Raw genomic sequence first — 576,716 nt, 5'->3', positions numbered from 1 at the left:
CGGAGGTTATGGTAAAAAGAACAATCAAGCAATATATGCTGGATTGAGTCAGGGGTATTCGCTCCACAGGAGCAAAGTCTGTCGGCTAAAGGGACTCGCTGATATCTCCCTTGTAAAACTTTGGAGGGAAACGCGTTTAGTCTGGCCAACATAAATGCCCTGCGATGACTTGGAGTGGTTAGGTCTGATAGATAATTGGGCATTTTGCCACAAAAAGCATAAAGACCTAAGGAAGCTGGAGAGCAAGTATAAGGGAGAGTTGGCCGTAATTTCGTTTCCTCCAATTCCCACAGTCTCAGTTTAATACATCTGAAGATATATGACTCTTCAGAGGTAGAAAAATCATCTACCTCTAACCCCAATTGATTGAGTTTAGACAGAAGCACTGCTGTCCAGGACGAAATATATGGGTCTCTTTTCATACAATCAAGAAGGCTGTTGGGATCTGTTCTAAAATGAATTTTGAGCCAGAATTTAAACACTGCAATCCAGGCTTTTGTCTCCACCAAAGACTGACCCACTTCAGAGCAGAGAGCAAAGTAGGACACACATTTTGGCAAACCAAGAATTTGTCTAAAGAATGAGGCTTGAATGCCCTCCACTTTCCTGGTAAAAGCTGAGATCCATATAGGGATACCATAGAGGATTTGGGCAAGCGTTTTGGCTTTGAATACTTTAATAGCTGCTGGAACTAATTGGTTGCCCCTTAATTGAATTCTGCATAGCGCACAATGTTATAATATTTAATGGTCTCTCCAAATTTCCAGCTGCAAATGACTTTACTTTTTTTTCCACAAGGGGTTGCAGTGTGATAGATTTTTGTGTGGGCTCACCCAACCTTCTGTCATCTATCGATAACTTTTACATCGATCCGCGCACAGAAAGTGACCACCTGCCCCTAACTCTATCCCTACGATTGGATCTGGAGGTTAATATGGTATCACCTTCCCAATCCATGAAGGCCCCTGAGAATGTTCTAAAAAAAATCAAGTGGTCCCCGGCCCTAGAAAGGGAGTTTTCTTCCCTCTTTGGCTCTGAAGCGCTATGCAGATTAAGGGATTCAATCATAAATTCCAATTCAGATGATTCAATCCTTTCAGGATTTTCATTATTAATTGATTATTGTAGTGCCAAAGCTAAACCGGTGATCTTGTCTAGGTCTAGTTTCTCCAGCTGGTTCGATACAGATTGTTTAGCTTGGAAACAAGAACTGAGAGCTCATTTTAAAGAGGCTTGTCACTCCAAAGACCAATCAAAAATTAAGGCCTACATTGCTTACAAGACAGCCTACCTGGAGCTTACTACATCCAAAATGAAAGCTTTCTTTCAGAATAAATGGGACCAACTTTACCACTCGATAAAATCTAACGATAATAAGGCCTTCTGGAGAATCATTTCAGGTAATCTAAAAAACAATTCTGTTACTGACCCAAATATCTCTGAGCAAACATGGGTTGATTACTTCTCTAACATTTTTGCTGCCCCATGTGTATCCCCTCCTATCTTAGCAAACCCCTCAGTTACTGATATGCCGGTCTGGCCTCCAGTAACTCTAGAGGAAATCAGTGAGTTATTGAAGGATTTAAAAGCGGGTAAAGCACCTGGCCCTGATGGCCTTCCCGCTGAGGTATTCACAAAGTTTGCCGATTGGTGGCTCTTGCCCCTTGCAAAATTGTTCTCTTTTATCGATCTGCATGGCTCCATCCCTGACTCTTGGCTTGACTCTATAATTATCCCAATATACAAAAAGGGGGGGTTGGAGTTACCAGAAAACTTCCGCCCCATTAGTTTATTATCTATAGTGGGCAAATTGTATGCAAAACATTTAGAACTCCGATTAACTGACTGGATGCGCCTAGGCAACATCATAGGTCCTGAACAGATTGGCTTCTCCAAAGGCAAATCTGCTATGGATCACTGCTGCACTCTGGCCTTCCTTGCTGAAAAATATATGCATACCGGGTCAAAAAAATTATATGCTGCCTTCATCGATTTGAAGGGTGCTTTTGATTCAATAGATAGAGCCCAACTATGGATCAAGCTAGGTTACCTGGGAATGGACCCTCGTTTGCTGTTTCTCTTGAGGAAACTTCATTCTAATACCTTTTGCCAAGTGAAATTTTCTTCTAGCGGTGACTTGACTAGTAAAATCCCAGTGTTAAAGGGGGTAAAACAAGGTTGTGTGCTGGCCCCACATCTTTTTAATTTATTTTTAACTGACCTGGCACAATTTTTGACCCCTATCAATGGTCATCCGCCTAAACTTGCAGGCCGAGCGGTCCCCTTATTACTTTATGCCGATGACACTACCATCCTCTCTTGTACAAGAGTGGGCCTGCAAAGGTATTTGAACGCCTTTTATGACTACTGTAATTGTAATTCACTTACTATCAATTATACCAAATCTAAAGTAGTTGTCTTTTCAAATTGCTGGGGCCCACAGAGATGGTTTATTGGCAATTCAACAATCGAGCAAACAAAAAATTTTAAATACTTGGGGATCACTTTTAACCACAAGTTAAGCTGGGTTTCACATCGTAACAACACCATCAACTTGGCTAAGTGTTCAGCTGCTCAAATTAAACAGTTTTTCATTTTCTAGGTATGTCACTGTTTCTTTATTCTGTAGCAAATCTTCAGTCAATCTCCATCTTCTCACCTTCTTGGACAATTTTGTAATCCACATTATTGGGTTATGATCGGCACCAATTTTAGGTGAAATCTCTATTTTCCTTGTTATAAGACCTAAATCTTTAGTTCCCCACAACATGTCAATTCTAGAAAAAGTTTTGTGTCTTGTAAAAAAGAAAGTATAGTCCCGAACTTCAGGGTTAAATTTCCTCCATATATCTTCCAGGTTTTCTTAACCAGTTCAAAAAAGACTTTGGCAATTTTCCTTCTTTACTATTGTGGTTTTTTTCCTCCCGACGTGTCCAATGAGTTCTTAACTGTTCCATTAAAATCTCCCATTATCAAAACTTGGTCATAGGTCAATTCATCAAGCTGTATAATGTCTTTTAAAAAAACATCCTTTGCACCATTAGGCACATAGAGTCCCAATAACGTTTTTTCCCATCTAATATTGTCTCTACTGCTACAAATCTTCCATCTTTATCTTTAAATACTAATTTTGGCTCCAATTCTTGTTTAATATAAAAAACCACTCCCCTTTTCTTTTGTTCAGCCAATGAAAAAAATTCCACTCCCAATTGTTTGTTCCATAAAAATTTATAATCCCTTTGTTTGATATGCACTTCTTGCAAACAAATTATATTACAGTTTTGTTTCTTAATCCAATGAAATGTTGTCCTTTTTTTGTGGTGAATTTAGTCCATTTATATTCCCAGGCAATAATTTGTAATCCATCATGGTGCAAATTCTTTATTTTCTTCAAAAAATCTATGCATATCCTGTGCATTTGTAATTGTGATTCTTTTCCCCTGGAGTTCAAAGCTCAAGCCTTCAGGTATTATCCATTTAAACCTCATTCCATTGTCTCTCAATTTTTCTGTCAACTTTTTATATGTTCTTCTATCATTTATCACTTGCCTTGGCAGCTCCTTCATGATTCTCACTCTACTGCCTCCCACTATCAATGTCTTTTCAAAGTTTTTACTCATGATCCTTCCCACCATTTCCTTTGTCATATATCTTATGACAACATCTCTTAGTAAGTTATTTTTCTTGGCATAAAGTGAGTTCACTCTATACATATAGTCATACATGTTTTTAGACTCTTCAGGGTCTTCCTCTAAAAATTCTGCAATTCTTTTTATTATACATTCTTTTAAGTCACCATCCTCCTTCTCAGGCACTCCTCTCAGACGTATCTGAGACTCCATCAATTTGCAGTCATGGATTGTCACTTTTTCTTGCATTTTCAACAAGGTGGAATCATATACTTTCATTCTGCCTTCTACCTCCTGCACTTTCTTAGATGTTTCCTCAGTTTCCTTTCTGAGATCTTCCATATCTTTTTTAATCTCTGCAATAATTTTTTTCCTGATTCATTTATCATCTCTCTCACCCCTTTCATCATTCTGGCCTCCATTGCCTCCAATTGGTCCTGCATTTTTTCCAATGAAGTAGCCCTTGTATGGGGCTGCTTGTGTTCAGACATTTAAAAAACAGCAAAAATTTGGACCTCACCAATTTCCAATTCAACTATCAGATTCAAAAGAGTAGGCCTTGCCCTTTTTAACAAGCCCAATTTCGCCGTCCTTGGAGTTCCCAAAGTCAACATATTTATTTTTAAAGTTTTTAAGTCTTCCAAAATGGCGGTCGCAACTTTCTACTGCTCCTTACAATTTTTTTCCGCTTTTAAAAACATCCGAGGTCCACACAAATAATATGACCAATAGTATTTAACTTCTTATCCTCTTCTCAGTTAACTCCAATAATTTTTAATGTCCCAAATTCTTTAAAAACATTGTTTTTATTTCGACCTCCCAGCAATGGCCACCGATGTTTCTCAATGGTAGTAAATTCCTAGAGTAGGTTTTCCTTCTGCTACTTCCTGCTTTTGTTGCCACAAAGTCTCATTCACACTGGTAAGGAGATCTCACGATACTTGACGTACTTCCTGTCTTGCTTGAATGTGCTGCAGGTCTGTGACGATGGTGCTCTTTTTTCAAAACTGCAAGTAGACTAAACAATAAATTCCTTTCCACTTTTTAGCACTTTTTAACGCTGTCTTTTATATTTATAAAGTCCAAATTTCACCTCTTCCTCCCCTCTTCTTCCATACTTTCTAAATTTTCCTTTCCCACTTTTTAAATTTATTCCATTAAAATAATAGTTTCCATTAAAAAAATAGTTCCGGAATGAAAGATAGTAATTTGTACCTTCTCTTCCAATTATCCAAGTTCCCACTGGTCTTGCAAAGCTTTAGATGTTTAGCAATGTCCAAGAAGGTTAGGATCCTGTCGAGCTTATGTCAAATAAATGACTCTGAAAACTTCTGCAGATAATGAAAATGCAACTCTTCCCAGAGACCCCTCAAAGCCTTAAAGGAGCCCCACCCCACCCCCGGGACTCCCTTTTAGCCAAGGCAAATCTCCTCAAAGTTTCCTGTGCATATCTTGGACTAATCTCTGACTGAGAAAAGTAGGCAGTATGCATTAAATTGCCTTCCACTACCCCGAACAGAAGTTCCAGCCTGCTCTCGTTATGAGAAGCAGCTCAGCTCAACATTTTCCTCCCCCGGAAGTCCCAATAAAAATTTGAAACTGACAGGTCAATGTTGCAGAGAATACCCATAGCTGGAAAGAAAGATTGACCAGCACATCATACACAGAAATAGGATCTGATGAGTTTGGTGGTCCGATGCAAACAGACCCAACAGTGGCTTCTGGTCAGTAACTTTGGTGAAGTGATGGCCGTACACATAATCCTGGAATTTTTTAACTCCAGCCACAATAGCCAGTGACTCTTTATCGATCTGCATGTAATTACGTTCTGCCAAAGGTATGGTTTTGGAGTATGCGATGGGGGCCTCCCACCCATCTGGCAACTGGTGGCTGAGAATAGTGCTGATGCCACATGGCAACACATCACATGCAAGCACAAGTGGTTTCTGCTCGTCAAAGTGGATGAGCACATTGTTTGAGGATAGCAGTTCCTTGACGGCAGATAATGCCTTCTGTTCCTTTAGAACCCAAACCCATGGTCTCTTGGCCTCCAGGACTCTGTGTGGGGGTTTAGCCAGGGATGCCGTGTGTGGCAAAAACAAATGGTAGAAGATCAGGAGACCAAGGAAAGACTGGAGCTCCTTTCTTATGTCAAAGAAGGTATGCTTTGGATGGCCTTCACCTTGGCACTGGTTGAGTGAATGCCATCAGCATCAATCAGGAACCCAAGGAATTCAACCTGCAGCACCCCAAAATAGCATTTTTCCCACTGGACTTTCAGGCCAACCATTTGCAGTCTCCAAAGGACCTCTTGGTGGTGTTCGGTCAGTTCAGCTGTAGAGCCTCCCGAGATCAGGACATCATCAAAGTAAGGAATGACACCTGGAATTCCGTTTAATAGTCCTTCCATTAGTCCTTGAAAAATGCCCAGAGCCATGTTCACCCCGAACTGTAGATGGTTTACCTTGAAGATGCCACAATGGGTGACAATGGTGTGGGCCTCAGCAGTAGCTTCATCTACAGGCAGCTGTTGGTATGCTTGTGCCAGATCTATCTTGATGAAGAGTATGTGTGAGTAGATGGCTCACTATCGGAACAGGATAGGTGTGTTGTTGAAGCACCTTGTTGATGGTGCATTTATATGTGCAGATGTGGATGGCCTCATTCAGCTTGACTGGAGTGACAATCATGGTTTTCCACCAATTGTGGAACACCGGTTCCAAAACCCCTTGAGTAATTAGTCGATCGAGTTCAGCGTTAATCTTGGACTTCAGCGCAAATGATACCCAGCGAGCCTCGAGCTGCACTAGCGTCATTGTCAGGTCGAGGTCAAAAGATACTGGAGGCCCCATACAGTGTCTCAATAACCCATCAAAGACATCTGCAAATTCAGAACAGACGGAGTCAAAGGATGACTGGCTGATTTGTTGGAAACTCATGTCCTGAATGTCCGACGTCTTAAACCAGTAGAGTCCAAGCAGGCTAGTGTGGTGACACTCAGCAAAAAGGTTCAAAGAGCCACTAAAGTCTTTCTAGCAGACGTTGAAGGAACTGATGCCAGCTACAGGAACACGCCAACCATGTAAGTCTGTAAAGTGAACTCCTAATAGCTCTAGGCAGTGATCAGGTGGCTGCAAGCAGACACAGCGGTAAGTGTCCATGGAGATGATGGAGAGCATTGAGCCAGAGTACCTCCATCTCACAGGGCACACCCTCAATGTGAACTGTCACCTTGATTTTCTTTTATGGTTGCAGCTGGACCTTCTGGATGGTGGTGGCCCATGTACAGTCAGATGGGCAGGAGCACTACTAGATGGTGTGGCACTTCTGCAATTTGACGTGCCCCTTGCAGGCCGGCTGTAGGCAAAGGGAGGCCAGTTATGTGCAGTCTTGTGACTTTGTGCCTCAACAGGTACGTGTTATGTGCCCAGTTTTACTGCAGTCCCAACACTTGGCATCTTGGAAGTGGCAGGTCTTTCGGAGATGGGAGCCCCCACAGCTGGTACAGGGCATACCAGTGAACAGTGGTGAGTCTTTTCTCTTTGGCCGGACTGCCATTGTGCAATGGAGCTCGTTTTTCTCATCGGATTCTTTGCTCAGGCTTTCATGGTGGACAACCTCTGTTTTAGGAGCCAATGCCAGACCACACAACTGAGGATTTCAGCAGCAATGGCCTCTTCGTAGGCCATTTTGAAGTTTAAGTCCCTATTGGCAATGAAACACCACTGCAGCTTCTCATTGCAGAGGCCGAAACCAAACAATTGCGAAGGGCCTCCTCGAGGTTGAAGAACTCACACAGTCAGGCTGTTTTCCTCAGGGCAGCCACAAAATTGGCAATCATCTCTCCAGGAGCCTGGTCCCACTTGTAGAAGGTATGATAGCAGGCTTTTCTAGATGGCTTGCGTGTGTGAAAATATCAAGCAGCTGCTGTCATTGTATCAGAATATTATGCTACTTGCGGCCACATCCAAGCCCCAACAACTAGTGATATTGGAACAGGACCTCTCCCAGTCCTGGAGGGTTGCCTAATTTACCCTCAAACCAACACACAGAAAAGTAAATACAACAGGGTTGCACAGAATAAACTAAATAACTGGGTTCTTTTGTTTGGTGATGTATTTAATATCCGGTAGCTAAACTTTCTGCCAGTACTTAAGGACCAAGGAGAGATTCCAATTAAAATATAAAAACAATTTATTTACAGAATATAGTTTAGGGGTTAAAAGAACAGGAATAGGTGTACAAACAAAACACAGATAACACAAAAACAATAAACCTGTCTAGGCTAGCCTGGGCTACACTTAGCACAATACTTGCTTGCTCAAAGGCTGCTCCTGAGAGTATTCTTACAGCTGCACAGCTTTGTGGGAGTAAATGGAGAGTTCCAAGGCAATATTGCAGAACCTCAAATGAAGAAACTCGGCTGCTTGTCCTTGACATCAACTGGAACAAATTGCTTCTCTCCAACATCCCTCTGGAAATACATCAGCGGTCATCTCTTTCCTTAAGATTCTGATGTCTTCTTCTTCTTGAATTACTGTGCTAACTCCTTGCTTACTTGTTCTTGTGTGGCTACATCACGCAATTAGCCACTAGCCAACAGCAGTTGGCATGCAATTTAGTCCCCAGGATCTAGATCTTTCTGATCTAAGCTGTCACTCTGGCTGGGTAGATGGAGTACTGTTAATGAGGTTTTGACAGCGCCAGGACTGCTAAGACTTACATCTTGGTACCTCAATCAGACTGCTAAGACTTACATCTTGGTACCTCAATTTCTTGACAGGTTGCAAAGTGGTCACTCAGTTCTGTTTTGATGGAGTCAAAGGATGCTTGGTCAAGCTCTGTTGGAGCTATAAGAGCTCTTTCAATTTTGAAGGTCAAACACCCGCAGAGGAATGTTGCCTTGGTTCATGTGGCGTCAGTGATTTCATTTGCAGTGAGGTAGAACTGGAACCTGACAATGTAGGAGTCCCAGTCTTCACATGAACCATCGAATGGCTCAAAGTGGCCCTTGGTGGCCATGTTGACAACCACACTGGAGCAATCAGGTGACTGTATGCCAGTTGGCCAAGTTGATAATTCCTTGCCAGCAAGCAATTCAGCTGGTTCTTGGGACTGCATTCCCAAGCATATCCCATCCTCGTCACCAGTGAAAGTGAATTCAGCCAGCTCCAAGTCAACCAAGAAGAAACAGTCACGAACAACCCAGGCAACTCACTCAATATATACACTGTGGCTGAGTTAAACACATTCCCTTTAGTCAGCTGCAGTTACTCCTATTGGCTCATTCCAAAATCCTTCATTTGCATCTCTTTGTTAAAAGTTGTTACATGCCTAGCATCCTGATTGGCCAGTTTTTCCAGGCTTCAGGATCCTGGTTTGCAAGGAGTGCCTGTCTCAAGTTCAGGCAACAAGAACCCAGTGAGATGCAATACATAACTGGGAGTCTGGCTGGCTTTTCCTCCAATTTCAGGGGCACCAATCCACCATCAGCAAGCTGGCCGGTGGGGAAGCCCCACCCCCAAAGAGCCCCCTCCCGTGTCAATGTTGTCAGCACGATGATGTCACACAGAAGTAATATCATCACAGCAGGCATGTCACACAGTGACATTGGCCCACACTTCTCACTCGCAGAACACTCCCTACCACCCCATGCCAGTTGGGTAAGTAGACCTGGAAACTCTATCCAACCCACAGGTGACCAGAAGGGGCTGAAGCAATGGAAGCTAGGCTGCAGAGAAGAAGGAAGGGCTGCAACACCTGCAACCCAAAGGTTTGGAGGTCAGCAATCAAGCAAGATTTGCTAGCCATTTTAGCAGGCAGAGTCCAGACCAGACTGTAATAACCAGAGAAAAAATAGGAGCAATGTAATGACAAGATTTCAGGAAGTAGTATATAAATGTTTGAGAAGATCCTAAAAGATCCTAATAATGTTGTACTTAGCATTCATATACCATTGTTAAGCATTCAAAGCTTTTCACTTGTAATCTTGTAAAGAAGGTGAGCCTTATTATCACCATAAAGACGAAGCTGAGAGGATAGCTTTGTTCTAAGGCCATCTTGTAAGTTTATGTCAGAGGATTCATGCTGAAAGCTTCCCGATGAACAGCTCAGTCTGTAAGTGTATAAAATGTAAACAGAAATAAACCATGAAAACTATTATGAAAGCAGTACCTTAAAAACAAATTATAATACATTACAAACCATCACATATAATATGTACAATAAGATATAACCCTTGATTTCCAATGATCGAATAGTGCATTCAAGTGACAGTTTACATAGTGAACTTCAGAGTTGATCAGGGATATGGGTTTACCACTTACAAACCCAACTCTCTAGACATTACCTAATGCCATACCAGGTGTGATGCTATCTGAAGTGACAAGTTTACAGGATATAATACTCTTCATGATCCTGATAAGCATCACATGAAAATCTGTGAAGAAGTTAGCAACTCTTTAATGAGATACTGGAAAAGTCACTAATTACTACAGCTTTATTGTGAGGCCCAAAACACCACAGCCTCAACTCATTGTTATGAACACATTCAACTTGAAAGGAAAAAAAAACCACACAAAATCATGGGATCTTTCTTATAAAGTTTGTCATCATTTTTCTGCAAACATCTGCGCTGCTGGATAGCATCCCATAATCCTTAACTTCTGGAATCAAATTTATACAAAGTCTGTTTTATTTTATCTTCCTGGTGATGGGAGAAAGCTTGCAAATCTGACTCAACCGTGTTTCAAAATATTCCGATTCAGTGCGCTTCAGAACAAATCTTAGTATGATTTTAAAAACTAGCTCTGACAACAGTGCATGTGGTGTAGGGTTGCCAATCCCCAGGTGGGGGCAGGGGATCCCCCGGTTTGGAGGTCCTCCCCCTCCTTCAGGGTCGTCAGAAAGCAGGGGGAGGGGAGAGAAATGTCTGCTGGGAACTCTATTATTCCCTGTGGAGATTTATTCCCATAGAAAATAATGGAGAATTGATCCACGGCTATCTAGAGCTCTGGGGGGGGGGGGGGGGCTTTTTTAAAGGTAGAGACACCAAATTTTCAGCACAGCATCTAGTACCTCTCCCCAAAATATCCCCCACGTTTCAAAACGATTGGACCGGGGGTCCAATTCTATCAGCCCCAAAAGGTGCCCCTAACCTTCATTATTTCCTATGGAAGAAAGGCATTGAAAAGGTGTGCGGTCTCTTTAAATATGATGGGCAGAACTCCCTTTGGAGTTCAATTATGTTTGTCACAGCCTTGATCATGGCTGCACCCCTAATGTCTCCTGGCTCTACCCCCAAAGTCCCCAGATATTTCTTAAATTGGACTTGGCAGCCCTAATATAGTGGCTGCATTACGGCTATATAGACAAGTCCTTTTTTTACCACCACCACCCGGATAATATTACTGCAGTACGAGATGGTGCAAGAATTAAAGAAAATAAACCTGAAAGGAGCCAGCAATAGTCTCTTTTGAGGGACTCTGTTATAGAAGCGAAGAACGTCCTGCGCTGTCAGATCAGGTCACGTTCAGATGCAAGAAATGTACTTAGAATTAGAAACAACAACACAAGACTCCAGTGAGCTGGCAAAAGCCGCTTGTTTGGATTAGATCTAGACTGGACACACAGAGAAACAATACAGAAATAGCCTAAGCCACACCCTTTCCCTCATCCTAAAACATGAGTGTTTTACGTTTCTTCCTTTCAGCGGAACCCTTTCAACGACGGTTCGTATTTCCAGCCGGACACAAAATAAAGTAGCTCTTCCTGGCCGTTCATTTTATCGCTTCTTTGCTCTTTGGTGGAGGGCTTTTTACTTCCCAGAGTGCTTCGCGAGATTTCCTTCTCTTCCGGTTGTAGTCCGAGCGGCGGTGGAGGCGGAGGTGAGAGTTTCTCTCCGTAATCCAGCGCCATCCTTCTCGAGCGGGGCCCGGGTGCGGGAAGTGAAAACCGCTGAGGAGAGGCCGCATGCAGACCACATCGGGGATGGCAGAGAAATTAGCTTGGTGTCTCTGACAAGGGTGGGGGAAATCAGAGAACGAGACGGAATGATGGGTAGACGGATCTTGAAGATTTAGTGGCATCACTCTCCGCTCTTGGAATGGTCGGTTTGGGTGTTAAGAGCATTAACACAACCCGGAGGGATTAAACTAAAAGCTCTTCTAGCCCAGCATCGTACTTCCCGTCCCTGCAAACAGGGCACGCAGACCACAGATTTATCTTTTTGTCGCCCCTCTCCCCGGTAGCTGACTTTCAGGAAGTCAGCTAGACATGGAAGTTCTGTTGCTATTACCCATGGATTTGCCCGATCCACTTTAGCATCGTCAGCCTTGTATCTTGTGCCTATGAATTCTGCTCATGTATTTTTTGAGATTACGGTATATTTGGTTAATTTGAAATGTTAGATCAGCATGTGTGGAATTCATATTTATGTGACAATCACAACAATGAAATGTGGCGGCTACCATAAGCATAAATGATTTGCAGTGATAGGACTTTCATAAATCTGTTGATAGCTACTAGCCGTGATAGAAGCTCCATATGTTGCATGGTAAGAAGCTGTGCTAGGGGCAGACCATAAGATAAGACTGTTGCTTTCATGCCCTGCTTATAATTATAAGCCTTTCAGGGCATCTTGAACATCCACGGAATGGATACAAAATGCTGGTCTAGATGGATCTTTTGGCCTGATCCAGCAATACTTAACCATCTTAAAAGGGAGTTCGAGATGATTAAGCAGTTATTGTTTTTAAAAGCAGCCTGCATAACCTATTCTTTAAATTGGGGAAGGCGGTTTTACTTCTTCCATGCAGTTTTTCTGAAAAAAGCCTTATTCCTTTAGTTATTACTAGCCTCAATAGATAAAAAGTACTAGTACTGTTTGAGTGCCTGGCGTTAGTTGAGTTGATAAAAATGTTCCCTGCTACGCTATTACTATGAGGAAAGGGTGTGTTTGTGTTAAACATACTCCATCTCAGCTCTGATCCAACCCCATCTGCAACAGCTGCTTTTTCACAATAAAAATAAGTAAAGATCTGATCATGAATTCCCAATAGAATGTGCGGTTAAGCCTTAGAAGGACAAGAAAAGGGTTCTGTTTTCAGAACTCATAAGGGACAGCGATGATTGTTTTGTATGTATGATAGGAACACTTCTGATATTTACTTCTCTCAACAGGTTTAAGCAATGGCCAAGTCCAAGAACCACACCACTCACAACCAGTGTAAGTTTGCAAGCAATGAGAGGCATTATGGTCAATAATCCCTTTTTCCGTAGGGCTCATAATTAAATGTAATTACTGGCATCTCCAGTGTTAATATTAATTTGATTTAAATATGCAAAGATTTTTGAAAATTCAGTAATTGCAGTTGAATATAGATATAAACCAAAAGATGTGTAGAAAAACTGTAGTTAGTTGATTGTAAATGGGAGCATAAAATTCAAAGGAGTACTCACTAACAATTGCAAAACAATGGGCATCTGGCAGGGGAATCCTAAGCAAAGTAACACCCTTTTAAGTCCCATTAAAGCCATTGGTCTTAGAATGGTGTAACTCTGTTCAGGATTGCACTATATCTACTCTAAAATTAAGGTTTGAAAAATTCCACAAAACTATCAATATAATACATGTTTGGCCTGATTTTATCACCAAAGTTGAAGGGGATAGTGACATTTTCAGTGTTACTGTCATGATTAAAAACATAGCATGTTAACTGTTAAGCCTCTAGATAAGTCTTATTTAACAGCTGTCATTGATGTAATTTTTAGCAGTAGTTGGCAGACTATGTTGAGAAAATACTGTTGGTAATTAACTTGAAATATTTGCTAACTTTTTCTCACTGAGACTCAAAAGTAGATTGCACAGTACAAGTCAATACAGTCAGTGGAGATGGTACATCCAATAAGCAGTGTAACAGGATTAGGACTGCAGAAAGCTGAATTATATTAACATGATATGTTAAACATTGCAGAAAGTACAATGGATAATACATACAGCAACATAGTGTATACGATAGTATAGTCCACAGTCCCTTTCCCTTTATCAAAACATCTTTCTGAACCATTCCATTGTAATACATCCCAATTACCTGTGGTAAAATGCCCTCCTAAAGAAATCAGTTCTGCATAGTTTACTGAATGCTGGGTGTGTGGGAGCCTTCCTGACTTCATCAGGCAGGACATGGGGCCGTAGCAAAGAATGCATGTGTACAAGCAGTTGTTGATCTTGCACCTGCTTAGCAAACTTGGATTTTAAGGATGCAAAGCATACCCTATGACAGGCATAAATTCTATGTTGATCTCACCCAGAATGACAGATATCGCTTGATTGGAGAAAATAAACTGTGAGTTAGCTCTGGCTTACAAGCAATCAGCAGGCAGGCTCATTGTAATAATATTGTTCTCAATACAGTATTCAAAGTACAAACTAAAGAAGTTGTTAGGGTACGTCATAGCGGATAGTCCTAAGTAGATTTATAGCACAGTCCTTGTCATACTCCTTTGAGAGTGATGTACTTTCATTTAAATAGGATTTTAATACAAATACAGGCAGGTAGGTACCCCTGACTTTTGGGTCTGCTGTCTAGATGGTAGCAACCCTAATAGCTTGGCCTAGCCTGATCTCATTAGAGCTCGGAAGCTAAACAGGCTCAGCTGGTGTTAGTACTTAGATGGGAGACCGCCAAGGAATAGTTGGGTTGCTGTCCAAAGGAAGGCAATAGCAAACCACCTCTGCTTATCTCTTGCTTTGAAAACCTCATAAGGTGGGACTTCATGGGGTCGTCATGAACTCAACAGCATATTTAACTCATCTAGATCGTACAGGTGGGGTTGGCAATAGAAGCTGTCAATACGTTAGCAATCCTGTATGTAATTTCTAGTCTAATATTCAGAAAAGACGTGTTTCTTTCCATCAAGAACAGTACTAGAATTGCATTTAAAGGTTCACAATGGCTCACCTTGGGGTGGGGAACAGCGACTGAGAGAATGTGGCTTGCCTATGACCATCTAGTAAGATCATGACAGAAATGTCAGTTGAAACAGAAATGTGCTGCTTCTTTGGCCACTGTGCTACCTAGCTCAGTTTATGAATAGAAACCATGCAAATGTGATATGGTAACATGTTTCGCTTTTTGTTAATGGAGACTGATAAAGCTTATACAAGTATATAAACATACGTTATTAGCTTTCTGTATTCTAAGTGTGATTATTGTGTCATTTCAACAGCTCGCAAATGGCACAGAAATGGCATTAAGAAGCCCAGATCACATAGATACGAATCTCTAAAGGGGGTAAGTGCATTTCTGATGTGTTTCTTTGGAAATAAGTCCTGCTTGAGTCTGAAGAGATAAGGCAGGATATAGATATTTTAAGAATATAACTAAATGTATGTCTGCATAGACTGCCTTTTGGTGAGGCTGGTCTCTCAGCAAAGAGTGTAAAGAACACTGGGAGGAGTAAGTGTTAAATCTCCTCCGCATCATTTTTACCTTTATTGGAGGAGTGGATTACCTTCTGCTCATCTACAGTATTAGGAGACTTCATTCAGGCATCTCAATACTATCAAGATAAAAATTGGAGGATTTGCAGTTAATTATGCACCAGGCTACAAGTTTAATTTCTTTGCAAGTTGCCAAGCAAATATTTCTTTTTTTTTCTCTTCCTCTTAAGGTTGATCCCAAGTTCCTGAGGAACATGCGCTTTGCAAAGAAACATAACAAGAAAGGGCTGAAAAAAATGCGAGCAAACAATGCCAAGTAACTGGTCGCCTTTGGATGGGGAAAGGGATTGACTTGCTTGGAATCTGATCAGCAGTTTTTCCTCTTACTGTTTGTTTTTCACTCAAAGCATTTTGTATAAATAAAACTGAGTGTAATGTACAGGTGCAAATGTGCTCTCTGTTTTGATTTTATAGGCGACTGGACTTTATGAAAGGCAGTTTGTGTCAATTAGCTTTGATTTTTGGGGGGAAATGGGAGTGAATCTTGTCAATTCTGTTCCAGTATTCAGTGTCCTGTTCTCTTCCTGTGTTAAAAGCACCCCTGAATTTACATAGAGGAACTGATTCAGCTGCTGAATGCTGGATCAGGAGAGAAATGCATTGGGTGGAGACAGGAGATGTGGAAAGCAGGGGGATGTGGATAAGGCGGGCGCAGAACCTCAAGCAAGGCTGTACTCTTTCAGGAGATTGTGGACAGGAGATCAGGATTTTACACGTGTTTGAGGAACCATGTTAGTGGGAAACAGGTATGGAATATGGTGCTCAGTTTGAAACAATCATTCTACATTGATCGCGAAAAATGTTGGCTTTAGGTCTCTCACAGCCTCTAGCTATTACTATTACTGACTGAGGATGCTACATTCATCTCTGTTTTCATATTCCTTTGTTACCATATAACCTGCAAAAGTCTCAACAAAATTTTACAGGAACCATAGCTCCCTCTTTGTAAAATCTTCCAACAGCCATAATCAGTGCCCAGTGCTATAAAGCCACTTGTCCAATAGATGGTGCCAATCTTCAAAACACCCTCACTAATAAATTAAAAAATTGGAGCGGAGAACTTCTGGTTTTAAAGGTGGGAATTACGACTTTACAATGACTAGATGATTTGTTCATTGTACCTGAAAAAGTGCCATCAGCTGCTAAGGGCAATTAAGTAATCAATAGAAGTAATATATAAGAAGAAGATTGCAGGTTTATACTCCGCCCTTCTCTCTGAATCAGAGACTCAGAGCAGCTTACAATCTCCTATATCTTCTCCCCCCACAACAGACACCCTGTGAGGTGGGTGGGGTTGAGAGGGCTCTCACAGCAGCGTCCCTTTCAAGGACATATGAACATATGAAGCTGCCTTATACTGAATCAGACCTTTGGTCCATTAAAGTCAGTATTGTCTTCTCAGACTGGCCGCGGTTCTCCAGGGTCTCAAGCTGAGGTTTTTCACACCTATTTGCCTGGACCCTTTTTTGGAGATGTTAGGGATTGAACCTGGGACCTTTTGCTTCCCAAGAAGATGCACTACCACTGAGCCACCGTCCCTCCCCATAGGACAACTATGATAGCTATGGTTAATCCAAGGCCATTCCAGCAAGTGCAAGTGGAGGAGTGGGAAATCAAACCCAGTTCTCCTAGATAAGATTCCGCACACTTAACCATTACATCAAACTGGTTCTCTTAAGAAAAACTCTTAAATCAAACCAGCTGTCCATCTAGTTCAATATATACCTCTATAAAGATATTAAGCAGGGCATGACAGGCATCTGGAATCTGGAGGTATACGCTGAGGTTCTCTTTAATTGCTAACAATAGTTCTATCCTACATGACTGCCTAATTCACTTTTAAAACCTTTTAGCAATAATGACTTCTTAGGAAGCGTTTGTCTTACCTGAATTTGCCAGTTGAAGCCCCATATGCTGTAGCCTGTTATCACAGTAAAGGTGTTTTCACCCTTTGTTAATTTTAGTTACCCTTTTTCACCTTTTCTCACCTTTTGATGTAGAGCAATCGGAACTAGGTTCTAAATGTGACAAGTTACATGTTTAAATAAAGACACTACAATGATTACTATAAAGGGATTAAAATTATTTGAAGAGGGTATCTCCTGTGGATATGTGGGCATGTTGTTCAGTTGCACAGTGGAGTCCCAATTCTGCGACCCTATGGACAAAGTCACGCCAGGCCCTCCTGTCTTCCACCATCCTCCGAAGTCTGCTCAAATTTGTGTTTGTTACATCAGTAACACTGTCCAGCCATCTCTTCTTTTGCCTTCTGTCTTTCCTAGCATCAGGATCTTCTCCAGGGAGTGCTCCCTTCTCATTTGGTGGCCAAAGTATTTGAGCTTCAGCTTCAGCATCTGACCTTCCAGTGAACAGTCTGGGCTGATTTCCTTTAGGACTGACTGATTGGATCTTCTTGCAGTCCAAGGGACTCTCCAGAGTCTTCTCCAGCACTACATCTCAAAAGCATCTATTCTGTGCTCAGCCTTCCTTATGGTCCAGCTCTCACAGCCATACATGACTACTGGGAATACCATCACTTTGCCTATGCGGACTTTTGTTGGCAGGGTGATGTCTCTACTTTTTATTATACTGTCCAGTTTCACCATAGCTGTCCTCCCAAGGAGCAAACGTCTTTTAATTTCATGGCTACAGTCACCACCTGCAGTGATCTTGGATCCCCAAAATGTGAAGTCTGCCACTACTTCCATGTCTTCCCCTTCTATTAGCCAAGGTGTGATGGGGCCAGATGCCATTATCTTAGTTTTTTTGATGTTGAGTTTCAAGCCTACTTTTGTGCTCTCCTCTTTCACCCTCAACAAGAGATTCTTTAGGTTCTCCTAACTTTCTGCCATTAGAATAGTGTCATCTGCATATCTGAGGTTGTTGATGTTTCCCCCGACAATCTTAATTCCAGTTTGTGCTTCATCCAGGCCAGTATTCCGCATGATGTACTCTGCATATAAATTAAATAAGCAGGGTGACAATATTCATCCTTGTCGAATTCCTTTTCCTATTCTAAACCAATCAGTTGTTCCATATCCCATTCTGACCATTGCTTCTTGACCCTTATACAGGTTTCTCAGGAGACATGTTAGGTGGTCTGGTACTCCCATCTCTTTAAGGACTTGCCACAGTTTGTTGTGATCCACACAATCAAAGGCTTTAGCATAGTCAATGAAGCAGAAAAAAACGTTTTTCTGATACTCCTGTGCTTTCTCCATAATCCATCGAATGTTGGCAATTTAATCTCTAGTTCCTCTACCTCTCCGAAACCCAGCTTGAACTTCTGGTAGTTCCTGATCGACATACTGCTGAAGCCTAGCTTGTAGGATTTTTTTAAATTATAGACTCATTATAAATCATACCTATTCCAACATATGATTTCTCAGTGTACATGACCATGTATGAAGTACTTTGTGAAGAGTGCTGATTACATGTTACTGGCTATAAAGAAAACTGCTCTTGTATCACTTCTCATAGCTGCCACCAAGTTACATTTAATAAAAGCTCAACATGGCATTTTCAGAGTCTGAAAAGTGCATTACCATGTTGACACTTGGTCATTTAAAACACGCTTCACTGGACTAGGAGGGGTTCAGGAATGTGGCATGTTAAAGCACCCACAATTCTGAATAGCATCCTGTTTTGTAGCAATGTTGCTTGCAGACAACCCTGTGCACAGTGCATTGTGTAGAACATTTTGCCCCTGATAATTTGAGACGAGCAGGCAAATGCGTACTGAAAGAGGAAGCTCGCCTTAAAGAATGGTTTATTTTTGTTTAATAATAGATTCACCCACCCATTGTGCTTGAAGATCTTGGTAAGGGAAGAACAATGCCATCAGCTGCCTGTGCGGGAAAAAAAATTAATTGCCTTAAAATAGAGGAGCTGCCCATAAACTGGAAGGCAGGGTACTTTGGATGAGGAGTATAATCCCTATTTATGTTATCCACATTGGTTGGGAGAAAAAAAACCCCTACAGGTACAAATCAGGGCATATTTGATTTAAACAAAGTTGATTTAAATCACTAGTGAGTAAGACTCAATTTAAATCATGGTTTTCTACATAAAGGCTAATTTTTGCTGACCTTACTATTTTCTATCCAGATGAAGGTTTCATTTTAGTATAATAACTTCAGGTTGGTTTAGTTATATAGCTAATTATGAAATCTTGCAAGGTGAACTGTCTCCAGTTTAATAGATTAATCATATTTGGACAACTTTTCTGCTGTACTTTATTAGAAGGATAAAAATAATTAACCATTTACATTGTTTTATCTAACTAAAATAATAACATAATATAGCGTATGTATTCTTGTATTTGCTTGGACTTCTGTGAGGATATACTCATAAAGATCTCAAGATTTCTGGAGTATTCTGCTCAAAAAGGTTTACTGTCATTTGCACTGCTTGCCCCTCCCTCCTCATGCTTAGTTCTTAACATCTCCTTATCCAGACCTATTCCACCCAAACAATCTTATGTTCATTGAACTTCTTGAAACTTAGTACTTAAGAGATAAGGGGTTGCTTCTGTGTGCATAGATTTGCAGAGGACCAATAGGACTGAGGTTTCTTAACTCTTCATGTTTATTTTATAATATTTTTACTGTGTAGAAGACGTATCTGATCTCTGCAACACAGATTCAGTTTTGAGATCTGTAAAACCTAAGCATCTGTAATAATATCTTCCAGACAGAAAAACTACCTAAAATAATCTTACAGAAACCTGAAACAAATGACAGTGGAACTTTTTGAGCAGAATAATGGAATTCATTTACCAAAAAATTTAAACATTGCATTAATATGCAGCCACAAGCTTCATAAAAACTACTCCTTATTTCATGATAGATAACCTTTGGACTATCATCTTAAATAGAAAATTATATCGATTTTTCCTCAAAAAGCATTTTATTTTTAAAAATCTAATTTAAATTTTAAAAATCTGATTTTAATTTTTTTAAAAAAACATTCATTTTTATCCACCCTGGTACAAATGCTTCCCCCATTGAAACCAAGGGCAATAAGGAAAAAATGTAACAAAATTAATGGCTCTAAAAATTATCATAAAGAATCTGAATCAAGTCTTAGAAACAAAACAAATTCTTATGCATATCCCTTGTAAATGTTACAATAAAAATGAGAAAGGGGTTGAATGGAATCCTAGCATAGAATCCTGGGGTAACCTTGAGTTAGAAATGCACAAGAAGTTGATCCTTTTATCTCCTTTCAGCAACTTCTTTAAACTTTTCCTACAATACGGTTGTCAGTTAAATCAGAACAATCTTGTCATGATCTTACATATTCCTAAAAGTGATAACTAGTAAGAGAATTAGTTTTCAGTGTCAGGACCAAAAAGTGTTTGGTCCTTTTCCACTTGCCTTGGGAGCTTTTTGTCACCACTGACCTTCAATGCTGCCCTGCCACACCAGAGTTTCCCAAATATGGTCTCCTCTGCTTCCAGCCCAAAATAGCTGCATGTGACACAATGGAGCACAGAATAATGCACTCACAAAGCCAGACCTTCATTGTGTGCAGAAGCCTGGGAACCTTGGCAGTAGGAAGGTATCAGGTTTGTTTCCACCCACTTGCCATTTGGACTCTGCTGCCTCAAAGAATAGACTAGGCATGAGAGCAACATCCTAAAACGGAGGCAAAGGTGGTGTGCTTGTACTCTGGTGGATGGACTGTAGAGGCAACAAAAAGGTGATAGCTGTGCTACTTTTCATATGTGTAAATAAATCTATGTTTCTCTTCATCATTTCATTCTGTACTGGGCATCCAGCCGATGGTTTTGTTCAGCCAGTCATTCATCATACTCCTAGCTAAATGTGGAGTAATTAAGCACTTAATTGCAACCATTTCCTGTTCTTCACATGTATATCAGCCTTCCTTGTTCAGACATATATAAGCCACTGGACTGTGTATGATGCCTGTTTTGCCCACATATATGGAGGTGGTCTGGATGTGGGGATCCATGAGGCTTCTGCCTTCACTGCTTTGGTCAGAGCAAAGGCTGCATAAGGCATCCAGCTGAGAAGAATCACCATTATGATAGGAGAGTGAGATTATACCACTGGCCCTGCTTCCATTGTGCCTTCAACAAATTTCCTGAAGTGAGCTGTAAACACACATGGGTCTTGAACCTATGTTTATGTGTTTTACTTGTCATTTATTTGTTTTTAGAATATTAATATTTTTAAAAACTAATAATTATTATCATACTGCAGTATAGCCAGGAGATCCAAAGATTGTCTGACAGCCTGAAACTCTAGATCTTTTTATGGCAAGCTAGGTTTATTGTTTGGGCTATGAGAGCTGTGATTGACCCAAGGTCACTCAACTGGCTTCAAGCAGAAAAGCAGGGAATTGAAGCCTGTTCTTCAGATTAGAGTCCACCACTCTTAACCACTACAACAAATTGGCGATTTTTAAAAGCTGTTTTAATTATTTCACTTGTTTGTAGTCTTGGGAACTCTTTAAGTCAGATGGAAAAACGGCTTAGAAATGTTCTTATAAATAAAAGTGTTTGTCACCTGAAACTCAACCTGCTTAGTTGAATCGTTTTAGACTACCACTGTTGCCACCTATGAAGAAATGAGAGGCTGTAAAAGTATGCAAGGTACTATTTTCATGCTTCTTGGTTCTCCTAATTTCATCACTAAATTAGAACCCTAATTGAAAACCTGCTGAAGTCAGTGAGAAGCAGGCATGTTGATTTACCTATGTTTTTACTGTTATTTGATAGCAAACATGTTTGAGAAGCATGACAGAACAGCTGCTTTGTGTTCAGAAGATCCCAGGTTCAGTTCCCCAGCTGCTTCAATTAAAAAGATCTCAGACAGCAAGATATGGGAAAGTCCTGTGTTCAAGAAGATAATGGGGAGCTGCTTCCAGTCCTGGACAAGATAGACCTATAGAGGGATCCTAAACTAGGTTTGACCTGTTCATATCTGAAGCTGGGAAAGTGAGTGTGATTTAAAGAGCCAAACGAGCGTAGGGTGGTGATAAACCCATTTTCCCACCTTTGATTTTTCTACCAAGACACTTGTTCCTCCATATGACATAATTTCTTTTTTGATATTTGTATTTTCATCTGATATCTTAACAAATCTATACAAAATTTATAACAACTGTTATATCCAACAATCCAATAATTTCTAGTACTGGAGCCCTGCTGGGGGCAGAGGACTGCCAGGCCCCCCCCTGGCCACCAACAGAGGATGGGCGGGGTGGGGTAGAGTTGCCAGATCTAGGCTGGAAAATTCCTGGAGATATGGGGATGGAGCCTGGGAAGAACATAAACCTCAGTGGGGTACAATGCTATAGAGTCCACCCTCCAAAGGGTTCGTTTTCTTCAGGTGAACTGATCTCTGTAGTCTGGAGATGAGCTGTAATCCCAGGTGATCCTTAGGTTTCATCATCTGGCATCCCTGTCCTTGAGAGATGAGATCTCAAGGTAAGAGCAAAAGGTGGAAGGGGAGAGAATCAGTATCTCTTTGCTATTAATCCTTTTTTATCCTTTAAATTTAAACTAACCTTCCAGCCCCCACTTTCCATATAAATATGGCAGATAGGGGTTTGAAGACATGGGTCCAATGCTGCCATCACATGGTAGTTTAACCTTGATACCCAGGGTTCAGTTATTTTAGGACAATCCCATAATTTTCCAAGAAACAAATAAGGACAAATAACATAAAGAACTACACAGACTTATTTAGAAATACAGTATATTTTTTTCTGTATTTTGGAGAAATAAGTTAATTCTTTGGCTTGTTATGCACTGGTGTTTTCCCTCGCTTCCACCATACATTTCCATTGGGTTTTCATTGTTGTTCTGCATTCCCATCATTTTCACCCTGCATGTCCATAGGGGGTTTTTAGTTCTGCATTGTTTTTCCTCTCTTCAGCACTCAATTTGCTTTCCGTTCTCTGTTTGGCCATGTTTTCTGAGAGTGGTTTTGTAGTGGCTTTTACCATTACTTTGCTTCCAAGCCGAAGGGAATCCAAAAGCAGAATTGTTCCCTCGGATCCTCCCCACCCCCATCTTTTTCCAGCTACTCAGAGACCACTCCTCCACCCACACTGAGGTCCTTCCTCCCACTCCTTATTGGTCAGTTTTACTCTGGGCTTGGGTTTTTTTTTAAAGGAGATTCTTAAATCTGTATTTACTCCCAGGTCACCATTTTGGCAGAACATTAGTGGTTCTCCCTCTTCATCAGTATACAAGCTGCAATATTGCTTAACTTTTCCATTGTTTAAACTTGGGAGTGATTAACAAATGGGTTCAGCCTAGCAATATGAGTTTTGTGCTAAATGATGGGGAAAATATTAACAGGAGCTGTGTGAGGTTGAGTTCCTTGCTGGTATTGACTTGAAAGAGGGATTGGAGAGGAGGCAAATGGCAGCATGCCCAGTGCAAAAACCAAAGAATTTCAGTCCCTCTATGGGTCGCCCACACCTGAGAAGCCCAACGGTGGTGAACCAAAGGGGATGGGGGAGCAGGGAGGAAAAGAGAGAAGGGAAAGGCTGTGCCCTCCTTCTTCAGGCACACACTTGGTCAAGTCAGTGGCAGTTTCCCTGTGTCGGCTTCTCCGTCTCAGGTCACCTTGTCCTTCCCTTGCCTGCCTGCATGTCCACCACTCCAAGTAGGCCTTGCCCAGCTGCTCAGCTGCTATCCTCCCCCTTCCATAGATGTGCAAAAAAATTAAATTTCCGTACAGAATGCGCATAAAAGGGGATCATCAGCACAGAATGAAATTGACATGAGATGTATACAGAGCAATGGGAAGCCTAAAGCTTTGAAAACATTTCTCCCTTTCATGCTTTAGTTAAAAGGGCGCGGGGGGGCGGCATTTTGGCAATCTCTGGAAGCCTAACATTAACATGGCAGCTGAGCCACATGAACCTTCTGCAAAGTGCCAAACTTAAGAATTTTTTTGAATTGATCCATTTAAATAAATCAGATTTCTTGACAGACTGTTAGATAACACCAATATCTATGCCGTTTGCAGTTCAGATTTTTGATGTTCCAGTTCCAAATTAGTTTGTACATAAGGCTTCTTTATCTTGGAGTAATTCTCCCTGAACTGCGGTGTGGATGTGTTTAAGGCACTTCCTGTAAAAATGTACAGGATTATGTTGTTTGTGCCCTAAGTTTTCAGTTGTACTGAAACAGAAATCTAAGTTTTTAGGTCTCCAATTTAATATTTCAAGGTGTTTCTTGTATTCTAGTTAAGAGCAATTGGGATCAATCCTCAAGTGCTCTGACAGAGGCATGCACACCTCCTCCACCAGCCGCTCCTTCCCTTCCCTTCTCACCCATAGCAGGCAAAGTTCCACAGCCCAGGAGTTTGGGCTCCAGTTGCCAGCCTGCTGGGGAGCACTTCAGACACCTGTCTCCCTTTGCTCCCCAATAGCCTGCTCTTCTCCCCAGTACCAGCTGTCAGCCCTGTCCAGGCAGGCCAGTTCAGCCTCTTCTTTCTGCAGTTCCTCCTTCCTGACGACCACATCAGCAGCAGTCCACGCCCCTGATCAGGGATTCTGCAAAAGTAAAAGGAAGGAGGGGGGGAATCCAGCCCCCCACAAGTAAGGCTGGGAATCAAGGGGAGCTGAGACAGGGTTCTACATCTGCATGAACAAGAAAGGAAAGCTGATTGGGAAGAGCAATGGCAAGGCAAGGGCAAAGTGCAAAGTGTGGCGTTGCAGCCGATTTTGCACAGGCACATGCATGCACATGCACATACATGTACGTGTTGCCAGTGATCACAGCTTGCAATACAATGTGAATTCTGCAATGTATTCTGTACACCCAACACGTTCCCCCATGTTATGAGATCATGCAACTTTCCCCCATAACACAGCAGAGAATTGCCTAGTGCTCTGCAATATTGAAAACAGGGCTTCGCAGCTGCTTTGAAATTTCAGAAAAAGTCTGGCCAGTTTCAAAAGTGGATTTCCCCCACTTTTTTTGCCTGCCTTCTTTTCAGTTACCTTTCATTCAATGAACTAACACTAAAAGGCATGCACGAAACCTAAACCACTAGGATTTAAATGAAAGGTGCTTGCTGGATGCTACTTCACAGCTGCAACAGGACAATTAAATAAATTTTAAAAAGTGTTTGGATGCTGCCACCACTCTACCTCACAAGTGATGTTCCTGACTCAGATAAGAACTGCAGGTTTTGGTTGTAGCTGCAGAATAAATACACAGAATTACACTGGAGAAATAAGAATGGTGCATATGGCAGGTACACAAACCGGAAGTCAAGCTTAAAGGCTTCCCTGCTTAGATTCTCTGGAGTAACCTATCAGTGCATAACAGCCCCCGTCTTCTAAGGCAGTGGACTCCCTAAATAGTTTGCTCATCACTTGCCTTTTGTGGCAGTTTTAATCCCATGAACCTCCCTCACCTCTCCCAAATGCTTTGACTAAAAGCAGAACAGTGATCTGTGGATGTGAACAAGCCAAAGGGGTGGGACTCTGGGAGCAACAATAGATGAACAGAAGGATGTGACAGCTGCTGGACAGTGCCTGCCCCAAGGATTCCCAGCATTCCCTGAAATAATATGCCTATAAATAACTGCAAGTCATAATAGCATAGAGGACATACCTAGCTTGAATGTTTTAATTAAGGTCAGGCAGTTGTTTCTAGAGCCCAGCAAAGCATGTGCAGGCTCCAGAGCTGCATGGTCTCCCCGCTCCCCCATTTTCCCCTTCTTTCTTCAGTTAAACATCAGGTGAAAAGTGATGGTGTTTGCTTGGGTTGCTCAAGTTAGACATGATCCTAAATATGTTGCCTCTGATCAAGAGGACTTTTTGACAAGGAGGCTTCTTTTCCGTGTGATTCAAGGGATGCTTCAGCTCCCCACCCCCCACCCATTGCACATACTGAACACGAAGAGCGCTTGAAGGCAGAGGAGCTGCATGGACACATCATAGCTTCTGTGCCTGCAAGAAATCACTAGGTAGTTGCAATTGCTTTCCAAAAAAGCAGGGGAGGGGGGAATACCATTAAACCTCCTTAGATGGAATAGAATTTCAAATTCAAAAGATGTATTGCAAAATAGGACTGACTGAGTTCAATACAACATCTTTCAGTGTTTTAAAGTAGAGTTTTTCTTTATAATTAGTCTAACTCTAGGCTATGCCAAGATTTACTATTACAAGAAGAGCCTACACTCTATACCTCTGAGCAACCCTTCCACAGTGTGGCTTATATGACAGGTGGTACTGTGGACATACAACTTAAAGCAAGTCCACAGAAACAAGTCAACGCTTCCTTTATTGTGACTCCTAAAAAAAGTGTCTTTACTAACAATGAATTACTGCTTGAAATATCCATGATAATTTGTCCATATAAGCATGATCCCACAAACATTTGTGGCTGCTCATGTGCACAAGTACTGTGCGTGAATTAACCCTTAATGTTCTTTGCTTTAAATATATCTTTATCGAACTGAATGGAAATGTCAGCCAGGTAGCACCTTGGAGTCTAATTTAAATAGAGCATAAACTCCCATGAAATGTGTATGTATACACATATTATATATATATATATATGTATGTATGTATGTATACACATATTATGGCTTCAGTGTATCCCCCACATTTGAAATTAAAAGAGCAAAATGTAGGTTTTTTGAAAATGATAAACTCAGAATAACTCCTGATAAAGTAGTTGTGATAACTATTCTAGAATAGATGATGGAGGCTTGCCATTCTTTTTAAAAAAAATAAATTTTATTTACCAAATTGTTTAAAAAAAACATTTTACAGATAACAAGGATAGTGAAAAATCAACAAAAACAACACATATTTAAAACTTTAATGTAACCTATAAACACTATATTCACCGCTAAACTTATCCTTCTTACAGATCAGTTCCTTCCAAGCAAATGCATCTCATACAGTTATCTCAGGGAATTGGGAATTTACGTAATAAGACCTATTTCCATCTTTTCTCAATGTGAATATTCTAAACATTTAAAAATACAAAAAAATCTCTATAACTTTCATTTTCTGGCAGGATAACTCTTTCAGTCAGATAAGTGAGTATCAGGTACCATAAATCTAAGAATTTCTGATATTGATTACTTGTATAATCCCCTTCTTGCTTAGCTGTTATTTTATATATTATGAAATAATCCTACAATTTTTGATAACACAAGTCCCTATTTGGTAGATGTTCTGATGTCCAATGTGAGGCTAACACTAGTCGAGCAATGGCAATCAATAAAGAAATTATTTCTTTCTTATCCTTTGGGATCGCTACACCAGTTTGGTATAGTGGTTAAGTGTGTGGACTCTTATCTGGGAGAATCGGGTTTGATTCCCCATTCCTCCACGTGCACCTGCTGGAATGGCCTTGGGTTAGCCGTAGCTCTGGCAGAGGTTGTCCTTGAAAGCACAGCAGCTGTGAGAGCCCTCTCAGCCTCACCCACCTCACAGGGTGTCTGTTGTGGGGGAGGAAGATAAAGGAGATTGTGAGCCGTTCTGAGATTCGGAGTGGAGGGCGGGATATAAATCCAAAGTCTTCTTCTTCTTCATCATCATCTATAACATCTATTAAAATTACTTCAGGCTTCAATGGTACTTTCACTTGAGTAATCTTTTCAGTTTATTTTTATAGTCCAGTAGGCTTGGATCTTTGGACATGTCCACCAATTATGGAAAAATGTGGCTTTTAGACTACATTTCTTATGGCACCAGGGATTGTATAAGATACCTTTATGAAAGTATTTTGTAGGAGGTATATACCATTGTTAAGATTTTCACCATTTGATATCTAATATTGATTATCCTTGAAGATAATGAAGGGGATTTCCAAATTAACTTCCAATCATCAAGGGTTAAATTTAAATTGAGATCTATATTCCATTGTTCTTGGTAGTGTTCTAATTTTTTTGATTTCTTGGTTATTAACTTTTTATCTATGGCTGAAATCAGTCCTGTAAAGGTCTGGTTTTCCTCTATCTTTTTAAATCAATTTTTCAAAATCTGTAAGAGGTCGTTCTCCAATTTTTCTAAATTCAGGTGTTGCAGTTGGAGATAATTATACCACTGAATGTTGGTTCCTATATCTCGCTCTAATTTGGCTTTTTTCTTTGTTTTTATCCAAAAGATGGTTTAGAGCTCTTATTCCTGCAGCATTCCATGAACTAAAACCTTTAGAGCTTTGCCTGGCTCAAACCATTTCTGACTGGTGAATGAAGCAAGTATAGAAATTTTAGGACATACAGTATGTCACAGAAGTGAGTACACCCCCTCACATTTTGTAAATATTTAAGTATATCTTTTCATGTGACAACACTGAAGAAATGACTACAATGTAAAGTAGTGAGTCTTCAGCTTGTATAACAGTGTAAATGTGCTGTCCCCTCAAAATTACGCAACATACAGCCATTAATGTCTAAACTGCTGGCAACAAAAGTGCGTACACCCGTAAGTGATAATGTCCAAATGGGGCCCAAAGTGTCAATATTTTGTGTGGCCACCATTATTTTCCAGCACTGCCTTAACCCTCTTGGGCATAGAGTTCACCAGAGCTTCACAGGTTGCCACTGGAGTCCTCTTTCACTCCTCCATGATGACATCACGTAGCCGGTGGATGTTAGAGACCTTATGCACCTCCACTTTCCATTTCAGGATGCCCCACAGATGCTTAATAGGTTTTAGGTCTGGAGACAAGCTTGGCCAGTCCATCACCTTTACCCTCAGCTTCTTTAGCAAGGCAGTGATCATTTTGGAGGTGTGTTTGGGGTTGTTATCATGTTGGAATACTGCTTTGCAGCCCAGTCTCCGAAGGGAGGGGATCATGCTCTGCTTCAGTATGTCACAGTACATGTTGGCATTCATGGTTCCCTCAATGAACTGTAGCTCCCCAGTGCCAGCAGCACTCATTCAGCCCCAGACCATGACATTCCCACCACCATGCTTGACTGTAGGCAAGACACACTTGTCTTTGTACTCCTCACCTGGCTGCTGCCACACACTTTACACCATCTGAACCAAATAAGTTTATCTTGGTCTCATCAGACCACAGGACATGGTTCCAGAAATCCATGTCCTTAGTCTGCTTCTCTGCAGCAAACCATTTGCAGGCTTTCTTGTGCATCATCTTGAGAAGAGGCTTCCTTCTGGGACGATAGCCCTGCAGACCAATTTGATGCAGTGTGCGGCGTATGGTCTGAGCACTGACAGGCTGACCCCCCCACCCCTTCAACCTCTGTAGCAATGCTGGCAGCACTCATATGTATATTTCCCAAAGCCAACCTCTGGATAGGATGCTGAGCACAGGCACTCAACTTCTTTGTATTGGATAGAGCTCTGATTTTTCTGGGTTTACTATTAGACCTAATAGGTCAATAAACTTTTGTAATGTTTGTAATGCTTGATCCAGTGAAGTCTCCAAATTCATCAAATCTCCTGATCAGGGCATCCCCTACCCTGAGCACCTGTCGCTTGCCAGTGCTCCAAGAGGCAGTGAGGGGGGGGGATGTTTTAAAAACAGGAGTGTTGGGTGCACTCTTATGTCACTTCCAAGTTTTCTCTGAAAGTTATGTCATCATTCCTGTGCCAACACCTTCTACCATGTCCCCCTGTCCTCAACCTTTCTGCTGGGTCCCATGCTTTGGCCTGGCTACCCTGATATGTACTGAATGGCTTATGGGACACCTTTCTGGAGTGCTTGGTATAATGCCTGAAAGCAAGAACTTATGCAACCTAATATCTCATCTGGCAGTTTGTCCAGTCAACGTGCAAGCTCCCAACGTGCAAGCCAGTTTGGTGTAGTGGTTAAATGTGCTGACTCTTATCTGGGAGAACCGGGTTTGATTCCCCACTCCTCCACATGCTCCTGCTGGAATGGCCTTGGGTTAGCCATAGCTCTGGCAGAGGTTGTCCTTGAAAGGGCAGCAGCTGTGAGAGCCCTCTCAGCCCCACCCACCTCACAGGGTGTCTATTGTGGAGGGAGGAGATGTAGGAGATTGTAAGCCTCTCTGAGTCTCTGATTCAGAGAGAAGGGCGGGGTATAAATCTGCAATTCTTCTTCTTCTCATTCCTTCCCTTATTTTTTGCCTCCTCCTTGGGTTCCATGATTGTTTTTCTCAGCAATCATTTAACAGTATACAGCCATAAGAACTGGGAGAGATTGTGGAGGACATTGTTTCACCTCAATCTCTTTTACCACCAAAAGTCATAATAATAATAATAATAATAATAACTTTTAATTTCTATCCCGCCCTCCCCGCCAAAGCAGGCTCAGGGCGGCTTACAACATAAAATACATTATACATCAGATTACATAAATTGCAAATAAAATCCAAGTTAAGACAAATTACAAGTTAAAATTTACAAATTACAATGGTGCTAAAACATTCGATCTTCAATAATTCCATAAAATTCAGTAACCAAGAGCACTTTTTTAGAGGCATTTCCTAGTTTATCATTGGTTGAAGGCTAGTTTATAGAGGTGGGTCTTACAGGCCCCGCGGAACTGTTCCAAACTCCGCAGGGCCCGCACCTCTACCGGGAGTTGATTCCACAGCAGTGGAGCAGCAATAGAGAAGGCCCTATCTCGGGTGGCCTTCAATCTGGCCTCCCTTGGCCCAGGGACGGTCAGCTGGTTTTTTCCAGCCGACCGCAATGCTCTTTGGGGCTCATATGGGGAGAGACGGTCCTTCAGGTAGGCAGGTCCTCGGCCATATAGGGCTTTAAAGGTGATAACCAGCACCTTGTAACGAACTCGGTATCCCACTGGCAGCCAGTGCAGTTCGCGCAGCCCCGGCTGTATGTGCTCCCATCTTGGGAGTCCCAACAACAGCCTAGCCGCCGCGTTCTGCACCAGCTGCAGCCGCCGAGTTCGGCACAGGGGCAGCCCCATGTAGAGAGCGTTGCAGTAATCCAGTCTCGAGGTGACCGTAGCATGGATCACCGTTGCTAGGTCACGGCGCTCTAGGAAGGGGGCCAACTGCTTCGCCCGTCGGAGATGAAAGAACGCGGACTTGGCAGCGGCCGCTATCTGTGCCTCCATTGATAGTGAAGGCTCCAGAAGAACCCCCAAGCTCTTGACCCTATGTGCCGCTTTCAGCAGCACACCGTCAAAAATCGGCAAGGGGATTTCCCTTCCCAGGGCACCGCGACCCAAGCAAAGGACCTCTGTCTTCGTCCCAAAAGGACCTCTGTCTTCATCCCAAAAGAGCTTTACCCCAAGCACGGGTAGAAGCAATTTGGAGTGACAATTTTCACCAGGAAAACAGTATAAGGAGGCCTTCCATCCCCCCCCCCCTTTCATTCTTCCTCATCAATAGCATCACCTGACTCTGCATTCTAATAAACAAAAGGACATAATGAAAAATAATTAGAAAAATATGCACATTGTTCCTTTTTTTTATTTAAGCCCCCTGAGCTCACAGAGATCATGTAGTAAACCATGGCATAATTTAATTTTAGGAGCGTCTTTCCTTCTGAGAATTAATGTATTTTCATATATGGATTGTAAGGTGTTTCAAAGTGTTTTTTTAATTTTTTCATAGTTTTTGTTAAATATATTGAATCATGTTGTGGCTGTTTGCCTTGGAAAACTAAGCAACTGTGAATAGATTGAATTTGGGGCCAGATTGTGTTACTTGTAGATTTATATCTGTATGTGCAATTGGGGAGGGGGCGCATATGTAGATAGATGCATGCACAGACTACTTGACCATGCATTAGGGTTGCCAATCCCCAGGTGGGGGCAGGGGATCCCCCGGTTTGGAGGGCCTCCCCCCGCTTCAGGGTCGTCAGAAAGCGGCGGGAGGGGAGGGAAATGTCTGCTGGGAACTCTGTTATTCCCTATGGAGATTTATTCCCATAGAAAATCATGGAGAATTGATCTGCGGGTATCTGGGGCTCTGGGGGGGGGTTGTTTTTTGGGGTAGAGGCACCAAATTTTCAGTATAGCATCTATTGTTTCTCCCTAAAATACCCCCCAAGTTTCAAAAAGATTGGACCAGGGGGTCCAATTCTATGAGCCCCAAAAGAAGGTGCCCCTATACTTCATTATTTCCTATGGAAGGAAGGCATTGAAGAGGTGTCCCTTTAAATGTGATGGCCAGAACTCCCTTTGGAGTTCAATTATGCTTGTCACAGCCTTGATCTTGGCTCCACCCCCAAAGTCCCCAGATATTTCTTGAATTGGACTTGGCAACCCTACCATGCATGCTATGGTTTCCCATAGAATCCATGCAGCAGAATGTGAACTAATAATGTCCTATTGTTGCACAAGGACTATGATTGTCAATAAACCCCCATGTTTAGACTGGACTCTAATGGACTGTATATAGATTGGCATTTGTGCCATGCCAGTTATGGGCAGTTGGCTCTTATGGACTGTTGCCATGCTAAGCCAAGCCAGGTCCAGAGCACTCCTGCTTGGATTATTACACAGCTAGTAGCTCTTGTCCATCATGAAGACTCCAGATCATGCTTCACCTCCTTGGCTGCATAGTCAATGCAGACAAACAACTGCAATCCTAGCTTCCTGGAGACATGGACCACTGTAGACCAGAGGGAAGCCATCCTCCTAAAGATTTTAAAAGGACAACATATTTTTCTGCAAGCAGCCATGAAGATGCTGTGCCTGTACTACATACACATTCCAGAGTCTTGCATTTGGTTATGCAGATGCAATTGCCTTGCTGTTAACAGAAGAACTGATGCCACATCTGGCCAAAGACAAAAGACTCTTCCCGTCACCTGTTCAGGAAAATCATGTCTGTCAATAGATCATCCTTGGACCAATCTTTCGACATCAGTCAGATCCTGTCACTCATCTCCTCTCTTCCCAGTCCCTTTTTCCCCCCAATGTCTCCCCCCCCCCTTCCAGGTATCACAATAGCAGACATTAGATCCTGAATTGCCCAACATAGTTTTCTTTGTTTTAGCATATGATCTACTCAGAGAAACTATTATCACTCTCTGGGTGACTTTTGTCCAAACATCCTCAGAACCTTAGTCTGTCAGGAAGCCTCATCAAGCACTCCTGCCTCAGGTTATGAATTTGGCTATTTAAGGCATTCCTGGTCAGTCACTGCCATTCAGGTGTGACTCTTTCCAGACCCTTACCTTTGCTGGAAGATCTATCCCCATTCCTGGTCAGTTATTGCAGGTGATGCTGGTCATCTTATGCTACCCTCCCTCTCCTCCTTCTCCTCACTGCAGAACCCGTGTCTCTCCAGGATAGGCAAAGTATATCCCCTCAAGGATCCTGCTAATGCGAATGCCCCTACCTTTTCGTATTGCTTGTGTTGAATGTGTTTTTATCTTGTATGCTTGAAGTTTTTCCCCAATAAACATAATTTGCTTTAGTTTTAAAACTCTCTTTATTGACTAAAGGGTCTCCTGGGAAATACTGACTCTGGTAGACATAGGCTAATAATAATAATAATAATACATTTTATTTATATCCCGCCCTCCTCGCCGAGGCAGGCTCAGGGCGGCTAACAACATAGTCGATACAACAGATTATACAATGATTTAAACAGTAGCTAATAATTAATTAAAATTCTAAAAACAATAAAATTAACATCTTGGTGCTATTCCAGCAGACAACAGGAATCATTTAAGCAGTCTCTCAATTTTTTAGTCGGTGAAAGCTTCATCAAAGAGGATGGTCTTGCAGGCCCTGCGGAACCGGTCAAAGTCCCACAGGGCCCGCACTTCTTCCGGAAGCTGGTTCCATAGGTGTGGAGCTACGACGGAGAAAGCCCGGATACGGGTACTCTGCAGTTTTGCTTCCTTCGGCCCGGGAATAGTCAGCAGGTCCTTCCCTGCTGACCTCAGTGCTCTCTGGGGTTCATATGGGGAAAGACGGTCCCTCAGGTAAACAGGTCCTCAGCCATATAGGGCTTTAAAGGTGATAACCAGCACTTTGTAACGAATCCGGTATGTAACTGGTAGGCAGTGCAGTCCGTACAGCCCTGGCTGTATGTGCTCCCATTTTGGGAGCTCCAATAGCAGCCTAGCCGCCGTGTTCTGCACCAGCTGCAGCTTCCGGGTTCGGCACAGAGGCAGCCCCATGTAGAGGGCATTACAGTAATCCAGTCTCGAGGTGACCGTTGCATGAATCACTGTTGCTAGGTCCCGGCGCTCTAGGAAGGGGGCCAACTGCCTTGCCCATCTTAGATGAAAGAAGGCTGACTTAGCAGTGGCTGCTATCTGGGCCTCCATTGATAATGAAGGCTCCAGTAGGACTCCCAAGCTCCTGACCCGATGCGCTGCTTTCAGTGGCGCCCCGTCAAAAACCGGGAGAGGTATTTCCCTCCCTAGAGCGCCCCGGCCCACGCAAAGGACTTCTGTCTTCACTGGATTCAGCTTCAGCCCACTCAGCCTTAACCAGGTTGCCACGGCCTGCAGTGCCAGGTCCAAATTCCCCGGGACGCAGCCAGGCTGGCCATCCATTAACAGATAGCTACTGCTCCCGTGTTATTTTTGCCATCTTGCCCAAACTAAAATTCCCCAAATTTATTCAAAAAAGCAATTTGGCTAACACTTTCAGTAGGTAGTTGGAAGAAGGACAAGCACTCACCAAACTAAGTGACACAGAAGACCTGAAAGATACAGAACAGTTTCCTTTAGAAGGTATTTCCTTGCTTCTGTGGTAGGACAGAGTTCAGTGACAATGCTGAAGATGTCCATAACTGACAAGTTCACCACAGCACAATTTAGAAGAGCCCTGAGATATTTATTCCTGATTGTTAGTACAGTGGCGACACTGTTTAAAACAGAGACTTAGCAACACACTGAGAACCATTAGGACCCCAAGATCCAATTTCCATGTCCTTTTGCTGATCGTGTTCAAGCAGTTAATGGAATTACAAGTTGAATTGATCACTAGAGTTATTGATGTGGTGGAAGAAGACAGAGAATACTTCATAGTTTTATTTCATTTGTATGAGTTCTGAATGTAAGCCATAATTCTCGTGTTGCATCTCTTACAAATGACATCATTAGATACAATGGTACATTATCCCTTTCTTTTGCATCTCTGTTTTATGCCTTGAGGAGGGATGTGCAGTAAGTTTAAAAACCTGGGACCGAATTACAACAAAGACAGATTTGCTATTACTTTTTTATCAGATTCATCTTTGTACTTTACACTTTACTGGCAGTATAGCATGAATGTGAGTCTAATCTTTAATATTCGGGATCATTCATTCAAATTAATTCTCCAGAAGCCAGCAGGAGCAACAGACAGTATTTAGGGGGGGGGGGTTAAAAAAAAGAGAGAGAGAGATTTCTATGCTATCTCCACAGCCATCTGTTGAGGAAGCCCAAGGTGTAAACACAGTACAACAATAAATTCATTTTTTAAAAAGTATAAAAATGATCAATACAAAACTCAGCAACAAAATAAGCAAAAACCCTCTAGGAACATAAAAACAGTATAAACAACAATATTCATCAGCCTAAAATAATATTTATAAATAGTTTCAGACTAGATGCAGGGCATAAAAGCATTAATTAAAAAGAACCTTTCAGTTAAAAAGCCTGGTTAAAGAGAAATGTTTTGACCTGGTGCCTAAAAGACAGTAAAAAAGATGCCTGGTGTGCTTTGAGGAGGACGGCATTCCAAAGACAAGGACTGATCAATGAGAATGCCCTCACTCTGTCATCACATGCATTACCTCTGCAGGCAGGGATGTGGAGAGCAGGGCTTGGGAAGAGGATCTTAATGGGTGTACTGGAGAGTGGAGAGTGCAGTAGTGCAGTACTGGACATAGGGTTGCCAGCTTTCAGGTGGGGCCTGGAGATTTTTTACCATTGATCTCCAGCTGGAGAAAACAGCTGCTTTGAAGGGTGGACTCTATGACATTGTACCATGCTGAGGTCTCTCCCCTCCCCAAACCCTGCCCTCTCCCGGATCCAGCCCTAAAGTCTCCAGGTATTTTCCACCACATACCTGGCATCCCTAACTGGACAGTGCAGAAAGAGATGGCCAGTTTGCTCATTTTAAAATAAGAAACTTTTAAGTTGGTACACAATGTCATGGGTGGGGGTTTCTCCCAAATGCAATGTAAACTCCAACAGGATCTGAACTTCTTTTGATAACTGCGCATTGCAGCCACTAAGTAGGGATTCCTTGAGCCAAACAGCCATTCTAGTCTTTATTTTATTAGCATTTCAAAAAGAATTTATTTTTGTACACTTAGTATTTTTACATATCATATGAAAACAACTGGAGATGATGTACAAGAGAAAAGAGATGGCATACTCCACTGTTAAAGAATTGTTCAAACTTTAACTGTTGTGATATAGCATATTTTTCATTAGGACCAGTGTAAACCATTATTATCATTGAAACCAACAGCAATAAAAGGATTACAATAATCTGACTCAATAAATATCCCCAGGGTAATTTCTTTTTTTTTCCTTTTTCTTTTTTGAGGCACTTAAGGTGAAATGGCTCATGTTTTCAACAATATTCAGTCCACCAAGTTCGGTGCATGCCTTCATGAAATTAACAAGGGAAAGAAAATGGATGAAATGGTGCAAGACAAAACTGGAGGTGTTCAAAAGAGGAGGTCGTTCCCACCCTTGCTGGGGTTTACTCAACACCTTTCATGAACTCCAGGAACTCTGCCAAAGAAAGGAAATAAAAGGTATGAGAAAAATTGTACTGCATTTGGAGAGTCAGGATGATCTGGTGCTTTAATGTTTCTTTCATTTATTACCCCACCTGTACAGTTGCATCTAGGGATGCCAGCTTCCAGGTGGGACATAAAGATTCCCCAGAATTACAGTTCATCTCCAAACTAATGAGGTCAGTTCTCTCTTTTGGAGGGTAGACAATGTGCATTAACCCCACTGAGGATCCTATCTTCCCCAGGCTCCATCCCCAGATCTCCAGGAATTTCCAAGTCTGGATCTGGCAACCTAGCCCCATCTGGCGACCAAGCCTGGATCTGGCAACCCTACCTGAATCTTTGGGAGTTCCCATCACTGATATCCTCTCCTCCTACATCTTTTCTCTGTGTGCCGAGACCTGTGCTCATGCATGGGCTATAGCATATTTGTTGCTGTAGGTAGGTGGGCCTGAGAAAGAGCTCTAAGAGAACTGCTCTTGAGAGAACAGCTCTGAGAGAACTATGACTAAGCCAAGGTCATTCAGCAGGTGCATGTGGAAGAGTGAGGAATCAAACTCGGTTCTCCAGACTAGAGTCCACCATTCTTAACCACTACACCAGCAGGCTGTTATTCCATAGAGTCCAGCCTCCAAAGCAGACATTTTCTCCAGGGGAACTGATCTCCATAGTCTAGTCTGGAGATGACATGTGATAACAAGAGATCCCCAGTTGCCACCTGGAGGGTGGCAACCCCAGCCTGTGTCATGGACTTTATCTAAATAACAATACTTTCTCTAGGCCAAATTCACCCTGCTACCCTTTCTTTTATTTTGTTCTTCTTTCTGAAATCAGCAGCAGCAGCAGCTAATTCAGTTCAAGGAAAACTAAGCCATAGATTCACATGAACTATTGAGATCTAACAAATAACTTGGTGATGCAAAGCGGAAAGTGATTTATTTCAGTTCCTTGACTCCTGAGTGCCAATGCAAATTAAGACTTCCCTTTCATTTAACAGAAGGAAATACATTTGGTTATTTAAGTGTGGTTCTGGATTCTTAAATTCTAGGCAATTTGTATGTCCTGTTTCTTTTTACAAGATGAGAGCACTGCAGTTCTTGCTGTGATTCTTATGCAGAATAACACACAAAAAGGTACTCACCGTCATAATCAATCTTGCCATCATTATTTTTGTCTCCATCTTTCATCAGTTCTTCAATGTCATCTTCAGTGATGGTTTCTCCTGTAGCCTGCAACATGAGCTTTAGTTCATCCAGGTCTATGTATCCATCTGCATTTCTGTGAAATAATTCAAGTGATCAAAAGAGGAATTCATCTATCTGCAAATATTTATTCAGACTGGATCATTTTCACCAGAGGCAGCATTAAGTGTCTCATCAAACAGTACCTCCCAAATGCATGGCAAAAATAAATGAGGAGGCATCACTTGCCATTAATCTTTATATATCAAAGGAAATGATTGCGTGGGGTTTTGTTGGGCTTGCAATTTACAAAGGGAGAGCAAATGAGTTACAAATTAGTAGGATAAGCAAATACATATTTAAAAAGCTCAACTATATGATTAAAGAAACTGAATTTTTGTTCCTACTTAAAATAGGGAACTAATAGCAGCTGAAAGGCAATGATGGTAATGGCAGTCTTGTGAATGAAGACTCTAAGCTCCAGTGCTAATGGTAGCCATTTTGAGTGGTCCAATCTGCTCAGGAGCTTGTGAGCCTTCTTTCAAATTCTGATCTGATACCTACTATTTATAAACCTGAGGCTGTTGAACTTTGGAGGAGTGCTAAAAAATAGCAGCTAATGCCCAATTCAGTGGTTCCCTTCTCTTGTGTCACACTGAAATCTCTAGAATTCTCTGTGCTACCTCCATAAATACCATGTGTTCTCTCTGTATCTGTGCACAGTGTATAAGCACAGAATGACATTGTGGGAGGTTTCTCAACAGTCATAGAATCATGCAGTTGGAAGGGACCTCCAGGATCATCTAGTCCAACCCTCTGCACAACGCAGGAAACTCACAAATACCTCCCCCCCACACTAGGGTAACTAAGTCCTCTTCATCCTGGAGTGGGGAGTATTCATGCACATGCAAATCGCAAGCGCGATGCAATGACATCACCCGGCAGTGTGGTCATTGTGCTGGCGATGCTGCGCACAGCTGCTCTAGGCGTTTCCGGAAAAACGCTATGGTTTTCCCAGACACTCTAGCCATTTGTACCATAGAGTTTTCCCTCCCAAATAGCTAGCGTGTCTGGGAAAGCCATAGAATTTTCCCAGAAATGCCTAGAGCAACCATGCGCAGCATCCCCAGCCTGATGATGTTACTTCCAGGTGACATCATCACACTGGCGACATAGGGGGAGGTTTTCCCCGCTAGCCCAATGTGGACTGGCGGGGAAACCCCTGCCTGGACCAAGGGCTTGGCAGCCCTACCCCCCCACACACACACCAGTGACACCTGCCTAGAGTCATGGAACTCCTTCCCATTCATAGTTTTTGCCCAAACACCAGAGAGTTTCAGTCTCACCAGATGTTCAAGGTGTTGTTTGAACAAAATACATGCTAAATAGCAGTAGTCATCATCATTATTGTATTAGGCTTTATAATATTGGGACTCCTTGGGCAAGGTGAATCTGAAAGAATCACAAATGGAGTAAATTTGCAAAAAGGGCTCCCCCCCAAATTTCCACTGTCTGTTGCAGCCCCCAGTGCCTCTCAGCAACTACTGGAGGTCAGAGGATCCTTAGGAATGTTGTGGGGTGGAAGGGGAAGGCCTACAGCTAGAAGGGTGAATTCACACTGAGTGCGAATTCGCAATGGGGATTCGCACTGATTCAGTGCATAATATATTAAATAAAACTCACAATATAAAAAAATCCTAATATAAGTCTCACCTTGCCCAAGGAGTCCCAATATTATAAAGCCCCTGCCCCCACCTGAGTGCCTCCACATTAATAGTTGGTTTGTCTTTGTATAAGGAACAAACTCTTAAAGTGGTTTCCATCAAGCATTATTATTCCAGAGTTTATTTTCCACCAAACATTCATAGTCATGGCATAGGGTAACCAAGTCCCTCCTCCTGGTAACTAGCAGGGGATGGGGGGGACATACCAGGAGAAAGAGGAAGGCCCAGGCCATGTCACTGCTATTGCACAGGAAGTGAGGTCATCATGCTCAGAAATCACTGCAATTCTCTGGTATTTGGGCAAAAAAAATATGGTAGAAACAGCTTCTACCATACAGTTTTTGCCCAAATATCTGCATTGCCCAAATGTCAGAGGCATGACAATGTAATGTGCCCTGGGCCTTCTTCTTTCTCATGGTAAGTCCCCCGTACTGGCCAACTGATTGGCAGCAGGGGACCCCCAACTCCACAAGGAGACTATCAACGTTATCAGTGTACAATATGCAAGAAGTAGGGACTTGTGTATAAGGCCAAGACAGAGGTAGTACTATCTATCTTTGTCAGCATGCCAGCCATCTCTCACCTCTTTAATTCTCTCAGCTTCTTAGGGGGCCAAATACAAGATAGCTGTGCAGCTCTGCCTGTTTTTCTTGCGGTACCAGTGCCACCTTGCATACACTTTGTAATGTAGCCTGTCTTCCAGGCGTACTTACAGTGCCCAGCTCTAAGTTGGGGGTGGAACCTAGGAGGGTGGAGGAGGGCAGAGCCTCAGCAGAATATAACGCCAGTCTACCCCTCAAAGCAGCCATTTTCTCTAGGGGAACAGATCTCTATAGTCTGGAGATCAATTGTAAATAGGCTTCCCAACCCCCCCACTTTGGCGGGAGACTTCTGGGTTCGCAGCTTCATCCCCCGGTCTCCAGAAATCAGGAAGCGGGGGGGAGGTGGAGGGGGGGGGAGAACATACCTGTAGGGTTCATGTTGCTGAAGAGATCCTGAGCAGTTTGTAAATGTCTGCCCCTTTAAGGCTGGGCAGGAAGGAGGAAACAGGAAGGGCTTCGGAGAACGGCCCCTCCCTTTCTTTGCTTTGGTTTTCACAGCAGGCAGAGGGAAGAAGACCCAGTAAGTATTTGTGTGTGTGAGAGAGGGAGGGGGCAGGGAGGGGGGATTCCCTGGTATGGAGGCCCTCCCCCCCCTTTAGAAAGCGTGGGGGGGAGGGAAATGTCTACTAGGCACTCTATTATTCCCTAAGGAGAACAATTCCCATAGGGAATAATAGGGAATTGATCCGTGGGTATTGGGAGCTCTGGGGGGGGCTATTTTTTGAGGTTGAGGCACCAAATTTTTAGTATAGCATCTAGTGCCTCTCTCCAAAATACCCCCCAAGTTTCAAAACGATTGGACCAGAGGGTCCGATTCTATGAGCCCCAAAAGATGGTGCCCCTATCCTTAATTATTTCCTATGGAAGAAAGGCATTTAAAAAGATGAGCTGTCACTTTAAATGTGATGGCCAGAACTCCCTTGGAGTTCAATTATGCTTGTCACATCCTTGTTCCTGGCTCCACCCCCAATGTCTCCTGGCTCCACCCCCAAAGTCTCCTGGCTCCGCCCCCAAAGTCCCCAGATTTTTCTTTAATTGGACTTGGCAACCCTAATTGTAAAAGCAGACCTCCAGGCCCCACCTGGAGGTTGGCAATCTTAGACCAAGATCCTATCTGCGTGAAATTTGTTTTCAAGGACTAGAATGATTAAAGGGCTGGAGCACTTTCCCTATGAAGAAAGGTTGAAACGCTTGGGACTCTTTAGCTTGGAGAAACGTCGACTGTGGGGTGACATGATAGAGGTTTACAAGATAATGCATGGGTTGGAGAAAGTAGAGAAAGAAGTACTTTTCTCCCTTTCTCACAATACAAGAACTCGTGGGCATTCGATGAAATTGCTGAGCAGACAGGTTAAAACGGATAAAAGGAAGTACTTCTTCACCCAAAGGGTGATTAACATGTGGAATTCACTGCCACAGGAGGTGGTGGCGGCCACAAGTATAGCCACCTTCAAGAAGGGTTTAGATAAAAATATGGAGCACAGGTCCATCAGTGGCTATTAGCCACAGTGTATGTGTGTATATAAAATTTTTTGCCACTGTGTGACACAGAGTGTTGGACTTGATGGGCCGTTGGCCTGAAACATGGCTTCTCTTATGTTCTTATGACTCCTTGAGCAAGGTGAGTACAAAATCAAATTTTAAATACTCATGAGAAATATGTATTTCGTTATTATTCCTAGTTATCCATCTTATTCAGTGTCTCTGTTATATGTCATGGGTACTGGGGACCCTGCAGAAGAAGCTGAGCCTGCGGAAGAAACTGTGCCCCTGCCACCTGCACCAGTGCCCCTGCCTCCTGCTGGAGAAGATCCAAGCCCCCCTGCCTCGCTCTCTCGGGTGGCTCGTGTGCGTGACCGCCTTCGTCAGGACCTCAGGGATCGGAGGAGGGCGGCACGCTCACGAGCAAGACGCTCCCTGAGCCCTGAGTTTTGAAAGGATTCTGGCCCTTCTAGGAGTGAGGATGCTTGAGTCTCAGCAGGATCCTGGCTGCCTCTCTGAGCCAGCAATTAGCCCAAATGGGCAACAGACAGCAGAGGGCTATATAGCTGTGGGCTTTGGGAGGAGGCTTTGTGGAAGCAACTAGTCACTTACCTGACGTTCTAGCATCCACTTCAGCTTTTGACTTTGGCTTCTGGACCCCCTGACTTTGGCTTTGACTTCTGGACCCCCTGACTTTTGCTTCTGAACCTCTGACCTGTGATACCTGGACTGTGATTTGGTTTTGGCACCTTGGACCCTCTTTGCTCACCGGCTACAGACCTTGGACTGCTCCTGGACTTTGCCTGACCCGGCCCCAGCCCATGACATTATATCAGTATATGCAGTCACAGAGATATTAAAGTTACTTTTATCTAATATAGGAAAACTGTTTAATCTGTAGTGTGTTAGCAAGATTTTGCACTAGGCCTAGAGGTTTTAGATCCCTGAGGGTGGTTTAACATTTAGATTCAAACCACATCCCTTGTAACTTTGATCATGTTCTTCTATCCTGCCCGTTAGCTGTGCAAATCTTTTCTGAAGAATAGAATTGATTTCCCTAATCAGATTTCCTCATCAGTATGTATAATCTGCATATAGATTAATCCCATTTTTAGCTGAAATACTTCAAAAGAATGTTTATAGTTGGCTGCTTCCCCACATAGAAGTCTAGCATGACTTTAAATCTGAAGATTTGGTTCATGAAAAATAATAGGGTTTGCTACAAAGAAATGTGACCAGTTGTACTTAGCATGTTGACATGAACAGCTTCTTGTAGGATTTAGGGCCAAGTTGGGTTGCCAGGTCACTGTTGGAAAATACCTGGAGACTTAATGCCCTCCCCAGTAACTTCTGATGTCTGTGTTTGTTCAAGCATTGTGTCATGTTCTCAGGGTGCAGGCAGGCAGGAGTCCAAAGCCAGTCCAAGGTCAAAGTCCAGGAAGTCAAGCAGGAGCCAAGTCGCCAATGCAGTATCACAAACTGGAATCAGAAGTCAATGTCCAAAAGCCAAAAGGTCAGGGTGCCAAGGAAATCAAGCAGGTCAGAATCAGGAAACAGGAAGGAGCATGGATGCAAGCCAGAGAATAGACTTGTTGCTTCCACAAGGTTACCAGGTCCTGGGTGGGAGCTATATGAGAGTCTCAATCAGCCTGCTCCCTGGGTGGCAGTGACTCTGCTAGAACTCAGGACTGAGAGATCTGAAGCATCGGCGTGCCTCATGTCTTCGCTCTGAAAGTTCTTTCCGGAGCCTGCTTTGAACTCTTGAGATGGGAGGATGAGAGCTTGGAGGAGATTGATAGTCAGCAGCTGACACTGGTGCCTGGAGAGTGATTGATGGGCCAGCTGCTGTTTGTTCAGCTGAGGAACTGGCTGGCAACTCTTCCAGGTCTGTTAACCCTTCCAGCTCCTCCTCATCAGGGCTCATGACACATTGGGACCGGGGGTGAGGGGAAACCCTGCATTCACATGCTATTTAAAAGACAGGGAGCGACCTAGTGAAGGGGGGGGGATGTATAACTGAAAAAGCTGGAGAGGAAGAAAAGTTAGGGAGGGGAAAAGAAAGTTATTAGAAGGCTGGGGTCAGAGAGAGGGTAAGTGTAGGATTCTGAAGGTTGGTGGGGCCAAGCAAGAGAAAAGGAAGAAAACCAGCTGGGGTGATGGGACATTCCCTGAAAGTCCCTGTCAGTTTCCTTCTTGCACTGTAATATTATTAAATAGAAAAATTTATGCCAGCTCAATGTGATCTGTCCATGATGTAAACTTATAAAAGCACTTACTTATCAAACATTCTGAAGAGATCTGAAAGCTCCTCTTCTGATTTTCCTTTGCTGTCATCTTTCATACACCTGACCATCATAACTAAGAACTCATCAAAATCTACAGTGCCACTGCCTGTGAACAACACACGATTAAAAACAAAACAGAATAACCCATCTCTCCGCTTGAACAAATTTTACATAAATAGAAGCTTTAGATTTCAAACATGATGAAATAAGATCCAGTTAAAATATTATAAATATTGAGGTTAGCTTCTGCTTTAATTGACAATTGTCAGCACTTCTCAGATCTGACATTGGAAAACTTGTATGGAATGGGTTAAACAGTTCTTACCTAACTTTTTCATTCTTCATCTCCCCACCCCCTTGAATTCAAAGAACTCCAAATTAGTAAATTTGTCAAAGGTCACCCTCTTTTTCTTATTCTTCCTCCTCCCATCCCTCCATCAAAAACATTTCATTATATTTAAAGCAACATTCCTCAATGTTTAACCATCTACAACTGGAAGAAGATGCTCACCATCTTCATCCACTTCATCAATCATCTCCTGTAGCTCCTCAGGAGTCGGATTCTGCCCCAGCATTCTCATCACTTTTCCCAGCTCCTTTGTGCTGATGCACCCATCCTCTGCACCAAGGACAAAGATGTCAAAAGCAGCCTTGAATTCTGCAGAGAGAAATGAAATCAGTGCTTGTTATTGCATTGTTTTTAACAACAGAAAAGTTCACAGTCTTTTGCAGTCTTCCCAGCCAGGATGGTCAGTAGATGCCCAGTTTAACTTTCTCTTGGTTTCTCATTATACAAATACTTTATATATATCATATGTGTGTGTACATTAGAACTACAGTAGTGATTTTTCTGTGCTATTAAAACACATTTCAACTCTGCAAAGCCAGATCTCAGGAAGCAAATTCTCCTTTGTACAAACTGGTGTGCACACTGACATCCTTTGTAGGTACTATTAGGAATCCTGTAACAATAAAGATCCCAATCATTTGTACAAAGCCATTTGTATTTATGTAGCCATTTGTATCTATGCAGAGCTATAAACATGGGCATCAGAGGCATAGTTGGGCTCCCATCTGTGGGTCTGGAACTGGACACTCTTTGAACAACTGAACAATATTATACTTGTGCCTCTCAAGGAATAAATAAAAATCCCCATGCTGCATTCCTAGAAAAAGTCTAGGTGGGTATGACCAAAAGGGCCCAGCTCCAATGAGCCCAAGTTTTGGGCCTGAGTAGAATGCTAGCAGCTCCTTTACAGTTTTTCTGAGAACAATTTGAAACAACCTGACTTCTCCTGCTCAGCCCTGAAGGAAAATAAAATGTGTTCTCAGAGATATTGAATGGATCTGGAAGTGGGATCTGAATGGATCTGGAAGCCAGATCTAAATGGATCTGGAAGAGGTTCAGCTCTCTGCCTCCACTTCTGAATATGCCTATATGGAGAAAACATTGGTTGTTCAGGACATTAAAAACAATCAGCCCAAAAGAGGAAATACGAATACCAGATAATGCTGCCAAAAGATTACTGTATAAACACATCTCTCAACCAATGTTCCCTCTAAGCTGCAGAGTCTTGTGAGCAACAATTCTACTTTGGGAGCTACTGGCATGAAAGCTTTGAGCTACTGCATAAATTAGTGTGCTCTGGGGTCATCCTTCCTAAGTTAAGACAAAAATGTGTGAGCTGGGGGCTAAAAATCTGAGCTAGCTCATGCTAACTCAGCTTAGAAGGAACACTGCTCCCAACCACAACTCTGTAAGGCAGCAATTATTCTCTTTGGATTCTGGCTGATTTTCATTGGTAGTGACTCTCAAGACTTTCACTTCAATTATAGGCTAAGGATGGGCAACATTCACAGTAAGATTAAGTGGCATACACTCACCATTTTTTTGTTCTTCTGTCAGCTGTTCAACCTTTTCACATAAAAGCAAAAACAATTAGTAAGTAAAAAATGCAAAGTGGTTTAGCTAATATACAAGTTTCCTGCACAAAGAGCCTTCTGCCAATGCAAGGAGTCTTGTGTTCCACTGACAAATGGCTCTTTCCATTGGAGGAAGGCTCTGCCCTTAGTGAGATGCAATAATAAAACCCAACTAAAACAAAGTTTGACTCCATTGGCACCTTGAAGAGCAGCAAAATTTTATTCAAGGCATAAGCTTTCGTGTGCAAGCATACTTCAGATACATACAGAGCTTTTTTTTTTTTTTAGCAGGAATGCAGTTCTGGCTGGCTTGGCATTTGCTAACATGCAAATGAATTCCTGCTGGCCTTTTCCTACAAAAAAAGCCCCGGAAACATATCTTCAGATACATATCTGGACTCAAACTTTGTTCTGCTGCTTCAGATCAACACAGCTACCTACCTGAAAACCCAACTAGATTAGTGTAAATCCAACATACTGTATCTATGCTAATAGCTTGTTACTTTGGTCAAGTACAGTGCCATCCTAAACAAGGTTATCCCCTTCTAAATCCATTGATTTCAGTGGATTTAGAATACAATTCTGCTTAGGACGGCACTGCAGATCTCTGCAGACAGAACACACAGTGAGTTGCTGCTTCATTAAGAAATAAATTATTTCCACCTTCTGAATTCATTGGCTCCCAGTACTACATTTTAATAGGAGCCATAGTATCTTTGTTTATTGATGGGTGGTTTTTTTTACCTAGCATCTCATTTAGTGGTACTGAATAATTATTTAAACAATTGTTGAATTCAGTACTTGTTACTTTCTCAGTAGATTTTGTAATTTTGAACAAGATTGTGAAGTCTTCATATATCTTTGGATTACAGCTCATGATGTCATGGGTCAATTCACTCTTATGGGTACAGTAAAAAAAATTTTTTTTAAATGTAAAGAGTTTCCTGTGGAAGCATTAGGTCATTACCAACCCATGGTGTGACATCACATCATGACATTTTCTTGGCAGACTTTTTATTACGGGGTGGTTTGCCATTGCCTTCCCCAGTCATCTACACTTTATCCCCAGCAAGCTAGGTACTCATTTTACTGACCTCAGAAGGATGGAAGGCTGAGTCAACCTTGAGCCAGCTACCTTAACCCAGCTTCTGCTGGGATCGAACTCAGGTTGTGAGCAGTGCTTGGATTGCAGTACTGCAGCTTACCACTCTGCACCACAGGGCCTTACACAGAAAAACTACATGGTGTCAAATAATTTGTAAAACCATATTAACCAGCCAAAGAAAGCAATCTTGAGCAGAATCTTCCTCAGGTCTATTCTGTGACTCCTAAAATCAACGTGTCGATTCACCTACTGTTTTCCAGTTTTAGGACTGTTTTGCTCTATGCTTTTCTAAAAGCAAAAATTAAACTGAGTTACAGCTGAATTCAAAATGTCAGCAATAATATACAAGTTTATGAAAATATAAAACCACCTGCTTGTAAACTTTGCCTGGATTCCTGTTGTCATATGATTTACATTCTGTTCTAGTGTTTTTGAAAAATATTAGTGATTTTTTTTTAAAGTTTCCACTACTAGCAGAATTTCAGGTGCCTGAAGACCTCATCCAGAATGCGATCTTTTCACCTTCAGATATGCATGTAATAATCAAACATATATAGGATAGAGCTGATAGTTTTGTTTCTTAAATATATCCAAATATAATTTACTTTACTCTTGTTGAATATTCCTATTTGTCAACACCTATTGTCAAGTACTTAGAATTCTCATTGTGGCCTAATTCCCACACTCCTTCTCTTTAAGATGCACTTCTATGCAAAGATTCTCCTAGACCATCCAAGATTCAGTTTATGTGCTGACTTTCCCCTGTGCTGTCCTGAGTGCTCCTTGCTGCTTCTTAAGTTCTTACAACCATAGGTTCTCTAGCTGGGAAAGCACCATTGTACCCATCTGTATAACCCCTAGCAAAAGCTGATCAGAAATAACTAGAAACAGCATCAGCAGCATCAACAATTTCCTGTGTTTGTTCTGCATTTCAAAATACTTCCATCATCCTATTGTTCCTTATTCCTAATCAACAGTACCCATTTGCTCTCCTTGGGTTCTGAGTGCTTCTTCAGAATAAACTGATACTCTGCTCAAGTTTTGGTGAGAAACATTAAAATTAAACAATGAAGTTGATTATGAAGCCAGAACTGTTCCATAGAACCACTAATCCATAAACGTAATGCCTCTCTCCTACAATTCAGGGCTTTTTTTGAGCTGAAACGCACAGGAATGCAGTTCCAGCTGTCTTGGTGTCAGGGGGTGTGGCCTAATATGCAAATATGTCTCTGTTGGGTTTTTTCTACAAAAAAAGCCTTATGTGAAACAATGGTGAAGTTAAGGGGGTGTGGCCCAATATGCAAATAAGTTCCTGCTGGGCTTTTTCTACAAAAATAGCCCTGATGCCATTTAAAAGAGAACTGAAAAGCCACAGAGATGACAAGGACTATCTGTACTAGACAGTTATAGACAACAATAGTAGCAAGAATCCTGTGCAGAATTTCATAGTGAAATCTAAATCCCTTTATTTAAGCCTCTGTGATAGAAGTGGAGCAGCTGGGAGCTGCTTTTTCATTGTGATGGTAGAAGAAAAAATGAAGGGTAGCTGGAGACAGTACACAAATGCCTCTTGTCACTTTTATGCATCTCACATAGCTTGACTATTTTGGCATGCAGGCTATTTTTATGCCCTACTGAGAGAGGTGCTGCTGGTAAGAATACTAATTGTTCACAGAAGCTGATTGGCATGGGTATTTATCTATGGAACCTTTTATCTTGACACATGTCCCTGGCAGCGTTCTTTGTGCAGCTCTCTGGCGTCTGGAAACCATACCAAAATTAGCTCCGCATAAAAGAGATGTGTGTGGGCAAGGTGATAAACCCACCGGGTTCCTTTAGTCCACTTGAACAGCTGCATTTTAAAAGTATTGGATGTATTCATTCAGTAGTACAAAATTAAATTTGCCTGTCTCTTTGCAGTAAATTAGATCTTTAGTTCTTTCATCTCCAGCTAGACTTGCTGGTGACTATCTTGTTTTTGCAGAGTCATGAAAGCGCACAACTGCAAAGACTTGAGTTCAAATCTTAACTCAGCCATAAAGCTTACCAGAGGGCCATTAATGTCACATTGCTCAGCTTAATGTACTTTACAGGACAGTTGTGGGGATAAAAAAGCGACTCCTTTGAATTTCTTAGAGGAATAGCTATAAAATAATGCTATATAAAATACTATAAAATAAATATGTATAAATCACCTTAGGCTGCAGCAATCATATCTGCAATTTATGTTAGCACTTTCAGTTTTGCACACTTCCCTTACAACAGCCCCATAAGGTCAACCAGTATTGTTATCAGCTTTTGCAGATGGGTTTGTGTGTGAGACAGGGGGATGGAAAGCTTGGCCTAAAGTCACACCTAGTGCCTTGTTACAAGAGTGACGTTCAAACCAGAGGCACAGGCCATTCTCTTAGCATGGTGTTGCCAATCCCCAGATGGGCGCAGGGAATTCCCTGGTTTGAAGGCCCTACGCCCACTTCAGGGTATCAGAAAGCAAGGGGGTAGGGTTGCCAAGTCCAACCCCAGAAATATCTGGGGACTTTGGGGGTGGAGCCAGGAGACACTGGGGTGAAGCTAGGGGGGAGGAGGGGAAATGGTGCCGGGGAGCGTGGCGAGCCGCCCCGTCTCAGAGCGGGCGACGCCGCTGCCGCCTCCTCTCCGCTCGCCATGGCTGCTCCTCCAAGATGGGCTCAGCCTGAGCCCATCTCGGAGGAGCAGCCACGGCGAGCGGAGAAGAGGCGGCAGCAGCGCGGCGGCCTCGCCCGCTCCGCCTCTGGGGTGGAATCGGAGGGGTGGTGGAGGCGGGCCGGGGGCGTGGCGAGCTGCAAGTCCGGGTCCTAGAAAGGCCCAGATTCGCGGCTCGCCATGCTCCTGGTCTGCCTCGTCCTCCCCTGTGCTGCTGCCTCCTCTTGGCTGCTCCTCCGAGATGGGCTCAGCCTGGGCCCATCTCGGAGGAGCAGCTGCGGTGGGCGGGGAGGGGGCGGCAGCGGTGCGGTGGCATCACCCGCTCCGGGATGGGGCGGCTCGCCATGCTCCCCGGCGCCGTTTCCCCCCTCCCCCCGCTTTCGTTTTTGGGGGGAGCGGGGGAAGAGGGTGGAAATCCTGGGGTCCCCTGCCAGGGTGGGAGGGTTGGGAAGCCTACAAGGGGGGGGGATGTCTGCTGGGCACTCTATTTTACCCAGTAGGGGCTGATTCTCATAGGGTATAATGGAGAATTGGTCTGTGGGTATCTGGGGCTCTAGGGGGACTGTTTTTTGAGACAGAGGCACATAATTTTCAGCAGAATATCTGGTGCCTCTCAAAAGGACCCCTCAAGTTTCAAAAAGATTGGACCAAGGGGTCCAGTTCTTTGAGTCCCAAAAGAAGGTGCCCCTATCCATTATTTCCAAATGGAGGGAAAGCATTTAAAAGGCATGCGGCCCCTTTAAATGTGATTGCCAGAATTCCCTTCAGAGTTCAGCTGTGCATGTCACAACCTGGCTCCACCTCAGAGTCTCCTGACTCCACCCCCATAGTCCCTAGATGTTTCTTGAGTCAGACCTGGTAATCCTGTTTTAGTGGCTAAGCTATGCCATTTTCCATTTTGTCTCTCATTTTGTCTTACAGAAGCCCCAAAAGAACAAATGCAGGAATTTATACTTCTGAAGTCACCAAGGCCTAGACTCTAAGAAGGGAAACTGATCGAGAATTCACTGAGACCTTTCAGTCCCACCCACCCACGAAAGGAGATTCCCCTGTAATATCAGGACAGAAGCAATATGAGTTTGTTATAGCATAATAAAAGAGATTTGTGGCACTTCAAATAAATTATTGTATCATATTTAATTTTATTTAGATATTTATACTCTACATTTCTTCCCTATGGGGTTGCGTTATTCCCTTCTCCATTTAGCTTCACAGTCCTGTGAGGTAGATTAGGTTAAGAGATTAACCTAGATAGAGATTAAGCTAGGTAGATTAGGTTAACAGCTGGCCCAAAGTTACCAGAGTCCTTGTCTGGCCCTCTAACCACTATACCATCAGATGCTTGAAGAGTGTCCTTTGTTGGCAGATACATATGAACGGGGCATAGAACAAGAGAGATGATGGAAACAGTGGGATGAAGGGTAATTAATACAAAAACTACAGGGGTAATTAATACAAGAATCATTATTTCTATGCAAAATCAAACGTTCAGGTAACCATTCACAATGGCACTAGTAACAGTGACTTATCTTGTAACTATGGGAAGGAGAATTAAGATAGGAGAAATAAAAAGGTCTGGCTATACTAAAAACAATATAGAAATTATTTTAAGAATGTCAATAAAATTTCTGTCACTGGATTTATAATCCTATTCTCATTACTTGCATTCCTTGTAAGATTGTCCTGCATTCCAGTGGCCAGCTGGGTGGTTGCAGCCCTTTTACTCAGTATGTAATGCAAACCACGTATAACCAAATCCACCATATTCTCTTGGATATTCTGTTGGTTAAAAAAATACTTCCAGATTTTAGATAATAATGTGTCCACAACCTAAACACTTTATGGATTATTTACAACCAAGAGCAGCTGTTTAAACTTCCTTTTGGGAGCTTTTCAATCACAGGATGTATGCATCCCTTTTTCACCTGTCTTATTAGGGATTCATAATAAAATGGTTCATCACAAAAGTTCAGATAACCCAGTTAGTTTCCAGCACAGCAAGTTTCTTTCCTTTTATAATTAAAACTAGATTAATTATTATTGCAGTTCATTTATCAGGTTACTCCTCTTATTTATTTTGTGAGTTAAAATCAGATTTGGCCTAATTCCATTAGGAATGTGGTTCCTTCTCCTCCTCTTTAATATAATATTTTGGCTGTGATCACACATGCTAAATAATGCCATTTCAATTCATTTTCAATGCACTTTCCAACTGGATTTTACTGTGTGAGGTGGCAAAATCCAGTTGGAAAGTGCACTGAAAGTGGATTAAAACTGCATTATTTAGCATGTGTGATCACAGCCATTATTTTATTGTTCCTTTTCCAAAGTTGTAGTCAAAAGTAAAAACAGAGCCAGTACAGTTTTTTGGGGCACCCTCACTATTGAAAATTAGGAACAGGAAAAATATTTGGTGACTAATTCCAAATCAAATTCTTCACAATAAAATCATATCTCTTTGCACACATTTATCCAGCAAATCTACAAAATAAATATTCCTGTGTGTCCTATAGATTTTAAAAATGCAAACTAGATTCAAGATTAGTTTCAGTCATCTGAATACATGTACATCCTACAGTTACTCATATCACCCCATTAAACACAACAAAGCAGCTCAGACTCATAGGATCAAGCTACATATAAAAGCCTGGATTTTTACATGCAACACAACCAGGTAAGATTTTACCAAAGCTACCCAGCAGTGCATTTGTAGAAGAAATGACTTAGAAGATGAACGCAGAACTCCTTCATCAAATGAAAAGCTTATTTAGAAGGTCCCACATTATTAAAGACTGATAATAATGTTAACATCATTATCATTATTAGCATCAGAGAGAATACTAATATTTCTCATGACTTAAGACACAAAGGAAACTATTATAAGCAAGTCTACTCACTAAGCTCCATGTTGTTCAGTGGGACGTACTCCCAAGAAAGGATCTCTAAGCCTTAGTAATCACCCAGCCCTCTCCCACTCACAGGACTGTGTTCTAAGAAATCCAAACAATATATTCTCATCCACATTCAAAATTATATAAAGATACATGGAAATCTTACTTACTGCTGCCTTATAAATATCATCCATGCTTGGTTATTGGTCAGTAGCTGGGATGAGATGACAAGCTGTGCAGAGACAACCTTCAGTTCTCTGTCACTCTCTGTTCCTTGACACTTTGCTTATATAGTAGGCTCAGAATCTTAAACGTGTCAGTCATGGACTTCTCATCACTACACAGGCCAGCTTATATACACCCGGAAAAGGCTATGCTATCCTCTTTCAAGCAAGATTCTCCTCCCCGTCACAAGAGGAGGTATGCAAAGTTTGTTTCCACTGGCATTCCTAAAGCCTGATCGTGATTCCACTGATGCTTTGCTTTTTACTTCAATAGGCGCAGAACCGAAGTCAAATCTGATTCTTGCTACATTTATTTTTATTTCTGTGATCACATAGTGCCCACCAATACAAAATTTGGGATCTCACACTTCATACTCACTGGGGACTTCGGTCCTGCCAGTTTTTCATCTGTCCTAAAAGCTGGAGTTGATAACAGTAAGATTAGTGTGAGATAGATACTGTGCATGAAATTTTTTTTCCAAGTAAATTTTTCATATCACTTGTGTGAGTTGGCCGCCCTGAGCCTGCTTCGTCGGGGAGGGCGGGGTATAAATAAAAAATTTATTATTATTATTTATTCTTATTCATGCTAAATGTTCACAAAACGAGTTGGCCTGCCGGTCAACTCCCTAAAGTTCATAAAAGCACTAATCTCATAGTACAATACCCTTAACTATAACAATGCTTTCAGAAGCCTGATAAACACACATATTCCCTGAATTTCGAGATGCTTATTTTCAGGAAGAGTTCTGAACGCAAACATCTTTCCATGTAACCTTGTTTAAATATCTACCGTAATTCTCAACATGGTCAAATCTTTGGATATATAAATCCAGTGAGGGAAGCCATGAACAGACAAGACAAATCTTTCTACAAAGCTGAAAAATGTCCCACGTTTGCAAACAAAACAAAACAAAAAAACCCCACCTTGAAATCTAAAAAAAAAAAGAGGGGGAGAAAATTTTCCCCAAAATTATAGAAGCAGCCGCTGTAGCTTTATGAAATAAATATCCTACGTAGCAATTGATAGGCAGCCAGAACTCTACTGCCAGTCTTCAAGACTTGATATCTTTTAGTAAAAGACGGGGAGGATGCAAGGTCCTTTCCAGGGCCATTTTGACCTTTAACAGAGGACTCACTGGGGCCATGCCTAGCAGCAATCACCAGGCAACCTGCATGAGTCACTCGTCCTGCTGCCTGCTTCTATTCAACAGAATTCACCCAGTGAAAGTGGGTGCGATATAGTGGTTAGTTTCAGACAAGGATCTGGAAGACCCAGGTTTGTCACTGTCCTGGAAGCTCACTGGGTGACCTTGGATCAGTCACACACATTCACCCTAACCTACCTTATAAGGTCATTGTGAGGATGAAATGGAGGAGAGGAAAATGCTTTGGTTTTCCATTGTGGAGAAAGGCAAGGTATAAATGTAATAAATAAATAAATACAGCTGGCGATAAAAAGGTTTATTTATTTATTTATTTATTTATTTGAGATTTATATCCCGCCCTTCCCACAAATGGCTCAGGGCAGCTTCCAACAATTAATCAAACATAAAATTTGGTGGTTTGGTTGGTGGAAAGGAAGTAGGGAAAGGTGTTGCTAGAGGCAGGAAATAATGTGGGGGAAATGAGGTGCCCTCTGCATGTCCTCAGTTTCACCACTGCACCACTGGGCCTAGCCCAACGGCCAGCACTGTACAATTTAGCTAGATTTTTCTGAAGGGAGAGGCTGCCAGGGTGAGGGAGGAAAACAAGTTGAATACAGGAGGGGGGGTGCAAATAAGGGTAGGTTGACTGGTGGATAGAAAAAACAGTAAGCAGGAAGAGGAGCGAGCAGGTATAGACATATAGGCTTGCCAGTCCCCAGGTCACAGCAGGGGATCCCGATTTTGCAGGTTCCTCCCCACCGCCAGCCAGCTGGCCGGTGGGGGAAAGGCCCACCCCAGTAGCCACCATATGCCTTTAAACTTCAGCAAGCTTATAAGATGCTTGCAACTGTTTGTGTTTTGGAACATGTGTGTGCCTTTAAATCACAGCAGCAGGAAAGCAGGGGGCAGAGTGAGCAAGCAAGCAAGCAGAGCCACAAGCGTGTGAAGCTGTGAGAAAGGCAGAAAGCAGAGTCCCTCTTTGCATTCACTTCAGAAGTTGTTTCTATAGTAAAATGGATAGGAAAAAGCTGGCTAGAACCTGTGTTATATCTTGTTGCCTGAGCTTGAGACAGGCACTCCTTGCAAACCAGGATCCTGAAGCCTGGAAGAACTGTCCAAGCATAATGCTAGGCATGTAACAAAGGGATGCAAATGAAGGACTCTGGAGTGAGCCAACAGGAGTAACTGTTGCCTGCTGGGGGGCATGGTTAACCATGGCCAGAGGGTATATAATGAGCTACGTGCCTGTGCTGTTTGTGACGGTTTCTTCTTGCTTGTTCTTGGTTGATTCAGAACTGACTGAACTCACTTTATTTTAACCTGATTATCGCATAGAAGAAAACCCCACACACGCACTCCCCTAGGGCAAGGAGTGTCAAACTTATTTGTTCTGAGGACCAGATCTGACATAAATGACACCTTGTCAGGCCGGGCCATGGGTGTCATAGTGTAATGCCAAGGTAGCAGAGATATAAACTTTATAAAGGACACAGTCAAACACAATTAAAGATTTTAAAAAACTTAAATGAAACTTGCTTAAAACATTAGCACACAGTCTTAAAGGTGCTTTGTATCTCTCCTGTGTGATCCACGGAACTGGGCAAAGTTTTCCTTCTTTTTGGCTCAGTAGCTCTGCTGTGCGATTGAGAGAGCCTAGCAGAGTAAGCTACCCCTCCACCCTCCTCCCCAAGGGAGGAGCCTTAGCCAATGGAGAAAATAGAAGCTTTGTTCCTATGCAATTGAGCAAGCCTGGCAAGGCAAGCTGTGATGCAGATGGAATCGAGAGAGGGAAAAGGAAGCAGATGACAGCCAGTTGCTCAGAGGGGCTGATAGGACCCCTCCAGGGGCCTGATGTGGCCCCCAGGCTGCATGTTTGACACCCCTGCCCTAGGCTGTTCTCCTTTCCTGTTCCCATCTGAAGACGTCGGTTGAAATGCAGTAGATTGTTACATGCAGCAATTCCCATGAGTAAATTGCCAGTGAAATCGCAAAAGTGTGGGCTTGCAAACTTTATTTTGGCTGCTTTGTGAGTGTATGTGCATGTCCCTTAAAAAAAGCCATGCTTGGAAATGCTTCCAAAGCACAACAAGGGGACTTGTGGGGATATGACAAATTTCACTTTCATTTAGTGGAAGTGCAGCTGCCAAGGTAGGCAAAAAGAGAGAGAGAAGATGGGGAGATTAAGACTGTATTCAGAGGAATTAAATGCTGTATTTTTATTTATTTAGGGAATAGAAAAGTCTTTTCCACAACCAAAGTCTCCAGATATTTCCTGAGTTGGACTTGGCAACCCTAATGGGCAATTTCAGGCAACAGAAAAAGGAAAGTGGAGGAGAGCAAAATGAGCTGGCCCCCTCAAGTCCTTGTGGGCCATCAAGTCTGGATACGTGGATTAATAAATCCACAAATTATGGTCGTATAAAGGTGATGAATTTTTCTGGGGATTGTCCAAGTTTACAGAAAAATCTCAAATACAAAAAAGGGTAGTTTTAAAAAACAAATGAGGGAACAGTGCAGATTGTATAAATGAAAACAACTGCATAACACTTGGGTGCCATGGGGGGTGCATAAGAACTTTAGTAAGGATTACAAGGGCAACAGTGAATACAGCCATTGGTAGCAAATGAACTGTGCAGGAATGGAGAGCAGGTGGGTGGAGAAGCAGGATCTGCAGACTGGAGTGGGAGGAGAAAGGTGGATGACAGCAGAAGCCACTGCCAACCATAAAAGCCAGGAGGGCAACAAGTTGGACAATAGCAGTGCTGTTACATTGTCCTCCAAGCCATGATCGCTCAGCCCTGGCTCTGCCTGAGAGAGAAAGCAGACAAGTGGCAGGAGGAGACAAAGTAGTTAGGAGAGTTGATATTTGGAGGTGAAGCCATCTGCCTCCTGATGGTGTCTGGGAACAAAAAGTAGTGTGATGGATGTGAAGATGGCAGCTGGAGCTGTTGCTCTTAAGAGTCTCTAGACCCAAGCTGCAGGTCTGCACAAACCTGTTCTATTCCTTATCAAGAGGCTGGAATCAGTTCTTTGGGGAATCTGGAGGGATCTTCCTAAATTCTCATTATAACACATCGCCATTTGTTTATTGCCATTATGTCTCTATTATGGCCTTATGTCTCAATTACATATATTTGCATACAACTTCTAGTTAGCCCCTTCCTTACAATCAAAGTTGAAATCTTCGATCTATATTCAAGTTCAGATGTGCATGCAATTAGGACCAGGAACATGACTATTTCTATTTATCAGGCCACTGAGACATCTGATTCCCTCACAGCAGGTCTTCCTTAAAATTCTGGAGGGGCTTTATTTTTCTCATAACAGTGCGGGATCATGATTTATATGTGCATTTTAATTGTTTTCTGTAGTATAAATTTGTAATACACCTTGATTTTTTTAATTGAAAGGCTGCATATAAAAACATATGTAATACAGAAGCAAGTACTGGAGTGTTTTAAGATGGACCACCATGTTGGTCTGAAGCAGAACAAATTTTGAGCCCAGTAGCACCATTAAGACCAACAAAACTTTACTCAAGATTGAGCTTTCTCAGATACATAGAAATGGAAGCAACTGTTTCATATATATAGGCAGATGCCTTTACACAGGTGAACAGCAAATTAGCATTCAACATTGAAGATGTTTTGACATATGCAAAGGCTAAATGCCAAAAACTAGTATAGTTAGGCCACAATATGCTTAGATTTAATGGGGGGGGGCACCAGAGCAATAAATATGTCAAAGTAGGAGCCAAATTGTTAAGAGTAATTGAGACTCTGCTGTAATGTTCCATTCGTGGTTAGCCAACAGCATCCTTTCCTCCTTTGACGTGGGGTGCTGTGTTACATCAAAGAAACAAATTTCCATATTCATTGTATTAACTATTCCAATATACTATTCCAAAAAAAGAAATACACTAAAATAGAGAGGATATTTAGCCCTTCTTGATAAGAGTGCATGTTTTAAGTTACCAGTACTTCCTCTGGAAAAGTCCAAATAAGAGAATTTCCTGAGTCTTGGACACAAGAAAGATTTCTCATTTCATCCTCAATTACTATTGGTCTTTTTTACCCTCATCCTTTTTGCCTTTACTTCCTAGATTGTTTTTTGCAAACTGTGACTTATCCATTTTCTAGGAACCGCTGGTTCTTCTTGTGTGGCTGCAATGCTTTGGATTTTTAAAACTGCTACATTTTAGTGTAGCAGTAAAATTGCTACCACCACATGGCTGACCTGGTGGCACAGAATGTTCACAAGCCTATCAGATGCTCCAAGAACAAAGCTGTCAGAATCTTTGCAACAGATAATAGTGTTAGGTGGGCTATAGTTAAAACCTGACACAGGCCATAGAATACAGGTACATTGGAAACAACAGTGTACTGACGGAGTATTTTTTTAATCTCCCCAATTGCCCAAGGAACTCACAGTAATGTACATAAATCCTCCTTTCCCCATTGGATCCTTCCACTAATCCTGTGAGGTAGACTAGGTTGAGAGTAACTGGCCCAAGATAATTTAATCTAACAAAATTAATGGGGAAAGTAGAAAATAAATCAGATACAACTCAAGAAAGAAGTGAGGGAAGTTGGCTGTATCACATCCTAAAAAATCTGTAAAAGGAGACAACCCTCTACAATCAGGATTCATTCTAGGCAGGAGTGAGATAGGCAGGTAATCATTCTGAGGCCTAGACTTTTAAAAAAACAATGCATGTTTGACAGAAACCCCAGTGAACTTAGCAAGACTTACATTCAGGTAAGCATATTCTAAATAAATAAATATGACATACATAGAATTACCACTTTGGTCAAATTTAGGTTTGGCTGCCAACTGTGAGCAGCGTCTCCAAATGCTTCCAAAGAACATTGCTCTGAGTTTTGAAAGCTCTAGGCAAACATCATTAGAGATGCTAAAAAATATATCCTAAGTGAATTACTTCACACGCACAAGCTCTGTTGCAACAGCACACTTGGAAATTCCCAGCCACAGCGGCTGCTGGAGTAAGGACCTTGGGTGTTTCTTGGTATGCTGATTTCCTCAATATATTGAATGGGCTGGCTACAGTTGGGGCTTGCTCTTGTAATCCTGTCCTGCTGTCTAGATGGGCAGGTGGCATACACTTATAGGAAAGTACCCTCTTGCCTGACCAAGTAAATCAGCACTTCTGCCATACATGAGGTCAATCAAATAGCAATGGAGGGTTGGGAGTGGGAAGAGGAAAGAGACAAAGGTAGCATAGATCAAAGATTCACACCTGCATAAACTGCTAGTTCTAGCTGTAATCTATTTTCTTCACTGTCCTACGCCTGTGTCTCATCTGTAGTAACTGTCATATGAACCCAGTCAGCTGCCACTTCTAGCCAGCATCTACCTACAACCCATCCCACAGATATAAGCCTGTTTATGCTCTGCACAGCAATGAGGCAAGCCCAAAATAGACACACACACAAGCAACCTGGGAAGCCTGTATATTACAGAAAAAACCAAAACCAAGTAAAAGGACAGTCCCAAAGCACTACACTGGCCCTTTCCTCCCCGAACGTCTCTGCTTTCTGAAGGCTCCTTTTCCCTTTGGCGCCTGCTTCCTCAGCAGTCCAGGCTTGCCCTGCCTCCAGCGCCCCTGAGGCCTTGAGCCACACCGCTGCTTAGTGTGGTGCTGCCCTGGGCCTCGGGCTTGCTTCCGATTGGCATTCCGTGCTCTTCCATGCTGTCTTGCATTCTGCCGCTGCTCTCTGAGATCAGGCGAGTCTCTTGGCTGCCAGCCCTGCCCGGGCTGTGGAATCTTCTTGTGCTTCACCGTTGCACTTGTGCCTGTGGGGGCTCGGTTTGGATCATCTGCAGAGCGGGAGTATTTACATCTTTTCCGTGGATTGGTGGATTGGCCTAGGCCTTGTTTTCTCTTGGTGCTTTGTGGGAACAAATCTAGAGTGGGTTCAGCAAGGACAGCATCAGTAAGGAAGTGGCAAGGACAGGCACAGTTGCAACAACAGCAAGTTGGGATCCACAAGTGGGTTGCACCCCAACATCATCACTAGTGATTTTTTGAAGAGCAGTAGGAAGAAAGATGGGATCAGATGCAAATGGAGAATGGAGCTGCTGTCCCTTTCATTATTGTGCAAAAGAAGGAATTTTAGTAGAGGCAGGTTTTCAAATCACAGCATTACAAAGATAGAAAAAACCCTGCTCCTACTAACCTCTCTTCTATACAATTCTGAAGCCCTCCTAGATTTTCCTTTGCATCTAGATTTTCCTTTGCACATGCAGACATATATAACTATGAAAATTAAAAGTGTGTCCAGGGTTAGGGGTAAATGTGAGCACTAATGTTGAAGAGGTTGAAGGCTACTTCCAGGCAGCTAACACAAATTAAAAACTATACAAGGCAACTATGCTAAAACACTACAGACAAAAACTATCACAAGTGACTGACATCTTGTTTCTGCTTTATTCAGCTGTTTGTGAAGGCCAAGCTAGAACCAAAAGTTTTGGAAGGCTATACTAAGCACTCAACAAAAGCTGCAAGCAGAAAATCCCAAACAAATGACTGAGAAAATGAATGTACATGGATTTCACACCCCTTCTCTTCTGGATGCATCAAAACATTTATTTATTTATTTATTTATTGGGGGGGGGGGGGCCTCAGTTTTTTCCCAACTGAAGGTTCCATCCCCTCTCATCAAAAATAGCATTTGACACCAACCTTCATCAGGCTCTTCTCCCACTTCCTGACGATAATATTCTGTGTCATCATCTGATGGTTCATCCACATTCTGGTCCTCCTGCATCCCAGGATCCTCTGCATCACTGTCACCTCCCTCTGCTTGCTGCTTCTTTTTCTTTATCCCCTCCAGACTCTTCTTCCTACAGCCCCCAAGTCAGTAACACTATCAAACATACAGGCCAACCCCTCCCACACACCCAAAATGTGGGTCTTGGCTTTAAGCATGCTGGGACAAAAGCTGTGCCAACATCAAATCCCCCCTGCTCTCACCTGTGAGCTGCTCTCTGTTCCTGCTTACGTGCCACATCTGCCTCCTGCTTGTGGCGGCGCTCAGCCTTCAGCTGTAACTTCTCTTCTTTCCTCACTAGGGCCTCCTGGATCTCTTGCTCAGTCTTGTGAACTGTAGGTAGGAGTCAGCATTGATTGGAGCGGGTGTAAAGTCACACAAGGCAAGAAAGACACACAGTTTACCCCCTCAGTCTTGGCTGCCTGTCTGAACCAACAAAGAATACAGGTGGGCATAATCTGTTTTGCAGATTAAATCACCAGCCTCTGAAGGGTGGTTTTGATCCCAGTGGAAACAGTGAAAGACTGCCACAGAACCATTTGTCCCAGGCAAGAAGTGGAAACATTTTCACATTAGCAGTCACTTCCCTAAGAAACCCTCTTAAGAGAACTGAAATTCAGAAAGCAAAGACCTGGCAGGGATGAATGCTCCAACATTACAGGATGTATTTATACAAGGATTTCTTAGGATAACTCATTGATGCAATGCAAAAATGCCTGTGAGCTTCAAATCCCCCACCCAAACTGTCTCAATTCACTGGTTCTCAGTGCCACTTGGGAGAGCCACCATGAAAAGGCTGGTGCGACTGTATGTACCAGTGGCCTTCTCAAGCTTGGGATTCATCTTTACTTTTACAGCCTGTGAACTTGGGCCCACTATTAAAGTCTGCATCATGCCATAAGAAGAGCCATGCTGGATCAGACCAGAGGCCAGCCAAGTCCAGCATTTTGTTCATAGCAGCCAACCAGCTGCCTCTAAGAAGCCAGCAGGCAGGAAGACTGAAAAAGCATCATCCTGCGTGTGCTCCCCAGCAATGCGTATAAGGAGACATACTGCCTCTAGTACTGGGAGTAGACATCCATCATGACTAGTAGCCACTGAGCCCCATCATCCATGAATTTGTCCAGTTCCCTTTTAAAGCCTTCCAAATTGACAGCCATGTCCTCATCTGTGACAGCAAGTCTTTTCTCTCTCTTGTATTTCTCATCCTTTGGCTTCTCATCCTTTGGTATTACAGGAGAGAAAATGTCACCCATCCACTCTCTCCACACCATGCATAACTTTAAAAGACCACTATCAAATCTTCCCTTACCCACCTTTTCCTAGGCTAAACAGCCAACAAGCCCATAGAGCTACCAGCAACTCACAAGTGACCTAGAGGGATATGAGTTGTGTAAGCCTTGTTTACAAAGCCAATTAAGGCCTGGAGCACAAGAGACAAATCAAGTGCCCCTAGGCCATGGAGTGTTGGCTCTTTCCACTCTTTTTCAGCTCCCCGCTCTTGAAAACCTATGGAAAACTCTGAGACCCATTACCCTAGACCAGGGGTGGCCAATGATAGCTCTCCAGATTTTTTTTGCCTACAACTCCCATTAGCCCCAGCCAGCATGGCCAATGGCTGGGGCTGATGGGAGTTGTAGGCAAAAAAAATATCTGGAGAGCTACTGTTGACCACCCCTGCCCTAGACTGCTACAAATAGGCCCATAAAATGCATGGAAGCTCCTCCAAGACAGACCTGTGTTGTGCTTCCCCCACCTCTTCCTTCTGCTAAGAGAAATTAGATTCCTTTTTCCTTTAGGCTCCTTTCCCATTTGCCCAGCTCTAAGGGCTGGGCAGGCCTTTATGGTACTACTGTTCACAAAGCCAGGGCTCTACAAACAATCACTGTTTCCTCATCTTCTTGGTGAAAGGGATTTATGTGGAAGAAGGCCCAAGATACTCACTGAAGCTGTGATACAGCACGTTGCCCTGGCCTAAGCCTTCTTCCACCTTAATGAGTTGCAGCATCATACGAGGGCCAATCTGGATAGGGAGAAGACACAGAAACCAATTAGGGAACAGAAGTGCAGATACATCCCTCAGGCACAAAACAAAGTAACTTGCAGAAATCTGGGAAATCTTATGTCAATCTACTTCTAGAGAGATGGACCAGAATGTCCGAGGCGGCAGCAACAGCAGCAAGCTATCAGTTTTCCATCACATTTGCCAAGCCTTGCGCTGAACCCATTACACCCACCACCACCACCACCACCTCATCAGCAAGCACAGGGACCTGTGACTGACCTCAGTGAGGCGTACTGCACTCTGTTCAGATTTCATGTTCCCACGGCCTGCATAAGCCTGGGGCAGCTCTGTGATGTTGTGACTGCCATCCTGCTCAGCTTCGCTTTCAGAAAGGGCAATATCTCTATGTTGTGGGGAGGGAAACAAAATAAGAATGTAAAGAATGTTCTTTACTAAGAATGAGGTATTGTATATAACACAAAACAACAGACACAGGCCAGAGGAAAGGCAGAGGAATGGTACAGAAAGCAAGAATGGGGAGGGGGGAGGGAGGGGGAAGCAACAGCAGGAAGCAAAATAAGAGACATTTTGGGTCAAGAGAAGTTTCAGCAGAATAGAAAAAGGGAGTCGACATAAAGGACAGGAGTCACCGGCTAATGGAACAGGGCATGAAGCACATGTTGCAGCCTCCCCTTCCCCTCCTACTAGGAAGTCACTCCCCCCATAGCCCCACTGAAAATCAACCATCCTCACTCAAGTACTCAGGAGCAACCTGGCCTTAACCCAGAGCAAATCTCTTACTTGACCAACAGCTCACTGATGTCCTGAAGGCGGCTCATGTTGGGAAACTTTTCCTGCAGGAACTTCTTTAGCCCTTTGCTCATTCCTACAGGCACCACTTTCAAACTGCTGCAAAACACCAGAAGTGGGAAGGGTATCTGTGAGGATTCAGGAAGACAGGTATGCCAGTGCTGAGGGAAGAGGGAGGGAGCTCTGGACTAAACAGATGCTTTCCATGCCCAGGGTCCCAAATTCAACATCAGCCTCCAGGATCCCAGCTAACACAGCTGCTGGACTAGATGGACCAGTGGTCCAACTCAGCACATGGCAGCTTTATAGGAAAGCAGTCTTGAGCAAGATAAGATGACCATGAGGTGGAGGAGATGTTTTTATTTCCTTGATCCTATGTTAGCAGAAATGACTTTCATACTACAACTTGGCCTCCTGCTGATAGTGGGAATCATTCTAGGAATGTATGTGGCTCAACTGAAATGGGGTGTAACAGAAGAGCACCTTTGATTTTGGTTGCATCCAATTAAACACACCAAAGCCTGGCAATGTTATAACTGTCTGTAGACTCTGACAAGGACAAGTGTGATAAAGAGAAGCCGAGGGATGAACTTCTCAGTTTTCCAGAGAAATCCAAAAGCAAAAAACAGCACACAAAGTCTGGAGTCCATCAGACAGCACTGCCTTCTATTTTCAATCACATGGGTGCATCAGAGCTTATTTTACTTCAAAATAAAATCAAAGACATCAGCAGACTACATTGCCATCATTTGCACCCAGCTCATGACTAGGATGGGAATTTTCCTGTTCCTGTGCACACATACAGTCTTTTATATGCAGTAGTGCCAAGGCAGAGTAGTGGGCAGTGTCTGGAACCTGGGTTCACTACTCAGCCCCTAGGGTGACCAGAGTCTAAACTACCTCACAGATCTGTTGTGAGAATAAGTGGAATAATCTGCTCTAACCTGAAGATGGACTACTTTCCTCCAAACAAAGCAACATGGTGGGCATTTCTACAAGCATGAAAGTACACTTTAAAACCATGCATACCACAGGTATACTGCTGTACTGTATTGGTTAAATGACAGAGCAGAATTTGGGAGACCTTTGTTGAAATCTTCACTCAGTCTAGAAGCTGACTGAGTAAACCTAGACAAATAGTGTATGTGAGGATAAAATGGAGGAGGAAGTCAGCATATACAACACCTGAGCTGTCTTGAGTAAGGGTAAGATAAAAATGTGACAAGCAGGTGGTGTGTCAGCAATGAACTGCTGGTTCTTAAGTCAGTTTAGGCATCTTACAGAAGTGGCTTGACATGCTGGCTGATCCTCCTTTCTAGACACACACCTAGTTTTGACCTATCAGCAGAACTTAAAAAAAACTTACTAGTGACGGAATTCAAGAGTCTGGCTGTCTGGGTCATAGCTGATCAATACGCAGCGCTTGATGGCATTCAGGTTAACCTGGGGGACAAGCAATACGTAACATGAGAAACAAGACCTATAACAGGGAGAAGATCCTTCTCTTAACTAGCATTTTAGGTAGTCTGAGATGAGGTTTCCTCCTGCCTCTCCTGCTTAGACCAATAAAGAGCATAGAGCAATAAAGCAGAACAGGGAACACAGTAGGTTTGCTTTCAAAACAAATGTGGTGCCAGCAGCCAGACAAGATCTGAAAATCTCTTTCACACACACTCTTCTGGCTAGTTTTATATGTGATGGGCAAAGCTGCTCAGTCCAAGAGAAAATGGGATGCACTCCCAAATATGAGCATAGTGAAGAAACCAAAGTTTAAATCCCTGCTCAGATACATAGCTCTCCAAGTGAACTTGGGTCAGTGATTTATCTAGTTCTTGCTGAGAAAAGAATCTGCATCTTGACAGTATCATTTCAGGCTGCATTCTCCTTCTGACCAAAAGGATACCTTCTGTATAGAAAGCTAGCATCTTCAAGCCTAGTCTCCTCACCAGCACACAAGGCACAGCAGTCTGAACTTGTATGGCCCAGACCACAGGTTTACCATCTCAATAAGAACCCACCCACACCCTCTCAATGTCATATACTTCAATAGGTCTGCTTCAAAAACATGGGATAATCTTTGGTGGGATGCACCCATGGTAAATACACATTTTCTTGACACAACAAGGCACAGTTGGGGTGCATATGACACAGAATTCAAAGCCCAGATAAACCTGAGCAGCAGAACACAGCCAACAGCTTGGCTCTGCACAATCTCCAAGCTAGGACACACTCACCTTGTGGACATTGATGGAAGGGAACATGTTCTGGAACATGCTGGCCATGACCTTGATGTGCATGCCTTGGAGGCCAAAGTTGTTGAGTATCAAGAGTGGGTGGTGGGTGAACTGCTGCTCATGCATCCGATGCCGTTTCAGGGATGACACCACATCCTTGATGAGCGAATACTGAAGAGAGGAGCAGAGGGGTTACACAGCAGAGAAAAGGAGCTCTGCTGAGGGAGAAACACCACAGTCCTGTAAACCCTGAAATCCAGAAGTCTCTTTCCAGAAGGAACTCAGCCAGGGCTGTACAGAAGCCATTATTTTGAAGGAGCACAGGATATCACACTGGGCAGGGTTCAGCTTCCTGAAATGCTCAGTTTCCATATTTTAAAAAAGTACACATTTCTAGCCCTTAGGGCAGATGTGCTTGAAAATGGGGGAGGGGTGTCTGCTTAGAAGCCAGGCGAGTCACATGATTCCCACTGATCCCTGGAAACACCAGCATAATGTATGCTATATAAGAGAAATTGCACAGGGCTGGGCCAATTAGCATTTTGATAGACTCAATAATTCTGTTTTTCTTAGCAGACTTTCAGATTGTGTTAACAAAAATCTGTACTTTGATAAATTTATTATTATTTATTTATTTCATTAAGCTTATATCCCACCCTCTCCGCAAGAGGACTCAGGGCGGCTCACAACATTACATTACTACCATTAAAACCAATAAAACATATAAAACATAATTACATATTTAAATTATTTAAAACCATTTCATGGTGCTGTGTTAATACAGTACAATATAGGCGGTTCTGAAAATTCGGTGGTGACCACCAGTACTCTACTTGGTGCTCTATGTGATGTCCAGTGGCAGCTCTCTCTCAGTTAGATATCGAAGGCCTGTTGAAACAATTCGGTCTTACAGGACCTGCGGAACGTAGGTAGATCCCGTAGGGCCCTTACGGCCTCCGGGAGAGCATTCCAGAGTTCTGGTGCTGGAAAGCATACAAAGATCTAGGCTTCAGTTGCCTGCATAATGCACATGTGGGGGGAGCCACAAAAGTCATAGATATAGCCTCTAACATGGTTTTCAGAGAGAGCTCCAGACCTTTCTATCCTTCTCCACCAAGGACATCACCACCCCATGCTGGGTACCTGAGTAACTCTGAAGGTTAAGGATGGCCCACCAGGCAGACGGAAGAGTTTCTAAGAAAGAAAGAAAAACAGCAGTAGAAAACATGAAATCCAGGATAGCCACTGCCATACCTAGAGATGTGAAGGCCTGGAAAAAAACTGGAAAAATTCTGAAAAAAAAGCAGTTTTTTCCAGTTTTTTTCCGGAAGCCTTTTTTGGCTTTTTCCAAAAAAATTGGGAAAATTGAAAAAAAAAGAAAAAGAAAAGAAATTGATTATGGAACATTTTATTTTAACATGATGAATTTTTTTTTATTTTTATTTAATACTGTGGAAAGTAAATATGAATAATTGGTACTTCTGGATTTTTAAAAATTGTTTTGTGGAGGTTTTTTTGTCTGTTCCACATAAACTAGTAAACAGCTCAGGAGAGTGTTGCTCAAGTATTTAAGAAAAGGTAAATTCTGTTTGTAATAATTGTTTGGATACACTATATTTTTAATATGCCAGTTCTGATAATTTCATGCCATGTAAAACTGTCCGTAGTCATACTTTATGTTCCTAAAGTAACAGAATGACTTTCAATCTGGAAAAGAAAAAAAGTGGTAATGTAGCATTTTTTTCAATTTTCCCAAAAAATTCCATTTTTTTCTGAAAAAACAGGAAATTTTACATCTCTAGCCATACCATTCAACAGCTTGCAGCAGCCACTGTTACAGGTGACAGTTACATTAACTCCTATAGATGGGAAAAGATATCGAAGGGGTTTATTCTTACTTGACGTGGTTCTAGCCAACCACTCTACATTATGGGTTTTGGCAAGCAACCAAGAATACATCCTTTATAAAATCACTGTGTACTCTAATTTGGTATTTGCCTGTGCACAGGTTTGCTCCAGATGCATCAGTGCGTTTACTTTGAAGTGAGAATCACAGATTTTACTCAGCAAAATGCATTGTCATCATTTGCATCTGGTCAGCAAGGAATCCTCCTGGGCATGCAAAACCAATGAACACTAGGTACGAACAGAGCAAGGAGGGGGGCTGTAGCATTTGGAACTAGCACTAATCTAAGACAGCAGTTTTCAAACTTTGTACTTTGGGACACTGAGATTCCTTGGACATTAGGACTTCTTCAATTAGGCATTCAAAAGAAAGTTTGCCTGAAAATTAGCTTGTCCCCTTCTGGACACAGCCATCACCAAGTGTGGCAAATCAAAGTACCAGGTGTGTTCCAGGTGTAAAAATGAAGGCTACAAGGCTCAGTAAGCTTGGCCAGTGCTACGTATGAAATAACTGTATACTCTAAAACATGTATTAGAATCCCCTACAATGCAAAGGTAAGTAGGTAGTCTGAGGTTTTTATGACTCAAAGCAAAGATATTTTCAGTAGGCAAAATGATAGGGAAAGATCTATGGAGAAAGGAATAAAGCTGCATGGAGATCCAGAGACAAACTGAATAAAGAAGCAGGAACAATCCAAAAGTGTTTTAAATTCTAGACTTGCCACCCAATCCTGAGGCAGCTTGTTGCCTGAACTAAGCAATGCCTCACTTGTTACTTACAAGGTTGATCGTGGTTGGAGTTTTGGTGAACACCAAGAAGTGAGTGATGCCCAAGGGTCCAGCCACAGACACAAAATCTTTCAGAGTGTTTTTCTTTCGCACCTGAAAGAGACAGACCCATGCAAGGAGACTCTACAATCACAAAATCCTCAATGGTTATGAAACCACACAGAGTATTGTCCTGAACCATGGAACATTTCAGAGATGAATAATAGTTTTAAAATCTGAGTGCAGTACTTCTGAAATGTTCACAAAAATGCCCTATGTAGTTTAATCAGTCTGTTAAACACAGCCTCCATTTTGTTTCCCCTATCTGCCATTTCAACAAAAAACTGCACACCTGCTAACACATCTGTCTCTCACAAATAAAAATATTGTCAGTGCTAATACACTGCTTTTCTTTAAAGGCATACAAACTGGTTTATAGATAACATGATTCAAGTTGCATGAGCAGTGATTCGTATAATTAATTCAATGTTTGTTTTTTCCCAAGACTTTTTGCCCGAAAGCTTTGGACACTGATGAAGAAATTGGAACAGAGCTAAAAAAATTTGCCCATGGATGGTAGGGAGAGAAGGTTCGGGAAACACAACTGACTGCAATCACTTGGCTGTGGCCCTGAACAGAAATGACCCAAGTCCATTCTCTTCTCCCTATAGTTTCCATTTGACCATTAGGATCCCATTTAGTGACTGGGGTGGGGGGAAGGAAATAGAATAAATTCTTTATCTTCACAAACAACCATTAGACTGCATTACCTTCAGAACCAAGATTCAAATTCAGAAGCCCCAATTTCCCTCCTTCCATTCTATTGCACAAGATGATATTTTACCATCAGTAGGCTTGGTTTTCTTCTATACTTCCTTTATACTTTGTTTTAAAATTTTCCTAAATTAAAACCTAGTAGTCTCACATAACAAGAAGGCACATAACAATCCTATACTCCAACAAGAATTAACATTCCATACTCCTCCACAAAGTAGATTACCACTGTTATATCAATTAGCCTTCTTAACAATTTTTGGGTTATATTGGCTACTGCAGTAATCTATAAACAGTGGCCATCTTCTTCCAAATTTAACATTTGCATTCATTTGTTTCTTTCAAAGATTTTTATATGCGGTTAATTTATTCATGACCTTTGAAGTTCTATTTTTTCCTGCATAAATTTCAGGTAAATGATCTTGCATCCAAAGAGAAGCAATCAACGTTTCAGCTAAAGTCAACATATTAAGTATTTCTGCATCTCCCTCACAGATCCTGTCAAATATCCCACTAGAACCTAATGTGTCAACATCTTGTTTTTGCACATTCTTTTAATAATCTTGAACCACTGTTCACTGACATCATATGTGGAAGTATGTTCCTTGCCACAACACTAAGCACAGCCTTATTCTTAAACAATTTTTCCAATCTCCTCAGTGCATACTTTCTATAAAACACTACCTTGAGATTAGTGGCTGTGTACGGCTCCATCACACGTCGGACATCCATGATAAGCTGCTGCAGATTTTTGCCAGCATGACCGCGGTGAAAAACAAAGGAATGAGGTACAGAGCTATACTCCTCCTGAGACCGATGCTGGGCTGCTGCACGTTCTTTCTTCTGATTCTTAGTCTGCAGGGAAGCAGAGGGGAAAATGACATTAAGAATAGCATGGAGTGGTACTCCTGAAAAACCACTGTCCCATTTCACATTCTCCCCACCCCCCATACCCCTCTACCTAATAACCCTTTCTGAAGAGCCCCACCACCTGATATTTGGATTTAAGAGCACAAAGGGCAACTTTAGAAATGCATAATTCTGGATATCATCCCTTCAAGCAGTCACGCCACCTGAGAACCTTGATAATTTCAAAGCACCACGACACATCCATAACAGCACTGATATGATTGTCTGGCATCCTATTCAGAAGTAACTACTGAGATTTAAAAGATTTAAGCCTGTTTAAGAGAGCAAACTGAGTAAGGCAGATGTACCAGTGTGTGAAGAAGATTCTCTTGGCATTTTTTTTTCTGGAGGTGCAGTCGGTCAGGTCCAACTGACTACCACATTCAAGGGTAGAAGCCAGTCCTTTCGTAATAGAACTGGTTAACAATCTTGGATTTTTCTTCAAGTGGGGGAGAAGCAGCGCTTCTCCTGCAGCATCTAACTTGGCTTAGTTGCTTCAGCCATTTGAACTATTTGACTAAACTACTATTTAAATGAGATGAGAATCACTAATATGGGGGCAATGTGAATGATGTATATTAATTCATAAGGAAAATAAAGCAGCTAGTGTTTTAAAAAGGTTTGCATGTTAGACTAATATGGCCCAGGCTAGCCCAGTCTCATCAGATCTGAGAAGCTAAGTAGGGTCAACCCTGGTTTATACTTGGATGGGAAATCGCTAAGGAAGTCTGGGGTCATTAACACAGTCAATACCAAACCATCTCTAAATGCCTCTTGCCTTGAAAACCTTATAGGATCACCATCTGTGATTTGACAGTATTTTCCACCACCATCCATGACAAAACAAGCTCTACTCCATTGCATTTTGTCCTGGAATAACATCTTAATATTTATGACACAAGATTTGATTTTTTTTTCTGCCACAAATTCACACAGCAATTCCTTTAGAGTCTATACAATGTGCATTTTTAACTAAAATAAAAATCTTTATCAAAACTACATTCAACCAGAATGCCTTAATCTTTCCCCCACAATCATGCTGTCAGCATTTCAAAAGCCCTTCTACTCAAACCCATTGAATTCCAAACCTCATACTAAATCCATTATTAGGAAAAGCAGTGTCCTAGTACCGTACGAGACCAGTTTGTTGTTCAGTCGCACAGTCGAGTGACCCCATGAACAAAGTCACGCCAGGCCCTCCTGTCTCCCACCATCCTCCGAAGTTGCTATAATTCGTGTAGTTACATCAGTAACGCTGTTAGTTCTAATCCCCCTCAGTGAATCACCCTAGTTTGGCCGGCCCCCCAATCTCTCTCGCAGCCTACCCTACCACACCGCGCGGGGGGGGGGGGGGTGAGCAGAAAGGAAGAATTTGAAAAAAGGACGAGATAGAAATGCAATATTCTAGTCCCTTTTCCCTTGCCGCACAGTCCCCCCATCCGACCACCACTAGCTATTTTTTAAAATTTCAATTCATTCTAGGATCGTCATCCTAGGTTTCCACTCTTTCCTCACAAAATAAGCAAAAAAAACCCCTCACTTTGCTCAGTCGCCCCATTGTGCTCACACGTCCCTTCTGTTTCTCTTGCTGCGGCCATGCGACGTCCAGCGATCTTCGTTCACGTGCTCCTCTTTCAGTCTTCCGGTTCCCCCTCGCTCCCGCCCCAAATAGTTCCGACTTTGTGCTCCTTAATTAACCATCCGGCTGGCTCTTTTGTGGGAAACGGAGGGCGGTTTAAAAAACAAAACAAAAAAAAACCCCGGATTTCTCGACCCGCCCTCGATGTGACACGTAGCCTGGGTTGAGCAATTTCTTGAGATTTGGGGTGTGGAAGCTTGAGACTTGAGACTGAGAGGGTGGCTTTAAGTGAGAAGGGACATCACTGGGTAAAAAAAGCACAAAGTCATTTCCTCCAGGATAACTAATCTCTATAATCCGAAGATCAATTTTAATTCCGAGAGATCTCCAGGCGCTGCCTGGAGGATGGCAACCTTATTTAACAGGCAGAGAGGTTTTCATCTCTGCGCAGGAATGCTTCATAAGCCTTGCAGCTTTTAAAGGTACAAGGGCCTTTTTAAAAAGGCTGCAATCTTGATGTGAAAGGAGCAGTCTAGTAGTACTGTAATAGTAATAGTGGTGATAAATGATGATGTTAGGAGGGCAGCTTTATGTCGCAAGATACAACCACTGCCACCTGGTAGTTTGTTTACTTAGCATGTTTATGCCCCCTACTCATCAAGCTTAAGGTTCTCAAGGGTTGGTTCTGTCTCTGGCCAACCCACCTGAGAGATAGTTTGGGATGGCACAATGAGGGTATTGATGCTTGGCTGCCTCTTAGCCATCAAAAGCATGGGAGCTGACCAGCATCTCCTCCTAGGCCTGCATCATTGCCAGCCTGGCTCAAGCCAAGGCAAGATAATATCTGGCTTGGACCTGGTCAACAGAGGCTCACAAGGGATACCTTTTGCTTCTAGTAACAGTCTCTCCTTCAAGAAAGAAATGCATTGTCAATTAGTCTTGGTGATCCCACAGAACTGTTTGTGGGTGTCGGGAGAAACACACTAACAATAACATAACAATTACACAAAAGTGTAAGAAATATATGAATTATAAATAATATATGAGGTGTATGTATGAATTATAAATAATATATGAGGTGTATGTATGTGTACATTACTACTGCTGCAATAAACAGGAGGCTTCTTCACATGCTGTGAGTGAACCCTCAGTGTGTGCTCACTTTATGTAGGATGTTTGAAAATTCTAATCCACAAAGTTCCTCTTGGAATAAAACCAATTTATTTGGAGGGTAACAATCAGAGGCTGCAATCTAGATCTGCTTACCTCAGAGTAAGCCCTACTGAACTCAGTGAGATTTACTTCTGATTAGATCTGAGCATTGCATTATAATACTTTTGCAACTGCTAACTGCTTTGGGGGAGGAGAGGAATGGAATTGGTACCTGTGTATTTTTCCTCTGGATAGAGCTGCCTCATTATGAAATGATCCTTTGCTTGCCTCTCCAACCAGCCAGGAACCTGAGTGACAGGAACTACTACAGGTTGGAAGAGGATACATCCAGTCAATGGTGCCATTCCTAAAAAGCCAGGGCCCACCTGGAGGGGATGCAAGAGCCAATTCACATGTTACATTGTCCCTGAGTTGAGAGGGAAATCATAATTCAATTTTAGTTAAATATTTATATCCTACCTTTCCTCATGGCTCAAGGCAGCATATGAGTCACAATTTAAAATGACAAGTAAAATCAATAGACAAGACCCCCATAATAGCCATGTACATGTTTCTTTAGTTTCTTACAAGGGGGTATAAGTACATAATTTGTGTATGTCTTTTTCTCTGGAACTGAGTAAGGGGTGCAGTCCTAAGCATGGAAGTTAATGGTTTTGGAATGTTTTTATCTCTAATTAAGATTGTACAGTTAAGATAAAAGGATACCTCTTAAGAAACTTTATCAAGCATTCTGGGCAAAGGCAGCATTTATCTTACTCTGTCAATGTAAAACAGGGTGGAATGGGCATTGCAAATTATGTTTGCTTTTCCATTAAAAAAATCCATTTTATTTCCCATACGTTCCAATGAGATCCACTATTGCCTTCCTTAGTATGTTTTCTTTGTTCTGTCATTTTGGTCAACCCATTTTTAAAGTATTCTGTTTCTTCCTCTGACAGCCTAACTTTATTCTTTGACAAAAAGAAGACAAGCTAGCCAGGTTTTAGCTAGTTCTCAAATGCTGGTGCAGTGTCACTAGCCCAAAAAAGGAATTGGTGCAGCTGCTAGAGGAAGCACAATTATGTGTGCACAGTTGTTTCCCTAGAAACTAAAATGATTAAAGTGAGGCTATTGTGCTTTGGTCACATTATGAGAAGACTAGAGTCACTGGAAAATATAATGCTAGGAAAAATTGGAGGCAATAGGAAAAGAGGAAGACCTGACATGAGATGGATTGATTCAACCAAGGAAGCCATGGCACCAGATTTGCAAGACCTGATTAAAGGTGTTAGCAATTGGACATTTTGGAGAACATTAATTCATATGGTCATATCTTGGAAGTGATTTGATGATCCTTAAAACACACACACACAGAGCCCCGCTGCCTCCTATGCTCCCAACTAACGTCCTAGGCTCACAAACCTCTTGTCCCTGCTGCTATGTTCAGCTAGACCCATCAGGTGGTTACTGTCTTCTGGAGAGGTGCCCTGCCCTCTCATGAAGGAACTGCTACCTTTGGCTCAGTAGATGGAACCTCTGCTGCTACCTCTGCATCACACCACTGCAGAACTTACAAAACCATCAGTTGAAGTGAGAGGACTGGCAAGACAATAGGATGAGTGAAAGATTACAATGATTCACTGTCCCTCCATGACAGTGCCTATTTCATGGTGGCAAAATGGAGCACCCTGATTGGTTGAGACTGTACTGCATCAACCTTTGGCCCATCAAACTATCAATCAAGGTCTGTTGCATTCCATTGGCTGAGGGTGGGAGGAGGAAACAGCCACAGAAAGCCTTCCCCCAATTGACTGAGGGCTCCTGGGTCTTCCTGGTGAATGTGTAAAAGAAAGAGAAGTGAACAGAGCCCCTCTGTTTGTTTGGAGCCGCTCTGCTTTCAGTTTCCTATTAGTCTTAAAAAGTTAGTCTTAAGAAGTTAGTTGAAAGACAACAGATGGTTACATTCAGCAGTTCCAGTGAGTAAATTGCCCCAGTGAGACGACAAAAGTGTGTGCTTGCAAACTGTGTTTATTTGGCTGCTTTGCTAGAGCGTGTGTTCGTGTTCACTTTCATTTAGTGGAAGTGCAGTCAGCTGCTGGGGGACAAGGAAATGAAGACTGTATTCAGGGGGATGTATTTTTATTTGAGGGGGAATAGGAGTCTCCTGGCTCCACCCCCAAAGTCCCCAGGTATTTTCTGAGTTGGACCTGGTAATCATACAGCCAAGCTTGATTCTGTCAGTAAAAGGCTGGGGGAGGAGGCCCTTTCCAGGCCTATTTTGGCCTTTGAGGGAGAACTCATTAGGGTAAATCCTGACTAGTGCTGCCAGTTCCAGGTTGGTGTAAAATTCCTGGAGATTTTGTGGTGGAGTCTACAGAAGCCAAACTTTGGGGAGGGGAAAGGCCCCAGTTAAATATAATGTCATAGAGTCCACCCTCCAAAATAGTTATTTTCTCCAAGGCGAAAGAGATCTGTTGTCTGGAGTTCAGTGGTGATAGCAGGATATCTTCAGCCTCCTCCTGGAGGTTTCCTACTCTAGGCCTGGCAGCACCCTCTGGGTGACTTAATGCCACCTGACTGGCATGACTTAACTAGGCCTGACTGCTTGCTCCTATTAAGAAAATTTAAAAAAAAAACCCTAAACACCCACCACTGTGATATACTGGCTAACATTTAGTAAAACATTTTTTAAAGTCATATAAATCCTTTTAAGCACATTATAAAGTTAAACTTTACAAGATTGCCAAAAAAAGTCCATCCAATGAGCACCTGGATGTAGGCTCATTTCATCGAAGCCTTCCTCAGGAGTACTATTTTCTTCAAAATTATCAGTTTCTTATTACAATTAAGTGTTGATATTGGGAGCCAGTCAGAACTTAATATCTTCTCTAAACAGATGCAAAAGCCTTCTGAATTTGGCTGGCAAAATGCTCTCTGCAACCTGTTTATTTTCTTCAGAATTTCTCATCTTGGAATGAACCATGATGATTATAGCAAGATACAACACAAAGCTGGATAGAAGTGGATAATTTTTAAAGATATATTCTTGATTATTATCAAGAATCTACCTCTCAATCCTGCTTTAGTTTTATATTTTTAACTAGGAACAAGCCAGTCCTAAACCTCTTCCCTAACCAGATACAAAAGCTTTCTGAATTTTACTGGCAAAATGCTCTTTCCAAAAAACATGAAAACTATCTCTACTTAAAGAAAATTATTCTAGGTAACTCCATGCAGCTGTGTCTTAGATAGCTCTTTCTTAAAGGTATAAGTCACAGTAATATAGTAAAGATTCAATGATATATGGTGTTCCATTACATCCTCAAGTTTCTGGTATGATTTTCAAATCCTCAATAATAAGTTTCTGGTATGATTTTCAAGTGCTTTAAATACTTTTTAAATGTTTTAAATATTTCATTCATGTATCATTGAAGGGGATGGTGCTGCAGTTATTCAGTAAATGTAAGAATAGAACCAAGTTCATCTAAGCATTTAAGTGGAAGTTAAACAGCCAGTCCTGGAACATTTAGTCAGTCCTGGAACATCATCAGTCAGTCAGTCCTGGAACATTTAGAAAGGATGGCTATGATTACTAAGATTACTGTGATTACTGTTTGTTTCTCAAGAACAAGTCATGTCAGACTAACCTGATCTCTTTTTTTGAGAAAGTGACTACTTTGCTGGATCAGGGGAATGCTATAGACATCGTTTATCTTGATTTCAGTAAGGCTTTTGATAAGGTTCCACATACTATCCTTGATGACAAGTTGGTAAAATGTGGTTTGGATCTTGTTACCGTTAGATTAATCTGCAACTGGTTGACAGATCACACCCAAAGAGTGCTTTTGAATGGTTCCTCATCCTCTTAGAGAGGAGTGACAAGTGGAGTCCCTCAAGGATCTGTCCTGGGACCTATTTTGTTCAACATCTTTATAAATGATTTGGATGAAGGAATAGAGGGAATGCTTATTAAGTTTGCAGATGATACTAAATTGGGAGGGGTTGCAGCAGTAGAAGAAAGAAACAGGGTACAGGATGACCTTGACAGGCTGGAAACTGGGCTAAAGACAATAAAATGAATTTTAACAGGGATAAATGTAAAGTTCTGCATTTAGGTACAAAAAATCCAATGCATAGTTATCGGATGGGGGAAACTTGTCTTAGCAGTAGTATGTGTGAAAAGGATCTAGGGGTCTTAGTGGACTATACACTGAACATGAGTCAACAGCGTGATGTGATGGCTTAAAAGGTAAATACAATTTTGGGCTGTGTAAACAGAAATATCGTGTCCAGATCACATGATGTGATGGTATCGCTTTACTCTGTTCTGGTAAGACCTCACCTGGAGTATTGTGTTCAGTTTTGGGCACCACATTTTAAGTAGGATATAGACAAGCTGGAATGGGTCCAGAGGAGGGCGACGAAGATGGTGTGGGGTCTGGAGACCAAGTCCTATGAAGAAAGGCTGAAGGAGCTGGGCATGTTTAGCCTGAAGAGGAGATGGCTAAGAGGTGATATGATCACCATCTTCAAGTACTTGAAGGGCTGTCATATAGAGGAGGATGTGGAATTGTTTTCTGTGACCCCAGAAGGTAGGACCAGAACTAATGGTTTGAAATTAAAAGAGTTTCCGTCTCAATGTTAGGAAGAACTTCCTGACCTTTAGAGCAGTTCCTCAGTGGAACAGACTCCCTCGGGAGGTGGTGGTGGGCTCTCCTTCCTTGGAGGTTTTTAAACAAAGGCTAGATGGCCATCTGACAGCAATGAAGATCCTGTGAATTTAGGGGGAGGTATTTGTGAGTTTCCTGCATTGTGCAGGGAGTTGGACTAGATGACCCTGGAGGTCCCTTCCAACTCTATGATTCTATGAAGTATTACATATGGTTTCAGCCCACAATCACTTTGACAGCCACAGTGACGTGACAGTCAGCGTTTCAAGCAGGGTCTCCAGACCCATGTTCCTATTGTGGAAGCTGACTGGATGATTTCAGACCAGTCACAGGCTTTCAGCCTAATTTAGCTCACAGGGTTGCGTGGATCAAAAGAGAGAGAGGAGACAGAAGGGGGAGTAGAGAGATGGAAAGCTGAAATCAGAGTGGCAAATAAAGGTAGATTGATGGTTGGCTGAGGAGAGAGGGCTGCCAAGTCCAGGTTGGGAAATTCTTGGAGATTTGAGGGGCGAAGCCTGGAGAGGGTGGGGTTTGAGAAAGAGTGGGAACTCAGACAGGTACAATGCCATAGACTCCACCCCCAAACCAGTCAATTCTTCCTGGGGAACCATTGTTGCCAATCTCCAGGTGCGGCCTGGAGATCACTCAGAACTACAACTGCTCCCCAGATGGGCAGATATCAGTTCCCCTGGAGAAAATGGTACACTCTGAGTCATTATAACTTGCTGACCTCCCCTACGACAGCCAATGTGACGTGGCAGTTGGCACTTCGGAGAAGAGTCTGTCAGACCCAGCTTCTTGCTGTGGAAGCTGTCTGGGCGATTTTGGACCAGTCACAGACTTCCAGCCTAACCTGCCTCACAGGGTTGTTGCACAGACTGAAAGAGGGAAGAGGACAATTATGTAAATTTGCTTTGATCCCCAGTGCAGAGAAAGACTGCACTTTTCCTGGATAGAGGCTGCAGGGAGAAGGGAGGAGATGGAAAGCAATCTACCCCCATCTCTTTTGCCCCCATCCCTTCTTTGTCAAGATACCCCCCTTTTCTGATAACCTACTCAACATTTCTCTACTTTCTCCATTTTCCTTCCCAACAGCTGCCTTCTTGACATAACTTGCCTTCCTCCATCTTTCCCTTCCCCCCCAGCCCTCCTCCCCAAGGCCATGAAACTCACCCATAGCAGATTTCTAGCACCGGTTGTATTTCTCCCCACAATGGGCCTTATTACTAGTCTCAAATATTGCATCAGAATGATGATCCATCTTTAGTTAACATATCAGACATTGGAATAAAGAGACTGCAGTTAGAGATAGGCACTCTAGATAAAGACACTGGTTCTCTTCTGCTCTCCCCCTCCCCCCCCCTCCGCCCAGTGACTACAACAAAGCAAGAGTAAAGCAACACTTGCTTTTCTGCTGCAGATTGAGGCTGCAATCCTATCCACCCCATGTACTTTGGAGCAAATCACTGAACATGAGATGCTTCTGACAAAACACAAATAGGAATAGGCAGCAACTGGACTGCCATTCTAACACTTATTACAAATATTATATCCCAACAGCTATTCCTGATGCTGCGTTTTTAAAGTCTCAGATTATTACTACTACCGCCACCGCTCCTTAGGTGTATGTCACCTTTCCTCCAGTTCCATTACAACTGAATTTCGGTTTCTGAACATTTTCTTTTTTGAATATTTATATCCTGAATATGTCTGAATATTTATAGGTACGAAGGGAAATTAAGCTCTCTAAAGCTTATACCTCAAAACTCTTCTTGTTCTCTATGGTGCTACTGACCTCCAATCTAAGTTCTATAGGCACCGAGAATGCCCTGAGCTCGCGTTGTGAGGATTTTACTAACATGGCTGTAAACAACTTGTCCACTCAAAATGAAACCGTTGTGCTTTCTCACGAAACAAGCGGGCAGCTCCTTCCTGCATCTATTGCAGAGCAAAGATCACAGGACGCAGCAGGTAAAGTCCCTCGGCCCTCGCTTGGCCCACTCGCGATCTGACCTACCCCGCCCTCCAGTCTATTGACTCTCGGGGCTGACCAACAGCCAGACTTAAAACCGCGCTTTCCTCTGAGTGCAATCCTAAAAGAAGTTTCTTCAATCTAAACCAGTGGGTTTAGACTGGCTTAACTCCGTTTCGGATTGCACCGTCTTCCATACAAAACCCACCCTGCTCTCGCTCCTCCCCTCAGAAAGAACAAGCCCGCTCCGAACTGTAGCCCCGCCCCCTGGGTTTTAGCCCCTCCCCCTGGTGCGTGTCTCCTTGTCTTGTTTCCGAGGCCGCGAATAGAAGTTGTGGTTTGTTTAGGCCCTCCCCCCGCCCCACCGCCGGTGCTCTCCGGCAAGCTTACGGGAGGCTGACTGGGTGGGCTGGGGATCGGAAAGCAAACATGGCGGTCGTGATGGCGGCTGTTGCGCTAACAGCGGCCACTACTGAGGGAGGCGGCGCAGCAGCAGGAGCAACAGCCACCGCTGGAGCTGGCCTGAGGAGGAGCGCGTCCGAGTGAGCGGCGCGGCGCGCCCAGCCGCATCTTCTCTCCCGTAGCCCCAGCCTGTCCTGCAGTGGCCGAGATGGAGGCGGTGGGGGCCGGGGAGGAGGGCGAGGAGCCTCCCAAAGAGGTCCGGATTCTAGGTTCGGAGCTGGTGGAGAACTACACGGTGAGAGGATTGGCCTCAGGGGAGGGGCAGAGCCTTCCGCGTCCCGCGTAGGCTTTGGCATATTTTAGGCGTTGTTTTAACATTCCGGGATCAGGTAATGGTTTTAAGGGAGCGAGGTGGCCCCTGTCAGTAACCAAATCAGATTAGGCCGGCCAGGATCTTCCTAGCAAGGCTTTGACTTGCCGAGTTACGCGGAGCTTTTCCTCAGTACGTTCACGAGCAAATGCCAGTATCCTAAAGGGCGAAAATGAGGGATGTGGTCTAAACTCTCCTGTGACTTGGACATTTGGTAGCGCAAAAACTAGAAGTCTGTTGCTGCGCTGACTTAATTTTTATTGCGCCCTCTTGTTCCCTAATAAAGCGTTTCTTTCGTAAAACAGCCTTTTGGAATCAGACAGCAAATACAGATCATATCTGAAGTGTTTTGGTTTCTGCTTTGGGGTGTTTTGTGTGTGTGTGTGTGCGCGCGCGCGCGTTCGTAACCCGCAAACTGGCTCAAATTACAATATATATGACTTGCACATCTGTTGAAACCTCTCAAGTGCTTTGTGGTGTGGAGGAAAACAAGATTTGGGTTTGCTTAGCAAGGTTTGTAGCAGTACTTCTGTTGTTGCTGACTTACACTGTTTTATATGTAGGGCTATATATTCTGTTTAATGGAAACATAACAGAAGCAAACATAGCTCTTCCTATTATCTCCAGCAACTGTTACATAACTGAAAATGGTTGCACCAACTGCTGTCTTCTAATGAATGGTGAGGAATACCCATTTCTAATCCTGTTCCTACTTGGAATTTTTGCAGTATGAAATGACAAAAATTGACACTACATAATTTTAAAAGTATTACTTATTCAGTCCTAAAGGCTCTGCATACAAACAGATCTTACTGAACCACAGTGTTAATTCTTCAAATTATTTACATAATGCTCAGCCTTACCTTTAGATGGAATTCTTGGAGAGGTATGTGTCTATTGTGAGGATTTTGAAAAAATAATTTTTCCTGTTATCTGATCTAGGTACAATGTGGGGAGGGGATTCTCTAACTGGAGCAGATGTTGAAAGTTCTGAAGCCAGGTTCTGTGTTCATAGGACATAATGAAATTTACAAGGCGTGATCAAGATAGATTTGTGCACTCTTAAATCCCTAACAGTGCAATCCTGTGCAGCGTTACTCCAATCTAAACAGATTTAAATGGGTTTATATTGGATTAATTGCATGGGATTGCACTGTTAGCATTCAGTGAAATAGACAGATACTTAAGACCCCTCCCATTGAAATCAGTGGTGTCAAAAGTACTCCTTGGCTTGTTACCAGGGAGTTTATCCTGCACTTCCTACAATGAGCTCAGCATGGTGAACATATGATGCCCTTCCATTTCCATTCCTGCCAGGGAATTAAAATCACAGGGAAAGGCCCTCCTGACTGTCCCACTAATCAAAGAAGTTCATCTGGTGGGTGCACAAAGGCCTTTTTGGTAACAGCCCTACAATTATGAACAGCCTCCTAAGGGAGGTGTGACTGTCTCCCTCACTTTGGATCTTCAAGAGGTAGTTAAAGACATTTTATATAGGACTATATTTGAATAATTTTGTTTTTATTTATTGGCAGTCCTAATTGAGATTTTAAATTGTGCTCTTTTATGTATGTTTTTGATAGTTGTTATATTTACATTGTAAGCTGTCTTGAGTTCCACAAGGTAGAAAGGCAACTAATAAAATGTTTTAAATAAATTTCATCTTTAGGTAGCTTTGTGAAGTAGGTTGGGCTGACAGAAGTAATTGAGTGGAAGTGATCCAGTGAGCATATGACCAAATGGAGACTTGGTCTTCCTAGCCCTACCCTGACACCGTATGTATTGTCTGATGAAAGTGCCCCCATAAAGCCACTATAGCAGGCTCGTGTGAATAACAAAACCTCAGTTTTCAGTTAATAATAGAGTGTTGGCAATAGCATGTATGACATCCCAGTATTTATCTTGAAGATAAATAGTGATATATACAGTATAATGCCCCACATTTCTGCTAATCTGTATGCCTTCTGTTTCCTGAATTATGTCTCCGGTGCACATGGGAGAAATTCTTCCAGAAAACTGTAATGGAAGGAAAAATCATAGGCTCTAAAGAATCTTCAGTCTTTTATCTGGAAGGTCTCCCCCAGTGCCTTTTCCTAGGGAATATACAAAAGAATAGCAGCATTTAGGAAGAAGCACATTTTATTGTGTACAATTTTTTTATGCAGTCCCCCTCATTTTGGATGTAAGCTTGCCAGCCAGCCAACCAACCACCTTTGGAAAAGGGAACAAAGTCTACTACCCTTAACATGACAGGAAGATAAAGTTCGGCAACAAATATAGATACTATAGAGGTGAGGAATCGTTAGTGCAGCTAGGTCAAACAAGTGAGTGACAGTGCATCTCTCTCTTCAAATTTGTATTCAAGTAGGAATAGCTAAAACCTTACTTACGTTATGTAAAGATCCACCCACCTAATAGTGTATTATCTTAAAGTTAAACTTCTCTCATTTTTATGTTGCGGTAAACAGGAGCAGCTGTGGGAAACAAACATGAGGCACAATCCTGCCAAAATTAAGTGCTTTAAAGTCTCATTTACTTTTTTAGGAGAGGTACAAGGACATGTTTTTCTCTTCAAATTAGATTAACCGTAAATGCTAACTTTGGCTGGATTATGGCCATCACTAGATAGCATATGTGTATTTCTTTAAAAGTAGTTCCCATATATAACAATATGAAAATTGATTTTATAAGGTATACATTATACCTGAATATGCTACTTTTGTATCAGTTTGGATAATAACCATGTCCTTTATGTAGTTGCAGCTTCTCCTGTTAGGACCAGTCAGTAAAAGCAAAGTAGAGGAGAGATATGACTACATTGGGGATGACACTGCACATTCTTAGAAACATCAAAGTTGCAAAAGAGTTGAATAGTATAAACTGGTTTTAAAAATCCTATTTCTATGCATGTAAATATACATAAATTGTTACTGCAGTTGAAAAACTGCAATCCAGACTATGCATGGGAAAGAATGGAGTGCACAACCTGAGGATTCTTTGAAGTCTTTTCTGCAGCAGTCTTGGATGCCACTGTTCAGGTTGCAAAACAGCTTGCTGCTTTGACAGTTAGAGTTGCTGCCTGAAATCTTCAAAGAAATTTTCAGCTTGCAGCCAGTGTTCATAGCCAGGTTTTTAGTGTCACTTCATCTACACTGTTGCTTAGAAATAGGCAGAGAGAAGAATGGCTTTAGGGTAGAAATAAGCATGGACATATTGGCATCTAGAAATGAAATACATTCAATACAAACTGTGTAAGTTCTCCATATTTTAGCTGTGGAAGTTAAAAGTGACTTCTGTGAAATTTTAAAGTCATGTTCCACTGTGTTTAAAATACAGACTTAGAAGTATGAAGGTAACAAGTAATGTTCCTCATGAATGTGGATAAATTGCCAGTCATGATCAATAGATACTATTGAAGTCATATGAATATTTTTTCTGTAATACAGAATGACATCAGTAAGGAAATAAATGCAGTAATTTGTCTGATAAAATACATAGTTAAATATTTTCTGACTCAGCAATACTGCACTATAATGTTTGATGATGCCTCATTCTAGATACTTAAGAAGTGTTTTAATATAAATGTTATGGCAGTAATAAAAACTCTGTGTCAGTGTTTGGTGCTTTGGAATTAAATTGCATCCTACATGCATGATAGGTGCCTTCTGTATATCTTCTCTCTGGTTGAGCTCAGTGATGCTGGAGGCAGCAGCCACTATTTATCAAATGACACCTGAAACCCTGCAGTTTTGGACTTGCATTTCTCAAAAAGCAACCCTAACGTTTAAAAAAAAAATCCTGCTATCCTAGAACTGGAAAATATATTTTGATGATTGAGCTTCAAGTGCTTTCTTGTTGCGGGGGGCACCATACTGCCCACAGACATCCTGTTGGGGGCCCCTGATTTATAATATTTCTCTGCCACCGCCTGAGAGTCCTGCTTGAGGTAGTTTACAATTAAAATTGCCACAATACTAAGAACAAGCAATTGAACATAAACAGCTTTAAAAGTATCCATAAAACAGAAGCAGAACATTAAAATGCTGGTACGTTGACACTCCTAATTAAAAGTTTAGATAAAAAGATGTTTTTTGGCCTGGCATTTAAAAGAAAGTAAAATACGTACCAGATGAGCACCTAATTGTGAAGTGCAATAAATAAGAGTCGGCGGGGCTTTTTTTGAGCAGGAACACACAGGAACGCAGTTAGCTGGCTTGGTGTCAGAGGGTATTGCCTAATATGCAAATGAGTTCCTCCTGGGCTTTTTCTACAAAACAAAAAAACCCCTGAGTCTGTTGTAATGTTAGGAAACACTTAGGAAACCTAATGATCCATGCGACAGTCACCTCCAGACTAGACTACTGTAACTTGCTCTTTGCTGGCCTACCCTTGAGTCTGATCCGGAAGCTCCAGTGGGTCCAGAATGCAACAGCGCGAGTCCTGACAAGAAAACCACGGATGGCACATATTTTACCTGTGCTGCCCAGCTACACTGGTTGCCAATTGAGTACCGGGTTAGATTCAAGGTTTTAGTTATGACCTTTAAGGCCTTGAGTGGTCTGGGACCGATGTATCTATGGGGCCACCTCTTCCACTATGTCCCTGGAAGGGCATTGCTCTCTACTGGTTGAAATCTGCTGGTGATCCCTGGCCTGAAAGAGGTCCGGCTGTCCTCAGCAAGGGCCAGGGCTTTTTCAGACAGTTGCTGTGCTGGCACCTTTTCCTCTCTACCCCCCCTTAGGGGGATCCCCCCACCCCCTGATGTGATGTAATGGCTGAGAGCACTTTAAAGACACCATCAGGCTTTGTAATTTTTTAATGTAATTGATTTTATACATGTGTATTTTTTAACGTTGTACAGTGCCCTGAGCCCAGTGCTAGCCAGGATAGGGAGACTCATCAAATGTAATAAATAATAATAATGATGATGATAATACATCAATCTCCCATTCTGACGTTTGTTGCCTTTGCTGTTGTTTCTGTCTTGTCAGCACCTCCTTTCTTGCTGCTGATTTGCTCATTACACTTTCTTTAACCAGAAAGTGAAAGTGAAACTTTCCCAGCTTTGGAAAGTTCCTACTTGTTAGCATTCAGAGTTTACTTGAATTGAAGTTTGTATCTTGGTGTAATTTTTGGTGCAGTTGCAAAACAGATGTTGCAGTTAATGTTGAAAGAAGCTGATATTAAATCTTTTACTTCGACAAATATTTTTTGCAGTTGACACTTGCAGAGTGGAACATTTCATTAAGTCTTGCATTAATGCAACACGACCTGTTCATTTTTTTAACTTGTGGTTATATTTGAACAGTGGTCAGGGGAATTGACAAATGTTGGTCAGGAAAATGAAAAATAAAATTTTAGTGGCAACCCTGTAATGTGGTTGGAAAAAGGCTTGGATCAGTCAGATTTTCCAGTCTATCTTGCCCAATTATCCTTTATGCAATCTCCAACCCATACCGCTTTTGTCCATTATCATCAAATGATCCCCAACGTAGCCTTGTGGGAGTGTCAAAGATTATCTTTCCATTCTTTATCAGCAGAAAGCTGGTTGGATCCAGCCCAAGTTATTTTACCCTAGAGGGCTATGTGTTCAAGGTATTTCTGCAGTTTCCTCACTCCCAATCAATATTCCCTCTAAGCTGTGGAGTCTTGTGAGCAAAAAGTCTACTTCATGAGTTTCTGGCATTAAAGTTGTGAGCTACTGTGTAAATTAGCTTGCTCTGGGGCCATTTTTCCCAAGCTAAAATGAAAATGTGTGAGCCAGAGACTAAAAAACTGTGAACCAACTCACACTAACTCAGGTTAGTGGGTACATTGCTCCCAATCTATGCAAGGTACTACTATTGGATCCTGTGAAGCATTCAGATGCCCAATTTGTTGGTAATTTTTCAAGAGTTTAATTTCTTAGCTGAAGAGTTTAATTCCTAGCTGAAAGATTTCTTTCAGTATCTTTTTATGCTCAGTACTGTTAACTAGTATCGTTAAATCCCCTCTCAAATCCTGTGAAAACTGACTTTGACTGTACCATAAGTTTGGCATGGGATTTAAAGATACCGTAACTAGTATGTAAAGCTCTCATATGTCTTTCAACTCTAATTCCAGGCAAGATAGAAGAGGTTTTCACCTGCCAGTTTGAACCCAGCTGAAGTTTTATGGAAATGGGAGGGGAGGTGATTCTCACTGATTCTCCTTTCATGTTGTTCCTCTTGGTCCTCTCCTCACCGCAACCCAAAGTAGAATTTAATGATGGGTTTTAGGCTGCAGTGGGGGAAGAAAGCAAGGAGTTGTATTCCATGAGCAGAAATCACTGGTGAAGCAAAGCAAATAGATTAGAGTGTACTGCACTGAACATCAGATTCATTCCTTTTCTCTCTGACCAAGTTTAAGTTGGTATTTTTTTTAAAAAAAAAGAGGTGCCAGAACTTTCAAAAAGGAAGTGAAGGAGAAACACATGGTGCCCCTCATAAACTTTTAAATGTTTTTTTTGAGAAATTTGTATCCACAAGAGGTTCTAGAACTTCATTCCACCATGTTCCTCCAGGGAAAAAAGCCCTGCCAAACCTTCTATCAGCCTAGGTAGGAAAGAGGGCTCAAATGCAGTGCAGAAGATTATTTCCTACCAACCCCCACACTGAAAAGTTTGTGACATTGGTGCCACAAATTCTTGTTCTGTTACAAGTAAGCAGAGATTATTCATAATGCACATAAGTGTACTCATTACATAGCAAAGTATTGATTCTTTGTTTTAACTGATTTTCTTGTTTTTGCTAGGTTTTTTGTTTATATTTTTGAGGCAACAATTCTAAACATGTCTCTTCATAATTTATGGTCATTTTATTAATCAGGCCTGACTCTCAGAATATCACCCTTAGGATTGCATTCTTATAGAACTATCCTGAGCTTAGAATGGCATTGTAAAACTGTTAAGTAAATACACAAAGTCATAACTGCTTGTGTACTAGTTTACACTTTGGTATGTTAAAATGGGGTTGACTTTGAACTTCATACTGCGGTCTCTTCCATGGAAAGTTATGTGGAATCTCTGCTAACTTCAGCAAGGCTGTAGTTAGTTCATCAGCACATTATCCCAAAAGACAATAGTGGAATATTTGGAAACTGGCTGCTTTGGACATCTGATCTTGGTTACACTGCCTGTGTGAGCTGAAAAAGTGTATATCCTTTACGTGAGTTGTCACATACTAGTCTTGGTTTAACTTATTTATGAGTAAATAACATAATGCACATACTGGAGGGATCTTATGAATATGCATGCTTTAAATATTTTGGTTTTCTTTGACATTTAAAGAACTGTGTTTCATTTAGGTATACATCATTCAAGTGAATGTTGGGAGCCATCAGTGGATAGTTAAACATCGATACAGTGATTTCCATGATCTACATGAAAAGGTAACCATACCTAGCCAAGTACTTAGTCTTAAAGTGTTAACCATGGTCTACTCTAATGGCAAACAGTGTTTCAGTGAATGCCCTTCGGTGTCCCAGTGTGCTGGCAAGTTTCATATAACTGCATAATAAGGAATGTGAATCTATTAAGTAAGCAATATACTCTGTCATTTTTTATTATCTGCTTCATTTAAACCCCACCTTTCTCCCCAGTGGGAACTCAAAATAACTTATTTTGTTCCCTGCTGCATTTTATCCTCACAACAACTCTGTGAGTTGGTTAGACTGTGTGACTGGCCCAAGTTCACCCAGTGAACTGCCAGGGCAGAGTGGGGATTTAAACTTGGGTCTCCCAGACCCTAATCCAGCACTCTTGCCTCCATACTGCAGTGACTGACAACGCTTAACAACATGAAACACTTCGTATAGCCAGCACATATGGTCCTGTCTTAGAGTGACTGCTTTTAGTGGAGGAGAAATCTGTATTCTCTCAAGTGTTTTTTGTTTTATTTTTGGTAATATACTCCATAAAGGAAAGCTGGTCTGCTGATAAAATGCTAGTTAAATGATGTGTGTTGGGAGTAATTGCTTAGTGTAAGGGTTCCCAAGATTTTCAAGTTTTCAGTTTCCTTTGGAATTCTGACCCTGGGTGGTGGGTGCACTTACAAAATGGCTGCCATGGGAGATAGAACTAGCCACAAAGTGTTAGGAAGTGAGGTTATGTATAGCTTTTAATAATAACTCTTTAACATTTTAGGCAGAAGCTCTGTTTAACAGGATGCCTTTTAAAATGAATACACACTAATACAGTGGAGATCCTAGTGCCGTGGAGGCAGTTGTTACTGAAGCAATTTTTAAAAATCTGTACAGCCAATCAGAATTCTGAAGGCCAGTCAGAGGCCCTATGGGGCAAGAGCCCCACCCACTTTCTAAAAACATTTAGTGGATGCTGGGAAAGGTGTCAGTGGGCTTCATGGTGCCCTAGACACCACACTGGGCATACCTAGCCAAGTACTTAACCATATGTTCCAGGCTCACAGATGCAATAAAACTTCATTATCTGTAAGATCTAGAAGCTTCATCCAAAGTTACACTTACCAGATGCTGCATCACTAGCTTGTCAACTTAGGAAGTCAAAAAATTGTAGAACCTCAAAGTGAAAAAGATACATTATATGCAGGTTGCCTGTCGGATAATCAGTAGTTTTGGAAGATAAATGGTTACTATGGAAGATAAATGGTTAATGTTCAAAGCTTACCTTAAAACAAAATTAAAGAGGAGTTCAGCAGCACCATACAAAGACTAACAACATTTATTGCTGCTTAAAGATCCATAGGTTGTACTGATGGAAGAGACAGAAAGGATAATTTTAGCTCCTTCTCCATCCCCACTGCATCCTCCTGATGCACACAGCATTTATTCCATACATGTTCCTGAACTCCGGGAATAAACTTTTCCAGGGTCAAAAGTAGCTCCTGGCGGGAGGGGAAGGCAGGGAATATCAGTGAATCTTGTGCTGGATTCAACCCTATGTGTTTTTTTCCTTTCTGTAACCAATGTCTTTAGTTACAGCTAATGTTTTTTTTCTTTTTTGTGAAATTTGTATCCCATTTTTCCACATGGAAAAAGCCTAAGCTTGACACATGATTATAAAGAAGATGGGAAAATCACTCAAACAGGCTGGATTCCTTTCTACTCTGGTCAGGGTATATTGTACTAGGTATTCAGGGAACTGCCTGTGATTACTAAATTAATGAAATTGTGGGGCGAGGGGGTAGAAAGTTTAAGAACTTTTATTTACCTGTTGGTGGTAGAAATTAGAGATTCTTATGTCCTTGTTGGGGAAGGAGAAATAAGCTGAAGACCTTAGCTCCCTGTTAAGGTATAGTAATTTGGGATCTGGGCAAGCCCAGGAAATTCCACCTCTTCTAAATATAATTGAGGTGCTTGTGCAGTCCATGAACTGTACTATAAACAGCTACTGTTGAAAGCTAAAAGAGCATTTGCTCTGTTGTTATAAATGCATTTTCCATAATACTAAGACTGCACCTTCTAGCCAAAATAGTCAAAATAAAAGATTGTATTTCAATTTTATCCTGTTTCTTAATGTTTTAGTGTACATGTTTTAGCAATATGTTTCTCAAAATTCTGAATGAAACTAAAAAATTAAATATGGCTTTTTTTCCAGCTTGTTTCAGAGAAGAAGATAGATAAGAATCTACTGCCTCCCAAGAAGATTATTGGCAAAAATTCCAAAAGCTTGGTGGAAAAAAGACAGAAAGAATTAGAAGTCTATCTACAAACTCTCCTTCTCAAATTTCCCTTAGCTGCACCCAAAGTATTGTCACACTTCTTACTCTTCAATTTATATGTAAGTTGCATCCTACCAGGCTTTGACATAGTTTGCATGATTCAATCTAGTTAAGTTCTTATCTGACAAGTTGCATCTGGGCAACTGCAAATGGAAACCATGTTTCCCATATTGCCTTGTGAGCATGACCACATCAGGATAAAAGTGTCCCAAGGCCACTGCTTGTGTGTATGTGTGTGTATTCCAGTGCCTAGGTATCTGGCCTAGTGAGATAAAAGCAACCTTTGAAACATGGTAAACTGAACTATTCCCCCCTCCTCCAATTTTGGTCAGACCCAGTCTGTAGGTTTCCTGTTTTTTAGTTCTGTTCCTTTTACTTGTGGCTTCATTGTCTCTTATTCCATAGCAATACTTTTCAATAATATTTTAGGTTAGTCTATTTGGCATGCCAGTCCATTTTGCTAATCATACAGGACTGATAGATTCTCCACCCAAGCAGCTGTAATGAGGAATCAGCAGTACTGCTGAAGCTGGTGGTATGGAAAATTACTTCCTGGACGTTTACAGCCAGCAGCCTGGTTGGTGGCTAGTCCCTGAGGGGCTAGCTGCACTGCTAGGGTTCAGCTTAGTCCCAGTATATCTAGGCAAGCACAACACTTTCCTCCATCCTCCCTTTTGCTTGGTAGCAGAGCAACAGCTTCAGAGGTGTGGGTTGCTTTTTTTGGCACTTTGCCAGAAAGGCGTCTTAGATTCTTTAAATCATAATTGTATGTAATAAGTTACTATTGAATTCATGTTTAAGGTGTGGTGCTAAATCTTCTAGGTCATTGAAATGATTGTTATATTAACTACAGGCAGATGCTTAATCGCATATTTCACATATTTAAATTATGTGTTCTTTGCAGGAAGTTATTGGGATCACAGCTGCACTGGCTGAAGAACTCTTTCACAAAGGTATTTAAGGCTTCTAAATTTCATAGTTTTTGTAGCTATTTTTCACTAAGTCTATAATAATTTCGGAGATATTTTATTTATTTATTTCAATGTGTATTCCGTTCTCCCCACAAGCAGGCTCAGAATGGATCACAGAACAGATTTTAAAACACATTGAATACAAACATTAATGAGGTAATTAAAAACAGTTTGAAACAACATAATTTAAAACAGGTCACACAGTTTGTCAATGTGCAGAGTATCCAGGCTGGTGCCACTGAGTCTCTGAGGTAGAGGTGGTGAGCTTCAGCAGGAGAGGCCAGATTTTTATTGGATACCTGCCACCTCAGCCAAAGGTTTGGCAGAACAAGCCCTGTGGAATGGTTATAAGTCCTGCAGGGCCCGAATCTCAGATAGGGGCATGTTCCACCAGGCTGGGGTCAGGGCTAAGTGGATGTCCCTTGGGCCGGGGATAACCAGCAGATCTTCTTCAGCAGAACACAAGGCTCTCTGGGGCACATATGGGAAAAAGCAATCCCCCAGGTACCGGACCACCCAAAGCTTTAAAGGTCAATAGCAATACCTTGAAGTGGATCCAGCACTCAGTCGATAGCCGGTGCAATTGGCATAGCTCCTGCACATGTGATGCAGTCAGCAGGCATGCCACCACATTTTGCACTAGCTAGAGTTTTTGGATCAGTCACAAGGGCAAGCCCACATACAGTGAGTTGCAGTGATCGAGCCTGGAAGTGACCATTGCATGGGTCAATGTAGCCAAGCCCTGGGGGAAAGGTAGGGAGTCAGCTGCCTGATCTGCCAGAGATGATAAAAGGCAAAGCTAACAATAGTGGTGATCGGGGTCTGCATAGAAAGGCATCCAGGATCACCCCCAGGCTCCTCGCCTTCTATGAGGAAGTGATATGCTATCCAAGGTTCTGTGAGGAGGTGATGTTCCATTCAAGGGGCTAGCCTGATTCCTGACTCAACTCCCCCCACCCTTGGCTCAGATACAGGACCTCCATCTTCATTGGATTAAGTTTCAACCAGCTCTGCTGCAGCCAGGTGGCCATGGCCTCCCAATTCCCTGGTCAAATTCTCTGGGGCAGAGTCCGAGCAGCTATCCATCAACAGATGGAGCTGGTGTCATCCACATACTAGTGATAACCCAGCCCAAACCCCCAGACCAACTGGGCAAAGGGTTGCATGTAGGGTCATCTATGCAGCCCCCTGCACAATGCAGGAAATTCACACCTGTTCAGATAGTGCTGAACAATCAAGACTGACTTTTCCTTTGATGAATTGGAAGGTACTTATACTGCACCTGTATGTCACTTGTTCTTTATAAATGAAATTGGTGGGTAAAAGGGGGCTAGGTGCAAGTGTCTCTATTGTGAGATGGTGGAGCTCTTGCTAGAAGGGAGAGATGTAAAGACTCAGGTTCCATTTTAGGGAGATGCCTGTGAAGTCTGTGTCCAAAATCTCATCCTTTTCCCTTTTGACTTTGCTGTGGTTACACATGCATGATGGTTACTCATACACATCACTCTGGTATCAAACATACTAACAGAAATGTTCTAAGAGCCAGTATGATGTAGCAGTTAGAGGATCAGATGTCAACTAGGGAGAGTCAGGTTTAAATCCTCACTCTATTATGAAGCTGATGGGGTGATGTTAGAGCATTTATTCATCCTAACATACTTCACAGAACTGTGAGGACAAAATAGGGAAGGGGCACCTGTATTATGGAGTATTTAGTAATAAAAGAAAATATGGAGCTTATGGAGCATTTAGTAATAAAAGGCTGAGCCCCCATGGGGGAATGGGCAGAATAATAATAATAGAAAATACAGAGATACTGGTAAGAAAATCCCCAAAGTACTTTTGTTTTATAAACTGTTCTATCATATAATTTCTGTTTTTTGGATTCAGAAATCTATTAAAAGAAGGTCTTTAGGTTTCTGCCATGTCCATTACAGCAGTCCCTTGCAACACCTGGAAGAGTGGCTTCTAGTAGTGCAGAATCTGCATGGAAGAGCAGCAACATGAATTGGTGGGCTCATTGAGGAGGGGGAAGGGGCTGAAATTGTCTGTTCTGCCTCTTTTATTTGATGAACTGCCCTTGTGTGAGAGATACGATTTTTGCCTTCTCTTCACTGGAGCCCACCAAACCCCATGGCTGTTCTATGCAACTCTTACAACTTCAGTGATCATCTAAGGCAGGGGTGGCCAATGGTAGCTCTCCAGATGTTTTTTGCCTACAACTCCCATCAGCCCCAGCCATTGGCCATGCTGACTGGGGCTGATGGGAGTTGTAGTCAAAAAAACATCTGGAGAGCTACCATTGGCCACCCCTGATCTAAGGGACTGCTATGAGGAGGGGAACCAGTGAAAAACCATGTCCATCTGTGCCTTCTGCTGATGAGTTGCTGTATCCAAGCTCTGGTTTTTAATAATATTGGTGAATGCTTGACAAATCTGTACTTTGCTTTTCAGGGGAGCAGTTGCTTATGGCGGGAGAAGTCTTTACCATTAGACCTTTGCAGTTATATGCTGTTACTCAGCAGTTGCATAAGGGAAAACCTACGTGTGCAAATGGAGATGCCAAAACAGATTTAGGTCACATTCTGGATTTCACATGTAGACTCAAATATTTAAAGGTAAAATACTCTGTTTTGAGTATCTCATTTGCTCTTAGCACTACCCCATCAGAATAAGCTAACTCAACTCTTATTTTTAAAATGCTGTCTTAACATCTAATACTGAAAAAAAGTGTTAGACTATGACTATTTTTTCATGCTTTTTGTTCCCAGATTATATACAGTTTAGGGATATGCACCTGGGAAAAATTGTATATTTTAGATTTTGGAATGACCATATTTTTTTAGATATTCAGGGGTCCATTATTCCCTAGAAAGAATTTTCTGAGGGGCTGCAGTAGGTGTTTTTCAAACAAATACCAGAATTGTAAACCTAGTCCAGCCTGCTTAGTAAAGACCCCTCAAGTTTCAAGTGGATTTGATTAAGGAGTCCAGTTCAGTGGGCCCCTGAACAAAGTGTCTCTAGCTGTCCTATTTATCTTCTATGTGAAAGAAGTGCCATGCTTTCTCCAGAGCAAAGAAGTGAATAGCCAACCACACAAAAGGAAGCAGCCACTGGTCAAAAGCATCCCAATGCAAACAGAACCAACAAACCCAACAGAACCAAATTAAAACAGAGAATCCCAGCAGAACAGAGGCCAGTTTGGTATAGTGGTTAAGTGCACAGATTTTTATCTGGGAAAATCAGATTTGATTCCTCACTTCTTCACATGCAACTGCTGGAGTGACGTTGGGTCAGTAACTCTTTCAGAGCTGTTATCTCAACAGCAGTTTCTGTCAGCTCTCTCAGCTCCACCTACCTCACAGAGTGTGTGTTGTGGGGAGGGGAAGAAGATTGTAAGCTGCTTGAGACTCCAAGTGAAGAGCAGGGTATCAATCCAATCTTTTTCTTCTATATGGCAAGCCCAATAAAATCAATGTCAAACCAGAGAATCCAAGCAAAATCAATTTAACAAGCCAATTTTTTTAAAAAAAAGAAAGTCCTGGAAGCCTTAAAATGCTGGCCCCAAATATTTCTGAATATTCCTGGAATTTTGGGGGGACTCATTTACCAGTATTCCAGGAATCCCAAATACCATCCAGACATCTGAATATATCTGAAAAATATTAATAAGGTATATATTCAGGCCAGAAATATCCAAGTGAGCAACCCTAATACAGATGTTTCCTTTTTTGCCTGCTAACTGGACTGACAATGATATCCTTCTATTCTAATTTTTGTTTGTCTGGCAGTAGGGAAGAATATATACAAAAGCTTAATCTGAAACTTACGGCTATGATTCTGGATAAAATATGTACATTTAATTTCAGTATTGCAAGGAAACCCATATCCTTCAGTGAAGATAAGCATACATGTAAGAGCCAATTTATATTTTCCATTTGAGGTGCGTAGTATTTATAAGAGAAGATTTCTCATCATCACAGAGAAGTGGCTTGTATTTGAAATGGTACATTCTCTCTCTTAATAACAACTTTTATATATATGAAATGGCCTTTCTTAAGAATAACTGTCTGCTTTCCTTGTAAAGTAGATAGTGTCCAAATTTGATAAAAAGTAAAGAATTTAAGTCATTTCAACATCATATAGTACAACATGCAAGCACAAGGTGGCAGCCTTAGTTTAGATGTTCATTGCATCTTTAGAAATGTACTGAAGAATTCTCAGTAGATATAGTAGATTATACATTTACACTTGACAGAAAGGTGGCTGTAAATATTTGTGGGTCATAATTTCACAGACATTCAGTTGGTAAACATATGCATATTTCTGTGCATCTAATACCTTAATTTCTGTTGTTAGATAAATGGTGCAGGTGGATCTTTTGGAACCAGTAACATTCAGGAACATCTTCTGCCTTTTGACTTATCAATATTTAAATCTCTACATCAGATACAGGTATGGATGGATAATAGCTTGGTGTACTATACAGTTTTCTAGAAATTATTCAAATGCAGGCTCTCCAGATGTTGTTCTTTTTGATTACTATATGTTGTACTATTTTTGTCCATGTCATGTAAATATATAAAGCTGTCATCTACTGAATCAGGTCCACCTATGCCAGTATTGCCTGCTCTTACAGGTGACAACTCTCAAACGCTGAAGGCTAATTTAGATGTTACAAAGTCCTCATAGCTGTGTTGAGGACTTTTGATCAGATGTGTGCAGGGAACTTAATTCCCAGACATATGAACACTGAGTTCAAAATAGAACAGCTGCACACAGGGAAGAAAGGGCTTCATCTCCCCACATATCAACACACATAATTCTTCCAATTCTGTGCAAGTTGCTATTTGCCCTATTGGGGAAATTACATGTAGTCATTGATTTACGCAATTTTTACCAATAAACAAATGGTGGCTCCTTGGGACTGTTTTAGGTGTTGGAAAAATGGTTCAGGATGGGGACAGAAGGATTAAGCTCCTTTTCTCTGCATGTTGCACTCCCAGTCTGCATTGGGACTATGCACACCTGTGAATTTAGAGCCCAGTAGTGAAGTCCCCTCTTCCACTAAGCCACGTATGTTTGTGATTTTATTTGTTTCTCCTTCCTTCCCTAGCAATTACACATTGTTCAGGTGTCTTTTTTGTCTTTCATATGAACAAATGTTGGTGATTGTAATAAAGTCTGCTGCATGGTCATTTCGTTTCTCATATTTATGGAAAGTTGATTTTAGGCAGTATTGCTAAGATAGTTATTCCCTGCTCATGCAGCTGAGTCGTACCTGTCGCTGTCACATCATACTATATCAAAGAGAAGTTTTGCTTGTCAGTACTGCTGTTTTATTTTATTTTCATATTGTTTTTTAAAAACATAAACCAACAGATAAATCACTGTGGAGCAAAACTTGTTAAAGGGCTGACAACTTCAAGGCATACTTTAGCAACGTTGAGTGTTCAATTTTCGGCAACTTCAATGATGGTAAGACAGAAATTTTAACCAAATGCATTTTAACTATATGGGTTACACTCCAATGTAAGGAAGTGAGGGTTCAGGATCTTCCCCACTTCCCCCACCCACCATGGAATTTATTCCAGGGGTTGAGGGGCAAACGTAGATTAATAGCAATGTGGGTCAGGAAACTGCAATGGAGAGAGGAAGGGAATAAGAGAGCCCTTCTTGCCTCTTGGGTGAATGAAGCAATTTTGCATTGTTTCCACTGCAGGTGAATGACTCACATAGCTGTTAGTCCATGCACGTCCATTGACTGTAGGAACAAACTTTCCCAGGGTCAGAAAAGACTTTAAGTTGGGGGAGAACCGATTGTGCAGTCCTTATGTCTGTAGCTCATGGGTTCCAACCCATTATGTATTCTGTATGCAATTTTGCCCAAATAATTTGTGTGTGTGTAGGTATGTATGTAAAGCGGCTTCCTGAACTTCTTTTTAAAAGCTGTGGCCAGAATTCAAAAAGATACATAAGACCATGGAAGGAGCTTGTGTTGGTTCGGTGGAATTTTTCACTTTAAAAAATGTAAACAATGATACCTATCTTCTGCCTCTACAGTCCAATCAATTATTTTCAGAACCCATCAGTTTCAAAAACAGTTTGGTATGCAGGAGGGAGAGGTGACATGTCTATTAAACAATAGAAAACAAGTAAATGCATTAATAATTGAAATTAATCTTAAAAATCGAGATTATTTCGCATATTTTAATAACAGGAGTATAGTACTGAAGAGGAGTTGTTATTTTGTGCAACACCAGTATAGGAAACACTTCGTTGAGAAGATTGGGTCGCAGCCTATTACTTATCCTAATTTGATTATATGTAGTTTTTAACATTGTTTGGCCATCCATAAAAAATGATTGTGTCCTGTAAACATATTTTAGGGAGCTGGCATAGTGAGAGTTTCACAGCTCAGTTGTAAACACTTTTCTTCAAAAGTGCATCCTGCTGAACTCAATGAAATGTATTTCCAAGTTAGGGTTGCCAATCCCCAGGTGGGGGCAGGGGATTCCCCGGTTTGGAGGCCCTCCCCCTGCTTCAGGGTCGTCAGAAAGCGGGGGGAGGGGAGGGAAATGTCTGCTGGGAACTCTATTATTCCCTAGGTAGATTTATTCCCATAGAAAATAATGGAGAATTGATCGGTGTGTATCTGGGACTCTGGGGAGGGGGGCTGTTTTTTGAGGTAGAGGCACCAAATTTTCAGTACAGCATCTAGTGCCTCTTCCCAAAATATCCCCCAAGTTTCAAAACAATTGGACCAGGGGGTCGAATTCTGTGAGCCCCAAAAGAAGGTGCCCCTATCCATTATTTCCTGTGGAAGGAAGGCATTGAAAAGGTGTGCCGCCCCTTTAAATGTGATGGCCAGAACTCTCTTTGGAGTTCAATTATGCTTGTCACAGCCTTGATCTTGGCTCCATCCCTAATGTCTCCTGGCACCACCCCCAAAGTCTCCTGGCTCCCCCCCCAAAGTCCCCAGATATTTCTTAAATTGGACTTGGCAACCCTATTCCAAGTATGTCTATATAGGATCGCACCTTTAATCTCTGCTTGTAATAATTAGAAATTATTTCCTGATCTAAAACTTTTAAGTAGAAGGAAATAAACACAATTATGAAATACTGTTTGGAACAAAGTTCTGACATATTTCTCCTATGTGTGTCCTGAACAGGAGGTCCTAGTGCCTGAGGCCTATGAATTTGACCAGTGGGAACCAGAGGGTGCACCTTCAAGTTGTCCAGTGACAGCCATTATTCCAACATGGAAAACATTAACAACCTTAGATATGAGTCATAATAGCATATCTCAAATAGATGATTCTGTGGTAAGACTTCGTTTTAAATGTCTATTGGAGTAATAAAAGGGAAAGTATGAATGTCTCTTACAGACACTTTCACTACGAAGGGATTGAGGATTTTGAAAATATCGGCTTGTTTCAAGTAGCTTGTATGAAACCAGCCAAGGGCTTGGATTTTATTAATGGATTGTCCCTATGACAAACTGCTTTTGCAATTTCAGAAGACGTTTGCTGTTTGAGAAACCCAAATGTAAATCTTTTTATATGCGCAGTACCATTCACATGGTTATTTGTATTGAGGCCAGTGGGTGTAAAGACACTCATTTCTTTGTTCTAGAAACTAATGCCGAAGATAGAGTTCTTGGATTTGAGCCACAATGATGTACCACGAGTGGAGAACTTGCAGGTTGGTTTTATATTTAGGGTTTTTAAAAAAATGTTCTCCTTTTTATTTGAGAGTAATGCTACTTTTTTTGGGGGGGGGGGAATGGCATAATTGCAAAGATTACCAAAGCTGTAATAATAAAAGATTTATTACAGTGATGTTCATTTTATGTAATATATTATAGAATCTTTTCATTGGTTGCATTCTCTGTTTTTAATCCTTTCCCTGTGAGTTCATTTAAGACTGTTAGTCTTTATTTAAGACATGTAGACTTTGGGTTGGGTCCAAAGTACCAAGATCAAATGGAACCATTCTAGATCAGGGGACCTTTGGGAATTGATTTGGGGCATGATGAAGAGGGGAATTGATGAAAACCAGGGGTTTTTTTAAGCAGGAGCGCACAGGAACGCAGTTCTGGCTGGCTTGGTGTGAAACAATGATAATGTCAGGGGGCGTGGCCTAATATGTAAATGAGTTTCTGCTGGACTTTGTTACAAAAAAAGCCCTGGTGAAAACCATCCTCTGTGCTGGTGGAAATATTGCTGCGCTTGTAAAACAAGAGGCCTGATTCTAATATTTTATAATTTACTTCCCTTGCCAAGAGTTCACTGAGCAATATTGGCCTGTAAAGCTAAGCTGATATGCCTTTTCCATTTATATCCATGTAGCAAAAGAGGAAGATTAAATGTCTTATTTTTCTAAATGTTCTGCATATTACACAAAAGGATCTTGTCTCTCTTGCACCATGACTTTAATAGACAATACTTGAGACTAGCATTTTTAAATATACATTTAGTACAAATACAATTCAGTTGCTAAGCCTGTTCTGTCAGGAATGTTTAAACCCAGTTCTAAGATATCCTATGCCAGTAAGATAGTATTTGAATGTCTAGCATTTTGAGTTTTGTGGAAACAAAACTAAATAAAAGGAGTTTGTCTAGTTAACAGGAAATGGCTGGCAACACCAAAACGAAACATGTTTTCCTGACACAGAGATTAACATATGCATTGTAAAACAAAATCTTTAAAATTTGCATATCTAAGAGGGGAAGCCATATACCACAGTATATGTGGTAGCTTCCCAGCATTTTTATCTCCCCTTACTTGCTAGTGCCACTTAATACTATAGAAGATTAGTTAGCCATAAAGGGCTTGCATGGCTCAAGATTCTAATTTAGGCTTCAATGAATCACATAGTACTTGGTAACAGAAGGTGAGCCAATTGATAGGTTAGATTGTTAAAGGGACACAAGGCAAGTCTCTCTTCAGTAACCTTCCAGAATCACATTTGATACTTTTTATACTAGTGTTCAAGAGAATTAATGGTAGCAAGCATGACTTTACTAACCCTTGATGTGTTAGTAAGATAAGCAATATCAGTCCTATTTAATTAGTATGTAATCTGTTTTTCTATTCTTTTCTAGCATCTCTACAATCTCGTTCATCTGGATCTGTCATACAATAAACTTGTCATATTAGAAGGCATTCATACAAAACTCGGGAACATCAAAACTTTGAATTTAGCAGGGAATCTTCTAGAAAGGCTTTGTGGTCTTAACAAACTATACTCCTTAGTCAATCTGGATCTTAGCAACAACAAAATAGAACAGGTATTTTACTGTTGATGAGTAAAACTCCACTTTCAGACAATATATTTAGGCCAAGAATCTACAAATTTGCATTATTTTGTGATGCAAATTGTATAAAGTGGTTCTTGTTGATTCACAGAATCCTGGCTGTTTTAGCTGTTCTTTTTAAATGAGCAAAGTTCTAATCATTGTGGAGTGGCATAAAAATTCAAAGAAAGAAGCCAGTGGTCAGATGTTCTCCAAAGAGGGTTTAGTGCAACTTAACCCCATCTTTCCCTTCAACATCACTATTTTATCTAGCTGTTGACAGCAATCAATTTGTATCCAGCAGGGGTGAGGGATTAAATGCAACATAGAATAAGACATGGAAAATAAGCAAATTGCTAGTAAATTTGTTCTTGGCACAATATTTGGTTTATTTCCTCTAAAGTTAAATGTAAAACTCTACAACCATAATCTGTAGCCAGTCTCTATTGTGGAAATGAAGGTTTCAGGAAACTTTGCATGCACTCCAGTTTTCATTATGATCATTTTGGGGAGAGAGAGGACCTGGTTTCCCAATTGCAACAAGAAAGAGAGACTGTTCTAAAAAACCCTCTTATTTAACTTCAATTCCAAAATGTAAATCCATTAGAACCTATAACAATCTCCAGATCTCCTTCTTTTGTACCTGTGTGTTTAATTCAATATTATTCTTTCCATTAAATTGAATCATGATTCTTCTAAGTCTTTCAAGACAGAAAGACTTTCTTCAGTAGAGAAAGACTTGCTGGTGGAGAAAGCTTTCCTTTGATACAGAGCAGTGTTTCTTTGTTGAAGAAAGTCTTTATTTGAGGAAGTCTCGGTGGAAGGATCTGACTTAGAAGAGAGTCAAAAGATCTAGCCCATAGTTTGTGTATAATGTAGAAGGTACAATATATCTTAGTTTTTGGAGTGTTAATCACTTGCATAATTTTCAATAGTAATTTGAAAAGATGTCTGATATTTTAAGGTTTTGAATTTTGGTGTATACCTATATTTTTTAGATTGATGAAATAAGGAATCTAGGAGGCCTTCCATGCTTAGAAAAAGTGGTCTTATCCAACAATCCCCTGAGTATTATTCCAGATTACAGGACCAAAGTACTAGCTCAGTTTGGTGACAGAGCCTCAGAGGTAATTCTTTGTAGACATGTATTTAATGGTCTATCTGAATGTTTCACTTTCATATAATGTACAGAGTGAAAATGGTCAGCATTACTGAGTCAGCAATGCAGTAAGACTGTTTATAAAAGAGAAGGGCCATAGCCTGATTCCTTATTTTTTAATTAATTATAAGAAGTATTTATATCCTGCTTTTGACCAAATTGGAAAGTTTCTGACAGTTATTCAAGGCAATCAGAATTGTTACTATACAAAAAAATCCAGCAGTAAAATAACAAATAATTGACATCTCCAAATCAAGTGCATCTGTAAATGCCTTCCACTGATGTCTGAAGGAGTGCATTTCTGCTGAATGTGCTTGAATTCTAAGACTGGGGGCCCTTGCAGAGCAAGCCTGTTGGGCAGTTATCTACCTCACCTTGAGAGGTGGGATCTGGGACCTGGAGCAAGGCTTCAGCAGAAGATATGTAAACAGATAGGGATCCAAGCCATCTTTCATTTGGTCTGATATCAGACAGGCTTTTAGAGGCAAAGCCTGCCACTTGGAAACCAACTGGGGACTGGTGAAGATATTTGAGAACTAGTAAGATATGTCTGATGCTAGAGGTCTCATCCAGTAACCTAACTGCTGAATTTTGAACCAGCTATAGTTTCCAGTCACCTCACTTAGCTTAGTTAAAGACCATTAGCTTTGAAGTTACATTAGCTTTGTAGTTATTAGTACTATATGCGAGTCTTGCAGAAGATCCCAAGTTCAGTTCCTAGTATTTCCACTTAAAAGAGTTACATCAGTAGAACTAGGAAACATTAAACAAAGAGCTGCTGCCAATCAGAATTAACACAACTGACTATACACGCTAATGAACTGATTCTGTAACAGGCACCTTCACATATTCAAATATGTCAGGCACCTTTTAAAATAGTTCAGCACAAGATACATCAGTTTGAATTTGTTTCAGCCAGATAGTCCATTCAGACAAGACAATTCTTCTAGGAGTTAATATCCAGGAAGCTGAAAAGTTAGAAATATTCAGTTCACAGGAGCTGAATGGAAATAATAGAATATTAGATACTTAGGGCTTAATTTTTCAGAAAACACTGGATATTTGGCACAGGCAGCCCAATCCAGACATACGTGGTGGCTGGCCACTTGGGCGTGGGCGGATCTATGGCACTGCTCGTTGGCTTCCAAAGGGGTTTGGTGCACCGGAGCATGGCACACCCAGCCGCCGCCTACAGATGTGTAGAATACGCTGGAGCGTGGGCTCCCAGAGTGGCACGAAGGCAGGGACAGGAAAGGGCACTTCCACAGGGACACCAGGGATTGGCTGGTGGCGGCTGGGGAGCCGGCCCACGTGACACTCGGCGGCGGGGAGAGCACTCCCGGGCGATAGGCTGCCTGCATGCCCCACCACCCTCACGCACACACCCAGCCCCATGGTGTGGCTGTGTAATCCTTGGGGAAGCTTCCGGTCAGCACTTACCGCTAGCTCCATGAAACAGCCTACCCACCAAAGGGGCGAAGCCGAGCCCCTGTCAGTGTCCCTCCTGTGGGCTGCATGGCCGGATGGCGTTCCAGATGCCGCGAGGGCCCCCTGTCAGGACACAGTAGGCCACCTGCTGCTGGCACCCATGCACCGCACCGCACTTGCATTCATGCCCACCCGCAGAGAATCGGACACGAGGTGGTTCTGAAGTGGCCATGTGCAGGACTCACCTCCCCCACCCCCAGATCCCCATTGAATAAGGACTCAACGCAGTGTGCAGGGATAGGATTTATTAAAGCACATGGCTGCAGAGGGGCTGTCGCCCGGCCCCCTCACAGAAAGCCACCTCGAGCCACGGTGGGCAGCCCCCATCGGGTAGGTGCATCGTTCCCGACAGCGCCTGCATGCAGCATCTTCTTGCCTGCCTGTTGGATCAGGCCACTGACCCATCCAGTCCAACACTCTGTGTCACACAGTGGCCAAAAAATTGTGTATATATATATATACATACACACACACTGTGGCTAATAGCCACTGATGGACCTCTGCTCCATATTTTTATCTACCTCTTGAATCTGGCTTTGCTTGTAGCTGCTACCACCTCCTGTGGCAGTGAATTCCACATGTTAATCACCCTTTGGGTGAAGAAGTACCTCCTTTTATCCGTTCTAACCCAACTGCTCAGCAATTTCATCGAATGCCCACGAGTTCTTGTATTGTGAGAAAGGGAGAAAAGTACTTCTTTCTCTACCTTCTCCATCCCATGCATAATCTTGTAAACCTCTATCATGTCACCCCGCAGTCGACATTTCTCCAAGCTAAAGAGCCCCAAGAGTTTTAACCTTTCTTCATAGGGAAAGTGTTCCAAACCTTTAATCATTCTAGTTGCCCTTTTCTGCACTTTTTCCAATGCTATAATATCCTTTTTGAGGTGCGGTGACCAGAATTGCACACAGTATTCGAAATGAGACCGCGCCATCGATTTATACAGGGGCATTATGATACTGGCTGATTTGTTTTCAATTCCCTTCCTAATAATTCCCAGCATGGCGTGGCCTTTTTTATTGCAATCGCACACTGTCTTGACATTTTCAGTGAGTTATCTACCACGACCCCAAGATCTCTCTCTTGGTCAGTCTCTGCCAGTTCACAACCCATCAACTTGTATTTGTAGCTGGGATTCTTGGCCCCGATGTGCATTACTTTGCACTTGGCCACATTGAACCTCATCTGCCACGTTGACGCCCACTCACCCAGCCTCAACAGATCCCTTTGGAGTTCCTCACAATCCTCTCTGGTTCTCACCACCCTGAACAATTTAGTGTCATCTGCAAACTTGGCCACTTCACTGCTTACTCTGAACTCCAAATCATTTACGAACAAGTTAAAGATCATGGGACCCAGTACTGAACCCTGTGGCACTCCACTGCTTACCGTCCTCCACCACGAAGACTGCCCATTGATACTCTCTGCTTCCTATTAATTAGCCAGTTTTGATCCACAAGAGGACCTGTCCTTTAACTCCATGACTCTCGAGCTTACTAAGGAGCCTTTGATGAGAAACTTTATCAAAAGCTTTCTGGAAATCAAGGTAAACAATATCTGTCGGGTCTCCTTTGTCCACATGTTTGTTCACCCCCTTACAGAACCCATGCTGAGTCTTCCTCAATAACTCATGTTCATCAATGTGCCTACTCATTCTGTTCTTGATAATGGTTTCTACCAACTTTCCAGGTGTTGAAGTCAGACTGACTGGCCTGTAGTTTCCCGGATCTCCTCTGGAACTCTTTTTAAAGATGGGGGTGACATTTGCTACCTTCCAGTCCTCAGGAACGGAGGCAGTTTTCAATGAAAGATTGCATATTTTTGTCAGAAGATCCACAAGTTCAACTTTGAGTTCTTTCAGAACTCTTGGATGTATGACATCTGGACCTGGTGACTTATTAGTTTTTAATTCGTCTATCAGTTGTAGGACCTCCTCTCTTGTCACCTCAATCTGACTCAGGTCTTTCAACACCTCTTCCAAAAATAGTGGTTCTGGAGTGGGCAAACACTTGTCTTCCACAGTGAAGACGGAGACGAAAAATGCATTCAGCTTCTCAGCCATTTCCTTATCCTCCTTCAGTAATCCTTTGACCCCTTGGTCATCCAAGGGCCCCACTGCCTCCCTGGCTGGTTTCCTGCTTCTAATATAGTTGAAGAAATTTTTATTGTTGGCCTTTATGTTTTTTGCAATATGCTCCTTATAGTCCCTTTTTGCCTGCCTGATCACAGTCTTGCATTTGATTTGCCACATCCTGTGTTCCCTTTTATTAATCGCATTTGGACTAGTTTTCCACGACTTGGAAGGAGTTGTTCCGACGCTTCAGGGTGGACTGCTCTGTGTGGGGGACTTGGCTCACAGCAGACACTTGCTCCGCTGCCATACGCCAGAAACCCCGCTGACGGGAGCTCGCCCCACCGGCTCTTGTGGCAGCAAGCGCCACCGTGGTGCTCTCGGCCACCAAGCCAAAGAGGAGCGCCTTCTTTGCCTCAGTCCAGTTCGGTTGGCGGTGACTCTCGGTCAATGCCGATCTGTCTGCTGCCATTCCTCCCATGGGCAGTGGAATGCGGGGGCTGCTGACCACAGCTGGCTGATAGTGGTCACTCTCTCGCCACCCCACCCAGGTTTCCCACAGGACACCAGCAGGGCAATTGGCCTCGATGGCCCCAAGCCGCTGCTCGTGCAGGGCCCCTCACAGCTCCAGCAGTGTCTGAAAGCTGTTGTGGAGCACCTCGGGGCAGCAGCACAGCCACTGCAGCCTGCACCATAGTGCGCAAACCATGGGGGCCTGTGGCGGGTGGTGCCCCCTCATCCCACTGTCAGAGCCCCCCCAGTGCGGTCGTTGCACATCTTCCCCACTCTCTATGTGTGGGTTGCGCAATGGCGGTGGAGACGCCGTCGGGCATGCAGATACCAGGAGCGCCTGAGCACTTTGCGTCTCAAGGATGCCACCTGTCTGGACCGTGCCACCATCCAGGACCTTTGCGAGCAGCTCAGGGTGAGCCTCTGCAGCCAGGTGACCGGCCCCCACCCTATCCCCGTCCTGCAGCCGGTCCTCATCTCCTTGTGCTTCGTGGCAACCGGCTTCTTCAAGGGTGTGGTGGTCGAGGTCCTGGAGGTCTCTTAGCCGCTGCCTCCACTCCTTCCTAGACACCATGCTTCAGCGCTTCCAGCAGCATGTGCGGTTCCCAACAGGCGAGAAGGAGCTGCGGACTTCCACAGCTGGCTTCGTGGCGGTCAAGGGATTCCCCAATGTCGTGGGGGCTGTGGACTGCACGCATGTCATCCTGGTGGCCCCGCGGGAGGATCCCATGGTGTACCGGAACCACTTCTACAGCCTCAACGTGCAGGCATTCTGCGACCACCAGGGACTCTTCACAGATCTGGTGGCAAAGTTCCCAAGGAGTGTACACAATGCTCAGATCTTCACGTCCTTGGGCCTCAATCGCCTCCTGGCAGCCTGGCTGGATGGGCAGGAGTGGTTGCTAGGTAAGGCCACCAGGTGGCGGCGTGGGGCGCCCCTCCCATCCCTGTCCTCACCTTCCTATCCTCCACAGGTGACAGAGGGTACCCGTTGCTGCCCTGCCTGCTGACACCATACCAGGAGGACGCGCCCAAGGACCAGGCAGCATACAACCAGGTGCACAGGGCCACTCGCATGGTCATTGAGCGTTTCTCCGGGCAGCTGAATATGTGATTCCGCTGCCTGCACCACACAGGTGGCCGGCGCAGCATGCAGTCCCTGGCTGTGGCTAAGCTGGTCGTTGTGTGCATCATGCTACACAACATCGCCACCTGTCAATGCCTGCCGGCCCCTCAGGACCTTCCCCTCCCAGACCCCGGGTCACCGATGGGGGAGAATGAGGAGGCGGGGGCATGAGCCGCTGCCCAGCAAGACTTTGGGGGGCACTTGCATCAGGAGCATATGTGAGCTCACATATGGGCCAATTGGCGCGTGGGCAGGGCATCCAGGGACGAGAGCATGCCACTCACACACCTGGGGCCACCAGGGGGACACCGCATGCTCCCATGTATTCTGATGCCTCTTGGGCACTTCATGCTATTATTAAACCAGAATTGTCGGGACCACTCTCGGGATCCCTTCAAAAATTCATGCACTTGTTGGAAAAGGCATGGGGAAGACGACGAAATGGCAAGCAAAGCTGAAGTCCTGGGGGGAAGACACAAAAAAGAAAGACAAGGTAGAAAAACATAGGAAGGGGACTTGAGAACCCCTGTGCAATGCCTGGCATTCCTCAGCAGGGTTCCCGCATTCTGTGAGGTGTGAGTGGCCACAGACTCAACTCCCAACTAAAGCCGTCCCTTGGCAAACAGTGGCCAATGGGGACAATAGCCGCCACTCACACCTCCCCACGTGCTTCCTGGGCTGAGCAGGCGCACTTTCAAGTCCACAGGTTTATCTCCTTTGCATATCCAGATGCCCCCGCAGCAGCCCTCGCCACCCCCTGCTTGTGGCCCCTGTGTGACCCCATCGAGCCCGCTCCAAAAGGGGCCAGGAGGAGCTGATCATGCTGACACTCTCAGCCAGGACCAACCCCGCCCCCGGCATTTAGGAGCTGTAAGCTCAGAACACAGTGGAGGCGGCTTGGCTTAGCGAGCTACTCCCCTGCCTTGTTATTCTGGGCCTGTGGGTTCAAGGCCGCCCTGCGGCAGGACTGCTTACATGCCCAGCTTCCCTCTTTATTGAGCCTGCCATCCAGCCGCCATTATTTTTGGTCGGCCAAGTCAACTCCCTGGCCTGCCCCCCCTTTCCTGTGGGCACCCACCACGATCTCAGTCCCCCCATCATCTGCATCACTGACCCAGGCGGCGTGGACACATGGTGCAGTCCCAGACAAGTGTCTGCCTCGCCGCCTATCAGCCCCCGCCCTTCACCACTATCGCCCACTGCATCTCCCACACAATTGCACTTAGTGGGTGCCCTGAGAGTCCCCCCAGCCACTGAGCCATAGCCTTGGGATGGCCACGAGCAGAGTGTGCAGGCGATACAGGGGGCCGGGGCGAGGTGGGAAAAGTGAAAGACACAGAAGACAAGATGGGCGTGCTGGGCTAAGTTTATTGATCTGCAAGCAGGGAGAGCAAGCTTGCACGTGGAGGTTCCTGGCTCCCACAGTCCGAAATGCCGTTGCTGGAGGACACACAAACAGCTGCGGGACTGATGGGACTGGCCAGCTGTGCTCCGGCAGATGCAGAAACTGGAGTGCAGCGCACACACCTGAAAGACAGAGAGATGGGGGGAGCCTTGCCGGCTGCAGGCATAGGACTCCACACCTGGGCGAGCCTGTGGGGAGCAGGGCAAGTGTCCCGGCTGCCTCCAGTGAAGCCATCCCACACAATTCCAGCTGTCCTGCATAACGGGCCAACTGAATTGCATTTAAGCCCACAATCACGGCAGCCACAGTGAGGGCTGGCGTGAGCAGCAGGACCTGCCCTAGATGGCGAGTCACTGGCTGGGCTGTGGAAAGCCAGGACACGTGTCGCACCCCCTTCTCCCCGGTATGAGAATGCCCGAGACATGGGGGGGACTACAAGTGGGATGGACAGCCAGGGCACACCACCACATGCACATGCGCAGTGGCCGGCCCTCCGGCTGTAGCCGCAGCCATGCTGGACGGTCTTGGGGGCTGGGGGCCATGGGGACTCCTAGCCAGACTTACCTGTCCATACAGGGGGCTCTGGAAGCAAGACCTGTTAGGACTGGGAAATACAAGTGGTTAAACATGTAGCCCAAACTCAGCTCACTTCCCCCCAAGTCCAGCTGCTCTAACTTAACTAACATCCTTCTCTGTGCCGTTCCCTCCACCAAGTGCACCCCTCCTCGCACTAAGTCCGCATGGCATGGCCCTCCAGAGCAGAGTGCCATGCGCCCTGCCCTCCCTGGGAAGTTGTGCGTGGCAGGAGTCAAAACCTTTGTGTGGGGGGGCACTGATTGGGTGCGGGAGGGGAGCCGTGCCCAGCCCGGAGCAGGAGGGGATTGGTGGGGCAATAACACTGCTCCCAAACAGGTTTGTGCGCTGCTGCACTGGCACTGCCAGCGTGTGCTTTCTGCTTCCACTAGTGCCTATGGGGTACGCCAGCATTTTGCATGGCGCAAGTTTGCGCCTGGCGGGGGGGCCGTTCCCGCACCAAAAGCTCTCTGGGAGCCGACCAGCAGTAGCCACGACCCTCTTCCTACGCCGAAATGCCGCCCTGCACCTCTTCTGCGCCCCAAGTGCGACACGGCGGTGAGTGGCACATGCCCCATTTCCGCCGGCGCAGAGGAAGATCCGCCGGCATAGGTCTCCATACCGCCAACGTAGTGATAAGTCCGCTTCCACAGTGCTTTCAGCTCCCCCCCCTCTGGATTGTGCTGTAAATAATCTAACACCAGTGGTGTAAAATGCAGAGTCTGATTGAAAAAGTTGGGACTAGGCTCAATTTATCCTAGATAGGCTGGATAGCAGTCTTAAAAATTAATATATTGCCAGAAGTTTTGTTCCTTCTAATAGCTATTTCATTATTGTTCTCTAGTTATTTACTAGTTAAAACTCAGAATATGTTTGATTGGTTTCCTTGGGGATAGAATAAAACTATGATTAAAAGAGAGATAAAGCAAGCCTAAAATGGACTGGGAAGCAAAAAGGACCCTGTAAAGGGCCTTCCCTGCCCATAGCCCAACTCCCAGTGGAGGGAGGAAGGAGCAAAAGCCAGCTAATTTGCTGCTGCAGCTACAAAGGCCATCCTTACTTGGGGTCAGGGTGGCCCTGGTGTGTGCAGGCAGTTCTGCAGGCTGTCAGCCCATCAGGACTTTTCCAGTGACCTTAATGGCCAATCTGTCCTGTGCAAGCCCCAAGAAAAAGGTGTGCTCTTACACCACCGTATGTGGTGGTGGTGGAAAGTGCTGTCAAGTCACAGCTGACTGATTACAAGGCAAGGGTTTTCAAGACGAGATGTTCAGAGGTGGTTGCCATTGCCTGCCTCTGCATCATGACCTTGGTGTTCACTGGAGGTCTCCCATCCAAATGCTAGGCATGGCCAGCCCTGCTTAGCTTCCAAGATCTGAGGAGATCAGGCTAGTCTGGGCTATCTAGGTCAGGGTCCATCTTCTGTAGAAAAATATTATTGTTTTCAGTCTTATGAATATTTGGTATAGGGATAAACAGGATGAGAAGATCTGGAAAATAGAGCAAATGGGCTTTACAGTGCCTCTGATGACATGATAATGATCTAAAAAATAAACTCTTTAGAAGAAGAACAAAACCCAAATTGGATTAGAACTGCATTGATGACTACATGGAACAGATCTAAAAACCAGTTGGCACCCAGTTTTTCTCCCATTAATGCTACTTATTTTTATATAGCAATTTGAACATTCTAAGTTATCAGGAAAGTGGCATGTAGTCCAATGTTGATTCTTGTTTGCACAGATAGAAAAAAGATTGGGAAAAAGAACATGAATTCTGAGATTGGAAAGAGAGCATACTGAGAAATATGATAGTTTCAGCAGGATTACTATAGCAAAATTATCAACATAATAAAAGATAAGTCCAGTTAGTTAAGAATGTGTTGGTACGGTATGATTGTGGACAATATTGCAATATACAAACAATTGAAAGGAAGAAAACTATACAGTCAGGATTTGTGAAAAATTAGATGCCTCTTTTAAAGTGTTAGAAGACATTAAAATCAGAGGAAGATGTGAAGGCTGAGGTAGTCATATATCTAGATGTTATTTCTGTGTCTTACTCTTATCCAGAACTGTCTGTGGGTTATATATTCAGATTTAAGGATCTCTGATTAGAATTAATTAGTATTACATAGTTAAACGATTAAGTTTTTAGAATATGTTCTATGATTTTGCAGTAATACTGTAATATTTATTATATAATTATGTTTTTCTTTTTTCTCTTGTGATTCAAGTTTTGTAAGCATGCACAGTAATAAAATTGATGCATGATTTATTATTTGTTTCTGTACAAAGTACTTCTGAAGACTTCATTAATCTTTGTTTTAGCATTGTGTCACTTTACCTTCTGTACTGATTTTGGCTTGTTTATTTAGTTTTATTTATTTGAAATATTTTTGATCTGCACTCTGTTTAAAAACTCTAGGGCAGCTGGTAGTTGGTCAGTTTGTTCCTCAGAACCACATTATCTGATGAAGAACACATATGACCAATTTCTTGATGTCCTTTAGGTCTGTTTGGATAATACTATAACCACTGAAAAGGAACTTGACACTGTAGAAGTGTTGAAAGCAATCCAGAAAGCAAAAGATGTTAAGGACAGAATGAACAACTCTGATAAAAAGGTGAGAGCTCAGTGTTTGTTTGTTTTATTTAAAACATCCATATCCTGCTTTTCTCTTGATCAATAGTGTTTGTTTGTTTTATTTAAAACATCTATATCCTGCTTTTCTCTTGATCAAGAGTGTTCAAAGAGACTTACATAAATTAAAGAAAACCTGGTTAATAATTAAGAACCAATTCAGTGGGGTATTTTTAGTAGGGTATTTTAATTAATATACCCAGTGGATGTGGTCCATATGATAGTGATTTCTTTAAGAATGTTAACACTTTATTGCTATTCAATGAAAATCAGTGCACAGCTGGAGGAACATGAATTACGTTTAGCACATCATCAATATATCTAATTCACAATGTGGCTAAATCTATGGATACTTAAGTCTAGAAACTGGAACTAGGAACAGACAAGACACGTCTTCCCTCAAACGTGGGGGGAGGGGGCAGATTTGCAGAAAAATTTGAAATCTTGAACAAATACATTGGATGGTTAACATCTCCAACGTTAATAGAAACAGCGCCTTTACCTTTAAGAAACTTTAGTCTTCTGTGGCCACTGCTAGACAACCACAACATCATACCAGCTTTCAAGCCTTGATTTTTGTCAGTAAAGGGCGGTAGAAATGGGCAGGATTTTTTCCAGGGTTCTTTTGGCCTTTGAGGAAAGACTCCTTGCAGCTGCCATGGGTGATCTTAGACCACATTACTTTCTTAATGTACCCAGACCCAGCTCCATGATACTGTTCAACAGCAGCCACACTACAAAAGCTAGTGTGGTGCAATGGTTAGAGTTACAGACAAGGATATGAGAGACCCAGGATCAAATTTAACTCTGCCTTGGAAGTTCCTGAGTGACCTTGGGCCATCACTGTGTCTCAGCCTAATCTACCTCACAGGGTTGTTTTGAGGATAAAGTGGAGGAAAGGAACATGCTGTAAGCTGCTTTGCCATTGTGGAGAAGGCATAAATGAAGTAAATAATACCTACAGTTGAAGGCGAGGGACAGGTAAAAGGTGGATGAGTGGGAAAGAAAGTTGAGAAAGCAGGTACAGCAGGCCCATAGCTATGGGGAGGGGCTGTGGGGGCCCTGTCCTTGACTTCTGGTTGGGGTCTCCAACCAGCCTGGAGTCTGTGCCATGGCTTCCTCCGCCACAATTCAAATTGTGCCATGGAGCCTGGGGGAGTTGCTCCTACATCTTCTTCGTGGTCTCTGTGCTTCACACCCATGGGATAGAGCGCCTGCACCGATCCCTGAATCGGTATCTGAAAAGCCCGGGATTTTTCCACGCTCGGCGCCAATGGGCATGCGCAGGCATCCCAGTACGCATGCTCAGTGGTGCCAGCGTGGGGATCCCGCCAGTTCCTTTCTGACCGCTGCGCGGAGAGGTTTACCTTTCAGTCCCCGGTCGGTGAAATATCGGGTTTTTGCCTTTTCTCGTTGTATATAGCCCGTTTGTTGTTTTCTTTGAGTAGATAGTTAGATAGTTAGTTAGATAGTTAGTTAGTTTTTTTTAAAAAAAAGTTTGTGTGTGTTTGTTGGACAGCCGTTCGGGGTCTTTCCCCCCGTTTGTTTTCTTCCAAAAGTTTTTTTCCCCTCAGAGGACTCTGAGTGGGTTTTTTGGCGATTGGTGTCGATGGAAAGACGTTGGGGTTTTTTCAAACGCTGCGGCTCTTGTGGGAAGAAGATTGCCCCCCCAGATGGCCATTCCCTGTGTCTTCTCTGCTTGGATGAAGCGCACCGCGTGGAGTCCTGCCCACACTGTCTACGCTTCTCCAAGCAAACGTGGAAGAACCGGGCGGCACGGCTTTCGGCGGCTTTGACTGAGTCGGCACTTTGCCCTCAGAGATCGGCATCGGGCCCATCGGCATCGACCATGGCAGACACCCTGGCCCCGACGGTCACATCGGCCGATGTGACCCTGATCGTGACTGAAATGCCGATTGAGTGAGGCTCCTCCACGAAACGATCCCATGAGGGATCAGTGGACACGCCCTCCAAGAAGCGTCGGAATGACTCGGGGATCCGAGCATCCGCTTCGAAGAAGGCCAAGTCCAAGGAGAAGCAGAAGAGGCCCCGCACTCCATCGCCTTCTCATGATGCTTCGGCACCGATGACCTCTGCTCCGCCAAGGAAGATCCTGGCGTCCCCATGCCACAGCCCATCGGCATCGAGAGGCAGTACTCAACAGCCCCATCTCTCGTTGTCTGAGCAGGAGATCGACCTCACTCAGCGATCCTCGTCATCCCGGTCGCAGCGGGAGTGGTTCGATCCCGGAAGTGGAAGCTTCGGCACCGATGGACCCGTCTCCCCCAATGGAGCCCAGAGGCAGACGGGAGCTAGAGCCCTCCATGGCACCATGCCATTTCCCACCGCTACCATCGTGGGAGCAGCGTCAGTGGCCGCCCACCTACCTGTATCCCTACCCTCCTTACCAGTGGTATCCACCGAGGGAGTTTGCAGAGTGGGATCAACAGTCAGAGGCATCCTGCATGTCGAAGCTGTCGCACCATTCCCGAAGGCCATCGGTATCGATCCCTCCGGAGAGGCGCACCACCCCAGCGGCTGAGACTCGTCGGCGACCATCGACGTCGATCCGCTCACCGATTCGGGAATCGACGCTGGTCCTCTCTGAGCACTCCGTACACCGGGAGTCTTCTTCATCGGACTCAGAGAGCGGTACCGACGCCCAGGAAGGTGCTTTGGAGCCTTCGCCAGGTTCCCAGACGGCCGAAGATCTTCCTATTTCGCCATCGGAGGATCTGAAGTCCTATGGTGACCTGGTGAAGAGGATGGCAACCTCCCTCTCCCTGCCTGTGACGCAACCACAACCCGTCGTGGATGATAATGTCTTTGACATTATGCAAAGGGACACATCCACAGCAATCGCTTTGCTGGTCACCAAAGTGATTCTGCAGGCAGTGAAGGAGCCCTGGAAGAAACCATCTTCAACTCCAGTGTCATCCAGAAGGCTGGACAATATGTACTGGGTCCAGGAGACGAGGGCTGAGTTCCTTTTCACCCATCCGAAACCAAACTCAGTGGTCGTCTCTTCTTCCTCCAAGGCACGGAAGGTCCACTCATACCCACCAGACAAGGAGGGAAAAAAGCTAGACAACATAGGGAGAAAGGTTTATTCTGCAGGGGCCCTAGGAGTAAAGGTATCTAATTATGCGGCTTGCATGGCTAGATACCAGTACTCCGTATGGGAATAACTCACCCCTCTCCTTTCTTCCCTGAGCGAGGACAAAAAGGCTGCTGCCAGGAAGCTGCAGAAAGAAGGCTTTGCTGTGGCCAAACAGCAATTGGCTGCAGCAAAGCACATGGTGGACGTGTCGGCGAAGGCAATCGTGTCCGCTGTGTGCATTCGTTGGCACTCCTGGTTACGATCAACAGCCCTGTAGCAGGACACTAGGGTTTTTGTCGAGGACTTGCCCTTCAAAGGGGATGGCCTGTTTAGCACCACCACAGACAGTGCACTGCAGGAAATCGATAAGAGCCTCAAGACCTCCAGGAACCTGGGTGTGCAGGCCACCTCCAGGGCTCCTAAGGCGAAGCAGTGGCACAAACCGTGGGCCAAAAAGCCTTACCAAAAGTTTTCACCTGAATAGCAATGGCGACCTCGCTCCACCCAGCCTGACAGACCATCGTACTCAGGCAGCAACAGGAACCGCTATGGTTCTCAGGCCACTGGCAAGTCTAAGGGTGCCCGCCCTCAAAAGCAGGGCCTTTGACTTTCTTGTGGCACATGTCATCGCCCCCACTTCAGCATCTATCCGCCTCCGCCCTTCCCTACCTGCCTGGGAGTTGATCTCTACAGACAGGTGGGCTCTGTCCATCATAGAAGAGGGCTACAAAATAGAGTTTGTGCAGATTTCGAACCAATCCGTGGTGATTACCACTCCCCCTTCCCCACCTCTGCTGGCGGAGGTGAACAACCTCCTACAGAAACAAGCCATAGAGAGAGTTCCAGCGGAGGCCAGGACGGGAGGTTTTTACTCTCGGTATTTCCTTGTCCCCAAGAGGGACGGGGGCTTAAGACCAATTATGGATCTTCGGAATCTGAACAAATTCATTCTGTACCAGAAGTTCAGAATGGCCACACTGCAAACAATCCTGCCCCTCATCAACCAAGGGGACTGGATGGCGACCCTGGACCTCAAGGATGCCTACTTCCATGTCAGCATCCATCCAGCGTTCAGGCATTTCCTCAGGTTTGCAGTGGGTTCCCAGCACTTCCAGTTCAAAGCCCTTCTGTTCAGCCTGTCCACTGCACCTCGGGTGTTTACGAAGATGATAAGCGTTGTGGCTGCCCATCTCCGTCTCCAGGGAGTTGTTTTTCCATACATCGACGACTGGCTCCTTGTGGCGAAGTTGAGGGAAAGTTTATCAACGCACATTGCCATCACTCTACGTCTGCTCGACACCTTGGGGTTGCAGGTCAGTTTGGAGAAATCCCATCTTACTCCGTCAAGAACAGTGCAGTTCATAGGGGCTTTGCTGGATACGGACCAGCATCGTGCATACCTGCCTTCGCAGAGGGCAAAGGACATTGTCGGTCTGGTACAACTCCTTCAGAGGCGAAAGTGGGGCACAGCACAGCAGCTTCAGTGGATGCTGGGGCTGATGGCGGCGATAACAAGCGTGCTACTTTTCGCGAAACTTGAGAATGAGAGGCCTACAGTTGTGGTTTCTTCGCCAGTTTCGTCCACTAAGAGACTCACATCGAAAGAGGTTCACCATCCCATCAGGGACTCTTCAGACGCTACAGTGGTGGGAGTCAGAGAACAACATCTGCCAGGGAGCTCCCTTCCGTCTGCCAACTCCCACTGTGACTATCACCACAGATGCTTCCTTGTGGGGTTGGGGGGCCCACATGGAAGGCCTGTGTGGGGGGGGCCAGTGGCCGCCAAAACTGACTCAGTTCCACATAAACTACCTGGAACTACTGGCGGTTCACTTTGCCCTATGCTCTTTCCGTCCTCTAGTGGCGGGGAAGGCTGCTTACAGACAATACCACTGCCCTGTGCTACATCAACAGGCAGGGGGGGACAGTGTCTCGTCGGCTCTGCGCATTGGCGATGGATCTCTGGTTGGAGTGTCTCCAGTACGACATCTTTGTGAAGGCGACACATCTTCCCGGGGTCCTCAACATTCAAGCAGACTCCCTCAGCAGAGGTGGGGCTTCCCCACACGAGTGGGAACTGCAGTGGCGTTTTCTGAAGGCTGTATTCCAGCTTTGGGGGTACCCGCAGCTGGATGTCTTTGCCACGGCCGAGAACAAGAAATACCCCAGGTTCTGTTCCAGAGGGGGAGCGGATCCAGCATCTCTGGGAGATGGACTCCTGCTTCCTTGGGAGGGCCGGTTCCTCTACATGTTCCCGCCTCTGCCGTTGTTGACGAAGGTGGTCAACAAAATAGCAAGGGAAAGACCACGCTGCATCCTGGTGACTCACTGGTGGCCTCGCCAGAACTGGTTCTCGATCCTGCTCCAACTCTCGAGGGGGGTCTTCTACCAGTTCCCAGCAGAACCGGACCTTCTGTCGGCTCAGGGCGGGCATGTATTCCATCACAACGTGCCCCATCTGAAGCTGACAGTGTGGTTCATCGACCAGTAGGGTTCTCTGACAGGGTCCAGCAAGTTCTTATGAACAGCAGAAAACCATCCACCCGCGCTTCCTATGACAGGAAGTGGCGGAAATTTACTAAGTTTTTAGTTGACCCTTCAGTCTCACCTAGCAAGGTGGGATTGGCGAAAATTTTTGATTTTTTACTGTCACTAGTGGATGCGGGCCTGGTTTTCTCCTCCATTAAAGTTTATTTGGTGGCAATATCTGCCTTCCATGATCCATTGGAGGGGTACTCTGTTTTCGCACACCCTCAGTCCAAAAGATTTTTGAAGGGGTTGTTTAGGCTGCACCCACCGTCAAGATTGCCCCCTCAGTTGTGGGACTTGACTTTAGTGCTGGACAAACTAACTCGGCGCCCCTTTGAGCCGATGGCCACGTGCTCTTTGCAGCTCTTGTCATGGAAGACTGCATTTTTGGTTGCCATCACATCAGCACGTCGTGTTGGGGAGCTCACGGCGATGCGGTGTGATTATCCTTATCTTGTTTTTAGAGAGGCTGGGGTTTCCCTGGCTCTGGACATTAGTTTTCTTCCGAAGGTGGTCTCTTAGTTCCACCTCAATTTAGAAGTTTGGTTGCCCACTTTTTACCCTAGTCCTTCCTCAGACGAGGAGCGTAGGTTGCATGCTCTGGACGTTAAGCGTGCTTTACTGTTTTATTTGAAACGTTCAAAGGTTTTTCGTAAGGACAAGCAGCTTTTTGTTTTGTATGCTGCTCCCAAGATAGGTTCCAGGATTTCGTCTCAGAGGCTCTCAAAATGGCTCACTGAGATGATTAAACTTTGTTATTTGTTGGCAAAGAAACCGTTACCTGGACCTGTTCGTGGACACTCCACAAGAGCGATGGCCACGTCGGTGGCGTTCCTGAGAGGCGTGTCGCTTTCTGATGTCTGCAAGGCTGCCACCTGGTCTTCTCCGCATGCCTTCATGAAGCACTACGTGCTGGATGTGCATGCTCAGCAGAGGACTTGGTTGGGAACGGCGGTGTTGCAAGCTGTTTCTTCTGGTTGACCGTCTTCCCGCCTCCAGGTATGTCTTGCTTGCTAATCTCCCATGGGTGTGAAGCACAGAGACCACGAAGAAGATAGACAGGTTGCTTGCCTGTAACTGTGGATCTTCGAGTGGTCATCTGTGCATTCACACTACCCGCCCTCCTTCCCCACTGCTGACGGTCTCCCTCCGGTAGGGGCTTCCAGCGGTCAGGAAGGAACTGGCGGGATCCCCGCGCTGGCGCCGGTGAGCATGAGTACTGGGACGCCTGCGCATGCCCATTGGCGCCGAGCGCGGAAAAATCCCGGGCTTTTCAGATACCGATTCGGGGATCGGCGCAGGCGCTCTATCCCATAGGTGTGAGTGCACAGATGACCACTCGAAGATCCACAGTTACAGGCAAGCAACCTGTCTTTCCCCTCCTGTGTGACTTGAATAATGGGTAGAGAGGGCAGCTTGAGGCCTTCCTTCCTCACCTCCACTGCAAATCCCTTCACCAGCCTCTCTTGTGTCTTCCCTCTGTGTTCTCTCTTGTGTCTTCCCTCGCTGCCAGGGCCCTTCACCAGCCAGAGTGCCAAGAGCAGCACCAGTGAGCCATACCCAGAGACCAGCAAAGTTTACAGCATTTCCAAAGTTTGCAGCACTTCCAAAGCAGTGGGGAAGCAGCAGCGAGTGCCCCCCAGCTGCAGAGACTTCCTGCCCCTTCCCCTCCTGTTTCCCTCCAAGTCCTCTGGTCCTGCCAAGGCACAGCAGTTGTTGCAGCCAGCTCCATCACATGCAAATGCTGCAAAACCAGCAGCAGTCTCTGGGCTTTTTTCTTCACCAGGGCTCCAGCAGCCTTGGCTTGATACACCCCCCTCCCGTGCAGGCTCATTGCTCACAGTCTTTCACCTTCTCTCCCCCATCTCTCCAACACCCCCACCTCACTCTCTCTAGTGGGATCATCAGCTTGGGGAAGGGAATGAAAGCAGCTGTAAGTGCAAAGAATTTTCATTCCTCACCCAATGCAGACTCATCAGTCACAGACCGATTTCTCATTAGTGTTGCTCTGCCCCCAGGCTTCTGTTTCCCCCAGCACAAGTGATCGATTTCCCACCAGTTGGTCCATGGGGGCATTTTGAAGCAGGGCTTGCTCCAGTTCCCCGTGTGGTTTTGTAATGCTATCTTTTAAGGATTATGATGCTGTGCAGGGAATTGGAAGGAGCCCTGCATCAAAATGCACCCGTGGAGCAACTGGTGGGAAATAAATCGCTTGCCCTGGGGGAAAACAGAAGACTGGGGGTAGAGCAACGCTAGTGAGAAATCGGAGATGATATGGCAAGAGGGATACATGGGAAAGTGAGGTGCCACCCAGAAGTCTTGGCAACACACAGGTATCTTGGCAGCATGCAGCTGCACTCAGCCTATCAGTTGGCACAACTCAGCAGGGCCATAATTTCTTGACATAGAGGTTGCCATCAGGAAGGGAGAAGGGAAAAGCTGAGGACAGAGTTGCACATAAAGGTAGATTGACAGGTGGGTTGGGAAGGAGAGAAGGAAGCAGGAAAAAGGCAGAGGCTGTTGGGACTTTCAAGTAAGAAAATAAGATCACCCCTGTGCTGAAAGGGAATCATATCATGGGATCATATCACCTTTGTGGGGAAAGATCTGCACTGGTTACCCCTCTGTTTCCAGGCGCAATTCACAATTCTGGTTCTTAACTTTAAGACCCTAAAATTGTTTGGGGCCAGGATAGCAGAAGGATTGCTTCCTCCCCTACTATCCAACCCACCAGTTAAGATTTGCCACTCAAGTCCTGCTCTCTGTGCCCTCACCTTCAGACGTGAGGCAGGTAACAACTAGAGATGGCGCCTCACCTTTGGTGTGCTTTACTTCCTTGGGGGGGTCACTTGGTGCCTAGTTTACTTTCTTTTTGGCTTGATGCTTAAGCACATCTTTCCCTTCAGGCTTTTAATTAGGAGTTGTATCTCATGCTTTTTAATGGTCTGTTTCCATTTTATGGATTTTGTTTTACTGCTTAAGCCTAGTGCTTGGTGTTCTAGTTTAATATTGTGGTTTTTAATTGCAAGCAACCTTGAACAGGATCTGAAGAGGCAGCATAGAAATATTCTAAATAAAGAGGGAGAGGAATAGACAGAAATAGGAAATAGTGGGGGAAGTGAAAATAAGTTGTAATTCCTTACAGGTCCTTGTTTGTAACTTTTATTGAATGATGGGCACTAAACCTTCTAGTGTGAGAATGTTCAGAAACTATGTAAATTTCTTGGGGTGTGCACAAACTTACTTCATGTTCAACTATCCTACCAATGATAAATACTATTTTTTTTATTTAGAAGTTCCACAGTGTGGTTAGGGTCATTTGTATTTTATTGTAATAAAACCTACATGTTCTTCCAGTTACGTAAACTTGGTTTCTGCGGATGCTGTGTGTTGTTGTGCACTTTCTCCAGACAGATTGAACTTAGAAATGAATAAATCTTTGTGCATTGATTCACCCCTGGAAAATAATATTTTGGGTCCTTTTTGGAAATGTATCTGTATTCCAGTTATCTCAGTGTTATTTGTTACTGAAGTTCAGTTGTGTGCTGAAAAGATATTGTAGGTGATCTGCTTGTATTCATATTCTTTTGTGCACTTTCCTGCAGGTTTCTGACACTGTCTAGTTCTTTATTCCACAGTTTGTTCTGCAAGATATTTGATCTCAGTAATACTGAATTATCAACATTCTAGATAAAGATATGTTAAGAAGTCAAAGGCATTAGATAGTGTCAGAGACCTGACAGAAGAGTGCACTTTTTTTTTTGCTTGTTGTTGTTCTGGATAATGGCTGTTTATAACCTTTGTTCCTAGCCCTTCCTTTTTTGTTCTTTCTTAGATCACTGAGGATTCCAAGCTTTCTGCTGCCAGTTCAAAATCAAACTGTTCTTCTCTTACTGTACATTCTTCCTCTCCTTCTCTGCCTCATCCTGTCAGCTCCAGTCAAGGTAATCATGTATGTATCATGCTGCTGGGCTGGGCCTCCTGGTTCTGCCTTTCTAGGCTGCATTGATATACATGAATTTCTGTTCATAGAAAAGGGGGTTGGTGCCATCAGAGGAAACATTAAAGCAAATGATTAAATGTTCTCTGTATCACCCACAGCTCTTTGATAATATCTGTTCAGATATCTGATAATATGTGTACAAATAGTAAATGAAAGAGTTCACATGCTGTGATCAGTTCCACCTTTATAAACCACAAAACAAAAAACCCCCATCAAATTGCCTTAAACTACTGAGCCTGCCTATTGGTCTATTAAGGTCAGTATTGACTAGCCAGACTGACAGCAGCTCTCTAGGTCTCAGATAGAGGTCTCACACATCACCTGTTAACTGATCCTTTCAACAGAGCAAGCTAGGAATTGAACCTGAGACTTTCTGCATGCCAAGCAGATGCTCTACCACTGAACCATGGCACTTCCCCTGACAAAAGAATTGCCTTTGAGGCATCAGTAAAATGAGCATTGGTCTGTAGATTGCATCAGTTGTGGAAGAGGGTATTGGAAACAGATAAAAATAGTTCACATTAACATATTGAACTATTGAACTATTTTTCTTTGAATGTTGAAAAATTGTAGTAGAGGGACATTTCCAGAATATGTGCTCTTTATTTGGGAATGTACAAGATACAGCAGTTTACTCAGCTAAATCTCAACTATTTGAACAATATTTTGTCTTAGAAGGAAAACAAGGACTCGTGATAGTAAGTACATTACTGATTATTTGTGCAAGACTAATTTAGGATAAGAAGATAACTGATGGTGAAGTTGGTGCTTCTCACTATCAGTGTCTTCTGTCATCTACTAGTAAAAATGAATCCCCCCCCCCAAATTATCTGCTGTTGCTTTTTAAAGAGATTAGTTTTTCCAATTTTTTCCATAGCTTATCCAAAGATTATATTTATTTAATTCAATGGAAATTCATTAATTTTATTTATTATGATCCAAGATAAGCCAACACCAACAATAAAAGCATAAGCTAAACACAAATAAAGCAAATACAAACCATAAAAATTCTTAACTTTGCTGAACACTAATTTCATTGATGCAAAGTGGTTGATAAAAATCTGAAGCATCTGCTTTATCAACTGAGAAAGCACAAAATTTAGCCACCCTAAGAGTGGTTTCATTAAGGCAACTTCTAAGACGAATGGATATATAATACTTATCAGATCTGCCTGGAAACCTGGATAAATTAGGAGTAATGTACACAGAACAAATATCATTATAAAATGAAAAGGAAGTAATAAGTGTTCATCTGCTTCAGCTGTGTTCAGTTGGCAGAAGCACAAACAGTGGCAGTATGGGACACCTAAATACTTGCCTCATAGCAGAGCTGAGAGTAGAAAGCTGAAAAGAGGCCAAAGGAAATGCTCTGTAGTGCTTAGGAAGTTCTAAGGCATAGAGGTAATTTATTGCAATTTTGGCCATGATTCCCTACTGCCAGATAAGAGTTGACCCAGATTCTAAACTTGAAGGGCTATATCACAGGTTCTTTATTTGATTGTTTCCTTGCTGCCCACCCAAGATAGCCTGGAGCTGAAGGAGGAAGCCCATAAGACTGTAATTTCCTCTCAACTGCTTCTGCCCAGTCTGAATGAAAATTGTTTGGGGAAATTAAAGGAGTTAATCCAAGAGGGTTCAGGTTTAATTTAAACCCAAACCATAAGATTGCTAGGTCTGACTCAGGAAATAACTGGGGACTTTAGGGATGGAGCCAGGAGACCTTGGAGGTGGAGCCAGGAACAAGGTTGTGACAAGCATGACTGAACTCTGAAGGGCGTTCTGGCCATCCCATTTAAAGGGACTGTGTTCCTTCTAACTACCTTCCCTCCACTGAAGATAACGGAGGATGGGGACTCCTTTTTTTGGGACTCATAGAATTGGACCCCTTAGTCCAGTCTTTTTGAAAGTTGGGGTATTTTTTGAGGAGAAGCACCAGATGCTATGCTGAAAATTTGGTGCCTCTACCTCAAGACAACAACCCCCACAGAGCCCCAGATACCCTCGGGTCAATTCTCCATTATACCCTATGGAGACTGGGCTGCATAGCGTATAATGGAGTGCCCAACAGACATCCCCCCCACCACGCTTTCTGATAACCCTGAAGTGGGGGGAGGGCCTCCAAACTAGATGATCCCCTGCCCCCAACTGGGGTTTGGCAACTCTACAAATGCACACCACTTGCTACCTGTTGCACTCTTCTAATGACACCATCTTCAACTCTTTTCTGAGGTGGGCCTTAGAAACGCAGTGTCAGATACCAAATATAGTTCTGAGAAATGTAGTCTGAGGTGCTTCCAGGAAATGGAAGTCTTTATAGAGGCAGATCTGTGCACCATGTAGACCTTGAGGTATCACTTTGCCCTAAATGATTTTAATCACAGATGGCAGGGAGATGCAGGGCTTATCATGTAAGGTTGTAATCATATTACCAGATTATAGCTGATTGTGCAAATATGTATTTGGATAATAGGTAAGAGTGCTTTGTATGAACACTTGCATAGGGATTTTTTAATAAAGGGGCAGGGCCTTGTAAAAAGAACAAGTACAAATGAACATGAGAAAGTTGTAATTTTTAAATTATCAGAAGACATTTGATCATAAATCAGTAATTTTATATTCGTTTTGATTTTATAAAGCCTTGTTGCACTTGTACCTTTTTAGCGGTTTTCTAGAAATGTCAAAAAATTAGCATGCATTGTGGCATTCTATTTTCCAAGATATGACATTTTATTTTCCAAGCTGAAGGTGTTTTTAACAGCATCTGTTTCCATTCATTATTAGCTGTGTCACATGTCACTGGTAAAGTTGTTTTTTATGGGGAAAACCAGGTTTAAATGTTTTTACAGGAAATGGAAAAGTACAAATAATGCTTCAGCTTCCTCAGAACTTTTACCTTCTGCTGCTGCCAGAATTCAGTGGGTTGTTTCTCTTTTTCAGTTAAAGCTGTAATCAGAGGGTGATGTTGCAGTACACTTTTGAATGCTTTGAAATAATTAAATGTGACTTGGCGTGTGTTAGTATTCCCTATAGAAGAAGCCAGTCAGTCAGTCAAAAATTTATTGTGTATAGCCATTGGCCATTACGAAACAAAACAGAACCCGAACAACAAAGTTTCCAGTTAACATCTTAAAAGTTCCCCAGAAAGGCCAACCTCAAGAAGCTGTGAAGTATTTGCTGTGATGCATAGTACTTTTCTGCTGTGATCCTAATGTACCATTGAAATCCATTTGGCTGACTTCTGAGTATTAGGATTGAGCTGTTAATTGATTTTAGTCAGTGCTATTATCAAGGACTACCTCATGCAATCATACATTTACTTTAATTGTATAGTTTGGTAGCTAAAAATGGTTACATACTTGGTTTTTATTTGTGTTTCAGGGAGCCAGAATTTAGGGAGATTTCTTCTTTAGAGAATTTGAGAACCACTAACTAAAAAGGACATGCATTTTTAAAAATTAAGAGGCCAGTCCTACTGGTTCCTTATGTATATCATATGGCTCACTCCTGTATATGCAGCTTTCCCAATTGCAGGAGGGCTGCCTAGAAAGGAGAAAGTTGGTGGTAAGCAACTCTGCATCCAGTTTCATGCTCACCATAAATGGAGAGAGTGTGGCAAACTGTACCCTGATTTTGTTCTTGTTGTTGGCAGTATATGGAATACCACAGAATTCCTCAACTGGTTAAGAATACTGTCTGGAAAAAAATCATAATCTGAATCCAAATCCTGTATGCTGAAAAGCATAAAGATTTAAGTCACTGTGAAGAGCTTAAGAAACTCTCATTAGCCAGAAACATAAGAACTAAAGTCTGTGCATGTATGGATTTTATGTCAGATTTATCTATACTGAGTTACCGCAGAAATTTCACCCCTGATTTCACCTGACCTTTCCCCTCTTATGTTGAATAAAATATTTTGTTTTTGAATTTCAAAATGCCTCAAGTGCCATTTAAGTTGTTAAAGTGGGCTCCTGGTCCTCTCAGGTTGCTGGGCCCTTGTTTTCTCCCAAATATGCTAATATTTTATTTGCAGAGAACTTTAAAAATATGTCTTCTTGATCTACAATCTGAAGTGGCACACCCCATTCTCCCACCTCATGTGTAAACTAGGCATGAACTATCTCAAGCATAGGGTAAGACAAGGTATACATTTATACGCAAAATATTAATCTGATCATAGGATAATGTAGCTTTTTTGAAGTCAATTTTGCTTGATTTCACACTGTTACTGAAGAGCTCTGTTTTATCTGTTGTAGGAATAACTTGCAGAAAAACAGCCCTAGCCAGCAGTTTTTCATCAAGTAGTTTGACTCCTAAAAGCCATACAGTTACCCAAAGATGCTCTGAAACACCAGAAGTAGGAAGCAGAAGTCAGGTAATGGCATTTTTCTTCAACTGAATGCAGTTATTACCCTTTTTTTCTGTTGGAGTTTCTCTGAATTTATATAATTCATTTGTACTCTATAGTCCTAAATAGAGTTACATCTTCTAAACCCATTGATTGAAATGGACTCAGAAGGATATAATTTTGCCTGGTACTGCACTATAGGTTATGCTTGGCTTTGTGGTGCTTGTGGAGAATTCTGATGCCTGAAGAAAAAGACATTTAACATCTAAAGATCTACAGTATATCAGAACAGTATCTTCAGCGAGCTAAATTTTATTATGAAATCCTACATTAACATTGTTTTGTGATTAGTTTCATATGTACTTAATGTTGATCACAGTAATCCCATAGAAATTAAGATATCTCCTTTTCTAATATGGTGTAAGTATGATTGATTTTTGTTCTTTTGTCTGTTTTGTCTCAGGTACCTGCTGCAGAATCGGACATTTCTAAAGAAAATGAGAACGCCTATCACATGTGGTGAGAGAGGGGGGTTTCATTTTGATACCAATTTACTTATTGAACTATGACATGTATTTGTAATGGCTAGAGACTTTTTCTAAAAAAGAGGGAAAGCAAACAGTCAATGTTCCATAGTAATACCTGCATAAGTATATACCAGGGTGTGGTAGAATTGTTCCTTGAAAAAGAAGATAGAGAATGCAGAGACAGCTGGCATCAGTATATGCCAAGGTGGGGCAACTGCCAGGGCCCAGGAGTACTGGTGGGGTCTACAGCCACTGACCCTCAGCCACATAACGAAAGGCATGTTGTTGGTGCACAGTAGTGGCACTCCTGGTGGCAATCACAGAAGCACCCCTAGCGGCATATACTAGCTGTCAGAAAAAGGGCATGCAGGCTTGCAGATGGGAGAAGGATGCACAGGCAGGTGTGGGATATGTAGGTGTCAGTGTGGAAAGGAAGGTGTGAGGGGGCTCTGGTGGTGAGCAGCTGAGGTCCCACAGGCTTTTCCTACCCAGGATCCCACCTCCCCAAAACTAGGAACTGGCCCTGAGCAGAAATACAGGGGGGTGGTGATATGCTCTGCAAATGTGTCGAATATGTGAATCAGCTAAACTGTTTGTTTCTGTCACATTGGCCATCAACTTAGATATGTTGTGTGTTTGTAATATTAGATAAACAATGTGGCGCCAGTATGAGACTTTTAGAAATAGGGTGACTATTTTAAAATTGGACTAATGTGTTTTTTTTCCCTTTCTTTATTTCATTCTGTTTAAAGCTTGGATCAATCCAAGAAAGAACCTGATGCCTTGCCTGACCCTTTTAATACTGTTATCCTACCATTTACTTGTATGTCGTACACTGCCACAAATCAGGATTTTGTGCAACACCTCTCTGCCTTGATAGCAGAGGCTATGGAAAGTGCGGACCCTTTCATGGTGGAAGCTCAAAATACAGGGAGCCTTCTGAGTGATTCCAGAGTTACAGATTCTGAAGATGGCTACTTTGAAATGGGACTTCATGAAGGAGACAATGTATTAGAGTTCACTTCTTCAGATATCATTGCAACAGCTTCTGACAGCACAAAAACAGAGCAGGATCACATACTCAAAGTTCTCTGGAGTTTTTCTATTCAGGTTCATAAAGAAGTCAGGCAGTTTGCTTCCTGCTTGGTTTTGACCCATAGTGTGGTAGCTGTATTTGAGATTCCTCAAGACTCCAAAGGAAACTGCCAGCATATTTTTTCTGCCTTGAAACTAACACTGTGTTTTCCATATTCTGATCTTTCAGAATTTGGCTTTTTAATACCAGAAATATGTCTGATGCTGAAGTTAAACAATGAAACTTGCTTATTTATTGTTTCAGATTCTCAGAATCTGCAAGATTTCTATTCCTGGTTACATAGATGGTGTTCTCAGAGCTGCATGCTCACTTTAGCAAGTTCTGTACTGTACTGTGGCAAAGCAAGTTTGCAAGAATTTGTCTACCAGCTGATGGGATTTTACCACATTTCATCTGAAAACACAGAAATAAAAGGCTGTTTCCCTGTGTATCTTTTCTGTCATGATAAAGCCAGTGCTCAGAAAGCTGTGTGTCAGCTAGAAATAGCCAGTGGTGACAGAGCTTGTCCTAAATATGTTGGTGGTTCTGCACTTTATTCAGTGCTTCCTAAATCTGCTATAGAGAGCCACTGTATGTTCCATCCCTGTTGGATATTTCTAACACCCCAGCACCTGCATATAGTACAAGTTGACTTTAATGTATTGCCAGGGGAATACAGAGAGACTAAGAATGCACAGAGCATATTCAGTCTGAGCAGGATTCCACTGGCTTCTGTTCTTTTGCATCCTGCTAGTCAATCCATGCAGCAAGAAGGTTCATTTTCAGATGGACATGTGCTGGAATTACTAATTGGCTACGAATTCATCACAGCTGTATTTGTCCTACCTCATGAGAAATTCCATTTTCTAAGAGTCTATAGTCTTCTGAGGACACTTCTGCAAGACATCAAAACTATAATTATATTTAAAACTTCCAACAATGTAGAATCAGTAAGAAAATCTTTCTCTGACACCAAGAGGCTTGGCCAGACTGCAAGGTAATGACCACCATCTTAAAAGTGTGTGTTATAAACTGTGAAAGAGGATGTATACTTGAACGTGATGGTGAAAGCTTTACACAAGTAGTCTGTTTCATGTAAACTATCAGTGTGGCCACTTTGCTTGATGTGGCTTACAGCATGCTCTATGTTAGATCAATTTATAAGAGCATAATTTTTCATATGCACATAGTGCAGTATGCCCCAGTAACTTGTAAAGACTGAAAATGGGGCTTTTGAAATTTCTTTCTGTGTGAGGAAGTGTATTTGGCACACAAAAGCTCAAACTTTGAATAAAACTTTCTTGGTCTTAAAGGTGTCACTGGTCTCCAGCTTTGTTCTTTAGCATGCTATATGGTTAAAATTCTAACCAAAGGTTCTGGCAAGCAAAGTGAGATTCTGAGGAGAATCTGCATAATTCATATGGGGAAGGATGCATAGTTGGGCTCTGCTACAAAGGCTCAATGATACGTAAACATTAAATATTGTTTTTGTAGCATACATTTGGTTTCCATTCTGACAGATTTTTTTTAAAAAAATTCTTTTCCAGCTTTTCCAAGCCTCATTTGCCATTTTCATCTATCTATCCATCTGAATTTCTGATGCACAAAATTACTGAAGAAAACCAGATACCTGTGCACCTCCCAATCTCTTCATCTCTTCAGTATGTGGCTGGGCTAAAGGGGAAAGCCATTATGGAATTTTTCCACTGCAGCATTGCTGAGGTATTGTATATAAAGAAAAATCCCTGGTGGCAGAGATGCCAGAGGAGTAACCCTGTTAGTCTGTTGAACAAACCTCACCAAAACACCTGTGGCAACGTTTGTTGCATTAAGTCTGTGGGAGAGAGCTGATATTTGCAGATTTTGTTGACAGATTGTGTTTTTTTAGCGCTTTGAAATGAAATACAAACTAGGCAACAGCAAAAACATCATGGTTAGATATTATCACTTGTTTAATATTTACAAGTTGAACAAAGTTTGAGTCCAGTAGCACCTTCTAAGACCAACAAAGTTTTATTCTGGGTATAAGCTTTTGTGTGCATTCACACTTCTTTGTTCTGCACACATTTTGTTCTACCGCTGCAGACCAGCATGACTACCCACCAGAATCTATATTTACAAGTTGTATTTGGAAGGAACTTCACCCCATAATTGCTACCAGCAACTGATTAATCATTATATTAAGCATACTTAAGTCTGATCAGTTTATAGGAGCATCATAATTCATATGCACATCATGCAAAATGCCCTGGTTACTTGCAAAGACTTAAAATGGAGCTTTTGAAATGGTTAAAATTAGTATGAGGAAATTACCTTGTAGTCATCACCAATGCAATCCAAGCCACAAGCATAAAGAAGGCAGGTACTTGGCCTTGTTTCCTTAGACAAATTTTGAACAAATATGCACATGGGACTGTACTAGAACAATTGACTGATTGTATTGCCAATATTATAGGTGGAAAATGAAGAGCTGCAACATCTCATGTGGTCATCTGTTTTGCTTTACAAAGTTCCTGATGTGGAAGTCACAGCTTGTGTGCTACTCTCAACTAAAGCTATTTACTTTCTGTTGGATGATAATGTGATTCATTCCAGTGAGCATCATTTGGGTGAGAAAATTGGCCAATTCCTGATTTCTAACAGTGTTTATAAACAGGAATGATAAGGATGCTTGGGATTAGAATAGAGGAGATAACTTTCCCAGCTTTAAAATCTGCAGTTCCTTCTTGATTGTATGATAGAGTGGATCTGATGGTATATTTTGGCAGGAAGACTCATATTCAAGAGTTTGCATAAGTTCTGCAGAAGCACAAAAACGGTTTAGAAATAGTGCTGAGCGCAGGTGACGAGGAGAAAGGGGAGGAAGAGGTCCATTAGAGGCTGTAGGCCACAGTGTATTGTTGGAACTCTCTGTCTGGGGCAAGTGATGCTCTTTATTCTTGGTGCTTGGGAAGGGACAACAGTATAAGGACTTCTAGTGTCCTGGCCCTACTGATGGGCCTCCTGATGGCACCTTGTTTTTTGGCCACTGTGACACAGACTGTTGGCCTGATCCAACATGGCTTCTCTTATGTTCTTATGAAGGAATGGGCACTTATGCTTGTCAGAATTAAAAACTTGGGGAAGAACAGGGGTCCCAGATGTTTTCCTCACAATGCTAATGTGGTTGGGGGAAGTATTTGTAGGGGAGAAACAACATACAGGAGTGGGAGAGCCTCACTGGTTCTCCATTGTAGTCCTTCCAGTCACACATTTTTGCCTGTCAGGCTCCATGACTTAAAGGAAGTGGGGAGTAAGGATGGTTTCAAAAGGGGGCAAAGGAATGAATACTAAATTAATACATAGGAAAAGGACCTTTCTGTCCACTGATTCTCTCCCCCTCTCACTTGAATATTTATTTATGTTACTTCATATTCTGCCCTCCGCGCTAGTGGACTCAGGGCAGATTACATCACATAAAAAACTATAATGTGTTAAAACATATATAATAAGTTAAAACAGTTAAAATAAGAATTAAAAAAACAGACAGCCAACGGCTAGGAATACACTGAGTCAGAGACCGGAGCTGCTGGGTAACAAGAACTTCTGAAAAACTGGGCCAATCCAGAGAAGGCTGCAGCAGGGAGGCTAGGGCAGAAGCCAGACTGGAATGGGTCAAGGATGGATGTGTCATCCAGATAGGCCTGGAGCTGTTCAGCCACTGCCTTCTCAAATACCTTACCCAGAAATGAAATATTTGAGACTAGGCAGTAGTTGGATAGGACCATAGGATCCAATGTTGGTTTCTTCAAAAGGGATGAACCACTGCCTCCTTTGGCTCCACTGGGAAAGTCCCGAAAGGGAAGTTTGGTTATTTCACCCATGGGGACAGGATGCCATCACCGCAGAATATCTGACATGCATACACATGTGTGGTTTAAGAGTCAGATTACCAGCTACATCCATGATTGGATTTTTTTTAACCATTAAAAAGCAGCCATTGGATCATGGTGAGAGAAATGACTTTCCAAACTTAAGAGCTGTTATAAGCATTAATAAGAAAAAAGACAGATGCCATGGTGTACCAGTCTTTTTCTCTACTGAGGCTAATACCTGTTCTTGCGGGTAGAGGAACAATTTTTTTTCTTGGGAAGCAGCGCAGGGAGGGGTTAAATCTGTTTTATTTATTTCCTCATATTTATATCCCACCCTCCTCACAAAGGGGCAGTTAACAGGCCAAAATGGCATTTAAAACCACAAAGAGGTTGCAAAACATTAAAGCATTAAACATTAAAACGCAATGGTTCTATAAATCAAATACAACAGTAAGCTATGGAGAAGCAAGGCGACGTTCCTATAATTCTCTTCAGCATTAAGCAATATCAGTCACTGGTCCTCAGAGGGTGCAACTTTGATGATATAAGATGGCAGTCAGTTCCAGGTGGTTAAGCAGCCCTCTCCCATCTTAGTTGTTATATGCTAAACAAAATAATTCAGTTTTACAGGCCCTGCAGAACTAGGAAAGGTCCTGCAGGGCCCTGATATCCTTCAGGAGAGCATTGCATAGCACAGATGCTGCCACAGAAAAGGCCCTGGCCCTGGTGGAACTCAGCCTGGCCTCCTTTGGACCAGGGATAGACAGGAGGTTCTGAGCCCCTGAGCGCAGTACTCTCTGGGGAACGTGTGGAGAAAGGCAGTCCCGCAAGGTAGACAGGTCCCAGGCCATATAGGGCTTTAAAGGTTAACACCAGCACCTTGAAACATCCAGAATGCAACAGGAAGCCAGTGCAGTGCTTTCAGCACAGGTTGAATGTGATCCTGCATAGGAATCCCTATTGACAGTCTGGCTGCAGCATTCTGCACCAGCTGCAGCTTCCGGATCTGAGTCAAGGGCAACCCCGTGTAGAGGGCATTACAGTCTGATTCCATGGCTCTTATCCAAATCTCTTCTTTCTCAGCTGCTTTTAAAAGGATGTTAGAAAATCCACCCACATGGCTTGACCCTAAGCAAAATGGGAATATGCATTTTTCAAAGTAATTGTGTTCTTATAAGGGGCACTGTCACAACTTTCCTCTTAATGTTTATAATGCTGCCACTAGGAATTTAATTCCAAACACTTTATTTAATTTTTCCAACTGAATTGTGCCCAAGCTCTAATGCTTCTTTGTTGGATTATGTGGCCCTGAGGATGAGACTCATATTTTAAAATTATAGGGCTCCAGGTTAATAAAAACAAAATAAAACTTGTACAAAACTATTTGTACAAAATGTGTTGTTTTCAAGATGTTTATAGCTTAATTTTTCAGTAAATAAGAATTACATCTGAGGTGTCACTCTTTCAGTTCTCACTCTCAAATCCTCCTTTCTCTTTCTAACTCAACTTTTTGACAGCTTCAGTCTCTCACACTCCTATAATACTCTGACAATATTAGATTTTGGATCTCTATCTAGCCTCTAATATGTCCTCTAAAGTATTATACTTTTCTTCTCTAGCATCTTAATGCCTTTCACAGCACAAATATGGGATTCTGATTAGAAGACTGCTTCTAAGACTTTGTAGACTGCTGACTGACCACAACTGACGGTTAACTGCTGTCACTCTGCTGAGAGTTCACTGCTGACCCCTCTCTCTCTCTCTCTTTCTCTTTCTCTCTTCCCCCACACATACTCTTTAACTCTGCCCACACTCAGTCACCAACCAATGACCTCACTCATTCCCCTCTTTCTCTACTGCAACTTACAAACAATTAAAGGAACACACATATATAAATTCAAATTATTACTGGCACATTTCAAGTAAAGTTATGGAATGTAATAGTAATTCTCATTAATCCATAAAATATATGTTTACATATGTTTTCTGTTCAATAGATTTTTGGAACAAGGGTCCATTGGATCAAAAATTCAGCTCTTTCCATCTTTCATGTTGCTTAGTTATAAAACTGAACGATCTGCACTCTGTAAACATTGGACTTTTTGATCAGTATTTTCGACTTACTGGTATGTAAATATGTGTTATCCTTGGTTTTCCCTTCCCTTTGTTCTCTCTCCCATCAGAATTTAAGTTGCATGCTTCCTTCTGTTTTGAGTAAAATGTAAACTTTGTTGTCTATATTGATAGCTTTGTGTAAACAATAAATAATCCTTATGCTGCTGTCACAGTTAAGCCTCAGTACTGATAACTCTCCAGTCTATCATCATGAATAGCCACATTTTATGATTTATTGTTTTTTCTACACTTAGCTAAAAGGGTATTTGTTTCCAACATGTTTTGATGTTCTTGTGCTCTTACTGGAAGGCCTGTCATGATTTCTTTCAGTACATGTTGTGCATTGAGTTCCAGAGTGGAAAAGTATAAAACCAAAATAAAAGAACATTCTTTTTTTGTTAATTACAATTTCCCTCCTTCAGCTTTCTCCAGTTACAACATAATGTATGATGGAGGTCATGTAGCAGGAACTGCAAAGTCCATTAAGTCCAACTTCATGACTTGTTTTTAGAGTTGTTAGAGAGCCAAAGATTTTATACTGTTTGTCAGAACATTTTAAAGGGTATTTCTCTGACCTTTACTGCAGTAAGTAAATGAAAAGGTGAGGGGGAATACCTCGTGAACAAGGTTGAAGACAGCATAACAAATGCCTGGACACTTCCTTTGCAGTTACTAAAATTATATGATCAAAGGAGATGGAATTCTTGTCCTCTATCTCCAGAACATTGCTGTGTAGATATAGAAAGTATTACATATAAGCCTGAGCTTGATGTATTTTTAAAAGTGTCTAGCTTCATTATGCTAGGCAGTTGGAAACATTTTGTCTCCAGCAGTGTTGTGCAACACTCAATGGAGGTGGTTTAATAATATATTTAGGAGAACAAGCAAGAGAACTCCACTAATAAAAGACTCTGCTCCGTGGGTGATATGACACACAAAGAGACTGCCAATAGAAAAAAACCCACATGTGATAAGGACAGTGCAGATGATAGAAGCAAGTAACCAGTGTACCAGGAATTTCCAAGATAATAGTAGGAAATGGGTATTTCTTGAAAAATCACAATGAAGGTGTGATAGAAAATTTCAACTTTTTTGGCTCTGTCCCCTCTTTAGGACATTCAGCAGAACATATACTAACTTGCCTAACCAGAGACAGTTACAGTACTCATGCCTTTATCCAGCACCTTATGGCAGTGCTCTCATTACTTGCAAGGACACCATCTCCAGAGCCAGTGGACAAGGACTTCTACTCTGAATTTGGGAAAAAAATTACAGGTAAAAAGATTCCAAACATCATAATAGGAGCGACTGATATCCTTTACCATACCATTTAGGAGAATGTTCATATACACGTTATTTTAAGGTCTATCATAATCAGTGGGGGACATTTAGTGTATTCTCATACCTGGTACATCAGGAGTGCTCCTGTTCAGGGACTTGGGAGAGGTGAAAAAGAACAAGATTTATCTGCCATTTTTAATAGGAAGAAGTTCAGGGACTCTTCCAGATCTTATTCTGAGCAGCAGACTGAGAATCTACTTCGTATGTCACTGCCTTTACTAAGATTCAGCAAGCATTAGGGAGGTTTCCTTCTGCTTTTTTTTGCAGAAGCAAAAGAGACTCTCTTGACGGTATGGGTAGCTTGAGAGAAGCAAGAAGTTCTCAGGTTCATCTTTTACAATCTTCCCCAATCACATGATGTGAGAGGTTCCCTGTTCTTCTCATGGTATGGGATAAGTGCAGGGCACCCTGAATTCCTTCCCTCTATTACTGCATAGGTAGCCACTATATCCTGACATGGCCAGGTATTTCAAGTCAATTAGAAGCCCTTCCCTTTATTAGGATCATCTGGCATTTCATTGTTTCCCAAGGCTTTGTGTATGTGGCTTCACTTCTGATTTTCTTGAGAGTAACCATGTTCTACGTCTGCGGCTTGATGCTTCTAGGGGGTGTCTCTGCTTGACCTGAACAGCTTAGCTGTATAGGGCATTCCTGTTTTAGTGGTGGCATTCTGATGCTGGAGTAACTGTGGCAGTTACATCACTAGACTCCTGTTATAAAACGTTATTACCCAAAAATATAAAAATAGCCTAACCAGGTTTTATTTCAGCATAAGCTTTAGTGGAGTAGGGCTTACCTTTTCAAATGCAATATAGTATATCCTTAATTGGCAGACATTTATATAGGAAGTATGAAAAAATGGTGAACCGCAGGATAAAGTATGAAATGGAATTGTATAGATCAAGAAAGTACAGACCCCATTCACAAGAAGAGTAAAGGGCAATCTCTCTTGTTTTGCTAAGGCAATTGAATGGTTTTACTAAGAGAGCTGGCACCTATAACTAAGAAATCCCAAGGCCTTATTTAGCCTTCAGGGGAAATTATATCAAATCTTATGAAGTCTTTCTGGTGCAAATTACTATCATTCTGTTTATGTCTGTAGCAACAGATTAACACACTAGCGTTCTGGAATTTTAATATTTTTAATATGTCCTTGTTTTGATTTTCTAGATTTGCGTGTTGCTATTACATGATGTTTCAGAATCAAAATATGAACAACTTTTAAAAGTTCAGACTTCAATAAAGGAAAGGTATTCAGTTCTAGAATCAGGGCTTTTTTTGAGCAGGAACACAGTTCTGGCTGGCTTGGCATCAGGGGGTGTGGCCTAATATGCAAATGAGTTCCTGCTGGGCTTTTTCTTCAAAAAAAGAATAATGTTCACAAGAATTTATCTAGAATAATGTTCACAAGAATTTATCACCACACACGTTGCCAAGTATATTCCCTTTACCTTATGAAAAAGATTCTGCAATCAGCTGAAAATAATAATTGCTGGAGTCAATGAAGCAGAAATCAGGAGAAGTAAAGAGATGTTTTCATTGGATAATATTGTTTCCTTTCATGTGTTCACTTATTGGTTAAAAAACAAGCCTGCAGAAACTTTTGATGGACACTAATTGGTCTGGGTTTTTTTTCAGAAAATCAAGCCCATCTTTCAGAAAATCAAGCAGTTTCCAATATATCACTATTTATCATCATACTTAACATTTAGGTAGCATTTTCTGGTACTTTGAGTGCCTCTACAGGTCATGCAATGTACTGCCAGACCAGTAATCTCCCCAAATGGGGAAGGTGCTGAGGCTGGAAGAGATTAATTTGTAGAGGGCCTCTTAGTGAGTATGACAGATGTGAGACTTTCATGACTAATAAATGCAAAGTACAAGTCATCTGTAACTTTTGCTTGCAGGAAAAATGGAAAACTATGAGCTGATTCACTCCAGCAGAGTCAAGTTTATATATCCCAACGAAGAAGAAATTGGGGACCTTGCCTTTTTGGTAGCAGAGAAGATGAACAGTGTGGTTAGCTTCCAGTCTCTGAACATCCTCCTCTATGTGTTGGCATTTCAAGTGAATGCTGCAGAAGGACACGTTCAATCCAACAGCTCCCTACAACCTAAAACGCTAATCTTAACTAGTTCAGATTTGTTTCTCTTTGATGAGGATTACATTGGTTACCCACTACCTGAATTTGCCAAGGAACCACCAAAGAAAGATAAGTATCAGCTTGCAGATGGGAGAAGGATTCGTGATTTAGACAGAGTGCTCATGGGCTATCAGACATACCCTCAGGCTCTCACATTTGTTTTTGATGATGTTCAGAATCTAGATCTCATGCAGAACCTGACCCTTAATCACTTTGGCAATGTTGTCAGTTTTCCGAAAGGGCAGGCTACACAGGAGGTCAGCAGCAATCGAGAGATCCTGTGGTGTGTCTTTATCCCAAGTGCAGAAAGTCGTGAGAAACTAATCTCACTACTTGCTAGGCAGTGGGAGATCTTATGCGGCCGAGAGCTGCCTTTGGAGCTCACTGGGTAGTTTTGTTTAAAGTATTATTTTAAAATATATATTTTGGTTATTATTGCAGAGCTAAAGGATTGGTTAAAAGGTTATGAATTAAAGCACAGTATTGAAATAAGCAGGGATTGGTGTTCTCTTCACAGCAAAATAATGTGGCATTGAAGCTTGCCTGTGTATCACCATTATAGTTCCTTGTGCAGTGTAGAGTTTTTAACAGTATAGTATAATCTGCTAATGAGTTAAACTGGAATTTTTAAAACTATTTTTATGTAACTGTGTATATTCAGGATTCCTTATTAAGCATCCCAGGCAACTGTATGGAAAAAAAAGGAGTCAAAATAAAATTTCATTTAGGGCTGTTACGTTTCCGCTGTGTTTTTGTAATATATATATATATATATATTCAGTCTTGCTATTCTATACATAAAATGTGTAAATAATGGTAACAAAAGATGCTTGTGCTATGTCAAAGTGCAATGTTCTTTGTACAAGATGTATTTTATTGCCTATGCTGCTAACAATTATTTAATGAGCCTTCAGATAATTTGTACATTTGTCTTTTTATGATATGTCAAATTGAATTTTGTTTGTTATTCATGAGTGTGATGGCAAAATTTACCCTTTAATCAAATGCTGCTTTTGCATCTGACAAACACTTTTAACAGTTGGGAAAGTTACCAATTTCATTGTATCACCACAGACATGAAAACTAGACAGGATTGACAAGAGTGCCCTTGTTGCTGGCAAATAATGGTGCATTTGTATTTCAAAATACTGTTTCTGTTGCCATTTTTCTCAGTACAAATAAAGTGAAATTTGACACATTTGCTGTTCTCACTTTGGTTCTTTTTTAGATATGTTTTTACAGTGCTGTCATTTTCGGTGTAATTTGATCATATTGCAGGTCAGCAATATACATTTACCTTCCAAATTGATCATTGGCCCGTGAAGGGAAACCTCAAGGGAAAAATAAAGATGTGATATGAGTAAATACCATGAAGGGATCATTTTAGCACAAAAATATGTTCGAGAAAAAAGATCAAGCTAGATGACATATAGTCATACGGAAGCTTGTTTTAGATAAGTACACTCATAGAACAATGAGTTGCAGAGTGTTAAAATATTTTGTGCTTAGCCTTGAAATATAGCCTTATTTGGAATTCAAAGTAAGCTGCCTAGCAGCTTACATAAAAGGGCTTATTCCCATAGAGATATATGTTGCCCATCTAGTGTTCATACTAAGACATGGCTGTCATTTCAGATACTTGGACATGGACTGTTTGCTTTCTTTCAAAATCAAAAACTTTGGCTATCAGGATTTCTCTGGTGTCCACCTTTCTTTACTATTGCATGACAGAATACCAGGTATATCAAACACTATTGCTACCGGTGGGGGGATGTCTGGCCCAGGAATTGGGATTTTCCTGTTCAAATTCTAGGCTACTAATTTCAAAATGTAAGAATATTTGATATTGTGGAATCCCTTGTATATAAACCACAATTGCCATAAACATCTAGGTAAGGTTTGCAGGCCCTGTAACTACAATAAGGGGAGTATTTCATGGATGTGTGGAGTATGTTTGATAATTACTCTTTGATAATTAGCTGCCAATAAAGTTTGAGTCCAGTAGCACCTTTAAGACCAATGAAGTTTAATACATCTAGGTAAGGTTTGCAGGCCCTGTAACTACAATAAGGGGAGTATTTCATGGATGTGTGGAGTATGTTTGATAATTACTCTTTGATAATTAGCTGCCAATAAAGTTTGAGTCCAGTAGCACCTTTAAGACCAATGAAGTTTAATTCTGGATATAAGCTCCCTCTAAGATGTGGGGATTTGTGAGCAAAAATTCTACTTCGTGGGCTACGGGCATTAAAGTTGTCAGCTGCTGCATGAATTGGTTCACACTGGGGCTATTTTTTTTCAGCTAAAACAAAAATGTGTGAGCTGGAAGCTAAAAAACTGTGAGTTTACTCACACTAACTCAGCTTAGAGGGAACACTGTCGTGTGCAAGTGCATTTCTCCAGATACCCAGAATAAAAGCTTATACCCAGAATTAAACTTTGTGCCACTTAACTCCAACTTTTTTCTGTTGCTTCAGACCAGCATGGTTACCCACCTGAATCTAGCTACGATTCGTTTTCATTACTCCTGCTGATTTCCAGCTCCACGAATGGATTCACCTTCCTAAGATATGGCAGTGTTCCAAGGAACAGAGAGCTGGTTTAGATCCAGAGATGCCAACGTGAACAGTCGCTTTATTGTTATCACTGTGGAAGCTGTTTGTCTAACCATGTTAGAAAGCATTATCAAGGACAGAATGAGTAGGCACATTGATGAACATAAGTTATTGAGGAATACTCAGCATGGGTTCTGTAAGGGAAGATCTTGCCCACTAACCTGTTACAGTTCTTTGAGGGGGTGAAGAAACTTGTGGACAAAGGGGACCCAATAGATGTTGTTTACCTTGACTTCCAGAAAGCTTTTGATAAAGTTCCTCATCAAAGGCTATTTAGTAAGCTCGAGAGTCATGGAATAAAAGGACAGGTCCTCTTGTGGCTCACAAACTGGCTAATTAATAGGAAGCAGAGAGTGAGTATAAATCGGCAGTCTTCACAATGGAGGACAGTAAACAGTGGAGTGCCGCAGGGCTCAGTACTGGGTCCCATGCTCTTCAACGTGTTCGTTAATGATATGAAGTTGGGAGTAAGCAGTGAAGTGGCCAAGTTTGCAGATGACACTAAATTGTTCAGGGTGGTGAGAACCAGAGAGGATTCTGAGGAACTCCAAAGGGAGGCTGGGTGAATGGGCATCAACGTGGCAGATGAGGTTCAATGTGGCCAAGTGCAAAGTAATGCACATTGGGGCCAAAAATCCCAGCTACAAGTACAAGTTGATGGGTTGTGAACTGGCAGAGACTGACCAAGAGAGAGATCTTGGGGTCATGGTAGATAACTCACTGACAATGTCAAGACAGTGTGAGACTGCAATAAAAAAGGCCAACGCCATCCTGGGAATTATTAGGAAGGGAATTGAAAACAAATCAACCAGTATAATTCCCCTGTATAAATGGATGGTGCGGTCTCATTTGGAATACTGTGTACAATTCTAGTCACCGCACCTCAAAAAGGATATTATAGCATTGGAAAAAGTGCAGAAAAGGGCAACTAGAATGATTAAAGGTTTGGAACACTTTCCCTATGAAGAAAGGTTAAAACGCTTAGGGCTCTTTAGCTTGGAGAAACGTCGACTCCGGGGTGACATGATAGAGGTTTACAAGACTATGCATGGGATGGAGAAAGTAGAGAAGTACTTTTCTCCCTTTCTCACAATACAACAACTCATGGGCATTCAATGAAATTGCTGAGCAGTCAGGTTAAAACGGATAAAAGGAAGTACTTCTTCACCCAAAGGGTGATTAACATGTGGAATTCACTGCCACAGGAGGTGGTGGCGGCTACAAGCATAGCCAGCTTTAATAGGGGATTGGATAAAAATATGGAGCAGAGGTCCATCAGTGGCTATTAGCCATGGTGTGTGTGTACACACACACACATATTGGCCACTGTGTAACACAGAGTGTTGGACTGGATGGGCCATTGGCCTGATCCAACATGGCTTCTCTTACGTTCTTATGTTATTAATGTGTGTTGACCCTTTCCTAGTTTGCTGCCTGAGACAGTTGCATGCACATGTTCATATATATACATGCACATATTTACAACAGTTGCATGCACATATTTGCATGCCCATATTTACAACACCCAATTTTGCTTCAGAATACTTTGTTTTGCAGTAATGAAGTTGAGCTATAATTTGGTTAGCTCATCCTTCTTCATTATATCCTTTTTCATCCTCAACTTCAGTTAAGCAATCAGCCTATTGTGCACCAAATAGAAATGATTGCTCTTAAGATTTAAATTGAGGGTTTTTTCAATCTTTCTGAACTGATCTAAGGAATTTGTAGACTACAGAAAACCCACACAATGTAATGCATATTCTATGGTATACCAAAAGTCTTGGCAGTCTTTAATTTTTGTCAAGAATACATAAACACACGATCTCAATTGCAGGAAACAGTCTGATTCTAAATGAAGACTGTAAATGTTTCATAAAATAATGGTTTTGTTGTCCAGTACTTTCCCCAAGCATTTTCTGGAATTTTTTTGGGGGGGGAGGGGGGTTGGAGATGGTGGGAGAGAGCACCAAGAACTAAATAACTTAAATGTTCACAAATTGGGGTGGGGGGGGTAGTACCCACTACTGAGGAGGCATGCTGCATTTACAGCTGAACAATCCTTTTTGGTGGTAGAAGGATGATAACTGACAAGAAATACGAGGAACCATATGTACGGAAATGTAGCCTTGTAAATATTCTAAATAAACAAGGTTCAGGCTGTATGCAAATCTTCCATTTCTATTGCCACATCTCAAAAGGCATTTTGAAGACTTGGAAGAAATTCAGAAAAGAGCAATAAATTCAATCCATAGGGTGAAGCATTTGCCTTATGAGGCAAAGAATTTATGACTTTTTAAGCAAAAAAAAAAAAAAAAGACTGAGGGATGCCATGATAGAGATCTACAAAATCATGTATGCTATAAAGCAATGGTGGCCAAACTGTGGCTCGGGAGCCATATGTGGCTCTTTCACATGTACTGTGTGGCTCTCAAAGCCTCCACCACCTCATTGGCTGACTTGGAGAAGACATTTGTCCCTTTAAATCACTTCTCTGAGCCAAGCCAGCTAGCAGCTTGGTGGATGCATTTAAAGTTAAAGTCGCTTTCTTTCCACCCCTCCCTCCATGTCCTTGTCAGTAATGGAATCTATCTTAACACAGTTTGACAGCTCTGTTATGACAGCAGGTGATCTAGCTGGCATGCTAGGTCACAGTGACCTTATCTACAGGCCAGTTTGAGCCGGCTGAAGACAGGTGGAAAGGACCTGCTGAGTCAGCATGACTGTGGACTGCCAGGATTGGCTGACAGAACTATATATGGACTGTGCTTGCAATACACAGGTCTCTCTTCGAGAGTACACTTGCTGGCGGAGCACTTTGGTCCTGTGATTAATGTATTTGACTGCACTAGTGAGCACGAGTTGTATATATTGTAAATACACTATTTTAGCACTAGCTGCAGGTGTCTGGCTCACTTCTTTCCTGGGGCTCACCGTTGAGCACATCACACCGCTCTCTCTGCTAACACCCGCACCGACAGGGTTATGGGCCCAGGGTGGTCCCGCTGCGCGGAGGAGCACCGTGAGTGTTGAGCTGACCGAGAGTTGTGAAGGAGCCGGAGGCGAGGAATGCCGGTTGAAGGACAAAGAAGTACCAGCTATCTCATTCCGAGAGCCAGAGGGACGACGGCAGCCAGCTGTGTGGAGGAATCGGCATCATGGCTCAGCAGCAGTTTGCAGTGGCCGTCGAGAAGCTTAACTCAGCCAACTACGCGGTGTGGAGCCTGCGAATGGAACACTACCTTAAGCGTGAGGGGCAATGGCTGTTTGTAAGTAATCCCCCTGCCGTGTTATCTCCTGCCCAGCCTGTGCTGGCCGACAAGGCGCTGGCAAACATTGTGCTAGCAGTGGGAGATGACCAGTTGATATATGTGCGTGGGAAGGACACTGCCAAGGCTGCCTGGGACGCGCTCAGTGGGGTTTACGTTAGTACCATGGCAGGCTCCCTAATGGCCTTGACCAGGAAGATGTTCCGCACTTTAATGCCAGCTGGAGGGTGTGTAAGGCAGCACATCAAGAAGCTGACGGACTGCTTCGTTGAGCTTGAAGCCAGGGGCAAAACTGTAGCTCCTGATGACAGAGTGTATATTTTGCTGTCTTCGTTGCCGCCGGAGTTTACACCCCTAATTACATCCCTGGAGATGGTTGATGTGGCGACTCTGACTATGGAGTACGTGTGTGCCCACCTGCTTGATTTCCAAGAGAGGATTGCAGCTGTGAGCTACCCGGGAGTGTCGGCTGGAGAGCGTGTGGCTATCGGCTCGTCTGGGAAGGCGTCCAAGAGCGAGCCGGCTTGTGCTGCTGGCAGACAACCAAAGGCTGAAGTGGAGCCGACTGCACTGTCTGTGAGGCGTTGCTTTGGCTGTGGATCATCCTCGCAACTTTTGCGCGTCTGCCCAGAGAAAGGGAAGCGGCGTGGACGGAGGCAGCGAGGGCAGAGGACCACCAGCCGATGTGAGGAAGAAGCCCGGCTGGTCACTTCTGCAGGAGAGAGTACCGGGTCTGCCTGGATATTAGACTCTGGTGCAACGAGCCATCTCTGCTGCGACAAGGAGCTGCTGAGAGATGTTGACATTCCTGAGCTCAGTCATGTTAGATTAGCCGACGGTGCTACCGCGGCTGTTACATGTTCTGGCTGTGTAGAGTTTCCTGTTTTGGATTGCACATTGCAGCATGTTTTGTGTGTCCCCTCATTAAGGTCAAATTTGCTAAGGGTAAGCATGTTAATTGACGATGGCTATCAGGTAAAGTTTGAAAAAACCTGTTGTAAGATCTTAGGAGGGGGGGGAAGCTGCTTGCTACTGGGAAAAGAGATGGGAATGTGTATGTGGTTCAGAGTCATTGTGCCCAGGCTGCACAAGTGTCAAATGTGCCAGTGCACGACCAATGCATCCATCTGTTCCACAGGAGACTCGGGCACTGTGGGTTTAATGCATTGAAAAAGACCCTACAGTTGGTGCCAAGTCTGAAGGTAAAGCCCTGCAGGTGTTACTTAGACTGCCAGGTCTGCAAAAAGACTAAGAGCAGGGCTTGTGCAGTTGCTAAGCAGAGCAACAGAGAGAGTAAGCGTGCCTTAGAGCTCATCCATCTTGATGTAATTGGCCCATTGCCAAAGAGTCTGTCGGGGAGGCAGTATTGCCTAGTGGCTACCGACGACCATACCAGGTATTCCTGGGTGTTTGCCATGAAGCACAAATCCGAGGTATACAAGGTGTTTACCAAATGGGCTAAAGCGGTGGAAAGGGAGTTGGATACGCATATTAAATCTATTCAGTCCGACCGCGGTGGGGAATTTCTCTCTAATGAGTTTAAACGTTAGCTGGGGAACAAGGGCATTGCCCACAGATTAGCGAACCTGGCCACGCCCCAAGAAAATGGGATAGCAGAGCAGCACGGAGCTATACTGCAAACTTTAATGTATAGCATGTTGGAAGATGCAAAGTTGCCAATTTCTTATTGGGCCGAGGCCATGTATTCAGCAGTGTACTTGCACAATCGAATTTGGTGTAAAGCTGTGAAGGACTTGCCTTACAGAAGGCTATACAATAAGGTTCCAGACTTAAAGTTTTTAAGAGTCTTTGGGACGCAGGCTTGGGTGAATATTCCACTGAAAAATAGAAGGAAAGGAGGTGGCCGGGCAGTGAGTCTAACTTTTCTGGGCTACCAGCCAGAAACCAAGTTTTATCGCTTTTGCGATAAGAGGGCCAAGCTAACTTTCAGTAGATCCGCTGCCTTTAACGAGCACGCCAGGTGGCCTGATTTACATGCTACTGAAAGAGAACTTGTACTGCTGCCAAGTACTGATAACGGAGCTGGAGTCCTGCCAAGGGTAATTAAGCAGGAACAACAATCTCCCGGCCGAGAGCTGGCAAGCAGACAGGCAGAAGGAGGTGAGCCCAAAGTTGGCACAGAGCCTCAGATGCAAAGTCAGGAGGTGCAACCTCTGAGTCAGGAGGAGGAACCAGCCCAGGAGGTGGCACGCAGTGAGCTTGAAGAAGTCCAGCCCGGTGCGAGTGCAGGACCCCGGGTATCTGCTAGAGCCACAAAGGGTATCCCTCCTGCTAGGTACAAGGTGCCTTATGTAACACTGGTAGTTAAACCAGACCCACCAGGGTTCAAAGAAACGCTCAGGAAAAAGGCTGAGGCGTGGAAGGTCTGGGTGGCAGAGTGTGAGGCACGGAACAGGGAGGCTGAAGCCAAACGCCAGAGGGAACTGGCTGACCAGGATGATGATGAGTTCCTGGGTTGGAAACTGTAAACCTGTGAATATGATAAGTGTGTAATACTGCTGTCTAGGAAACAATGTGAAAGCATGTGAGTGTAACATGGCAAAACATTGTGTGTGATATACAGTCATCAAATGTGTATGTAAACTGTGTCCAATGTTGAAATTCACTGTGTTTAGGTTTACTGTGTATGATAGATTAGGAGGTGTGACAGTCATGGAATCTATCTTAACACAGTTTGACAGCTCTGTTATGACAGCAGGTGATCTAGCTGGCATGCTAGGTCACAGTGACCTTATCTACAGGCCGGTTTGAGCTGGCTGAAGACAGGTGGAAAGGACCTGCTGAGTCAGCATGACTGTGGACTGCCAGGATTGGCTGACAGAACTATAAATGGACTGTGCTTGCAATGCACAGGTCTCTCTTCGAGAGTACACTTGCTGGCGAAGCACTTTGGTCCTGTGTTTAATGTATTTGACTGCACTAGTGAGCACGAGTTGTATATATTGTAAATACACTATTTTAGCACTAGCTGCAGGAGTTTGGCTCACTTCTTTCCTGGGGCTCACCGATGAGCACATCACACCGCTCTCTCTGCTAACACCCGCACTGACAAACTCCTGGTGAGTTTTGCAGCTCCCAAACAAAATGAAACAATGAACCATGAACTGGTTTGGGCAACCGGATGAACCTCCGGTTCGATCATTACAAAACAATGACTTTATTTGGTGATGCTCCACAATTTCTTTTGGTGGTTTTGTAAATCCTGTAGCAGTTCATTTTAGAACTGTATATCCCATCTTTCAGGGATACTTTCAATGTAACTTACAAAGGACTAACAACAAGCACTAAATTATTGCAAGAATATGTATAACCTTGAGGACCCACCTAGACAAACCCAATGTTGTTGTTTTTTAAACGTCTATGATAACCAGACCTGATGGTGAGTATGGAAATAAAGCAGAGTGGATTGGAACCTGCCCAAGCACTTTGTTAAGGTGCCGACTAAATGCTAGTAATTGTCAGGCCTGCTGCAGTCTTTCTCTCCAAACAAACTCACCTGGGAAATTATAGATGTTTGTATGCAAATGCTAGAAGAGTTTGAAGTAAAATTGATGAATTGGAATGTTTAGTGTTGGGAGAAAACATAGACATTGTGGGAATTTCAGAAACTTGGTGGAATGAGGAGAATTAGTGGGACACGGTGATTCCTGGATATAAGCTATATCGGAAGGATAGGGAGAAAAGGGTTGGAGGTGGGGTGGCTCTGTATGTCAGAGAGGATATACGGTCCAGTAAGACTGAGATCAGAGAATTAGATTCACTTTTAGAAATGCTTTGGATTGAAATAGAGGGCCCAAAAGGAAATTTAACTATGGGAGTTTGTTATCGCCCACCAAATCAAAAGAGAGAGGACGATTATAATATGATGAAAGGCTTAAAGATAGCAGCTAAACGTAAAAACTGTGTCGTAATAGGTGATTTTAACTACCCGCAGATTGATTGGGTCAATATGTGTTCTGGTCGAGAGAAAGAGACTGAGTTTCTTGATGCTCTCAATGACTGTGCTATGGAGCAGATGGTCTCAGAACCTACCAGGGGTGGGGCGATCCTGGATTTGGTCCTAAGTAATGCCCAAGACTTGGTGAGAGATGTAAAAGTGATTGCGCCACTTGGGAGCAGTGACCATAATGTTATCGATTTCACCGTTTGTATAAATAGGGAGTTGTCCAAAAAGACCGCCACAACCACGTTTAACTTTAAAAGGGGTAAATACACTGAGATGAGGAGGCATGTGAGGAGGAAACTGAAAGGAAAGGTACATACGGTCAAAACCCTTGGGGAAGCTTGGATGCTATTTAAAACTATAATCCTAGAAGCGCAGATAAAATACATACCACAAGTTAGGAAAGGCACAAACAGGCATAAGAAAAGGCCTGCGTGGTTAACAAAGTAATGGAAGCTGTAAAAGGTAAGAAGGACTCCTTTAAGCGGTGGAAAACCAGTCCAAGTGAGATTAGTAAAAGGGAACACAGGCTGTGGCAAATCAAATGCAAGACTGTGATCAGGCAGGCAAAAAGGGACTATGAAGAGCATATTGCAAAAAACATAAAGACCAACAATAAAACGTTCTTCAAATATATTAGAAGTAGGAAACCAGCCAGGGAGGCAGTGGGGCCCTTGGATGACCATGGGGTAAAAGGATTACTGAAGGAGGATAGGGAAATGGCTGAGAAGCTAAATGAATTTTTTGCCTCCGTCTTCACTGTGGAAGATGAGAACTTTTTGCCCGCCCCAGAACCACTAATTTTGGAAGGGGTATTGAAAGACCTGAGTCAGATTGAGGTGACAAAAGAGGAGGTCCTACAACTGATAGACAAATTAAAAACTAATAAGTCACCGGGTCCGGATGGCATACATCCGAGAGTTCTGAAAGAACTCAAAGTTGAACTTGTGGATCTTCTAACAAAAATCTGTAATCTTTCATTGAAATCTGCCTCCGTTCCTGAGGACTGGAAGGTAGCAAATGTCACCCCCATCTTTAAAAAAGGTTCCAGAGGAGACCCGGGAAATTACAGGCCAGTCAGTCTGACTTCAATACTGGGAAAGTTGGTAGAAACCATTATCAAGGACAGAATGAGTAGGCACATTGATGAACACGGGTTATTGAGGAAGACTCAGCATGGGTTCTTAAAGGGAAGATCTTGCCTCACTAACCTGTTACATTTCTTTGAGGGGGTGAACAAACATGTGGACAAAGGAGACCCGATAGATGTTGTTTACCTTGACTTCCAGAAAGCTTTTGATAAAGTTCCTCATCAAAGGCTCCTTAGAAAGCTTGAGAGTCATGGAGTAAAAGGACAGGTCCTCTTGTGGATCAAAAACTGGCTGAGTAATAGGAAGCAGAGAGTGAGTATAAATGGCAGTCTTCGCAGTGGAGGACGGTAAGCAGTGGGGTGCCGCAGGGCTCGGTACTGGGTCCCATGCTCTTTAACTTGTTCATAAATGATTTAGAGTTGGGAGTGAGCAGTGAAGTGGCCAAGTTTGCGGATGACACTAAATTGTTCAGGGTGGTGAGAACCAGAGAGGATTGTGAGGAACTCCAAAGGGATCTGTTGAGGCTGGGTGAGTGGGTGTCAACGTGGCAGATGAGGTTCAATGTGGCCAAGTGCAAAGTAATGCACATTGGGGCCAAGAATCCCAGCTACAAATACAAGTTGATGGGGTGTGAACTGGCAGAGACTGACCAAGAGAGAGATCTTGGGGTCGTGGTAGATAACTCACTGAAAATGTCAAGACAGTGTGCGTTTGCAATAAAAAAAGGCCAACGCAATGCTGGGAATTATTAGGAAGGGAATTGAAAACAAATCAGCCAGTATCATAATGCCCCTGTATAAATCGATGGTGCGGTCTCATTTGGAGTACTGTGTGCAGTTCTGGTCGCCGCACCTCAAAAAGGATATTATAGCATTGGAGAAAGTCCAGAGAAGAGCAACTAGAATCATTAAAGGGCTGGAACACTTTCCCTATGAAGAAAGGTTGAAACGCTTGGGACTCTTTAGCTTGGAGAAATGTCGACTGCGGGGTGACATGATAGAGGTTTACAAGATAATGCATGGGATGGAGAAAGTAGAGAAAGAAGTACTTTTCTCCCTTTCTCACAATACAAGAACTCGTGGGCATTCGATGAAATTGCTGGGCAGACAGGTTAAAACGGATAAAAGGAAGTACTTCTTCACCCAAAGGGTGATTAACATGTGGAATTCACTGCCACAGGAGGTGGTGGTGGCCACAAGTATAGCCACCTTCAAGAAGGGTTTAGATAAAAATATGGAGCACAGGTCCATCAGTGGCTATTAGCCACAGTGTGTGTGTGTATATAAAATTTTTTGCCACTGTGTGACACAGAGTGTTGGACTTGATGGGCCGTTGGCCTGATCCAACATGGCTTCTCTTATGTTCTTATACTATGCTAGTTCCAATAACATTTCTGTTATGAGGGAATCAGTTATGTATTCAACCTTAAAGAATAACTTTAAAAAGGGAAAGAAAATCCCTGCAATTTCAAAAGTCATCTGCTGTGCAGCATGGAAGAGCAGCTGCTCAAGAAAAATGCTCTTAAATTCTGTTGGGGATGTGGAACTAGCTGTGTGAGTTCTTGGATCCTGGTCAATCAGTTTGTGATGTATTGGTGAAAGTAAATTATAGATGCAGGGCTTTTTTTTGAGCAGGAACACACAGGAATACAGTTCCAGCTGACTTGGTGTCGGGGTGTGGCCTAATATGCAAGTGAGTTCCTGCTGGGCTTTTTCTACAAAAAAAGCCCTGTATAGATGTGAATTGTATACAGACATCAACTTTCAAACTGTAAAAAGGCTTTTGGTGGGGAGGGAGGAGCTTTACTGGGTGGTGGTGTTTGGCAATAGAAATTTAACTACAAAGTCAGCCCAATGTTGCTGAACAGAACCAAAGGTATTAATCTAGCTGTATTAGCAAGACTTGGAAATGGTTCCAGGTATTGCTACATTAATATTTTATGAATATTATCTCATGCAAGTTAACTGCTAGATTCTGCGCACAATCAAAGTATGCAAGGCCCTTTTGAGCCTTGACTTAGACTTCATCACAAGATGTACTATATAGTTCTCGATTTTTAGATTCCAGGTTTAAATTTTAAATATGGTTATCTAATATGTTATTTTAGATATTTTATATTTTATTCTCTTTGTACTATGTAATTTTATATAGATTTTTGCTAAATTTTATATTTTTATTTTAACTGGAATTTAACGAATGCCTGATAATTTTTTTGTCAGTTGAATCTGGTCACTGACAACAATAAACTGGTTAAAATAATGCACTATCCATTTACTGGTGCCAACTTCATCAAATACTAGCACATTATCATTAGAAATAAAAAAAAAATTATCGCTCCATATTAATGATCTGCTAGGATCAATAACAAATCTTGTTCACACTATCAGTTTTATCTCACTATTACATACTGTTAGCTTATTTCATTCCACAGAAAGGAAAACAAAGGATTTCCTTCCATCTGTTTTGAACTGATAGATGTTAGAGGAAATCCGTAGACATTCCTGTTTTGAGTAAACTTTTCTTGCTCAGGGTTATCTTTTTACCGCTGTGCTCTTTTCTTTAAAAGATATTCTGTTGATTTGTTCTTAGGGGAAGAAATAATGCTGCTGTTGTGTACTTTGGAATGAGAGATTCACAGCATGCAAGTATTTTTTCCCTGTTTACTTTTAACTTCTGAGTTTTCTTGGATCTGATTTTTAGTAGGTGGAGTTATCTTACAGAAACGGCATCTTCCACATCCCCTGCTAAAGGCACGGCTCTTTTGAGTAAAGGAATGAAGATGAAACCTCCTGTCTTATTTTTTTTCTTCCTAGCAATATGCTTGATTCACACAGCCAAAGGACAGAATCGTCAGGTAAGTTTGCATTTCTTTGATTGTCTGAGTCTGCAGTCCTGGGTCCACTTGGGAGTAAACCTCATTGAGTTCACTGAAGAAGTTTAGTTCCTTCTATAAATGGCCCTACAGTCATCCCACATGTTAAACAGATATGTTTCAAATGATTATGTTGTAATTTTTTTATTCTGATGTTGAGGTCGTTCAAATCACTTCTTCAGCTGAGATTTTATAGTTAGACTGTACTTCCTCAGTATGTATTTGTGTGCATATATGTATGTACATATGTGCTCACTCGCACATGTGCAATGTTCAGTTATTAATCAGAACAAATATAATTTGCAGTTGTTTTGATTTTAAAAGTGTCTTGGCTTAATCTGGTGACCTGTTTCATTATAAAAACTTGCAAAAAATTAGACAGCCGGCACCATTTTAAATATTTCTTCTGACATTTTACCCATACACATACATCTGACCATTGGCAGAGTCAGGAAACTGGGATGGATGAACATCAGGTCAGATTCAGTGCTAGGAGTTGTATGTGTACATAGATCATGTGCTTGCATATACTTTTTAATGTATTTATTTAATTCATTTGTACCCCACCTTTCACCCCAGTGGGGACCCAAATAGGCTTACATCTTTCTCCTGTCCTCCATTTTATCCTCACAATAACCCTGTGAGGTAGGTTAGACTGAGAAAGTGTGACTGGCCCAAGGTCACCCAGTGAGCTTCCAAGGCACAAGTGGGGATTCAAATCCAGATCTCCCAGATAGTAGTCTGACACTCTTAACCACTACACTACACTATACTGAAGATTTGCCTGGAGTTCACACTTGAAAAAAAGTGGGATTTAAAATATAGCATTCAAAGTTGCCACCAGGACAGAAACCACTTCCTTTCTCTTCTTTTTTTGCCAAGCATATATAGTTCTATGCATGCTTGCATACCATATCTAAGAGTCATTGAGTAAAGATGAAGATGCACTTGCCTGCTATTTACGTCCATGTGCCAATATCAACAAAGGCCAGTGCATTATTAAAGACTTTCCCATTTTTTATCTGGAAGTTACTTCATCAGCTTCTGCATTTTGTTGCTCCTCCATCTTTTGGCAAGGATATTTATGGCTGTTTGCAGGGCTCATTTGCATATTAGGCCACACCCCCTGGTGGCCATTGTTTCACACGGGATTTTTTGAAGAAAACGCCCAACAGGAACTCATTTGCATATTAGGCCACACACCCTGATGCCCAGCCAGCCGGAACTGCATTCGTGTGCATTCCTGCTAAAAAAAAAGCCTTGGCTGTTTGCCTGCACAATTCCCCTTCTGCCTATCCCAATTTAAGTACCAAGGAACATTGTGTGTAATGATACACTGCCACGGCTACACTTGGGGGAACATGTGGTGTTGACAATGCATGGTTCAGATGTGACAGAATATATATAAGATTACACTAAATGACTGTGGATCGAAATGAATAGCCATGTTAGTCTTTCTTTAGCAGTAGAAAAGAGCAAGAGTCCAGTAGCACCTTAAAGACTAGCAAAATTTGTGGTGGGATATGAGCTTCGTGTGTTACTGTTCATTTCTTCAGTATCTGCAGGTAGATATATATGTACTTCAGTATCTGAAGACATGAGCAGGGACTCACAAAAGCTCATACCCTACTACAAATTTTGTTAGTCTTTAAGGTGCTACTGGATTTTTACTCTTGTCTACTAAATGATTGTGACATTTTATCATGCATTATGATCTGGAAGCTGTGCTGATCTTGAAGGCTGGAGAAGATAGCACAGTTGGCTATCTAAATAATGTATAATAAATGCAGAATGAATACAGATGCTAAGGCTAAGCTAGAGGCTCCTGCTAGACTACTTCATGTGCTACACTGTCTATGGTAAAGAGTGCTCAATGATTCATATGCCATATCTTGAAAAAATTCAGGGCAATTAAAGTATTTTGATGCTGCCTGTCATGGTTTGCTTCAGTTCCACTGGGGCAGATTCTTCAGATGATAGAGTCCTTCTCAGGCCGTGAGATCTCCAAAGCACAGGGCCCTCTGAGCACCTGCAGGTAGACCCTGTGATTTCGCCACAGCAACCAATTGTGGTCTCTGCCTCCAGTGAGCCAGCAGTCCAGGAGCCACCTGGAAAGGCCCATACCCCATTGGCACCTTTCAGTTACCTGGAGTTGCTGCAGGAGCCCTGTCTAGGTCTCACACCCCAGAACTTCAGGATATTAGATGAAGGAGGACCAGGGCAGAGACAGACCTGACAAAGGAACACACAATAAGCAGACTGGGGTCTACATCTCTTAGTTCTCTCCTAGGAAGGAGATGAGGTATACTAGCCCTAGACAGATGCTGGGACTTTTATCAGGTCATTAGAAAGAACAGAATCCCACCTTCTTATATAAGGCTTCAAAATCACAGAAGCAGCTCCCATAATGCTTGTTGTCATTGCCTTGGCTACTGACTGACTGAGACCTGCTTGCCTGACTCATACCTATTCTTGCCTGTCTTGTACCTGTCGTGCCTTGCATTCCTGCCTCGTTACCTGCTTGTGGAGCAGAGGAGGCCAGAATAACGAGACACTTGTCATGTTAATCAAAGGTCCACTGAAACATCTCCGTTTTACAAGCCCTGCAGAACTGAAGGAGATGCAAAGAGCTTATTTGCATATTAGGCCACACCCCCTGACATCACGATTGTTTGCAAAGGGTTTATGTAGAAAAAAACAAGAGGAATTCATTTGCATATTAGACCACACCCTCTGACACCAAGCCAGCAGGAACTGCGTTCCTGTGCATTCCTGCACAAAAAAAGCCCTGCATAATGCACCTTGTCCATCTAAATACACCCTCAGAGAATTCAGAGTAGAGTAGATGGGGAGGGTAGAGTAGATGGGGAGGGTTGTTCATAGGGCAGATTCACAATGATATTCAAATACAGTAAAACACGAGAACTGTTGTTGTTGAGAATTGTTGTGTTTTGTAGTGATTGATTATGAGGTAATATAGAAGCCCTGTGTGTGACAGTTGATCAATGACAGCTGTTTCAAATGGGCATATAATTGCTTCATGTTGTAGACATATGCAGTGATGAATGTTCCATAATAAAATGGGGCAGAACAACTTAGTAACAAATAAAATGTTCAATGACTGTGTTTTGTGTCTGCGTGTGAAGGTTTGTACTAGTGTCTTCACTGCTTATGTCTGGAAGCTCCAGGGACATATCAAACTGACACAAACTTTGGTTATGAATTTTTTTGATGGAGCAGGGTGAGATCAAAATTAATAAAATTATAAATGGAATTTTTCTCCTTTCAGAACACATTATGAATCATTTATGGAAAGATTTTTTTTCCTTCTCATAAAAATAGAACTCATGTTGGAAGAGAATGTCTTATCAAGTTGGTTTAGAAGAGATGGCAGTTGGTTTAGGAGGGATGTAAAATGGAAGTATTTCTTCATATGCCTGACCACTGCAAAATCCACAACAACAAAATGTGATGGTAGTTACAAGATTTTTAACAGATGGGTTTTAGAAAGATTGGGCAATTAATGAATATTTTATCTGCTAAATGAATTGATATATAATTTTTTGCCAATTAACTAGATAGATTGTGGGGGAGAGAGGGTTTTTTAAATTAATTGGCAAGGATAAAATTATTATTGGTAGGAATAAGTTTTAGTTATATCATAGGAAATATTAGCTGATAGAGTGCTAGGTTGAGTGAGTGAGTGAGTGGGAGGAACAGGATACGTTGATGTGCATACGGTTGGTGATCTGAGACTCTATGAAGACCATCAGCAAGAGATGTCTGGTCAGGGGATTCCAGTGCTCCTGGGGAGGGGAAAGTACAGAAGTGGGAGCAGGCAAAGTTGGAATGGAAGGAGACTGAGACACAGGGGGGCTCACTCCCCTTCCAGCCTGCGTCCCATCCCAAGAATAGCGGGTATGGGGGCCAAGTGGAAACACTCGCCTTTGTCCCTGGTATTGTGCAATGCCAGGTCCGTAAATAATAAAACCTCAGTCCTGCAGGATTTCTTAATCAGGCAGGACATGGACCTGGCTTGTGTGATGAAGACCTGGGTGTGGGACTGGGGGGACGGTTGCTCTCTCCCAAATAGCCCCACCTGGGTTCTCTTTTCTTACCCAGGCTCAGACTTGCGGGCGGGGGTGGTGGTGAGGGGTGGCCTTTTTCATATGGGAGGATTGCTCCTTCAGGGCACTTTCGTCACCAAAGATCATGGGCATAGAGTGTGCTGGCCTGATGTGGGATGTTGGGGAGAGTTTGGCAATCTGGCTGGTGTACTGTCCGCCTAATGAACCGCCACTGCCTTACCATCCCTGATGGATGCTGTAGCAGGCTGGGCATTGGAGCATCCTCGGCTTATAGTCCTGGATGACTTAAGTGTCCATGCCAAGGATGCGGCTTCCACTCGGGCGACGGACTTAATGTCTTCCATGGCAGCACTGGGACTCTCCCAATATATAACAATGCCCACGCATCAGGCCGGACATGTGTTGGACCTGATCTTTGTGGCGGGAGTCATAATGAATCAGATTTCTGCCAAGGCAGTGCCATGGTCTGACCACTATGCCCTGAGGGCCCGTGTGGATATTCCATCCCTACCCTGTTTAGGTGGTGAGCAAGTTTTTGCTCGCCCGCAAAGCCAGATGGACCCTTTGCAGCTTCAAATGGCTTTATGGGATCCCTGGCCCTCTGGTGCCTCGTTGGATGAGCTGGTGGAGAGCTGGAATAGCCAGCTCTCTACAGCCATCAATGAGATCGCTTCCCGATGTCCTCTTCATCCTCATTCACGATCCACTCCATGGTATACCCCGGAGCTGCAATCGATGAAACGGTGATTGAGACGACTAGAGAGACAATGGTGACGCACTTGTGACGAAGCTACGAGAACATCTTAAAGATCATTTATGCAGACCTATGAGATGGCAGTCTGGGCCACAAAGAAGACTTACTTTGTGTCCCAGATTGCGTCTGCGACCTTGCGCCCAGCACAATTGTTTAGTATAATTCGGTCATTAACAACTTTACCGCAAGGTAAACCAAACGTTAGAGAATTGGAAATCGGCTGTGAGGCTTTTGCGAGTTTTTTCACAGATAAGGTCTCGTCGCTCCGACGCGACCTTCCCACCATAATTGATACAGTGAAAGAACTTGGGGCACCGAGCACGTCTTCTGGTTCATTTCTAGATTCCTTCAATCCACTCAGCCTGGAGGAAGTTGACTGGATCCTTTTTGCTGTACGCCCTAAGACCTGTGGGTTGGACTCGTGCCCGTCCTGACTTATAAAAGCTAGCCAGGCATTGCTATGTGAGCCACTACAGGGTATTGTCAACAGATCCCTGGTAGAAGGGATCTTTCCCACACCTCTTAAAGAGGCTGTGGTCCATCCCATCTTGAAAAAACCATCTGCAGATCTGGCTGTATTGGCGAACTATCAGCTGGTATCAAGCCTTCCCTTTTTGGGTAAGGTTATAGAGTGGACAGTGGCAACTCAGCTACAGGGATTCCGGGATGACACTTCCGCACTGGATCCATTCCAGTCCGGCTTTCAAGCAGGTCATGGGACGGAGACAGTTCTGGTCGCCTTCATAGATGACCTCATGTGACATCTGGATCAGGGCGGCTCAGCGGTGCTGTTATTACTAGATCTGTCAGCCACATTTGATACAGTTGACCACCAGCTACTGACTAGCTGCCTTGCCGACGTGGGGATTCAAGGGTCTGCCTTACAGTGGTTGGCCTCCTTTCTCCAAGGTCGGGGACAAAGGGTGGTGATAGGGGAGGAATCATCCCAAAGACACCCACTTATATGCGGTGTGCCACAGGTTGAGGTTCTGTCCCCAATGTTATTTAACATCTATATGCGCCCCCTTGCCCAGATTGTCAGAAGGTATGGGCTGGGATGTCACCAATATGCAGACGACACCCAGCTCTATCTATTGATGGATGACCAGTTCGACTGTACCCCGGAAAATCTAGACCTGGCTCTTCTGAGCATCTTGGCTCAGACTGAGTCAGTTGAAGCTGAATCCGACTAAGATGGAGGTTCTCAATCTGAGCCAGGGTGGTCCAGGGGGGAGATCCCTCTGCTGGCTCTTGACAGTGTGCCACTAATACCGGCCACTAAGGTCAAGAGCTTAGGTGTGCTCCTGGAGCCCTCTCTTACAATGGAGGCCCAGGTAGCAGCCACTACTAGATCTGCCTTTTTTCATCTTCGGCGGGTGTGACAGTTGGCCCCTTTCCTGGAGCATGACGACTTAGCAATGGTGATCCATGCTATGGTCACCTCAAGAATACATGGGGCTCTCTACATGGGGCTACCCTTGATGCTGACTTGGAAACTACAGCTAGTGCAGAACACTGCACCACGGCTGTTAATGGGGCTCCCTCGATGGGAGCGCATTCAGCCAGTGCTGAAAGAGCTGCACTGGCTACCTATTGTGTTCCGAGTTTGTTTCAAGGTGTTGGTATTGGCCTTTAAAGCCCTTTATGGTCAGGGGCCTGTCTATCTGCGGGACCGCCTTTCTCCACATGTTCTCCAGAGAGCACTGCGTTTAGGGACAAAAAATCTACTGCCCATCCCTGGACCAAAGGAGGCTAGGTTGTGTTTGACATGGACTAGGGCCTTCTCAGTGGCAGCACCAGAACTGTGGAATGCTCTCCCGGAGGCCATAAGGGCCCTGCGGGATCTTTCTACTTTCCGCAGGGCCTGTAAGACCAAATTGTTCCAACAGGCCTTTGATATCTAGCAGGGAGAGAACTGCCACCCCACATCATTATAGAGTTACTATGTGATCACCATCAGAAAAGAAGAACTCGCTTATATTGCAGTGGTACAGCACCACGAAATGGTTTTAAATTGTAACTATGTTTTATTAGTCTTAACTTGTAAATACGAATGTTGTTAGCTGCCCTGAGTCCGCTTGCGGAGAGGGCGGGATAGAAATTTAAAGTAAATAAATAAATAAAATGAGGGTAGGTCTGTCTATGGTTGTTAGCGAGGGTTGCCATACCCCCAATCTGGGTTGAGTTTCCTCTGATTTCTGGGGCTCTGGCCCATTGCCAGTCAGCTGGCCAGAGGGGAAGCCCCACCCACAACAGCAAACACCAGCAGTCACCCCTCTCCTCTTATGAGATTTAAAGGACCCCCAGCTGATCGGTGGGAGCACGTGGCCTGCCAATCAGCTGGAGGGCCTTTTAAACCTTGCAGGAAGAGAGGGCAGGGGCAGCAGTTGGCTGCGCACCTGAACTCCAAATGGCAAATTGAAAAAAAAATTGAAAGGAGGGTTCCTTCTAAATGTTTTTTTGCAAGTGAAGGCTGCCAATGCCTGAATTTCAAGTGGAAAATTTGCTGCTTGAAGTTCAGGCATGTGTGGTGGCCAGCCCCACTCACAAAAAAGACCATTTAAAGGGAAGGTTTTTTGCAAATAGGCACCGCTGGTGCCTTCCAATGGGCTGTGTCCCAAACAAGGGGGGGGGTTGTAGAAAAAGCCCAGCAGAAACTTATTTGCATATTAGGCCACACCCCTGATGTCACCATTGTTTCACACGGGGGGGCTTGTAGAAAAAGCCCAGCAGAACATATTTGCATATTAGGCCACACCCCCTGACACCAAGCCAGCTGCAACTGCGATCCTGTGTGTTCCTGCTTAAAAAAAAAAGCCCTGGTCCCAAACATGATGATATATGTCTGAACACCAATCCCTGAGGGCAAACAGCAGGGGATAGTAATAAACTTTGTGCATTGTTAGTAACCTTGTAGAGCAGGGTTCCAGCTTTTCTAAGACTGTGGGACCTTTGGAATTCTGACAGTGTGGTAGGTGCAGTCAAAAATGGCTGCCCCAAAACAGCTGCTGCATAAGGAGGAGCCAGTCACAAAATGGCTGCTGAAGCTTACCTTCAGTCATACAGTGAAGATCCTTGTGCTGTAGTGGGCAGCTGCTGCCAAAGCAACATTTCAAAAGTCTACACAGCCAATCAAATCTTCAATCAAAAGTCTTTCTGGCCAAAAGCCCCACATGGCCCCACCCACTTGTTGGGCACCACATTGAGGAATCAATTCAATTTGCTTTATTACGGTCCATGACCAAATACACAGTACAATGCAGACCAACAACCCCCAGAAAAATTGTAAAAATCTAGAGGGACTTAAAAAGGTAAAACATGATATAAAAAATACAGATAAAAAATTAAAAGATTATACAGCTTCAGTAAAATATTAACTAAAATACACTGATTAACATTTGTTTCAGTTTCAATAGCATTTATGGTAGTATAAAGAGTACTCAGGGATTAAGGTAAAGTAAAATACAAGTTTGGGAATATTCAAAAATAATTAAAAAACAAACAGTTTCAAGACCCCTTTGTTACATAATCCTCACAAATTCTCCTAGCTGCTGCCAAGAATTTGGCACAATTAGATGTAAATTGGGGGTTAGAATCTGATAATAGCATATTTCTGATTTTAAAAGGCTTCTCACCTCCTTTATGACACTACCAACTCAAGAACAAGCCTGTATACTTAGTCCTATGGAGCTCTTGGTATCCACCCTGAAGGGCTTAAGACAGCCCTGGGCAGAAAATAAGAACCTAATGGACCCCCTCCCCCCGCCTCAGACAGTTCTCTAGTGCCAGCGCCATCAAGTAGCATTCCATTGGAACCAATTATAACAATTAAGAAAAGGGGCAATAATACCAATCTGATTATCCCTCCAGACAATCCAATTTTGTACACGATCTTAGATGAACCTACTGGTGTTGAAGGAATCACTGACCCTGTTTCCCCGGCAGAAGCTTCAAAAGTATGACGGCCAATCCAGCGTAAAACAGGGAAGCCAAACCATTTTAAAGTAATCTCCTGGAACATAGCTGGCTGGGTCCGCCCAAGAAGCCTAGATCACTCCCCACTTTTTAAGACATATGATATTTTACTTCTCCAAGAGACCTGGACAGCCGGGGAGCTTCTATTGGATGGCTACTATGGTTTCACATTGTGGAATCTGTTCTGAAGGCATTTGGTGGGCCACTGTTGGAAACAGAATGATGGAGTAAATTGAGCATAATTTTTACCTATAAAACATTTCTCGTGATGGAGATGTTTTTTAGCAGATGTAAACAGCACTAATCACTTGACTAGTTAAGAGGCTGATGGTACAATCCTGTGTAGAATTAATCCATTCTAAACTCACTGGATTAAAATTGGAGAACTTCCACTTGGGATTTGATTGCAAATCCCAGAGTGTTAAGAGAGCTTTGGCAAATTTTAAAAAAGAAGAAGAAAGGCAGCTTTAAGTGGGAGGAGTTTGGAGTAGGGGTGTGCAAAAAAAATAATTCTGAATTAATCAGATTCTGAAATATACGGGCCAAAATATTCGGAATACTGTATATTTCAGAATACTGGTACTCGGAATAGCCGTATATATAGGAGATATATGGCTATTTTCGAATATAAGGCCCCATGATACCCTATGGGCCATTGAAATCAATTGCAAAATAGGGTATATTAGAAGCTGCCTGGAGGGGAGGGGGTTTGAGGGAGAGCCCCCAAAACTGCAGGAAACCCTCAGGGGACTCTCCCCTACAAAACCCCCAAGTCCCAAAAAGATTGGGCCAGGGGGTCCCTGTCTTTGGGCTCCCCAAAAGACCCATTGCCACCAATGCTGGAGAAAGCCCAATTAGCCACTTCCTCCACTATAATTGCTGCGGGGAAAGTGACTCTGGCCAGAGAGGGGTTTGAGGGAGAGGCCCCAAAACTGCAGGCAGCTTCAGGGGACTCCCCCGCATGCAACCCCACTGGCCCAAAAAGACTGCACCCATCTGTGGGCACCCCAAAAGGAACACTGTTCCCAATGGTGAGAAAAAACCAATTACAGCCACTTCCCCCACTGTAATTATCGTGGGAAAGGTGGCTCTGGGGAGCAGGGGGGTTTGAGGAGAGCCCCCCAAACTGCTGTGCAGCTTCAGGGCACAAAACGCACAAGGCAAAAAAAAAAATGGACCAGGGGGTCCAATTCCTGGGGCACCCAAAGTCAAACCTAACTTCACACCAGAGAATCTCTATAGGACCCAAATGCACTACATCCATCTATCTACTCTATGAACCCTGCTGGCCTGGAACCAATCTAAACCTAGTTACCAACGTCACTGCGACACAAAACACAATCTGCTCAAGGTCTGCAGCAAACCCAGATGCCAGCTCTCCTGCCCTGTCCCAAACAACGCAGGGAGAGCTGGCCAAGCACAACAAGCATGCTGGTTCTGGGTCTCTCACCTAAATGCCAGCTTCCCTACCATAGAACACACAATCTACAGATGCCAGCTCTCCAGCCCTGCCCCAAACAACATGGGGAGAGCTGGCCAAACACAACAGCCCTGCAACTCTCAAACAAGAGAAGCAGTGGACCACACCTAGCTCCACATCATTCTGTATCTGACACAAAACAAGAAGCATTTAGACTTACCTTGGTTGGCTGGTTCAGGCTCTTTTGCGTTACCCAGGGTGCACCACGAGGAGGCGAGCCAGAGTTGCACCCCGAATGAGGAAGATCACTGGGATTTCCTTGCAAACTCAAAATCAGGTGTCCCCTATAACTAGAGAGAAGCTGTGGTTTACCCTATGGAAATCTAAGGATGCACCTGCTTTCAGTGGCTGAAAGCAAGATGCACTGCAACCCTAGTCTCTTTAAAAGGGAGCCTTATGTGGCCTAGTACTCATGCTGCCTTTTATGAGAAACCTAAAATCTTTTTAAATTGCCCCTATCTGGCCTTGTTGAATTTTGAAAGAAGATAAAGCCCTAAACTGGATTAATGTTTTTAAAATTTCAAAAAACACAATCCCTAAAAACACCCTTATTAGTGGGGCAGCCTATTTAGTGGCCCTAGCCAAACCGAAAGCACCCTCAGACTCCAAAAATAACTCTATAAAAACATGAAAGTGATCTACCCCACACAGCTTACACACCAACCCCCTCACACTAACCAGAGGTAATTTGAAAAAAACCAAAATATGATAGAAAAAAACTTAACTTTTACCCCCCCCCCCAAAAAAAAAAACAGAACCAGGAAAATGGACAACAGAACAGGATGCAAAACCAACAACAACAGATCCAAACAAATCACTGAGAAAAGGCCAAGAAACTCAACTGTTAAAAAGTGACCTTTTTAACAATAAAAGACCTCAGGTCAAATCAGTCAACAACACCCCCCCCACCACCAAAAAAAAAAAAACAGAACCAGGAAAAGGGACAACAGGGCAGGATGCAAAACCAACAGCAACAGATCCAAACAAATCAATGAGAAAAGGCCAAGAAACTCAACTGTTAAAAAAGTGACCTTTTTAACAATGAAAATTAGCCAAACAGCGCCCCCGTCAAGAACCAGAACCAGAAGAGAAAAGGAACAACAGCAGCACAACACAGCAGAAACAAATCAAACACAGAATCCTTTTTAAAAAGTGAAAAACTTGACTTTTAACAATACAGTAACTTTACCAACCCCTCCCCCCCCAAAAAACCTTCACCCTAACTCCAAGAAATCCAAGCCACCCAAATCAGGAAAAGTAAAAGGACACTGCACTTTTAAAAGTTCTCTCACTAAAGTAAGATATAGGCAAATTGGCAAAAAAAACCCACCCCCAGCAGAACCCCCTAACCCTAACCCCAAATAAGCTACCCAGTACCTACCCACCCAAATCTGGATAAGTAAAGGGACTCTGAGTCTTAAAAAGTTCTTTTACTTTTATCCTAACTAAAATAAAAACAAGAACCCCAAGACTGTCTTACCTTAGATGTCTCCTCTTATCCAGGCAGGTCAGGCAAGGCCGAGAGAGAGCAGCGGCAGCTGAGGCCAAGTGCAGCACAATCTTTCTCTTACACCAACACCAACACAGCAGCAATGGAAAGGAGTCCAGCCAGGCAGACTCCTTAAAAAGGTTCTCTGGCCCTACACAGAGCAGTTTCAAAAAATACCACTGCTCTGTGATTGGTCAGAGAACAGTGTTTACTTGGATACCCAAGTAAACAAAAGAACAACAATGTTGCTGATGGCTGGGGGATTAGCCCAACCATCAGCTACACAACAGCCCTGCAAAGCATGCATTTGCAGTGCATCTTACAAATGCATGCTTTGGATTGGCTGCTCCTCTCCCCCTCCCTCCCTGATCCCAGGGAGGCTATGGGAGAGGCAGGAAAAGGCTTCCAAAGGCGGGAAAAGAGTCAAGCAGCTCCCCTGAAGCTGCAGAAGCTCCTTTCCCGCCTTTTCTATGGACTTCTGTATACTTCCGAATATTGATTCAGAAGTATACGGGAAGCCATATATGGCTCCTATACTATGCCTTCCAATTGTATTCAGAAGAATACGGTGCTGTATACTTCTGAATCGGGGTATTCGGAGGTTTATTCAGTTCAGCCGAACTGAATGCACACCCCTAGTTTGGAGTGGAGAATTTTCCAAGACTTTCTGTGCTTAATGTTTTTGTAAAAGGGCAAGTCAAGATGTGTTTTGAATCCTGTTGGAGAATGCCAGTTAGATGTGATATGGATCAGAGACACAATGGACAGGGAAAGATTTAAACACCACTTCACTGCTTCTCATTTCCAAATCCCACCTCAAAGACACACACATGCTGCATTTAATTTTTAAAACATCCAGACTGTAATGCAGTTATCTGAGTAGTTGTGCCTGCAGTGAACTCTTAAAGATATCAAGATATGGTGATCATTGCTGGATTACATTGACAAATGAGCAATAGCCTCCTAGAGTGCAATAGCCTCCTAGAGGAAACAAAATGGTCCTGTGTGTTTCCGAAGGTGATATTTTCTGTACTTATATATGTGTATATGTATGAGTCCAGAAGAGAGTCTGTAGCTTGTGGATCAGATGCCTTAACATAGATGTAGAAAAAAGTAAGAGTCCAGTAGCATCTTAAAGACTAATAAAATTTATGGCAGGGTATGAGCTTTTGTGAGTCACTGCTCACTTCTTCAGATACTTCTTCAGTATCTGAAGAAGTGAGCAGTGACTCATGAAATCTCATACCCTGCCACACATTTTGTTAGTCTTTAAAAGTGCTACTAGACTATTTTCTACTGCTGCAGGCAGAGTAACATGGCTACTCATCTTAACATATATGGTTCCTCAGCGCAGATTTCATAAATCTAGTGTTTTACTTTTCCTTTGAATTGACATAGAAAAATTATGAGGGTCTCACAAGTAACTGCTAACTTTTTCCTTTTTAAGAAGAAATTGTGTCTTTAATAAATTTAACACATTATTTTCTTCCTACTTTCCAGTTAAAGTCTATGCAATGCAACAAGAAGCTGACCTTTACAAAGAGCACGCCTTGCACTTCCTGTGCTGTAGCTAACAGACTGCAGTGCCCAAGAGGGTGGATAAGAATAAGCTTTGGGGGTACAGAAAAAGGCTGCAGGTTCGATTTCCTTCTTTTCCTTTCAGGTCGAAGTGTGAATCATTACTTCCCACTCTCCTAAAGCTTTTGTGCTACCTTTGTAACAGCCAGTTGTCAAAATTTTATCCCAACATTATAGCGTGACCAAGAAAAAGAACTCATGGTGGGGCTACCCAGATAGAAATAGGCTTGCTTCTTAATGGATGGGCTCTCCAAGAGTAGAGAATAGATTCAGCTCCCTCTCTAGCAGTGTCCTAAGTTTTTCCCTTCACAGCTTCCCATGTAGCAGGACCAGCATTAAGGGACAGCTGAGTGAGGTACTGTCCAAGGTTTATGGCCTGGCAGAGGGTCCACTGTTGGTGTTGCCAATTTGCAGAGATGGGTCCTAGGAATCTCCTGAAATTGCAGCTGATCTCCCTCTAGAGAGCAGCTCCCCATGTGGAAAAGGTTGTTTATAACATCATATCCATGCCAATCTCTCAAACTCTGCCCTCCACAGGCACAACCCCCAGCTCTCCAGAAATTTCCTAAACCAGAATTGGCATCCTTACCCATTGCCAACTGAGATCTAAACCCATTTCTTCTTACTAGTAGAGGAAAATTGGCAAATAGTGAAAAGTCCTGATAGACTGATGGCTGGGGAGGGATTCTGAGCCCTCCTTGCTGAGGCCACTCTGGTCCCAACCCTCACCCTCATAGTTGCCACTGCAGCAAGTCATTGTTCCTCTCCCTGTGCAGATTGGGCAAGCAGCCATGGCAGTGAGAGAGCCACCAGCCCTTGCTCTGTGCAGGGCAAATGAGCAGCCACTGCAGCCAGAGAGTTGGCTGTCCAGGCAAACTGTTGCTGTGGCAAGCAATATGGCTGTGCTACTCTCAAGCCACCACTACATCAAGACAGCTGGCTTCCTGGGCTGCTCTAGCGAACAGTTGCTGCAGCAAATGGTGAACAGTTATGGTGGCAAATGAGCCTGCTGTTCAAGCCACCTGCAAGCATCCACCACGAGCCCACTTTTGCTCTTTTTCCCCATTGTTGAGGGGTAGGTCCCTTTCCAGGGCTGTTTTTGCCTCCCTGTCTACCCCTGCTCTTTAGGAATCGGAGATCGCCCTAGAGACCTCTGTGATATCATGGGGCCTCAGGGAGTATCTGTGATCTCATGATGGGTAAAGCACTTGCCTTTTAATCTTGCCAGTGCTGATCGGAGCATGGAGGAAAGTGAAAATGTCACACTCTGCTCCCTCCTCCCAGGAGACACCTTGTGTACAAGGTGGTGACAAACATAGCATCTTCCCTAGGGTCCTCCAAAACTGGAAGCCAGGCCTGCATATAAGTGGTTACCTTCGCAAGGAAGAGTAAACTGCTGAACTTGGGCACATTGTAGAGCAGTGGTGGCCAAACTGCAGCTCAGGAGCCACATGTAGCTCTTTCACCATATTGTATGGTTCTCGAAGCCTCAACTGCCCTGTTGGCAGTGCTGGGTTAAACCCTGGGGAGACCCCTAGGCAGTCAAAATCTTGAGGAGCTCCTCGCAAATTATCTCAGAGTCGGAGCACCTGCCCCACTGCCTGCAGCCCCTGCTGCAGGCACCTTCTCAAAAACCCCTTTGACAAAGCTGTGGGGGAAAGGCAGAGGGAGGCAAACTTGGAGACTACTCCAGCAGCCACCACACCAGGCAAGTCAGGCATAGAGTGGCTCAGTTGCTGGCTGCATGTGCAGGCTCAGAGAGCTGCAAGCAGGGGAAAAATCGGGATGGGGGGGGTGCCAGCTCTAAAGGTGTGTGGGGCCCATAGGCCAGTGCCTACTTGGCCTAATTGTTAATCCGGCCCTGCCTGCTGGCCAGCTTGGAAAACACATTTGTCTCTTTAAATTACTTCTCTCAAATGGAGAATGCATTTAAAGTTAAAGTTGCTTTTTCTCCACCTCTCCTTCCTTCCTTCCTTCCTTCCTTCCTTCCTTCCTTCCTTCCTTCCTTCCTTCCTTCCTTCCTTCCTTCCTTCCTTCCTTCCTTCCTTCCTTCCTTCCTTCCTTCCTCCCTCCCTTCCTCCCTCCCTCCCTCCCTCCCTCCCTCCCTCCCTCCCAGCTTTCAAACATCTGATGTTCATGTCTTGTGGCTCTCAAACATCTGACATTTATTCTATGTGGCTCTCACATTAAGCAAGTTTGGCCACCCCTGTTGTAGAGGAAAGGATAAAACTTGCCCTTTACCATAACATTGGGTGGCATGGTGCTAACTGACAGGGATTTGAGGCATATCTGTGCAGTGTGGTATGTTTCTATGTGCAGCATGCACTGAAATGCATTATACCTTCCCGGTTACCTTGCAGTATACAAGCATACCTCTGCCAGCAGCAGCCCCAGTAGACCTCTTCACACCCTCTCAGTAGCCATGTATTTTTCCTCTGTAGGTACAGGAGAGCACTTACAGGATTGACCTGTAGTCAATTTTCAGAGTTCAGATTTCCCCTGTTCAATGCTTTGCTTTCACCTTTTCAGTTTCAGGGCTGGTGCTCTTCTGGTTACTGCATTGATTCAAGAGCTTCATACATTCCCTGACAGCTATTGGCAGATATGTGAAGTGGAAACTTTATCATAGCTTCTTTTGGTACTTTGGTTATCTGTTTGGGTGCAGTACCTCTATATCTTAATGGATTCTTTATTGACCTTTTGTTACTGGAAATAGAATGAGGCATCAGATGGACCTGTTATGGTTCAGTGAAGGGTAATAGAAAGATCCATGGCATCTGCTTTTCTGTTGTGCAGTATGTATGTGAGCACAAAGTACTGTGCTGGTGGCCAAGATGTTTATTTTATCTATTTCCATCCCTCCCCCCACCCCAATCTTTCTCTTTCCCCCATGGGACCCAAGGCACACTTTAAAAAGCCGTTTCTTCTTGCAAAAATGCCATACAGTATTATCAAATGCAGTGGGTCTGGATGGTGTTTGGCAGCCTTATTCTTTGTCATCAAGTTTAGATTTGGGCAGACTAATTTTGATTGCTTTAACTTGATGCAAATCACCCATTGTATGAGAACAAGATGGAGAAGCTGTACATCTGCAACTCTACCTGATGGTGAGAATAACTTCTAGTTTAAATTTCAGCCTCCTGAGAGAATAACATTTTAAACAAGATATTGCTGCTCATGATCACTGGTCAGGAGTTTGTTTTTTAATATTTCAGTTATACAGTAAAGCTGGAAGAGAATACACTTTCACTATCAGGCTGCACTCACACTTGCAAAAAGGAAGTTGAAGAGAAACTCTGCTGCCCAGGATACTGGGGTTCTGAATGCTATGGTAAGGCTTTCTGTCCAGTGCATCAGATTCCAGCCAGTTAAGGGCTCTGAGGCATGAAACAGGAACCCTGTAGTGTGGGGATGGGATCTGGCAATGAGAGACTTGGGACTGTGCACCCAAACCTTGGCGTTCCCATCAGGCACACAAGGGAATAGGGATGTTCAACACTGGCCCTTACAACTGGCAGGCAGCATGAAGATTGTGGGTTGGCCCCATACAGTATGAGAAGCCTAGACTTTTGCCTTTGCCTACTCAATGAAGTACTGCCTACTGGACTTCAGACTCCATCTTCCCTTGCTTTGAGCTTCAGGTCCACTTTAGGTAGTCTGCTAATTGGTCATGTTCTATGTGGATTAACCAATAAATTGTCACTAGTCAAAGATCCATTTGACTTAGTGGCAATGGAAAGTGCCATAGCAAATATATTAATGGAAAGGAAACAACAGAAGAGGGCCAGTATTAATGTTATTCTAAAGACCCGTGGTTCGGCTCTCTATTTGACAGAATGTCCGAGTGGATCTGGAAAACCGTGCAATGGCCATGGGACCTGTTTGGATGGCATAACACAGAATGGAACGTGCATCTGTGAGGTCAGTTGGGGCACTTACAAGTACTAGTGGTGCTTGCATGTTTTCTTGTAAATATGGCTATAAGCATCGTCAGGAAAGTCTCTAAACTACAAATCCCTCGACACCATGGAAGCTCTAGATTTTTTCTTCACCAAAATTCTGAGTGAGTCAATTCGGACTTCCTTCTTGTTATTCAACCAAAGAAAATGTTGCCTTGAACTTAGAAGAAATGCCCATCTATACACTAAGGCCAGGTTTGTATGTGTAACAGAGGGGCAAGAATTTTGTGTGATAGAACAGGCTGCATTAATTCAGACTGTAGGTGTTTGGCCAGCTCTCATTTTTAAGGTATCTCCATGTAAAAATCTTCCTACAACTAAACAACAACTTGTCAGAAAGTGAGAGAAGTTCTAGCCTAGATTAGTTTGCCACTGTCTGGGAATTATGAATATGAGAAACATAACATAACATATGGTTACTTAGTAGTATAGTGGCTCTTTAGCAATAATTTCAATGGAACTTAGACGAAACAATTCATATGTACATTTATTAGGAGATATTTAAAACACAGATGGGAAGCTTGATTTAGAACGATTTAAATTAATCTTTTATAACTTTTATATCACTTTTTTCCTCTTCTTTAACCCCTTGTACTATTATCTCATATATATATATATATATATATATATATATATATATATGCGATAATAGTACAAAGGGTTAAAGAAGAGGAAAAAACGAATTATATAACACGTGTATCTCAAAGATAACTATACATTGTAGGGTATATCATACAAGAAGTTTTTTAAAAATTCTCCCCAACATCCCCTTCATTGCAATTTTGAAACATTTTCTATAAGATACAGTCGTACTTCCTTGATCTATTTTGCAACTTAATAATTAATTTCACCATTACTGCATATTCTGTATTGCATATTTTGTCATTTAATATAGCATGATTTAATAGAGATCACTTATGTATCATATAATAAAAGAACACTAAAATATTTTGTCCAGTTACTGGTACATTTGTATCCAAAACTTATTCTCAATCAGCTTAACATTGTGGTGCACATATATATACTACAACACATTCATATACAATTTTAAACTGTTTCTCATTCTAAATTTAAACCATTTCTCATTCTAAGTTTGTTTTCTACTTGAATAATATACATACCATCTCTCCTCAGATTTCAACATTCTCAGATACATTGTTAACTTTGCCATTACTGTATAAGCAAGTTTATTTTCCCATTCTTCTAAGCTTTTCTCTTTTCTCTTATTGATTTAAATAGCCTTGGTCTTCCGTGCCTAAAGTTATTGTCAGTTGCCTGTCATTGAAACAAGAGAAGCCTACTAACAATAGCACCAGATGAGCAAACCATATTTCTGTATGCCACAAGTAGGCACCACCAAAGTGGCTATGGACGGATAATTTTTAATGTTGTACAGTTAACCCAGGATGACTTTAAAGCATCATACTTACATGGCAATGCTGACTGTATTTTAAGACATATGGAAGTGACAATGTTAAAAACTGTCTATGTTGATTTATTTAGAACAACTATGGAGGCTATGCTTGCCAAGATTGCTGGGATGAAACTCGTTTTGGACCTGATTGCCAGTCTGGTAAACTGAAGATCTTTTTCAAGTGTACTGAGAAGTTCTCAACTGTAGAAGAATGAGGATATTAAAGTGGGCAGATATTGATGGCCATATCCTTTTCTAGGAGTATCTTTCCCATCTGGATGGGAGTAACAGTGTGTGTAGGGGGTGTGATATTGGATTCATGCCTTGCTCTGATGCTTCCTAGAGAAATCCGGTTGGCCATTGTAGGAAACAAGCTGCTGAACCTAATGAACTTTTAGTCTGATCCAGCAGGGCTGTTCTATTGTTCTTATGTTAATGAATGGGTGTGAAAAGTCTTTTTCCCATTGCTCCATGAATCTGTGGCTTGGGTTGCCTCATCATTTCCTTTGTGGAACATAAGTAAACTTTAAATTACTCTCATAAGTAGTTGTAGAATGAAAAGGCAATATGCAAATTTGGTGAAGTAAATAAATAAATTGCTTGCAATGTATGAAAATAAGCATTTAATATGCCATGTCTTTTGAGATTAACCTCTACTGACCTGAGCAGACCAGTTTTCTAGTTAGCTAAGGATCACCAGCTTTTCCATGTATTCTGAAATTTTTGAGTAATTTAAAAGGTTGCACAGAAGCAGATATTTTTAAATGTTGTATATTTGGATGTTGGCCTACATCACACTTTTCTGAACTGTGCACTTGTGTGGTTATTATGCATAGTTTTCTGTGACTTTTCCACAGTTTTCTGTGATTTGTCATTGCATTCTACCCTTAACATGGTTTAAAATAGTTATTTACATAATGTAATACATATATAATCTCAGAAATGGCCCTCAGGTATGTAGCAGGTATGTCTCACAGGATATTGTAAATAATCAACTTTTGGTTAATGAAAACATCATTTGCAGACCAATCATGGTGCTTTGCAAGTTGATCAAACAACAGGACTTTTCCTACCCATCCCTACTTATTTCACATTGGGAGTTTTCGCACAGAGCTTACCCCAGAGCGATGTCCCTCTTCACCGTGCAGTGTCTGCGCAGATTTCTCACCAACTGCTCCGCAGAACCAGGAAGAGCCGCAAAGTGCCGAGCCTTTTGCATCGCAAATGTAAACCGCTAAAAACCAGTTTACGTTAGTGACGCAAAAGCCGCAGCTCTTCGCGGCTCTGCGGAGCAGTTGGTGCGAAATCTGCGCAGACGCTGCGCAGTGAAGAGGGACGTCACTCCGGGGTAAGCTCTGTGCGAAAACGCCCATTGTTTTTATGGGGAAGCATATAAGTAAGTTCACAGTGACTCTGGTATATTGGGTCCTGGGGTACAATGGCTCCAGTTTTGCATGGTATGTATAATTTTTGTTTGCCTTATCTGATAGTATGTGAGTGTCAGCATGGAATCTGCAACCATGGGATCTCTGGTGATGGACGATGTACCTGCTATGGTGGATACACTGGCCCCAAATGTGATCAAGGTACATGCTTTTTGCATTTTCCTTCCCTTACAACTTCCCAAGATGTGTTGGCTTTCAGTTTATACATCTCAGAGATAGCTGCTATGTTTTATGCCGCTACTAGGGTTAGTGTCCCTGTTGAATACTTCTCTTGATGGAAATTAAGTATTTTGTTAAATGAAATGATGAGATAATAACTTGTTCTATAATGTTTCTTATAATCCTGGAAGGTTTTATGAGCAATAGTGGCTTCTGAAAGGCCACAACTCAACAGAGCAAGAATGCAGTTTCTTGGGAGTACAATGACTTGGTTTGCATCCCAGGTTGCCTGGAAATCATAGGCTGATGTTCCTGTTTTGCAGAAGCTGTTATAGAATGAGTGCCATACATAGCCTTGAAACATACCTATATTTCTATTCAGCAGTAAATGCTTGTGTGTATACTTAGTGAGTTTTAGTAATTTCTTGCTACTCTTTGCTTAGGAAGACTGTGAGAAAGAAATCAGCAGCAGCTGACCCTGTCTTAGCTTGGGTCTAATGCAGTCACTTTTTGAGTAATTTGTTCTTGGAGGTACCAAAATAGATAAATTATATCTCCTCATTTTTGGCCTGTGAAAGCTGGTACATAATTATAGTATTAACTTCTTCTTCTTCTTCTTTTGGTGTTAATGTCTGGAGGAAGATTTCCTGCTTACACACATTCCAGCCATTGGCCTGTCTCTTCCACCATTATTCAGAATGATTTCCTGTTTAAAAAACATTTTCATGCTGATTTTGCTAATGTTCTTCCAGTCACCATAGATAACACCACTAATTTCCTCCTTGAATTTCCTTTTGGAGGGTGAGGTAGTTATTTCTGACCTTGCAACACTCAGCATCCGCACAATCATAGGGTTTTCCTGAGTGAGACACAAATACGATAGAGATGTCTCAAAGCACCCACCCAGTTTTCACATTACATCAAACATATTGTATGTTCCTGTATATGTAAATATGTTTGTGTGCATATTTAGCATTTTTTATAAAAAAAAAATCCCAAGCCTGCAAGCAAAGAACTGCAAAGATATAATGAAGAACAAAAATAAAAAGGAATATACATTTAACAGGGGAACTCTGATCAGGACACATACCCCTAGTTAATCCTCTGGATGCTTATGAAGAGTGCAATTTTATGAGCATTTACCCGGAATTAAGTCCCCCTGATCTTATTGAACTTAATGTACAAACAAGACCTTTTTTTGTAGAAAACGCCCAGCAGGAATTCATATGCATATTAGGGTACACCCCCTCATGCCAAGCCAGCCGAAACTGCATTCCTGTGCATTCCTGTACAAAAAAGCCCTGTGCACAAATCACCATGCACAAAATAAGACTAGAAGTCATTTTTATTCTTGCTGGAAGTTCCATTTGCATTTATTATTATTTTTTTAAATCTGTTTTATAATTTCAGAACTTCCTCTCTGTGGAAGTGTAATCTGTGATGACAAATCCCATTGTGTGGTGGAGGGTGAGCAAGCAAGGTGTGAATGCTTACCAGGCTATCAGAAGATTGGGACAGAATGTCAAGGTGAGAGGAAACAGCATTTGTATAAAACTACCCGCACATTCACTTTTTGTAAGCCTTGCAAAAACTCTATAAGGAGGGCTTCTGAGAACCATTGTGGATTCATTGACAAAGATTTCCCCATTCCAACCCAAACATTGTATGAAAGCCAATCATGTGACTTATCTGAATCCAAGGGTCTCCAGGATGCCAAGTTCCCCCACACACACACACACACAATGCTGTGCCTGTGAGGGAGGTTTATAAAGTGGCTTCTCTAAGGTATGTGTGATCAAGTTGAGTCATGGGTGCCTGACTGGATTCTCAGTCACATGTTCTCATGGGGACTAACCTTTAAAAACCTCTCTGTAACTCCATGGAGCTCCAGATGTGGAAGGGGGAAGTAGAGTTTTCAGGATTCCCTCCTGCATAATTTTCATCAGTGGAAACAGCCATAAGGATATAGACAACATGGAGCCTGTGGAAGGGGCAAACAGGTCCCCTTGATGAAAACGATGGGGGAGTGAAGCCTGATACTTATTCCCATTTGCAGTGTTTGGAACTGCATACAGCAAATGTAAGGTTTTAAGGGTTAGTCCCCTCATGATTATATAACTGAAAGTCAGGTTAGGCACTTGTGATCCAACTCATGTCACATGCAATGTGTAATTTGGCTGTAAGACTACTTAGAACATGACAGCCATCTTCTACAGTTAGGCTTGCCAATCCCCAAGTCCCAGTTGGGGTTCTCCTGCTTTCCCAGGCTCTTTTCCACTCCCAGTCAGCTGGCCAGTGGGGGAAAGCCCCGCCCCCACAGCCACTATGTGCTTTTCCACCTCCAGAGACTTCAGACTCCACTTGGAAAGGCTTCCCCTTGGGATGGTGTGTCTATGTCTTTAAGGATGAATGGGGGTGGGGGGAGAATGGGGGCAGAACAACATGGCTGCTCCTAGTGGCTGTGAAAGCAGCCCAGACCCTCTGTTGGTTGCACAATCTTTTCAGAGGTCATTTGCATAGGAAAGGTGAACTTAAACTTTGGTTGCTCTGTGTTACTTTGAAGAAGCTGAAAGTTCAGCAGCTTGTGAGTAGAAATGCCAATCCCCCACTTCAGAGTTGTCAGAAACGGGGGGTGGGGGAGGAAAATGTCTGCTGGGCACGTCATTATTCCCTATGGAGATCGAGTCTCATAGGGTATAATGGAAAATTGATCTGGGGGTATCTGGGGCTCTGGAGGGACTGTTTTTAATGTAAAGGCACCAAATTTTCAGCATAGCATCTGATGACTCTCCTCAAATTGTGCTCCAAGTTTCAAAAAGATTTGACCCGGGGGTCCAATTCTATGAGCCCCGAAAGAAGATGCCCCTATCCTTCATTATTTCTAATGTAGGAAAGGCATTTAAAAGATGTGTGGTTCCTTTAAATGTCATGGCCAGAACTCCCTTTGGAGTTCAAATGTGCTTGTCACAACTTTGTTTATGGCTCCACTCCCAAAGTCTCCTGGCTCCACCCCCAAAGTCCCCAGATATTTCTTTAATTGGACTTGGCAACCCTATCCACAGTCCGTCCTAAGAACACTTTCCCAGGAGTAAGCCCCATTAAATAATCTTCAGTAGGACTCTAAAACCTGTTTGGGATTGTTCTCATCGTCTCTCTCTCTCTCTCTCTCTTTTTAAATACAATACAACTTTATTAAAAGAATCAACACCAAAATATACATATTCTCATAGTCTTTTAATTGCTTCACTGCACAAAGAGTATATATAAGCCACTGTTACTTTGTCTATTCACTGTATGTTATACAGGAATTTTTTTGGTAGAAAAAGCCCAGCAGGAACTTATTTGCATATTAGGCCACATCCCTGACACTAAACCAGTCGAAACTGCATTCCTGCTCAAAAAAAGCCCTGATATTATGGATGAGGGATAAAAGTAGGAGAGAGCCATTTGTCAATCAAAAGTACATTTCAGCCAATATAGGTTTTATATTATTGTTACTTATTCAAATATACTTTGTAACCCAAAAGGTTCTCAGAACAACTTATAAATAAAGAATAAAACCAGCATTAACAATTCCAGAGAATAAATTAATACTAAATAAATCCCATTATGTTGTACATAGACAGTAAATGATAATACAGGTCAATTAAGAACATAAAACTGCCTTGTCCTTTGAAGAACTGCTGAAATAAAAACTGCTTGTTTTTATATTTGCTTTCTGGAAAGCAATGATGAAATTTGTTAGTAAGTGAGAGTGCTATCACTGACAAAATTCCTGCACGTTGTCCTCCCCAATTCATTTTCAAGCAAAGAAGGGATTTGAGGCAAATTATTTTCAAATATGGGGAATGATAGGGAGCATTTTAGCAAGAGGCCATAGCTCAGTTGGTTGGCTTTGCATGCAGGTTCCAGGTCCAATTCCCAGCATCTCCAGCTAAAATGATCAACTAGATGATGTAAAAGACCTCTGCCTAAGACCCTGGACAGCTGCTGCCAGTCAGAAGACACAGAACTGATCTTGATAGACCAATGGTGTGACTCACTAGAAGGCAGCTTCGTGTGTTGTATAATTAGTCATAAGGGAAAAGGCTTTTCCCTATCTAACTAAGGAATTCAGGGCCTTAGAGGTCAAAATGAGCTGTTTGAATTGTGCTACAAAACAAATTGGAAGCCAGATCTTTCTATCTTGGGCGTTCACCAGGGCAATCAAAATCGATCATGATCCAAAAGTCTCTGGCATTGTGCTTTTATTATTAACACAGGAACTACAAAGCAGTAAACCATTTTGAACATAACATAAAAACAAACTATCCTGAGTTCCGTGATTTCCCACCACTATTGTCCCTATGTTGCAGCTGAGTACTAGAAACCGGCTTTGATGAGTCTCATGCACAGTGTTCCCTCTAAGATGAGTTAGTGTGAGCCAGTTCACAGTTTTTTAGCCTCCGGCTCATTTTTGTCTTAGCTCAGGAAGAATGGCCCCAGAGCAAATACATTTATGCAATAGTCAAATCGCTCGCTCACAACTCTAATGCCAGTAGTTCATGAAACAGAATTTTTGCTCACTAGACTCCACAGCTTAGAGGGAGCATTGCTAATGCACCATGGGGCCATGCTTGTTTGTTCTTTGATATAAATAGGCCCAGTGTATGAAGGCTTCAGTAAATCCCCTTTGTTAAGCAAATTGCCCTAAAAATAGGATTTGGGGGAATTTAGAGTGGAAGGCAATCTGCCTTTTAGCAAGATCAAAAACCTATGTATACAGAAGGTGTCTGCTTTGGAAGTTACCCAATAACGAGACAATATAATATAATATAAAAAGGTTTATTATGAAATAAAGACAAACATACAAGAATATAAAGTCACACAACGCACATACAGTCCTAATAAAAATAAGATAGAAATAGACAGGGGTAAACACAAGGATTAACAAATAGGGTAATAATTACCTATCGTAGTCTTCAAGGAAGGCTCCAATGGCAACGAAAAAGGAGATGGGGGGATGGACCCTCAACTGATCTGGTATCGGGGGCGTATCTAACAGTGGGGTATGTAGTACTGTCAGAAGCACACGTGTGGGGAGTTGGGTCAGAGGTTATAAGGACTACCTTGAGCCCTTAGGGGGTAGGAGATGCAAGGGTGGATGACAGGTGGTCAGCTGGTACATGACCTCAGAAAAAGGGAGGCTAAACTTGTGTGGTGGGCAGTGGCCAGTCTATTCGGGGCTTCTGATTGGATGCCCATATCTGGCCAATGGGCGGACCTGGCTCTGGTTACCTGATTGGGTTTCTAGGTAACAATGGGCAAAAGGGGGAGGCTCCAGGGTGAGGATATTGGGGTGGAAGTGATTAACACGCTATCCAAACTTATCTAAAGGTGACAATAGAGGGCCAAATTGTTACCTAAGGTGACACCCGATCTATACAAAGAACTCTGGCTCTAGGTGAAGATGTTCTTCCTCTTCTATACTGGCACCATCTTTTGTCTTTGGTTCTGTTGGACAAAAGCTTAGGCAGTCTGGCAGGATCCACGCTTAAGATCAGCTTGATTGCCTTATGCAAAAGTAGCAACTGTTGAGTACGTGAGCCTCTCGCTTTGCTGCCATGGAGTCTGGCACTGCAGGAAGATGGTTGCTGATGGTGTTAGCCTACCAACATGGCTTTCGCGACCGAGGCTGAAAGCCATTTGCCCGGACAGTTCCTGGCAGCACAACTTCTTCCACTGCAACGGCCGAGATGGTGCCTGCACGGAGCAGTTAGAAACCCATATGTACTTCTGGCTAGCACTCTTCCAGAGATATAGAGTACTGTTGTAATTTTGAGGCTGTTAGTACTCACATAAGTCTCTTATAAACTAGTAGATAAAACCCACGTTTCACAGCAGAAGTGTGTGAGTTGAATCTCCAAGCACCCTGGCAACCAAATAGGTGATTACGATGTCCATATATAACTGGAATTAGGGGTCTCTCACTCACACCTTTTAAAAAAAACATATGTGAGGACTAATGAGCAGGCCAAGGTCATGACTAATGAGCAGGCCAAGTGTATGCAAAAAAAAGCTAAGCTAAATCAGATGAAAGTCCACAAGATTTGGTCCCAATGACCAGAAATATTTTATTTGTCTATTCCACAAAGGGAATGCATTCACCATCAGAGGACTGAGAGAGTGAATTCAGGTAAAAGTGATGCTTTAATACTTGTAGTATAGAGGTCAAGAGCAAAAGTATTTTGTTAGGGCACCCAGTGTAATTAAGATATTTTGATGCTCCCCAGTGCAATCCAGTAAAGTATACAAACATAGAATGTTCTCAGATTGAGGATTTTGAAAATATCAGATGTAAACAATGTCAAGCACAGAAGTCTTATGAGGAATACTTGGAATGGTGCAAATGGTAAGAGCTAAACCAGTAACTGTAGTGCCAAGACTTGGCATTAGCTGATACTGGATTGGCTATTGGACCTTATAGCACTGTAATTGCTGTGGAACTTCCATTTAGTAACTAGCCTTGGATTCTGGCCATTAATATTCATCCAGATTTACTGCAATCAATTCTTCTTCTTCCATTGTTTGACCACATTCCTGCTGCAAAACTTTTCAGTTCTGGTGGGAAACTCCGCAGTTTTCTAATTTTACATTATTTCCAGCTCAAGATCCTTGCAGGTCCTCTCCATGCTCTTCATTTGCTGTTTGCAAGACTCTTGGGGCAACCAAGTACAAATGTACTTGCAAATATGGATACCAAGGAGATGGAAGGATATGTCAACCCATAAATCCCTGTGTCAATAATAATGGAGACTGCCCTGACAATACAACCTATTGTAAATTCTTAAGCCCTGGAAAGGTAAGTTGATGGACATCATATGTAGGTTGCGTTGTAATTCATGTTTTAAAGCTGACAATTCTGTTTTGCTGTACCATTAAAACGGACTAAGATACCTTGTAACTATTTTTCAGGTATTCCATAGTCTACAACTCTTATTTCTATGTATTCATTTAAATATTTAAATATTTTTAAAGTACCTGAAAGGGGCATTTCATAGAAAAATAAAGCTTCTGTTGCTAAAGTCTGAAAGTTGAAATGTTTATCAACAGAGAAACTAATTAACCACAATTACCTATTTGCATGTTTATAGCCCACTTTTCTCCCCAATGGAGACCTAAGGCAGTTGACAACATAATTCTCCCTCTCTCTATTTTATCCCAGCTAGAGAGGGAGGGTTGTTCTCTCTGAAAAGGCTGGGCTGGAGGAAGGCTGCAGTCATTAGAGTTTTCTCATCCAAAGAGTGATGAGTCAGTTGGAAATAGAGGAAGGGAATGTATAGTTAGTCACATAATGGCTTTTATTTTCATTGCACCACCTTTACTGTTTCCTTGTTCACTGTTGCACTAAATAATTAAAACCCACTTGTTTGTTCATGAGCACTTATAACAAAATTATTGTTGTTATACTGCCTGAGTCTGCACACCTCTTTGATCACAGATAAAAGCTGCTTGCTAAGAAGGAAGACGGGTTAGGTGGGTGCTTTGAGCCCTCCCAGATAGACCCTTACCACAGTGGTGGCACCCAGTAGAAGGCCCTCTTTAGTCCCCTGCTTGTGACACAGCACCAGGGTCTGGAGGGGAGGGTTCAGGATTCAAGTCCAAATCAGAAAGCAGAACGGCCAGTGCATGGAAGTAGGCCAAGTAGGCGGCTGTCTAGAGTACTGTATATGTGAACTGCATATGAATGAGAGATGCTGAGCCAAGTTAAATGCTCATTCAAAACTATCTGATGGACACAGTTTAGGTAACCTGTTTTTTCTTTTTTCAGTCAATGTGTATATGTAAACCAGGAATGACTGCTTTAAATGCTGCAATGGGCTGCACACCTACCAGTGAATGTCGGTCATATTACTGTGATAGGAATTCAAAGTGTGAAATAGGTCCTGATAATACTGTCAGGTAAGCTGTCGAGGCAACATGAATCAAATCTATTCTGTAGTGCAACTGGCTGTCAATAATACTGGTCTGGAACACAAAGCAAATTGGCCCTGAATTTGGAAAGTAGGGTTTTTCACCACTGCTACCTTCAGACCAAGAATATGTACCACAACTGTTCCAGTTTTTCTAGTATACTATGCATTGTCTTATCCTTTGAGGCATCTAGGGAGTGGCTCAGCCTCCTAAAAGCCTATGAGATAGGTTAGGCCAGGGCTTTATTTGTAGAAAAAGTCCAGCAGGAACTCATTTGCATATTAGGCAACACCCCTTGATGTCACTGTTGTTTCATGCAGGGCTTTTTGTAAAAAAGGCCAGCAGAAACTCATTTGCATTTTAGGCCATATGCCCTGACACCAAGCCAGCAGGAACTGCGTTCCTGTGCATTCCTGCTCAAAAAAAGCCCTGGCTTAGGCTGAAAGAAAGTGGCTTTCCCAAGGCCACTAAGTAATATTCATGGTAGGTACTAGAACCTGAGTTTCCTGTCTGTCTACCTATTTTACTGCACATCTGCAAAGTATGGTACTCGTAGGGTTTTAATAAACTGTATTGGAATGCCAAAAATTAGAGTGTTAACTTTTAATTACAAAACTAGTCATCTATCTAGAAAATCCACCTTTCCCATTGTGTGTTAATAATAACAGCATGTTTAAACCTAGGATTCGGAAACTCCAATAGTTGCCAGTTTGGCTCACATCTCATCTGCCAGTATTTCCCAAAAAAGGACACCTGCACAGATCAAGAAGATCTGAGATGAGATTCAATTTCTGATCTCCGCTGGGAAAATCTTTCTTTGTACCCAGCAAAATTTTCTAAAGGGTGGGAAATCATGATCACAGGTTTTTTCTGACCACCCGTCATGGAAACTGCCACCCAGGGTCAGTTCACCCACTAGGCAAACTAGGCAATTTCCTAGGGTGTTGGGAAGGGGGTTGCCAAATTGGGCTCCCCCCCACACGCAAGGCAATTGCCCATTTGTTTCTCCCCCCCCCCACTGCTGCTGCAACCACCACCCACCCCCTCCCTTCCCTTCCCCAGCACAGTGCCATGCCACACCATGCTCTGCCCCCCTCCTCCACCCACGCGATCAGAGGAGAAGCCTAGGATCGGCATAGGAGTAGTACATCAGCACCTAGTTTCTCGAGGCTAAACTTAGTTCTCAAGGCTAAATGCACTGTATCCAAGGGAACTAAAAGAACTTGCAGACATAATTTCTGATCCTCTGGCCATTATTTTTAAGAATTCTTGGAGAACTGGTGAGGTGCCAGAAGACTGGAGGCAGGCAAATGTCTGATCTTTAAGAAGAGAAAAGAGGAAAAGCTGGGTAATTACCAACCCATCAGCTTGGTATCTATAACTGGAAAGGTTTTAGACAAAATCATCAAACAGTCAGTCCTTGAACATTTAGAAAAGACAGCTGTGATTACTAAGAGCCAGCATCGATTTCTCTAGAACAAGTCATGTCAGACTAACCTTATCTTTTTTTGAAAAAGTGACTACCTTGCTGGATCAGGGGAATGCTGTAGACATAGTTTATCTTGATTTCAATAAGGCTTTTGATAAGTTTCCACATACTATTCTTGTTGACAAGTTAGTAAAATGTGACCTTGAGTCTATTACTGTTAGGTGGATCTTTAACTGGTTGACAGATCGCACCCAAAGAGTGCTTGTAAATGGTTCCTCATCCTCTTGGAAAAGAGTGACAAGTGGAGTGCCTCAAGGATTAGTCGTAGGACCTGTTTTGTTTCACATCTTTATAAATGATTTGGATGAAGGAATAGAGAGAATGCTTATTAAATTTGCAGATGATACTAAATTGGGAGGGGTAGCAAATACAGTCAAAGACAGAGTCAGGATACACGATGACCTTGACATGCTGGAAAAGTGGGCTAAAACAAGTAACATGAATTTTAATGGGAATAAATGTAAACTTCTGCATTTAGGTAGGAAAAAAAATCAAATGCTTAATTATAGGATGGGGGATACTTATCTTGGCAGTAGTATGTTCAAAAAGGATCTAGGGGTCTTAGTGGATCCTACACTGAACATGAGTCAACAATGTGATGCAGTAGCTAAAAAGGCAAATGCGATTTTGGGCTGTATCAACAGAAGTATAGTATCCAGATCAGTGAAATGATAGTATTGCTTTACTCTGCTCTGATTATACCTCACCTAGAGTACTGTGTTCAGTTTTGGGCACCACAATTTGAGAAAGATATAAACAAACTGGAACATGTCCAGAGGAAGGCAACAAAAATGGTGAGAAGTCGACCAAGTCCTACAGGGAAAGGCTGAAGGAGCTGGGAGACGGCTAAGAGGTGATATGATCACCATCTTCAAGTATTAGAAAGTCTGTCATATAGAGGATGGTGCAGAGTTGTTTTCTGTTGCCCCAGAGGTCAGACCAGAACCAATGGGTTACAATTAAATCAGAGTTTTCAGAAGAACTTCCTGACAATTAGAGTGGTTCCTCAGTGGAACGGACTTCCTTGGGAGGTGGTGGGCTGTCCTTCCTTGGAGGTTTCTAAACAGAGGATAGATGGCCATCTGACAGCAATGCTGATTCTGTGAATTAGACAGATCATGTGAAGGAAGGCAGGAAGGGTTGCATCAGTGCTTAGTTCTTGTGGTCCTTTTTGTATGCTCAGGGAAATGCTGTTCACTACTTTGGGGTTAGGCAGCAATATTTCTCCAGGGCAGTTTGACCAGGAATCCTGGAGATTTTTTGCCATCTTCTGGGCATGGAGCAGGTGTCACGGGGTGTCTGTGGCAAGAGATATTTGTGATTTTCTCACATTATATAAGGTAAGGGGTTGGACTAGATGACCCTGGAGTTCCCTTCCAACTCTATGTCCTATGATTCTATTGTGAGTGTCAGACGAGATTCACAGAGAAATTCTCAGTGTGCCCATTCAGTATCATCAGAACAAACAGAGAATACATCTAAAGCATGACTTTACACATATACAATATGAACAGTGTGTGTTATGTCAGTGGCCCTAGAAGTTCAATACAGAGAAAAGAAAAATGCATCACTTTCAGCCTCCTGGTAGAGCCACTTCCGAGCAATAGCAATCATTGACTACTTTAATGAAAATCAACTTAGCTGCAGAATCTATGTTGCTGAATCCAGACCTCAGATTCAGTGGGAGCTTATAGGAGCGCAGCTCCTGAACCTTTCTGAGAGTTCCTCCTCCTCCTTCTGAGAGTTCCACCTCCTCATACATTGAATAGTATTGCAGCTGCATAACAATCCCTGGATGAGCTCCACCACCTATTTTTCTACAAAACAACCCCTGGCTGAATCCCAGTATGATCCAGCCTAACCAACAGCTGCCCACACCCAAGCACTCTCTGTTGTGGCTTCCATCTGGTATAATGGCCTGTCTGATGAAATTAAGAAGGCTCCCATAATTTTATCATTCACAGAATATGTAAAATGGAATTGTTCATGAGAGGTTTTTTTTAATAAAGTGAATAAGGTGTAGTGATTTCTGTGAAATTTTAGACTATAAACAAAGCTAATAAATCAATAAATACTTTAAAATGTTAACATCCTGTGTATAGTTATGGGGGGCAGGCAGCAGCCCCCCCGCCCCCTAAGTGGCAGCTACTTCATATGGGAGGGCAACCTCAGAACTGTTTTTGGAAACCAACAGGAAAAGCGGGTCTTTCAAATATCTGCCGGTCACTCAGCTGGGCGCAGGGGAAATAGGGAGTAGGGTAGGGACTTACTGAGGCAGCTCACTCCTTCAAGTCTTAATCTGGGGTCCAGTTGGCTGGCAGAGGTTAGACTGTGATATAGGATTATCAACCCCCGGGGGTGCTAGAGATCTCTAGCTATTACAAGTGATCTGCAGACAATAGAAGTAAGTTTCCCTGGAGAAAATGGCTGCTCTAGAGGGTAGACTGTATGGCATTGTACTTTGCTGAGGTCCTCCACCAAGCCCCCCATCCTCAGGCTCCACCCACAAAATCTCCAGGTATTTCTTAACCCAGAGCTAGCAACCCTACCACTGGAGGAACCCCACCAGACAGCTGAGTGGCAGGGTGGGAATGGTGGAGGCAGTGAGGGGTGGCATCTTTCTTGGCCCATATGAGGCCAAGCCTGAGGGTAGGCCTCCTTGGTTGTGCCTGATGATAGGTGTTTGGAGACAGGTAGCCCATAGCTCTTTGTGGGAGGTCCTTCTTCTCCTTTGTGAGTGCAGTGGCCAGGGCAAAGCTTGTGGAGCCTGCATGGCTGCCTTCAAAAGTGAGGGAGCAGGCCTATGAGGACATACTGGACCTTCTCTATTGAGCTGTATAGAAAAAAGTCTAGGGAGAGAGAAAGAAGACTAGGGTGCTTGTCTAATCCTTCTTGCTTCTGAGGCTGGTGGAGCAAAGTGAACCATGATAGTAGAAGGAGTGTGGGTGGAGTTGACACCCATCCTTCCCACCCCTCCCACATATTTATAATATGCACTAAGAGGTATAAATCCATTTAACTCAGTTGTCTATTGTCCACCTTAAGCTGTATCCTGTGTATATTTGGCACTGCCAGAGATGAAACTTGCTATCAGATCTTTGTAACTTGATTGCTATCACAGTTGACAAGTTAAAACCAATAATTTTCAGAAATTTTCCTCTTTTCTCATTGTTCAGCTGTGTCTGCAAAGAAGGCGAGATTGGAGATGGCAGAAGGTGCTACAAAGCACTCATTCATGAGATTTCTGAGCTGAATATGCGAGGAGTAATGCTCGGCAGACTAAGTGCCGCCAAGTCAATGTTTGGTAACTCCTTATAGAATTTATTTGATTAAGTATCTGGAACAAAGAGTGGTATTGCCAGATTTATTCCAGGTTTACTTCACTAAATGTGTAATGTGAGTAATAAAAGGCATTAGAACTGTTGTGAGAATGATAGTCAGGAAGCTGGCAAATCTCTGTCAGAGTTGCCTGTGTGCAGTTCCTATGGCAGCTGTATGGACTAAATGTAATTGTCTATCCCCTTTCCCCTTGCTTGTCAGTTTGCTGCAAACATGTCTGCTTTTGGAAAGGGAAAAGACAGTGATTTTTTGTGTGTGTGATGGTACTTACCAGTACTGAGTATGGCACCTCTGTAGGGGTCTCTCAGAAGTCCCAATGAGCACCAGCCATTCACACTCAGCCAGAGAAAGAGAGAGTAGACACTAAGGGACAGGTTGGAGGGAATCTGCAGATGGGGGGTGGGGACTCGGGAGTAGGAGAAATTGGCACAACCTTGTATATGAGCACTGGCACTTTTTTAACAACAACAACAACAACAACAACAACACTGGAAAAAACTATTTAACCCTTTCTGGAGACATGGTCGATTGAATAAACTTTTTTTCCTTAAAAAAAGGCATTTTGTTTTGGCCCCAAGCAAGGTCTATCCATCTCCTATTTTGCCCACTTGGCTACCAGCTGTATCCAAGCCAAGAGGAGATGCTCATCACCTCCCATGCTGCTGATTGCTGGGAGTAAGCTGAGTCCCTGCAGTTCATCACTACCCTTTTCATTGTGCCACACCAAGCAGTGTCTTGGGTAGCTTGACTTGGAGAAACAGCCCTAAGAAAGTAATAAATCCATGAGCATCCCTAGGCAAATCGTAGGAGTATCTGGAGGTGAGGAATCACAAGCACCGTCCACATTCCCATCATCCATGCGTTCTGTTGAATCCTGGTCTGTATCAGGCTTTCAGACATACTGCTTTCCAAGCAGGAATGAGAACCCAGCTGTACACGTGTTGTGTAGGCTGTCATGCAGATACACCCAAACACAAGTCAGTGGAGAGCTGGGACAGCACATCTGAACATATGCCACTCCCACACACATTTATTGTGATACCTTCTGTACAGGACAATTATCTATGCTTTAAAATACCCTTTACTTGTCTTTTGACAGAGATAGGTTGTTCATTATTGCTGGGAAAATACGGACCTTTCACAGTCCTTGTGCCATCTTCTCTTCGTAGTAGATCTCAACACTTTGATGTAAGTGCCAATGCCTCTTTGTCCCTGCCTCTTTGCTGTCAAGTATGTCATGGTCCTGATCTTGACATTTGATTTGCATTTTGAAAGGAAAGGGGAGGCCACCAGTTATTGTTCCTCAGGAGCGCTACTATCTCTGGTCTCTTCATTGGTTCCCTATTGTGAAGGTTGTTATAAACAACTAGGAATAAGGCCCATTGTGGACATAAATACGACAGGTTCTAGAAAGAGACCCTGGGTGACCACCCCAGCCTTGGGCTCTCAGCATCAATTTGCTGTGACGGCATAGCATGATGACAACCACTCAAATGCTGAAATTTAGCATTGCTTTCATCTGCAGTGTGTGGCTGCAGCCCTTTCCTGTTGTATTTGGCAGCAGCATTTAGCATCAGAGTGTGCTTATGACGTGATCTTTTTTTTTTTTTTGGCCTGGCATGGTTTTATTATGGTATACCATAGAGTATGCACCTCAAGGTGGCTGCTTTCTGTAGGGGAACTGATCTGACTTCAGCTTTCCAACTCCTCCCCCCCTCCCTGCAGCCTCTACCTAGGAAAAGTACAGTATTTCTCCACAGTGGGGACCAAAACAACTTTCATCATTCTGCTCTCCCCCTTTTGATCTGCATAACAACCCTGTGAGGTAGGTTAGGCTGAAAGTCTGTGACTGGTCTGAAGTTACCAAGTCAGCTTTCACAGCAAGAACCTGGGTCTGGCAGACCCTGCTCTGAAGTGCTAATTGATATGCCACACTGGCTGTCATAGGGAGGCTGCTGCTGAACAGGAGCAAGCAGCCAGACTTAGTTAAGTCATGCCAGTTAGATAGTAGCAAATCACCCAGAGGATGCTGCCAGGCCTAGGGTAGCCAACCTCCAGGTGAAGACTGAAGACCTCCTAGGATCACAACTGAACACTAGACAACAGATCTCTTCCCCCTGGAGATTCTATGGCATTATATTCAGCTGAGGCGTCTCCCCTCCTCAAACCCTGCCCTCCTCAAAATCCACCACAAAATCTCCAGGAATTTCCCACCAACTCAGAGCGGGCAACCCTAGTCAGGACTGACAACAATGAGTTCTCCCTCAAAGGCTAAAATAGCCCTGCTCCCTCTGCCCTAGGGTTCCCATTCCCTCACTGGGGGGGGGGGGTTCCCTCTGATCTCAGGACCGCCAACCCACCACCATGGAACTGGATGGTGGGGGATCCCCACCCCTGAAGATTGCCAGCATGCTGCAATGTGCCTGGCACAATGATGTCACCTGGAAGTGACATTATCACACAGGGCAGATCCTGGGGGGATGCTCTAGCATTTGGAAAAAACGCTGTGATAACCATAGAGTTTTCCCCCAAGTGCTAGAGAATCCCCCCATGACATGCCTGGCATGATGATATCACTTCCAGGTGATGCCATCACTTTGCACAGGCTAGGAAGATTTTCCATTGGTAGCCAGGTAAGACCTGGCAACCCTACCCTGCCTTTTACTGACAGAACCAAGCTCGGAATACTATGGTTGTCTATCATGAGCCACTGAGGGAAAATGGAGGACCCAACGGGATGGGCAATAGAAAATGAATGCAGCTTCCTCAGTGGCCCAATCCTTGATGTGGCATATGATAATAAATATCTGCTTCACTTTAGCTAATAAGTGAAACCAGTCTATACAATCTTGTTTCACTGTCCTCCTTTGTCCAAGCTTTATCAGAATAAGCAATTCAGTTCTATACAAGAACCCTTACAGGTTATGATAGAATTGTAAGGTATCAAAGATTTCAGGTTTTCACGGCTGGTAACATCATTAGGGTTTGCAGAATCTTTCAGGCTCAAGTGCCGTGTTCTACTGGAGAAAGAAGGTCAGAGCGCCTGCTCCGGCTGCAACGCCACTGAGGATGTTCTCCGCAGCTGAGAACGAAACGTCTGGAAGAAAAACTTTCTCCGGTAGAACATGGCACTTGAGCCCGAAAGAGTCTACAAACCCTAAGAATTGTAAGGGTTCTTGTATAGAACTGAATTTCTTACTCTGATAAAGCTTGGACAAAGCAGGACACCAAAGCAAAATTGTATAGACCAGTTTTGCTTGTTAGCTGTTGCTGAAGCAAGTATTTATTATCATATACCAGCTGGATGATTTACACCTTGTAAATTACTAGAGGGCAACTGGAGTTTTCCCAATTGCATGAGAAGGGTGACTAGATTCACACAGGAAAAGACTTGTTGAATGTGCATGGATTTTCCAGTTTCCTCAGTGATGTGTATATCCGTTATGTGATAGGATTGGACTTTTGATGAATTTTGTTACATTTGGACAAGTTTCTTTACAATTACGTGTTTGAGACTAATTTTGCACTGAATCTATTGGCCACCCTACCCAGTGCTCAGTCAAAAAAAAGCCTTTGTCTGATGAAAGAGGCATCAAATGGAAACTTTTGATCCAATCTAATGCCTTGTTGATATGTTATCTAGTAGAATATACACTATTTGTATTTTGGAATTACACATGCTGTTATGAAAGATACTGTGAATACATATGAACCCTTCTGCTTTTTGGTGTTTAATCTGTCTCCACCAAGATTCCAGCTGCCCACAGTTTATGCAGAATGCACATAATTCTTGGACAGCATTTGCTAGAGGATATGATCAAAACAAAGGTCCTGTGGACATTATCCGGACATCAAGTGATCTTCAGCAATCAGGTAAAATAACATGATTTTTTAGATATTAGATTGAATTTCTGGCAATAGGCCTATAGGTTCATTTTTACACTGTTGTGAGTCTCTTGTTCTTTTGCCTTCTTGCCATTGTTCTAAAGTTCAGTATATTGTTTTCAGGACCATAACCATGAAATGTTCACTGTTTCCTTGAAGTGCAGCTTTATATTTGGTTCCACTTTCTTACTGTTTCTTGAGCATTCAGTCTGAAGTTTTTCACTGTTCCCTTTGCTTTTAGTTTATGTACAATATTACAGTATCTTGCAATACATATTAATAATAAACTTGTAATATTCCTGTGCAAATCACGCATTCCATCCTGTTGTTTTTCTGTCATTTTGCTGTCTTTCCCTACATTGATTTAGACAGAGCTATATGATAAAGTAGATTATATGAACTCATTACCTGTGTGAATGGACCTATCATAGATTTGATGCTATACACAGGCCATTTCCGAGTGAGTTCTTTGCCTTTGGGTCAGTGCTGTTGGGAAGCTAGGGTTTTTTTCCTTTGGCTTCCCCACAGCAATGTGGTACATTTCTGTACCTCTTGAGATTTCCCCAGTTTTTCTTTGAGTTTTGGGCAAAATTGCAGTAAAAGCCTCAATGGTTGCTGTATGTAAAAGTCATTTCCTTCCCCTGCCATGAGGGGATTTTTATTTTTTTTAAACGTGGTAAATGAGTACCAATATACTGATATAATGGCATACCGATACTTTGTCTGAATCCCAGCCTGCATTTTTAAAACAAGCATAAGTGTGAGCCCCTTCCATTACAGAGATATAAGGAGAAATGTATATCTCTGAAAATGGAAGAGGCTAAGAGACTTCCTTTTTAAAAAGTGAATGTTCAGGAGCAGGGCTTTTTATGCAGAAAAAGCCCAGCAAGAACTCATTTGCATATTAAGCCACACCCCCTGGCACCAAGCCAGCCAGAATTGCGTTCCTGCTCCAAAAAAGCCCTGTTCAGAAGCAAGAGACCTTGTTATGCATATTGGTATAACATTTGTCAGTATATAATTATCTTCAGTTGTTGATTTTTTAAAAATTGGGAAAGCTCTAGTGGTCCAGTCCAGGGGATGGAAGATGGCAGCTGCTGGGGGATTGGGTGGGGAAGCCTGTCATTTGGAAGCCCTGTTGCCACTGTGCTACACCAGCAGCCACACCAGCACCAGCAATTGGGACACTACAAAAGCCCATCCCTGTGTGAAGACTACAAGATATGTAGAAATTAGATTTAAGGAATCTGTTATTCTCTCAGGCAATTTCTTTAGCAGATTTTCCCCACATCCTTATATCCATGTATTGTACTATGAGTTCCCTTTGGCTCAGTCCCAAAATAGAAGTTTTTTTTTAAAGTCTAAATTATATATCTTTCTCAACAAACTTTAAAAAATAGCTGCTAACACCAATTGTTGAAACAGACAAAATATAAGATGTATGCTCAAATTCCTCCCCCCCAACACCTAGGTTCTTTGGGGCCTTTACTCTGCTATTAATCGTGTGCTCTGGGTCCATGCTGACATCACCATTTTTGATTAATAGTTAAAAACACTGAACATAAGTGATAGTTCCTTCATCATTTTGAAAATACCTCTGTTATTTTTCCTGTAAAATAAAACTTTCTCTTTTAAAGCCAACCTCACATCTCTATTATATGGATTAAAGAATATTTTGTTTATAGCAATTATGTAGAGGGCTTTTGGAGTTAGGTGCCAGCCTCCAGATAGAATTTGGGAATCTTCTGGAATTACAGCTCATCTCCAACTGCAGAGATCAGTTCCTCTGGAGAAAATGGATGCTTTGGAGGGTGGACTTTATGGCATTGTACCCTACTGAGGTTTCTGTCCTCCCCAAGCTCCACCTCCAAATCTCCAGGAGTTTCCCAACCTGGAGACGGCAACCACACCCTCCTTTCTCCTGCTGGCGGCCAGGGTGGATCTTGGCAACCCTTGTTTAGATTTAAATTGATTCTGCAGAGAATCCTGGAACCTGGAATACTGTGTGGGGTCCAGAGATTTATAATAGAATTCTTAGCATTTTAAAGTACAGTTGTGTATATGTGTATGGAATGGAACTAAAGAGTTAATAGTAAATGTGGGGTTTGGTTGTCATGAGTAGATTTCATACTACTTTTGTCCACTTTTATATTCTGTACCTCTTCCATATAACTTCACACAGTGCTTTTTTTCTGGAACAAGAGGTGCCGGAACTCTCAAGAGGAAATGAAGAAGAAACACATGGGTGCCCCTCATAAACTTTTAAATGTTTTTGTTGTTGTTGAGAATTTTGTTTCCACAAAGAGGTTCTAGAACTCCATTCTACCATGTTCCCTCAGAAAAAAAGCCCTGACTTCATGTAACTGGCTACAGGAACTCAGTGTTTCCTCTTGGAATTTCCTGGAATTGACCTTATACTCAGGACTTTGATATATATTGAATACTCTACAGCCAGACCACTCTGGAGCCAAGTATTGCATTTTTCAAGGAAATTTTTCCTTTTTGTTTGCAACCTTTTGACCTGCAAATGCCTACCCTTTCGCTTCCAGCTGTGCCTTAATTCCAGCTGCTCTTTTACTCAGTAACCAAGAGTTATTCAAGAACTGTGTGCATGTGTGTGTTTGCATGATTAGCTTTAAATCAATGATTTCTAACTATGCTCTATACATCACGATATAAAAAGGCTGGGCTGGGAAATATACATGACTTAGCTGCTTGTGGTGCTCACGCCTCATGCCTTCCTTTTCCCCACTCCCTTATTCTGGTTAGTGGGTAGTCTGCAGCAGATAAATAAATTATGAGTACAGTGGCACTTTAGAGACTGAGATTTATTCTAGCATAGGAATTTTGTGAGCCAAAGCTCACCTTTGCAGATGCATTTACATCCACTAGGCTGATGCATTTCTGTTAAAGGTTGCAAACAACTGAATGGTTGTTGTTGGAGAGAGTTGTTACAAAGACAGGTCGGTTTAAAATAAGACAGGGTGTGAATTCTGTTTAGGATTATGCACTGATAGTACTCTATGTGTCAAGAAAGAAGGACTGGTTTTCTTCCCAGCACATTTACATGCAGTAGCAAACATATTTGAAGCCCCATGTGGCCCAGTCTGAGGTGGGGATGCCAGCTTCCAGGTGGGACCTGGGGATCACCTGGAATTACAGCTCATCTCCAGACTACAGAGATCAGTTCCCCTGGAGAAAATGGACACTTTGGAGGGTGGACTCTATGGCATTGTACCCTACTGAGATCTCTGTCCTCCCCAAGCTCCACCTCCAAATATCCAGGAGTCTTCCAACCTGGACCTGGCAACCCTACCACCATTCCACCCCCTCCAGAGTCAGCTACCACAGCTTCTGTACAACATTATTTGTTTGCAAGAAGTACATATTAAACAATTGGATTACAAATTTTTATGGAATAAGCAATTAGGTTTGAAATTTTTTTCACTGGCCAAGGAGAAAAAAAGAGGCGTGTTTTTTTATGTGAAGCAGGACTTAGAACCAAAACTGATCCTTAAAGATGATGATGGTAGGTTTATTGCAGTGGGAGTGATGTTAAACTACAAAAGAACTTTGTTATTGGGATTGCATGCTCCTAATGGAGCTAAAGACTCTTTCTTTAAGGACATTACGCAACAACTTGACCAAGTGACATATGAGCAAATTATGATAATGGGAAACTTTAATGGAACGGTTAAGAATATTTTGGACAGATCTGGGGGGAAAAAATAAAGAAGGGAAATTGCCAAAATCTTTTTTTGAATTAGTCAAACAAGAAAATTGTGTGGATATTTGGAGAGAAATGAACCCTACAGTGAGAGACTATACATTCTTTCCAGCAAGACATAACTCTTTCTCAAGGACTGATATGTTATGGATTACAAAAAAATTGGGGTTGATAACAAAAAAAAAATAGAGATTCTTCCTAAAATAAGTGCAGATCACAACCCAATAATGTGGATTGCGAAGGATACTAAAAAGGCTTTGAGATGGCAGATAAATGAAGATTTACTGCAGAAAAAAGAGGTAGTAGAGGCTCTGGAGAAAGAGACCAAAGCTTTCTTCCAAGTAAATGAAAATAATGATGTCCAATACCAAATGGTGTGGGATGCATATAAAGCAGTAATGAGAGGCATTTTAATCACACTGAATAATAAGGACAAAAAAGCTAAAGAAAAACAAATGATGGATTTACAAAAAGAAATTGGAAAGAGAGAGAGGGAACTCACTCAAAAAAAGGCCAGGAAAAAAGAAAATCTCAAAGGAAATTACAATTCAACAAGAACAACTAAGACATTTACTAAATAAAGAAGTGGAATGGAATTTTAAAAGGCTTCAACAAAAATCTTTTGAGAGTGCTAACAAACCGGGAAAATACTTGGCCTGGCAAATGAAACGAAAAAGGGAAAATAAAACTATTAATAAAATAATTTTGGGAGGTAAAGAAATTGTGGATCAGGAAGGAATTAAGAGAGAATTTTATAAATATTATGCGAAATTGTTTAAAAGCCACATGGTGGACAAAGGAAAAATACAGACATTTTTACAGAAAATAAATGTAAAACCTTTAACAAAAAATATGAAGAAAATGTTAAATGACCGGACTGAAAAAGAAGAAATAGAGGCGGCAATTAATTCAATGAAATTGGGGAAATCTTCTGGTCCAGATGGATTTACAGCAAAGTATTATAAAGTTTTGAAGGAGACTCTACTTCCAAAGCTTCTGAAATTGATGAACATTATAAGAGTTGAGGGGAAGCTACCTAATACCTGGAAAGAAGCAGTAATCTCATTAACTCCAAAAGAAGACAGAGATGCCACAAATGTAAAAAATTATAGACCAATTTCATTACTTAATAATGATTATAAACTATATGCTAGTATACTAGCAGAACGCCCTAAGCAGCATTTGAATAACTTTATTAAAGAAGACCAAGCAGGGTTTCTTCCCAGAAGGCAGATTAGAGACAATATCAGAATGGTAGTTGATATAATTGAATACTATGATAAACATCCAGAAAAAGAAGTGGCTTTGTTCTTTGCAGATGCAGAGAAAGCTTTTCACAATGTACATTGGGAATTTATGTTTGCAGTAATGGAGAAATTGAGATTGGATGAAGACTTTGAGTGAATGGTAAAAGCGATATATACTGACCAACAAGCAAGACTTTGTATTAATGCAGATTTAACAGAGAAAATGGTAATTAGTAAAGGAACAAGACAAGGATGCCCTCTATCCCCATTGATATTTATAATGACTTTAGAGATATTGCTTATGCAAGTCCAAGAAGATAAGGAGATAGAGGGTCTGAAATTGAAAGGTTGTTCTTACAAATACAGAGCCTTTTCAGATGATGTTATGTTTATAAATGAAAACCCGACTCAAGTTACATCGTTGCTGCTTCAAAAAATTAAAGAATATGGTGAAATGGCAGGCTTTTATGTGAACAATAAAAAGTCAAAAATTCTGTGTAAAAATATGTCAAAGTGTAAACAGGCAGAATTACAAAATTTAACAAATTTTGAAGTGGTTTCTAGAGTAAAATATCTAGGAGTAGAAATCACAACAAAAAATATTGATTTATACAAGAATAACTATGAAAAGCTCTGGCGGAAAATCAATGGAGATTTATTAAAATGGAATAGGCTGAACCAGTCTATACTGGGTAGAATATCGGCAATTAAGATGAATGTATTACCAAGGATCATGTTCTTGTTCCAGACAATTCCAATAGTGAAAGAAGATAAGCAATTTAATAGACAGCAGAGGAAACTTTCAGAATTCATATGGACTGGCAAGAAACCAAGAATTAAAATGAAGAACTTGATGGATGCAAAAGAAAGGGAAGGTTTTCAAGTGCCGGATTTAAAATTATATCATGATGTAGTTTGTTTGGTGTGGGTAAAGGAATGGATAATGTTATTAAATAAAAAATTATTAACATTAGAAGGCCATGGAAATACTTTTGGTTGGCATGCATACTTATGCTATGGGAAAAGTAAGATGGATGGTTTTTTCTCACATCATTATATAAGAAGTAATTTGTTAAAGACATGGTTGAAATATAAGAAATATGATGAGAGGAAACCGCTTTGGATTGTGCCGACAGAAGTAATAAAGTTATATTCTGATATTGAGGAAGGAAAACGGATAACATACAAACAATTGCTAAAAATACAAGGCAGCAAGGTGGAATTAAAATCAGTGGAAGTATAATTGGTTTCAACTGCAACAAATTAAAAGTCTGCTTGTACAGGATATTAGGAATGAAGGAATAAGACAAGATCAAACTGAACTGGAAAGAATGCTGTTTGGTGATAATGAAAAAAATAATTTCAAAGGTATATAAATTATTATTGAAATGGTCTACAGAGGATGAAGTGATTAAATCTCAAATGATAAAGTGGGCAATTAACATAAATAAAGATATTCAGATGGAACAATGGGAATAGTTATGGAGGAACTCTATGAAAATATCGACATGTAACAATATTAAAGAAAACTGTTTTAAAATGTTATACAGATGGTATATGACTCCTAAGAAACTTTTGAAAATAAATAACCAGATGTCTCATCAATGCTGGAAATGTAAAAAGCATGAAGGGTCTTTCTATCACATGTGGTGGACTTGTGAAAAGGCTATACAATTTTGGCAAATGATTCAGCAAGAAATTTCAAAGATTTTGCGTTACAATATAACGAAAGCACCTGAAATCTTTTTGTTGGGATTACAAATGGAAAGTTTTCCGAAACAAGACAGAACATTGCTTTGGTACATGCTTTCGGCTGCACAGACATTATATGCGCAGTTGTGGAAGCAAAATAAATTACCAGAAAAATGGGGCTGGATTATAAAAGTTATGCATTGGAGCGAAATGGGCAAACTTACTAGAACTTTAAAAGAACTTGATATAGATAAGCATAACAGGGAATGGGAGAAATTTCAAAAGTATGTTGAAAAACAGTGGAAGGTGAAGGGACATTTGGTAATTTTTAATAATGGTTAACTTTTTTAGTGTAAAATGTCAACTACAGATAAAGTAAAATTGTGGAAATATACAGTGTTTTTTGCATATGGGGATTGGGATTAATAGATAATAATTAAGATAGATAACAACAAAAATTAAGTATAAATAATATAAGACTATTAATTAAGATAGAAAATAATAGTGATAAGTAATCCTGTTCTTATTTGTATTTTATTATATTATAGTTATAAGTTTTTAGAAGGTTCTTAATAGGTTATTATTACCTTTTATTCTTTTTGTATTTTAAGTTGAATGCACCGGGGAAGTCATAAAAAGGGGGGAGGGAGATGGGAAATGTGATGCAATATGTTTGATGTTTATTTTTGGAGGATCATTGATTAATGTTGCTGAATAATAAAAAATTGTTTTACAAAAAAAAAAAAGAGTAAAGCTGCACTTTGAGCAATGCATTTGAATCTGGAAATCTTTCCGTAAAAAGGACTTTAGTTTTTCTGCTTCTGCTTTGGTGAATGGCTGAATAAAGAACTCTGACCCAGAAGTGAAAGGTGTTACTCAAAAGATAAGCTGTGGACAAAGGGATAAAGGGACTGCCTCGGATACAATTCGGGTGTAGAAAGTAAAGGAACTTAAAAGTTTGGGGTTTTTTAATTTTTGGGAAGAAGGGCTTTGGCTCTTTCATTCCCCCCCCCCTTGTTTTCTCTTCCTTCTCTCTTCCTGCTGAATAAGCAAACATGTAACTAATATTAATGAACAGATGTTTAAAATTAAAAGATCAAGAGAAATCCTGAAGAAATGATATTAATGAGGTTTATTAGCATAACTTCCTAGATAGTAAATCTACTTACAGTTTGCATATTTAGGGAGACTGTTTCTAATGATGTGGGAAAAGCCAGACAGTATAAAGGCTGCAGAATTTGATAGTTTTGGTAATATGGCAGAGTTGCTATTAATATGTTAGCAGGAGAAATGGTTTAGATGGAGATAGATTGCTGCATTTGATGTATCTTATGTAATTTGCTGTGATCAAAGAAATAACTTTTCGTGTTCCTTTTAATCAGGATTTGGCTAAATTAATAAACTAATCTGTGCTTTTTATAGGTTTAAGTTAAATTAGGTAATTTGATATTGAGACAATCTTATAAGAAAAAATTTCCTTATGAATGGTTATATTTAATTCGTGTTTAAGAAAAATTGTTTGGTCTTATATTGCTTTACTAGTTTATTATAAGATTTTTTTTTCTTTTACACTAGTGAGAGAATAAAGGCTGTAATACTTAAGGAGATTTTTATACTTGTAGGTAGGAAGATTTGAGTAATATATTGGGAGATGGAATTATAACTGATATATTTTTACTGGCTGCTGTTGCTTCCCCCCCCCCCACTCTCTAAAGTCCCCTTTTCTTTCTTTTCCCTCCTTTTATGTATCATCTGCAATGCTTCTTTATTGTAGTTTAAATCAATAAAAGTTTTTAAAAACTGAAGTCTCTGTGCACTCCCATTCTGTTGTGGAGTGTATGGGACAGTCACTTTGTGTTCAATCCCTTCTGCTTTCAGAAACTTCTTAAACTTAGTATTGCAATATTCACCACCTCCATCTGTCAGCAAACTTTGAGGTGCACGTCCAAATCTGTTTTTAACCATGGCAACATATTCTTTAAATTTATCAAGAGTCTTATCCTTTGATCTGAGCATATAGACAGTGCTATACTTTGCTTCTGTGAAAACTGAGAAGAATTTATTTTTCCCAATCGAGGCTTTTATAGGCCCAACAACATCACTGAATATTGTTTCCAAAAACCTTTCATTATGCATACTGCTTTTTCCACTGAAGCAAGGTGCAGTTCCAATGAGACCAAGTGTTGCAATCTATCAGTTAAGTTGGGTTTCTAGCATACTAAAGCTTTCACTGTATAATAATGCTTTATTACATTCTTAGATTCCGAACAACCGCTACAGTTATTCTGATAGCCCAAGAGACCTGTATAACATCAAAGAGGCAAACTTGCCAGCTGCTAATGGCATTATACATATTGTCAGCTCTCTAAGGAAACCACCTTCACTGGAAAACCTTGGAAACCCTCAGGTATGTTGAGTGCACATTTGTCAGTCTGGTGTAATGGCTAGCAGCATGGACTGTAATATGGAGAAACGGGTTTGATTCCACACTCCTCCATATGAAGCCAGCTGGATGACCTTGGGATAGTCACAATTCTCTCAGAGCTCTCACAGCCCCACCTACCTCACAGGGTGCCTGTTGTGGGGAGAGGAAGGGAAGAAGATTTTAACCTAATCTAAGACTTTGAGTGAAAGGGGGTATAAATCTAATCTCTTCTTCTCTTCTTTTAGAAGAAGGAGGGCAGTATTTGATAGCAAATACTTTTAATTAAATATCTTTCAGCTCAGAGCCATATTCAGACTTTTGCCCCAGTATAGTTCCAGGGAAAGAAGACTCATCAGTGTTTTTCTTTTCCCTGTGGTGATCAGGTTGCTGCTGTGATTGTGTGTGAAATCACCCAGGCAGTGGCTATTCTAGATGGCAGAGGGAGTAACTCAAATGGGATAGCACTACATCTGGCAATCTCTTACCCTCCCCCTATGCAACCCTCCCCCTAGAGGCTCATAGAAACTGATTTTTCCACCATCTGGAAGTATATGTTCCATTGTTGATGTTTTTAGGGTTTTAATGCTGGCTTTAATTTAAATTCAGTATTGTATTTATTTTGTTGTAAGCTGCCCTGAGCCCTGCTTGCAGGGAAGGACGGTCAATAAGTCCAGTCTAACAAAATAAAAAACAAACAATTCATTTTCTCTCCAGTGATAACTGTGGTTTCACTTTAACGCCTGATACACACACACTGAAGCCTGCATGGAAGTGACCAAAGAGCTCTTCTGTTAGCAAGTTTTCTCCATTGAACCACAAGCAGTATCCAAATGCCTACAAATTTGAAAATAGGATTAAAGTTCTATACAATTAAAGTTCTATATGAACCTTAATGCTCATGGCATTTCTAGTAGCAAAATGTGCACATCTCATTTCCCATCATTTTCAGCAATAAACACTGTGAATGAAGAAGTATAGTTCTACTTTTTCAGACTCAGTCACATCCTCCTTCTGAATCTGCAGGCTTGGATAGGAGCATTTGGGGGAGTTTGTAGAGTCTCAGGCCATATTCTATAGAACATGGATATACAGTAGTTTCCCTAACACCATTTTTTCCCAAATGCTCCATATGGTTGCCAGTTTCCAAATAGGGCCTGAAATTCTTTCAGTATTATAACTCATCTCCAGACTATAGAGATCAGTTCTTTTTTAAATAAATGGCAGCTTGAAAGAGCAGACTCCTGACCCCACACTTCATCTTTCCAACCAATGCCCCCAAATCTCCAGAATTTCTCAAGCCAGAGCCGGCAGCTCTAGGAAGGTGAACGTATAGACAACCATATGTTATCTATATTCTTTTCCATGGGCAAAGATTAGCTTTGGGAACAATTTAAAACATTAGATTGGCTTGGTACAAAGATGAAGAGCCCCTTCTCTACCCCTGAGGCTCTGATTGAGTTTGCCTTCTGATCTACCCTTGCCCCCCAAAGCAGCAACCCTGATAATAGATTTCCCATGATATGTCTAGTCTAGTGGAGGTCCAAGGTCAAAACAGTACCATACACTTATCCTGTCATTAATGGAAGTGCGGGAAAGAAGACTGTCTATGTAGTAGAACAAAGTTTGAGTTCAATGGCACCTTTAAGACCAACAAAGTTTAAAGTCTGGGCATAAGCTATGTAGTAGATTTTATCCTATGATTCCTCAGAGCTGAGTATACAATTCTCCTTTCCCCATTTTATCCTCACAACCACCTTGGGAAATAGGTCAGATTGAGAGTATGTAAGTAGCTTGTGGTTAATAGTTCTGTAGAGATTTGGACCCAGTCTCCTAAATTCTATTCCAAATCTATTATGCCACACTGACTACCAGTCTGTTGTACATGCTCATTTACACACACACGAACACACATTTTAATGATATATTGTCTAGCGCTGAAATTGGATTCTACTTGCAGATTATCCATTCCTCATTCCATTTTCTCTTTTTGCAGAAAACAATTGGAGAAATCCTTGCTTCTTTGGAAATTGCCAGCCGATTTGAAACCATCTTAGAAGTAAGAATGTGTCCTCGCTAGGCTTGGTAGATAACTGTTGAGTTACTGTGGCATTCTACAAGGAACTTTGGTGGTGGTTGTTATATACTGCTTTTGTTTTTTATATACTACCCATTTAAAACAAATGAAGTTAGCAATTTTAAAAGGAGGCAAGAGAGTCAGTGGTGCAAATGAAGGATATTTTATAGCACAAGTAGAAATCCCCTACATGTTTTGCACAAAGCTTCCTCAGGGGAATCTGCTAGCCTTTCAGCAAGCATGCAAGATCAGTGGAGACCACAGGCAATGAGGCAAGCCTCATGCAGTTAATCATAAGAAAAGCCCTATTGGATCAGACCAGTGGTACATCTAGTCCAGCATTCTGTCTCACACAGCAGCCAACCAGTTCTTCTGAAGGTACAACAACAGTGCATAGAGGCTGAGACCTTCCCCTGGCATTATCTCCTGGCATTGGGATTCAGAGGTTTACTCTGAATGTGAAGACAGTAAACTCAGTAGAAAGACTTAATAAGTCTCCTGAAAGAGAGTTATAGAAAGTTTTCTGGAAACACTTTTAAGGCAATGGGATTCAGAGACCAAGAATCCTATCGAGTCTGCTCAGTGGGGTTTACTTCCAGGAAAGCATCCTTAGGATTGCACTGTCAATCATTTTTTCCTCACAGAGTGCATGCACTTTTGGAAGGTTTTTTTATTTTATTTTTTAAAAAAACTAAAATGACCTTTCAAAATGAATGTTTTTCCCATCACATTTTTTTTAGAATAAGGTAATATTTAAAGAAGATAATTTTTATGCAAAAAAGATAAGATTTTATTATAGAACCCTGTAGAGAGTGCTAGTCTTTAAAAGAGGCAGACATTGTGCTGCAAACTTTGAATTTTGAAAGCAAAACTTGAAAGTCACTGTTGGACTTTGTGGTTGAGAATGGCTACTTTAAAACCCTCTTTGCTGCCTTTAAAAACCAAAAGAATTTTTAAATGATTATTTATAAAATCTTATCCAAGGTAGTGGTGAAGCCATAATTCAACCCAGTAACTCTGGACAGACTGTATACTATATATATAGAAATATTGGGGGAAATGATCATAGTATCATAAATCCGTATCTCTAAGTACATCATTAATATTGTTTTAATGTTGAATTTCTGATGGAACCTGCCCAGAATCTGTTTTGCAAAAAGGGTGGGATATATAAATCCATTAAAATAAATAAAATAACATTCAAAATCTTTCATTTTGCTAACCCATCATGAATTTTAGACAAGAGCAATCTGTGCTTCATATTTACAGAACTGTGGTCTGCCTTCATTTCTGAATGATCCTGGTCCTTTCACTGTGTTTGTACCAAGTAATGAGGCAGTGGATAAATTAAGAGATGGAAGGTTAATTTATCTCTTCACTGAGGTGAGGCCATCTTCTTTACTAAGTATACTGAACAATGTTTTGTCATCAAAGAGATATTTGTTGCCATACTGCTTATCTTGTCCTGACAAGAGACAAGGAAATTCGTTGCTGGATTTGGCAGGCAACTCAATAGCTCCACTGCACTGGTAGATTGTTCTGTGTGTCATGGTTGCATGAATGCTGCAGGCACTCATATACCCTCTTTTATGAAGGAATGTTGTGATGTGTGAACTGGTCATTAGGTCAGAGATATATTGGCTAACTTCAGATATATCAACACACCATGATATGAGAACAAAGTCTGAACACTATGGTTTAGAGAAGTATTATTTGAAAAACTTCATTTTAATTTTGGGAGGGGGGTTAGGGCATGATTTTTGTCATGCTGAAATTTCTGGTGGTTGTTTTCATTTTTTGTGCTTATTTTAGGGCACAGTTTTCAGGTTCTGGAATTATGGTACTCAAAAATATACCTTTAAAACACTCCAAATTAAAACAATTTGGGGGGTGCATCCAGGCAGCAGAAGTGGGGAGAGAGGAAGCTGGCTCCAGCAAATAACTGTCTGCTTGAGGCAGCTAACCCTCACAGGAGTCCACCCACCATTTTCTGGCTGTTGGGGCAGGCTTTGCCACCTCCAGAGCCAGTGGCAAAGATTGTAAATAGAAGGAAGTCCTACAACATGGCCCCAAAACTGCTAGCAGGGAATATGGCACCCAGGTAAATATGGGGCTGGTTTGATGCTTCTGCTTCTTATTTCAGAGGGACATGGTGGGGGTAGGTGATGGCATTTGCAAGGCAGCCTCAGGACTTCCAACTAAGCTCTGCTATTTGTAATCATAGTCCATGATTTGTCATTATGTCTGGATCAGCCATAGAGAACCATACTGTGTAACCCTCTTCTTGTACCACAAGTGCCTTAGTGCTGTGTAGCACTTGGTTCCAAATATATGAGAGAGAGAGAGATTTTAGCTTATGTTGGTTGCACAAAAATGCTTGTAAGTATACAAAAAGGGTCTTGAAAGGTCAAGGGGTGACTCTTCTGTATCTAGTATATCTTCTTTACTTCTCTAGCCTGTCATTTTACTTTTCTTTTATCCTCCATGTTCTGTACCTTCCTTCTTTACCCTTTGTCACCCTGAATATTCTGACTTGCAAAAAAAAAAGCATGGTATGAAAAAAATTCCTGTTAGGAGCATTTGTTTGTTTGTTTCTTTTTTTAAAAAACTGCCTAATGTGCAAATGTTGGTTTCCTGATATGCAGAGCTTGAAAATGGTGAGGATTCAAAGTTGTCCTTGGCATATGTATTCAAACTAGTTCCCATTCTTTGGCATTTGACAAAGAAATTCTATTTCCAAATGCACAATTTAAAGAATAATTTGTATGCACAAACATTTGTGTTTTCACTCATAATCAGTACCCTTTATTGCAGTTTTGAAAAATGCCTGTAAAACTGCTGTTTCTTGCTTTAGGGAATAAACAAGCTTCAGGAACTTGTAAAATATCATATCTCCACAGCAGCAGCGGTAAGGCTTCTCTGTTTCCACTTTGTTTGTTTATTTAGATTTTTCAACTGTCCTCCACTAGCAAGCCAGGTTCTGAGCAGTGTACAACATAGGCAGAAAATATCACCTAAAAACAAATTAAAAGCTAGTGGCAAACAATTGTAGTGCAAGATGGTGCAAAAGCCAGTAGCACCACTATCTTATAGGAGGGGGGAGGGGTGGGGATGGAACCGTCATAATCCTCAACTGATTGCTTGATGGAACGTCTCTGCCTTGCAAGCTCTGTGGAACTGTAACAAGTCCTGCAGAGCACAGATGTTTTAAGGCAAAGTGTTCCACCAGATTGGAGCCAGGGCTCTGGTCGAGGACAGCAAGATGTCTCTTAGGCTGGGAACCATCAATTGATTTTATCTGCAGAGAGCAGCACTCTTCTGGGGGTGTACCAGGAGAGGCAGTCCCTATGGTACCTAGGTCCCTGACCGTTTAGGGCCTTAAAAGTTAGTACCAAGATCTTGAACATGACCCAGTACATGACCAGGTGGAGTTCATGGGGTTCATTTGGCCACATTTTAATTAATGACTGGAGGGTCAAATCACTTCCTTGATATTCTTTCAGTTCTTAGGCTTCCCATAGGGACCTAACACCCAAATATGACAACAGGGCAACAAAGAGCAATTTTCTAGTACTGATGATCTAATAGGCTATACCAATTCAGTTTGCGGATGATCTTCGGGTACTTATTCCTTTTCTTTCCTCCCACCCTGTGATAGAAAGATTTGCAACTGTTTCATTTCCAGTGGGTTTTCAATAGTCAGGGAGACTTGAACTAATTTTCAGATTTGGAGCGGTACAATGTTAAGCCTGATCAAAACCAGCAAGTCTGTTCAAAGGAATGAAGTGAATGTCAATATTGTTCCTGAACTGAAATGGAAAAGATTCTAGAAGTGTGAGGTGCAGATGGAAAACAATGTCCATGTGACCTGAAATATCCTCCCAACTTCTTGTTTCTATCTTGCTTTCACCCTGAGACACAGTTAATGATAGGAGCAGAACAGCTACCCCACTCCAGAAAACAAAATATTGTGGTGGCCTAAATGAAAATAGCCAATGATAAGAGAATGCTGGATCATGATTTGGGGTCCTGGTTATATAAATAAAATACACTTTATATTTTTCCAGGTGGCAGTGGAGATGCTAACAGTGATGCCACATATTATGACCATGGCAAATCAGATACTGACAGTCAATATCACTAAGGATGTAAGTGTCTGAACCTGGTCACCCAACCAATGGAGATAAACTATGGGAAATTTAGATTAATATTTGTGGTTCTGACTGAGCCCATGCTTGATTATCAAGACGTTTAAGCAGTTTTAAATATATTGGGCTATTGATCTTCAGTAATGAGAGGAAGTTTGAATGAGAGGATGTTGAAGAGGTAGCTAGATCTATGTGTGCGTGTATGTTTTTTTCATCATTTACTTCTGGTAGGAGTGAGCCAGATCCTGAACTAGTGTTTCTTTTACCACAGGGGAGAATTCTGTTGGGTGACTCTGGTGTTGCCTTGAACAAAATGAATATCTTAGCATCAAATGGTATCATTCATACTTTGGATGGCATCTTCATTCCTCCATCAATAATCCCCATTCTGCCTCACAGATGCAATGAACAGCAGTACAAAGTTGTAGCAGTAAGTCCAGTTTTCCCAGTCTTTCTCCATCTCCTGGCATCTTTTTCTCCTGTATTAAAATTTAGGGAAAACCTATGCTGACCCTGTCCTCACAATATGAACTCTGCTGGCTTTCACTCATCCCCTTGTGCTAGATGGTGGTTTGTTGCTGACCTGCATAATTCCAGCAAGCCTTTCTTCATGCAGCTTTCTTGGGAAATCAGCTGCTTTCCTCAGAAAAATGCAGTCCCTTGACCTGAAACTGGCAGTGCAATCCTATACAGACTTACTCCAGTCTAAGGCCATTGAAAACAGTGAGCTTAGATTGGAGTAACTTTGCCCAGGATGGCACTATAAATGTAAAATTTTTGGTTGTGTGTGCATGTGTATGTTCTTCCACATTACACTCATGACATCCATTATCTATATAGCAGTTCAATTTCTCAGAGGACATCAAGTTGCAGTTTTTATGTGAGTTGGCCCTTCTTGCTGACACAGTTCCTGTCAACTGAACTGATTATGTTTCATCACCTGGTTTGGAAACATCTGCTTCCTTTTGGACAAGCAGAAAGGGCTTCTAGGCACAGGATTTGCATGGTCACAGCCATAGTAATAACAGCTGAAAAAGCAGAAGTTTCAGTAGGGGCTTAAAAATGGCAACATCTTATTTATTTGAAAATGAATGCTGCTGGATGTGTTCTCTTTTGACATTGTTGTTGGTCTCTGCAGGGGAACAGACATTCAAAGGCATTTGTTGCTATTTATGGCATGAAACAGCACAGAGGGATTGTGAAGTCGCATGGGATGAATGCTTGATAGGGTCTGGGCTGCTTCCGCTCAGTGAGAACTCTTGAGAACATTCAGGAAGTACAACTTTCCCCCTAATTGTATTCCTGTGATGGAAGAAACATGGGGATCATGTCCCAGATTTTACAGCCCCGCCCCCACCATCTTGATTTGAAAATCCTTATTTTGATTTCACATCCCCTTTGTGTGATTTTCTGTTTCTTCATACCAAGTCTCCCCTCCCCTGGAAGTAATATATAATTTTTAGTTTGCTTTGTATTAAAGGCATAGAACCTTAAAGAGGGTTAAAGGAGACAAGCAAATCTGAAATCACCAGAAACAAGCATAATCAGACTATAAAAGTCTCCCAATAGTATCATGCAAAAATAAATGAAAAGGCATATTTGTACATCCTCGGAAAAACTGATCTAGTAGTTTGCCCATCTTCACTAAGTCCTTAAAAAGACCTTATATCTCTTATGGAATGTGATCAGCCTAATATTTGGAAGGAACAATGGCTTTATTATAAAAGCGATTATTTGTCTGGCTAAAAAAGATTTGATGGTGGAGTATTTTTAAATCATTCTCTTTATCGGGCTTTCTGCACCTTTTGTAAGGAGGAGTAGAGCCAGAGGTACTTGCTCCACTTATGCCTGGACTGCTCTCTTCACCAGCAGGAGGCAGCTCCTATGAGGCAGGTGCAACAGCAGTAGTCTAACACCCATCCCTTTGCTCAGCTGCCACAGTCAATCTGGTAGGTTTACCAAACTGGACCAAAAGTGGGCTGGTTGCATGATGTAGACTGGTAATGTTATGTGAGCCACTTATGAGATGCAGGCTCCAGGGGCATTTTAATTCCCAGTCTTCCCCTCTTGGTGGGCATTGGCATGGATAACCGTTTACATGTTCCTGTTTAGAGATGCCTGCTGTTATAACTGCAGGTAGCCACTTGGAGAAGCTTCTGCTATGCTGCTGTGTTTACCCTTCATGGTTGCAGATTGATGCGGCAACTTCTCCTTTCTAATCAGAGGTGACATAATGAAATAAATACACATGAAAAATGCCAGTTTGTCAATGCCATAGCTTGCCTCACAGAATATTTGACAATATTTGATTAATGTGCCAATCCTACATTCCTGAGTATGCTTGGGCAAAGGTCAAGCCCTCTTCATTGTCATATGTAGGGCAATGGTTCCCGACCTGTTTGGTAAGGTGACTCGCAAGTCCAAATTAACTTGGTATAATGACCCACTTTTTAAAAAAAAAGCACAGAGCATGTAAAAAGCTTTTGTCAGGACCCACAAATTGGGAAATGCTGACTGAGAGCATGGGGTCTGAATAAAACCAATTCTGAGACTCTGAGGACCAATGTAAAACTAACATTATAGAGCAGATATTTTCAATGACAAATGTAAGTGCATGGTTCCTAGCTGCTACTTGTCTGTTGCAAAGTAGCAGAGCTGCTGGAAGATTTATGGTGTGAAGTCACAATTTGGAGGGTGTTCTTCTACCCTGCTGGGATTGCATAAGCCTGTTTGCTGCACAAATGCTTAGTCTCCAAGCAGTCGCTAGTTCAAATTCATTTGTTATGAGGGACATAAATGTTGATGGGCTATGTGTGCCATAAAATATAATGCCAGGTACCAGAGATACAAACTTTATAAAGGACAGCTGCTGGTAAGCACCAAGTTGGTGTGTCCTCACTGCAAGGTCCCTTAGGCTGGGGGTGCAGAGGAAAACCCATATGGGCAGACTGGAGAGTCAGGGGTGTAACACTGGGCAGATGACCCCACACTGCTTTGAGAGGGGCAAACCCCTTCCCCAGCCTGCTTCTGCCACCAATGTTGTGAGTCCAGGCCCTAGGGTAACAATGCAAAGCAGCTGGGTGTTGCAAGCTCCCCCCCACCCCCTGGCCACCATGGAAAGGACTAAGAAGACCAGTTGAACTAACCCCCTTGCCTGCAGAAGCAGGAGGGGCAGTGACTCAGGTCCCAGCAGAGGATTATCTGTACCCCCTTACATGCAAGTGCTGATCCCCAGGGCCATTTGGAATAGCATCCCTGAAGCTGCAGGCTGAGCAGAAAGGTGTGTGATCTTGCCTTGGAACCCTGAGCCAGCATGAGTGGCTGCAGTGGCTCCCAACTTACCAGTGAGGCTGCCACTGAAGTGAAGGGGTTCTGCTTGTCTGCTGCAGATGATGTTGTTCCACTGTGCTGAAGCCATAATCAGAGTGGTGCCACCCACTCTCCCCCTCCAGCAGCCTCCGGTTCCTTCCCTTGCACCAGTTGCTTGTGAGCTGGGTAAGAGGCTCGGAAAGGCTGGTTCTAGCCCCCAGGACTTGTTCGACAACTTTGCACTAGTCTGTTAAGCAGGCCAAGTGTCACTGACTTATATCTGACTGCTTTTTGTTTATGGGCAATGGGTTAGACAGTGCACATAGTATCTCTACTTTAGCCAGCATACATAAAGCCAGGTATGAACTTGTGTGTGTTCCCCAATGCAGTCAATAAACAAAGGTTTACTAATCTTGGTTTTCATTATAGGGATCTTGTGTTGATTGTGATAACCTCAATAAAAGTGTTTGCCCACCACAAAGCACACCTTTAGTAAGTAATTCTTATTTTTGTTTGTGGTGATAGTGGTGATGCTAAGAGACGCTCGACATGGTTCAAGCTGCTTTGAAAATATTGGACATTTGCAGTGCAATCCTATGCATAGTCACTCCAAGCTTAGACTGGAGCAACTGCATGGAATTGCACTGCCTGTAACACACATCACTTGAGTTAGCAAAGAAAAGAGGAAGCAGAATGGACTAATACAGTGTTGTTCAATCCAGAAATTCAACTGCATATTCCTATTGCAAAAAGAAAAAAGAACTTGTGATCTAAGATTTCTACGGTAACTGGAATTCATTAATAGCAAGAAACCAGAAACTCACCAGAATCTGGAAGTTTGGATTCAGAAGGTTTCTATGCATTATAAACCTTGCTGCACATTTTTATTATTATTATTAGCCTTTGTGCTTTAAAAAGTAAGAATATAAAAACCAATAAAAACACACCTTGAAAAAGTACTCACCTACAAATTAGATGTTATTAAAAGCATGGGAAAGGATGCATTTCATCTTGTGCTTTAAAGATAAAACAAATCTAACCGGGGAGGAAATTCCATAACTGAGGCAGCTCCACAAGAAGGTTCTCTACCATCTGACCTTTGAGAAAGACCCCTGATACAGACCAGGGCCGGATCTAGGGGTGGGGGGAGGCAGAGGAGCATGCTTGCCCCGGGCGCTGATGGAGGGGGGGACCAAATTGGGTATGGAGTCCATTGTATTCTATGAGACCATAAGATAGAATGGCCCATAAGGGGGGGCACCATTTTTTAATTTTGCCCCCCTCAAAAAACATGTAGATCTGGTCCTGATGCAGACCTTAATTGTTCCATACCAGTGGGGTTTGAGAAGATCATGATGCCATATTGGCTTACAGGCAGTATCTGTGACTGTATGTCATGCTTACAGGTTCATCCTTCTAAAGATGTTGGATTCTGATAAGTTCAATAACTGAATCAGATCTCTGGTGCTCTGTTCATCTTTTTTTCTTTTTATAAGGAATGAGGAGCTTGTCAGGAAAATAATTATCTTAAGTTGTGTGTTCAGAAATGTTGGCAGAATATAAGATCTATATACATTTAAAGTGTGGCTGTTTAGTAGCACTAGTGTTGCCAGTCCCCCAGTGGATCTTGTGCCCCCAGCTCCTGCTTCCCACCACAGCTCAAAGCTTCTCCAGAAGTGATGTCAGTCCTCTCTAAAAATCACCAAAAACTCCAGTGATTCCTGAGGAGGCATGATGTCACTTCTGCCAACGTCCTCCCACCTGTCTCCCCCTAGTTCTCATGGTGGAAAGCATAAGTACTGTGTGATGTGCTGGCTACTTACCAAAGAAATTTGTTTGTGACACAGTTTCTATTCTTTCCCCCCATTGTTCTGCCTTATCATGAGGTGAGCTTGCAGACTATGCTGAAGAGCATGATCCATAATGGCTGTCAAAACAGGAAACTGTTATGTGTTTTTTGCTGAGAGGCATGCAGAGTAGCCTAGTTCACCTTGAATCCTCAGTGAACTTCCTCTAGCTTGCAAGTTTTTATAGAAATACACACAAAATACTCATAAGCCACTTTATTTCCAAAGGAACATGGAATCTTCCCAGGAGAATGTGTTTATATCCACGATGCTTTGGGCTTGAATGTTCTGAAGAAAGGTTGTAGCAGATACTGCAACCAAACTGTTGAGGTAATACAAACTACAGAATAGAGGCTCAAAAATATTTATTAGGGGATATAATTTTTGCATTACAAATATCTGTGAGACCCAACCCCAAACCCCTAACTCTTCTCCTGCTGCCCCCTTATGAACTATGCTCTCAGTTTAGCAGCTTAACAAGCCTCTCCCTAGTGAGTCTCTACTATGTTTGCATTAAATATGTACAATTTGTCATTATATTTTGTATTTATATTATATTAGGCCCAGCATCCCTGGGGCAAATTTCCACTTATCCATCTTCAAGCATATTGTCTATTGGAGATGAGGCTGTCATTTCCAGGGACCATTGTCAGTTTCCCTGAATCACCTGTCAGCTACCTTTGATGTGACTATAAATGGGCAACTGGTAAATTGGCCATAGATATACCAGTCCCCATGGCAAAAGTATCATGTAGCCTAACTCTGAGGAGAATCTTTTGCTCCTTTATTATATGTTGGTCATCTGGTTCTGATTTAGGGCAATGGTAAAATTTATAGAAATAAACCTGGATGTGAAATGCATTTCCATTAAGTTCAGATAATTCTTAATACTTATTGATAAAAGATGAACCTGTTTAAATGAAGGCAATAACTTTCACGGTTTGTCTGTTAAATCCCTATTGTGTTGCATAACACATAACTAAAATGTGAGGATGATTTGCTAACAAAAAGCATAGCAAAGAAAAAAGTTGGTCACAGCACAGCAAGGTCACTATTAAACTGCCAGAAAGCCTACTATGCATTTTGCCAACAATGCTGTAATTCCACAAGAGGCCACCAAAGAGTGCAACCGGTTGACCTGAGGGTGCATTTTTTGCTCATTGTTCTCCAGGGGTAAACTGCATTCCCTGGAGTGACACAAATGAACACAGGGACAAGTTTTTTTGGTCAAAAACTCTTTCTATCATGAAGAGAACATGCACACACATGTACATAGCATGTTTTCAAGAAAATGAAAACGCTAGGTAGGTAGGTAGGTAGGTAGGTAGGTAGATGGGTAGATAGGTGGGTGGGTGGGTGGGTGGGTGGGTGGATGGATGGATAGATAGATAGATAGATAGATAGATAGATAGATAGATAGATAGATAGATAGATAGATAGATAGATAGATAGATAGATAGATAGATAGATAGATAGATAGATAGATAGATAGATAGATAGATAGATTCCTTTTCATGATTGCTATTGCTTTTGGAAAAGAACTATAGGCATAAACATGGATCCAGCAAAACAGACTCATTCCTTGACATTAAAATTAATTAAGGGATTAAGAGATGGTGCCCATATGAAAAACACGTAATTTGTTTCCACGTAAGAGCTAATAATAGTTCCTCTGAGAAATATAATTAATGTCTTTGTAGATTCCTGGATGCTGCAAAGGATTCTTTGGTCCAGACTGTACTGCTTGTCCTGGTGGATTTATCAATCCGTGCTATGGAAAAGGGAATGTAAGTGGGAGGAAAAAGTTGGAATGACTTTTTAAAATAAAAAATTGCTTTTCTTTATTCAAGTAAAAGTTAAAAATACAATAATAAGAATTCTTATACAATAATATGACTTGTTTTACATATATGTAGTAAAAGAAAATTAGAAGTTAAAATATAAACAGATACCTGTACAACAGTATTATTTATGAATGTCAACTAAACTGAGACAGCAGAGAAATATATTACTATCAAGTGAATTTCTGGTGATTTAGTAATATTTACTTCAATTTAATTATACCTTTTAGCTATTTAACTAAAAATTCCTTTATGTTTATCACATCTGATAGCACAAATCTACCATGAAATAAAATAAAATAAAATAAAATAAAATAAAATAAATGACCTTAATAAGTATTGTTCATAACCAGTTCTGTAATTGGGGCCAGCTATCAGAATCGAAAACGACTGATGCTTGCAGCTTTACCTTTTATCAGGTATGGGAAGTCTTTCTGAAGGCATTATATTGAGTATTACTTTGACAGTGGAAACTTTACTAATTTATTAATTTCAAAGTGGCTTGTGCTTAAACCACATTGTGTTAACACAGCACCGCCACAAGAAAATGATGTTCACATATATTGTACTGAACGCAGCAAAGGCCAATGAAACACAAAAGTCATGCCTAGTTTTGAAATAAACACACAGCTTCATTATTTAGTCATGGTTAAACTTGAACATTTATATTTGCATCATGAATGTAGAAAAGAAAATATTGCATATCTCCAGAAGTACAGGAATTATATAACCATAGGAGCAGCTCTACTAGATCAGAGTATCCTGACTCTGAATAGCCTTTCCAACTTTTTGCATTCATTCTTGCTTGTGAGTTTCCCAGAGGTTGAATGCCATGACGAACAAAATGTTGAACTAGATGAGCCTTTGGTCTGATCCAGCGGGGTTCTTATAATTATCTTATTCACTTTATGATGCAGTGCAGTTGCACATTTGCCATGATTCATTTGTCCAGCATTCATTCATTTGTAGCTGAAGCACACTTCAGAGAACATATCCAAGGTGATAGGTCCAGGTGGGTTGCTGCGTTGGTGAAGCATCAGAACAAAGTTGGAGTGGCACCTTTAAGACCAACAAAGATACCTGAAGTGCACATGTGCATGAAAGCTTATACTTTGAATAAATCTTTGTTGGTCTTAAAGATGCCACTGGACTCAAACTTGGATATCCAGGGAGAAAATACTAGCTGGTCTACAGATGCAGCAGAATGAGATAGCTTAATGTTCTGTGCCATGTTGGCATGCAGGGTGGCAGGGTCCACATATTCATGTGCTGTGTGTCATCAAGTCACTTCTGACTTATGACAACCCTATGAATTAATGACCTCCAAAATGTCATATCATTAACAGCATTGCTTCAGTCTTGCAAACCAAAGGCTGCGGCTTCCTTTATTGAGTCAATCCATCTCGTGTTGGGTCTTCCTCTTTTTCTACTGTCTTCAGCTTTTTCTAGCCTTATTGTGTTTTCCACTCAGTCTTGTCTTCTCATGATGTGGCCAAAGTATGATAGCCTCACTTTGGTCTTTTTAGTTTTTATGAAGAATTCAGGTATCATTTTCTCTAGATTCTAGAACCCATTGATTTGTCTTTTGGGCAGTCCATGGTATTTGTAAAACTTTCCTCAAACACTACATATCACATTAATCAAGGTTTTTTTTAGTGTTTTGCATATAACAATACCTTTCAGGAAAAGATTCTAGCATATCCCACAACATGCCATGCTAGTTTTCCACCTGCAGAGATAAGTATTAAACATAAAGAATTTTGAAAAAAATTAATTCCTCAAACACCAAGGTGAGGTGGTGATGCAATCCATTCTACCACATTTCATTCTTCTGTATGTATAGACCAGGCAAAGGTCTAAAGAGACGGGAAAGGAATGGATGCACTGCTTTCTTAATATTTCCTAGTCGCAGGAATGGGACTTATATGTGTAGGAGCATGCTGACATTCCAAAAAACCCCCCCACATTTGTAGCAGAGCCAGCACATTCAGTTGATAGAGGTAATGTTAATTCCTGTTTAATACATGTTGGCTTATCTTTGGATATGTTGTCTGATGAGGGCTTCCGTGTTTTATGAATGTAGCAAAGTTCTCAATTGAGTTAGGTAGCTATACAAATCAACTTGCAGCAGAAAGAATAGTTGTATGGATCAAATTCTGTAAATTCCTTAGAGGCATCAAATATTTCCCCTAGCTTAATTTGACCTACATTGTACTTCTGTTAAAGCCTTTTCTTTTGGAAATCTGTTTCCCTTTTATTATGCTGGATTTTGTTTTCCTCTTCAGTGCACTGATGGGGTTCGAGGGAATGGCCGTTGCCGTTGCTTTGAGGGTTTCAAAGGAATTGCCTGCCACATCTGTTCAAGCCAATACAAGTATGGGGAGAATTGTGATAAAGGTCTGTGACTTGGAATGTGCAGGAAAGCAGCTTTAATGTGTGGTGAGAAACTGAAGGCGGGGTGAAGCAGGGAGGGCTCAACTTAGCTGCAGCCTGACTTTTGTGGTGCCAAGAAGAGGAGAGTCAGCTGGAGGCTGGGGGCAAGGCATAGAGTAAAGGGGAAATTGGGCCTTCCCCCTCCCCCAGGGACCAATCACAGAGTCCCAATGTGAGTGGGGGTGGGCTGTCACAGGGGGAAGGGGTTGGCCACTTACCTCCTGCCCCCATCCTTTGTCCAGCCATGGAGCGAATCTAGAATGAGGAAATTGAAGACGATTTCCAGGAAATGTTTCTTAAAAGTAACCATTAGGCTAATGTTAGGACAGATGTCTTTTTAAAAGAAAGTGAGAGCTTTCATATAAGGTTGCCAATTCCAGCTTTAGAGATTCCTGATGATTTGATGGCTGTGCCCAGAGAGGGCAGAGTTTGGGGAGGGGGAGCTCAAAGGGGATATGAAATCACATCCTATAATGGTGTATCTTGCAATGTTATATCCAATTAAAAGACAAGCTCCTTCAATTCCTCCCCTTCCTGACAGGTCACTTCCGATCAAAATTCAAATTTTAAAGTTAAATTACCTGCTTCATATAACTTCCACTGCCTTTCTCACCCACTTTACATCACTTGTAGACTTCTGTATACATACATGCATTTAGTATGTCCATGACAATCCTTTGATCCTAAATACTTGTGCTGGTATAACTGGCTGGTATTCTGTTGAGTTCCACTTAGCCTGAAAAACCTTAAAATCCTGTTTGGTTTGGTTCTTTGTTAAGTGTTATGTATGTGGACTCAAGGGAAGACTTTGGGTGTTCCTGCCTGGCTCATTGGAGCCATAGGACTGAGCTTGGGGACTTGGGAACAATGGGCTGCAGGATACAAATCTCTGAAGCCCTGGACCAGTCACAAGCCCCACTGGTTTGAATGACCCAATAATGTGCTTGCGCGGGAACCCAGGGATATATATAAGTTTGGCCCCATTGGTCTAGTTCTTAGTCTTGACCGGGCAGCCATATACCATGCTGTACTAAATAAAGAGCTTGTTATCACTTATCCTATGACTCATCAATGCTTAGAACCCACTATACAATATTAAGACAAAAAAATTCATTCTGAAGCAGGACTGGATCTACATGTTTTTTGAGGGGGAGCAAAATTAAAATACAACACCCTCTTTTGGGCAATTCTGTCTTATGGTCCCATAGGCCAGGGGTGGCCAATGATAGCTCTCCAAATATTTTTTGCTTACAACTCCCATCAGCCCCAGCCAGCATGGCCAATGGCTGCGGCTGATGGGAGTTGTAGGCAAAAACACATCTGGAGAGCTACCGTTGGTCACCCCTGCTATAGACTGCAATAGACTCCATGTCCAATTTGGCGCCCCCCCATCTGTTGGCGCCTGGGGCACCCCCATCCGTCGGCACCTCTCCCCCCCCCCCCGATCCAGCCCTGTTCTGAAGACCAATAGGAAAACACCAGCCAACAGCAGTCTCATCCCACTGGCTTCTGGCCTTTAATGTCTTTACAGGTGATCAATTAGTTTCTCCTAGTATCTATATGTCAAGAAATTTGGAAAACACAGCAGTGACCACAGGATTGGAAAAGATCAGTTCATATTCCAATTCCAAAGAAGGGTAATGCCAAGGAATGTTCAAACTATCGCACCATTGCACTCATTTCACATGCCAGCAAGGTCATCTTAAAGATCCTACAAGCTAGGCTTCAGCAGTATGTCGATCAGGAACTACCAGAAGTCCAAGCTGGGTTTTGGAGAGGTAGAGGGACTAGAGATCAAATTGCCAACATTCAATGGATTATGGAGAAAGCATGGGAGTATAAGAAAAACGTCTATTTCTGTTTCATTGACTATGCTAAAGCCTTTGATTGTGTGGATCACAACAAACTGTGGCAAGTCCTTAAAGAGATGGGAGTACCAGACCACCTCACATGTCTCCTGAGAAACCTGTATAAGGGTCAAGAAGCAACAGTCAGAATGGGATATGGAACAACTGAGTTCGACAAGGATGTATATTGTCACCCTGCTTATTTAATTGATATGCAGAGTACATCATGCGGAATGCTGGCCTGGATGAAACACAAGCCGGAATTAAGATTGCCGGTAAAAACATTAACAACCTCAGATATGAAGATGACACTACTCTAATGGCAGAAAGTGAGGAGGACCTAAAGAACCTTTTGTTGAGGGTGAAAGAGGAGAGCACAAAAGTAGGCTTGAAACTCAATGTCAAAAAAACTAAGATCATGGCAACTGGCCCCATCACACCTTGGCTAATAGAAGGGGAAGACATGGAAGTAGTGACAGACTTCACATTTCTGGAATCCAAGATCACTGCAAATGATGTCTGTAGCCATGAAATTAAAAGACTTTGCTCCTTGGGAAGACGGTTATGGCGAACCTGGGCAGTATAATAGAAAGCAGAGACATCACCCTGCCAACAAAAGCAATGGTATTCCCAGTAGTAATGTATGGCTGTGAGAGCTGGATCATAAGGAAGGCCAAGTGCAGAAGAATAGATGCTTTTGAGATGTGGTGCTGGAGAAGACTCTTGAGAGTCCCTTGGACTGCAAGAAGATCCAGTCAGTCAATCCTAAGGGAAATCGACCCAGACTGTTCCCTGGAAGGTCAGATGCTGAAACTAAAGCTCAAATACTTTGGCCACCAAATGAGAAGGGAGCACTCCCTGTAGAAGATCCTGGTGCTAGGAAAGACAGAAGGCAAAAGAAGGGGACGGCAAAAGATGAGATGGCTGGACAGTGTTACTGATGTAACAAACACGAATTTGAGCAGACGGGAGGATGGTGGAAGACAAGAGGGCCTGGTGTGACTTTGTCCATGTGGTTGCAAAGAGTCGAACTCAACTGCGACTGAACAACAACAACAGTATCTATGGTCTTTTTGTGGTCTGTTGTAGAAGAAGCAGAAGTCCTAGAAAATCCACCCTCTTTAGCAACATTTTAAAGCTGCTATTTCCTCCAGGGTAACTGATCTCTGTAATCTGGCAGTCATTTGTAATTCTAACAGAACTCCAAGCCCATTTTAAGGTTGGCAGCCTATTGAAATTGCAAAGGATAAAATATTCACCAGTACACCAATATTCTCCACTCTACTAAAATCTGATGTCTTCCACACTGCATTGCTTGTCTGTGTTTCCTTGTTCCAGTATGGTTCATTGGCAACAGGGGATCCACACAGTGAATTTAAGTGCTGCCACCATGTTTATTTGCAACTTTCTTTACACATAACATTGTGTGTGTGTGTATGTTGCAGTGATATAGTGGGATGCAAATTACACACTGCATTTTTTCCACAGGCATATGTGCTTTGTTATTGATTGGCTCCTTTGTTTCCCACCACTGAGAACTTTGTTTCTTTTGACTGGGCAGTAAACCAGCACCTTATTTTTCAATTTCAAGTCATGCCCTCAACAATGTTGTAGTTTAGCTTAGCAAAATCTGCAAAGATCATGGCTGATCTTTGTACTAGTACTCCACAATCACCATAAAGCTGCAGGGGAGCAGGTGGTAAATGGCAAGGTAGGTTTACTGAATGCAACACCCAGCTGGTCAATAATGTGTTGTTTGAACTCAGACTGTTGTGTGTGTGTGTGGGGGGGGTGTCCTTCTCTCTGTGTATCTTCCTCAGAGATGCCCCTTCAACAATAAACAATTGTGGTATATGGCAGTATGTCAATAAACATTTGTTTCCCCATTTTTTGACTTTTTGTGAGGGAAAGATCACAATCAATTCAACATTCAATCTATTAGGGAATTTATTTGTGTCTCTAGCCTGCGAGGGAACTGCTATTTACTCTGTTAGGAAATAAGGCTAGCCATTTTCCTGTTGGGGGTGGCAGATCTCCTGCTTCCAGCTTCTGTTACCTACTGGCAATCCAGCAGCTAGCAGGAGGAACTGCTGAATTAAAAATTCACAGATGGGTGACTACATTATACCACTTCTGGGGGAAATCTGGAAGGTACATCACACAGTTGTAATAATCATTGGAAACTCTACGCCAGTTCCTAGAGAGGTATGACATTATGTCTGGGTTTTCCCTTGATGTGGCATAACACCCTTGCTGGATGGTGTCCCTCTTGTCCCCCTCCCACCAGCATACTTTAGGGGGTATTATGTGTAGCCAAGTAAGTTACTTCAGTTTTCCACTAGAACAAATAGGAGCTACACAGGGACATTTCAGACTGTGAAAACAGTACATGGTGAGGAGAAGCCGAAATGATCAGCTTTGTTCCTAAGGGAAAATAAAAACAATGAGCCATCAGATTCTTTGTACTATTTTGCATGCCCACAAACTATATGTAGCACTGCTAACTGTACCCCATCTCATTGACAAAGTGTGTATGCGTACAAAAGCTTACATTCTCAATAAAACTTTGTTGGTCTTAAAGGTGCTACTGGACTCCAACTTTGTTCTAGCATGGTATAGTGATTGGACCAAGACTTGGGAAATGTGGATTCAGATCCCCACTCTGTCATGAAATTCACTGAGTGACTTTGAGCCCATCATTCTCTCACTCCCTAATCTACCTCACAGAATTTTTCTGAGGATAGTTTTTTTTTAATTTAATGTTTGCTATAGAAATATGGAAGTATGGCTATTGTTGTGATGGCTGAGCTAGAAGTTTCTTCTTAATCCATTTGATAGATTGTGGATGTTCCCATGGAATCTGTGATAACAGACCAGGAAGCGGGGGAGTGTGCCAGCCCGGGACATGCAAAGCTGGATACAGTGGGGAATTCTGTGACAGGAACTCTCACAACTGTGGGTCTGCTGGTGCCTCTCTAAGCTGTCATCAGAATGCTGTCTGCATCTTGAATGATACTGCAAGGTGGTTGTATCTGCATTGTTGTTGGTGTTTCTGTAGACTTTGTTAACATGGGAATTACAGCCCTAAGTCAATTTTTGAGTTGTGGGGGGTATACATACTTCCACCACTTGGAAACTGCATGCTGCATGTTCATTCATTCCTCTTCTCTTACTTAAAAGGAATACTTATGTTGTTGGGATAGGATTCCCAGGCAGTGGCTAGCAAATAGCGAGTGGGTTGTGGATGAGGATATGGGGAACATGTTGTTTACCGTAGAATTTCAATAGCATTTACCATAGTGTTTCCATAAAAATCCCTAGAGTTAATTATGGTAAAACCACAGAGTTTCTGGTGGTTTCTAGAGCTACCCTATGTCACTTCAGCTTTTTGACTAGAAGTGATATAATGATAGAGGTGATATAAGGAGGGGAGGGAGAGGAATGGCTGCCAGTGATGAAGCTTGGAGGTGGGGCTTCCTCCTTTGGAGCCCCCCAAAGTGGAGGAACCTCACCAGAACCTGGAGGCTGCCAACCCAGTTTGGAAAGTCCTGGAGATCTGGAGACAGAGTCTGGGTAGGACAGGGATCTCAGTGGGGGTACAGTGCCATACAGTCCACCCTCCAAAGCATCCATATTCTCCAGGGGATCCCCAAGTCCCACCTAAAGGCTGGCATCACCAAGTCCACTGTCCAAAGCTGCCACTTTATTCAGGGGAACTGATTTCAGTAGTGAGGAGATCAGTTGTAATTCCAGGAGAACCTGGAGGTTGGTAACCCAAGCTCTCAGTTTGTGAATTTAACTGTTATCTGTGCTTATCTCCAAGGTGCATCTGCCTTGATGGTTATGAAGGGGATGGGTTTTCCTGTAGTCCCATAGATGTCTGCACAAAACCTGAATGGGAAGGCTGTTCGGAAAATGTGGGTAAAAGACGCTTTGGCTACTGCCAGATTAATTTTTATTTATTTTTAATTTGCTGGAAAGGTTTCTGTTGTATTAAGCAACTGAGTTCAATTGAAGTTCCAAGCTAGGATTTTTTGTATATCTTAAACAGGTATAACAACCACTGTACTACTCAGTAAGACAAACCAGGCCCAGGCCCAATCTCCTCCCTTGTACTTCCTGTTTCCTGTCCAATCAGATATCCCTCTCCAATCACTTCTTCCAACTATGTTATTTATACCCATTACTGTATCTAAGAATGCCATAATTTCCTTCCCTTGTCCTGTTATTGTAATTCTTGCTTAATGCATTTCCCCCCCCATTTCTTACCAGGCCATATGTACCAGCACAGGTCCTGGCACAGCTACATGCCAGTGTAACAATGGGTGGACTGGAGATGGAAAGGCTTGCGTTGCCATAGACAACTGTGTAATGGAGAACAGAGGAGGCTGCCACACCTATGCTGACTGCCACTATATTGGGCCTGGACAGGTATAGCCAGGTTATCACTGGATATCTGTGACACTGAAGTATGAAAAGTGCAGATGTAGTCCAGGCTTATAGTAACCACATACAGCAAAAGATATGATTATTACTGTGATTAAAATCAGTCCATATCAATAGGGTTGCCAATCCCCAGGTGGGAGCAGGGGATCCCCTGGTTTGGAGACCCTCCTGCTGCTTCAGGGTCATCAGAAAGTGTGTTGGGGGGGAGAATGCCTGCTGGCACTCCATTATTCTCATAGGGTACAATGGGGAATTGATTCCCGGATATCCCGGATATCTGGGATATCTGTTTTAGATAGAGGCACCATACTTTCAGCAAAGCATCCAGTGCCTCTCCCCAAAATACCTTCCAAGTTTCAAAGGATTGGACCAGAGGGTCCAATTCTATGAGCCCCCAAAGAAGGTGCCCCTATCCTTCATTATTTCCAATGGAGGGAAGGCATTTAAAAGGTGTGCGGTCCCTTTAAATGTGATGGCCAGAACTCCCTTTATGCTTGTCACAACCTTGCTCCTGGCTCCACCCCCAAAGTCCCCAGATATTTCTTGAATTGGACTTGGCAACCCTACATATCAACAACTTAATCTGTCATCAGAATGCCATCTGCAGCTTGAATGATACTGCAAGGTAGCTGTTTCTGCATTGTTGGCATTTCTATGGGCATTGTTAATGTAGGAATTACAACCCTAACCCTATTTATTTCTGTAGAATAGAGTCTATTTCTTCAGATGCAATGAATGCATCCTGAGGTCCAGTTATTGCATCTGATGAAATAATACCTAGCTCATGAAAGCTTATGCTGGAATAAAATTTTGCTAGTCTTTCATAAAATGTGCATTAATTTGTATATTTCATAATATCTAATCATCTTAATAACTCCCCAAGACCTAAATGTTCTTTACAACCCCAGTGCCTATTTCTTTCAGGAAGTTCACGGTTTAAGAGCAAAGTTTTCTGGTAACAGTATGTTTCTGACTTTTAAGAAGTCATTGAAGATGTTAAAGGAAGTAAAAACTCCTATAAACATAGTGTGTGATGCTTTTGGAAACAATTTTTAATGTCCAGCAGTAACAATGATGCCTTCTGTTTCTACTTTCAGAGCAGCTGTGTGTGCAAGAGAGGTTATAACGGTGATGGTTTTAACTGCAATCATGTTGATCCTTGCTTGATGAACAATGGTGGCTGCCATGACTTTGTAAGAAAATTGAATTGTCTAAGAAATCCTGGCTGTAAAAACTAGTCTGCTGTGTCTGGAGACAGATACAGTTTTGTGCATAGCATATTTGACACCCAGAGCTGATAATTTTTTAACAACCCTCCTCTATACAACAAAATTATTTTCAGTAATAATCATTATATAAATGCACCGTAGAGACCAAAAAGAGTTATTTTGTGGGGAAAGGGGTGCTGGAACTCTCAAGAGGGAAATGAAGGTGAATCACATGGGTGACCCTCATTATTATTATTATTTTTTTGGTGAGAATTTTGTTTCCACAAAGAATTCTGGAACTCTGTTCCACCGTGTTCCCCAGAAAAAATGTCCTTCACTAACCCATTCACTATTGTCTTTCTTCAGTCATGCTGATCTTGTTATTGGACAGCATGTGATGTTATAGTCTCATCTGCAAAGGTGAGCGTTTGTATCTGCAGAAAGGCTACTAGGTTCTGGACCAATGTGTCTTTAACATTTTTAATTCTGGTGACATTGAATTAATCTGCTTTCAGTTCTCAATTGGCATGGTACTGGGCAAAGCCATAAAACTGTTTCAGGTATATCCTTTGTGCCTGAGAAGGTAGGTCACTGTTCTCTCAGTTGCCTTTTGGTATGCATAATGGATTGTGCTGCACATGTGAGGTCTGGTGAAGCAGATGCTCAGCGTAAGGTTTTTGGCTCATATACTTACAAAGCAAGATGGAGCCCTATGGCTTGTGCAGAGACAGAAACCCCTCCTCTTGCAGGCGATCCCTAACCAAGGAAATGGCTACTGAGCCCTTAAAGCCATAACCCTATTAGGCAATACTGAGCACTGCTGCTATGTCTGTTTAATTAGGCCATTATTGTCATAACTTTTTTTTAATCCAACAGGCTGTGTGTAAGTCCCTTGGAGCTGGGGAAGTTGCTTGCAGTTGCTCTGAAGGGTACATGGGAGATGGAGATATATGTTATGCAGATATTATGATGGTAAGAAGGCAAAAGTATAATTTTTCTTCTCTAAGGAATGATAATCCGAATTCACTCACAGCTAGCGATGGCAAGAGCTGAACTCTGAAGCATTCTGCTATGGTTAAATTATCTTGAAATACTGGGCATGTCCTAATGTAAATCCTTTTGAAAATATTTTGTTGTATTCGAATAAATTAGACAAAAGAACAACAATAGGCAAAAGAAAATTACCCAGCAATATTTTTTAAGGAGAAACTACAATTTTGCTAATAAATTCCTCTTCACTGACGGAATTCATTGCCACAAAATAGTGAGCATTAGCATAGATAGCTTTTATATTAGATAGATGAATGGTGCTAACTAAGTGTGTCAGTTGTTATTAGCCAATAAAAGTTAAATGGAAACTCAGTGTTCAGAAACAGTATTTCTCAAAATATCAAATTCTAAGCAGGAGAGAGGACTGTTGCCTTTATGCATTCTTGTAAACTTCCCAGAAGCTTTTGGTTGGCCATTTTGTAAAGCAGATGCTGGACTAGATAGCACCTCTGTCTTTGTGTTCCTAATAGGCAGCATTTGCTGGGTACTGTTTTAGACTGTTATGTAATCAAGATCTAGAAGCTCACTGTACTATTGTTCTTTACATACTTTTCCATAGCTGCTCTGCATGTTGTTTTTTTAAACAACTTTTCTTTTTTTAAAGGAGTTGGCACAAAACTACCACTTTTCTGCCTTCTTTGAGTGGATCAAGGTGAGACATTTGGGTTAAAGCAACTGTGCTTTGTTTTGTGGAAGGGGAAAAGCCCAAACAACTGGAATTTTTTATAAAAGAAAATGTTAAATACATAAAGAATTAATGTGCTTAAGAAAGGGAGAGGAGTGTGTTTTTGGCCAGAACTAATGACTGTGGATTCTAAACATTTTCATTATTTTAAAGGTGTAGCTCTCAGTATGACTTGACCTGGACAGCCCAGGCTAGCCTTATCTCATCAGATTTCAGAAGCTAAGCAGGGCCAACCTTGGTTAGGACTAGAACGGGAGACCACCAAGGAACTTTAGGGTCACTATGCAGAGGCAGGCAGTGCAAATAATCTCTGAACATCTCTTGCCTTGAAATCCTATAGGATTGCCATAAATCCACTGCAACTTGATGCCATGTTCCACCCCTGCAATCTCAGCGCAATCATCTGGATAAATATGAAAATGGTTTTAGATATTTTTTTTCCTGCTAGCAATCTTGTTAGGCAAATTGCCCTAAAAATAGGGTTCTGGGGAATTTAGTGTGGTAGGCAATCAGCCTTTTAGCGAGATCTTGCGAACCTATATATACAGAAGCCATCTGCTTTGGAAATCACCCAATAACGAGGAGATTTGGTCTAATAATCAAGGGGGTTTTATTATAAAATTCCAAACAAACATACAAGGGTATAAAATCATACAACGTACACACAGGCCTAAGAAAATAGGGTTGAAATAGACAGGGGTAAACACGAGGATATACAAACAGGGTATACTACCTGATTCAGGTGTCCGTACAACAAGAAAATATGTACGTGCACGGTGTAAGCCAAAATACCCTCAAAACAAGGTTGGGGAATTGTCAGGTGGGCACCTGGCTTAATAAGATCTTTTATCTGTGTATACAGGATTCCACGTCCAGAAATTAATGCTTAAATTTATCAAGGACACTAATTAAGTAAAACAATTAAAATTTATTCCAGAAAAATATAGAACTCACATACAAGGCAATGTGCTCATGAAACATACATACAGTCCTAAGAAAAATAGAGAGACAGAGACAACACATGAATAGACAAACAGGGTGATAATTACCAATCATAGTCTTCAAGGAAGGCTCCAATGGCGACAAAAGAGGACGGGGGAAATGGGACCCTCAACTGTGGCCAGAATCGGGGATGGATCTAGACAGTGGAACTGGGGTACTGCTAGATGCACACACGAGTGGAGCTGGGTCAGAGGTTAAATAGACTTCCTTGGACCCTCAGGGGATGGGAAGTACAGGGGTGGATGACAGGTGGTCAGCTGGTACATGACTTCAGAAAAGGGGAGGTTCTGCAGTGACCATAAGGGCTGGACTAGTGCAGTAGCCAATAGCCAGTTAATTGGCAACCCCTGATTGGACGCTCATAGCTAGCCAATGAATGGACTTGGCCTTAGTTACCTGATTGGCTGTCCAGGTAGCAGTGGGCCAAGGGGGAGGCTCCAGGATGACTGTTGGGGAAAAGAATGGGGGAAATTACTGGGTGGAGGTGTACTTAAGACTATTAAACTTATCTAAAAAGGTGACAATAGATGGCCAAATTGCTACCTAACGTAACATCCGGTTTACACAAAGGAACTTGGCTCGCTGAAGATGGTCTTCCTCTTCTTCAGTCTTCTCTTGGCACCTGTCTTTGTCTTGAGTTCCGTTAGACAAAGGCTTAGGTGGTCTGGCAGGATCCACACCTAAGATAAGCTTGATTGCCTTATGCAGAAGTTGAAGCAGCTGTTGGATACGCGAGTCTCTTGCTTTGCTGTAATGGAGTCAGGAAAACAAGATGGATTCTGGTGGTGTTAGCCTTTGGTTCATGGAAACAGGCTGGAAACTGTTTGCCTGTACAGTTCATGGGGGCGTGGTTTCTTCCATTGCAATGGCCAAGACTGGGCATGCAAGGAGCAGCTGGAAGCTCGTCTGTAGTTCTGGCTAACACCCATCCAGAGATGTAGAATGCTGCTGCAAAGCTGAGACTTATAGTATCCACATAAGCCTTAGAAACCGTGGGCATAGTCCACTTCTTAGAGCAGATGTGTGCGAGTCAAAACTCCAGGAACCCTGGCAACCATAATGGTGATCATGATGTCCATGTGTATGAAAAGTAGGGGGCTTTTTCTTACAATGGCCATGTGCCACCTCTGGTGCACCTTTCTTAGAGTAGGCAGGGAGGAACACTCTAGTTACATGTTGCTCAGGCAGAGAGAGAGCGAGCATGGCTTTCTCTCTGGTTATTTTTGGAAAGGAAAAGGTCCTCCCAAAAAGGGGCTGGCTTGTTGGTGGGCAGTATCTAGTCTGTTCTGGGTACCTGATTGGATGCCCACCTCCAACCAATGAGCAGATCTGACTCTGGTCACCTGAATGGATATCCAGGTAACAATGGGACCGGGGGAGGCTTCAAAGTGGCAGTTTGGGCAAGGCATGGGTGGAAGCATGGGGGGGAGGGGATTAAACAAGCTATCCAAATTTATCTAAAGGTGACAATAGAGGGCTAAATTGGTACCTAAGGGGACACCCGATCTATACAAAGAACTTCTGGCTCTGAGGGAGACTGGTCTTCCTCTTCTTGCTCTTCTGGCTAGAACAGTCCTTTGTCTGAAGTTCCATTTGACAAAGACTTGGGCGGTGTGGCAGGATCCACGCCTAAGCTAAGCTTGATTGCCTTATGTAGAAGTAACAGCTGTTGAGTATGTGAGCCTCTCACTTCTCTGTCATGGAGTCTGGCACTGCAGGAAGATGGTCGCTGATGATGTTAGCCTACCAACATGGCTTTCATGGTCAAGGCTGGAAACCGTTTGCCTGAACAGTTCCTGGCAACACGATTTCTTCCACTGCAACAGCCGAGATGGTGCACACACGGAGCGGCTGGAAACCCATCTGTACTTCTGGCTAGCACTCTTCCAGAGATATAGAGTGCTGTTGTAATGCTGAGGCTGTTAGTATTCACATAAGTCTCTTATAAAATGGTAGATAAAACCCACGTTTCACAGCAGATGTGTGTGAGTTGAATCTCCAGGCACCCTGGCAACCAAGCGGGTGATTACAATGTCCATATATAACTGAAATTAGGGGTCTCTTGCTCACCATCAGCAGAGTATGAGTGAGGGAATGAGTGGGACAACTTTATGAATGTGTTCTCCCTTGAATTATTGTGCTGCACTGTAGCTCTGTGTAGGTCCATAAAGGCTGCTTCCACATGTTTTTTTTTCCCCCTTGAGTGGAGTGCTCCCCATTGTTTGGAGCTTTTACTCAATGATGTGCTCACTTCTACTTTAAGAATATAAGAGAAGTCATGTTGGATCAGGTCAATGGCCCTTCCAATCCAACACTCTGTATCACACAGTGGCCCAAAAAAACAGGTGCCATCAGGAGGTCCATCAGTGGGGCCAGGGCACTAGAAGCCCTCCCACTGTGACCACCCCCCCCCCAGCACCAGGAATACAGAGCATCACTGCCCCAGACAGAGTTGCAACAATATGCTGTGGCTAATAGCCACTGAGGGACCTCTGCTCCATATGTTTATCCAACCCCCTCTTGAAGCTGTCTATGCTTGCAAACAACAACAACAAAAAACATTCAAAGGAGAAAATACAGCATGGCTGTGGGTGGACTCTCCATGAGGATGTTCAACAACAGGCAACTGAGAAGAGGATGGAGCTAAGTCCCATCTTTAAAAAGGGTAGAGCTAAGCTCCACATGCCCTGCCCAATTTAGCCCTTTAGTGCTTTTTTCTAATCCTAACTGAGGTGTGGTATACCTTAACTGCAGTTGTATCTGAAGAAGTGAGCAGTGACTCACGAAAGCTCATATCCTATCACAAATTTTGTTAGTCTTTAAAGTGCTACTGGACTTTCACTCTTTTCTACTGTGGCTCAAGGAGTTTCTGAGATGAAGGGGAAGAGCTGAAGAAGTGCTTCCTTTGGCATTAGAGACTGTTTGCCCAAGAGCATGGTAGGAAGGGAATTATTTCACTTAGCTTCTCCTCCTCAGCTACCTTAGTCACATTTTTTTTGCCCATGTGAATTTTGCAAATGCTGCTATGATTACATTTTCACAGTCATGGAAAAATGATAGTAAAAAGAATCATGGTGGTGGGCTTCAACATATACCAGTCTTTGCTGTAATGATTCATCTCCTCATAATTACGATTGTTATGTTAATTCCCCATCTTGTCATTTATAGTGCCAGATGTGACTAACATAATGCTTGTGTTACTTTGTACAACAGAAATCTCTCTTCAGCCTTCCAAAAGGAGGCAATGTGACTGTTCTGGTGCCAGTTAATACGGCCATTGAAAATCTAAATAAGACTGAGAAAGAGATATGGTTAAAGCCTGACGTGTTACCATTTGTAGTCAGGTATGGTGAGCTGTATCTGTTCCCTCTTATGTTACAATCTGTATTAACATTCTTTGTCAAACTGTTGGTCCATCTAACTCACTTTTCTTGCAGCAGCTTCTTAGACTTTCCGCACTTGCTAATGAAGGGCCAATATTGGGAGTTCCATGTACAGAGCTCTCAATTTTTTAAAAGCCTCTTTTCTCAGATTTTACAGCGTGTAGCTTGGTTTGGGACCATAATGAGAGGAGAGGAGAGGGGGCTTTTAAGCCTTCCCCAGCACCATTCTTTTCTAACCATAAAAGGCTTCAGAGGAGCCCTATTGGTCCTGTTGTGAAGACACACAGGTTCTTCCTGTCACATGTATTTTCATAATGGGGCAAAATTCAATTCCCCAGGGCCCCAAAATGTTGTGCTGCAGTTCTGATCTCTTTGCCTATAAAAATAATAAAAAACCTATTGTGAAAAAGTTTCTTCTGGCCATTAACTCTGTAGTCAACAATATTCTGAATTGTCTTTTGTCATCCACTAATAGGGCTCACTTCCTCCGAGGTTCTTTTATGACTGGGAAACTCCAGAAATATGTGGGTCAGGAACTACCTACCCTTAATCCAAGGGTCAGATGGAAGATAAACAATCACAATGGGGTAAGTGTTTTTAAAATCATAGCATTCTTGTATAGTACACCACTGCTAAATAACCTGTGGAGGGTTTTAAATAAAAGTTACACAAATAAATCTGTATAATCTGTAGGGAGGTGCACCATGGAAAAGAAAGATGGGGGTTTTTTGGATGTGGCTATCAGCAAGGTGATAAATATTGGTATTATTCCCCATTATTTGGATTTCATAAATTAGTTGGACCAATTCCCCACTAGCCTTACTCCACTCTTGCTCTCCTCTTCTCCGCGGGGCTTCGGTCAGATTTTGCACAAGCTGCCCCAAGGCTGCAACTCACTCCGCCTTTTTTGCGCAGCAAGCAAGATCTTTTAAAACCAGTTTCTGTTTGTCGCATGAAAGAGGTGAAACGAGTTGCAGCCCTGGGGCAGCTTGTATGAAATCCGATGGAAGCCCTGCAGAAGAGGAGAGTGAGAGTGGGGTAAGGCTAGTGGGGAATTGGTCTTGGTATTTGGATCCAGTTTTGTTTTGTTTTTTAAAGAGGGATTCTGATATTATTCAGCCCAGTTATTCCCTGTGGGAAATCTTTCCCAGGGTATGTGTGGAAGAGTTTTTTTTAAAAGCAAATGGCACCAAAATTGAGTGGAGCTGGTGGAACCTGTCCACTAAATAACCTCCAAGTTCAATAGGCCCTATTCTATGGGCCCCTGAACAAGCTTGTAGCCAGAAATTTTGGGATGGAGAGACAGGGGCCAAGGTGGCTGAGGCAGGGGAGCAGGGAACTTAACTAGATCACTAATTAGATCACAGCCGATCCCATGCTTTCTCCAGAGCAAACATGGCCAAGCCTCCGCCCCCCCCCCCCCGCCCTCTCATTGGCATTGTGAAGGACTGCTGCTGGGGTATGTGGATGCCTTTAAAGGTCTGCAGGGGGCAGCTGAAGGGAGGGCTGGCAGGGGTGGGGGGCAGGAGCCAACTACCACCAGTTCAATTTGCACGTGATTATCTCAGATGGTGTGGCCTAGTATGCTAATGAGTATGAGACCTAATATGCTAATATTAGGCGATGTGGTCTAATATGCCTGGACCTAGGCATTTGCCTAGGGTGGCAGGCTGGGGTGTGTGTGTATGCTGAATTAGGCTCTCCCCATGTGACTTCAAATAGAAAAACAATTATTTGCATTAATTTTGCTGGCCTAAATTGTTCTCCTCAGCAGAGCACTGTTTTTTTAAGTTGACTATTTTGTATGGCCCACGAATGATGTTATAAATATCCAAATGGCCCTTGGCAGAAAAAGGGTTCCCCACCCCTGCAGTAGACAGTTCCAAGTTCATTCATTTCTGTCATGTCTAGCTGGAATGAGGGTCTGTCTTTAAGTATTATACTTTAATGGTAGCCTAACAAAATTATGGTGTTTTAATCTGCTTGCTTTCTAGACTTTGGCCATTCAGAATGCAAGGGTTGTAACAGGTGACATCCCTGCTATTAACAGTACCATTTATGTTGTTGATCAGGTAAGTAAATAAAAGTATACTGGATTTATGCTTATTTCTTTTGATCCAATTTAAGTGATTTATAAAGTATAATGAGAGATACATCAGTCTGAAAGGTATCTAATACTGAACATGTCCAGAGATCTTTTGTTAAAGCAGATGCTACACTGCCATTAAAGCTCAATGAAAAGTTTGTTTCTTGGTTTCTAGTATTTCCTTAGAGATAGGCCCATATTAACTAAAACCATTTAGGGGGAAACAATTTCACCTATCAATTATCCTCTTCCAATTGCATTTATTTTTCTTTTCTCTGAGATCAGGTTTTGTTACCACCACTTGGCGATATTCCCCCACAGCATCCAGGTCTGGAGCAGCAACTTAACATGACACTCTCTTTCAGTAGGTTCAAAAAGCTGCTTGAGGTATGCACCCATCACTGATAGTATCTAATCATTTGTACTAGGAAACTATTTGCAGTGGTATTTATAGTCCAAGATCAATGCAATAAGAAGTTCTCTTTAAAGGGAAAATTGATTTTCCCTTTTTGTTGTGAAGTGCAAGACAGGAGAAAGAGAAAGTCTAGAAAAATTTCTTTACAACTTTGTAAATCAGCATTTCTGAAACCTGAACCTGTGAACCACATGCTTGGGTGGTGGGGAGATGGGTGTCTGTGAACGCTTTCCAGGGGTCAACAAGGCCATTGTAAGGACCAAGGGTGAACCTCCCTCATGTCCTCCATGATCATGCAAAAATGAAAGAGGGTAGGACCCCACCTCAAGGGATGCAGATGGGATCTACTTCCCCTGTTTTGGAGCTTGTTGGACCAACAACAACTGCAGATTTGTAGCTTCTAGATTATTTCAGAGCCATAACCAGTAAACATTCTGATTGACAGCTCAGGCCTAGAAAGTTTCCACGAGCAATTCTGAGCATTTTGCCAGGCCCCTTCCTGCCCCTGTTCATCCAGCCTCTGACTAGAAGTTATTAACCAATAAAAAACTTCTTGCTGTCTCCAGTGTGTTGTGCTTTCCAATCAAGGGGCCAGATGGATTAGAATTTGGGTGAAGGGTTTTTGAATTGGGGCGCAATAGAATCAGTTGCCCTCTGAAGTTTAACCATGTAGGCCATATACAGACAATACAAAAATCTGTCTGGTTTTTAATATAATAACTGATGTGATTCTCATTGTACTGTTTTGAGGACAGTAGAGGATGGAGGCCTCCACTGGGTATGTGCAGTTTGCCAGCTTCAAGAGGGGGTTAGATAAAAATATGGAGCAGAGGTCCATCAGTGGCTATTAGCCACAGTGTGTGTGTGTGTGTATATATATATATATATATATATTTGGCCGCTGTGTGACACAGAATGTTGGACTGGATGGGCCATTGGCCTGATCTAACATGGCTTCTCTTATGTTCTTATGCTGTGCACTTTGTAAGGGGGGATGTATGTATGGCAGGCGCACATAAAAGAGGGGATGGCATAGGGGAATGTAGAAGTTTTTAAAATCAAAATCAAATTGCTGATGTTCAAGAAATATTGCTCTAAACATTTCTGGATGGATGTTTCAGTCAGATTTTTTTTTTTAATTTCTTTAATGATTTTTCTGTTCCTCACTTTGGATTCTTTACTAAATATGTCTGGTTGCTAATTTTGTTCTTCTGAAACTTTCAGCAATATCAGTTGATTGAAGAAATTGAATCTTCTGAAAAATATACCATTTTTGTCCCAGGAAATAGTTCAGTTGAGAAATATTGCCAAGAATTTAATATAACACAATTGGTAAGTGCTCTCTCTCTCTCTCTCTCTCTCTCACACACACACACACACACACTCTCTGTTATATCTGGTGCATTTATTGCAGTTACCATGTTTGGTAAAATTAACCCCTCAATCTTTTTTTTTTAAGATTTCATATTTTTCCAGAAATGGGGCTATTCTGAGGTTCGTAGAAGGATCTGTTTTTTTCCAGTATGTGGTCCCAGTCTCTGGACTTTTCTGCAAATGGGACCATTTTAAGAATTAAATTATATTGATATCAAACAATAATTAATAAAAGTGTGCTTGTAAAATACCTGACTGAGCAATGCAAAGCAACTCTGAAGAGCCTAGAAGCACCTAGATGATAGTTAGAATGGATCTGTATAGGATGGGATTATTGCTTGGCGTATATTGCTTACATTTCCAGGTGCTGTCTCATTGATGCTGATTAAAAAAATTTAAATGACCAAGTTTTATATCTTGTGGGCCTCACTTTCTAGGATAAAGACACTGTGAAGTACCATGTCATAACTGGAGATAAACTTTTATCCAAGGATCTGAAAAATGGTGTTCACAAGAGCACAATGTTAGGACTCTCCTATTGGCTGATGTTTTACAGGAATGCCACACAGGTGGGACTGAGTAACAGATGCATCATATTTTGCTCATGAACAATCCAATGGACTGCCACATTTTTTTAAAAAAAAAAATAGCAATCTGGACAAGAGAATCTTAATGGAAAGGGGTCTGGTTTAGTAATAGAGGGCATGATTTGCACACAAAAGATTGCAAGTTTAATCTGTGCCATGCCCAAACAAAAGATTGTGGGGCTACCTACACAAAACACAGTCCTCACGTTGTTTCTTATTCTTGTATTTATGGGCCTGAATCAGACCAGGAACATAGTACACAGGAAGAGAGATGCTTGAAGTCTGAAATGGCCCCAGGGAGCTATTATTTTAAAATTAAATTGAAAATAGTGTTTCCCCAGGGCCATATCAGGTCAGGAAAATTTGGGGAGGAGACAAGCCCATTCCCAGTCCCAATGCAAACTGGCTACTGAGCACTTGAGAATTGAAATCCCAGTGAGAACCCCAATGCATATCTGATAGAACATCGTTTAGCCAGACCCATGCATGATGTAAGGATTGTGTAACTTGTAGTTAGGCCCTCAGATAGTAGGTGTTGGGAAAGACTTCAGTCTGCCTGGGGACACTGGAGAGCCACTGCTAGTCAGAATAGACAATACTGAACTAGATAGGCTAATGGTATGTAGGACATTTTCATATAGACATAGGGTTGCCCTCTGATAGGTTCCAGGAAGTTGTATGCATGCTTAATTGCCCTATAACAAGGAAGAACAATCTTCTAGAGCTGAGGTTTTGTAATCTTTGGAGGATAATATGAGAAATATCCCCCTTTCCTGTCCTGTCTATTGCCTGTAAGAAAGAACCACTCTAATTTCCTTCCTCAGCTTTCCCCATCTCTTTTTATTGCAGGCATTTGTCAACAAAATTCTCTTGGATGGTCAGCTTTTTGAAACAAGAAATGGAATGCTGATTGGGGTTTCTGAAGTTCTCCCAGTTCAGAAAAACCGCTGTACTACCAATACCACAACAGTACAAAAGGTAAAGCATTCGTGATCTGTCATCTTTGTGCTGCACACAATTGGTCTTTGCTATAAAGCTAATTGGGTCAGGTAAATATCATTTTGTACTCCTGAAGGTAATTGTTTGAGCCATTCATTGTCTGCTTCTATTGTCTGGCAGCATTCAAGACTAAATACACTTACACTTGCATTTATAGATATGATCCAGTGAGCTACTACAGACAGATACTATATTAATAGTTCGCTAATGAATGACATTTACGTTTACACATTCTCAATGTGCACAGTTTTCTTGAGGATTCACTGATGGTGGATTTGGGAGTCAAAAAGCTCTTTACTGATTCCTCTTACTGAATATGCCTTTGTCGAACCAGAAGACCATATCACTCCTTCCCAGTTTGTGCTGTCTGTGATATACTTTCATGTGCATGTCTTTATGTCAGCCCTCACAAACTGGTTTCTGTTTTCTCCCTCAAGGACTGTATGGGAGGGACCTCACCTAGTTTTAGTTCAGTATGTGTGGTTGTAGTTGCCAGTATGTGAGAGTGTCTTTCCTGTTGTAATAAAGAATTCTATTGTTGAAGCTGCCGGAATCTCCTGTGCACTGACTATATCTGGATAGGTAAGCTTACTCTTACACACCAGACTCCAGAGGATATTATACCCTCTACACTTCATATGGCTTGTTGATGCCTGGGGTCAGTGGAGGAGCTCTTGGTTTTGGAAGCAGATGATTGCAGAGTGAGGCATCAAGCAAAAGACCCAGTGGTATATCAAGGATCTTACCACATGCTGTAGTACTACTTTCTTCAGTTTTGAGTTACTATAATCCAGATAGCCTAAAGACCAGAGACAGTTTGATTTCTCAACATTACTTATTATCTGCAAATGCTTACCTTAGTTCACATCCTTTCTAGTCTAGGGATTTTTATGACAAGGGGGAAAATCCTGTAAATTGTATTTCAGGTGTTGGTATTTGACAATCTCATGATAACGTTCTACATGAAGTGTGTTTGGTAGATCTTGATGTTCTGCCACATGAACAAGCCTCTAAAGTACCTAAATCATTAAGACTTCTTAAAATTGATATTTATAATCTGTTGCACTGCCAAAATGCCTCGTGTTGGGTTAAATTTAATTATCTTGGTAATGTTCTCATGACCTTGTTGTCTTAATAAAACTTTGTATGTTGCTTAAAGACTATGCTGCAAAAGACTAAGGCTTCCTTCTTTCTGCATGCTTGCTTCTTATGATGAGTTGGTTGCATTGCTGAATACTGATATGTTTAACATGAAACATGCATTGATTTCTCTCTACTGTTTTTCTTCTACAGTCAAGATGTGCTAAATGTAATAAAAAATTCAAGTGCCCACCAGGATCAGTGCTTGCTGTAAGTCTTGGTTTGCTTAAAAAAACATTTCTTTCCACAAGATAGTGGCAACTGAAACAGGTTGCTTCATTTGTCCAATGTTTGCCAAACCTTGATTTAAAAAAGCAAAGTTTTTTGGACAACTATTAATTTGAATCACCACTTAATGATTAAGAAGGAAACACACTGGATTGCATCCAAAGTCCCTTCTGTAAAGTCTTCATCTTTAACTTTCTCATGTAGCAGCAGGGAATCTTTGGATAAGACCCTATATATATTTAACCCTATATTTAACAAATTTGTATATTCTTGGAATAGATAATTTTGCTTCTGATCTGAACAGGCAGAATTTTGTTTTGATCCACAGGAATCAGCACCAGAGAATCTCCCTCATTGTGAATATAAGTCTGGAAAGGATAGATTAGTTGGCTGTCATTTCACCTGCATTAAAGTTTCCTTAGTAAGTAAGACTTACTGTTTTGCTACATAAAATGTATTTCTCCTGTCTCAAGTTGTTTTTTATTTTTTATGCATTTTAAGCATCCCGCATTGCTCTTTGGTGCTGGAAGACAGTATATTTATGTAATAAAATAAATATATAAAGGTAAAGGTAGGCCCCTGTGCAAGCATGAGTTTTTTCCGACTCTGGGGTGATGTCGCATCACGATGTTTTCGCAGCAGACTTTTTATGGGGTGGTTTGCCATTGCCTTCCCCAGTCATCTACACTTTCCCCCCAGCAAACTGGGTACTCATTTTACTGACCTCGGAAGGATGGAATGCTGAGTCAACCTTGAGCTGGCTACCTATAGCAGCAGCATATAAAACCATTTTATTTCAGTCCTACTTGTACAAAAATACTGGTGTAACAGCCAGCTTCTGCCATGGAAGAGTGCCTCTCTAGTCAAGCTGCACAGAGCTGGAACCCACTTTCAAAATATGAATGGGGAATGGTGGGAGCTGAAAGTGGATTGGATGTGATCTGTACACTGCCAGTTGGGCGCTGGTGCTCAGTTTATACTGGATAAGGCATCATTCCTGCCACTAACTGCCAGGCTGTTTTGGTGTGTGTGTGTGGTGTTAATTTTCTTATGTGTTCAGAAAGTCTGCTAAAGGAAAGAAGCTCTGTAGCTCTGCATTGATCTTTACTGCTTTGAAGATGAAGATGTCTGTCTACCAGTGAAGGCTGTAGAGATAGCACATTTTCCAGCATTCAAAGAGCAGTGTTGCTGGATAAATATAATTTGTTCCACTGTCACATGGTAGCTGACTACTGAAGGCTGGAGTAGTATGTAGAATGAAGTTGCATGGTAGTTGTTGCTCCAATAGGCTAGTGACATCACAGGTGATAAGGAAGACACTCTCAGGGCTGCTGATGCACATAAATTTTACACATCAGTTTTACTCTAATTTGCTGTTCATTCCCAAAGGTCTCTGTCTGTTGTGAAGGTTACTATGGCCATATGTGTGAAATATGTCCAGGAAAACCCGACAATTGGTGTTCTGGAAATGGGATATGCCAAGATGGCATATCTGGCAGTGGAGAATGCCAATGCCATGAAGGTTTCTATGGTACAGCCTGTGAAACATGTCAACCAGGGAGATATGGAGAAAGCTGTAAATCAGGTGAGTAGTTTCTGATGTGTTAAACTTTTTTGATGCCTTGGGAGGAGGGGCTATTTATTTTAGAACATTCATAAGACCTATGGCTTTGGAGCATTCTTTGCTTCTAGCATCCAATATTGTTGGGCTGCTTTTATACAAAGTTTTCATTCTGCCTCAACTTCCAAACTAGATCACTTTTTTCTTTTGGAGCATCCTGCACCTTGCCAGAGACTGAGCACATTTCAGAGAGCTCTGGGATAGAGCAGAGAAGTTCTACAAGGGTGAGGTTTGTGGCTCAGCAGCTGGGGAAGTTGCTGAAAACTTCAGAGTGTGTGTGAAGGGCTGAAGGTGAAGGTGATTGTTTCTGATTGATTAGGAGTGGCTGTCTTATCCATCCTCTTTGCATTATTAAGCTGCGCCTTGCCAGAGGCACAAGCTAAAGGGCTCTTGGCCTGTGGCTCTTAGCCTGGGGGCTCTGTAGGGACCAGGAACCCAGATCCCTATTTTCCTTCTGTTCACAATAAGGTAAGTTGACGCTCCAGAAGGGGAGCCACATAAACAGGATTTAAAGGGGACTGTATATTTTTTTTAAAAAAGCTATAATAAAGATAGAATGCCAGCAGGGGGGTGGGGGCTTTCCAATGTTCTGCACTGAGTGTCGCATGTATGACTATCTGCCCACAGGACAGAAGTCTTGGGTGTGTTCTCGATGCAAGAAGCTCCTAGTTCTCAGGAAATGAGTTTGTACCCTTGAGGCTGAGGTGACTGACCTGGAGAAGCAGAGACAGTCAGTTAGGCACTTGGAGAAGACTCTCAGGGTTGTGTTAGATGAGCAGCCCTGTTGCTGCCAGGGAGCATAGGGTCGAGAGGGAACAGGGCACTGGGCTGAGGATAAGGGGATTGCGCCCTCAGAAGGGACCTCTTCTTCAGTTGGTGAGCGGGAATCCTTTCGCGCCAAGGAACCATCCCTGGGCGGGGGGGTGGGGGGTCTTGGTAGTTGGTTAATTGATCCTTAGGCAAGTAGACAGCTGGTTGGCAAAACCGCGTACTGACCATATGGTGACTTGCCTGCCTGGTGCGAAGGTAGCGGACATTACGCGTGTAGTAGATAGACTGATAGACAGTGCTGGGGAGGAGCCAGTGGTCATGGTGCATGTTGGCACCAACGATGTGGGGAAATGCAATTGTGAGGTCCTGGAGGAAAAATTTAGGCTGCTAGGTGGAAGAATTAAGGCCAGGACCTCCAAGGTAGCCTTCTCAGAAGTGCTACCTGTTCCACGTGCAGGGCTGGAGAGACAGGCACAAATTAGAAGTCTCAGGAAATTTAACTATGGGAGTTTGTTATCACCCACCAAATCAAAAGATAGAGGACGATTATAATATGATGGAAGGCTTAAAGATAGTGGCTAGATGTAAAAACTATGTCATCATAGGTGATTTTAACTACCCGCAGATTGATTGGGTCAATATGTGTTCTGGTCAAGAGAAAGAGATTGAGTTTCTAGATGCTCTCAATGACTGTGCTATGGAGCAGATGGTCTCAGAACCTACCAGGGGTGGGGCGATCCTGGATTTGGTCCTAAGTAATTCCCAAGACTTGGTGAGAGATGTAAAAGTGATGGCACTGCTTGGGAGCAGTGATCATAACATTATTGATTTAACCATTTGTATAAATAGAGAGTTGCCCCAAAAGACCAGCACAACCACGTTTAACTTTAAAAGGGGTAAATTCTCTGAGATGAGGAGGCATGTGAAGAGGAAACTGAAAGGAAAGGTAAATACAGTCAAAACCCTTGGGGAAGCTTGGAGGTTATTTAAAACTACAACCCTAGAAGCTCAGATAAAATATATACCAGAAGTTAGGAAAGGCACAAACAGGTATAAGAAAAGGCCTGCATGGTTAACAAAGTAATGGAAGCTGTAAAAGATAAGAAGGACTCCTTAAAGCGGTGGAAAGCTAGTCCAAGAGAGATTAATAAAAGGGAACACAGGATGTGGCAAATCAAATTCAAGACTGTGATCAGGCAGGCAAAAAGGGACTATGAGGAGCATATTGCAAAAAACATAAAGATCAACAATAAAAATGTCTTCAAATATATTAGAAGCAGGAAACCAGCCAGGGAGGCAGTGGGGCCCTTGGATGACCAAGGGGTCAAAGGATTACTGAAGGAGGATAGGAAAATGGCTGAGAAGCCGAATGCCCCTGTATAAATTGATGGTGCGGTCTCATTTGGAATACTGTGTGCAATTCTGGTCACCACACCTCAAAAAGGATATTATAGCATTGGAAAAAGTGCAGAAAAGGTCAACTAGAATGATTAAAGATTTGGAACACTTTCCCTATGAAGAAAGGTTAAAACGCTTAAGGCTCTTTAGCTTGGAGAAATGTCAACTGCGGTGTGACATGATAGAGGTTTACAAGATTATGCATGGGATGGAGAAGGTAGAGAAATAAGTACTTTTCTCCGTTTCTCACAATACAAGAACTCGTGGACATTCGATGAAATTGCTGAGCAGTCGGGTTAGAACGGATAAAAGGAGGTACTTCTTCACCCAAAGGGTGATTAACATGTGGAATCCACTGCCACAGGAGGTGGTGGTGGCTACAAGCATAGCCAGATTCAGGAGGGGGTTAGATAAAAATATGGAGCAGAGGTCCATCGGTGGCTATTAGCCACAGTGTGTGTGTGTGTGTGTATATATATATATATATAAAATTTTGGCCACTGTGTGACACAGAGTGTTGGACTGGATGGGCCATTGGCCTGATCCAACATGGCTTCTCTTACGTTCTTATGAGGACATCATGATATACCCTTCTTCAATACTCTCTTTACCAAACCTGCTTAATATCTAGCTTGAGACAAGCATTCAGACCGTGGGCCCTTTCTACACTTGTGAGCACTCAGTTCACCTGCTACAGAGCCTTATCACCTAAATTGATTCTGCTTTTAAAAAATTGCTTTGTACCTTTCCAAATGAAACAGTGTTATCTGCGGATTTTTACTTCTGTATTTGCATTTTTAACACGTTTCTGGGTTATATTTCTCTTTAAAAACTAGCATTATGTGGTTCTAGATGGTGGTGCCTCTACAATATTCTCCTTAAGCTCAATATGTCTAACAAAACTAACTTTGCCTTAGTTTAAAAGTGACAATTGTTTTCACTTATCGAAAACAGGGCCATGTTATGGCTGAACTGGGATCCCCATACAAATTAAAATTAGAAGTTAGATTGCCATGGAACACACACTGAGATGTAAATAAACACAACAATCTGACATTTAAATGCAAGCTATAGAGGTTTAGGGAGGAGTTTGGAAACCCAAAGAAAAAGTTCTACAATTAAGACTTAGATTTGGATCTGGAGAAAGCTCCAGGCCAAAACAAGTTTTGGGAACAGCGGGGCAACAGCAGGGTGAAAGTGGTGTCAGTACACATTTGCACAGAAGAAACCCCAAGGACAGAACTGAAGGTTAAACAATATGGAATGCAGAAGGTAGCTTTGGAATACTAATAAAGAGAGGATCAAATGGCTAGTATGGAAAGGGTCCATGTTAGCATGTCATATTGGAAGGAATTGTGGGCATATTTGTGCTCGGCAAATGTCCCTTCTGCATCTTCATCATTTCCCTTCAGTCAGGCCTTGGCAGGCCCCAGCATGCATCTTCTACTGTGATGCTGGGAGGATTTTTGAAGGCTCTTTTAAAAAATCAGCAAGTTCTACTGTGTTATAATGTTATAACAATCAATTGCTTATATATTTCATCTTTTAATAGAATCATTACAGTACCAAACTATGCATAAGGGAAAGAACAACAGAGAAAGGGATAGAAAATAGCCATATTGGCTCTGAAGACCATGCTTCTGACAGACAACATGAAGTTGCTGCTGAGTACATGTGGAAGGGTGTAAAAGTTGAAAAAAGGATGAAGGAAAGTGTGCAGAAAACTCCCAAGTATGGAAACTCTATTGCCACAGCAGATATTTATTCACAGTGGTGATGAAAGCAACTCAGAGAATCCTTACTGTGTAGAAGTGGACATTATTAGCAGTTATGCTAAAGGAAATACATGCCTTGTGATAAGTGTTGATGAGGTTGTGCAAAGTCAGATATGACTTAATGCTAGACTGGTGTCTATATTCCTTGACAGAGACATCATGTTTTCTCCACAGAGTGCAATTGCAAGAACGGTACATGCAATGAAGGGCTCTGGGGAGATGGAAGCTGTATATGTAATTCAGGTTGGAAGGGGATCAACTGTGACAAAAGTAAGTGAAGAAAATATATATATGTACAGTACTGAATGTCTGAAAAAGCTGATGCTCTTTGATGTGTGCCTGGCAATCACACAGCCCCTGCCCTGTTGCCAGGAGAGGCACAGGCTGCACACATGCAGGAGAAGCATTCAGATTGCTCCTGTGTATGTGGGTGGGTGCATCAAACACCCCAGCCATTCAGACAGCTGGGAAATGTGCCCTGCATGCGTTTTAGAGATGTAAAGATATTCCAGTCACAGCGTGTCCTAAAATGAGGTAAAGATCGGTGGGACTTGGGAGAAATGTGTGTGTGAGTGATTGCACACATTAAATCTAGAGGTGAGGTGTGGCTAGGTCAGGCCAAATCTCTTGTATGATCTCACCCTTGCTTTCTTCCTTCAGTCCTTGGTGGCACATCTAACACTGCCTCTCTGGCCATGCATTCCTCCTGAGGGCGCAAATATTTTAAAATGTTTAATTGCACACACACAGAGACATGCTGCCACTAGCCAAACCTTTAAAGCATTCCCTGCCAAGGAGAGTTTTCTCCAACCCAGATTAGTGAAAAACTCATTTTACTAGTTTAAGCACACGGGTTAAAAAAAAAATTAAAAGACGAAAACCTAAGCAATTGTGGAACAACAATGAAGGTGGGGGGGGGGGGAGAACCACTAACATTTTGCTACAAGATAGCTATAAGATGGCTACCCAAGAGTAAATACAGATTAAAGAATCTCATGTTTCAAAAACACACGCAGCAAGAAACTGACCAGTAAGGACTGGGAGGAATGTCCTCAATGTAGGTGGAGGAGGGGCGAGGAAAAACAAATCCAATTTGTATGCTTTTGAATTACTTTCAGCTTGGAAGCAAAGCAAGGGGAGAAATCACCATAAAGACACTCTCAAAAAACTCAGGTAAACAGCAAACTGAGTGCTGAAGGAAGGAAAACCAATGCAGAATTTTTTTTAAAAAGACATTCACAGTGAAAGCAATGGGAATGCAGAATTACAAAAAAACCCTGATAGACATGCATGGTGAAAGCAAGACAAAACACCAGGGCATAATAGGCTTTGTTCTTTGCTTTCTCAGCAGCGATGCTGTTGCTTCCAACATGCAGTCCCAAGATTTCATTATCACTGTCTGATGCAGTACATGTAAACATGTAAAAAGTCTTGCTGCCCACATAAATCTTGATCTCTGGGTTAAGGTCAGGTTTTCTATTTAAAAGCAAGAAATGAAAATGTGAAAACATTAACTTTGCCCTCCTGCTTTCTGGAGATTCACAGGCTGTGCATTAATGTGAAGATTCATATTCTACCAGCGTACCAATAGAAATGCTAATAAACCATTTACATTCTAATGTCATAATAATGTCAAGGTGTAAATAGGTTTTAAATGACATGAGACCAAATTGTGTTCTTTGATGAGAAAGTAATATTCTAACAAAATATTATCTTGCAGAAATTGACATCGATCTTTGCAATGGCACTTGTGATGTGAATGCTAAGTAAGTACAGTTCCAGAGCAAAGTATAAAATATACTCCTGACTATATCTCCATGGACCTGCATAATGAAGTGTTTGGGACATGGAGGCTTGACCTAGCAGCCTGAAAGCCTTAGCATCTGCATTTTTAATTGCTTCGTGTTTTAAAATCACCTTGCAGGTTAATAAGTGGATTTTACTCACTTCAGAAATAATCTGGGGCTGGAAGTCAACCTATCAGCACATGAAGAGATATGCAGGGGAAATTAGGCAGGAGTTGAGTCCAAAGTGGAATTGCATATCCAGACATCCAGAAACAGTTGAAACCAGGCATGGTTTAGTGCCAGATGTCACTGATTGGTTCTTTATACAGCCTGGCAGGTGAGGCCTGGAGATCTTCTAGAATTACAGTTGATCTCCAGACTACAGAGATCAGTTTCTGTGGGGAAAATGGATAGTGGACTGTAGGGCATTATGCCCTGCTGAGGCCCCTCCTGTCTCCAAACCTCACCCACTCCAGGTTCTAAACCTCACCCCCTAATCTCAAGGTATTTCCTGGTCCAGAGTTGGCATCCCTATAATACTCTTGAAGGCCAGACCTCATTCTGCCCATGGGCACAAGTAGTTCAGGAGATTAGGTGCTGTAGCTTGGCTTCCACAAGTCACCATGAGACATACACAGCTCATGGTATATTACAAAATAAATAGCATTCTGTGCCTTTTCACCATACATTTCCAAAAAGAGCGTTGCTAACATGTACTAAGGAGGAGAGATTTTGACTGCCTGCTAGTAATCACAACCAACCAATTCTTATGTTGATGTATCAGTAATAGACACTTGGAAGAGGCTTTCTTTTATGATGGGCTGGAGTTCCACTACTGCTTAGGAGAAAGGTGGGATGTACATGTTATAATAGTTTGGGAGAGCCAGTTTGGTACAGTGGTTAAGAGCAGTGGCCTCTAATCTGGAGAACCGGATTTGATTCCCCACTCCTCCACATGCAGCCCGCTGGGTGACCTTGGTCCAGTCACAGTTCTCTCTGAGCTATCTCAGCCCCCACCTACCTCACAGAGTGTCTGTTGTGGGGAGAGGAAATGAAGGAGATTATAAGATGCTCTGAGACTCCAAATGAAGTGTGGGGTATAAATCGAATCTCTTCTTAAATAAATGCCATGGTTTGAGACGTACAGACAATACTCCCCTGTGGGAGAGATGCTGATATTCCATTTAAAACATGTAAGTCCTGCCTTTCTCCTGAGATTCAAGGAGCCTCACACAGGCAACAAGTTGCAATAGCAATTTAAAACAATAACTTTGCAGAGTTATAGCAACATACATAGACAAAATGTAGCAAAGCATTCCCACTAATATTTTATCAACAGTGACTTCACCCTCTACAGAAAGCTTTTTGATATAGATGCTTTCTGAAAAACAGGGAGAAAAGGCACCCTCCTTGCCCATTCTAGCAAGCCATTTCAAAGTACTGGCAGTTGTCAAATGAACTCACCTGAAGCGGGGAGGGGTGTCACATTGCAAGGAAGAAGTTATTTGAAGAGTGGGGTTAACACCTGTGAATGGACCATGAACAATAAGCAGCAAAAGCAAATTACTTGTATTTCTCCCTGTTCCCCCGGCATTATGTAGAATCCAAAACCCTTCTTATCAAACTAACTGCACACACAGTCAGGTGAAGGAATGAGGGACAGGAGACCGGTCTGCTAAGCTAAGGTTGATGCACCTCAATTTGAAGATTAGCAGTGCTGGAGATTTTGTAATGCAGAATAACTACCCAGCTTTTGTTGCTTGAAACCTATTATTAGTCCTAAATACCAGACTACAATTATGCCTGTGCTTGGTCTCATACATGCCTTGTCAGTTCCTTCCTTGTCCATTTCAGCTGCATCAGTGGATCTACCATGTCACAGCCCTCTTGCGTTTGTTCTGCAGGATACACTGGGAATGGAAGCTATTGTACAGGTATTTTTTTTAATGAATGCATTATAAAATGAGAGCACAATATTTTTTATATCTCAAACACAATATTTTTTATTGATTTACCTCAGAAATGTCATCCCTGATTACACCTGACCTTTCCCCCCTTAAGTTGAATAAAATGTTTTGTTATTTTTAACTTTAAAAAGCCTTGAGTACTGTTTCAGTAATTTAAGCTAAAGGGGGATCCCTTCACAACCTTTCCCTCAGGTTTCTGGGTTGAGTCAGAAGCAAAATATCATACCGACAAAGAATAAGACAGCTAGAGTTCTTCAGTAAAGAAGAAAACAGCCCACTACAGCTGCTCAGTCAGAAAGGGATAGTCTTGCCTCTGAGGGAGGGAAGTGGGCTAGATCATCATAGGGTATTACACAGAATGTTCTTTTTTCTGTACCTTCAGAAACATGATGAGAGAGATGTTTTCAAAGACCCATTTGATATATGCTTAAAAAAACACTTTGCAACAATCATTCATTTATTACTGATATTCTCCAGGAAATGCATTTTTACATAGAAATCAAAATATTTCTGATAACATCCAGAGAGAAATTCATAAAGCACTTAAAAACTAAAAGAGACCAAAATAAACTCAGTGGAAAATTACTTTGCTGCTCCTCATCATCTTTCAGGCTTGGTTTGTTTCTGGCAGTGATTGTAATTATGCAAACAGCAGGTACTTCAAACCACTGGTGCTAAGCGTAGCAAATTATGATGCCAGCTTGATATACACCTCTTAAATAGCTCTAGTCACCAGCCTCTTCAGAATCCTCACTAATGATCTAAACAAAGTAGCTCTATTTTAATCAGGCATACTTATTTTTCTGGCAATAATGCGCAGCTAGTCATGAGCCAGGTATTTGAAAACAAGAAGAAGAAGTAATCTTTTTTTTAAGCATACATTAAATAGAGTTTAACATTTTAAATAGACAATGTTAAGAATGTAATGACAATCAGATGCATGACACCAGGGCCAAACTAAGCTGTGAAGCCTAAAATCGGCTTTCTATGATAATGCTCATTTCCTGATGGCTGAACCATAATTTTGCAAATATAAAAAACAAGGATTTAAGCATGGACAGATGATTGCACCCATTGACACATCAAGGATACAGATCATTTTCAATATTACAGTAACAGTAAAGAACATCATAGTACATCTAGTCTGTGCATACAGTATCTTGCCAGGTTTAAATGAACATGAATCTGACATAAAGGGGGAGGGGGGAAATTACGTTATAAAACATTTTAACCTCCATGATCATTCCATCAGAGACTTCAGAGGAACCATTCTCAAACAGCTGCATATCGGTTGATGTATGGAATGTGAGGTGGAAAAAATTAGCAGACCAAACTTGACAATAAATTTTCATTTTTTCACATTTTAACAAGAAAGACCAGCTTCTTCCAATACTGGGGTTACTGATCAGCCTTCTTTGAGTACTGATCTTGCAGTACTCATTGTTACCCAGATCTAATACATGCCTCCTTGCATACTCATACAGTATTCCATACTGTGTGAGTATGAGTATTCCATACATAAATGGAAATGTGAATTAAAAGAACTCCTATCTATATAAAGAGATAAGCTCAATGGCAATTAGACTAAAGAATAAGTTGCTGTATAAGCAAATGTCATCTTTGCCATGTGTTCAGTAGCGCATGAAACTTATGTGTCATATCTAAGTGCCATTACACTGGAACCTAATTTTCTTTTCTTCTGCAACACAGAAATCGATCTGTGTGCATCAGGTAACAGTGGCTGTTCTATATATGCCCACTGTACTAAAGTTGCAGCTGGTCAAAGGATCTGCACTTGTAAAGAAGGCTATGCTGGAGATGGGACCATATGCCGAGGTGAGCAGGTTACATGTGTAAATCCATTATCGTGGAAGCATTTAAATGAGAAGAGATGCTTGTGGCGTGATACTTGGAATCATCATCTTCTCCGGTGGTCTGGACAGTGGGTCGGTCCGACTACTGGGTATAGGCTCCTCCTCCTCGTCACAGGGTCGGGTGCTCCAATCGATCCAGAGGGAAAGTGGCCTATACCACCCAGGACGCGCCAGTTCTTCTCCCGGCCCTGCACAAGGCAGGACGGTTTTTCTCCAGGCACTTGCTGAGAAGCGCAGAAGATCCGGATTACTGAAACAAAACAGACCGGAAGCGTTGGGATCGGTCCCAACAACACCGGTGGCGGCAGTCTGCAGGGTCTACTCACGAGTAGACCTTGAGCGAACGGCAGACGCCCGCAGCGCTTCGTTCCCTTGCAGTCGCGATTGGAACCAAGCCGGAAGGAAAGAGAGGCGGCAAGCGCAGAGGCAGCGCGGTAAGCCGCCCTACAGCAACAGGGCTGCACGCGAGTCCACGGGGCTTCAGATGGGTCCCCAGGCTGCCCGCGTTGTCTCTCCTTCGGACTACCTAGTCGTATAGGCTTGGCAAAGGAGTGAGAGAGAGAGAGGCCTCTGAGGGGGTTTGTTCCTGACTGGAAGGCAAGATACCAAAAGGCCCAATAGAGGGCGCAACGGAGACATTCTGTCTTCCATTCTGAGCCTTTTCCCGCTTTTTTAGTTGCTTTTGCCTTTCCTTCCCTTATAGGGACGTGAGAAGCTACAAAATGGCGGCTAGCTCACACAGCAACTCCCACAGCGAATGTGATCTACCTCTTCTGTCTGGGGCTCTGACTCCTCAACAGGAGGCTCAGAATCTTGACCTCACAGGAGAGGATGCCAAGTCAAATTTAGTCCTTTGGCTTAAGAAAGAGCTGCTAAAAGAGTTGGGACAGGACCTTCGTCAGCAGCTGGACTCCCCTGCTTCCCTACAACCAAAAAAGAAGGATGGAGGGAAAAGGGGCAGAGATACTAGTCCCAGTGACACTATGGAAGGACGCTCTAAGATCAAGCCTCCTTTGGGTTTGGATTCCCCCCTCTTGAGCTCAGCTGAGGAATCAGAAAACTCTGAGCAGTCAGATAAGGAGGAGGGTGAACTGTCAGACAAGGAGGAGCAGACTGACACTGTTCAATCTAGGCTCTTTCCTTCTGAATACTATTCAAAATTGCTTCCCAAAGTACTGAGGACCCTCAACTTTGTACCCACTCCTAAAGAAAATGAGGAGTTGGATCCTGATCTCCCCACAGGTTCAGGGGAGATGATGCCAAAATTGAGCAGTGCTCAGACAGGGGTTCCTTTGCCTGCGGCCTTTTTTGCCTTAGTCAAAGCGGAATGGGAACGTCCGACTAAGCCTAAAGCAAACCAACAGGTTCTCTCCAAACTTTATTCGCTTATTCCACAGGCTACTAAGAGATTAAAGTTACCAACAGTGGATGACCCTGTAACTAGCCTGATTTCCAATTCGGTCCTTCCTATGGACGCAGATGGTTTACCCAGGGATCCATGCGATAGGAGGGTTGAGCAGGCCTTACGCAAAGAGTTTGAAGCGACATCTTGGGCCATCAAGGCAGCCACTACGTCTTCATTGTTTGCCAGAGCAATGTGCACGTGGTCTAATAACTTGGCAGCAGCAGACAGAGGAGCTCCTAAGGAGTTCAAGGACGAGTTTAAAAAAAAAAAAAAGATTGCTTTATCCGCTGCCTTCGTGGCAGATAGTTCATTAGACACCATGCAACTGGCGGCCAGGGCCATGGCATGTGGGGTAGCTGCCAGACGCAACATTTGGTTGCGTAATTGGGAGGTAGACACTGCAGCCCAAGCCAGGGTGGCAGCGGTGCCTTTTAAAGGAGCCTTGTTGTTCGGGGAGGGTCTAGATAGATACCTCCTTGAGAACAAGGATAAAAAGAAGGTTTTACCTTCCAAGAGTAAAGAGTCGAAACAGAGGAAGTCCTTTCCTTCCTTTTGAGATTCGAAGAAACCATCCAGACCAGGTTCCTTTTGTCCCTTCAGAGGCAAGTGGCAGCAGAAGGGGCGTGATCCCAAACCATATTACTCTGGGAAGGCAGATCAGGGTTCCAAAAATCCCTCCAAGAAAGGAGGATCCCAGTGACTATGCCTCTCACCAGCCGACAAACAAAATAGGGGGTCGTCCTTCCCTTTTCACAGACATTTGGAATCAGTCAATTCAGGACAAGTGGGTTCTAGAAGTAGTGGAACAAGGTTACGCCTTGGAATTCCACTCTCTTCCCCCCAACCATTTTTGAGGGGTTCCTCGGAAAAAAGATTTATCTGCTCACAGAGCAATGTTGTCGGCCATTCAGCACTTGGTGAATATAGGGGCAGTGGAGGCCGTCCCGGTACTTCAACAGGGTTTGGGGGTCTATTTGGTGATATTTTTAGTTCCCAAAAAGAACGGGGAGTTCAGAACCATTCTGGATCTGAAATGGCTCAACAAGTTCATCCTGACAAAACATTTCAAGATGGAGACACTACGGTCAGTATTGCTAGCCATTCAGCCTCAGGATTTTCTGGCTTCCTTGGATCTGTCAGAGGCCTACTTGCATGTTCCCATTCGGGAATTACACAGAAGTTTTCTAAGTTTCTCCTACGGGGGGAAGCATTTTCAATATCGAGCCCTGCCATTTGGTCTGCAGTCTGCGCCCCGGGTATTCACAAAAATTCTGGTGACCCTGGTGGCGGAGCTGAGATTGCGGGGTGTGGCCCTATTTCCTTCCCTGGACGACATTCTGGTGAAGGCAGGGTCCCACCAGCAATGCCTGGAGGGCATGCAGCAGACAGTGACCATGTTGCGCTCTCACGGCTTCGTGGTGAACCTAGAGAAGAGCAATCTGCTTCCCTCTCAGATACTAGTGCATCTGGGAGTGGAAATAAATACAAAGGTGGACAGAGTCTTCTTAACCCCAGAGAGACGGGAGAAGTTTTGCCTCCTTCTGCAAGGGGTGTTACAGCAACCGAAGGTGCCAGTCATGAAGTTAGCACAAGTCTTAGGGATGATGGTATCCTTTCAGGATCTACTGTCTTGGGCCAGATTCCACACTCATCCCCTACAATTTTTTCTGCGGCCTTTTCAGGAGATTATAAGGAACAAAATTCCCAAACTGGTGACACTACCGTTAGAGGTGACGTCCCAGTTACAGTGGTGGTTGAACCCGGGTCTTTTCAGTCCAGGTTACCCGCTTCGCGAACCTCAGAGGGTTTGCATGACTACAGATGCCAGTTTATGGGGTTGGGGGGCTCACTCACAGGATCAAATGATCCAGGGTCAGTAGGAGCCTCACGAGATGAAGCGCAGTATCAACTTCCTGGAACTCAGGGCGATCCGGTTAGGGTTGCAGGCAGTTCTGAGGGGTCACCATGTCCTGGTGAAAACGGACAACTCAACCGCCAAAGCATATGTAAATCGACAGGGAGGAACCAGGGTGAAATCACTTCATGCCGAGGCGAAGGTTCTCTTCGAGTGGGCCGAAGTCAATCTCCTGTCAATCAAAGCGGTGCATGTTCCAGGGAAGGACAATCTGCTAGCGGATTGGCTCAGCAGACGCTGGCTGGACCAAACAGAGTGGATGTTACACAGGGACACCTTCCGTCTAATAGTGGACAGGTACGGACCTGTGTCGGTGGACTTGTTTGCCACGGCAGAAAATTGCCAAGTGGACAGGTTCTTTGCAAAGGTCAGAGACACAAGGGCAGAAGGAACCGATGCCCTCAGCGCCGACGGGACTAGTGTAGGCCTTCCCGCCCCTTCCTCTATTACCCAGGGTGTTACAGAGGGTGGTGGAACTAAAGGCGGAGATGGTGTTGGTGGCTCCCTTCTGGCCGAGACGGTCATGGTTCCAGGAGCTCCTGAGGTTGTCTATTCAGCCTCCTTGGCGGCTGCCAGGGAGGGACGACCTTCTGACACAGGGCAGCATGTCTCATCCTCAACCAGACATGTTGCAATTGACAGTTTGGAAGTTGAGCGGTTACAGCTCAAGGAACTAGGTTGTAGCACCAGAGTGGTGGACACTATGTTAGCATCGCGTAAGTGTTCCACTAATAGGATATACAATACCACCTGGAAAGTTTTTGCTTCGTGGTCTACCTTACGGGGGTGGGATCCGATGAAGGTGAAGGTAAATGGTATTCTAGGTTTTCTTCAGGAAGGGGCAGACAAGGGGCTTTCTACCAGCACGCTACGGCGTCAGGTGGCGGCCATATCGTCTATTCAGGGGGTGCGGGGACGTAAGTCCTTGTCAGCGCATCCGCACATTAAACGGTTCCTGAAGGGTGTTGCTCTCCTTAAGTCCCCACAGGTACATAGATTCCCCTCGTGGAAGTTGAATATAGTACTAACTGCGTTGTGTGGGCGTCCCTTCGAACCTATGGCTTCCTGTGGACTGAAGGAACTGACTCTAAAAACAATTTTTCTAGTGGGTATCACTATAGCACGGAGAGTGTCTGAGTTAAGGGCCCTGTCGGTCGACTAGGAGCTTTGTGTTTTCCATAATGAAAGGGTGGTGCTGAGGCCAGACCCATCTTTCATTCCTAAAGTTAATTCTGTCTTTCATAGGTCCCAGGAGTTGGTTCTTCCAAATTTTTGTCCCAACCCCCAGTCTCCCAAGGAAAGGGAGCTGCACTGTTTAGACGTTAGGAGGGCACTTAGTTTTTACATTGATCGCACAAAAGACTGGAGGAAGTCTGATGCATTGTCTGTTTCATTTAGCAAGTAGTCGCAGGGACGACAGGTCTCCACTTCCTCCCTTAGCAGGTGGCTATGGGAGTGTATTGTTTTGGCTTACAAGGCCCAAGGTCAAACCCCTCCAGATGGGATCACGGCCCATTCTCTAAGGGGTGCTGCAACATCAGCTGTGTACCGGTCCTTTCCGTCCTTAGAAGCTGTGTGTAAGGCAGCGACTTGGAAATCGGTACATACCTTTACCAGGCACTATAAAGTGGATAAATGGGCTTCAGCGGAGGCGGCCTTTGGGAGGCGTGTGCTGCAGCATGCACTCTAAACAGGGAAGCCGGTCCCGCCCGGGGATGTTCAGCTTTATTACGTCCCAGTAGTCGGACCGACCCACTGTCCAGACCACCGGAGAACGGAAGATTGGTATCACTTACCGTGAAGCTTCCTTCTCGGTGGACTGGCAGTGGGTCGGTCCGGCCCGCCCGTTAAAGGTTGAGCGGCTTCCTGAGTTTTGGAGATGGATCCTGGAGCAATGGTGCTTTCCCTGTGGGGAGGATGTTACCTTTGCTTTGCTTAACAGTGACTTTCTTTCAATCTGCCATTTGTATGGTGTGTTGAACTGTAATAAACTAATCTTCACATTTATTCATCTCTGTACGTGAATGGGGAGGTGGTGAAAATTTTTATTATTAGGGGGATGCGGCTTGGATACAACTGGCGCGTCCTGGGTGGTATAGGCCACTCCCCCTCTGGATCGATTGGAGCACCCGACCCTGTGACGACGAGGAGGAGCCTATACCCAGTAGTCGGACCGACCCACTGCCAGTCCACCGAGAAGGAAGCTTCATGGTAAGTGATACCAATCTTCCGTCCTCTTACATTATCGCATGCATGCAACAGCTGCTGACTGTTCTGGACAAATGGCTACCTAATTCATGTCCTGATCAGAGAGACAATGAACAGCAATGTAGTTGCAATGTTTATGTGCTGGTAGGGCACTAATCAACCAGCTACTAGGACACCTTAGAGAACTGGTATTTTCATCAAATGCCTGGAGGAGTTTGCTCCATAGGTAGTTGGTTTAAATATTGTGCAGCAATTTTGTTTCAAAGAAAGCCTGATATGACACTAATCACAGAGGGCTCTTCTAGAAAAATTGAATACATGAAGCTGTCTTATGTTGAATTAAACCATTGATCCATCATAGTATTATCTAATCAGGCTGACAGCAGCTCTCAGGAAGAGGTCTTTTGCATCACCTGTTGCCTGGTCCTTTTAGCTGGAGATGCTGGGAATTGAACCTGGGACCTTCTGCATGCTAAGCAACTGCTCTGCCACTGAGCCACTGTCCCTCCCCTTGTGCTGTTTTGTCTTATTACTTCACTGGCCTGCACCAAGTTTTTGAGGATGAACATTTTTGGTTAAAAACTGAGTTGCAGCGGAGAAGAAAATGTTTTTCAACCTCCCCTCCCTTTATGGCGTCTGTTCATTGTGTCTCTTGGCAACTACATTGGTTTTTTAAGAACTGGGGGTGGAGATGGGGGTGATTCTTGCAGTATATATGATCCAGCATGATGGTATCACTGCACCATGCACCTAATCAGATTTGGCTACACTGTACAATGGTGTTGGAAAGCCATATAAAAACAATGCATCCTTCCTGCTCTCACACTGTGAATGAGTAATCATACTAAGGGTGTTGAACCTATGGCCCGCAGACCAGAATCAGGGCTTGAACTTGGCCTGTGTCTCTCTTCTCCCTCTGTCCCCTCCCCTGCCTGTCCTCACCCTTCTGAACTCAAGCTGGAGTTGGAGCTCCCACTGAGTTCAAAGAGCTCCAAACTTCCTAGCTCATTTTCACTGACTTCTTTTCAAGCCAGAAACTCCTCTGGGCTCCACTGAAATACATTGCAGTACAAAGGAAGTTGCAAAGAAAATGTGGAATGGATTTTCCATTCTGAGAGTAGTCTACATGGGCTCAGACACGTTAATGGAAAATTCATTCCACATTTACTTGGCAACTTTTTTTTTTGTGCTGCAAAGTATTTTAATGGAGCCCATGCAAGACAATTAGCATTCTTGGCTCTCAAGATCTCCAATGGGCCTTCAAGCCTCTCCCATCTCAAACCACCCTTTAAAAAAAAACTTGAGTCCTTGGAGTGTGGTATATTTGTTGTATATATTTCTATATGTAATGGAACAGTCTTCTCCTCCCTCCCTCCTCCCTCCCACTACACCAAACTGGAGAGCCAGTTTGGTGTAGTGGTTAAGTGTGCGGACTCTTATCTGGGAGAACCGGGTTTGATTCCCCACTCCTCCACTTGCACCTGCTAGAATGGCCTTGGGTCAGCCATAGCTCTGGCAGAGGTTGTCCTTGAAAGGGCAGCTGCTGTGAGAGCCCTCTCCAGCCCCACCCACCTCACAGGGTGTCTGTTGTGGGGGAGGAAGGTAAAGGAGATTGTGAGCTGCTCTGAGACTCTTCGGAGTGGAGGGCGGGATATAAATCCAATATCTTCTTCTTCTTCTTCTTCTTCTTCCCCACCACCACCATATCTGTGTGATTCAGTTTGATCCTTTTGGGTGGAGCTCTTGTTTCAGTTTTCAGTTTTGTATGTTATCTGTAGTTGTTAGATGTAGGAGTTGTCCCCTTGCAAATAAATGGTTGATGTTTTGAGCCAGTTTGTCTCTGCTGAACGGACCTGAGAACAGGTGCCTGTGTGAGTACTCTAATCTGGGAACACACAACCAAAGGGGGCATTACATGGAGAACAACTGCCACTGATTAGACCTGGGCGGGAGAGAAGCTTGCAGTGCTCAGCCATTTCATGATTTCCTAGGCTTAAAGAATCTTATATTTTTATGTTATATTTTCATTTACTACTGTAATCCTTGTGCCTTTTCTTGATGTTTTATTTTAAAAATTGCATTGTGAAATCCCACTGTTCCCCCACCTCTCCATTTTAGGTAGGCACTTAAGTGTGGGGAGGAAAGGTTTGGGACCAACCACAGTTAAAATATAGAGTTCTACAAACTCAAGGAACTCCAGTTTTACAAAAAAAAATTAGTTTTAACACACATACTCATATTGTGGGACTTCAAAGCAGAACAAGTACTGAAGAGGACAAGCAAAATTATTATCTCAAACCACCCTGTAAAAAAACCTGAGACCTTGGAGAGCCACTGCTACTCCGAGGAGACTGGAGAAGTTTGCAATGCTCAGCCATTTCATGTTTTCCTAGGCTCAGAGTATTGTATATGTTTAGCTCATATTTTTAGTTTTTGCTGTGATCCTTATGCTTTTTTGTTTTGTTTTTTAAAAAATTGCATTTCCAAATCTCACTATTCCCCCAACTTTCCATTTTAGGCAGGCATCTTTTAAGGGTGGGGGAGGGGAAGGTTTGAGGGGTGTCAGATAAAGACTGTTAAACAAAATATTGCAAGATTGTTACTGTTTTAAGCATAAGAAGAAGATATTGGATTTATATCCTGCCCTCCACTCCAAAGAGTCTCAGAGCGGCTCACAATCTCCTTTACCTTCGTCCGCCACAACAGACACCCTGTGAGGTTGGGTGGGGCTGGAGAGGGCTCTTGCAGCAGCTGCCCTTTCAAGGACAACCTCTGCCAGAGCTATGGCTGACCCAAGGCCATGCTAGCAGGTGCAAGTGGAGGAGTGGGGAATAATATATTTAAATATATAAAAGAAAAATAATATATTTAATTGTGTTTGTCCTTTATAAAGTTTATATCTCAACTACCTGGCATTACATTTTATGTCACACGTGGCCTGGCCTGAGGAAGTCCCATTTGTGTCAGATCTGGACCTCATAACAAATGAGTTTGACACCTTTGATCTATAATCTGCATGTTTCCTTCCTCAGTTAAATTATTTCCAAAACAAGGAGCATGTTTCACAGGTGATAACATTCTATGTGTAATGTCCCTAGTGTTTACTCATCACTAGTGATTCTCTGTTGCTGTTTAAAGTATTTTCAGTGCAATTTTATGCAGAGTTAGCCCAGTCTAACCTTATTGAAACCAATAAGTTTAGATAGGAATAACTGCAAAATGTTGCACTGCTATGAAAGGAATCTTATCAATAAGAGAAGCCAAATCTATGTGTTCCAGTAGTGGTCCTGATCAATTCACATGTACAGGCCATTTAATTATAACAAACTAAAGTCTTCTTGGATGCTGGGTGTCATGTGCTGGGGTGCCAGCAAGGGAGTAGTTCAAGTGTAGTCCGTGTCAGAGCCGGAGAAGCATTGCAGGAACCAAAAGCCAAGTTTAAATCACAGTTCGGGAGCAAGAAGTCAAGTAACCAGTTCAAGCCAGGAGTCAAGTAACCAGGGGAATCAGAGCAGGAACAGAATCAAGGAACAGGAGCTGGAGTGGTCGCAAAGCACCAAATGAACTCGTTGCTTCCACAGAGCATGTTGTCTGAAGCAGAAGCTTATACAGCCCACTGTTACAGTTTCCAATTAGCCAGCAGTGGGGGCCAGCCTGGCGTCTGCTAAAACTCAGGATTGATAGATCGTCTCGCCTTTAGTCTAGCCTCTTTCCGTCTTTTCGCTAAGTTGTGCCGAAGTCTTTCTCGGACCTGCACAAGATGAGGTGGTGAGCTGGGAGGTGTCTCTGCCTCATTGGCTGAAGAGCCAGCTGGCAGCAATTAATCAATTATGCAGCGAGAGGGCCCACTATCAGCTCTGCTGAGTCGGTTAACCCTGTCAGCTTTGCCTGGACTAGGCCCTCGGCAGAGCCCATAACACTGTTTTTTTTAAATTATGGTAATCATTGGAAATGCCCTGAAATAATTTCGGCACCTGTGTTGATAACATGAATCTCTTCTACCCACAGAAATTGACCTGTGCCTAGTAAACCAAGGAGGCTGCCATCGGTATGCAGAATGTATTAAAACAGGTCCTGGTCTGGTAAGTATTCTCTTTTTCTTGCAGTAATAATAATAATTTTTTTTCATTCGCTCAGTTTTAATATGGTCAACAACCAGCACAAATCAGTTCTTTTTTTACAAAAGCTAAAATACCTACAAAATATTCAAATATTGCATGATAACCATAGGAAATAGGATATATAAAATAGCAATTTAAAATAGCAATTAAAATAATATATCTTTGTGAACTTTAGATGCAATTGAAAAGACCCTTGCACAAGGGCCTGTAATCTGTGGGTTCACTCCCATTCACAACTTCCTAGTGACCTCAAAATTAGAAAGACTGGCATGGCCCTGAAATCTACCTATTAAGGGACTAATTAACCTTGCCCGTATATCCTGGTAAATTTTTTTTAAATTTTTTTTTACAAGTTTATTGGAAAAATGCAAAACCATACATAGTACAGTTTTTTGATCAGGTTACAGGAGTCAATGAGAATAATAACCAAAATTTTAACAGTCGCATGTAGGATTAATGGCAAATGTGATTTACAGGCAGAAACTAAAACAGTGCCTCAGTAGGTTGCAGATTGAGTTAATACCATCAGGAAGAGGTTGCAGTAAAATGAGGATTAAGCAGTTAAATAAGCATCAGAAAGATAATAATAATAATTCATAACAGCAGTAATAAGGAAGCAATAGCCACATTTATATTAATAATAATAATTGATATATGGCTTTGTGTCTGTAGTATAGTCTGGCAGCCTAAAGTTATAGTTCTTTTAGTATTATGCAGCACTAGGTGGCAATTTGTTTGGGCTGAGAGAGTTCTGAAAGAGCTGTGACTGACCCAAGGTCACCCAGGTGGCTTCATGTGGAGGAGTGTGGAATCAAACTTCGTTCCCCAGATTAAAGTCTTGCTCTTAACCATGCTGATTGCCCCCCCAGTTGGAATAATGAGGCAACAAAATATTTGGGGTAAAACAGGGCCACTTTATTAAACAATTTCAGAATGGCATGGAGACAAACTAGGCTGCGCAAGCATAAGGGTGGTAGGCACCCTACCTTGCCAGGCATAGAGTGAGCCGCCCTGCCACAGCTGCCAGCCATACAGGCCCTCCCCCACCTAGACATCACTTACCCAGAAGGAGCCTTTCTAGGGGAGAGTAGCCCTGTGGTGGGCACCTCCCAGCAGAGAACCATAAAGTCCAGCTGCCGGTTAAGCCGTGAAAGCAGGGCTGAACCCTGGGTGCTCACCGATATTAACAACATGCCCCGCTAACTCCTGCCACTGCCAGCACCAAGCCTTCGCTTAAGTGCTCACGCCCACCGGGCGGCCCAGAGCCGCCCGGAGCCCCTGCCATAGGTCTTCCAAAAGGGCCGTTTCCCTCCTCAGACAGGTGGACGCCATCAGCCCTATACAGCTCTGCATGCTCTACCCGTATACTGGGATGCGGTAGGTAGGTGCCTAGGCCGTTCGCCATAGCCTTTTGCAAGGTCTTGTTGGCCTTGCGTCTAGCCCTGTCAATTCCTGCCGGGTCCCAAGCCCCCTGCCAGACCTGGCGAGGCAAAATGGCCGACCAAATAATTTGCACCCCAGGCCACCTGTCACGGATAACCTGCAGGTCCACCACAGCCTGAAGTGAAAGGGCCTTCCCTTACATGAGGCTAGGTGGATAATGACCACATGAGGAGGAGGGCCATCCCTCCCCTGAAACAGGAGCAGCAGCAACCCGATCCAAAGCAGGCCATGGTGTCCCTGCCACTCCACCAGAGCCCACTTGCTGAGCCCAAGTTGTGACCCCATTGGCAACTGCTGGGCCTGGTGGGCTGCCCAGAGTACCATTCTGTGTCCGGTGATGAGAACTCTCCGTCTCTCTGGCCGAGACACAGCACCTGGAAGGAAACAACAGTTTGAACAGGAACCAAACAAGCCCAACGGGGCAACTAGTCAACATGGCAAAAAACTCACGGATCGCTCAATATGTGAACATATGAACAGTATGCCGCCGACCGCCACCACCCCACCCGCTGAATAGCGGGGCCCGTGTAGCCCATGGTGGCAGCAGTAGGCGCTGCCCCGATCCGAAATGAGTGTGTGCCGAATTTGACCCTCCCCCCCCCCCACAGCCCAGTTTCACAAGGGGCCTTGTTGTGATTGCCCAGAATTGGTATCTTGTCAATGGGGAACCGTCCCTATGACAGAATAACACACCCAGGGAGTCACCTCACGCTGCAATGTACTGCCTGAGGGCACGGACTGGGCAAAACTCTTTCTGGGCGCAAGGCCCCAATGTAACCACCGTGCCCTTCTGCTTCTGGTCCATATTTGATTGGCGAATCGTAAAGGATACCTGCTCTCCTACAAACTTAAAATCGCCAGATGACAGGGCTCTGCCTGAGTGATCATTGCAAGACTGAACGACCAGCTTGCTAACACTCAGGGCGCCAAGAAAGGGATGCAGCGTGAAATAACAAGGCCTCCAAACTTTCCGTACAGTCATCTGGCCACACCTGGTGTAAGCCATGAAGAACGGCAGAGGAGATAGGCTGCCTATTTTTTACTCTAGGGCCTTGCTCCCACGTCCACCCCACTAATATTTTCCTTATTCGGAAATCACCAGTGTTTTCTGCAAATCCTTGGGCCTTGCTGATAAAAGCCAAAGCTACAATCTGAGCCCTGATGGTCTTCACCTGTATGCCCAACTCTTTTAGGTGCATGCAAAAGTGCATCAATTGAAACACAGGAATGGGCCAAATTTCATGCAACCTGGCTTGAGCCAGAAAGCTCTTAAATTGCATGGCTGCCCAATGGTATGAACGCCTAGTACTAGGAGCAAGGGCTAACTGAATCGTCCTGTCCGCCTCGGCACGCCAAGCTGCCAAAGCTCTAGGGGCATACTCACTGGACTGCTGTCTGTTTCCGGGGCTGACTGACAGAAATGCTCCATCTGTCAACGAGATAGAGCATCCACCACCCCGTTATTCACTCCCGGGACGTGTTTAGCAAGAAACAATATGTTCAGTTTCAAGCAATGCAATATAAATGCCCTCACCAGATTCATCACCGGCTCAGATTTGGATGAAAGAGTGTTGACCATGTGCACCACGGCCATGTTATCGTACCAAAAATGTATGACATGACTGGCCAGCTCCAATCCCCACAGCCGTACAGCCACGACAATGGGAAAGAACTCTAAAAATTTCAAGTTACGACAAATGCTACTGACCAACCATTCCCAGGGCCAGTCCTCCGGGCACCAATGTCCACAGAAGTACACACCGAAGCCGATTGACCCGGTGGCCCAGATTGACCCAGAAACGATCTGGAGATTGGCCTCCTCATGTCCTCCCTCCAAAAAGAGATGCCATTGAACGATGTCAAAAACTGCTCCCAAACCTCCAGATCACTCCTCATGCCCCTGGTCAAATGGGTCTGATGATGGGGAAGCTTAAGCGTACCCATGGCATCATATAGGCGCTGCAAAAAGGCCCTACCTGGTGCCACCACCCTACAAGCAAAGTTAAGGTGGCCCATCAGTTGCTGCAACTCACGGAGGGACACCTTCTTCCTGCCCTTTAGCGTGACCAATAGTGACCTAAGGTCCAGCACCTTCTGCTCTGGCAGCTGTGAAGCCTGCTGAATGGTATCCAGCTCAATACCCAGGAAGGTAAGGACCAAAGAGGGGCCTTCGGTTTTTTCATGAGCCAAGGGGACACTCAGGTCACCTGCTAGCTCGATAAATGAACCCAATATACGGGCACACTGACCTGTTCCAGCAGGACCAGTGAACAAGAGGTCATCCAGGTAATGAACTGTGTTCGCTGACCCTGCCCTGGTCCAGAGAGCTCACTCTAAAAATGTACTGAAGCGCTCGAAGGCGGAACATGACACTGAGCAGCCCATCAGAAGTGCCCAGTTCATGTAAAACTTGCCCTCAAAGGCAAACCCCAGTAGCTCGAAATCGTTGGGATGTACTGGAAGAAGGCGAAAAGCAGACTTAATGTCTCATTTCGCCATCTCCACACCTATTCCACAGTGGTGCAGCACCTTGACCGCCTGGTCAAATGAAGTGTATCGTACTGAACAATAGTAATCAGGAATGGCATTATTCACTGATCCACCACGAGGGTATGAAAGGTAGTAAATCAGCCGAAATTCACCCACCGCCTTTTTGGGCACTACTCCCAGTGGGGAAACCCACAGGTTCGGTACTGGGCGGGAGGCGAAAGGGCCTAGGACCCGGCCCTCTGCACATTCCTTCACGATCATATCCCTCACTATATGTTCCATACCGGAGACTGAATGTAAGTTGGATGCCATAACAGGGCCTCTTGGGCCCTGATAAGGAATCCGAAATCCTAGCGTAAAACCCTCTAACAAATAAGCCCTATTGTCCTTCTTGGGGTATCCCCCGAGGAGTTCCTTAAGTACTCTCAGCCTGATGGGACTGGGCCAGAATTCTTTGTCATACTGCAGCCATGCAGCACCCGAAAAATCCATGTATGCCTTTTATATGATGTCACAATACTGGAATAGCGAAGCCGCCCATAAAGGCTGTGCTTGTGCTATCACCCCTGCATAAATAAGAAAACTTGGCAGCCAGTTGGCCCAGGTCCTATCAATCTTACTGCACTTCCATTTCTCTTTGTCCTTGTCATCTAGCTCCTCGTTGTCTTTTCTAATTCCTTATATAGAAGACTAAAGACATCGACATACTCTTCCCTCAGTATCTTTTCCCTGGTGTTCGCTGTAAGGTAATCACCCAGGGGCATAGCAATGTCCCCAATGGGGCAATGCTGGAAAGGAATGGCCCCATAAGAACCTGGGGGAAAGCCCCATGGCCCCCACTGGAGATAGGGCCAACCCTGAGACCATTGTATATGCGTATACTGCCCCCAAGGTAAGGCCCCCCCTGCCGGTGACTGCGATGATTATCCCTGAGCAGCCCCCTGCGTGCTGACTTGGAGTGGCAGCTGCGAAGGGCCCCAAGGGTAATAATGACCTGGCACCATTGAAGGCACCGCCCCTGACATACTAGGCTTAGCCAGCAGCGCCCCCATTCCACTATGCCCCGGAATCCCCATGTAAGACCCAGCCGCACCCGGAGTATACACTGACGAGGGTGTCCATGAACCCCAAGGCCAAGGATCCCCCTGTTGTGTCGAGTCAAACCTACCTTCCACTTCCACGGGTGTCACCGCCACCAGGGTAGACCCTCCAGCCTTCCTAGGCACTGGCTCCAGTTACCTCCCATACCCAGGTCTGTGTTGTCCTCTTCAATAGAGTCAGGAACTGCCTCATCTTCTTCCTCATCCCTGTCAGGCTGCCCCTGCAAAGCAGATAAACGGGCAAGTACCTCCTTCTCAAGCGCCCTGATGGACGTCCTCACTGCCTTGCGCCCTTTTGCTAAGGTGGAAGGGCCCGCCCCTAAGCCTCTATCCCGCTCCAGGGCTGCTAGCTGGTCAATAATGGCCTGCTTAGTTCAGACCTCCTCCTCTTTCCCCAGGGTGGGGCTGCCTGACCGCTGTTTGGGAGGCCTCCGCAATGGCTGCTTACCCTTAGATGGGCCTTGCCCTTTCCTCGGAGCCATAGCAACTCTTGAAGCCCCTTCCTCTCTCTCGCTCTTTTTTTGTTTTTGTTTGGAAGCTGCCCAGTTCCACCTATTTGCTCCCCAAACCAAAAACTCCCAAGGAGAAATGGAGGAGGGGGGGTGTTATTGTGTAATGCAGGGACTCGCCTGGTCACCCAGTTGTGTGTGAGAGTGGTGGGGGGAAGGAAAGGCAGAGAAGCGCCTCTGCCTGCCCGCTAAAACGGGCTAAAAAGGGGTACCTAGTGGTGTGGGGGGGGGGGTGAGGCAAAGAAGTGCCCATGCCCGGTCCGCTTAACAGCGGTTCGCTGCTCCCTAACTCGGCCTGTGCCAGCTGCCCCGCTCCCGCCTGGAATCATCCAGGGAAAAAAAAACCCTGCTGTCAAGCCTGCTGTTGGGGCTGCGCCAACCAAATCGCTTCCTGAGACCGTCCAAAGCTTTGCCGCTCCTGACGTGATACCACCGCTGCTCCCCAGGCCTTGCTAGGCTCACATGCCCAGACCCCACGCTGCCCTCGCCTGCAGGGAAGGATCGCTGTGAGCGTCCTCCCTGACCGAGAAACAGAGAGCAACTGCGTGCTCTCTGGACATGGCTGGGGCTCATAAAGCTTCAGCACCCCCCTCCCGTCAAAGCCCCAGATGGCTGGGAAGGCTGTATTGCCCTCCCTCCTTCTGGTGGGGCAAACCCGACCCCTAGCCTAAGCCATGGAAGTGGCTCGGCCGGGAGGGGGCCAAATTCTCACAATATCTGGGGTCCACCATTGCTATGGACTCAATTTCCCTCTCCTGGGAAGCTCATTCCCAATCTTGTGCTCAAAATTCAAAGATTGGAGCAGAGCAGGCATGCCTGTGTGTGGGGAAGGAAAAGCTGTGTTTGTATTGTAGGTGTGCAGGGCTTTTTTTCTGGGGGAACATGGAAGAGTGGAGTTCCAGAATCTCTTGGTGGAAACAAAAATCTCAAAAATTGTTTAAAAGTTCATAACCAAGTAACGTGTTAACCCCTTTATTTCTCTTTTGAGCGTTTCGGCACCTCTTTTTCCAGAAACAAAGCTCTGCATGTGTGGATCTAACAGGGAAATTAATACTGAGAAGGCAATTAACAAAGAAATGAATGAAATAGGAACTGATTAATTAAAGAAGAAAGAAATTAAAATAAAAAATTAAAGAAGAACTGATCTTGGCTGGAAATGGGGAAGGAGCTGTGTGGAGAAATTAATGTTAGAAGGAAGGAATCTGAGGGAGAAATTAATTTATCATCCAAAGTTCATTCATTGCATCTGAGCTAGTAGTCATCACTATGCTTGAGGACAGAGCACTGTGCATAGTGTGAAGTAGCATGTGCAGACTTGCTTTGCAAAGCTGCCTGAATTTGCTTTTTCCTTTTGTCTTTGATAACTTGGAAAGTCTTCAGGAGAAGGAAGCTTAGAGGAACTTTTTAATATATAGCCTACCAGACACTGCAGCAAAGGTTTAGTCAACAATGATAACGTTTGTGTAATGTACTGGGTTCGGAGACGTTCAACAGCAAACATTCTTTATTAGCTAGTACATCACAAAGACAACATGGCAGGTTCGGGTCCCCGATTATATACATTTCCCAGAACAATCCACTTCCCAGTCAGGTCCAATCCTGACCAGTTAAATTTCCTGCCACAGATCTTCATAAGCAGTTAGCATCTGTCCCTTACAGTCAGGACTTCCTGCGGCTCACCTCAGCGTGCACAGCCTCGCTGTGTTGTAATTTCAGGGACTGAAATGCACGACACAACAGTTTGTCAAAGGGAAATTTTTATCTGGAGCTTTGGCTTTTAGAACTCAGGCTCTGTGTGGGCCTTGTTCTTAGTTCATACTTATTAGGGTTGCCAGCTCTGGGTTGGGAAATACCTGGAGATTTGGGGGATGGAACCTGGGGAGGGCAGAGTTTGAGGAAGGGAGGGACCTCAACAGGGTATAGAGTCCACCCTCCAAAGCAGCCATTTTCTCCAGGGGAACTGATCTTGGTCATCTGGAGATCAACTATAATGGTGGGAGACCTCCAGGTTGGCAACCCTAACCATTGGTCATAACCAAGTAACTTAAACATTCCTCCATCTAGAGTAGGGTTGCTAGCTCTGGGGTTCAGAAATACCTAGAGATTTTGAGAGTAGAGACTGAGAAGGGTGGAGTTTGAGGAGGGGAGGAACTTCAACGGGTATAATGCCATAGTCCACTTTCCAAAACAGGTATTTTCTCCAGGTAAATTGATATCATTTGCCTAGAGATCAGTTGTAGTAGTGGGAGATCTTCAGTCATCACCTAGAGGTTGAGCAGCGGTTGAGCAGAGGTTGATTCTGTTCCCAACAGTTGTCAGCCAAATGCCTTTAAGAAACCTATAAACAGGACAGTGTTCCCCTCTGTTTGCCTTCATCATTTATCAGTCACAGGTGTACCGCCTCTGAAGATGGGCATTCTATTCAGTCACTAGGACTCACTTTGAGAGTTTGTAGAGACAGAACTGGAATAATGCAGGTAGCCACTGATAGCTTTTCCCTTCACCTTTTTGTCTAATCTCCATTTTAAAACTATATAAGCTATCAGCTAACACCACATCCCACAAGGAATGGATACTACATGAAAAGTAGAGAGACAGCTGCAAGCAAACAGAAGCTGCAAACCAACTTCGAGAGATAGGAACTTGGAGAGCAAGACTTTCTCCCTCATGCCATTTTTCCAACCTGAAATGGCCCAGATGGAAGTGCTGGTTTGCACCATTGCAGGGTACAAGTGCATTGATGAGCTCACCAATACGTTTCCCCAGCAGGGCAAATAGCACTTCCTCAGGATTTTTTGGGGTTAGGAAAAAGGTGCAGCGGAGAAGACTTCTTCCCTCATTCCCTGTGTTCTGCGTTCCTGATCCGAATTGAGCCCATTGTGAGAAAAATACCCCTAATTCCAGAACATTGTAGGCACCCGCTTGGTTGCCAGTGTGCCTAGAGACTCCTCACACACATCTGCCAGGGGAACGTGGGTTTTGTCTACCAGACTGGAAGGGACTTATGAATACTAACAGCCACAACGTTGCAGCAGCACTCCGTGTCTCTCGAGGAGTGCTAGCCAGGAGAACAGATGGTTTCCAGTCGCTCTGTGAGATCCCCATCTCGGCCATAGCAGCGGGAGAAGGTGCGCCACCAAGAACTGTCCAGGCAAGCAGTTTCCTGCCTTGACCATAGAATCCATCTTGGGAGGCTAACACCACCAGCAGCTATCTTCCTGCAGTGCCAGACTCCATCACAGCGAAGCGGGAGGCTCACGTACTCAACAGATGTCACCTATACATAAAGCCATCAAGCTTATCTTAGGTGGATCCTGTCAGACCGCCTAAGCCTTTGTCCAGTGGAACTCAAGACAAAGACTGGTGCCAATAGAAGATCGAAGAGGAGGAAGAACATCTTCACCCTGAGCCAAGTTTCTTTGTATAGACCGGGTGTTACCTAGGTAGCAATTTGGCCATCTATTGTCACCTTTTTAGATAAGTTTGATAGACTTAAGTACCCCCCACCTTAATAATATTTCCCATTCTTTCCCTTAATGGTTATCCTGGAGCCTCCTCCTTGGCCCATTGTTACCTGGAAGTCCAATCAGGTAACTAAGACCAAGTCTGCTCATTGGCTAGCTATGAGCATCCAATCAGGGATCGCCAATTAACTGGCTATTGGCTACTTTATTTATTTATTATTTATTACTTTAAATTTCTATCCCGCCCTCTCCGCAAGCAGACTTACTGCATAAGTCCAGCCCTTATGGTCATTGCAGAGCCTCCCCTTTTTCTGAGGTCATGTACCAGCTGACCACTGTCATCCGCCCCTGTACCTCCCATCCCCTAAGGGCTCAAGGTAGTCCTTATAACCTGTGACCCAGCTCCACACAAGTGTGCATCTAGCAGTACCCCAGTTCCACTGTCTAGCTACATCCCCGATTCCTGATCAGTTGAGGGTCCCCTCCCCCTAGTCCTCGTTCGTCGCCATTGGAGCCTTCCTTGAAGACTACAATCGGTAATTATCACCCTGTTTGTCCATCCTTGTGTTGTCTCTGCATCTCTCTCTATTTTTATTAGGACTGTATGTGTGTTGTATGTATTCATTGTTTTGTATGTGTGTTCTATATTTTTCTACAATAAATTTTTAATTGTTTTACTTAGTGTCCCTGGTGAATTTAAGCAATAATTTCTGGACGTGTATCCTGTATACATAGATTCAAGATCCTTTTTAAGCCAGGTGCCCACCTATCAATTCCCCAACCTCATTTTGAGGGCATTTTGGCTTACACCATGAGTACCTGGGGAATGAATTCCACTCATGGAAATCTCACAAATCACCAATTTTGAAAAGTGTGAATAGGCCTAAATTCAGTTACAGTTCTTTTGGAATAGTTATTTCCTTACCAGATAAACAAAGTAGCACCTTACAAGAGGGCTGTGCTCATTTGCACTCTGTCCCCCCATATATACCTAGTAGAAGGTAAAAGCTCACATAACATCAGTATTAGGCAGATCAAGAGGCACAGCTTTTATTTTCGAGAAGGACAATATGTTATTTCTCCTGTCTGTCCCTGTGTTTGCAGTTTTGAATGTGAATTGCTTCTGTTTTCTCTCTTCACCCAGGTTGCTTGTAACTGTCTTCCCAACCATAGTGGGGATGGTGTTAAAGAATGTGAATTAATTGATCCTTGCTATAAGGTTTGTTTGTACTAAGCTAGAATACTATACAAATTATTGTCAACATAATAATGAGTTGTCCCTAACATTTTAGAACTAGCATATTTATTTTCTTGGCAGTCCTGAAATGCTTTTTCTTTTTTTTTACTCAGAGTATATTTTATTTTTGTTTTTAAAAAATGGGAGAAAGGCTGAAGGAGATGGTAGACAACTGAAAGGTGATATGATTACCATCTTCAAGTACTTGAAGGGCTGTCATATAGAGGATGGTGCAGAGTTGTTTTCTGTTGCCTGAGAAGGTCGGACCAGAACCAACGTGTTAAAATTAAATCAAAAGCATTTTTGGAAGATCCTCCTGATAGTTAGAGCAGTTCCTCAATGGAACAGGCTTCCTCGGGATGTGGTGGGCTCTCCTTACTTGGAGGTTTTTAAGCAGAGGCTAGATGGCCATCTGACAGCAATGCTGATTCTGTGAATTAGGCAGATCATGAGAGGGAGGGGTGAAAAGGGTTGCATCAATGCTTAGTTTTTGTGACCCTTTCTTACGCACCCAGGTAAATGCTGTTTGACACTTTGTGGTCAGTCAGCAATTTTTCTCCAGGCCAGATTGGCAAGGGATCTTGGAGGCTTTTGCCATCTTCTGGGCATGGAGCAGGGACCATTGGGAATGTATGTATAGGGGGGAGGTATTTGTGAAGTTCCTGCATTGTGCAGGGGGTTGGACTAGATGACCCTGGACGTCCCTTCCAACTCTATGATTCTATGAATGCTGAAGTAACGAGACTTGGGAAAGCAGAATGTAACCTCTTCATATTGTATCATTTGTTGTTTGCTCATTATATAACTGCTTTCTCTGCCACAACCAGCATGCAAATAAAATACTGTACAATAGCAATAAACCAACCACTTCCTTGAAATGAAAAAAAAAATCATCAAAAACTAGAAATCAATGTATACTGAAATGACCATCATCACTTCAACAGTCAGGAGGGGGGGGGGCTTTTTTTTAAAGTAGCTTCCTTTGGGCCTTTGGTCAGGAAATAGCAAATTTCACATTTTTCAAACATTTTTTTTTAAATCTAGGCAGTCTACTCTACCAGCTAATCCATGTGTTCTTGATTTTTTTCCCTGCTAGAACAAAGAAGGCTGCAGTCCACAGGGCTTCTGTTATAAGAACAGTGTTGAGAATGAAATATGCATCTGTGTGCTGGGTATTGGAGGTGCATCTTCATGCACACGAACAGCATGGAAGGTAAAGGACATTGTACTGGGATTATCAGAACTTCTTTTAACCCAAACCATACCAATAGCCCAGTGTTGACAGCAGTTTAAAAGCTGATACTTATAAATTCTCCTTTTACATCAAACAAGGAAAAATAAGATTAGTAAAAAGAAAGTAAGAAATCTGAGGGGAAGAAATAACTAAATATAAAACATGTAAATATTAAGTAGATCAGAATAATGTGCTGAGAAGTACGTTTATAGTCCTGTCTCTGGATACATCAGTTATATGTTCATCTGAAGAAAAGTAAGGGAGATGTGCTATGGTTCCTGGGCCACTGGGAGTTCTGTGTTGAAATGCTGATAGCACCCAGAATACTTAGGATTGCTGGCCTCCTGGTGCAATCTAGAGATCTCCTGCTATTACAACAGATCTCTAGACAACAGAAATCAATTCCCCTGGAGAAAATGTTTAGTTTGAAGGGTGGATTCTATGGCATTGTACCGTGCTTGAAGTCCCTCTCCGCAGCCAACACTGCCCTTCTCAGGCTCTACTCCCAAAATCTCCAGATGTTTACCTAGGGTTAAATGAAAAGCCTAGAGTTTCACAGAAAGTGACTCAAACAGCAACAAAAAACTGTGGAAAAATACCTAGGGTTGCCAGGTCCAGCTCAGGAAATACTGGGAGACTTTGAGAGTGGAGCCAGGAGGCTTTCCTATTCCCTAAAAATACAGCAGTGCAGTTCTCTTTAATACAGTCTTCATTTCCTCCTCATTTCTGCCTTCAAAGCAGCTGCATGTACACTAAATGAAAGTGAACACACACACACAAACCAGCCAAAATGAACAGTTTGCAACCCCGTACCTTTGTGATCTCACTGGGACAATTTACTCACAGGAGTTGCTGGATGTTGCAGCCTTGACTTTTTACTGAGACACAGTAACTGTGAGGAAAAACCACAGCACTTTATTTTGGCTTCCTGGATATTTTTAGGCCAAGAATATATGGCTTACACTGTAGGACATCTAGTTTTTCACATTACAGTTTGATAACAGGAGTGTAAGCCACCCCTAGGGGTGGAATTGCAGTGTGGAAAATATTCATACACTTTGGGGGAAAACACTAAATAAGATTGATGATCAGCACAAATAGGAACAGAGAGCTATTAGGGTAGAGAGAATGAATTGCCAGATCTGGATTTTGGAGACCTGGCCTCAGGGCTTTTTTCTGAAAAAATTGGTGCTGGAACTCTCAAGGGGAAAATGTAGGAGAAACACATGGACAGTGTTCCTTCTAAGCTGAGTTAGTGTGAGCTAGCTCATAGTTTTTTAGCCTCCAGCTCGCACATTTTTGTCTTAGCTCAGGAAAAATGGCCCCAGAGCAAACTAATTTATGCCATAGCTCAAAACTTTAATGCCAGTAGCTCACGGAGTAGAATTTTTGCTCACAGGACTCCACAGCTTAGAGAGAGCATTGCACATGAGTGCCCCTCATGAACTTATAAATATTTTTTGAGAATTTCGTTTCCACAAAGAGGTTCCAGAACTTTGTTCCATCACGTTCCCCCAGAAAAAAAAATCCCTACCTGTTCGGCCACAACATTCTCTGGGTCACCTTGCGGCAGCCACTGTGTCTTTATTTAACAGCATGAGGATAAAATCGGGGGGAGAGGAGGAGGGGTAAATTATCACCATGATGAAACTCCTTGGAAAAAGGAGTAGATACAAATGTTTTAAAGAATTTCAGAATTATGGGGCGGGGGTGTGTGTATAACAATTGATAACATTAATAATACTTATTACTGCTATTCTGTCTGCATTATAGTATTATTACTATAACAATATACATAATGTTGTTATATTTTTGTAATATAACAATCTTTATATTAATCTTGATGGTCCTTAGCTTTACTGGAAATAGGATGGTTATTTTTGTAATAGGGAGAAGGGCTATTATAAAATGTTGTTGTTTCTTGATATTCATGAATGGAAACTTAAATTATTAGTAGAAGTAACAAAACTGTGTGCTATTTGCATTATTATTTCTATTAATCATAAATTATCTCTTCAATATAAATTATGCCCGTATTGTCATAACGCATAATAGATCAGTATTATCCTATACTGCACATAAGAGAGACAGGCTGAGAAAGCATGTGAGTTGATAGTCAAGTAAAGACTTGAACCAGAGGCTTCTAGGTTCAAAGCTGAGTTTCTTATTACAGAGTTCTAAGCACAGCCACTGGCACTGAACCAATGGGTGCAATAATTCTGCTTAGGATAAAATTGTTAGCCACTATCTTTAAGTGAGAATGACATTGTTGATACTAGAGCAACTGCTAGCAGGGGTCATTTCCTAGAAAAAGAGGTGCTGGAGCTCATTAGCATATGCCACACACCCCTGACATCACTGGAAGGTATACTAAATTATATCAGCTCAGCATCTACCTTCAAATGCTTCTTGAATTATAATTGTCATAATAAGACCTTACTCCCATCATACTTTTAAAATTACTTTCTCCTTTGTGTCCCATGGCACAGAGTGGTAAACTGCAGTACTGCAGTGCAAACTCTGCTCATGACTTGAGTTCAATCCCAACGGAAGCTGGGTTCAGGCAGCCAGCTCAAGGTTGACTCAGCCTTCCATCTTTCTGAGGTCAGTAAAATGAGTACCCAGCTTGCTGGGAGGAAAGTGTAGATGACTGAAGAAGGCAATGGCAAACCACCCCGTAAAAAATCTGCTGTGAAAAACATTGTGAAAGCAACATCACCCCAATCAGAAATGACTGGTTTTTGCACAGGGGAATACTTTTAGCTTTTATGTGGCCACAGCGGCATGATTATTTCTGTCTGTCTGCTTTATACGTTTTGGCTATTTTCCCAATTTTTTTGTGAGGAAAAAAATATTAGAAAGTTTGTCAAATCTTAGAAGTCCGCAAAATTCTCACAGGGGATTTGAACAATGGAGCCCGGAAGCAAGGGGGGTTTTTTTTGGGGGGGGGGAGGAGGTAAGAAAGAGCACAATAGAATTTAGAGGTTCCGGTAGGCTTCCCAACCCCACCGCCCTGCCGGGGGACCCCTGGATTAGCAGCCTAATCCCCTGCTAGCCAAAAATGTGGAAGTGGAAGGGTGGTGTGGGGGTGGGGAAACGGCGCGGTGTCTCTTTCCTTGCCTGCCTTCCTCCCTTCTCCCTTCCTCCAGGTCACAAAGACCTGCCCACCGCCGGCCTGGTATTCGCTCTAGTCTGGCCCTATCCTTCATTATTTCCTATAGAAGGAAGACATTTAAAAAGGTGTGTGGTCCCTTTAAATGTGATGGCCAGAACTCCCTTGGAGTTCAATTATGCTTGTCACACCCTTGTTCCTGGCTCCGCCCTGATGTCTCCTGACTCCACCCCCAAAGTCTCCTGGCTCCACCCCCAAAGTCCCCAGATATTTCTTGAATTGGACTTGGCAACCCTAGGTTCCAGAGCTCAGGTCCTGTGAGCTCCTGCCAAAAATGAGAGCTGATTGCTAGTACTCTTTTAAAGTGGATTCAGGGCTTTTTTTCCTGCGGGAATGCAGTGGAATGGAGTTCCAGAACTTCTTCGTGGAAACAAAATTCTCAAAAAAGTTTGAAAGTTCATGAGAGACACCCATAAATTTCTCCTACATTTCCCTCTTGAGAGTTCCAGCACCTCTTTTTCAGGAAAGAAAGCCCTGAGTAGATCAGAATAACATGCTGAGAAACATGTCTCGAAGTAGTAGAAATTTTAGATCAGATTGTTCGTGTCACTGCTCTGCAAGGTGCTTATGTGTAGCACAGGAGCAAATGTCATAAGTCAGATATACTCTTCACTCAGAAGAGCCTAGCTGGGGAGGCAGTCTAAAGTAGAGCTCCATCCTACTGGGCTGCCAGTTGCAGGATGGCTCAGATTAGGAATCCAGCTAGATAGATAGGCCTGAATGTTTTTTATTCACTGAGATCATGGTCCCAGGGAATTTTAATCAGAGACTCACCATTATTTTGTTTTGAGTTCTTATTTTAGGAGGAGTTTGTTGCAAGAGAAGCTGTATCCCAGTTCTTTCAGTATGCAAAGGTAGATATAAAAATTACCACTGTAAAAGGGACAGTATTTTATTTTAAAAGCATAAATCTTATTTTGGCATGTTTGTTTTAATCTCTGGGTGTGTCTCCCTCATTTAGAGAGCCAGTTTGGTGTAGTGGTTAAGTGTGTGGACTCTTATCTGGGAGAACCGGGTTTGATTCCCCACTCCTCCACTTGCACCTGCTGGAATGGCCTTGGGTCAGCCATAGCTCTGGCAGGAGTTGTCCTTGAAAGGGCAGCTGCTGTGAGAGCCCTCTCCAGCCCCACCCACCTCACAGGGTGTTTGTTGTGGGGGAGGAAGGTAAAGGAGATTGTGAGCCGCTCTGAGGCTCTTTGGAGTGGAGGGCGGGATATAAATCCAATATCTTCTTCTTCTTCTTCTTCTAGGTTTATAACATTATCAACCTATCAGAAGGTGGACCTTACACTTTTTTCGTGCCGCTTGTCAATTTCAATAATGCCACAGTAAGCGATACTTTTAGATTTCATTAATCAAAAACCTAAGTCTGCCAGTCATTCAGTACAATTCTGTTCTCTGAGTGGGGCTATTCTTTAATTCTGTGTAACAATTTTTAAAAAAAAACAACTGTGGAATGACTGAACAAGAACAAATCCTGTACATATGTGGGTAATTCTTCTTCTTCTTTAAACAATCAAACTTTATTAAAAGAATCAATACCAAAATATACATATCTTTCCTCATATACCAAACATTTAATTCTTGCTGGTATTCATCTGAGGGGTCTGAAGTTAAAGGTGGGTGAAATGAGGTTAAGTTTCAGTGGATGAAATTTCAGTTCATGCTCCTGACTTTTTATAAGAGCTTTGGAAGATACCAGACTACCCTCTGACTTGTGCAACCATCTTTTCTGTAGTTTTCAAAATGGAAAGAGGGTGGCATCAAAGATTTCCTTCTCTATCACACAATCATCTGCCAGCGCTTACTATCAAAGGATCTGGAATTGCTTGATTCCATCACAACTCTATCTGGACACAAAATACAAGTTTCCATGAAAGAGGTATGTGCCACTGTTGTTTCCACTTCCATGTTACTTAGTGCATGTTTTGCATAAGTGTCCCATTCTGCACCTTAATTGTTCCATTCACACACTAGATTTGCAAGTGATGACGAGACTCAAATTTCTATGGCAGCCTCTAGCTGAATAGATTAACATGATGGTAAACAACTAAAGAACAAACTGTAGAGGTGATTACATCTGAGGAACAAGGGGAACAGTGTTCGCTTTATGGGAGTAGCCCCTGTCCAGCTTCAGTATCTTGATAATTGTAGCAATGCAGTGAAGAAGAAAGAAGAAACTTTACCACAAGGAAAAAGAACACATGGCATAAAAACTAAAGTTTCTACCAACAGAGGATGGTGATTTTGCTCATTTCCTTATCCTGAAGACCCCAGATTTACCTCCTATGCTGCTCCTGAGGTTCCATCTACATGTTACAAAGTCCTCAAGTCTGCTGGGTAACAATTCAAGGACTGTATGTCACACATGAAATGGGAATTTTGTGCCTCCCAGATGCACACTGGGGCCGTTTTCGCACTAGCGTTTGCTCCGGCGTAGCGCCCCATTTACCTCCGGATCTTCTCTTGGATTTCGCACATGTTGCTCCGGCGCTGCGCTTTGCTCCGGCGCTTCAGGGATTTTACGCCGGAGTATGTTTTTCAGCAAGTTGCCGGAGTTTCCAAAAACCTCCGGATCCACTCCGGATCCACTCAGCGGACTTTCCTGTGCGAAATCCATCCACGCCGGATCGACTGCTTTGGGGGCGTCACCCTCTCCCTTTCCGTCCTCCCACCCCATCCACCCGCTTGGCCAATCATCAGCCTTTCGCAGCGCTTCCCCAAAGTGCCGGCACGGCCATTTTTTTTTTCAAACTTCACAGTTTTGCGTAATAGCGATATTTCGAAATTAACAAATAGAAAAAAAAAAACCCTCCTGGAATAGCCTCAATTGGCACTTCAATTGGTTTCGTTAGAATTTTTTTTTATTATTGACTTTAGTTGCGTTATTCCGCTGTTGCGTTATCTCGATAATGCGAAAACGACCATTGTTGGGGGGGGGGGGGAATGTAGTGCCAGTGCGGGCCAAAGCGTCCATGTGTGTGTGTTTTAAAAAGGGAATGCCTCCCTCAGCTGTGCCACCAGGATTTCTGGACCTGCACAAAATCGCCATGTATAAAATGGGAAGTTGGAGTCCTGCATTCTTCTCCCTGGCTACATTCCGCTCGGTTAGAAAGTAGACGCGAGCGAGCTCCTCACACGCGCCACAGAAGGGGAAGGAGAGAATGGAGCGGGGGGGGGGGAGCTCTGGCAGCAGGAATCAGTCAGGTCCCCGTTGCAAGCGCCAGCCGGGGAGGGGAAAGAGAGCGGAGGAAATTTGGGGGGGGGGGATCTAGTGCTTCAGAATTTGGGGGGGGGGAATCTAGTGCTAGGATTCTCCACTGTGAATGCTTCCGTTAATACATAAAGGGCTGTGGAGGATTCTACAGCTGCAGCCAATCCATAAGCAGCAGCAGCACACGTGATGCGGTTTGTCCAAGAAAAGAAGGGGAGGGAACAGCTCGATGTTACGTTAGTACGTTAGTACGTCATTACGCAACCAGACTTGCGCTTAAAAAAAAAATGATTGACAGGGCATCGGACTCAAGCCGATGCCAGTGGGAAAACGATTTGAGCCGGGGCTTCAGGGAAGGCGACTCCGCAAAGAGTCACTAGTGGGAAAACGAGAAAAATGATCCGGACATAATTGCGCCGCGGAAAAAGGGGAGCAAACGCTAAGTGCGAAAACGGCCTGGGTTTTTTCTTCTTGCAACCACAGCTCACAGGGAGAAGTGATTACATCCCCCCCCCCCAAAAAACTATTTCTTTATCCTCAAACCTCCACATGCAGCTGCTATGCAGCGCTTTAGTTTCACAATGGAGCAAATTCTGGGTTTGCAGATCTGAAAACAGTGCAGTGGGGAAAACTAAAGCCACTTCTCTCTGTGTTCTTTTGTTGCAAACTGAAAAGAGGTGATGTGCATCTCGGACGCACAAAATTCCCTTCACACTTGTGATACAAAGTCCTTGTGTTGTTCCCCAACCAACATGAGGATTTTGTAATGTGTAAATGTGCAAGTACCCAGTTGCAGGAACTGGAGTATGTGTGCAGTATGTTACCTATCAGCAATACGATTAGTGCTTGTGACAGCTATATGCATGCCCATTCCAACTATGCTAGCCACCCAGGAGATAGTTGTAACTTTTTCCAGCTGCTACTAAATGCACAAGAAACCCCTGTAAAACTTTGTTGCAGATGCCATGGTGGTCTTGGGGAAAAAATTGCAAGTTTTTAAAATATATATATATATACCATAGGCAGTGACAAATCTACAATATCATCTTCAAGTCTCTGAAAAGTTATTGTCTATACACAGATTTAAGTAGTGTAGAAGCAACAGCTGAGGTATAACCTGGAGGGAAGATGTTGCATGTCTGTGCTGTTGCAAGCAAAGAGGTCTAGGCAGTGCTTTGATTCTTCACAATAAGAATTGTCTGTACACAGTCAAAAATACCCACCTGGACAGATCTACAGCGCACTGTGTCACTCCTGTGATTTCTTTGGAGTCTTTTTTTAGCAGTGTTCACTCAAGACGTACTACTTTTAATCCAAAGGAGCCACAGAAGTATTTTGCACATATATATGCCCATAATAACATAACATTGTACTTTTTGGAAGATGTTTTTCATTGGGAATGTGCTTTATGTCCTTTCTTTCTCAGAATAGTGTATATTTAAACAAGGAGGTGAAAATAATTGACAGTGACTTTGTTGGACCAAATGCTAACATACATTTCATTGATAAGATTTTAATCCCAGATGATATGCAGAATCATGGCATTTCATCCAGTCTATCACAGGTATGTCTAAAGTAATGAATATTTTAAATGTTATTAATTTTTAAAAAATAAAACACAAAACTATTTCAGTACAAAACTACACAGATAATGACACTGGTAGTCCAGGCTAACCCAATCTTGTCAGATCTCGGAAGCTAAAGAAGATCAACCCTGACTAGTATTTGAATGAGAGACCTCCAAGGAAAACCAGAGTCGTGGCTCAGAGGCAGGCAGTGGCAAACTACCTCTGAACATCTCTTGCCTTGAAAACCCTGTGGGGTCATCATCATAAGTCAGGTGGGAGTTGATGGCACTTTCCACCACCATTGACACAATTGCAAATAAATCAATATCCAGAGCTGGACATGTTTTCTTAATGCTAACATAATGCCACCAACTTATTGAGAACATTTCTAAGTGTTTCTTCTCACTAATTTGTTGAACTTGCTCAGTAAGTTTAGCAACTTCAACTTTATTATTTTGACATGGAAGGTAAATAAAACTGACACCAAGACATGGTGGCTAAAATTCCGCCAGCTTTCTGCTAGTTGTAGACCAGTGTAAAATATTCAATACTGCTATTAATATTAATGCTTCTAAAGTACTTGATAGGCCCCCAAAATGTATAAGCTTCTGACCTAAGAAAATCTCAGGTATGATCCTCACAGTACAATTACTATTTTTTCCCCTAGAGGGGGTAATACCTGTACATTCTAGCGTCAAAACCCTGATTTTCCGGGGTTTTGGTACATAGTGGCTGCCAGAGGCGTCACTAGGGTGGGTTGCACCCTGGGGCCAAGTGTGCCCTGCTGGCTGCGCAAAAGCATGGGAAGGCAGGAAGCCCCTCTCCCTCCTCGCCCGTGTTTTGGAGGGAGCTGCGCCCTCTCCGCCTTGCGCAAGCGTCGACGGCCACCTCTAGTTGCTGCCCGCCCGGAGCCCGCGCCTGGGGCAGAGCGGGCGGATGTGCCCCGGTCGGTAGATGCCGCAAAGCCCCCTTCCCTTCACAGGCCCACCAGCACCCGGGAGGAACCGCCCACCAGCCAACCACCATGCGTCAGGCCTTGACTCAGCCGCTTCCCAGCGCCATCCCCCTCTCCTCCGACTCCATGGGTGACTCACTGCTCCAGGCGCGGGCTCCGGGCGGGCAGCAACTAGAGGCGGCCATCGACGCTTGCGCAAGGCGGAGAGGGGGGCCAATGAGAATGCTCTGGGGGAGGGCCGATGGCCCCCTTGGCCCCGCCCCAGAGACGCCGCTGGTGGCTGCGATCACACACACTAAATAATGCACTTTCAATCCACTTTAAATGCACTTTCCAACTGGATTTTGCCAGTTCACACAGTAAAATCCACTTGAAAAGTGCATTGAAAGTGGGTCGAAAGTGCATTATTTAGTGTATGTGATTGCAGGCTGGAAATCTGCAAGGTGCTCCTTTTGGACGAAATGTGCCAAGGTGATTTCATGTAGCATGCTCTCCCTGTATGTGCAGTCAAACCTTTGCCTGAAAAGAGATTGCAGATGTGACCAAACAAGTGAAGTGTCTTTGTGACAATTTATTGTTAGCAGGATATATTGTGTGCTAAAGCTGAGTAATCTCTGTTGTAATTGTAATGATTACTGTGAGTTTGTAATTGTAATGGATGTAGCCAAGACTTCTTGCATGGGGAAACTACACAATTGTGCACCATTTTTGACATCTGCTTAGGGAAAGAGAAATTTACTGTCTAATATCACTATTTTATGTTTTCCAGAAATCCATCACAGAAGTTGCAGGGGCTTATGGATACAAAATCTATAGCAAACTTTTAGTGGTAAGTTGACTGTTTTCTTGAGCTCCAATGCTTATAATGAAACTTCACTTCTTAGTTGCAGTTCAAAAGATGCCATTTCTTTCAGATGCAGTTCAGATTATTAAAGGTTTCAGAGCTGGGATTTGATAGGGACTGAGAATTCAGTTCTGAATTCTACAAATACAGATAAACCTATTCATGCTGGATGGAGTCCAAGGCATTTGTCTCTAGCAGAAAATGTTTTATATAAAACATTGTAGAAAACTGGGATATATTCAGTGACTTACTAGCTTTGTAGAGGCTTCATAGCTTCCCTTGCCCCTCCAGAAGTCTTTGCAAATTGTTAACTCATCCCATAGAGCAGAATACATTAAAATTGGTAGACAAGGTTGCCAGTTCTGGCTTAAGAAATTCATGGAGATTGGGGTGGGGGGGCTGAAAAGGGTAACATTTGGGTAGGGGAGGGAGTTCCACAGGGATGTGAAGCCCTAGCATCTACCCACTGAAGCTACAATTTCCTGAAGGAAGGCTGATCTCTGTAGTCAGTTATAATGCTGGAAGAAATCCAGGCTGGTAATCTTGGCTAATGATTAAGTTAGTGCCCCCTCCTCTCTGCTAACCCTTTCTTAAGTGAAGCAACTGGAGACATTAGCAATGTGGGGGTGGGGGAGCATTATGTGTCCTGTCGCTGTCCTGGTCAGCTGATGGAAGATGATGCTGTGCCTTCATCTGTGGTTCTTATTTTATGAGTGTCCTCAGCCAGCCATAGTGTCCTCAGCCAGCCCTGCACTCTGTGGCCCAGCAGGTGCCTTAGTTGCTATCATTGATCTGGATGGCCCAGGCTATCCCAGTCTCATCAGATCTCAAAAGTTAAGCAGGGTCAGTCCTAGTTAGCATTTGGATGGCAGAGAGGGTTGCTAACCTCCTGGTGGAAGCTGGAGATCTCCCACTATTACAATTAATCTCCAGATGACCAAGATCAATTCCTCTGGAGAAAATGGCTGTTTTGGAGGGTTGACTTTATGGCATTATAACCCCAGTGAGGTCCCTCTTCTCCCCAAGCTGCACCTCTCCCTGGCTTCACCCCTAAAATCTTAAGGAATTTCCAACCCACAGCTGGCAACCTTAATGGCAGATCACCAAGGAAGTCCAGGTTTGCTATGCAAAGGCGGACAATGGCAAACCACCTCTGAACATCTCTTGCCTTGACAACCCTGTGGGGTTGCCATAAGTTGACTGTGACTTGGCAGCACTTTCCACCACCAGAAGGTGCCAGGAAAAATAATACCTTTATACAAGGTGATAGACAAAGACACGTAGGATATCTGTCCTGAGTGAGTGCTGATTTGACTGAAGCCAAAATATTGATAGCCTGAAGTTAGTGGTACTTGTTTGCAAGTCTCCCTCCCCCCAACACAACAAACTCCTTGTCAACTCACCATATTTTCTAACTCAAATGCCCTACTCCTGTGGCACCCAACCCACTGGGCTCCCAATTTTGGAGCTCAGCAGCAGCAGTGGGGTCACATATACCTTCTTCCTGTGCTGCCTTTGCTTGTTCCAAGGCCGGATGCAAAGGTGCTCTGTTGCCTGGCTTGGAGCATGGTAGTGGTAGGAGTCTGTGTGGTGGGAAGGTCTCCTCCACCTGTGCTGCCTTATCTGTTTCCTGACAGCCTTAGCACAGTCTGGGGGGAGACAGTGCTGCACCCATTGCCATTTTGACACCCAGAGTGTCCACTTAGGCATTGAACTGACTCTGTACAAACTACATTTATGGACAATAGGACATCAAAAGAACACCATTGACAAATAGCTCTGATTTAGCCCATCAATATATTGCCATTAATATACAATATCAATATAACCAGGAGCTATCATGAATTACAGCAGACAATTTGCTAGGCACAGAGCTGATTATAACTGCTACTACACATTCCTATTGCATTACAATGCACTGGACAATGAACTTTTGTTTCTACCTCCAAACAGAATAACTTCATATAGGGCATTATAGGATGTTTGCAGTATCTATAGAATTTTCTTTGCTTGTCATCACACATGAGTATTTGAAGGATCACAGGTTTATTTATTATTTAGTTGTGGCTGAATTTCTACAGCCATTGTATACCGTACACAATAAAACAAAAATCTGTTTCCAATAAAATCATAGCAGCAATTGACACAACACATCTACGGCAGTAATACACAACAAAAAAGGCAGTTATAAAATTATCAATCAGAAATTCTTCCCTATCCCATCAAAAGCGCCTTTAAAAAGACCTGTGTGAAGTCTGATTTCTTGTACTTGGTTGCCTTTTTTCCCCTTTAGGACAGATTTGGGGGGACAGATAGTGTGTGCTAAATTCCTTGAAGGGCTTTTGTTGGTTTATTTGAGATGCTGCTTATAGCTGCTTATACACAGGTGATTTAATGGCACATGTACTATGATGGCATATTACATTCCCACTGTTCTGTGTCTCTTTGCAGGAAACAGGACTTCTTCCTTTAATTAATGAAACTATTCACCAGCCCTTCACCATGTTCTGGCCTACTGATGCGGCATTTAACTCTCTTCCTGAGGATGAACAGAAGTGGCTGTATCATAAAGAACATCAAAGCAAACTGGCTGCTTATCTCAAAGAACTCATGATCAGAAATTTGCGGGTAAACCAAGCAATGGAACAAAATATAAGCCTCCTTTCTAAAGTGCTCTTGCAGGGGTCCATCCAAGACAACACATGTCTCCCTATTGATTGATTTGCTTAATTTATATCCTGCCTTTCTGTCCCAATGAAGACCCAAAGCAGCTTCTAGTGATGAGGCTGTGCTTTGAGCTGGATGAGCATGGTGCTGTTGACACAAAATGTTCTTGCAAAAAACAAAAAAAATCTGCATCCCATATCTGGCTGCAAGCTGTATTTGATTGAACACAGCACTTAGACTGCCATCCTAAAAACACTTTCCTAAGAACACTGAATAAAATGGAACTTACTTCTGAGAGGTCTGCTTAGGATTATTCCCGCAAGCAGTTATGCTTTAGTTAGATAACTGGAGAAGGAAAATGTTAATCAATAGAGCAACATAATAAAGACAGTCTAGCTTCTCTGTTTTTTAAAGTCTTCAGCATACTGCTATATTTACAGAATCAGAAAGTGTTAAATATAATTTCTCTAACAATGAGGGGATAGCTTTTCCTTATTAAGTTAGAAATTGGTTTATACATCTGTATCTCAGAAAGGCATCTGTAATGAAGTGTGGATAACATGTGGTCTTAGATAATTAAACAAAACATCTCTCATGGGCTGATAGGCTTAAACTGATTCCAAACTACTTGGACAAAGAACTGTTAAGAGAGAAACTTGGCATGAGTTTGTTAACCATTTATTAACCAAAATGAGTTCATGGGAAAATAAGCTAAAGCAGCTTTCGGTTTTTTTCTCATGTAGGTCTGCCAAGCTACTGCTAGGGGCAGGATTTCCCCCACTTTGGGCCCCCCCAACCCATCGGCACAGAGCTGGTCAGTGGGGGGATTCCTGCCCCTAAAGAGCTCCATTGGCGCATGGCATGCTCCATGTGATGACATCACCCAGAAGTGACATCATCATGCCAGGCATGTCAATCTGGGGACACTAGCATTCAGTTAAAAACTCTATGGTACCACAGAGAATTTTACCTGAGTCTTAGAGTGTCCCCAGCATGATGACATCACTTCTGGGTGTCCCCTGCCAAGACCAAGGTAGGACTTGGCAACCATATTCTCATATGGTCTTTTCATAAAATGTGATAATTGTATAATTGTATATTCATAGTCTAAGTGCCACTTACTTTTGCATGTTTATAGATCTTCCCTTCCATTATGACACAGCCTGGATTTTTTTTAACAACTATGCATGGATCTACCATCTCATTTAGCTGCAGCAGAAAAAGTCCTGTGAGTATGAGCCTTTAAATTCCAAACTGATGTGCTTTACAAGGCTTTCTAAACAGGACACAAACAAAAGCCTATAAGATTATAGCCTGAAATCTCCTTTCCCTACCCCCACCCCTTTAAACTAGTTCTGGAGAAAATAAATACTTGCTCACCATTTTGCATCACTTTGGATGGCCTATACAACATATTACATTACTTTTATTTTTCCACTTTCCCTTGTACCAATATGGCTACCCAGAACCTCTTTAAACCAAATATGTGCAAAGCTGTTTAGTTATTGTCCTGTTTCAGCTAGGATTGCTAATAGATCTGGAGAAAAATTTCTTGTACCTGTAGTAGAGAGTGGAAATGAGAAGCTGAAGCATTTTGTTTAACAGAGGTAAATAACATCACTTGGTAAATAATATCCCATTAAACCCTTACTAAAGAGACAGGACAGGAAAACTGCATAACGCAACTTGTATTATGAATCCAAGTCTCTGTACCTATCCAGCATGTCTTGTTGTGATATTGTCCTCACCTTGGGAGAAGAGGACAATTTTCAGATATAGTCCTGAGGAAAACACATGAGAAACTTTAGAGTCTGTATGCAATGTAGTAAAAGAGGGAGATAGAAGAGAAGTTGTCCGAGGGACAAAATACATTATACATGTGAGGAGAGTCCAGACATAGTTGCCTGACCCAACTCATTGTCACACAAAGAATAAGTGTAATTCTCCTTGAAACTGTTGATGTCACTTGATGTTGATGGATTTCATGTCACATGTAGAATTGGTGTAAATCATCTAGAAAATGCTGTGTGGCTCCAAAAGTTGCAAGGAGGAGAGGAAGGGCTTCAGGCTTCCCTCCTATCTGTTTTTGACAGTGGAAATGGCATGGGAAAATATATTTTCCCCTTCCTTGGCCCCTTGTGACTGTTTCCTCTGATGAAAATGTTGGGTTTTGGCAGCTTCACTTCCTGAAGTCGTGAGATAATGAATTGTTTATGCAAGCTGATGTCCTAGATAGCTTAGGGTTATAGCCAATAAAATTCTCTCCACATATTTGCCACCAGAAGCTAGGTGTCAGTGTGCATATTAACTAGTATTGGAATGCTCTAATTGGGTAATCAATATATTGGGGGTGGGCTAGGGAGAAAACATTGGGTTACAACTTTATGACTCTTTGTTCTGAATTTCTAGCTTTTCCCACCAGTTGCTTTTAGACCTCAGAGAGTAAACATGTCGTTACAGAAGTTAGATAGGATGTTAATCCTTTCTTGTTTTGTAGAATTCCAAGTTACCCTTTCCTAACTAGATAATTAATGATTACTTTTAAACTAATGCATGTGTGCTGGCTGTTTATTTTTTTACCTTTTGCTTAACTCTGCTTAGTATCCCTAACAGAAAATGATGCAAGAAGGAATCTCCCCCACCACCTCAGCCTTTGGAGCCACACAACACTTTCTAGATGAGTTACACTGATTCTACATGTGACGTTAAGTTAGGCTGGGCCCCTGTGTCCCAACTCATGTCATATGTATTGTGTATTTTGGCCCTGCGAGTCTGGTTGGCTAGAGGAACTATGGTTAAGGAGGCTGAAAAATTGGTACCAGAGGGAATAATGAATGGTGACGATGTGAAGAAAGGAGAAGCCACTGATTTAAAATGAATACATCTCACTGGGCCAGACTAGATGTGACAGTGTGCTGCATACATCACCAACAATTAAAAGTCATTTAAAAATTCTATGAGACCCCCTAGCACTCCTCCCTCAGCTTTTCAAATGTTGAAGTAGCTGTAGAGTAGAGGGTCCCTCACAGCTGTTTCTGCAGTTGAAAAGAAAAACAAGAGTGCCACGCTAAAGGCTCAAAACAATAGCACTGTGCATGGTTCGGGCCCTTGTGGCATTTCAAAATGCCTTTAAAATGGTGGTGACCACAAGGGTGCTGTCACATCTAGTGTGGATTTCAGCCCAAAATGAAAGTGGTTTATAGAAAGCAATCAATTATTAAAAATCCAAGGCAGAGTTAAATCCGATATAATACAAGTCAGTACAGGTCATGAAACCCAGTATTGATGATACTGACATAACAGATTAATAAGATGCCTGCTGAGCAAGGAATGATTGGAAAGAGGACAGGAGAAAGAAGGGGAGGGGACTATGCACTGAATGTCAGGACAGGAAGAGCTGTGCACGAACTGTGGGGAAAGCTGTCGATGAATGAGATGGTGGGCCAGAGAACTGGAGGAAGTTGCTACTGGCTAGTTCTGGGATTTAGATTGTGATAGTTCTTCTGTGCGCAGGGATGGAGTGTTTTCATACTGCAGTTGTCTCTCATGTTTTCACACATGTTGGGCCATTTCTGATGATCACGCTATTGGTGGGATCAGTTCAGACTTCCCTTCATGAGTTCTCTCTGTTCTGGGTTGGAGTGTCCTGGGAATGAAGGCAGAGCAAGGCAACAGAGCTAGATCACAGTCAAGAGTCCAGTCCAGAGATCAAATACCAGTTTAGCTGCAGACAGAGTTCATGGGCTGTTCAGGAAAGCAGAGTCAGGGCAGTCTAAGGTTGTTGATCAGCAAGGTTCAGGCAGATCTGAAAAGCAGAGTCAAGGGTCAGTCCAAAGGTTGCAAGGCAGAGTCCAGAATCATAGTCACAGTTACAGGTTAGCTGCTGGCAACGAATCTTTAGGCTCCTGTATTTCTAATTCACTAACTTCAGCTGGTTCACAGTTGGCTGCACATGATTCCTTGACTCCTGAGGAGTCTTCAGCCATGCTGGCCCAATCAGACAACACACACACATGCTCACAAGGCAGAGCAAAGAGTAAGATGCCCCCAATGAAAATGACTGCTTGTTTCAGCACTGGACTGCAAACTTTTTTTTAAAAAAGCACTCAAACCCACCCACCCTTTCTGGGCAGGTTTTGGTGGGAGCATTTCAGTTTGAGGGGGAAAGTGTGGGAGAAACCAGTTTTATTAGGCATGGGGAAGAAATGGGGAAGAAATGAGACAGCCATGAGAAGTTTACAAAGGTGTCTGGACACACAGGGGCACCCTAGGGCATCTGGCACCCTAGGCGAGGCCCTGCCCTCCACCTCTGTAGGCAAAACCAGATGGCAGAGAGGGCATGTACGGCAGTGTGACAAGACTCTGAGCAGTGCAGAGAGGCCATGTGTTGCCCAGTCGCTATTGTTTCTACTTCCGGAAGTGGAAGCAGGGCGACAACAGCCAGGCAGCTCATGGCCTCCCTGTGCTGCTGCTCTGCCGTGCATACCCTCCCCACCCTCTGACTTTGCCCATGGGGAGTGGAAGGGTGCAGGTGGCGGGGTGGGGAGGGGTGGGTGCTGTGGAGGCTGCCAGGTGGCAACTGGGCAGCACGCTGCCTCTGCCTGGCTCTGAGAGGGCCTTTCCTCCTGAATGATATGTATCACCCAGGAGGTGGGGGGAGGACCCAATTTGGTGCCCTCACCCTGCATCCTAGGCAGCCACCTCGGTCTGCCTAGTCGACAGGCCACCTCTGTGGACACAATTTTTTTAAAACATGCTAACAAAAGGTAATGCAAATGGATCTTTAAGAAATGTGAAAGTTGCCTGTATCTGGGCAACTGTAAATGGATCTTTAGGAAATGTGAAAGGGACCCTATAAATTAGTGATTTCCAAACCATCACATTGCTTCCAACTTATGGGGACTCTTTGAATTAATGATCTATAATAAACAGCATTGCTCAGGTAAATTGAGGGCTGTGGCTTCCTTTTTTGAGTAAGTCCATCTCATGCTGGGTCTTCCTTTTTTTGTGCTACCTTCAACTTTTCCTAGCATTATGCACTTCTAGGGAGAATTCAGGCTTGATCGATCTAGAACCTACTTATTGGTCTTTTTGGTGGTCCATGGTATTTGTAAAACTCTTCTCCAAAAATACATTTCCAACAAATCACCTTTCTTCCTGTCAGTATTCTTTGTTGTTCAGCTTTCACATCCATCCATAGTAATGTGGAATACTGTGGTATGAAAAATCTTCATCCTGGTCACTATAGACACTTCCTTTCACTTAAGAATCTTTCTAGCTCCTTCCCAGTCTCAATCACCTTCTGTTTTCTTAGCTACAGTCTCCCTTTTGGTTAATGGTGGAGCCAAAGAATGAAAAATCTTAAATAGTTTCAATTTTTTAACCGGCGTCAACCTTAAAGTTGTGTAATTTCCCAGTAGTCATTACCTTTATCTTCTTGATGTTCAGCTATAATCCTGTTTTAACATTCATCAGTAGACATTTCAGGTTCATTATTTTCTGCAAGTAATGTGGTGTTATCTGAATATCTCAAATTGTTAATGTTCTTTCCACCAATTTTCACTCCACCTTCATCTAAATCTAATCCAGTTTTCCTTATAATATGTTCTGCATATAGATTGCTAATTGGAAAGGACCTTTGTTAATTGGAAACTTTTCTATTTCTCTGTATGTTATTCTAACAGTACCCTTTTGCCCAGAATGTAAATTGTGCATCAAAACAATCAAATGTTGTGGCACACCCATTTTTTAAAAAAAAAATCAACCATAGCTTTTTATGATTCACAGATACTTTGCTGTAATCTATGAAACACAAGCTGATTTTCTTTTGAAATTCTCATGCATGCTCCACTAACCAACATAAAATTGCAATTTGAGCTTTAGCAAGTCTTCTTTTTCTGAATCCAGTTTGAACATCTGGCATTTCTCATTGCATATATCACAACAGTCTTTGTTGTAAGATTTTGTGCATCTCTTTACTTGTGTTCTTCTGCATAAGGGTTTTTTTTTTGCTGATTGCTGCTTTTAATGACCTGGACAATAGGGGCTAAGAAGCAATAAGAGGCAGGGCTGAACTTCACATACTGATTTGAACACAGTCTTCTGCTATCTCTCTCCTTTATTGCCTTTCAGGGATACATTCAAGTAGAAAACACAAGGATTATACACAGCTATATGGAATTTAATGTGGGAATTGCTTATGGTATTGATCAGCTGTTGGAACCTCCAGACCGGGGATCTCGCTGTGATGAGTTTCATCCTGCTGTGCTTTCAGTGAGTTTCAAAACATACACACTTGTCAGTGTGAGCATCAGCCATTTAAAGGCTTCCTTCCAAAACCATAGTCTAGAAGAAGTGGGTCACATTTAAATGTAGAATGAAACTAACAAAGCCTAAATGAAGTTAAGGATGTCCCCTGAGAAACTAATAATTCTAGCAACAACAAGTTTGTACAGTAAAGCAGGCAGTTAATATTTTAAGAAACCAAATTGTAATGAAATAATTGCAGAGATGGAAAAGAATGCTTATTAAGTGCAAGTTAGTCACTATCATAAAATAGAAGTTCTTCTGATCATAAGGAGCTAGGTGAAGTAATTGGTGGAGAGCATAGGAAGAAATGCATCATATAGATTGCTATCTGTGTAGACCTGACAACCACCATCTCCAGTTCAGCACAGTGAAAAATTATTATGTTGTTGTTACATCTTGAACGTACTTGGTGCTTTTGGGGGTACAAAATGACAGGGCACAGCCGAGGTGCTTGTAATTTGCGTTTGAGTCCAAGGAAGGGCAAGAAGATGGTGATGGAGATAAATATACACACATATCAGTTACATGTACTTAGTTTAAGTAGGGGGACTAAGGGTTGTGTCAAAGGCTTCAAGTAAAAGGTGTCGTTATCACTATGAAATTCTATCTCTACATCCACACGTTTCAGGACAGAAATGCAGGCACAAGGCAGATATGGGTTTTCAAATCCATTGCTTTTCTTGTGTGAATGAAGAGGAAGAAAAAGAATTCGCTGCTGAGATTTGTGTATGTGGGGGAGGTACTTAACCTTTCCAGTGCCTGCTAATTCTGTCCTTCAAATATCCTTGCAAATCATTGTTGCCCATCTTTCTACAAAGCTCTGAAATTAGAAGCCCAGCTAGGCAGGTGGAAGGGTTGTGGGATAGATTAAACTTTGTGGCTGCCATGAAGAGTTTGAAGCAGATGTATGCTTGGAGTTGTGCACTTCCTACGCACAATTAGGCCAATTCAGATTTGGAACTGAGTGTACATAGAGCACAGGCCTCAGCCCTGCCCCACCCCAACGTTTTCCAGACAAGATAGTTGAAGAGAACCACTGTGTGCTCCATTGAGAAAGCAAGAAGGTTCAGTTCTGTTCCTTCAAAAGAAATACACTTATTGCCTGAAAAATTCTTCTCCCCCCCTTAAAAAAAGCCCTTTTTATTATAAAACTATTTAGGTTGCGGCAGATTTAATAGTATTTCTCTTGGTAAATTGTCTAATTCACTATAAATGGAGTTCTTCAATTGGGCTAGGAATTTCTTCTTTAATAATTAAAAAACTCCAGTATAGGAAACCAAATTGCAATGAAATTCGATGAAGATTGTTGTGACTTCGTATCTTACAAATTATATGCTTTTTGCTAATATATACATTTTCCATAATTTATGCCTGAGAAATCTTGATGAGCAGGGAATCATTGGGTCCTCGCTAGGGATGTGCAAGAAAAAAAAATCAGGTCTATTCTGATTCAAGTGTTTGGGATCTGAAAAATCAGTATTCCCAAATATCCCTGAATATCAGTATGGGTATTGCACTGGTATTTGGGTTAGTATTCAGGAAACCTTATTATATTTGGCTCCATTATACCCTACGGGGAGAGCTGTGGCACAACTCTGGAAGGGGAGGGAAGATGTTTAAACTATAAACCCTTCCCTTCTTTCTGGAATCATGCCATAGCTGTGGCATAACTCCAGGAAGGGAGTGAAGAGGGTTTAAAGTCTAAACCCTTTCCCTTCTTTCTGGAGTCACGCCACAACTGCGGCCCAACTCCAGCAGGGGATGGGTGTAAACTTTCTCCTGATTAATTGTTAATTACATCAGTTGTATATTTTTCTGACAAACTTTGTTCTTGTTCACTTTTTAAAAACAAATCATTTTGTGCTTCTTCTCAAACCAGTTTCTTAATTTCCTGTTGGAATCCCAGTGCACTGAGGTAGATTGAAATTGTGTGGTATTGGAGAAAAAAAAATCCTGTGGGGTGGTATCTAGCCCACTGGAAATCAATCACACTATCATTGCATTAAGTTTCCCAATGGAACAAGTACTGGTCCCCTAGGACTGTTTCAGGTTGGAAAATGGTGAGGAGAGACTGAAGTACATCATGATCCTGATCCACACCAGGCCCTCATATGGCTTGGAAACATAGACATCCCAGTGCACTTGTGCTCCAAAATTCTCATGGCAGCTCATAGGCTTTCTATTGTGTGAATTTTCTGGCTAGTGCAGGTGTTGCCTGCTTAAGTGATAAATGTCAGTTATATCCTGTGTGTGTTTTTCCTTCCCCATATCCTATCTCTAGATCGCTGAATGTGGCCCCTGTCATAATCAGCCTCCTTGTCCTTATGGATCAGTTGAACAAGTAAGTTTTACATGAAGGGTTCATATAAAAAATACTGAGCATGACTCATATGATATGTTCCTTCTTGGTGGAACCTTAACAAAATGTAACGATCTAATGAGCTGGTTGGCTTTTTCTGACCCATATTTCACATATACCAATTTACAAGCGAGTTTGAAGTAAAAAAAGTTTCAGAAGACAAGGTTAGAATAAACTCACTTTTCCCAGTTGTGCTGGCAGATTAAATTGCAGAAGTCATACTAAGACCTGTTTCTAGATGCCACTCTGATTTGTTAGCCGCCCTGTCTATTCGCAGAAAGGGTGGGATATAAGTATGATGTAATAAATAATTAATAATAATAAATAAGATGACAAGGCTGGTTTTGAGATTTTATGTCTTGTTTACACAAGTGATAACAGCATTGCCATCACAAACATAGGCCTAAAATCACTGACTGGGTGTAAAGCAGTTGGAAATAGGTAGGGAGGAAATTGTGGGTGGGGGAATTTGCTATCTGCTTTTTCTCATATATCCTGGTGTTGTTGTTCAGTGGAGGGCTCTCCTAAACTGTATTCTACAGAAGAAAAGGAGCTCTGCCATATGGAATAAATTTCAAATATAAAGTCAAAGTAGATGTTTTAAAACAACTTTTTTCCCCTGTACAGGGACCAAGCGTGAGTTGTTTGTATTTTGGAGATCTACTCTTAAGCAAACGAATCCCGTATGACATTGTTGAACAAAGGGCTTACTTATCACAATCACGCAGGGGAAACCGATTACATCTTTTTTCAAATATGAAGGGGTGCAAGAAAACATGTGTTTCCCCCAAGTGGACATCCAAGTGCTGTGAAAATCACTATGGAATAAATTGTCAGGGTAAGAGATCCCTACCAGAACAAAGTACTAGGTTTTGCTGTTATCAAAACAAGTTGTTTCCCCTTGGTCATAATGGCCATTTCAGCCAGTAAGAATGTCATAAGAGAAGGTGTTTGTGATAGGGTTGCCAGATCCCCCTGGCCACTTGCAGGAAATGGTGGGTAGAGTTGCCAGATCCATGTTGAGAAACTCCTGGAGATTTGGAGATAGACCCTGGGGAGGACAGGGACCTCAGTGGGGTACAGTGTCATAGAGTCTGGAGATTGTAATTCTGGAGAATCCCCAGGTCCCACCCACCTGGAGGCTAGTATCCCTAGTTTTCTTTTTATTTGAAACACGGTGACATGATGAACTCTTAGACTGGATTCAGACAGCCAAATTGAGCCAATTAGACTGGATTCAGACAGCCAATAGGCACTTCGCCCAGGTGGATTAAAAGGTCAAGGTCAGACAGGCATAGCTGCCGTCCACTCTGCTCTCACACTCATCCCATCCTTCGATGTCTCTGAGACAGATCAAATAGCTACCAGTTGGGAAGTGGTAGCAAAGTCTCCTGCTCCACTCCTCCCATGTTTCCTGGCATCTGGCCATGGGAGTGTGCAAGCAAGGAGGATTAGTGGTGTGAAATTACCAATATGCTCTAGGCGCTCACCGGTATCCTTTTTAAAAAAAAAAAATCACTGCCACAGAGTGCATGAGGCATGGCAATTAAAAATGTAAGGGAAAAAAAGAAACCCAAACTGCTCTAAGGGGATGGTGCACAACAACCATGTGAATTTGCCAAAGCACCCCCCTTGCGATATTAAGACACCTTGCACAGGATTGTGTGATCAGGATTTGTCTGCTCCATTTTGTGGTGGCACAATTTGAGATGCCTCCTGAGCACATGGAGCTGCCCTTCTGTACCTAGCCTTTGATTTCCCTATTATAAAAACAAGCCCTGTTATAACTGTAAGCAAGAGTAGGTTCAGGTCTCTGTTGCCTGTTTCTGTGATAATGCTAGCTATACTCTCAGTGCCCTTCTTTCATGAACTGACTTGGTTCTTGTGAAGAAACCCAATATAGGAATAAAAATGTCAAATCGCTACATGGATGAGCTCAGACTTTTGTCATTTGTGCCTTTTGTCTTGTATTAGGCAAGCCATCAGTTTAAACAAAATAGCAAATCCTTGGATAATTGGGCTTAAGATCTATGACCTTCCATAGCTGAAAATAGTGGGTTACTGCAAACACTGGTTTGGGTAATCTGTGTCTGATGAAGGGAGCTTTGACTTTCAAAAGCTTGTGCCCTGAAACTTTTGTTGGTTCCAAAGGTGCAATGGAACTCAAATTTAACTATTTAAATATTCTGCCACTCCCTGTAAAGTTTCTGAAACTGCTAGTTTGCTCCTCATCAGGGAAATCACCCAATGGAGTTCTATTGGATTGCACATTACGGGCATATAATTACTCAAATAACAATAAACAGAAAACTAACAAAGATTGTCTGTCATTTGTTAGGAAACCCAATATATGAAAATGTCTTTAGTGTTTAGCTGTGCTAATTGCACTACGTTCATCCATCTCTAAGTTAGTTTATTTATTAGTATATGCCTTACTCTGTTAAGATGTCCTAATAATTGCAGTACTCTGGTTAGCCCAGGCTTGTTTGGGAATGACTTATAATCAGCTAATGATTTCTAGTGGGTTTTTCCCTTGCCCTGTGATCCAGAGTCACACAGATAATGCAAAGAATAAAGCTTCTTTGGAAGGCATAATCTCCTTGTGAAGCATTTTTACTGTTCTTAAATTGTCAGCAACAAGGCTTCTGTTCAAGGGACACTGGGAAATAATTAAAGACTAGGAATAAGGCCCATTGTGGAGGAAAAAACAATGGGCTGCAGAAAGAGGCTGAGGGCAAGTTCCCCCTACACCTTTGCTGTCTTCCCATCCACAGACCCAAGTCAAGGCATCCATTCCCCCCTTTTGGTGTCTTCCCACTCCAACCCCCATCAAAATACCACCCATCTCCAACCACCTCTTTCACTTAACTACCCCTGCACCCTTAGCATGCCACTACCCCCACACATGTGACATTCACTCACTCGCACTCTTGCTGTCTTCCCCTCCCCAACACTTGTCATTCACTCATCCTCCACCCTTACTGTCTTCCCACCCACCTTGAAGTTGAAACAGATGCTGGATCCCTCTCCCCCCACATGTGTGTGCATGTATCCCGGTGTCTATGGTGGCTTAAAGCCCTGAAAGAGGCCCAGAATGGAGATAAGGAAGAATAATTATGGGGTGTGGGAGGCATGGCAACAGGTAAACATTCCTTTTATTTGCAGTGCATTTTTGCCACCTTTTCTTGTCATATTCAGCTTTGCGGTGTTAAACATCAGCATGAGCTTGTGGCGTGATCTGGGTTTTTTTGTGTGGCTTGGTTGTGTTAAGGTTTACCATAGAGCATGCACCTCAAGGCAGCAGTTTTCTGTAGAGGAACTGATCTAACTGAAGCTTTCCAGCTCCTCCCCTCTGCCTGCAGCTTCTACCTAGGAAAAGTACAGTCTTTTTCCGCAGTGTGGACAATGCAGAAGGGAAGTATCCTCAGCAGGGTATAATAACACAGAGTCCACCCTGCAAAGCAACCATTTTCTCCAGGGGAACTGATATCTGCCATCTGGAGAGCAATTGTAATTCTGCATGATCCCCAGCCCTCACCTGGAGATTGGCAACAGGAGGAAATGACTGATTGGGAGGGTGGCACTATGGCATTGTATCTGCTTAAGGCCCTAACCTTTCTCAAAGCCCACCCTCTCCAAGTTCCACCCCTCAAATCTCCAGGAATTTTCTAACCTGGAGTTGGCAACCCAGTTTGGTGTAGGAGAGCCAGTTTGGTGTAGTGGTTAAGTGTGCGGACTCTTATCTGGGAGAACCGGGTTTGATTCCCCACTCCTCCGCTTGCACCTGCTGGAATGGCCTTGGGTCAGCCATAGCTCTGGCAGATGTTGTCCTTGAAAGGGCAGCTGCTGTGAGAGCCCTCTCAGCCCCATCCACCTCACAGGGTGTCTGTTGTGGGGGAGGAAGGTAAAGGAGATTGTGAGCCGCTCTGAGACTCTTCGGAGTGGAGGGCGGGATATAAATCCAATATCATCTTCTTCTTCTTCTTCTTCTTCTTCTTCTTCTTCTTCTTCTTCTTCTTCTTCTTCTTCTTCTTCTCCCTCTCAGCCAACCAACCACTTACCTTGATCTGCCCCTCAGACTTCAGCTTTCCATCTCCTCCCCCCTCCCTGTAGGCTGTACCTAGGAAAAGGACAGTCTTCCACAGTTGGGGGAACCAAAGCATCATTCTCCTCTCCCTTTTTTGATTTGTAAAACAACCCCATGAGATAGATTAGGCTTAAAGTCTGTGACTGGTTCAAAATCACCCAGTCAGCTTCCACAGCAAGAACCTGGGTCTGGTAGACCCTTCTCTAAAGCACTAAATCCTATGCCACACTATCTGTCATAGGGGGAGCTGCTGCTGAACAACAGCAAGCAGCCAGGCATATGGTAGCCAACCTCCAGGTGGAGCCTGATGATCTCCTAGGATCACAACTGAACTCCAGACAATCCTGGGGTGAGGTTGTGGGGAGAAGCGAGAGAGGGAGTGACCAGAAAGAGACAGCGGCCATGGCCTCTGAGGAAACACTCCCTCTAGGGCCAGGCCTTACTGTCTAGGCGCATTATGGCAGCGGCAGCAGTTCCCTGGTATTTCAGCAGCCTTCAGAGGCTGCATGTGCTGGGAGGCCATCTGTGTGGACTGTTGATGGGGCAGCAGAAGTCTGTTGCCACTGCCGGCTGCAACACCTTTTGTGAGGCTGCAGTAGAGTGGCAGCCCTTTCTGAGGCCTGTTAACACAGAGAGAAGCATCGGAGATGTGTCTGTCTCTTCTTAGGTATGACTGTTTTGGCAGTTTGTTCAGTGTTCCCAGGCCTGCAGTAGGCAGGGGACAGGGGAGCCAGCCAATGGAAACCCAGAGGTGGTGACTGACACATGAAGGGTCAGTGGTTTGTAGTGTGCACCTCTAAGCAAATGAGAGTGCTCCATTTGATTACCACCATAGGAAAATTATTAGAATCACAGAATCATAGAGTTGGAAGGAACCTCCAGGGTCATCTAGTCCAACCCCCTGCACAATGCAGGAAGCTCATAAATACCTCCCCCTAAATTCACAGGATCTTCATTGCTGTCAGCCCCTGTTTAAAAAGCTCCAAGGAAGGAGAGCCCTTTATCTATGATAAAGCCCATTATCTATGATGCTTTAGTCTGTTGGGTAACACTCTGCACTTCTGTCTTTTCAGTGTGTCCTGGGGGGCTTGAGACTCCATGCAATAACCATGGTAGATGTGATGATGGATTTCATGGTTCAGGACAATGCAACTGCAGTGAGGCATTCACTGGTACAGCTTGTGAAGTGTGCATGCCAGGCCGATATGGACCAGACTGCAAAGGTATGGCCATGTTATCAACAATAGAAAAAAAGCCCCACTTTGATCTTTCTGCTTTGAACTGACCACCACAGTTTCACATTTAATTGCTGTTAATGGGACAGCTACATAAACAATCTTAGAATCATAGAGTTGGAAGGGACCTCCAGGGTCATCTAGTCCAACCTCCTGCACAATGCAGGAAACTCACAAATACCTCCCCCTAAATTCACAGGTTCTTCATTGCTATAGAATCATCTTATAGCTGCTTTATACATTTTTGTTCACAGATGTATGCAACCATAGGAAAAATGTATGAACATCCGTGTGCGTTAGCAAATTTGAAAATCACACGTGTAGATGTTTATTCTTGTACTTGGAACATTTGGGGAAGCTGTCACCTGGATGTGGCCTTCCAGTTTGGGTTTGGGGTTTTTTGGGGGGGGGGATCCTTATTTTCATTAAGTATCCTCACAATGTGATTTATAATATTTAAGGTAATAGACAAATAAGTATTTCAAGGTAAAAAGCAAGATACCTAATCTAAATCTCCTGACAGTACTGGTCTACATACAAGCTACACATCACCATTATGTGCCAAGCATTCTCAGTGGCAAACTGCCTTTTAGCCAGCCAGGGCTGATGATGTTCACTTTTTTGCCTTTGCAGAGTGTAATTGTACAGAGAATGGGATATGCAATGAAGGACTGCATGGAGATGGGTTCTGCTTTTGCACTTCAGGGTGGACAGGACAGTGCTGCGAAATCCCATTAGGTAAATTTGGTAAAACAGATTACTTGACTTCCAAAAGTACTATTCCTGGCATCATCTCAGTAAGCATCTCTGGGAAAGGATCCCAGAATCGTATCTCAAAGCTGGTTAGGAAAAGATCCCTGAAGAAAGGTCAGGATAAAAATATGGTAATTTTTTTTTTAAAAAATCACTTCAGTAGATGAGCCTGAGAGGCAAGTTACTAGCACCCAATTCTGTTCAGGAGGATGCATTGTTTTGAGCTTCATTATTAATTGCAATTCAGAAGTCTCTTTTTCTAGTGTCCCTTTGAAATTCCTTTGTAAGAAGAAGACAGCAGATTTATACCCCACCCTTCTCTTTGAATCAGAGACTCAGAGCAGTTTACAATCTCCTATATCTTCTCCCCCCACAACAGACACCCTGTGAGGTGGGTGGGGCTGAGAAGGCTCTCACAGCAGCTGCCCTTTCAAGGATGACTTCTGCGATAGCTATGGCTAACCAAGGTGTAACGTAGAGTGACGAGACGTTTTGAAGGCAGCATGCTTTATTAGCGAGTACATCACAAGAGAGGGAAATGCGGGCCAGGTCCCGATTATATACATACCCTGGAACAACCTTCAGGACTGAAATGCAAGACCCAACACTCCTCCCCCCTTAGTTCAAGACACAAAGTCTTTCAAGTAGGTTGGTGCCCTGCATTCCCTGGTCAACTTCCTCGGGGTTATTTGGAGAGTGGGAGCGGCCGCTGTGGCTGGCGGGGCTGTTGGTTCCTCATGGTGGGGTGACGCCGGAAGAGGGCTGTCCTCCGCTTGTTGCTGTTCTAGAACCTCCTCTCTGGGAGAGTCGCTCCCTCCGCTGTGGTGCTCTTCCACCCGCATAGTTGGTGCAGCCGGCATAGGCTGGGTAGCTTCCAGGGGTGTTGCTGTTAGTTCTCCCCTGATCGATGTCGGTCTTCCGGCAAGGTGCAGCGGCGCAGCTGGTCAATATGCCTCTTTAGGATCTGGCCCCCCTCCGACGAGACCTCGTAGGAGCGGGACCCAGTGGCCCGAAGCACCCGGGCGGCTACCCACTCCGGCCTGCTTGCAAAGTTCTTTGCGTATACTAGATCCCCTGGAAAGAATCACCCAGCAGCTTCCCTGGTTTCAGGGGAACTGTGGAGGTCTGTAGCCCGGTCAGGATGCAACCTGTCTAGCCTTGTGATCAACTTCCTCCCCATTAGCAACTCGGCAGGGCTTAACCCGGTGACGGGGTGATTCTGTTCCTAAATAGGAAGGCTGCCAGGCGGTGGTCCCAGTCTCCCTGTACAATGCGACCAAGGGCCTCTTTAGTGGTGTGCACCATGCGCTCTGCTTGGCTGTTGGTGGCTGGATGGAAATGGGCGGACCGAATGTGCTGGATGAGGTACCTATTCATAAACTCCTGGAATTCCCGGGAGGTGAAAGTGGTACCATTGTCCGTGACGAGGGTCTCGGGAATCCCATGAGTGCAAAAGACCCTTCGCAAGGCTCTGACCGCCATCGCAGTGGAGGTTGAAGCTACGGGAATCACCTCCAACCACTTGGTGTACGCGTCAACTAAAATAAAGAATATTTGGCCCTGGTATGGTCCTGCAAAGTCTAGGTGTAACCGGGACCACGGCCTCCTGTTGGACTCCCAGCGGTGGACAGGGGCACTGGGCGGATCAGGTCGGGACTCTTGGCAGGGTTGGCACCTTCTAACCCACCCTTCTATCTCCTCGTCCATCCCCAGCCACCATACATAGCTACGTGCCAAGGCCTTCATACGCACTATCCCTGGTGTGTTTCGTGTAAGGCTTCCAGCACTTGCTTCCGCAAAGGGGGGGAAACCACCACCCTGCTACCCCAGAGAATGCATCCCTTGTGTATGGACAGTTCATCTCTACATGATGCGAATGCCCTGAATTCTGCATCCAGTTTGCCCATGGGCCACCCCCTTCCCACCCAGTCTAAAACACGTGCGAGGATGCAGTCTCTACCCATGGACCTAGCTACCTCAGCGGCATGGAGGGGCCTCTCGGGTAGAGTCTCTAGAAGCATCACATGGTGGGCAGGGGCGGGATCCGGGTCCATAGAGGGCAGCGGCAGGCAGCTGAGGGCATCAGCGTGTCCCATAGCTTTGCCAGGGCGGTGGACCAGGGCATATGTGTACGAGTTGTGGAACTGGTTCCACCGCAGTACGCGCTGTGACAGAATTTGTGGTGTCTGGCGGTCCGGGGTGAGGAGGCCCAATACTGGCTTGAGGTCCGTAGCAATCGGGAAATGCCTACTGTATAGGTAGTCATTGAATTTATGATTACCAAGGCCTCCTTGTCTATCTGGGCATAGTTGCGCTCTGTGGGGGTGAGGGTCCTCGAATAATAGGCCACGGGAACCTCCCTCCCATACGGGGAAGCATCACAAGCCAGAATCACTGTAGGGATTCGTCAAAATGGTGGAGCACATCATTGGAAACAAGGAGGTCCTTGACTGCCTGAAAAGCGGCAGCCTGCTTCTTTTCCCAGACCCACGGGGCATGTTTATCAAGGAGCCTATGAAGGGGTTCTGCAATGGCCGCTTTGTGGGGCAAAAATGAATGATAAAAACTTAATAAGCCCAAGAAACTTTGTAACTTTGCCTTGCACGTGGGAGCCGGGGCGTGGACTATTGCCCTGGTCTTGTCGGCCGTCGGGTGGATTCCCGCGGTGTCTACAGCAAACCCCAAGAACTCTACCCTTGACACCCCGAGGGAACATTTCTCCCGCTTCACTTTAAGTCCCACCGTCTGGAAGCGGCGGAGTACCTCTAGCAGACGGCTGCTGAACTCCTCAGTGTCCGGGGCTGCGATCAAAACGTCATCAAAAAACAGTTGCACTGCGGGGATCCCTTTGAGAAGAGAGTCCGTTATGCTCTGAAAGATCCCCAGAGCCACACTAACCCCAAATTGCAACCACCGCACCCAAAAAGCTCCCCTGTGAGTCACAATGGTCTGAGCCTCTGCTGTCTCGGCGTCCACCGGGAGCTGTTGGTATGCCTGGGCCAGGTCCAGTTTCCCAAAAACCTTAGAGCCTGCTAGGGCTGCCAGTACATGGCTGACCACCGGAACGGGGTATGGATTGTCCTGGAGTGCTTTATTTATTGTGCTCTTATAGTCAGCGCATATGTGTACATCTCCATTCGGCTTCACTGGAGTGACTATGGGTGTTTCCCATGTGGCGTAGGATACCGGTTCTAGCACTCCCTGGGCCATGAGGCAGTCCAGCTCCGCTTCTATTTTTGGTTTAAGAGCGAACAGAACTCGCAGGGGCCTTCAGCCGTATCAGTCTCACATGGGGATCGAGGGGTAAGGTGATGGGAGGCGCCTTGTAGCACCCCAGGGACCCATCAAACACTTCCGGGAATTCCCGGCACACGTGCTCGAAAGTTTGTGTTCGCATCTGCTGCACCCCCACTATTTGAATGCCCAGCGGTCGAAACCAGGCCAGCCCCAGTAATGTGGTGAACTGGTGCTTGACCACGAGTATGTTCAGCGTGCCCTTAAAGTTCTTAAACTCTACCCTTACAGTGGCCCAACCCAAAATCTGCATGGGGTTTTTCTGGAAGTCCCGCAATATGAAATCAGCCGGTCACAGCCGGGGCCAGCCACAGGGGCAAAGTTTCCTTATAGACTCCTCTGAAATTATGGAGATGGAGGAGCCTGAGTCCAGCTCCATTAGGCATGAAGCGCCCTCGATTAGGACTGACACCCTGACCTTATCGGGGGTGGTGAGGGGCAAGTTAATTACCTGCAGGCTAGTCGATGCGGTCGAGTAGGCATTGGTCGAGTCGTGGTGGGTGCACTGGCATCTGCGGTTGGCCTTGGCCCGGCAAGCCCACGCTATGTGGCCCACTCTTCCACAGTTCCTGCAGTCCACGTTGCGATAGGGGCAGTCCTGTCGCTCGTGTGGATCTCCACAGCTAGCGCACTTGGTGTTGGCTGGTCTCTCTGTCGCTCATGGCCGAGTGGGCGCTCTCGGCTCCATTCCTGGTTGGCGATGGAGCTGGTGTGCTTCCTCCTCCTCTGGGTTGCCCGGCACCATCTCCTCTTGGTGGACGGCTTCAGCCCACGGGTTGTGGTAAGGTTTGGTTGCTCTCTCGAACGTGGTGGCTTCGTTGAAGGTGAGTTGGAGGGTGAGCTCCTCCTTTGCGAAGAGCTTTTGCTGCAGTCTTTCGTCTCGGAGGCCCCAGACGAATCGATCTCTCAGGGCTTCCTCCAGCTTGTCGAAGCTGCAGTTCCCCACAATTTGGCGGAGGGCAGCCAGGTAGACAACGGCCGTCTCTCCCACCCCTTGATCCCTCTTGTGGAAGAGAAATTGGCGGGCGATGATGGATGGCTGGGGCAAGAAATGCCCAGTCAGGAGTCTGACTACCTCTTTGTACGTTTTCTCCGTGATCTTCACGGGGGCCGAGAGACCCTTTGCGATCTGGAATGTGGCCTCCCCGCAGACACTCAGGAGCACGTCTGTCTTACAGCTGTCGTCTGTAATCATGTTTGCTCGTAGGTAGCAGTCGACCCACTCCGTGTAGGTCTCCCACCTATCGGGGTTGGCGGGGTAGAACTCAGCAAGGTGGCCCGTCATCCCACTCAGGTTAGCCTTGGCGGCAGCGGGCGCTTCAGTCTCCCTTGACTGCATGCCTTCCTCGTCTCCGGCCAGGTCAGCGAAGTCCCGCTTGGGGAGTTACCTGGCTAGGATCCCATCCTCGTCGCCAATGTAATGTACTGAGTGACGAGAAGTTTTGAAGGCAACATGCTTTATTAGTGAGTACATCACAAGAGAGAGAAACGCGGGTTGGGTCCTGATTATATGCATACCCCGGAACAACCCTCAGCCTGGCCAGGACCAATCCTGGCCAGTTAAACTTCTCGCCACAGATCTTGATTGGCGGAACGTATTTGCGAGCTTACGTCCAGGGACCAGTGGACTCTCACTGGTCACCTCTGTAGCATTCGCTGCGTTGTAACTTCAGGACTGAAATGCAAGACACAACACAAGGCCATTCCAGCAGCAGTAAGTGGAGGCGTGGTGAATCAAACCCGGTTCTCCCAGATAAGAGTCTGCACATTTAACCACTACACCAAACTGGCTCTCCACGCATGGGTGGCCCAACAAAGAGCAATACCAATCTTAGGTCAGCAACTGAATATTGTGGTTTCTAATGTCAGACTTATGTCCATTTTTCCTTTGCATCCTCCTGGACAGAACTGAGACCTAGGTTTCTTGTCTCACATTACCGGTGCTGCTATCTCCACACATGCAACTATTCACCTTTTCATTCACGTGCTATTGCCATTCGACCTCTGAAATCACCTTTATAAAGTCTATATCTCTGGGACCTCATGCTACATTTTATGGTACGCATGGGTAGCCCAACAAAGTGACATTAATGTCAGATCCAGCCCTCATAATAAATGAGTTTGGCACCCTTGAGTTAGAGGAAAGGCTGTCCTGTCATCTTTGTGGTGGTATTCATCTGTTTTGACATTTGAATTTTTTTGTTTTTTTAGATATTTTTGCAAAAAGAAAATGTGTGTAGTTTTTTAAATGAAGCTTTTTTCTTGACTAGAAAGGCATTTTCTTACCTTAGGACTTTGAAAACCAATTTTATTTGAAAAGCTATGTCTAGTAATAGATAACATAATTTCTGAAACTGAAAATGGAAGTGAATTTGCCTGATTTTTCTGATTTATTGTATGTCTAGCTGTGACGCCCAAGTGTTCCCCAGCCTGCCATCGTAATGCTGTATGTCGATTTAATAATATATGTGAATGCAACTTGCATTATGAAGGAGATGGGAGAATGTGCACAGGTATGACTGCAATGGGCTAAACCTAGTGTTCAGATCTGTGCCAAACTGTGAGGACTCTTGTTGTATTGGGGTGATTTTGAAAACCATTCACTATTAAGATGGTATCCCTAAGAAAAACAGTTCCCCCCCCCCTTCAAGTTGTAAGGCAATTTAGGACAACTTATTCTGTCATACTAGCATATATCATGGCTTTGGTTCAAACTAGATGTTATGTCTGGCATGTGTCAGTTCATCCAGATTCTGTTCTTTGCACAGACAATTGTGACAAAAGGGAACCAAAGTTCTCAAGTGCCCCAGAGCCTGGTTTGACTTGGGCCCAGGATGTCAGACATGCTGAAGATGGCCTACACATAGAGTATGCCGTCTTTCTTAATATATACATTTCAGTTTTATTGTGCAAGATTCAGTGAAACATATTATTACAAATGGAAACTGGGTTGTTGATCACAACTTCATTCTAAGGAATGATGGGAACTGTAGCTCTAAAGTCTACCACCCAAGTCAGATTAGGGGGGAGAATGGCCCTGGAAAATGGTCCCACCAAAGCTTGCCTTGGTTCTGTCCCTTGCTCACTTCAGGCCCATCCTGTCCCTCATCCTTAGACTTGCTAACTCCAGATTGGGAAATACCTGGAAATTTTGGTGGTGGAGCCTGAGGAGGGTGGTGTTCAAGGAGGGGAAGGACTTCAGTTGGGTATAATACCATAGAGTCCACCTTCAAAGTGGCCAGTTTCTCCAGGTGACCTGATATCTGTCACCTGGAGATCAGTTGTAATATAAATATCCAGCCACCACCTGGAGATTGAGAACCTGGATATAACTGTGCACAAGTGTAGTAATTAATATAATGTCTACTTTGAAATTATTATACCAAGGTATGCTTCTACTAATAAATTTATAATGTTCACTTACAATTATTATCGTATAGTGCCTAGAACAATATTACAAAAGTCTTAAACAATGAATTCCTATACAATGAGTAAGATAGTCATACAGAGTCCAAAGACATTCGGAATTGATTCCTCTTCATCAATGTTACGGTAAGGTGACAAAATATAACAATATTTTGTAATATTGTATTAATTTTTGTAGTATTGTTCTAGGCATTATATGATAATTGTAAGTGAACATTATAAATTTATTACCTTGGTGTAATAATTTCAAAGTGGACATATTAATTACTACAATTGTGCACGGTTATCTCCAGGTTCTCATCCTCGCCGTGTCACTTTCCCTTATTTGCCAAACCATCTGGAGATTGGCAACCCAACTCACCATTGTGAGGCCAGGCAGGCACAGATGTGCCTTGCTGTGGTGAGGTTAGGCTGGGAGGGCACATCCCACTCTGAGGTAAGTCCTTCTTACCTATGCCTTTGGCTTCCACCCACCCCTCTCTTTTGGCTGGGGTGACTCTGGTAGGGGGTGGCCCAACCTTAGCCCAACAGGCCACCAGGACTTGTCCTTCTGGCCTTAGTGGCCAATGCACCCCATTCACTACCACAGAATTACATGCAATCTCCCAGATATCTTTAGAACTATTAAATCCAAAATTAAATCAGTTACTTTATAGAAGATGTGGCCATAGAAACTCTTCCTGGCATAGAGTACTCCATAGAGAGCACTCCAAATTTACTTAAAAATTGTGTGATAAATGACTTCTGAAATGAGCACTGAAGTTAAATATAAGACTTCTGTGCCAAACTTCTCTCTGGTTTTTAAAATATGGGATCACAACTCTGGTAATGTTTACAGAGCTTTCTCTCTGGCGTGAGGGCTTTTTGACCCTCAGGTTCTGTTTTTTAGCAGTTCGTCTTCTGAAACTGAGTCTTAGCAATGTGACTATTTGTGATATACATGAGATTAAAAAAAAATGATTTAGGAGAACAGTAAAACCCCAGAGTTGAAATCAGAAGGACCTTAATATGTTCTGAGGCAGCCTAAGCAGTACTGAGTCCGCCTTGCTCCTCATGGATCAGGATCAAAATCAGAGAGGCTTTGCTGAGTTGTGTTTTCTGCTGCAGTGATTGACTATTGTGGCGATGATAATGGAGGCTGCAGCGATCATGCAAACTGCACGCAAGCTGGAACAGATGTCTCCTGTACCTGCTTACCAAATTATCAAGGTGATGGCTACTTCTGCAGCCCTATCGACCGGTGTGCAGATGGCAACAACGGGGACTGCAGTGAACATGCCACTTGCATCAGCACAGGCCCTGTAAGTAGAGCACTGCACCGGGGAAAAATCCCTTCTACACAGAGGGGCACCCACTGTGAGTGGCAACATAAGAAGTTTCTGTTTGGTGGCTTTTTGCAAGAATTCTTCACTGTGGTTTATTACCATGTAATAAATTTTCTTTCCTCCTTTGGCAGCACCTTGTGTGTCTGCAACTGCCTAGAGCAAGTAAATGTTCTTCCAGCTTAGTTATGACATAGGGTTATGACATAGGCCACTAGTGGGCAATCGGAGTAGTAGAGTTGTCAAGTCCAGGTTGGAAAACTCACAGAGATTTGGGGATGGAGCCTGGAGAGGACATGGACCTTAGTGGGGTACAATGCCATAGACTCCACACTCCAAACTATCCATTTTCTCCAGGGGAAATTGTAGTATGTAAGTCTGGAGTTGAGCTATAATTCCAGGGGATCCCCAGGCCCCACTTGGAGGCTGGCATCCCTAAGAAAAAGTGAACGTTCTCTTATTCTAAGCTTTGGTAAAGAAACTCAAGGGCATCTTAGACTGGGAGACAGAAACTGGAGCTTTTCCTGTGCAAAACAAGTTTGCAGAGGGAAAAGCAATATTTTGTTTGTTTGTTTCCGCCTTACTTGTGCTTCATACTGGAAGGAACTCCCCATGGCACCTCAGCAGCCAGGAGGGGCAGTGTCTGACTGAATCATTTCAGCCAACAACAGGTTTCCAGTTTAGAAAGGCTTCTGAAAAAGTAATGAATAGACCACCACAGTTTCCACAAAACACAGGCATCTGCAGTCTTTGTATAGTTTTATAATTTCTGTATTGTTATTTGGAAGTGCAGTCAAGTTTACAATCTAACTCGAGAATTAAACCCATGATGCCTTCTGCAGTTAAAAAAAAATTGCTCACATTGGGTGATATTTAATTATTTTCTTTCAGCTTGCAACCAGTGGTGGCTCTTCTTATTGTGTTGTTCTTTATACTATTTATTTATTTAATATATGTATAGTCTGTCTTTCTTGCTGAGGGTCAAGGCAGATGGCAACATTTTTGAAATAATCTTTTAAAAAATTGCCTTGCAGAATACTCGGCGGTGTGAGTGCAAAGTTGGTTACGTTGGAAATGGAGTGCAGTGCTTGGAGGAGGCTATCCCCCCCACAGACCGTTGCTTAGATGAGAATGGGCATTGCCACTTGGATGCAATCTGTACTGACCTGCATTTTCATGGTACAAGTTCCTGTTCTGTAACTTTTCTGAAAGATTTTGTTTTATAACAACCCCCTCTTCCCCATAATACTGGGCTGGGGAGGGGGGCTTGTTGCTCCTGGGTATTGAAATTCCATAAATTAAACTAGTATAATTAGAGATATTCCCTGCATGCAAATAAAAAAGTCTAGCCATCCAACTCCAGTCAGGATTCTCCTTACTTGTTGTACCAACATAACTTGATAGGCTTCCTTCCTGTAAGTTCCAAAATTTTCTGATTGCTTTGTTTATTGCTAATACTCACTTTCCCTAACCACTGTGATTTCAGCACATCTTTATCCATCACACCAGAGAGTGTTATGATTCCTGCCTCCTTGACTATATGCTTGTTGTTGTCCTCCCCTTCCATCTCCCTCCTTTTCCAGTACGATTCCCTGTCTTTGCTAGATCCATTAACATTATACATAATATTTAAAAGGTCTTGCAGTCAGAAGTTTTGCAGGTAAATTAAACACTTGAAAATGTGTGCTTGCTGAAATTGGATTTGGTGATGGCTGGAGACTGGACATGTTAAACAGCATGTCTACAAATCTGACTGAAATGACATTTAAACTATCACAACGTTGTATTATTGTTCTCCAGACAAAACAGTTGGTGTCTTCCACCTCCAGTCCCCCCATGGAAAGTACAACCTGATTTATGAAGAGGCTGAAGTCAGCTGTGCAGCTGAGGAAGCTACCTTGGCTACCCTTCAGCAGCTGTCTGCTGCACAGCAGGTAATGCTGCAGGCAGTGCCCTTGTCAGGATCTCAGGTTTATTTGGCCTTCTGGTGGGCCTGGACTGTTCAGTTGTTCTCCTTTCAAAATTCTGTGCCTCTTTGACCCTTTGCTGAGAAACACTGAGAGACTGTCTCTATTGGTCAGCCTTCATTTGCCTCAGGAGGACTTAAATGTTCAACTGGTTGATGCCATACCCCTTCACTGATCAGGTGCATCATTTGTTTCAAAAGGTGGCTGTACTGTGGGTGTTTTTATTTGTTTGTCTGAAAACATAATAACTCACAAAAATTGACAGGTAGTTTATTAGATGGTTTTTGTAAAAATAATAAAACTATAGTCATTAGAACAAATAACTAATCAGTAGTTACAGAACAGGCAGCAACATAGAAAGGGCAGCGAACACATAGTAAAACTAATCAACAGAGCAGAAAGAGGAAGGGGAACCCTACTCCGCCTAATTCCTGACATCAACCATGATCAACAAAAGTCAGATGAAAATAACATTGTTTTTGGCAGTAGTTGCCCCCTCACTGTTGTTTTTAGTCTCTCATGCTTCTTTTTTAAAATGTATTTTTAAAAATCACTCCTCGTTACCCCTGCACTTTGGCTTCCCCTATGTGTGTGACTGCCTTCTGCAGCAGCCATATTATAATTGGCTTGGCCTCCTGTGGCAGCCATGTTGTGGCTGCACCTCCCACCATATGTAAGAATTCCAAAGGTGCCCACAAATTCAAAAAGGTTGGGGACCCCCAAACTAGATAATCCTGAGTAGCTATGGGCAATGAGTTCCAGAATTATGGCACTACCATAGGAAAGATCTTGCTTCCAGATGGTTTTCAAAGGCAGCCTCACCTAGAGCACATTGCTATAGTTCTGTCAGGGTATGATAAAAGGATAAATGACTGTCTGTGGCCAACTCATGCTTATCATGGATACTGTAGTTCTCACATTAACTAAATGCACTACGTGCTGCCATAAAAAGTAGGTCCCTCCCTTGTAAACATAATTACTAGTAATCATGAAAGGAAACTGTAAAAAAGCAGATTTGCAATTTGGTGTTGCAAGGGAAGTGCGAACCCCTCCATACAGACTGACCCCTTAATCCCTAGTTGGTGATATTATTGGCCAGTTCCTCAGTTTTCTCTGCACTGAGTTTCAGTTTCCTGGCCCACATCCAGCCCATTGTCTCTTCCACACATAGGGATGCCAGCTTGTAGGTCTCCTGGAATTACAGCTCATCTCTAGACCACAGGGATCAGTTCCCCTTGAGAAAATGAATGGTTTGGAGAGTGGACTCTATGGCCTTGTACCCTGCAGAGGTTCCTGTCCTTCCCAGGCTCCATCCCCAAATCTCCAGGAATTTCCCAACATGGATCTGGCAACCCTGCTTTCCCATCCCCCACCAGTGGCAAGGGTGGACTTGGCAACCCTATCCACACACTGGATCAGTACACCCAACAACCGTGCCATATTTGGCTGAAAAAGATGTGTGGATCTGAGCGTTGTCAACATACTGAGGACATCACACTCCATATCTCCAAATGACCTCTCCTAGACACTGGAACTCTGCAGAATGCCATAGCCCATCTGCCCGGGATCCAAGGAGCTGTGTCCCAGTATCATTTTAGATACTGGTCAATAAGATTGAAAATATTGAAATGCAATGCCCTTGATTCCATCTTAGTCAGCTGGCTCAGAAGGATACCATGGTTAATGGTATTTGAAGTCTCTAAAAGATCTAAGGTTATCAATGGTCTTATTCCCCTTGCCTTTCTCCTGGTGACAAACATTAGTCAAGGTATTGTTCAGGACAAACACTGGACTGGAAGCTGGATTAGAGTGGGAAAGCCAGACTAAATTGGATGTTGATCTGTTCTTTCTGAGAGCCAGTGTTAAAGTATGGATGTGTTCACACTACATTAAATAATGCATTTTGCAACTGGATTTTTGCTGTTCTTACACAGTAAAATCCAGTTGCAAAACACATTATTTAGTGTAGTGTGTATGCACCCTGTGAACAAACCAGCATGTGAAAGCAATGGTGCAGTTTTAACCCTGTGAGATTCTGACTACACTATTTGGCTAATAAAGGTAGATGCCCTTCAGATGAAAACATGACCCCCTCCAGGCCAACCCAGATTCAGCCATTTGAGGGGCACTGTTGTTGTTGTTGTTCAGTTGCACAGTCGAGTACAACTTAGTACACCGCATATAAAGGCAAGGTGAAATGCAATGAGAGAACCTTGTTCGTGTTACTAAAATATCAGCAGCTAAGAGGACCCTGTCTGTCTTTCTTTCCTTTCTCAGATGGGTTTCCACCTGTGCATAGTGGGATGGTTATTTAATAGGACTGCAGGTTACCCAACAGTGTACCCAAGTGCAAAATGCGGCACTAATCATGTCGGGATTGTGAATTATGGATTTCGAAGTGACTTCAACGAGAAATGGGATGCTTACTGTTACAGAGCTAAAGGTGAGAGGGCCTTATAAGGCAATTCTGCCTGCTTTGCTGCCAGCTGATAATATTTATCTTTCACATTTTAATCACTCTTCTGCCCCTCCCCGCCCCGAAGATCAGGGTGGCAGATGTGACTTCACCATGCTGGGAATTATTAGGAAGGGAATTAAAAACAAATCAGCCAGTATCATAAGGTCCCTGTATAAATCAATGGTGCAGCCTCATTTGGAATACCGTGTACAATTCTGGTCACCGCACCTCAAAACAGATATTATAGCATTGGAAAAAGTCCAGAAAAGGGCAACTAGAATGATTAAAGGGTTGGAACACTTTCCCTAGAAAGAAAGGTTAAAACACTTGGGGCTCTTTAGCTTGGAGAAACGTCGACTGAGGGGTGACATGTTAGAGGTTTACAAGATTATGCATGGGATAGAGAAGGTAGAGAAAGAAGTTCTTTTCTTCCTTCCTCAAAATACAAGAACTCGTGGGCATTAATGAAATTGCTGAGCAGTTGGGTTAGAACTGATAAAAGGAACTATTTCTTCACCCAAAGGGTGATTAACACATGGAATTCACTGCCACAAGGAGTGATGGCGACTGCAAGCATAGACAGCTTCAAGAGGGGATTGGATAAACATATGGAACAGAGGTCCATCAGTGGCTATTAGCTACAGCTGATTGTTGGAACTCTCTGTCTGGGGTAGTGATGCTCTGTATTCTTGGTGTTTGGGGGGCACAGTGGGAGGGCTTCTAGTGTCCTGGCCCCACTGATGGGCCTCCTGATGGCATCTGGGTTTTTTTTGGCCATTGTGTGAAACAGGGTGTTGGACTCGATGGGCCATTGGCCTGATTCAACATGACTTCTCTTATGTTCTCCCATTTTACCTTTCCAACAACCCTGTGAGGTAGGTTATACTAAGAGAGAACTGGCTCAGTGACTTTCATAGATGAGCAGGAATTAATATGAAGTCTCATACCCTGACAGAGCTGAATCAGAGACAGCCAAAAGACCAGTGAGGTACAAAGTCAATATTTGCTCTCTCTTCCCTGAAATTCATTAGCCTCCCAAGTATGTAGAACCCCTTGGAATAGTGACATTTGCTTTACATAGAAATGTTGGCAATTCTCACTTTTGTTCCTCCTTTTCAGATGTACGGTGTGACTGCAGGGATGGGTATATTGGTGATGGCTATACCTGCATTGGAAATCTTCTGACAGTGCTGGAACAACATGCAAACTTTTCAGTCTACTATTTCGTAAGTGCTGGTAACACATTCCTGCTTCCATCAGCTGGTAAAATCAGGCAGGTTTGGCATGAAGTAGTCTTGCTATGTGCATTGCAGGGAATGCCAGGAGGGAGAAATGTTTTTCACAGCACAACCACTTAGATGGTTGATGCCATACAAAGCTGATAATGTCCTCCTTTCTGGCCAATATGCAGGAGGCATTAGAATTACTAAAATCTGTATCTATGCCTATTTTCCCTCACTAGATAGTTTTCAAAACTTTTTTTAAAAAATTCGAATGTATTAAGTAAATAAAAACACTGTTAAGTTTTTGGTACTTTTTCTGGGCTGATTGCATGTTTACAACCCATAATATCCCAGTAAACTTACTTTGAACCTATATGTAGCAACTACTTAGATATTTTCCATTGGATTTGATTTCAGTTAGACAAAGCTGCACCTTCAGGTTAACAGCCAGGTTCCTTTCTTTGTTTCAGATGTTACTGGATTATGCCAATACCACCCAAGAAGGACTGGAATTTCTGAATCTCCTTTCTGATGACACCACTTATAAAACCCTGTTTGTACCCCTTAACTCTGGCTTTAGCGATAACACAGTAAGAAATACATAATGAATATTGGTCTAAAGATGTTCTACAGTCCAAACTTAAATTAGTTTAATGTTTATTTCCTTTTCCTGGGAATCTGGGAATTCTGGTAGTGTATGGGATTAGGATCTGCAACAGAGAATTACCTCAGCACCTTCCCAAAATGTCAGAGTGATAGCTTTGGAAGAGAATAGCTTTGCAATTTATCATCAGAAGTATTCCTGGTTGACCTTTCAGTGATGAATCTGAAAATAGTGAGCTATTACAAAGATAAGAAAATTCTGCCCTAGCTTAATTTGGCATGGGCCTTTCTCTAGTAATGTTGGAGAATGCTCATCCCCTTCCTACTCAGGAGTTTGCTCTTAATTGCTGCCTCCCCATGCTCCCAAACTTGCCTTACTTCACAACTGTTGCAGCAGTTGCAATGGCGGCTGCTGTTCCAGCAGTTATGGCTGTTGCTGTAGAGACAGAGAGGTCTATAGGTCTCTTTCCTCCTTGAAATCTGGAATGAATATTGCTGTAACAGAAACCTAGGCACCCTGGGAAATATAATTTTCTTTGGATGACTGACATCAAATGGCCTTGGGAAACTACGGGTGATAACAGATGGGCATTTTAAGCCACCCCAGGGATGGGAGGCAGGTGGATCAAAAAAGCACGTTCACATGTGCCTGCCGTCCCCATCCCAACCACAGCCCACCCAGGGCTGGATCAAAGCTGCTTTCCAAGGTGGCTTCAAGGCACTTCCCTGGCCACCTGGAAGACCAGAAAGTGCCTGGGGAGCAATTGAGAGGTGCATGAGCACTCCGGAAACTCCTCCAGGGTGCATGCATCCCGTCCCTGTTTCGGGGGTGGACCATGTGCCATCTGGAGGCTTCTGGCCCGCTCTTTTTCCAGCTGGCTCTCTTTGGGGTGGCTTGATGCCACTCTGAGCTGGCCGTCTGTAATCACCCATTATGTTCCAGAATTCCTGTAATGTGGGACACTGCCATAGCACCAGTCCAAATGTGTGTATGTTGATGGGGAATCAGAAATCTGCATCCATGCCGCTGCCATTACAGCACAAATCACAGCAGAGAAGCAGGTGTGAGTTAGAGGTTCTTTCCCAGTCCAGGTTAAAAATCCAAGCTGGAAAACAACTCATGGAGCTAAAGTGCTCACCTTGTATTGAATCAGAGTATTATAAGATGCTAGCATTTGTATTCTGAACCCAAGAATTATGAATGTTGGTGATATCACCAGCACAAGGAAAACTTAGCCATGCAGAACTACTACTTGTGTTACCCATTCAATCAACAGGAAATACAACTAAAATACCAATGGGGCTATTGGTCTGATGAGCTATTGCTACTATAGAATATTTTGCAAACTGCAATTATTTGTAGTTCTTTGTCACTTAGCAACCACAAAACATTGACCTCCATAGAAACAATATTCTTTCCTAGCCTTGCAGTGGAGTTGCTGAACAGCAAAGACACTTGTCATACTTCTAGACAAACTTCATCTGAGCATAAGCCAATGGGCTCACCTTGTGGCAGGGTTTGTGGCCTTTATGCAGGCTTCCATTATGTGTTTTTGCTATATAAAATTTACCTCTTTGGTAACCAGTTAGCAAATTCACATTTACCTTCATTTAAATTAACTGACATGTATCATGAGGTGACCAGTTTTCGTGTAGGAAAGGTGACATCTTTGTTTTTTCAACCTTGCCTTCAGCGTAGTTGGCTACTACACAAACACTTCTGTGATTCCTGACAACTACAAATGAAATGTATTGGTTTTATGTTACCAGCCCAACCCCATGTCTGCTCAATTGACAGCCATTTGCTGTGTCCCAAATGAGCCTGTGTATGAAAGAAATCACTGTTGAACTAAAGGCAATATACTATTGGCTATGATTTTTCTCTCCTCTTTAGGAGTTCAACAATCAAACTGTCTATTTATCAGTAACCTAACTAAATGGAACAAACTTTTGTGTTTTTTTTAACCAGTCTTTAACACTGAATGACTTGAAGCTCCATGTATCAGTGAGTGATGAGCCTCTCCTTAGCTTCAATCTCACACCTGGTACAATTATAGCTTCCCAAGCAGGATACAGCCTTTCTATTGCAGACTCCATCAACAGCACCCACTTACTGGTACGTACCTGTAGATAACTGGGCAGGATTTCTCTTTACATACTGCATCGACCATATTAAAAAGTTTGATTAACTCTTGAAACAAAACACTGTTTTGATATCAAATTTGCCTCACAACTCTTAAGATCTCACAAGTAGATTTTAAATGAATGATTTATTAATATAGTTTTCTTCACTTTTATTATACCAGGGTTCTAAGGTGATTAATAACACAATGATTGTTGAATGGGATATTCTGGCTTCAAATGGAATAATTCATACTATTGAAACACCATTAATGGTACCGCTTCAGTATGGGCATGTTGTTCAGGTTGGTTGCTGGTTTATTTATGGTGGGTTCTGTGGTGGGTTTGCACCAGTGTGAAACCAAAATCTCATTGCTACAAATATGCAAAGGTCCTTACACCCCCGGCTTGCCAAGTAAATTAAAGGATTTCATTGTCAGATCTACTTTCTATTTCAGTTTTTACACTAACCAATGGTTTCTTGGAGGTTATATTTGAAATAACTATACTTATGTTATTTTCAGTAAACATTGGCTGGATCCATGATGTATGGCTTCTCTAGGGTACTTTCACTGGAAATGCAGAAGTATTTGCAGTGGCTACAGTGCTTCCACACAGAATTTCTCTGTGTACTTTACAGCTGTCATTTCCCCTAACACAGTATCAAAGGGCTTTTAAAAAGAGCAGTAATTTCTATAGTGAGAAGGGAAATGACAGCCACAAGGAACTGATAGCAGGAAAATTTTACTCATGTGAAAGGCACCTTTGAAATACAGCCTTCACATCCAGATGGCTTGAGGGAATATGCTTGGATTGGTTTCTTTCCTAAAAGATCAAGTGGAGCAGGTTTGACAAAAAGCATACTGCAGATGGGAAAAACTTAGAATCATAGAGTTGGAAGGGACCTCTAGGGTCATCTAGTCCAACCCCCTGCACAATGCAGGAAACTCAGAAACACCTCCCCCTAAATTCACAGGATCTTCATTGCTGTCAGATGGCCATCTAGCCTCTGTTTAAAAACCTCCAAGGAAGGAGAGCCCACCACCTCCCAAGAAAGCCTGTTCCACTGAGGAATCGCTCTAACGGTCAGGGAGTTCTTCCTAATGTTGAGCCGGAAACTCTTTTGATTTAATTTCAACCCATTGGTTCTGGTCCTACCTTCCAGGGCCACAGAAAACAATTCCACACCATCCTCTATATGACAGCCCTTCAGGTACTTGAAGATGGTGATTATATCACCTCTCAGCCGTGATTATATCACCTCTCAGCCGCCTCCTCTCCAGGCTAAACATCCCCAGCTCCTTCAACTGTTCCTCATAGGACTTGGTCTCCAGACCCCTCACCATCTTTGTCGCCCTCCTCTGGACCCGTTCCAGCTTGTCTATATCCTTCTTAAATTGTGGTGCCCAAAACTGAACACTATACTCCAGATGAGGTCTTATCAGAGCAGAGCAAAGCGATACCATCACTTCACATGATCTGGACACTATACTTCTGTTGATACAGCCCAAAATTGCATTTGCCTTTTTAGCCACCGCATCACACTGCTAACTCATGTTCAGCGTATGATCCACTAAAACTCCTAGATCCTTTTCGCACATACGACTGCTAAGACAAGTCTCCCCCATTCTATAACCATGCATTGGATTTTTCCTACCTAAATGCAGAACTTTACATTTAGTATCGTCTGCAAATTTAATAAGCATTCCCTCTATTCCTTCATCCAAATCATTGATAAAGATGTTGAACAAAACAGGTCCCAAGACAGATCCCTAAGGCATTCCACTTGTCACTCCTCTCCAAGAGGATGAGGAACAATTCACAAGCACTCTTTGGGTGCGATCTGTCAACCAGTTACAGATCCACCTAACGGTAACAGGATCCAAACCACATTTTACCAACTTGTCAACAAGGATAGTATGTGGAACCTTATCAAAAGCCTTACTGAAATCAAGATAAATGATGTCTACAGCATTCCCCCAATCCAGCAAGGTAGTCACTTTCTCAAAAAAAGAGATCAGGTTAGTCTGACATGACTTGTTCTTGAGAAAACCATGCCGACTCTTAGTAATCACATCCATTCTTTCTAAATGTTCCAGGACCGACTGTTTGATGATTTGTTCTAAAACTTTTCCAGGTATAGACGTCAAGCTGACGGGTTGGTAGTTACCCGGATCGCCTTTTTTCCCCTTCTTGAAGATGAGGACAACATTCGCCCACCTCCAATCTTCCAGCACCTTTCCTGTTCTCCAAGAATTCTCAAAAATAATAGCCAGAGGCTCAGAAATTACATCCACAAGCACTTTTAGAACCCTTGGATGCAATTTATCTGGCCCTGAGGACTTAGTTTCATTTAAAGAAACTAGGTGTTTATGTACTACCCCTACGCTGATCCTAGGTTGGAACTTCATACTCTCCTTATATGTTCTGTTTTTGCCATGTCGAACACTGTTCCCCTCAGAAGAGAAGACTGAGGAAAAGTATGTTGGAACTTCATACTCTCCTTATATGTTCTGTTTTTGCCATGTCGAACACCGTTCCCCTCAGAAGAGAAGACTGAGGAAAAGTAGGAATTGAGTAGTTCCGCCCTCTCTTCATTACCTGTTACAATTTCACTTTCTTGCCCTCGCAATGGGCCTTGCTCTTTTTCTTACTCTGAACATAAGAAAAGAACCCTTTTTTGTTGTTTTTGGCATCTTTGGCCAGCCTAAGCTCATACTGAGTTTTAGCTTTCCTAACTTTTTCTCTACAAGCACTGGTGATTTGTTTATATTCATCCTTGGTTATAAGGCCCTCCTTCCAATTCCTAAAGGAGTCTTTTTTATTTCTCAAGTCTTTAGAGAGCTGTTTATGGAGCCACTTCGGCTTCTTTAGGCTTTTTCCATTTTTTCTTCTCATGGGAATCATCTGTGATTGCGCTTTCAGTATTTCGCTTTTAAGAAACTCCCACCCCTCCTGAACCCCCTTCCTCCTAAGTATTTCTGACCATGAATTTTACCCAGCATAGTTCTAAGTTTATCAAAGTTTGCCTTTCTGAAGTCCAGCCTATAAGTCTGACTGTATAGCTTTTCCCTTCGACTGTAAATTCCAAAATCACATGGTCACTACTGCCCAGGGTGCCCACTATTTCCACTTCTTCAATCAATTCTTCCTTGTTGGTGAGAATCAAATCCAAGATAGCAGAGAACGATTATGTGGATGCTACACACACACACACACACAACCTCCAACAAAATTTTCCAGACCAGTTTGGAAGCAAAGGTACAGGGAAAAAGTTATGTGGAAGTGGCTATTGTCAGTCCAGTCCAGTCAACACAATGGCAGACAAAGCGAAAGCAAATAATCAGAGCTAATCATATAACAAATCTTTGATATTCTATTCCACTCCCAGCCAACATACTCTTTGTTCAGTAATGAATATTTAAGATGCAAGATTATCTTAATGGAACAACAGCAGAGACAGGAAAGGGAATACAAGGTGACTCAGTCTGCGTCAAGGACCATTGGTATTGACTATTGTTTTTATCTGTCTCTCTGAAAAGAGCTGTTTCTCACTTCTTGTTCTGACAGCTGTAGTAAAATTATAGAAAGCTGGCTAATGGTCAAACAACATTTTTTTTTATATCAGTTGCTGTATAAGGACACAGTACTTTGGCAAAATGGATCCTTAAAGAAAGGCAAATGGCAGGTTAAAATGTGCTGAATTTGCCCTGTTGTCTAACAATTTCAAGCATTAGCAAATTTGCCTTTTTCAGGTTTTGGGTGCTGTAAAAGCATCTGCTTCTGCTGTAACCCTCACGGTGAGCACTGTTATTGCTGTAGTGCTGCTATTTGTAGCCTTTGCTGGAGTATCCTACTACTACCTCAAAAGAAAAAATCAGGGATTCCAGTTTCGCTACCTGAAGGTATTTACATGATATGTTTTATAGGGAAGAACTGTACTCTTTTCATGTGCTTCTGACCTGCTTCTCTAATTACTGTTAGCCCCCTACAGACCTTTCCTTTGATCTTACTTCTGCCATTTCATGTAATCTTATTTCTGGTCACAAGAGATTGCTGGTATTCCTTTAGAACCCACAGCAGTTCATCTGTGATTACATTTAAGAGCAGGAATTTGTATTGCAGTCATGTTTGGCTGACACTAATGAGCTCAAAAACCCAGGAGAGTACATCCTGTGTGATTCTGATTATCGAGAATCTTGCATTTTCACTGCTGTGCTGTTGAGATCACTCAAGGAAAATGCTAATCAAGAGTAGGGAAGTGAATTTAGTCTTACAGTAGTGCTGAAGTCTGCTCAGCACTATTAGGAATATCTCAGCAATAGTAGGAATGGCCTTAGCAAGCCTTGGTTTCAACTTTCCATCTCTAACTGTGGGATTAACCCTGGCTTTGTTTATAGAATTGCTGTAATGGTTACTGAGATAATTTTCAGAAAACATTTTACATACTTTCCATTTATACAGCACCCTCTCCAAAGTATCAGTGTTGTCCATAGAACAGGTGCTGGCTCTACTAATTTCTAATCAATCAGTGCTGCTCTTTGAAAGGCAAAGAAATGCCTAAGCTATTTGTACTTTGCTTACAGGCTGAGTTGGAAGATGAAGAGCCTTTGCCCTGGGAGGAAAGGAGCGCAGCCCTGGTGTCCATCCCAAATCCAATCTATGGAGCAAATAATTCTCTCTATGATGAGCCATTTGAGGTAAGACATCCAGTCTTCAGCTATTATTGATTTACAAAGTTTTGTTGAGTCTCATTAACAGTTGGGAAGTCAGGGATTTTTCAGCTGCCAAAGGGGAAAGAAGATACTTCCAGAAAATGAATTTCTTCTTTGAACTCAATTACTTTTCAATCATGGGGTCTAGTATTGTGTTCAAGCCATCTAAAATGACAGTTAACACTTTATTTGCTTCATTTATATGCTGCCATTCTTCCTCATAGGGAGTCAAAGCAGCCTATCATTTTCTCCTTTCCATTTTATTCTCACAACAGCCCTGTGCATGTGTGTGACTGGCCCAAGGCCATCCAGCAAGCTTCCAAAATGGGAGCATGGGGATTTGAACCTAGGTCTCCCACATCCTAGTCCAGCGCTTTAACTACTGGACCACACTAGCTGAATTAATCTAACTGAAGCACAGATAAACTCATCTACAGTTACAACAAAGCAATTCAGTAACATAAAAATAACTTAAGGCAGGGGAGAGGGACGAAAACATCAGTAAGCTTTGAACACGTTACTAACAAAGAGCTAAAACTATTTAACTGAAAGCACCATACTTCCATTTAACTTTAATTATCTTCTGAAAGGATTATGGAAGACTGGAAATGGCAGGAAGTTCAATGGTCTTCTATCAAAGGGATAATTTAAACATCTCTGCAGGTTGGGGCCTCTCAAAAGGGCTGGTCTGAGCTGCCACTCCACATGGTGGGCATAGCCTTTAAAATGTTCTGCCTGCCATCCCATCTGCAAGGATACCAGCTGTGTAGACTTACACAGTTAATCCGTTCATAAACACTTAATACATGATGAGTACCATCTTACCTGGACTGCTGATAGGATGATAGAACTCAATGTCTGGTAACTGTCAGACTGGCCTAATGTGTGTTTGTATCTCGATTTCAGGGTTCTGTCAATGGAGAAGACTTTACAGATACGCATGGCATTTTTGCCAATTAGTAAACTTGCCTGTACTGCTGGAAGCAAGTGTTTCCCAGGATCTCTGCCATTCAGAAAGAACAGAGTGCAGTCTTGGTTATCATGGACTGCTGTGGTTTTTTTATGCATTCTGTGGGGGCAAACTGACAAGTGGTCTTTAGGTAAATTGTGAAAGCTCATCAACTTAGACATTCCTTTGTTCCGTTCCACTTTTTAAAGGCCTGGGATGTCACATGCATGGAGACCACCAATTTTCTCTTCTGAATGTAGCATCTTGCGCTGTGCCAAATGCTGCTTTGAAGGGTGTTCCAGATGTCTGGAATTGTTCAGGGGTGAACTGAGGAGTTGGGGGAAAGGGATCCTTGAGAAATCCTCATGTGTGCTCAGAATCGTTTATGGAAGTTTGTCCATAAAACAAACTTTAGTCATAAGAAATACCATAATGAATTAATGTTTTTGTTCAGGATACCATGGAGAACAAGCAGTGGGTCACTAAAAATCTTCTGAGCTGGACAGCATTATTCTTTTTTTCTAAAACGGCACTATTGGGACCTTCCTTGAAGATGTTCTTCTATGTTATGCAATTGGAAATAAATACTATCTGTAAACTGTAAATTGGATAATTGTTTACATATTGTGCACACGTTTATAACTGGTTGTTTTTATCAACCTAAGTTAAATTTCTGGTTATTTTGAACTAGAGGGTGAGTATGGCTAAGATCAGGTACCTATGCTAGATTCAAGATCACCGAGGATGTCTGCACAGAAAATCTCTTTTTGTTCTACCTTGCTGATTATGCATAGATTCTACCATCCCCCCCCTTTAAGGAAAGACTGATAATCTTGAACGTGAAAGAGAAAAGGATCATTCCATAAGGAGATACTTAATTACTACTTTTACAAAATAATAGCTTTTATACAACCTCAGTAGAAACAATATTCTGTTTCACTTTCAGTTATCTTTAGGTCAGATAACACAAACTCTGCACAATGTGATTAATGAACATTTCATGTTAGTCAAAGCTATGGAAAACAAGGAATGGCTGCAGAATTCAATCTTATATTTGTAAATTTTTACAACCATTCAAACGGTATCAATTTTATACACTTCCTCCATGTACTTTTACCACAACCATTGTAATAAATATAATTGAAGGAAGACGTAAAATTCTTTAACCAGAAACAATATGTAATTCCTAACAAAGGAGATGCAGTCCAACCACATGTCTGAGAATCTCATACTGAAGTGTCATCTAATCATTCACAATGGGAATGGTGATACTCCCCAATAAATTGAAGCTATGACAATGAGTACCCAGGAATATACTTGTTTCACATGGGTTTTCTTCGTGGTTGATCTAGCTTTCCAGAATGTCATTCCTTGTCATTACATTCTATTATGGAACTATTGTAAAATAAAATAATCACATCAATTACACCTTCATCAAAAGGGCTCCATAGTTATAAATCAATTGTTTACCCAATTTTCAAAAATAAATTTCTTAGTAGGCTAGCCAATTGTTCATTAGTCTTCAAAGTATACAAAAGCTTTTAAAGACTCAGCTTCATTGACACAAAGTTCTCTAATCGGAACCATCTCTTATCCACCTCATTAATGTGCCTTTGCAGCTGCATGTAATTACAATTTTCCTTAAAGGTACAAGATTTAATACACTCATTAATAGTTAATTTACTAATATTTACAGTAGACCATTTAAATAAGGCAAGACAAGTCCAGATTTTGGTTTAAGCTGTATGGGACTCATGTTCATAATTTATTTATCCATAAGGTTTCTTTTTGTAACAACACCTAATTGTTACAGCTGCCTTGAGCCCAATAGGGGAGGGCGGGATATAAATATAATAAAATAAATAAAACATAAATAAATAATGGACATCCACCTGATTATATGGGTGAAGGGTATATTTAAATATAAAAAAGAAATGTAATTCCTCACAGTGATGGTTCTTCTATATAAAATGAGAAACAAGTGTTGCTTCTACTACCCTGTTATGAATCCGAGAACTATGTTCCATGATTTGTGATTTCATAGCACTTATACTGCTGCCAATGCATAATAACACCACAAAGGTACAAATGCTAGGAAAAACACCAAAACCACCAATGCAAATTAATATACAAATAAACATGTTTACTAACAAATCCAAACTGTTACTTCATTCAGAAGAAGAAGATAATGATGATATTGGATTTATATCTCGCCCTCCACTACGAAGAGTCTCAGAGCGGCTCACAATCTCCTTTGCCTTCCTCCCCCACAACAGACATCCTGTGAGGTGAGTGGAGCTGGAGAGGGCTCTCACACAGCTGCCTTTTCAAGGACAACCTCTGCCAGAGCTATGGCTGACCCAAGGCCATGCTAGCAAGTGCAAGTGGAGGAGTGGGGAATCAAACCCGGTTCTCCCAGATAAGAGTCCACACACTTAACCACTACACCAAACTGTTTCTTGTATACAATAGTCAAGAAATATAGTGAGAAAACCATCCACAACACATGACACTACTACTGTCCTTATATAGCACAATGTCCAAATCAAATTGTAAACATCTCATTAAAGTCCAACGATAGGAGAACCAGTCCACTATCGTTTTGGATTAAACAATCCTTCTTCCTGGGACTGTCTTCTCTAATGATGAGTCTGGTAGTTAGGAAGTGCTATTAATCTATTGCTAAAATTCACTATGTATCACTTCTGGCTTTCTCTATTATTCATTTCCTTGCAAAAAGCTGCTGCCAATTTACCTTCATGTCAGCATTTGAAAGACAATCCCAGGAAGGAGGATTGTTTAATCCAAAATGATATTGGCCTGGTTCTCCCATCGTCGGACTTTAACAATTTTTATAATTTGATTTTTTACAATTTGATTTGGACATTGTGCCGTGGATGGTTTTCTCATAGTATTATTTCTTGACTATTGTATACTACTGAATGAAGTACACGTTTATTTGTATATTAATTTGCATTGGTGGTTTTCCTAGCAGTTGTACCTTCAAAGATTTCAGGTTTTCACGGCTGGTAACATCATTAGGGTTTGTAGAATCTTTCGGGATCAAGTGCCATGTTCTACTGGAGAAAGTTTTCCTTCCAGAAAGTTGTACCTTCGTGGTCCTGATAATTTGTGACATCAGTGTATAATAAACCACAAGGGCATATAATTGAATACACCACTTTTCTTGTGTTATAGTTAGTAAACTGTGCTAGCCTGATTGCATAATAAGCCTGAGAATAATAATATTCTTTAATCTTCATTATCAATGGACATATGGCACTGTCCACGCATTTATAATGTCTGTCTGTTTCCAATTTTTCTCTTGATTTCCATAAAATCTCACACCTCACAACACACCTTATATTTCTGGTCTTTCTAAAACCTATCAATGGCATATTATCACAGCTTGGAACATTGGAGACAATATGCCAACATTTAAATATAATCTGTTGGATAGAGTTTGACAAAGGACTATACCGAAAGCCACACGTAATGGAATTTTGAGAGTGCTGGAATTTATCTTCAAATAAAGTATTTCTATTTACTGATTGTGCTTGTTTTTTGGCATGCTGTACAAGTTGTAACTGATAGCTTCGTTCCAAAAACTGACTTTCCATAATTTTACAATTATTATCAGAATCCTTATCAGTGGGATTGTACTTTTATCTTAAAAATTGCCATAAGGCAAATTATGTGGATAAAAAGACCTAAAGTGAAGAAATGAGTTTTTATCAGTTGGCTTCATATAAGTTCTCACTGATAGTTCATTCCTACAGTTTTTATTAACTATTGCATCCAGAAAGGCTATTTCCTTTTTATCATGATGACGAGAACCTCATGGACTGGATTTACCCATGCAAAGAATTCCTCTAGCCTACAGCCATTTGAAAAGACCAAAAAAAGTCATCAATGAATCTTTTATAAAGCAATATACCCCTATAAAAAGAATTCCTCTCATTATGACAAATTATCTCATCTTCTAAAGTGGCCATAAACAAATTCACTACACCATAGTGACCTCCCTTACCTTGTTAAAAAAAACCCTAATTTTCAAATCTAAAAAAGTTATTTTCTAATGTTATATCCACCAATTCAATTAGGAAATACATAGAAGGATGCAATATGGATCTGAGATTTAGAATGGTCTGAATGACCATTCTAGCTTCCTCATGTGGAATGTTAGTGTATAAAGCTGAAACATCTATCGTGACCAATTCTGCATTCTCTGGCACACACATCTTTTCCACCTTTTGTGTAAAATCCTTTATGTCTAATATAGGAACCAATTTTACTAACATGTTTAAGGAGGGTATCAATGTACTGTGACAAGGGATCCAAAGCCGAGTTCGAACCAGAGACTACAAGTTGTCCCAGTTGTCCATCATTAGGAATTATATATTGTTTCTAGTTTAAAAATGTTACGTCTTCCTTCAATTGTATTTATTAGAATGGTTGTGGTAAAACTACATGGAGGAAGTATATAAAATTTGATGTTTGATTGGTTGTAAAAATTTACAAATATAAGATTGAATTTCTATAGTATATTATTTATGGAAGCTTTGTAGCACGGTGATTTTTTTCTTATTGCACTGAAAGATGGGCATGGTTGACTATACTAGTAGTAAATACTGCCATGCTACTATGTGCAGAAGCACCAGCTCAGGCAGGTGAGAAGGATTCACTGACTCTATGCCAGTCTTCCCCAATGCATGTAGTTCTGCACAGAGAGGCAGAGAATGGACAGTTTTATGTTAGTCTCTTTCTTGTTATGAGTAAAAGTGCTGGGAACTTTGTAGCAGATAGGTGAATACGCCATACTCAATGGTGCAACTGCCCACAAGCCAAGCCTTTGAACCTCCCTGCCTTTATCAGAGTCAACCTGAAGTAGCTGCTCAACTCCACAGCTCCAGTGGTCCAGCTCAAACCACACAGTTGAATGCTGTGGTGGGGAGGGGTGCCCTGGAGCTTACTTGATAACAACATCAAACGTGACTTGTATTTTCAAATGAACCCTTACAAAAATAACACATTACCTGATGCTCATTAGCTTCTGTGAAGTTACTTCCCACATTTTGCTGCAAGCAATGAAATGCAGAATGAGTAAAGGGATACATATGCATGTAGAAAAGGCTCCCCAATCTGGCAGAAATACATGCAGCCCTACTAGCGAGAAATCTCATTAGTTCAGTTTCTGTTTATTTATGAACAGAGACACCCATCTACCCAGACTGACATAGAAGGGCCAAGCAAGCCGAGAATAAGATCCATTTAGCAGATCTGTGTCCGTTGTCGTCATTTGCTCTTTATTGTTTCCTGTACCATGCTCAACTGCTTGTTCTGAATACATGTGAGCACAAGTCTTTTCAACAGAAGACAATTACGTTATCTATTTTAACAATTCAAATGCACTGTGTATCAGCAATAAGGCAAAAGTGATACAGGTTACTGAATAACATGTCAGGGCTCATGTCTTAACACTGGAGAGATTCCTACTAAAGGATGAATAAACATTCCAGTCTGACAATACTATCACCGATAATGTACTTCTAAACATAACACTTCTGTGCAGACAAGGTCAAACAGAGCTATGCAGCATATATAGGTGCTGAAAATAGCAGTCACCTGTACTTAAGATTGGAGCCCAAGATCTAGATTTGATCATCTTGGGCAAATTTCCTTGGTGCCGAAACTTTTATAGCAAAAAGAAAACCTTCCTCCAGTCTTTACTGGCTATCAGTAAATCATTTCTATAAGACATTTTTTCTACTCTCATTCAGTCCATCCCAGGTGTCTTCTTTAGGAAGTGCTGGGAGGCAAAGTGTAGCAATGGCCAGACAGTAAATGGGTAGCAATTTGTGGCAGAACAGTCAAAGCCCCTCATACACAGCATCTATTGCCACAATGCTTTTAATCTGGGATCCTGCCTTCCTTCACCGGATGTGTACCATCTCCTCTAAGAATGGCGTCTTCATGCAGCCAGTACAGAGCTGATCCATCCAGAGGGGGGCTTCATGCTGCAGAGGGGTTCGCCGAGGGTAAAAGGTGAAGTTCACATCATAGTTCAGCAGGCAGCTGATGGATGCCATGTAGATGTCAGAAAAACGAATCAGTCTCCGAGAGAAGTAGGTTGGGTTGTGAAAGGTTCGGAAAATGCTTCCAAACTGGGGGTTAAACAGGTTTTTTGAAAGTGCTCTGAAAAGAAAGTTTGATATTATCAGGGCATCACCACAATTTGGATTTTATCCATTAATAACTGCTATGCTATGTTTCCCCAGAAGGTGCCACTGTTGCCCTCTTTTGAACATGCTAGTCCTTCTTTCAGGTGTTGGAAACTTCTCTAGGAACAGGTGAAAAATGGCCAGCACTTTATTTATCATTCCTCAAAGGGGAAACCATCTGTGCCCCCCCCCCCCAATCAAACAAGACAACACAAATGCTATTAGGTTTAAAATTCAATATCAAAGGGGGTAGGAGGAATATTCTGCAACATTAAACCCTTTTGCTAGCTGCACACTGTTTCCATAGCTGTTGATATGACTGATGTTTAACAGTGACACCAATTTGATGTTGCCATTTATGGAATATGGTGAAACAGATTTTTTTTTAAGTGCATAAAGGTAAATTATAGCAAGAGTCACCTGATTTCCTGTCGTTCTTTCATCCACTCTAGAAGTACTTGCTTTGATTCAGCATCTTGATACATCTAAAATTTTGAAGAGATTTAATTCTGAACATGCTTGTTCCAAAGTTCAGTTGTCTATTACAGTAAATACTTGTCCTTAAGCAGAAGCAACAAGACAGCACAATACCTGTTCTGACACTGTTTTTAAAATGTTGCAGATGCCAAATTTAATACACAGTTGTGGGTGGATTCAGAGGTCTTACAATTATGAACCTGTTTTTTAGATTGTGTTTAATAAATTCAGACTACGAAGTTTTTAAAACCTGAACCATAAATTACTTAAGATATGTATTAGAAAGCAAACAAAGCTTTAATTGAAGGTAAAATTAAGGTGATAGTGAACACTATTCTTCACACTTCACTTTCCATAAATAACATCAGTGTAAGAGTAAAAGGCATGCTTCAACAGAATTCTCCAGTGGTAATCACAGCTGGAAAAGAGAGACTCTCCCCTGGCAGGAAAGTTCGTTTGGGATTTTTTTGCAACATTTGACAAATGTAGATATTGGATGGCCTTGCATGCCCCTCTTGCTGCCTTATAGAAGTGATAGGGAACACTCACTCTTTTTTCCTATACTGACTTACTGCCCCTTTGCTTGGGACTATGAGCTTTAGTCAGATATTGAGATGATGGCAGCAGAAATAAGGCAGCTGTCTTTAATCAGAATATGGCCCATAACCAGCAGCTGTCAACAATTGAACCAGAAGGTTCCTGACATTCCTTCCGACTATGATATCACTGCAACCAGGACATTTCTAAGAACTATGGAGGATCTAATCAATCACAGCAGACGATGCATGTGTTACTGTCACCAATCTCCTGATCTATTTTACCTGCATCCTTTCCAGAAGTCCTGTAAGTGCCTGTTGCCAAGTCAAAGAGTGCATGTATTGCTCTGTATTAATGATACGGATTTCTGTTTCCAGTTCTGGAACAATGGCTCCTGTCCTCCAGCCATGGAGCAGCATAAGATCCTAACACAAAAGAAGGCAGCAGAGTCATTTAACACTATAAGGCTCTACAATTCAGCCTTGCAAATAAGTTACTAACAGTGTTCTATTACTCCCACTTGCCCTTGCAATAGAGGCATTCTCATCCAGCAGCTGGGAATTGTGCAGGACCACTACTACCCCTCATTGGGAATAAAGAGAAGACACAGGCATTTTTACTGTGCCACACTTCAAAATGTACCACCAACCAGCCTCTGCCATTTCTTTTACCAGACCATAGTCTCATGGTGGAGGTATGAGCCTACCCTCCAAAGTCCAATGAACATCTACAGGGAGATGCAGGTGGTAGGTTTCCAAAGAGTGGTTTATCTCATTTTACAAGAAAAACAAAGTATGATTTGAGCAGGTTACATCTGTGTTCACAACTTATGTCCAGATGTGGCTACATAGAGAATGGGAGGGGGTGTGAATGACCAACAATGAGCTCACACAAAAGCATCTCTATCTGAATGAGACATCAGAGAGGATTGCTTTTCCACCTCCTGCCCACCTGTGTTTTTGTGACCCACCAGTGGCAAGTGGGCAGCTGATGTGAGGTTTTACCAGCAGTCTGGCATTGCAAGGGTATACTGATAACACTGAGGGTTTACTAGCCTGGATTTACATCAGGACAGGGTGAAAAGTGAACCAGCTACCCAATGGGATAGGATCACATTGAAGAAAGAATGAAAGCCACAAGACTAGATGCTTTCCACAAGCATATCATAGAGATTCATTGAAAAAAAGAAACTGAGATCTCCTTTGATTGTGGCAGGTGGCAAACAACACTGAGCAATAATCAGAAAACAGAAACAGAAATTTCCATGGGGGACTGCAATACTTACAGCAAGGTCACTGTACAAATGGTCACCAAAATAAAGGACCTTGGAACCACGCCAGCCTGTTAGCCGCAGAAAGTCAAACAGATTTCCCTGAAAAGTAGGATATATAAGAGTGTGAAAATAAACCAAATACCTCACTCCTTTCTACAAGAGGAAAAAAATCCCTTTGTATGGTTGTCTTCAAAAGGTCAAAAGAAATACTTTGATTTTTCTTTACAAAACAAAGCCAACAAAGGGAAATATTTGTTCAGAATAAGCAGCTTATTAAAAAGCTGTGGCTAGAGGCTTAGAATGTTCTCATGGGAACTCTGGTTTTCAAAGAGTCATTTTTTTTTCAAATTTGACAAACAATCACATCATTTATACAAATGCACATTTGACATTGCTTGGGAATATACACTACCAACCACTTCTGAGTTTATACACCAATTTATCCTGAAGTCTCATGGCAGGCAATATGCTTAACTCATCCATGTGCACTACAACCCAACAAGATATGCCACTGCTATTCTTATTTTACCTTGAGATAATGCAGCAAATGTACTGATTTACAGTACTGATGTACTGATTTAAGTTATGGCCAAGCTGCAATGCTGAAGCAGGTATTCTAGATTCCAGTATGTGTCCTCAGGCTTCTTAAAAGAGTATGAAAGATAACTTCAGCTATGAGTCTGGCTTGTGCATGGGAAGAGATTCTTGATAAGAATAAAACCCAAAATGCTGCAACAGAGGTTTTTTGTTGAGGTTCTCCTCCATTTCAGAGGTACAGCAAGGCCTGCTGCTTGAGTGAGAAGGCTTAGAAGCTTTTCTGCGCACAGTGAGTGTGCTATCAACAGTATTCAAAGCACTCAAGGGCATGGCATAACTTGTCTTGTAGTTTTGGAGTGCTTCTAAAAGAGAACTCTTTAGAAGAGCTTTCAGGTCCTTGAGGATGTCTTGAAAAACAGGGGAATCCTTTGGACTTTAACTGTTCTATTTTTTTTTAAATTAAGTCGTGTCAATTTTCCTGCTGCCTTGAATCCCAGTTATTTTGTACAAAGGGGGACATAAATCTTTTCAGTAAACACTTGAAGGAAAATAGAGGAAACATGCCAGTGTGAATTGAAATGTTTATTATTAAGGACTGTCATAAGCCTGCCAACAATGCAATGCTTATGTTAAAAAGGGACTATTCTCATTTGTTATTCTCCTCCAAAGAACTGGGAGCAACATAAATAGAGAGGTGCCATCCAGAATAATTATCCAATTGGGAATGTTCTGCATATGCAGCATGTGTATCAGATCATATGGTATGGTGAACCCCCAAAGCCTCTTACCTCCTTCCCAGCCTCATTCATGTAATATTCCATTACTAGCCCTGGAGGCATTCTATATAGAGATATAAAAGCCAAGTTGTACTGGTGACAACTCATTTGGCACCTTTGGCTGAGCTGTGCAAGGTAAGATGAGTGGGCCACTGGGGAAGCTGCCTTTGTGTCCTACTGGCCTGTCCCGCTGAGTCCTCCACTTTCCCTCAGTGGCAGTTGCTATGCAACCACAGTATTTCAAGCTTGGTTCTATCGTAAAAGCGGGGGGGGGAGGCCCTTTCTAGGCCTATTTGGGCCTTTGAGGGAGAATTCATTGGGGCCAGTCTGTTGCCAGCTCCAGGTTTGGAAATTCCTGGAGATTTTGTGGTGGAGTCTATGGAAGGCAGAGTTTGGGGCGGGGACAAGCCTCAGCTGAATATAATGCCACACAGTCCACCCTCCAGTTATTTTCTCCTGGGGGAGAGAGATCTGTTGTCTGGAGTTCAGTTGTGATACCAGAATATCTTCAGGCTCTACCTGGACGTTGGCTATATTAGGCCTGGCAGCACCCTTTGCGTGACTTGATGCCACCTGACTGGCATGACTTAACTAGGCCTGGCTGCTTGCTCCTATTCAGCAGCAGCCCCCCTATGACAGCCAGAGTGACGCAGCAGTTAACACTTCAGAGCAGGGTCTGCCAGACCCAGGTTCTTGCTGTGGAAACTGACTGGATGATTTTGGACCAGTCATAGACTTTAGGCCTAACCTACCTTACAGGATTGTTGTGCAGATCAAAAGGGGGAGAGGAAAATGACGTAAGCTGCTTTGGTCTTTACTGTGAAGAAAGACAGTACTCTTTATTTATTTATTTATTTACCTTAGATTTTTATCTTGCCCTCTCTGCAAGCAGACTCAGGGTGGCTAGGTAGAGGCTGCAGGGAGGGGGGAGGAGATGGAAAGCTCAAGTCAGAGGGGAGGATAAAGGTACATTGATGCTTGTTTGGGAAGGAGATAGGGTTGCCAACTCCAGGTTAGGAAATTCCTGGAGATTTGAGGGGTGGAGCCTGGAAAGGGTGGGGTATGAGGAAGGGTGGGATTTCAGACAGGTACAATGCCATAGACTCCACCCTCCAAAGCAGCCATTTCCTTCTGGGAAACTATTGTTGACAATCTCCAGATGAGGGCTGATCACTCAGAATTACAACTGCTCTCCAGATGGCAGAGATCACTTCCCTTGAAGAAAATGGTGGACTCTGTGTCATTATATCCTGCTGAGGTTGCTTCCCTCCTGCTTTGATCCATCCCACTGTGGAGAAAGACTGTACTTTTCCTAGGTAGAGGTTGCAAGGAGTGGAGGGAGATGGAAAGCTGAAGTCAGATCACTTCCCTTACAGAAAAGGGCCACCTTGAAGTGAATACTCTATGGTATACCATAACACAAGCACACACTGATACTAAAAGCTGCAAGGCCAAACATGACAGGAAAAGGCAGCAACAATGCATTCCAGATGAAAGGAATGCTGAGCTTCAGTGGCTGCATGATCATTGTCATGCTTTGATGCCACAAATGACACTAACTGCCCAAGGCTGGGACACGCCCAGAGCCTCTTTCTAGAGCCCATTGTATTTATTCTCACAATGGGGCTTACTTCTAGTTGACTCCTATTTTATTTGGATTACATTAAAATGACACCCAAAATTCAGCATCATACTCTGAGCTTACTACTCTTAGGGCTTCATTTCAACCAGGATCTATCTCAGAAGCTGTCTGGATTTCTACATAGCTCAACTGCAGAGTGCCAGAAATTAGGTAACATCACTACACTAAACATCTTTCCATGATCAGCCTCCTAGCCTTCCAAGAGTGTACCTTCTCTAGACCTTGCTGATCCCTGGCCTAAAAGACATGAAAAACGTATGTTATTGTACTTCAGAAACAAAGTTTTTAAAATCATTTTTAAAATAAGAGACAACTATGAATAGGATTTGGGAAGATTATTATCCACATCAGTAGAGACTAATTGTTATCTAGTAACCGTTATCTTTTAGCAGCAAATACAGTATCTGCACCACAGGATTTGAAAACTGGAAGCAATTTCATCTAATAAATGAAAAGAATGAAGATACAGAACAAGTGGAAAATAGCAGAAATTCCCCACACCCACAAAGTCACAACCAAATTTCATGCTTCTTCCTATCCTTCAAAACAACCTCAGAAAATCCAGGCTGCCTTAAATATTAAATCAGGATGAGTCACTACTAAATAGTTTTACCTGTTTGTAGATCTTCCCCTTTTCCAGTTTGCTTATCTTGTCCCAGTGAAGTGAACCTCTTTCATCCATTTTTCTGAAAGGTCTATAACAACAACAACAACAGTATTGCAGGCAGTGTCTGCACACAGTTGCCCAGTTAAATATCCATGAGTAAAACAAAGAAGGATGCCCAAAGGTACAGAAATGCAGTGCTCAGATTACAGGTGTATTCCTCCTCCTACTTGTGATGGGCTCTATAATGTAGTAGTAAAGGCTTAGGAGAGGGTCATGATTTGAAAAGGAATAATCTGTTATCCATCACTACCATCTGCTCTGTTCTATTTTGGGGAGCCCAGCGCTGGAGGTATTTTTCTTTCTAAACACCACATGTTACAAGCACAGTAGGGACAAACAGAAAAGTTTATTATTACAGGCTTTGTACAAAAAAGTGAGCTATTAGCTTATGGAGCCACTACAAAACAAAATTTAAAAAATGTACTTCACAAATAACTTGTGGGAAAAGTACACTCAGCAAATTATAGCCCCTCCTTCAATGATCCTTTAGATTTTTTAGAGGGACTAAAGCCATGTATTTCATACTAACACACAGCTACTGAAACAGAAATTTAGAAGAGTCACAGTGGAAACGTTTCATGCTTAAGAATGTGGATTGTTTGAGAGCTTGTTGATAAGAGCAGCAGGAAGAAAGAAATTGGCCAAACAATTTGTAGCAAGTTACATAACACCAAAGGAAAATATTTGCGCTCTGGATTACATTTCATTTCTTAGATGGCAAGGGCCCTAAGGTAATTGCCACTGCAGATCAAGTAAAAACAGGGCTGCCAGGACTGACATTTTAGGAACAACTGTACAAAGTGGGGGGAATAAGCATTTCTGCTGCCCTGGGACTTTTTTTATTTGGCATGCATTGCACAGAGCATCAGAGAAATTATTCTACACTCTGCTTAGAATTCATCTAATAGGTGTCCCACACCCTTGAAAAACAATTTCATGCTGATCAGGGCTACATTTTGATAAAGCACGTATCCCAGTTTCTTGATCCTAGACCTGTATACTTGTAAGTAAACTGAGTGATTTTAAATGGAGCTATAACATGAGTTTGCTTAGGAGTTATTACATATGTTGCTTATGAGCCATATTATGTATGGCTGCTGCCTTAAGAAACAGCAATGCCATGTTTAATTTTCCCCTTTAGCACTTTAGGGCAATTCATCAGAGTCATGAGACCTTGATGTCCTTTCTAACTTCTTGCACTCTTCTTCCAGGAGCCAATTATGTAACATGGATGAATGCAAAACTGTGTGGCTGTCATTTCTAGTATCAGCTGCTTATTTAAGGTAATGTGCAGATTTGGACTAAACAATGTAATATAGCAAAGAAACATACTTGCGTTTATCAGTGAAGAAACTGGGCTTATCTGCTTGCACTATGACCATATCAAAGAGGTCTCTCCAGTCCTTGCCAACCATGTACTTCATTCCCTTATCACTGTGGGCAAAATAGGAAAGTTATTTCAAGAAGTCTTCTCTTGATACTGCAGAGATTCTGAATGTCAAAACCTTTATGTGCGGGCATTTTGCACAACTTCCATCTTTTTTTTTTCCTTTTTGAACAGCACAGAGAAAGTAAAACCATGTTTTAAGGCTTGAAGTTATTCTATATCAGGCTCAGAGCAGACTCTTCCAAACCATTTGTCCTTCCTTTATTTTAAATTCTAGGCTTTGTAAAAAATAATTATATTAAACAAGAGAGGACCGGGAAGTGAATATGGCCCCATAACAATCCAGGCTGAATGCTCCCATAGAAATAATTCCAAAATGGCTTTTGCAACTATGGAAACATATCTTCAACAAGTAAGACTCTCTACTATAAAAACCCCAAACCAAAACTCCACAATTAAAAAAACTGCAAGAACTCTCACATTTATTTTCAGAAAAATTTGTATGCAAGTAACTAATACTCACACAAAACTGAAGGGACTGTTTGTGATAAGGAAAAGTTTTTTATTGTGGCTAACCAGGCGGTTTAGGACGGCATAGGTTTCATCTCCATGAAGAATATATTTTTCTGTAACAAAAAAAATGCAGACTGTAGAGCATACTGCAGACTAATACTAAGATGGGACAGGGCAATTACTAGGGTAAACTGTAGTTTGCCTATGCGAAACTGCCCATCTGTATTACATGCCATACCAGAATAAATTGCCATTCAATATGCAACATTAAAAGTTGTAATTTAACTGACCCATATCCTTTTCAATCCATTTGTACATCATTCCTTTCACATGAACATCTTTAATGGCATCCTAAAATGGGAAAGAAAAGTTGTACATACGTTTTAGATAATGCATTCATAGAGCATCCATGTACATGACAATTTACTAAGGAACCCCCTCACTGCAAATGCCTCTACCTTAGCAGCTAACAATTTTAATAACGGGGAAGGGCAATCCAAAGAAGCCAGGGTTAACAAAGGATAAATTAACTTAATGAACTGTCGTGGAAGGAGGAAAATAAATAGGAACACTTTCTTTATATCAACAAGCAAGAACTAAAAAGGCAGTTACAAAAACTGAATTCACTATTCCCTCTAGGTCAGGGGTATCAAATATGTGGCCTGAGGGCCAGATCAGGCCCCTGTAGGCTTCTATCAGGCTCAGGAGCAACTCATTGTCATCTGCTTCCTTCTCTTTCTCTTGCTCCCTTCTCCATCACAGCTTGCTTTGCTCAATCGCACAAGAACTACAGAGCAAAGCCTCTATTTTTTTCATTGGCTGACCAGCACATGAAGCAACTTGTATACAGCTTGCAATGCCTAGCCATTTCATGTTTTCCTCTGGGTCTTAGGCTCAAAGTATTGACCATGAGATTTCTGTAATGAATGCCAATAAATCAAAAGTAGGTTTGCAACTTACAGGCACACACTTAAACAACACCTGAACAGCCTACTCAAGACTGCTACACCACAGACGTTGTCTGCAGATTTTGATTGCAATAATTCAGAGCAAGAGGTGTCAGTTATCAAAACCTTAAATAAACAAAATATTTCACAAGTTCTAATCTTTTAAGCATGTTTTAAGTTTTTTAAAAAAATCTTTAGTTGTGTTTGCCTGTTTTCTTTATATAGTTTTTATCTCTGCTACCTGGCATTCCGTTTTATGAGACATATGGCCTGGCCCAACAAGATCTCTCATTTATGTCAGATCCAGCCCACACAGCAAATGAGATTGACACCCCTGCTCAAGATCATATTTGGGAATTTTGGGGCAAACAGAGAAAAAACAAATAACGAACTTTATTTTCAGATAGCTACTAAACACAGTGATGACACAAGGGAATTTTTAAATAAGTCTGGCACAGCCCATATGAAAATTAATTGTTTTGTAGTTTACTAGCATATTCTCAGGGTCCAGCTGCTGCAGCATAAGTTACCCCAGGCTTGCAGAGACATATACCAGAATCAATGTGAAAACCTGATATTTACACATCTGGAAGGTACAGATGCCAAGTGGTACCAAAAAATGGGGAGTTTTCAACTAAGCAGATGACAGTGAGTTGCTCAGTGATTTTTTTAAAAAAATATTACAGACACTCTCTCTGATAATGACAGATGTTACCCAAACTATAACAGTACTCCAAGGCAGAAGAGAAAGCATTTTATTTGGTAATTACATAGCTTTAGAGGAAGGGGATTAGATCGATAGGATTAGCAGTCCCCGAATAACTAAACACAATCTACTTTAACTATAGTCAGCTTTGAAAACCCAGGAAAGGAGTGTATGACATTTCAAGAAACATTATCTCAAGGCTAGAAGACTAACAAATAGGCTACAGTTTGTCCCCTGGCAGCAAACAGCTAATCAAAATGAGCCCAGGAAGTAGCTTGTTCACATGCTTCAAATCCCCAAAGATAAGTTTGACCTTTTGACAAGTACACAGCATATGCAATGTTCTCCTTCACATTAAAGGATTTTGCACAGTTTAAGAAACTCCATAGGATGGATCACTGAGAATACTGTAATTACCACCACCTGGTCACTGAAAAAACAGGGTTGCACTTACCTGTAACTATTGTTCATCAAGTGGGCTTCTGTGCAGGCATACATGGGGACTGCACAATCGCAGGCCAGCCATTAATAGCTAGCAAGCTTTATTAGAAGTTTTTAGAACCCAAGAGTGCTCCCTCCGTCTTCAGTGATGTCTTTTCTGCCCAAAGGGTCATGTGACAGGGGAGAAGCAAGCACTCTTCCCTCAGTTCTCCCTTTACCGCCATGAGCCAATTTCACTAGAACTTCACCCCTCTGCAGAGAAACGAGGGAGGGATGTGTGCCTGTACAGAAGATCACTCGATGAGCAATGGCTACGGGTAAATGCAACCCCATTATCACCTCAGTGACTTCTCTGCAGTTCCACATGGAGGAATAGCAAGTTTACTTACCAAGGAGGTGGGTGTGAGCTGACTTATCAGAAGAGTGGCTGTAAGACTGCCTTTCCCACAGCTGCCTCATTTTAGAAAGCCATATCCATGGAATAATGCCAGATAAATGTTGGATTCCAGAGGGAACACACAGAAAAAATGACCATGCCAAAGCAATAGGAACACATCCCAAAAAGATCGCAGTATAGCACTGATCTGGAGCAGAAAAGGCAGTGGATGTGAAGAGGTCTATGTCTGGGAATCCCCATTTCCCAAAGGTGGGGAGGAGGTAATGATTGACGACTGACCATTTCTGGTTTATGTCTAGATCTTTGCTTAATATGTCTGCTCAGGTGTTCTTCTGCCCTGCTATGAGTATAGCTGTAAGATATACTCTGCATTTTATTGGATATCATATTGTCTGTAGCCAGGAGGATCTGACATCCCTGTAGGAGCTCTGTAAAAGAAGTAAGAGGATGTCTAATGGCTCTGAGCCCTAACAAACTGATATGGAGTTTTGATTCAGTGGACCTCTAATCCTGAGCATGCCACAGTATGCCCCCCCCCCCAACATGTTAAGGAAGCATATGTGAAAACTTGTATGTCATGGGAATTCGTCCCTAGAGGGACCCCCTCTAAGCAGATGTGAAAAGCTGGGCCACCAGGTAAGGGTTTTAAGCATCACTCTAGGGGCACAGAGTCTTCTCCAGGGTGAGAGTGTCACTAGGTTGAACCTGCACACAGTTTTGAAGAGGCTTCATGTGGAGTCTAGCACAAGAAGTCATTGCCATGGTGGATGCCATGTAGCCTAGCATCCACCATGAATGCTCTTGGCCAACTGTAACCTGTTCGCCAAAATTTTCTTAACCAAGGCTATAATTGTATAAATCCCTGGTAATAGTAGGAATGCCTACCCCTTGACTGATTCAATTACAGCCCCAAATAAATCAGTTATATTCAACCAAACACCAAAAACTTTGGACAACCTGTCCAAAAACAATATGGCCCCTCCTTCTCAGGACATACCCAACCCCCTAGGCCAGTGGTGTAAAACATGCAGCCAATGGGTTGGATTTGGCCTACACAGAGCTTGAATCCAGCCCACAAGCAACTTCCTTCTCTTATTTCCATTTCTGCAGCTGCACTATAGCTTGCTTTCTCCCCAGCTCCCTCAGTGATTTTTTGCTTGTTGCCATTCCCCTCCCTCCCTCACATAGAGCTCCATGGCTGCTTCATGCAAGAGAGATATAAAGACAAGCCCCGCCCCCGTCGCATGCATGCACAGAGTTTCTGCTTCCTTCTCCAGGGTTGTTCCTCCTCTTTCAGGGAGGAAGGGAGGGGAAAGAGAGAGAGAAAGTTGGAGTCCCATGGGAGCTTTAAGACAAACAATGTTTTATTCCAGTTATAAGCTTTTGTGTGCAAGAACACTTCTTCTTTGGCGGGGAGGGAGGGTGGATTCATCTGACAAGCACATGTGCATTGAGGAAATCATTTTGGCTTATCCTGAAAAGTTTTTTTTAAAAAAAATTGGATTTCTCTGTTACTATCTGGATTTATTTTCTTTCAAAAAGACCTTGATTAGGAATTAGAACACTTGGACTGGTCTTTATAAGAACATAAGAGAAACCATGTTGGATCAGGTCAATGGCCCATCCAGTCCAACACTTTGTGTCACACAGCGGCACAAAAAACCCCAGGCACCATCAGGAGGTTCATCAGTGGGGCCAGGACACTAGAAGCCCTCCCAATGTGCTCCCCCAAGCACCAAGAATACAGAACATCACTATCCCAGACAGAGAGTTCCAACAATACCCTGTGGCTAATAGCCACTGATGGACCTCTGCTCCATATGTTTATCCAATGCCCTCTTGAAGCTGTCGATGCTTGCAACCACCATCACCTTCTGTGGCAGTGAATTCCATGTGTTAATTACCCTCTGGGTGAAGAAGTACTTCCTTTTATCAGTTCTAACCAGACTGGTCTGCAATTTCATTGAATGTCCACGAGTTCTTGTATTGTGAGAAAGGAAAAGAAAAGTACTTCTTTCTCTACCTGCTCTATCCCATGCATAATCTTGTAAACTTATATTTTGGAGAGTGGAGTGATGAAACTTTTGGGAGTGATGGTGTGGGACTGGAAAGTAGAATTAGAATATTAGAAAGCAAAACATGTCTGATCCTCTATATATTAATTCCCATTGCTTTCTCAGACTCAGGCTTTTAGCAGAGCTGAGATACAAGCTGAATGGAGCGGCATTTCTTTCTTATCTGGAGCTAGCCTTATGAATGAAATGCCCTCAATAAACCATGGCATTCTGTAAATTAGAAAAAGGAGCATTGGTCTAGAAAAGCCATTAGGTCATCTCCCTTGCTATAGCCTTGGTGAAAGACACATGCATTTACAGCCTCCTGTGCCTTGTAGCTTGTAGTGCTTTGTATCTTGTTGTGGTTTATTCATGGCAATGTTGTGATAACGTGCATCAAAAAGTCTGAGATGGAGGCCTAGGCCTGTTGGCTGATACACACCTCTCTATCTTTGGTTCCTCCTTGTTTATAGATGAAAAGCCATTTGTCTTCCTGATAACTGCAATGAAAGTGACCTGTTTGCCCCTAATCGCATAAACAATTGTCAATGTACATAAGCTGACCCCTTTCGGGGTCAGCCAATGGGTTTGTGCCAAGTAAAAGTGATGCCTCTTACCTATGTCCAATTAGAGGGTCTTTGAGTAACAAACTGTGCTTTTGTCATTTGGGGTATAATATCTTCTGCCCTTCCCGTTTGGGGCAGAGTGCAGCTTGGTTTTGAGGGTGCTTAAGTGCCTTGTTCCTCTCATGGATTGCTGCCTTGACATTGTGAGAGGGCTTGCGCCACCCAAGCAGGGTTACCCAAGATGGACCAGTCACAGCTGAGAACACAGACAAAATGTGATACACTGAAGAAGGAAATGGCAAACCACTCCAGTATCCTTGCCAAGAAAACTCCATGGACAGTAACAAAAGGCTAAAAGATATGGCACTGGAAGATGAGCCCCTCAGGTCAGAAGGTGTCCAATAATCTACTAGGGAAGAGTGGGGGGCAAGTCCAAGTAACCACAGGAAGAGTGAAGCGGCTGGACCAAAGCCGAAAGGACGCTCAGCTGTGGATGTGTCTGATGGTGAAAGGAAAGTCCAATGCTGCAAAGAACAATACTGCATTGGAACGTGGAATGTAAGATCTATGAATCAAGGTAAGCTGGATGTAGTCAAACGAGAGATGGCAAGACTGAACATCAACATCTTGGGAATCAGTGAACTAAAATGGATGGGAATGGGTGAATTTAACTCAGTGGATCACTACATCTATTATTTTGGGCAAGAGTCCGTAGAAGAAATGGTGTGGCCTTTATAGTTAACAAGAGAGAGAGGAAGGCAGTAATGGGATACAATCTCAAAAATGACAAAATGATCTCGGTCCGTATCCAAGGCAAACCATTCAATATCACAGTAATACAAGTCTATGCCCCAACCACTGATGCAAAAGAGGCTGAAGTGGACCAGTTCTGTGAAGATCTACAAAACCTTTTAGAATTAACACACACACAAAAAAATGTCCTCCTCATTATAGGGGACTGGAACGCCAAAGTAGGAAGTCAAAAGGTAATTGAAACAACTGACAAATTTGGCCTTGGAGAACAAAATGAAGCCAGGCAATGGCTAATAGAGTTTCGTCAAGAAAACAAACTGGTCATAGCAAACACCCTCTTCCAACAACCTAAAAGGCGACTCTACACATGGACATCACCTGATGGACAACACAGAAATCAGATTGATTATATACTCTGCAGTCAAAGATGGAGAAGCTCCTTACAGTCAGCAAAAGCAAGACCTGGAGCTGACTGTGGCTCAGATCATGAGCTACTAATTGCAAAATTCAGGCTTAAACTGAAGAAAACTGAGGAAGCCATTAGGCCATTCAGGCTTGACCTTGATCACATCCTTATGAATATACAGTGGAGGTGAAGAATAGGTTTAAGGAACTAGAGTTGATAGACAGAGTGCCTGAAGAACTATGGACAGAGGTTCGTGATATTCTACAGAAGGCAGCAATCAGCACCATCCCAAAGAAAAAGAAATGCAAGAAAGCAAAGTGGCTGTCTGATGAGGCTCTACAAATAGCTGAGGAAAGGAGGAAAGCGAAAGGCAAAGGTGAAAAAGAAAAATTCACCCAACAGAATGCAGATTTTCAGAGAACAGCAAGGAGAGATAAGGAAGCCTTCCTGAAGGAACAATGCAAAGCAATAGAGGAAAGTAACAGAATGGGAAGGACAAGAGATCTCTTCAAGAAAATTGGAGAAATCAAGGGAATGTTTCGTGAAAAGATGGTCATAATAAAGGACAAAAACGTAGGGATCTAACAGAAGCAGAAGAGATCAGGAAGAGGTGGCAAGAATACACAGAAGAATTATACAAGAAGGATCTCAATGTCCTTGACAGCCATGGCGGTGAAATTGCTGACCTCGAGCCAGACATTCTGGAGTGTGAAATCAAATGGGCATTAGAAAGCATTACTAACAACAAAGTGAGCGGAGATGATGGTATCCCAGTTGAGCTATTCAAAGTCCTAAAAGATGATGCTGTTAAAGTGATGCACACATTATGTCAACAAATTTGGAAAATGCAACAGTGGCCACAGGATTGGAAAAGGTCAGTTTATATTCCAATCCCAAAGAAGGGTAATGCTAAAGAATGTTCAAACTATCACACCATTGCACTCATTTCACATGCCAGCAAGCTAGGCTTCAGCAGTATATAGACTGAAAACTACCAGAAGTTCAAGCTGGGTTTCAGAGGGGTAGAGAAGTAGAGATCAAATTGCCAACATTCGATGGATTATGGAGAAAGCACGGGAGTATCAGAAAAACGGTCTATTTCTGTTTCATTGACTACACTAAAGCCTTTGATTGTGTGGATCACAACAAACTGTGGCAAATCCTTAAAGAGATGGGAGTACCAGACTACCTCACATGTCTCCTGAGAAACCTGTATAAGGGTCAAGAAGCAATGGTCAGAACGGGATATGGAACAATTGACTGGTTTAGAATAGGAAAAGGAATTCGACAAGGATGAATATTGTCACCCTGGTTATTTAATTTATATGCAGAGTATATCATACGGATTGCTGGCCTGGATGAAGCACAAGCCAGAATTAAGATTGTCGGGGGAAACATTAACAACCTCAGATATGCAGATGATACCACTCTAATGGCAGAAAGTGAGGAGGACCTAAAGAACCTCTTGCTGAGGGTGAAAGAGGAGAGCACAAAAGTAGGCTTGAAACTCAACATCAAAAAAACTAAGATCATGGCATCTGACCCCATCACACCTTGGTAAATAGAAGGGGAAGACATGGAAGTAGTGACAGACTTCACATTTCTGGGATCCAAGATCACTGCAGATGGTGACTATAGCCATGAAATTAAAAGACGTTTGCTCCTTGGGAGGACAGCTATGGCGAACCTGGGCAGTACAATAAAAAGGAGAGACATCACCTTGCCAACAAAAGTCTGTATAGTCAAAGCAATGGTATTCCCAGTAATAATGTATGGCTGTGAGAGCTGGACCATAAGGAAGACTGAACTCAGAAGAATAGATGCTTTTGAGATGTGGTACTGGAAAAGAATCTTGAGAGTCCCTTGGACTGCAAGATCAAATCAGTCAGTCCTAAGGGACATGAACCCTGACTGTTCCCTGGAAGGTCAGATGCTGAAGCTGAAGCTCAATAATGTGACCACCAAATGAGAAGGCAGCACTCACTGGAGAAGACCCTGATGCTGGGAAAGACAGAAGGCAAAAGAAGGGGATGGCAAAAGATGAGATGGCTGGACAGTGTTACTGGTGTAACAAACACAAATTTGAGCAGACTTCGGAGGATGATGGAAGACAGGAGGGCCTGGTGTGACTTTGTCCATGGGGTTGGCAAAGAGTTGGACTCAACTGTGCGACTGAACAACAACAACAAAGTGCCTTGTTCTGCAACTCTTGGTTTATTGCAATAAACACTTTGTTTTTCCTTCCTCACTTGGACTTCCCTCTGTATTCTTTATTGGACTGGACATGCAGACCACAGATTTGTGGAACAGTGGGGAAAATACCTCTGCTTATAGGGCCGAGGTGGAGCAAGCTGTTATTTTATTTTTGAGGATGCGATCTAAGATACCATCTATTTGGTCACTGAAGAGCTTATGACTGTCAAACAGAAGGTCTTCAGTCTTAGCCCTGGTGTCCTGGGGAGGGGACTGAGGATCTCAACCAGGAATGTCTTCTTAGGACTATGCTTGAAGCCATGGATCTGCTGTGGCAGACTGCCATGTGTCTGACTGCATCTAATTATTGTTTTCCCAGCTTTTACCCTTCTAATATCAACACCCTAGCCAGAGGTTTTTTCCTCATCCAGGATCAACTCAACAAACTGCGACATACGAGCCTATAAGAGCATTACGGTGGTGAAATTTGCCATCTGCAGACCCACTGCACCTGACGAGTAGACCTTTTGGCCAAGGTAGTCCAGCCTGCGACTCTCTTTATCCATGAGTGAGGAATGAGCACGCAATGTTCCCCTTGCTCGCAGGACTTCAGAGACCAGAGAACTGGTATGTGGATGTTGAAAGAGGTAAGAGCATCTTTCCTCTCTGACTTCATACAGTTTTTCTAGCTTTTCTGCAGTAGCCACAGTGGAAGCTGGTTTAAACTATGTACTCATTGCAAAGTTCTGCATGCCCTGCAGCATTGGTGGGCTGTACTGTGGGCTGTAAAGGACCCTCATTACGGGATTCAAGGATATTCTGAATTTAAAGCCTTCACTATATGAGCTGTTTGGTATAAAAATTTCAATCTTCTGAAAGAGGCAGAGCTGAAGGCTTGCCCACAATGTCATCTGATGAGGACACAGAGGTGCCTTCTAATTCTGATCCCTGGATGATGTCGTCTTCAGAATCAGAGAACTGAGAAGCTGTATCTATGGTAGACCTTTGCTTACTTACAGAGTGGTTCCTTCCATTTTCTTTAGGGTACTGATGTGGTAGTTGCTAAGGAAAACCTGGAAGTTGTTGAGGGTCCCATGATTCCTTCTGGGTAGGGAACATAATTGGAAAAGGGAGCCAGGGATTATTTTGTGGTGGTGCCTGGGCAGAAGTCCCTGGAGGTTGTTGTTACCTAAGTAAGAATTGGCTGTGCAGGTGGAATTTCGTAGATTTCTTCCTCAGATGATCTAGATGAATGACGTCTGTCCTGATGGCGATAAGAGTCCTTGAGTGTGCAGAAAGTTCGGTCAATCCGAATCAGTGTCAGTTGGCACTGAGGCAACATCAAGCTACGATTGATTGGCGTCAGTGGTTGGCTAACGGGGAGAAGCATGCATACAGTGTCAACTGGGTGAATCCTGTTGATTTCAAGGTGACGGTGAGGTTTGATGTTAAAGAGAGGGAGAATGTTGGCTTTGTGAGGGTGATTGGTGGTGAGGTGAGGGTGAGTGATGGGGCAAGGTGAGCTGGATGCATTTTGTCCTCTTTTTAGGCTTTTGTGATGGTGGCTCCAATGCTGACCAAGTCATGAATGTTTTTCTCGACCAGTCTGATATTGAGGGAGTTGGTACCAAGGCTACTGATGGGGTTCTCAGTCTTTTAATTGGTCTGTTTTTCTGTGATGGGTTCTGGGACACCCAAAGCTCTCTCCCACAGGGCTACTTTGAGCCTAGATGTTTTCCCTTTCTTGGATTTTGGTGTGAGGTGGTAGCAGGTTGGCCATGAGAAAGTATTGTTCCCTTTTCCCAAACATAAGAGGCAAGACTTGTGTTCATCATTTTTAGCCATTTTGGCTCAGCACTCCTTGCATTTTTTAAATCATACCATCCTGCCCCCTCCAGTGTCCTCACCAAATAAACATACCTCAGGTTGATCTCTTGTGAATGCAGCTCACTGAAGCTCATGCTCTGCTCACAGTGGTAAGAGAACTGAGGGAAGAGTGCTCACCCCCCTCCATTCCATAACCCTTTGGGTAGGAAAGGCTACACTGAACTTGGAGGGGAGGGGATCTAAAAACTTCTAATACAGCTTGTTAACTCGTCTCTGTGGCTGGCCTGCCATTACACAGTTTCCATATGGGATTGCACAGAAGCCATGAAGATGAGCATAAGGGATCAAACAGCAATGCTAAAATGAGACAAAGCTATGAAACTCATAGGTGAGACTCATTTTGGTTCTATGCAGGGTCTTCAAATTTGAAGAGTGCTTTCTAGTCATATAATGCACATGCTCTTAAGTATTAGATTACAACAGGCATTTTCATGTATGTGTAATGGATAGGAACATCCAACTATTTAAGCATCCCTAGGAATAGCTTCCCTACTTTGTTTTCTTAGCTGCCTTAAAGAGCAAAACATGCAAACTACAGGGATTCCTGACATTGTTAGAAGTAGGAATACACACAAGCCTTGCTTTCTCAGCCCCCAAATCACCAACCATTCTGCAGACTAGCAAAGGCATCCTGTATTCTGGTAAACAAAATGTATTATTTCAGTGGCCTTGGCATGAGATTCCTGAGTGACCTGTTTCATTATCTGAATTATACATTTTTGTTTTCCATATTGAGGCATATTATTGAGATGCCAAGGGTAAAGGTCTGTTCTTGGGAAATAAAAAGGTAAAGCCTTCAGAAATGATTAACAACTGGCAATAAAGTGTAGTGTTTATTTGAGAAGAAATAACACTTTGCAGCATATAATAAGCCCGTAATGTGTAGTGTATAAACTAGGGGTGGCCACATGTGGCTCTTTCACACACATTGTATGGCTCTCAAAGCCCCCACTGCCCCATCCTGGAGAAGGCATTTCTCTCTTTAAACCTTTTATCCAAGACGAACTAGTCAGCAGCTTTGAAAATGCTTTTAAAGTTGCTTTCTTTCCTCCTCTTCCTCCCTTCTACATCTATTTGCATGACTTGCCTTCCTTCTGGCTCTCAAACATCTGATGTTCATGTCTTGCGGCTCTCAAACATCTGACAAATGAAAACTGTCTTTATACTGTTATACTCACACTTATATCCTTGTAAAGATGAACTTGGTCATACTCAATATTATGAGCCATGAAATAATCAGTCACTGATGAAAGCAGAGTCATTTCAGGAAGAGAGAAGATGTCCATAAATTGTTTAATTGATGGACCCTGTTTGGAAGAAATAAATGTATTATTAAAGATTACAAAAAAAAAAAATCAGCAGCAGAATTTTGATAATAAATGATGGTTGGGAATGGCTATTGACATTAAGAATAATGCATGAAGTGAAATACTGGATCCAGTATTCCATGCTCCAGGGCAATACAATGTATCTTACCCAAAGGCAGTTTTATTCAGAACTTAAGCTTTTTGTGTGAAGTGTGCTTAGAGAGCACACGAAAGCTTACGTTCTGAATAAAACTAAGTTGGTCTTAAAGGTGCAACCTGACTCTTATTTTGTTCAAACACATATCTGTTTACTTGTAAATCCTAATGAGTCCTGTGCTGCTTATTCTCAACTAAGTGTACACAAATTGTAGCTTTGGTTATATAAGCAGAAAGTACTTTTAAAGACTTTGACACTGGGTTCCATTGCATGCTGGTTTGTGAAACTGTTCGTTTCTTCCAAATCCTTGGCACTGTGGAGTTGATTTGAAGAGGCTCTGCTGCAGGTTGTGTGCTGTTTCAGGTTTATTAGTATGTTGTTACAGTTGTTCCATTGTTATCTAATATTTATTATGAGGTGCTTTGGGGCTTAGATGGATCAAAATGCAAAATTAAAAACAGTTAAAAATTAAAAAAACCCCTTGAGATATCTGCAAGATGAAGATCAGTAAGGAAAATCTGTCTGATCATAATAAGCAATAATATTAGCCATCATTTTTATCAATGTGAAGCAAATGAAATCAATACTTATGAATAGGTCCAATAATTGTAATCAAATTATTAACTGATGTATCCCAATTTATTCCAGGCTTAAAATCATAACATAATATGGAAGTTAAAAGCAGTCCCAAAAACCACTTAGGAAAGCTAACAACTCCATGAGAGTATTAGGATTATGACTTTTCTCTGAACAGACAAACCAATAGATCAATATATAATCAACTGACCTTGATCTGTAGACTAAGGTCAGACACAAAGCAACCTGACAAAAGCCAGATGTTGCATACCCTTGATCAAGGAATGGTACATTCCTATCTGAGATTATTGTCCTCTTCAACTGAACACTTTGGGACAGACACACATGGTGTGGTAAGGGAGGAAGAAGTTACCTTCCTAGCTAGCCAGATCAGCTGCATCAACCTGGCGATCAATGGGGTGACGAGTATAATGCCATGTAGCCCACCTTCCAAAGCAGTCATTTTTCCCCATGAGAAAAGAAATCGACTGTTTTAAACAAACAAACAAACATTTGATGTAGTCTGGAGATCAGCTGTAATTCCAGGAGACCTCCAGCCCCCACCTGAAGTCTGTCAACCATATACAGATTGCAGCTAAGAAGCTGGAATTTAGTATCAGTGTAGCCCAGGACGCCCCCATTACTATGTAAAAGGAGCAAGCTTTTTGCCACTGAATTCTAGGAAGAGACTTAAAAATATTTTTCTTTTATATATTCTTTTATATTTCTCTTCTATATATTATATCTGTAATCCAAGGTACACTAGGAAAGCTTTAAAACATTGCATTTTTATGTCAGTTGAAAACTGAGACAGGAAGTTTACTTCATAAGAGAAAGCACCTTTCCAGCACAAAGCAAGTCAAGGCTCACAAAGGATGGATTTCTAGGAAACACTTGTTTCTTTAGACCTGGATTGGGGGAGGGGGGAGATGGACACTTCTCACTGCAGCAATGAACAGATGCTTACATTTTCTAGAATATGTGTATCTAAGACTTCATGGGTTAAAGTGCTGTTTACAAAAAAAGTTTCAAATTCAGATATGGCCACTATGCAAGTTTAGGGTCATAGATCAAGCAGCCACAAGCTCCAAGATAAAAGACAACAGTGAATGTTTGTTATTTTAATTAAAGGCCAAAGTAGACAAGACAATGTTCATTTTAAAGGGATTTAAAAATGCTGCAAGGGCCATATTTTGTATGGGCCCACAGCACAATGGGCTGAGGTGGATTTGTCTCCCCCATAACATTCCCAGGTCCAAAACTGGCTACATGCATGCACCCTGTGGCTGTTTTGGCACAGCCCATCATGTTGCTGGCTTGGTCAGGATTGGGTCCTTGCAGCAATTTTAAATCCCTTTAACAAGGTGGCAGTATTCACAGGTCTATGCCATGGGTGCCATCACATCTGGTTTGGCCCAAAGCTATTATGAATAAGGAGAACCTCACTAGTCTGACCTCATAGTTTTATTAGTTTTGTCTGACAGCATTTTAACCGGAAACCAATGAGATTGCCTTTCAGACTTGTGTTGTCCTGCATGCTTCTGTGAAAGAGACAGATGATGACTTTGGGACATGCTAGCTATGAGTAGAGAAACTTGCAGTCTTTCCAGTCCATATTTCTTTATTTAAAAAGTTTCTATGTCACCTTTCAAGATAACCTGCTTGCAGCAGTTTCTGATCAAACACAACATTAATGCTGTATCAGAACCAGCGTGGTATAGTGTTCATCTTGTTGATGGACTGTTACTTTGTCTTATCTATGGAGATAAGGCAGAACTGCACTGATGCATTTATTTTAGGGCATGGGAAAGTCTCCAGGTCCATCCCCAAAGCCTCCAGGTATTTCTTGTGTTTGGAACTGGTAACCTTACAAAGAAGATTCCTTCTGGGTTAACAGCCTGAGATCAAATTCAGAAGGTCTAACCCTAACCCCTGAAGTTTTAGCATCCTGTACACATGTTCTCTAGGAAAATATGCATATGTATGAGAAGAAGATGTGAAGAAGAAGAAGATATTGGATTTATATCCCGCCCTCCACTCCGAAGAGTCTCAGAGCAGCTCACAATCTCCTTTACCTTCCTCCCCCACAACAGACACCCTGTGAGGTGGGTGGGGCTGGAGAGGGCTCTCACAGCAGCTGTCCTTTCAAGGACGACCTCTGCCAGAGCTATGGCTGACCCAAGGCCATGCCAGCAGGTGCAAGTCGAGAAGTGGGGAATCAAACCCGGTTCTCCCAGATAAGAGTCTGCCCACTTAACCACTACACCAAACTGGCTCTCCAGAAGAAAGTTTTATCAGTCTCTCCCTGTTAAGGTGTTACACAAGAGCCATTCTATAAGGCATTTAAAAATACAGGAACTAGATGACTATTTGATATTATGTTTAATTATAACCATCTGATATTACACCTAAACAGAGTATCTAGTCTGTTTCATACACAAACACCCACAGCCATCTCTCCTGACAAGTGTTCACTACCATCTCCCTCTAGGTTCTGGGGAACTTCAGGGTTCCCTAAATGCACATCAGCATTCTTCAATGAAATTATCAGGAACAGCACCATGATACTGTGAAATGTGGTTTGCCTACCATCACAGTCTTCTCCAATCAGAGCGTAATGGCTATGTTCCAGGACAAACTGTTAATTCATACAGAATTACAGCAAGGCCCAGCCAGATCTGGCCCCAGGCATGAACTGAGTGGATACTGTAGAACACTCCTAAAATCCTCCACTTAGCTGATCTCCAGATTACATTAATTAAATTATAATATATCATAGGTATAACTTCTGTAGGGCAGTGATCCACCACAGAGGGAAAAGTGTGGAAAACAAAACAATGACAAGGGGAGCATCTTTATGACAGTGGAAGGGGGGAGGTTTTTTCTCTGGTTAGAATGTATAAAAACACTAAGATTAAAAAGGGCGATTCACCACACACAGTTCTGTTTCGTTTACAGTAATTAAAGTAACCTCTTTGCAGGCAGAGAATGTATTGGTTAGGTGTCATTAAGAATAAAGAGCAAAAATGTACACCATTTTAGCAAGGCATACACATAAAGAATTAAATAAAATCTCATGCGCTACAGTAACTAATATTTTCCACTGTTATGTTTCTTGGACAATATTCACAGTACCAGCATGGTGTGGGAGACATGGTGTTTTCTTTGGAGATGGCAGACTCCAGTTCATATTAGGCATGTCCCTGGGCAAATAGTTATCTTTAACTTTCCTATTTCACAGCACTATTATGAGAACAAATAAGTTCTCATACGGGAAAATCAGAGAGCTGTGCTGAGCAATGAAAATCCCCAGTGGACAAATGAAACTCTGATCTTTGGCTTTAATTTATGTAAAGCATTTTATGGCACCTCTCTGCTTATGGCAACTTAATGTCAAAGTGCAACCTCCCACAAATACAGGAGCGAAATATATAAAAACCCAAATGGAAAATCATCATTCAAATGCCTACAGAAATTTTACAAAGCATAATTCCCACTTCTGTGAGCATATCTAGTTTTTTTTAAATAATGCAATGTTTACAGTAAGCTGAATTATATACTTGATATGTTCCTTGCTTATACAGTATGATTATACAAAATTATATCTCTAGAAAACCTGATCTCATTGCATAGGAAAATATGGTTACCCCACAAACCTAGAGACAGAAAACAGTTATAGAAAGAACAACAATTCCACAGACCAATTTGAAGCAGGCAGACCCTATTTGGGTGGAAAGACAGCATAGAAATGCTATAAAATTATTAATTACATTTTTTCTCCCCTTTCTCTGAGGAGCTTGGAGCAATATACATTATCTACCTTTCCTCCATTTTATCATCACAACAACACTGTGAGGTAGTTCAGGTTTGAGAGAGAGTGAATGAACTAAAGTTAACCAGCAAGCTTCATGGCAGAGCCCAAGTTAAAACTGGGTCTTCCAAATCATTATCCAGAGGCAGGCAATGGCAAACCACCTCTGAATGTCTCTTGCCTTGAAAACCCTATGAGGTTGCAGTAAGTCAGCTGTGACTTGATGGCACTTTCCATCACCATGAAGCAGGCCATATTATGAACATGTGACATCAGGCTCTGTCCCCATACAACATTCTGAGCATTATAGTATTGGAGGTGTTGTCAAAGTTACAACAATGAACTGCTTAAAATGTTGCACATGGCCCACCAATACAGCCAAATTGGGTCAGAGCAGCTGAATGCCAATGAAGCAGGGCCTCAAGAGATGGGCACAAATCTTAGGCCAGCTGCCAAGAAGCACTGACACCAGACATTAACAAAACATGGAGACAGGTTTCAAATAACAAAACTTAGCGGCTTGAAGCAAATCATGTCTGTGCAACCCTACAGATTCTTATCTACAAAATGAGATGGTGATCTTCATCTTATCCATCTCAGCCCTAAGTGTTGCCAAATTCCCAGCATCTCAAACCCAAATTTTATGTGGGCAGGACTTAATGACACACTTTCATAATATGGCCTGCTTGGTGGTGGTGGTGGAAAGTGCCATCAAGTCACAGCTGACTAATGGCCACTTCATAGGCCATTTTCAAGGTAAGAGTCATTCAGAGGTAGTTTGCCATTGCCTGCCTCTGTGTCATAACCCCAGATGTCCTTGGTCGTCTCCCATCAGATACTAACCGGGACCAACCCTGCTTAGCCTGGGCTATCATGGTCAGGGTATGTCCTGCTTAGTTCCAATCAAAACTGATTCTTGCTCATATACCTGACGTGCTTCCCTGGTTTAAAGAGATATCCTGATGCATGCTCCCCATCCATTACAAGTTTAAATGATGCAGCAACTCCGGGCTGCCTACTCAAATGTTATCTTGTACAGCTATTGGATTGCTTTTCTTTGTGGTGCAATGTGTGAATGAACTACACCCATGTACTATTTGCCTTCTACAGTGTGCCCTTTTAGATCCTATATCAAATGGGAGTTCTAGATCAGTAAAGAAAACATAATGTCACTATATATCTTCCATCTTTATCTTTAAAAATCAATTTCGGGTCTAATTGCTTTCTAATATAAAAAATTACTCCTCTCTTCTTCTGTTCAGCCAATGTATAAAATTCTAGACCCAATTGCTTATTCCATAAAAATTTGTAATCCTTTTGTCTAATGTGCACTTCTTGTAAACAAACTATATTACAATTTTGTTTTTTTATCCAATGAAATGTTGCCCTTCTTTTTTTGGTGAGTTTGGTCCATTTACATTCCAAGATATCAATTTGCAATCTATCATGGTGCAAATTCTTTATTTTCTCCATAAAATTTACGCAATTCCTGTGTGTTTGTAATTGTTATCCTTTTCCCTTGAAATTCAAAACTCAAACCTTCAGGTATTATCCATCTGTATCTCATTCCATTGTCGTGTAATTTTTCTGTCAGTTTTTTATATGCATTCTTGTTGGTTAACACTTGTCTTGGCAACTCTTTCATAATTCTTATTCTACTACCTCCCACTATCAATGTCTTTTCAAAATTTTTGCTCATGATTTTTCCCACCATTTCTTTTGTCATAAATCTTATGACCACATCTCTTGGCAGATTATTCTTTTTTGCAGAGTGAATTCACTCTATACATATAATCATACATATTTCTATTCCCTTCAGGATCTTCCATCAAAAATTCTGCAATTATTTTTATTATGTATTCTTTCAAATCAGATTCTTCATCTTCTAGTACACCTCTCAGATGAATCTGTGTCTCCATCAACTTGCAGTCATGTATTATCACCTTTTCTTCTGGTTTCAACAAGGTGGAATCATGTGTTTTCACTCTCTCTTCCACCTCTTGTACTTTTTTTGTTATTACTACAGTCTCATTCCTGAGATTCTCTATTTCTTTTTTTTTGAGTCCTCAATATCCTTTCTTATTTTTTTTTTAGAGGCAGTTATCGTTTCTTTCACCCCCTTCATTATCCTGGCTTCCATTGCATCTAATTGGGCTTGCATTTTCTCCATTGAAGCAGACCTAGCACGAGTTAGCTTCGGGTCTGACATATAAAAAAAATTGAAAATTTTTATCTCACCAAATTAAATTTGGACCATCAGATTTAATAAATTTTCCCCAAAATCGTGACTTTTGCTTCACTTTGAAAAAATTTTCTTCTTTTCCCTTATCCAATTCAAATCTTCTTCACCACTGTCCAGTAGTCCTTATTTTAAAATTGCCAACTCAATTAACTCCTCCAATTTTTATTGTCCAAGTCACTTTAAAAACGTTGTTAAAATTTTGTCCTCCCAGCAATGGCCGCCGATGTTTCTCTCTGATATTATAATCCTAGAGTAGGCTGTTTACTTCTCTTACTTCCTTCTTTTTCCTCTGGTACTTCCTGCTTTTCCTGCCACCAAGTCTCGTTTCACTGGTAGAGAAATTTCACAATGTCTGACATACTTCCTGTGTTGACTGTGAGTGCTGCAGATCTATGACGATGGGGCTACTTCCTCAACCGCAAACAAACTAAACAATAAATTCCTTTCTCCTTTTAGCACTGTCCTTTAGATTTACAAAGTTCAAATTTAGCCCCTTTTCTTCTCCTCCTTTCAGGCTTCCATTATATCCAACTCCCACCTTTTAATTTTATTTTGTTTAGCTTTAGTTAGTCCCAGAGTGAAAAGATAGCAATCAATACCTTTTTTTTGTAGTTTATCCAAATCGACACCAGTCTTTTGTAGATTAGACGTTTAAAATTGTAAAAGAAGATTTGGATCCTGTCGAGCTTATGTCAAATAAATGACTCTGGAAACTTCTGCAGATGATAAATATGTAACTTCTCTCTGGAGATCCCTCAAAGCCTCAAAGGAGCCCCCTCCGGGACTCCCTTTCAGCCAAGGTAAGTCTCCTCAAAGTATCTGTGCATATCTTGGACAATTCTCTAGCTGAGAAAAGTAGGCAGTAGGCATTAATTTGCCTTTTACTACCCTGAACAGAAGTACCAGCCTGCCCCAGTTAAGGAAAGCAGCTCAGCTCGCCAATTTCCGATCCCAAAAGTCCTTTTCCAATCCCGGAAATTACATTGAATGTTAAAAAAACTTTATTGTTGGGACTTTATGCTCCAAATGGTGCAAAGGACATTTTTTTAAAAAATATTATGCAACATCTTGATGAAGTGACCTATGAGCAAATTTTATTGATGGGGGACTTTAATGGAACAATTCAGAATACAATAGATAGATCTGGGAAGAAAAAAATTGATAAAGAAGGAAAACTACCAAAGTCTTTTTTTGAGCTGGTTAAACAAGAGAATTTGGAAGATATATGGAGGAAGTTTAATCGTGAAGTATGGGACTATACCTTTTTTTCAGCCAGACATAATTCTTTTTCTAGAATTGAGATGTTGTGGGGTACCAAAGATTTGGGACTTATAACAAAAAAGATAAAGATTTTACCTAAAATAAGAGTTGACCATAACCCAATAATGTGGATTACAAAAATGTCTAAAAAGTTGAGAACATGGAGACTGAATGAAGATTTACTACAGAATAAAGAAATAGTGACATACTCAGAAAATGAAACTAAAACTTTCTTTCAAATGAATGATAAAGAGGATATAGAATTTCAGATGGTCTGGGATGCCTATAAAGCAGTAATGAGAGGAATATTGATTACCTTGAATAATAAAGATAAGAGAGCAAAAGAAAAACAGTTGTTGGACATTCAAAATGAAATAAAGAAAAAAAAGGGGAGTTGAGAAAAAGGCCAGGGAAAAAGAAAATTATAAGGGAAATTACAATATTACAAACGCAAATGAGACATTTATTAAATAAAGAATTGGAATGGAATTTGAAAAGACTGCAGCAGAAATCTTTTGAGGGAGCAAATAAACCTGGAAAATATTTGGCTTAGCAACTGAAGAAAAAGAGAGAAAATAAAATTATTTATAAAGTTGTGGTAGATGGAAGAGAGGTGGTTAGCCAAGAGGGAATAAAAAGAGAATTTTTAAAGTATTATGCCAAGTTGTTTAAAGGTGTTAAAATAAGGAAAGAAAAGATGGATGAGTATCTACAAAAGATAAAAATAGAACCCTTAACAGAAAACATGCGAAAAGTTTTGAATGATCCAATTAAAGCTTCAATTAATGCAATGAAAAATGGAAAGGCACCTGGGCCAGATGGATATACAGCAAAATATTTAAAACTTTTAAAGATGAATTAACACCGAAACTGCAGAAGTTGATGAACATAATAAGAGTAAAAGGGAAAATACCAAACACATGGAAGGAAGCTGTTATTTTGTTGATACCAAAGGAAGATAGAGATGTCACGAATGTAAAAAATTATAGGCCAATTTCGCTATTAAATAATGATTATAAAATATATACAAGAATCTTGGCAGAACGGCTTAAACAATATTTGATAAATTTTATAAAGGAAGATCAAGCGGGGTTTCTTCCCAAAAGGCAAATAAGAGACAATATCAGAACTGTTGTAAATATTGTAGAATATTATGAAAGACATCCAGAAAAGGAAGTAGCATTATTCTTTGTGGATGCAGAGAAAGCATTTGACAATTTAAATTGGGACTTTATGTTTGCAGTAATGGAGAAAATGGAGTTGGGAGAAAGCTTTATAAGAATGATAAAAGCAATATATACTGAACAACGTGCAAGGCTATGTATAAACGCAGACCTTACAGAAGATATGATAATTAGCAAGGGTACAATACAAGGTTGTCCGTTTTCCCCATTGTTGTTTATAATGACTCTTGAAATATTACTGATGCATATCCAAGAAGATAAAGAAATAGAAGGATTAAAAATAAAAAGATTTATTTACAAATATAGAGCATTTGCAGATGATATAATGTTTATAAATGAAAACCCCATGCAAGTCACACCTTTGTTGTTAGTCAAAATATAAGAATATGGGGAGTTGGCAGGACTTTGTATTAATAAAGAAAAATCAAAAATTTTATGTAAAAATATGCAAAGAAATAAGCAACAAGAATTACAGAGACTAACGGGTTGTGAAGTCACCTCCAAGATAAAATATTTGGGTGTGGAGATAACAATAAAGAATATTGATCTATTTAAAAATAATTATGAGAAGCTATGGCATAAAATGGATGAAGATATGTTAAAATGGAATAAACTTAATTTGTCATTCCTGGGTAGAATAGCTGCAATTAAAATGAATATTTAACCAAGAATAATAATATATTTGTTTCAAACTATTCCCATTGTGAAAGAAAGTAAACGATTTGATAAATGGCGAAGAAAAATTTCAGAATTTGGGTGGGCTGGGAAGAAACCAAGGATCAAAATGAAAATTTTGACAGATGCGAGAGAGAGAGGTGGATTTCAACTACCGAATTTAAAATTATACCACAAAGCAGTTTGTTTAGTGTGGATAAAAGAATGGATAACGCTGTTAAACAAAAAACTCTTAGTGCTGGAAGGTCACGGAAATAAATTTGGCTGGCACGCGTATTTGTATTATAGAAAAAAGAAGACGGATTTTTTTTCTCTCACCATTATATAAGAAATAATCTGCTAAATACATGGATGAAATACAAGAAATATGGGGATGAGAGAAAACTGTTATGGATAGTGCCAGCTGAAGTAATAAAAATAATGGCTGAGATAGGAGAAGAAAAGTGGTTGTCATATTATTAAAAATACAAAGTGGCAAAATAGAACTGAAAACTGCTGAAGAATTGAATAATAAATATGATTGGTTCCAAATGCAACAAATAAAGAGTCTGGTGGATAATGATATCAAAACTGAAGGAATAAGAAAAGAACAAACAGAAATGGAAAAAGTTCTGCTTGGAGATAACGAAAAATTAATTTCAAAAATATATAAACTACTGTTAAAATGGTCTACAGAAGATGAAGTAATGAAATCGCAAATGATTAAGTGGGCAATTAATGTAAATAAAGAAATACAGATGGATACATGGGAATATCTGTGGAAGAACTCTCTGAAACTCTCAACATGTCAGAGTATCAAAGAAAATTGTTTTAAGATGATGTACAGATGGTATATGACTCCTAAAAAGTTGGCAAAGATGGACAATAAGATGCCAGACAGATGTTGGAAATGTAAAAAACATGAATGTTCTTTCTACCATATGTGGTGGACTTGTGAAAGAGCGAAAAAGTATTGGCAGATGATTCAACAAGAGATTTCTAAGATCTTGGGATACGAATTTAGCAAAGTTGCAGAGACTTTTCTGTTGGAATTACAAATGGAAAAATTTCCAAAAGAAGACAGAATTTTAATCTGGTACTTGCTCTCAGCTGCTAGGACATTGTATGCGCAGTTGTGGAAGCAAGAAAAAATACCAGAGAAATGGGACTGGATTGTAAAAGTTATGACATGGAATGAAATGGACAAGTTAACAAGAACCTTAAGAGACTATGATTTAGAAGTATTTAAGATGGAGTGGAAAAAGTTCAGAAGATATGTAGAAAAAGAGTGGAAAATAAAAGGACATTGGACAATTTTTGATAATGATTAAGTACAAGAGGGAGGAGGATATTAATTTTGGTTCTTATTAATTAAGGGTACCTTTAATATTAATATTTTAAGTATAGAACACCAGCGGGGGTCAAGTAACGGGGGGAGGGGTGGGTAGAAAGTAATATATGGGATAGATTTTTTAAAAAGTAGTTATTAATGATGTAATTGACATTTATTACCATATGTTACTAATAAAATTGCTTGAAACCCAAAGAAAACATAATGTCACCACCTAAAGGGCTGTGGTCTATCATACTATGTATAGCTTGCTAAAAGTAGGACTGATGGGATGGGCATGCATTGAAAAAAGGTGGTTTGGTTTGTTTCAGGGCTAAGGGTGGCCCCCGAATTGAACCCTGAACCAAACCAAACCAGCCCCACCCAAACCAAACCAGTTTATTTCCCATTTCCCCCAGCTGCAGTGAGCCACAACCATAAAAAAGAGACAGAATTGTCCTGGAAAGGACTTCTCTTCCCCCTTTCACCTGGTTTGACTTGCCAGGCCAGAGAAAGCAGGCAGGGATCACACTGGAAAGGACTTCCCTTCCCCCTTTCTCCTGACCATGGCTCACCCTGGCCAGGAGAAAGTAGAAGAATCACCCTGAAAAGAACTTCCCTTCCCTGTTTCTCCTGGCTTGGCTTGCCGTGGCTGGGAGAAAAGGACATGGGATTGCCAGGAAAGAGGTTTCCCATCACCCTCTCTTCAGGCTGCGCAGCCAGGAGAAAGGGGGGTTGGATTGCCTGGGAAACTGCTTTACATCTCTCCCTGCCAGCTCAGGAGTCTTGGGCTCCCTCCTGCAATCCATTGGTTCATGTCCATCCCTAGTTCTAACCATGTAATTTTGTATCATTCAATATATCATGTTAACACTTTGCTTCAGTATTTTTTTAAAATTCTCCTTGGTTCTACAACCCAAATTCCATTTCATCATTCATCTGAATGTTCCCATGCAGTTGACTGTATTGACTCATTTTGTGTAGTCCATCTTGGATCCCAGTGAGAAAAGCAACTGATACATAATGTAACTAAATAAACTTGAGTAGGGTGAGATTGGAATACGGCCATTTTCACTTTTTGTGCTTCAGTATTATTCCATTAACCCCACACTTTCTATATGGGGAGACAATGACAGTCTAGGTTCAACAAGGTTATTACTTTCCCAGTCTGGTTTTACCCAGTCAAGCTGTTTGATGGGCAGTACATCTCCCATTCCTTAGGTTCCTCTAATCAGACCCTCCTTAGCATAAAGTGTAAAAACCGCTGCACTGAGAAATAGGGCCTTCACAGTAACAGTTCTGAGACAATAACTGTCTCAGTAAATTCATGATTGCTCCTTGCTTGCTTCAAGGAAGGGGTAAGATGCACCTTTTTCACTGCTCATAGGGGACAATGGGCTTTTGGATTTATTGTAGGATGCTGTATTTTATTTTATGTCTGTTGTTCCATTGATATTTTAAATTATTTTTAAATTATGTGATTACATTTTTCCCCAACACATATATTATCCAAAATATGGGAAGAATGGTAAACATTCGGAAGATGGTGGAAGACAGGAGGGCCTGGTGTGACTTTGTCCATGGGGTCGCAAAGAGTCGGACTAGATTGTGTGACTGAACAACAAAGTAAACATTTACTAATGTGATGTTCCATTTAATAGCTAACTAAGATGTTAGTTCCCAAAGACACCCAGTCAGACAATTAAAAGCTATTTTGCAGTTTTCCAGTCTCTCTTGCTCCTTGATATGCTCTTCATAAATTCTTGCAAAAGGATTTAAAAAAAAAAAAAACTGGCATGTGCTGCTATGCTACTCCCTCTCCCCAAGTTGCAAGAACCAACTGATACTGTCCCTTAATTCCCCTATAGATAAAATTTCTTGGATGGTAAAATGAATACATGCCTAATTTTAATAACTGGTTAATGTTGCCTGTACCTTGCCATAGAAATCACTCATTTGGTATAATGGGATGTGCTGAGTTCCTCCATACATCTCAGTAACCTCTTCATCCGGCACTGGTTTCAAACCCCTAAAAGCAAGTTACAAAAAGCATTTCAGTAAATGCCAATCTCAGATAAAAGCCAGAAGAAGGAAAGAGTGGAGAAGCAGCCTTAAATACAGCTGAAAAGGTAAGAAACTGACATTTGCATCAAGGTCATTTCTAATACAGTGTGATCTTTCATTTGAACCCTAAGCTGTTTTAAGAATGCAGAATTTAAAGAAAGCCAAGATTAAATTCTTTACAGGCCATTTCTAAACTGGCAGTCAGTTGTGTTAGCTTCACTGAGAACAATTCTGACTGGATATTCAGTAAAATGAAAAAAGTTATATAATGGTTGTGTTCTATTGTATCTTAGGATGGGTATGACTTTTATTGACTCCATCACTGTGCTCATAAAAGCTCAGAGTGCTCCCTGTTTATTTTTTTTGTGCTTCAGTATTACATTATTAGCTGAACTCCTGTTTTACTGTGATAATTCTCTAAGGAGTTTTTGGATTAAATAAAAAATAGTACAAGAGCTCCACATTGCTTACAAATTGTCCAATAAAAACGGATTATTTATTATCAAAACTGCCATTGACAAGTATGGGTCATTTAAAATGGGCAACTTCTAGGAGACAGAAAAATGGCACACTCCAAGTTTAATAATGGAAAAGGCTGTACAAAGCTCTGGAGTGCCTCCAAAAACAAGATTATAAACAAAAAAGGAAGATAAAACTTCCTTCAGTACAGCCAATGTTCTTTGCAATGCACCTTAACAAAGTACACAACTAGTGAAAGGACCAATGCCTAGTTCATGGTTTTTTAGCCTCCAGCTCACATATTTTTGTCTTAGCTCAGGAAAAAATGGCCCCAGAGCAAACTAATTTATGCAGTAGCTCACAAATTTAATGGCAGTAGCTCACACCTTTAATGCCGGTAGCTCACAAAGTAGAATTTTTGCCCACAAGATTCCACAGTTTAGAGGGAACACTGGATAGGACAGAAAGGTAGCTGGCACACGCAGCTAAATTAGGGTATTTGATCCAACAAAATGACAAGAGAGGGGAAGCTAAAGTGTGAATATCTGGGAAACAAGGATGTATTATCAGGTGTTATATCTCAATTAACAATTTTCTATTAGACAGCAGTTCAGGGACTGCATGGCCAGACCTACTTCATCTTCAAGTGCTACTGCACAGTCATCTGAAACTACAGGTTTACTATTTGAATACAGTAATTCATAATACCTGTAGTCTAACATCTATCTTATACAGTTCTTTACTTTGCAAGCTATGTGACAGAACTGCTACTGACTTCTATCAAGAGGTCATGATATTATATTCGAAGAATTTTTTTTCAAACAAATATTTTGAGTTGACTGCTATGGGTTTTATTCTCAGAATCCTTTCATGTGCCTTCAGCTATCAGTACGGCAGTCAGACACATCTATAAGAGCAAGATTCCAGTCTCCCTCTTTGCAGAGTTCCAATACCAATAATTAAGCTTACTGGAATGAATCTTCATAAAAAGCCCCTTCACGTCTAGTGAAAAACAATAATCCCTTTAATAATTCAAATAAGGGACAATATTAACAAGGCAGCTGACATCAATGAGTATTTCTAGTACAGTAAGACTGGAGCCTAATCACAGCATAATCCTAAACCAAGTTACACTTTTCTAAACCCACTAACTAATGGATTTAGAAGTGTGTAGCTGTGTTTAGGATTGCACTGTCATTTAGGTAAGTGATCATTTAGTACTGTCCACTAAAAGCAATTCACTCTAGTATTAGCCTTAAAATGGTGCACAAAAGCAACTATAGGTGCCTAGGCACATGTCAGTCAAGCAGCAAAAAATTCAGGAAGAGAAAACACATTTCTTTAAAATATTTTGAAGTCCCAAAAGACTCAAAGCAGTTTTAACAGAGACAAGAACTGATGAAATTCAAAAGGCAACTTATTAAGAATTGTAACTTTCAATAGGACCAAAAATAAAAGCCAGTTAACTACACTCCTTGTTTCTTAAACACTTTAGCCTTACTTTTCTTCCTAAACATGATAAAGTTTTCTATTTTTTTTTTTTAAAAAACCTCTAGAAAGCTGCAATATGGAAGCGCTGATAGTGGAAGTTAAAGATGAGTCCTTTACCAGAAAGGCTTAGACAAAGAGCTGCTTAAGGGACCTGGCGAGTTTCCAAGAATGCATCCCTCACCAAAACAGTGTAACATTACCAAGATCATTCAGCCAGGCCTGCATCAAACATGCTAGGTTAGCCTTATCTTCCCCCAGAAGATCACACAGTAAGGAGATCTTATTCCTTCCAGACCTGGTACCACAGAACATCAAGATCATACAGTGGGCATATCACTGAGACTTACTGCACGGCCCCCTCCCAAGATGGGATGACAGCCTGAACATGTCTCACTGCTAGTGTCTCAAAAGGTGCATTCTTCCTGCATCTCAACAGCAATGTCTCCCTCACACATCCACAGATTCCCCTTAATGAATGAACAGCTGCTGGGCTGATTAGGAGCCATTGCATTTCCAATCAGAAACTTGCCCCTTTTCTGCTACTGCTGTTCTTTTGCATCATGCTTTTAAATTATTTTATATCTACCTACCTACCTACCTATTCGTAGAGCTTTGGGGATATATACTGTTGTGGAGAGCAATGCAACTACTAAGTTTGCATATTGGGAGGAGTGCATATAGGGGTGACTGGAGTAAAAAAACTGGGTGCTGGGTGGAGCAGTAGCCTCGTCCTTTGTCTCTCCAAGGACTGGCGTGCTCAGGTTTCAGCTGAAGAAGTTTTTGTCTGGTGTGGGCCCTCCCTTTTTGGAAATCCCTTCTTCTGGAGGAGGTTAGCCCCAGACCACCTGCCTAAGAACTGGGGCTGGCTTCTTCTCTTGGATAGTGAGGAGGAAGGCCTTGAGGACTTTCCTTCCCACTGGAGGCCTGATTCTGAGGGACTGCAGCTGGACCAGCTTCATCAAGAAAGCAGTACTTCTGAAGACACTGACTACTGGATCTTTGTCTGGGAAGGGAAAGTAGTTTGGGGGTGGGCTTAAGGCAAGGTGTGTGAATGGAATGGGGCTTTAAGAAAGAAGGTCTTAAGCCTTGAACTCGTCCTTATCCCCAGCACCCGGGTTACATTTCTGTCTGAGATATAATTCATATTCTCACACATACACAAATGCTATTAACTCACTGATATGCTGTACCCAGCTGAACATAGTGGAAAGCATCAATCTTCATCAGAAGGCTCTGAAAGGTAAATAGGTTTTACACGTGAAAACATTCCTAGAGTTTTTCTGGGATTACAATTGATCTCCAGGAACATTTAATAGTTTTCCTGGAGAAAAATAGCTGCTATGAAGGGTGGCCTCTACAGCATTATAGCCCACTGCAATCTTTCTCCTCCTCAGATTCCAACCCAAAATCTTCGGGAATTTCCCAACTTGGAGCTGGCACCCCTATATACCATGTTTACTCATTTTAAAGAACCTAACATACAAAAATCCAAATGAAATCTCACATGTTATCTTTTAATGACACAGAGCAAGTCTACCATGAATTACAGCTGTTGGATGGGGCAGGATTGCTTCTAAATCCCCTGTAGCAGTGAAAACCAACACTCTGTCAATCCCAAACACACACACACCCTAGCAATACCTTTGCATCAGCAAGAAAATACTGCAGGCACAAGAAGAAGAAAAAATGGAAAGGAGTAAAAGTTAGTCAGGATGTAGTATAAATAAAGCCAGTCAACACTGGGAGTCAATGGGAATGAGCTAGATGACTGCTTCCTACATCTTCCCAACTCCAGTAATCAAGAACACAATTCCAATTTATTCAGGAGCCCATCTGTCACATAATAGGGCACCCCAGCCCTGGTGGAGAAGGGGTAGAACATGGGCACTGCCCTAAGCATGACAGCGGCACTGTAACTGGGTAGATGGAGGCACCCTTGAGGTCAGTGAGGGCTTGGCAGGAGGCACAGACAGGAGCAAGTACAACCAAGACCAGTTTCAAAGGGAAAAAAGATCTACTCAAAGACAAAGGTCTCACTGGGAGAAAAGACCTACAGTAGCAGGTACAGGGCTGCAGGAACAGAGCAGGTATAGGAGAAGGATAAACAAGCCCCAACTTAAAGAGGTAGTGAAACAGTACCTGGCTCGGACTTTCTAGGAATTGGGAAAGAGACCAGGCATCCCCTGGCACAGAATATATTGCACCCCCCTATTATGTCTTGCAGCTGACAGGCATAAGAGCCCTGCAGGAATAAAAAAAGGCTAGCTATTCCATTGTCCTGTAGTGCTACTGGAGCTGAGTTTGCAACTGAAGTGGTTCAGCAGAGTTATTTCTTTCTTTTTTTTTTAACTCCCCCATTTCAGGCTTTTCCTAGGGGGTACACTTTCTTCCAATAGCATAATATTGAACTACAGTAGGAGGGAAAAGGTTACGACTCTCACTCCATTGACATAAATTAAAAATGCAGCTTGAAAACAAGAAACACGGGGTGGGGGGGGTGGGGAATGCCATGAACACTATTAAATTACATTCCTTGTCTTAAGCCAAATAAATTTCCCATTTCTTTCACTGAAAGTCCCCATCCTTACTTACATTTATTCTTCCAAGAGCAGCCATAATGTATGGAAAATTATTAAATGACTGTATAAATATTTCAAGTGTACCTTATGCACATCATAATGCAGTCCTCTTATGGCAAATCCTGGAATGTATTCATATTTCCTAAGTTCTTCTGGGTACTGCAAAATATTCCACAAAAAGTTATTAGTGTAGTTCATCTTACGTGAACATATATGTGGAATACATACAGTTAATGACAGTGGTCTCTAATCTGGAGAACTGGGGTTGACTCCCCATTCCTTCTCCGTATGAAACCTGCTGGCTGACCTTGGGCCAGTCACAGTTCGCTCAGAACTCTCTCAGCCCCACCTACCTCACAGAGTGTCTGCTTTGGGGAGAAGAAGGAAATGTTATTGTAAGCTACTTTGAGCCTCCTTAAGGTAGAGAAAAACAGGCTATAAAAGCCTACTCTTTATATATTAATTTCTTCAAAGTCCAACAGGATTCTAGAAGACTAGCACAGACTACCAGAGAACAGAGTAATACTTGGAACATGCTCTGTAATTAAGCTCATCAAGTGATCTTGGGTTCCTTTTGGCCTAATCTATATTACATGGTGCTGCAAAGATAATGAACTAGGAAGTATGGGGGGGGGCATGTACACCACCATGAACTACTTCCAGGCTGGACTGAATAGAAGTGCAATAAATAAATGAATAATATCCCTGCAACCAATGCAGGAGTGTCAAACATCTGGCCCAGGGGCCGAATCAGGCCCCCAAAGGATCCCTATCAGGACCCCGAGCAACTGGCTGCCATCTGCTTCCTTCTCCCTCTCTTTTGCTTCCTCCTGTGTAACACCTTGCTTTGCAAGGCTTGCTCAATCACATAAGAGCTACAGAGCAAAACCACTATGCTCTAAGCCTGGGAAAACAATGAAATGGCATTGCAAGCTTCTCCCCCGCCCCTGGTCTACTCAGATTGGCAATGGCTCTCCAGTGTAATATCCCCCTTTGGCTGTGGGTTCCCAAGTCAGAGTATTCACTAGGCTCCAGTTCCAAAGTCCACTGACCACAGACAAGCTGGCTCGAAGCATCAACCCTTTATTTGCAAAGACACAACTCCAGGAAGCTTCAGCCAGGCTATACGAATGCTGAAATAACATAGATAAAGTTGCCAGGAAAATGTGGAATGGATTTTCCATTAAGGTTTCTGGGTCCTATCTATCTGGGCACAGAGACCTTAATGGAAAATGCACTCCACATTTTCTTTGCAGCTTTGTTTTCTGCTGCAGCCAAACAAGGCAGAAAGAGCAGGGAACTTTGGCAGCCTTGGAGCTTCAAAGGGTGAGGACAGGAGTGGGAAGGAGAGAAAAAAGCCTGGTGGGCCTGATTAAAGCCCTGGGTGGGCTGGTTCTGGCCCATAGGCTGGACGGGCATCTGGGGCGGAGGGTGTCAGAGCTTCCCTGAGCTCCTTGGAAGGATGACAGGATAAAAATTAACCATGTTCATTATCATCTGTTATATATGTACAGAAATCAACTGAGGTTCAAATACGCCTTACTATTTTGGAGTCTTTAGGATACAGTGCTCCTGACTTTTTAGTTGTACCTCTCCAGCAATAAGGGCCAGAGGTTGCATGTCTTAACATTGCATCAGAATGTCTCCAAATCAGAATGCTTATGTGTTTATATATTGTTCTCGATCAGAAAGCTAGCATGTAAACACTAATATTGGGGAAGGATTGCATACTCAAACTGGACTTCAGGTCCACACTAGAAATCACAATATAATGTGCTCCTTTCTTGTGGGATGTCCTATAATCTTCAAGCACATATGCAGAGGCACTTGCCTCAGGATCACCACCATGACGTGCTTTCCTGACCTGCTACAAGTTGAGTAGCACAGGGATAAAAACATTGTTTTAATTAGGAGAACAAAAACAGTGACATGAAGGCACATTACCTTATACTGTTCAATTAGGATGTCTCTGGCAGTGTTGAATATCATTGAATGTAACAGATTAGAATACTGTGCTAATGTGTAGTCATAATCAAAGCCATAGATCTCCACGTCTCCCAGGCTGATCTCATTATTTGCATAGATAGCTGCTGGATTAAGGAGACTGCAGACACCTGGTGGGAGAAGATCTGGAACAAGGAAACAACAATAAAAATGACATTTTGATCTGGTACCACATGGCATAGGGACACAGTTAATTTAAGAACACAGTGTTCACTTTCCAGTCTCAATTATAAGGGACAATAATTTCTACTCTGATAAAAAAACATGTTCTACCCTTAAGTTACGTTCATAGCCCTTTGTCAAAAATACTCCCCACGAATTCTTATTAATCTTTGCTCAGTATTTTTTCAACATATATACCAAATCATAATTTTTTGCAAAGCTGATTATGCCTGAATTTAGTTGGCAACCATTGGATGTTACAGTGCAGCTTAACCTGGCAAGTTAAGCCAGCCTTGTTTCAGAAAGCGGCATCTAGCAACCTTATGGTTTTCAATGCTGAGAGTAGATTTCGCTAAAGAAGACAAATTCCTATGCAGCATCATGCCTGAGAGCCATCAAACATCTGATGCTGATCAACAGGCAGTAGTTTTCCCATGACTCATAAGTAGAAATTAATGAATGCAGTAGCAGCATTGGGGGGGAAATCAGCCCTGGGAACTGCTAAGAAATCTCAGTGTTCTTCCATGTTGAATGACATAAATAAAGGGCACAACCCTGAGAAGGAAGCAACATATCTTACCCAGCACACCCAGCAACAATTTTAGATGAATGCAATGATGGAAAAATGTTATGTGAATCATGAATGGAAAGTAGTGGCTATAATCAAGGAGTCACCAGGCCAGAAATTACTTCCTCTATGTGGATGCATTCCCAAGATCACAGTGGTTTTCTACTGAGGGATTTCCAAACTTGACTGGAACGATCCTATTATAATTTAGTGGACATGCTTTTTGGTACAATCATATTAGTCTCAAGCAATTGAGGTCATTTATCAGATGATAGAGGTTAAGCATATCCTAACATGGTTAAAAATCAGTTTTGAAGGTAAGTAGTATGGTTCTGCTACTAGAAAACTGTTTGATGACTGAAATAAAATCTGTCATAACTGTGGAAATGTATTTTATTCCTTCTGCAGTTTCTTAATGCCTGTTGAATGGACATAGAGACTGTTGTAACAGACAGGCAACTGATGGATTAGGTTCAGAGGAACTGGTAGGTTATTTCTAAGCTGTTTTAGAAGTTTACTTTAATATATGGAAACAAGGAATACTTGCCTGCATCTGAAGTAAAGAGATCCCAAATTTACTTAACAGATTATTTGGGTCCTTTCAAAGTTTGCAAGTAAAAAATTAAGTGTTACCTGGAACTGCAACAACTATTTAAAAAACACACCTTCTTTAGAGCCTTTATTATTCTCTAAACACTTTAGCTATTCCATTCATGAAGATACATTTTGTATCCTTTTCTGTTCTGGATATCTCTCTTTTGGATGAACAAGAGATTGGGCTGAAGTGAGAAAGCAGGACTGTACAAGATACTGATCATCTTCAATTTCCCATGCAACTGGCAAGGTCATAGCCAGGCAAAGAAATACATTTTGCCAGATAATTAGCAACTGTTGAAAGCGCACATTAAAGCACTGTTTGATTCCAAAGGACAGAAAGAAGAATCACAGAGTTGGAAGGGGCCATACGGGCTATCCAGTCCAATCCCCTGTTGGATGAGGAAGTAAAATGTCATGAGAGCAAAAACAGATTCTGTAAAAAGACTGCAATTCATGGCACATAGAACATTCAGAACTCCACATTCTCCAAGTTCTCAAGCAGTTTTCAAGACAAAAACAAAACCCCACCACTTTGCTGACTAAGACTGCTTTTTCCAATCAAACAAATCCATAGAAAAATAGGGCAAACTTTTGTCAGAAGTTGCTACCACTGGAATCCAAGTGGAATCTACATCAGACAGCTAACAGCAAAAAAAAAAGTTAAATATTTACAAGTAGTTCCACAGGCAAGGGTAGGATATAAATAACAAGGCATAAAAACAAATTAAGGTCACAAGAGCCATAGAGAGTTTCACACTAAGATGGCCAACATGGATCAAGCCAGGCTTACAATAACTGCTAAAGCCCTAATGCATTTGCACTGAAATAAACCTAGCTGCTAATTATAATAGCCAGTGTAGTGTAGTGATAAAGTGCCAGACTAGCATCTGAAAGACCTGGTTCAGATCCCCACCATCAGGAACAAGTTCACGAAAGTTATAGCTTGAGATGGCACTGCTGTTTGTTTTGCTGGCATTATTATCCTTGCTCATTAATGATTCATTATTATAATGCATTTATACAATGTACTATGATTGTATACATGAATATTAACCCCATTGATTTCTTTATCTAATTAGTATTTTGTGGGCTGTGGGATGTTCCAGGCCTGCAGGTGGAAGAGGAGCACAATGCTAATCTAGTCTCCCTGGGTAACACTGATAGGAACCAACTGAAATGGGAAGAGTATGTAGAATGTGACCTTAACGGGAAGAAACACTGAGACATGGAAAAGGACTTTATATTAATTCAAAAGTCTTTTAGTGGGCACGGGAAAAGGAGAGCCATTATGTTGAAATCTATAAGTGTTAAGGATCTGCCAATTCACTTCATTCTGGCAAGACTTGGTCTTGCAATGTATGCCATTAATGTTTACATCGAGCCTCATCAGTTAAGCTTCTTTTGAACCAACCTAAGCAGCCTCATGATTGAACTTGGGCAAAACCTTACACCCGCTCTACCATGGAAGCATGCTGGATGACCTTGAGCTAGTCACATATCCTCAGTCTAACCTATATCACATGGTTGTTCTCAGAACTTCTTTTGTAGAAAATGCTTTAGCAGCTATTGTAAGCCTAGCTTGATCCATGTTGACCATTATTAGGCAACACCCCTGATGTCACCATTGTTTCACACAGGGCTTTTTTGGTATAAAAAGTCCAGCAGTAATTCATTTGCATATTAGGCCACACGCCCTGATGCCAAGTCATCTGAACTGCATTCCTGTGCACGCCTGCTCAAAAAAAAAAAAATCCTGATCATTGTGAGGATAAAACAGAGAGAGGGATAGAATGATTTTATAAGCCCTTTGAATTCCCACTGAAGGGGAAAGGGGGTTATAATTATCTATCTAAATAAACAAAATTTTAATAAATTTTGATAAGAAACAGAATACAGTGGTAATGTTTTAAAACTTTAGAACTGTGAAAAAGAACTTTAATTTCCCCAAGCATTACAGGCTGAGCTACACAAAAAGAGGGCTGAAAATAAAGCCATCTTGTTAAAAAAAAATTCAGTAGGGAAATTACATCTAGAGACCTCTATAAGCACATTATTAGAGTTGTTATTGCCGTATAATCATACAACAGAATGAGTTCCTCTATTTCTATTAGGGGTATGATCATGAAAGTATGGCAGACAACCAGTGCCAGTCTATGCAGACTTCCACCCTTCTACACCCATTGAAGTTATGAGGTAAAGAGCTTTCCTGTGGGTCACTGAGTTTGAACAGTTTCTCATTGAAATTAATGGGCTTAGAGAGGTGAGACACTTATTAATGGACTTAAAAGGTTGAGAGATTTATTAATCTGTAACGCATCTATTTTACGTACTGAATTTATTTCCATACTGCCAGCTCACTTAGAGACCCACTTTAAGCATCATACAGGAGAAGCAACAAGCTTCCCTGTGGGGCACTGTGCTTATCCAGTTTAACATTTAAACCTGGCTACTAGCTGCAGAAAAACCAACAACCTGGGATCACCTACAAGTGTCTTTTGCCCTGCCAGCATCTCATTAAATCAGCATAAGAAAACAGAGAGAAGGGAGGATTTTTTAAAATGAAGATATTTGAGGCGGATTTAAATGTGACGAATTCACCTGTGGACTCAGTGTCTCATTTAAACTGTGCTGCAGCCCCTGTAAAGTAGCTGCACATTCTTGAAAGCTTGAGCTAGCTTTGCACAACAGAATTATGCCTGGCTGCTTAAGAATAAAGGTCACACTGAGGCTTATTAGCTTTGAAGGGAAGTACAAGTTCTTTATTGGTGAAGAACTCTATATACTGGACAGGAAAGACTAGCAATCTATCAAAGCTAGGATGGAGAGAGATTGTAGGAACATGGCCTGTCCTCATAGCAGACATAAAGATGGAGAGAAAGAATGGACGAATTCAGAAGGAAGAACTTCTAAGACTTAGCATTCTGAGAACAGCAGCTGAGTAAACTGAAGGAAAGGTTTGGGAAGAGCCCTATCTAGCCTTGGTGCCCCCTCTGAAGTCCTGATGTCCATGTTAGCATTAAGCAACACTGCACAGTGCATTCCTTCTAAAAATTCTTTGTTAGCAAACTAGGTGAAATGTGGTATTTCCAGGAAGTTTTAAGCCTGGGGAGAGGGAGACTGGGGTTCCCCCAGGTTTTTCTAGGGAAAACAAATTTTGAAAAATTAATATATCCAGTCCTTACTTTCTTAGGAAACCTAAACTTATTTCGCTGCTCTAACATAAAATGTATAATAACTTACTTAGCATATAAAATGACTTATTTGTACAGAAAATAGTCTCATATAGTCATATCAGGCAGAACTACCAATCTGGATATCAAGTTAAAAACTGAAAACACTACACTGCTTATTAACATACATGATACTAATTACTGCCAAAAAAAAATCACTATGTAAGAAAACACAGCGTTAGGTGATTCCTCTGTATATAGTAGACATAAATTTAATTTCAACAATATATTGACACTTATGTTTACAGCAGAGGAGTCAAATGTGTGGCCTGCAGGCTTGATCTGGCCCCCAGGGGGCTCCTATCATGCCCCCCCCCCCCCAAGCTGTTGTCTGCTTCCTTCTTCTCCTCCTGGTTTCTTCAGTCACAATTTTTGTGTTTCTTTTTGCAATGCAGCCAAGCAGAGCAGCCTCCAGATCATTCCCTCTTCCCCCTCTTCAACCCAAGGAAGGAGAAGCCTCAGCCAAAGGAGGAGCTTGGCTCTATAGTTCTGCTGTGCGATCGACAGAGCCTGGCACAGCTAGAGCTCTCTCAATCAAAGCTCACACTGTGCCAGGCTCTCAACTGCACAATGGAACTACAGAGACAAGCTTCTCCATTGGCTAAGGCTCCTTCTCCTTTGGGGAAGAGGGATGGGGAAAAGAGGGAATGAGAGGGAGGCTACTTTGCTTGGCTGCATGACAGAGGAGAAACACAAAAAGCACCTCTAAAACTAGCACAGTTTTATTCAAGGTAAGAGCTTTTTGCCTTGCCACAGTTTGTGTGTGCCTGTTAAGCTCGCTTTGCACTGTATTAATGCCCTCCTGATCCAGTCTTTCTCAGTAGAAAAGCAATGTAGACTACTCAGATGCGGAATAACAGTGAGCCCTCAGTGAGGTGGATTAGGCTGAGAGTGTGTGTCCAACACATTTCCTTTGTAGATTGTGGATTCTGAACCTAGGTTTCCCAGACAGTAGGTTGATACTGACTACTGTACATGGCTGTTTCCCTATTCTTGCACTGCCTCGAAGGAATTGTGGTTATTTCTCTGGGAATACTATAGTTCTGTCGATAAACACATAGCCCTCAGTCTGTGTCATGGTGCCTTCACATGTTCTTGATCAACCACAAAGCAGCTTATCTACAAAAGCTCACAATGCCCAGCCATTTCATGTTTTCCCCTAGGTCCTAGGACACTGAGCATGAGATTTCTGTAATGAATGTCAATAAATCAAAAGTAGGTTTGCAATTTACAGATACACCCATGAACAGCATACTCAAGATTGCTACAGCACAGACATTGTCTTCAGATTTTGATGCAATAATTCAGAGCAAGAGGTGCAAGTTATCAGAGACTGTTAAACAAAATATTGCAAGCGTGCAAATGTTCTAAGCATAATTTATGTTAAGTAAAAAATATATATATTTAATTGCGTTTGTGCCATTTATAAAATTTATATCTCCGCTACCTTACATTTTACAACACACATGGCCCAGCCCAACAAGGTCTCATTCATGTCAAATCCGTCCCTCATAACAAATGACACCCCTGGTCTACAGTATACAGAGGAATTATCTAATGCTACAGATTTTCTTCCATATTTTTTCATTTTGACTAAAACTTTGCTGGAGAAGTATTTCACTAATTCCAAATGAAAAAATAATCAACGGGGGAAACGCAGTATTCCTCAGAATTTTTTAATTGGAAAAACTGAAATAAAACCCCAGGGTCAAAAATACTTGTCCCCCCACCCCAAATTTCTCTCTCTTTTTTCTTGGACCTTCACATCAGCTCCCAAACCATAGCTATGGATCTTTGGTGTGCAAATGAAGCATGTGTAGCTGATTTCTCCAGCACAGTTGAGATACTAAACTGTGCAAAGTCATATGCACCGCCCTCTCCATTTTAAACCTTAATGCAACACAACAAAACCAGAGAGTCCTGTGTAGTCTAAAGGGTGAAAATATATAGTTATATATAGTTCACAAATCTGCTCATTTTTAAGAAGACACAAAATTTAAAATCTATACCATCTCACTGTTTTTCCCCTTCAACCAATTATGCCGTTCTTCAATGATGTGCTGATTGCCACAGCCACGGAGGAGGAATTTGTATCCCGCCTCCAAGCAGTATTACAGCGGTTTGATGGGGCGGGGTTGAAGGTCAAGACAGAGAAATGTGAATTGGGAGTTACCAGCAATGACTTCCTGGGGTACAAGGTGAATGAGCAAGGGATTCACCCGGCAAGGGACAAAATCAGGGCAATTTGTGATGCACTCGCCCCAAGGAACGAGGCGGAATTACAATCATATTTCGGACTTCTACATTTCTACCACGCCTTCCTTCCCCACAAGGTGGTGGTAGCAGAACCTCTGCACCACCTACTGGACAAAAGGGCTCCGTTAGTTTGGGGTCGCCGCAGTAAAGGACATTTTGACTTCCAACAGCTTGCTGGCGCACTTTGACAAGCGGCTGCCAGTTGTCTTGGCTTGCGATGCGTCAACATTCGGGATGGGGGCAGTCTTAGCTCATGTGCTGCCGGACGGCCACAAGGTCCCAGTGGCATATCACTCCCAAACTTTGCAAAAGCCAGAGCGCAACTATGTGCAGATTGACAAGGAGCGTCTGGCTATAGTTGCAGGAGTAAAGAAATGTCATGACTATTTGTACGGCTGGCCCTTCACAATACACATGGGTTGCCAGACACCCTTGTCTCGGACAACGGGACAGCATTCACTTTGGTCGAGTTCCAAGACTTCTGTAGCCAGAATATAATAAAGCATATAAGGTCGGCCCCTTCCATCCCGCCACAAACAGCCAAGTGGAGTGGATGGTGCAAGCTACCAAAGAATCGCTCCACCACATCATCCAGGGCGACTGGGAAGCCTGCCTAGCCGAATGCCTGTTCGCCCAACACTACACCCCTAGTACGGTAACCGGCCGAAGCCCAGCAGAACTGCTCATGGGTAGGAGGCTTGACACATTACTAGACCGCATGCACCTGGACCAGGCCTCAAACCTACAGAAGGTACCGGAGATGGTCCTGGCACCCAGAGGGTTCGACACAGGGGACCTGGTGTTCGCTAAAAACTTTGGAGGGGGAGCAGCATGGATACCAGCCCGAGTCTCCAGGGTACTGGGGGCTGTAATGTATGAAGTCACCTCAAAAGAGGGATTCACAATGAGGCAACACATAAACCAGTTACGGCCCCGCGAGGCACCAGAGGGCAGGGCAGCAAGCCCCGATGCCTCAACGGCCGACAGTCCGGAGGCAGAAGAAGCGACTGCCCCGGTGGCCGCAGCTCAACAAACACCGCGCCTCAAGGGGAATCGGAACATCTGGCTGGAGCCTAGCATCAGGAAGACCCCCGAACCACTGGCCGAGGCTCCAATGCTACTGGGCCCCCACTGCACCCAAGGCCACAGCCTCCCTGCCTGCGGCCCCAGAATTCAGAAGGCCAACATGCAAGCGGCGCAAGTCAGCGTACCTACAGGACTACGTACAATAGGGCTTGCAAACTTAGGGGGAAGGGATGTTATGTATGTGCCTTAAAGTATGTATTTCCTGCTGGCTCATTGGAGCCAGGAAAGCAGAGCTTGGGGACTGTATAACAATGTGAAGTGGGATCCAAATACCTGCCACCCTACACCAATCACAGACCACTGCCTGTCTGAATGAACCAATGGCAAGCTAGCACGGGAGATTAGAGTTGTATATAGATTTGGCCCACAGGCCCTTAGTAAGTCTTTTGTGGAAGCAGCCATCACCATATGCTGCCCCTAATAAAGAGCTGTCCACACTATGATCTCTTCTCTGCAATGCTTTAAATCCACTATATAACAACAAGATATTTATTTATTCACATTTCTATCCCGCCCTTCCCGAAACGGGCTCAGGGCAGGTCACATCAGGAATAAAACAGTTACATAAGTTCTAAAAGAACTAACTAAAACAAAACAAAACAGATCAATTTGCTAATTAAAAAAATCAGATACACAACAGCCAGATGATTTAAGGCACTAAACTGCGTCCCATCAGATATCAAAAGCTGATCAAGATGGATAGCTGTATCAGTCTGTCTGTAGCGGTAGAAAAGAGCAAGAGTCCAGTAGCACCTTAAAGACTAACAAAATTCATGGCAGGGAATGAGCTTCAGCTATTTGAAGCAGTGACTCACAAAACCTCATACCTCATTTTGTTATTCTTTGAGGTGGTACTGGACTTTAATCAAAATTTGAGTTAGTTCAGGTTCACATCACTCTCCTCTTTATACAAGACAAGACTAGCTTGAAAACAACACGTCTGGAAAAAGGCTAAACGCTATAGGCTGAACTCATTCTGGCCACAGCAACAAGCAGCACATGAACCAACACGTTCAGTTAAAGGCAATCAGATGGGATTCTGGCCACAGGGCTCCCACGGGAACCTAGACCACAGCTGCTGCATGCGTCTTCCTAATGCTAGTTTGGCCGGCTGAAAAGCTTCCTGGGACTTGACCCTCCGCCCCGAAAATAATCGCACATCGCTTTCAAGAAGACCCGATTTTGTGGGGCCACGCTTTAATGGTACACTTTGCTGAAGTCACGTTCAGAATCTACTTCTAGCAAACAAACGAAAGAGACGGACAAGAACCAGAGTCCCGGCCAAAGGCAGCTCTCACCGTTAACCAGCCTTTTCATTTCGTGGTACCTAGCCCACAGGTAGGACTTGGTGTCGATCCCCTCGACCGGACTGGGCTGGCTGCCCAAGAGAGCAGTTGCCGTTTTGGCCGCGGCATGGCCGGGTCCCGCCGATTTCTTGGCTTTGCTGCTTACAGAAGGGGGCTGGGAGGAATACCCCGCAGACTGATGCTGGTGAGCCTTTTGCTGGCCGCAGCCGACGTGCCCGTTTCCCAGCTCCGCGGCGCCGCTGCCTCCACCACAAGGACTGGCTTTAGAACAGCCGCCACTGTGGCTGGAAGAAGCGGCCACCAGCTGCAGGCTGGCACCGCTGCCCTTCCAGAGGCTACTGCACGCAGCCTTCACCGCAACGGCAGCCATAGGCTCGCTGCGCAGACAACCCCTTTCCAGGAGGCTCACAAAACCATCGCCTCAGCGACCCACGGAGCTCCCGCAGCACCTCCCACTCTAAGCGGTGGCCGCTTAACACTGAACGACTGGATCCAGCTACCCTCCAACACAGCCAGCCAATGAAAAACCAGCCAAAATAACCAATCCCGAGACCGGGACCCTCATCTAGGAGTCTTGCGGGTCGACGTACTTTCGCGACTGAATCATGACGCCCTCTGGGGTTTGTAGTCATGTCGAGCGCTTTTTACCTATGATTTAGGTCTGATCATTCTGACTCAAAAACTACCACTCCCAAGTATCCTTTCGCTCGCCTGACTGGAGGGTATTTAAAATGTTTACCGTGGTGATTCTTGTCCATCAGTCCGTGCAGTTTTGCGCCTGGAGAGAAAAACTCGGTAATGAAGGGGAGAGGGCTGAAGCAAGTATGTAAGGAGAGCCGAGTCAGAACTTAAAATGCCTCTCCTTTCCATTATTTCATTAACAACCAAAGATGCCAATAATCAACGCGCTAAGCATATGTGCAAACTCAAACTGTTCTGTTTTAAATTAATAAATTTTTGAGAAGCGTGATAATGAATCTCATGGTCCCGCCAGTTCCTTAGCCTCGACCTGTACCGACACCATACTTTTTTCACAGAAAAAGGTCACTCATTATCACTCTGTAATAATGTATAATCATGTAGATAGATCCAAGCGGGTCTGAAGCAGTTGAACAAAGCAGGAGTCAAGTCGTACCTTTAAGACCAACCAATTTTTAATTAGAACACGAAAGCATACGTTTTAAATAAAAATTGGTTGGTCCTAAAGGTGAGACTTGACTCCTGCTTTGTTTAGTGTATAATCATGGTTTGATTTGCAACATAACTCTTTGATAATTAGACAACGGCTGTTGTCGTACAACACAACCACTCGCGCGCAGCTTTTAGCCTGCAATTTACACGAACTTACATTAGAAGACCCGTTAAGCATAGTGAGACTTATTTTGGGGTACAGAGGCATAGGATTGCACCGGTTTTTTAAAAGCCAGCGGTTTCACTGCAATGTACTAACAGCGAGCACCATGAAGCACCACCGCGCCAAAGATTTCTCCGCCCACCCCACAAGCTGCGCCCTATTTAGCACCAGCCTCGCCCCCTAACCGCCCAAGCCAATCAGTGCGTTTCTCTACAGCATTTGGTCACGTGGCCGCTGACTTGCCCCTCCTCCGGCGTCTCGCGTATCCTGTCCTTCCTCTGCGAGACTCCGCTTCCAAGGTGAGGAGCTGGCGGTCGCCCTGATAGTTGGGTTTCGAAGGGGGTGTCGTTATTTCCCTGAGTGGGAAAAAGTTGCTGGAAATAGTGCGTGGGAATAAGTGGGAAAAAACCTCGAGGGTGGCGCCTCAAAAATGCATTTAGAAGTGAAGGGCCTCAGTCACGGGTCTCGTACCACTCCACCATACAAGCTCGCTGGGTGATTTTCATTATACCTGTATACTCAGAAGCCTGCTTAGTCCTAAACAGAGTTATGCCCTGCTAAACCTGTCATAGTGGAAAAATCTATCTAATCCCCCTTTAAAGCTGTTTTTCCTGTGGCCATCACTACATCCTCTGGCAATGAATTCTACATTTCAGTCACTATGTAAAGCATTGTTTCCTTTTCTTTCTTCTGAACGTACTGCCCAGCGGCGTCATTGGATGCCCCCGAGTTCTAATATTTTGGGTGATGGAGAAAATTTTTTCTTTGTCAACTCTCTATCCCATGGATAATTTTTATAAATCTCTATCACAAGGGTGTCAAATCATGTGGCTTGGGGGTGGTGGTGGTGGTCTCCTATCAGGCCTCAAAACAACCGGCTGTTTCCTTCTCCCTCCTTGTTGCTTCCTTTTGCTTCACAGCTTGCTTTGCCAGGCTCTCTCAATCACATAGCAGAGCTACTGAGCCAAGCCTCTCTTTCTTCTATTGGCTGAGGCTCCTCCCTTGGGGAGGAATTGCTTGCTTTGCCAGGCGCTCTCAATTGCACAGCAGAGCTACTAAGGCAAGGCTTTCTTCTTTCTATTAGCTCAGCCTCCCCCCCCCCCACTTCCCCGGTCCCCTGGGAAAAGGAGAAAAACTTTGCCCAGTTCCCTGGATCACACAGGAGAGATAAAAAGGATTCCTTTAAGACCAAGGAATGCTAATGTTTTAAACATTTTATTTTAAGTTTTTTTTAAAAAAAATATTTGTGTTTGTCTGTGTCCTTTATAAAGTTTGTATCTCCTCTACCTGGCATTACATTTTATGACACACATGGCCAGGCCCAACAAGATCACATTTATGCCAGATCTATCCCCTGCTCTATCATGCCCCCCCTTCCCTTAGTCATCTCTTTTCTAAACTGAAAAGTCTCAGGCTCTTCAGCATATCCTTTTAGGGATGATATTCCAACGCCCTTAGCATCTGAATTGCTCTTCTCTATACTTTTTTCCAGCTCTACAATGTCCTTTTGGCGATACTGCAACTAAAACTGTACACAGTATTCCAAATGAGGCCGCACCATAGATCTATACAGGGTCATTACAATATTGCCATTTTATTCTCAGTCCCTTTCCTGATAAGACCTAGCATAGAGTTTGCCTTTTTTCACTGCTGCAGCACACTGGGTTGACTTTCATTGAGCTATCCACTATAACCCCAACAGCTTTTCCCTCTCAGTCTCAGCAAGTTCAGATCACATTAGCCTACACTTGAAGCTGGAATTTTTTGTCCCAGCACACATCACTTTACACTTACCAACATTGAACTTAATTTGCCACATTATTGCCCACTCACCCATGTAAAGAATAATGGTTCTCTACAAGTTTTGCTCAGTGTAAAAATCCTGGTTCAGGTTTATAGCTTACAACATCCTTTTCCAGAGAGATCATTAAAACAACAGAGCTGTGACCTTCAGGCTAAACTGCTTGTATCTGGCCAAGGAAGGTGTATGTTCCTTCTCTGGGTCTCTTAATCAGCAAATTCCAAACATCTGAGAGATGGTCTTGTACCTAAGAAACAGCTAATCTGCAGTACTGTTGTCATGTGTCTCAGCAACAAGAAGAGTTACATCCAGGGGTTGTTTTGTAGAAAAATAGGTGGTGGAGCTCATCCAGGGATTGTTACGCAGCTGCACATACTAGTCAATGGACAAGAAGGTGGAACTCTCATGAGGAGGTGGAACTCTCAGAAAGGTTCAGCAGCTGCGCTCCTGTGAGCTACCACTGAATCTGAGGCCTGGTTACATCACCTCTCAGATTGACTAATTCAGGTCCAAAGCCCATCAGAATAGCTATCCTTTTGTCTTGTACCAGCTTGGTGGCCATTAGGCAGAAAGTATGGCAGTGGTTGCCCAGCTCAGCCTTGCTTGAGATCCATCTTGAAGTGCTGTTCCTGTATGGGCTAAGGTCCTGACTTGTCTCCGAGAACCAGAGTTTTGATGCTAAACCTAGCAATCTTGTGGATTACACTGGTAACTATGCTGCATATGCTTAGATATGTAATTTTTATCCTTCACAGGCTTCTGTGGATTGTCTCCTGCAGCCTCAAAAACTAAATCCAGAAGACTTGGATCCAGCCACTTACTGGCAACATCTTAGTTTGGAAGCTCGGACTGCAAGCCAGCCTTGCAGGGCTGACTTTCTTGGTAATTCCGAGAGGCCCAGAATTTTCACTCTGGTGTTGTTGGGAAGTAGTAAAAAAAAAAAAAAGACTACTGGCTTTTAGGCTTGGAATGAGAATTAGTCTAGTATTTTGTAAATTTGTTTTGCTTTGCATACTTAAAAAAGGTCTTCTCATCCCAGGCTTGGGGTGAGAGGAAACCTCAACAAATCAGTTTGTGAAGGTCCTCTTTATAGTCAGTCTTGGTTTTCAGCATCCTGAATACTTTGGTGTCATCTGCAAATTTGGCCAATACACTACTCACTCCTAGCTCCAGATCATGAATAAATAGTATTGGCCCCAATACCGATCCTTGTGGGACTCTAGTGCTTACTTCCCTCCATTATTTCCTAATTATTCCTACTCTGTGTCTTTCAGGATTCCCCCCACAACCTTGCAGAGGTTCTTAAATCCCATGTAAAATGCTGGCTAAGCATAAAATAAGGAAGTTATTGCACATGGTGCCAGGAAAAAAGCGCTTTGGTGTGTATAGATTTCTTCCTTTTTTCTTTATCCTTGGAGGTGCTATGGAGTGGTTTATGATCAATGTCCGAATTGGAAAAGAGACATTTTGTAAGTATTATTATAAGATGAACTATCTAGCATCATTGTGATTGTTAAATGCTAGACTTGCTATCATTCCCAGTTTGTATTATTTGTTTGTTTTTAAAATAAGTTTACAAACAAGTTGAGAGGCTATGAGGAATCACTGGGGAGGGCAATCAGGGTATCCTCATGATTCCCACCTTCCCCTTCAGGATACCATAGGATGGATCTTGATCTGTTAGCCTCCCCCTCCCTCGCTGCTTTTGCACTCCATTCCATGCCTCCCAGAGGATAAGGAGTGTAATCTTTATCAGGCCATTTCTATCTTTTAACTTTACAAATAATTTGTAAGTATATGTGAATTGTTTGACATGGCAAAAACCACTGCCTTTTCTTTGGGCAAACCTGTTTTGCAGATATGCATGATATGACCGTCAATTTCATTATAGGGAATGATTGTATAAATAATCATACTAGAAGATTTTACTTGCCATTGTTTGCCATTACTTTCAGCTTTGACTAGAGCAGAGAAGTAGCTTTACGTAATGGGCAGTTATTTTAATCCTTTCAATATCATTAGTCTGCAGTCATTTAGTTAACAAACCACACCATTGATCAGAGTTTAAAAAGCTGGTACGGTAATATGCAGGTGTATGAGCTTCTGTGCAGCTACATGTCCACTGACCTTCCCCCTCAAGGTCAAGAGCGGGGTAGTTTCTGGCTGGGGTATCCACATCTGAGCTATAGATTTATGAGCATAAGTGAACTACCCCAGGTTTAAGATATTCTGAGATCTGTTCTTCAAAACCAAACCATCAAGTCCAGCCAGTAAAGAAACAAACTTTTCTTAACTGGCTTTCAGCAGCAAGGATGATTGCTGGAGCTCATTCCAGTGGTTCTCAGAACATATGAAACAAATCCAGACAGTTTTAAAAACTGTATTGAGCAACATGAGCTAGTGACAAATTAATCACAGTAGACAACCCTTTCTTTAGGAAAGTCCTCCTACCATTGATAGTCCCCCTGCCTCCTGAAGATAGCTGGTCTGCTTTTGTATTTATCTCCCCTTAAACTTTAATTACTTACTGGTGAGTCTAGAAAAAAAATACATGTGAGATGCTTTTAAAATCGAATACATTTGTCAGAAAAAAGGTATTTTAAAAATACATAAATGAAAAATCTACTGAATGTTCAATACAGGCAAAATACTTAGACTTTGTGCTGTACTGATAAGTTCTTTGAAAATTATTGTACACATGAAATACACATGTGTTTGTATTTGTAAAAAAAACTTTAATAAAATTTCAGATTTAAAAAAACTACTTTTCTACAAAACTTTTTTTTTTATTTTACAGATGATGTTTACCGTAGAAAGCAATCTGAAAGACAGCATGAAAGTTTGGAACAAAGATGATTTTTTGTTTCTGAGTAGCTCATGAATTATGAAACCTTTATTATACACCAGATGTTTACTGTTAAATTAAAATACTTGTTTAAGTTTTCAAATCAAACACTGTGATAGTAGCTGGTACCATGGGATGTGGTTTTCACACCCAGGCTGAAGGTACAATGCCAGCTGCTTCCATATCACATTCTGCATCAGTATCGAGAATAAGAGATTGGATTTATACCCCACCCTTCACTCGTAGTCTCAGAGCCATTTACAATCTCATTTCCCTTCCCCTCCCCACAACAGCCATCCTGTTAGATAGGTAGGACTGAGACAGCTCTGACAGAAACTCGTGACTGTCCCAGGGTCACACCAGCAGCTGCATTTGGAAGTGAAGAATTAAGCCTGGTTCTCCCAGATTAGAGTGTGCGCTCTTAACCACTATCTATGGCTGTGGTAATCCACAACCAGCAGCAACCAAAGCAATGCAGCTCTGCAAACAGATGATCTTGAATTTTTCCAGGAAGCAATATTGTGTTTTCTTAGATGTTGACCAGAGGAATGGGAGTCAGCTGGAGCTGCAGATTGACTTCACTGAACTCTTCCAATAGAGTAAGGGGAGCAGGGTCCCCATTAGTCTGTCCTAGGTTTCTTATCCTCTTCCCACAGAATAAGGGAAATCCTTGTTGAACTGACAAGTCTTGTCATGCCTCCCATTTAGTTGTCTCCTTCTTCCACCATTGTGGATGTAGAGAATGGATTTTCCTGGGCTATATATGGGTATCCAGAAACTGTGTAAGATGACTGATTATATTGCATTTTAGAAGTTGGGATTTATCCTGTTTGAGACTAAATTTAATCATTAATTTATATGCGTACCACTGCAAACTTGCTATATTGAATCTTTTTTCATTTAGGAATGATTTTGCCATGGCTTTATCTTCAGACAAAATATTGTATCTCAAGGGAGTGTTCAGCCTAATTACAAGACAGTAATATCAATGACTGATTTGTGGTGTCTATATCATAAATGGAAGTTCTCAAAATGTGGATCATGCTAAATGTCTATCTGTGGATCTCATTTCCACAAAAGAAATTAAAGATATCCAGCAGGACATCTCATATGAAAGTTTCAAGAACCATTACATTGTGAATTGTACTAACAGTTTTAGTTATCATTTTCTGCTGTCTCCTTAAGTCTAATCTTGATATAGGCCTATAGGTCAAGTGGAATTTAATTTAGTAGAAAGTGGCTATTCCATCGTACTGGAAAATACACTAGCACGTTCCTGTAGAGCAGAAACCACTGGTCTGAAGGACACAACTACCAGTGCCCAAAGACTGTTGAAGTTTCAAGGCCAATATGTACACTAAAGAAACAACAGTATTTCCTGCTGTGCAGATACAACAGAATGAAGTTAAACGGCAACTTTCCATTTAACAAGGCTATCAGCCCCACATCTTTTGTATAACTTTCTAATAAGACTTTAAGGCTATACAAATACTAACCCTAGCCCATTTCTAAAAAAGCTTTCCAGGTGGTTATAGAAACTGGTGGTATAATTCTCCAACCAGAGAGTACAGTTTTCAGTGCTGCTGTAAAAGAGCTCATTAAAACTTGGCAGCACAACTCAACAGCTTATCTACCCCATCTGACTTGAAGCAAGGCATTTACCTCCTTGCAGCCATTGATTATATTTTATTTATGAAGAAGCCACAGTAGCCCCATTGTTTGGGTCACTGGAATCATGGAAAACAGTTTGTCCCCCTTGAAGCATCGCAACCTGTGCATCTTCATCTACATCTTTTCTGTGATGATACATCAAGGTGATGCTTTTCATTTATGTTCTCAACAGTGCTATAGTCAGCAACATTTCGGAACATCTCAGTGCAACATGGAACAGCTCACATTTTCAGCTAGTTGGTACCTGCTATGCACAAGACTGTAACAGCGACAAAGTAAAATGTCAATGTTAGCATGCCTTTACCATATCTTCAGCATACTTGATCAGCTCTGTACTTCTGTCATTCAGATTAGCAAACTATTTCAGAGGCTGTGCTACAGTATTGGATTCCACAGCAGGGTAAGAGTGCTGTTGTTGTACCAGTTAATTCATTTCCATTTTCATATGTCTGACACATAAATTACACATCAACTGAATTCCCTTGCAGTACATTTAGTCTCAGCCTCCAGTTGCTATAAACAGTTGTACCTTTATATTTCTATAAGGAACAGGCACTGTATTAGTCTTTCAGATAGAAATTACTCATTTTAATTTGAAATCAGACCCACTGACACAGGTCATTCTCCTGAGAAGAAAACACTTCCAGGATCTAACACATAAGATAAAATATGAAAACTTGTTTTAAGCCTACCCAGACTCTCTGTGCCACCTGCATGATTAACAGGTCATGCATGGGCTGTGGGTCAGCTGTACAGTACATGCTTTGCATACAGACAATCCCAGGCTCAATCTTGGGTCTCTCGATTAAGAGATCTCAGATGGCAAATCTAGGGAAAGACAATCTGGAGAGCCATCTCCGAACAGAAAGCTGAGCTAGATGGATTTATGGTCTAATTCAGTATAAGAGTTTTTTACTTGGATATGCATCCACACATTACTAGTATTGTGCTATTGTTACACTGTAGCGGTCATTTGCAATTGGATTTTCCTGTATTGACAAAACATACAGCTGCATATGATAGCTACAGTGTAACAGCAGCAGAGTATCTAATTGTATATACAGCTCTAGGGCTCATTTAAAACCTGTGAATCACACACTGCATAAACTAGGAATTTAAGACAAATGTTTTCCTATACAAAACCATAATAATTTGAAAAACTGCCCATTTTAGGAACTTTATAAATGTAGAAAGGAGTCTTGACTGTGCCAGATCCTGTTGCTTCACAAGCAGAATCAAATGTACTGGGTCTATTTATAACAGAAGAATACAGTCTTCAGATAAGTTCAGAAGAGAAGTTTTGTTATATTTTTGGTCAAAAATTACATTTACAAAAGCTTAATCCACCCAGGCTGCAAACCAGTGTACAAATTTCCATCCATTTTGATCTAATATGAAATAATCCCTAGAGATCTATTACATTATCATATCTATGCTGCTTAGATCCAGTGGATTTGGGTGATAATTCATCAGCCAAGCAGTAAGCAAATTAGATACTGCCTTCACTCACAACAAAATTTGTTTCTTTTGGGGAATGGTGCCCAGTTCTGCTAACACCACATATCTTCCCTTTGCCTCAAATCTGGTCATCTAATACTATAACAAACAGCATACACAACCTTGTTACAGTGCTTTCTTTACAGGGCACACATGGAAAACTAAAATTGATATGACATCTCAATGGAACAATCAAACCTGGTTAATCCAAACTGCAAACTATTTTTATTTAAATCAAAAGCCTCAGAAAGACAAACTGATAATACATGCATATTGACTGGTTACCACTTTACTCAGTGGAGTATACAACCAGGAGTAAAAATGAGGCATGGATTAACCAGGTCCAAAAGCACATATGCTGAAAAGTTATAAACATCAATTTGAATTATTACATGAACAAGCTGCTCTTCAAGGAAAGAGCAGGGAATAAGAAGTAGGAGATGACCATTTCCAATTGGTTTAATGAAATATATATTTTCCACTAACGCAAGCCAACCACTTCCCATACTTTTATTTCCATAGTCAAAAGTCCTTTTAGTCTAATACAGTGCGTGGCAGTGGAAAACAACAAATGGGTTCAAATGGGCACAAATAAGACATAGTTTGTTTTCTTGGACAATTTATAATTGGAATAGAGTTCCATTAGCTGGTTGTGCAATACTGGATTGTAGCCACCAAATTTCAAACCCAATATGATAATGAAATGCTTCCAGTACAGACATAATTTTGGAATAAATTAAAATAATTAGGGCCAGCCCAATGGTCTAGGAGCAGTGCTCAGCACTGCCATAAAGAAAAGGCTAAGGCCTCATTTACAGTTCTAATTGTTTACTCCTGGTCCACTAGGAGTGGTAAAGCTGCCCTTTGCTTGAAAGCCTGGGAAAGACAACGCTGCAGATTTATTTTTCCAACACTGATCTTTCTGACCTATATAGCTTCCAAAAGGTGTCTTCCTGTTCTTAAAAGTAGTATTTTTTAAAAATAAATAAATAATAAATAAATAAATTTCAGGTTCTTTGGTGTAATTTTTGCAATGTTTAAAAATGATTGTATTAGTAAAGTTATGGTTCTAAGAACTAGAATGAACTAAAACAAGCTGTCTTTTTAATTTTGTTGTTGAAAACTGCAATGTCTGAGGTAATGTCAAATATACTGGCCACGATCCAGAGCAGCACCCAAGCACTAACTTAAGCATTTCCAAGCATGAACTGGTTTAATGCTGGAAGATAGCACAAAGCTAAGGAAGACCTCTGGGTGCTGCAAGGACCTTGGTATAGCAGCATTTCTGGGAGTCTATGATGTTCTAAAATATTGTTAAGGGGCCACAAACTAAGGATATGTGTACACAAATTATTCAGTTTTAGAATTTAAGGAAAATATTTCCTCTTATGCTAATTTGTATTTTACATTAGTACCTCATTTGAAGAACTGAATCTTCTGGGCTTGCATATTAAACAAGCTACTTGCTGTTATACATCATCATTTAGTACCATGGAAACAAACCCTAAACTGTCAATTAATTTTACATGTAATTTACATTTTCTAGGTTTGCATTAAAAATAGGTAAGGAAATATAACTTAATTATTAACTACACTAACAGTTGCTCCAATAAAGGTAATCTATCCTGGCAAACCATTCATTCTCTAAAACCAATAATGTAACAAATCTTTTATCAAATTACCTTGTAATCAAAATAAGGATCACACCACCACAATACTGCATGAATCTCATTATTCTAGGTTTATCATGGTTAGTAGAAATTTCTTTAAATCTGTGTCTTTTGTAAACTGAACTGACTGATGAGCCTTTCCAATATTTGTCACAACTTAAAGCTGTATTAACTATAAAAACGTAAAATACTATTTTTATAAACTGCCAGATACATCCTGAGCAGCTAAAGGCCATGAAACTAGGAAATCCCATTATGTACCTAGGTAAGAAGCCAGACAACTTGTACAGCTAACTTCCACACAGTGAGGTGGCATATGTTAACAAAGGCCTAACTGGCCTCACCCAGGACTTCAGACATGCCTATAAGTAGTCTCCAGATTGCAAACCAACATTAAAGGAAAGCAAATACTATAATACAAATGCCCTAAGACTGTGTTCCCAAGGAATTTACTTGGAAGTTTAATTAAAAACGTAAAACACTTGATTCTATATATATATATAGATATAGATATACAGAATCATTTATCTATAAACTTTATACTACGCTATCTTGTCATTATAAGCATTGCACTACAGTTGTAATTATGTATGTCAAAATTCTCAACAACTGGACAATGCTTTTTTGTCAGTGTAAATAACCTTTAGCACACAATACCAAATCATTAACAGAACAAATGTTTTCAAATGCAAGTGTACTTCCAAACATCTTGTTACTTACCTTTCAAATTTAAAGTTAAAATCTGTATTCAACTTGTAATATTGACTTAAAACTGTACAAAGAATGAAATGTCTGGTTCTGCTTCCGGCGATAGGAATGTCAAAAAAATCGTAAATACAGGAATTGCCAGATAAAACTTTGCACCTTTAAAAATCTAATTTTTAATATGTAAATGTTCTGTTATTGATTTGGAGATAAAAGGCATTATGTTTCCTATCAAAACCTGAACCATCTTAAAACAGCAAGAAACATCTGCAAGTTTCCTCTAATTCCCCCCCCCCGCCCCCCGGGAGTGCAGTGGTGATGAGTGGAGATCTCATACTAGAGAAGTGCAATAAATATATCCTTAGGCCAACATTTGCTAGCAGCGCATGCACGCTTTCTTACTTTTGTTGATGAGTCTACTCCCAATAGTTACAGTTCTGCAAATAACAAATGGAACTGCAAATACCAGTTGGAAGTTACTCTATCCAAAGTTATTGCTTTTCGGTCCTTTAATAAAAAGCTCTGAGACCCATAGAACAGCCACACAATTATGATTTAACACTTACCAAGTTGATTCCTATCACCACCTCAGCCCAACAGGTTTATTTAGAGCAAGTACTTTAGTCCATGTGATGTATCTGCCAGAAGTAACTACTACAGAAGCACATAGTCCTCATTCTGCTAAGATGTAAACCAGGAATGATTTCACATTTTTCTGACTGAAACTGTAAACACTCTTTTGTTGTTTTTAAAAAATTGATGGCATTAGAAATCTCAGAATAAAGAAAAGGATGAAACATTGTTTTGCATTTATAACCAAATATGAGATTATCTTCCAAGTCAAAGAACCATATGCACAAGTCTGTATATTTAAGAAAAGTCAACATAATATAACAAAAAGTGAAATATACTTATTAAAAGTGTCCTTATATAAAAAAAATCTTGCAATGTACAGTAAGATGCAATAAAAACGGTTTGCCCACCCCCACCAATAACTAAAACTGCTATTGTTCCACGAACTCTTTATATGTTGGTATCAAAAAGTTAAACATTTTCTATGTTGTATGCTTGACGGATATTAAGAGTATCTCTCAACATCAAGTCTCGAAGGCGCCACAGTGCATCTGCCATTGTCGTATGGGCCCCTTTGCTCTTCAACCAGTGCGTAGGAAGACGGCTCTCCTGTTCTTTTGAGAGGTGGACATCACGCCTTCGGGCTGAAATGGTGAAAGAACCTTCAGTTAAAAAGGGCATTAACTTTTTAATGCATGTTACTTAATTTATTTGATGCATTTCTATACCACCTTCATTCCATTCAAGGCAGTATACAAATCAAAGCCACTTATAAATATGTCTAAAATAAAAGTTTTACACTATGGTTATCAATCCATATCACTTAATTCATCATGTCCCAAGCCATCTCTGTCTATTTCTCATTCCAGTAATGCAAACAAATGTTTTTTAAACAATCAAATTGTCCCATCTCTACCAGGACAGGGGCCAACGCTTCCAAATATGACATTAAAATACCCTCATCGATCAAACCATAACTACACTTACCTGAAAGGGTCTGGTCCCACTTACTAATGCTATTTGAATCAGCACTTAGACCTTCAATGTATTTTAGATAAGCCTCAGAGTGAAGAAGCCGCTGTGTCTTTGGCGGAGGGGAAACAAACATAGGAGTTGTAGGCTGCTGAATAACCTGCTGAGTTGTGGGATTTTGACCAGGATAGGGTGGTGGTGCCTGTTGGCCTGGAGGGCCAAGGATACCCATCTAGAATAGTAAAAAATAATAAGCCAGAAGGTGTTTTAAAAGTTGTAACAAAACCTGTGAATCACAATGAATAAAAGTTGACAGAACATGCTCTGGTGAATATGCTCAGTTTTCAAAATATGTCTCATGGAGCAGGATGAACATCAGGACAAAGAATAACATCACAAGGATACAGAAGCTAGGTTCTTAAGGGAACAGTTGTTCCTGAGGACTGAGGAATCTTTAAAAGTGAAATGGGGTCTCTGCTTGCATGAACAGAAATTTCTTCCAGTCATACATAGATCCAACCTATAGTTATGTGATTTATGTACAGCAAAACCAGTTAATATATGTCATTAAAAAAAACCCAAACTGGTTCTTCATTCAAGATTCAGATCTTTACTGGGAAAGAAGTGAGTGTTGTTTCAGAGCCCTGGTCCTACCCAATCATGAAGAACTAACAGTACGGATGACTACTCGTCCTTTCAAAAACAAATCAAAACCTTGTAGCAATTCTACTTAACCCTTCTAACACCTTCTGTTTCCAGTGCACAGTTGAGAGTACAGTTATATTCTATAACTCCTACAACAGACATTGAAACCAGTCTTGAGGTTTTATGTGACTTCACTGTGTTTTTTAATGAAAAAGTTGGATTGCCTTGCATCCAGCAATGCATAAGTGGAAATATAAACAAATTTGGTGCAGTTCCTCTTCTGCAATAATCAGCACTTCCCTCCCTACCTTTGCCCAGAAATTGATTGTACACAGCATCTTGCATAAGAGGAAATGAATGTGGGGATACAATAAATTTAACTTAGCACAGGCCACTATCATGGTCCCCCCCCTCCTCTGCATTTTTGCTTGCAGAAATTCTGGACTGGATCTGATCTCTCATGTTTGAAAGATGGGATATGAATGGTTTAAATAAATATTAGACAAAATGTAATAAGGAAGAATTGTTGGCAAATTAAAAAGACGACACAGTTTCTATAATATAGGTGGACAGCTCCTTCAAAAGCAGAATATTAGTAGTATATATACTGGAATATTACTATTAGGATTTTCATGTGCATTTCTTACTTGCTGTCCAAATGGACTTCCTGGGGCTGGAGCTCCTACCATGGAAGAAACATTTTGGCCTATTACACCTGTATTTCAAAATGAAAACAAAATTAGAGCCTTATTTCAGATCAGCAACAAAAAGTTCTGCTTCTGATACATGTCTAATAAGCAACTGAAATATAACTGCAAACTGAAACTATTTTCTGTCAAAATGACACACAATTTCTTAAACAGTATTATTAAGGATGACAAAGATACTCCCTTGTTTGGTTCATCTGAGATTATTTCATCTAGCAATGACCCACATCTCAACAACAGGCTGTGGAAATATTCCACCCAACCTATTGCTGGGCAACAACAGATGAGTTTTCATTCTGCAACAGAGATGTGGCCTATGCAACTCTATGGAAATCACAGGTAGATGCACAGGTTGTGCATCAGTCATGTTTGGCTGTTCTTTCATTGTTACCACACTTCATTCAGCACTTGTGCAAGTGCCTTCCTGAGGATTCTAAGAATATTGTCTTAAAGCTTCCTTTTTAAGATTAAGTCCTCAATCAATTCTAACTAATAAAGAAGACATATGTGAGGACATAAATAATGAATCTCTTTAAACTGACCTAGTACAGGTACTTGAACAGCCATGAGCAATTTATGGCTATTCTAATTCAAGAGAACAGTATGCCATCAAAGAATGATGGATTAAAAAACTAGTTTCTCTTTGTAAATACTTTGTATCATAAATGTGTCTGTTGTTTAGAAGAAAAAATACAAGGAGATACCTGACAGACTATATTTTCCCTTAAAGATTACCATAGGTGCCATGTTTCACATTACCAGTGAAATTTTAGGGAAATAAAAGCAGGCAAATTATATTAGTTTTTCCCCACAGATTAACAACATATCCAATGAATGCAACAGGGAAGTGAAATAAAAATAAGCATTGGCAAAGAAAATCATGGCAGCAGCTGAGGCTTGCATAACAACTACTAGCTCACATTTCCTATCCAGGGTGACAAATCATGTTCACTATCACTTCCAAATATAATAATAATTTGCACAAATGCACACATATACAAATCCTATTGCAAAGTTACCAGAATAGGAAACTGAAAGAGCTGATTATCCATGTTTAATCTTGTACATTGTGATGGACTAAACATCTCTAAAAGAACCCTTGTTTCAAGTCTGGAAAATTACACCTTTAGATTGGAGAGCACACTGTCAAGCTATATTCCACCCATTCAAAGCACTATTCTCTTGACTGAAGCTTCAATTTAATTTGTTTTTAAAAAGTCTGGACTGATGCAATTTTCTTTTATGTATTTAATGGTAAAACTTTAAAATGAGCTACTATTAAAGCAGTTTGGAAATCAGGGTATGTACCTGAACTAGTGGTACATATAAAGTCAGAAATATACTGGTGGGGTGATTCACATCTGGCTCTGGGAAGAAACTGCTTTTAAATACACTCCAATTTAATGGATATCACAACTTTTAACAGATGTAGAAGGACTTGGGCCAGCAATATTTTATCTGTGGTAAAATCAAGCCCATGTGATAATGTAATAGATCTCTAGGGATTAAGAAAAAAGAAGCTTTCTTGTATTTCGCAGGTGAACTCCTTTGCTGTTGGATCAACTATGCATGTTGCTCTCTGCCAACAAGTAAAACATACCAGTTCATTCAGGAAACAGACTTTAGCTATATTAGCAACCTGCCACATGTGCTAATGCATACCTACAGTATACTGCAGAAGTTAAAGAAGGTAAAGGTACAAATGCACATACTGTAAACCCATCCCATAGTAATTGGTTAAACGATGAGAACAGAAAAGTGAGATAATGAGGGAAATGAGGTCATTCTTACCCTGAGGTGGGATGCCTGGCATGCCTGGTGGAAGTTGGTGGGGTGGAGGCACCCCAGGGTGAAGTGGCTGCATGCTGCCCATGCTAACAATGCCATCAACTGGGCCTTGTAAAGGTGGCAGCACTGGTGGATAGCCACCTATCATGCCTTGAAGGACACAACAAATTTCAAACATGCATCAATGACATGCAAAATGATCAAAAAATAATGACATGCACTACCCACACATAAGCATCTTCAGTATTGCTGTACAATATTACAAATTAGTGCCTTGCAAAATGAACAATGTTACAGAGCCTAATGCAGTATTAAAGGCACGTTAGTGTTAGGCCTAGTGACATATTCTTCATGGGGCATACAGAATATTTGGTAGCATTAAATGGTTATCACTGTGAGCAAATGCAATATGTTGTCAGTCACATGAACATATCTGCATATTCAGAGCTGTTGGTCAACACTGTGTACTAAACAAAAGAGGAAAGGACAATTCAAGTTTATGTAACTACTAAAATAAAAGGGAAATTAATATAACAGAACTGCACTGACTGATCTGTTTTTCCTCACATGTCACTCAACCTCATTACAGAAGAATAACAGGATGTTGTTGTTGTTTTTATTTAAAAATAGACCTTTCAAAACTCGTACATTGTAACATAGGAAAAAATATCATAGAAGTTGCCATCTTGGAATTGTTACCACAGAATCTTCTCATGGAGCTTTTAAAATTATTACCACAGGTCCTGGAATTTATTCTGTGGCCAACAAACAATACGAAAGAATAATGAGAAATATTTTATATATTACTACTAAGCTTCAGTATTTCACTCTGCCAAAACTCTGCTTTAAATGTATTTTAATTTTTATAGAACACGGACAAGCAGACTGTAGATTTGTTACACAATAATCACAGCTCTCACTTGTTAACCTGCATGACTAAACAATTGCCATGGATCACTGTAGGCAATTATTTCTATGAATTTACAACTATCTACTATGAATTTAGCTATCTACAAGAAAGGCAAGTGGCAGAACTATTTTTGCCTACTATTTTAAACAGGCCTAATTTCAGTTTGAGAGTCATTGGGTACATTCACACTACAGTAATTAATGTGTTTTACATCTGGATTTTTGCTATTCTTACACAGTAAAAATTGAGATGTAAAATGCATTAGTTAGTGTAGTGTGAATGCACCTATTAAAATAAAACTAGCTGAACACACAAGCTTGCTTTCTGCTTCAGCTGTCATAGCAATAAAACACAGCTATATGCTGCAACAACTACAAGTTTGATGGCTGCTGCCACCTTGGTACAGATGGCAGGGACCAGGACAAGGAGGGTCAGGTATCCCTCTACAGTGGTGATAACACTGCACTAGATAATGATAGCAAATTGGCATTCTAAGCAAGCTAAAAAAAGTACAACATGATTTCTGAAAAACTGAATATCCCTGAATATGTCCTTTGGAATTTTTTTTTAAACTGCAGTGAAAAACTGAACTAGACAGAACTCCTCACAAAGGAAGCTACTATAAAATGAAGCATTTCTTAGACTAATTTATTCTCAACAGACCGGACCCTGCCTAGCAAATCCTCAGAATCAATATGAATACTAACTAGATTGTTTAAAAACTCATGTGACTCTAAATAGTCTACTTAACTCCATGTTTCATAAATATCAGAAACTAACTGCTCATATTAAGTAATTAATATGAATTAATTTATTAGTTTATTTAAAATACTGATATATTTTATCAGAAATATCATATACTAAATATTCAAAACATAAACATCACAGTAATCCTTGCAGCAGCCCAGGAATGTACATTAGTCTTGTCATCCTCATATTGCAGAGGGGAAGAATAAGTTCCAACAAGTTTACAGCTGATGGGATAAGAACTACGGGACTTCACGGCTCACATGCTTAGCTAATTTTGCACTTCAATTCTCAATATTCAACTGACCAAATTTACTCATGACAACAAGTATTCAAGTGAAATTGTATGCATTAAATCAGTCAGCAAAATAAGTTTCCATCAAAAGACAAGCAACTTTTGTACTTGACTGCCTATTTTTACAGGTTTGTCTGCTGGGCACTAATAATTTGTATAAGCTGTTTAGTGATCCTTTTGCTTTTCCAGTTGCTTTTATTTGATTTTTTTAAAATGTAAGCCATTCTGCATGTAAGGAAGAACAGGATACAATTTTTTTTTCAAATGAGTAAATAAATGATTATGATTAGTTCTGTAAAATTCCATTGGTTACTGATTGTAGAATTAAAGATACAGCAAATAAATATTTAGATATTTCCAGACAGGAGAGTGTATTAGTTTGGGAGCCTTCTATACCATGCAATAATAACATGCCAGCTTAATGAAAAACCACTGAAAACTACTGAAATTATTTTGAAGGACAAGATCTGCCAATGCATTTTAGGAACTCTTTTCTGTTAATAAGTGTTCCCTAAACCAAAAATACAAGCATTTCATAAAAATTCCTAGGTTTTTTTAACCTGCATTTGGAAAAGCTTTCTTGTATAAATAACAGCATTAAAAATAAAGTCAGCAGAAAAATCAACAGTAAACATAAAAGTCAATTCACTCAAACACACTTCTTTTTTCATACTAGAAAAGAAGATACTCTTGGGGAAAAGAAGAGTTTCAGAGACAATGTTACTCTAGAATTTGGCTGAGAGAATGAAAAATTAGCACGAACTGTTGCTATGAATGTAGTTGAATAAAAATGAAATGTAATACAAGATTTCATTAAGATACTGACAAAAGAAATTAATGTAGACAAATATAAGAAACTTGATCCCATCCTGTGGCTCCATTTCACAAATATAGCTAGCCTTCCCCTAATGCAAAACATAACAGTCCCTTGCATCAAAGAAAGGTACCTTGTGCTAACTGGTTCTATTAAGCTTAAAGCAATCAAAATGTCATTGCAGAAGAAGGATCATAACCAATACATTATTGGATTGTAATAACATTAAACAAAATTAGCCAACTGTATTTCTCACAAAACACGTATTCAGATCTTAGCTAAACAAATTAAATTATTTGTAAATAGATTCAGCTAATACATTTACCTAGATTAAGCTAAGCCAACATGCACCAATAGTGGGAAAACATTGTTATTCTTGTTTCTACTATTTGCCCAACTACAGAGCTTGAGGACCCTGAAAATAAACAGCAGAATCCTGATAAATTTAAATGTGTATATTTCTGACTTAGTAAAATAACTATGTTTGTAAGTTTCTTTCTTTGAAGTGAAGAGTCCCATTTACAAAAAATGCTTTCACAGAGGTATCAACAGAAAAAAACTACAGTTAGTAGCTAAAGATTCAAATAATTGCTTCGTGTATGCCCAAAGACCTCAGAGGTACTTCCTTTTTTTCTCTGAGCAAGAGACCAAGACGGCACATTGCTTTCAAGACTTTGCAGCTTCAAAAACAGTTTACAATGTGGCACATTATGGGCTGGTATTAAAAAAATGAGCCCCAAAGCCTGGGGCAGCTGACCTATTTACAATTTTCCCTAGATCTTGTACAGTGCCTCTAAAATCGTTAATAAGATCAACAGATAAAAATTACTTCCTCTTGCTAGCTTTTGAAATTTACATTCAAAAAGTTACATTACATTCTTTTTTCAATTTTAATATGTTGCCCATACTACTAGTTGTTTTAGTTATGGAAGCTTGGGCTAATGTTGTTGTGCAACATATATAAAAAAGAAAATAATTGAGTCTTTCCACTGTGCTGACTCTGCTGTTTTCACAAGAAAACTCAGTTGTTTACAGATGTGAACATATTACAACTGCCTTATACCAAGTCAGACCATTTGGCCTATCAAGATGAACACCATCTACGCAGACTTGCAGTGACTCTCCAACGTCTCAGACTGAAGTCTTTCAAATTTCCTGCTACCGGATCCAGGGACTGAACTTGGGACTTTCAGCTTTGAACACAGATGCTCTAACAACAGCCCCTCCCCATATATGATATGATATGGTGCAAACCAGCAGCAGGCTTCTTGCTGCTTGCGAAAGAAGTTTCAGCTTGGTCAGACTAAGAATGCATGCTTATTATTAAGTGGTTATCTCTACAGGTGAGGGCAAAATCTGTGACCCAAATGTTTTGAGAATAAGTCCCCCCCCCACCTCCCAAAAAAAGTTTAAAAGACATATTAAACATCTTCAGTAAAGAGACCCAAGAATAATGTGCAGAATTATGATGAATTAAAAGTGAATGGAAGAAAAAATGGTCAGAGCTCCTGGTTTTGTTGTTTACCTGCAACAGGTGTCAACTGCGGATTGAGCATCCCCATTGGTGTTGGTGGTGGCACTACCCCCATAAGAGCCCCCACAGGAGTACCTGCCCGGGGGGAAGAATTCTGCTGCTGTTGCTGTGCTGCTCTCTCTCTCTCCTGCTGCTCAGCAACCTTAGCTGCCCGCTCTGCAAAAGTATTTTAGATTTTCAGTTCTGTTTTGGAACCCAGAATTTTTTTAAAAAATAATTTCTGCTCCTTGGAAAAAGGACTTGTCATACACTGGTCCTAGTTTCAGCTAATGTGAAAAAAACCTAAATCATTTTCATAACACAGTATGTAATTTTAATTTCATTTGTCTTCCAACCAAAAGATAATACAGAAAATTTATGACAAAGTTCCACGAAAGATTCAAATAAATATGGCATTTACAGTTTATTTATTCACATCAAAAACCTAAATGTCATCAAGTCACCAGTGTTAGCAACATGTCAGCACTAAGAAATGCATGCATGAGGACAACCTGGCACTTTGTTTACTAAATTTAAGGCAGAAAAGTAAGAAACTAAGGGTATATGAAACATCAGAGCTGCAATCACAGCCTAATTATTCCACATAGATCAATGTTCTTGTTCCAGAGTAAGCAGGCTGTAGAGTACAGCCCATGTCAGTTAGACTTGCTTGGATCTAAAACGTGCATCCATTTTGACCCTAGAAGGGCCCAAGATGAAAAGAGATTACTGCAACGGAATTCTAGCATTTGTCCACTCTAAAATTGTTGTCATAATTTGTAGAACTGTCAAAAGAAACAACAAACATGTAGAATCTTTGCAACTTTCTTCTTATGGAGCCATGTTCTTTAATTAATAGCAAAACTTGCAATTGAGTGGGATAATCTGCTTCCTATTCTTCATTGTCCATTAGCAGTTGTTACTCTTCTGTCACAAAAATAATATGCTAGCATTGTATTCCCCCTTCCCCTAATAAAAGTGCCTTTGTTGAAGGCTCCAGTTAGAACAATGCTGTAAAATAATACCTTCTTTCTTTCTCATTCTTTGCTATATAGCAAGAAAAGGCTGGGGGTTGGGAGCTGTTCTATCATTACCCCTCCCAGCTACTTAAATATTACGAATCTGACACATTCATAATTTTCAACATAATTAAGAAATATGTATAAACCCCTCAAATATGTATAAACCCCACCAATGTGTGTGGTTTTTTTTCTTTATTCATTCTGCTATTTAGTCATTATCAGGCTACCCCTTGCCCCTTTGGTTAATATACAAAGTCAAATTTTTCTGCACAGACAGCCCCCCAAGCAGGCAGAGAATTCTGTCTGTAGGTGGCCCATTTGTGCAGTCTTTCTTTATCTGCACAGAGGCTTGCCAATTTAAATAAAGCAACACATTCATCTGACAAATCAGCTGTTTGGTATCCTAAATACCACACACTAAATAATTACAAGGTTCAAAATGAACTTCCTCATATTACCATGAGAGTTAATATTTATACTACATTGTACAAGCTGACTGGATAGCCATTTTTATATAGGCAGTGTCTGTTCATGATTATTGTGATATTGCATACCGCTGAGAAAGGAAACCAAGTCTTATCCTACACTCCTGGGGCAAAAATCTCTGCACAAATATAGCATTGATTGTTTCTACTACTGAATGTTGGGTTGCAGTATTAAAAGATTAAAATTTTATTAGAAAGGGACAAGAATAGCTTGTTCCTTTAAAAGAGACTCAGGAATATTTTTTCAATGAGCCCTATTAGACAACTATTTTCTGAAACAGAAAGAAAAAAGTTTCAAATGTCTGCTATACATTACAACAAAACAAGAAAATACTGGTAGTCCTTTCCCTCATTTTTAACATATACTTTCAAGAATGGATGAGATAACTCATCTCCACTTGTATTTCAAGGGCTAGGATATTAAAAAAATACATAACTTTGTTCTTGTAAAAGACATAAACAATACATAGAGCAAATACTAATCTAGATTATGAACTGCATAAAGGGTTTAGTATACAATTTATCTCAGAAGTCCTTTAAAAAGAAATCAAGATACCAACAGCCTCCTCCAATACTATGAAAAAGGAGTAACAGCAACTACAGTTGCCAAGTCCCCAGCGTTCTGGAGCGGGAGACTTTGCACAACGCAATGATATCACCTGGAGTAATATCCATTGTACCATAGAGTTTCTCTCCCAAATGGCTACAGTGTCTGGGAAAACCAGAGTTTTCCCAGAAACACCTAGAGCAGCTGCATGCGCCATCGCCAGTGCGATGACGTCACTTGCCAGCAACGTAGGGGGAGCTTCCCCCCTGCCGGCCCAATGTGGGCCAGCAGGTTGGGAACCTCCCAGGCGGGGGAACCGCTGCCCAGACCGGGGGCTTGGCAGCCCTAACAGCAACTGAATCTTGATTGCTTATACTGTGGGGTTTTTTTTACAAAAGTGAACACTGTAGTCAAACAGCTCTTAATAATTCTCACTGAATAAAAGTTATTATATTAATATTGTATAACATTAATTCTGGGGAGTTGAATCAGGACTGAATCAAGCAAAATCAACAGTCAATATTTCAGTAGTGGGTTAGCAAATACAGCAGTTAGCAAATACAGGAGCTAAACATTGGAGTTTCACTGGCAAATGCAGAAAATTCAGTCCCAAATCCTTCAACTAGGGCTTGCAAATCTATGGGATACAGTGAAATGTGTTGCTATTTTGAACCTGAATGTCTGCATTAGACAGCTCTAGCCTATGCTCATTCAGTTTCAAAACAAAGAGATCTACATTGTTTTTGGATAAAGGGTGCTTCTTGCACCGTTACAGCATGTTCACACAGTAATGAGTGTTCAGTGGCTTAAAGCTCAAAACACGAAGGTTTGTTTTCATGGCTATCCGAATGTCACTTATGTATAAATTTCCCGTAGATTTTTATCTTTAGTTGAAATTTCTAGTAAAGGAAAAAAACTTTCATATGGGATAGCTTTTCTTTTGTCCATAAATCTGTTTATACAAAGCACAAGACAAAATGAACCATTTTTAAACCCTCTCCTTGAATAAGGTAAGGTAGTCCCCTGTGCAAGCACCAGTCATTTCTGATTCAAGGGTGACGTCGCATTACGACATTTTCACAGGAGACTTTTTACAGGGTGGTTTGCCATTGCCTTCCCCAGTCATCTACACTTTCCCCCCAGCAAGCTGGCTACTCATTTTACCGACCTCGGAAGGCTGGAAGGCTGAGTCAACCTAGAGTTGGCTACCTGAACCCAGCTTCTGCTGGGATCGAACTCAGGTCATGAACAGAGAGTTTGACTGCAGTACTGCAGTTTTACCACTCTGTGCTACGGGGCTCAGAGTGGTAAAGCTGCAGTACTGCAGTAGGAGCCCTCTGTTCACAACCTGAGTTTGATCCCAGAGGAAGCTGGTTCAGGTAGCCAGCTCCAGGCTGACTCAGCCTTCCATCCTTCCGAGGTTAGTAAAATGAGTACCCAGCTTGCTGAGGGAAAAGTGTAGATGACTGGGGAAGGCAATGGCAAACCACGGCATAAAAAGTCTGCCGTGAAAACGTGAAAGCAACGTCACCCCAGAGTCGGAAACGACTGGTGCTTGCACAGGGGACTACCTTTTTTCTCCTTCAATACCCTCATTTAAAAACAAGATGAAGCAGAAACTATTTTTGACAAAAAAATGGTTGAAAAAAACTCAGCATCAGAACAGAGACTGGAAAGATTTTTTGTTTTAAAAACAGGACTGAAGTAAAAATACTTAAGTAGCCATAATTACCAGGGCTAATACCAATACCACAGTGTATTTCCAAAGAAAAATGTAAAGTGCCAAGTTTTACACAGAATACAAATGTGCTCCAAAGGTAGGAATCTAAGGGAAGACCATTTTTTTGCTCTGAAATATGTTAAATATACATTGCATGAATCACCAGCATTATTATTTTTAAAAAGAAACTAAATGCAATTTTCCATTATTCTAATAATGAAAACATTAAACAAACAGCAAGTCCATGTTAAAATAAAATCTGATGATATGCAATTTTAGTCTGAATATTACATTTGCTATAAATGATCAATGACAACCTTCAAAACTTAATATTTGTTCTTACATCAACAATTCCCAGGCAATTTTATTTTCTAATGCTGAATAAAATATATTCTAGCATAAAGGTTTAAAACATTTCTTTAAACATATGCTCCCAAACAGCAGCAATAAATCTGAATAAGAATTTATGTATGCTCTGAAGATCACTTGCTAAAAACAAATCATGTTCTTATGTTGTTCAAACAACAGAATAGCAATTATGACATACAGAAATAAAAGCAGAGTAGTCTAGGTTGGTTAGAACAGCTTAAAGCGCGTTTCAAAAAAACAGTTATTAATAATAGCCTACAGCCATACCACCCTGAATACGCCCAATTTCATCTTATCTCAGAAGGTAAGCAGGATCAGGCCTAGTTAGTACTTGGGTGAGGAAAAACCACTGTCAATAATAAACAGCTTTGAAAGTCATCATACTAAAATCCAGGGCTTTTTTTGTAGCAGGAACTCCTTTGCATATTAGGCCACACACGCCTGATGTAGCCAATCCTCCTGGAGCTTATAGTAGGCCCTGTACTAAGAACCCTGTAAGCTCTTGGAGGATTGACTACATCAGGGGCATGTGGCCTAATATACAAAGGAGTTGCTGCTACAAAAAATTCCCTGCTAAAATCAATGTTCTTTTCCAAAATGTTCCTAAACCTCCTCAGAACAATTTAATTCTAGTTTACTTTCTCTACTCTACAAGTTCTAGAGGACTACACTCAAGTATCTGATATATTATTCATATCAAACCACTTTCCATCACTTCTGAACCCTTTCTCTTTACCTACTTCTCCAGTTTTCCTTATTCTTTTTAAACTTGCCCTTTTGACCTTCTCTTTTCCACTTATTTCTTCTAGATCACTGTTAACCTTTCAACATCAGCTGATTTGCTTCTTGCACTCCCCTCTCCTCCTTTCTTGGGCCCAAACTCTTCCTTCTTTTCCATCCTTTATTTCTGTCCTGCTCCTAGGGTTGCCAAGCCTAATTCAAGAAATATCTGGGGACTTTGGGGGTGCAGCCAGGAGACATTGGGGGTCAAGCCGGGAGCAAGGTTGTGACAGGCACAACTGAACTCCAAAGGGAGTTCTGGCCATCACATTTAAAGGGACCACACACCTTTTAAATACCTTCCCTCTATTAGAAAAAATGAAGGATAGAGGCACCTTATTTTGAGGCTCATAGAATTGGACCCCCTGGTCCAATCCTTTTGAAACTTGGAGGGTGTTTTGAGGAGAGGGACTGGATGCTATGCTGCAAATTTGGTGCCTTTAGCTTGAAAAACAGCCCCCCCACCCCGAGCCCCAGATAAATTCTCCATTATATCCTGTGGGAATCGTGAGTGTCCAGAAGACATTTTCCGCCTCCACTTTCTGATGACCCTGAAGTGGGGGGAGGGCCTCTAAACCGGGGGATCCCCTGCCCTGACTTGGGGATTGGCAACCCTACCTGTTCCACCCCTGTTGCCTTAGATTTGCTCAGAAATTCTCTGCCTGAGGTTTCACTTGTACCACAAATTCACTAAGTGAATTTCAATACAAATTCCTTAAGAGCAGCAGACATAATAAAATTGCCTTCTTTTAGTTTACATGCATTCAAAAGACACTGCATCTCTTCCACAAAAAGGGGACAGAAAGGCTTTTCAAAACTACTGTTTATAACTTACCTTCATATTCTGCTTTCTTAGATGCTTCTAAGTTTCGCCACTCTGTTCCAACAAGCCGACTGAGCTCTCCGAAAGAATAGTCCGGGTGCTGAGCTTTGATAACTGCTCTCATTTCACTACTAAATAGGATGTAACCACTCATGTTTATCTTTCTTTTGGATCCTTCCTTCTTTACACTACCCTTGGCAGACTTTGGAGTGGACTATATGAAAAAAAGAGTTAAGGTCAGGCCTCGGATTCAGTGGGAGCTCACAGAAGCGCAGCTCCCGAGCCTTTCTGAGAGTTCCATCTCCCCTTCCCACCTTGTCCATTGAATAGTAGGTACAGCTGCATAACAATCCCTGGATGAGCTCCACCACCTATTTTTCTATAAAACGACCCCTGGTTAAGGTTATAAACATGCTACAGAAACTTCTCAGGATACAGAGCTAATAAGCAATGACTAGAGAATACCTTCCCCAGTTTCTTACCTTTTCCTCTTTACAGATAAGAGTTTAAGCTGAAAAACACATGGGTCTTGGATGTTTGCAATGAAAAAATAATAAATCAGCAGGGATTTTTTAAAAAAACTTCTGCTTCCTAGTTGCCATGCACCTATGAATTTGACACTGGCCCCTAAGATTTATAAAAAAGCACTATATAGGGCTAGAATATGCCATATACTAAAAGTAGATACTTAGGAAGTAAAATCTACTTACTGAGAAAGGTGGAACATAAATGTTTTAAATAATTTTTTTCAAATGTATTTTAAATAAATTTTCAAATATTTTTCACCCCAATGCTAGATTATATTATTTTTGTTATGCCTACAAAGGTTTTCGGAATTGGATTATATTATTTCAAGCTAATGTTTAGGACTGTCTAGATATACCAAACAATCCAGTAAAACCACATATACAGCCAAGAACTTCCCCACATATATATCATGCAAGGAAAAAGAGTAAAAACAACATGGGCTGCAAAAAGGTTTTCTTTGTTGGTAATACTGCTTTGGTGATTACTATGTAAGCTCATGTTACACCTAAAAATGAACACATTTCAAATTTCGTGAACTTAGAGCTAACTTAGTCAGTTACATGAAATATAGCACTCCTTTCTGTCCATTAGGAGACATGTTCTTAGTTTAAAGATGAAAGATCTGAATTTGGAGGCACTTCCCACCTCCTATCCAAAGCCAGCTGTCATAGCTCCAGTGGTCTCAAAATGGGCCCTTAACTGTAGGCAGGTTTCCATTGTTCCCTCTTTGGCCCAGGAACAAGTGTTCTTTCCTCACATTCTTACTTTTCTTTTACAGCGTATGGTGCCCCTGAGGATGTCGCACCTTCCACCTGTGGTCAGCTTTCCTACCAGGTAAGTACTATAGTCTCTTGGTGGGCTCTTTCTAGGCCTAACCCCTCAGTTCTTCCTTTCACCACAGGGACCTTCACCCTTTCCAGCCTACCTCAGGCCTCCCAGAACTCTGAAGACTCAGCCTCCCCTCCCTCTGGCCTCTCCTGGGGCTGCCCTCCTGTTACCTTGAGCCTCCTGCAGTTATGGCTCATTACCAGTGTTCCCTCTAAGCTGAGTTAACATGAGCTAGCTCACAGATTTTTAGCCTCCAGTTCACACATTTTTGTCTTAGCTCAGGAAGGATGACCCCAGAGCACACTAATTTATGCGGAGTAGCTCACAACTTCAATGCCAGTAGCTCACAAAGTAGAATTTTTGCTCACAAGACTCTGCAGCTTGCAGGGAACATTGCTCATTCCTTGGCCTTTCTAGGCCTGACTATGTCATCCACCCTGGGTTCTCCAGGCCTGCAAGGTCCTCCACTGCTGTGCCTCTTTCCCCCTTTCCTGCTAGCCTGCCATCACCTTCTGAAGGCCCAAGAGGCCAGAACCAGCCACAATTTCCCATCAATGGTACCACATCACTTCTGGGCAGGCCATTAGGAATGCCCTGTCACCACTTGGGCCCCATAGGACTGCCCAGCTAGCTGAATAAGTCATTACAATTGTAGTTGTGACTAGTATGCTAAACATCTAGCAACTGGCTGATGCTAACACTTGTCACCTCAGGAGAAGTTGATCCTAGCTCACAAAAGCTTATGCCACAATAAATTTACAGTTCTGTAAGATCTTTTCTGATTTGGCACAGATGATACATATAAGTAATCCTCTGGAATTTATACAAACTATAGGTTAGGCCTAAAGTTACATCAATATAGTCAACAGCAGTGATTTTTATCTGTTTTCCTGAGCAGCTTCTTACACCCTCTCAGAGTAGGATGACAGCATGAGATCCTCCTGTGAGGGGGAAGTCTGGCACAACTGCCCGTTTACCTCCTGCAATGGGTCTACCACCATGCTAATAGAACTTATGTGCATAAAAAGGGGGCCACAGAAGTAGGGGCATTTGGTGTGCACAGAAATCTGCTGGAACAGGAGAAAGCCAATGAAAAAATAACTTATGTTACCTTGCTATGCCAACATAATTTTGGACCCAGCTCTATGTTGACCAAATAATCCTATTGCAGATCAAAGAACTCAGAGAAGAGTTTTAAAAATTTCAATCTAGAGAGTTTCTAAATGATACTACCTGAGGTGGTGTATATGGCATTATATCTAGTTCATTAGACAATGGAGTCTGAAGCTGAGGAATAGCTGGAGCTTCTGCAACTTCACCTTCCTCTTCCCCAATCTCTTCAATGTCCTCATCACCTCCTTCCAGTTCAGCAAATTTTGCTTCTAGCTGCTGAATCTTCTTTTCAAGGAGTGGAGATGGCTCCTTCTGAGGAACTATGGGCTTCCTGAAATAGAACGCTGCAGGAATAAAACTCCTCTCTGACAATCTATTCCTCCTAAATGCTATTTAATAATAAATAGTTATCTTAAGAAAGAGTGTGAACATATTAGAAATCAGCTGATTAAAAAAAGATTGCAAAGTATCGTGTTAACTCAAGTACCACAACACTGAGCTGAATTCTATCAGCTTTTGTTCTAGCACAAGCAGGAAGAAGGGCAATCTGGACTAATTCAGCCTCATCCCACATGGCTTCTTGTTGGAAGTCAAAAGGAACCCCTCCTCCCTCTTGCACCAGAAAAATGCTAGTAGGATCCAACCCATAACAAATATTTAGACGTCTCCTATACTGTAGTTACAGACCATTCAGAAGTAAATGGTTTTTTATCATAGTTCTGAACATGTGAAAATGGGGCTGCATCCTACCACTCTGACTAGTTAAATACAGAATCTTTCTCCAGTTCTTCTTCCAATAGAAGGCTTCATACTATGTGGGAAGGTTGATCTGTGCTTAGCTGGGAAGAGACTATGATCCAAACCATGGTCAAGAAATTCATTTAGCTCATGGCAGAACAGTTTTCAATAAAAAGCTTGCTATTCACGTTATTTCTTCCCTAAAACTGTAACAGGCATGCCTGTTTTTTCCAGGTACAGTAATTTTCACCTCAGTGGTTCTTTTCCTTTGTGAAACTCTTTGAATAGGAAACAGGTACAAAAACCTTTATTTCATGTTGAATTTAAAAATAATTGTCTAGAGATTTGTGATTTTGAATGTAAATAGCTACATTAATCTTGAAGAGCATCCACATAAAATGTTACAAAATGAGAGATCAAAGGAAAACATGTAAAGCATACTCTGATCATCTGAAACTTCTGACACATCCGGTAAAGGTCCTCTAGTAGCAGAATTGGGAAAACACCTCTGCACAATTCCTTGAAACACATTACCTTGAAAGCACTTATGTAGAAGGACTAATCTAAATCATTACATAGCCACTACTTATATCTAACCAATCATTATAGCAATTGTCCAAAAACCTATGCACAGAGCCACTGTGGTATAGTGGTTACTAGTCTTGATTTTGCCATGGAAGCTTGCAGTGTGACCAGTCATACACAGTCTACCTAGCCAATGAAGCAGAGGAGTACAATGCAAGCCACTTCAAGCCCCACTGGGAAGAAAGAGTATTAATGAAGTAAATAAATAAAACTGCTTCTTCTGTAAGGTCAGAATACTCTCTCTTTTAGCCTACAGGCCCTTTGTTTATTTATTTTATTAGATTTATATCCCGCCCTCCCTGCAGCGGGCTCCTTGGTCAAATGCATGTTTAAAATGGGAGCTCAACAGTTTACAAGATTTTCAGTTACTACTTGAAATTTTAAAGCATGTTATCAGATCAAACTAAAATCCTGTGATTGTTAAAAGTATTTTTCAAAGCTTGTTTTACCTGAAGTAGTAAATTTCATCGTCTACTACTTTTGCAGAAAGAGAAAATCTTTTCAGTCCCTTAAACTTCTTCATCTGTTTATCGCTTTCATTATAGCGGCTTTCACAGAGGAGAACATCATTTTCATTAATCTCAGTTGGCCTGCAGGACAGGAAGTCTTTGAAAGACAACACTGCACACTTTCCTACAAAGAGATTATAAAGACATAGCATGTCCCTCAGTAATAACTCTATCATAATGTTTTCCAAAAGGATTGCTGCATTTTCAGCCATCACAACCTTTAAAACTGACTTCCTGTATATACCCCCATCAAGACAAGCAACTTCAATCTAGTGCATGCATACAGCTAAGAACCACCACCTACGGGGGAAAAACATCCCCATGCACAGGCATCCCCATCAGATTCAATGGATAATGGAAAAGTGTCATGATGTAGATGCTCTTCTCACGAGTATTTCTGGCAGAAGTACTATTCCTGTGAAGCAGAGTCCCAGTGCACCTAGGCACACTCTAGGAAATCCTTTGATGGATGCTGAATAGTTCACCTTATAATTATTTTAGAAAACCATGATCTATCTGGTTTCTGTTTTATTGGTTTTTTTCCATTATCCTTGTTCTGTGCCTGTTTTAGCACACAGTGCCTTATAAATCACTGTGAGCATTGCTGAATGGAGAGAAAGGTGGGATATAAATTTTAATAAAGAAATTCTTCATTTGATGCATACAGGAATTCCACTGCTAGATCAGGATAATGATTTCTCTAAGACAAATACATGGTCCTTCTCTGCCTGTTATAATTTATTACATTTCAAATAAATGTACAAATTTGTTTAATATGGTTCAAACAATTAAAAGGCAAGTATCTTTATTCAAGATTCATTAAAATTTACCTTGCCTGACAGCAACAGCTATTAAGGCTGACCCAGCTTCAGAAATTATGTATCACAACAGTATTCAAGTTAATTTAAATGACAAAATTTACTACAAGATTAAAAAGTCTGGATGAAGAATCTACTGTACTCCCAAATACAATGCTTCTCTTTCCTACTAGCAGAATGAACCTACTACTTAAAAACATTTTCCCTGTTTTTAAAAAAAGATTGTAACAGATTAAACTTGCAGCAGACACTTCATTTTAACAACTACAAGCACAAGTTCAGACATCTCCTTCCCATAGCATAGCATAACAATTTAACAGACCAACTATTTTAACCATACAGTTTAAAGCACATATGTGAGCTAAAGTCTTCAGTTACCCAAAATGCAAGTCATTGGACAAGTCTCTTCCAGGTTACTCAAAAAAACTTCCTTCTTGTAAAACATTTTAGTTGGCTCATGCTCCGTTTCCTCTGGATGTATAAAGATGGGCCCAAAGAAATATGCAGCTCCATCTCTTACCCACATTTTTTCTATTCTGAAAAACACAGACAAATAATTCCTTTAAAGTATTGACAAGCTCTAATAGCAAATTTTAAGAGATGTTTAGTTCTACGGTAGTTATATCCATTTTTCCCCTTTCGTATATGTATCCTGAACCAGAGTTTAGTTATACAAAAGACATGCATACCTGCCAACTCTCGGTCGGACTAAGCCATGCGATTTTATAAACACACAATCCCCAACCTTCAGCCACATATCATTGTAACAAAGTTGTTCATAGTAGTGACAGCCAGGTTCTCCATTTGACATTTCTACTGGAACATCTTCCTTATCCTGTACAGAAATATAGATTTAAGAGCTAAGAGAAGCTATGCAACTAACAGAAAAAAAAAATGGTACTGGAGTGTACAAAACAGTCACATCCAAACACATGGAGAAATTCTGTGAGAGTTGGGAATGCCATTGTATTGGAATTCCACTGTACACACATCTTTCCCCATTTGTTTATTTTGAAAACTGATTTGCCAACCCTCAGCCATCCAACAACAACTTACAAAACATGGCAGCATTACAGATCAACAGCTATAAAAACTATAGATCGACAGCTATAAACCCCCCCAAAAATAGAACTTAGAAATCCATTACTCAAGGAGAAGAGAAAAGGAGAGGGAAGGGAAGGGAAAAACCCCACAATCATTCAAATGTCTGGGTAAATAAGAATGAATTAAGTGGGCACCTGAAACAGAAAAAGATCAGGAATCAGGCTAAGCAAAGGAAGGGCATTCCATAAATGAGGAGTCAGTACAGAAAATGTGCTTTGTCTGATAGCCGCTGGATGAGTGGGGAGAAGAAAACATAACAGCCATATTCCTTGGCACACAAAGAGTCTTTAACATGATTGAAAAACCTCAGAAATTCACATCTAAAATATAGCTCTCTCTTTCTTTTTCTTTTTGCAATAGAAAGCAGTTTCAACAGTTTTCTAAATCTAGGAAAAGGTTGTGAATCAGTGGTAAAGCATCAGCTTTGCATGTAGAAGGTCCCAAGTTCAATATTCAGTGGCTCCAGTTAAAAGGATCGGGTAGTAGCTGTTAATTAAATAACTCTACTTAAGACGCTGGAGAGCTGCTGCCAATAGACACCACTAACTTTGATATATTAACCTTCTGGCTGATAAGGCAGCTTTGTAGATAATCTGATTAACACTTCTTTAAAACTATGTATCTAATAATAAACACAATTTTACCTTTTGAAGGCTAAGGACATTGTCTCCCACTTTGTTTTCTTCTAATGTTTCAGTGTGTTTCTCGTCATCAACTTTGTCTGTATTAGCAAAGACTGATGCAACTCGAACCACAGGCAAGGGCACATCTCGTGGGACAAATCGTACAGAACTAATTGGCATAGTCCATAATTTAATTTTTTTAAAAGACTTTGTCTTTGCAGAGTAACGTGATTCACAAACATAAACATCCTCATCCCTAAAATTTTCTGGACACAGCTTAAAATACTCCTGTTGAATGGAAAGAAAGAATAATTTGGATGACAAATAATGGAACATTTGCTCATAAAACCAGCATTGGTTTTTTTTGCATTTGGGGAAAGAGTATCTAATCACAACTCCTCTAGTTACCTTCAGGATTTCATAACAGTTATTATATGAGGTCACAAAGTCCAGGTTCCAAAGGGCAGAAATAACAGGAGGCTTTTCAGCCCTCCCTCCACCCAGCAAACAATGAGGTCCAAGGCATGGAACTACTAATCTTAAAGGAAGCAGAAAAAGTATTGATAGCCACATTTAAAATATATGGCTAATGTGACCATTGCTGTTGTACTGCATCACTGCATAATTATGAGAGGAGTGTAAGAACAAATATAAAGAAAAAATATATAAACATTAACTCTACTACAATAAAAATTGGTAGTATATTTTTTTTTCACTCAGGCATACCTGGAAATGTACAATACATGCAATATTCAATTTAACAGTCCATATAGTTTCATCTTACCTTAACGAACATGACCACACATTTGCCTAGAATTTTATTCACAGGAATTTTATTGTAATAGTCACTCTTGAACACTTCCTTCTCCAAAAATTTTCGGGTAGCAAGATGGAATGTTTCATTTGGTCGGTAAAACCAGCAGCCATACAACCATTTTTCTCCTACAAATAAGAAAACCAATTACAACTAAATATAAAACTAATTTTAGGATCTTCCCATGTGGTAGATGAAGTTATATCGGGTGGTGCCCAAACGTTTGTACAGCAAGAAAGTGCATGTCAGAAGGAAAATATTTTTATAGCTGTATGCCTAAAAGGCCACAAACCACAAGAAAATGTAGCAGTTCAGAGAAAACAGGAAGACGGCCTTGCTGCATATGAAGGTGCTACTGAACTCAAATCTTGGTCTCTTACGGCAACTGTTTTTTGAGGACAGTATGGCTGTTTGAGCTCTGGAACGCATAGCCTCCAAAAGGAATGACATTCACGTTAATGTAAACAACAGACATTGACATGATGAAGCAGGTAAGACCTTACTGTGATGGAGTTGTGTGGGCTGGGCAACCAAACACAGTTGATATTTATGGTGTTTCAAGGAATAGATAAAAAATGCCAAAGAACTGCAAGGGCAATTGTAGTGTTGGAGTGAGGGGGGACAGCATTAACTCACACACAAAATACCATACAACAGAACTGCAACTCTGTGAAAGTACTATGAATAGTATTTAACAAACAGGAAACAACTTCATGTTCGCTGCTTTTGTCAGCCATAGACATATTAGAAATTCTACATACTTTTTGCATTATTATTCCTTAGAAAAATTCTTTGACTATATATTTCCATACATTCTTCTTGGTAGGCAATTTAGTCTCTTCTGCCAGAAGAAGCCCAATTGAATAATACCAGAAAAACATCAATCTATCAGGGAAACCTCGTGGTAGTATTTGTGTCATCACACAGAGCTCTCTATCATGCTATCAATGAAGGAGGAGGAGACTGGATTTATACCCTGCCCTTCTCCTTTCCCTTCCTCTCCCAACAACAGATACCCTGTGTGGTAGGTGGGGCTGAGAAAGCTCTCCAAAGACTGCTCTTGAGAGGAACAGCTCTGAGAGAGTTATGACAGACCCAAGGTCATACCAGCAAGTGCAGGTGGTGAAGTGGGGGATCAAACCCAGTTCTCCCAGAGTAGAGTCTGAGCACTTAACCACTACACCAAACTGGCTCTCACTGGGATCAGAGTGTAGGAAAGTCAGTCATAAAAGGTCAACTATTCAGCTGTTGGCTTGCACCCACACAAAAAAGAAGTCTTGGGTTTATGATTATTCCTCAACCCAACTACAGCTCCCACAGCACACCCCAAAGTCCCACAATCAGGAGCTGCTCTGCAGGGCAGAAGCTGCAGCAGGAAGAAAGCAACTGGGCTGCACTGCCCAAGCAGAACTCTGCCTGGCCTTCCTTGGATTTAATGCATTTGGGTACTTTCTTGAAACCAACCAAACAAAGAAGGTTTTGTAGAAATTCTTCTAATTCTTAAAGGGTGGATTAAGGTGGAGTCTTATGGAGTTTGTTTTCCTTACCAGCTGAATCTTCCCACAGTCGTTCAATACAGACTATATGAGGTTGCAAATTAGCTTCTGCAGGTTCAACATATACATAATCTCCAACATGATACATGCTGTTCTTAAAACTGCAATCTTGGCTGTATGTCCTGTGTAAACTAGACAGTCCTGATCCTCCAGAAGAATCTTCACTCTTTTCAGCTTCTTATCGCAACATAAAAAGAAACATTTGGAATGAACAAAAGTAAGTTTAAAGATCCAAAACTCCATACCTTGTTATAGTACACATTAAGGACTTTTCTCACAGAGAATAACAGAGTTTCCTCTTTCAACTTTCCTGGCACTAGTCATATGAAGAGATATCCCCCAACCCATGGTTTGTTGTACTAGGAAGTAGTTGGGCATAGCTTGTAGGAAGTTTGCAGTGAGTACTAAGATTGCTGAATGTCATCCCCCAAAGAAAAAGAAAAATCATGGTGAAAGCATTTTAAAATTGGTCATGTATTTAAATTGACACGGAGAAATGCAGAAAGAACAGTAAGATATGAACTTGCTATAAACACAGTTATCCACCAACATCAGTCAATTTGCTGTGGAGAAGAACTGCTGTTAACCAGTAACTTCGGTTAGTAGCTTTAGTTCTAGTAAAAAGCAATTCCTTCACATCTGAGCCACATGTAGGGGTAAGGTTATCTAAACAGTTCAGTGATGATTATTTGGTAAACCATGCCATCTGGAAAGGTTATTAAAGTGCTCTGCAAGTTTTGTTATACTGTATTATTTTGAGAATGATTATTAATCTATTTTTACTCTCATTTCAATAGCTATAGTCCAGTTACACCCCAAAATGCATGTGGGGAATTCTGTTTCAAAGCACTCTCATATCGCCATAAGCTAAAAGGTTACATATCAACAAAGCCTCACAGTCTCTTTGATATGTACATTTTCAGCATACTGGTTTACAGGGCTTTTTTTGAGCAGGAACACAGTTCCGGCTGCCTTGGTGCCAGAGGGTGTGGCCTAATATGCAAATGAGGTCTGCCGAGCTTTTTCTACAAAAAGCCCTTTGTGAAACAATGGTGATGTCAGGGGGTGTAGCCTAATATGCAAATGAGTTCCTGCTGGGCTTTTTCTACAAAGAAAGCCCTGCTGGTTGACTTCATATGGAGATATTCTTAAGTAAACACAATCCCTAACACGAATTCTGAATTCAGTGTACAAGATGTATATGGAACAGAGTAAATTTTGAACCTGCATGCCTTCCCCAACTGTGCCTAAAACCTTCAAAGGATAAAAAACACCAAACTGCTTAGTCAGGCACAGATGAAACTCCACAGCTAATCATTCCAGACTCCTAGAAACACCAATCTCTCCTCCAACTTCACTGGGAACTGAAGCCACATGGAGTCTGCTCCCATATATCTTTAATACCTCAATTACACTGTAGAAGTGAGGAGTGACTCATGAAAGCTCACACCCTGCCACAAATTTTGTTAGTCTTTAGGGTGCTACTGGACTCTTGCTCAATTCACACTGAAGATTATATAAGTGATTAATGAAGCCTTATGGCCCCACCACACATCTGAACCAGATTTTAGTCTTTCAGATTCAAGGTCAATATGTAAGACTCTAGATGTTAGCATGCATTTGCTGTCCATGAAAACTAATGCAGCAGTATTTCTCATCAGCACTTCAAAAACCTGCCAAACACTGACATTCCCAAAAATGACTGGCTTGCTAAATTAGTCTTGTCTTTAGCACAAGACTGTTATCTTATGCCCTTTATATCCCATTTTTGTATATATAATAATAATCATATGACAGTGTATATAGTATAGTCAGGAGAGTCTAAGATTGCCTGGCACCAGAAGGTTTTGTATATGTAATCATTCATATTTGGATCCGTTTGAGACAATCTGTTACAACAATAAAGAATACTTAGCTGGAGGACTAATAAAGACAATAAAGCATACATAGCTGGAGGACTTAATATTTGGATCAGTAATACAAAGAGGGTATCTGGACATATAAGGCACTCTAATAAAGAATGTAGGATGCCCTTTCGTGATTGATATGAATGCTGATTCCTTGGCTAATTGCTATCCTATATCCAACCATCACTTTTTTGGGAAAGATTAATGAATTATATTTTTCATCAGCAATGGTTGGATCCTACAGACTGTGAATGACTCCCTATGCCCACCCCAACCAAGCTGCTCCTGACAGAGGAGTCTTGGAAACAGAGCAAGATGCAGGAGAAATCAGGAGAAATTGCCCCTCCTCTTCTGCCAACTCTCACTCCTATCACAAAAGAAACTGTGTAAGAGGGGAGTGATTTCTACTGCTTCCTTCTCTGGTGGCATTCCACACTGCTGCCAAGGGACTCTTAACCTTCTGGAGATGCTGGGTGAAATGAGGTTACCGGGGAGAGAAATTTATTCTATAACTTCTTTCTATTCATGGTCTGTAGGAACAGGGCCAGTTAATTTCAAGAGTACAGCCCAGCTAATCTGAAAGAGGGATTTTAAGAGGTATTGTGCTATGTTATTGCTGCTCCTACACTTAAATTACTATTATTATTAAATTCTGACTTGCTGCCAGAGACTGTAAAGGCAAACAAGAGAGCAAAGATAGTATTTTAAACATGCTTCTCTATAACACAAATATACAAAACATTTAGTTACAGTGGTATCACAGAAAATGATCACCATCTCCTTAAGCAATAGTAGTAACACTAGACAAAGGTCAATGAATATTCTTGTTTTAAGTAAACATTCAGAAAATATATACCGATGCAAAATCATAGATCTTATAATCACCATGTTACCTCTCTTCTCCTCTTCTCTTTTGAGTTTGTCCTCCTCCATTTCCCTTGGAAGTTTTTCCTTCTTCTCTTTTTCTACATCATTATGAAGATGTTTGGTGGTGTAACTGAGGGCTGGTGATAAAAGAATCTCTCCATTCTTGCAGAGTTCATCACGGATTTTGATAAAGAATTGTTGAAGTTCTACTGCATCCTCATAAATCTCTGAATCAGTCCTTAAAGGAAAAGAACTCAGTGAAGAGACAAGCTAACAGCAGACTAAGCTTGAGTTTATCCACTTGCTCTGAAAATCTGAAACGTTAATTAACTAGTTTTATAATGAATTACTGCAACCAAAGGAGGGGTCAGGACTGACATTACTTACAGAGCAATCTAAAATAGAAGATGAACTCTCCTTTTTGGTCACAAGGTATTTTCCAAGTATCAACAGATATGCACACTCTAACCTTGACTCTTAACAACCCAATTCTATCTCTGTGCACGGAGTTCTCTATACCATTGCAAACACTTAATTGCTTGCACAGCAAGACTTAGGCTTGTTTCAGCACTTACTGGGCTGCCTTCATGGAGGAGTGGGTGAATCCCCTTTTCAATATGATCATATCACATATGACATGAGTATTCAATAAAGGTGACTAATTTGCACTTTCTTCTCTAGCTTTGTAGCTAGAGCGACAAGAACAAAGTCAGGCTGGTGTTTTCATGTCAAGTACTGAACAGCAACCAGCCAATAAGAGCAAAGACATGCCACATATAGATTTACTGGTACACGAGCAGTAGGGGGGAAAAAGAAGTATTCATCATATTAATTAAATATTTTTCTTCAGGAAACCTTGAACAATTAATTTTTTAGGCAGCAGCCTCTTGTAAGACATGAAGATGCTTTTCAATATTGTCCTCCAAACTAGCAAAGATGTGGAAAAAATCTGCTTTCCTCTGTGTCTGAACTTTATTGCAAGAAGACTTATAAAAGCTGTTACCTAATGTTCTTTTTCTAATAATGACAGCCAGAAAACAGTGCAATATTTTAATAGGGAAGTTTGCTTTTTGATATCCACAATTATGAGGAGAATGGCTGGGACCCCTGCTCCTGGTTATCTGAATAAATTACTAGAGGATGTTGGATCTAAAGTACTAAACTTAGAGAACTGATAGGTAAGAGGTCCAGACTTCAAGTGATTCCCAGGCTCAGATAGGGTCTGTGCTTCAACTCTGTCCTCCTTGGGGGAGGAAGACTATCAAGCCACTTCTCTGAATGTCCTCAATGCACCAGTAGGAGCTGCTAGAGATTGCTATGACTTCCAGGCATGGGGTCACAAACACATATACCGTTTTCGTACACAGCTAACTTCGCAGTCACAATCCTGTTCCCTCCGCAGCATCCAGTCGGATTTCCCACCATCTGCGCCGGAGTTACAGGAAGTGCCACAGCTTCTGTGTAGCACACGTAAACTGGGTTTTAGCGGTTTACATTTGCTATGCAAAAGCCGTGGCACTTCCTGTAACTCCAGCGCAGATGGTGCGAAATCAAACCGGATGCTGCGGAGGGAACAGGATTGTGACTGCGAGGTTAGCTGCGTGCGAAAACAGTAATATACTCACACAAAAAAATGCAATACCCCCCCCACACACTCTATACCCTCTGTCCTTCTCAACTGTGATTACTGAACCTGCCACTGGCTCTTAAAAGGAAGTCACTGATCCCGTTTTCACTGCCAAATGGAATTTTAATTTCATCAGTGTCATGTAAAAGCTGAAACCAGTCAGAAGGAAAGAGTTATTCCCCCTTCCCTCTTGTGCCACAGTCATGAATCTAACTAGGTGCTCCCTGTGGCTGCTATTTATCAATAAGGGAAGTGCTAAAGAGCCATTCACAGCTCTTCCAGATCTTGTTTAATTAAGCCCTAAAACCTACTACTCTTCATCAGGTTTCAGAATATGAAATATTCCTAATAATAACATTTCTGATGGTTTACAAAATAAATATATTTTAAGATCCAGAATTAAATACAGACACTGATTCCATGTAAGTGCTGTCTTTGGTACTTGTCATGGTAGGAGGAAAGCTACAGGTAAAAACTCAGAAAAGCAAAAATCTAATTTAATTAAAAAAAAATTAAAAAAGATTAAAGTTAGTATAGATTGAAGGCAACCAAATGAGGGCAGCCCAAATGAAGCTTTTCAGAAAATTCTTTTTAAAATGAAAGCTGGTGGCCCTGAAGTGATTGTTTTCAGTCCTAAATCACAGCATTACAGAGGAACATTAGTTTAGCTTTCGCAAAGCAAATGACAAAAGCAGAGGTTGATACAGGTAGGTTTTTACTTACCGGTTCATCCTCCTTGCTCGCTCCAGCACTTCAAACATCTGCTCTTGAAACAAGTCCAATCTCCTGTACCGGTTAGTTTCTACATTTTTTCGTATGATATCAAAAGTCAGGGGTGCTTTATTTGGAAAACTGGGATCAACAGCAGGAATTTCAGCTAAGGAGTCACTATAGCACCTGCCCTCATCATCTTGATGACTCATGACAGAGACAAAAAGATTATGTATAAGCTCCTGGATCAGCAGTGTTACATTGGGAACGTGAGAATCTTCATCACCTTCTATGTCTCTTCTGGTTTCAAGCAAAACTTTATGCAGTACCAGGGCATCTTTGTAAATCAAGGATTCAGGTTCATTGTAAGTGCAGGCATTATTGAACATCATTACAAAATCTTCTACCATGGCATCGATGTCCTGGTACTTGTTGGCCATCATGTGACTTCTGATCTTCTCCATATCAACGGGCTTTTTAATGGTCAGGTAATAGTCCGGAAGCTCTGACCGAGAGGGAAGTCGTAGAAAAATTGCACTGAGTCTTCTACCTCTCTTATCTGTGTAGTTCTTCACTGCTTCATACACCTCATTAAGTTTCTGTTGCATTGGAGTCATATATTTTGATTTTTTAGGGGATATACCAGTTTTTCTACCTAAATGGAGAAAAAAGTAATTAAGTCGGCCTTCTGCAAATTGTAAACTCATTGTGACTTTGCTCAGATACTAATTTGAGTACATAACGCAACATGATGTATGGTAAGGTCATTCATATCACAGCCTCTCATCATATTTGTATGTACTATCTCAGTGTCTTATATAACCCATTACCCAAGGAAATGGGACAAACTGACTGTAAAGGTCAACCACAACCTTTTAAAAAGAAAGATTCCACATATCAGAATCAAAACATATACTCCCTTAAAAAGTCATATGCACTGTGGGTTAACAAAGAGAATTATTCTTTTCACATCTGCAAGTTCTCTACTGAGCATACACACAGTACATTGCACAGTCCAGAGTAAAGAAGCCTCTGCATGTGCAGAGGACTGTAAGTGCTTCATGGCCAAGAACTATAATGAAGACAGCCTAAATATTAACAATCTTAAATTCTTTTACTATTACTGAGATGTGAAAAGGGATTTCATTTGGCTTAGAACTCTTGAACTGCATACCTTTTTCCATTTGGGGCTTCCCTTTTTATTGACTTGATTTCTATCTACCAAGAGAGGGGTTTTCCTTCCTGCTGCACCCCTCCTGCTCTGAAATGTTCCTCAGAACAGAGTAGGATGTGGTACAAGGGCTGAAGAAGACATCAGTGAAAGTGAAGGATTACCTCTGCTTGCACAACAGCACCTCTGGATGCAAGCCACTGTCATTAACAAAGTTTTGCTCAGCAATACACAGTGTCAAACACTTTCAGTTCTTTTCTCTCTGAAAATCTCCCCATTTAAGCCAAAAAGCTGTAAGCAAAACATTTGCAAAGAATAACTTGACTACCGAAACAATTCACATAAGGGTCTGTGGATGGCATTGTGCAGGCACAGCTTCCTAGACACAATCAATACATATGGATAATGCTAAGTTGTAAGTGCAACAATCCTGGATCTCTCCTTTGTTTACCTCCCACTGCCAGCAGTCATTTCCAATTGCGGAAAAGTTGATTCCCGGGTTACAGGGAGACACAGCTTTACTAAGAAAGAGGAAAAGTCACTCCCGTCTTGTTATAGCAGAGGTATCCTGATGGAATAAGCAGGAAAAAGCAATTTCCTCCCCATCCTGTTCTCAGCGAGGCCTGCCCCAATCTCTGGGGCTATTAGTCCATGTGTTTCCAGAACTCTGGTCATTAACTTTTCCACAGAAATAAGAACATAAGAACATAAGAGAAGCCATGTTGGATCAGGCCAACGGCCCATCAAGTCCAACACTCTGTGTCACACAGTGGCAAAAAATGTTATCACTGGTAAGGGAAGGAAACCAAGAGAAAGATCTCCATTGGTTCCTTCTGCAGACAAATGGCAAGATCCAACCCATACTAAGAGCCACTGCTCAGCTACTCTTTGGATCCATTACTAAACTGGTATTTCTACAACATTTTCTCCTTAAGTGCAAGAAACCTCTTGATCCTCAGCTACTATGTTCGAACCTGGAAACTGGGAAGGAGACAAGATAAGGCCATTAACTTGCAATAAAGTTGTAAAGAAGATTTTAAAAATGTATTTGACTTTCCCTCAAAATATTACAAAGTTTATGATTATTTTGATAAATGAATTTCAAGTGTGGCTGAAATGTTGCTAACTACTCAATAAGACTGCCATTTATTTACCATTTTATATTTCAAATCAGCATATATGAGGCGTGGAATGTCACAAGAGTTCCTTACTTAATTTCAGTTTGGGAGAAGCAACCTCTTCATCTTCAATTAGAGGTCCCAGCTCTTTTCTTTTTTCTTTAAGAATCTTCTCCAGGATATGAGCATCATTGTATACCTATTCATCAAAATGTTTAGAAAAATCCATTAGAATTTACTTTTATTTTAATGAAGTGTTAAGATCTCCCTTTGTAATCCTATTGGCTTGCTCTAGAGCAAAAAGCAAGTATGGACTTCCCTGTTTCTATTACAATGCTTAGGACTGTTTAGTTTAGAAAAAAAGCAGGTAAAGAGAGACAGAGGTCCATAAAATTATGCATGGTGTAGAGAGAGTGGACAGGGAGAAACTTTTCACCCTTTCCCATCATACTAAAACCCAGGGTCATCCAGTGAACCAGAAGGGTGGAAGCTTCAGAACAGACAAAATTCTTAATTCAGTGTACCAATTGTGGAACTTGCCGCTGCGGGATCTGGTGATGGCCACCATTAGTCATGATAGATATCTACTCCTTCCAGTACTAGAGGCAATATGCCTCTTTTATGTTCGCTGTTGGGATGCTGTTGCACTCATCCTGCTTGTGGGTAGCTGGTTGGCCACTGTGTGAATGAAATCCTGTACTTAATGGGCCTTTGATCTGATCAAACATGACACTTTTTTATGTTCTTATTAATGACTAAGGAACCTCTATACTTCCACAGCAGGGGTGAGGAAGAACAGACTACACCCTTGCACAACAATGGATTCTATGGGTACACTAGAGCTCTTGCATGAACCTCTGGATCTTTTCCATAACTGGCAGCCTACAGGCACCATTTGGCCCCCTAAATGGAAGACACCCCCCCCCCCCGCCTGTACTTCTTTGAAATGTCTTTAGGAGAAAGAGGAACATGGTCACCATATCTGGAAAGTGCTTTCAAATGACTGGGGGGAGCTGACAATTTTCACTCCTGCTACACTCCCTTATCCTGCAATGAATCCTGCTCCAAGGGGTTCTCCAACCCTGTGGAGAAACTTTTTAGGCATCACAAAGGGCTATACAGGAAAGATGGGAGAAGCAGAAAAGCCTTGTTGTGAACCCAGAATTCCATATTCCAAACCAAAATACATGATGAATCAGGCCAGTTTGTGATTCATCAAGCTGGGCTCCTGGACTCAACTGAGCTCTGAGAGTGAACCTACTTATGGGAGGGTGTGGGCTGAAAGTGGACTCCAAAGGCCTATAAATGCCTTCAGAGTTTGCTCTCAGGGCTCAGTTGGGCTGGCTTGAGCCAGTACAAGCTCACTCAGGTCAGGCTATGGGCTGATGATGGGCTCTGACATTTAAAATGCCTTTGGTGCTCACTTCCTGCCCACGAACTCACAAACTGGTTTGTGGAATGCACCAGTTTGTGGAACTTTGTGGTTTGGGGTTCTATTATTATCTTTATGCTCTATTATCATGCCCACCCCTAATCTAGAGATTTTATTCCTCATGTATTACCTGAATAGGTACAAATCACGGTTTGCTGACAATGCAGATTTCCCCACAAGAACTTGCATCAGGCTAAGAACCAATAATATACTAATTCAGGAATTCCAAAGTATTCTTCCCCACAGATAAAAAAACCCCTCTGCAAACTGTTAAGAATCCTAGGGGTTCATTACAGTGAATGCAAGGACAACTTCAGGAAATAACCATAGAGATTTAATACAAGGTAGTTAGCAGCTATTTCTGGCATGCTGAAATGTGATAACCTTCCTCTGAAGTGAGAGTAACAGTGTAGTACTGTCAGTTCTCACATAAAATGTTAATTTATTATGCCTTTGTTCTGCATTCTTACAACTGTTACCTGGTAAACTATCCATAAAACAGTCTTCAACCCATTATATAAGACAAAGCCTCTTTTTAAAAAAAATTGCAATTTGTATAGCTTGTAGTAAAATTAGCATTGTTCAGGACAATGCTTTAATAAAGGATGAGAGCTATAGTTTATGGTACTGTTTATTATATGCATTTCTGGTTTTACTGCATTGTTTTTAATGTCTCTCACTCAGTTTTTGCATTTATGTCACATTTTATACAATATACTGTATTGTAACTTTGTCATCCAATCTTATAACAATGTCTTATAGTGTTCCTACTGTACTGCTGAATTTTGTAACTGAGACAGACTATAAAAATAATACGCAATCAAATTCATCTAAAAGACTGTTTCATGGACCTGGGGTGCTCTTCTAATGTGCATGTACATAATGAAAATGTAAACATGTAGCATGTATACCAACTACCATAAAGGAATGACACAGGCTCTCTATATATGTGCTACAAAGCTCATTTAATAGTATGCCTAAGGAAAGCGTTAGTGATGGCTATAGAATTCTAGCTCAGCCTTTTCAGATGATTTACCTGTGAGCCTTCTTCATTATAATGCCTTGCATTCCGGAACATTAACTTCATATCTTCTATCATTCCCTCTTCCCCTGAGTATTTGTCACTGCGGATATTATGCTCTATTATCTTTAAATCCATTGGTTCCAAGATGATTTTGTAGTAATCTGGATAGTCTTTTTTGGAAGGTTTCACCATAAACAGTTCACACAGCCTTCGGCCAGTGCCTGGCTCTCGCGCCTCAAGAACAACATTGTATAAAATTTTCATGCGCTGTTTCTTTATGTTCTTTTTGCTGTTAGGATTTGAATGAAAAACAGTAGTTCAACAAGAATGTGTTCCTTTCCAGTAAATACGACTTATCATCCCTTCACTATTATACAAAGACAGATAAACTGGATGCTGCCATCATCATCCAGAACTGTACATATAAATGTAACAGTGATAAAAACCAAGCACGGAAGGTCAATATTTTATAAGAAGGCAGGGTTAGGACTATAAGTTTAAACACAGCCCAGTGATCCGAAAGAGCCCAGTGATCCGATAAGGTGACACCAAGCTGCAATTTCTGTAGTATTTTCTTCATTGATACTAAGCAAATATTATCTTGCCCCATAGTTATTGAGATACAATTAATATTTCTTTTGATGTTTATATGTTTGGTGGCTACGAACAGGAGGTACCACTGCGAAGATGTATGATGTAATGCTTTTAAAAGAATGCTTTTCAGATGGTTTTGATACTAATCTCCTAAATTTATAATGCCTAGTATGAAAACCAGATAGCTAATAACCTGGCCAGAGGAAAAGCGATGGTAGTAGAAGTAACAAGTAATGAAAAAAGCCTTTCCTACATTTTTCAGCAAAGGGTTCCTGACATTTAAAACTTTTTTCAAACAAGCAAGTGAAGAATTTCTCAACTCTGTTATTCTTTGAAAGGTACACCCTGCAGATCCATTTTTTTATTTACAGCCTCTATCGTACTGACAGGTGTGTTGACTCAAGAAGTCACATCCACTTGCTCTACAGACCCTTTCCCTTATTCACTGACATATAGGAAACGGCTATGTTTTCTTGTTGGATTCTTATTATTATTGTTTGAATCTTGGAAGCCAGAACAGGAATTGAGGGTTCTCTGGCATGTTTGAAATCTTTTCTATGAAGCATGGTTTAAATATTGCTTGTAATTTTGGGGAGGATGGGTTTTTAACGCTGTGGGTTTTATTTTTCAACTTTTCTTCTGACTGAAAGAGAAAAGCTGAAGAACGTACACTATTATATCCAAAATTCTGAAAACTAAACAGGTAAGCAGTTTTCACACTTTTGGATGTGTGGAGCCCACTTCAAAATTTATTGTTTTCAGGATTACTCATGAAGCAACTCCTTGCTACTTTCCCTTCCCAACCATAAACGTATTAAGTGTTAAGTGATGTAAAATTCCAGAATTTTGTATTTTATTTTCAGGGTTGAACTTTATTTATATGTAGCCTTGTTGAACAACAGGTAACATTTCTAGGCCTTTACACATTTCTGCCCAGGAGGATGCATTGAGTTTCTCTATCAGTTGCAATTCAACAGTCTCTCTAATCACCCTCTGAAATTCTACTGTAAAAGAACTGCTATTCTTAGGTCAGCAACTGAATGTCCTGGAAGGTTAAAATGTTCCCCACTGGTTTTTGAATGTTGTGGTTTCTTACAGCTGCAGAAAGAATACGAGACCAGCAGCACTTTGAAGACTAACAAAATTTGTGGCAGGGTATGAGCTTTCGTGACTGCTCACTTCTTCAGACTTATGTCCATTTATTCTTTGCATCCTCCTGGACCAAACTGAGACCAAGGTTTCCTGTCTTATTAACAGTGATGATATCTCCATGTCTACTACCCCTCAGATCTGTCCCCTGTAACAAACGAGTTTGACATGTCTGCCCTAGAGTAATAAATTCAAAGGTGTTTAAAAAAAACAAAACAAAAAACCCTGAACTGGTAAGTAATCATGTATAAATAAATCCATACATGGGAAAGCAGACAGTACCTTTAAAACTGAAAAAATAAAGGTATTGCCAGGTAAAACCTTGTTCAGTTCCGCAGGGCCTGTAAGACGACCCTCTTCCGGCTAGCTTACACCTAGCTAAGATGAAGAAGAAGATATTGGAGAGTCTCAGAGCGGCTCACAATCTCCTTTACCTTCCTCCCCCACAACAGTCACCCTGTGAGGTGGGTGGGGCTGGAGAGGGCTCTCACAGCAGCTGCCCTTTCAAGGACAACCTCTGCCAGAGCTATGGCTGACCCAAGGCCATTCCAGCAGGTGCAAGTGGAGGAGTAAGGAATCAAACCCGGTTCTCCCAGATAAGAGTCCGCACACTTAACCACTACACCAAACCGGCTCAATATAGCTTGCCAGACTTCTGTTTTATATATATATATATATATATATATATATATATAAAAACAGAAGTCTATATATATATTTGGATTGTTTATTAGTTTTTAAGGTTTTATCTGCTTTAAATGTTTAACTGTTTACATATTTAAATATTGTTCAATTTTTATGTTCGACTAGTTGTTGGAAGCCGCCTTGAGCCACTTGTGGGAAGGGCGGGATATAAATCCTAAATAAATAAAATAAATAAATAATATATCAAATTTTACAGTATGCAGACCAGAGAATGAATATTTTTTGCCTACATATAATGTTGGAAACACAGAGTTATGACTGGCTTAGAATAACTGAAAATTAAATGAAATGATTACTTATGTATTATTATTATTAGCAGCAACAAGACATGGCAGTATGCAAGTACATACCTTTTTCGTTTTGAACTTCCAGCATCAGATGTGGCAGAAGAGATCATACTGTCCCCATCCTCAATTTCATCTCTTCTAGCTAGCTCCTTCTTCTTTGCCTGAAAGAGCACAAATCCCTGGAGTCAGATTCATTTGGCTGAATGTCCACCGAATGCATGAATATTAAATAGCTGCACAGATCAATAGCAAGTTACAGTTTAAGTTACAGTTTAAAGATTTCAGTAACCCATGCACTAACCCTAACCCATGCAAAACAAAATTGTATTACGATACTAACCTGACATTTAAATCACGTCTCATCTATTTTACTTTGGATTAGCAAACAATCAAAACCTTACATATAAACCTGTATAAATCATTTTATTTGCTTCCAGTTACAGCTACCATGTTTAATTTCTACTTTATATGCACATCTCTAGGACTGGTGCACAATTTCCGTTCTTCAGTATCCAGTCAGGGAAACAGAATTAGTTTAGTATAATTCATCCCACATTTAGTTTATAAATCTGTATTCCCAAATTAGAGCTGTTGAAAGATCTCTCATACATAGGATAATGCTTTGAGTTAAAACACAGAAATGGCAATGTTTCATTTTCTGAGAAGCTTTAATTGTCACGAGAGAGTAGTATGCCAATGCAGATGTAAATGCACCAATACTAACTCCTCCAAAAAAAAAATGAGATGAGAAACGCAGCTAGAGTGAAACTTTACCTGCATAACCTGCTGCATTTTCAATACTCTTTTATAGATGGCTGAATTTGGAACATTGTAACGTTTGGCATTTTCAAACATCAAGTTGAGATCACATTCTAAATGGTCAAGTGTTTCATATTCATGGTTCTTTAGTTTTGTTCTGTAGAAGAGACAATCGGTTTTGTTTCAGTGCTAAAAAAAAATCGCTTTTTCTAAAACAGAATTTAGCTCTGAGTGAGGTCACTGAACCACCCATCCCTGTTCCCTTCACAGAACTGCTTCCCCTGACATCCTCCCAAGAGTAGAGCTTCAGCAGACAGAAAAGGAGGCTCAGAGTCTTGGCCAGTTGCAAGAGAGAAACAGCAGCTTCCCACAGTTTCCTTCTTAACTCTTCCCAGGTGCAAAAGACATCAGGAAACAGCAACACTGCTTCTACTGTAATTGTCACCATGCAGGAAATAAGCCTATTAGAAAAAGAAGCCGCTGCTGTCTATTATTCTACCAGCTTTCTGATGATTAAATGTTGTCTCAATATTTTACAAGCTGATGACAACAAAATGATGTGGTTAGGCTGTGAAGTTGCTTCCAAGAATGAATTAACTGTCTCACTTTATTTCACAGTATCACTGTGCTGGCATTTCAAGTAATGATTTCACATCATACATGGATTCTTTGCGCTTTTGTTTCCCATCAGGTTGCAGCCAACGTAAGGCTACCCCTATAGGGTTGTCAAGGCAAAAGACAAACAGAGGTGATTTGCCATTGCCTGCCTCTGTGTAACAACCCTGGCATTCCCTGGTGGTCTCCCATCCAAATATTAACCAGGGATGACCCTGCTTGGTTTCTGAGATTTGACAAGATTGGGCTAGCCTGAACTATTCAGGTCAGTCTTTAAAACCAAGAACCCAAAATCTTTTTCTAAAGCCACAAAGCTATAAAGAATAGTTGACTTATGGCTTAATATCCCCCCATGCACGCACACACACAAAGCCCAGTTCTTGCAGCCATTCAGGACTAGAGATGATCATATCGGTTTTACCTGATTTGCTGCAATGAAATAGGCATTTTGATTTGCTGATAATAATCTGGATATTTTTTCTTGGAGGGCAAGTGGAAAAAAGGTTCCGCTATGAGCTGACCCTGGTTGTTCCGGCAGCTTCTAACTGTGTCATAAAGTTGATAGAGAGGACTGGAAATATCCATAAAGGATGTAATGCTCTCAGCTTCAGATTCTCCTTCTTCATAACGAGCAGCAGCTAGAAGCAGTGAAACAATTATACAATATTAGAGTGATTTTCAGACTGAAACAGACAAAGTAATTATACTGCTTCCACACTAAAAATGATTTAACTACATTCTCTCAACTGACTGGTTTCATAGCTCTAAAATAGGCAGGACTCTTTCTAAGTGTTGCTAGTTGTCTTTTTATAAAGCAGCAAAAAGATTTTGTACTTGCATTAAACTAGAAGGCTCAGATACAATCTAGATGTCAAAGGGTCAACCCAGATGAGGTCAAGACATGCGGAATACACTTTAAATCTATTCACTGTGTGTAGCAAACTAGAAGCCACTATGTAAAAGCTTATAGAAGTTGACATCTTCCCCATTTTGACTGTATTGGCCCCAAGGTTCCTTGAAACTGAATACAAAACCAAGCCCACTTCAAAGTAAAACAGTTCTTGAGCTCCAACCCAAGAAGGTCAACATTAGTTTACACTACTTGTTTATCCTAGTACAAAGTTCTTGTAAAGTATATTAAACAGTGATTAAAAGGCACAGCAAAATTTCAATGAAGGCCTTGTTCAAATACTAAAAAACCTTCCATGCTGATTGTTCTAATCCCCTAGATGGGTTCAAATGCTGAAAAATTGGAATCATAGAGTACGGGTCTGCAAGCACATGTGCAGATAAAACAGCATGTCTCTCACCACATCCACAGGTGCTACTTCCTGGAGGATGATACAGGCAATGCAGCCACTGAGGCATTCGTGGGACAGATGATTTTGGGGATGATTTTTAAAGCATCTGAGACATGTGCCTTATCAATGTTGAGTCAGCTATACTGCTTGTCATCGTAATACAGATTGTTTTCTAAAGATGAAACTTGTCAGTTAATATTATGTCACAATGAAGATTGAAAAACTTCAGCAAATCCTGAATTGACCTTATCATAGGCCTTTTGAATGGCAGTTCCCTATATCACACACAGTCCTCAAAGGAAAGAATACTATCTATCTTTTAAAGAATGCAGGCAGGCCATCATAGCAATGGAGAGGGGCGCAGAAAACCTTATTTGACAAGAGATACTGTAAACTGGCGGAAGAGGTTGAGTTCTCCATGACTGCTCTTTGATAAAATCTGGTTACTTCTCCAAACAATGTAAGATTTTACTTTAGTAAACATCAAATTGCTCAACAAATAGACAAGCCAAAGAGGTGTATTGGTTAGAATGTCAGGACTAGGAAATGAGAAACCCAGGTTCAAATCCCCTCTCTTTCATGGATGCTTGATAGATGACCTTGAACAAATCACATACTCTCATAGGGTTGTTGTGAGCATAAAACAGAGGAGAGGACAACAATGTAAGCTGTTTTGGATCCACACTAGGAAGAAAAGTGGGGTATAAATGAAGTAAATAAAATTTCTTATTTATTTATTTTTTAAGTTGAAAATGTTCTAATATTTTTAAATCGTAGCCACACATCTGGAATCTAAAACAGAAGTGTGTTCAGAATTCCATAAGTCTGCTTTGCAGTTCTCACAATATTTTTGCAATTCCTACCAGCCAGAACAGCATCTTCATCACTTTCAGATCCATATTGCAGTGTCATAGTTATTGCTGATAAACGATCTCCTTGGACTGCTCTTTTGTTACTGTAAACGTTTAAAAAACAGCAGTTGAATGAAAAATCCTTTGTAGAAGAAAAAATAAACACACATTTAAAACATTAACTTGTTCAGAGTAAAATGGACAGACAATTTTGCATGTATATTCTCCCTTGTATTATTTGAGCCAATTATTAAACTTCTACTCTGCTTCTAGAAGCAGCTAATGTTTATGGTTATTTTCAGCTTTACTAGTAAAACTCTATGTACATGTAAAATGGTCTTGCTTTCAACTGATCAATTATTTTCCAGATGATATCTTAAAAGCATTTAAATATCTCACATCATACTAAAATCATTCAAAAAGTGGAAATATTCTTAAAAGCCCTGCTTGATATACACTGTTGATATTTTACAATGCTGCTGTCAATGTTACATGAAACTCCACGCACAAAAATCCAGTGTAGCTGTCTCATCTGAAAACTATATTCAGTAGCTTAAAGTAATTGACAAGGACTAATTAAGTATTTCCCACTCCGGCATTGTCATCACATGTGTTTGTAATCCTCAGATCTGCACAAGGGCAGAAAACTGGAACTCTGCAGGGATGGTGAAATCTTTCACTATTTTTTGTCATTTAGTTAAAGAAAACTTACTTGCTTAACTATATAAATTTTAACTGATAAGTACAGCCACATAATTGTGAACAATAAACAGTTATGAAGGAAAAGTCATGTACATGTCACTGTGGTCAGCATCTCAGAAGAGGCATTTCTTACTATGCATGAGAGAAGGCAACAGATGCTATTTGGAGTTTCAGAACTTATTGAAGAATAAAATATGTCGAATGATTAATCAGAAGAATATCTGATAATGTGCATGTTTTCTTTATAGTCCTATGATTGAAAGTCATGATGTCTTGCTGATAATATCTGAAGAAAGCTAAATAGTTGAATTCCTGATTTATGGAGGTGCATTTTAGTGACCTAAAAACTTCCCTTCCATCTAAACAACCACACTAGGTAGTATATATTATACTACTGTAATATTTCTAGCAAGTGAACAAGTTCATTCGTTTTATTTCTTAAAATGTACTTTTAAGCTGTTGCATATGCAAAGAAAGCAGATTTGGACACGAGGTAAAGAACAAGGGAAAATTACAAAAATGGATAGACAACTGAAGGACATTTAGAAATTATTAGGGCTCACCGGTAATATTTATTAGCAGAATTTCTCTCATCAACGACATTGCCTTTACCCTGTGAGGAAGGACCTGTCAGCTTGGAAGCAGCCAAATTTGCAGTCCTTAATGAAGCACAAACAAGCCATAGAAAGTAAGAACAAGAAATCCACCGGAGAACCAAAAAGATATAGTTTGTAAAATACTAAGTACAGAATAAGTTTCAGAAGGAAAATTAAAGATGCTCCATCACTGCACTTAAGAGAAAAGTGGCATAGTAAAATGTTACTAAATTTTATGTCGAGTTATTAATTTTAAGTATGGCAGATTCAATGTTCAGCGCTAAAAGATTATAGTATGTGTGGTCAGAGGTAAATTCAATTGTTTTCACACTTCCTCAATTTTGGTCTACCATACAAGCAGTTGAAAAAAAAACAGTTTTAAAACTGGAAAAATCCAAAGGCAATGTTTAATGAAATAAACCACTCTTAAGCTGTACTTGCATGTTTTGTCAGAAGCAAAATATGCAAGTAAAAGCAACACTGGGACCAGATAAGTAAATAGTAATTTGAGTAACACAGAAGTAACAAAGAAGAGTTGCTATTTCATCGTTTATAAACAGAAATGTTATTGAGGTAATTAATTAACAAAAGCTGTAACATTTTAAGTATTGCAATTTATTAAGTTAGTCAATATTAAGCAAATAAAACCTATGGAATTTACAGCAACTCCAGACTGTTGCCACATTTAATTATAACAAAACAACAATAGTAGGATATTAATCCAAATGGATACCTTAAAATCCATTCATTAGCAGAAACAATTTTTGACTCAATGAAACCTACTGGAAGGAGCCTAATAAAGTAACTTGTGAGGTTTAAAGGGCAAGAGTACAAATGATAGGAATTTCTCTAACAAAAATTAATTGTCAAGCATTTTGTACTATCAGTCCACTCTATGTTTTCTCAATGAAATAAGGAGACTTTCTCCTAAACAAGTGTTTGCTGGAATGCAGCCTTATTCTTTGAAAACATGATCACAACCTCTTCAATGTACCCACTGCCACATGTTATTTTTGTACTCACAGGTCCCATTATCCCCAGTACTGTCTTTCTGGTAGGTCAAAAGAGACCCATCTTCTCACTTTCACAAGTGGAAAAGCTGAAAAGATACAGCTCAAGATAATGCAGTATAGAATTTTGTGGTAGTGCTGATGAACCTTCTGATTACAACTAGCTGAACAGATTTCAAAGATGCAAATCAAGCTGAAAGGGCTAAGCTATTATGATCCTAAAGAGGGCAAGACCATGCATGAGGGCCTTTGGAAAGTAAAAGCTTTGAGGTCATAGGAAAAGAAGAAGTACAGATATGAGAAGAAAGCACTTCTGAATTTGGACAGGAGATGGGGCTGTGGGGGATTGGCAGGCAGGTCATGAGGAGACAGGCCAGTGGAGCATGACATACTTCTCTCATTCCTATTTCTCCCATGTCTGGGTCACATGAGAAGGTATGGCTGTGGCCCTTTCCCTCAGGCCTCCTGAACTGCTGCCAGAGTTCCCCAGCCACAGTGCTAGGACAGATCACAGTTATGTCTGGCTCTTCTTCCCCGGAGGCAACTGTGCCCTCCTTTTGGGCTGCCAACACCTGGGTATGGTCTCAGAAAGTGGAGAGGAGGGGGCCGACAGCACCTTGGGACTGGCCTGTCTCCTCATGACCTGCCTGCCAATCCCCCACAGCCCCATCTCCTGTCCAAATTCAGTGGTGAGGCTACCTGCTGCGGCCTACAATGACTCTGTGCCTCTAGCTGACAGAGTGAGTTAATTAGGTGGTCCACTGCTGCTGCCACCTCATGGCTGGCTCTTGACAGCTCTGCTGTTGCTGCTGGCCATAGGTAAGCTGGCAACATCTGTTTTAATGCCCGAGAAGCCATGATAAGTGGAGGGCCAGGGTCCTGCCCCTAGACATATAGGAGGGAGTAATGTGTAGTTGCACAGAACTGGATGAACATTAATTACAAATAAGCACAACCCTATTTTCACCATCATAGTCTCTGTGAAGTTTTGCAGGGGAGACTGGCAAGCTCACTTATCAAAAGTACAGCAGGTGTGAGCTCCAAGGTGAACAGCATATGCAGATCTTGCTAATTCGACTTAAGATATGTCTGTAATATTTAAGCATTGATACGATTTATTATTTCATAGATTGTTTCCTAGAGAAAAAATATCAGTAATTTTATCTACTTTTATCCTGCTTACAAGTACCTGGCTCGGAGACTTGATTTGGTCAATTCCGAATGCTCAATTTCTGCCTTTTTCATATTAAATATTTTTTTAATTGCATTTGCATCCTGTTAAAGAAAATAAAATATCCTGCATTGAAAATAAGCTAAACCAGTGAAGAATTATAGCAACAAGAGTTACATGGGTTACAGGCTCAACATCTGAAATTGGAGGAAAATGTTTTTGTACAATACTTTTTCCTCATCGTATCTACATACCAAAGCACTTGACTATTAAAATGGTGTTAAGTCTTCTAGCTGTTTCACCTCAGAAGGGTTTTTCCACTCATTAATGGAACTATGTACTATGTACACAATCAAACTAAAAATAGAGGCGATCAATACATCTTGCTGCAGAAGAATCTAAATATTTATTTATTTATTTTATCAAATTTATATCCCGCCCTCCCCTAATGGGCTCAGGGCAGCTAACAACAGTTAAAAGCCACATAGAATATTAAAAACAATATACAATGAAATCAATCCACACATTTTAACCATAAAATCCAAGATGCACGTCGATGTTTCTGAATATCTATATTTGTCCATTATATTTTATAATGCTGAGATTACCTCCTCTTGGAGATTTATACCATCTTTTCACTGATTTACACTGTTTCCACTTTTTCTAATTCATATAGTTCTTCAACAAGCAGGCATACTGATTAGTTGCTTTACCAAATTAAACTACAGTTGGCTGCTTCTAAATAGAGCCACACTATTCAGCATAATATTCAGCACAGTTCAGAAGTATTTTTCTCTACAGAATTTATGGGCTGGATCCTGTGATTTATCAACATGTGATGTTGATGGTCACAGATCTTTCCCACATTACCCTCCCCACCACAGCCATTTCTGACACCAGGGAAATTTAATTCCAGATCTGAGGAGCCTGTGTGGTCTAATAGCCACAGTGGAAAGGAGAAAAGGGACACAACTGCCCTTCCTTCTTCTTCTTCTAGCAGCACAGCTTGCACTTCCTCCACATGCCAGTCTGCTGACCTGAGTGGCTATTAAATCATGCAATCTTGGGAAGAAACGTTCCCGGGATCAGAAAAGACCGCGGGGGGGGGGGGGGGGGAGTACAGGCTGCAATAGATAGAAATGCAACACATAATAATGGTGACATCAGGTATTCCTGTCAGGCTTTATACACACACAACTTGCTTGATGACTAAGTGCCCAAACTTTTGAAAAACAAGGGATGGTTGTACAGAAAAGCATTGCTCCATGACACGACTAGTAAATGGCTGGCACAATCTAAATATCAATAGCATAGTAACTACTACATAAATGTCGTATCATATTTATTTGTTAAAAGTAATCGTGATGTCTAGTAGTTTCAGACCAGGGCATACCCTCACTTGATCCAGTAGGGCTCACCCTCCCAGGTTCTTCCTTGCCCACAGACACTGCTTCACCATACGAGTTTTTCCCCTTTGGCACAAATTCTCACCTCAGCTTCCCCTGAACCTGGTGGTCACTCTCTAACAGTCCACTTGAGAGCTGCTCCTCTCTCAGATTCCCCCATGTTATGGTTGAAAATGACCGTTCCAAGACTGCCTGGCAGAGGCTGCAGAATGCCCTCTACTTTGTCCATCTCTCAGGTTGCAGTTATTCTTGGCTACTCCTCAAACCCACCCCCCAAGTCCATAACCTGCTGGGCATCACTCTCTCCCTTGGCTGGCTCCTGGTCTTGTGCTGCATTCCCACAGCAAAGGTCCCAGCATACCTCCCTGGCAGTTCCTCCACAAGGCACCCGGTTGACTCTGTCAACTTCCACATCCAAACTTCTGGCAGCCTGGTGTCTTTCAGGAGTCCTGCTGCTGCCTCCACTGCTGATGCACACACAGCTGCTCCCACCACCCTTGAACTGCCGGTTGTCACTGTTGCTGCTGCCTCCAGGTCCTCCCTTGTTGTGCCTGCCATCTCCACCCTTTCACCTGAGCCTCCTCCAGCCCTTTCCTCTCTGGCATTTAAATCCTGCGCCTGACTGCTTGGGCTCCTCCCAGTCTGTAGTACAGAGACAAAAGAAACTAAACTTTGCATTACTAAACTCTAACATTAAAAAAGTTTTTAAACTAACCTTGAATACTTGAGACCCAGGCTCATTGTAGGTTTTGGCATTCTTAACTAAAAGATCTATGTCCTTGGCCATTGCATGAATGCTTTTATAATTTCCATTCTGTAATTAATATAAATAAAACAAAAGAACAAATGTACAGCTTGTTTTCCTAATATATAGGTGTTAAGAATTTATATGACAATTATAAAAACTAACTAACTTCTCTGAAGTTCTGTCAATTACTTTGCAGCCATCAATTAGGAGAAACTAATAATTTCTGTAATGTGAAAATTTTTGTAATGTGGATGAATTTAATGATGAATGTTAATATATAAACATTATTGTTGTTGTTAATTGGCACCATAAATTAAATGAGTTAGTGCAGAAAATTCTTATGCAACAACGAATTTTACTAAATGTTTGGCAAAAGGATTAGGGGAAAAATCACTAACAGTGTCCAAGTATTTTCTTTACAAGAACACCATAAATACTGATTTATGGTATTTGGCTTGGGTACTGAATCACAGTTTTGCTCATAGGTCCTCCCTTGTTGTGCCTGCCATCTCTACCCTTTCACCTGAGCCAGTTGTTCATCTACTTCCTTCTAGGAAAAAGACACAGGAGGTTTTTTGTTTCACTCCAAACAGTCATAGACCCACTACATGGGCTGTATATGTTGTCTGCAGTTTCTTTCCCACTGCCACATTCAGAACAGGGTACCTGTGAGTACTGCATTTTCAGTCAAAGCCAGTCAGAATTCAAAGATGATAAGATCTTGCAAGTTAATTCCAAATTAAATGTATATTAACTAAGAAGTTATAAGCTGAAAAGTTATTTCACAGAGTCTAATCTGTACATTCTGCTGCCACTTTCTGTTTTTAGCCCCCAGTTGCTGCTATTTCTCCTCCACAAAAGCACTGGTAGGACAGCAGTTTTCAGGAAAGTACCAGCAGGCAGAGATGTTTAATCCTTCCCTGGCTCAAATTTTCCCTACATAAACTACTTTTCTCATAGTCAGTGATCCAGATCTGCATACCTGTTGCAAATGTAGGCTGGGAAGAAACTGGTTGAAAAGGGGAAATTCCAAGGAGAACTGAGGATGGGGAGAGGGTAATGCATCTCCCTCTTCCCAAGTATAAGTACCCACTGACATACTGCTTCCTCCCAACACTACTTTGCAGAAGAGTACAGTGGCTGGGATTAAAGACATACGGTTATGATGGACCAAGCTCACATTAGCCTAATGAGAGGAATAATTCTCTCTTTTCCAGTGCTAACACATATATTTTACTGTATAAGAAGCAAAGATTTGTCTTTCCAATCATTTAGAATAAATGCTGATCTGGAGCTCCAGAAAGATGTATTTTAGTGAAATAAAGCAAATAATCTGTTTAAGGAGAGACTGAGGTAAAATGTAATTAAAATAACAGCTATACTTAGAAAAGAGTAAGAATCCAACAGCAACTTAAAGTAACAGAATTTGTATTAGGGTATGGGTTTTTGTGAGTCATTGCTCACTTCTTTAGCTATCTTACATTGTGTACTAATTCAAGAATATGGGCTTTTCCACAAGCTTGACTAACTCCTGATTTTCTTGGCACTAGCACTGGAATCAGCTAGGGCACAGTGCTTCCACACGTCTGACTCCTTCCCACATTTTCACTATTGTGAAGTCAGTTTATTTTCTTCCATATGTGCCTTCAATAATCAGGATTTTAAAGGGAGGGCACTGTCATCATTTGTGATATCACAACACTCCACTTCATTAAAAAAGGCACGAAAAATATTGATATATCGCTAGAGAATTATGATAATAATCTTAGCAGGTTCTCTGAATTTCCAGCTTTGATTTAAAAAAAATAAATCTCTATTCCCTTCCCTCATGGAGATATGCTTTTTTCTTTATATCTACATGACAGAAATGGCTAGAGGCTTACTTTTTAAAAAAATGAAAGCTGGAAATTCAAAGAACCTGCTAATTATAGAACCTGTCTATAATTACAATACTTCAGTGATATATTGATGTTTTAGTGCCATTTTTTTTAAAAAAAAGGAATCAATGGGGGGAGGGGGGAAGAAGAGGGAGTGGTTTGCCCACAACAGTTCAAATATCAAACAGTACCATATCGACACGGTGCTTTTAAATAAAAGGCTTGATGTTGCCTGATCTTAGGGCAGCTTTACTATTGCTGACGTCTGACACAGATACTACTTCTATATAGGAAAATTATACCTAAAGTTTCACATGCAAAAAGGACAAATTTATTTATAACCATCATATGGCTTTAAAATCCAATCAGTACATATTTAAACATTTCTACATCTCCTTTCTATACTGTGTTTAAAATGTTACCCATTACTTTACCTGTATTCTCTGGGCAATAGTCTTCAAATCTATGGGCTCCTTAATTATTGCATAATAGTCAGGATATTGCTGAAAAACAAAGTTTGTACATCCAAGTTATCCCAGCTGATGTATCCTATTGCCAGTTACAACGCAAGTCTATCCCAATAAAAAAAGCCATTGTCAAACACAGAGCAGGTATATGATCTTGCTGCTGTCGTTCAACTTTTGTTAACTTCAAAGGGAGTTCTATTCCAAATTGGTAGCTTAAGTTCAAAAATGGGCATCCTTACTCACCACTTTAGAGGGAAGCTTCTGAAAAAGCTCACTAATGAGGCGGCCTGATGGATTTGTGGCTACGACTACGGCCTCGAGAAGCTGTTCAAGAATCTCTTTTAAATACCCTGGAGAAGACTGGCACAACAAACATACGTGGAAACATTACAACTGCATTTTTATACCAGCTGGTAAAGATAGATTTTCCTCTTCTATGAATCAAGACAAAACAGCAATATAAACAGTAACATGCTCATTGCTGAGCAATCAGGACAAACAGCATTAACAACATAAACAAGTATTTATAAAAGAAAAATACTAACATTAACCCAGCATAGAATGCACTTTTTAAACATGTGCATATGCATAGAGAGTTTAGTCAATGATTTCATAATAGGCAAATGAAAATAATGTTCCCCATTAAAATGGCACTGAAATGGAAATGTTTATAGGTTTTTAACAGCGCTCACGCTTACTATTTCAGAAATTGTCCCTTGATTGTCATGGCCATCCTCCTCGTCATCCTCCTCCTCAGCATCTCCCTTTTGTACAAATTCATTTTTTGTGCGTATATATAAATCCCACAGCTTGCAGGCTGCCTTATATTCGGGAGAATCTGGCTGCGTGAAAAAAGCAACAGATCTCTGTTTGTTACTCAATTTTAACATCCAAGAATTCAAAATGAAAACTGATTGATGTATAACTTTCCCCAGAATTAAGCAGTTGCCAAAGTGCTGTACATACAAGTTTGCCTTAGACCAGTGACCTGACTCAGTATAACTAGATCAGTACTGTCTGCTCTGCTCAGCAACAATTCACCAGTCTCCCAGGCAGAAAGAAGTCTTTGCCAACACCTGCTACTTGAGATCCTCTTAACAGCAGATGCCAGGGACTGAAGTTAATACCACCCAAATGCACAGCTCAGTTTTACCACTGAGCCATGGCTCTTCCCCAAGTGACCGGGGGGGGGGGGGAGGGAGGGATTTACCTACAAATAATTGAGATATTATTCCACGAAAAAGGCAATGCATAAAAGTTACTTTTATGACTAAACTTAGGTCAGCAATAATCAAATCAATGAATGAACCCTCTCTTCTTGGCCCCCTTCTTGTACTAAAAAATTCAAGAACAATCCATTGATAGAATACGCAAATAATGACTTTTAAAAATTTGTCACCTTATAGTAGGATTTTGCATTATTAAATAGCAGCTGGAAGTCAGCAGTTAGCAGGTTCACATCATCATATTCTTCCATTTTTAGTTTTTGTTGGATCTTCATTAAATCAATAGGCTGAGAAACCACTTCATAGTAATCTGGCTGATTTCTAATATAACAACAAAGGTATTAAATACAATTATTTTAAGCAATGTATAGTATCCAACTGTATAGTATAAAATGTATAAACTGTATAAAATGTATAGTATCCAACATCAAGCAAGTGTAAAATTATACTATAAAATGTAAGTAACATTTTGCCATACTTTCATTATAACACTGCTATGTATTTGTGATTTTATATCAGCATAATCAGATTTTGGGATATAACCATAAGAACCTACTCTGTTCTTGAAGTTATATTATAAGAAAAGAGAAGTCTTTAATGTCTAATAATTTCATGAGGGAAGACTTTGAAATGTACAACACGAAGCATTGAAAGATAACACAAAGAATAAAATGTATATTCAATGAAATCATTTGACTGATAATTAAGAAGCATGGTAACTCTAGCACCATGTAGCAATGAATGAGATTTTTGTTTCAAAAACTACACAGTGTTCCCATAGTAGCTTACCATAGCTTTTAAAAAAACAGAATACACACTTACCTTCGTTTGGGGGCTCTAATGAAAAGCTCACACAGAAGCCTCCCTTGTTCATCTTTGTAATCTCTGATTGTATTGTATAATTCATGACACACAGCAATCTAAAGAACAGAACAAAATTTAAAGCCCAATATACCCACTGATAACCCAGGAAGTTATTATTGTAAACAATAAGCATTCGAAGCGTTCCAAATACATTCCTGGGATCATGAGATTAATCCAAGAAGAGTTACAATCCTAAAATTACAGATTGGGGTTGAGGATGAGGGACAATGGTTCAGATTAAGGCCACCGGCTGAACTTGGTTTATAGCCTATCCTCTTAAATATCTCAGCATACTAGCTTTTGGCAACAAAGTCTTGGAAACCAAAAGCAGGTAGACTTATACCACAACCATTTTCTCATGCAAAATTAACATTACCTACTTAAGAGTTTGGTTTCCACTGTTATTCGTGTAAAATACTAACAACAATTTAATCTAATGAGTTTTAGATACTGCTGGACATGTTAATTCTCAAATTTAATTATTCTAGTTTACATATAAACATAATTTCTTTGCTAAAGGAACACTTAACCAACAGAATATTTTATAATCTCTGCCTTGTTAGCAGCCTATCCTAACAGTTCAGAAAGACTTTTCATTTACTTTTCCTCAGCAAAATTGGAAACATAAGGCAGGTAAAATAAATGCAACTGTAGCAATTCCAACATGCATTAATATTTCCTGCTAGGACATGATATCATACCACCTTCATGTGAAAATCTTTTAGTCTCAAGAATTTTAGTATGTCCTTTGATACCCCTTTCTTCCTGTTACAAGCCAGTTAACGCAAATAGCTAGGACCTTACGCAAATGTATCTATTGCATTAACTACTTACTGGATCAACTGTTGGGAGGTTGGAAAGCCGTCTTCTCTTTCTACTTGGGCCTGGGGTATTTGTGGAGTGGTGACCATCATCAAAATCTCCTCCACTGACACTGCTGGAAGGAGAGGTAGCCCTTCGCCTCTTGGAACCCATGGAATCCAACTTCTTCTATAATAAAGAAAAGTGTTCTTACACTTGAGGTCATCAAAAATCATAAAGGATGTAATGAAAACTACAGTTCTTTTAGACCTTACATAGCTGGACTATGGCACTGCAGTGTTATAATAGCATGTGACTAAAATCTCCCCTATCATTCTGCATGTTTATCTGATTTTTAATGCCAACTTATCACATGTATAACAACAACAGTAACAAAAAGATGATGGTATGAGAATTGTGACCACAACAAAAGCAAGAGCTCATATCTTGTTGTGGTGCTCCTTTTTGTATAATAAATTCTAACATACATGCAACTAGTATAGTTCAGTAGCACCACAAGCAATGGTGAGAGAGGGAAAGGATGACATGTGTAACATCTGCTCTCAGTTCAAACAAGGTGTACAGTCCATTACAGTTTCTGCAGCGCTCTCAAACACCTGAGGCAACTGGTCCTAATGGCTCATGGGCAAAAGAAAGCTTCTTTCTTCTTGGTCAGCAACCCAGTCTCATTGTCATTAATTCAGACTGAACGGCAATCATTCAATTATAAAAATTTGGCAAACCTTTATAATCTCCAATATTCGTGGGAATGTTTCTAAACAACATCTACATAAGCTATCTACATGAGTTATTTATCAGCTACTTCTGTTCAACTCGTTTTTAAAGAGGATTATTTGTGGTAAATCTAATAGTCAAGGTAGTGTGCACAATTTATTTTATTCTCTGTACTTCAGTTTATCAAGTATTTGACAATCCACCTACTTTTGTAGGCAAGCAGTACTAAGGGTTTTCCAAAATATCTATATTGGAAAGATTTCCAAGAGTATGATCTGATTTAGAGTGTTGATTTTGACTTATACTTACTAAACAAATTTGAAATATACTCATATTCATTTTATGTCACAACAGCAACAACTACTTGAACTGAAATATTTGTTTGGGGGGAAATAATGCTTTAAATGTTATAGTCAAATAAATTCAAAACTTCATATGGAAATTATTTTTTGGGATAATGCTTTAAAAAAATTAATCACAATATAGCATGCACTTCCCTTGCATTGTTTAAGAAAAATACCAGACATTGGTCTAAACCACAGATGATCTAAACCACAGATGATCCTCCTTAAGGATGAATGATATGCCAAATATTATGTTAGTCCTATACATGTCCGGAATGTTTTGTTATTGGTTGTTATTTTTTTTTTTTGGAATTAATAAAAGAATTAAAAATTAAAAAAAAAAATACCAGACATTGAAAACTGACTATTCACTGATTTTGCCATATCCAAAGAACTGTGCACAATAAGCATGCCTATCTACTCATCTATAGCAAAATAATTTAATTATTGTCCATGAAAGTAATTATGGCACTTCATCAAATAAACTTCAAATAAAATTGGTGATTACACTATCTTTATCACTATGTGAGGAGACATATAAACAAGAATTTAAGCTTTGATTTGACCTTTACTGCCAATTATAATTTAATTTTATAGGGATTATTATATTATTTATTTATTTATTTATTCGAGATTTATATCCCGCCCTTCCCACGAATGGCTCAGGGCGGCTTCCAACAATTAATCAAACATAAAATTTAAACAATTTTAAGTATAAAAACAATTAAATATTTAAACAGTTAAAACCTTAAAAAACCAGTAACATTTCAATTTCCTATAGACAGATGGCTGGCCAGCTTCATCAAGTTGTCATCCTAGCTAGGTATAGGCTAGCCGGAAGAGGGTCGTCTTACAGGCCCTGCGGAACTGAGCCAAGTCCCGCAGGGCCCTCACCTCTTCCGGCAGCTGATTCCACCATACGGGGGCCATAACGGAGAAAGCCCTTTCTCTGGTGGCTTTCAAACGGGCTTCTTTTGGCCCGGGGATAGTGAGGAGATTTTGTGTTCCTGACCTCAGTGCTCTCTGGGGAACATATGGGGAGAGACAGTCCTTCAGGTAGGCAGGTCCCAGGCCATATAGGGCTTTAAAGGTAATAACCAGCACCTTGTACCGGACTCGGTATATCACTGGAAGCCAGTGCAGAGTCCGAAGACCCGGCCGAATGTGTCCCCATTTGTGGTCTGATCTCCCAAGGTATCAGTATACATGTATGCTCTCACACAATTCCTAGGGATAACTACCTGAAAAAAAGCATTAATTGCAACTCAGACAGACAAACTTGCCTAATATCATAGTGTCACTAATTACACAGTGCTGCTCTAAATTCATCTTAATGGTTCAACAACTAGGAACCTTAACGTAAGTTCAAAAATATTGTTTGGAAACCATCTGCTTCCTAATCTAATACTATGAGCAGAAGACTTAAGAAGTGCTTGAGATTTTGGTTACCACAGTTAGGAGAGCTGGATTATACATTGTATCAGTCAAATTGATGTTTCCACAGCCATTTTCCATCTCTTCAGTAATGCACACTAAATTGCACTGACCACACAATTTAGCACTGTCACCTTTTCGTGCCCCATAATGAAGGCTAATTATGTGGATTGAGGACGGAGAAATTTGTTACGTATTTATTAATTTAGTTTTGTTGCTACATGATAAGAACTCCTAGCAGGAGGGGAAAGAACAGGCTATGAAGGTGCAACTCTGGGTAATAATACCCCATTAACCTGTCTCTAAATTTATATCCCATACTAGATTCAAGGAAAGTAAACAGTACTGTAGCTTTTGAAATCAATGGAGCTTAAGTTAATTATAATGAACAGTAATGTGATTTGAACAGAACATAAGAATAATTCTCTCTTAGGGAATAATTCACTGTTCCCATATGGGAACATGCCATATGAAAGCACAGCAGATGGAAACTTCCAAAAGGCAGTTTAAAAACTGAAATGCTGCTTATCCACTGCAAACAACATATGAAAAAGCTCAATAAAAATTAACTTAGTATAAAAGATTTGTCTTAAGAGAAATTATACAAGGTAGAAAATTGTCTTTGAGACTGAAAGAACCACATCCAAAAATGCAAAACATTATTAGCTATTTAATGATGCTTCTGGTATCACTGGAGGATGCTGAGGCCATTATCCATACAAAACTAACTGGAGTTGTTCACCAAGCCTGAAGAACACAAAACATGGCAGACATTCAGTACAAGGACATACTAAATGAAATAATTTTGGTGTAATGTGAACTTAAACAACCATCTTTATCTCTGAAACATACACAGTGCCAATCTCATCCTCAATAAGCCTTAAAACCCAGGATCTGGAAAAATATTTCAATTTTTTACATCCAGCATCAAATTTTTAGATTCATCACTGACTCACCCTGTCTTAAATGACTGACCAAACATTCAGCGATGTCTTTCAAGTTCTATTCACTACATGGCAATTTAACTAGATTCCAGGGGGAAATGTTCAAATCACTGAATAGACTGCACATCCAAACCTTCAGTGTCATTTCAATTAACTTGTTCACATGGATGTTTTAAAATTTATCCTTAGTCTGACATAAGCTAGTTAGAAAGTCTGTATTTCATACTGAGAAGACAGGATTAACTTTGAAGTTAAGAGTGAAGCAGGTGAACAAAAATGATTTGTCATGTGAAAAAAGGCTGAAATGCATGGCAGAGAGAAACAAAACAGTACACACATTATCAGTAAATTACCCGATTTACCAGAGTACAACCAGCACCGCGAAAAGCCAATCTCCTCATAATGTCTGTTTAGGCAAGTAAAGAAACTGGGAAAAGGCAAATCCTTAATGCACCAATTCAGCAGTAGTATTAGTACAGCCAAAACTGAAAGAGAAGACAACAAATGAAAGGGGATGGGTGGGGAGGAGAACAGGATACAAACAGAAGATCAGGTAAATCAAGAATAATAGCTTTGGAAAGCCCTTACCATAAAACACAGGGAAAACAAGAACATGCATATTTAGGTTCAACATTTCAGATTCATAATAATTTGGGCATTGTTAAAATGCCAAAACAAAGAGTGCAGATCCTCCTCCTCCTAAAGTCAATGGAGCAGGACCACAGTCATAACAATCACATAAATTCTGATAACAAGCATAATACTATGGAATTCATTGTCTGATAGTACAAACACACAGAATAGCTCAAACAATTTTGTTACAGACCCTACTGATGGCTGTGTGAAGTATGCCAGTAAGAGTTCAGAGTTCTAAAGATTAGCAAAGTCTAGTAATTGTCCACATCATCAAGAAACAAACATTTATAGTTAGGGTTTGTAGAATCTTAAACATTTATAGTGTTTAAAATGGAAAATAAAAGGTAAATAATCATATCTGTTAAAAAGAAAACCATGTAAATTAACTAAACATACACATTTATGTGCTATATACTGTCAAGTCTCCTCCAACTTATGGTGACCCTCTGTATAAATGACCTCCAAAATGCCCTATCATTAACAGACTTGTTCAGCCTTGCAAACTGAAGGACATGGCTTCCTTTATCGAGTTAATACACCTCATTTGGGGTAATCTTCTTTTCCTATGACCTTCAACTTTTCCTAGCATTGTTATCTTGTCCAGTAAGTCTTGTCTTCTCACATAAATATACACCTACCACTAAGCAGACCTCGAGAGGAACACCATTTAATATGTTGACAGATCCAAGTGGGCAGCCATGTTGGTCTGAAGCAGTTGAACAAAGCAGGAGTCAATTTGCACCTGTAAGACTAACCAAGTTTTATTCAGAACGTAAGCTTTCGTGTGCTCTCTAAGCACACTTCATCAGACAAGGCGATCAGGTATTGTGAATAAAACTTGGTTGGTCTTAAAGGTGCACTTTACTCCTGCTTTGTTCAACCATTTAATATGAAATAAGGAGACACCAATTTGCTAACTACACCTCTACTTTTCTTCTATATCTGAGCCAGGAATGGCAATGGATTCCCACAACAACAAACTATTCTATGCTGCTGTAAATGGGATAAAGAAAAATACTTTGAAAGTGAATCCAAATGAACAAACCCAGAGCAGGTAATGGCTAAAGGGTTCACACAATCTGAGGATGGTGGATTTACTTGTCCTAAACTGAGCCCTATGCAGTCCCTTGGAGAGCTATATGCAGTATGAAGATGTTCCTGAATCTTACTCTTGAACTTATCAAAGGCAGCAGGATCTAGGAAAATATTTTAGCACCATTCCTGAATGAGACAACTATCATTTCCCTGTCAGCACCCATTCACACTAGTAAAGTTGACTGGATTGCTTTACACATGTGGCTTGTATTTAGAATACAGTGGCCTGTTTACCAACTAGAAGTGGCAGGAACAAAAATATCCTAGTCCCAGCTTCCAGGCTCAATTTAAGGTATTGGGCATTACCCCTGACATCACTAAACATTCTGAGCCCACTCAGCTCCTTCAGACCAAGCCCAGTTTTAAGCAACTATTTCCATGCAATAAGTGGCAGCTTTTGTCCCAATCTTTCTAGGATGTTGGCTGGCTGTGAAACTGATTTTATTTCAATAAAGTTACTGTTTTATTCCTTCAGGTTTTTAATATTTTTACTGTACATCCCTTTGGATACATTAATTAGTAAACCAACTAATGTATTTTTAGATAAATAAAACAGGAATGGACTTCTTGACATCATGGGAAAACTAGTAGTCAACGTTCATATAAACAGCAAAAGCTCACTCATTTATACATAGTCACCCTTGGTATAGTGGAGAATACATGAGAAGCTGTAACAGCCTCCCTCCTTGCAATGAAGCATAGTATCTGCACAGGTCTCAATAAATCAGTAGCTATTGATCATGTACATTTTCTATTAACTGAAAAATAACTATACTGGCACTCCTAGAAACAAAATGGCAACAAGATTTTAAATAAAGAAATTGCTCTTTAAACTTGGTTTTACAACAAACACTATTTTTAATCTCTGAAGGAATAACTTGTATCTCTGTCTTTATTAGGCATAATGGAGATAATTTCCTACTACAAAAAGCCGTTGATTAGTTAAACCATAAATTTGACAGTGGACTGTCACTTTTTATTTTTATTCAGCAACTATAATTTATATTATCATGAAGAAAGGTGATCAACAGTTCTACTACTGACAATTGATAGTTTCATAGGGACAAGATCTACCCCTTTCCAAAAAAGGGCAAGTTGAAAGCCCAGTTTTGTCAAAACATACCAATTTTGCAGTTTGTCTATATAAAAAATTTGAACGCTAGCACATGTCCAGAAATAAGATTAATTAAAAACAGTCCAAACATTAATAATGAATTTTCCCCATAAGAATCTGTTTTACAGATTTTCTACATTTTAATAAGAAATTGTGAAAATTAACACAAAAGACTTTATACCGCTACAAATGTATTTGTTAAAATGCCAGAAGCATTAAATCCTGCCTCATTTCATCTCGTTTGTCACTCTTTCAAAACACCCGGTATAACTCTCTCGGACAAGCACAGTCTTTCTGTCATTTTGGTTAGTAAAAAATTAAGATATGACCTAAAGGAAAATTGAAATGTCAGCGTAAATTATTACTAAAATTACTGAGTTAAGGAGTCTTTGTTTCTAAGCTTAACTCAAGAGAAGAAGGAAGAAGAAAAAAAACACTCATTGCTTCTGACAAGTGCAGTTGCCCCGTTCTGAACCACTGTGAAAAACATTCTACCACGAGGAAGTTTATGGTGCAGGCTGTTCAATGGTTTTGAAATGTTAGTTTTTCAAAACCACTTTTTAAAAGGGGGACAGAAAAGGCTGCACAACAATAAAGATGGGTAAGCCACAAGTGAGAAGAGGGGAGGGAGAAAAATCAACAGTACATAAAGAAATCTGAGGTTTGTAAAAGTATAACTTCAACGAGAAAGAGGGTTAGTGGGTCAGAAGCACTTCAGGGCATTGGACGACCAATCTTTTGGGTTAAGGGAAAAAGAGGCCGGTGAAGCAGGAGGACAGGGCAAGCTGCTTCCCCGGTAGGAATTAAGGCAAACAGTTCTGAGCTTTAGGGAAGGGACCCCCGCCCGTAGTTTCCGTGGCCACACAAAGGGAACCCGCCTCGGCCTCCTGCCTTCCCTTAAGCGCCGCTTCCCCCGCTCAGCCGAGCCAAGCCCGGCCCCTCACCTTACCCAGCCAGCCCCGCTGCTGCTGCTGATCCTCCGCCTCCTGCAGCCGCGGCCGCGCTCAGCCCCCGCCGCCGCCACCACTGCCCCCCGCGCTGTCGGCGTCGCCGCCACTGTTGCCGCTCACCTCGCCTGCTCACTAACAAGCAAGCCCGCCGCTGTCGCAAACGTGGCCCAGCCGCCAAGTGAGGCCGGGAGCGCGACAGCCCGGGCAAAAGGGAGGGGAGTGAGACGTGGGATGCTTTACGGCCGCGCCTCTGTTCGTGCCGAGGCTTCCTTTTTCCACGTGGAGAGTAAGAAGCTCCTGCGCGGGCGCCATGAAGCGACCGAGTAAGTAACATTTGCAGCCTTTAGACTGGGCACAGTAAGTGGCTTGGGGCGTTCCGCAGCCTCTTGGCTAGTCAGGTCCCCCTCCCCCCCCCAAAAAAAGGTGACTTGCGGGCCAGTTGATTCTCTGGAGGGGTGTGGGAATCCGAGTCGCCCGGTCTCCTCTTTGGAAGGGGGGGGGGGGTGCGGAAAGAAAGATTACTGTTTTTATGAGACGCGAAATGGAGAGGACCATTTAGGCCCTTAGAAGAAAGTATTTAATATTTCTTTATCTCACCGTTCTTCCAAGTAGCTCAGGGGGGCACGCGTTGTTTTTCGTTATATCATCAACCTTTTGAGTTAGGCGAGGCATAGGTGCCTGGCCTGCGGCTACCTAGCAAGCTTCAGGGCTGAGTGGAGATTTGAACCTGGCCCTCCCTAGTAACCACTGCTGTTCTGCTGCTGGGAGTACTGAGTTGTGCGATCTGATCTGCTTGTGGGCCAAGCACATGTTACCGCGTGTGTTCTGTTTAGAGCTTAGATTCTGCAGAATTCTTAAATAACAAAAAACCTTTTTCCCTGTTACCTTTAAGTGCACGGTTTTCTGTCTTCCAAGGTTATTTGTGTGTGTGTTTTCTGGCGTATTAGGCAGCCCTTTTCCTGTTGTCCCTTAACCTCTTACATCCTCTCCAGGCCTTTTCCCGTAATAGTCTCGCTCGTAAGTAACGTTTGAGGCCTCTTGCTCGAACTGTAACGCTTTGCTCGCTTGCGTTTAGTGCTAACAAGCACGAGGTGTTTAAGCTGACCGGTGATCACATTTTGGAATGCCCCCTTGTGTTTAGAAGCTCCCTGCAGATAACCAGCATTGTAAGAAAGAGGACTGAACCTTTTTGTTGTTGTTGTTTTTGAATTATTTCTATAGTGTTTTTAAAGCAGAGACTGAAGTGTGCGGTTTATTCTAACATTTTCGCATTGTGCCCCCTCATTCCTTATTATTTCTGTGAGTCCTTGTATAGAACAATGTTTCCCAACCTGTGGGGCCTTCTGACCCCAAAGTAGATTGTGAAGCCTGTGAAAGTGGATCCAAGGCGTTTGCATTTTTCAATTATTTGTGAATGTTTTTGTTTTCCAAGTAGGTTCCCATACCAAGTAAATTTGGGCTTTTGGGTCACCATACCAAAAAGGTAGAGAGCCTATAGGAAAACTTGGAAATTAAAACTCCTTAATGTAATAGGACTTGTTCTACTATTTAGAGCACAATAGCTAAATACTATTGAACGGTGTATGGAGTTAGTCTCATTTCTTGGAGCTGTGACAATTCTTATGCCTACTAGAGGACAATTTTATTTTTCTGTCTTAATATCTGGTAGAGTGAGCAGTCCACTAACTCCCCACTATTATTGGATGGATCTGAGGAGCAAAATGGTAGAGGGAGAAGTGTCCCTAGGCCAGGATTTAAGAATCTCAGGCAGTTATCAACCAATAATTTTTTTTGCTCTTGCTTCATTTGCACTTTTGTCTACTCTTACTTAGGAAGTAAAGCCCAGTGGATTCAGTGGGACACGCTTTTAAGTGAACATGGCTCCAATCCTAAACATATGTATGATATCTTATGTGCTTCTTTAGCCCCATACATATTCTCATGTGATCACTACTTTCTCTCCTTACCACTTTTTGTAGCAGCTTTATTATTTGAATTAACTATTTAGAAAAATCCTTGCAAACTACTGAAATGGGTTCTGCAACTAGGAGGAAGGACTGATATAATAGGTTCTGCTTCCCCTTCTGTTACCAAGCTATAGGAACCATAGCAGATTTTCCAGGGGCTACCTGGAAATAAGGGAGGGGATCTTTCTGCAGTGGTGTTGTAATATTTCATATTTAGTGAAGGATAGGTTGTGTCATTTAGTCTTCTTGATTGTGATTCTGTTGCAGTTTAAGCATTGTTGTTTCTATTCCAGAGTTGAAGAAAGCTAGTAAGCGCATGACCTGCCATAAACGCTATAAAATCCAGAAAAAGGTGAGTATCTTGTTTTGCAACTATGAAAAGAACTGGGTAGGACAAGGCTGTCAAACTCATTTGTAAGAAGGGCTGGATCTGACGTAAAGGGGCCAGGCCACACGTATTGTAAAATGTAATGCCAGGGAGTAGAGAGATAAACTGTATAAAGGATATAGAGAAATACAATCTATTCTTTCCTTAAAATACAAACATGCTTAAAACTGTTGCAATGTTTTGTTTAAAATAGAAAGGTGGGGGAATAGTGGGATTTGGCAATGCAATTTTAAAAATAGAAAATTAAAAAAAAGCACAAGGATCACAGCAGAAACTAAAAATATAAACCAAAAATAAAAAATGCTCTGGGCTTAGGAAAACTTGAAATGGCTGGGTATTGCAAGCTTCTCCCCCTGCCCCCAGGTCTCCTCCAATTGACAATGGCTCTTCAGTGTAATATCCCCCTTTGGCTGTGGGTTCCCAGGTTAGAGTACTCACTAGGCACCAGTTCATTCAGCAGAGGCATGCTGGATCAAAGCATCAACCCTTTATTTGCAAGGTCGCACAACTCCAGCAAGGAACAGCTTCTAACTGGCCATATAAACACTGAAAAGTGAAACTGAGTTCCACTCCATTAAAATACATTGCAGTATAGACAAAGCTGAAAGGAAAACATGGAATAGATTTTCCTTTAAGGCACAAAGACCTTTATTATTATTATTATTCCGCCCATTCCCCCATGGGGGCTCGTGGAAAGTTCATTAAGGCACAGAGACCTTAATGGAAAGTCCATTCTGCATTTTCGTTGAAGCTTTTGCAGCCCAGAATTGCTTCCTGCTTCAGCTTGCAAAGACAAGAAAGAAGGAGCTGGGAACTTCAGTCTTGGAGCTTCAAAATGTGAGGACAGGAGGGGAGAGTCAGGAGAAAAGAGCCTCATGGGCCTGATTGAAGCCCTAGGCAGGCTGGTTCTGGCCCACTGGCCAGACATTTGACATCCCTGGCTTAGGACCCTTGGAGGTGCCTGCATGCCGCCACCCCCAACCCGGTGTGTGTTTAGGACTGAAATGGAAAAAAATTGTTCAGCATTGCTGCTGTACCTGTTAGTTTCAGATGGAATTGATTTGAGAACTCAGTGCAGGAAGAAAGTGGTGGTTGTATTATCCTTCAACGCAATTAGGACAGAATTCTGCATGGGGATGTGGCTTAATTGCTGCCTCCTCTTTCAGTACCACCCCCATTTAAGGACATACATTAACGTCTTCATTTTTATTTTTGAACATAATTGATGAGATGGGAGTCTTAACAAGAGAGGTGGAAAGAAGGAGGTGGGAATCCAACAAGGGAGGTGGAAAGAAGGAATAAGGGAAGTGGATTTTATGGTGATTAGGGTTAAAATGGAAAAGGCAACTTGATGAAAGGAATTTTTTTTTTAAAGCTGGAATTGTGATAAACAAGGAATGGAGTTCTGGAGAGAGAAAAATGTGCTTAGAGAAAGGGGAAAAACATTTTAAAAGACATGGCTTCTTAGTGGCTAGAGATGTGAATCCTTTTTTCTTTCTGGTTTTAAATACTAAGTAAAGTCATTGGCATGTATCATGCCACTCTGCACAACAAAGTTTGATGCTTTCTGTTGGAGAAAGGGCCAATGTTCCCTCAAAGCTGCAGAGTCCTGTGAGCAAAAATTCTACTTTGTGAGTTACTGGCATTAAAGTTGTGAGCTACTGCATAAATTAGTGTGCTCTGGAATCATTTTCCTGAGCGAAGACAAAAATGTATGAGCTGGAGGCTAAAAATCTGTGAGCTAGCTCACGCTAACTCACCTTAGAAGGAACACTGCTCCTTACCCCAGAGGAATGTTTCAGACTCTGCTGTTTAGAGTGGTCTGATAAATGCTATAATTATTTGGTAATAAACTGATAAAGGTTTGGAGGGGAGGGTAGAAAGTAGAATGAAGTTGAGAAGGACCACAATTCCAAGAGCCTTTGGATTAGTGGCAACTTGAACTGAGCGTTCTAACTTGACAAGCTCAAAGAATTTGTCAAAGATGAGCGAGGCTTTCAGAACACCGATTGCATTTGTACCTAATTGTGTACTACAGCAGTGTTCTGTACCTGTTCCACTAGCAGCTAATGTCCCCATATATTTCAGCTCTGAAGGTCTTGTTTTCTTATATACATGTAATACAATGCTTTCTTATAAACAAGTAATAAAATGCAATGTACTGTGCTTTCTTGTATTAAAAAAATGCAATAAGACATTTTAGAACCTAAACACTGATAATACTGCAGTCTTTATGCAAGAAGAGCGCTTGATGAGAATCTGTGTAACAGCTTTTAAGATATTTGATAACAATGTACAACAATAATTTATTTACAGGTACGAGAGCACAATAGAAAACTCCGCAAGGAAGCAAAGAAACGTGGGCACAGAAAACCCAAGAAAGATATAGGAATTCCTAATGCAGCACCTTTTAAGGAGGACATTCTTCGGGAAGCTGAACAAAGGAAACAAAGGGTAAAGTAACTGATGTAATTGCCCATCATGATAGAATAGCTGGATGGATTGTTTGCTGTTAGAAGTCATGATAGTAGTTAAATCAGAAGTTATGGCAAACTTTAATTTCTTATAATTTTTAAATTAAGCAACCCAGTGATGTTTACAGTTAAGATTATAGTTCCAGTTCATTGTTCAGAAAATAAACCTGACTTAATTTGGACTTGACTTTGTGTCAGATTCTGTAACTGTATGAATGCAAATTTGTGTGAATAGGCTTGGATCCTATGACTCCCTTTCACTGAAATGGTTCCTAGTATCATAGAGTTGGAAGGGACCTCCATTGTCATCTAGTCAACCTACTACACAATGCAGGAAATTCACAAAAACGTCCCCCACACACACACTCAGTGACACCTGCTCCACACCCAGAAGATGGCAAACAAAAAAATCTTCCAGGATTCCTGGCCAAACTGACCTGGAGAAAATTGCTTCCAGATCCCAAATTGGCAATCAGCATTTCCCTGAGCATGTAAAAAAGGGCTATGAAAACTAAAGCACTGATGTAGCCTTTCCTGCCCTCCCTCTCGTGGTCTGCCTAAGTTCACAGAATCAGCATTGCTGTCAGAAGACTGAAAACCTCAAAAGTAGAGCAAACCACCTCCCAAGGAAGCCCAAAGAACCACTGTCAGAAAGTTCTTCCTAATGTTCAGCTGCGAATTCTTTTGGTTTAATTTCTAGTCTGACTTTGTGAGGCAACAGAAAACAATTCCACACCATCCTCTATAGGTCAGCCCTTCAAGTACTTGAAGATGGTGATTATATCATCTCTCATCATCTCCTCTCCAGGCTAAACATACCCAGCTTCTTAAATCTTTCATTGTAGGATTTGGTCTCCAGACCCTCACCATCTTCGTTGCCCTTCTCTGGACACGTTCCAGCTTGTCTGTATCCTTCTTAAATTGTGATGCCTAAAGCTGAACACAACACTCTAGGTGAGGTCTAACCAGCGCAGAGTAAAGTGATACTATCGCTTTGTGTGATACTTCTCTTGATGCAGCCCAAAATCACATTTGCCTTTTTAGCTACCGCTTCACACTAGTGGCTCATGTTCAGCATATGGTCCACTAAGACCCCTAGATCCTTTTCACGCAAACTACTGCCAAGACAAATTTCTTGGATCCTAGAATCATGCAGAACTTTATATTTATTCCTGTTAAAATTCCATTTTATTTGTTTTAGCCCAGTTTTCCAGACGGTACCTTTTCTGCAAAGAAATACTCTCTCTATTGGAGAATGGCTGTTGCTAATGTGGGAAGCATATTCTGATGGAGAAAAGTCTTTCTTTCTTGAATGAATAAATAAACCCTTTGTGTGGAGGAAGGGAGTCTTAGGATTCAGCCAGCATAGTGACAAAGAAAAGTAAGATGGAATTAAACATCCATTCAGATGGCCGCTTTGTACCAAGCTTTGTATTATGACATTTGTGCTAATGCTCATATTCTGTTGAGCTTTTCCCAGATTTTTCTTCATCATACTATTAAAACTGACAAGTACATATTGATAATGAAATTATGAATAATCATTTGTAAAATAGTTCCTTTGTGTATTAATTCCTAACATATGCTACCATTTCCCATCTCATACAACACATTGTGTTGGGCTAGGCCAGTGGTTCTGAATGAAGGCTGGGGTGGGGGTCTACAAAGCTTGGGAGAACATTCAGAACTTTGGGGGGCAAATGGGGGGGGCATTTGGAATTTTAGCTGTCCCCTTCTTCCCAGTGGCAGTGACTTCTGATAGCCAACAGAAGAGAGATAATAAAATCCCAGACCATAGATTTAACCTTCTAGGACCTTAAAAAGTTGCATGAATGGAACAGGTATAAAACTTAAAATGAAGAGTCAGCTGATAGCTATCAGGCACAAGGGTCTCATTGGCTGAGATCTGCCCGTTGTATATATGCATCAGAAATGTATAAATGTATAAAGTTGCTTTGTCATCACTGCTAGTTTTATGTCCTATTTTTTTTTTTAATCTGTGGCTTCCGGAGCATTTAACGATACTGATACGTACTTGATTGGGGGCAGTGGATCAAAGATTAGGAACCACTGGGTTAGTAGGCAGAGAGAGAGAGAGAGTAGATGACTCAGAGTTTACCAGAGAGATTTATGGCTTGAGTGGGGATTTCCAGGGTCTCCCCAATCCAAGTTGAATACAGTGATCTTTCTGAATAGAGGAGACCTTTCCTTGTTATCATTTTGTGTTTCTTGTGTGTATGTGAACAGCGTGAAGAACTGAGAAAACAACAAAAACTTGAACGACAAAAAGAACTGGAAAAGAAACGCAAACAAGAAGCTAATAAGGATGCCAGTAAAGAAGAACAATGTGAAAAGGTATATGTTCTTGGAAAAGCACTTTTAAGTTTAGCTTGAGAGGAATACACAAGGAAAACACACTGTTTGCTTGCAAAACCTATTGATTACCTTTGGGAAATGACATCTATAAACCACACGCCTGCCTGCCTTCCATGCTGGTTCAGCACCGGGCAGCCCAATCCTATCATACACAATGCCTGGCCATGCCGTAAGTCCGGTCCGCTCATCGAGTCCCTGAGGGGATTGGCACGCTCAGGCGGGGGGGGGGGGGGAGAGGCATAAGGCGGGCAGTTGCCATGGCAACCCCACTGGAGCGTTCGAGCATGGCAGACGCAGGAGGAGGGGAGGGCCAGCCCAGGCCCCCCGGATTGGCCAGGCACCCTGGCAGATGACAGTTGGGGGTGGGAAAAGGCAGCCCCAGAGAGGATGTTCGTTTTCCCCACTCTGCCAGAGACCTGAGCCAATCATGGCCAGATGGTCACCGTCAAGGGAGAGAAGTCCCACCAATGTGGCAAGGGAAAGGAGTGCCACTGGGCATGCACGCAAGAGAAACAGAAGCATGGTGTGCTGCTGTGGTGGGGGTGGGAAAGGAGAAGTGCGGAGCTGCAGGACTGGCCAGTCCCACGGCCCTGCCCACTGTCAGAGACTCATGCCAATGGCAAGCAGGTGAGAGAAGTCATGACCCTTCCCCCTTGCCATACACAGGCAGGGAAAACATAGGGCAGGAGTCTGCAATCAGGGAAACCAGGCAAAATGTGTGTCCAGGAAAGAGAAGACAGAGCTGCGGTATGTCCAAGTCCCACAGGGCAGCGCTGCCCAGCACGGACCCAGAGCCTTATTGCATCCCCCCCCTTGCAGGGAACCCTGCCCCCGTTGGCAGCAGGACACAGAGTGCAAGATGTCAACCAGGTACCCAGCGCATGCCCTCTCCCACACTCCCCTCTGTTCTGTGCAATGGGATGAGGGGGGGGGAAGAACCTTCAGGCTCCCCTATCCACTCTCTCACTATACTGGCTCATACTCGGCCCCTTCCCATGAAATGTGACGTTTCCTCGGGGAACCCAGTGACAGAGGGAACACTTCACACAGCACACTTGGGAGGGGGTGGGGCAGAGGGAATGTGCAGCAGACACCATGCACTCGAGACAAAGAGTGGCACATCTCAAGACTTTATTGGTCAGGGCCTGGGTGCAAGAGTTTCCTAGGAACACCTGGGACAGTCTTGCTGGGCGAGAGGGGCATGAGGCTTCACTCAGAGGAGGGTGGGAACAGCTGACAGAGAAGGGGGGGGAGGAAGCACCCCACACAGAAGCCTCTTGCATTCCCACCTGCAAAACAGATACAGAGATCAAGAGCACCCAAAGGGAGGTAGCTGCAGCATGCACATGTGTTGTGCTGAGGGAATCTCTTAAAGGGACAGTCCCTGACCCACCTCTCCACAGACATTGGAGCTGCCGGACCCCCCCCCCCCCCGCCAGGGGTGGGAATGAGGCAGAGAACAGACCGATGAGGAGGGCCTTCAGCAACATGCGGGGGCCGGGGCAAGCGTCCCTGCCTGTGCTTGCAGCGTGGGTCGAGTGCCGAAGACACTGTCACTGTGAACGAGGGGGGGAGAGGCGAGTTTGCAGCACACGCACTTACCCATCGGTGCGTAACCGGCTCTACACGCCAAGCTTTGGGCACCTGTTTGGGCTCGGAAATAAGAGGTTAGCCACAGAGGAGAGACCTCGTTCCCCTCCTCGCAAATCGCCCACCCTATACTGTCTAAACAAATTCCCTGTGCGGTGTCCATCACCAAAGTGCCCCCCCTTGCTCTAAGTCCATGGGGCAGAGAGCTCCCCGGCAGATCTCCGTGTTGGCCCTACCTAAAAGGTGTGTGCGGCAGGACTGGCAGCCTTTGTAGGAGAGGGGGGGCTCTGCTTGGGTGCTGGACTGGGGATTCGCCTCATCCTGAGCATGTGGGGATTGGTGTGCTGTTTAGTCAGCTCCCTGAGAGGTTCTGAGGCTGCGCTAGAAGCATCGGGAACCTTTGTTTTCGGGACACATGGGTGCCTATGGGATCTGCCACGATTTACCTTGCTGTAACTTTACGCCTCTCATGGGGCGTGTCTGGGCTGAGAGGTCTTAGGAAGCTGCCTAATGCTAGCCACACCCCTAGGCCTGGCTCTTGCTCACGGGCGTACCTTCCTGCACCCCAGTTGCGCTGCTGGCTAGGCGGGACAGCGCTCCGCCTGTGGTCTAGGACACACACTGTGGCGTGCGCAGACTGATGTAAGTCCCATCTGCAGCAGCGGGGAAGTGGTTAGAGTTACATACCTCCCATTCCTGCTGGTGAAGTGGTAAGTCTGCCTCCAAAGCACTTTCAGGCCCCCCCCTCCTAAGGATTGCTCTCTAAGTTTCCTAGCTAACCACTGTTTTCCCCATTGGTGGGGAGACTGGGCCTTATAGTGATCAGCTAGCAAGCCTTTCCATACCTTCCTGCTCTTTTTGTACCACATGATTTGATTAGATCAGCGTTGGGGAACGTCCATTTACAGCCCGCGAGATCATTTGGTCTGGCACCTTAGAGCCAGGAAATCCTGGCACCGGAGCAGTAGGCGGCAGAGTATGCCCCTTGTGCTGGGGGAGGGAACATCCGCCCATCTGCTGCACCATTCCGGGACCCCTCCTCAGCCCCAGTTTTTCATACATGACACACGGGGCTGCCTCCTCTTCCTCCTCAGGTAAGACCCACCTGGTGTCCACTTCCTGCTTGCCTGCCTACCTGTCACTGCTGCCGCCTCAGGGGCCCTTCCTCAGGAACAGGGGGGAGGGGGAAGACAATGAGGGGGATGCAAGAGATGGGGGAAAACGTGTCCTAATTTTCCTCCTCCATCCTAGATGAGAGGATGATTTTGCTCAGAGCCAGACTCTCTTCACGTCCCACCCCTACCCAGCTTGGCTGGACTTTGTCTCAGGTGGGACCCCAATTGTGTCCCCCCTCTTTTCTCCCCTGTTTAGCCTGCTCCACCCTCGTTCCCTCCCTGGCACCCGACCCCACCCTGGATGCTGCTGCTGCTCCTCAGCTGACTTGCCCACTTCCTTTTCCCCCTCTGCAGCGCAGTTGCCACCTCCCCCTCATTTTAGAGTTGGTCTAGCCTCGCCTTGTTTCAGCTCAGTTCAACCATCACCACCCGTTCTCCAAACTAAATTTTAAAAAAATCTTCCTTGGGTGCGACTTTGTGTACCTAGATGGAACCTGTCCTATGCCTTTCCTCCCCACTCCCCCCCTTGCACTTCAGGGCCGATTGGGAACATGAGGATGCCTGCTGGTGGAGCTTGCTGTCCGCTCACATGCAAGCACGGGCTCTTGTGTGGGTATCCTTATGGTTGGGGGGGATTATTAAACAAGGGGTAGCCCCGTTTGTGCATTGTGGTGAAAAGGTGGGGAGATACAGTCTATGTTTTGCATCATGCATATTTTATCATGCATCTGATGCATCCAAGCTCATGGGAAAGCTGATGCTGAGCAAAAAAACTTGTATCGTTGTTTCATATATCTGATGAATTTTCCCACCCCTGAATTAAAGAGATAAGAGGAGAGAGAATCGTGTTTTTTATTATGGGAGTGGGATTTTTAAAAAAATAAATAAAAAAAACTGGTTAAAAAATTAGGGAGTTTTGCTGTTAACTTTTAGAAATATTGGGGTTGATTCTTTTTTAAAAAAAAAATATTCAGGAATTTATTTTTCCTACACTTCACATTTAGCTTGTTTTTTTAGCTATCATGGTTTAGTAATCTTTTTGAAGGATGCAAAGCTAGTGGCTACACTTGGATCTTGTTCCTTCCAGCTGTCTTCGGTGCATTTTTATCTCATTCTTCCTCCAGTTGGCTTACTTAGATCGCAGTGTCTGGGCAACTTAATTCAACACGGTCTTTGTTTATGCCAAATAAAGTCCATTCTTCGGGGGAGTTGAGTGGGTGATGGAAAGACTTGGTTTTTAAGTTGATAATTTTGTATGACCGAATGATGTTATAAATATCCAAATGGTCCTTGGCAAAAAAAAAAGCTTCTCCACCCCTGGATTAGATAGTAGGTAGAGAAGTGAGAGTGAAACAGGCTTTTTTGTAGCAAGAACTCCTTTCCATATTAGGCCGCACACCCCTGATGTAGCCAGTCCTCCAAGAACTTACAGAACCTGCTGTAAGCTCCAGGAGGGATTGGCTACATCAGGGTGTGTGGCCTAATATGCAAAAGAGTTCCTGCTACAAAAAAAGCCTTGGAGTGAAGAAACTGCCTGTTGGTGTGATCCTACCATAGTGGTGCATTTGTACCAACATAAGTAGTCAGTAGGCTGGGTCCTAAGTTTCATTTGCCTGCACCAAGTGAATGGCTGATCCAGTTGGTTTGGGTACCTCCCAAAGCAGTTGGATTGGTCTTTCAGAAGTAAGCTTGAGTTAGAAATGCATATTTTGCTTTGATTAATATGTTGTGTTGGCAACCATTTAAAAGTAATTTATGTGCTGGTAAATGAGTTGCTTGCACAACCAGTACTTACTTTGACAGTGAAGTTGGCATATAGAGAATATTACTTTGGTCTGACATAAGACTCAGTTAAGAGCATAAGAACCCTGTTGGATCAGACCAGTGGTCCATCTAGTCCAGCATCCTGTGTAACACAGTGGCCAACCAGTTTCTCTGGACAGCTGACGACAAAGCAGAGGCCAAGGCCTTCCCCTGATGTTGCCTCCTGGCTCTGCGATTCAGAAGGCTTAGTGCCTCTGAATGTGGAGGTTCCCCCCAGTCATCATGGCTAGTATGAATTCCCTTTTAAAGCTGCTTATTCCTGTGGCCATCACTACATCCTCAGATTTCACATTTTAATCACTCTCTGAGTAAAGAAGTATTTGCTTTTGTTCATCCTGAACCTACTGCTCATCGATTTCATTGGATGCCCTCGAGTTCTAGTATTTTGAGAGTTGAACATGATGATTTCTTTGAATTACAGGTAGTACATGTTTAAATTTAAACCAGTGGTTCATGTTGAAAAATTTTTATATTTTTCATTTCAAATTTTAGTTATGTGTTTTGGTCTTGGGGGGCTCTACCAGATATAATGCAGGTGAAGCTAAAAAAAAATCAGTCTTTATCAATATTTATGTTACATGTGATATTAGAGTTGTAATTTCTCTATGTTCTTCTATATTCCCAAATATTTTACTGTAGGAATCAACCTCTAAACCCAAAGCAAACCCAAAACAGCAGATAAATAAAAATTCAAAGCAATTCTTCTGCAAGGAACTTAAAAAGGTAAAGTTTCTTCTGTTCTTGGCATTCTTGTTGAAAATGTTCCATTTATAGTGTAATCCTGATGTGCTATAGTTTTAAATTATAAATTAACCATGTGGGTGGAACTACATTTTAAAAGTAATAAAAATAATAATTGTCATTTCATTCCTATATAAAACTATTAGTTGTATTTTAGATGGATCCCCCATTGATCTCAGAAAAAATCAAAGTAGTTGCATGTGTTTATAAAACTACAAGCAGGAACCTCAAGGACTTGTGGGGGGCATCTAATTTCCCCACTATTTCCTTTTTCCTTTCCCTGAAAGCCCCCATAGCCTCTCCCCTTTCCCTGCTTCTTTCTCCTTCCCACCTAACAGCTAATCTACCTTTATCTGTCCCCCTCTGTCTTCAGCTCCCATCCCTAGGTCGTTATCGGGGGAAACTATGCCCAATTGTGTGATGCTGGCTGCTGGGCCAGGCCCAGTTGCATGTTGGAGAACCCTCAAGAACTTGGGGGGAGGACGCATCACTTTCTCCTGTATTCCTCTTCCCACATTTCCCTTTTCTCTCCATATCTTCTCTGCTTTTTCTGCCTCACTCTATGCTTTTGAAGTCATATACATGTTTAGTAGTAACTGTTCATCTAATATTGGTTAAAAAAGCACCATCTCTAGTACAGCTGAATCTAATACTGCTTTGAAAGGATCACTTAATTGTTTTCAGTATCATAAGACACAGTTCTTTGTTATAGTCATTTACATAAAACAAATGTCAACATTTTCAACATAAACTCTACTAAAATAGCAGAATGTTACCATGATCAACTGGCAGCACAAAAAGAAGAGCAGTATGGAACAGAGTAAATGAAAATCCATCCAGAGCTTCAATTAATAAAATGTGCAAAAAATCTCAGCACTGAATAAAAGAATTAAAAATGAAAACAAGTATCTCATTCACTTCTTTCAACCTGATCATATGTTGTAATAGCAAAGTCAGCCAAATCTGAGGATAATTTAAGTCTAGTGACTGAAGTGGTGAAGGGCAGGACAGATCTTCTTACAAACCTGAAAAATGCTCCAAGTTTGCAGAAAAATCAGATGTTTTTAAGAAACCCTAAATGATGATACAAGGAACACCTGTAGTTTTAAAAAACAGAAGACTTCAGTGGAATTTGTAAGGCAACCACAGCATTCTGGACTTCTGTCAGTAAAAGGCAAGGTGAGGAAGAAAGGCCCTCTCTAGGGCTGTTTTGGCCTTTGAGGGAGGACTCTGGGCCAGGTTTGGCAGCAACCACTGTGACTTTATATTACCCAAGTTAATGACCTCCGTAACCCTGACAGCTTGCTACTGTTTGAACAGAGCAATCCTAGTAAAGCCAGTGTGGTACAGCAGTTAGAGTTGCAGAGTAGGGTCTGGGAGATTTGGATTCAAAACACCAGTCTGCCATAGAAGCTAGGTGGTGTTGTGGAAGTTGCATACTTTCAGCCTAAGCTACCTCCTATGGTTGTGAAGATAAAAAGGAGAAGAGGAGAGTAATGTAAGCAGCTTTGGTCCCCACTGTGGAGTAATGTGAGGTATAAATGAAATAAGCAAAATATAACTGAAGATGGGAGGCAGATAAAAGATATGGCTGAGAATAGTGGTGCAGGCATATTGATTTAAGAGTCAGTCTTTTTCCTCTTTGAAAGTTTTAACTTTGAAGCTGAGAATATGCATCTTTACCTGGTTTCTCTTTAGGTGATTGAGGCTTCTGATGTGGTGTTGGAAGTTTTAGATGCAAGAGATCCACTAGGCTGTCGGTGCCCACAGGTGGAACAGTTTGTTGGTCAGTCAGATGGAGGCAAACCATTGCTGCTGGTTTTAAACAAAATTGGTACGTGAAATGTATTGGAGCATATCAGTTAACTCTGTTCATGGCCCAGTTAAGTGGATAAATAAATAAAATCGAACTGGATTAGTTTATACTGAAGCTCTAAAGCTTAACTGGGCAGTAGACCACTTTATTAATCAGATAAATGATTTTTCATTGGGATGTGAGCAGTGGGGAAGATATAAAAATGTACTGACAAATTTCTGAAGACTGTCAGATTGACTGAGCTTACTATTTTTGTGGGTGTAAGGTTGCCAAGTTTTTAGCCACTTTTTCCCTTTTAACATAGCTTGATGTGGAGACATTAGCAGATAACTGCTGCCTCCACGCTGAAAATCTTCACCTGTTGAATTCCAAATAGTGAGCTGCTTGTGAAGTCCTAGGGCCAAACTAAGCCGGGGTGGGGCGGGCAATTTATTGTAAGGGAGCTACCTTTTCCAGTATTTATCCTGTTCTTTGTGAATTTCAAAAAAGAGCAAAGTTAATTACCAAAAACTTGTGTCTGCTTTAAGATGTCCAGGTATGGACTTCAGGAGTCCACAAGGTCATGTGCTCCCTCTCTTCCCTTTCTACTTTGCTCATAGAGTACATACATCTTGGTTTGAAATATAGTTTGTTGTGATGTCTCTTTTGGATGAAATGGAAATCAGAGCCTGTTCATGTTTACAAATCAGAATTGCAGATCATACTTTAATTCTTGTTTGTAAGCAAGAAACAGGCTGCAAGTCATTAAAACCACCCTATTTGGACTTCCTGGCTTTCTTGTTCTTGTCACAAGCTGTAATTTGTTAATAATCATCTGAATATTGTGAAAGAAATCTCTTACCATTAGATTTATTTTTGAAGCCACTTTTTGTTAGAGTAAGAACAGCGCTATTTTTTTCAGATCTGATACCGAAGGAGAACTTAGAGAAATGGTTGCATTATTTAAATAAGGAAATTCCAACTGTTGCATTTAAATCTGCAATGCAGAAAAAAGACAGAACAGCGGTAAGAACAACCCACCCTCCCCTTCATACTGCTGAAAGAGATGGTGACTTTTTGAATGAACATTGTGAAAAGAAATAATTCTTGTTAAAAGGTGAAGAACATAATTTGCAAGCTTGTTTTCCCCATCTTATTTGCCTGCCGTAAAAAAACATTAAGTAAGGGAGTAGGACAGCTGGCCCAGAAACTAAAAGCTCGTTATCAGAAGGAAAAAAGAATATATAGAACCAGTTAAAACTTGTGATATCCAGAGAGATACACTCAGCTTGCTGCTGCCGCCACCATCTTTTCCTGTATTACACATTATAAGTACTGCATCATCCACCTTGTCCCTGTAAATTGAGGTGGGAAGCTAAGAGGGAAGTGATTAAATGATAGTGTTAACCAGGATGAAAGACATTCATGTTTAATTTTAATGCTTTATAGATAGCAAATTTTATGACTTACATGTATTTTGGATTGATTTTGTATCTTTTATATGCTTATGATTAATTGGTCTGTAAGCATCAATAAATGATGATGATGATTTCAAAGACACTACTCACCTTCAGTAAATAAACAAAATTGCTATTGAAAGCTTGGTCTTCCCTGTTGGGTTCTAAATTGGTTTGTCCAAGGATCCCAGGGCAAGTGTAAATAATGATGGAATAGGATCATTCTGCTGTCTTTTGTCTTTAAATAACCACAACTCAGCTCTGAAACCATCTTCTCCTACCACTTGTTTTGGAAGAATTGTAGTTGGTTTTTACCACCTACTTAGAAGACTGACGTTATGAGTGTTTGTTAATAGCATAGCTCAGCATGTCAGTGGAGTTCCCCCAATTATTCTCCCAAAACTAGGATAGTGCACTTTTATATGCCTTGGTGCTGATGTTTTATATCCTTTCTAATTTAAATTTTAAAATTTTAATGGGGATACAGAAAAAAGGGAAAGGAGGAAATACGTGTATTAAGTTTTGTTATGATTGCACAATATATGGGGAATTTTACAGATGCTAAGGATATTTCTTAACGTGTAAAACTGTATAGCAATTAGTTTGACAAATGCATGATGTGACACGCTATAGTTGCATATTAACATAAGAGTATTTCATAATTTTTATGAATGATATATATAGCATAATGTAACATGATTGTTTAAAGGTCCAGGATAACCACCTGTTAGCATTTCTATCTGTAATCTGCAATATTTTCATGTTTTCTAGTTTATTCTGCTGTATGATGTAATAAGTAACCTCATAAGAACCATTATAAAGTCTTCATGCTAAAATTTGTTGTAATAAATTAAATTGTAAATGAAGTGATTTTTTTTATATTAATTTAAATTTACACCAGGCAAAGAGGGTTACTAAAATTGATCTATCATTGGCCAGCCTGTGCTTCGGAGGTGACTGTCTGGTAAAACTTCTTCAGGAGCATAGTACGGTGAAAGAGAAAGTTGTACAAGTTGGTGTAGTAGGTAAGTACATTTTAACTCCTTCTTCAGTTTGTAGGAACTGTGATGCTTATTTAAGCATGTAGCATTCATGGTTTTAACTGCTCTGCAGCATTCAAAATCTTGCACTTTTTCCTCTGTTGTTGCTTTTACAGCAACCCAAAACCTGGCAATAGAGGCAGCAGTGTCTTGAGCAGTAATAGATATTTCCAGGTGGGCAGCCGTGTTGGTCTGAAGCAATAGAACAAAGCTGGAGTCCTGTAGCACCTTTAATCCAACAGTTTTGTTGAGAATGTAAGCTTTCGTGTGCTAAACGCACACTTCATCAGAAATAGTATCAGATGGCATTAGCGGTCCTACGTATATAGTGGGCAGTGAACTAGTATGCAAAATAGTGAAAATTGTTTTAGTGGACTAAAAGAATAGCAAGTTGGGGTCAGGCAGCTGTCAGCCTGGGTTGACTGGACAGAAAAAACAGCAACGGCAATAAATGTCAGAATTGGAGTGATATCCACATCACCAGGCCTCCTAAGTATGAAACGTAATAAACTAGAATCTGTTGTAATGTTCTGTTGGTCTCTTCTAAGGGTTAAAATAACATTTTTCTGTAGAACGAAGCTGGAGTCTACTCTGCTCTGTTAAAATGCTAATATAAAAATATATTGGAATACAGTAATTGACTGACCTTGGCCACAATTTTAAAAGTTCTTAGCATGCTCTTGGGTACCTAGGGGTTGGTTTGCTTTCCATCTGTATCTGATTGCTTATGTTGAGTTCAACTCAGCAAGCTATCTGATGCACAGGTGCAGCTTTTCAGTATTGACAAGGGACTGTTTTATTAATAGAAGGTTTGAATAGCTCCAGTGGCCAGTGAAACACCAGAGGTTTTGGATCCTAGATGCTAATTCCCCCTGATACAGCCCTTTGCATTCTTCAGTATCTTCTTCTCAGAGGCATACCTGACAAGGCACTTAAGGAGGATACTTTTTTTGGGGGGGCTTGCCTGTTCTGGAGTGAGAAATGATGACACACTCTATGTCTTACTGTTACAGTGGAGACTTCAGATCCAACTCTGATCTTGCTCTACAAGCAGCTTTAAAAAGGTTCTATATGAAAAATATTTCACTGACAACAAAATGCTGCTAAAAATCAGAAAAATGGCAATGCATCTCCAAAAATTTCCTTGCCTCTTTGGTGTTGAAAGGACATGGGGAAGAAGAGAAAATAGTGATATAGATTCAGTTTTACAAAGTGGAGGAAACTTGATGAACCTCCCTCCATCTCAAGGAATTTGAATAAAAATGGGACAGTGCTTGACTGCCTATAGCTCTCAGCTTCTATATGGGAGAAAGAATGAAAGTTTCCTTGCTTGCTTCTGCCACTTGTTTCAAAATGGTAGGAACAGTTATTTTCAATGTAGCTGCTGTCTTACAGCATTTTTTAAAAGACAAATTCCTTTCCTCCAAGGCATTCATAATTCATTAGAGAATAAATAGATTTAGGGTACAAAGAAAGGGATAAATGAGAGCCTGTGCAGTTAAGCACGCTTAGGCTGCATTAAAATTAGAAGTGATTCTGGGCTTAAAGCATGGATATGGTGATTGCTTAGAGTTTACCTGAAATATAAGCATTGCTACTTGGTATATCAAAAGGAGGAAACAGAGAAAAAAGATACCTGCCTCTGGAGGGAGAGCATGCCATTCACGTGGTAAAACTTGGCATTTTTTCATCCTTTGCAAAATATTCCCCTTTGTACTATTTTGTATTTGGTATGGCATATAAGGTGTACTTAATACATTTATAATGTGTGTGCTTATCTTCAGGTTTTCCCAATGTAGGGAAAAGCAGCATTGTCAATAGTCTGAAAGAGGCACGTGTCTGCAACGTGGGACCTATGAGAGGCCTTACGAAGTTAGTTTGTTTTTTGTGAAGCAGTTCATTTTGAGCTTGTCATCGATGATATTTCATGTGGTTCGGCTTTTATTTGCTCATTCTCTGCATCTGTGCACAGAAACTGTAACAGCTATTTTCTTCTTAGTTGCAGAAAATGGAGATGTGTTAGTGGTAACTGGAACAGATTCTATTAAATAAATGAATTTTTGACTAATATTTATTGACATAATGGAATATTTAGGCTGCATTTTTCTCCCTTTTGCATTGATAGTACAAGGTGTTGAATGTTATTTGTTAAAAAAATGCTGAGAGTTTTTCATTAAATTTATTTAAGGGAAGAATACTGCTAACCTGAACCAATTATTTTAACTTTATTGTTCTCTTATTGGATAAGAGCTTGGAGGGACTTGAACCAAGTGTGACTCAGTGACAAAGCAGAGAACAGACCTTGCATGTTTCAGGAGTGATCTCCACAAGTGGTCGTATATTCATAAAGTCCATGAAATATTGCCATTGGCTTTCCAGGGTGATTCATTTTGCTCAAATTTTAACATTTTGTTTCTTTATACTGTTTCTTTATCAGATGCTTCCTAATTTGTTTGAACCAATTTTTCTTGTGTATATTCTTTCAAAGGTGCATGCAGATTGTTAACATTGACAACCAAATCAGAATGTTAGATAGTCCTAGCATTATTGTGGCACCTTCCAACCCTCCTCATGCACTAGTACTGAGAAGCACAACAGATGTTGATTCTGCTAATTTATTTGATTCAGTAGATGCAATTTTGAAGCACTGCAGCAAACAGCAGGTAAAGCTACTGTGTAGTTCCTTAATCTTTTCTTAGCCTCTGATGTTTTAGAGCTTGCATATTATACTATGTTAATGAAAAAGGGGGTCCTTTTGCTTTCTGGCCAACATAGTCACTGTTGGAGAATTTGCCTTGCCCATTCCTTAGGTGGACTGGTGTGAATTAGCATATGGTCAGAAAAGTGTGATCCAGGTCTTTATGCTTCTTCTGCTCAGAGCTTATGTGTTTAACTGAATTGAGTTATATCTAACACCATGCTGGCAGTGTGGGAAATGAGGATATCTGTTGTGTCTTATTATGACAGTGAAGACATCAGATCCAACTCTGATCTTGCTATTGCCTGATGGTGCTTCCCAAGAAGGGCCAGCCCAGTTATGCTTTCTGCCATAGCAGAGTGTGGTATTGGCCCAGATATTTGGAACTGGAGCAAGAACCTGCTGCTCTTGCTGTGAACAGCCAGGTGACAAGGATTTGGGGGGAGGGGGAATCAAAAACATTAATGTAGCACTTCCCTGTTTGTGCACGTAATGCTGAGATTATGCAAGAATGATTTATTCAGCAGAAATTGAGAATGATACATTTGATTGGGTTTTCTTTTTATTTCAGATCATGATGTATTACAATATTCCGAATTATGGAAATCCTTTGGAGTTTTTAACACTACTTGCACAGAAGAGAGGAATGCTGAAAAAGAAAGGTGTTCCTAATGTAGAAGCTGCAGCTAAATTAGTGCTGTGTGACTGGACAGGGTAAATATTTATTAAGTTGTCTGGAAGAACTTGGGACCCACTGAGATCAACTCCTCTTGGTAGCCACTATATTAAAAAATGGTTGGCAAAGGACAAGTTATTAATTTTACATGTGGAATGAAACGCTGTGTGTCATTTGACATAGGAGGATTGTGTATGTTCTATGTCCTGTGCACTAAAGGATGATATTGCAGGGGCAGTTAGTATCTGAAACAGCAGTTGCTTTTGATAACAGTAGAAGGTGTGATATAGAGGCATTAGTAGTATATACACCCAATAGGTGTATTTTTGTCTCTTCCCCCCCCACATGTAGTTTATGAAGTCCAAAGACTGATAATGTGTGAACCATTGCTGTTTTGAGTGGGTGATGTTTCATACTTCTGTAAACAACATTTTTTCTCAGTGCCAAAATGAGTTATTACTCACAACCCCCTGCATTGTGGATCCCATCACCACACCTCTCCGCTGAAGCTTTAGCAGCAGTAAAACTAGCTTTTAATTTTGATGATCTGGAAGAAGATAACAAAACCACCTTGAAAGGTAAGGCTAAACAACCCTTACGTTTGGGGCATGCTTTTCAGAAAGGTCATGCCAAGTTATTTTTTAGACTATTGTTGGGACTGGGGCCCCACCTTCCCTGCTGCCTGAATTCATATTCTCTGGCTCCTGCTGGCCTCTGAGGTGAGGAGGCAGCGGTTTTTAGCGTAGACCTCCTTCTCTCCCCAGCCTTCTTCCTTGTAGTTCAGGAGCCAAGCCAAGTTATAACAGGCTTATTACCTCCCCATAAACAACATAAACCTTGCAGCTGCCAGTGACCCCCACTCAGGAGGTGGGACTTCCATGGTAGGGTTCGGTGTCCTCTTGTTTGAGTCCTGAGCCACCAGACCCCACCTCCTGTTACAACTGTTCCCTGTTTCCATAATTGTCACTACTGCCCTGCAAGAGTGGGAGTGGAGGAGTAGAGTGGAAGTGATAGGACCTCAGTGCCTCTGCCTGACCTTGGGTTACAACTCAGCTCTGACCAGACAAAGGAGCTATACCAGTAAATCCCTCCCCCTCCCCTTGGCCCCTGGGATAACCCAGGTTGTCAATAAACCTGTGGAGCGTCTGGCCTACCCTGCATCCCAGTAGGAGATCAGCAGCAGCTGCCTGTCTGGGATGCTAGGCTTGCTGCATCTTCCCCCCATTATGCTAGTTATTTTGCTAATATCTAGATGCAGATAAAGGCAGGTTTAATTCTCCACCACTGCCATGTTCTGTGAGGGAAAATAAACCAATTGCCATCTTGAATAGTGGCCCCGTGGCGCAGAGTGGTAAAGCAGCAGTACTGCAGTCCTAAGCTCTGCTCACAACCTGAGTTCGATCCCCGGTGGAAGCTGGGTTTTCAGGGAGCCGGCTCGAGGTTGACTCAGCTTTCCATCCTTTCAAGGTCGGTAAAATGAGAACCCAGCTTGCGGGGGCGGGGGAGTGTAAAAAAAAAAGACTGGGGAAGGCAATGGCAAACCACCCCGTAAAAAGTCTGCCGTGAAAACATTGTGAAAGCAACGTCACCCCAGAGTTGGAAATGACTGGTGCTTGCACAGGGGACCTTTCCTTTCCCATCTTGAATATGACTGAGATGAAGCAAAACTAAGCCTCACCCCCAAATACTGGGACTGGGTTTTCCCATTATCCAGAAATGGGGTAGGATTTCTTCTTTAGAAGGACCAGGCTGGATGGTTTTGCCAGTGTGCTAATATGGTGTCATGGTTAATCAGCATTTCTTCTACAGCTAGTAAACACCCAAATAAGGCAAGCAGCATTGCGTTTCAGTCTCCTGGCTTCACTGATGGTATTATAGAGGATACTGAACTGCCAGGGGAAGTAATGGAAAAAAAGAGCATAGAAATGAGTGAAGATGCTGAGGAATTATCTGAAGACAAGGAGGATGGAGTGGAAAGCGAAGAGGTAAAAGTGCAAGCTTTAAGAGACTTAGTTCTAACACTGTGCTCTTTAGTACACATACTGAGTTTTCCTAATGAAGAAGGAATGGCATTTTGGTCCTGGTTATATAGAAGCATTCATATTACAGTGATTGCACATTTCCTGTATGTACATGTATACATCTCTTTGCGCAAAAAAAAAAGCCAATATGCATTCACTTTGCATTTGAAATTAGGTTCTAGTACTTGGTTAAATAGGAGATTGTATCATGTTCTGCTAAAGTTCATTTACTCAGCATGGGAGGTTGTATCGTGTACTACTAAAGTTCAATTACTCAACATCTATATTTTTAAAAAATGAGGTGTATACTGTGCACAGATTGTACATGCATTCACTGTAATGTGAACAGGGCTAGAATGGGCAACTAAGTCAGTCTTCCAGCCTCAATTCCATCTGAAAGTGGGAAGTCATAGTAACTAACTGCAGGCTGTTGTTTGAAAGAATAATCCTAAATACCCTTGATGGTTTATCTTCCCAAAGCACCACTCAGTTGTATCCTTTTATCATTTTATTTCAGAAAAACAAAACACACTCTGAAGAGCTGGAAGCAAAGAATGCAAAATGGGGGAAGTTGCCTACAGGTGCATGTTAAATGGAGCTCTCAAAACTTATTTCCACATTGCTACTCAGAACAAACCATTGATTTCAGTCTCTCTCTCTTGTCTGCTGTAGGTAGACAGCTCCGCATAGAGGCTGGTGACCTCGATGATGCCTATGATTTCAATACAGATTACATATAAGAAGATCAAGGGGTTTTGAGCGCTCCAGTTTTCTGGTCAGCATTTAGGACTCTACAGGCATTTCGGTGGACTGTTTGTGGACTGGCAATGCCAATTCTGTGTGCATATTGTATAGAGCAGGGATTCCCAAACCCCAGGTCTAATCCCGGTCTGGGGCTTGTTTGCAACTGGGCCACCACTCCCTGCCCTCTAAAAACTCCCCCCCCCCCCCCCGCTGGCCTTGCCCTTGCAGCACGGCGATGAGCCGCTCAGTCACGCCCCCCTCCCCAGCATAACGGGGCTCGGCTGCCGCCACCACCTGTCCCCTCCCTTCCTTTCCCCAGCGCCGCTGGAAAAGCAGGCTGAAGGAGGAGTTTCGCCCCTCCCTCACTTCCTTCAGCATGATTCAAATCAGCCCGGTGCTGCCGAAGCTTCCCGAGCCTCCTCCCAGTGTCTCTTGGGGGGGGGGGGGCAGCAGCGGGGCTCTGTTCTGCAACGGTGGAGCCCTTTCAGAATGGGGCTGGGTGAGCTCAGCAGTTTTCCCGAAGAATCAGGTGATGGGGGAGGGGGGACAGTCGAGCAGCTCCCTTCCTGACATTGAAATTGACCTGGGGTGGGGGAGAGAGGAGGAGGGGGAAGCAAATGCCTAGTTTCCCCTCCTCCCTCCCTTCCCCATCCCAGGTCAATTTCAATGTCCGGAAGGGAGCTGGAAGGCAACCTTATTTGCTTTATTTTCCACCACCACCCCCCTCTTACTGTCAGGCAGTCTTTTCTTCTGGCTGTCTTTCTCTTTTTTCTCTTTCTTTTCTGGCTTTCTGTGTCATTCTTTCCAGACTCTTTTTCTTTCTTTCTTTCATTCTGGCTGTTTTTCTCTCTCTCTCTCTCCTGTCTTTTTCTCTCTCTCTCCCCCCCCCCTTCCTTCTTTCAGACTGTCTTTCTCTCTTTGTGTCATTCTTTCTCCCCCCCCTCTCTCTCTCCCTTCCTTCCTGTCATTTCATTTTTCCCAGGCTGAGAACATTCTATATTTTTAGTTTTCTGCTGTGGGATTCTTGTGCTTTTTCTTTGTTTTATTTTTAAAGTTGCATTGCAAAATCCCTCTATTCTCCTACCTTTCCTAAACAAAATATTACAAGAGTTTTAAGCATGTTTGTACATCACTTCCTGGCTCTGCCCCCAAATTTTAGTAGGCCACGAAGGAGAAGTGTAAAAATAACTGGGCCACGGGAGGGGAAAGTTTCGGAAACCCTGGTGTAGAGTATTGCATTATTATTTACAGAAGATTGCATCCATGTGTTTCTCATCAATCAGCATAAATTTGAAACTGATGATGCTTGATATGATTCCCTCCAGCAGTGAGGCATGTTGTACCATGATTCATTAACTCAGTCTCTGAAGAGAAAAGTTTGAAGCATACATGGTCAAAGAGATTCAGTTCTGAAATAGGTATATACTTATTCCAAGGGAGTAAACCTTGCACAAGCTAACAGGGAAATGTACAGGGAGGTCAGTGGACAAAATCGGTTGTAAGCTCATTAGGATGAAATAAAATTTTCAGCTTCTTCTATGGAAGATGTATGTTACTTTTTTGCAGCTGTGTTGAACTTATTTGTTGTGAAGGCTGGATCTGACACTTTATTGGGCAAGGCCATGTGTGCCATAAAATGTAACACAAAAAGTACCAGGGATACAGACTTTATAAAGGTGATTTCATATGGTAATAACAGGTGAATGACAATAGCAGGCTTGGTTGGATTAGGTGTTATATGCAGGGGGTAGTAGGTGTGGAGATACCAGCATTGGTAATGAGACAGGAAACCATCCAGGAGGATGCTAAGAATAAGTGGAGTGATTAATGAGCAATCTGACATTAGAAACCACAACATTCAGTTGCTGACCTAAAAGTAGCAGCGCTCTTACAAAAGAATATCAAAGGGAGATTAGAAAGAGAAACTGCTGAATTGCAATTGATAATAAAGGTCAAGACAATACTTCTTCCTGGACCAAATTGAGAGCTAGGCTTCCTGTCTTATTACCAATGCCTGCTGTTGTCATTTGACATCTGAAATCACTCCACTCTCCAAAATATATGGTTCCGTGGCATTTAAAATCTTCACAGGAGAGCATTTAAAAAATAACCTTAATGCTCATTCTCTGTGCAATAATTTTAGCTTTTTCCAACTCAAGGAACTATGTAAATTCAATTACACGAAGTGCAAAAAACAGTATTGTTTATTACATTTTCAGTCAGCATATTTAATAATAAACTAGTTAGCATACATTGTCATCAAGAAAACAAATGCATTGATGTGACATGAGTTAACTGATGTGCAAACGTGTTTAGTAAGGACAAATTACTATTCACAAAAAAAGATTCAAATTAAGAAATTCTTAGTAAATTTGAGCAGCTGCTTCCACAGTTTTAAAAATTATTCCTTTAGAATTGTTGGGGTAACCTTGCAAATCAATAAAATATTTTTTTATTAATCACAAGAGACCTAATTCTGATAAAAGTTTTCACCAGTTAAATGTGATTTAGAGATTTGAACTGATCATCCACCAGTAGAAGATGTTTAACTTAGATTCACAGGTTAAGTCAAAAGAAAGAGAGATAACAGATTTTCAGCATATTAGATTACCATGCAAGATATGTGGCCATTGTCCAGGAATTTATTTTGTCACATGCCTTTTAGCCTTGGACGGTTATTCAGGAGCAATCTATTAAGTTCCAAAATGCTTGTTCATGGAGGTACTATCTGCTCCACTAGAATGGCATTATTTACAGAAAGCCAGCTCCTCGAAGCATGCAATTTCAAGTATTTAAGAGTTTTTCCATTTAAATACAAAATGATGGATGTAGTATTGCTGATCTCAGTGGACTGGTAAATTTCCTGAGAATGCAAGTGTATCAGATCCATTTACTTTGTTTCATAGATATCAGTGTGCCTCCGGATCAGGTTGAATTTGTTGGTAGGGTCTGGAATGTACCATTTTTCCCAGACTTCCGCATAGGATGCTGTCCTTCCCCAGGGTTTGAAATGTCCATTCCAGTGGAGTAGTTTTGCAGCTTTCACAAACTGTGGCGAGTATCTTTTACCAGCACTAGAACCTTTGGATTAAATGACAGTGATCAGTGAACTTTTAAATGTCTACACATTCCAAAGACCAATACCAATGATAGTAAGAGTAGAAAGTAGTGGGGATTTTTAAAGTTATGGGTAAATCAGTATTTTTGACTTGCTGCCAAGTTGCACAGTTTGTCACTACAATTAATGCTTCCTCTCTTCAAAATAACTGGGTAGAAGAACAAGAGTTGGCTTTTATACCCCACTTTTCACTACCTAAAGGAGACTCAATCTCAGCATACAATTGCCTTCCCTTCCTCTCCCCACAGTCTCAGCATACAATTGCCTTCCCTTCCTCTCCCCACAACAGACACTCTGCGAGGGAGGTGGGGCTGAGACAGCTGTGACTGACTCAAGGTCACCCAGCTGGCTGCATGTTGGAGGAGTGGGGAATCAAATGTGGTTCTCCAGATTAGAGTCCACCAATCAACAACCAAACTGGCTCTCGGTGGAACGAACTGGCATGCAAACTCAAGCACTGTCTTGCTGAATCAGACTAAAAGCATTAAACTTCACGGAAGTTCATAAGGAGGTGTGATTTGTGCCTAGCATCTTCTTGTCCTGTATATACAATGACTTTGAATCAAGAAATAAGCCTAAATTCAGAACAATTTGTCAGAAAAAGTGAAAAGCTGCTTATGAGAGCTTCAGGATCTAGCTTCTTAAATGAAATATGTCTAGAAATAAGACCATGATTTGAATCCCATTGAAACAATCATTGCAAGTAGTCCTTGGATTAGAAACTCAATTGTACAATCCTGTTTTGTGTTAGATACAATCACACTAAAAACCTTTGATCTTTCCAAGTGGCTACATTAAATACCCTTTGATTTTTGTACAGAACACTGATTAGAAAGATCCAGATGGGCAGCCATGTTGGTCTGAAGCAGTAGAACAAAGCAGGAGTCAAGTTGCACCTTTAAGACCAACAAAATTTTATTCAGAATTTAAGCTTCTGTGTGCTCTAAGCACACTTCAATAAAACTTTGTTGGTCTTTAAGGTGATACTTGACTCCTGCTTTGTTCTACTGATTAGAAAGGGGAGGAATCAACATTTGGTCTTGCGATAGCTTTTATACAAATGGAACTATGTTAAATAAAACTTACAATCCAGCCCCATCATTTCACTGAAAGACCTTTGAAAAATGGGAGTAAAGAAGATGAAGTATAATCTCAGCCATTCCTGTGTCAAATGTCTTTCTCCTGTACTTACCCAGATGGCGTACATTCCACATGGGATCAAAGTTTGAATGCCTCTTGTAAAACACAATGAGCAGAGGGGGTGTGGTGATGCTGCCTGCAAGCGTCCTACTGTATATCTCCTCTCTAGGCAAAAGTAAAGAAAGTTAAGCTAGTTGAAGATGTTCAGAGAAGATGCTGAAGTTACTTCCTCAGTGACCCACTGGACACATTGAGAAGTAATATAATGGCTAAGAAACTGAGCTATGAACAAGTTTTGTCTTTAACACAAATTTCTATAGCTTCAGATAAACCATACTCATTCAGGCCTCTCCCCAAAACAGGAATAACAACAAAGCCTTGTTCTTACAAGTTTACAGAAGTAACAGCAAATGTGAGCCTTTAACAACACAAAAGTGTCAGTTACTTCCTACTCCAAAGGCTCAATATATAGGGACAGAACATAAAGCAGAAACGGGAGGACCACCTAGTAAGAGAAGCTAAAACAGTAATACAGCATTTATAAGTGAGCTACCCATGAGAATCGCATCTCTTCCCCCACAATGAGACAAGGCTCAAGATTGCCAGAGCAGCAGAAGAAATCCAGAATCAAATGTATATGAAGGTTAGATCCAAGTGAGGGAAGAAGGTCTAGGAGCCAAAGGAGGACAAGTTCTAGGAAATCAACCCACCACAAAGTTGGAGAAGGTAGCTTGGGTGCAAAGCGATGCTTATTTAGGAGAAACAGCTGTGTTTGGTCAGAAAATGGGGGACAGCAAGATACTTGGGGGTGACTGAGTCACTAGACTGAGGCAGCTCTGTTCCACTGGCTCCTACCCTCTCCACTCACAGTGGGTTTACATTGAGCAGGCAATATTCCTCTGTTTTGGAGCTGCAAAAGATACCTATCTATTTGGCCCAGTTTTCTAGGTCTTGTGATTTGCATGAGCCAGGTATAAGACAAAACAGGTGACCAAAGTGCTTCACATACAGTATCTTTCAATGATCCATTATTAAAAAGGTAAAGGTAGTCCCCTGTGCAAGCACCAGTCGTTTTGGACTCTGGGGTGATGTTGCTTTCACAACATTTTCACGGCAGACTTTTTTACGGGGTGGTTTGCTATTGCCTTCCCCAGTCATCTATACTTTTCCCCCAGCAAGCTGGGTACTCATTTTACCGATCACTGTTATATTGCAGCCGGGAAGCTAAGGCTAACAAAGTGGCTTGCCTAAAGCCACTTGGTGGATTCATGGCACATGTGAGATCTGAACCTTCCCCACTCATACGTAAGCCACTCAGCCACTCTGTTCTACTAGCCCTTTATGGCATTAGGAATAAGATATCAGAAGGTTCTAAGGTACAAGAGGGAGAAAGAGCCATTAAATCTTTTACAGTCAGAAATAGGATGCAAAAAATAGCTTAGAGACAATGTGATAGAAGAGCAGCAACGGAGGAAAGGCTGATTTTTAACAGTTATTTAAATCAAAGATGAGAGCAGTACTTTTGGATGCCTGTAATACAATTACCTCAACCCCCTTTTAACAAGATGTGAAATTGAAGTCTGGGGATACTCACACCACATTAAGTGCCATCCATTTCTCCAGTTGTTTAGTGACATTCTGTATCTTCCATTCAGTCAGATTAGCAATAAATACACCTGGATTGAAAGAGCATGTACTTGCTTTCATGGACAGCTTCCGAATGGCTTCTTTTTTATAATCAAGAAATCCAATGTAATTATACTGGAAATAAACAGAAATTGAATCTCAATTTCAGTTACTTACATGTGTCTTCTCACTGTAGACACCCAGAAGGTTTCATTGTCCAGTTTTTGTAATTAAAAAACATTCCATACTTCTAGGCCTAAAAAGGTAAAGGTAGTCCCCTGTGCGAGCACCAGTAGTTTCTGACTGGGGTGACATATCGCCTTTGCCTTCCCCAGTCATGTACACCGCCCCCCCCAGCAAGCTGAGTACTCATTTTACCAACCTCAGAAGGGTGGAAGGTCAATGAGCCAGCTACCTGAATCCAGCTTCCACCGGGATTGAACTCAGGTTATGAGCAGAGAGTTTGGACTGCAGTACTGCATCTTTACGATGCTGCACCACAGGGTCTTTTTTAACTTTTAACAATGCAATGGTCTGTGTTAAAAATTACTTTGCATATGTCTTCAATATACAAGGCAGTAAACTACATCTATAACCCTTTACCATTAACAACCCTGTTGATGTGGTGTATTAATGGTATTCCAGTTATGATGCTCGACATGCTGTAACCTTGGCATGCATTTTATATCCCAAGACAATTTACACTCCTGCTAGCTATGCACTGGGCCTTTAAAGTGTGCCAAAGGGCAGCTAAGACTCCAATCTCATCAGAATCTGAAAGAGATAGGTGCCTTCCTTCATTTAATGTTTTTTGAAAAACCAAGAAGTGCCCTGTAAAAGTACAAAATAACATACAACCACAAAAGTAGAGACAGCTTCTAAGATACCAGGCCTGAATCATTCACATTCTTTTGAAGGCATGCACACCTGGTTTCCTGCTCCACGAACTGCAACCTTGTTTGTGGTAGAGTCACAATCATCTGAGAATGCAGCTGCATGGCCAGGTTGCAGTTTAGTGTTATAAAGTTCAAGGATATCATCTGAAAAGAAAGCCAAGTAAGTTAAAAACAAATAGCAAAGGCAAACCAGGTTCTCCACATTTGCTAAAAATTAATTTAGCAAACATTTCTGGTAGAATGCTTTTCAATGCTCAGATGTTCAGTAGGAAGTTATTCCCATTCAAAGCAATGCTACTATATCAATACCCATCTTGGAATTTTATGGATTATAAACTGTTTGAAATTACTTTTATTGTATATCTATTTTTAATTTTTACGTTGTTTTAACTGTTGTTAGCTGCCTTGAGCCCGTTTGGGAAAGGCAGGATATAAATATGATAAATCAATGCTAAGTTAAAAACAGACCAGTATCAAAGTAGTTCCATGGAGAAAATATGTGGTTCTTAAACAAGATCTGCCCTTGGCACATGACAAAACAACTTTTCAAAGCAGTTCCAGACACAGCATGTGAGACAATAAAAACCTAGCTAGCACAAACAATAAATCTAAAGCAGCAATTTGTATCAATCAAATTTGCCACTGAGAATTTTGTCTAAAATGGGGTTGCATCCTTATATAAATGCTATACCAAAGATCAGTGAATGGCAGTACTTAATGGTTAGAATGTGAAACGGATCAGATTCAGATCACACAGCTGTGAAAGTTCATGCCTTGACCTCAAGCTCAGGGCTTTTCTTGAGCAGGAACGCAGTTCCGGCTGGCTTGGTGTCAGGGTGTGTGGTCTAATATGCAAATGAGTTCCTGCTGGGCTTTTGCTACAAGAAAAGCCCTGCTCAAGCCTTTTTTTCAGCTTAATGCACTTCACAGGGTTGTTGAGAAGATAAAATGGAGGAGGGGAGAACCAGTAGCTCCTTACAATAAAATTAGATATGGATAGATATGGGTATCCCGAGTACAGTCTTCCTAGTACAAACTTAGTTCATTTAAATTAGAAAATAATGCATTATTGTGTCTGTCAAATACATTCTAGCATGCTCTAAAGAAGCCTGAGTCTCTACCATCTTTGACAGTTGTGTGCACGACTTACAGTGTACACTTAAGGCTATTGCCAATATACATCATAATATGAAAACTGCATTCTATCCCATTCCTTTTTTAAAAAGCAGTTTTAATGTTTTGGAAGATCTTTCTTCAAACCTCTAAGATGGGTGTCGAACTTGTTATGAGGGCCGGATCTGACATAAATTAGACCTTATTGGGCCGGGCCATGTAGGTTGGGCCAGACCAAGTCAGGCCAGGCCAGGCGTGTATCTATTTAAGATTAGGTAGCAGAGATATAAACTTTATAAAGGACACAGACAAACACACATTTTTTAAAAAGCAAACAAACTTAAAACATGCTCAAAACATTAGCACATGTTGGTCTTAAATGTGCTTTCTTTGTACTTCCATGGGATCCAGGCAACTGGGCAAAGGAAGCTCTGGCTCTTTCATTCCTTCCCAGGGGACCAGGAGGGGGAGAAGCCTCAGCCAATAGAAGGAAGAGAGGCTTGACTCAGTAGCTTTGCTTTATGACTGAGAGAGCCTGGCAGAGCAAGCTCTGCTTCCTCCCCAAAAGAAGAGACTCAGCCAATAGAGAAAATAGAGGTTTTGCTCTGTAGCTCCTGTACAATGGAACAAGTCTTACAAAGCAAACATGCAGAAGGAAGCAAGATATAGGGAGAAGGAAGCAGATGACAACCAGCTCCTCGGGGCCTGATAGGAGCCCTCCAGGACCTGATTCAGCCCCTAGACTGCATGTTTAACACCCCTGCTCTAAGAAAACTTTTTTTAAAAACATGTTTCAAAACCTAAAAATCTTATGCTGCATCTTTTGCTCTATTTTATAAACTGGTGGTAGTTTTGCTGCAGTTATACATTATTCAGATGGTACAAATATCAGGATTAGTAAAGCACTGTAATAAGCACAGAAAACATATGCTTTGGGAGAGCAAACATTATTTTTAGACGAGATCCCCTGATAAAATTGTTTCAAGAAAGATAATTCCTTTTATCTAAATTACATGTAAGAAGAAAAGTTCTCATACCTTGCACAATCACATCATCATCCAAATAAATAGCCTTTTCTGCATTAGGGACCCAGTTAGGCAGGTAGAATCTTGCAAAGGTTAGCTAAAGGGAAACAACCAAAACAAAAGTAATGTTCATTTAGCAAGCATTTTTGCACTTTGCTTTCCAATGTTCAGAAGTTCACTAGGAAGTTATTCAGATCAGTGCTACTAAATGAAAAACAAGCTAACATTGAACTAGTTCCATAATTACAGCATGAGAATATGCTGTTTGCAGCAAAACAAAAACACCTAATTACTTAGCACTGTTTGGTGTGTCAAAAATTAGTTCCCTAATGTCTCCTAGTATCTACTGCCCATTACTAAGGTTAAATTGAAACTTAATTACTTCTGGAACTTCCTAATGTTCCTATCAGAGTTATCCCATATTTAAACAGATGAATCTGTTCATGAAGAGCTCTGATCATATTAGGAATTGTAGTTCAGATTTTTTCCCCCCATATATGTATTCACTCATGAATTACGAACAATCATCCAGCATGTTATATTTTCTGGTTTTTCAGACTAACATTACTGAATTAGTACTCACAGGCTTTACTGAATCTGGCATTTCTGAATCAGTCCTTACTTTCCCATCCAATAAATGGGGGTCAAAATCCAAAATTCGGTATTTCACATTTTTCAGACTTGTTTTACTAAGCCATGACCTGTATAAGGTAGAGAGCAATAAAATGTCACATGTAGTTTAAAATAACTAAGCCAGTTTATAGCATGAGTGCAAGTTGGATTCAAATTAAAAACCTGCCAATCACATTTTGTTCAGATTTTATTTCACAAATAATAGGAATGGGATCCATCATGGCTGAATTTGTTTAGAGTATGCTTATTAAAGACATGAGGCCAAAAGCTGGAGCTTGTATTTCCAAAAACAAAAGTAAAAGTAGTCCCCCTGTGCAAGCACCGGGTCATTATCGACCCGTGGGGTGATGTCACAACAATTACCAGTTAAATAAATCTTCAAATAGGTCATTTAACTATCAGAACTGTTAGTAGAGCAAAACACACCATTATTCATGCCTGGTTTTCAGCGAAGTTCTTTTAAGTTCTACATAAAACAAGCAAAGACTCGACAGAAGGATCTACCACGGGGAGGTTAACAAAATAAGTCTGTGGTTTTGAAGTAGCAGTCAGTTTCCATCTACATAGTAATATTTCATAAAATACTCCAAACATGTCTTGCCTTGAAAACTCTATGGGGTTATAAGTTGAAGGCAACTTAATGATACTTTCCACCATGACTATGTTTCTCAGCTATAAGCTTTACTACAAGAGAAGTGAAATAGCAATTAAATCTGAGATGTAAGAAAAGATTTGAGGTCTCATTTATTTTATTACATTTGTATCTCGCCATTTTTTCCAAACAGGGAAGGAACACATGAGAGGTTTTTGCATTTGAATTTTCGTAAGAGTTCTGTAGGATAAATTATGGCTAAAAGAGAGTAACTGACCATGGCCACCCAGTAAGCTTCCTAGCCCAACACAGACTTGAATCAAGGTCTCCACAATCCAACACTGGCACATTCTATGATTCCATAGGATGGAGACAAAAATTCTAGCAACAAACCTAATACAAATTACTAATGCTCATACATAAGGAATCCTTCACTTTCAGCACCTTAAAAAGCAAATTCTATAATATGTTGACAATGAGGAGTTGCTGCATAGTAATTCTCTTTTTAATAACTCTTTTATCATGTCTATTCATACCAAATGTTATAAATGGTCTTGGGAAGAAAGGATTCTCCCCCCCCCCGGGGGGGCTTTTGTTTGTGTAATATATACAGTTACTTTATACAGTTAGTTCTTGAGACTGCAGGATTAAGAGACAGAAGGAGGAACATATTTTCCTCAATTCAGTCAGGGTTTCCTAGAAAAAAAGGTGCCAGAACTCTTAAGAAGGAAATGAAGGATAAACACATGGGTGTCCCTCATGAACCTTTTTTGGAAATTTTATTTCCACAAAGAAGTTCCAGAACTCCATTCCGCTGCATTCCCCCAGAAAAAAGCCCTCCCTAAATTATACTCTACTGAACCTGGAAGTAGTCTTTACTTGCTTAAAGTAGCCAAGTTTAGCAACATTTTGTTAACACATTTTACCTCAAATGGTCCACTGTATCATTCAAAGTGACAATATGGAATGCCACATTGGACTTGGTGTTTTGGTGAATGCTGTTCATAGCTGCAATTACACCCCCAAGCCTGTCATCAGAAGCTGTAATGACCACAGGTATTTCTTTGTCATTTTGATCATCCATCAACCTTTGAAGAGCCTCAGGAATAAAATCTATTGGCTGAAGACCTAAAGGACTTGAATCTGCAGACCACAGAATGAAATATAACAGTTATACATAAGACATTCTCGTAAGATCCAGTCAATACCAAGTACTTTAAAGTCATGTTGATTTCAACAAGAAAGTTAAGCATACATTCAACTCTGCCATTTAAATCTGTAAGACTTCCAATTGTTTTATTTTGGCAGAAAGATGCCCTACCTAACATTTCACACAGTTTCTTAACGTCTCCTATTACTTCCCTTAAGATACAAGAGACCACAGATTTGAAAAATCAAGTATTTTCTCTTTTCTTAATGACAGTCTCTAATAAAATAGCCAGATTAGAGTTTCCCACTGACTAGATGGCCCTTAAGAACTATGGACTGATTAAAATCAAATTTAATGTAAAAAAAACCCCTACTTTAAATGCTATAACATTTCTGTGAAGCAGCTAAGGTCTAAATTCATGGCTCAACAAAGCCACAAAGCCACCTGCAAGAAGGACTGTTCCCTTGCCAGCAATGCCTGGTGCCATGCCATTTAACATGGGAAAAAGGAGAAAATAATTACCAGGACCCATTTAAATAAAATGTTTACAGGGATGACATGAACAAAACTAATGCATACAGACAAATGCAACTTCTTTATACTATGTCAGACCATCAGCCTGTCTAGCACAGTGGCCTCTGACAAAAGTGGCTCTCCAAGGTCTCATACAAAAGCACATCTTTCCCAACACCTGCTACCTGAGATTGCTTTAATTACAAGTGCTGAGGACTGAACCTTGGACCTTCTGCAGTAAAGCAGATATTCCACCACTTGAGCCAAATCCCTTCCTTTCAAGGGTACAGTCTTTATGCCTCCTCTGGCAGGAAGGCCTACCAGGCACATAAACCAGCAGCTACAGGGATAGAATTCAGATGGCCCACATTCTCTCACTGTACCCGTCAATCAAACAAAAAATATCTGAGTGAAACGTGTTTCACACTGGAGGGGAAATGCATCTGTTTATTTAAAAAATAGCTTTATATAATGGCACATCTTCTAACATCCTTTGTTTCTGAAATGTATACATAAAACAAAAGGCAACTATACCTGACAATTCCCTTTTCAATAGGTCACTGAGACCTAGTATATTGTGATGCAGCACTAACAGAAATATAACAACAGCAAGTACCAGGATGAAAATGTTTACTGAAATGGAAGAAAAAAGAAGTTAGAACAACAATAGTCAGGCAACTCTTGCATATTTTAACAAAACCTTTTTACTATATGATAAGGAAAAAATACCTTTTCTGAATGTCATTTCCTCCTTTTGTTCTGGATGAAAAGTATAGCTTTATAATAAATCTACAAAAAGGAAACAAAGTACCACTTTACCAGCATTCAAAAAGATATGTAAACCATTACTTAAGGTTCACATTCAAACATTAAAAAGTGTTCTCACGTGTCCTCAAACGAAGTTTTAAGTGAAGACAAAAACAACCATGTACACAATCATTTATGTATGTATTTATGAAGGTATTTATAACCCCCTGCAATATAATATACCATAACAGAAACACCAGACCTGCAGGTACAAATCCAACATTACAAGAGAAAGTATGACTATATCAATCTGTTTCTAAAGTGCAATATCAATAGGGAGAGATTATTAAAACAGACCGATAAATAGCCCAGGTTTACCAGACAGATCCACCTTTTAAAATATTTGCACTGCATTGCACACACAAACAAGGCAGTTTCTTCATTGCTTTCACTATATGCAGATATTAATGCTACACTTGACAATTTGCTACTTTGCATGTGAATTGAGCACCATCTGCATTTGAGTGACCTATATTTCCACCTAAACTAGTCTGCAAATAGGGTTGCCCAGTCCAATTAAAGAAAAATCTGGGGACTTTGGGGGCGGAGCCAGGAGACATTGGGGGTGGAGCCAGGAACAAGGATGTGACAAGCATAATTGAACTCCAAGGGAGTTCTGGCCATCACATTTAAAGGGACGGCATGCCTTTTTAAGTGCCTTTCTTCCATAGGAAATAATTAAGGATAGGGGCACCATCTTTTGGGGCTCATAGAATTGGACCCTCTGGTCCAATCATTTTGAAACTTGGGGGGTATTTTGGGGAGAGGCACTAGATGCTATACTAAAAATCTGGTGCCTCTACCTCAAAAAAAGAGCTCTCCCAGAGCCCCCAATACCCACGGATCAATTCCTTATTATTCCCTATGGGAATCGTTTTCCATAGGGAATAATAGAGTGCCTAGTAGACATTTCCCTCCCCCCCATGCTTTCTAAAGGGGGGGGGGAGGGCCTCCATACCAGGGAATCCCCCTTCCCTCTCTCACACACACAAATACTTACTTGGTCTTCTTCCAGCAGAACTTTGCTTACTGTGAAAACGAAAGCAAGGCTGCACAGGAAAAGAAAGGGAGGGGCCGTTCTCCATGGAAACTGTTATTGACCCTTTCCCATGAGGCCCTTCCTGTTTCCTGTGCAGCCTTAAAGGGGCACACATTTTAAAAACAGATCAGAAGCTCTACAACAACATGATGCATACAGGTACCGTATGTTCTCTCTCCCCCCCCGCCCCCCCTCCCGCTTCCAGATTTGTTTTGAGCGGGGGAGGAGGCTGCAAATTCGGGGGTCCCCCACCAGGGTGGGGGGGTTGGGAAGCCTATCTGCAAATAAGTCTTGATCATTCACATTTTAATATAGCCTCTCATGCTATCAGTTACTACCCAACCACCACACGACAAAGAGATTCATTTTTGCAACATGTAATTAAATACCTTGCAGTGCTTTGCAGTTTATGAATACTGTAAAACTGATTTCAGTTTTTGCATATTCAGGATCTACTTTGTAGCACAGGAACATTTGATTTTGTTTGAATTGCATGAGAACCTTTACTCCATGTATCCAAATTTCTGCCTAAATTTCTCATAGTTACAGCCAATGATGGCACAACACTATGTGCCAGAGAGGATGGAAGGAACCACCGTTGAATGCAATGTTTCCTCTAAGCTGCAGAGACTTGTGAACAAAAATTCTGCTTTGTGAGCTACTGGCATTAAAGTTGTGAGCTGCTGAATAAAAGTGTGCTCTGGGGTCATCCTTCTTGAGCTAAGACAGAAATGCGTGAGCTAGAGGCTAAAAATCTGTGAACTAGCTATGCTATCTCACCTTACAGGGAACACTGGTTGAATGGTATTTCATCATCTGATATAATCCTTCTGTGGGGATCGTTCTGACTTGAAAGGCATGACAGAAATCAAATAATAGATCAAAAGTATGTAAAATTATAATCTTTTAATGGGATTTTAATGGATTGCTGCCTTGATGTGGCGAGAGGGCTTGTGCGGTTCAGTGAGGCTGTGGGATATGCCATGCAGGGCCACCCAAGATGGACATGCCACAGCTGAGAACCCAGACAAAATGTGATACACTGGAGAAGGAAATGGCAAACCACTCCAGTATCCTTGCCACTCCAGTATCCTTGCCAAGAAAACTCCATGGACAGTAACAAAGGGCTAAAAGATATGGCGCTAGAAGATGAGCCCCTCAGGTCAGAAGGTGCCCAATATGCTACTGGGGAAGAGCGGAGGGCAAGTCCAAGTAACCACAGGAAGAGTGAAGCAGATGGGCCGAAGCCGAAAAGACGCTCAGCTGTGAATGTGTCTGATAGTGAAAGAACAGTCCAATGCTGCAAAGAACAATGCTGCATTCGAACATGGAATGTAAGGTCTATGAATCAAGGTAAGCTGGATGTAGTCAAACAAGAGATGGCAAGACTGAACATCGACATCTTGGGAATCAGCGAACTAAAACGGACAGGAATGGATGAATTTAACTCAGAGGATCACTACATCTATTATTGTGGGCAAGAGTCCCATAAAAGAAATGATGTGGCCTTTATCGTTAACAAGAGTGAGGAAGGCAGAAATGGGCTACAATCTCAAAAATGATAAAATGATCTCGGTCCGTATCCAAGGCAAACCATTCAATATCACAGTAATACAAGTCTAAGTTGGGGAACCACTGATGCAGAAGAGGCTGAAGTGGCCCAGTTCTATGAAGATCTACAACACTTTTTAGAATTAACACACACACAAAAAATGTCCTCCTCATCATAGGGGACTGGAATGCCAAAGTAGGAAGTCAAAAGGTAACTGGAACAACTGACAAATTTGGCCTCGAAGAACAAAATGAAGCCGGGTAAAGGCTAATAGAGTTTTGTCAAGAGAACAAACTGGTCATAGCGAACACCCTCTTCCAACAACCTAAAAGGTGACTCTACACATGGACATTACCTGATGGGCAACACAGAAATCAGATTGATTATATACTCTGCAGTCAAAGATGGAGAAGCTCCTTACAGTCAGCAAAAACAAGACCCCGAGCTAGGGTGGCCAGACCGTCCCGGGAGCCCGGGAATGTCCCGGTTCTGGCCCCCTATTCCCGCCTCCCGGGCTGGCTATACCGGGACCATTTAGAGGTCCCGGTTTAGCCAGCCCCGGAGGCGGTGGGCCGCGGGCGCCGGCGGGGAAGGCGGCGAGTGAGGGAGGGAGCATCCCTGCGCCTGCGCAGGGCCCCTGCGCACGCGCAGGGACGCTCCCTCCCTCACTCGCCGCCTTCCCCGCCCACGCGCGGGGCCGGCAGCGGTGGCGGAGGCCTCTCCGCGGCCTCCGCTGGTCGCTGGAAGCCCTCCAGAGTCTCTGGAGGGCCTCCAGGGACCAGCGGAGGCCGCGGAGAGGCCGCGGAGCAGCCGGCGCTGGTCCCGGAAGGCCTTCCAGAGCCTCTGGAAGGCCTTCCGGGACCACCGCCGACCAGCGAAGGCCTCTCCGCGGCCTCCGCTGGTCCCTGGAGGCCCTCCAGAGTCTCTGGAGGGCCTCCAGGGACCAGCGGAGGCCGCGGAGAGGCCGCGGAGCAGCCGGCGCTGGTCCCGGAAGGCCTTCCAGAGACTCTGGAAGGCCTTCCGGGACCACCGCCGACCAGCGAAGGCCTCTCTGCGGCCTCCGCTGGTCCCTGGAGGCCCTCCAGAGGTCCCTGGAGGCCCTCCAGAGACTCTGGAGGGCCTCCAGCGACCAGCGGAGGCCGCGGAGAGGCCGCGGAGCAGCCGGTGCTGGTCCCGGAAGGCCTTCCAGAGACTCTGGAGGGCCTTCCGGGACCAGCGCCGACCAGCGAAGGCCTCTCCGCGGCCTCCGCTGGTCGCTGGGGGCCTTCCAGAGTCTCTGGAGGGCCCCCAGCGACCAGCGGAGGCTGCGGAGAGGCTGCGGAGAGGCTGCGGAGCAGCCGGCGCTGGTCCCTGGAGGCCTCCAGAGGCCAGCGCCGGTAGCGGAGAGGCCCGGTGCTGGTCCCTGGGGGCCTCCAGAGGCCAGCGCCGGCAGCTCCCTCCCTTCCTCGCCGCCTTCCCCGCCTGCGCGCGGGGCCCGGCGGAGGCCAGGGAAGCATAGGAGAGGCCGCCGCCGCAGGACCCCTCAAAAGAACAGCAGTCTAGCTCGCTTCCCCCAAGCCCTGCCGCCATAAGCCTCAAGGGGGCTCATTTTGCGGCATCTCCCGGCGGGAGGGTGGCACCCGCACGGGACACATATCAAATGAAAGAGGGGGCGCAGGGCTATCAGAAACAGCCGGCGGAGGGAGTCGGGAGACCACCCCACTGGGGGATCCACACCCCGAAAGTGATGAAGGTGGCGCAGATAGAGCCAACAGAGCAAACAGGACAAAATAAATAGGCTGCATTATGCAGCACAGTTGAGAAAGTGCCTTATCCCATATACTGATGAAGTATATACAGGATTTCAGAACAAAATTGTTTCCGGCGGTGATATTTGGGGGATTTTTGGGGATGTCACAGGAAGTGCTGTGAAGTCACTTCCTGTTTCCGGCAGTGGCATTTGGGGGAAATGATGTCACAGGAAGTGATGTCACTTCCCATTTCCGGCAGGTGACGTGGGGGAAATGATGTCACAGGAAGTGATGTCACTTCCTGTTTCCTGTGGTGGCATGACGTCACCGGAAGTGACGTCACTTCCTGTTTCCGGCGACGCGCGCGCACTCCTACCTTCCCCCCCCCCAACGTGTCCCTGGCTGGCCTTCAGACATTATGGTCACCCTACCCCGAGCTGACTGTGGCTCAGATCATGAGCTACTCATTGCAAAATTCAGGCTTAAACTGAAGAAAACTGGGGAAGCCATTAGGCCATTCACGTTTGACCTTGATCACATCCCTTATGAATATACAGTGGAGGTGAAGAATAGGTTTAAGGAACTAGAGTTGATAGACAGAGTGCCTGAAGAACTATGGACGGAGGTTCTTGACATTGTACAGAAGGCAGCAATCAGCACCATCCCAAAGAAAAAGAAATGCAAGAAAGCAAAGTGGCTGTCTGATGAGGCTTTACAAATAGCTGAGGAAAGAAGGAAAGCGAAAGGCAAAGGTGAAATTGAAAAATTCACCCATCTGAATGCAGATTTTCAGAGAACAGCAAGGAGAGACAAGGAGGCCTTCCTGAAGGGACAATGCAAAGCAATAGAGGAAAATAATAGAATAGGAAGGACAAGAGATCTCTTCAAGAAAATTGGAGAAATCAAGGGAATGTTTCGTGCAAAAATGGCCATGATAAAGGACAAAAACGGTAGGGACCTAACAGAAGCAGAAGAGATCAGGAAGAGTTGGCAAGAATACACAGAAGAGTTATACAAAAAAAGATCTCAATGTCCTTAACAAAGAAGAAGAAGAAAGAAGAAGGAGAAGAAGAAGAAGGAGAAGAAGAAGGAGAAGAAGGAGAAGAAGAAGAAGAAGAAAAAATTGGATTTATATCCCGCCCTCCACTCCAAGAGTCTTAGAGCAGCTCACAATCTCCTTTACCTTCCTCCCCCACAACAGACACCCTGTGATGTGGGTGGGACTGAGAGGGCTCTCACAGCAGCTGCCCTTTCAAGGACAACCTCTGCCAGAGCTATGGCTGACCCAAGGCCATGCCAGCAGGTGCAAGTGGAGGAGTGGGGAATCAAACCCGGTTCTCCCAGATAAGAGTTTGCACACTTAACCACTATACCAAACTGACCATGAGCCAGACATCCTGGAGTGTGAAGTCAAATGGGCTTTAGAAAGCATTACTAACAACAAAGTGAGCAGAGATGACGGTAGCCCAGTTGAGCTATTCCAAGTCCTAAAAGATGATGCTGTTAAAGTGATGCACACATTATGTCAACAAGTTTGGAAAACACAATAGTGGCAATAGGATTGGAAAAGATCAGTTTATATTCCAATCCCAAAGAAGGCTAATGCCAAAGAATGTTCAAACTATCACACCATTGCACTCATTTCACATGCTGGCAAGGTCATGTTAAAGATCCTACAAGCTAGGCTTCAGCAGTATGTACATCGGGAACTACCAGAAGTTCAAGCTGGGTTTCGAAGAGGTGGAGGAACTAGAGATCAAATTGCCAACATTCGCTGGATTATGGAGAAAGCAAGGGAGTATCAGAAAAACGTCTATTTCTGTTTCATTGACTATGCTAAAGCCTTTGATTGTGTGGATCACAACAAACTGTGGCAAATCCTTAAAGAGATGGGAGTACCAGACCACCTTACATGTCTCCTGAGAAACCTGTATAAGGATCAAGAAGCAACAGTCAGAACGGGATATGGAACAACTGATTGGTTTAGAATAGGAAAAGGAGTTCAGCAAGGATGTATATTGTCATCCTTCTTATTTAATTTATATGCAGAGTACATCATGTGGAATGCTGGCCTGGATGAAGCAGAAACTGGAATTAAGATTGCCGGGAAAATCATCAACAACCTGAGATATGCAGATGATACAACTCTAATGGCAGAAAGTGAGGAGGACCTAAAGAACACAAAAATAGGCTTGAAACTCAACATCAAAAAAATTAAGATCATGGCATCTGGCCCCATCACACCTTGGCATATAGAAGGGGAAGACATGGAAGTAGTGACAGACTTCACATTTCTGGGATCCAAGATCACTGCAGATGGTGACTGTAGCCATGAAATTAAAAGACATTTGCTCCTTGGGAGGACAGCTATGGCGAACCTGGGCAGTACAATAAAAAGTAGAGACATCACCCTGCCAACAAAAGTCTGTAAGGTCAAAGCGATGGTATTCCCAGTAGTAATGTATGGCTGTGAGAGCTGGACCATAAGGAAGGCTGAGCACAGAAGAATAGATGCTTTTGAGATGTGGTGCTGGAGAAGAATCTTGAGAGTCCCTTGGACTGCAAAAAGATCAAATCAGTCAGACCTAAGGGAAATCAACCCAGACTGTTCCCTGGAAGGTCAGATGCTGAAGCTGAAGCTCAAATACTTTGGCCACCAAATGAGAAGGGAGCACTCCCTGTAGAAGATCCTGGTGCTAGGAAAGACAGAAGGCAAAAGAAGAAGGGGAGGGCAAAAGATGAGATGGCTGGACGGTGTTACTGATGTAACAAACACGAATATGAGCAGACTTCGGAGGATGGTGAAAGATAGGAGGGCCTGGCGTGACTTGGTCCATGGGGTCGCAAAGAGTCGGACTCGACTGTGCGACTGAACAACAAGTGGGATTTAAACACTGAAAGCCCATATCCTCCTAAAGAAAGTAACAGGACTTGTTCACTTACCAGACACAGTCTGGAAAAGGCTAGTCCGCTAAGTGGATCTGCTCCGTAATTTACAAAAAAGCAACAGAACAAGCAATATCAAACCACAGAGTATGAGAACGGGCACATCTTACGGGAAGATTCACGCACATGTAAGTATTTGTAGCAAGCAGGCGGGAGTAGCCGAGAAACTTCTTCTAGTCCTAGCAGCCCTGGTTGTTTGCCCAGAAAACAGAGATCCTTATATTCCTTCCCTTCACAGTCCAGCAGCCACGAAAGAAATGCCAACTCAACAACAGCAAGCTGTCAGAGGCTGGAATTTAACAGGGTGGCTAAACAGTGCCTGAGCAGAAAATAACTACAGACAGAAAATAAGCCTAACGCCACTGTAGAGCCTCAGCCACTTACAAACGCTAAGAGAAGGCGGACCATCTAAACATTGGGCAGGCACTGTATTAGGAACCTCCACGTTAGTAAGGACCTCTTCAGCCGGAGGGTCCTTGTCCCTTCTTGCGTGCCTGTTGCCATGGAGACGGAACACAACGTTCTGGAAACTTTAGATAAGCCTACGGATTTCTCGGGTAAACGTTACCGAGCGGGAAACAGCGGAATAAGCATGTGGAATAGCGCTAATCGACCTGAACAGAAGAAATAATTCGACCTTCCCGTGACGGAAGTCCACGAAAGATGAGGCGGGGCAAGAAAACGTCGATTCCGGCGAGCTTAATAGCGCCCGCCTTGCGATCCGCCACTAAAGCGCCCGAAGCTCTTGCTTCCCCAGTTGGCTCTTCTGCGGCAGACGCCAGTTCTCTGCGCGATTCTTTCCAGGCTGCGCAGGCCAAGAGCAAAGCGTCAAATCCAGCGAGTTCGGCAGCGGCCGCCTCGCAGACTCGATCCGCCCCTCAAGAGCCGGAAGTGCCTGCTGATCCTTCCTCAGGGGGCTTCTCGGCTGCAGGCGCCACTTCTCTGCGCGATCTCTTGCAGGTTGCGCGGCCCGAGAACAAAACGCCGAATCCGGCGAGCTCGGCAGCGCCCGCCACTCAAGAGCCCGAAGCGCCCGCTGATCCTTCCTCAGGCAGTTCTCTGCGCGATCCCTTACAGGCTGCGCAGCCCCCCTTGGTCAAGCTTCCCGGGCCTGGCTCAGACTCCGACTCAGCTTCCGCTTTGGGATCAGAGACCCACGAAACCCAAGAGTCGCCTCCCCCTCCTCCCCTCATCCAGGACAGCGTCGACAGCGGCCCGTGTGCTCGAGGCTTGGCTTTGCAGCCGGACAAAATGTTCAGCATATTCCGGTCCATCCCTACGCAGATGGTAAGGGAGACGAGGGGTGGATTAGGTGCCCCGGCGGCCAGGTGGAGGGCTTGCAAACCTCCCCTCCCCGGGGCCCCACAGCTCTTCTCCATTCACAGCCCCTTCTCTCCCCCCCCCCCCCCGAACTGCTTTGGCCGCAGGGCGATCGTGAAGCATACGTGTCCTTAAGCGGGCAGCTTGGTTTGTTCCTGTTCGGCCTTCCGTGATCAGCCTGGGAGGCGATTGCAGGACCGCCCTCCAAACGATTGCTTGAGAAATGTATGCCCCACTTTCAGAGCAGATGTTTCGAATCTCTAAAAGTGTATTTGCTCAGTCCCTTGGTTTTAAGTGGATTGAAGTATGGGGAGGATTGCAGCCTTTAGCTGAAATCGGTAGACGACGTATGGTTTCAGCCTATGTCTAGGTTACCATGCTTTGAAAACCAAAATTTTTTTTGCGACTACTGACCGCAAACAAGTGAGCACTATGACAGTTCTCATTTTTAAATACTCGTACAATTTAAGCTGTAGTAATTGCTGCTAACTAGGAATATTCTTAACCTTCCAAACTAAAAAGAGGACATCTCTGATGCTTTCACACAACACTAAATAATGCGTTTTACATCTGAATTTTTACTGTGTAAGAATAGCAAAAATCTGAATGTAAAAATTTACTGTAGTGTGAACGTGTCACTCGTAACCCAATCCCATGCTTATTTACTGAAAAGTTAGTTGGATTCAGGGAGGCTTTCATGTATGTATGCTTAAGCCAATTTAAATGGGTTAGGGGTTCTGGGTGTTTTGAGATAGCAAGCTTGTGATTGGTATTTTCTTACATTACTTCATCATGTAAGTGCTTCTTTTATAGAGAACAATAGATGTTATAAATGACATAACCTAAGCATGATAGCAGAATTTTGATAATTATGAATTGTTCCACGTTAGTGCAGTCATGTGAAGACAGCCATGTGGACAAATTGCTCACCATTATTATTTGACTTCTTCATTGCTAACACAGGACCATACTGGCTGTGGCATGCATACAGCACGATAAGACTGCCATGAAGAAACATTTCTTGGTGGTCAGCAAAAGACCACAGCCAGTATACAAAAGGGCTTTTTTGGGCAGGGGGGTTGGAACTCTGGAGAATGTAATGAGGTATTTCAAACTGGAAACAGGCAACTAAACAATTCTGTGATTCTTAAATCCACTGCTAACTAAAGCTGAGTCTGCTTTTGTCTGTACAGGATAGAACCATATAGTTGTGTGTTTCTTGCTAGGCAAAAGGGCTTGGCAGATTTATGGCCAGAAGGTTCCATATACAGGTTTGTATCTAAAGCTGATTGATCATAAATACCATGGAAGTCATGTAACCTTACTATATCCTCAGTTATGAAAAGACATAAGCTGTGAGTAGGTTCAAGCTGTAGGATCTAGGAGTCACCGTCATTCCCTGCCTCTCTTCTTTTATCCCTGCTTCCATTCTCATACTCTGCCTATCAAAATCTATAAGAAGCCATGAGACTTGGGAGAAAGAATCACGTCTTTCTTTTTCCACAGGACTACAAAGGCCAAAAATTAGCAGAACAGATTTTCCAAGGCATCATCCTTGTGTCTGCTGTAAGTATTTTTTTAAAAGACAAGAAAAATTGCGGTATATACATGTATATAGTTAAAAGAAGCATCCCACATATTGTCAGGCCAATTTAATCTTTGATTGAAAGTACAGAAGACTTAGATGTCAGTAGTAAACCTAAAAATATGTTTTGTATAATTTTATATTGTTTTCTGTTGATAGGTGATATTCCTGTAGCTCAATGGTTTTCATTTTGGTTTATTTTTATTATGGATTTCTAGCCAGCTGCCTCATTGATATTTTAGATTACAATATGCACTGAACTCTTAAGGATAAAGGTTCTAGTGTATAACTGCTGTTTTTTTCCAACACAAATATAGAAGTCAGTGACTATTTTGCTGCTCATTTTATACATTCAGTCATGTTGCTTTTTCCTTTGACTTATTTCAGTTGTTTTTTGTAGGTAATTGGTTTCATTTATGGATACATCACTGAACAATTTGGATGGACAGTTTACATAGTAATGGCTGGATTTGCTTTGTCTTGCCTGGTAAGAATGTGATCTTATTATAGCAGAGAAAATTATAAAATGCAGCTGAGTTACTAAAAGTCCAGAAAATGCTGTGGTAGGACACAACTGCAACATATATGTGCACCATGCAAGGTGAACATAAGATAATTATAGTCCAGGGATGGCCAGTCTTCCTTAACACAAGAGCCACATAAAAAAAATAATGTTTGAGAGCCGCGAGACATGCACGCCAGATGTTTGAGAGCAGGAAGGAAGGAAAATAGATTGGGGGAGGAAGAGGTGGAAAGAAAGCAACTTTTAAATTTGTTCTCCAAGCCAGCTGATGGGGCAGTGGGGGCTTTGAGAGCCACACAATATGAATGAAAGACACATACTGCTCCTAAGCCGCAGTTTGGCCATCCCTGATATAAGTCCATCCTAAAACTCTTTGAAGTGGCTTCCATTTCTAAACAACATGCTTTTCAGGACCACTTTGCAAACTAATTCTATACTGCTTCAACATATCACAGGGATCTTATATCAGTGACTGTATTTCTTGGCTATTTTGCATGTTATGCTGAGGCAAACACAAATTTGCCAATGAGCCTCTTCTCCTAGCTCACCTGGCTCCACAATCTACCTGCAAGAGGGTTTTGATCTACTTTTGAGTTGTGCCCTTAATTCTCACTTTGTCATATAGAACAGCCTTGTACAGCCTTGTTTTTAAGGCTTCCTATTTAACCTTTCCTATACTAACATCAATGTGCATCTTGGACTTTTAATGATTGTAAAATGTGTGGAAATTATTTTATTGCATATTCTGTTTAATATTTTTTGTTGTTTTAACTGTTGTTAGCCGCCCTGAGCCCGCCTGGGGAGGGTGGGATATAAATTTGATAAAAATAAAAAAAATAAACATTTCTGAAATTTAATCAAAAAGACAGTTTTCATAAAAACTGGACAACTGGGAACAGGTCTGCTCTGGATTTACTTTAAAATGTCTTCTACAGCTAACACTCCCTCCGTGGCCCATATACCGTCGCAATCCTCTGAAGTGGTTGCCTGTCCAGGAACCTGCAACAGATGATAAGAAGCCAGCAGACAGAAAAGTAAAAAGGCATTCTAAAAACTGAAACTATCCTGTATAATTGTTGGCCATTAAATTTGTTTTGAAGTTGATTACTTGCTTTGCACTCCTCTGTGATTTATTTAGGTATTTCAAATTAGGTTGTGCATACATGGTTTGAGAATGAAATTTAATCAACACTATGCTAAGTATGTGGAAAAGTAACAGTTGACTAGACCTCAGGCTCAGTCATTTTAGTTGTTTTAATGTGCCTTTACGACATCTGTTTTCACATGGGAAGCTGTCCCCATATAGAGATCTCTAAAATTATGTTAAATAACAGATTTGAAGTGTTTTATTTGCCTTTTTCATCCTGTCAAGATCTGGGAGCAGTTTTAGGCTTTCATTTACCTTGTAAGAATGAAATATAATCACATGTAGTAGTCCATACTTTTTTGGAGGTATTTCAAAAATCTGTTCCATATCATGAGTAACATTTGTTTTCTGCTTTACCTTGTCTTTCATGACTGAATCTGATTTTCTGCTTCTGTCCTTTTTGGTGAGAAGTTATTTCAGTAATGAAAGCTACTACACTTGAAGCTTTATTTATTCTTCACAGTCTTGATGAGTGGTAAAAAGCACTCTGTGTGATTGGCTTCATTCTGTTATTTTTGTTTTCCTGAGAGAAGGTATTTTGAAGGTTTTACTTTCAAAATTATTAAGGACAAACTAAAAAGATGAGAATTCTCTAACACATTTGAAGCATCTGGGAATAATAACTGCTACAAGATTAGTAGCATTTGATACATATATTGCTTTGGTCTGGGTCGCACCACATGTTCTTAAAGCATAACATTTTATTTAGCTGTAGCCAGCCTGATTTCCTGGAACAAATAAAAAAACAGCATATTGGCAGGAGTAGCCCCTGCTGTTATTCCTGCATGCTGTGTGCTGCTTTGCAACATGACTATTCAACAGCTAGTTATTTTTTAAGAATTATGAAGAGGCATAATTTTTCAAGGAAAATACTGGATGCTACTACTGCATCTGAAATTGTACTGAAATGCATGTTTTGTTTTATATATCTGTGAACTTTAAAAACGTATCTTGCATTTTTTTCCTTCAACCATCCAACACTTGTAATGAGGTCTAGATGTAAAAAAGAGAAGCTGAAGCTTAAATGTCTAGATTCTGTAAAAGTTTTGTTGTGCTTCATCCCTTTTAATGTAAACCATTATCCTTAGAATCTTCCTTCATTCCCACAGGATGACTTGTACTGTTGTTACAGCAAGGGTCTGTGGTTAGCATTGTGTGGCTCATGAAGAGCCCCACTCAGAATCACCATTAATCAAAAGAACCATGTTTACTTCCATGCCTGGTATGCCTACACTTCACGGAGGCTTACAGCTTATCCATTCTTCAGCTATTTCAAAGCGGGAGCCACCTGTAAATTACAAGCCCAGAGGCTCTGCCCACTTTCCCGAAACATGGTGTAGGGACCAGAAAGGTGAACAGTGCTCAAAATGCCCACAGATAGCTCCTGTGTCACTACCCTGCAGACTGGATCCAGTGGTTTTGTGTGATTTTCTGTGACTTCTGTAAACATTAATTAATAGAATGTAAATCAATTTCACAAGTTCTTCGTAACCTTCAGCTCATGGTAACCAAGTTTTTTAGCCAACACAAAACAAAAGTGTCCTTTATGCCATTTTCCTACCCCTAACACTCAGGGGACCCAAAGGAGTAGGAGACTGGTAGAAGGAGAGGAGATTGGTAGAAGACCCTTGGCAGTAAAAAATGTTTTAGTATAATTGAAGGAAAATATAGGTAATTCATTCCTTATCAACAAATGCAAGTTAGCTTTTTATAACAAAGACCAGAGAGAATGAAAAATATGAAATCGGACTTTATACCTAAAAAAAGAAATATCTGAAGGCTCAAGGATTTTTATTTACAAGGAGTTACTTTATTACTTTAAAAAAAACATTCATACAAGAGATAATGCAGTCCAAGGTAGGGAAGATGGTCCCACAGATTAGGTGATATAATTTACATTCTTTAAAACCAATTTATTTCAAATATCCAAATTTCTGACTGTAAAGACCCTGAATTGAAAGCAAATTTTCAGAAATCATTCCATTGGCTTTATACTACAATGATTTAGTCTTTGTGTTCTATAAAATTTAAAGACCTTGCATATTGCTACATCATCCTAGCTTGGTGAAATAAACTATAAAACCAGAGATGAAGTAGCAAACAATGTACATACATTACTGTTTTGTATTCTTTCCTGGTCTTTTTGGCTCAAAGAAATATTCTAATTCATGGTAACTGGGCATTAGAATTGTCAGGTATCGTGGGAAAAGACATCAATTACAGTTAATATACTTTTGATTGCACATAAAGTTTTGCAAATACAAATGTTTATGTGGTTGCTACAAAGAGTTTTAAAATGGTCAGCTATAAAAATTAGTTTTTCCCTACCTACAGATTGTTCATTTGTCATCTAGTACACAACAGAATAGGATTGAAATGCTGAATTATTTCTTACCCTTCCCTCGTTTTCCTTTACATGAAAGATGGAGTATTCTGGAGGCAGTCCTGTGCTCTGGTTACAATCCTGTACTCTTACATGGAAGTGCCATGTCTAGTGACAGAAAACTGAGCTTTTATGTGTGCCAAACATTTCTTGCACTAGGCTTTAAACATACTTGTTATTTATAATAAGCTAAATCAATCAGAACTTAGTTCTACAACTGATAAAGAGAATCAGACAGCTTATTTGATACAGAAAAATGAAAATCTGAACCTCAAAGAACTGCTGAATAAAGTTTTGTTGTCTCCTTCAAGCAGAGGTGGTAACTGGCAGTATCCGTCAGAGTTTTACATTGTCTTCTAAGAACTTTAAGTGACGAGCCTTCATGCTGTAAGAGGTGTACTTTTCTCCCATCAGCTCCCGCAAATGCAGCTGTTGAGAAATTGTTTTTAAAAATCAGCTACTTTTATTTCCAGACATGAATGATACTAGTGAAATATCTTGGATACACTTTAGAAGGATAAGGCATGCCTATTCTCACTGATTTCAAAGAACTTAGGCAGGCTTAGATATTGAATTCAGGTGGGTTCAGCAAGCCACAGTTAACTTAATGAAAAGTTGCATTAATTTAAAAGGGACAGTAGTCAGTGAATGCATGACACTGAAATCACTGGCAACAATCCAGCAGAGTTAACACATCCAGCATTTAAACACATTTATTTTGAGGGGCTTAAACATTTGTTGGACTGCAGCCAGTTCATCTGATTTGGAGCATGATTTGGAGTTCATGAAACCCAGTGCAGAATTAATCTATGCATCAATCCCTCATCCAATTCATCAATGCCACCACTTCCTCATTCAAGAAAGCTAGCTACACTAATGGGAGCAAGTTTATTTTCAGCTAACATCCTACTGATTTCAGTGGGGATTGCGTGCAACCACCAACTTTTTCTTAACTAGAGCAGCATGTTCAAAAAAATCCCTTGCCTGTATTAGTTTTCATAGTAAGTAAAAATATTTGGAAAATAGTAAAATTAATTTACATAACTAGCTGCTGTGAACGCTAACCAACCATGATACTACACATAAAGTTGCTTTTCTTTCTGATAAGTGTGGAAAAGAAGTGAAAGCTTTCAAGTTCAAGTCTGGCAACAACTCACCTCTCTCTTCTGTTCATCGTCCTCCTCCATAACATCATACACCTTTTCCAGAAGTTTCATTCCAAGTCCTTGCACTACGTCTGCCCTTAAGATTTCAACTAGTCTCCTAATCTTCCCAGGACCAGACAGAATATCTAAAAACAGTAAGCACAATCGGTGCTTTCAGCTATTTTGAGCTCTGGCAGATAAGCATAAGTTAAACTGTAATTGTGGCATGACAGTCTTCCTTTCTGATTCAGCTCTTTTCCAGTTCACATCACCAGCTGTCCCAGATTACCAATCACAGGTTTTGTCTATACTGGGTGGGAGGGCTGTTTTAGAGGGGCTGGATATACTTGTCCTAAATGGAGTGACATTGGCTTTTTTAGAGCAAGTTAACAGCTTGGAGGTTTGAAAAGCAGGTCATGGTGGTCAGGAATACCTTCTATCAGCTGCTGCATCTGATTTGCCAACTTATAACCTGGACTTAGCAGATCTAGCCACATCAATCCATGCTTCTGTAACCTCACCGCTGGATTACTGCCTCACACTCTGCATGAGGTTGCCCTCAAAGACAGCCTGGAAACCAACTGGTCCACAATGCAGCAGCCTAACTATTGTCCGGGGCTAGCCGCTAGGATCACATATTGCCCATTTTGAAACAGCTACATTGGCTGTCAGTCTGTTTCTGAGTAATTCAAGGTGCTGCTTGTGACTGTAAAGACCTTCATAGCCTGAGACCCACATATCTGAAGGACTGTCTCCTCCTGAATGTCCCTCTGCGCCAAATATGCTTGTCGGGCAAACATCTGTTGGCTATCCTACCACTCAGAGTGGCCTGTATGGTATTGGCCAAAGCCCGGGCCTTTTCCATCCTGGCTCTGTGGACTGAGCTCTCTGAAGAGGGAGGGGGGCTTCCTTGGAGGTCTTCAGGAGGTGCTCCAAGGCCTGCACATTTGCCAGAGATTTTAAGGGAGCTTGAATTGGCAGGCATCTTCTTTTTTGGAGGGGGAGAGAACGGGGGTTTGTTATTTCTGTTTTTCAAATGAAAGTATTTTTAACTATTGTAAGCCACCTTGAATCACAAGGAAAGGAAGGATTTAAATGTTTCAATCAACATAAATAACAGTCAGTTATCTTAATATAGCAGGCATAAGGCTGGGGGCTATTTTTAAAAATAGGGGAAATGAGTACTCCTGCGCTGTTGAGATGGAGCATAACTTCCTTTTTAAAAAACCAACACCATCATGAAAGTTTGTGCACTTGAGTGGTACAGCAGGACTGCTATTCTGAAGCTACTATTTTCCAGCATGTTACAAACCTGAAGAAACCTCCTGAAACTGGAATTCATCTGGTTCTTCTGATACTTTCCCATGTAAGATAAGGGTGTCTCTGTATTTTCTATTAAGCCTGAACTGTGATTCAGGAACTGGTACTGCAGATTGTTCACAATTTTCTTTATTGTCCATATTCAGTGTTCGGGTCATCAACTGTACCAAATCATTCATGTCATTTGTTTTTCTGCAAAAAATAAAAAAGCCTGCATAATTAAACCCTGTTAGTTCATGGTTTACAGAAGTGTAAATGAAACAGAATTGTTTACATTTTCATAAGCAGGGCTGTATGTTTCAAATGTGTCTAGGCACCTCTGGCATATGCAAAATATCGGGAAGGTAGAGGATGCGGTTTGACCAAAGCCCAGCAAAAATTGAGGAAGGGTGTGATACCATCAATTTTGCAGTGAAAAGAGTGGCTGCTTCCTGCAGCGGTGCCAGCTGTACACCCAGAGTACATTTGCTTAATCATTAAATAATAATTTAAAAAATCACTAAATAATAATAGAAATAGTTCCTGTTTTCTTCTGCAATCTATTTAAATTTTTAATACTGTATTACTATGGGATTCAGAGGTTTAGTGCCTCTGAATGTGGAGGTTCCCCTCAGCCACAATTGCTAGTGGTCACTGATAGACCTAGCCTCCATGAATCTATCTAATCCCCTTCTGAAGCTGTTTATTCACAACATCCTCTGGTAGCAAGTTCCATATTCTCTGTATAAAGAAGTATTTCCTCTCTGTATAAAGAAGAATTGCAGATTTATACCCCGCCCTTCTCCTGAATCAGAGACTCAGAACAGCTTACAATCTCCTATGTCTTCTCCCCCCACAACAGACACCCTGTGAGGTGGGTGGGGCTGAGAGGGCTCTTACAGCAGCTGCCCTTTCAAGGACAAGTCCTGCGATAGCTATGGCTAATCCAAGGCCATTCCAGCAGGTGCAAGTGGAGGAGTGGGGAATCAAACCCAGTTCTCCCAGATAAAAGTCCGCACACTTAACCACTACATCAAACTGGCTATTTCCTTTTGTCTGTCCTGAATCTACTGCTCATCAGTTTCACTGAATGCCCTCAAGTTCTTGTGTTTTGGGAGAGGGAGAGAAATTTCTTTGTCAACTCTCTCTACCCCATGTTTAATTTTATAAACCTCTTTCATGTCTCCTCTTAGTTGTCTCTTTTCTAAACTACGAAGTCCCAGATCCCTTTAGCCTATAATTGAAGCTGGGGTTTTTTTGTCCCATTGTGCAGCACTTTACACTTACCAACAATGAATTTCATTTGCAACATTGTCTCCCACTCACCCAGTTATTGACCGTTCATGAGCATAAAACAGTGAACCATTGCCTTAGAAGGGGATGTACAATAATTATCCAACAAAAGAGGTATACATGAAACTCCCAGAATATTCCCTGAAACTGGATTTTAGCATAGTATGAACTAGGGCATGTTGATACCACAGCCCAAATGTGAATGTGTTATTGCAGATGCACTAATATGCTGAATGACTATAGATAGAACAGAAATCACTCACCCTTCTTTGCAGTCTCCATCTGATTTTTCAGTGGAACTGGAGGAAGTGCTCAGCTCATCCTCACAAAAGCCACCACTTAAGCTCTTTTTCTGACAAAGAAAGAAATAACTGATTAACAAAAGATGAGCAGAGTAATACACAGGATACCATCCACTGAGATCATCTGCTGTAACTCTCCAAAATGAGCGTTCTTTTATTTCTCTACCATCTCATTTGTAAAAACAACTGACGAGAATGGAGCAGTTTCAGTTGCTAATCAGAAAATAATAACACAGAAAAGCTATACTGTTTGCAGAATTAAAGTATTTGAAATATGAAAGAGCAACATATTCAGAAATGCAGTAAAAGCAACAAGCACTGAAATATTTAGGAAGGCGACACATACGCACCAGACACAAGTACAATAAAAACTTAATGAAACTACATCATTATGATTGGATCCAAATGCATGTAGTCCTACAGTTAGCAGATAAACAATGTAAGCTTGACGTCACTGGGGTTTTTTTTAAGTTTAGGGGGGAAATTACATTTATGCTGCGATAGAATTTTTAATTATTTAATGCATTTTTGTGTTGCCTCTCTAGGCAATCTGCCTAAGATGACTTACAAAATAAAACAGTGTAACATGCAGAAGAGAGGAATAATACTAATACTCATGGCTGTGATGGAGGTGCACAGTTCAGTAGCAACTACCCCTCCCGCATTTGCTTGGTACCAAATTTGAGAATCCCAGAAACACTGGAATTTGTGTGCTGGATAAGCTAAACACCAGTGTACAGCCAACTCACTACTAGAGTTTAAATTGTTGATTTTTAAAATCCCCATCTTATTTTACTTATTAAGATTTCTCTCACTTTTTGTCCAATGCATTCTCAAAAAGAGGTACAGAAATAAAACATAAAAAATATCCTAACACAATGGTGGCCCACCTAAACCAACTAGTTGCAGTTTTTGGGTCATATTCAGAGATAACCCAAGTAAAGCAGTAGTCTAAACAGGAGGTGACCAGCAAGAGGACAATGATGCCTAGACCCCTCCTTTTATACTTTGGAACATCAAACATTTGAATTGCTTGCTTTCAGTTATTTCTAAGAACACATATTTTCTGCTTACCTTGCAAATGCTAGGCTCTGAAGAAGACTGAGGCATTTGAGTAACAATGTCTTCCTCTAGCGATTTCATTTCTGTTACTTCACCATGAGATGCTCGTCTTGCAGCAGGCCCTGAAAGGACAGATTGACAGCATTTGTTGATTTACCTTTATTCTGATAATGTGCACTAATTCTGAAAGCTAAATCAATATACTTGTAAAAGCCTGACAAAATACAAGCATGCCGGCACATCTGGAACCATTCGTGAAATTTTATCCAGGTATCATGTTGGTATCATTAAATACAGTCCAACCAGATGTAAATTTGGTCTCTGATTTCCATTCCAAATTTCCCTGAATTCCACCATGCAAAACACTTGGTATTAAAGCATAATTTCCTAACCAATACTGAACACTTGGAAAATTCTTAGCAGCTAGCTTCAGCTCCTACAATAATATGCTGCAAGTCAATTACAAGCAGCAGTTGTGTTTGAAGGCTAAGCATTTAGAAAATTGTGTGTCCACACTACCTCTGGAAACAATGCAGGATATTTTCTTTGGGGACAATTGGATAGCTCATTGGAAGTATGCATGTAGGGTTGTTAACAGGGCTTTTTTTGATAGAAAAAGCCCAGCAGAAACTCATTTGCATATTAGGTCACACCCCCTGACACCAAGCCAGCTGGAACTGCATTTCTGTGCGTTCCTACTTAAAAAAAAAAGCCCTTGTTAAGATTTTTTTTAAAAAAAGACAGAGGGAGATGACCATTACCTGAAGGAAGCATGTCTTCTTGAGACTGCTTTAGTCTCCTCCTCTCCCGTGCTGACAGGGGGCGATCCTTTAGAACAAGTAAAGGTAATATCAGTAACAAACAAAAACCTCTTTGGTCTGTCATATCTGATCAGGATGCACTCTTTTCACAGAAACACTGGCATGCATCCTATCACAGCAAAATTTGAAACTTTCCTGCAACTACCTCCAATAGAACAGCCATTTAAGCTGCACCTTAGCCATTTAAGCTGCACCTTAGTCCTTAACCCTAAGGTAGGATACACGTCATTATAACAGAAAGCAAACATGTCCTGGTTGTTAACAACTTATTACTCTTTTCTATGACAGCTTAATTCTAAAAAGTTAATAAAGCCCTACAATGAAAGAATTGCCCCCCATACTGTAGAATGTTTCAGAGCTTTATACAAAATTAAAGAGTTAGGTGACATAGCAGGTCACAGGCTCTCTTTTATCCTATATCACAAATAGAGGGATTAAAAGGTGGAATTCACTGCCAGAGGATGTAGTGATGGTCACAAGCATTTTCTTGTTGTGTTGTTCAGTTGCACAGTCAATTCCGACTCTTTGCGACCCCATGGATCAAGTCATGCCAGGCCCCCCCATCTTCCACCATTCTCCGAAGTCTGCTCAAATTCGTGTTAGTCATGTATCAGTAATGCTGTCCAGCCATCTCATCTTTTGCCATCCCCTTCTTTTGCCTTCTGTCTTTCCCAGCATCAGGATCTTCTCCAGTGAGTGCTCCTTTCTCATTTGGTGGCCAAAGTATTTGAGCTTCAGCATCTGACCTTCCAGGGAACAGTCAGCGTTGATTTCCCTTAGGACTCAGTGACCCAAGGGAGACTCAAGATTCTTCTCCAGCACCACAATTTGAAAGAATCTATTCTTCTGCACTCAGCTTTCCTTATGGTCCAACTCTCACAGCCATACTTTGCTACTGGGAATACCAGCACTTTGACTATACAGACTTTTGTCAGCAGGGTGATGTCTTTACTTTTTATTATACTGCCTAGGTTTGCCATAGCTGTCCTCCCAAGGAGCAAACCTCTTTTAATTTCATGGTTACAGTCACCATCGGCAGTGATCTTGGATCCCAGAAATGTGAAGTCTGTCAGGACTTCCATGTCTTCTCCTTCTATTTGCCAAGGAGTGATGAGGCCGGATGCCATGATCTTAGTTTTTTTGATGTTGAGTTTCAAGCCTACTTTTGTGCTCTCCTCTTTTACCCTCAACAAGAGGTTCTTCAGGTCCTCCTCACTTTCTGCCATTAGAGTGGTGTCATCTGCATATCTCAGGTTGTTGATGTTTTTCCTGGCAATCTTAATTCCGGCTTGTGCTTCTTCCAGGCTGGCATTCTGCATGATGTACTCTGCACATAAATTAAATAAGCAGGGTGACAATATACATCCTTGTCGAACTCCTTTTCCTATTCTAAACCAATCAGTTGTTCCACATCCTGTTCTGACAGTTGCTTCTTGACCCTTATACAAATTTCTCAGGAGACATGTGAGGTGGGCTTGTACTCCCATTGCCACAGTTTGTTGTGATCCACACAATCAAAGGTTGTCAATGAAGCAGAAATAGACATTTTTTCTGGTACTCCAGTGCTTTCTCCATAATCCAGTGAATGTTAACAATTTGATCTCTAGTTCCTCTACCTCTCTGAAGCCCAGCTTGAACTTCTGGTAGTTCCCAATATACATATTGCTGAAGCCTAGCTTGTAGGATCTTTAACATGATCTTGCTGTCATGTGAAATGAGCGCAATGGTGTGATAGTTTGAACATTCCTTGGCATTACCCTTCTTTGGGATTGGAATATAAACTGATTTTTTTCAATCCTGTGGCCAATGTTGCATTTTCCAAATTTGCTGACATAATGTGTGCATCAATTTAACAGCATTGTCTTTTAGGACTTTGAATAGCTCAACTGGGATACCATCATCTCTGCTTGCTTTGTTCTTAGTAATGCTTTCTAAGGCCCATTTGACTTCGCAATCCAGGATGTTTGGCTCAAGATCAGTGATTTCACCGTCGTGGTAGTCAAGGACATTGAGATCCTTCTTGCATAATTCTTCTGTGTATTCTTGCCACCTCTTCCTAATGTCTTCTGCTTCTGTTAGATCCCTACTGCTTTTGTCCTTTATCATGGCCATCTTTGCACGAAATGTTCCCTTGATTTCTCCAGTTTTCTGGAAGAGATCTTTTGTCCTTCCCATTCTATTATTTTCCTCTATTTTTTTTTTGCATTGTTCCTTCAGGAAGGACTCCTTATCTCCCCTTGCTGTTCTCTGGAAATCTGCATTCAGTTAAGAACATAAGAGAAGTCATGTTGGATCAGGCCAATATTCCATCCAGTCCAACACTCTGTGTCACACAGTGGCCAAAACCCCCCCAAAAGTTGGGTGAATCTTTCCTTTTCACCTTTGCCTTTCGCTTTCCTTCTTTCATCAGGTCACAGGCATAGACAGCTTTAAAAGGGGATTAGACATATTCATGGAGGATAGGTCTATCAGCCCTAGTAACTAAAAAGAACCTCCAGATTCAGAGGCAGTAAACTTCTGAATACCAGTGCCAGGAGGCAACATGAAGTGAAGGCTTCATCTTCTATGCTCTGTTGTTGATCCTCCAGAGAAACCAGTTGGCCACCGGGTGAGACAGGAAGCTGGACTATATAGACCACTGGTCTGATCCAGCAGGGTTCTGTTGTGGGGAAGGAAGATAAAGGAGATTGTGAGCCACTCTGAGTGGAGGGCGGAATATAAATCCAATGTTGTCTTCTTATGTTAAGCAGCAAAGTTCAAAGAAACTGACAAAAATATACATAAAGAGCTATAACAAACCTTAGAAGATGCTATCTCAGTGCCGCTTGATCTGCTTACAGGCTTTGCAAACACAGCACTATGTTTGCCTATATGATCTTCTCTTGTCTTTATATTCACATCAGGGAGAGAAGGCAGTGGTTGAGGAACACAAGCTGTAGCCTAAAAGCAAAAACTAACGTGTATAAAAAGATCCTTTCTTCTGCAAAGAAGTTAGTACTAATCATCCAGTTCTAGACAGGAGGATTCATATAGGCCTTATTTCCTATCATACTCTCAAATTCAAAGATAATACACATTTTCATGTAAGGCATTCAATCCCATCTTTTGCACAGATACATTAATTCTATACACCACAGAGAATACAATAATATTATCAAAAGGGCAAAATGCTTATATATCAATATAGCCTATAGCCCATTTGTTCCTATAACTTACTTCAAGGTTTATTCTTGTTCCAGATTAGTAAAGTGCAGGTGGAGAAAAAAAAGAATAAAGTTTTTCTAATCATTTGTACCTTTTCTGAAAAGGCTTCTAATTGTTCTTTTTTCTTATGTCGTCGCTGTCGTGACAGGGAAGGCTCATGAACAGATCCTTGGGGCTGCAAACAATGGGTGCTTTCATTCTGAATTTTGCCTTTATTTTCTGCTACGTTTCCACAAATGGCTTCATCCTAAGAACACAAAATACAATATATGCTTTCCAATCTCAAGTATGGACACATGGTTGAAAAGGCCATCATGAATTCATAAGTACTTATTTTCTATTATTATTATTTTCATTTATGTAGTCAGTTATCTATAAGATAATTTTGCATTGCCTTAAACCTTTTCAAAATGTAAAATGCAGACAAACAGAATTGAAAAATCCATCCAAACTAGGTCCAGTGCCCAGGGTTTGCATTTCTTATTTAAAAACCACCATCTACTACAAGGAATGGCTTGAATATAATGCTCATTATCCAATGGTATAGGATAGATACCATTTTTGCCAATTCCTCCCTTTCACTGCACACACACACACCACTACTCCTAGAGGCCGCCCGAGGTGGGTTTTTGAGGAGCATGGTGAGCTGAAGAGGACAGTAGAATAATTCCATTCTGTGAATACAGCAGAATTCATGGCAGTTTGGAGCCAACTTATCATACTTTGGGGACTGTACAATTAAAGAGATTTTGAGGTGCCTTCACTGCCTTAAAATCAAACAGGACTTCAGTTGTTCTTTCGTCATCATAATCTTAATATTCCCCACCCTGAGTAATATCCAACATGCTACTTAGTCCTCTGGGTGAAATCCTGGCTCTGTATGTGACTTCTCCATTTCAAGAAACTGATGTCCTGGTCACCTAAGACCCCCCACTCAAAATTGGCTTTTTTAAAAATACAGTAACAGGATCACCCAGGCTGCTACAATATTCACTTGTAATCCTTACAGCAACTCTAAAAATTAGGCCATTATTTCAGACAGGGGGCTGTACCTAACCAAGAGGCTACTTGGAAAGTTCATGAACTTCCTGCTTCATAACTCAATCTCTTGAGTTACTATACTATATTTATCTCAGTTCTATTTAACATTAAACCCATTTACAATACCCTTTTAGATTCAAAAGCAGTTTGCGATATGCTGTATATGCTGTTGGGTTAATCTGAAGTATACTTTGAATGATGCTTTTATTCCCAGCTGGATGCTTCCACTGCATCCTTCCCAGAAGGATAAAGGTACAAATTGACTCAGGATCCATTTTATCTTTGCATACTTGCTCAACATTCTACATAGGATGTTTAACATCATGGCCTAAAGCATTTTTTCCCTCCTGAATACTTTTCTGTTATTTTGTTTTCTAACTTCTGGAGAACTTGAATACTTCCCCATTGTTTTGCCTTATTTTGGTCTTAAAGGTATTAACTGTCTTGCATTTTTGAATGTTGCTTCTCACAGTAAGTATAACATCACAACAGAACAAGTGGTAAAATATCAAAGCTCTCATTGATGATGCCCTTGAGTATCTTTAAAATGGAACACAGTCCCAGTTCAGGTGGGTAACCATGTTGGTCTGAAACAACAGAATGAAGGTTGAGTCCAGTGGCAACTTTAAGACCAACAAAGTTTCATTCTGGGTATAGGCTTTCACAAAGTGTGCAGGCACAAAAGCTTATACTCAGTATTAAACGTTGTTGGTCTTAAATGTGCCATTGGATGTACAGTTCCAGTTATTACAAAATTCTTTTTTTGCCATAAAATTTACTCTTTTCAATTATTGTAAACAGACCTGTTTCGTTGGATATTTAAAGTTGGAGTTGACCCCAAGCTATTTCCAATTCTTTGGCTTATGTCTACACTAGGGATAAGGCCCGTTTTGAAGAAAAATACAATGGGCTCTAGAAAGAGGCTCTGGGTGAGTGCCCCCCCCAACACTTGCTGTCTTCCCACCCACCCAAGTGAAGGCATTCACTCCCCTGCCCACCACTTCAAGAGCAGCTGATCTCTGCCATCTCTACTAGCTGTAATTCTGAGTAATCTCCAGCCCTCACCTGGAGATTGACAACATTGGTTCCCCTGGGGGAAATGCTGATTTGGAGGGTGTAGTCTATGGGACTGTACCTGTCTAAGGTCCCACCCCTCCTCAAACCCTACTCTCTCCAGGCTCCACCCCTCAAATCTCCAGGAATTTTCCAACCTGGAATTGACAACTGCTAAGTCACAATGGCTGTCCTATGGGGGCTGCTGCTGAACAGGAGCAAGCAGCCAGCCTAGTTAAGTCATACCAGTCAGGTGGCATTGTCACCCAGAGGGTGCTGCCAGGCCTAGGAAAACCAACCTCCAGGTAGAGTCTGAAGATCTCCTGAGATCACAACTGAACTCTAGACAACAGATCTCTCTCCCTCTGAAGAAAATAACTGCTTTGGAGGGTGGACACTATGGCATTATATTCAGCTGAAGCCTCTGGCTAGCAGCTTCCCCAGGGGGTAATGTCTCAGAGATCCACCTTAAAAAAATTGTCCCTATAGGAAATCACTAGCTTGAATATCACATGCCTTGCAGAAATAGGAACTTGAACGCTTACAAGAATTACTACAGGCGTACATGGTGCCAGCAGTTTCTCAGTAGAATCCAGATTCTGGAAAGAGAGAGTAATATAGTAACAGTCACTGGTCAAACTATTAAGTGTAAACAAGCATTAGCTAAATAACAGAAACATATTTAAGTGTATTTTACCGTAAAATAAAATTTTAAAGAAAAAGTGAAAATGTATACTGCAAACAATGTCTAGGATTCAAAGGAGACAACTAGTGTTTGGTACCCAAGCAAGCTCTCAGTTTGCTTTTTTTGAACACCAGCCCCCTACACTGTATAGCAAACCACTTTGGAAAGTTTTTTTAAAATCATATCACTTTGTGATATAAAGGGTTGCTTACACACAGCCTTGGATTCAGCCCTCATTTAAACATGCTTAATTATTATTTTAATCACACAAACTCTGCCTTTGATCAAATATTATCCCTACCTAGCCAATAGGTGTGTTCATACACACTGAATAATGCGCTTTGTAACTGGACTTTTACTGTGAAAGTATAGCAAAATCCACTTGCAAACAGTCACCTTGTGAAAGCACTCAAAGAGTTATACTTCTGGCAGTTTCTTACAGGCTTCCAACTTGTTGAGCTTTGCCATTTCTAATGTATTCTGCTATAAAAGCATGTATTATGATAAAATAATTACTTGATCATTTGTGTTTATGACGTTTGAAATAGGCTGAAGAAGTTTCATGGTGTCATTGCTATCAGGCACTTCATCAAGACCAGTCTTCTTAAAATCTACATTTTCTGTCTTAGAATACAGCTTCGTCATTTTCTGCAATTTGTCTTCCTTAAACGGTGGGCCATTTATTGCTGTGTCACACTCTGATTCACTGGAAAAATGTGAACACCTGTTTTTGTTATCCTCCACTGAATATTCATTTTTTGAGTTCCTCTCTTCCAGTGGAACAATAACTATGTCCACTTTGCTCATAGTAGCTATAGATATATCTGTGTTGTTCAAACCATTCTTGTTTAGACTTTTTTCAGGTTCAGCAGCCAGTTTTTCTGAAGGAGAAACTTCATAGGTTTTATTGCTAATTAAACATTTCTCTTCATTCTGTAAGTTAAAAAAATCACAGAAAATTAATTCATGGATTTTATGAACAATTTTATTTTCAAAAAAAATCCAAGAACACAATACAAACACAAGGGTTATCACAAACAGAATATTTCTGCTGCTCATAAAAGGGATTATTTAAACCTTACACCAAAGTAGAGCATTAAAAAATGTGACACTACATCTAAAGTTTTTCTGTTTGTATGATGAAAATTATTACAGAATGCTCCTTTTATATCACACCACTAACCCATCTGCTATTGCTTACAACATAGTGCTGGCAGCTACTTTGCATCCACTCCCGCTTCATTTCCCCCCCTCCCCATGCCAAGCTGTTTATAGAAATTCATGCCAAAAGCTTTCATAAAGAGAATCACGAGACATGACTATGGTTGCATACAAGATATCCTGACAACGTTGCCTTAAATAAAAATCTACATCCATTTTAATGTTGCCAAAATTGGCAACAGCAACTGAACTATCAAAAACATTCTAAGCACTGAGCTGAAACATAACTTACTCCTTTAGATTTCCATGGGTGCTCGCCAGGAAGTTTCTGAGGTATTATATTTCCATTTTTCAGTTCGACATTCTCTGATGCTAGTGAGGAACTTTGGGGCTTGACATCAGACATTTTCTTATGATTTTTTGATGTTTTCCTTTGAGGCAAAAACAAGCAGATACAAATATTAAGGTATTGCCAAGATCAGGGGTGGCCAAGCTGAGGCTCAGGAGCCAGATGTGGCTCTTTCACACACATTGTGTGGCTCTCGAAGCCCCCACTCCCCTGTTGGCCAGTTTAGAGACAGGGCTGGATTAACAATTAGGCTGGCCTATGAGCCCCCACGTGTTTAAGGGCCCCGGGCTAGCTTTCCCCCCCGGTTTTCCCCCTTCTTGCAGCCCTTCCAGACTGCATACACAGCCAGCAGCTGAGCCGCTCTTCGCCTGACTTGCCTGGCATGGCTGCTGCTGGCATTGTCACCAAGTTTGCCTCGCTCTGCCTCTCCCCACAGCTTTGTCAAAGGGGCTTTGGAGAAGATGCCTGCAGGCTGCAGTGGGGACTGTGGGTGACAGGGCGGGTGCTCCGACTCTGAGATAATTTGCGAAGGCCCCCCTGAGATTTTGACTGCCTAGGGGCCTCCACAGGGTTTAATCCAGCAGTGCTTGGAGAAGGCATTTCTCTCTTTAAATCCCTTCTCCAAGCCAAGGCAACCAACATGGGGGGCTTGGAGAATGCATTTGAAGTTCCTTTCTTTCCGCCTCTCCCTCCCTCCCTCCTTCCCTCCCCCATCTTATCTTATCTTTTCCTTCCTTTCCCCACTCATTTTCATGCCTTGTGGCTCTCAAACATCTGACATTTATTCTATGTGACTCTTACATGAAGCAAGTTTGGCCACCCCTGGCCAAGATTTTTTTAAAATAACATTTTGTTTCCCATTAAGACAACTCCCAATGTACAGATTTACAAAGTATGGCACATGGAAGGTATAAATCTTTGCCATCTCAGTAGGCATGCACACACAAGATCTAGAATGACTGCCCTTAAAAACTGCCTAGTTGGGCCAATGATCCATCTACCCCAGCATTCTGTCTCCAACAATGGGTAGCTATGTACCATAACCACACTCTGATTGCTACTTTTAAGGAACGTATGACTTATAACACCAACAACATTGTGGTTTTTTGTTTAATTTAATTATTTATACATGCTTACAATTATCGATAATGAATACAGTTAATATTTGCAGTTCACTCATAGTGTGCATTGTATTTTCTGGATTTACTACACTGTGAGCCTTCTGTATTTTATATATGCTCCCACTATCCAGCAACTAGCTTTGCTCATTCTAATACAATTTCAAAATTCATTATAATTACGACTAATATCCACTGATACACCTATATTTTGTAAGTGATCTAAATTAGTGCCTATGTATCATAAGTGATCGTGAATTTTGTAAGTTAAATATGTTTTACTTAAGAGAGTACTTCAGATTTGGGAAGTTTCTCACATGAGACATGTATAATTATGAGATCTAAAAACCTTCAGTTTTTCAGATACCTCTTCTGCACAGGTATAAATGCTTCTCCAACAAACACAGCAGAAATGGATGATGATTTTCACTATCCCCAAGTATGTCCCCTTCTCCATGCAGATCAAAAGATCTGCAAGATAGACTATCCATGGGGAGAATTCTTTAAACTCAGGGAAACTCCTAGGTTGGAGGAGGGGGATCTATAATCAGGGTGGGGAATTTAATACATCTTACGCTTTTGTGGCCTCCAAAAATAGAGAGATTTGGTGCTTGATATACGGTGTCCTTAGGATGCTTCTCACACTGGGTCTTTCTTCTGGCCTTTTACTAAGCATGGTTCTTATTAGTTCTTTCAGCTGAGTACTGTAATCTTTTGGCATTGGTGGCAGCTGTTAAAATAAGAAAATGTGGTGTCAAAAACTGGGGGTTCCTAGTTCAGGCTTGCACATAAGGCAAGAATAAGCAGGTGCATAAAATAAAATTTATCTTCCTTCATACACATACTATACATATGTCAAGGCAAGCAGATTACATCTTCAAATCAACCTAAGTAACAATGCAGCAGGCTGGAGATGGCCCCTGGCCCTGATAGTATTAGTAGGCCATAACTGGTAAACTTGTGCCAGATGGTTATCAGCTAACTTTATAGAAAACTGGACCACTGACCCCCTTACTAGTATAAAACAATCAAGAACCCAATCCAAAAGATGATTCTTTAAGAAGAGCAAGATTCCCCTCATTCTATCTACATGTAATTAAGTCAGATTGCTTTGATATTCAAAGGTGCAATCTCAAGATTTTCATCTTGACTTGGGAACAGTGGAAGAGTGGTGAGCATCTGATAGGGAACTCTCCGCATGTTACTCTTTAACACTTGGATGGCACATCAAGAAATAGGCTATCATTTTAAATTTATGACATGGCTGAACATTGACGTTTAATCTGTCAGGCTGACTGATCCAGAAGTGACTGTCTCTCTTGACATGTGATATAATTGGGATTATTAGGCTACTAAAAACCATAACACAATTTTGCAGACTTTTAATCATGCAAATAGTGCCATCAAAGTTTCACATGTAAGAGTAAGCCTGGGCATGTATTTTTAAAGTAATATTTTATTCAGAAAAGCAGTTCATGTTCATACAAAAGCCTCTAAAGCTGGGTAGGAATGGGCTTTCCAGACCCCATATATTTATACATCATAGATGTGTACAGCCATTGAGCTAGTTCAACAAGCAAGCAACTGCTCACAAGGTGCATAGCATACTCCTAATGTACTACATGCAAAGGAACAAACAGTGTTCCCATGAACTGAAGAATACAGATTATGCTATTTTCTTTTATGTGCTATAGAGTCCCATTCATGTGCATCAGTTGCACTAGGAGAATGTGCCAAGTAGCCCAATCACAATCCTTCCACTATGTATAATTAGAATATCTATTAGGGGCTACTGTCTATTCTAAAAGTTAACTGCAGACAGATTATTCTATTGACTTCTGAAGTAATTGTGATTAATACTGTGTGATAATGAAAAATGTCATAGCACTAAAATTAGCCTAGGAAAACAAGAATCCTGGTAGATTCTTTATTAATTTTACCCAAGGAAAAACACCTTAAGCCAGTCCCAACAACTACTTCCTGTGTGTCTGCTTTATGTGGACACAATCATATGCATCTCTGGGAAAGGCAATGTATTATCTAAATTTCTGCAGACTAGTCAAAATTGAACATTTAAATCCCCAAACCTTGAAATAAACCCATGTATTAACCCATGCACCACATCATGTTAGTGCTATTTTACATTTGAAACCCCTGAGATTTTATACAGGAAAGGATATTGCATTTCTGTTAACAGCAGCCCAGTTTAGCATCACAGGGATTGTGGTTCCTGAATACTTCATCATACAAAAGAAAAAGAGCAACTCCTGTACACATGACGTTCCATGTGTGTCCAAAACCCTAAGGTGTTTGGATGGGGATCCATATTTACCATAGTAAAATCATACAGAAAGTTTACCTTTCCTTCAATAATTCGATAAACTAAGGAATTCATGTCTTTAGCATTGAAGGCATGCTTCAAAGTTGCCATTTCATAGACACAGCAACCTAAAGCCCAAACATCAGACTGTAGAAGTAAAAAGAGAGGGAAAAAGAAGAAATAACTTCTGAAAACTCCTGGTAAAATATCACACCAGCATCTATAGTTAAGGCTGAAGCAGGGGTACTATGCTAAAATATGAACTTTAATATCTCAATATGTCATTCAATACAAAAAGTTTATCATGGTATAAATATCACTAGTTAGTAAAGGTTGCATATGAAGAAAGCTAGATTAAACATAAAATCCACTATTAAAATCAGCCAAACCTAACATTTTAAAAGCATTTGAATTGTCCTAATTCAAAAAGAGGTATGAAATTTCCCTATCCCTCCAAGTCACTTGTTAAAGACATGCTGCATCCCAAGGAAATAAAACATTTTAACTTTGCAGTCCTTTAATAGGATTTGAATCTTCTACTATGATCTGCATTGGAACAGCAATATAGTCATGTCAATGCATCCCAGTGGTGAATAACTACCACATAAAAGAGCTGATCAGTAAGAAATTCCCAGAGCATAATTTCTTGTAGGGGTGGCCAACGGTAGTTCTCCAGATGTTTTTTGCGTACCACTCCCATCAGCCCCAGCCATTGGCCATGCTGGCTGGGGCTTATGGGAGTTGTAGGCAAAAAACATCTGGAGAGCTACCGTTGGCCACCCCTGGGATATGGGATTGTCATTTCTTTTTCCTTAGTAGAAAAACTGGTAGGACACAATCCTATAAATGCAGCTTAAAGAAAACCAGAAATAAATCTAAGCCCCCAAGCATACTGGTAATAATAAATCACACTGATTGCATTATAATTCACACTTCTCATTAGGAGCCAGCCACAATGACAGGTCAATCACAGACCAGCCACAATAACTGTCTATGAAAAAAAATGTGTGCATCGTACTGGACAGTGAGAGGAGTGACTATAAAAAGGCTTATGAGACAAGAGGCATACTGAAAAAACTAATCAATAACAAACATACTTTACCTTATAATTGTAAGGCTTGTTTGAGAACAACTCTGGACTCATATAGTACGGTGTGCCTATGAGAGTACTAGCCATGTCATACTTATTTTCCAGCACTCTAGCTATTCCCAGGTCTCCCACTTTGATGACATTTGAACGTGTCAAGAAAACATTTTGAGTTTTGAGATCTCTGTGTAGAATGCGCTTTTCATGCAAATACTGAAAAATATAATATTGGCACTCACATATTCTGCTCAGAAACGTTTGACAGTTGACGAGCTATCTTGAGCATTTTTTTAAAAGCTGGATCTAGCTATTTCAACAAATAATGCCAAAAGCATGCAATAAAGCTACATAAACACAAAAATTGAATCACAATGAAACACACTATTAATTTTGTAAAGAGGTAGAGCATAGGAATTGGATTGGAGTGAGCTCGGGTCAAATTCTTGCTGAATTGAATTGAATGGCTTTAGGCAAGTTGCTGTCTCATAGCCTAGCTTACTTCATACAGTTGTTGCAAGGATAAAACAAACTTCTCTCATGTATGCCACAATAGGGGAAATAGGAACAGTAGGATACAAACAAAGCAATCTATTTATATATTTAAAAACTTATATCCTGCCTTCTCCCCAATTCATATTTGGTATGAATATCACAAAATCCACTGGTAATTCAAACTAAAGAGGACTTCCTTCCGATCACCCCATCCCATTCCTACCCTGCCAGATTTGGTATATCTCAGCAACTCTAAATTGCAGCAACTCAACCAGCTCCCAGGAAGGGAGATCTGAAGAATCCAACTCCCAGCTGATATTGGCTTCTGAAGACTCCAAATAGCCTGCTCCTGAGAACAGAGACAAACATCCAATCAACCTGTCAATTAATCAGCTGCCTCATCATCAGAGGCATATGTAAGCCAAACTAGCAAATGTTTCAGTTTCCTTAATTACAAATTGCTACCACTGTAATGAATAATGCTATTGACCCTACCGGTAATGAATACCATCAGCATCAGTGGTATAAAAGTATTTATTTATCATTATAATCAAAGGACTTTAAATACTGGACACAGACGAATCACCAGGGATTTTTCTTATACAAATGTCACTAAAATAATCAAGAGATATTCACCAAGAAGATAAACTGTGTTCACTAGGGAACTGTTATTCATTAGGAAACTGTACTATACTGGTTTACCATACTTCTAAGAAGAACCAAACCTGCCAGAATTATAATTTAAAATATGGTCAGTGACTGAAATTCTAAGAGTTCCCCCCCTAAATTTAGAGAGAGAGAGAGTCCACAATTAAAAGTGTAGAATTTAAAATACATTACCTGCAGTGCCATAGCAATCTGAATGAACCATTCCACCACCTGATTCTCTGGCAAAAGTTTTCCTTTCTGTTCTTTCAGCTTATGATACAGGTCCCCTCCTTCACAGAAGCCCATAACAATATAGAGAAGGCCATTTTCTCCTTCCCAGGACTCTCTGTAGGTGACTATATTGGGATGTTTTAGCTGAGACAACAGCTGGGCTTCTTGCTCTGCTGCTTTCCTCTCACGGCTGGATGCATGTTTAAGGTTCAGCTTTTTAATAACATACTGCAGAGGAAAAAATAAGGAGGCATCAAACATCATGCAGAAGAATGTTGAGTCCTAAAAATCCTGCATCTGATCCAAAGCACATTATGTAGAAATTGTTCAGTTAATTTCACTGGAAGTTTTATTCTCACTTCCTGTTACAATTATTAAGACTTAAAATTGTAATTAATCTGTCTTATTCAACAGAATTTCATGCACAGCAGTTTTAAAGGTTGTGGCAATTTTTTACTGCTTAGTTACAATGGCATACATTGGCAGGAATGCAGTTGAACCTTTTGTGTGTGGGTGTTCTGGACAAGTACCTATTTTAGAAGTGCAACACACAACTCGGTGGAGGTCTGCTGGTAAAACACAGCAACAGATGGGAGCAAGCGGTAAGTATAAAACAGTCCACTGTAAAGAGAGAGGACGATGCAAGCTGTTAAGATCCAATCCCTAACTTCATTGCCTACTAATCATGTGAAATACAAAGTCAGAACATAACTCCCTCTTCCATATACTAACTGCATCATACATATGCACATATATGTTTTTAATTGATAAATAATGTACTGCCTTAGCAGAAGGGCTCTCTTTCAGTATCTATATAGCTGCACTGAGATAAAGTCAGGAATTTGCTAACTTGCATCAACTTGAATTCTGAAGTTCAACATTTTAAAAGAAAACCATTTTGCCAACTCTGCCCTTGACAACATTACATTAGAAAAAACAAGGTGATAATCTTCACTTGCCAGATTCTACTAGAACAGAAAAGACTAACAGTGCCACACTAAGCGGTAACAGCATTCTAAATTCATTGAAATAAATGGGTTTATAAGGATGTAATTTAGCTTAGGATTGCACTGTAAGAGTATAAAACTGACAACAGACAGCATGTTCAGAGCACAAATACTATCTGAGGAAAAGCATTTAAGATGACCAGTCTTGGTTTTCTCTTGGAAAAACACATGGCATAAGGGACATCACATCAGCACAACATGAACAGCATCAACCATCCATGAAGGAGATGGAAAGATTTTGTAAATGTAGATACACTTGTTCTTGCCAGATGGAATATTTGCTCTTGCAAGTTAATGTTATATTCAATACATAATTGTCCGTATTAGACAAGAATTGCTGAAGTATACTGAAGAAAAATTATTCTTCAGCATGAGTAACATCATTTTGTAATGCTGCTTATTCTGCTTAAGAATGAACTCATGTTCTAGGAGCTGGCAGAATACCTGAAAGCTTCAGAAGAGGTTACAGTGGCTGAGTACAGTTTCTTATCAGTAGATAAAAGACCTCAATAATGTGGGAAAATATTCTTAGATATGTGTAGTAAACTACTAGCTGCGCTAGCCAGCTTCTACAGATGACTGGATTACTGAGTTGGCATGCTATATAATTGGTGGGAATGGGAATGATATAAAGATGACAAAACTGGAGTATAAATTTAAGGTATCATGGAGAAGGAAAAGGAATGCTTTTGTAACTTTTGAAGTTAGGAAGGATTCTTTGGCCATGGCACAATAAAGCTGTCTTAGAAAATTTTCACTGCCTCAGTGTCACTATTGTTTTAAGAACCCCTCATTTCTAGGCCCAGATAGTTTACTATCAATACCAAGCCACACAAACATTCAAAAAGTGTGGAGATGATCATGAGGCATCCAGGTTTTCAGATGTATGATTTTTTAAAAAGTTATTCATCTGAGATATTATACAGTGTTCTATACTATGTGAAACCACAGCCTTCTTCATTAACTGTTACTGCCCTTATTTTATTTCTTACAAGGACTACGTTAGTGTTCATTAAATAAGCAAACAAAGTTGGAAAGTGAAATGTTCATCCCCCATATCCAAATCACAGGTGAGAAAATACATGAAAAGGTGAAGCATTTTGTAGCGGGAAAGAGCTCAAATTATTGAAGATATCTTGTTTCCTGAAACTTCAAATCACGTACGGCTTAAAAATCAACTCCTTTGCCACGAAGCATCACAACTGTCTCAGGCAAACACGTTTCAGACCACTTTTGTTGTTGTTCCTTTGGTGGTGCCCCTGACAGCTCTTTCTCAGCGCTTTCATTCAAACCAGGAAAAGGAAATGCAAGTGGCAAGGAATCCCCAGCATCCTTTCCTCTGAACATATATCCGACTAGGATGTGAAGAATCAGGCCTCCTACAGCTACATTCGCACCGGGGCTACATCTCTGTGCGTTCGGTCCGTTCCGTGCAGGATCCCTTCCCCACACAGCCCTCCCTCGGCCTTCGCTACCTGTTTACTGTCGCGCCGGTGCCGCACTAGGCTCACTTCCCCGTAGCTGCCTTTGCCTGCCACACGCACGAAAGCGTACTCGCCAAGCGGCATCCTCAAAACGGCCCGCAATCAAACAGCCCGCGAATACCCGCGGGGGCGACAACAGCCCCCGTCGGCCAACCGCAACGACGCTACGGCCGCTGCCATAGAGATCAGCAAACCCTCCTGCTACCATAGAGAGCACCACCTACAGGGCACACAGAAACCGAAAAGGTTGTCTTCGAAGATGCTAGATCAGCCATTTTGGAGGCTGGCAAGTTTCCTCGACAACCAAGACGACCATCTTGAGTTTAGCGATTACACTTTAATGCCAGCCATTTTAATTGTGGGCATCCTCATCATTTGTCATTTCCTTGTTATCTTGAACGTGCAGTAACTCTTGTGGTTGTCTTTTCGCTCCGTAGTAGATTCGAGAACGATGTTGATGTTGCTGAAAGGCTCTGAACTGGTTGTGGCTTCTATTTTAGCAAGGTTCCTGTGTATTAAAGGGAAGCACGTCGATACGAAGGATATTTCATAGAATCATAGGCTATTTATTCAAGAATCAAGTTTAGCTGGATCTACTCGCCAGCAGTGCTGCAGACTGTCCGTTAATAGTTACTTGGAAGTAGGGCTGCTAGCTCTAAGTTGAGAGATTTGTGGGGTGGAGGGTGGGGTTTGGAGAGGAGAGAGACTACAGCGGGATATTATACATCGAGATCAATTCCCAAACAGCCATTTTCTCCAGGAAAAAATATCTCCATTAGGTGGAGACCAGGGGTGATTCCGCATTAGCCTTTGCTCTGGCTCCGACGCTGTGTTTCCCCCAGGGCAGATGTTGGTTTCCGCACATTTTGACCTGGGGCGGCAGTTTGACCCGCCTCCGAAGCGGTGCTGCCCCGGATTAAGGAGATCGGCAAAATACCAGATCTTTTTTTTGCTGCAGTTCCGAGGCTTGGAATTTTATGTGCGGAACTCGCGCCAATGCGTTGTCAAACTTCTTGCATCAGTAGAACACACCCACATAACTCCACGCCCATGATTCCGCCCAGTTATTTCGCCATACTTCCACGATTTTACTCCCTCTGAAAATTATGCAATATTTTCCTGAAATGGATTTTTTTAAAAAAACAACTCGTTTCGCGTTACAACGCAAAAACAATATAATGATGTAACGCAATTTTCTTTTTCTGAATGCATCACTTACTTGCACCCGCCCCCTTCTTTACTATATTCCACGTGAATTTGATAATGTGCCATTGCATTGTGATTACGTTCTCCCCCCCTCTGAAAAAAATCAATCCTGACTGCTATATTTTTTTTCAAATAAGATCGTTGCAACGCAAGTAAATAAAAAGCGATGTTGCACGAACTACTTTAAACATGCGTGATTGCCACCTTTATCAATCCCCCCCCCATGGCCTCAAATGGGAGCAGAAATGTTTACAGCTTTATATTTTTGATAGGTTGGGGAAACTTTCTCCCTTAACCCCTCTGCATATTTCTCCCCCCACACACTTTACGCATCTGTTTGTAATTTGTTATAAGTTTAACAGAAAACTGTGTGCTTAACATTCAGCGTGTGTGGATAAAAACGGTGGATTGCCGACTCAGATTTCATGGGGCTTAACCTGCCAATGGCAGGGCGAAAGGAAAACAGGTGACTTTGCCAGTATTATGCCTCTGGCGTTACGTTGTAATGCAAAGACATTACGTTGTAACGCGAACACGCATGCGTGTAAAAAAAAAAGGGAAACGTAGGAGGGAGGGGGAAACTCCGGGAGCAGCGGTAATGCGGAATCAGAAAACATGGAACAGATTGGGAATTGAATCCAGGGGAAATCCTCTAATGCGGGAAAACTGGCCCGCATGGAACAACCGCGGAGCAAAAGGAGGGCAAACGCCAAATGCGGAATCAGCCCAGTTGTAATTCCAGGAGCCATCACCTGGAGTTTGTCAGCACTGCTTGAGAGTAAACTTTACTTGACCAATTTACTTTTAAATAAACATGAATAGGGTTGGGCTGTTAGGGATGCCAGCCTCCCGGGGGGGGGGTGGGGCGGGAGAACCTAGAGATCTGGAATTACAGCTCATCTCCAGACTACTGAAATCAGTTCCCCTGGAGAAAAGGGCTGCTTCTGAGTGTGTCGTCTATGGCATTGCACCCCACTGAGGTCTGTGTCCTCTTTAGACCCCATCCTCAAATCTGCAGGATTTTCCCAACCTGGATTTCCTTGCGAACGTACCCCAACATACTTATGTATGAAATTATTATGCACAAAAACTGAGGAGAAGAAATGCATGCAAATTGTGTTTGTTAGAGAAGATCATGTTTTACTGGAACATGATTAAATCAGAAAAAGAAATTGCAGGTATTAGGATATGTTTTCATGTATATGCAATGGAAGAGATGTATAATAGTTGATTGATATTGTAGATGGACACTTGTAGATTATTGTATAACTTGTTGATTCTCTTTTATCTGTATTTTTCCTTAATATTTTATATATTTACAAGAAGGGAACCAGAAAGGATTGGTAGGTGTTATTTTCCCTGTTTCTCCCTCTCTATACTATTACCTCTTGCCATGCTTCCTTCTCTCCTTCCCACTCACCAACCTACCTACATTTTATGTATCTTCAGATTTATTTATTTCCTTTAAACCCCACTTTTCTCCCCAGTGGGACTCAAAACAGCTTACATCTTTCTCCTCTCCTCCATTTTATCCTCACAGTAGATTAGGCTGAAAGAGACTGGTCCAAGGTCACCCAGCAAGCTTCTATGGAAGAGCTAGGGTTGCCAAGTCCAATTCAAGAAATATCTGGGGACTTTGGGGGTGGAGCCAGGAGACATTGGGGCGGAGCCAGGCGCAAGGGTGTGATAAGCAGAATTGAACTCCAAGGGAGTTCTGGCCATCACATTTAAAGGGACAGCACACCTTTTAAAATGCCTTCCTTCCATAGAAAATAATGAAAGATAGGGGCACCTTCTTTTGGGGCTCGTAGAATTGGATCCCCTGGTCCAATCCTTTTGAAACTTGGGGGGTATTTTGGGGAGAGACGCTAGATGCTATACTGAAAATTTGGCGCCTCTACCTCAAAAAACAGGCCCCTCCAGAGCCCCCGATACCCGCAGATTAATTCCCCATCATTCCCTATGGGAATTGTTCATGGAGGTGCATAATGGCTGTGGGGGAGGGGCTTCCCCCGCCGGCCAGCTGGCTGGGAGGAGGGGGGAAGCCTGTAAAACCGGGGGATCCCCCGCTGGGACCTGGGGATTGGGAAGCCTAGGAAGAGCAGAGAGTTGGACCTGGATCTCCCAGGTCCAAGTTTGTAACCAATACACCACACTGCTTCACAGCTTTCCCTCCCCCTGCCAGCTTCTTTCTGGGCAGATTCTGGCCACATTGCGAAAGTCATGTGCTACTATATCACTCTAGTTCTGTAGTGGCCATTGCCAGGCCTGGCCAAGTTGTGCGGAGGCTGCTGCTGGGCCCAGGTGTTTTGTGTGGCAGCATCTGTCAACCACCACTGCATGTGCGTGAATTGTGGAAACTGCATGGAATTTATGTGAATGTTTAGTAGGATTTTTATTTTTCCATAGATAAATCTCTGAAAAAAATTATGTAGTTTTGGCTGATTGTACAGGTAGCAGTGAATTATGTTCAAGTTTTATTTTACATGAGCATTGTAATGTAACTTGTTTAATATTACTGAGTTCAATGTATACACATTGTCAGGGCTTTTTTGCTAGAAAAAGCCCAGCAGAAACTCATTTGCATATTAGGCCACACCCCCTGACAAAGCCATTGTTTTGCACAGGGCTTTTTTTGTAGAAAAAGCCCAGCAAGAGCTCATCTGCATATTAGACCACACCCCCTGACACCAAGCCAGCCGGAACTGCGTTCCTGCTAAAAAAAAAAAAGCCCTACACATTGTAAACACGTGCACTGACTTGTAACAAGATCTGAAGAAGATTCTTATTGAAACAGGAAGAATACTGGCCACCTGTTTTCTCAGGTCTTCCAAGTTGTTGTATACTGGATATTGGAACCTTTGGACTTTGTGGAGAAATGCTTATTTTATAGTATTGATATATCAGGATGAGTTGGTGCTCTTGTAACTATTCTTATAATATTTGCTAAATTTCCAGTGTTCATATGCACACCATTTCTAATGCTTTGGTTCTTATAATCTGCTTTATTGGTATTGTCATTTGGATAGCATTTCTATACACATTGATCCTTAAATATATTGATTTTGTTATTCAGAGTAGCATAGAATTTTTTGTTCAACAATTGTATTCCCTTCATGCGGTTGTTCATTTTTCTCCTGTTTTCTCCCACTGCTCATTATGAGCACTAGCGGGTAATGAGAATGCTTCATAGGCTTCCCAATCCCCAGGTCCCAGCAGGGGATCCCCCGTTTTGACAGGCTTCTCCCCGCCCCCATCCAGCTGGCCGGCGGGTGAAGCCCTGCCCCCCACAATCACCATGTAGTTTTAGAGCTTCTGCAGGTCCGTTTTTAAAATATGTGCCTTTAAGGCTGAGCAGGAAGCAGGAAGGGCTTCGGAGAACGGCCCCTCCCTTTGTTTTGCTTTCGTTTTTTAGATCAAGCAAAGTTCTGCAGGAACAAGACCCTGTAAGTATTTGTGTGTGTGAGAGAGGGAGGGGGCAGGGGATTCCCTGGTTTGGAGGCCCTCCCCTCCCTTTAGAAAGCGGGGGGGGGAGGGAAATGTCTATTGGGCACTCTATTATTCCCTATGGAGAACAATTCCCATAGGGAATAATGGGGAATTGATCCGCGGGTATTGGGGGCTCTGGGGGTGCTATGTTTTGAGTTAGAGGCACCAAATTTTTAGTATAGCATCTAGTGCTTCTCCCCAAAATACCCCCCAAGTTTCAAAACGATTGGACCAGGGGGTCCAATTCTATGAGCCCCAAAAGATGGTGCCCCTATCCTTCATTATTTCCTATGGAAGAAAGGCATTTAAAAAGGTGTGCTGTCCCTTTAAATGTGATGGCCAGAATTCCCTTGGAGTTCAATTATGCTTGTCACACCCTTGTTCCTGGCTCCACCCCAAAGTCTCCTGGCTCCGCCCCCAAAGTCCCCAGATATTTCTTGAATTGGACTTTGCAACCCTAATGCTTCAGCAGGTGTTTGCCTACTAAAATCAGGCTAATAGTCCTCCCTAACTCCAACACAGGAGGGAAAGAAGCAGGGGTGGCCAAAAATAGCCCAGAAAAGGGTCCTCCTTTCCACCTTTCCAACTTTTGCTGGTGGAAACCAAAGGTTGAAGGCTGGTCGTATTGTTGTTGTTGCCTAGTAACCTCCAGATTGATCACTGAGATTTCAGGGCTTTCATGACTTAAAGCAACAGGTGTTGTTTCTACTTTTGGGGGGATTTTAACCTCTCAGTGGTTGGTTTGTTTTTAAGATTTTATATTTTTCAGGAAACATGGAGGCTTTTTCATGTTTGAAAAAAACCCTGCTTTTTCCATGGCTCCAGTTTTTGGATTTACATATCCATAAATGGGACCACATTGAAAATTAGATATATTGATGCAGAAAAATTGTTTCTTTACTATGGTGTACATGTTTGTTGTATAAAATGCAGTCTCAATGTTTTTGGTAGGGTTTTTTAAATCACAAAGCCATAAGTTATTGTATATTTAAATAACAGTTTTCTGGTGCTGACCCAATATGACATTATCACACAAAAAGGGAAATATTTTACAATGTGCAGTGAAATAATCTACCTCTATGACCATGGCAAAGTGGAATTTTAGAGCCTTAATGGGTTTTTTATTTGTTTGTTTAAAATATTTATATCCCATTTTTCTCCAAATCAGTAGCACTCTTTTGTAACTGCTTGTTCTTGTTTATTGTCCATCAGGACATTAATATTGTTTGTTAAGTGTGTAATTACAAAATATGAAAAGTTTTGGACAACCTAAGGGCCTGACTACATGTTACACAATCCTCAGATCTGTGACAAGGGCCTTCAGACGTGTCCTGGATGTCCCGTTCCCATGTGCATGGGGCCCCAATCAGACTGGGACCATGACCACAGAGGAGAGTGCTTGAGCCTTCCTCCTGCCCATTTTTCTGACCTGAAGTAGCCCCATTTGTACACACTGTAGCCCTAGTGCAAACTGTTCCAAGCAGGGTATTAAATACTGGGTTCAATGCATGAGGTGGCTATTGTGTAGTGATTAAAGCTCTTTATTAGTGATTCAGCATATCTACTAAATGACTACAAACTACTGCTAAGCACCAGAACATATGGCAATATACACAGCTGAGGCAGGAGAAACCCAGCCTCCAAGATGCAGAAACTCATCTGTGATTGTGCCCTTTTTGGATCCTTTATTAGAATATGCATCCTCATTGGCAGATCCTAGGATCCTCTCAGGCTATTGTGATGCGCCTCAAGCTTGGTCCTATAGCTGTAATGAGCCAGGCAGGAGCTTACACCCAACATGTCCAGGCATGCCTTCACAACACAGAGAAGGCCTTGCATACGCCTTCCTGAAAATCCTTGTGACTCAAGATGACCTGAAGAATGTAACTAGGGTTGCCTGGTCTGCTATAATAAGAGACCTCTGAGCAACAGTTCACTGCATGAGACTGACAAAGGTTGTAGGGAATCCTTTTATTTCCAAGCTTTGATAAAACATTCTTGATAGCCAAAACTCCAAACAAAACCATTTGGTTGCTGGCAAGCAGTGGAAGTGTCAGTGGTAGGAAATGGTGGGGATGACTGATGTGCACTAACTCACAACACTGTCATCAGTTCTGGTGAAAACTCGAATGATGTCCTATGATGTCACTTCTGCAAGCAAAATGATGTCAGCATGCTAGTGTGCCAGTCCCCACCCCTTAAATGCTCCCAGGGGTTGCTGGCTACAGCCTGGCAACCCTAATAACATGTAGCTATGCCTTTATTTAGTAAGATGCAACAGAATTCCAGTTAGCACCATTTGCTTTGCATATCTAGACTAAACCTCACCATTCCTCCCTAACTTCAAGGCAGGAGGGAAAGAAGCAGGGGTGGCCAAAAATAGCCAAGAAAAGGGTCCTCCTTTCTACCTTTTACTGGTGGAAACTAAAGATTCCTCAGGTTGCTTTCTGGCTATTGTACCTACCGAACTAAATATGCCTCAGGTTGATTGAGCTGAAGTTGTGAGAGCTTCCCTACAGGGAAAGAAAAGTCAGATAGAACTGCAGACCTTCAGACTAGAGCTCAGCTCACCCTTCCAAATAATGAGACCCGATTGTTTGCAGCATTTTCTAGCAGCTTTGTGGAGGGATTATAATTATTGCTATTTATTACATAAGCCTAAACTAAATACTGTATATGATTTGCCAGAAAGCACTTCTCATTTCAAAATCAGAAGCTATGTGCAAACCTCATAAATGTTTTATTAGGGATTTCCTAATCTTATGTGACTTTGTCCATGGGGTCGCAAAGAGTCAGACTTGACTGTGCAACTGAACAACAAAATCTTATGTGACTTCCTCCTTTACCCTTCTCCTATTTCAAGGTTGGCAACTGAACAAAGGAATAAAGAGGGATAGATTTGGCCCATATCGTTGCTGGTCTAGCTTTGTTTTTGAAGGCAGCGTTTATATAAACTTCCTTGACACAGTGGTATATGTGGCCAGAGTGTTCTAGGCTTGTGGTTTGTTAATACAGGAAATCAAGCTAGATGAGATGACTGGCCTTGGACTCAACTAATCTGTGCTTGCACAGGGATATTTTGTAAATCCTTTTCAGCTGATCTGATAACTTCAGAAGGCAAATATTTGATATTTGCCCAGATTTTTATCATGTTAATTCCATGTTGTCCATCTGGTCATTGATTAACAGTTTATCAAATGTTACAAGTACAGGGCCCTCCGCATTGACTTGCTTATTTTTCTTTCAAGATGGGGAAGCATGAGCTATTTTGCGTTTTGTTGGTAGTGATTCCTGGCCTTGTAACTTCTGATTTTTTAATAGAACAGTTCAGGAATATTCAGGTATGTAGCTGAAAACTGTGAAGTAGCTTTCTGTTTTTAGGAAAGGTTATTCTTCCTAGGATTTAGCAGCCATAGGACCTTGGTCTTCAGTCATTCACAGAGTATGTTCTAGTAGCCCTGTGCATGTTTATTTAGGGCCAAATTATTTGAGACCCTGAAAGGTTGGTAGTTAGATCTGCAGTTTGCTTTGTCTTGTTATCAGGAAGCGTTGATTCAGAAAATGACAATGATGTGGGGGGAGGGTTAACTCTTTCCCCTACCCATCCACACAGCGTTTTCCCAACCTCATTCACTAGGTGTGAATATTTTCCTCAGTGGAAAAGACATAAGGCAACACTTGTCCCTGCATCTCTAGGGTAATATTTAAGGTCAGCAAAGAAACCAGGGGAAATTCCCAGTCCTCCCATGGACTCCTGTGACTGCTACTTATGAAGGAAATATGCTCCTAATCTTCCAGTATCTTGTCTGGTTTGGCCCATAGAAATAAGGCACAAACTAGACAAAAGGCTGGAGATTATGATGTAGTCTATAGTCTTGTAGCCTGAATAGCCTGGACTAGTCTGAGCTCATTAGAATTTGGAAGCTGAACTGGATTGGCCATGGTTAGAATTTGGGAGATCATCAAGGGAGACCAGCATTGTTATGAAGAAGTTAATGGCAAGTCACCTCTGCTTGTCTCAACCTTTGAAAGCTGCTTGAGGGGTCACCATAAGTCGGTTGTAGCTTGATGGTAATTAATAATGATGCATTTGTCAAATTATTAGCATGGAGCACTGGGGGCTAGTGATGGGATTGTTTTGAAGAGGGATGACTTAACTCCACACACCATTTTCTGATATAAGCTGCCTTTAAGGAGTACTGTTTGCACCAATATGAGTTTTTTGCACCTAGAGAAATACTACCCCAGAGTTGCTGAGATGTAAGAAAGGGAAAAGGTTAAGCCTTTCCTATCCCACCACTGGCACACAATTGCTATTTGAAGAAATTGATTGTTTACAAACCTCCACAGCAGCCTGGAGTTCTCCCGGAATGACAACTGATCTCCAGACTACAGAGATCAATTCCCCTGAAGAAAATGTTACCTTTGGAGAGTGGAGTCTGTGGCTTCACATCCTTCCTCAAACTCCATCCTCCCCAGGCTCTGTTTCCAAAACTCCAAGAACTTCCCATTGAGAGCTGGCAACAATCTAATGTGGACACTAATTTAATCAGGCATATAGTCCAATCTTCATCTTCTAGTATCTGGCTCATTCAGAAATGTCCTACTGAGATCAAGGGAGCTTACTCCCAAGTGCAAAGCACTGCATCATTATGCTGCAGTCCTAAACACACTTACTAGAGTTTAAGTAGTGTTGAATACAATGATAATTTCCAAGTAAACTTACATAGAACCAGCTTGCACACTGTCATGACTGGAGAAGCAAGATGCCCCCCAACATGTCCCCCCCTCCCCAAGATTGCTTTTTGAAAAACATGTATGGAAAAGTGTATAATACAAAATGCTTAATAGAAGAGCAACCCACCCACCCACTTTTTTTTCTTTTAGAAAAGCATGTTTTTCATGGAAGAATAATACTTTGGGTTTCTATAGTGCTTCCCAGGGCTTTTTTTTTTTAGCAGGAATGCACAGGAACACAGTTCTGGCTGGCTCAGTGTCAGGGGTGTGGCCCAATATGCAAATGAGTCCCTTCTGGGCTGTTCCCACAAAAAAGCCCTGCGCAAAACAATGGTGACATCAGGGGTGTGGCCTAATATGCAAAAAAAAACCTGGTGCTTCCAGCTACTTCAGTTGCTTCTGTATTTTGCTTTCATTGCTGCTGTGAAGGCAGAGGCCTTAGCACTAGCAGTAAGGGTTGCCAACCTTAGGGATGCAATTAACTTGCTGACCAGATAGAGGCAGCAACGTTCCGATTATGCATGAATTTGTGAAAGAACTGAACTGTGAATATTTTCTACACGTATACCGCAAGTTTTGCAAGACGCTCCTTGGAGGAAGGACGGTGGTCCTGAACGGACTTTACTCTGCTAGCAGTCCATTAGAGCTCTTTTCTGAACTTATGATGTTTTGGACTATTTGCACAATGGTGTATATATGTGCATAAATATGCACATGCAGTATGTAAAATTATGAGGTTGCTGAAATGCACTCTTTTCCTTGTATGAATTATATTTTGTAATAGCATTTTTCACACAGTGGTTTGTTTCATTTGGTTACAACTTCATCCCTCTGTGTAGCCTATTGTGTATTTTCACCTGGGACCTGGAGATCTCCTGTCAATAGAGATTAGTTCCCCTGGAGAAAATGGATGCTTTGGAGGGTATCCTACTGAGGTCCCTCCCCTCCCCAAACCCTGCCCTCCCAAGGCTCCAGCCCCCAAATCTCCAGGTATTTCCCCACCCAGAGCTGGCAACCCTGCTGGCAATGGATCTTCCATGCATCCCCTTGCAGCGACAATTTTGCCCACCATGCCATTTTAAAAATGTCTGATAACACTGTGGGAAAATGGTGACTGAGGATCTGATCACAAGAATATGGCACCATTGTGGCTGAGACCTTTGAAAATGTATACATTTCCAGACAGCATAATGGCTTCTTTACCCAATGTTCTTTCCTAAAAGGTCATATTAAACTAGGTTTGGGGAAGAGCATCCTGAGGAAAACCAGACCAGACTGGGTTTTTTCCCTCCTTTCCATGTGAATGCTTGTTGAGTTCATTAAGGACCTTTTGCACCATAGTATGAGCACTGCACATTCTGAGCAGAATTCCACAGCTATGATTATTCCTATTTTAACTGTATGGTTGTGTTCAAATACCCTATGGACAAGGAGTTATATTTTCTATCAAAAATGTCTCTTTATCTAAAACAAAGTCTTGTGATTTACCATGTACTCTGATGCCGAGTTACTCTAGTCTTAAGTCCATTAACTTAATAGGTTTATACTGGAGTAACTTTGATTGGATTGCATTGTTAACATGGGATAAGCTTTCATCAGTTAGAGCCTACTCCATTCATGAACTGTAATACATCTTCTAGACTTTAAAATTTTGTCTTATTGTAGCAGACTGAGATGGCTACCCCACTGGAATTTTCTGAAGAATCATAATAGCCACAACTAGTCGTGATAATAGTAGGATAATTGTTTATGTTGATGTGGAGAATGTTTTCTTGTCATATTCCCATGGGTGAGTGGTTTTTCCTCTCCTCATTCAGGAATTGGATTGAAGTCAGTAATTATTTTTTTTCTGCCCTCCCCTTATTTGGCTTTCTGGATTGTGTATATTAATTTAATGTTCTCCCAGTAGCCAAGACATTGATTATTTCGTTCTGCAGTCTGTTTGTGGTAGACTGTCTTTGCTATCAGTGCCATTTAGTCTCCACGTGGGACCTGGGAATCCCCTGGAATTACACATCTCCAGAGTACAGAGATCAATTTCCCCTGGAGAAAATGGACGCTTTGGCAGGTGGAGTCCATGGCATTATACCCCTCTGAGTTCCATGTCCTCCCCTCACATCCCCCACCTGTGGTCAGGAGGACCGGGCAACCCTAGTGCCATCCTATCCATTGACTTCAGTAGTTTTAGAAGGCTATACCTCTGCAGAGGATAGCACTGTATCATATGGTCCATTGTGCGTGGAAGATCCAGTCTCCAGCCAGGGATGAATTATATAGCCTTCAGGTCACTTCCTGCCTCACATTTTTATGTGTTTGTCAGATAAGAGATGTTAGTAAACATGAAAGCACTACTGTCCATGGAATCTGCTACCTAACATGCAGTATGTGATGCAGCACCCTTATTCCCAGATGCTTAAAACTTTTTCTTTGCCTTTCTTTACAGAAAAGACATGCTGCTGATGTGGTAAGTAGCTTTCTCATTGCTTTTGTCTAGCTTGTTCTGTGATTCTAACTAGTAGATTATTTTCTGGACTCCAGTAAGACTACCATACTTATCTATGGTCAGTGGTAGAAAGGTGGTATCATCATATAATTGTCTTGCTTGTTAATCATAGGCTTACTACACATACCCCGCCTCTCCATCCCCATAGAAAAGAACCAGGCCTTGAATTCAGGAGGAGCTCACAGGAGCACAACTCCTAAATCTTTCTAATAACCCCCCTTCTCCCCGCTTACCTTGTCCATTGAATAGTAGGTGCAGCGGCATAACAATCCCTGAATTAGGAGTGTGGGCAGCCAACCATCCACCAGGAGCTTTGCCGCAACCCCAGCAGTCCTCATTAACCCCTGGAGAAGCCCGCACCACTCGTTCTCCACTTTTTATGTGATTTTGGGTGGTGGATGGCTTGTTGGCCTTTTGACTGAGGGGGAGGGGGCTTCTGAATTGTAGAAGCTCTTTGAGGAATGGAATCTCATATCCTCTTGCTGCCCTCCTCCCCATGCTATCCCTCCATGCCATTCATTCCTCATTCCTGTTTGCAATGGCTATGGTTTTATCTTTCAGCTGGCTCCTGTTTCCTCTTTCCCTTCTACCTCCCCCCACAACTCTACTCTTTAGCTGCCACTTTCCCATCCTCCTCTGTTAAAGCTGCAGTACTGCAGTCCTAAGCTCTGCTTACGACCTGAGTTCAATCCCCGGCGGTTGCTGGGTTTTCAGGTAGCCGGCTAGAGGTTGACTCAGCCTTCCGTCCTTCTGAGGTCAGTAAAATGAGTACCCAGCTTGCTGGGGGGGAAAGTGTAGATGACTGGGAAAGGCAGTGGCAAACCACCCCGTAAAAAGTCTGCCATGAAAAGTGAAAGCAGCGTCACCCTAGAGTCGGAAACGACTGGTGCTTGCACAGGGGACCTTTCCTCTTTTCCTGCTTCTTGCAGTCCCCACATCCTCTTCCATTTTCCTGTTCACCTGATGGCCTTGATAATGACATTGTACCCCACCACCAACTATCTGGTTGTGGGATGTTGTCTTGGCAGTGCTACGCATGTTCATGGAGCAGCTGGGGTACTATATGTAACATCCTACAGGCCAGTTCCACTTTGAACACAGATTATGTTTACAAATGCAACCCTAAACAGAGTTAGGACAGTCTAAATCCATTGATTTCAACTGATGTAGAATGGAATAATTTGCCATAGAATTACACTGTCCATCTTCTTTAACTAACAGATTGAAAAGTGTCAACCAAACTCAAACTGAGTTCTTATAGTATTGAAAAATGGGAGACATTAAAGTATTGCATATTATGAATTCCATTGTTGACTATATTATTTGTAGTAGTCTTAAGCCCCTTTGCAATACTAACTATTTAAGAATATCTATTAAAATTAATAATACTAATAAATGCATGTTACACTATTTTGAAACATACATTGTTTTTCAGCTATTTTAACTGATGTTGAAATCAGTATAAGAGTTAGAAGATCATAACCATATATGGATACATACTTGAAATTTAAGCTGTTTAAGATAAATAAAGTAATGGTAAAATAGAAACAAAAAGGAGAGTTTCTAAATAATTAGAAATATTAACTACTAAGATAATTATGGACCCTGCTGATTAAACATCTGCATGACATTTGTTTATTATTACATAAAAACGCATTTTGTTGATTAGCCAATAGAAAAGAAGAATGTATCTTTTTGTGATAGAATTTAAACTATAACAATGGCACTAAATCCAATTTGTTCCAATAAAATTGATCCAACAACATCTTGATTGTTTCATTTTATGCTGTCTAAAATGTGTTTAAAACTCAAAATGGGGAAGTATATCTCTCCCCCCCCCCCAAAAAAAATGTCCATATACAGAACAGTAATTCTTTGCCAATCTTTCACTTTCCAGCACACCAAAGGAATTGAAATCTACTGGATGAAGATTGATTGCAGAGTTACTTCCCGGTTTTCCCGAAATGTCGTCACCAGTCGTGCTGTCAATCGTGCCAATGTATCCAAGGAAGCCTTCTTTGATATGGAACTTCCTAAAACGGCCTTCATTACCAATTTTACCATGTATGTAAAATAGAAGGCAATGGCTGCTGAAGGCAAAATTGGACAATGTGTTATTATTTGCATGAGGGTATTTTATGAATAGGTAGAGTGACTAGACTCTGGAAACATGTACATATTCACTGCAAGCAACTACACTTTCAGAAGTCTTTTAGCCTCCTCAGTTATGATGTTCAGATTATGGGTGTATCCAGTTGCAATTAGTCAGAACGAATTCTGCCTGACAGCCTTTAGTGTTCCAGTGTTATTTTTAAAACTACTACTTTTTCAAAAATCACATTGAAATAGAGAAGTTAATGCAAATTAAACCTGCTTTATTAACATTTTTGCAAGAAGTGAGTTGTTTTGGGCAAAGAATTTTGACTTTATTTCTCTTTGTTGGACAAAATGCCTACCCTTTATGCAGGGCCGGCTGCCTGGAGCACGGCCTTTGGGAGAGAGCACCGGTTTTGGCCCCCCTGTCCACCCTTGCTTCTGAGGCAAGGGAAATAGGGAGCTTGATGGTGACCACCGCAGGGCTTCTGGCCTCAGCGCACATGCTCGCCGCTCGCTCGCAATCATTCCGTCCCTCACGTCTGTGATTGCAAGCACAGACACGAAGGGTGGAGCACCAGCAAGCATGCCCATGCACTGAGGCCAGAAGCCCCATAGTGGCCACCACCGAGCTTACCCTCACCTAACAGGCAAGGGGTGGCAGGGGTGCCTGGCCTGGGGCACCAGCCTTGCATGGGCTCCCTAGCACCAGTGCTGCCTTTATACATGAAAGGAATACCAAAGGTTGCAAAGTACATAATTATTTTCTCCCAGAGTCACATTTCATGCCATAAAATGGAAGCACTGTCTCCTCTAGCCCTTTTGCATAGAATCATAAAGGCCTTTATCAGTGGATACCTTGTCTGGTTGGGGTTGGCACCATAAGAAAGGAGAAAATGAACAGCAGGGGGTTAGCTTACTTCTAGCCCTCAGAGCTCAGGAGACAATAGACAATACAGTGGACTAATCTGGAGAACTAGGTTTGATTCCCCACTCCTCACATGCACCTGGTGAGTGACCTTGGGTCAGTCACAGTTCTTGAAAAAGCTGTTCCCTCAAAAGCAGTTCTGGAAAGAACTCTCTCACAGGGTGTCTATTGTGGAGAGAGGAAGGGAAAGGAGATTGTAAACTGCTCTGAGACTCTTGAGTGAAGGGTGAGGTATAAATCCAATATCATCTTCATTGTGGTCTTTGTGCAGTCCCATACATGGGTCTTGCCCTTGGCAACGGATCCTAACTCGGAGACTCTAAAAGCTCGCTTGAGTGTTATTTTTGGCGCGGTTTCCGGCTCGCCCTGAGGAGCAGGCACCGACTGCGCATGCCTGGAGCGAGCGGAAGGCACCCCTCCCACTCAGTTTCTTCCTAACTGCCGCTTGGACAACACCTACCTCGCTGCGTTCCCTCCTTAGCTTGTACTTCTCTTCATCTCTTCGTGTTCCTATGGTATCGTACTTCTTCTGTATTCTATTTCTCTTTCTAATATTTTCGTCCCTATCTGTTTAAAAAAAAAAAAAGGAGCCTTAGTCTGCGCTTTCCTTTCCTTTCCTTTCCTTTCCTTTCCTTTCCTTTCCTTTCCTTTCCTTTCCTTTCCTTTCCTTTCCTTTCCTTTCCTTTCCTTTCCTTTCCTTTCCCCTCCCCCCCCCGTCCAGAGTGTATGGAAGGGAAAACTACTTTTAAAAAGTGCTGCAAATGCGCAGCTAAAATTCTATCTACCAACGGTCATTCCCACTGTCTTTTTTGCCTCGGAGAAGCCCACAGAGTCGACTCTTGCCCACACTGTGCTAGTTTTGGCAAGCAGGCGCGGAAGAACAGGGCCACCAGACTTCAGAGCTTTCTTCTTGAAAAGTCTCTCTGGGTTATGCCCCCTTCCAGTGATTTGCCACCTCCCCCACCTCAAGAGGGAGATTCGGCTGCGTCGGCCGCTGTAGTATTGCTAAGAAAGAATAAGTCCAACAAATCTGCTTCCCGCCACTCTGAGTCTACTCACAAGTCTAAGACGTCGAGCCGTCACTTGGAACCATCTGCTTCGGCGCCCAAGAAACATCGGGAATCTACAGCCAAAACCAGCAAGTCTGCTCCTTCAGCTTCGATAGCTTCAGCTTTGATGGCATCGACTTTGATTGCCGTCTTGACTCCGATGGCCTCAACTTCGTTGCAGTGTACCATCCCAACACTGTTGCCTGCAGAACTCATGGCTCCCACTGATGTCATCACTGAGATGCCCCAGCTCGCTCGAGCCGCAGATGTGATTCTGATCCCGTCGAGATCCCCATCACTCCATGGCGCCTTGCCTCTAGACATCCTGGAACCGGACCCTAGGCATCTTCTGGACCCGAACGCCTTCTGGGACATCGGGGTTTCTCCCCTGTATAGAGAGTCGAGCTTGTATCGAGACGTCGGGTTTTCTCCCCTGTATAGATAACTTCATGAGTCATCCACCCAAGTCTCAACCCAGCTTTACCGAGAATTGTCAACTCAATTCTCGACTTGAGACTACAGGGCACCTCTCCACAGGAAATTCTCTCACCACCATTCTTGTTCACCCATTCCCGCGGATCTCCACCATGACTACCACTACTGCTACGACTACTCCTCGGCCTCAAGATCGCCTTCGCCTCGATACTGAAGAGCTTACAGGTTCTCCAGGTCTCCCTCACATGAGAGACTTCAGCGCTCCTTCCCCTACTCTCTCCAGACCACACAAGGCTTTCTCCGTTCCGCAAGACTTGGCAGACGATCACCACAGACTCCTGGGTACTCAACATAATTCGAATAGGCTACTCCATAGAGTTCATTTCGCCCCATCACCATTTTGTTTTAACTCCTCTGTTCCGGTTTCTTCATGAGGAAATCCTAGACCTCCTTCTCAAGGAAGCTATAGAACCCGTCGCCCTCCATCTTCAGAAGATGGGGTTCTACTCCAAATACTTTCTAGTCCCAAAACGAGACTGAGGCAGACGTCCAATTCTAGATGTCAGGAAACTCAACAAACATAACTTCCAAAAAATTCAGAATGATTTCTGTTCAGTCAATTCTTCCGTTGATTCCGCAGAACACCTGGATGGCATCCCTGGATGCCTACTTTCACAGGATTACCTTCAGGATGCCTACTTCCACATATTAATCAGACCTCAACACCGGAAATACCTGAGATTCACCATAGGTCACCACCATTTCCAATATCAGGCCCTCCCATTCGGGCTATCCACGGCCCCTCGCATTTGCACAAAGTGTATGGCAGTGGTGGCTGCAGCTCTTCATCTTAGAGATATCACCATCTTTCCGTATCTGGACGACCGGCTCCTGACTGCTCAATCACCTCAACAGCTCAAACGGGACATTCAGGTCATGCTATCACTCCTAGCTTCCTTAGGTCTGTGTGTGAACCTTGCCAAGTCACAACTCACCCCTACCCAGGACCTACAATTCATAGGTGTTCGCTTCTGCACACATCTTCATATGGTTTTCCTTCCTCTTCCACGCATTCTACAACTCATAGCGACTGCCACTGCTATTCTTCAGTCTCCAACTCAACCTGCTGTTATGTTTTAGCGTCTTCTGGGATACATGGCAGCAACTACATCCGTCATCAAATTCGCCAGGCTTCGGATGAGGCCTCTGCAACTTTGGTTTGTCTGCGCCTTCCACCCTCACAGGCAGCCCCAAACCACGATTCTCACTACACCCAAGGAGGTCCTCCTCTCTTTTCACTGGTGGACCCTTCAGCCCAACTTGCTTCAGGGGATGCCCTTCATCCTGCCTTCCCCTGCTGCAAATGTCACCACGGATGCCTCGAAGTGGGGTTGGGGAGCCCACTTGGAGGACAAGACTGTCAGGGGTCTGTGGTCTCCTGCAGAGAGAAACTTCCACATCAACTGCTTGGAACTTATAGCGGTCCACAGGTCCCTTCAATCCTTCCTCCCTTCTCTGATGGGTCGTCATGTTCAAATCACATCAGACAACATGTAACTGTCTTCTACATAAACAGACAGGGAGGAACGAGATCTCTTCGACGCTGCCATCTTTCCATTACCCTTTGGAAATGGTGCATTAAGCACAACATTTACATCACTGCAATCCATCTACCCGGAGTGGAGAATACTCTAGCAGACTCTCTCAGCCGGGTTCGACTGGACGACCACGAATGGTCACTCAACCTTACACATCTTCAACGCGTCTTTCATTGCTTTGGGAACCCCAGTGTAGATGTCTTTGCCACACGACTCAACACCAAATGCCGTTGCTTCTTCCCCTCTGCTGGCTCTTTGCTTCCCTGCACGGATGTCAGTAGCAGCTGGAAGAAACTAAGTGGGAGGGGCACCTTCCGCTCGCTCCAGGCATGCGAAGTCGGTGCCTGCTCCCCAGGGCGAGCCGGAAAGCGTGCCAAAAATAACGCTCAAGCGAGCTTTTGGAGTCTCCGAGTTAGGATCTGTTGCCGAGGGCAAGACCCATGTGTGTGACTGCACAGATGACCACTCAAAGATCATCAGTTACAGGTAAGCAACCTGTTTTTTTTCATCTTCCCTTTGTGTATAGAAGACAATATAGGAGCTCAGTTCTTCTTTGTAGGAATAACAGCTCATATTTCTTTCAATGGTGCAAGTGACTGTGCTAAGATTGCCAATCCCCAGTTGGGGGCAAGGGATCCTCTGCTTTGGAGTTTTTCCTCCCTCCTCAGGATTATCATAAAGTGGAGGGGGGATGTCCACTAGGCACTCCATTATATACTATGGAGACCAGTCCATGGGTATCTGGAGTTCTGTGGAGGCTGTTTTTTGAGATAGAGGCACAAAATTTTCAGCATAGTATCTGGTGCCTCTCCTGGGGGAAAAAACTGAGTTTCAAATAGATTGGACTAGAGGTCCAATTCTGTGAGCCCCAAAAGAAGGTGCCCCTATCTTCCATTATTTCCAATGGAGGGAAAAAATTTAAAAGGGGCGCATTCCCTTTAAATGTGATGAACATTCAATCAAGCTTGTCACAACCTTGCTCCTGGCTTCACCCCCAAAGTTTCCTGGCTTCACCCCCAAAGTCCCCAGATATTTCTTGAGTTGGACCTGGCAACCCTAGCTGTGCCCATGCAACTCAGACGTTAGATGTCTGAAAGTTTCTGAGCCTCCACTCTGGCAAGATCAGTGAAGACATCAGATGTTTCCCATCTTATAGTAATTGTTCTTCTCAACGTGATGTCTGATGAGCTATGTGGAAATAGTAGTCAGATGAACTGGAGAAATAACCAGTAAAATATACATTTGCCTTTCAGTACTTAGATGTCCCTTCTTCTTTAGGTCAATTGATGGTGTTATCTATCCTGGAATCATAAAGGAAAAAGAAGTTGCTCAGCAGCAGTACCAGAAAGCAGTTTCAAGTGGACAGACTGCAGGTCTCGTAAAGTAAGTCTGAGACCAACAGAGAGCTTTAGTGTTTCATTTCTCTCCTCAGCACGAAGGGGTGCAGTGGGTATCTCAGTCAAAGCACCAGATCCAAAACTGTGAGTCTGAAGCTTTGGAGTCTGCTTTTTCCATCCCCAAATAGGCAAAACACTTCTGGCCATGCAGTTCAAAATGATGCCATGGATCATGGCATTACAAGTCACTGAGAGGGTTAAAAGAACCAACAAAGAATTATTGACATAGATGGACTGTTGACATAGCAACCAGGAAACCTTGGCCAGCAGAGGAATAGAAGAAGGGATAATATTTGTTTAAATGTTATTTATGTAAAATATTTATACAATACATTTTCTCTACAAACACAAGGTGGCTAACAAAATTGCAAAAGCTGCAAGAGCACAAATATCATAAGTTAAAACTAGTACAGAATTAAAACACACAATTAAAAACAATAAAAAGCACCAGTTGTTTTTGACTCTGGGGTGATGTCGCATCACAATGTTTTCATGGCAGACTTTTTACAGGGTGATTTGCCATTGCCTTCCCCAGTCATCTATACTTTACCTCCAGCAAGCTGGGTACTCATTTTAACAACCTTGGAAGAATGGAAGGCAGAGTCAATCGTGAGCCGGCTGCCTGAACCCAGCTTTCCCCGGGATCGAACTCAGGTCGTGAGCAGAGCTTGGACTGCAGTACTGCAGCTCACCACTCTGCGCCATGGGGCTCCTCTAAAAAGCCAAAAACAATATACACAGTTAAAAAGAGCTGAAAATAATTATCCCTCCTACCAGATGCCCTCTGGAATAAGAGAGCCTTACACACCTTTCTGACTGGCCATTCCGAAGGAATATACTACAGCAGAGAATGCCCCTGACCTTATTGTTGCTAAATAGGTGTGGGATAAGATGAAGAAGTCTACACAATCTTTCCTTATTCTGGCTCCTTTATATTTTCCCGGTTCTGAATATTTCTCATGACATCACCAGTTCCTCCTGCCATTACATTTGATAGCTCCAAATTCATGTATAATAAAAGAAAGGAAACAAAATATAATGTCCCTAGTTCATCAGACTATTTATTTTATTTAAAATATTTATATACCTGCCTTTTTCCTAGTTTACAGCCAGAAAAAAAGGAAAGGAAAGGTTCCCTGTGCAAGCACCAGTCATTTCCGACTCTGGGGTGACGTTGCTTGCACAATGTTTTCATGGCAGACTTTTTACGGGGTGGTTTGCCATTGCCTTCCCCAGTCTTTTACACTTTCCCCCCAGCAAGCTGGATACTCATTTTACCGACCTTGGAAAGATGAAAGGCTGAGTCAACCTTGAGCCGGCTAGCTGAATTCTGCTTCCGCCGAAATTAAACTCAGGTCGTGAGCAGAGAGTTCAGACCACAGTACTGCAGTACTGCTGCTTTATCACTCTGCGCCAAGGGGCTCTTTACAGCCAGAACATGGTTATAAATTTAGGACCAATCTCTCACAGTGGAATCTATTAACTCCTACCAAGAAGCTGCAAAATCTCAAACAAAACCCATCCTACCTACTACAAAAAGCAGAAGAGTGCTCTCACTTCAGTCCCACTCTATCTGGCATCATCACAACACACAAACTGGAAAAAGTGGCCTCACTCCTACATGAACCAGTGTTCCAAATAGGCAATCCTCTTTGCTGTTGCTTATTTGGATTGATACATTGGTGGCGGAGGGATAACCTACATATAAGTATTGGTCAATAGTGGCACAGGGCCGAGGACAGGGCTTCCTCTTACATGGGTGTCATGTTCCAGCTGACTGCGTTTTCATGTGTAGATTTTATGGATGTTACCCAGTTTCATAGTCGCACTGCTTTAACTCAAAAATCCCCATTTATTTTGTGTGAGATGAACTGCGGAGCCTTTATTTTCATTCCACTTTATGTTTCCTTGCAGCAAATTTCTGTGCTGAATTAATGCATATTTTAATTATTGTTTTTGTAGCATATAAATAGGATATAATGTATCATTAGTGTAAAAATGTTAGAAATGAGTTAGGATAGCAACATAAACCTGCACAAATAACATATAGCATGTATGATAACTATAGCAAATCTAGGTTTAGTTTTTTCCTTTAATCATCGCAAATTCACAATAGATTTTGAACTATGGGCTCTCACAGACCTCCAGTTATTTGATCTGAGCACCAGTGTATGGTGCTATGAAATTTGACATCTTAATTGCAGATACTGAGATCCATTGGAATTACACTTATATAAGGCCTCACACTCCCGTTACAGGATACACACGATTTCTTGAAAGCTTTTCAGGGGATGACTTTTATAGAGCACCTTAGTAGCAATCTAGATGTTAACGGATTTATAATTACTTCCTTTGTTCAATGTGCAAAGGGCCTCTGGAAGAAAAACAGAGAAATTCAGTGTTTCAGTCAACATTGCTGCAGCCAGCAAAGTCACTTTTGAGCTGACCTATGAGGAACTGCTGAAGAGAAACTTTGGGAAATATGAGATGTTCATAAAAGTGAATCCAAAGCAACTAGTGAATAAATTTGAGGTAAGGTCTAATATGGCATTGGGTTTATAGGGTTGTAACTCCACTTACAATTGGACTATTATTCTATTAAACTGTTAATGTTTTCTACAGGCTGCAAATGCAGTGAACCCTTTCTGTATATATTTTTAATGAGCTGAAAAAGTAATGGTTTAAACTCTAATCGACTAAGCTGAGAAAGGAAAATATAACACCTTGCTTAAGATGCAGAATAAAGTGGAAGAATTATAAGACGAAATGGGAAAAGGAATTGATGAGAGATGCTACAAATAAAAGGGCCTGAGATTTGTTGAGCGACATCCTTTCACCTCCTTCTCCCCTTTCCATCGAGCTGTTTCACTGCATTCTCTACTGTTATTCTCTGAAATAAAACATACCTCCACCCCATTCTCTCTATTATCTCCAACATATTACTACATTCCCTAAACTATTTTTCTCTCTGAAGTAAAATAATTTTGGGGAACAAGTACATAATTGTGGCTTGAGGGTTCATGATGGAGGTTCTTCACTTTATGTTACCTGCCACATGCAGGGCTTTTTTTGTAGCAGGATCTCCTTTGCATATAAGGCCACACACCCTTGATGTAGCCAATCTTCCAAGAGCTTACAGGGCTCTTAGTACAGGGCCTACTGTAAGCTCCAGGAGGATTGGCTACATCAGGGGTGTGTGGCCTAATATGCAAAGGAGTTCCTGCTACAAAAAAAGCCCTGGACATGCAATGTCCAATGTGTGTGCAATGTGAATTTCTATGATAGGAGACTGGGACTCTGGCTGTGTCCCTGTGTTCTTCTCCTAGATGTTCTGCACAAAATATCCTATGAAAATCATATGATCTGCTGCCTTTTAAATTTACCTCTGGGAGATCAGAACTACACAGTTTAGTTTTACAGGTTATTGCTACCAGGGGGGTGGGCATGAAGAGAGGTGTTGTAGGAGGGCAAAGGTGTAACCTGAGGGACTGAGAATAATAACGAGGACAGGAGAACTGTTTATGCTGCTCTGAACTTCTTAAAGGAGAGGCAAGATAAAGGATTTACTCAACTGATAGATACATGCTTCTGGAATAGCAAGGTTTTTCAGTTGCTGTATAGCACTGTCTGCACAGCTAAAAGTGGTGCCACTACTGGAGGCAAAAAGTAGACTTTCTGAATTACTTTATTAGTGCAAACCAGCTACAAACTGTAATTAAAAATAATACTTTAGTACCCCCCCAAAAAACCCCTATTTTTGCTGGTAGTTCCACATCCAGGGATCACAAGCAAGTGCAGTTCCATCAAATAACCATGATGTCTGAATGCAGCTTTTTGTGTACATTGAGTTCTTCCAATCTTTTTTAAAGCAGTACATTTTCAGACTGCATCAGTCTGTGTAAATCTTTTGAATTTTCAGAGATGTTTGTTTTATTGGAACATGGATCTATTTCTGAGAATGAAATCTGATGCAAGTTTGTAAAACCATTAGCCAAACAGCTTTTGTTTTACATATGTATTTTTAATTTTCCAAGCAGGTTTATGAGCAGAACCTTATACTGTGATTTCAGCTTAATTTCCTTGTCTATTACAGATTGATGCAAACATATTTGAGCCTCAGGGTATCAGTGATCTTGAAGTAGAAGGAACATTCATCAATAATGATTTGTTACCAGTGTTAAAGAAGTCTTTCTCAGGAAAAAGGGTATGTCTTATAATTATCTGTTTGCCTGATCTAAGCACTTGTATTTGAAGGCAGTTGAAACTAACAGGTTTTACATTTGCTTAAAATATAAAACTCTGTGCCCCCATTACCTTCCCTTTTTCCTCGTACTACTTTTTTTAAAAAAAGTTCCTTATTATTTTAAGATTGCATCCCCTGACCGATGGTTTTTGCTGCTGTAATTTTTGTATCACATTATATTACAATATAATCATATAATATCAAGAACAATTATTTTACATGTATTAATGCATTATTCTGCTTTGTAAGAGAATAAATCTTTCTAAGAGAATAAATCCTAATGCAACAAATTTGGTATCTTCAAAAATCAATAAATTAAAGAAGTCCTGAAGAACTGCCACAAAAGATCTGGGTTTACTTACAAGGAGAGCTTGTAAGATAACCCATGAAAGTTATCAAAGCAGATGCAGGGGCTGAACTTCAATGAGCTGGCCTTGAGACGCACATACACACACAGCAGAACATAGCCAGCCCTCAAGACCAAGAGTATAAGTATAACTAGGTATCTTTTATTCTAAATCCTGGAGAGAGTCAGAAAGTGATTAATCAAACACTTGGATGACCCAGGCCATCCTGCACCTGGCTTCCAGTGGGGGGAAGAACCAACCCAAGCCTTGAAGATAAGGCTCTGCTAACAAGTATGAAAGTGAGAATGTTCCCCTGAGCGCAGCTCATTCTGTCCTCTACCAAAAGACTAAGGGCAGCTGGCAAAGATGGAGTCACCCAGGGCAATACATCATGCCCTTCAGTTTTCAAGACCTGAGCAAGGCTGTAAATGATAGAACGTCATTAGGTCATTATTAATTCATATGTCACCATAAGTTAGAAGCAACTTGATGGCACATAATATACATACAAAAGTTCTAGTATAATGAGAAAAGGATAAAATGTTCTCTATTCACTTTTCGTGCCCAATGTATAATTTTATAGACCTCTATATTAGTTGTATTATTTCTAAACCAAAACAAAACAAAACCCTCACCCAGATCCTTTCCCTGTTTGTCATAAGAATGCCGCCCTTAATCATTGAGATTGCCCTCTCTCTTTTTTTAGATTCAGCAACCAGAACTGTACACAATAGCTAGAGAACAGTCCTGTAGTATTGGTCATTTTGTTTTAAATCTCCTTTCAAATCTCCAGCATAGAGTTTTACAACTACCACGAAGTTCAGATTCCATCAGCACTTATTTAAAGTTAGGATTTTTTTTTTGTTCTGAGGCACATCACCTATACTGAACTTCATTTGCCTTTCAAATATAGATTTTGCTTGTATTTTCATGGCTGCCAAGGCAAACAACAAGACTTTGTAAGAAATGAGCAAGTCAGTATCTGAGGAAGGGTTTAAGCCCTTCAGGGACACTGCAAGAAATTTGGTTCTGGGCTCTGTGAAAAGAGGGCAGGACAGAATATAATGGGCTAAATTCCTCAGAACTGCAGCTGCACATACACAAAAGTGGGAAGTAAATGTGGGGGGTTTTTTGAATAGAGACCAAGCTGTTGGAGTGGTCTGGATTCTGGAACTGAATAGATGTAAAGGCTATTCTGAGGGTATGAAGGGTAATTTTAAACAAGAAGGAGGTTCTGACATGGTCTTTTTAGTCCATTTAAACCAGAGTGAACATTTGGACCTGGAGTTTGATGGTCTATCTGTAACTACATCATACATGAACACCCAGTCCTGAATATTAGCACCAGTCATAAGGACATCTTGGTTATTATCTGATATGGAGTAACAGTGGAGAATAATTTTGTAGCAAGCTACCCAAGTAGTATCTTCGACATCATCATGAGACAATGTCTCGAAGGTAGACTGATAGTGTCATTCCTTTGGTTTCTCCACAATCTAAGCATTATAACTTCTGCACTGGCCCTGATTGAAGACAAACCCAAGGTTTGCCCACATCAGAGCTGCTGGGGGTGGGGTGGGGGGCTCAGGGCAGGGCTGAAATTCTCTTTAAAAAGAAATTTTGGATGAATTCCAATTTTGTAACCAGGGCCACAGCCAGACACACTATTTAACATGTCAGCGAGGCGCTCCTGTTTTTGTTCATCCTTATTTGAAATGCAGTTGCCCAGTCAGACATCCTGATGGTAATCCACCTCGCTGCATGCCTGTCCCATTATTGACCAATCAGACCATTCCCAGATGTTGCTGTCTGGATATGTATTTTAAATACGACAGTCATCCATGGCTGTGTTGGATATAAACAGAGCTGGATCTAGGGGGAGCAGAGGGGGACACCACATTGGGTATGGAGTCCATTCTATTCTATGGGCCCATAAGATAGAATTGGCCCACAAGGGCCCACAATTTTGCCCCCTCTCAAAAAACATGTAGATCCAGTCCTGGATATAAATGACTGTTGCCCAGGTGATATTCCAGTCCCAAACTTCCACTCTGTACAGAATTTGTGAACAGCCTTGCCCTCGTCTACTTTTAGAGCTGGTCTAACCCTTCCTTGTTGCTGTAGTATTTCAGAATAGCATCTATGAGTCTTAAAACTGTAGATTTTATGACCACCAAATGAGGTGTCCAAGTAATCACTAAAGATTAAGATATTTAAAGATGCTACGATACTCTATTGGGGTGCAATCAATAGTCCACTTAAATTTGTGAGGTCTTTTTCTAAAGACCATCAGTTTGAACTCCTCAAATAATTGGTTTAATATTTGGAACTTTCCAGCCAGCATGAAGGCCAGTGTTAACAAGAAGTTACTTATTCTGGCTAGAAGATTAACAGTTTCACATTTGAATGTTTTAAGAACCCTAACATAAATTCCATCCAGATCCAAAGACTTGCTTATTTTCATTTTCCCCATAGCACTGCAACTTTGTGTCTTGTCACCTTAGTTGGACTAATTTCTTCAGATAACCTTCCTAAAAACAGTGGCTCCAGCATGACATGCAGTTTCCACACTGAAAACAGACACATAAGAATATATTGTTTCTTTGGTCTTTTCCTGTCTTCCTAAATTACTCCTTTTGCTCCCTGTCATGCAACAGCCCAATCTCCCCCTTACCTGGTTTCCTGCTTTTGATGCATAATATTCAGTTTGGGAACATAGCCCATATTATAATAAAATTTCTATCCAGGAACCAATGTATTTAAATGTGTGTGTGGGGGGGGGGGGGAAATCACTGGATTTTAGTATAAAATCTTCTGAATCGTCAACATGGTGTATTTATTTAAGGTGATCAATTCTTATTCTTTAAGGGCCATGTTTCATTCAGTCCCACCATTGATCAACAACGAATCTGTGATAATTGTACAACCTCTCTGCTGCTAGGAGATTTTGTCATTAAATATGATGTGAACAGAGATTCTCCAAATAATTTACAGGTAAGTCCAATTATTTGCAAACACTAATAGATATACTGATGGATTTACATAATAGTAATGGTATTTGTACCACCTCTTCAAATAAAAGACTATGCACCAGCTGAGTTCCTAGAAGGAGCTGTTCTTTTTTGTTGCAGGCAGGTTTAATTCTTCAAGACAGCATCTGCTTTTTTTGTGGTAGTACTATCTCTTTTGATTAACTTTTCAGAGGTTCATCCTTCTCCCACATATTCCAGTAGTATGTAGACTGTTCTTTTTCAGAGGCCTTAGCAAATAATGGTTAATTGTGGAGGTTTGAAAATAATTACAATGTTAAATTACAAATTACTTTTTGCTAATGTTGACTGTGATTATTATTATGATCTTAAGATATTTTAATGCTGTAAGCTGCTTACAATGTTGTGCTATGGTGGCATATCAGTGATTCCATTAATAAACAAAACATTATATCTGTTTTTCAGATTGTCAATGGGTACTTTGTACACTTTTTTGCACCAAAAAATCTTACACGTTTGCCTAAGAATGTTGTGTTGGTAATAGACCATAGTGGTTCCATGTATGGAGAGAAAATTGTGCAGGTAACTGAACACTATAAAACCAGCTCTAGTGACTTTTTAAGAAAGTTAATGTGCTTCTTGAGTTGGCTAGAGGGACATCTGAACTACGGTATTTGTAGTATGTAAGAATACATTCAGAAAGATCACATGGGAAAATCCTTCTGGGAATGTAACAATTCAGAAGCAGCTGGGGATGGACCATGTGAATTCTCTATTATAGCAAATATTCCATGTGGATGGAATGCTACCATACTAATGAGAAGGGCTGCATCTTCTAACTAAGCTATATATCAGAACCCCCGCACATTGAAGAAGAAGAAGAAGATATTGGATGTATATCCTGCCCTATACTCTGAATCTCAGAGTCTCAGAGCAGTCACAATCTCCTTTACCCCCCCCCCCCCCACAACAGACACCCTGTGAGGTAGGTGGGGCTGAGAGAGCTCTTACTGCAGCTGCCCTTTCAAGAACAACTCCTACAAGAGCTATGGCTGACCCAAGGCCATTCCAGCAGCTGTAAATGAAACATCTGTATTCTAACATTCTACAATGCCAGGGAGATCATCATCAGGAATTATGAACATACATGCAACTTCCTTATACTGAATCAGAGTATTGAGCCATCAAGGTCAGTTGTAAAAGTGCATGTGGTGGCAGGGGGACAAAATTGTCTGGTCCTGCTGCAGCATGGCCCTTGAGGAATTTTTAAAGGGCCATATTCTTCTAAATGATGATGGCAGAGACAGGTCAGATCTGTGGCTGTCGTAATGGCTAGTTAGGCCCTGAGTGAAACTGAACACAATTTGAAAGTGAAACAATACAGGAGAGACTGGTTTTAGCTTCAAAATGTCAGCCAGGGTGTAAAGAGATATAGGCTGCTCCTACCCAGGGGCAGAACAATTACAACATCGTATAGAAACTTTTAAAAATCCCATTTGATGGATGAGATGGGGAAAAACCTCCATTTAGAAACAGATTAGGTTAAAAAGTGTTGTTTGACTTTCTGATGGTTAGTGAAAAGGTTAGTGCCAAATACTAAAAGTATGGAGAAATTCATGTACAAAATGAGAGAAAGGAGTATATGACCCCACAGATCCCATAGTCTGTTCATGGTTTAGGAAATCTGGTAACATTACTCATGTTTCTTCTGAAGTTCTAAGGTATTTTTTCCATTGTCAAGAATATTCTTTAGCACAAAATGGCTTTGGCGCGTGGTAAAATGAACCAAAGTGCTATTACATAATATTAAAACTTGGTTCTTTATATTTCCCCTCCTCTCAATGTATCCAGATTTCATAAATTTTAATCAGTTTCCTTTATTTTAGACAAGGCAGGCACTAACAAAAATAGTTGAAGATTTAAAGGAAGAGGATTACTTTAATTTGATACCTTTTGCAAGCAGAGTTTCTACATGGAAAGATACTTTAGTTAGAGCTACTCCTGAGAATGTGAATGAAGCAAAGCAATTTATTCAGACAATTACTGCGAGTGGATGTAAGTACTATGAAAAAATTATCAAAATGTAATCAGCTGAAACATGAATTTATCCCTTCTCATTTTTAATATTACATAAGGAACCATTGTTTCTGTATTGCAGCAACAAATCTTCTTGGCGGTTTATTGATTGGAGCTGAGGTGCTAAATATAGCTCACCAAAATGGCACTGTGCCTGAAAGAAGTGCTTCCTTAATTATCATGTTAACAGATGGTCAACCTGATCATCGTAAGTGTTTGAACAGGGGAATGACCTTAACATTGTGTTAAGATTGTTGTACTGTGGGAAATACTTTATAATACTCCACTCCAAAATGCTACAATTTGCCTACAATCACACACACTAAATAATGCCCTTTCAATGCACTTCCCAATTGGATTTTACTGTGTGAACTGGCAAAATCCAGTTGGAAAGTACATCAGAAGTGGGTTGAAAGTGCATTATCTACTGTGTGTGATTGCAACCTTTGTTAGATAAAAAAGAACACCTTACTGTGGTGCCATAGGGTATTTCTAGATGTTGATTTCTCTGAGAGCTAGAGCACCACATCAAGAACCAAAAAGAGGAAGTATCTTATGGAAGTGTGCCTTAGCATCCTAAATCAGAGTGCTGATTGCTCACCAATTCCACATGGCATGGCAGGGGAGGTCACTGTGTCAATTGCTACAGATTCATCCCATTGTAAAATTCAGATTCATCCCATTGTAAAATATAAATTAACATAAAACGGTGTTTCTGTCAGCTGTATCTCCACTGCAGGATGGCCACAGGCTGTCAACTACTAGTATCTATGCTCTGCTGGCATTCTGTCTTAGGATGGGGCTCTCTATGTTTCTTCTCCCTTCTGTTCTTGAATTCATGTAATTCAGTTATTTTGTTCTGGTGAGCTGTAGTTAGGTTGATCAATATTTTAATAGACTGTTATCCTTCCCAGAAGCTACAGGAGAGAAGATAGACTTTCTCCTTTAAATAAATAAATACCTTCTCTTGCTTCTGTATAGGGGCGATAACAGAGAGCTAGTCACCCAGCGGTAGCTGGTACAGGTAGCTGGCTCCAGGTTGACTCAGCCTTCTGTCCTTCTGAAGTACCCAGCTTGCTGGGGGGAAAGTGTAGATGACTGGGGAAGGCAATGACAAACCACCCCGTAAAAAGTCTGCCATAAAAACATGGTGAAAGCAACGTCACCCCAGAGTCGAAAATGACTGGTGCTTGCACAAGGGACTACCCTTACCTTTAGTCACCATTGTAGTCTGGAAAAGTCTTCTGAAAAAACTCTTTTTGGTTTCTTTTTAAATGCTTTGTTTATGGTGTTGTTTTGAAAATATATATTTTTTTAAACTGCAAAATTAATTATTTGGGCACTTCCTCCTCCTCTATTACTTGTAAAGTGAAGAGACTAATTATTATTGTGTATTTCATTGCAGCTACTGACATAATTTATCGTGACGTTCAAAATAAAATTCAAGGAAAATATCCCTTATACAATCTTGGGATTGGCTATGATCTTGACTATGCATTTATAGACAAGCTGGCAAAAGAAAACAGTGGATTGGCTCGTCGCATCTATGCAGACTCTGATACAGCCTTACAGTTACAGGTAGAATCAAGGCTTTTTTTGAGCAGGAATGTACAGGAACACAATTCCAAATGGCTTGGCATCAGGGAGTGTGGCCTAATATGCAAATGAGTTCCTGCTGGGCTTTTTCTACAAAAAAAGCCCCGGGTAGAATCATAATCATGTAAAAAGTATTATTTACTCTGTTTCTGATGAACTATTTCTTTTTTCCCCACTGCAGCCTCTTGACCCCCCATAACTATTAGTTTGGTGGCTGTTTTGCAAATCGACACTGTACAAAGATTGCAAAGGATAAGAACATTCTGGGCTGAAAAAAATTCTGTTCTCACTGGAGTTGAGAGGAGGAGGAAAATAGCTGGTTTCTATACCTCACTTTTCTCTACCTTGAGGAGACCACTGTCCTGTATAACTGTTTCAGAGACAATGATGACTAGGATAAACAAGAACCTACAAAGCCACCCCAAGGATTTCAGTGCCTGAGGCACAGAAGCCAAAAGGCAGTCCTTCCCACTAATTTAACTTGAGGCACAACAGTTACTTTTAAGCATTCCCCGCTTTTTGCAGTTGTGTAGGAGAATTTCCTTATGCCTGTGATATCTGCATGGCAATATGTGAGATGGACAAAAAATAAACTCTGTCCTGGAATAAAACAATCTAAAGAGGTTTCTGCTTCTACAGAGGACAGAAATTTGGAAGATAAGTGGGAGTTTATTTTTCCACTCTGCAGGCAAAACAGCACTCCTCATCAGGATGCAAAAAATGTAATACATACCATGGTAGTAGATGCAAGAAGAATTTTTCATCACCAAGATTTAGGACTGCAACAGAAAATGATCCCTTAAATCACACATTCATTAATCTAATAATTTTTCCCCTAGGGTTTTTATGATGAAGTGGCCAATCCCTTGCTTACCGAAGTGACATTAGAGTACTCTGAAAATGCCATTTCTGACTTGACTCAAAATAGTTTTAAACACTTTTATGATGGCTCAGAAATTGTTGTAGCTGGACGAATCACAGACAATGATCTGAACGTTATTACTACAGAGGTGAAAGCTCATGGTGTAAGTATTTTTGTGATCTAAGAATCTGAAGAGTGGCTTGCAGTATAAAAAGAAATCCTACACAAACAAATATTGAAGTTGAATTCAAGAAATATAGCTCTTGAATTAAAGTGAGATATAAGTTTAGCTGAGAATTCAGTTGGATCACAGAATATGTCCTTGACCCTTTCAAAGGTCATTGTGACCTATCTGATATTTTTGACAATTCAGAAGATGCAGACATAGCATAGGTAGGTTTGTTCCTGAAACCCCTATTCAAGTAGACTCCTTCATTCTTATAATGAAAGCAAAAGGACAGATACTTTAACATTTACGTTCATTATATAGATCATATTCCTAAATATACCCATAGCCTCTTTCATGCTTCGGGTTAACCATATTCTAAGACTGAATACTCTATTGAAACTAAAAAACAAATAAAACCCTGTGAGATATATAATCTAAATTTCTTTTTAAAGTGTCTAACAACAAAGTGACTGAGAGGGTCTAGCCATGCTGATGTATGTTTCCATATCTTCACAGCTGGATTTCTGTAATGTTCCCTGTGTTGGGCTGTTGGACAACCCAGAAACTGCAGCTAGTTAAGAATGTGGCAGCCAGGCTAATCACTATTTTGGCCATCTTAAAACAGTTATATTGGCTCCCGGTTTGTTCCACGTCAAATTTAGGGTGCTGATTATGACTTTTAAAGCCCTTTATGGCCTAGGACCAACATAGCTAAAGAACTGACTATTCCTATGTCCCTTCTGGCCAACTATAGTAATAGGATCACAGAGTTGGAAGGGAGCTCCGGGGTCATCTAGTCCACCCTCCTATACAATGCAGGAAATTCTCAAATACTTCCCCCCCGCACACACCCCAGTGACACCTGCTTCACACCCTGGCTGCCACTTACTGCCCCCTTAAGCTAACTTGCCTGGCTTCATCAGAACCTTTGCTTTTTCCACTGCAGCTCCCACTTTGTGGAACAGGTTTCTTGAGAAAGTGGGAAGTGTGGGTGCATTCTTTAGACCCTTGGGCTTGATTGGCTTTTAAAACAGCGGACATCTTTTTTTTTTTGAGGGGGTGTTATCTGAGGTTTTATTTTGCAGACTTTAAATTGTAATGTTATAACTGAAGATTGTAAGATACCTTGAGCCATGATGGGAAGTGGGATATAAACTTTTGAATAAATAAATAATAAATGCCACACTGCAAAATGGAGACAGGTAGATAGCTTCAATCAAAGGTTTTACAAGGTCTCTTTGAAGGTTTTTTAAGATGATGTAGTAAAAAATGGATTGCAATTCACACATACCCTCATATGTTTGTATAAACAGTTCTCTTGTTGAGTTTATTTCATAGAGCTAAATAGGTTTTGTACAACAGTACGGAATCGAGGGTCTTGCAATGGTATAGAATTTCTCCTATGTATGGGAAGAGATCCCATGTGCAGAATTATCGAATGCACACTGAGATTCTATTCATCTTAGGCAACTTGGTTCTATAAAGTGATCTCTGTATTATTGAAATAGTGCAGAGCTATTAAAATAGACCTGGCACTGAAACATTTGCACATGTCTTATGTTCTAATATGGTTGCCAAGTGTTTTGTTTACAGATAAATTCTTTTCTTCCTAACAGGCATTTTACGATCTGACTTTCTCTGAGCAAGCAGATATAGAAGAAACGGCTAAAGCCCTCGAAGATCAGGAATATATTTTTGGGGAGTATATTGAGAGACTCTGGGCTTATCTCACTATTCAGCAGCTTCTGGACAAACGGTAACTGAGGGCCTTCCAGAAGTACAATAGTAAACAGTTTATTGACATTCATTTGTCACTTGAAATCCAGAACTATAGAAGTTCTACATAGTACATCTTTTGTAACAAACAGCTGTTCTCTGCTTGAACCATAGTATATTATTGCTAGTAAAATGCAGTACCTGCCATCCATCAGCTTAGCACCCTTATTGTTCATGTGTTTCCGATACAGAATACAGTTAGTTGCCCAGGTTCCAGAAGGAGGATAGGAGGAGGATGCCTATTACTACCTGATGTCTAGCAGTATCACTCTGCAGCTTCATGGTGCACCTCACAAGCATGCAAAACCATTTTTAAAAAGTGTTTGTTGCTTCTCCTTTACAGCTCAATGCTAGGCTGCTCATGTATGATGAATGGCTGTTACCTGGCAACCGTCATTCCTTCCTGAGAGTATACAGTCCCATAAACTTTTTAAAAAAGAGTTTCATGAACAGTGAAAGCATCACAGTTTGATCCCTTGTGTCCCATTGGGATCCCTGGTATTAAGTTCTAGTTCAAAGTCTAATCCTGTTTCAGTGTCTGGGCCACTGGCTAGAACAGCACCCTGTGGCAAATAATTTTATTTGGTATTATTCTTTCATCTAGTGACACAGCAACAGGATATGAAAAGTCAAATCTTACTGCTGAAGCCCTGGAAATGTCTCTGAAATATAAATTTGTGACTCCTTTGACATCCATGATAGTCACAAAGCCAGAAGACAATGCAGATAAAGAGGCAATTGCTGACAAGCCTTTAGAAGGTACATATTTTAGTCTTGCTTTGTACAGAATTGATCCCATGTGATTTACCTTTAATTGATGAATCAAGGTAATATTGAAACATAGTAGCGATGTGTGGATTTCATAGCTATTGTTTTCATTTACAATTATTTAGTTATTTATTTATTCGCAAACCACTTAGCCCTTCTGTCTGCCCTCATCAGGGCCACCGAGACAGCCAACTGATTAAAAATAATAATAAAAATGCCTCAAAACTATTAAAACCAATCACATCATTAAAACCAAGCTAAAGTAGACATACAAAACATAAAAATAACAAATCAAAACATAGGGCTGGAAAGAGGGTTCACGGGAAGCCCCGTCGGGGTGGGGGAGTCTTCACCCACTTCACCCACAGACAGCAACAGAAAGGAACAGGTGACTGTCTCAGTGGAGAGAATTCCAAAGATTTGGTGCCACGCCTGTCTAATCTCAGAAGACAGGGGCACCTGAAGCAGAGCCTCAGAAGATGAACATAGCAATCAGGTAGGTTTGTAAGGCAGTAAGAGGTCTCTCAGGGATGCTGTTCCCAAGCTATATAGGGCCTTAAAGGTCAATACCAACACCTTGAGGTACCTGGAAACAAACCAGGAGCCAGTATAGGGGAACTGAGACTGGAGTGATATGGTCCGTATGACACACCCACTCATTGTGCTTTATATGAAATTTCAAGTTAACAACATACACCAGTTTGAAGACATACTCTTCCTTCCCAGTTTTCTAGTATTCTGGCCACTGGCCCTGCAAAGTAACAAGAAGTTTCAACAAGAGAAATCTTATTATAAATAGCTTATCACAGGACTTAACATCAGTATGATTTGGAAAGTCCATGTTCGTATCTTATTTAAGTAGTGAAAACAAGGACAAGGAATCTACAGCAGCTGTCTGAAAATGATGTTTGATGGTTTGATTACAGGAAACATCAATCAACATTTATTTTATTTTATTTTTTCAACATTTTATTTATATCCCGCCCTCCCCGCCGAAGCAGGCTCAGGGCAGCTAACAACATCAAATACAATAGATTATACAATAAGTATTTTAAATCAGTATCTAGCGTTAAAACAGTCTAATTTAAAATTTAAAATTAACATTCTGGTGCTATTTCCAATAAGCATGATGGCGAAAATCACTTAGGCGAGTCCCTCTGTCATTTAATCAGTAAAGGCCATCCCAAAAAGGATGGTCTTGCAGGCCCTGCGGAACTGTTCAAGGTTCCGCAGGGCCTGCACTTCTTCCGGGAGCTGGTTCCATAGGTGTGGAGCTACGATAGAGAAGGCCCGCATACGAGTACTCTGTAGTTTTGCCTCCTTCGGCAGTTTTGCCTCCTCCGGGGATGGTCAGTTGGTTCTTCCCTGCTGACCTCAGTGCTCTCTGGGGTTCATATGGGGAAAGACGGTCCCTCAGGTAGGCAGGTCCTCGGCCATCTAGGGCTTTAAAGGTAATAACCAGCACTTTGTAACGAATCCGGTATGTAACTGGCAACCAGTGCAGTCCGCGCAGCCCTGGCTGTATGTGCTCCCACTTCGGGAGCCCCAGTAGCAGCCTAGCTGCTGCGTTCTGCACCAACTGCAGCCTCCGGGTTCGGCACAGAGGCAGCCCCATGTAGAGGGCATTACAGTAATCCAATCTCGAGGTGACCGTTGCATGAATCACTGTTGCTAGGTCCCAACGCTCTAGGAAGGGGGCCAACTGCCTTGCCCGCTTTAGATGAAAGAAAGCCGACTTGGCAGTGGCTGCTATCTGGGCCTCCATTGATAGTGAAGGCTCCAGTAGAACTCCCAAGCTCCTGACCCGGTGCGCCGCTTTCAGCGGCACCCCGTCAAAAACTGGGAGAGGTATTTCCCTCCCCAGAGCGCCCCGACCCACGCAAAGGACCTCTGTCTTCGTCGGATTCAGCTTCAACCCACTCAGCCTTAGCCAAGTTGCCACGGCCTGCAATGACAGGTCCATATTCCTTGGGACACAGCCAGGCCAGCCGTCCATTAGCAGATAGAGCTGGGTGTCATCTGCATATTGATGACACCCAAGCCCATACCTCCGGGCAATCTGGGCAAGGGGGCGCATATAGATATTAAATAGCATCAGAGAGAGAACTGCTCCCTGCGGCACTCCACAATCTAGTGTGCGCCTCTGGGGCAACTCACCCCCGATTGCCACCCTTTGTCCCCATCCCTCGAGGAAGGAGGAAAGCCATTGTAGGGCCGACCCCCTAACCCCTACGTCGGCGTGATGCTTATATGGCATTTCCCCTGTTCAGAATGACTATAATTGGTTTTAACTAGCCATTTAGTGTTAAATTGTCACACTTAAGTGTTTATGGATAATCCAAATGATATAATCATCCCATTACATACCAATATTTTTGTTGTTGTTCCTTATATTTTTTTCAGTCCTCATTTGTGGCAATTTTAAACTAGTATTGCAGTTCCAGGCTGCCTGACGTGGACATTCAAAGCCCTATTGTTACCTCCCAGGGCTGCCCCTTTAAAATGTCCTCTTTTCCCTTCCATCTAAATGAACTCCTTCCTTAGTAGGAATTACAGCATTCATGCAGCAGGTGTAAATTAGCACCAGTGAGAAGCCTAAAGCCTGTTTAACACTTTTAACTCAGCCAAAGCAGGTTATTAGTTGTTTTAAAAATGATCATAATGTCATAATTTATATTTATTTATTATTGGGATTTATATCCTGCCCATCCCACCAAGGCAGGCAGACCCTTTGGGGTCATAACTAATAAAATCAGCATAGTTATGATCAGCAACTTTAGCTTGTTACGAAGTAACAGGGGTTTTTTTGTAGAAAAAGCCCAGCATATTAGTAGACACCCCCTGATGCCAAGCCAGCTGGAACTGAGTTCCTGTGTGTTCCTGCTCAAAAAAGCCCTGCAAAGTGACAAGAAGTTTCAACAAGAGCCAATAATTTTTAATATATGAGCCCTAAAGGACAGAGCTAGCCAAGTAGGAATGTTTTTCTTTTTTGCCATCAAGTTGCAGCTAACTTGTGGCAACCCTGTGGGATTTTCAAGGCAAGAGATATTCAGAAATGGTTTACCATTGCCTGCCTCTGTGTTACAACCCTGGTATTTCTTGGCGGTTTCCCATCCAAATGCTGCCCCTGGCCAACTCTGCTTAGCTTCTGAGGTTTGACGAGATCAGGCTAGCCTGGGCCATTCAGGTCAGAGCAAGTATAGTAACTAAATAATAACATTGAAAACAAAGGGATAAAAGGAGAAATGAAGGGAGAAGGAGAAGCTTTGGTGAAAGGAATTGACTTCTGAGTAAATGTAGTAGGATTTTATCTGTGGGGTTGTATTTGCTGTGTGCAGTCCTTGTTTTAGCTTTTCTTTCAGCTTTGTGTAAAAAGTAGATCTTTTATCTGCACAAAATGATCACAGTGAGGAAAACTTTCAATATATGTTTATAGCAGAACTTATCTGTTCTAGATGAATAACTATTTAAGATGGAGAGAGCATTGTATGAACATTCTGGCCCTTTCTGCTTTTGTGTTTACCACAGCTCTTACCTCCCACCTCCGTCACTTCAAAAACTTGCTTCTATATTCACTTGCGCACTCACCTCATTCTCCTATCAGATTTTTTAATTTCTTTCTCATCCTTTTCCAAGCATTCTGCTAGTTTCCAAGAGTAGTTTTTCAGAGGCGTATTTCCCTCTCCTCCTTTTAGTTTGCTTCCAAGTCTTTAAAAGCACACACGTTTCTTTGGACTTTTCCTCCCCCCTTCACTTTGCTGGCTAGCTGGTCTGTCCTTATTGGTCAGCTTTACATTATGCATATCTTTTGAAATAGGAGATTAGGAAAGTAGTTGCCTTTGTCTGATTTGTTTGCAGGAACAGCCAGTGAGTTGGTTAAGATAGGGTGCAGTCACACACACCTTTAGTTCCGACTTTCCCCACGGTTCCCATTTGGATTTTATGAGCACATCCAGACAACCACATCTGTTCCTCGAACGCAACTCGTCAGCATCCCAACTTGCCCCGGGTTTGATGTCAGTGTTATTTGACCCCGGAGAAAGTCCAGCCCTTTCCCCCAGTAGCAGAACATATTTGAGTTATTCCTGTTTGGACAGCTCATATGGGATACTGCCCCTTGGGATGTTTGGCACCTGCCATCCGCTACTCCCACCTTTTTTTAAAAAAAGCCCCAGCAGACATGCACATCAGGAATCATCAGAATCTGAGGTGAGGCTTCTGCTTCTCCGATCAACACAGGATCCGCGGGAGTGTTATCCCAGTATTCAGAAGAACAGGAGAAAATTTTTTTTTCAATGCGGAAGATTTCCAGATATCATTGTCACTGCCCATTTCCAGGAAAATAGTCCCTGGCAGTCCCCTAGTTTGAATCGGCAACGTTAATTCCCGGAATTCCCGCCCCCAAGCAGTGTTTGATTCCTTACCTCCCAATGGTTGGGTGCCTACTCAATGAAAACCCCATGGCAGGAATCACCATATGATTGCTCAGCAACTGAAGGAGAGTGAGATGACTTTGGATCTGCTTGATCGGTTGTGCGCATGCTCCAAGAAGAGCGTGTGATAGCATTCAATACATCTGTTTGTTCAACAACAGGATGATATCGGGACGAGTCACATTCTTGGAGGCTTGTCTGATCAATATTCAGCAGTTCAAATTTGAGCGCTGCACACACTCTTTTAATGTGACGTGTGACTGCACCCATACAGTGCTATTAACAGAAAGGTTGTTGCTTGATTCCCCTCTTGGGCAATTTTGGATTTTTTTTTGGGGGGGGGGGGGAGGTTTCCTTTTAAATTAACTCTGACCACAAACATTTCAAACATGAGGATAATGCTGTGGAACCTGCTGTGGCAGCAGCAGCCTGGTCTTTTTTTAATTAAAAAAGTCTGGTCCATCTCAACATCTGTCCTCCCCTTTTGTCATTTCATTTCTAAATAACAATGGGGGGAAACTCAGGCTGCAAAGCATTGACATCTCCACCTCCCCCCCCCCCCATGAACTGCCTCCTCTCTGGCCAAGTGGTTGTAACCTCCTCTCACTAAACTTTTAAAGTAGTGCCTGCCAGTGAATTTTTTTCTTCAGCCATCCTGGATTATCATTAAATTCCTTGACTACTAGTAAAGGTGGAGGGAGAACTCTAGTGGTGGCCACACAGTATACTCAGCTAGAAGAATCTCCTATTTCAAAAGGCACACTAACCAATCAGGAGAAACCAACCCCACAACATTGCCTGGGTTTTCTCATTGGTATGCAGAATATTTACACCATAGTTCTCAATATAAATTGGAGAGAGAGAAAAAGATGCCGAATGCAGGCACAGCATTCAAAGTAAACCCCAACCGACTCCAGTGAAAATCAGAAGTAAGCTACAGTATGTATACAGAAAGGCCTCTATCTGCCTCACAGTGAAGATCATTTTGAATGACATCATTGATTTGTTTGATCTAGTTCAGTTAGGATAAAGACTTCAGTCCTAGAGCTTCTATCTGAAATCTTACGCTTATGCAATAATTTATTGTTGAGTATGTTCTACTGTCAAAGTACAATAGATGTTTCTGAAAAAATTTATTTCTTTTTTTCCTTCTTATTTTATTACCCATTGCTGGAAATAGCTGAAGGTAAGTTTTATTTTAATTCTACCTTTTTCCTACTATTAAGATGGGGGCACAGAAAAGAGCTACTTGGAGTTGCTTCCAGTGGTTTATATAAAAGCGCCTGCTCACAAAGATTAAGTCATTTTCTTTTTGCCTTCACAAATTTGTGTTGTGAAAGTGATGGAAAGGAAATAACACAGCCTGTCTCAAGGAATCTGTTCCTTGGCAACAAACTTAAAGCAGCTTCCACGTGATAACCATTCGTATGGACCTGTAACCCTGCCCCCCCGCTTCATTCGTTCATTTTAAGGACTGTGTCAAATGGATTGAAGCAACCAAAACAATGCACACGGTTTTAGATTTGAGTTATGTCAGATCCAGCACATGGATAAAAATAAATCTTAGTTGTGCAGATACCTACCTTTCTGTATACAGAAAGGCCTCTATCTGCCTCACAGTGAAGATCATTTTGAATGACATCATTGATTTGTTTGATCTAGTTCAGTTAGGATAAAGACTGCAGTCCTAGAGCTTCTATCTGAAATCTTGCGCTTATGCAGTAATTTATTGTTGAGTATGTTCTACTGTCAATAGATGTTTCTGAAAAAATTAATTTCTTTTTTTCCTTCTTATTTTATTACCCATTGCTGGAAATAGCTGAAGGTAAGTTTTATTTTAATTCTACCTTTTTCCTACTATTAAGATGGGGACACAGAAAAGAGCTACTCGGAGTTGCTTCCAGTGGTTTGTATAAAAGCACCTGCTCACAAAGATTGAGTCATTTTCTTTTTGCCTTCACAAATTTGTGTTGTGAAAGTAATGGAAAGGAAATAACACAGCATGTGTCAAGGAATCTGTTCCTTGGCAACAAACTTAAAGCAGCTTCCACGTGATAACCATTCGTATGGACCTCTACGCCCCTCCCACCCCCGCGCTTCATTCGTTCATTTTAAGGACTATGTCAAATGGATTAAAGCAACCAAAAGAATGCACACGGTTTTAGATTTGAGTTATGTCAGATCCAGCACATGGATAAAAATAAATCTTAGTTGTGCAGATACCTACCTTTCTGTATACAGAAAGGCCTCTATCTGCCTCACAGTGAAGATCATTTTGAATGACATTATTGATTTGTTTGATCTAGTTCAGTTAGGATAAAGACTGCAGTCCTAGAGCTTCTATCTGAAATCTTGCGCTTATGCAATAATTTATTGTTGGGTATGTTCTACTGTCAAAGTACAATAGATGTTTCTGAAAAAATTAATTTCTTTTTTTCCTTCTTATTTTATTACCCATTGCTGGAAATAGCTGAAGGTAACTTTTATTTTAATTCTACCTTTTTCCTACTATTAAGATGGGGACACAGAAAAGAGCTACTCGGAGTTGCTTCCAGTGGTTTGAATAAAAGCTCCTGCTCACAAAGATTGAGTCATTTTCTTTTTGCCTTCACAAATTTGTGTTGTGAAAGTGATGGAAAGGAAATAACACAGCATGTGTCAAGGAATCTGTTCCTTGTCAACAAACTTAAAGCAGCTTCCAAGTGATAACCATTTGTATGGACCTCTACCCCCCCACCCCCGCTTCATTCGTTCATTTTAAGGACTGTGTCAAATGGATTGAAGCAACCAAAACAATGCACACGGTTTTAGATTTGAGTTATGTCAGATCCAGCACATGGATAAAAATAAATCTTAGTTGTGCAGATACCTACAGAGGTCCTTCTCCATCTTGGCAGGTACACAATGTTTATGAATGACTAAAAAAGAGCTGCACGCTTGCCAATTCTACTCAACTATTAAAGAAGCCCTTCAAATCTTGCCACCAAAATCTGAACTCAGGTTTTGCAAGTCTGAAACATTGCACCCTGACTCACTAGAATTAAGTCCTAAATCTCATGTTATTTTCTTCTTAACATGTGAGTAGGAAAAGTTTGAGAAAGTAACTAGAGTCTGCTATTTTTGTAAAGAATGAAGGGTTACATGTGAGATGCATCTATAAATGTTGTCTGCCATTCCAGTGTTTGATGGAGCAGACCATTTGTGTGCATTAGGGTTGCCACCCAGTGCTGGAGCCCAATGGGAGCTTTTTTTGGGGGGATGCTTTAATTGGCATTGCTTCAGTGCAGTAACATCACTATGGGTTCACACCTGAAATGATCTTCTGGCATCAGAGCAGTGCCAAAGTGTGACCAGTAATGAAGGCAAAAGCAAACCTACTTGCTTTTTCTTCCAAAGAAAGCAGTGCTGCTTTGTGACTGCTTGTTATCCACATGTACAATAATTACAGGGGGAAAGCAAAATTGTGTATTTTAAGTGGTCACACATCTTTTATGTAAAAGCTCAACAAATGCATAAGAGTTAAAAGCAAAAAAATAATATGATGGAATACATGTGAAGCGGTAGCTGAGGGGAGTCATTTAAAAAAATAGAAGTGACACATTTAAACAATGATTTTGGATTATGAACACTTGAAAGCTAAAGTGATCAAATTGGGCAGAAAGTCCAAAAGGAAAAGAACAAAACTTGGAAAATGAGGAGGTTGATTTTTCTTATCGAACCCTGACTTGATTGTATCCTTTCATTTACAGTGATTGCTTCTCAATGTAAGTTGTAGTCTTGATTTTTTGAATCATTTCAGTTGGTTCTAAGGGGATTTGGAGGGAATATTTCTGCCTCTGCCTTTTCATTTACATTACAACTATTATTTACTAATAAGCCTGTGTTATAAGATGGCTCTGTGCTCCAAATGTTTGAACAGGAATGATACTGTGAGGTTAGCACAGATTTAAAAAATCATTACAGATTCAAATATGAATGCATTATAGACTACTGTCCCAGATAGTTGTATTGATTGCAGGACTCCTGTGGCCATTTTAAAGCTAACAACATTTCTTCCTCCAGCATGTAGCTTTCATGGACTAGAGCCCACTTCTTCAGATGCAGCGAGTAACTCCTCACTATGCAGAATATAGGACAGATGAAAAAAATAAACAGCAGAGTCAAGAGACCATTAAATAATCACAGGGTGAAATGTAAATGATGTAAAGTTCAAATCTAACCTTTCTGAAAAAGTAGTCCACGCGAATGTATACTGGAATAAAATTTTATTAGTGTATAAGATGCCATAAAACTTATATGTAGACAATACTATTTCTATACCAGAACTTTGGCCAATACCAGGGACTGAACCTGGGTGGCATGAAGCAGGAATTCTACTACTATTACTGAGCTGTAGCCTCTCAGAGTAAGGAGCTTTTGTACTAAGACCAATTGTCCATGAAACCCAGTAGTCTCTATACTGCTCAAGTTCACACAGTTTATAGTTACAGTCTAATATTCTGAATTAATGATGCACTAGTGTCTAATTCAGGAAGCTGTGATTCAAATTGTTGTCACTGAGAAGAACAGTTCCCTTCTGGAGATATAGCAATGCAAGTTTATAATTTAGTTATTTATTAATAAGTATTTCATATAAACATTATTTCTTGTAAACATTAGCTGCAGGTTGTTTCCCATACTAAAATGTGGTCAGTGTTTTTGTATTTTTATGGGTGGATAAATATATAGGTTAAAACAATTTTATTGGTAATATATGATAATAAATCTATATCTTACATCTTTAAAAAAACTTCTTTTATCTACCCCATATATTACTTTCTACCCACCCCTCCCCCCGTTACTTGACCCCTGCTGGTGTTATTTACTTAAAATGCAAATATTTAAAGGTACTCTTAACTATTAATACAAAAATTTATATTATTCTTCTTTTTAAAACTTAATCATTATCAAAAATTGTCCAATGTCCTTTTATTTTCCACTCTTTTTCTACATATCTTCCAAATTTTTTCCATTCCGTCTTAAAAACTTCTAAATCATAGTCTCTTAATATTCTTGTTAATTTGTCCATTTCACTCTATGTCATAACTTTTATAATCCAATCCCATTTCTCTGATATTTTTTCTTGCTTCCACAACTGCGCATACAATGTCCTAGCGGCTGAGAGCAAGTACCAGATCAAGTTCTATCTTCTTTTGGAAATTTTTCCATTTGTAGTCCCAACAGAAAAGTCTCTGCAACTTTGTTAAACTCATGTCCCAAGATCTTAGAAATCTCTTGCTGAATCATCTGCCAAAACATTTTAACTCTTTCACAAGTCCACCACATATGGTAGAAAGAACCTTCATGCTTTCCAACATTTCCAACATCTGTCTGGCATCTTATTATTCATCTTTTCCAATTTTTTAGGAGTTATATACCATCTATACATCATCTTAAAACATCCATCTTCTTTTTTCCATAATACAAATACGTGTGCCAGCCAAATTTATTTCCGTGACCTTCCAACACTAAAAGTTTTTTGTTTAACAACGTTATCCATTCTTTCATCCACACTAAACAAACTGCTTCCTGATATAATTTTAAATTCAGCAGTTGAAACCCACCTCTTTCTTTTGCATCTGTCAAAATTTTCATTTTAACCCTTGGTTTCTTCCCAGCCCACACAAATTCTGAGATTTTCCTTCGCCATTTATCAAATTGTTTACCATCCTTCACAATAGGAATAGTTTGAAACAAATACATTATTCTTAGTAAGATATTCATTTTGATTGCAGCTGTTCTACCCAACAATGACAAATTAAGCTTATTCCATTTTAACATGTCTTCATCCATTTTACATCATAACTTCTCATAATTATTTTTAAACAGATCAATATTCTTCATTATTATCTCCACCCCTAGGTATTTTACCTTAGAGGTGACTTCACAACTCGTTAGTCTCTGAAATTCTTGTTGCTTGTTCATCTGCATATTTTTACACAGAATTTTTGATTTTTCTCTATTAATACAAAGTCCTGCCAACTCCCCATACTCTTGTATTTTAGCTAGCAGCAAAGGTGTAACTTGTATGGGGTTTTCATTTATAAACATATCATCAGCAAAAGCTCTATATTTGTAAGTAAATCCTTTTATTCTTAATCCTTCTATTTCTTCTTGATTTTATCATTCGTATAAAGTTTTCACCCAGCTTTATTTTTTCCATTACTGCAAACATAAAGTCCCAATTTAAATTATCAAATGCTTTATCTGCATCTGCAAAGAATAATGCTACTTCTTTTTCTGGATGTCTTTCATAATATTCTACAATATTTACCACAGTTCTAATATTGTCTCTTATTTGTCTTTTGGGAAGAAACCTTGCTTGATCTTCCTTTATAAAGTTTATCAAATGTTGTTTAAGCTGTTCTGCCAAGATTCTTGTAAATATTTTATAGTCATTATTTAGTAGCGAAATTGGTCTATAATTTTTTTTACGTTCATGACATCTCTATATTCCTTAGGTATCAACAAAATAACAGCTTCTTTCCATGTGTTTGGTACTTTCCCTTTTATTCTTATCGTATTCATCGACTTCTGCAGTTTTGGTATTAACTCATTTTTAAAAGTTTTAAAATATTTAGCTGTATATCCTTCAGGCCCAGGTGCTTTTCCATTCTTCATTGCGTTAATTGCTGCTTCAATTTCTATTTTTTCAATTGAATCATTCAAAACTTTTCGCATATTTTCAGTTAAAGGCTCTATTTTTATCTTTTGTAAATACTCTTTATTTTAACACCTTTAAACAATTTGGCATAGTACTTAAAAAATTCTCTTTTTAATCCCTCTTGGGTAACCACTTCTCTTCCATCTACCACAATTCTGTTAATAATTCTATTTTCTCTCTTTTTCTTCAATTGCCAAGCCAAATACTTTCCCGGTTTATTTGCGTCCTCAAAGGATTTCTGCTGAAGTCTTTTCAAACTCCATTTCACTTCTTTATTTAACAAATGTCTCAATTGAGTTTGTAATATTGTAATTTCCCTTAAAATTTTCTTTTTCCCTGGCCTTTTTCTCAGCTCCCCTTCCTTTTTCTTTATTTCATTTTGAATGTCCAACAACTGTTTTTCTTTTACTCTCTTATCTTTATTATTCAAAGTAATCAACATTCCTCTCATTACTGCTTTATAGGCATTCCAGACCGTTTGAAAGTCAATATCCTCTTTGTCATTCACTTGGAAAAAAGCTTTAGTTTCATTTTCTAGGTATGTCACTGTTTCTTTATTCTGTAGCAAATCTTCATTCAATCTCCATCTTCTCACCTTCTTGTACAATTTTGTAATCCACATTATTGGGTTATGATCGGCACCAATTTTAGGTAAAATCTCTATTTTCCTTGTTATAAGACCTAAATCTTTAGTTCCCCACAACATGTCAATTCTAGAAAAAGTTTTGTGTCTTGCAGAAAAAAAGTATAGTCCCGAGTTTCAGGGTTACATTTCCTCCATATATCTTCCAGATTTTCTTGTTTAACCAGTTCAAAAAAAGACTTTGGCAATTTTCCTTCTTTACTTCATCAAGCTGTTGTATAATGTCTTTAAAAAAAAACATCCTTTGCACCATTAGTCGCCTAGAGTCCCAGTAACAACGTTTTTTCCCATCTAATATTGTCTCTACTTCTACTAATCTTCCATCTTTATCTTTAAATACTAATTTTGGCTCCAATTCTTGTTTAATATAAAAAAACACTCCCCTTTTCTTCTGTTCAGCCAATGAAAAAAATTCCACTCCCAATTGTTTGTTCCATAAAAATTTATAATCCTTTTGTTTGATATGCACTTCTTGCAAACAAATTATATTACAGTTTTGTTTCTTAATCCAATGAAATGTTGCCCTTCTTTTTTGTGGTGAATTTAGTCCATTTACATTCCAAGATAATAATTTGTAATCCATCATGGTGCAAATTCTTTATTTTCTTCAAAAAATCTACGCATATCCTGTGCATTTGTAATTGTGATTCTTTTTCCCTGGAGTTCAAAGCTCAAGCCTTCAGGTATTATCCATCTAAACCTCATTCCATTGTCTCTCAATTTTTCTGTCAACTTTTTATATGTTCTTCTATCATTTATCACTTGCCTTGGCAGCTCCTTCATGATTCTCACTCTACTGCCTACCACTATCAATGTCTTTTCAAAGTTTTTACTCATGATCCTTCCCACCATTTCCTTTGTCATAAATGTTATGACAACATCTCTTGGTAAGTTATTTTTCTTGGCATAAAGTGAGTTCACTCTATACATATAGTCATACATGTTTTTAGACTCTTCAGGGTCTTCCTCTAAAAATTCTGCAATTCTTTTTATTATATATTCTTTTAAGTCACCATCCTCCTTCTCAGGTACTCCTCTCAGACGTATCTGAGTCTCCATCAATTTGCAGTCATGGATTGTCACTTTTTCTTGCATTTTCAACAAGGTGGAATCATATACTTTCATTCTGCCTTCTACCTCCTGCAGTTTCTTAGATGTTTCCTCAGTTTCCTTTCTGAGATCTTCCATATCTTTTTTAATCTCTGCAATAATTTTTTTCTGATTCATTTATCATCTCTCTCACCCCTTTCATCATTCTGGCTTCCATTGCCTCCAATTGGTCCTGCATTTTTTCCAATGAAGTAGCCCTTGTACGGGGTTGCTTGTGTTCAGACATTTAAAAAACAACGAAAATTTGGACCTCACCAATTTCCAATTTGACTATCAGATTCAAAAGAGTAGGCCTTGCCCTTTATAACAAGCCCAATTTCATCGTCCTCGGAGCTCCCAGAGTCAAGATATTTATTTTTAAAGTTTTTAAAGCTTCCAAAATGTTGGTCGCGATTTTTTACTGCTCCTTACAATTTTTCTCCCCTTTAAAAACATCCGAGGTCCACACAAATAATATGACCAATAGTATTTAACTCCTTACTCTCTTCTCACTTAACGCCAATAATTTTTAATGTCCTGAATTCTTTAAAAACATTGTTTTTATTTTGACCTCCCAGCAATGGCCGCCAATGTTTCTCAATGGTAGTAAATTCCTAGAGTAGGTTTTCCTTCCACTACTTCCTGCTTTTGTTGCCACAAAGTCTCATTCACACTGGTAAGGAGATCTCACGATACTTGATGTACTTCCTGTCTTGCTTGAATGTGCTGCAGGTCTGTGACGATGGTGCTCTTTTTTCAAAACCGCAAGTAGACTAAACAATAAATTCCTTTCCACTTTTTAGCACTTTTTAACACTGTCTTTTATATTTATAAAGTCCATATTTCACCTCTTCCTCCCCTCTTGTTCCAGACTTTCTAGATTTTCCTTTCCCACCTTTTAAATTTATTCCATTAAGCTGTAAATAGTTCCGGAATGAAAGATAATAATTTATACCTTCTCTTCCAATTATCCAAGTTCCCACCGGTCTCGCAAAGCTTTAGATGTTTAGCAATGTCCAAGAAGGTTAGGATCCTGTTGAGCTTATGTCAAATAAATGACTCTGAAAATTTCTGCAGATGATGAAAATGCAACTCTTCCCGGAGACACCTCAAAGGAGCCCCCCCCCCCCCCCCCGGGACTCCCTTTTAGTCAACGTAAATCTCCTCAAAGTTTTCTGTGCATATCTTGGACTAATCTCTGAGAAAAGTAGGCAGTAGGCATTAAATTGCCTTCTACTACCCCGAACAGAAGTTCCAGCCTGCTCCTGTTATAAGAAGCGGCTCAGCTCGACATTTTCCTCCCCTGGAAGTCTTGGTGGATAAATATATAAAACACCCAGAGAAACTTTGTCAGAAAAGGTTTATTCACTGCTACCCATGCTCCTTTAAATAGAATACCAGAGACTGAAGCGATGTGGTAAAGTAGGGGCTTTGTACGCTTGTGGAAAGTCCCCTTCTCATTTGCAGTTTATGCCTTATGAATATTCAACACAGAATAACTGTAAATCATTGTTTCATGGAACAATTTGAATTAGAAGATAACAGGTGACAAGTGGCATTCAGTCACTTTGTCATCTGGACTGTATACAAGCATTCATTTTATTTACTGTATTCGACTGCTGCTTTTTCACTTCACATGGCTGTCAATATACTTTTACAAATACTTGATGTGAATCCTTCGGTTCTTACCTGAAGAACTGGAACAGGTGTGGTTGAATCATATAGTTTGGTTGTGAACGGTGGATGATGGCAGAGTATGCTCTAGGTCACGGGTGTCAAACATGTGGCCCAGGAGCCAGATGAGGCCCCCAGAGGGCTTCAGTCAGGCCCCCGAGCAACTGGCTATCATCTGCTTCTTTCTCTCTCTCCCTCTTGCTTCCTTTTGCATCATGGCCTGCTTTACCAGGCTTGCTCAATTGCACAGGAACTACAGAGCAAAACCTCTATTTTCTCCATTGGTTGAGGCTCCTCCTTTGGGGTGAAGCAGAGCTTGCTTTGCCAGACTTTCAATCACACAGCATAGCTACTGAGCCAAGCCTCTCTTTCTTCTATTGGCTGAGGGTCCTCCCCCTCGTGGTCCACTGGGGAAGGAAGGAAAGAGCCAGAGCTTCCTTTTGCCCAATTCCCTGGATCTCATGGAATAAATACAAAGAAAGCACCTTTAAGACCAATGAATGCTAATGTTTTAAGCATGTTTTATTTTAAGGGTTTTTTTTAAAAAACATTTCATTGTTTTTTTCTGTGTCCTTTGTAAAGTTTCTATCACTGCTACCTAATCTTAAATAGGAACACACACAGCCCAACCCGACAAGGTCTCATTTATGTCAGATCCGGCTCTCATAACAAATGAGTTTGACACCACTGCTCTAGGTAGTAGCAAGAAATGTGTAAATATGTGCCATGGCCATCACTCTGGTACAAAATGGTGTTTATATATTCTTCACATAGTTACTCTATGGTGCCTAGAGAGTGAACATGCTGAGTGGACTGGGACAGGCTTTGGCTGATGATGAGGTGAATGTATTTAATGTCCCAGAATAATGCTGGCCTGGATGAAGCAGAAGCCAGAATTAAGATTGCCGAGAAAAACATCAACAACCTCAGATATGCAAATGACACCACTCTAATGGCAGAAAGTGAGGATGACCTTAAGAAATTCTTGTTGAGGGTGAAAGAGGAGAGCACAAAAGTAGGCTTGAAACTCAATATCAAAAAAACTGAGATCATGGCATCCGGCCCCATCACACCTTGGCGAATAGAGGGGGAAGACATGGAAGTAGTGACAGACTTCACATTTCTGGGATCCAAGATCACTGCCGATGGTGACTGTAACCATGAAATTAAAAGACGTTTGCTCCTTGGGAGGACAGCTATGGTGAACCTGGGCAGTATAATAAAAAGCAGAGACATCACCCTGCCAACAAAAGTCCGTATAGTCAAAGCAATGGTATTCCCAGTAGTAGTGTATGGCTGTGACAGCTGGACCATAAGGAAGGCTGAGCACAGAAGAATAAATGCTTTTGAGCTTTGGTGCTGGAGAAGAATCTTGAGAGTCCCTTGGACTACAAGAAGATCAAATCAGTCAGACCTAAGGGAAATCAACCCAGACTGTTCCCTGGAAGGTCAGATGATGAAGCTGAAGCTCAAAATAATGTTTTAAGTGTTAGGGCTTCTCAAGGAGTTTATTATAGAGATCCGGTTTATGAATCAGTGAAGCTCAGGTAGAGATAGTACCATGATGGTAAATATAACCACACATATTCCTGCCATGCAAATAACAATCTCAAAAACAGTGGAATACCTAGTATTGCTCAGTGCGTATTTTGGGAAGTAGATAGAAGACTATTGCATTTGTTCAGATTAGGATTGTGGTACTATTAGGTTATATTAGTCCAGATTTTAAAAAAAAATTAGGATAGAAATGTAACATTCGTTTTAGTAAAATATAAGCATTCCCTTTTCATTTTAATTCATTTTTTTCTATTTCTACACAGTATACAGATATCAAAGCCCATCATACACATATACAAGTGGTGAGTTGATTTTGAATTTTTTACATATATTGTGGAGGTGGGGAAAACAGATCCAAAGAGATTAAGGTGTATAGTTTGCAAGCAAGTAGATGATACTTTATCACTATGACAAATATTAAAGTAGGTGGCCTGTGACAATTACAAATGCAGCAAAACCAGACTACTCACAAAGATTGTGATGACTAGGATGACTAGGTAGGTAAGCAGACTGTAAATCAAACAAACAAAATACGCTAGCCACAATATACTCTAGTAGGCCCAAGATGAGGACAGTAGTTGAGTGTCAGTTAAGGGCGGGGAGTGAGGGAAGAAAAACTAGATGGTGGCAGAATCCACATCCACCTGGCAGACTGCCCCTGTAGGGGGACATAGAAAACTATTGAGTCAACACTTAGCCACCTTTCATAGGAATTTGCAGTGGAACTGACTCTGCTCTTTCTGCTAGGACTACACTGCAAGGTAATAAGCATCATAGGTGTTGGGTCAACTGTAGCATAGATTAGAATAGAGTGGTTAGTAGATATCCCAGTCTGCAGCTATGCTTTCTGGTTCTGCTGCCTGCAGGAACATGGTGACACCAGCATGGCATTGTGTCAACAGTGTGGTACTGAAGTATCCGCATACCTACTGGTACTCGCGCTACCTAGTGTGGAAGCTTCATCACAGTGCACAGAATCCCCATTATGTGGAAACATCCTCAGATAAAGGAAGCACATTATATTACATAACAGTCAAGAACAACTAAAAATTGCCATAGAATGAATGATCTAAACATAAATCTCTGTTTGCAGTTGATGGAGACCCACACTTCATTATAGCTGTGCCCCAGAAGGAAGATTCCCTTTGTTTTAATATTAATGAAGACCCAGGCATTGTGTTAAACCTAATCAGAGACCCAGTTACAGGTAAGCTTTCCTTCTCAAAAACAGATGTCTGTAGAGAGAGAGAGAGAGGTTTGTTCAGCAAAGCGTTACTGTAAGAGCATTTTCCCTTCTCCTGTGTCTGCTGTTTCAGAGGGGCATAATCTGGGAGGAATGAGTAATTTTCGTCAATAAAAGCAGCACATGGGAAATAGCTGTGTTTTTGAGCTTAAAATTTGGCAGTGAACAGTGCTTCATCAGAGGCAGTGCATGCTGAGTGGCTGAGGCATTACCTGCCACCAACTGTATAGTAACTGAGTCCTGGAAGGGCCTGTGCATTTACTGGAGAGCCTTGTCTGGCACTAGTAGAGACTTTATAAAGTGAGGCAGGACAACATTAAACTGTTTTAATCTATTTATTTTTGGTTTTATCGATATGTTGTTACTTGTGTGTTGTTTGTTGTATGGGGCCTGCATAACCAGGAGAGGGCGAGTAAAAATTATTATTATTATTATTAGGATGCATGGTGCAGGCTACACAGCCAGTGAGTGTTTAGTAGCATCCTGAAAGAATGCAGGGTAATAATATGACTGGCTTGTCAAAAAGGCAGCTAAATGCTGAGTGTGGAGATTGCTGCTGAATGCAGCCATTACCTGCTCCACTGCTTTGGTAAGGACAGATCCTCTTTCTTCCTGTCCTCTTTAGTTGCCATTCAGGAGTGCCAGCCAGTGTTCTTGCATCCTGGCTGTCCCACCAATCAAATAAACTTGTCTGGTGGGCACACAAGAGACAGCCTTTTTGGTGGCAGCCCCACGATTATGGAACAGCCTCCCCAGTAAGGTGTGCCTGGCCCCCTCTCTAGGAGGTAGTTGAAGACAGCTTTATGTAGAACTATATTTGACTCATTCTGTTTTTATTTATTGGCAGTCCTGACAGAGATTTTAAATTGTGGTCTTTTATATGTTTTTAATCATTGTTTTATTTATGTATTTTATTGTGTTTTTATAATTTTATTTGTATTGCAAACCACATTGAGTTCCACAAAGGAGCAAGGTGGTGAAATAAATGTTTCAAATAAATAAAACATCACCATTGTTTTTCATTTTTAAGTAGCTAGATGTACACTGAACCTATTTGGATATCTGTTCAGAAGACTGCCAGGGACTTTTCACTGTGATTTTTCGACACAGTCAGTGGCATTTGAGTTTTGAAGTAACAGACAGAAATAACATTTGGCATGCTTCTTTTTTGTGAAAACAAGATGACCCTGTTCAAACTGCTTCTTTTCTATAGCCACTCCACAGCGAGATCTGGTTTGCCATTGCCACCTCTTTCTTTGCCATTCCATTCTCCATTATCTTCTAGGGGCCAAGAAGGTGATGCCTCAACAAAGAAATCCTATTTTTATTTGGTTAATCATCCTGTCTGCACCAGCAAGAATGGGCGGTGGTTGCATGAGTTGCCCAAGCAGATTCTGTATTTGCTCCAGTACACAGTGGGCAATATTTTCCAAAAGTAAAACAGAAAAGAGAGTATGTGACAGTGAGGAAGATAATGTGTGACTGTAAGACCCACCCACTACTTATATAACTATATATAGAGATAGGGTTGGAGGTAATTTCCATAGTTGTGTCTCTTCAGCACCTATATAAATGGTTATATGATTGATATGAAAAGGATTTCTGATTCCTTAAACAAGAACCCAATTCTCTCATACTGAAGTGACAGACCTGTGCCTGGACTCTCACTGTCTGTCTAGGTGATTTAAATTCTCACTTACTGGGGAAAGGACTATATTTCCCAATGCAGTGATATTGTCTTTATAAAAATGTGTAATTATATATTTATATAATCATTTCCTGATTTGATTTTGCCATGGAAAATTGCTGTTTTTATATACTATGTTTATTTTATTTTATTTATTCTCTTCCTTGTCACATTCTTTACTGTAGGCATTACAGTCAATGGGGAGCTTATTGGAGATGAGAGGACCAGTAATGATGCAGCACCACATAACACCTATTTTGGAAGACTTGGCATTGTAAATGTGCAACTGAACTTAAAACTTGAAGTAACTCCGCAGAAAATCACCCTCTATAATGGCTCAAAGCAAATGACATTCACTTGGCTTGATGAAGTCATCTTACGGAATTCAGGGTAAAATTCCAAACATACACCCAACATTTAAAAAAAAGTATTTTCACTTTGGCAAACAAACACAAATAGCAAAAAACTGCAGCTAATTCAGAACATACATGGCAACAAGATGTGATTCAAATGTTGGAGCTCAAGGGTATACCTGGAGTGAATTCAGGCATTCCATTTCTCCATTACACATGCACCCAGATACATGAAGCTGCCATATACTGAGCAGCAGCTCTCTAGGTTGTCAGGAAGAAGTCTCTTACATTGCCTGCTACCTGATCTCTTCCACTGAAAGTGCTGGTTTTTGCCTGCAAATTGGACGTTCTGCTACTAAACCACAGCCTCGCCACCCTCACCTAACTGCCCATAAGCAAATCTGATCTGGGGGCAGGAGGTAAGGAGGCTGACTCCAGCCATTAGCAGATGGCAAGACACTGGTGTGTGGGGGTGCAACAGAAAACAACATGAAAGACATATAGAAGAAATATGAAGAGAGATTCTTAAGCATACCTAACCAAACATGTTTCTGTAAAGTGATGTTGGTTCCTACTAATAAATTAATAGCTCACACTATAATTTCTTTTCCACATTAGTTTCACTCTGAAAATTATCAAGAAAAGGAGTCTGGAAATCTCACTGGGAGCTGGAGCAAGATTTATAGTGATTTTGCATCAAGCATGGAGGAAAAATGGAGTACGCCAGGATTTTCTAGGATTCTACACAGTGGACAGTCACAGATTGTCTGAACACACCCATGGCTTATTAGGTAAGAATTCATGAAAGTACTTGATGAACTGTTTACTGGAAGGAGATTTAGAATAAAATCTTAGGAGGTGGAAATGTTAAAGCAGTATTTATTGTAAAACTTCCAGTGTAACAGTTGAGTAGCAAATAAGGGTGGGGGTTGGGAATGAGATAAGAACATAAGAGAAGCCATGTTAGATCAGGCCAATGGCCCATCCAGTCCAACACTCTGTGTCACACAGTGGCAAAATTTTTATATATATATACACACACACTGTGGCTAATAGCCACTGATGGACCTCTGCTCCATATTTTTATCTAAACCCCTCTTGAAGGTGGCTATGCTTGTGGCCGCCACCACCTCCTGTGGCAGTGAATTCCACATGTTAATCACCCTTTGAGTGAAGAAGTACTTCCTTTTATCCATTTTAACCTGTCTGCTCAGCAATTTCATCGAATGCCCACGAGTTCTTGTATTGCATTATCTTGTAAACCTCTATCATGTCACCCCGCAGTCGACGTTTCTCCAAGCTAAAGAGCCCTAAGCGTTTCAACCTTTCTTCATAGGGAAAGTGTTCCAGCCCTTTAATCATTCCAGTTGCCCTTTTCTGGACTTTCTCCAATGCTATAATATCCTTTTTGAGGTGCGGCGACCAGAACTGCACACAGTACTCAGATGCTGAGGAGAAGAACTGCACACAGTACAGAGATGCTGAGGAGAAAATACAGAATACAGTATTTGCTTCCTTCTAAGTTTCATTGAGTAAAAAGGCATTTATTTTTGAATAAACATTAATGGGATCAGGCTGCATATCTATTCATAAGACTTTTAAATTGTTCTGCCACACAGTGTGGGTTTTGGATTTTGAAAGTAGGTGACAGGTTTTCTTTATTTTTCTCTGGAAGTTTTATAAGGTTTGCAAACACAGAGACCCCTTGCAATTGGAATAGTATATCTAAATGGTATAACCTAGAAACAAACTGAATTTCTCATATAGATCTGGCATGCTACGGTGGTAACTTCTGTTGACCACTTTTATTTCTAGGGCAGTTCTTTCATCCAATTGATTTTGATATTCTGGAAGTCCACCCTGGATCTGATCCTCAGAAACCGGATGCCACCATGATTGTCAAAAATAATCAGCTGATAGTAACCAGGTAAACTGTAATTTAAATACTTGTGAGTCCCCCACCCCACCCCCGCCTATGGCCTCAGAAATGGAGGGGGATGGGCATTCCCTCACGCCACCACCTTCTCTGTGGAGTCAGGCATTCTGTCATTTTCTCTGGGCTTGCCTGCTATTCCCTGCTCTTCCTTCCTCCCAGGTCATCAGCGTTTCCCCCTTTTTATTTGCTCTATGCCTCCGTGCCTTAGCTCCCCCTTCCAGCTCCATGCTCCCCTGTCCATCACCAGCCCATTCCCGCCATTGGCCAACTCCCTCCTGGAAGTGGGCTCTTCCCACCCTGCCCCGCATGAGCCCCACCCTCGGAGAAGGCTGTGGGGTGGGGTGCGCCTGCCATGGCGGGCGTGTTCACTTCCATGGCTCTCTCGGGCTCGCCCATTGCCACCTGTGCCGCCTGTCATCCCGGCTCCAGAGCTTCTGGGTTGGGCAGAGACTGCTGCGGCCACATCAGGCTGGTGGGACGGAGCAACAGCCTGGGGACAGCTCCATGCTAGGCCTTTGGACCCAGGATGCATGGCTCCCCAGGACGCCCAATAGTAGCACCGGAGGTAGGAGGGCTTGGGGGCCGAGCCGCCAGCCTCCCGGCTGCGCCACGGCCATCCCCTGTCGCTGGGCCTGGAGTCGGCCGAGGTCAGGTCACCATTGGCCTAGGAAAAGGCAGGACGTGGCAGCCCAGACAATGGAAAGGAAAGGTCCCCTGTGCAAGCACCAGTCGTTTTCAACTCTGGGGTGACGTTGCTTTCACAATGTTTTCATGGCAGACATTTTACAGGGTAGTTTGCCATTGCCTTCCCCAGTCATCTACACTTTACCCCCCAGCAAGCTGGGTACTCATTTTACTGTCCTCAGAAGGATGGAAGGCTGAGTCAACCTCGAGCCGGTTACCTGAAAACCCAGTTTCCACCGGGGATCGAACTCAGGTCGTGAGCAAAGCTTAGGACGGCAGTACTGCAGCTTTAGCACTCTACTGTATGTTTATTATAGATGTAGGATCTTTGAGCTGAAAAATAACGTGTCTTTGTAAAGTACTGTCAAGTCACAGGCAATTTATGGTAATCCTAGGGGTTTCAAGGCAAGAAACATAATGAGATGGCTTTAGCCTTTGGGTGTTTTTACATTCAGTTTGATCCAGAGTTTTAGAGTCTTCAAATCACCTGCCACTGTTATGCTTTAATTATTTTCCTTTTACATTTAAGCATTTCAATTTGGGGGATGGGATCTCTGATCAGAGGGCAGCTGGAATACCAGTGCTTAGTTAAATGTATGCAATTGCTTGGAAATTGTGTCAACACTGCAAAAACAATACAAATTTAAATTACTAGATGTGGCAAGCAGTGATATGTAAAAATTTCAAGTGCTGTCAGTTCTCATGCAAATTACTGCACCTTGTGGCTTTTGGAGGAGTCTTTTAAAATACATGAAAACTTCTACAATACAAGTTTGAAACGCCTATAGAGAAAAGACCAGATCAAAACTAATATCGAGAAAAACGTTGTAGGAGCATCTACAAAACGCATCTCACCGAAACAAATGTAGATGCTTCGGGCAGCAACAATGCAAAATAGTTGTGAGAACATTTGGTAATATAAAAGGTGAGTTTCCAATGTGGTGATAGAAAGCCATAAACTGTCAGTGTAAAAACACCCATTGCCTTCCTTTGCACAGTGACCCAGGAATTCCTTGGTGATCTTCCATATAAATATTAACCAGGGCTGACTCTGCTTAGCTTCTGAGATCTGATGAGATCAGGCTAGCCTAGGCCGTCCAGATCAGAGTAAAAATAACATACATACAGCTTATGAAATAAATTATTTGGAGCTGGCATATTTTCTGCATGAAGTTGGTGCTTCAGATCTCACTGCTGTGTGTTTTATCTTTCAGAGGGTGGCAGAAAGATTACACAGAAGATGTTCGGCATGGAATGAATGTCCCTTGTTGGTTTATTCACCACAATGGTGAAGGTCTAATTAATGGCTCATACACAGACTATATTGTTTCCAGTCTCTTTTAGGCTATAGATGTATTTCTGTTTGCCTGTGAGAATTATACTGCTACTGATTTTTAGTATTGTCATAGATTAGTTTTTTGTGATTCCTAGTGGACCACAATACTGCTGATCTGAATTACTTCAAATCACATTTCAAGAAGGTAGATCCTCTACTCTACAGAATAATGGAGCTGGATCCAATGCACTGTTCCTCTGGCACAATTTTCACCTTATTCCCAGTTCCACTTTGGGGTTTGTTTCCGGGTCCCACAATCCCGGGCATAATCCTGTTTAAATAATCAAAAGAACTCTTCTAACCTTTTACAATGGCAAAATAGCTGGTAGAATCCAACCTATAGCCTGGTAGGTCCTCACAAGTAACAGTTCTTCACATGCAATATAATTGGAATACAGCATACATATTTTCCAGAGTGCAAGTTAATATGATTTTTTGAGATCAGCAGGATATTGAATTCTCCACATGAAGTGACCTTTAAATAAAATTGGAAAGATGGATTTTGTTTTCTGAATGGTGCTCTTTAGGTTATAAATCCTTCTGCCAAATTTACAGCCATTTCAGTATCTGACATTAATTTTAAAAGAAGTGTTTTGAATATTAATTTCTCATCACACCAACTATTATGAATAGTACCAATTTTTGTATAATATGCCTTTTGGGGTTGCTGATATAATAGGAAAACTGAGCAAAGATGAGTTACCGATTTTGCTGAATTCCTGAAGTGATTGGGCAAACTGCCATAAGATCTTAGTGTGATAGTCTTAACTACCAGAATATTACTCCTTTCCCCAAAGAATTCCTTGAGAACACTAGAACACCATGGGTTGTCATAACAGCTCTCACTCAAGCCAGTCCAGCACATTATCCATGATTTACATCTCATCCCAGATAATGATATTTGTTTCTCACAAATCTTGGGCTGAAGGCATCTCCTTGCTTATGGACCTAATCTAACACATCTTCTAACCCAGGGTTTCCCAAACTTTTCTTTCCTGTGGCCCGGTTATTTTTATACTTCTCCTTCGTGGCCCACTAAAATTTGGGGGTGGAGCCAGGAGACTTTGGGGGTGGAGCCGGAAGACAGGAATAATGTCATTTCCTGTGGTGTCAATTCCAGGTTAAGGGCCAGGTGATGTCACTTCCAGGGCATACTGAACCAAAACTCCACCAAAACCAAAGCTCCACCTTTTCCTGTGATGTCACTTCCAGGGCACTTCCCAAACCTGCCTCTTCTTCTGAAGTAACTTCGTTTTCAGAAAAATCTCTCTGAAACTCATGCTTGAGTAAAACAATTTTATTATTCAGCAACATTAATCAATTACTATCCAAAAATAAACATCAGAATATTGCATCATATTTCCCATCCCCCCCCCCTTTCTGTGACTTCCCCGGTGCATTCTACTTAAAATATAGAAAGAATAAAAGGTAATATTAACCTTTTTAAAAACCTATTTTTAAAAAAGAACTTATAACTATAAGATACAAATAAAAGCAAAATTACTTACTACTATTATTAGCTACCTTAATTAGTAATCCATTTATAGTATTATTATACTTAATTCTTAACATTGCCTATCTTAATTGTAATCCATTGGTCCCAAACCTTATAAATGAAAAACATTATATATTTCTATAATTAACTATAACACTTAGTAGCACTTTACTTAAAATCACCAAGTGTCCTTTCACCTTCCACTGTTTTTCAACATATTTTTGAAATTTCTCCCATTCCTTGTTAAATTTATCAATGTCGAGTTCTTTTAATATTCTAGTAAGCTTGTCCATTTCGCTCCAATGCATAATTTTCATAATCCAGTCCCATTTTTCTGGTATTTTGTTTTGCTTCCACAACTGCACATATAATGTCCGTGCAGCTGAAAGCATGTAGCAGAGTAATGTTCTATCTTGTTTTGGAAAATTTTCCATTTGTAATCCAAACAAAAAGATTTCTGGTGCCTTCTTTATATTGTAACCCAAAATCTTTGTAATTTCTTGCTGTATCATTTGCCAAAATTGTATAGCCTTTTCACAGGTCCACCACATGTGATAGAAAGATCCTTCATTTTTTTACATTTCCAACATGGATCAGACAGCTGACATGCCAACCAAAAATATTTCCATGGCCTTCTAATGTTAATAATTTTTTATTTAATAACATTCTCCATTCCTTTATCCACACCAAACAGACTGCATCATGGTATAATTTTAAATCCGGCACTTGAAAACCTCCCTTTTCCTTTGCATCAGTCAAGATCTTCATTTTAATTCTTGGTTTCTTGCCAGCCCATATAAATTTTCTCGTTTAACTAATTAAAAAAAATATTTTGGCAATTTTCCTTCTTTATTTTTTTCCCCAGATCTGTCCAAAATATTCTTAACCGTTCCATTAAAGTCTCCCATTATCATAATTTGCTCATATGTCACTTCTTTCCCTTTCTCACTGAGCTGCCCTAGTAATTTGTTTTCTTCTTTGCTAAAGAACTCTGATTGTCCAGCCCTGTCACAATACAGTATTTTGGCTGTTGGCTCAGCCCAGGAACCAGAAGGAAGGACTAGTAGCCCACTTTAACTTAAACAATTTTTACAAGCCATTAAACAACTAGTTGGGCATCATGGAATAAATGTGGGAAAACATCAACTATTTTCCTTCAGAAGTTGTCAAATCCCTGTACAGACCCACAAGATAAAATCCCAAAGCCCAATTATCCCATCACATCTGATTTCTTATCCTTAAACACCAAGCTCAAAGTATATTGTGGTTATATCACTTTTTATTGCACAATATTTTCAAATTAATTCATCTCATTATTTTTTTAATATTGTGCTCTGAATGCTCCATAAAATAACATTAACATTTCAGCATTATATATATTATAAAATTATATTAAATTTAAATTAAAAAATTATGCAGTGCTTCAGTTAATACTGTGTGCAGTTCTGCAGGCCTCACTTCAAAAAAGATGTGGACAAAATCAAGCGCGTATAGAAGAGAGCAACGAGGATGATCAAGGGCCTGGAGGAAGAACCCTATGAGGAAAGGCTGAGAACCTTAGGAATGTTCAGTCTGGAGAAGAGGAGATTGAGGGGGGACATGATTGCTTTCTTTAAATGTTTGAAAGGCTGTCATTTAGAGGAGAGCAAGAAGCTGTTCCACTTGACAGCCGATGACAGAACCCAAAGCAGTGGACTCAAATTACAAGCAGAAAGGTACTAGCTGGATATTAGGATTTTTTTTTTTACAGTCAGAGTAGTTCAGAGGTAGAACCATCTGCCTAGGAAGCTGGTGAGCTCCCCTTCATTGGCAATCTTCAAAACGTGGCTGGATGATTATTCATCAGAGATGCTTTAGATTGATCCTGCATAGAGCAGGGAGTTGGACTAGATGATCTTTATGGGCCCTTCCAACTCTATGATTCCATTATTCTATAAAACATATAGCGACATGTGTTAAATAGCAACCTTTATCCAGTCCTCAAGCAGTAAACAGTATCTTTGGATATCTATACCCTGTATTCTTCCTTTTGTTGCCTAAAAAATAAAAGAAAATAAATTAATCCTAGAAGCAAAATTTTTAATTTCCCATCTCTTTCTACTTAGGTACATATGTGCCATAAAGTCACTACTAGTTTATGGCAACCCCAGCAAGGAACTTGGAAGGGAAGTGAAAAGTAGACAAGGTTTACCATTGCCTTCCACTGCAGAGCCCTCCTTGGTGGTCTCCCATCTGAATATTGACCCTACTTATAGGGTTCTCAGGACTTCACTAAGGTTAAGGAATCCTCCACCCACAGCAGGCACTCCCCAATGCTCAGCTGGCTGGAGGGGGAATAGTGCCAAAATGAGGGGGGATGTCAGCAGCATCCTGCTGTGCTGATGTCACTTCCAGTGTGCATAGGAAATTATGTCATCACATCTCTCCTTTTCCTCCTGCCTCCCCCCAAATAACATAAGCATCACCAGTAACTATAAGAACAGATGGCATCAGTGGCAGTTGCTAGGCAACCATAAAAGTATTACCAGATGTGGAAGAGGAATCGGCCCACCATGTAATGTACCGGAGAGGCCCCTCCATGCCGCCGAGGTAGCTAAAGCCACGGGGAGAGACCACATCCTCACCCGTGTTTTAGACTGGGTGGGAAGGGGATGGCCCGCGGGGCAAACAAGACACAGAATTCAGGGCATTCACATCACGCAGCGAAGAACTGTCCATGCACAAGGGGTGCCTTCTTTGGGGAAGCCGAGTGGTGGTCCCCCCCCCCCATTGCAGAAACAAGTGCTGGAAGCCCTACATGAAACACTTCCAGGAATAGTGCTGATGAAGGCCCTGGCACGCAGCTATGTATGGTGGCCGGGAATGGACGAAGAGATTGAAGGGTGGGTCCGAAGGTGCCGAGCCTGCCAAGAGTCCCGGCCTGATCTGCCCAGTGCCCCTGTCCACTGCTGGGAGTCCAATAGGAGGCCATGGTTCTGGTTACACCTAGACTTTGTGGGGCCATACCAGAGGCCCTGGGGTGCATTGTACAGGGGGATTGGGACCACCGCCTGGCAGCCTTTCTATTTGATAACAGAATCACCCCCAACCCTGTCACCGGGTTAAGCCCTGCCAAGTTACTAATGGGAAGTTGACAGGTTGAATCTTGACCAGGCCATGGACCTCCACAGTTCCCCCGAAACCAGGGAAGTTGCTAGGGGGTTCTTTCCTGGGGATCCAGTGTACGCTAAGAACTTTGCAAGCGGCCTGGAGTGGTTAGCCGCCAGGGTGCTGCGGGTGACCGGGTCCCGCTCCTATGAGGTCTCGTCGGAGGGGGGCCAGATCCTAAGGAGGCATATTGACCAGCTGTGCCGCCGCACTTTGCCAGAGGAACCGACAGGAATCGGGGGAGGGGGGGAGCAGGGGAGAACTGACAGCAACACCCCCAGAAGCTACCCAGCCCATGCCGGCCACACCGACTATACGGGCAGAAAAGCATCTCAGCGGTGGGGGCGACCCCCCCAGAGGGGGGATTCCGGAAGAGCAACAGGTGGTGGACAGTTCTCTTCCGGCGTCACCCCAACTCGAGGAACCAGCTGCCATGCCCGCCACGGCGGCCGCTTCAACTCCCCAAATAACCCCGAGGAGGTCAACGGCGCCAGCCTACTTGAAAGACTTTGTGTCCTGAACTGGGGGGGGGGGGGAGGAGTGTTATGTCTTGCAATTCAGTCTTAATGTTACAACACAGCGAACGCTACAGAGGCGACCAGTGGAAGCTCACGGGTCCCTGGATGTAGCTCGATAATACGCTCCGCCAATCAAGATCTGTGGTGGGAAGTTTAACTGGCTAGGATTGGACCTGGCTGGACGGAGGGTTGTTCCAGGGAATGCATATAATCGGGACCCGGCCCGCGTGTCTTTCTCTTGTGATGTACTTGCCAATAAAGTATGTTGCCTTCAACACGTCTCGTCACTCAGTACATTACACAAGTACTGTCATCCTTTTATGAGACAAGGAAACATTGCTCTGGAGCCTTCTGGTGGGATAGGTGCTGTGTGCTTGAATCCCAGGAAGACACAGCATAACTGTATGAAAGTCTGATAGTGAGATTAACTTTTTTACAGCTGAAGAGTAAATAGTTTACTAGTAAACTGGTCAAGTTGATTACATACCTCTTTGAGCCCTGAAACTGTCATAATCTAGGCAAAGAATAACCACAGAATGAATATCACAGAGTCCATCTAAATAGTGGTCTGAGCAAAAGTTAACTGGGGAAAAGGGTAGCTTTCTTTTTGTTGAAACATTTTGTCAAAGTGTTTGTTTAAACCTGTGACTAATGAAGTGTGAGTCGTTTTAGAAAGTCATTGGATATCATGGTTTTGTAATCATTTACCTCATGAATTTTTCTGCCTGAATAGGAAGACTTCAGACATTATTACAATAGTGTGATGCTCAACAATGTGTGAATGCATCCTGTGGCTGTTCTGTACTATGGAATATCCCAGATATATCATATCAATACATATAATTCTCAACATGGTCAGACCTTTGGATAATTAAATCTGGAGACTGGAGCCCCTAGCAGACAAGACAGAAAAAAAATGCCCCTGATTTGCAGAAAAATCTTTCCGGTGCTGTTTTTACCTTTTAGGGGAGAGGCAGGGACAGAACAGAAACTAAAACTACCCTGAAAAAGGGTCATACACCCCAAAGGGAGGGCTGGAGAGGAAGAGGCCTGCCCCTGCCCTGCCTCCCAAAGGCTGCCCCCACCAGTTGGCTGGGCACTGGTTCCCTTATGCCTCAGGCAGGGCTTGGGCAAGCTGGGTGGCATCTCCCTTGCCTTTCAATGGGGCTTGGGAGAGCTGGATGTCAAGCAATCTGTCAAGGTAAACAACAACAAAAAAATATCCAAGGCACGTGACCAAACATTCTTGCTAGTTGATTCCTATGATGTTCATCACATAATTCAATGGCTCAGCTGAAACGGGGACATACCAGTCTTTTCAAAAGTGCAATTTTAAGGGCCTTTCACAAAGATTAGCAAATAACACGAACCTGCCTTATAGTGAGTTACAACATTATTCTTGGTAAAAACTAAGAATGATTGTGAAGAGCTCCAGGAGGAACTCCACAAATTGGGGAAGTGCCAGGGCTGGCCCTGCCACCAGGTGAACTAGTGCCTAGGGCACTGCCCTTCTGGGGGCACCATATTGGGCACCCCTTCATGTGACTTGGTGACATTATCAGGGTGCGTGTGCCAGAAGTTAGCCTTGCCTAGGGTGCCAGACAGTCAGGGCCGGCTCTGGGGAGTGCGCAACAATATGGCATATGAAATTCAGTATTGGGAAGTGTAAGGTGAAGTGCACTGTAATAGAAAAACCCATCTTCAAATATAAGCTAAGGGAGTCTGAAATTGCTGAGATTGATGGAGGTTATATATCTTAGGGTTATAGTAGATAGCGCAATTAAATCATCACTGCAGGGTGCTGCAGCAATGAAAAAAGCAAACTGTATGTTGGTGACTATTAGGAAAGGAACTGAAAGTAAAATGGCTGATATTATATTGCCTGTATAGATCAGTGGTGCAGCTTCATATGAAATACTGTGTGCAGTTCTGGCCACTGTATCTCAAAAAAAGATACTGCAGAGCTGGAAAAAATTAGAAATGGAAGAACTAGGAAATTGGGATGGAAGAACTAGGAAAATGGTGGTTTGTGTTGGTTTATGGTTCATTTGATTGCCTGAACCAGTGGTTCATTTTGATACATGGTTTATTTCATTGCCCAAACTATTTCATGATTCATTGGCTCATCCCATTTGTCAGGCACCACTGAGCTCCAAAGGCATTTAAATGCCTCCAGAGCTCACTTCCCCTTGGGCATGATCAGTTTCAGTGGACTGAAACTGACCAGTTCTCCCTTCTCTTCCTTTCCCCAGCCTGCCCTCCACAGCAGCCAGCTGGAGGAAGCCAAGAGAAGTGAAACTGTCCCATTCTATCTCCCATTACCTTCCCCAGCCAGCCTGCTGCAGTAGGTAGTTCAGGACATTAGACAGCAGGTGCATGGCTGGGGGAGGGAGGGGGAGGCATTTAAATGCCACCCCTCCCTTCTCCAACCAGTCTGCAGCAGCCACACAGGAAGGCATGCTTCCCAAGGTCAACTTCCCCAGGAACCCATGACTGTGGGACACCTAGCGAAAGCTGATGCTTGGAGGTGTGGCAGTTAAAACTCTTGGCTTCCCCAAGCACCCCTCAGACACAGGATGCCTAGGGAAGCTGAGACTTGGAGGGAGGGCAGTTTAAACTGCCTTCCCTTGGTTTCCCCAGGAGCCCTGCAGCCACAGGTTGCCTGGGGAAACGAAGGATTTGGGGGGGGGGGGCTAGTTGCGCCCAGGAGAGCCCTGGCATAACAAGTCAATAAAACTCTCTCTCAATAGAAGGAAGGGAGGCTTGGTTTAGTAGCTGTGCTGTGAGATTGAGAGAGCCTAGCAAAGCAAGCTCTCCCTCCCACCTTCCTCCCAAGGGAGAAGCCTCAGCCAATGGAGAAAATAGAGGCTTTTTTCTGTAGTTCCTGTGCAATTGAGCAAGCCTGGCAAAGCAAGCTGAGACTCAGAAGGAAGCAAGAGAGAGGGAGAAGAAAGCAGACAACTGTGAGTTGCTTGTGGGATTGATAGGAGCCCTCCAGGGGCCTGATCCATCCCACTGGCAGCATGTTTAACAATGCTGGATTAGTGCATACCAAAAGCCATCATTTGCACCTGAGGCAAAGAGGCATAAACTAATCTGCAGTAAAGTTTCATTTTCCTCCCTAGGTCAAGCCTTCCACATCATGTGCCTAGCAACTCACTGAGAGAGTTACATCATCTTTCTGGTTTTTGATTGACCCAACAGGCCTGGGGTCCATCAGAATCCTTTTCTATAAAGATAGATAACTTTTGTCCTTCCTGGGGCTTAGTGGTTATTTGGCATGAATGATGTCAGTGGTTGCTCAGCCTAGCTTTGCATGACATCCATCTTTTCATTTCATTTATTCAATTCATGCTTTGCCCTACCCCAAAAATGGGCTCAGGGCAACTGAATCACTGCTCCTGTGGGGTACAGCCTGCTTTGTCAGAGTGGCCTTGTTGCTGACCCTGACAGCTTTGGATTTACATCTGGTAACTTGGAACTTTGTTTACTGTACTAGCTAAGCAGAATAAGCACAGAGTTTGTTATTTTATTCCTTCACATTCTTATCTCTTTTTAAATATTTTTGCACCTTAATAAAAATAATTATTATTTTTATCTTGTTGTGGATTTTTACCTTCATTGGCTTCAAAGCCTAAGTCTAGAATAGGGTTGCCAGGTCCAACTCAGGAAATATATGAGGACTTTGGGGGTGGAGCCAGGGGACTCTTGTGATGTCATGATCTGTGGTGTCACTTCCAGTCAAAGGTCAAAGGTCCCAAGCTCCACACCATCTAATGATGCCACTTCCAGCACACTGGACAAAACATTCCACCTCTTCCCATAATGTCACTTTCTGGGCACCTTTTCCTCTGAAGACACTTCCTTCTTTCAAAATTCAAACTAAAATACACTGCCATATATCACTTTCCCCCACACACACCTGGAGGGGGGACTCTTTGGCGTTATACTCTGCTGAGGTCCCTGCCTTTCAAAGTTCCCCTACCAAATCTCCAGCAACTTCCCAACCTGGAGATGGCAAGGGTTGATTATCTATCTTAAACTGTTAGTAGAAAACAATACAGACCCCCCTGCAAAGTTTGATTTAAAGCAAACTC

At 41.8% G+C, this 576,716-nt stretch overlaps 13 protein-coding genes and 2 non-coding genes across 34 annotated transcripts; 8 read left to right on the top strand and 7 right to left on the bottom strand.

Moving 5' to 3' along the window:
* Positions 1-11,339: 11,339 nt before the first annotated feature.
* RPL29 (ribosomal protein L29) lies at positions 11,340-15,521 on the top strand. 3 transcript variants are annotated; one of them, XM_060239935.1, is made up of 4 exons: positions 11,340-11,515; positions 12,810-12,855; positions 14,859-14,923; positions 15,303-15,521. In XM_060239935.1, exons 2-4 carry the CDS (start codon positions 12,819-12,821, stop codon positions 15,390-15,392), a joined length of 192 nt encoding a protein of 63 aa, XP_060095918.1. In that variant the 5' UTR covers positions 11,340-11,515; positions 12,810-12,818; the 3' UTR covers positions 15,393-15,521. The 3 variants fall into 3 exon arrangements, with proteins under 3 accessions (XP_060095918.1, XP_060095917.1, XP_060095919.1); XM_060239934.1 differs by having other exon boundaries at positions 11,483-11,566; XM_060239936.1 differs by having other exon boundaries at positions 11,493-11,575.
* Positions 15,522-36,274: 20,753 nt separating this feature from the next.
* On the bottom strand, positions 36,275-53,006 carry TNNC1 (troponin C1, slow skeletal and cardiac type). Its single transcript, XM_060239933.1, has 6 exons — positions 52,798-53,006; positions 45,911-45,941; positions 44,538-44,684; positions 44,018-44,132; positions 37,894-38,030; positions 36,275-36,747 (listed from the first exon to the last, which is right to left on the bottom strand). Exons 1-6 carry the CDS (start codon positions 52,819-52,821, stop codon positions 36,716-36,718), a joined length of 486 nt encoding a protein of 161 aa, XP_060095916.1. The 5' UTR covers positions 52,822-53,006; the 3' UTR covers positions 36,275-36,715.
* Positions 53,007-57,514: 4,508 nt separating this feature from the next.
* On the bottom strand, positions 57,515-71,855 carry PPAN (peter pan homolog). Its single transcript, XM_060239932.1, has 12 exons — positions 71,736-71,855; positions 69,971-70,141; positions 68,525-68,626; positions 66,983-67,033; positions 65,840-66,010; positions 64,972-65,048; positions 63,597-63,704; positions 63,075-63,198; positions 62,735-62,813; positions 60,994-61,123; positions 60,703-60,863; positions 57,515-59,924 (listed from the first exon to the last, which is right to left on the bottom strand). The coding sequence occupies exons 1-12, from the start codon at positions 71,751-71,753 to the stop codon at positions 59,518-59,520; spliced, it is 1,599 nt and encodes a 532-aa protein (XP_060095915.1). The 5' UTR covers positions 71,754-71,855; the 3' UTR covers positions 57,515-59,517.
* On the bottom strand, positions 67,854-67,935 carry LOC132573096 (small nucleolar RNA U105B). Its single transcript, XR_009555500.1, has one exon. It is a non-coding gene; the product is annotated as a small nucleolar RNA U105B (small nucleolar RNA).
* An 8,023-nt stretch (positions 71,856-79,878) lies between the features above and the next one.
* NISCH (nischarin) lies at positions 79,879-137,531 on the top strand. Of its 2 annotated transcripts, XM_060239929.1 has the most exons (21): positions 79,879-80,265; positions 87,664-87,747; positions 89,933-90,119; positions 90,965-91,009; positions 93,482-93,645; positions 95,387-95,482; positions 96,410-96,505; positions 98,202-98,354; positions 98,665-98,733; positions 100,137-100,322; positions 101,327-101,455; positions 111,170-111,283; positions 120,765-120,873; positions 125,186-125,304; positions 125,741-125,796; positions 126,557-127,876; positions 128,427-128,601; positions 129,335-129,488; positions 132,731-132,859; positions 133,962-134,123; positions 136,097-137,531. In XM_060239929.1, the coding sequence occupies exons 1-21, from the start codon at positions 80,179-80,181 to the stop codon at positions 136,723-136,725; spliced, it is 4,263 nt and encodes a 1,420-aa protein (XP_060095912.1). In that variant the 5' UTR covers positions 79,879-80,178; the 3' UTR covers positions 136,726-137,531. The 2 variants fall into 2 exon arrangements, with proteins under 2 accessions (XP_060095912.1, XP_060095913.1); XM_060239930.1 differs by lacking the exons at positions 125,741-125,796; positions 126,557-127,876; positions 128,427-128,601; ... (2 more) ...; positions 133,962-134,123; positions 136,097-137,531 and having other exon boundaries at positions 120,765-120,881; positions 125,186-125,307.
* A 12,279-nt stretch (positions 137,532-149,810) lies between these two features.
* On the top strand, positions 149,811-314,506 carry STAB1 (stabilin 1). Its single transcript, XM_060239960.1, has 70 exons — positions 149,811-150,123; positions 163,428-163,564; positions 166,721-166,836; positions 167,341-167,426; positions 168,968-169,037; positions 170,369-170,464; positions 171,893-172,009; positions 177,127-177,323; positions 178,293-178,423; positions 183,101-183,228; positions 184,363-184,455; positions 185,783-185,795; positions 187,031-187,136; positions 196,075-196,221; positions 198,233-198,295; positions 199,583-199,696; positions 201,168-201,221; positions 202,381-202,461; positions 202,733-202,891; positions 206,200-206,262; positions 207,846-207,947; positions 209,318-209,404; positions 211,744-211,855; positions 216,577-216,760; positions 217,562-217,655; positions 218,011-218,169; positions 219,282-219,377; positions 220,269-220,364; positions 221,047-221,094; positions 225,343-225,473; positions 225,988-226,099; positions 227,507-227,584; positions 227,884-227,985; positions 229,238-229,345; positions 229,825-229,956; positions 230,824-230,952; positions 232,267-232,323; positions 232,670-232,762; positions 233,731-233,926; positions 238,081-238,176; positions 239,627-239,672; positions 241,548-241,627; positions 243,371-243,496; positions 253,071-253,144; positions 263,334-263,408; positions 264,523-264,639; positions 268,636-268,686; positions 269,083-269,160; positions 269,571-269,714; positions 272,473-272,610; positions 274,339-274,398; positions 276,865-277,041; positions 278,219-278,308; positions 283,213-283,353; positions 285,671-285,730; positions 286,376-286,586; positions 290,909-291,058; positions 291,704-291,808; positions 297,523-297,630; positions 299,651-299,844; positions 300,900-301,044; positions 301,666-301,799; positions 304,110-304,275; positions 305,410-305,516; positions 305,984-306,103; positions 308,086-308,232; positions 308,423-308,542; positions 311,993-312,142; positions 312,824-312,937; positions 313,859-314,506. Exons 1-70 carry the CDS (start codon positions 150,043-150,045, stop codon positions 313,910-313,912), a joined length of 7,746 nt encoding a protein of 2,581 aa, XP_060095943.1. The 5' UTR covers positions 149,811-150,042; the 3' UTR covers positions 313,913-314,506.
* Positions 314,507-319,078: 4,572 nt separating this feature from the next.
* NT5DC2 (5'-nucleotidase domain containing 2) lies at positions 319,079-369,137 on the bottom strand. Its single transcript, XM_060239928.1, has 14 exons — positions 368,597-369,137; positions 359,340-359,524; positions 357,480-357,554; positions 355,994-356,049; positions 352,738-352,831; positions 339,460-339,588; positions 328,222-328,282; positions 327,942-328,044; positions 327,364-327,465; positions 325,978-326,059; positions 322,422-322,508; positions 321,421-321,561; positions 320,543-320,607; positions 319,079-320,096 (listed from the first exon to the last, which is right to left on the bottom strand). Exons 1-14 carry the CDS (start codon positions 368,973-368,975, stop codon positions 319,835-319,837), a joined length of 1,821 nt encoding a protein of 606 aa, XP_060095911.1. The 5' UTR covers positions 368,976-369,137; the 3' UTR covers positions 319,079-319,834.
* Positions 369,138-370,149: 1,012 nt separating this feature from the next.
* On the top strand, positions 370,150-375,594 carry LOC132571499 (ubiquinol-cytochrome-c reductase complex assembly factor 5). 2 transcript variants are annotated; one of them, XM_060238301.1, is made up of 4 exons: positions 370,203-370,258; positions 372,516-372,642; positions 373,035-373,229; positions 374,558-375,594. In XM_060238301.1, exons 3-4 carry the CDS (start codon positions 373,079-373,081, stop codon positions 374,614-374,616), a joined length of 210 nt encoding a protein of 69 aa, XP_060094284.1. In that variant the 5' UTR covers positions 370,203-370,258; positions 372,516-372,642; positions 373,035-373,078; the 3' UTR covers positions 374,617-375,594. The 2 variants fall into 2 exon arrangements, with proteins under 2 accessions (XP_060094283.1, XP_060094284.1); XM_060238300.1 differs by lacking the exon at positions 372,516-372,642 and having other exon boundaries at positions 370,150-370,258.
* Positions 375,595-377,975: 2,381 nt separating this feature from the next.
* On the bottom strand, positions 377,976-439,027 carry PBRM1 (polybromo 1). 13 transcript variants are annotated; one of them, XM_060239938.1, is made up of 32 exons: positions 438,910-439,027; positions 434,880-435,002; positions 431,094-431,249; positions 430,218-430,315; positions 429,569-429,716; positions 428,862-429,011; positions 428,413-428,529; positions 428,137-428,205; positions 425,793-425,891; positions 423,690-423,775; positions 421,458-421,553; positions 420,205-420,296; positions 418,462-418,678; positions 417,441-417,582; positions 416,730-416,827; positions 413,944-414,220; positions 411,569-411,674; positions 409,199-409,841; positions 406,875-407,086; positions 404,066-404,251; positions 402,489-402,646; positions 401,726-401,992; positions 400,667-400,812; positions 400,356-400,513; positions 399,100-399,283; positions 397,448-397,658; positions 394,871-395,072; positions 389,125-389,289; positions 384,837-384,983; positions 382,986-383,053; positions 381,709-381,925; positions 377,976-381,365 (listed from the first exon to the last, which is right to left on the bottom strand). In XM_060239938.1, exons 2-32 carry the CDS (start codon positions 434,916-434,918, stop codon positions 381,193-381,195), a joined length of 5,127 nt encoding a protein of 1,708 aa, XP_060095921.1. In that variant the 5' UTR covers positions 434,919-435,002; positions 438,910-439,027; the 3' UTR covers positions 377,976-381,192. The 13 variants fall into 13 exon arrangements, with proteins under 13 accessions (XP_060095921.1, XP_060095920.1, XP_060095927.1 ...); XM_060239937.1 differs by lacking the exon at positions 438,910-439,027 and adding an exon at positions 438,312-438,424; XM_060239944.1 differs by lacking the exon at positions 438,910-439,027 and adding an exon at positions 438,312-438,424 and having other exon boundaries at positions 381,733-381,925.
* GNL3 (G protein nucleolar 3) lies at positions 438,447-463,678 on the top strand. The gene is made up of 15 exons (XM_060239958.1): positions 438,447-438,635; positions 440,573-440,631; positions 442,984-443,121; positions 445,389-445,496; positions 450,686-450,769; positions 452,486-452,621; positions 453,505-453,608; positions 454,941-455,064; positions 456,864-456,951; positions 457,568-457,742; positions 458,349-458,491; positions 458,895-459,031; positions 460,263-460,465; positions 460,992-461,055; positions 461,147-463,678. The coding sequence occupies exons 1-15, from the start codon at positions 438,623-438,625 to the stop codon at positions 461,212-461,214; spliced, it is 1,644 nt and encodes a 547-aa protein (XP_060095941.1). The 5' UTR covers positions 438,447-438,622; the 3' UTR covers positions 461,215-463,678.
* Positions 458,010-458,083, top strand: LOC132573093 (small nucleolar RNA SNORD19). Its single transcript, XR_009555497.1, has one exon. It is a non-coding gene; the product is annotated as a small nucleolar RNA SNORD19 (small nucleolar RNA).
* On the bottom strand, positions 463,405-481,779 carry GLT8D1 (glycosyltransferase 8 domain containing 1). 3 transcript variants are annotated; one of them, XM_060239955.1, is made up of 10 exons: positions 481,713-481,779; positions 473,754-473,813; positions 473,559-473,657; positions 472,288-472,504; positions 470,720-470,837; positions 470,149-470,233; positions 468,030-468,142; positions 467,071-467,237; positions 465,529-465,641; positions 463,405-464,299 (listed from the first exon to the last, which is right to left on the bottom strand). In XM_060239955.1, the coding sequence occupies exons 2-10, from the start codon at positions 473,767-473,769 to the stop codon at positions 464,109-464,111; spliced, it is 1,119 nt and encodes a 372-aa protein (XP_060095938.1). In that variant the 5' UTR covers positions 473,770-473,813; positions 481,713-481,779; the 3' UTR covers positions 463,405-464,108. The 3 variants fall into 3 exon arrangements, with proteins under 3 accessions (XP_060095938.1, XP_060095937.1, XP_060095936.1); XM_060239954.1 differs by having other exon boundaries at positions 481,483-481,773; XM_060239953.1 differs by having other exon boundaries at positions 481,225-481,768.
* Positions 481,762-485,628, top strand: SPCS1 (signal peptidase complex subunit 1). The gene is made up of 4 exons (XM_060239957.1): positions 481,762-482,385; positions 483,925-483,984; positions 484,404-484,490; positions 485,462-485,628. Exons 1-4 carry the CDS (start codon positions 481,762-481,764, stop codon positions 485,582-485,584), a joined length of 894 nt encoding a protein of 297 aa, XP_060095940.1. The 3' UTR covers positions 485,585-485,628.
* Positions 485,629-487,461: 1,833 nt separating this feature from the next.
* Positions 487,462-510,067, bottom strand: NEK4 (NIMA related kinase 4). Of its 2 annotated transcripts, XM_060239951.1 has the most exons (16): positions 509,850-510,067; positions 507,329-507,595; positions 506,012-506,209; positions 504,949-505,056; positions 503,165-503,319; positions 501,415-501,553; positions 500,478-500,894; positions 499,822-499,875; positions 497,274-497,429; positions 496,778-496,918; positions 493,919-493,985; positions 493,170-493,279; positions 492,057-492,145; positions 490,514-490,713; positions 489,214-489,347; positions 487,462-488,485 (listed from the first exon to the last, which is right to left on the bottom strand). In XM_060239951.1, the coding sequence occupies exons 1-16, from the start codon at positions 509,940-509,942 to the stop codon at positions 488,393-488,395; spliced, it is 2,421 nt and encodes an 806-aa protein (XP_060095934.1). In that variant the 5' UTR covers positions 509,943-510,067; the 3' UTR covers positions 487,462-488,392. The 2 variants fall into 2 exon arrangements, with proteins under 2 accessions (XP_060095934.1, XP_060095935.1); XM_060239952.1 differs by lacking the exon at positions 499,822-499,875.
* A 7,702-nt stretch (positions 510,068-517,769) lies between these two features.
* LOC132572030 (inter-alpha-trypsin inhibitor heavy chain H3-like) lies at positions 517,770-567,959 on the top strand. The gene is made up of 21 exons (XM_060238817.1): positions 517,770-517,894; positions 521,734-521,754; positions 523,691-523,857; positions 529,176-529,280; positions 531,664-531,826; positions 533,388-533,498; positions 536,753-536,878; positions 537,340-537,456; positions 538,761-538,929; positions 539,033-539,158; positions 540,356-540,528; positions 541,386-541,571; positions 543,194-543,333; positions 543,958-544,152; positions 560,484-560,522; positions 561,087-561,168; positions 561,289-561,427; positions 563,336-563,540; positions 564,122-564,294; positions 565,319-565,430; positions 567,338-567,959. Exons 1-21 carry the CDS (start codon positions 517,802-517,804, stop codon positions 567,465-567,467), a joined length of 2,772 nt encoding a protein of 923 aa, XP_060094800.1. The 5' UTR covers positions 517,770-517,801; the 3' UTR covers positions 567,468-567,959.
* Positions 567,960-576,716: the final 8,757 nt, after the last annotated feature.

Source organism: Heteronotia binoei, chromosome 5 (genome assembly GCF_032191835.1).
Source record: "Heteronotia binoei isolate CCM8104 ecotype False Entrance Well chromosome 5, APGP_CSIRO_Hbin_v1, whole genome shotgun sequence".
Taxonomy (NCBI): Eukaryota; Metazoa; Chordata; class Lepidosauria; order Squamata; family Gekkonidae; genus Heteronotia; species Heteronotia binoei.
This window is presented reverse-complemented; position numbering and strand designations above follow the sequence as displayed.

What these genes read in the sequence shown, in the direction of transcription:
- RPL29 (XM_060239935.1), top strand. Translation starts at nt 12,819, where the DNA reads ATGGCCAAGTCCAAGAACCACACCACTCACAACCAGT. An exon ending in CCACACCACTCACAACCAGT is followed by an intron (nt 12,856 to 14,858) that starts GTAAGTTTGCAA and finishes TCATTTCAACAG; the next exon opens with CTCGCAAATGGCACAGAAAT. An exon ending in GATACGAATCTCTAAAGGGG is followed by an intron (nt 14,924 to 15,302) that starts GTAAGTGCATTT and finishes CTTCCTCTTAAG; the next exon opens with GTTGATCCCAAGTTCCTGAG.
- TNNC1 (XM_060239933.1), bottom strand. Translation starts at nt 52,821, where the DNA reads ATGGATGATATTTATAAGGCAGCA. An exon ending in GACAGAAGAACAAAAAAATG is followed by an intron (nt 44,685 to 45,910) that starts GTGAGTGTATGC and finishes TTCTCTCTGCAG; the next exon opens with AATTCAAGGCTGCTTTTGAC. An exon ending in TGGCAAGATTGATTATGACG is followed by an intron (nt 36,748 to 37,893) that starts GTGAGTACCTTT and finishes TTTCTTTGGCAG; the next exon opens with AGTTCCTGGAGTTCATGAAA.
- PPAN (XM_060239932.1), bottom strand. An exon ending in GTGCAGTACGCCTCACTGAG is followed by an intron (nt 62,814 to 63,074) that starts GTCAGTCACAGG and finishes CTCCCTATCCAG; the next exon opens with ATTGGCCCTCGTATGATGCT. An exon ending in CGTGCTGTATCACAGCTTCA is followed by an intron (nt 61,124 to 62,734) that starts GTGAGTATCTTG and finishes TCCTACCTACAG; the next exon opens with TTCACAAGACTGAGCAAGAG.
- NISCH (XM_060239929.1), top strand. Translation starts at nt 80,179, where the DNA reads ATGGAGGCGGTGGGGGCCGGGGAGGAGGGCGAGGAGCCTCCCAAAGAG. An exon ending in AATCTCTACATCAGATACAG is followed by an intron (nt 95,483 to 96,409) that starts GTATGGATGGAT and finishes ATAAACCAACAG; the next exon opens with ATAAATCACTGTGGAGCAAA. An exon ending in TCCTGTCAGCTCCAGTCAAG is followed by an intron (nt 120,874 to 125,185) that starts GTAATCATGTAT and finishes TATCTGTTGTAG; the next exon opens with GAATAACTTGCAGAAAAACA.
- STAB1 (XM_060239960.1), top strand. Translation starts at nt 150,043, where the DNA reads ATGAAGATGAAACCTCCTGTCTTATTTTTTTTCTTCCTAGCAATATGC. An exon ending in TGGGGAGAATTGTGATAAAG is followed by an intron (nt 211,856 to 216,576) that starts GTCTGTGACTTG and finishes TCCATTTGATAG; the next exon opens with ATTGTGGATGTTCCCATGGA. An exon ending in ACTATATTGGGCCTGGACAG is followed by an intron (nt 218,170 to 219,281) that starts GTATAGCCAGGT and finishes TTCTACTTTCAG; the next exon opens with AGCAGCTGTGTGTGCAAGAG.
- NT5DC2 (XM_060239928.1), bottom strand. Translation starts at nt 368,975, where the DNA reads ATGGCTGCCGTTGCGGTGAAGGCTGCGTGCAGTAGCCTCTGGAAGGGC. An exon ending in GACTTCTGGAAAGGATGCAG is followed by an intron (nt 320,608 to 321,420) that starts GTAAAATAGATC and finishes TCAAAATTTTAG; the next exon opens with ATGTATCAAGATGCTGAATC. An exon ending in AAAGAACGACAGGAAATCAG is followed by an intron (nt 320,097 to 320,542) that starts GTGACTCTTGCT and finishes CTTTCTTTTCAG; the next exon opens with AGCACTTTCAAAAAACCTGT.
- LOC132571499 (XM_060238300.1), top strand. Translation starts at nt 373,079, where the DNA reads ATGCTGGCTAAGCATAAAATAAGGAAGTTATTGCACATGGTGCCAGGA. An exon ending in AATTGGAAAAGAGACATTTT is followed by an intron (nt 373,230 to 374,557) that starts GTAAGTATTATT and finishes TTTATTTTACAG; the next exon opens with ATGATGTTTACCGTAGAAAG.
- PBRM1 (XM_060239938.1), bottom strand. Translation starts at nt 434,918, where the DNA reads ATGAGGAGATTGGCTTTTCGCGGTGCTGGTTGTACTCTG. An exon ending in AAATGCAGCAGGTTATGCAG is followed by an intron (nt 416,828 to 417,440) that starts GTAAAGTTTCAC and finishes GTGCTCTTTCAG; the next exon opens with GCAAAGAAGAAGGAGCTAGC. An exon ending in ATGTCCTTAGCCTTCAAAAG is followed by an intron (nt 400,813 to 401,725) that starts GTAAAATTGTGT and finishes ATTTCTGTACAG; the next exon opens with GATAAGGAAGATGTTCCAGT.
- GNL3 (XM_060239958.1), top strand. An exon ending in GTGCTGTGTGACTGGACAGG is followed by an intron (nt 458,492 to 458,894) that starts GTAAATATTTAT and finishes ATTTTTTCTCAG; the next exon opens with TGCCAAAATGAGTTATTACT. An exon ending in TGCAAGCTTTAAGAGACTTA is followed by an intron (nt 460,466 to 460,991) that starts GTTCTAACACTG and finishes ATTTTATTTCAG; the next exon opens with AAAAACAAAACACACTCTGA.
- GLT8D1 (XM_060239955.1), bottom strand. An exon ending in GATACAGTGGACCATTTGAG is followed by an intron (nt 470,838 to 472,287) that starts GTAAAATGTGTT and finishes TACCTTATACAG; the next exon opens with GTCATGGCTTAGTAAAACAA. An exon ending in TGATGATGTGATTGTGCAAG is followed by an intron (nt 468,143 to 470,148) that starts GTATGAGAACTT and finishes CTTTCTTTTCAG; the next exon opens with ATGATATCCTTGAACTTTAT.
- SPCS1 (XM_060239957.1), top strand. Translation starts at nt 481,762, where the DNA reads ATGAGGCGGGGCAAGAAAACGTCGATTCCGGCGAGCTTAATAGCGCCC. An exon ending in GGTCCATCCCTACGCAGATG is followed by an intron (nt 482,386 to 483,924) that starts GTAAGGGAGACG and finishes CTTTTTCCACAG; the next exon opens with GACTACAAAGGCCAAAAATT. An exon ending in GATTTGCTTTGTCTTGCCTG is followed by an intron (nt 484,491 to 485,461) that starts GTAAGAATGTGA and finishes TGTCTTCTACAG; the next exon opens with CTAACACTCCCTCCGTGGCC.
- NEK4 (XM_060239951.1), bottom strand. Translation starts at nt 509,942, where the DNA reads ATGCCGCTTGGCGAGTACGCTTTCGTGCGTGTGGCAGGCAAAGGCAGC. An exon ending in CTGAGATAGCATCTTCTAAG is followed by an intron (nt 493,986 to 496,777) that starts GTTTGTTATAGC and finishes CTTGTTCTAAAG; the next exon opens with GATCGCCCCCTGTCAGCACG. An exon ending in CAGAGCCTAGCATTTGCAAG is followed by an intron (nt 492,146 to 493,169) that starts GTAAGCAGAAAA and finishes TTTCTTTGTCAG; the next exon opens with AAAAAGAGCTTAAGTGGTGG.
- LOC132572030 (XM_060238817.1), top strand. Translation starts at nt 517,802, where the DNA reads ATGGGGAAGCATGAGCTATTTTGCGTTTTGTTGGTAGTGATTCCTGGC. An exon ending in GACAATTACTGCGAGTGGAT is followed by an intron (nt 538,930 to 539,032) that starts GTAAGTACTATG and finishes TCTGTATTGCAG; the next exon opens with CAACAAATCTTCTTGGCGGT. An exon ending in ATACAGCCTTACAGTTACAG is followed by an intron (nt 540,529 to 541,385) that starts GTAGAATCAAGG and finishes TTTTTCCCCTAG; the next exon opens with GGTTTTTATGATGAAGTGGC.